The following is a 495,317-nucleotide window of genomic DNA, read 5'->3' on the forward strand; positions in this document are numbered from 1 at the left end:
ATGCCAAATTCGCACAGGGGTTAGCAAACTTTTTCCTAAAGAGCCGTATAATAAATACACACACACTAAATAAATATATACACAGTTTAGGCGGGGTGCAGTGGCTCACGCCTGTAATCCCAGCACTTTGGGAGGCCGAGGCGGGGGGATCACTTGAGATCAGGAGTTCGAGACTAGCCTGGACAACATGGCGAAACCCAGTCTCTACTAAAAATACAAAAATTAGCCAGGCATGGTGGCGCGTGCACCTGTAGTTTCAGCTACTTAGGAGGCTGAGGCAGGAGAATCGCTTGAACCCAGGAGGTGGAGGTTGCAGCGAGCTGAGATCGTGCCACTGCACTCCAGCCTGTGCGACAGAGACTCTGTCTCAAAACAAAACAAAACAAAACGAAAAAACACACACACGCACACACACAAAAAACCACCCAGCTTAAACTCTGTCTGTTGCAGCTCCTGAAATCTGCTCTCGCAGTTTGCAAGAGGCCTTAGATAACCTGTACGCAACTGGGCATGGCTGTGTCCTAATACAGTTTTATTTTTAGAGGCTGAAATGAGAATGTCACATAATTTTCTGTGAATGCTACCGCTACCATGAAATAATTCTTTTTTTTTTCTTTTTTTTTTTTTGGAGACGGAGTCTCCCTCTGTTGCCCAGGCTGTAGTGCAATGGTGCAATCTCGGCTCACTGCAACCTCCACCTCCCGAGTTCAAGCGGTTCTCCTGCCTCAGCAAGACTCCATCTCAAAATTAAAAAATAAATAAACATATAAATAAAAGTTGCCTAATCTAGAACCTCCTACAGGCAACAGTAGCTGCCTGGAATTTAACAATGTTGTTTATTTATTTATTTATTTATTTTTTGCTTCTGTTTCAGGCACCAGATACTACATTTCTTTTTAATTTACTCTAGCATTATAATGTTTCCTTTTACAAAAGTTGTTGAGAAGGAGTCTTGCTCTGTTGCCCAGGCAGGAGTGCAGTGGCGGGATCTCGGCTCTCTGCGAGCTCCACCTCCTGGGTTCACACCATTCTCATACCTCAGTCTCCCGAGTAGCTGGGACTACAGGCGCCCGCCACCATGCCCGGCTAATTTTTTGTATTTTTTTTTTTTTTAGTAAAGACAGGGTTTCACTGTGTTAGCCAGGATGGTCTTGATCTCCTGACTTCGTGATCCACCCACCTCCGCCTCCCAAAGTGCTGGCATTACAGGCATGAGCCACCACGCCCGGCCAACCTTCATTTTTTTTCAATAAATTTATTTTAAAAAGAAAACTTTGTAACAGGATAATAAATTGAAACCAATAATGGATACCCAAAATAGAAGGGAACTGTAAAAATACATGCAATGGCCGGGCTGGCGCAGTGGCTCACGTCTGTAATCCCAGCACTTTGGGAGGCTGAGGCAGGTGGATCAACACAGGTCAGGAGTTCAAGAGCAGCCTGGCCAACATGGTGAAACCCCATCTCTACTAAAAATAAGAAAAATTAGCTGGGCACGGTGGCGGGTGCCTGTTGTCCCAGCTACTCGGGAGGCTGAGGCAGGAGAATCGCTTGAACCTGGGAGGTGGAGGTTGTAGTGAGCCGAGATCACGCCACTGCACTCCAGCCTGGGCTACAGGTGAGATTCTGTCTCAAAACAAAACAAAACAAAACAAAACAATAACAATAACAAATAAATAAATGCAATGTTTACTGTTCTTAAGATTATTATTATTTCTTTCCTTCTTTTATTTTTTTGAGACAGTCTGGCTCTGTCGCCCAGGCTGGAGTGCAGTGGTGTGGTCTCAGCTCACTGCAACCTGCACCTCCCAGGTTGGAGCAATTCTCCTGTCTCAGTCTCCTGAGTAGATGGGATTACAGGCGTGCACCACCGCGCCTGGATAATTTTTGTATTTTTAGTAGAGACGGGGTTTTGCAATTTAGGCCAGGCTGGTCTTGAACTCCTAACCTCAGGAATATCCTCCTGCCTTGGCCTCCCAAAGTGCTGGGATTACAGGTGTGAGCCACCACGCCCAGCCTGCCAGGGATTAAACATTAACGTCAATATTTGAGCTGGCAGGGGCTTTATATTACCTTCACATCTATCCCCACATTTCATAGACCAAGAAACAGTCTGGGAGAGAAGCAACTCTCTGGCATCACAAGTTTGCTGCTGAGCTAGGGATAGGACTCTCTTTCTCTCTCTTTTGAGACAGGGTCTTGCTCTGTCACCCAGGCTGGACTGCAGTGGTGCCATTATATACCACTGCAGCCTCAACCTCCTGGGCTCAAGCAATCCTCCTGCCTTGGCCCCCTGAGTAGCTGGGACCACAGGCATGCACCATCACACCTGGCTAATTTTTGTATTTTTTGTAAAGATGGGATCTTGCTGTGTTGCCCAGGCTGGTCTTGAATTCCTTGGCTCAAGTGATCTGCCCGCCTCAGCCCCCCAAAGTGCTGGCATTATAGGCATGAGCCACCATGCCTGCACCCCACCCCAGATTTTTTAATTAGCTGAGCTAGGTGGCATATGCCTGTGGTCCCAGCTACTCAGGAGGCTGAGGTGGGAGGATCACTTGAGCCTGGAGTTTGAGGCTGCAGGGAGGCCTGGGTGACAGAGGGAGACCCTGGCTGAATAAATAAATAAATAGCCTTGCGCGGTGGCTCACGTCTGTAATCCCAGCACTTTGGGAGGCCGAGGTGGGTGGGTCACCTGAGGTCAGGTGTTCAAGACCAGCCTGGCCAACGTGGTGAAACCCCGTCTCTTCTAAAAATACAAAAATTATCCAGGCATGGTGGCTTATGCCTGTAGTCCCAGCTACTCAGGAGGCTGAAGCAGGAAAATCGCTTGAACCCAGGAGGCAGAGGTTGCAGTGAGCCAAAATCGTGCCACTGCATTCCAGCCCAGGCAACAAAGTGAGACCCTGTCTCAAAAAAAAAAAAAAAATAGTAGGGTTACATGTTGGGAAATTTAGGTACAGAATCAGATACGCGCAGGAAGGTAGATAATGTGAAGTGAGACTCAGGGAGAAGGAAGCATGTATCGGCCAAGCAGAAAGACCTCAGAAGGAATGAACCCTTGGCCACATGTGGTGGTGAACGCCTGTAATCCCAGCTACTTGGGAGGCTGAGGCAGGAGAATCGCTTGAACCCGGGAGGTGGAAGTTGCAGTGAGTTGAGATGGCACCACTGCACTCCAGCCTGGGCAACAAGAGTGAAACTCCGTCTCATAAAAAAAGAGAAGGAATGAATCCTGCCCACACCTTGATCTTGCAGACTAGATAGGGAAGCCCAGGGATACTTCAGTTCTTGGGGCCTGGAAATGCTGTCCTCCTCAACCCCCAGGCCAACCCCGGTAGGGTGGAGCGGAGGAGACACCCCCTGCCCCTGCCCTGTTTCCTCCTCCACCAACGGGAAGGATGCCAGTGGGGGCCTCCTGTGCCTCCTTTTCCAGGTGAGAGGGTCCGCTGTGACCCTTGGACCTACCAGCCATAAAGCAATCACCGGGAGGAGGTGGTGGCGAGACTGGGAGGTGCGGACTGGACTGAGGGGTGTGGATCAGGAGATGAGACGGGTTAGGTGCTGACTCTCGGTACCGTCCTGCAGACAACCTGTTCCCCTGAAACTGGTGGACAGACTTTCTTTTTTTCTTTCTTTCTTTTTTTTTCTTTTTCTTTTTGAGACAGAGTCTCACTCTGTTGCCCAGGCTGGAGTGCAATGGCGTGATCTCAGCTCACTGAAACCCCTGCCTCCTGGTTCAAGCGATTCTCTTGCCTCAGCCTCCCAAGTAGCTGGGATTACAGGTGTGCGCCAGCACGCCCAGCTAATTTTTTGTATTTTTAGTAGAGATAGGGTTTCACTATGTTGGCCAGTCTGGTCTCGGACTCCTGACCTCAGGTGATCTGCCTGCCTCGGCCTCCCAAAGTGCTGGGATTACAGGTGTGAGCCACCGCGTCCAGCCTATTTACTTCTTATACAGGAATGGTTTCATTCAGCATCTTCCTCTCGTGGGTGGGGAGTGGGGAATGTCTCCTCAGTCTTGCTCCCTGTTGGATCCCAGCACCCGGCACACAGCAGGTGCTCAATAAATAACAGTTACAGGAATGAATGAATGAATGAATTCTCAAGCACAGTGTCCTCCATTCTTTAAGAAGGGCAGAGCGAGTCCCCCAAACTCACAGGATTTGGAGGCCCTGGCTCCAGTGTTCTGTCTTCACCCACCCCTCTGAGAGCAGAGGCTGGAACTCCTGGGATCCACCCAGGACATCAGAGGAGAGTTGGATGCCTGGAGGGTCAGGTCCTAATCAATGTCATCGCCCGTGAGGCCGGCCAGAGTCCCCCTGTGGCCTCCCAGCCTCTGGCTGGCCCCTGGCACACCCACATCACAAGGGTTTTACTCACTGCCTGGCTGTATTACAAGGGAGGGAAGGGGAGGAGGGGGAGGAAAAGGAGGAGGAGGAGGAGGGAGGGAAGGGGAGACGGGAGAGGAGAGGAAGGGGAGGAGGGCAAGAGGGAGGAGGAGGAAGGGAGGAGGGAGGGGGGAAGGGGAGGAGTGGGAGGAGGAGGGAGAAGAGAGGAGGAGGGGGAGGAGGGAAAGGAGGAGGGAGAGGAATGGGGAAAGAAGGGGAGGAGGGGAGGATGACGGGGGAGTGGAAGGAGAAGGAAGGAAGCACGGAGGAGTGGGAGGAAGAGGAGAAGGAGAAGGAAGGGAGGAGGGAGAGGAGAAGGGGGAGAAGGGAGAGGTGGGGAGGAGGGGAAGAGGGGGAGAAGGGGGAGGTGGGGAAGAAGGAGGAGGGTGAGAGAGAGGAGGAGGGAGGAGGCTGAGGAGGAGGGAGAGGAGGGAGAGAAAAAGAAGGAGGGAGAGGAGTGGGGAAGGAGGGGAGGATGAGAGAGAGGATGGGGAGGGGAAGGAGAAGAGGGAAGGGAGCAGGGAGGAAGGGGAGGAAAGAGAAGGGGAAGAGGAGAGGGAGGAGGAGGGAAAAGGCCAAGGAGGAGGGAGCAGGGAGGAGGAGGAAGGCAAGAGGAACAGAATGGAGAGGGAGGAGGGAGAGGAGGAGTGGGAGCTGCTGCCCTCCTGGACCCACTCACTTTTTCCACCGGGAACTGGCCCACAAGGGTGGTGCTCAAGGACCCCAGGGCAAGTCCCCCCGACCCCGCATCTGTAGCAGGGGACCTGGGTGTTGTCAGTTCTCCTGCCTGACTCATGCAATGGCCAAGTGAGTCACATCCCCTTATCAGCTCCTCTGTCCTCCTGTGCAGAATGGGGACTGTCCTTACGATCAGAGCTGTGCAGAGGCCAAAGGGCTAAGGCAACCAGGAAGGGACAGCCGGGCATCCGCTGGGCGTCACGGGACTGCAGTCAGATAGATTTCTTTTTTCTTTTTTTTTTTTTTGAGACGGAGTCTTGCTCTGTCGCCAGTCTGGAGTGCAGCGGCAAAATCTCAGCTCATTGCAACCTCTACCTCCCGGGCTCAAGCCTCCTGAGTAGCTGGGATTACAGGCATGCACCACTGCGCCCTGCTAATTTTGTATTTTTAGTAGAGACGGGGTTTCACCATGTTGGCCAGGCTGGTCTCAAACTCCTGACCTCAGGTGATCCTCCCACCTCGGCCTCCCAAAGTGCTGGGATTACAGGCGTGAGCCACCTCACCTGGCCAGAAGTCCCTTTTTAGCGCTTTCCGTGGGAATGCTCCCACATGTGGTTCGTCCTTTATCCCTGGCTTTACACATGAGGAAACTGAGGCAGGGGGAGGCAGTCGTTTGCCCACAGTCACAGGGGGGCAAGTGGCAGAGCCAGGATTCTGTCCAATAGACCATGTAGACTTTTTTTTCCTTTTTGAGATGGAGTCTCACTCTGTCACCCAGGCTGGAGTGCAGTGGTGCAATCTGGGCTCACTGCAACCTCCACCTCCCGGGTTCAAGCGATTCTCCTGCTTTACCCTCCTGAGTTGCTGGGATTACAGGCGCCTGCCACCATGCCTGGCTAATTTTTGTATTTTTAGTAGAGACGGGGTTTCACCATGTTGGCCAGGCTGGTCTCGAACTCCTGACCTCAGGTGATCTACCTGCCTCGGCCTCCCAAAGTGCTGGGATTACAGGCATGAGCTCCTGTGCCCAGCTAATTTTTGTATTTTTAGTAGAGATGGGTTTTCACCATGTTGGTCAGGCTGGTCTCAGACTCCTCACCTCAAGTGGATCGCCTCAGCCTCCCAAAGTGCTGGGATTACAAGCGTGAGCCACCGTGCCCGGCCCACGTAGACTTTTATTTATTCACTTATTTATTGTTTATCTCCACGTTCCTGAGGTATCCTCTTAAGTTTTCCAGCAGCTATATTTTAAAAGTTCAAGGCAAAATTAAATTTCACTTAAAAAATATATTTGTGGCCGGGCGCAGTGGCTCACGCCTGTAATGCCAGCACTTTGGGCGGCCGAGGTGGGAGGATCACGAGGTCAGGAGATTCAGACCATCCTGGCTAACACGGTGAAACCCCGTCTCTACTAAAAATGCAAAAAATTAGCCGGGCATGGTAGCACGTGCCTATAATCCCAGCTATTCGAGAAGCTGAAGCAGGAGAATTGCTTGAACCCGGGAGGCAGAGGTTGTAGTGAGCCGAGTTCGTGCCATTGCACTCCAGCCTGGGCGACAGAGCAAGACTCCGTCTCAAAAAAAAAAAAAAAAATTAAATAATGATGAACTCTTGCTCGTTTGATGACATTGTATTTTTTGCGCAATGGGAAACTCCTGTGGTTCCCGGGACAGCACGCTGTTGTATGTTCTGCTGGGTGGGTTTATGAGAATTGACAACAGTGTGCAAACACATTGGGCAATGCAGGGCTTTATACAGGGACGTGTTCCATTGTCAAGCTTTTATTGACTTTACCACTTGGCTCAAAACATGGGAAGGGCCAGGTGTGGTGGCTCATGCCTGTAATCCCATCACTTTGGGAGACCGAGGCAGGCAGATCACCTCAGGTTGGGAGTTCAAGACCAACCTGATCAACATGGTGAAACCCCGTCTCTACTAAAAACACAAAATTAGCTGGGCGTGGTGGCGGGCGCCTGTAATCCCAGCTACTCAGGAGGCTGAGGCAGGAGAATTGCTTGAACCTGGGAGGCAGAGGTTGCAGTCAGCCGAGATCGCAGCCATTGTACTCCAGTCTGGGCAACAAGAGCGAAACTCAGTCTCAAAAAAAAAAAAAAAAGAGGGTTTGGCGTGGTGGCTCATGCCTGTAATCCCAGCACTTTGGGAGGCTGAGGTGGGAGGATCACTTGAGGCCAGGAGTTTGAGACCAACCTGGGCAACATGAAGAAACCTCATCTCCACAAAAAAATACAAAAATTAGCCAAGCGTGGTGGCACGCACCTGTAGCCTCAGCTACTTGGGAGGTTGAGGTGGGAGGATCACTTGAGCCTGGGAGGCAAAAGTTGTAGTGAGCCAAGATGGCGCCACTGCACTCCAGCCTGAGCGACAGAGTGAAACCTTGTATCAAAACAAACAAACAAACAAACAAACAAACAATGATGTGTTAGCAATAAAGTGACAGAGAGTCTACAGAGGGAACATGTACTTAAACACATTGCTGAAAATGACTGCAGGAATTTTACTTTAGATTCCAAGTTATTGTCCCTTTGAGATACGTAGTCGTGTTCAGTGGATAAACTGCTATGAGGTCAATGGCAGTGAAAAGTCCTTCTGTCCCCACAAGAGCTTCTTTTTCTTCTTCTTCTTCTTCTTTTTTTTTTTTTTTTTGACAGAAGCTTTCTCTGTGGCCCAGGCTGGAATTTAGTGGCGTGATCTCGGCTCACTGCAACCTCTGCCTCCCAAGTTCGAGTGATTCTCCAGCCTCAGCCTCCTGAGTAGCTGGCATTACAGGCGAGTGCCACCACGCCCAGCTAATTCTTGTATTTTTTAGTAGTGACAGGGTTTCGCCATGTTGGGCAGGCTGGTCTCAAACTCCTGACCTCAGGTGATCCGCCCACCTCGGCCTCCCAGAGTGCTGGGATGACAGGCGTGAGCTACCATGCGGGCCAAGTGCTTATTCTTATCCTCCCTGTTAACAGATACCTGAAATCCCTTCATTGAGGTGTACAAAAGGCTTCTAAAGTTCATAATAATAAGTATTGTTATTTTTGAGAAAAAGTCTCGCCCTGTGGCCCAGGCTGGTGCAGTGGTGCAGTCACAGCTCATGGTAGCCTCAAACTCCCAGGCTCAAGCGATCCTCCTGCCTCAGCCTCCCAAGTAGCTGGGACTACAGGTGTGCACCACCATGCTTGGCTAATTTTTTTTTTTTTTTGAGACGGAGTCTTGCTCTGTCGCCCAGGCTGGAGTGCAGTGGCGCGATCTCAGCTCACTGCAAGCTCGGCCTCCTGGGTTCACGCCATTCTCCTGTCTCAGCCTCCCGAGTAGCTGGGACTACAGGTGCCCACCGCCATGCCCAGCTAATTTTTTGTATTTTTAGTAGAGACGGGGTTTCACCGTGTTAGCCAGGATGGTCTCGATCTCCTGACCTCGCGATCCGCCCGCCTTGGCCTCTCAAAGTGCTGGGATTACAGGCGTGAGCCACCATGCCCGGCCCTTTTCTTTTTGATAGAGGGTCTTGCTCTGTCACCCAGGCTGGGGTGCAGTGGCATGATCTCGGCTCACTGCAGTCTCCACCTCCTGGGTTCAAGTGATCCTCCTGCCTCAGCCTCCCGAGTAGCTGGGATTACATGTGCCCGCCACCACATCTGGCTAATTTTTGTATTTTTAGTAGAGACGCGGTTTCACCATGTTGGCCATGCTGCCTGGCTAATTTTTTAAACTTTTTTGTAGTTATGAGGTCTTGCTCTATTGCCCAGGCTGATCGGGAACTCCAGGGCTTGAGCAATCTTCCCGCCTCAGCCTCCCAAAGGGCTTGGATTACCGGCATGAGCCACGGTGCCCGGCTCCAGCAGGTTTTGATAAGAGAAGGGGGAGTGATCTCTCTCGAGGGCACTAGAACTCCCAAGAGTGATAAACGGGGTGAGGAGAGGCAGAGAGGAGTCCAGAAGTCAAACATCACCTACTTGATCCACCCACTGTGATGGCCCTGGAAAAAAGCCTCCACGGCAAATGCTGAATAAATATTATGACTGGGATCACTAAAGCCAAGCCAAGGCAAACAACCCCTCTAAAATCCAACACAGAGCAGATAAAAGGAGATCAGAAAAATGTAGAGGTCAAGGGCGAGATAATTCTAGTAGCACCCAGACAGGGACAGGTACCGTTATCGGGGTCTCTTCTTGGGCCCCGTGGAGCTTGGGGACCCGGATCCTTCTATGGGGTGGGGCCATCCTGGGCACTGGAGGTTGCTGAGCAGTGTCCCTGGCCTCCACCCACCCCGCGCCAGGGCCACCCCCCTTTGTTGTAACAACCACAGATGTCCTCAGACATCACCCAGTGTCCTCGGGGGAGTGTAAAATCACCCTGGGTGAGCTCCCCTGGGTTAGGGGATTCCATGGACCCCCAAGAGACTGTATCCCGTGATGCTCTGCCCTGCTGAGGTCCCAGGAGGCTGCACACATTGAAATCCATGCCCTGAATGGGGAAGGAGGGAGGAGGTGAATCCCAGGATCTGGGGTTCCCCTGGTTTATACCGTCTGCCCTGTTGGGAGTTTATTCTGGTGTCTGGTGTGAGCAGGGAACCCACTCAATTTTTTCCCAAATAATTAATGCAGTCTTTCTCCCCCAGATCCCGTGGCTGTGGGGCAGGATTGCTTTCTGGGGTGGGGCCGTCCTGGGCACTGTAGGGTGCTGAACGGCATCTCTGGCCTTCACCCATTCTATGCCAGGAGCATCTCGCACTCGTGACAACCACAGATGTCCCAGACATTGCACAGTGAGTGTCCTGAGTTTCCGTCCGGAAGGTTGAGGCTGCAGTGAGTTTTTTTTTTTTTTTTTGAGATGGAGTCTCGCTCTGTCACCCAGGTTGGAGAACAGTGGCACCGATCTCGGCTCACTGCAAGCTCCGCCTCCCAGGTTCACGCCATTCTCCTGCCTCAGCCTCCCGAGTAGCTGGGACTACAGGCGCCCACCGCCACGCCCGGCTAATTTTTTTTTTCGTATCTTTAATGGAGACAGGGTTTCACCGTGTTAGCCAGGATGGTCTCAATCTCCTGACCTCGTGATCCACCCACCTCGGCCTCCCAAAGTGCTGGGATTCCAGGCATGAGCCACTGTGCCCGGCCTGCTGCAATGAGTTTTGATCACAGCACTGCACTCCAGTCTGCCCTAGTGGAGGGCAAGTGCAGTAATGTGAGTTAGTGTTGGATAAAAGAACCATATCGTGTGTGGCATATGGTAGCCCCTTATTGAATTTTGATTTCATGAATACATATGAGTGATCCATTGAAAAATATAAACCAGGCCGGGCGTGGTGGCTCATGCCTGTAATCCCAGCACTTTGTGAGGCCAAGGCGGGTGAATCACTTGAATTCAGGAGTTCAAGACCAGCCTGGCCAACATGGTGAAACCCCATCTCCACCAAAAATACAAAAATTAGCTGGGTGTGGTGGTGGGAGCCTGTAATGCCAGCTACTCAGGAGGCTGAGGCAGGAGAATCGCCTGAACCTGGGAAGTGGAGGTTGCAGTGAGCTGAGATTGTGCTACTGCACTCCAGCCTGGGCGACAGAGCGAGACTCTGTCTTGAGAAAGAAAGAAAGAAAGAGAGAAAGAAAGATAGAGAGAGAAAAGAGAAAAAAAGAGAGAGGAAAGAAGGAAGGAAGGAGGGAGGGAGGGAGGGAGAGAAGGAAGGAAGGAAGGAAGGAAAGGAAGGAAGGAAGGGGAAGGGAACCAGGATGTGAATTTTTTTAGAGCAAGGAGGGCACATAAATTACCCCTCTCAACCTAGCACATGGCACAGTGTCCAGCAAACAGAAAGCTTGATTTAGTCTCCTATTTGCTAAACTTCCAACAGTGCCCTGCTGTTTAGCACAAACCAAACTCCTTGCCACAACACACAGGGCTTTGCACGACCTGCCCCGTCCCCTCCCTGCCTTCCCCTCCTCCCTGCCTTCCCCTCCTCCCTGTCTTCCTCTCCTGCCTGTCTTCCTCTCCTCACTCTGCTCCAGCCACAGGGGTCTCATTGCTGTTCCTCCAATGCGCTAGGCACGGACCTGCCTCAGGGCCTTTGCACAAACTGTGCCTCTGCCTGGGACACCTTTCCCCAGACCTTCCCAGGGCCAGTTCCATCTCATCCTTCAGGACTGCACTGAACATGTCATTTTTTTTTTTTTTGAGACAGAGTCTCACTGTCGCCCAGGTTGGAGTGCAGTGGTGTGATCTCAGCTCACTGCAACCTCCGCCTCCTGGGTTCAAGTGATTCTCCTGCTTCGGCCTCCCGAGTACTGGTATTGCAGGCATGTGCTACCACACCCATCTAATTTTTATATTTTTAGTACAGATGGGGTTTCACCATGTTGGCCAGGTTGGTCTCAAACTCTTGACCTCAGGTGATCCACCCACCTCGGCCTCCCAAAGTGCTGGCATTACAGATGTGAGCCACCACGCTTGGTCTAATATGTCATCTGCTAAAGGGGGACTTTGCCTGGGCACAGTGGCTCATGCCTGTAAATCCAGCACTTTGGGAGGCTGAAGCAGGTGGATCATTTGAGCCCAGGAGTTTGAGACCATACTGGCCAACACAGTAAGACCCCATCTCTATAAAAAAAAAAAAACAAAATTAGCCAGGTGTGGTGGTGCACGCCTGCAGTCCTAGCTACTTGGGAGGCTGAGACGGGAGGATCACTTGAACCCAGGAGTTGGAGGCTGCAGTGAGCTATGATCCTGCCACTGCACTCCAGCCTGGGCAATAGAGTGAGACCCTGTCCTCCACCAACACCAAAAAAAAAAACAAAAAAACAAAACAGGGCTCCTCTCTCTTGGTAGGGGGTGGAGGGGAGGTCAGAGACACCTCTCAGCCACCCGGGCTGATTCACAAATATCGAACATTCACTAAAATGTCAATACAGTGACCTAGAGCCAGAGGGGAAGAGGGAGGGTACAAGAGGAGAGTTCCAGGCAGAGGGGCGAGCAGGTGAGTAGGTGCAAAGGCCCTAAGCAGGAACCAGTTTGGCTCCATAAATATTTGTTGACTCAATGAACGATAGAAGATTCTAGAGAGAATTGATTGCACAGAATCACCCATGGGGACTCAGAGGCGGAGTCCAAGCTGGTTTCGGAGGGGGCTGGGGGCCGGAGGTTGGCAGGTGGGGTGAAGGATGGGAGCCGCTAGCTGCTGGCAGGAAAACTGGCTTCAGTGAAGATCTGGTCTGGTCCTCTTGGTTTGTTTCTGTCCAGGGAGTGGACAGGACCCATGTAAGGGCCCTGGGCTATCCCAGAACCCATCTGGGAATTCTGAAGAGAAAAAGTCCTGTAACTGGCCGGGTGCGGTGGCTCACGCCTGTAATCCCCGCACTTTGGGAGACTGAGGGGCCGATCACGAGGTCAGGAGTTCGAGACCAGCCTGGAAAACATGATGAAACCTCGTCTCTACTAAAAATACAAAAGTTAGCCGGGCATGGTGATGGGGACCTGTAGTCCCAGCTACTCGGGAGGCTGAGGCAGGAGAATCACTTGAACCCAAGAGGCAGAGGTTGCAGTGAGCCGAAATGAGATGGCACCACTGCACTCCAGCTTGGGCCACAGAGCGAGACTCCGTCTCAAAAAAGAAAGAAAAAAAGAAAAAGTCCTCATAAGTAGGGCAGAGGTCACGGCAGAGTGGAGGTACCCCAGACTTCGACCTTTGCTCACTGAGGGCTGGAAAACCACAAAACACCCAGATAACGGTCTTCCCTCCCCTGCTCCTGCCTGCCCCAGTGTCACTGGCCCTCAACCCTGTCTCTCCACCCTGTCCACCAATCAGCACCTGGAGGTGGGCTGGGAGCTGCCTGTGACCGCTTCAGCATCTTTTGGGAGTGGTGACAGAGCCACAGAGGGCTGTGAGCTTGCCCGGCCCCAGGTAACGCTGGCGGTGGGTGGGCCTCCAGCTTGGAGCAGAGACCCCCCGAGGCATCTGCAGACAGAACTGGATGGACCCATGAATACGGATTTAGCTGCTGGAAAGGTGAGCCCTACTAGGTCCCCAGGGAGAGCGGGAGTCTAGGCTGGGAAAGCCTACCCAAGCTGCCAGAGCTGGAAGGACCCCATCTCCACCCCTATTGTACAGATGGGAAGACTGAGGCCCAGAGAAAGGATGCAATGAGCAAAACTGTGTGCCTTTGCCCCGGGGCTGCCCTTGTCTTTCTTCCAGGTCCCCCTGCCTCCTAGGAGCGGGCACTTGGGGAGGCTGTGAAGGCCTGAGAGGCAAGCGGCATCTCTAGCTAGGGCCTCTCTCCAGCACTTTTTATTTTATTTTATTTTATTTTTATTTTTATTTTTTGAGATGGAGTCTCCCTCTGTCACCCAGGCTAGAGTGCAATGGCACGATCTCAGCTCACTGCAACTTCCACCTCCTGGGTTCAAGAGATCTTCCTGCCTCAGCCTCCCAAGTAGTTGGGATTACAGGTGTGCACCACCACGCCCGGCTAATTTTTGTACTTTTCCTAGAGACAGGGTTTCACCATGTTGGCTAGGCTGGTCTCAAACTCCTGACTTCAGGTGAGCTGCCCGCCTCGGCTTCCCAGAGTGCTGGGATTACAGATGTGAGCCACCGTGCCTGCCATACTTTTTTGTTTTTTGAAACAAGGTCTTGCTCTGTGACCCAGGGTGGAGTGCAGTGGGGTGGCCATAGCTCACTGCAGCCTCAACCTCCTGGGTTCAAGGGATCCTCCTACCTCAGCCTCCCCAGTAGCTGGGACGACAAGTGTGTGCCACCGCAGCCAGCTAATTTTTTTAAATTATTTGCAGTAGGGATAGGGGTCTCTATGTTGCGCAGGCTGGTCTTGAACTCCTGGGCTCAAGTGATCCTCCTGCCCCGGCCTCCCAAAGTGCTGAGATTACAGGCATGAGCCACCACATCCAGCCTCTCCAGCACTTTAAGAGAAATTGGCTCTCACACTGTGGAATTCTCTCTATCAGCCTCAAAGTCCAGATTTGGAAAGGGAGTCTCAGCGAGGGGCAGCAGCTGGCCCAACCCGGAGGCAGAGCGGCAACTGAACTCTAGCCGGAAAGAGCCAGGGTTATGTGCACATGGGAGGTGGGGAGGACAGGGGCTGTATGTGACCCTCACATCTGTTCCTCGCGCCCCAGATGGCTTCTGCTGCCTGCTCCATGGACCCCATCGACAGCTTTGAGCTCCTGGATCTCCTGTTTGACCGGCAGGACGGCATCCTGAGACACGTGGAGCTGGGCGAGGGCTGGGGTCACGTCAAGGACCAGGTGAGGAGTCCACTGCAGTTGCCCCGGGACCACAGAGCTCCAGGCGGGCCAACTGAGGCCCCACGAAGGTGCTAGACCCGCCAGAGCCCAGCCAGAGCTCTGCTCAGCTCTACGATGCACTAATGGGTCACGGTGCTTGATTTTAGCCAAGCACATCATTTAGCGGGTAGCATCAGCTCCTTCTTACAGGTGGGGAATGGAGGCCCAGAGCAGGGTGGAAACTCATCCAAAGTCACACAGCAATTTGGAGTTAGGTTCAAACTCAAACTTGGGGCATCTCCCTGGCTAGGTTCGGTTCTCTTCTCCTTCCTCTCCTTCCTTTCTCTCTTTCTTCTTCTTTTTTTTTTTTTTGAAGGAGTCTCGCTCTGTTGCCCAGGCTGGAGTGCAGTGGTGCCATCTCGGCTCACTGCAACCTCTGCCTCCCGGGTTCAAGCGATTCTCTTGCCTCAGCCTCCCAAGTAGCTGGGATTACAGGCGCCCGCCACTGCACCTGGCTAATTTTTGTATTTTTAGTAGAGATGGGTTTCACTATCCTGGCCAGGCTGGTCTTGAACTCCTGACCTTGTGATCCACCCACCTCAGCCTCCCAAAGTGCTGAGATTACAGGCGTGTGCCACCGCGCCCGGCCCACTTTCTTTTTTTTCTTTCTTTTCTCTCTCTTTTTCTCTTTCCTTCCTTCCTTCCTTCCTTTTTTCCTTCCTTTCTCCCTCTTTCTTTTACTCTCTTTTTTTTTTTTTGAGATAGAGTTTCACTCTTGTCACCCAGGCTGGAGCGCAATGGCGCGATCTTGGCTCACTGCAACCTCCGCATCCCAGGTTCAAGTGATTCTCCTACCTCAACTTCCCGAGTAGCTGGGATTACAGGCAGCCGCCACCACGCTCGGCTAATTTCTTGTGTTTTTAGTAGAGATGGGGTTTCACCATGTTGGCCAGGCTGGTCTTGAACTTCTGACCTCGGGTGATCCACCTGCCTTGGCCTCCCAAAGTGCTGGGATTATAGGCGTGAGCCACCACACCCGGCCCTTTTTTCTCTTTCTTTCTCTCTCTCTCTCGTTTCTCTCTCTCTCTCTCTCTCTCTCTCTCTCTCTCTCTCCCCCCCTCTCTCTCTGTCTCTCTCTCTCTCCCCCTCCCTCCCTTCCTCCCTTCCTCCCTTCCTTCCTCTCTCTCTCTCTTTCTTAGACAGAGTTTCGCTGTTGTTTTGCCCAGGCTGGAGTGCAATGGTGTGATCTTGGCATACCGCAACCCCCACCTCCCAGGTTCAAGTGATTCTCCTGCCTCAGCTTCCCGAGTAGCTGAGATTACAGGCATGTGCCACCATGCCTGGCTAATTTTGAATTTTTAGTAGAGACGGGGTTTCTCCCTGTTGGTCAGGCTGGTCTCAAACTCCCGACCTCAGGTGATCTGCCCGCCTTGGCCTCCCAAAGTGCTGGGATTACAGGCCTGAGCCACCGTGCCTGGCTCTTTTGTTTTTCTTTTTTTCTTTTTTTTTTTTTTTTGAGATGGAGTCTTGCTCTGTTGCCTAGGGTGGAGTGCGGTGGCGTGATCTCGGCTCACTGCAGCCTCCGTCTTACGGGTTCAGAATCTCCTTCCTCAGACTCCCGAGTAGCTGGGACTACAGATGCCCGCCACCACGCCCAGCTACTTTTTGTATTTTTAGAAGAAATGGGGTTTCATCATGTTGGCCAGGCGGATCTCGAACTCCTGACCTCAAGTGATTCGCCCTCCTCGGCCTCCCAAAGTGCTGGGATTACAGGCAGGAGCCACTGCACCTGGCACTGGCTGGGATTTTTATGCTATGTTACTGCGTTTGAGCCTCAGCAGCCCCGGGAGGAAGAAGCAGTAACTCATCTTGGAGAAGGGAAGGACACCTAAGGCCCAAAGAGGGTCACTGGTTTCCCTGGGGCCACACACTAATCTAAAAAGAGTGAGCACTTCCTAATTCCTACTACCCCTCCCTGTCCACCCCAGCAGGTCCTGCCAAACCCCGACTCTGACGACTTCCTCAGCTCCATCCTGGGCTCTGGAGACTCACTGCCCAGCTCCCCACTCTGGTCCCCCGAAGGCAGTGATAGTGGCATCTCCGAAGACCTCCCCTCCGACCCCCAGGACACCCCTCCACGCAGCGGACCAGCCACCTCCCCCGCCGGCTGCCATCCTGCCCAGCCTGGCAAGGGGCCCTGCCTCTCCTATCATCCTGGCAACTCTTGCTCCACCACAACCCCAGGGCCAGTGATCCAAGTACCTGAAGCCTCTGTGACCATAGACCTGGGTGAGTCCTGCTGTGTCTCTGCCCACCGCCCTCACCTTGTTCCAGGGCCCTTCCTGTAAGTGAGGAAATGGAGGCCCAGAGAGGGCTGGCATCTTGTCCAAGGTCACACAGCAATTTGGAGCTGGGCCCAGACTCAAACTCAGGACACGTGTCTCCCTTGGCTAGGTGTTTCCATGCTTTCACGTGGATGCTATTGGGAGCCCATTTTCCAGATCGTGAAACAGTCCTGTCAGGTTGAGCAATGAGCTAAAACCACAGAGCTAGGATGCAACCCCGGCAGGTGGCTCAGGCACCAGGCATGGTGCTGACAAGCACAGCCCAAAGTCAGGGTCTTGCCTTCTACGTGTCTGTACCCCGTGCCTGGTTCCTAGTAGATTTTTTTTTATTTTTTATTTATTTTTATTTTTTGAGACAGAGTTTCACTCTGTCACCCAGGCTGGAGTAAAGTGGCGCGATCTCGGCTCACTGCAACCTCTGCCTTCCAGGTTCAAGCAATTCACCTGCCTCAGCCTCCTGAGTAGCTGGGATCACAAGCATATGCCACCATGCCCAGCTAATATTTATTTTTTAGTAGAGACGAGGTTTCACCATGTTGGCCAGGCTGGTCTTGAACTCCTGAGCTCAGGTGATCTGCCCACCTCAGCCTCCCAAAGTGCTGAGATTACAGGTGTGAGCCGCTCCACCCAGCCTGTAGATGCTCAATAAAAGTGCATGAGGTTACCAGGTCCTAGGTTCCAGGGTGCTCCTCCTAGACGTGGGGAACAGCAGATCAGTAATGATTTACTCTATTGATTAAGCATTCCCGGCGGGCCAGGCAGAGCCCTGGCTGGAGATACTTGGCCTCTGGGTGGCCTTTGTCCCTTGACCCTTGCTATGAGCTCTTCTTGGTCCCATTGGAGAGTTGACAAAACTGAGGCTCAGGCCCGGAGCGGTGACTCATGCCTGTAATCCCAGCACTTTGGGAGGCTGAGGCAGGCGGATCACTTGAGGTTAGGACTTCAAGACCAGCCTGGCCAACATGGTGAAACCCCATCTCTACTAAAAATACAAAATTAGCCGGGCATGGTGGGGGCCACCTGTAGTCCCAGCTACTCAGGAGCCTGAGGCAGGAGAATCACCTGAACCCGGGAGGCGGAGGTTGCAGTGAGCTGAGATCATGCCACTGCACTCCATCCTGGCTGACAGAGCCAGACTCTGTCTCGAAAAAAAGCCAAAAACAAAAAATGCTGGGCACAGTGGTTCACGCCTGTAATCCCAGCACTTTGGGAGGCCGAAGCGAGCGGATCACGAGGTCAAGAGATCGAGACCATCCTGGCCAACATGGTGAAACCTCTGTCTCTACTAAAAATACAAAAATTAGCTGGGTGTGGTGGCAGGCGCCTGTAGTCTCAGCTACTCGGGAGGCTAAGGCAGGAGAATCTCTTGAACCTGGGAGGTGGAGGTTGCGGTGAGCCAAGATTGCCACACTGCTCTCCAGCCTGGCGACAGAGCGAGACTCCGTCTCAAAAAAAAAAAAAAAAAAAAATCTGAGGCTCAGAGAGGTGAAGTCACTTACTCAAGGTCACACAGCCCTGCCCAACCAGGATTAGAACCAAGGGTTACCTGACCCAAAGTTTGTGTGCTGGGACAGCATGCCTACTGCATGCCGGCTACCAGGAGGGGACAACCAGAGGTGAATCAGACCTCGTCCCTGCCCCTTGGGTGAGATAACGCCTGGCTGGCTGCAAATCTAGCCTGTAATTCTGTGTGATAACAGCCACTCCCTTTTGAATCAGCCGGTGTCTCCTGACAATGTCCTGTGTCTTCCTCAGCCTTGTGGGACGGACAGAACCAAGCCCTGTTGAATTTGGGTCCCCATCTTTTTTTTTTTTTTGAGATGGAGTCTCGCTGTGTCACCCAGGCTGGAGGGCAGTGCCACATTCTCAGCTCACTGTAACGTCCACCACCCGGGTTCAAGTGATTCTCCTGCCTCAGCCTCCCGAGCAGCTGGGATTACAGGTGCACGCCACCAGGCCCGGCTAATTTTTGTATTTTTAATAGAGATGGGATTTCACCATGTTGGCCAGGCTGGTCTTGAACTCCTAACCTCAGATGATCCGCCTGCCTTGGCCTCCCAAAGTGCTGGGAATACAGGCGTGAGCCACCATGACTGGCTGGGTTCCCATCTTATAGCAGAGGGGAGACCGAGTCACTAGTGAGGGCTGCCCCCTTCAACTCAGGCCTTGGGGACTCCAAACTCTGGCAGAAGTCATATGAATGTTGGGATTAATCATGGGAGACTTGGTGGAGGAGGCGGTTAGAGGCTGGAAGCTCAGGACTCCCCCCGTCTGACACTCTCCCTGTCTCCGTCCCCACCTGCCCTGGTCAGAAATGTGGAGCCCAGGAGGAAGGATCTGTGCTGAGAAGCCGGCTGATCCGGTGGACCTGTCCCCACGATGCAATCTCACCGTGAAAGACCTCCTCCTTTCGGGCAGCAGTGGGGACCTGGTGAGCACCCCCACACCCTCCCATGGGGCGTTGGAGCTGGGAGGGCTGCTCGGGTTCGAGGAGCCTAAATATCCCCGTTTCAGAGACTGGAAAACTGAGTCACAGAAAGGCGTGGAATTTGCCCACAGTTAGAGACCATTCCAGTCCTGGGCTCACTGTCGCCTGGGCTGGGGTGTCTTCCTCTGTAGTACTTAGTAGTAACAATAGCAACAACAACTAAAAGCTAAAACTGGCTGAGTGTGGTGGTTCACACCTGTAATCCCAGCACTTTGGGAGGCCAAGGCAGGCAGATCGCTTGAGCTCAGGAGTTTGAGACCAGCCTGGGCAACATGGTGAAACCCCATCTATACAAAAAATACAAAAATTAGCCTGGCATGGTGGCACATGCCTGTGGTCCCAGCTACTCGGGAGGCTGAGGTGGAAGGATCGCTTGAGCCCAGGAGGTCAAGGCTGCAGTGAGCTGTGATTGTACCACTGCACTCCAGCCTGGCCAACAGACCAGGACTGTCTCAACAATAACAACAACAAAAAGAACAAAGCTAAAACTGAGGCTGCACCTGCTATATGCCAGGCGCTCTTTATTTATCATCTTAAAAAAGTTTTTTTTGAGACAGGATCTCACTCTATCGCCCAGGCTGGAGTGCAGTGGCGCAATCCTAGCTCACTGCAGCCTCAAACTCCTGGCCTCAAGCGATCCTCCTGCCTCAGACTCCCAAGTAGCTGGGACTACAGGCGTGCACCACCACACCCAGCTAATTTTTCTTGTCTTTTTTATTTTATTTTATTTTTCTGAGACAGAATCTTGCTCTGTTGCCCAGGCTGGAGTGCAGTGGTGCAATCTCGGATCACTGCCACCTCTGCCTCCCGGGTTCAAGTGATTCTCCTGCCTCAGCCTCCCAAGTAGCTGAGATTACAGGCATGCACCACCAGGCCTGGCTAATTTTGTTTTTCTTTTTTCTTTTTTTTTTTGAGATGGCGTCTTGCTCTGTCACCTAGGCTGGAGTGCAGTGGCGTGATCTCGGCTCACTGCAAGCTCCGCCTACCGGGTTCACACCATTCTCCTGCCTCAGCCTCCCCAGCAGCTGGGACTACAGGAGCATGCCGCGCCACCTGTCTAATTTTTCTTTTCTTTTTTTTTTTTTTTTTTGAGACGGAGTCTTGCTCTGTCACCTAGGCTGGAGTGCAGTGGCGTGATCTCGGCTCACTGCAAGCTCCGCCTACCGGGTTCACACCATTCTCCTGCCTCAGCCTCCCGAGTAGCTGGGACTACAGGCGCCCGCCACCACACCTGGCTGATTTTTTGTATCTTTTTAGTAGAGATGGGGTTTAACTGTATTAGCCAGGATTTTTTTTGTATTTTTAGTGGAGACAGGGTTTCATCATGTTAGCCAGGATGGTCTCGATCTCCTGACCTCGTGATCTGCCCACCTCGGCCTCCCAAAGTGCTGGGATTACAGGCGTGAGCCACCGTGCCCCGTTTAGACCCAGCTGATTTTTCTTTTAATTTTTTTCTGTAGATATGGGTCTTGCTATGTTTCCCAGGCTGGTCTTGAACTCGTAGCCTCAAGTGATCCTCCTGCTTTGTCCTCTCACAGTGCTGGATTATAGGCATGAGCTACTGCGCCCCGCCTGGGGCTTTTATTATCTTAATTTTACATAGGAGAAAAAGGGCACAGAGAGGTTCAGTCATTTGCCCAATGCTACACAGCTGATGCAGGCTTGATCCCTGGGATGGTCTATTGAGCTTATGGTGCCCATTGCACACCAATTGAAGGCCATCTACCCTGCCAAGGGCTTCACGCTCCCATAAGCCAGGTTTGACAACCCAAACCCATTTTGCAGATGAGAAGGTAGGTCAAGGCCCAGAGAGGTTAAGCCATGAGCCCTAAGTCACACAGCATGCAAGTGGCAGACTCAGGGTTTTGAAATCCTGTTTCTCCAATGCCAAAGGTTATCCTGATAATCTCTAGTGAAGGCCAGGGTGCCCCTGGCAACTAGAGGGATATGCAGTGAGCACCAGCTGTGTGCTCAGCCTCTAGGATCTGATGGTCAGGATGGGGCGATGTACTGTTCATTAAGGTGTACAGAAAAGAAAGAGAGCCTGCAGGGTCACTGCAGATCCAGGAAGGCTTCCCGGAGGAGGCAGTACTTCAGCAGGCCATGAAGGAAGGGAAAGGAGAATGAACGACTGCTTTGGCAATGATAACTGGCTTATTTTGTTTTATTTTATTTGTTTATTTTTTGAGACAGAGTCATGGTCCGTCGTCCAGGCTAAGTGCAGTGCCACAGTCTCGGCTCACTGTAGCCTCCACCTCCTGGGCTCAAGTGATTCTCATACCTCAGCCCCCAGGTAGCTAGGACTACAGGTGCCTGCCACCATGCCCGACTAATTTTTGTATTTTTAGTAGAGACGGGGTTTCACCATGTTGGTCAGGCTGGTCTCGATCTCCTGACATCAGGTGATCCACCCGCCTCAGCCTCCCAAAGTGCTGGGATTACAGGCATGAGCCACTGTGCCTGGCCTTATTTTATTTTATTTAAAGTCAAGGTTTCCCTCTGTCACCACAACTGCCTCAAATTCCTAAGCTCAAGTGATCCTCCTGCCTCGACCTCCCATTTTTTTTGTATAGCTGACATACAGAACAACGATACAAAAAAAAATGATGCATTTATAAATGCTAGTTATCAGCAGTTGAAGACCAGCCTGGGCAACATAGCAAGACCTCGTCTCTACAAAAAAAAAAAAAAAAAATTAGCTGAGTGTGGTGGCGCACACCTGTAGTCCCAGCTACTCAGGAGGCAGAGGCAGGAGGATCACTTGAGCTCAGGAGGTCAAGGCTGCAGTTAGCTATGATCACACGACTGCACTCCAGCCTGGGTGACACAGTGACATCTTGCATCTTAAAAGAAGAAAAGATGGGTGTGGTGGCTCATGCCTGTAATCCCAGGAATTTGGGAGGCTGAAGTGGACAGATTGCTTGAGCCCAGGAGTTTGAGACCAGCCTGGGCAACAGAGTGAAACCCCATCTCTACAAAAAATTCAAAATTAGCCAAGCATGGCGGTACGCTCTGTGGTTCCAGCTACTCGGGAAGCTGAAGCTGGAGAATCGCTTGAGCCCGGGAGGCGGAGGTTGCAGTGAGCCAAGAGAGCACCACGGCACTCCAACCCGGGTGAAGTAGCAAGACCCTATTTCAAAAATAATAATAGTAATAATACAATGAAAAGAAGAAAGCTGTCAAAAGGGCCGGGCGCGGTGGCTCACGCCTGTGATCCCAGCACTTTGGGAGGCCGAGGCGGGCAGATCACGAGGTCAGGAGATCGAGACCTTCCTGGCTAACACGGTGAAACCCCGTCTCTACTAAAAATAACAAAAAATTAGCCGGGCGTGGTGGCGGGCACCTGTAGTCCCAGCTACTCAGGAGGCTGAGGCAGGAGAATGGCGTGAACCCGGGAAGCAGAGCTTGCAGTGAGCCGAGATCGCGCCACTGCACTCCAGCCTGGGCGACAGAGCGAGACTCGTCTAAGAAAGAAAGAAAGAAGAAAGAAAAGAAAGAAAGAAAGAAAGAAAGAAGGAAGGAAGGAAGGAAGGAAAGAAAGAAAGAACCCTGTCCATATGCCATTTTGCGCGTGTGTGAGGATATCTGTAGGACTGATTTCTGAAGGTAGAATGACCCGGTCAAAGGACCGTGTGTTGGTTATTTCGAGCCCTGCTGCCAAGGGAGATTCTGTGGTGGCAGGAGTGATAGTTTTTGTTGTTGCTGTTTTGAGACAGAATTTCTGTCGCCCAGGCTGGATCTCAGATCACTGCAACCCCTGCCTCCCGGGTTCAAGCGGTTCTTCTGCCTCAGCCTCCCGAGTAGCTGGGATTGCAGGCACGTGCCACCACACCAGGCTGATTTTTGTATTTTTAATGGAGACAGGGTTTCACCATGTTGGCCAGGCTAGTCTCGAACTCCTGACCTCAAGTGATCCACCTGCCTCGGCCTCCCAAAGTGCTGGGACTACAGACGTGAGCCACCTTTTCTTTTTTTTTTTTTTTGAGACAGAGTCTTACTCTGTCTCTCAGGCTGGAGTGCAGTGGTGTGATCTGGGCTCACTGGAACCTCTGCTTCCCGGGTTCAAGCAGTTCTCCTGCCTCAGCCTCCTGAGTAGCTGGGATTACAGGCGCCGCCACCATGGTCGGGTAATTTTTTTTTTTTTTTTTTTTTGAGACGGAGTCTCATACTGTCACTAGGGCTGGAGTGCAGTGGCACAATCTCGGCTCACTGCAACCTCTGACTTCTGGGTTCAAGCGATTCTCCTGCCTCAGCCTCGCAAGTAGCTGGTATTACAGGCACCCGCCACTACGCCCAGCTAACTTTTTGTATTTTTAGTAGAGACGGGGTTTCACCATGTTGACCAGGATGGTCTCAAACTCCTGACCTAGTGATTTGCCCACCTCGGCCTCCCAAAGTGCTGGGATTACAGGCATGAGCCACCGCACCTGGGCAATTTTTGTATTTTTAGTAGAGACGAGGTTTCATCATGTTACCCAGGCTGGTCTCGATCTCCTGAGCTCAAGTGATCCACATGCCTCAGCCTCTCTAAGTGCTGGGATGACAGGCGTGAGCCACCACACCCAGCCTGGGGTGATAGTGTTTTCGATCTGATACCTCTTTCATTTCCTGAAGGCAGTTGGCGTCCCTGCACCCGCCGTCATTCCTCTGATTTTTTCCGTAGCAACAGCATCACCTGGGGGCCTCCTACCTCCTGCGACCTGGGGCTGGGCACTGTCAGGAGCTGGTGCTCACCGAGGATGAGAAGAAGCTGCTGGCTAAAGAAGGCATCACCCTGCCCACTCAGCTGCCCCTCACTAAGGTGAGTCTGGGGGGACTTCCAGCCCTGGATCCATCTCCCCTTCGTGCACTTACCTGCATGTGTGTCCCACCTTTATTTATTTATTTAGAGTAGAGTCTTTCTCTGTCACTGAGGCTGGGATGCAGTGGCACGATCTCAGCTTGCTGCAACCTCTGCCTCTCAGATTCCAGCGATTCTCCCGCCTCAGCCTCCTGAGTAGCTGGGATTACAGCCATGCGCCACCACGCCCAGCTAATTTTTGTATCTTTAGTAGAGACAGGGTTTCACCATGTTGGCCAGGCTGGTCTCGAGCTCCTGACCTCATGTGATCCTCCTGCCTCGGTCTCCCAAAGTGCTGGGATTCCAGGCGTGAGCCACCGCACTGGCTATGTGTCTCACCTTTAGAACACCCGTACTAGAATGCTATGCTGTGTCTGTCACCAGAGCCAAAACAATCAGTCAGAAGCCCCATTGTAAATTCAACTCAGAGGGTAATTATCAACATCCAGGAATGAATGGCGGACTCCAGGTGGCAGCAATTTGGGTGCAGCAAACTTTTTTTTTTTTTTGGAGATAGGGTCTTGCTGTGTCCCGCTGGAGTGCAGTGGTGCCATCATAGCTCACTTCAGCCTTGACCTCCTGGGCTCAAGAGATCCTCCCGCCTCAGCCTCTCAAGTAGCTAGGATGACAGGTGCACGCCACTACACTTGGCTAATTTAATTTTTTTTTTTTTTTTGTAGAAATGGGGTCTTGTTATGTTGCCCAGGCTGGGCTGGGACTCCTGGGTTCAAGTGATTCTCCCACCTTGGCCTCCCAAAGTGTTGGGATTACAGGCATGAGCCATCATGCCTGGCCCTGCAGACATGTTTTGATTGGACTGTACTGCATTTTATACATTTTTGAATTGCTTGATAATGTTTTTCTGACCGGTAGATTTTACAAGAGAACTCAGTGACTTGAGGCTGGGCACGGTGGCTCACACCTGTAATCCCAGCACTGTGGGAGGCTGAGGCAGAGGATCACTTGAGGTCAGGAGTTCGAGACTAGCCTGGCCAACATGGTGAAACCCCGTCTCTACTAAAATTACAAAAATTAGCTGTGCCTGGTGGTGGGCAACTGTAAGGTGCTTCTCAGCCTCCCAGCTTCTCAGGAGGCTGAGGCAGGAGGATCTCCCTTGAACCCGGGAGGTGGAGGTTGCAGTGAGCCGAGATGGTACCACTGCACTCCAGCCTGGGTGACAAGAGCGAAACTCTGTCAAAACAAAAACAAAAACAAAAAAACTAAAAACATAAACAAAACAAAATCCAAAAAACCAACTCAATTACTTGAATGTCCTCTGTTTCATATTCTCAAACCTCCATATGCACCAGTCAATGGCTGGGTAGCTGTTTGGGTTCTCTAGCTAACCACAGTCCCCACCCAGCCTGCTGCACTCAGTATCAATGCCTGAGTTTGATATTCTCATCTGTTTTTTTTTTTTTTCTATTGAGACAGGTTCTGACTCTGTTGCCCAGGCTGGAGTGGAGTGAGGTGATCTTGGCTCACTCCAACTTCCCCCTCTGGAGTACAAGTGATTCTCCCACATCAGCCTCCCTAGCAGCTGGGACTACAGGTGTATGCCATTATGCCTAGCTAATTTTTTTTTTTTTCCTGAGACGGAGTTTCGCTTTTGTTGCCCAGGCTGGAGTGCAGTGGCGCGATCTCGGCTCACTGCAACCTCCGCTTCCCAGGTTCAAGTGATTCTCCTGCCTCAGCCTCCTAAGTAGCTGGGATTACAGGCACGCGCCACCACGCCTGGCTAATTTTTTTTTTTTTTTTTTTTTTTGAGTAGAGACAGAGTTTCACCATGTTGGCCAGGATGGTCTCGATCTCTTGACCTTGTGATCTGCCCAGCTCAGCCTCCCAAAGTGTTGGGATTACAGGTGTGAGCCACTGCGCCCAGCATTTTTTTTTTTCCTTAGAGACAGGGTCTTGCTATGTTGCCCAGGCTGGTCTCAAACTCCTGGCCTCAAGCAGTCCTCTGACCTTGGCCTCCCAAAGTGTTAAGATTACAGGTGTGAGCCACCGTGCCTGGCCCCATCTGTTTCTATTGTTGTTGTTGTTTGTTTTGAGATAGGATCTCACTTTGTCGCTCAGGCTGGAGTGCAGTGGTACAATCTGCAGGTAGCAGCTAACTGCAACCTTGAACTCCTGGTCTCAAGGGATCCTCCTGCCTCAGCCTCCCAAGTAGCTGGGACTATAGGCATGCACCACCACACCCAGCTGATTTTGTGGTTGTTGTTTTGTTTTAGTAGAGACAGGGTCTTTACTAAATGTTGCCCAGTCTAGTCTTGAACTCCTGGACTTATGCGATCCTCTTGCCTTGGCCTCCCAAAGTGCTGGGATTACAGCACTGTGAACCACCGCGCCCAGCCTGACATTCCCATTTGAAGACACTTATTGGCCGGGTGTGGTGTCTCATGCCTGTAATCCCAGCTCTTTGGGAGGCAAAGATGGGCGGATCACCTGAGGTCAGGAGTTTGAGACCAGCCTGGCCAACATGGTGAAACCCTGTCTCTACTAAAAATACAAAAATTAGCCAGGCATGGTGTTGTGCACCTGTAATCCCAGCTACTTGGGAAGCTGGGGTGGGAGAATCACTTGAACCCTGGGGGTGGAGGTTGCAGTGAGCTGAGATCTTGCCACTGCACTCCAGCCTGGGTGACAAGAGCGAAACAAGAAAGAAAGAAAGAAAGAGAGAGAGAGAGAGAGAGAGAAAAGGAAGGAAAGAAAAGAAAGAAAGAAAGAAAGGAAAAGAAAGAAAAGAAAGAAAGAAAGGAAAGAAAGAAAGGAAGAAAAGAAGGAAAGAAAGGAAGAAAAGGAAAGAAAGAGAGAAAGAGAAAGAGAAAGAGAGAAAGAGAGAAAGGGAGAAAGGAAGGAAGGGAGGGAGGGAGGGAGGGAGGGGAAAAGAAAGGAAAGAAAAGAAAGAAACGTAAGAAAGAAGAAAAAAATTATTAATTAGTCTTAAAACACTTGCTGTCGCCAGGGAAAGGTGATGTTTCCAGGGATGGCCACAAGGTGGTGGAGTGGTACCCATGCCCAAAGTCTGGTGGGCAGTTGCCCATTTTACAGTATTGGGAGCTGGGAAAAGACCCTCAGAACCCAGGCACCTCCCAGAGACTCTGTGAGGGTTTGGGCAAAGGGTAGCTTCAAGTCATTAGGAATCTGCCTCTGGGTCCTTGGCTCCGGGATGTCTTGTATGCAAAGAGGATGGGGTGAAGTTGTGGGGTCGAGGTTAGGTGAAGTGGGGTCAGGACAGTGGGGACTGTCGCACCATCCCCAAAGTGAAGACTTTAATTTTTTAATTTTAATTATTTTATTTATTTATTTATTTATTTATTTATCTATTTATTTATTGAGATGGAGTTTCGCTCTTGTTGCCCAGGCTGGATTGCAATGGCACGATCTTGGCTCACTGCAACCTCCGCCTCCCGGGTTCATGCCATTCTCCTGCCTCAGCCTCCCGAGTAGCTGGGATTACAGGCACCCGCCACCATGCCTGGCTAATTTTTGTATTTTTAGTAGAGACGGTGTTTCACCATGTTGGCCAGGCTGGTCTCGAACTCCTGACCTCAGGTGATACGCCTGCCTCGGCCTCCCAAAGTGCTGGGATTACAGGCGAGAGCTACTGCCCCCGGACTCCAAGTGGGGACTTTCTGGCCTGAAACCCTCCTCCCCATTTCACTTGGCAGTACGAGGAGCGAGTGCTGAAAAAAATCCGCCGGAAAATCCGGAACAAGCAGTCGGCGCAAGAAAGCAGGAAGAAGAAGAAGGAATATATCGATGGCCTGGAGACTCGGTGGGTAGTGCTGGACCCAGACTCTACACTCGTGGAGGAAACTGAGGCCCAGAGAGAAGGAGATGTGGCTAAGGCCACACAGCTTAGAGTCTGACAAAATTGGAGGTGATTCTCCTCTCTGGGAGAGATCATGCTTCTTACTGATTGCAGGGATGGAAAGATGCCTAGTGATGGTGTAGGACAAGGGTTTGGGGGACCCTTTGCCCCCTAGAAGGTGTGCGGAAAAAGGACAAAGTGTGACCCATCCTATTCTGACCCTCTGCCTGAAGATAGACACTTCCTTTTTGTGTGTGTGGAAGGGTCTCCTTCTATCACCCAGGCTGGAGTGCAGTGGTGCGATCTTGGCTCACTGCAACCTCCACCTCCCGGGTTCAAGCGATTCTCCTGCCTCAGCCTCTCCAGAAGCTGGGATTACAGGTGCATGGCCACCACGCCCAGCTAATTTCTTTGTATTTTTGGTAGAGATGGGGTTTCACTGTGTTGCCCAGGCTAGTCTCAAACTCCTGACCTCAGGTGATCTGGCCGCCTCAGCCTCCCAAAGTGCTGGGATTACAGGCGTGAGCCACTGCGCCTGGTCTCTCCCCTTTCTTAAATGCAATCTGCTAAGCTCCTGATCATCTTTATCCAGGGTCATTCCCCCCACCACCCTATGTCCTGGGTAATTGTATCCCATTTTACAGACACAAAAGCTGAGATCAGAGAGTGGAGTGGCCCAAGGTCATGGGGAGAGGGAGAGATGAAACTTGAATCTCGGCCGGGCGCCGTGGCTCACACTTGTAATCCCAGCACTTTGGGAGGCTGAGGCAGGCGGATCACGAGTTCAGGAGATCGAGACCACGGTGAAACTCTGTCTTTACAAAAAATCCAAAAAAATTAACTGGGCTTGGTGGCGGGTGCCTGTAGTCCCAGCTACTCGGGAGGCTGAGGCAGGAGAATGGCGTGAACCCAGAAGGCAGAGCTTGCAGTGAGTCGAGATTGTGCCACTGCATTCCAGCCTGGGCGACAGAGCGAGACTCCATCTCAAAAAACAAACAAACAAAAAAAGAAACTTGAGTCTCCCAGGATGCCTGGTTGTCCTGATATTTCATCTTCTGGAAACATCACTGCCTGAATCTAGGAGGCTCAGCTTTTTTTTTTTTTTTTTTTTTTTTGACACAGAGTTTCATTCTTGTTGCCCAGGCTGGAGTGCAATGGTGCGATCTTGACTCACTGCAACCTCCACTTCCCGGGTTCAATCGATTCTCCTGCCTTAGCCTCCCAAGTTCCCAAGTAGCTGGAATTATAGGCGCCCACCACCACACCTGGCTAATTTTGCATTTTTAGTACAGGCAGGGTTTCACCATGTTGGCCAGGCTGGTCTTGAACTCCTGACCTCAGGTGATCCGCCCACCACGGCCTCCCAAAGTGCTGGGATTACAGGTGTGAACCACCACACCCATCCAGGGGGCTCAGCTTTGAATGAAGCCCCCTCCATATTAATGCAGAAATGGGACCTAGGAACCAGGCAGATGTGGGTTCAAATCCCAGCCCTGTCTGACCTGCCGAGTAACCTTGGATGAATGACTTCCCCTCTCTGGCCTTGGGTTCTCTTGGCTTGTAACGTGAGGCCTCTGGGGGAGATGTCAGTGGGGCCAGCTGGTGACTGGCATATGCTGAATGTCGATGCGTCTTCCTCCTTTCAGGATGTCAGCTTGCACTGCTCAGAATCAGGAGTTACAGAGGAAAGTCTTGCATCTCGAGAAGCAAAACCTGTGAGTCTGGGTCCAGCTGGGGCAGAGGACAGGGGAAGCAGCCCCAGAGTCCCTTTGCAGGAAGAGCAGAGAGCCCATGTGATGGCAGAATGACATAGGGAATAAGAGTTTTACCTATGGGCCGCGTGCAGTGGCTCACGCCTGTAATCTCAGCACTTTGGGAGGCCGAGGCGGGTGGATCACCTGAGGTCAGGAGTTCAAAACCAGCCTGGCCAACATGGTGAAACCCCGTCTCTACTAAAAATACAAAAAAATTAGCCAGGCGTGGTGGCGGGCACCTGCAGTCCCAGCTACTCGAGAGGCTGAGGCAGGAGAATTGCTTGAACTCGGGAGGCGGAGGTTGCCGTGAGCCGAGATCGCACCACTGCACTCCAGCCTGGGTGACAGAGCAAGGCTCTGTCTCAAAAATAAATAAATAAGGCCTGGTGTGGTGGCTCACGCCTGTAATCCCAGCACTTTGGGAGGCTGAGGTGGGCGGATCACAAGGTCGGGAGATCAAGACCATCCTGGCTAACACGGTGAAACCCCGTCTCTACTAAAAATACAAAAAAAATTAGCTGGGTGTGGTGGTGGGCGCCTGTAGTCCCAGCTACTCGGGAGGCTGAGGCAGGAGAATGGTGTGAACCTGGGAGGCGGAGCTTGCAGTGAGCTGCCATCCCACCACTCACTCCAGCCTGGGCGATGGAGCAAGACTCTGTCTCAAAATAAATAAATAAATAAATAAACAAATAAATAAATAAATAAAATAAATAATAAAGAGCCAGAGGCCCTTGAAGAATGGATGGAATTTGGACTTTAGCGGGGCTGGGGGACCCCGGAAATGGACGAGAAGCAGAACCGAGGCCCTTTAGGGCTCAGCGGAGGCCTGCCTGTCTCTCTAAGGTCCCTCTTGGAGCAACTGAAGAAACTCCAGGCCATTGTGGTGCAGTCCACCAGCAAGTCAGCCCAGACAGGCACCTGTGTCGCAGTGAGTCCTGGTGCCCCCAGGCAAGCCGGGGACCTAGGCTTCTGTAGAGGGGCCCATAGGGAGGTGACAATGAGTCCAAGCTCTCCTTGTGCCCCAGCTCAAGTATGATCCAGTCTGGTCTTTGGGGCCTCAGTTTCCCTGCCTGTGGGATGGAGATGCTTGCAGGGGAGGGGAGGGAGGGGGTGACTCTGCCGCTGTCTCCACCAGGTCCTGTTGCTGTCCTTTGCCCTCATCATCCTCCCCTCCATCAGCCCTTTTGGCCCCAACAAAACCGAGAGCCCTGGGGACTTTGCGCCTGTACGAGGTAGGGGATCCCCACCTTTGAAACCCTTGTCTGGTCTCCCCAAGTCCCCGTCCTGGGCCTCTGGGGGAGGGGGAGAAGACCCCTGTGCCCTTGTTCCCTGAGGCTGGGGGCCAGGGAAGGGAGCATAGGACCCCACCTCCACCTTGTCCCCTGTGATGCCCCCCTTCCCCAATCAGTGTTCTCCAGAACTTTGCACAACGATGCTGCCTCCCGCGTGGCTGCTGATGCTGTGCCAGGCTCCGAGGCCCCAGGACCCCGACCCGAGGCTGACACAACCCGAGAAGAGTCTCCAGGAAGCCCCGGGGCAGACTGGGGCTTCCAGGACACCGCGAACCTGACCAATTCGACGGAGGAGCTGGACAACGCCACCCTGGTCCTGAGGAATGCAACAGAGGGGCTGGGCCAGGTCGCCCTGCTGGACTGGGTGGCGCCTGGGCCGAGCACTGGCTCAGGACGTGCAGGGCTGGAGGCGGCGGGAGACGAGCTGTGAGCCCCGCCAGGACTATGCTCCCAGGCCCCTCTGCCCAGGGGTGCCTTGGGGATGCTGCACTGGGCAGCTACCCACCTGGGGATGGGACGTGAGGCCAAGACCCCAGCAGAGATGCCAGAATGGGGGAGGCACAGCTCATAGCCACACACCCAGGGCCTGACTGAGGCCCACGCAGGAACCGACACTCAGACACAAGGCAAAGAGGGCCACAGGACCCGGGAAATACACACAGAGCCAGGAGCAGAAGCAAAGAGCAGACACACATACAGCCTGAAACAGACCTGGACAGACAGACACAGCCTGAAACAGACCCGGACAGACAGACACAGCCTGAAACAGACCCAGACAAACAGACAGACAGACACAGCCTGAAACAGACCCAGACAGACAGACAGACAGCCTGAAACAGACCCAGACACAGCCTGAAACAGATCCGGACAGACAGACAGAAACAGCCTGAAACAGACCCAGACAGACAGACAGACACAGCCTGAAACAGACCCGGACAGACAGACAGACACAGCCTGAAACAGACCCGGACAGACAGACAGACACAGCCTGAAACAGACCCGGACAGACAGACAGACACAGCCTGAAACAGACCTAGACAGACAGACACAGATTGAAACAGACCCAGACAAACAGACAGACACAGCCTGAAACAGACCCAGACACAGCCTGAAACAGACCCGGACAGACAGACAGACACAGCCTGAAACAGACCCAGACAGACAGACAGACACAGCCTGAAACAGACCCAGACAGACAGACCGACGCAGCCTGAAAGAGACCCAGACAGAGAGACAGGCAGACACAGCCTAAAACAGACCTGGACAGACAGGCAGACGTAGTCTGAAACAGACCTGAACAGACAGACAGACGCACACACACAACAGATGCGCAGCAACTCCCCGCCCAGGGACCCCTCCCGGCCTCCCTCGCACACTGGGAGGAGGAAGCCGCCGAGACTGCAGGGAGCCTGGCCCCGGAGCCCCGGGTGCGCCCTGGTCTTTGGAGCAGCCACGGCCCACAATCACCCCCCTTTTCTAAGACTGCCTGATCCGAAATAAAGTATTTTGACAGAACCTTGTTTTGGTGTGGAGGCGGAGTCTGGGGCTCCTCGACTCCCCAGAAGGAGGGGCTGGGCCAGCCTGGGATGGGTGAGTGAGGTGTGGGCTCCACACCCCCGCCAGATGCCCGCGCTGGAGCAGCGGAGGGAGAGGCGCCGGGCACGACTTCAGCACCTTGGAGAGCGGCGGCGGGCGGAGTGCGGGGAGGCAGGCGTGGCGCTTCCAAGGTGTCCCCTCCGGAGTTGCGGGGAAGGCAGCTGCCTTCCCGGGGATCTGGGCGGCCCACCCTGCTCATTTTGCGGGCGAGGACACCGAGGCGTCGGAAGTGGAGGGACTGCCTAAGGTCACAGCTGGGGAGAGTGGAACCCGGCTGCTCCTGCGCTCGTCTGTGGGGTCGCCCCCACTGCGGGCTGTGCGCGCCTGCCCGGGCGCCATCGCAAAATCGCGCCCAAAGCACAGGTGGGGACTCATAGCCTGGGGGTAAATGTTAAACAACAACAAAAAGCATGTGCATAAGTGTATAACTACAAACTGAGTGCTCAGAAAATGCCAGCTGCCTTATTGGCTTCATCATCAGAAAACTGGCCTGATCCCTCCAGAGGCGGGGTGGGGGGAGAGGTGAGCCCTTGTTCCTCGGCCCCCAGGCTTGAGGGGCAGGGATTGCAACGGAGCCCAAGCAGCTGGTCCAGGGAGGAGGGGACCACGAACTCCTGACCCAGGGGGGCGAGGACCTGCCACAAATAGGGAATTTAAACACTCACTGGGCACAGTGGCTCACGCCCGTTAAGTCCAGCACTTTGGGAGGCCAAGGTGGCCTGACTGCTTGAGCCCAGGAGTTTGAGACCAGCCTGAGTCACATAGTGAGACCCCCATCTCTACAAAAAATGCAAACAATTAGCTGGGTGTGGTGGCACACACCTATAATCCCAGCTACTCTGGAGGCTGAGGCAGGAGAATTGCTTGAACCTAGGAGGCAGAGGCTGCAGTGAGCTGAGATCACGCCACTGCATTCCAGCCTTGGTGACAGAGTGAGACTCTGGCTCAATAAAATAAAGTAAACACACTGAGATGCAAGAAAGAAATTGTTTTTATTGCATTGAGGACTTTTCCAGAAGCCTGGTGGACCCACGTCTCCCTCCAGCCCCAAAGGCAGTGCAAGCCTCTACTGATCCCCCACTTCAAGGTGGGTCTCCCCTCCTGCAGGGCCCATGGAGGAGGGGTAGGGTGGGCTGTAGGGGGCCCAGAAGGGAGGCCCTGGGGACAGAGGGAGTTCACTCCTGTTTAAGCTGGAGACCAGGGAGGGCCCAGCCTCACCTCTGGACAACACAGCAAGTCAGAGGCTGGGGTGTGGCAGGGGCTCACCTGTCACCTCTGGGGTGTGGCTTCTTCCCGGAACCGCACCAGAGGCCCCTGGAGCCCAGGGAGGGACCACGGAGGGCAGGTGTAACCCCTGGCCTGGAGCACAGCTCTCAGAGCCCTGAGGCTCCCGGGGACAGAAACAAGTAACAAAGTGAGACCACGAGAGAAAAAGAATCCACAGTTTCTACAAAAAGCCCCACCCTCCCCAAGCACCCTGGTCAGCTGGGGACCGCCTTGGCCTTCACCCTTTTGGGGGGTCTGTGGGGGGCAGGGCTGGTGGGCCGCTCCCGTTTGGGGCTGGCGGGCTCTGAGCCGTTGTGCTGGGCGCAGGGCTCCTGCTTGGGGCCGGCGGGGATAGAGCCGTTGATCCGGGTGGGAGATTCCTCCTTGGGCTCCAGCTTGGGGGTGGGCGGGCGGGGCAGGGGTGGCAGCGCCCTCTCCAGCACACGGGGGCCGTCCCAGGCGGGGATCTCCAGCCCCAGGTGCTTCATGAGCCGGGTCATGACCTCGTCAACGTAGCCATGGATGCGGAGGTCAGCATGGCGGTCCTGCCGAGGGGCGGGACGGGTCAGGCGTGGGGGACAGAGGGTGCATGGTGGCCCTGGGCAGGGGTAGGCTCAGACACCTACGTGCTTGGTGGGCTGCAGGTTGACGATGACCAGGCGGCCTCCCCGGCGCTTGGTAGCCAGCGGCAGGTTCCCGCTGGGCCGGATCTGCAGCGATGTACCCAGCGTGATGGACAGGTCGGCGTTCCTGGGGCCGGGGAGCGTGGGCTGAGCCTGATGCCCTGCTCCTGCCAACATCCCGAGCCAGCCCTGGGGGCCGGTTCACACCTAGGCCATCTGTGCTCACCGGGGCGGTCAAGGCCAGCCCCACTCCCGAGTCAGCCTTTGGGATCCCGCCCTGCCCTCCTCTGCGGTCCGTTGGCGGGGTCATTGATCTGGGCGGGCCCTTAGACACTTCCGGGGAGTATCACAGTGTGGTAAGAGCTTGGACACCTAGGGTGGGACCCTGGCTCGGTCACCTCCCGGCTGGGCAGCACTGGATAGAGGAGACACCTGGCGGAAGCCTTGGTTTCCTTGTGTAGCACCCACCCAGAGCCATGAGGTGACGAGTGTGTGTGAGTGCGTGTGTGCAGCCCCTGGCCTGGCCCACCTGCTCCAGGAAGCCTCCCCTCACTGCCTGTGAGCCTCAGCCACTGTCCCATGCTGGAGCTGGCTGTGTTTCTGCTGTCGTCCCGCCCCGCCCCACCATGGGCTCCCTGGGGGTGGGGGGTCAGACCTGCTGGCCTCATCGGCGAGTGCCAGGTCCCGGTCGGGCAGGGAGTCCTCCCAGTCTAGGATGGTGTCCCTCAGCTCTCCCCTGCAATGAGGAAGCTGAGGAGAGTCCTCAGGGGCCTCGCAGCCTCCCCTGGAGCCCAGGGCATGGGTGGGGGTGGCTCACCTGCAGGCTCGCAGCCCCCTTGCCTTAGCCACGGTGCAGAGCCGGCCCGTGGCCTTCAGGCCCATGGTGCCCACGACTGTGTCTCGGACGTACTGCCTGTGTCAGGGAGGAAGGGGGAGGATGGGACCAGGTGAGCTCCCATGGGTGACTCTCGCACTGTTTCTAGGGTGACGTTCTCCCAGGGAGGTGGGGGGTGGACAGGTGACCAGAACTAGCACCCAGCGACACGGAACGAGTAGCCTTCCATGAATAACGGGCTGGGATGCTGCTCGGTGCCCGGAGCACAGAAAACAAAGCAGGAAACTGTCCCAGACAGACGAAGGGGCTCGAGAGACAAGACCCAGCATGGGATCCCGGACCAGGAGAAACAGGAACAATTGGAGCATGGGGGCGACAGGCCGAGTCTGGATTCGGGATTAGAGAAGGCGATGTCCACTTTACTTTTCCTGACTTTAATCGTTATACTGGGCCGGGCGTGGTGGCTCACGCCTGTCATCCCAGCACTTTGGGAGGCTGAGGCGGGCAGATCACAAGGTCAGGAGTTCGACACCAGCCTGGCCAATATGGTGAAACCCCGTCTCTACTAAAAATACAAATATTAGCCAGGTGTGGTGGCGGGCGCCTGCAGTTGCAGCTACTTGGATGGCTGAGGCAGAATAATTGCCTGAACCCGGGAGGCGGAGGTTGCAGTGAGCCGAGATTGCCCCACTGTACTCCAGCCTGGATGACAGAGCGGGACTGTCTCAAAAAAAAGGAGAAACACAGAGATAAGAAGGCCCCTGTGGCTGTAGGTCCAGGACCACCAAGGGTGGCTGGCTGCCACCAGCAGCCAGGAAAAGGCAGGAAAAATCCTCCCCTACAGGTTGCAGAGGGGCATGGCCCTGCAGACACCTGGATTTTGGACTTCTGGTCCCCAGAACTGTGAGATCACAAATTTCTATTGTTCTACGCTGCTCATCTGTGGCAGGTTGCTACAGCAGTGCCAGGACACGGATGTACCCCCCACAGGAGGGAGGCACGGCCCCCCCAAATCCCTCCAGGAGGAAGACATGCCCCCCAAATCCCTCCAGGAGGGAGACATACTCCTTATATCCCCCCAAGAGGGAGACACGCCCCCAGATCCCCCCAGGAGGGCCACACCCCAGTCCCCCCATACCCTCTGGGTCTCTGGGACATCGGATTCGACCCCCAACCCCCTCTGGCAGAGCCCCCACCCCTGCACCCAGGTGGCACTCACGTCTTACACTTGGCACATTCTTCCACAAACATGTTCCCGTGGAGCTCTGCCAGTTTGTCCCTGTGGGAAGAGCAGGAAGAGGCTTGATGGTGGGAAAGGATCCCTGGATGCCCAGGCTTTGGAGCTGGTGCTAAGCCCCTCTCCTCCAGGAAGGCTTCCCGGACTCCTCTCCCACAACATTGATCAACTCCTTCTTTCTGGCTCTTCTAGCTCCTGGCTCCACCATTCATCTGCTGTGCATCTCTGGGCAAGTGGACCAACCTCTCTGAGCCCAAGGAATCATTAACCCCCAAGGCTGAACCCACCTTAGATAACGGGAAGCCCTTTCCACTCACAAAATGCCCGTCCCCCTCCGAGAGCATATGGGAACCTCTTGATGTCACCAGGTCAGAAGCACAGGAATTCAAATTCCCAGTTTATAATGGAAGAAACCGAGACATTGAATGGCCCTGAAGCATGAGATCCAATCCCAGCTTTATTTTATTTATTTATTTATTTTGAGACAGAGTTTTGCTCTTGTTGCCCAGGTTGGAGTGCAATGGTGCAATCTCAGCTCACCACAACCTCAATGGCACAATCTCAGCTCACCACAACCTCTGCCTCCGGGGTTCAAGTGATTCTCCTGCCTCAGCCTCCTGAGTAGCTGGGACTACAGGCGCCCGCCACCACGCCGGGCTAATTTTTTGTATTTTTAGTAGAGACAGGGTTTCACCGTGTTAGCCAGGATGGTCTCGATCTCCTGAGCTTGTGATCCACCCGCCTCGGCCTCCCAAAGTGCCGGGATTACAGGCGTGAGCCACTGTACCCAGCCTAATTTTTCTGTTTTTAGTAGAGACGGGGTTTTACCATGTGGCCGGGATGGTCTCGATCTCCTGACCTCATGATCCGCCCGCCTTGGCCTCCCAAAGTGCTGAGATTCCAGGCATAAGTCACCACACCTGACCCTCCTTTGCTTTTTTTTTTTTCAAGACAGAGTCTTGCTCTGTCACCCAAGCTGGAGTGCAGTGGCGCCATCTCGGCTCACTGCAACCTCTGCCTCCCGGGTTCAAGCGATTCTCCTGACTCAGCCTCCCGAGTAGCTGGGATTACAGGCATGCGCCACCACGCCCAGCTAATTTTTGTACTCTTAGTAGAGATGGGGTTTCAACATGTTGGCCAGGCTGGTCTCGAACTCTTGACCTCGTGATCCGCCTGCCTCGGCCTCCCAAAGTGCTGGGATTACAGATGTGAGCCACCATGCCCGGCCCCTCGTTTGCTTTTATAAGCAGAGAAAAATCTCTTCCTCACCCCTCACCCCTGGCTGCCGAGCTCCTCGTCTCAACAACTGACCTGGCTGTCATTGGTTGCCCCAGGGGTGAGACCTGGCAAAGAGGGGCAGGGGAGGGCCACACTTTTATTGGGAAATCAGCCTGCCCCAGAGCACAGGTTCACTTCAGTGTCAGACACGTTTAGTGTCAGATTAATAAAGATGGATATTAAAAACACAACAGGCCAAGCGTGGTGGCTCACACCTGTAACCCCAGCACTTTGGGAGGCTGAGGCGGGCAGATCACCTGAGGTCAGGAGTTCAAGACCAGCCTGGCCAACATGGAGAAACCCCGTCTCTACTAAAAATACAAAATTAGCTGGGTGTGATGGCGCATGCCTGTAATCCCAGTTACTAGGGAGGCTGAGGCAGGAGAATCGCTTGAACCTGGGAGGCTGAGCGGAGATCACGCCATTGCACTCCAGCCTGGGCAACAAGAACGAAACTCGGTCTCAAAAACAACAACAACAACAAAAAACAAACTGCAACTTCTAGACCCTGACAGCTCTCCTCCCCTTAGCCCCATCTCGAGGGAAATTCTGCCTCTGGCCTCAGCCGGGACAGCTCTGAGCCATGGGACTCAGAGATCTCCACACACTGGGCCAAGAACTCAGGGCTAGAATCTTATAGAACCAGGAAAAGGGGACTCTCCCCCTAAAAATGCAAACACGGTTTGTGGGGCCCCAAGCTCTTTTGTGGGGGCGGGGCCAGGGTGTTACCTGGGGAAGCCTGAGCGCACATGGAGCCCGTCCACGTTCTGGCTGACCAGGAAGCGGAGGAGGCCCACGCGCTCCAGCTGCACCAGCGCCATGTGGGTCTGCGTGGGCCGCGCGCTCTCAAAGGTGGTGTCGAACTTGGGGGCCAGACCTCGCTCCTCCATGGTCCAGACTCCGTGGGGACCCCTGAAGGTGGCAGGCCGGGAGAGATGGACGGGGAGAGGGGAACAGAAAAAGAGACAGAGGGAGAATCAGAGAGGTATAGAGAGAAAGTTGGAGAGAGAGAAAATCAGGAGACAGAGAGAGACAGGGAGACAGAGAGAGGGAATCAGAAACAGAAATAGAGGGTGAGTTGCAAGAACAGGGAGAGGGGGATAGAACAAGACACAGACAGAGAGATAAAGAGTTAAAGACAAAGCAAGTCAGAGACAGAATTGGAGAGAGACAGAGAGAGGGAGAGGCAGAGAGAGAGAGATGAATTCACACGAAGGCAAAAATGACTTATTCTATTCAACCAACACTGCTGCTGCAATGAGCCCGACGATGCTCACATGGGCCCAAGCCCTGCCCTCCAGAAGCCCTTGATCTTGGGGGAGACAGGTGGACACAGATCCTCTGGCCCCAAGAGTCAAGCCTGGATCAGAGGAGGTACCTGGGCCTGGGGAAGCCCCGTGGAGGTGGGGGCCCTGGGGCACGTGGAAGGGCTTCCTGGAGGAGGCTAAGCAGTTTCTTGAAGGGTGAGAGGGAAGATCAGACAGAAGGGGTAAACAAAGGCCTGGGTGCTGGGAAGAGCCCATGAGTTTAGGAGAAAATGCAAGTGTTTTGGGGGCTGCAGCAGGAGCAGGAGGGGCTGAAGTTGGAGAGGTGATTCAGGGCTGGGGCAGGAAGGGCTTCAGCTTCCAGCACAAGGTATTCAGAACTCTACACTGCCTGGCAATGGGGAGCCACAGCAGGTTATGGAAGAGGAGAAGGAGGAGAAATTCACGCCTTGGCTTTTTTTTTTTTTTTTTTTTTTTTTTTTTGAGATGGAGTCTGGCTCTGTTGCCCAGGCTGGAGTACAATGGCATGATCCTGGCTGACTGCAACCTCTGCCTCCCGGGTTCAAGCGATTCTCCCACCTCGGCCTTCCAAGTAGCTGCGATTACAGGTGCCTGCCACCACACCTGGCTACGCTTGCAAATATGAAAGACTACATTTCCCAGCAACCCTTGCAGCCAGGTGTGATCAGGTGACCGTGTTCTGGCCAATGAGGTGAGTGGAATGCTGGTTGTGACAAGGGACACATCTTTTTGTTTTGTTTTTAGACGGAGCCTCACTCTGTCGCCCAGGCTGGAGTGCAGTGGTGCAATCTCGGCTCACTGCCTCCACCTCCCAGGTTCAAGCAATTCTCCTGCCTCAGCCTCCCGAGTAGCTGGGACTACAGATGTGTGCCACCACAACTGGCTAATTTTTGTATTTTTAGTAGAGACAGGGATTCACCATATTGGCCAGGCTGGTCTGGAATTCTTGACCTTGTGATCCACCATGCCCAGCCAAGGGACACATCTTAAAGGGAGTACCCAGGACACATCCAGGAGGAAAGCAGATGGATGTGTTCTCATTCCCAGATGTGTGTGGCTCGCAGGGAAGCCTCTGGCAGCCTGGTAGGCCTTGCCTCGACTTCCCCTGCACAATCACAGACCTGAAGTCGGGGATGCCAGAGGCAGTGCTGATGCCGGCACCCGTGTGGAACACCACACTGGAAGACTGCCAGACCAGCCTCGCCAGTTCCCACACCTTCCGCTCCAGCTCCTCCGGGGGGTCGAAGATCTGTGGGGGGAGAGAGCAGACGGAGGGGTCAAAACAGTTCCCCCAAGTGGCAAGGCCACGCACGAGCCACAGACTGAGCTGTCCCTGTCTTGCCTGAGGGAGGAAAATGGATTGGAAAAGGCAGCTTGTCCTCATGCCCCTCCTCTTCCTACAACCTTCCATGCCTCCCACCTGCCTTGTCAAAGCCCTAGCCCTTCCCACGGCCCACCAGGCCCTGCACTACCTCCCTTGCCCCCTCCCTGCCCTCTTCTCCTCCCTCTCCCTGCCTCACTCTGCTCCAGCCACACAGGTCTCCTCCTTGTTCCTCTATCACACCAGGCACAGTCCCGCCTCAGGGCCACACCCTTTAATGCTCTTCCCCCAGATACCCACATGGCTCCCTCCCTCACCTCCTGTAACTTGTGGCTTAGATGTCACTTCAGTGACAGTGATGCCTCCCTTGGCCAACTGGTTTCCATGCAACCCCTAGTCAGTCTCCCTTACTAGAAGGAGGGGTTTTTAATCTGTGTTGCTCCTGGCTGTGGCCTTAGTACCTAGAAAGTGCCTGAGCTACAGTAAGTGCTCTATAAATGTTGGTGGAATAAAGTGACTAACAGGCCGGGTATGGTGGCTCACGCCTATAATCCCAGCACTTTGGGAAGCCAAGGTGGGTGGATCACTTGAGATCAAGAGTTCAAGAGCAGACTGGCCAACATGGTGAAACCCCGCCTCTACTAAAAATACAAAAATTAGCCAGGCGTGGTGGCAGGTGCCTGTAGTCTCATCTACTCTACTCAGGAGGCTGAGGCAGGAGAATCGCTTGAACCTAGGAGGCGGAGGTTGCAGTGAGCCGAGATCGCGCCACTGCACTCCAGCCTGGGCGACAGAGAAACTCCATCTCAAAAATATAATAATAATAATAATAAAGTGACTAACAGCAGCAGTGAAGAGTGGGGCTTCTGGACGGGCGCACACCATCAGCGCTCATTAAATGCATGAGTCAGAATGCATGGGCCAGCCTTATGGAATGGGGCCATCTTCACCTCGTTTGCAGAAAGTTTGGAGATGGAGACCCAAAAGGGAAGTGACTTCCCCAAAGTCCCACAGTGCGTGGAGGGGGCAGCCGATCCCTCCACTTCCCCTCTGAGTGGCTGGAGGGATCTTTCTGGCACATTCTGTCCAGTCCCCTCGCCAGGGCAAAACCCTTCCCCATCACCCTCAGGATAAAGTGCCAACTCCCCAGCCTGGCATTTGAGCCCCGTCCTGGCCCGGCTCTGGAAACCTCCCAGGCCTAATCGTTCTCCAGGTGTGTTTATTCCCACCTCCCTTTGCGCCTGTCGTCCCCTCTTCCTGGAACTACATCCCCTCTCTCCCCGATCAGCCCCGACAGGGTGACCACAGAGTTGGGCGTGTTGGCGTCCCCCGGCGCGCAGGGGCGTCACTTCCCGCCCCTTCCTCACTGGGAAGTCCCTCCCATTGTCTAGCCTCAGTGCCCCCTGATATTCCCACAATGCCCCCCTGCCATCCGGCCGCTCCCAGCCCGCGGCCCTGGGGCGCGATGCTCGGGACCCTCAGACGCGCTCACCTCCGGGAGGCCGCACTTGCCCTTGTCCGCGTACGGCGACAGCCCCGCCGCGTAATTCACCGACATCCTCGACTGCCCCACGGGAACAATAAAGTTTCCCTTGTTGAGGCCGCTTCCGCCGGAAGCGGGGCGGGGCGGGGAAGAAGGAGGAACCGCGTTCCAGTCCTGCGCACCCGGCCTCCCACGGCAAGGCGCATGCGCCTCTTGCTGACGCCGCAGGCGACATGTTATCTGCTGTCAGAAGGAAGCCTGCCTCTTTGCATGCAGGTGTTTGCGGGGCTTGGGAAGGGGCTCCCCGATGACCCGGGCGGGAAATTGGGGCGGCCGCCTACGTGAGAGTTCTCCAGTCACCTCTAAAATGCGGGACACAGGCTATCCATGTCCCCACAACCCCTTTTACGGATTAGTAAATTCCGTAAGGACAGAGCCGGACAGCAGGGACCCCAGCCTAAGGGTTTTGAATGCCACGCAGAGTTACCTGAATATCTCATTTGTGTGTGTGTGTGTGTGTGTGTGTGTGTGTGTGACGGAGCCTCGCTCTGTTGCCCAGGCTGGAGTGCAGTGGCGCAATCTCGGTTCACTGCAACCTCCGCCTCTTGGGTTCAAGCGATTCTCCTGCCTCAGCCTCCCTAGTAGCTGGGATTACAGGCGCCCGCCACCACACCCAGCAAATTTTTGTATTTTTTAGTAGAGACGGGGTTTCTCCATGTTGGTCAGGCTGGTCCCGAACTCCTGACCTCAGGTGATCTGACCGCCTCGGCCTCCCAAAGTGCTGGGATTACAGGCGTGAGCCACTGCGTCCGGCCAAGTTATCTGAGTATCATCCAACTGGAGGTTCTGCATTCTGCAGGACAGGTCCTGCTCAAGGTCAATGGGGCTGGTGGCCTGGAGGACTCATTTAAGAATCATGTGTTGAGTACCTACTTTGTACTGGGCACACTGGAGAGCAAAGGTGGTACCATCTATGCCCTGGTGGCTGCGGGTGGACACAAACATGTGACCAGGTAATGGTGACATGGTGTGGTTGGGGTGCAATGGGTGATGCAGAGGGCACAGGGCAGTGAGGGGGCTCACAGGAGGCACCTGACCCAGGCTGGGGGCATCCGGGAGGGCTTCCTGGAGGAGGGGATGTTGCAGCAAAGATCTAAAAAGTGAGTGAGCCGGGCGCAGTGGCTCACACCTGTAATCCCAGCACTTTGGGAGGCCAAGGCAGGTGGATCACCTGAGATTGGGAGTTCGAGACCACCCTGACCAACATGGAGAAACCCCGTCTCTACTAAAAATACAAAATTAGCTGGGTGTGGTGGCCTGTAATCGCAGCTGCTCGGGAGGCTGAGGCAGGAGAATTGCTTGAACCCAGGAGGCGGAGATTGCGGTGAGCCGGAGATCGCGCCATTGCACTCCAGCCTGGGCAACAAGCATGAAACTCCGTCTCAAAAATAAATAAATAAATAAATAAAGAGTGCATGAGTCAGGTAGAGCCGGTTGGGGTGACATGAAGTACAGAAAGAATGTTCCTGGTGGGGGGAACAGCAAGTGCAAAGGCTGAGAAAGAGGAAGAGCATGGCTCCTTCCAGAAACTGAAATCAGTCCAGTGATGATAGGGAAGATCGTGGGTGTCTTCCCGCCAGAGCCAGTTGGCCAACAGGCAGTCCGCTGCCAGCCTGTCTCCTCCCTCGGCTCATCCCCGGCCCCCTGGGGCGGCCGCCTGCTCAGAGCCGATCAGGTGTCAGAGTGGAGCGGCTGGAGCTGCTCGTGGCCCAGCTGGGAGTGGGTAACCGGAGCCGGCAGTGGGCACTGTGGCCGGGAGCTCGGGGCACTGGAGCTGCAGGAGGTAGGGGAGGAAGGAGGTGGGAGAGGCCCAGGACGGAGGATCCCCTTATGGCCCCAGGCCCCTGAGCCCTTGTATGTGGGAGAAAGAAGCCGTGCTGAGTCCTAGCCAGGCTGCGGAGCTACCCAGGTACCCTGACACACACATGCACTCGTTCACCCACGCACTTCCCACTTGCCGGCCTGTGCCCTGCCTAGCTTCCTCCAAGGCAGGTGCTCAACATCCCACCCGGCCATCAGGCCCTTCTTATTTACCATCACCTCTTCCAGCAAGCAGCTTCCTAAATTTAGCAGGCGTTTCTCCCTCCCCCAAGCCCACGGATTGTCTTCTCCCAAGCAGCCTGTGAACTCCTCTGTTGGGTGTCTTATTACCCCCTGCTTTGGGTGTGATTGAATCCTCCAGTCAGAGGTAGAAGAAAAAAGGGTAGGTAGTGAGTGAATGGGCACCGGTGGAGGGGTAGATGAATGGATGGGTGGGTGGATGGATGGGGGGCGAATAGGTGGATTGGTGGTTTGGTAGATGGGTGAATGGGTAGATGTATGGATGGATGGGTGGATGGATGAATGGGTGGGTGATTGGGCAAATGGATGGAGGGATGGATAAGTGGATGGATGGATGGATGGAAGGATCCATGGATGGACTGGTGGGTGGGTGGATGGATGCACTGGTGGGTGGGTGGGTGGATGGATGGATTGGTGGTTGGGTGGGTGGATGGAGGGATGGATAAGTGGATGGATGAGTGGATGGGTGGGTGGGTGGATGGGTGGATGGGTGTGTGATTGGGTGGGCAGATGGGTGGATGGATGGATGCTTGGGCAGATGGATGGATGGGTGGTTGGGTGGATGGATGAAGGGATGGATAAGTGGATGGATGGGTGGATGAGTGGATGGATGAATGGTGGGAGTTGGTAGGTGTTTGGGTGGGTGGATGGATGTGTGGGTGAAATCTGATTAAAGGGTGATGAAGAACCATGAGAACATGAATTGGGTGGGTGGGTTTGTGGGTGGTGGCCAGTGGGTGGTTATACAGTGCTTAGGTGGGAGGATGGATGTCCAGGTGAGTGCATAGGTGGTAAATGCGTGGAAGGGTGGCTTGGAGAATTCACGAGTAGATAGGTGGACAGGTAGAGGCCATGCCAACCCCTACTCCTTGGTAAGAGGCAAATACAGATTCTCCATCACAGAAATCCCTTTCACACATAGGGCCTCACAGTCACACCCCTCAAAAAACACACCCCCTCAAGATAGGCCTGCCTGACCTCCGTGCCTGCCCATGCGGAACGTAGAACAGGCCCAGGTGGACAGAAGTGCACGTGTGCACACGCCCCACACTCAACGTCACACACATGCATGCAGCCATTGCCCCAGACCTCCACCCACTATGGGTGAATTGCTGTCACATGGAGGTTCCCTCTGACTATGTAGCAAACATGCCTCTGTGCTGAGAGCCGTCAGCCCTGGCTTCAGTCCCCAGGGAGCCCCTGACTGTTGAAAAGGACAGAATCAGCCCAGACCCTTCCAGCCCATGGAGCCAGGGGTGAGGCAGAGGCAGAGACCCAGCCAGGGTAGGCGGGAACCCAATTTGGGGAGTTAGATCTCTGCTTGGGAACAAGAGGCAAAGCTGATAAGAGCAAGGGATTTTGGAACTGGGCTTTGAAGGATGAGTAGGAGTTCAGAGAAGAAAAAAGAAACCATTCTAGGCAGAAATAACTGCACAGGTAAAAGTTAGGAGACCAGAAAAGGCTTGATCTGTTTGGACCGCAGGAAATACCAGTGAGATGCATTTATGAAGCCCCTCATGTTTGGCCAGGCTCTGTGTAGGGACCATGCTGAAAACTGACCATGAGTTGGTCAAGAAAGGATCATTTCTGTCACTGTATAGATGAGGGAAGTAAAACAGAGAGGGCAAGTAAACTGCCAAAGGACACACAGCAGGTAGGAGATAGAGCAGGTCTGTGTCTTGCTCTAGGGGCCAGGACTGGTCAGGAAGGAGGAAGCGGTCCTTTTGAGGAGGGCGAGGCAACGGACCCTGCCGCCCACCAGGACTGGTGTCCCTCACCTTACCCCCACCCTTGCCCTCCTCAGGTGGCCTGTGGAGAGGAGAAACACAGGGCACCAACTATGAAGACTCTCAGGGCGCGATTTAAGAAGACAGAGGTGAGTGTGAGGCCCTAGATGCCCGATACACCCCTGCAACTTCAGCCTTCTGTCTCCTGGGGCTTGGCTGAAGATCCACCCTTTCATTCCAGTACCCACCTCTTCTCCTTTCCTCTCTGCTGCCCCCTAGCGTCATGACCTCCCCACTGCTCCCCGTACAAGCTTTCCAGCCCAGGCCTTTACCCAGGCCCTAGTCCGCTCTCCATGGAATTCCTTCTCGCCGCATTGCCACCAATCAGACCCTCCTAATTCCTCACAATTTGGCCCCAGTACCACCTCCCCGTCCAATCTCCGCTCTCCCCGGCCACAGTAACCCCTTGCTTTTCCAAGGACCCACTTTCCCGAGGATCCTGATCTTTTGCTTTGGTGTGTGTGTACTCAGCACATATTTATATAGCAGGCGCTGTTCCAGGCACAGGGGAATCAGCCAGGGAATAGGGCAGGCAAAAATCCTTGCCCTCGTGGAGCCGACCGCTGAGTACGGGAGATGAACACGAAACAAGATAAATAAGTGACAATGTGTATTTTGTGTCGCAAAGACAGACAAAGCAGGAAAAGGGAATTGAAGCATTCAGGGCAGGGGAGGTGGCTGCAGTTTTAAAGAGGGTGGCCAGGGAAGGCTTCCCAGAGGAGGTGGTATTAAAGCAAAGATTAGAAAGGGAAGGGGAGGGCTGGGCGTGGTGGCTCACACCTGTAATCCCAGCATTTTGGGAGGCCAAGGCAGGCAGATCACGTGAGGTCAGGAGTTCAAGACGAGCCTGGCCAACATGGTGAAACGTTGTCTCTACTAAAAATACAAAAATTAGCTGGGCACGGTGGCGGGCACCTGTAATCCCAGCTACTTGGGAGGCTGAGGCAGGAGAATTGCTTGAACCTGGGAGGTGGAGGTTGCAGTGAGCTGAGATTGTGCCATTGCACTGCAGCCTGGGCAACAGAGTGAGACTCCATCTCAAAAAAGAAAAAAAAAAGAAAAAGGGAAGGGGAGTGGGGGAGAGAGTTTGCAGGAATTGCATTCCAAGTGGCTGGAACAGCCAGTGCAAAGGCCCTGAGGTAGATCCAGCTGTCTTCTCTTGCATCCGTGTCTTTGGCTATGAACTCCTAGAAAGACATGCTTCTTCCTCCATTGTCCCCATTCTTCTCAGCCCCCTCAAGTCCCTGTGGCGGCCAATTCAGGGCACAGATGGGGAGGATGAAAGGGAGGGCTCACCTCCAGGGACAGGCAATCAGCCTTCCTGAGCACCTCTTTGTGCCTGGCCTGGGTGGGCAAGCTTGACTTGGAGCCTTTAGTTTTCGTATCATGGGATACAACATCCCCATCTGGTGTGGCCTGGAGAAATCAGGGAGTCTGCCTGGAGGAGGTGGCACCGGAGCAGAGCCTGGAAGAATAGGGAGGATTTAGAGAAGTGAAGGCAGGCACGTGAGGAGCGGGGCACGGACCTGTGTGGGTAAAGATTCGGAGGCTGGACCAGGTCTGCTTGATGCACAGGCATAACAGGCAGATTCTCTTGGCAGGAGCAGAGAGTGCGAGTGAGTGGGAGCTCAGGATCTTTGAAAGCCATTTTTGAAAAGCCAAAAAGAGAGGCCTGTGGAACAAGCCTGGATTTCATTTTTTATTTTATTTTATTTTATTTTTGAGATGGAGTTTCCCTCTTGTCGCCCAGGCTGGAGTGCCGTGGCTTGATCTCGGCTCACTGCAACCTCCACCTCCCGGGTTCAAGTAATTTTCTTGCCTCAGCCTCCCGAGTAGCTGGGATTACAGGCACGCACCACCATGCCCAGCTAATTTTGTATTTTTAGTAGAGGCAGGACTTCACCATGTTGGCCAGGCCGGTCTTGAACTCCTGACCTCAGGTCATCCACCCGCCTTGGCCTCCCAAAATGCTGGGATTACAGGCATGAGCCACCACGCTTGGTCCATTTTTTTTTTTTTTTTTTTTTTTGAGACAGAGTCTCTTTCTGTCACCCAGGCTGGAGTGCAGTGGTGCTATCTCAACCGACTACAGCCTCCAACTCCTGGGCTCAAACGATCCTCCTGCCTCAGCCTCCCAAAGTGCAGAGACTATAGGCGTGCACCACCACACTGGGCTAATTTTTATTTTTTGTACAGATGGGGTGTAGCTGTGTTGCCCAGGCTGGTCTTAAACTCCTGGCCTCAAGCGATCCTCCTAACTCCCACCCAGAGTGATGGGATTACAGGCGTGAGCCACTGCGCCCAGCCAAGCCTGGGATAGAATCAGGTGGCTCTGAGTTCAAATCCTTCCTCTGTCCCTGGTGTCCTGGGTGACTCTGGGGATGTCATGCCCCCTCTGTGGCTTCCTTCAGTTGTTTGGGCTCATTTGATTTGATTTGATTTCATTTATTTTTGAGACAGAGTCTCACTCTGTTGCTGAGGCTGGAATGCAGTGGCACGATCTCTGCTCACTGCAACCTCTGCCTCCTGAGTTCAAGCAATTCTCCTGCCTCAGCCTTCCAAATAGCTGGGACTACAGGCGCCTGCCACTATGGCTGGCTAAATATTTTGTATTTTTAGTAGAGACAGGGTTTCACTATGTTGGTCAGGCTGGTCTCGAGCTTCCGACCTCAGGTGATTTGCCCGCCTCAGCCTCCCAAAGTGCTGGAATTACAGGCGTGAGCCACTGCACTCCGCCCATTTTATTTTGTTTTTAAACTATTTATTAATTATCATGTACCCATTCATTTCATTATTCATTTTTATTTTATTTAAAACATTTTAATTTAATATCATTGGATTCACTTTATTTTTTTTAATTTTTCTTTCTTCTTTTTTTTTTTTTTTTTTTTTTGAAGGAGTCTCACTCTGTTGCTCAGGCTGGAGTGCAGTGTTGTGATCTTGGCTCACTGCAAGCTCCACTTCCTGGATTCAAGCTATTCTTTTCTTATGCCGCAGCCTCCCAAGTAGGTGGGACTACAGGCACGCACTACCACGCCCAGCAATTTTTTTTGTATTTTTAGTAGAGATGGGTTTCACCATGTTGGCCAGGCTGGTCTCAAACTCCTGACTTCAAGTGATCCACCCACCTTGGCCTTCCAAAGGGTTGCCATTATAGGCATGAGCCACCATGCCCGGCCCTAAGTTTTTTTTTTTAAGAGATGGGGTCTCACTATGTTGTCCAGGCTGGTCTCAAACTCCTGGGCTCAAGAGATCCTCCCGCTTCAGCCAAGTAGCTGGGACTACAGATGTGCAGTACTGTGCCCGGCTTATTTATTTTCATTTTTGTTGATTTTTGAGCACTATAAAAAATATAAGATGTGCTTTGCAGGTGTCAGCTCATTTAATCCTCACCACCGTGTTATGAGGCAGGAGCTTTTATTATCTTCATTTTATAGATGAGGGAGGGAAGCCCAGAGAGGTTAAGACACCTGCTCAAGGTCACACAGCTAGGAAGTGAGACACAAGCCTTCCCCCAGGGCTGCGTTACTATGAACATGATTGGCCTGGAGGTGGGAGGGGAGTGCATTGATTGAAAAGAGAATGGGTGGAGACAGACAGCGGGAGAGAAAGAGGTGAAAAACGGTCCATTAACTGCCTACAAAATGTGGCATTGGGTGAGCTTCATTCACTGTGGAGTGATCCTAAAATTTTTCTTCCCACGTGGACTCAATTCCTCGATGATAGTTGACCCTTGAACAATTACAGCCCACCCTCCTGCACAGTCAAAAATCCATGTATAGGCTGGGCGTGGTGGCTCACATCTGTAATCCCAGCACTTTGGAAGGCCGAGGTGGGTGGGTCACGAGGTCAGGAGATCGAGGCCATCCTCATTAACACGGTGAAACCCCGTCTCTACTAAAAATACAAAAAATCAGCCGGGCGTGGTGGCGGGCGCCTGTAGTCCCAGCTACTCGGGAGGCTGAGGCATGAACCTGGGAGGTGGAGCTTGCAGTGAGCCGAGATGGAGCCATTGCACTCCAGCCTGGGCAACAGAGCGAGACTCCGTCTCGAAAAAAAAAAAAAAATCTGGCTCGGCATGGTGGCTCACGTCTGTAATCCCAGCACTTTGAGAGGCAGAGGCGGGCAGATCACCTGAGGTCAGGAGTTCGAGACCAGCCTGGCCAACATGGTGAAACCCCCTCTCTACTAAAAATGCAAAAATTAGCCAGGCAGCCGGGCATGGTGGTGGGCACCTGTAATCCCAGCTACTCAGGAGGCTGAGGAAGGAAAATCTCTTGAACCCAGGAGGCAGAAGTTGCAGTGAGCCGAGATCACGCCATTGCACGATTGCCCAGCCTGGGTGACAGAGCGAGACTCCGTCTCAAAAAACGAACAAAAAAATCCATGTGTAAGTGGACCTGGGCATTCAAACCCATATTTTTCAGGGGTCAACTCCTGAATGCTTTTTTTCCCCAAGCATTCCTCAGAAGTAGTAGCCACTGGTAAACCAAGCCATATGATTGCTTAATTTCCAAAGCATAGTTATATTTAATATTTAAGTAAATCTTTCAAGAAGTGTGGGTGGCTAAAAAAGAGATACCTCATTCGGGATGTGGGTGTGTTTTGATATGTTTGCAATGGGAGGGGTCGGGACAAAGTCAAAATTGGATGGGGACAGGATAGGTGTTAAAACCTCAGACGGGTGTGAGGGCCTCTGAGAGTGTCTGGAGCTGGAGGGGCCTGAGGTTAGCCCATAGCCTGGGCTGGAACTGTTGCAGCAGATGGGAGGCCTGGCTGTTGCTGGGAAGCTGCAGGGCCTCCATCCTCCCCTCCCAGAGCACCTTGCCATCCATCCCTCCACCTGCCCTTCTCCAGTTTCGCAGCAGGCAGCCGGAGTCAAGTTCAGCTTTTGTTCAGCAGCCCCGAGGGAAGAAAGCAAACACCCATGACTGCAGGGGCCAGGCCCCCCCCTCCTGTCACTGGGACCTTGTGTTCCGTGTCTTCTAGCCACTGCTACCCCTCTCCTCCTCTCCTTAGGGCACTCTCCGGCCTTTCCTGGTCCCTAACACCGGCTTTTTCTTATTTATGTATTTACTTTTATTTTATTTTCTTTCTTTTATTTTTATTTATTTATTTATTTATTTTTGGGACAGAGTCTCGCTGTGTTGCCAGGCTGGAGTGCAATGGCATGATCTCGGCTCACTGCAAGCTCCGCCTCCCGGGTTCAAGAGATTATCCTCTCTCAGCCTCCCGTGTAGCTGGGATTACAGGTGCACGCCACCACACCTGGCTAATTTTTGTGTTTTTAGTAGAGACGGGGTTTCATCATGTTGGCCAGGTTGGTCTCGAACTCCTGACCTCAGATGATCCGCCTGCCTCAGCCTCCCAAAGTGCTGGGATTACAGACGTGAACCACCGTCCCCAGCCTATTTATTTATTTATTTTGAGACAGAGTCTTGCTCTGTTGCCCAGGCTGGAGTGCAGTGGTGTGATCTTGGCTCACTGCAACCTCCGCCTCCCGGGTTCAAGGGATTCTCCTGCCTCAGCCTCCCGAGTAGCTGAGATTACAGGTGCCTATCACCACGTCTAGCTAATTTTTTTTTTTTGGTATTTTTAATAGAGATGGGTTTTGCCATGTTGGCCAGGCTGGTCTCAAACTACTGACCTCCAATGAGCCATCCGCCTCAGCCTCCCAAAGTGCTGGGATTACAGGCGAGAGCCACTGTGCCCAACCAACACCGTTTCTTTCTTTGGGGTCCCAACAGTTGGCATTGCTTACTCTGATCCCCCTTGGGCTGTCCGTGGGCCTCAGTGTTTCCATCCATAAAATGGGAGTTACCTGGAGCTGTTCACTTGGGGCTTCACTGACCTCCTGCCTTTACTTTAGGTTTCAGGAAAATCTCCCAAGTGGGAAGATTGGGGTTTCTAGAGAGTCACAGACTCCATACATCAATGCTTCCTGGAAAGTCCTCTTTCTCTTTCTGTCTTTTTTCTTTTTATATTTTTATTTTTTACTTAAGTATGCATTTTTTTTTTTTCAGAGGTGAGGTCTTACCACGTTGCCCAGGCTGGTCTTGAACTCCTGGCCTCAAGCGATCCTCCCGCCTTAGCCTCCCAAAGTGCTGGGATTACAGGCGTGAGCCACCGCGCCCGGCCAGGCCTCGTATTTTCATTTTTCACCGAGCCCTGCAAAACCTATAGCTGGTCCTGCATGGAATACAGCAGTGACTAAGATAGACAAAAATCACTGCCCCTGAGGAGGTGACATTCTAAGGGAGAGATCAAGAGGAAACAAGCTGGGCGCAGTGGCTCACGCCTGTAATCCCAGCACTTTAGGAGATCAAGATGGGAGGATCACTTAAGCCCAGGAGTTTGAGACCAGCCTGGGCAACATAGCAAGACCCCATCTCTTCAAAAAAAATTCAAAAATTAGTTGGGTATGGTGGTGTGTGCCTGTGGTCTCCAGTTACTCAGGAGGCTGAGATGGGAGGACCACTTGAGCCCAGGAGGTCGAGGCTACAGTGAATGATGATTGTACCACTGCACTCCAGCCTGGGTGACAGAGCAAGACCCTGTCCCAAAATAAATAAATAAATAAAAATAAAAAATGAGAGTAAACAGAATATTTTTAAAAAGGTATGTAGTATCTTAGGTGGTGATAAGAGGCCTGGCGCAGTGACTCACGCCTGTAATCCCAGCACTTTGGGAGGCCGAGGTGAGTGGATCACTTGAAGTCAGGAATTCGAGACCAGCCTGGCCAACACAGCAAAACCCCGTATCTACTAAAAAATACAAAAATTAGCCAGGCGTGGTGGTGGGCACCTGTAATCCCAGCTACTCAGGAGTCTGAGGCAGGAGAATCGCTTGAATCCGGGAGGCAGGGGTTGCAGTGAGCCGAGATCCCTCCACTGCACTCCAGTCTGGGCAATAGAGCGACTCCATCAAAAAAAAAAAAAAAAAAGACAACAATGAAGGAAAAATATAGCTAAAGAAAGGGCTGTCAGAGAAGGGCTCTTGGAAGAGGCATCTCCAAGAGTGGACAGCAGTAAAGAAAGCAGCCATGTGCACGGTGGGGCAGGTGCTCCAGGCAGAAGGAGCTGCACTGGCCAAGGCTTGGAGGTGGGACCCAGCTGTTTGAAGGACAAGAAGGAGGCTACTATGGCAGCATGGATTACACCGAGGGAAATGTAAATGGAGATGATGGCAGGCGCGGTGGCTCATGCCTGTAATCCCAGCACTTTGGGAGGCTGAGGCGAGCAGATCACCTGAGATCAGGAGTTCAAGACCAGCCTGTCAACATGGTGATACCCCGTCTCTACTAAAAATACAAAAATTAGCCAGGCATGGTGGCGGGTGCGTGTAATCCCAGATACTCGGGAGACTGAGGCATGAGAATCACTTGAAGCCGGGAGGTGGAGTTTGCAGTGAGCAGAGATCATGCCACTGTACTCCAGCCTGGGCGACAGAGCGAGACTCCGTCGGGAGGGAGGGAGGAAGGAAGGAAGGAAGGAAGGAAGGAAGGAAGGAAGGAAGGAAGGAAAAACTCCATGAGGTCAGGGGTCAGGCACTGGCAGAGTGGGGCTGCTCAGAGAAGGGTTAGCAAATTTTTTCTTAAAAGGCCAGAGGATTAATATTTTTGGTTTGTGGTGCAGACCAGCCTCAGCTCTGCCATTGCAGCCTGAGAATAGCCTTTGACTGTCTACACTTTTTTCTTCATATCCTGCATGTGGCATCCAACGATCTACAAATGAATGGGCAGGGCTTGGCCCCGAAAAAACTTTATTTATGGACACTGAAATGTGAATTGTTTTGTTTTGTTTTGTTCCGAGATGGAGTCTGGCTCTGTCACCCAGGCTGGAGTGCTCTCAGGTTACTGCAACCTCAGCCTCCCACTTTCAAGCGATTCTCCTGCCTCAGACTCCCGAGCAGCTGGGATTACAGGCGTGCACCACCGTGCCCAGCTAATTTTTGTATTGTTAGTAGAGACGGGGTTTCACCATGTTGGCCAGGCTGGTCTTGAACTCCTGACTTCAGGCGATCAGCCCACCTTGGCCTCCCAAAGTGCTGAGATTGTAGGCGTGAACCACCGCACCTAGCCAGAAATGTGAATTTCATATCATTTTTCACGTGTCAGGAAGGATGATTCTTATTTTGCTTTTCTCTCCCCCCTCCAACGACTCACACGTGTAAATACCATTCTCTACGGAAACAGGCAGTGGGCAGGATCTGGGCTGCTGTGAGCAGTTTGCATTTTAAGCTGAGTGAGGTCTCTGGAGGCTTTTGTGCAGGAGAGATGAGATCTGATGCAGGTTTAGGAAGCTGCCTCTGGCTGCTGGGGGAGAAGGGACAAGGGGACAAGGTCAGAGGCTGAAGAAGAAAGATGCATCCCAGAGGCAGAACCTGCAGTGATGGGGCTAGACTATGGTGGTGGCCGTGGAAGGGGTGAGAAGGGGCAGAACAGGACACAGTGTGCAGCCAGTGGGCTTGGCCGGTGGACCGAGTGTGGGGCAAGAGAGAGGTGTCACGGTGATGCCAGGGCTTGGATGAAGCCTGGAGGGCTGACAGTATCCATGGTACACACCTCAGTGGGCTCCGAGGGGCATTTGCTCTGATTGATTGATTGATTTTTTTCAGATGGAGTCTCGCTGTGTCTCCCAGGCTGGAGTGCAGTGGTGCGATCTCGGCGTGAGCCACCGCGCCCAGGTTTTTGTTTGTTTGTTTGTTTGTTTGTTTTTAGAGAGGGAGTCTCACTCTGTCACCCAGGTTGGAGTGCAGTGGCACGACTTCTGCTCACTGCAAGCTCCGCCTCCCGGGTGCACGCCATTCTCCTGCCTCAGTCTCCCGAGTAGCTGGGACTACAGGCGCCCACCACCACGCCCGGCTAATTTTTTGTATTTTTAGTAGAGACGGGGTTTTGCCACGTTGGTCAGGCTGGTCTCGAACTCCCCATCTCAGGTGATCTGCCTGCCTCAGCCTCCCAAAGTGCTGGGATGACAGGCGTGAGCCACCATGCCTGGCCATTTGCTCTGATCTTGTATGGCATCCAGGAGGACAAGTGTAGGAGACAGTTGGAAACTGAAGCCCTGAGCTGGGAGATCCGTTTCGGTCTCTTCTCTGGAGAAGCTCAGAGGACCTCCCCACCCCCAAGGGTGGAAGGAGAGAAGAGTTCCAAGGACACCCTCCTTCCCAAATGCCTGTCACTTTCCATTTTCCTGCCTTGGTTCCCACTCCTCCCTCCTCTTGTCCAAACATGTCTAAGAGGGCCGGGCGCAGTGGCTCACGCCTGTAATCCCAACACTTTGAGAGGCCAAGGCAGGTGGATCACGAGGTCAGAGTTCAAGACCAGCCTGGCCAACATGACAAAACCCCGTCTCTACTAAAATACAAAAATTCGCTAGGCGTGGTGGCGTGTGCCTGTAATCCCAGCTACTCGGGAAGCTGAAGCAGGAGAATTGCTTGAACCCGGGAGGCAGAGCTTGCAGTGAGCCGAGATCGCACCACTGCACTCCAGCCTGGGTGGAAGAGCAAGACTCCGTCTCAAAAGAAAAAAAGTAAAAGTCTAAGAATAATCACGGACCACACCGACGTGTAAATGCTCAATGCTCACCCAGCCCTAAGCCAGTGGTCAATGTGTCAATGGAGGGACACTTGCCAGTGTTGGGATATCTGTGGTTGTCACAACTTGGAGTGCTCCTGGTGTGGAGTGGGTGGAGGCCAGGGATGCTGCTCGGCACCCTGCAGTGCCCAGGACAGCCCCATTCTAGAGAAAGATCCAGCCTCAAATGCCCACAGTGCTTCCTTGGTGCCTGTCCTATTATCTATCTCATTTAACCGTTGAGAAATTGAGAGGGAGAATTTCAGAGAGGGAAAGCGATTAGCTCAAGGTCACACAGCAAGGATGATATAACCAAACGGAATTCAAGCCCCTGTCACCTGTCTGCTGCGTCGTTGCTCTTAAATTCTGGCTCTGGAAGACCTCGGTTTTGTTGTTGTTGTTGTTGTTTTAGTTTGTTTGTTTTTGTTGTTGTTTATTTGTTTTGCAGTGGAGTCTCGCTCTGTCACCCAGGCTGGAGTGCAGTGACGCGATCTCGGCTTACTGCAACCTCTGCCTCCAGGGTTCAAGCGATTCTCCTGCCTCACTTCCTGAGTAGCTGAGATTACAGGCGCCCGCTACCACACCTGGCTAATTTTTGCATTTTTAGTAGAGACGAAGTTTCACTATGTTGGCCAAGCTGTTCTCGAACTCCTGACCTCAGGTGATCTGCCCGCCTCGGCCTCCCAAAGTTTTGGGATTACAGGCGTGAGCCACCGCGCCTGGCCTCCAGGGCTCCTTCTAAAATGCCAATTACCTGCAAGGGTCTTGGCTGTGCCCCAGAGTCTCCAGGCCTGCGAATGCTGCGTGGCATCCAGTGGGCGCTCAATAAATGCTTACTGCTTGAAGGAGCATCTCCCCCAAGTGTTCATCTGATGCATGTTTGTGGAGCACCTGCCATGGGCCAGGCACTGGGGACGCTACAGTGACAGAAAGGAACCCAAGGCCCCTCCTCTACCGGAGGAGCCGTGGGTCCCAGGAGTGGCGGAAATTGACCGGAAATGGCTAGAGAATGTCAGAGCTGCGCCGGGACCAGCTAGCTCTTTCTGTGAGGAACGAGTCACAGTTTTATGGTGCGCTTACTGTATGCTAGGCACTGGTCGACTGAGTGCTGCCAGGTAGTACCTTGGCATCCTCCCGGTAACCCTCCGCAGTAGGAACTATTTATTATGAAACCCATTTTACGGAGGAGGAAGGAGAAGTCCAAAATAGGTAAGTCTGTTGGCCCTGTCATATAGGTAGGAAAGGCTGGGGCAGGGGCGGGGTGCTGGATTCAAATTCAGGTGTGTAGGATTGCAGCTCCCCAGTGGCGAATGAATGAATGAATGAACGAATGACTGATTGAATGAATGAATGGATGAGGCAATGAGTGAATGAATGAACGAATGGGCGTGCCAATGAATGAGCAAATGAGTGTGGGAATGAATGAATGAATGAATGGTGCGGGAATGAACAAATGAATGAATGGGTGGTGAACAAATGAATGGGTGAGTGAACTAATGAATGGATGAATGGGTGAGCCAACAAATGGATGAACAAATGAGTGAGTTAATGAATGCAGGAATGAGTGAATGCAGGAAGGAATGGTGTGGGAATGAATAAGTGAATGGGTCATATAAGAATGAATGAATGAACAAATGGGTGAGACCAATGAATGAATGAAAGAGTGAGCAAATAAATGGGTGAACGAATGAACGAGTAAATGAACGAATGAATGAATGAATGAATGGGTGAGCCCGTGAATGGGTGAACAAATGAATGAGTGAATGAATGAAAGGGTGAGCGAATAAACAAATGGGTGAAGGAATGAACGAGTGAATGAACGAATGAACAAGCGAATGAATGAATAAGTGAATGAACGAATGGGTGAGTGAATTAATGCATGAAAGGGTGAGCGAATAAACAAATGAGTGAAGGAATGAACGAGTGGGTGAACGAATGAACGAGTGAGTGAATGAATGAACGAGTGAATGAACGAATGGGTGAGTGAACGAATGAATGAATGGGCGGGCCGGTGAATGAATGAACGAATGGGCGAACGAATGAATGAGTGAATGAATGAAAGTGTGAGTGGCGAGAGCCCTGCCGGCCGCGTGGAGGTGCGAGGCTGCGGACGTCGCGGGCCCGGAGGCACCTGCGCGCCCTTGGCCGACTCGGAGGAGGTGGAGATGGACGCCCGCGGGTCCCCTGGAGATGCAGCCGGCGGCCTGCGCTGGTGAGGGAGCCGGGCCCCCGGCGCCGCGTCCTCCTCATCCTCCAGGCGACAAGGTCAGGAGGGGCCGGGGCGGCGCCCCTTCCCTCAGCCCCCAGCCCCCAGCCCCCTACCTGGGTCTTCCCATTCCATCCCGTGGGGGAGGGGGCTGGCGAGGAGGGCAAGGGGGAGGGGGCGGCACCAGGGAGGGCGGGACCGGGCGGGCGGGCGGGGCGGGGAGCTCCGGCAGCGCCCAGCCCCGCCCTCCGGCCGCTCCCCGCGGTCCCTCCAGACCCTCTGGCCGCCGCCTCCTCTTGGAACCCCGTGCGCCCCCCGCGCCCCGCGCCCCGGACGCCATGAAGCAGCTGTGTCTGTGCGCAGCCGCCTCCTTCGCGGTAGGGCCCGGGGAGGGGGCGCAGGAGCGGGCGGGGCGCGGGTACCTCCTCTCCCCTCCCTTCCCCGTCCCCGGCTGACCTGGACCACCCCCCCATTCCAGACCCGGGAAAGATGGTCGGCGGCGGGGGGTGGGGGGGAACAGAGGTTGGGGCAGCTTTTGGGGGAATGGAAGAGACATTTGGGGAGACATGTGGACACGTTTTGGAAGACTCTTTGAAACAAATGGGGACATTTAGGAACATTTAGAGGGCATTGGGGGGTGCAGTTTTGGGAAAACATTTTGGAGACAGATGGGGTCATTGAGGGGACAACTTGGAAGCTATTTTGGGAGAGCCGATTTTGCGAAGAGGTAATGATTTGGAGAACAGTTTGGGAGAACATTTGAGGGATGTTTTTGGAGGATATTTTTGGGACATGACGGTATCATTGGGAAGGATGGTTTTACAGAACACTTCAGGAATTTGGGGGAGACATTTCGTAATGCATTTCAGGCTATAGTGTTGAGGGGAGAAGCCTCGGGATGTTTAGGGGACAGTGGTGGCATTTCAGGGCAGTTGTGGATAAACAGGGCAGAGGATGGTCCTGAGAGGCATTTAAAGGGGACTTTTAGGGGTTCAGATGGGACTTTGGAGGGTAGTTTGGAAAAGACTCATGGATCCATTTGCTGGGGGCGATGTTGCAGGGGTGGCTTTCACTAAGGGATGAATTGGGGGACAACTTTTTTTATTGTACAGAGTGGGTCTTGCTGTGTTGCCTAGGCTGGTCTCAAAATTCCTGGGCTCAAATGATCCTCCCACCTCAGCCTCCCAAGCAGCTACAGGCATGAGCCACCATGCCCCGCTGATGATTTTTATTTTTTGTAGAGACGGGGTCCTACTATGGTGCCCAGGTTTGTCTCAAACTCCTAGGCTCAAGCGATCCTCCCACCTTGGCCTCCCCAGATGCTGGGACTACAGGCGTGAGCCTCCATGCTCAGCCCAGGGGACAACGTTTTGGAAATAGATGCCAGGGGGCTGCTCAGGGGATGATGCTGGTGGTGGGCTTTTGTTGGACAACTGGGGTGATGGGCCTGGGGGCAGATGCTGGGGGTCGCAGGCTTGGGGGACACTGTCTGAGGACCCCCTCGCCCAGGACCACCTCCCCCTGCAGCTGCGGCTCAGCCCCACTGACCTTGGCTCCTGCCCGCCCTGCGGCCCCTGCCCCATCCCGAAGCCGGCAGCCAGAGGCAGGCGCCAGGCAAGTGCCCAGGGGCAGGTGGTGAGAGCCCGGAGCCCCTGTCGGGGGCGTGGGGAGGGGACAGCAGCCAACACTGCCCCACGCACTTCTGGGCGTGCCCTGCAGAGTCAAGACTGGGGCAAGAGTGACGAGAGGCTGCTACAAGCCGTGGAAAACAACGATGCACCTCGGGTGGCCGCCCTCATCGCCCGCAAGGGGCTGGTGCCCACGAAGCTAGACCCCGAGGGCAAGTCCGCGTGAGTGCCCGCGACCCGGGAGTGAGATGGCTGAGGGGTGGCAACCTTGCGGCTGAACCCTTGTCTCTCACCTCCAGGTTCCACCTGGCGGCCATGCGGGGTGCGGCCAGCTGTCTGGAGGTGATGATAGCTCATGGCAGCAATGTCATGAGCGCGGACGGGGCAGGTACTGCCAGCTGGGCCCCGGGGAGGGAGGAGGAACTAAGCCCAGGTGCCCAGCCTGAGGGTCCAGCCAGACCCTGCTCCCAGGTCTCAATGTTCCCCGCTGAAAAAAGGGGAGGCTCCCTCTGGTGCTCCTCCCCTGCCCCCAGGGAGACACACAGGGGCATGTTAGGATGGGGTGGCCAAAGATAGAGACTGTGGCTGGCACCGAGCAAAGCCAGTGGACAGCTTGTGGATGGGGAGTGACTAGGATTCAGGTATTGGTTCAGTTGGATGGGGAAGTAGCTGGCATGGGGAAGTAGCTGGGGCTTGGGGGATAGCTGCAAAGTTTCTGGGGTTTTGTTGTTTTGTTTTTCTTTTTTGGGGGGAGGGACAGGGTCTCCCTCTGTCACCCAGGCTTGAGTGCAGTGGCCATGATCTCAGCTCACTGCAGTCTCCATTTCCTGGGCTCAAGGGATCCCCTCCAACCTCAGCCTCCCAAGTAGCTAGGACTATAGGCGCACACCACCATGCCCAGTTAATTTTTCTATTCTTAGTAGGGATGGGGTCTCCCTGTGTTGCCCAGGCCGGTCTTGAACTCCTGGGCTCTAAGTGATCCTTCCACCTCAGACTCCCAAAGTGCTGAGATTATAGGTGTGAGCCACCATGCCAAGCCTGGGGAAGTTTCTAGAAAGTGACTGAGGCAGAGGAAGAACTGGGGCTTGGGAGATAACTGGGACCATTGGACGAACTAAGCTTTGAGGTGCATCTGGGATATAGGAGTATCCGAGATAAAGGAAGTGACTGAAGGGAACTGCTTGGAGTTTGGAGGAGGAACTGGATTCATGGGAGTAGCTGAGCTTGCAAAGTATCTGGGGCAAGAGAATAACAAGTAGAGTTTGGGGATATCTGAGGTATATGGGATAGCTGGGATCTAGGAGTAGCTGGAGCTGTGGGAGTAGCTTGAGCTCTTGGAGTAGCTGGGTTACGAGGAGAACTTGTATGTATGTATGACTTAACTGGAGACCTGGGGGGAATAACTGAGATAAAAATGTGTGGCCAAAAGGAGTAGTTGGGGCTCAGGAGGCAACTAGGCATGGGGACACAGTCAAATCTGAAGCTTTAGGGTCACAGGCATGGTGGGCAGGGAATATGGAATAGCTGGGGATTCATGGAGCATCAGACAGGGACAGAGTTGGCATTTGGAAGAGGAAGGGTATATGGATTGGCAAGAACATATACAGCAACTGTGGGTTGTGAAGGGCAGAGCTGAAACTTTGGTGTAGTGGACCCTGTAGAGTATCTGGGGACATGGGGAGTAGCTGAGGCAATAGGGCTTGAGGAATAGGTGGGTGTGGACAGTCGCTGAGATGGGATTGTCTGGAATACAGACTAGCCATGGCTTAGAGAGTCTCTGGGTACAGGGAATAGCATGGTTTTGAGAAGTACCTGATGGCCGGGCACCATGGCTCATGTCTGTTAATTCCAGCACTTTGGGAGGCTGAGGTGGGAGGATCGCACGAGCCAAGGAGTTCAAGACGAGCTTGGGCAACATAGCAAGACTCCTGTCTCTACAGAAAATACAAATAAATTAGCCAGACATGGTGGCACTTGCTTGTAGTCCCAGCTACTCGGAAGGCTGAGACAGGAGGATCGCTTGAGCCTAGGTGTTCAAGCCTACAGTGAGCTATGATCACACTGCACTCTAGCCTGGGCCACAGAGCAAGATCCTTTCTGCAGGGAAAAAAGGAGAGAAATACTAGGGTTTACGGACTTTGCTAGACTCAGAAACTCATCACAAGTAGTTGACATGGCTTGGGGAGCAGCTGGGAGCTACTTGAATAGCTGGAGCTCCAGTAAATCTTCTTTCCTTCCCCAGGTTACAATGCCCTCCACCTGGCCGCCAAATACGGGCACCCACAGTGCTTGAAGCAACTACTGCAGGTCATTTACTGTCTTATCTCAGCTACTCCCTTGGCCCCTACTACTCCTGAGTTCCAGCAATTCCTTGAACCCCCAGATGCTCTATGAATCCTAGATATTCCTTGGCCCCTTTTACTCCAGAACCCTAGCTACTCCCTGGATAACCAGGTACTCTCAGACCATCCACATGCTTCTCCTATTTAAGATGTACTCCCAAGCCAGGCGCGGTGGCTCACGCCTGTAATCCCAGCACTTTGGGAGGCTGAGGTCGGTGAAATCGCCTGAGGTCAGGAGTTCGAGACCAGCCTGGCCAACACAGTGAAACCCCGTCTCTACTAAAAATACAAAAAATTAGCTGGGAGCGGTGGTGTGTGCCTGTAATCTCAGCTACTAGGGAGGCTGAGGCAGGAGAATCCCTTGAACTTGGGAGGCGGAGGTTGCAGTGAGCCGAGATCATGCCATTGCACTCCAGCCTGGGCAACAAGAGCGAAACACCATCTAAAATATATATATATACTCCCAATGCCAGGTATTTCCTGAGCTCTGTTTCTCCCCAAGCCCTGGGTCCTTCCTTAGCCCCAGACACTCCCAGAGTTCCCAGCCACTCCTCAAATTCTCAGCTGCTTCTCAGCTCTCAGCTATTTTCTTTTCTCACCAATTTTCATGAAAATGGAGTCCCTTGGGGGCCACGGAAGGGTGAGGCTGAAGTATAGCAGAGCCCAGGGTAGGGAAGGCAGTCCTAGAGAAATCAGGCAGCAAGAAGGATGGCTCCGCCTCAAAGGACTCGCCCCATCCCCAGGCTTCCTGCGTGGTGGACGTCGTGGACAGCAGCGGGTGGACTGCCCTACACCATGCAGGTGGGTGCAGCCCAGCCCTGCCCTGACCCCGAAGCCCAGAGGGTGCTAGACTTGGGGGTTATTCTGCCCAGGGCCCTAGGGACCTGACCTGCTGTGAAGCTTCCTGTCTCCTCCTTTCTTTCTTTCTTTTTTTTTTTTTGAGACGGAGTCTCACTCTGTTGCCCAGGCTGGAGTGCAGTGGCAAGATCTCAGCTCACTGTAACATCCATCTCCCAGGTTCAAGCAATTTTCCTGCCTCAGCCTCCCGAGTAGCTGGGACTAGAGGCACCTGCCACCACACCTGGCTGATGTTTTGTATTTTTAGTAAAGACGGGGTTTCACCATGGTGGCCAGGATGGTCTCGAACTCCTGACCTCAGGTGATCCACCCGCCTTGGCCTCCCAAAGTGCTGGGATTACAGGCGTGAGCCACCGCTCCTGGCCTTCCTTTTCTTTTTATGAGATAGGGTCTTGCTCTGTTGCCCAGGCTGAAGTACAGTGGGGCAATCATGGCTCACTGCATCCTTGACCTCCCGGGTTCAAACGATCCTCCTGCCTCAGACTCCCAAGTAGCTGGGACCACAGGCGTGCACCACCATGCCTGGCTAATATTTTAAATTTATTTGTAGATACAGGATCTTGCTATGTTGCCCAGGCTGATCTCAAACTCCTGGGCTCAAATGATCCTCCCACCTCGGCCACTCAAAGTGCTGGAATTACAGGCGTGAGCCACCTCACCTAGCCTCCTCCTTTTTTTCTTGACATAGAATCTCCCTCTGTCGCCCAGGGTGGAGTGCAATGGCGCAATCTTGGCTCACTGCAACCTCCACCTCCCAGGTTCAAGCAATTCTCCTGCCTTAGCCTCCTGAGTAGCTGGGACTACAGACCTATGCCACAACACCCACCTAAAATTTTTTTGTATTTTTAGTAGAGATGGGGTTTCACCATGTTGGCCAGGCTCATCTCGAACTCCTGACCTCAGGTGATCTGCCCGCCTCGGCCTCCCAAAGTGCTGGGATTACAGGCGTGAGCCACCGTGCCGGCCCTTCTCCCTTTTTTTTTTTTTTTTTTTTTTTTGAGGTGGAGTCTCGCTCTGTCACCCAGGCTGGAGTGCAGTGGCGTGATCTCGGCTCACTGCAAGCTCCGCCTCCCGGGTCCACGCCATTCTCCTGCCTCAGCCTCCCGAGTAGCGGGGACTACAGGCGCCTGCCACCATGCCCGGCTAATTTTTTTGTATTTTTTAGTAGAGACGGGGTTTCACTGTGTTAGCCAGGATGGTCTTGATCTCCTGACCTCGTGATCCGCCTGCTCGGCCTCCCAAAGTGCTGGGATTACAGGCGTGAGCCACCGTGCCGGCCCTTCTCCTTTTTTATTACCTACTGTGTGCCAGGCACTGGAGCCCATCATAAATCCCGGTTACCCTTTGAACCACAGGCTATTAGCCCATTGCACAGATGAGGCTTGATGAGGCTTAATGAGGCTGTCACTTGTCCGCAGCAGGTAAATCGTAGGGAATCCAGGTCGTCTGACCTCAAGGAGCAGTCGAATGTACTCCTGGGCTTTGTGAGGATGAGGAGAGGTCCCTAGGGTTTAATTTCCTTTGTGGAGCCCCTAGGAGATACCAGGAAAACCATAGCTCCAGGCAGCTGGTACCCTCATAATCACCTAATCCAAACTCCTTCCCAGAGGGAGGGAAAGGGACCCACCGACTTGAACCAGAACTCAGCCCCCGACCTGTCCGCTGTCCCCGTGAAATTCAGGCATGGCTTTCGCTGACGACTCAAGAAACATCTGTTCTTTCGGAAACTCAGAATAAAATAGGGCTTTGGGGGTTTTAGTCACTGGGTGAGAATTCTCTGCAGTTGGAGTATGCTGCCACCTAGTGGCGGCAATGCTTCTGGTCACAATATAGGAGTCCGTTGGTTTTTGTCACTCAACAGTTAACTGAGCACTCTGGGAGGCCCAGGCGGGCAGATTAGCAGAGGTCAGGAGTTCGAGAATAGCCTGGCCAACATGGTGAAACCCTGTCTCTACTAATAATAAAAAATTAAGGCCGGGTGCAGTGGCTCACGCCTATAATCCCAGCACTTTGGGAGCCTGAGGCGGGCGGATCATGAGGTCAGGAGATCAAGACCATCCTGGCCAACACGGTGAAACCCTGTCTCTACTAAACAATGCAAAAAATTAGCCAGGCATGGAGGCATGTGCCTGTAATCCCAGCTACTCGGGAGGCTGAGGCAGGAGAATTGCTTAAACCCGGGGAGTGGAGGTTGCATAGAGCCGAGATCATGCCCCTGCACAGCCCGGGCAACAGAGCGAGACCCCATCTCAAAAAAACCAACCAACCAACAACAACAACAAACAGTTATTGAGTACCTACTGTGTGTCAGGCACCGTTCTACGTGTTGTAGATAAGGTTTGCAGCAATCAAAACCTCATACTGCCTCAGACATACAGCAGGTATTCAAACAGAGTTTGTTGACTGAAAAATGGATTTTTGTGCTTAATCAGACTGGATGTCAACCTGCTGGAATTCATACCCAGGGATTCCAGAGACCATGCCCTTGTGTCAGCTGCACAGCCTCCTGGGGAGCCTCCCTGTTTCCACTCTGGTCCTGGGCAAATGGCAGTAGGAGGGATCTCTTAAAATATAAATAGACAGGCCAGGCACAGTGGTGCACGCCTGTAATCCTAGCACTATGGGAGTCAGAGGTGGGAGGATTGCTTGAGCCCAGGAGTTTGAGACCAGCCTGGGCAACATGGCAAAACCCCATCTCTACTAAAAATATAAAAATTAGCCAGGCGTGATGGCTCATGCCTATAATCCCAGCTACTCGGGAGGCTGAGGCAGGAGAATCGCTGGAACCGGGGAGGCGGAGGTTGCAGTGAGCCAAGATCACACCCCTGCACTCCAGCGTGGGTGCAGAGGGAGACTCCATCTCAAAAAATAAAAATAGGTCGGGTGCGGTGGCTCACGCCTGTAATCCCAGCACTTTGGGAGGCCGAGGCGGGTGGATCACGAGCTCAGGCAATCGAGACCATCCTGGCTAACACGGTGAAACCCCGTCTCTACTAAAAATACAAAAAATTAGCCGGGTGTGGTGGCGGGCGCCTGTAGTCCCAGCTACTCGGGAGGCTGAGGCAGGAGAATGGCATGAACCCGGGAGGTGGAGGTTGCAGTGAGCCGAGATCGGGCCACTGCACTCCAGCCTGGGTGACCAGAGCAAGACTCCGTCTCAAAAATAAATAAATAAATAAATAAATAAATAAATAAATAAAATTAAATAAATACATAAACACATAAACGGGGCCGGGCATGGTGGCTGCAGCCTATAATCCCAGCACTTTGGGAGCCAGAGGCAGGAGGATTGCTTGAACCTAGGAGTTTGAGACCAGCCTGGGCAATATAGTGACATTCCATTTCCATAAAAAATTAAAAAAAAGAATTAGCCAGGAGTGGTGGTGCACGCCTACAGTCCCGGCGGCAGATTGCTTGAGCCCAGGAGTTCAAGAAAAGCCTGGGCAACGTAGCAAGACCCTGTCTCTAAAAAAATAAAATAATATAATATAAAATAAAATAAAAATTAGCCAGGCACGGTTGCACATGCCTTGTAGTGTGGGTCTCATTCCTGTAATCCCAGCCCCTTGGGAGGCCGAGGCAGGAGGATCACTTGAGCCCAGGAGTTCGGGACCAGTCTGGGCAACACAGCGAGACCCCGTCTCTACAAAAAGTATAGGGAACCACAGTGCTTGGGACTGGCAGTCGGCAGACCTAGATCCTAGATCTGACTCTGCCTCTTACCCCAGTGGGTGACCACTGGCCTGGTTGGGCCTCAGTTGCTGCATCTGTAAAATGCAAAACTTGCCTTTGTTACAAATTCCTCAGGGCACATGGGAATTTCTCATGAAATAAAGGAGCAGGGTCACACCCAGGCAGAAAGTGCCCAGAAAATGTCGAAGTCTCACCCTACCCCTACTCTTCCCCCTTTTGTTTGTCTTCCTTTCTTTTCTTGGTTTTTGAGACAAGATCTCACTCTGTCACCCAGGCTGGTTTGCAGTGGTGCCATCATGGTTCACTGCAGCCTTGAACTCCTGAGCTCAAGCGGTCCTCCCGCTTCAGCTGGGGACTCCCTAGTAGCTGGGGCCACAGACACACACCACCACACCCAGATAATGTTTGCTTTTTTTTTTTTTTTTTTGTAGAGACAGGGTCTCACTGTGTTGGCCCAGGTTGGTCTCAAACTCCAGAACTCAAGCGAACCTCCTGCCTTGGCCTCCCAAGGTGCTGGGATTACAGGGTTGAGCTACCGCACCGGACAACCTTTTCTCTTTTGCAGCGGCTGGTGGCTGTCTCTCCTGCTCAGAGGTGCTCTGCTCCTTTAAGGCACATCTAAACCCCCAAGATCGGGTAAGCTTCTGGGATCTCTTCAGGGAAGATGTTATGCTTGAGGTATGCTGCCACCAAGTGGCAGTATCTCAGGCACCCTTTGAAAGTCTGAGAAAGTTTGAGGTGAAACTCAAGGGCAGTTATATAGGCTTCTGCACCTCCCGGGGGTCAGTTTCTCATGCCATCGCATCCCTCCTCCTCCCTACCAGTCAGGCGCAACACCCCTCATTATAGCAGCTCAGATGTGTCACACAGACCTGTGCCGTCTCCTACTGCAGCAAGGGGCTGCCGCGAACGATCAGGACCTGCAAGGCAGGTGAGCATCTCCCCTCCCAGCCAGTCCACCCTATGCTGTGTGACCTTCGGCAAGACTTAACCTAAGTAAGACGATCTAGCCAGCCTCCTCTTCCCAGCCTGGCCTGGGTGCTGAGGTGGGCATGGGGGCTTGGGGGATGTTCTCATCTCCTCAGTAGCCCCCTCCCCTGGTAGGACGGCCCTGATGCTGGCCTGTGAGGGGGCCAGCCCCGAAACAGTGGAGGTCCTGCTGCAGGGCGGAGCCCAGCCGGGCATCACCGATGCGCTGGGGCAGGACGCGGCTCACTATGGCGCCCTGGCGGGGGACAAACTCATCCTGCACCTTCTGCAAGAGGCGGCCCAGCGCCCCTCCCCACCCAGCGGTATGCAAGCCCCACCTCCCCAATGCATTTGCTTCTTGGCAGCTTCTTGTCACTCCCCTTCTCTTTATCGTGAATAGTTTCAAGGTACCCCCGATTGGCTGCATTCTAGGAGGTCCTAGAGCTTACCCAATTCTACTCAGAACAGTTTCAAGGAGCCCCAGGGCATTTAGAGTAGTCTGGGAGGGGGTCTGCTTCTGCTTTCCTGGGTCATCTGTACAGTAAGAACTTTGCCTGTCCTAAGAAGGGCACCCCCTGCTGGGCAAGGTGGCTCATGCCTGTAATCCCAGCACTTTGGGAGGCCGAGGTGGGCGAATCACTTGAGGTCAGGGGTTCAAGACCAGCTTGACCAACATGGTGAAACCCTGTCTCCACTAAAAATACAAAAATTAGCTAGACGTGGTTCAAGCAATTCTCCTGCCTCACCTTCCAGAGTAGCTGGAACTCCAGGTGCCTGCCGCCTAAGTCCCTCACGCCTGGCTAATTTTTGTATTTTTAGTGGAGTCGGGGTTTCGCCACGTTGGCCAGGCTGGTCTCAAACTCCTGAACTCAGGTGATTCACCCGCCTTGGCCTCCCAGAATGCTAGGATTACAGGCATGAGTCACCCCATCCAGCCTATCCTCTCTTTTTAACAGTCCCAAGTCCCTCTCTCAGCACTCTACCCAAGCGCCAGATTTCTACCTTAAACGCCCTGATTCTTGGGGAAATCGGGAGCCCCCTACAAGTCCCTGGGGCCCACCAATGCCCTTCCTGGGCCTGGGAACAGAATGCCTGACCCTGCTTCCCTCTCTCCCCAGCCCTCACAGAGGATGATTCAGGCGAGGCGTCATCTCAGGTATGGACCCCTAAGCAGTGAAGGAGCCCCTCCTCCCTGCATCCACACTAACTTCTCCCCTGCCCCAAGCTCTGTGAGAAGAGAAGGAAGTTAGACCTGGGAAAACCTGTTTGGAAAGAATGCTACCTTCAGGGTATGCTGCCACCAAGTGGCGGCAGTGTGCTCAGCCTAACTCCCAGAACTGGGTGAGAATACTGGATGGGGCCAAATTATGGGGCTGGGGTGGGAGGGCAGTGGGGACTGAGGTTGTTGAGGGTTGGTGTCTTCGGGGAAGGAAGCAGATCTGGCCTCTTCCCCTCTTTCAGTTTTTTTGTGTTTTTTTTCCCCGAGGTGGAGTCTCACTCTGTCGCCCAGGCTGGAGTACAGTGGCTCGATCTTGGCTCACTGCAACCTTCACCCCCTGGGTTCAAGCGATTCTCCTGCCTCAGCCTCCCTAGTAGCTGGGATTACAGGCACCCACCACAACTGGCTAATTTTTGTATTTTTAGTAGAGATGGGGTTTCACCCTGTTGGCCAGGCTGGTCTCAAACTCCTGGCCTCAAGTGACCCACCCGCCTCGGCCTCCCAAAGTGCTGGGATTACAGGCATGAGCCACTGAGCGCGACCCCTCTCCTAGTTTTTTTTTTTTGTTGTTGTTGTTGTTTGTTTGTTTTGTTTATTTTTTGAGAGATGGAGTCTCGCCCTGTCACCCAGGCTGGAGTGCAATGGCGTGATCTTGGCTCACTGCAACCTCTGCCTCCCAGGTTCAAGTGATTCTCCTGCCTCAGTTTCCCTAGTAGCTGGGACTACAGGCGTGCGCCACCATGCCCAGCTAATTTTTTGTATTTTTAGTAGGGTCGGGGTTTCACTCTGTGTTGTCCAGGCTGCTCTCGAACTCCTGACCTCAAGTGATCACCCACCTTGGCCTCCCAAAGTGCTGGGATTACAGGTGTGAGCCACCGCGCTGGCCCCTCTCCCAGTTTTAAAGCATCTCTGTTCCACAGAGGAGTGAAAACGTGTGGGCAATGTGGTCTAGCTGGGGAAAGAACTGAGAGACAGAGAGGAGCAGAGAGTAAAGAGTAAGATCTGGAACTTACAGGGAGTTGGTCTTGTCTGCGCTTTGCTGGGATAAGTAAGCGGCAGGAGGCAGGGGCTGCTGGTTCCATGTTCTCAGGAAGTCAGGCCATGGCTGGGGCTGGCTGGGTTGGTTTACTGTGGGGGAGGCTGGCATGGCCCCCCGATCGGCCCCCTTCACTCTCTCTCCCCTCCCTTCCCAGAACTCTATGTCCAGCCATGGAAAGCAGGGGGCCCCCAAGAAGCGGAAGGCGCCTCCACCTCCCGCCAGCATTCCCATGCCGGTGAGAGATGCTCTGGGCACGGGAGGAGGCATGGGGAGCCCCCAGGCACGGGGAGGGGCTCTGGCTGAGACCTGGGATGGGGCAACCTTAGGCCCCATCTAAAGGCCGTGGTGGGGAGGGGAACAGGATGATCGAGATGCCTATGAGGAGATCGTGAGGCTGCGGCAGGAGAGGGGCCGCCTCCTGCAGAAGATCCGGGGCCTGGAACAGCACAAGGAACGGAGGCAGCAGGAGGTTAGGAGGCCTCGGAGATTTGGGCGTGGGCCAGCCTGGGTGGGGTCAATGCAGGCATGAAGATCCCCCTACTTTTCTCCCACCTTCCCTCCTCCATCTCTCTCCCTCCCCACCCTGCTGCAGCCACCTGGGCCTCCTCGCTGTTCCTCCAACTCGCCAGGCGCAGTCCTGCCTCAGGGCCTTTGCACCACCAGTGTCCTCTGCCTGGAATGCTCTAGCGCAGTCCTGCCTCAGGGCCTTTGCACCACCTGTGTCCTCTGCCTGGAATGCTCTAGCCCCAGATGGCCCCACAGCTCTTTACCTCACCTACTTTATGCAGTAGGCTCCTCGCCAAAGACACTTCCCATGCCCACTTCCCATGCCCACTTCCCATGCCCACTTTCTTCAAAATTGTAACATCACCCCCCACCACCCCCCCGGCCAACTCGCTAGTTCACTTTATTTTTTTTTTATTTATTTTTGGTTTTGTTTTGTTTTTGAGACGGAGTCTCGCTCTTGTTGCCCAGGCTAGAATGCAATGGTACGATCTCGGCTTATTGCCACCTCCGCCTCCCGGGTTCAAGCGATTCTCCTGCCTCAGTCTCCCAAGCAGCTGGGATTACAGGCGCCCACCACCACATCCAGCTAGTTTTGTATTTTTAGTAGAGACGGGGTTTCAGCACATTGGCCAGGCTGGTCTCTAACTCCTGACCTCAGGTGATCCTCCCGCCGCGGCCTCCTAAAGTGCTGGGATTGCAGGTGTGAGCCACCGCACCCGGCCTCTTTATCTCCATTTGCATCACTTGCTGCTATTGGGCATGCATCTGTTTTATGTGTGTCCACCCATTTGACTGTGAGCCTGCGAGGGCAGGCATGGCTGATGGTGCCTGGGTCACAGTATGGGCGTCGTCAATATTGATTGGGTGAGTGAATATTCAAGTGAGTGTATGAATGAATGGCCAAAACCAGGTCTGCCCCATAAGAGGCACCCAGTAAAAACTTTCTGGCTGGGCACGGTGGCTCACACCTGTAATCCCAGCACTTTGGGAGGTTGAGGTGGGCAGATCACTTGAGGTCAGGAGTTCGAGACCAGCCTGGCCAACATAGTGAAACCCTGTCTCTACTAAAAATACAAAAAAAAAATTAGCTGGGCATGGTGGCAGGGGCCTGTAATTCCAGCTACTTGGGAGGCTGAGGCAGGAGAATTGCTTGAACCCGGGAGGCAGAGGTTGCAGTGAGCCAAGATCACACCACTGCACTCCAGCCTGGGTGACAGAGCAAGACTCCATCTCAACAACAACAACCACAACAACAACAAACAAAAACAATCTTGTTGAGTGAATGAGTGGATGGAACGGTGCCTGGCATACAGCAGGTGCTTAATAAGTACATAGTAATTGTCCAGAATGGTGCATACTGGCACACACAGCAGGCACTTAATAAATACTTAGAAATGAATGACTGGTCAGAATGGTGCATGCTGGCACACAGTAGGTGCTCAATAAATACTGAGTGACAGGTCAGAACAATAGCTGGCACAAAGTAGGCACCTAATAAATAGGAATGAGGCCGGGCGCGGTGGCTCATGCCTGTAATCCCAGCATTTTGGGAGGCTGAGACAGGCGGATCACGAGGTCAGCAGATCGAGACCATCCTGGCTAACACCGTGAAACCCCGTCTCTACTAAAAATACAAAAAATTAGCCGGGCCTGTTGGCGGGCGCCTGTAGTCCCAGCTACTTAGGAGGCTGAGGCAGGAGGATGGCGTGAGCCCAAGAGACGCAGCTTGCAGTGAGCCGAGATCACACCACTGCACTCCAGCCTGGGGGACAGAGTGAGATTCCATCTCAAAAAAAAAGATAAATAAATAAATAAATAGGAATGAATGAGGCTCAACATACAGCAGGTGCTCAATAAATATTTAGTAATGAGTGAGCAGGCAGAATGGTGCCTGGTACACAGCAGGCACTCAATAGTAATGAGTGAGCGGGCAGAATTCAGTAGGTGCTGAATAGTTGCACGTGGAATGCGTGAATGTGCATGGAATGGAGGCTATGAAGCAGGAGGTGGGGCAGGGAGGCCTCTTGCCCAGATCCAAACCCCTGTCCCTGTTTCTCCCGTCAGTCCCCGGAGGCCAGCTCCCTGCACATCCTGGAGAGACAGGTAGGTGGGAAGGTGGGGAGGAGCCGGTCCTCCTGCTGCCCAGCCTTTCCTCCCAGAGGCAGCTGAGCCTCCACTGCTGCTCCCAGGTGCAAGAGCTACAGCAGTTGCTGGTGGAGAGACAAGAGGAGAAGGAGAGCCTGGGACGGGAGGTGGAGAGTTTGCAGAGCCGGCTGTCCCTGCTGGAGGTAGGAGCAGTGATGAGTCAGGGCTGGGCTGGGGCTGGGTCGGGGAACTTCTCTCCTACAGCAGCGACAAGACAGTCACACCAGTGCATGCACAGCCTCACACACGTGCAAACACACGCACCAGACACATGCACCCACAAACCCACAGTCTTGGCTGGGTGCGAGGGCTTACGCCTGTCATCCCAGCACTTTGGGAGGCCGAGGCGGGCGGATCACGAGGTCAGGAGATCGAGACTGTCCTGGCCAACATGGTGAAACCCCGTCTCTACTACAAATACAAAAATTAGCTGAGTGTGGTGGTGCGCGCCTGTAGTCCCAGCTACTCTTAAGGCTGAGGCAGGAGAATCACTTGAACCCGGGAGGCGTAGTCTGCAGTGAGCTGAGGTCGCACCACTGCACTCCAGCCTGGGTGACAGAGCGAGACTCAGTCTCAAACAAACAAACAGTCCCACAGTCACATGCACCCATGCACATTTACAAATGTGCACAGACACAGAAAGGACCTTCCTTTCTTCCCCTTCTCCTTCCTTCCTTCCCTCCCTCCTTCCTTCCTTTCCTTCTTTCCTTTCCTTCCTTCCTTCCCTCCTTCCTTCCTTTCTTTCCTTCCTTCCCTCCCTCCCTCCTTCCCTTCCTTCCTTTCCTTCCTTCCTTCGTTTTCCTTCCCTTCTTTCTTCCTTTCCTTCTTCCTTCCCTTCCTTCTTTCTTCCTTTCCTTTCCTTTTCCTTCCTTTCTTCTCTCTTTCCTTCTATCCTTCCTTCTTTTTTTTTTTTTTTTTTGGACAGAGTCTCGCTCTGTCACCCAGGCTGGGATGCAATGGTGTGATCTCGGTTCACGGCAACCTCTGCCTCCCTGGTTCAAGCGATTCTCCTGCCTCAGCCTTCCAAGTAGCTGGGTCTACAGCTGCACGTCACCATGTCCAGCTAATTTTTGTATTTTTTGGGGAGTGGGGAGGATGGAGTTTCACTCTTGTTGCCCAGGCTGGAGTGCAGTGGTGCAATCTCAGCTCGCTGCAACCTCCGCCTCCCTGGTTCAAGTGATACTCCTGCCTACCGCAGCCTCCCGAGTAGCTGGGATTACAGGCGCACACCATCACACCCGGCTAATTTTTGTATTTGTAGTAGAAATGGGGTTTCACCATGTTGGCCAGGCTGGTCTTGAACTCCTGACCTCAGGTGAACCGCCTGCCTTGGCCTCCCAAAGTGCTGGGATTACAGGTATGAGCCACCACACTCAGACCCAGAAAGGAGTTTTCTCTAAGCATACGCATCCATGCAGGGATGGATAACCACTCTCTATGCACGTGGCGGAGCATGGTTAACAGCAGGCACACCCACAAACACACAGTTTACAGACACGCAAGAAACAACGTCCAAGAACACATCATCACACACGCATGCATTGCACGTGCACCCGTCTTGTGCAGTCACACACAGACAACATGCCCACAAATACATACACATGCAACAAATATTTCTTTTTTTTTTTTGAGACAGGGTCTTGTTCTGTTGTCCAGGCTGGAGTGCGGTGGCACGATCATGGCTCACTGCAGCCTTGACTTTCCCGGCCTCAAGCAATCCTCTCACCTCAGCCTCCCGAGTAGCTGGGACCACAGGCATGTGCCACCACACCTGGCTAATTTTTTTCTTTTTGGAGAGATGGGGACTCACTATGTTCCCCAGTCTGGTCTCGAACTCCTGGCCTCAAGTAATCCTCCCATCTTACAGGTATAAGCCACCAAGCCCCACCAGTATTTCTGAAAACACACAATTATGCAAACATGTATACATATAGAAAACCATACACACAAACACAGAGATCCACAGGCACATTCAAAACACAACCACACATACACCAGACTAAAACTCAAGCATGAAGCCGGAAACGGTGGCTCACGCCTGTAATCTCAGCACTTTGGGAGCCTGAGGCGAGTGGATCACCTGAGGTCAGGAGTTTGAGACTAGCCTGGCCAACATGGGGAAACCCCATCTCTACTAAAAATACAAAAATTAGCCGGGTGTGCTGGCGAGCTCCTGTAATCCCAGCTACTCGGGAGGCTAAGGCAGGAGAATCGCTTGAACTCAGGAGGCGGAGGTTGCAGTGAGCCAAGATCACGCCACTGCACTCCAGCCTGGGCGACAGAGCGAGACTCTCTCAAAACAAATCAACAAAAAGTCATGCATGTAATCTCACATAGTCACAGGAAGGGAGGGGCCCCCAACCCACAACACTATACCCACACGTATGGTCACAAAGACACACCTCCAGCCAGCTCTTTGCATGCCAAATGGATACTGTCGCATCCACTCTCATGCAGACAAACACACCCACAGGTAACCACAGCCTGCCCCGAGTCCCCTCACCCAGGAGGGAAACGCCCATGGCACATAGGCCAGGAAGCTGGGGGATGCTGGCATACACCATGCATCTGATAAGGAGTTAATAACCAAAATATGTAAGGAATTAATGCAACTCAATACCCAAAAAACAACCTAGTTTTAAAAATGGGGGCAGGCTCGGTGGCTCACGCCTGTAATCCCACCACTTTGGGAGGCCAAGGCGGGTGGATCACCTGAGGTCAGGAGTCCGAGACCAGCCTGGCCAACGTGGTGAAACCACGTGTCACTAAAAATACAAAAATTAGCCAGGCGTGGTGGTACATGCCTGTAATCCCAGCTACTCTGGAGGTTGAGGCGGGAGAATCACTTGAATCTGGGAGGCGAAGGTTACAGTGAGCCGAGATCGTGCCATGGCACTCCAGCCTGGGGGCAAAAAAAAAAAAAAAATAGGGCCAGGCACAGTGGCTCATGCCTGTCATCCCAACACTTTGGGAGACTGAGGCAGGAGGATCGCTTGAACCCAGGAGTTCGAGACTAGCCTGGGCGACGTGACGAGACCGCATCTCTGAAAAAAAAAAAAAAAATTAAAAATTAGCCAAGTATGGTGTTGCACACCTGTAGTCCCAGCTGCTTGGAAGGCTGAGGTGGGAGGATTGTTTGAGCCCAGAGGTTGGAGGCTGCAGTGAACTATGATCGCACCACTGCACTCCAGCCTGGGTGACAGAGTAAGACCCTGGCTCCAAAAAAAAAAAAAGTGGCACGGGGAGTGGGTGGCAAAGGACATGGAAGGTGCTCACTAAATCCTTGTGGGCCAAATGCAGCCATCTGGTGCTCGTGGGAGACATACAGGTATGTGAACAGCCCAGTCCCCACTGGAGTCTTGGTGGGGACACACGGGGGCTGAGAGCAGAACCCCGAGCTGGACTCTGCTCCCTCCCCCCAGAACGAGCGGGAGAATACTAGCTATGACGTAACCACCCTGCAGGATGAGGAGGGTGAGCTGCCTGACCTTCCAGGTGAGCCCCCACCTCCCCACGCACTCCCAGCCGCCTTGTCCCCTGGGGCCCTGGAAGACGGAGCCTCTGGGTGTGGGGGAGTTTGAAGCTGGGAGGGAGGTTTGTACTCATCCGTTTTTTAAATTCTGCTTGGCTGAGCCTGCCCTGGGAACCCTGATCCACCACTCCAGCCCCCCACCTCCTGTCCCCCTGTGGCCCAGGTCCCCAGGGCCTGACTCTGCGTCCCCCTCCAGGGGCCGAGGTGCTGCTGTCCAGACAACTCAGTCCGTCGGCCCAGGAACACCTGGCCTCGCTGCAGGAACAGGTGGCTGTGCTCACCAGACAGAACCAGGAACTGATGGAGAAGGTCCAGGTAGGGAAAGTGAGGCTGGGGACAGATCTGAGGACCTAGGGCTGGTTCCCTGAGGTCAGGGTGGGCAGGGAAGGTGGCAAGGCTGCCCTGTGTCCCCACGGTCACATCAACTCCTGCCAGACTCCTGCCCCCCACTCCACTCCCCAGATCCTGGAGAACTTTGAGAAGGACGAGACACAGATGGAAGTGGAAGCTTTGGCAGAGGTCATCCCTCTTGCCCTCTATGACTCTCTCCGGGCCGAGTTTGACCAGCTACGCAGGCAGCACGCTGAGGCCCTGCAGGCCCTGAGGCAGCAGGAGACACGAGAGGTCCCCAGAGAAGAGGGGGCAGCCTGTGGGGAGAGTGAGGTTGCTGGAGCCACGGCCACCAAAAACGGGCCAACCCACATGGAGCTAAATGGCTCAGTGGCTCCAGAAACCAAAGTTAACGGAGCCGAGACCATAGATGAGGAGGCTGCAGGAGATGAAACCATGGAAGCCAGGACTATGGAAGCTGAGGCCACGGGAGCCGAGGCCACGGGAGCTGAGGCCACAGGAGCCAAGGTCACAGAAACAAAACCCACAGGGGCTGAGGTCAGAGAAATGGAGACCACAGAAGAAGAAGCAAACATGGAAACTAAGCCCACAGGAGCTCAGGCCACAGACACAGAGACCACGGGAGTGGAGGCCATGGGGGTGGAGGCCACAAAAACAAAAGCAGAGGAAGCAGAAATGCAGGCCTACGGAGTGGGTGCTGGGCAAGCAGAGCCCCCAGTCACAGGGACCACAAACATGGAGGCCACGGGCTCTAGGGCCACAGGGATGGAATCCACAGGAGTCAGTGCCACAGGTGTGGAGAACCCAGGGGTAGAGGCCACGGTCCCGGGGATCTCTGCTGGCCCCATCCTACATCCTGGTGCCGCAGAGGCCTCGGAAAAGCTTCAAGTAGAGCTGGAGACCAGGATCCGTGGCTTGGAGGAGGCTCTCCGGCAGCGGGAGCGGGAGGCAGCTGCGGAGCTGGAGGCGGCCCTGGGGAAGTGCGAGGCCGCGGAGGCCGAGGCAGGCCGGCTGCGAGAGCGTGTCCGCGAGGCCGAGGGCAGCGGGGCCAGCGGGGGCGGTGGCGGTGACACCACACAGCTGCGGGCGGCCCTGGAGCAGGCCCGGGAGGACCTCCGAGACCGGGACTCCCGCCTGCGGGAGCTGGAGGCGGCCTCGGCCTGCCTGGATGAGGCTCGGGCCAGCCGGCTGCTGGCGGAGGAGGAGGCGCGGGGCCTGCGGGCCGAGCTGGCCCAGCGGGAGGAGGCGCGGCTGGAGCAGAGCCGGGAGCTGGAGGTTCTGCGGGAGCAGCTGGCCACGGCCAGGGCCACGGGGGAGCAGCAGCGCACGGCGGCCGCGGAACTGGGCCGGGCACGGGACGCCGCTGAGGCCCGAGTGGCTGAGCTGCCTGCGGCCTGCGAGGAGGCGCGGCAGGGCCTGGCCGAGCTGCGGGAGGCCTCCGAGGCCCTCCGCCAGTCCGTGGTGCCGGCCTCTGAGCACCGCCGGCTGCAGGAGGAGGCCCTGGAGCTGCGGGGCCGGGCAGCCAGTCTGGAGCAGGAGGTGGTGGCCACGGGCAAGGAGGCCGCCCGGCTGCGCGCGGAGCTGGAGCGGGAGCGTGTGTGCAGCGTGGCGCTCTCGGAGCACGAACGCATCGTGGGCACCCTGCAGGCCAACGTGGCCCAGCTGGAGGGGCAGCTGGAGGAGCTGGGACGGCGGCATGAGAAGACCAGCGCAGAGGTCTTCCAGGTGAGCAGGGCTGGTCACCACCCGGGCCCCACCCCCATTGGCCACGTGGCGGCCTGTTTTAGCCCCGCAGCCTTGAGGTGTTTTGAACCCATCAGTTTTACTTGAACAGACCTACTTTATTTTATTTATTTATTTATTTATTTATTTATTTTTGAGATGGAGTTTCACTCGTGTCGCCCAGGCTGGAGTGTAGTGGTGTGATCTCAGCTCACTGCAACCTCCTCTTTCCCGGTTCAAGTGATTCTCCTGCCTCAGCCTCCGGAGTAGCTGGAATTACAGGCACCTGCCCCCACGCCCAGCTAACTTTTGTATTTTTAGTAGAGATGGGAGTTCACCGTGTTGGCCAGGCTGGTCTTGAACTCCTGACCTCAGGTGATCCACCCACCTCAGCCTCTCAAAGTGCTGGGATTATGGGCATCAGCCTCCGCACCTGGCCTTGAACAGACATTTGACCCTGCAGCCATCCTGACCTCTTGGAATTTTCCACTTGTGTTTTCTCTCTTTCTTTCTCTTTATTTCTCCTTCCTTCCTCTCTCTTTCCTTTCTTTCTTCATCCCCCTTCCCTCCCCCCTTCCCCTTCCCTTCCTTTCTTTTTTTTTTTTTTTCAGACAGGGTGTGGCTCTGTCTGAAAAGTCACCCAGTCACCCAGGCTGGAGTGCAGTGGCACAATCATAGCTCACTGCAACCTCCACCTCCTGGGCTCAAGTAATCCTCCCACCTCAGCCTCCCAAGTAGCTGGTACCACAGGTGTGCACCACCATGCTCGTCTAACTTTTTAATTTTTTGTAAAGACAGGGTTTTGCCATGTTGCCCACGCTGGTCTCAAACACCTGAGCTCATGGCCGGGCACCGTGGCTCACGCCTGTAATCCCAGCACTTTGGGAGGCCAAGGTGAGTGGATCACCTGAGGTCACAAGTTCGAGACCAGCCTGGACAACATCGTGAAACCCCGTCTCTACTAAAAATACAAAAATTAGGTTGGCATTGTGGCACGTGCCTGTAATCCCAGCTACTGGGGAGGCTGAGGCAGGAGAATCGCTTGAACCCGGGAAGTGGAGGTTGCAGTGAGCTGAGATTACACCACTGCACTCCAGCCTAGGCGACAGAGCAAGACTCTGTCTCAAAAAAAAACAAAAACAAAACAAAAACAAGCAAATAGTAGCCAGGCATGGTGGCACCTGTGGTCCCAGCTACTTGGAAGGCCGAGGTGGGAGGATCACTTAAGCCTGAAAGATTGAGGCTACAGTGAGCCATGATCGCACCACCGCACTCCAGCCAGGAGTGCAGGTCCGGAGCAACAGAGCAAGACCCTGTCTTAAAAAAAATCCAAAAACAAAAGAACAAAGTAGAAGGATCATATGAATTCTGGGGTCTAGCATCATTGGAGTCTTAGTGTCCTGAGAGTCATGCGTGGGCTTGGGCCACAGGTGCAGCGTGAGGCCCTGTTCATGAAGAGTGAGCGACACGCAGCCGAGGCACAGCTGGCCACAGCAGAGCAGCAGCTACGGGGGCTACGGACCGAGGCGGAAAGGGCTCGCCAGGCCCAGAGCCGGGCCCAGGAGGCTCTGGACAAGGCCAAGGAGAAGGACAAGAAGGTGGGTGCCCCCTCTCCCACACTCAGTCAGGGAGGCATCCACTCAGCAAAGGTTGGGGCCAATCTACGAAGGTCCTCACTGCAAGGGCCTTGGAAAATCAACCCATTTTCCAGAAGGGAAACTGAGGCTCAGAAACGGAAGGGGACCTGGTTACAGCCTCTGACAAGTCAGACACACACAGGCTGCTGTTCCAGGTACCAATTATAACCACAGTTACATTTATTTTATTTTTTTACTTGAGACGGAGTCTCGCTCTGTCGCCCAGGCTGGAGTGCAGTGGCATGATCTCGGCTCACTGCAACCTCTGGGTTCAAGCAATTCTCGTGCCTCAGCCTCCCGAGCAGCTGGGATTACAGGCATGCGACACCACACCCAGCTAATTTTTTATATTTTTAGTAGAGATGGGGTTTCGTCACGTTGGCCAGGCTGGTCTCGAACTCCTGAGCTCAAGTGATCCGCCTGCCTCAGCCCCCAAAAGGGCTGGGGTTACAGGCGTGAGCCACTGCGTCTGTCTCCACAGTTACATTTATTGAGTGCTTACTGCATGCCAGGCCCTGTGGACTGGATGCATTTAGTCACATCCAGTTCTCACAGGATAGGGGCTTTTATTATCCCCATTTGAGGAAACAGAAGCACAGAGAGGTGAAGTCACTTGCCTAAGGTCACACAGCCATGCAGTCTTTCAGCTGGGTTTGTACCCACGTTCCCACGTTTCGTTCCTAAACAATACTAATGATGATAACAACAGCCTCCAGGTGTTAGATTGGGAATTTTTCACACATTACCTTTTTTTATTGTTGTTTTGTTTTTTTCTGAGGCAGAGTCTTGCTCTGTCACCCAGACTGGAGTGCAGTGGCGTGATCTTGGCTCACTGTAAACTCTGCCTCCCGGGTTCACGCCATTCTCCTGCCTCAGCCTCCCGAGTAGCTGGGACTACAGGCGCCTGCCACCACGCCCGGCTAATTTTTTTGTATTTTTAGCAGAGATGGGGTTTCACCATGTTAGCTGGGATGGTCTCAATCTCCTGACCTCGTGATCCGCCTGCCTCGGCCTCCCAGAGTGCTGGGATTACAGGCGTGAGTCACCGCGACCGGCCTCACACATTACCATTTTTAATCTTCCTGCAACGCTAAAAGCCAGAAAGCTTTTTTTTTTTTTGGCAGAGTCTCACTTTGTCACCCAGGCTGGAGTGCAGTGGTGCAATCTCAGATCATTGCAGCTTCGACCTCCTGGGTTCAAGCGATCTTCCTGCCTCAGCCTCCTGAGTAGCCAGGACTACAGGTTACAGGTGTGTGCCATCATGCCTGGCTAATTTTTTTGTTTCTTTCTTTTTTTTTTGAGAGAAAGTTTCACTCTGTCGCTCAGGGTGAAGTACAGTGGCATGATTTTGGCTCACTGCAACCTCACCTCCCGGGTTCAAGAGATTCTCCTGCCTAGCCTCCCGAGTAGCTGGGACTGCAGGCGAGTGCCACCACACCCAGCTAATTTTTGTATTTTTAGTAGAGACTGGGTTTCACCATGTTGGCCAGGCTGGTCTCGAACTCCCGACCTCAGGTGATTCAGCCTCCCAAAGTGCTGGGATTACAGTCATGAGCCACCGTGCCTGGCCTGTTTTTTTTTGCTTTTGTTTGTTTGTTTGTTTGTTTGTTTGGTAAGAGATGGGGTTTCACCATATTGCCCAGGTTGGTCTCAAACTCTTGAGCTCAAGCGATCTGTCTGCCTCAGCCTCCCAAAGTGGTAGGATGACAGGCGTGAGCCACCGCACCTGGTTTCAGAAAGTATTTTTGTCCCCATTTTCCAGATAAGCAAACCAAAGCTTTAAGAGATGAAGTGAGTGGCTCAAAGTCACGCAACATGTCACTGGACAGGAGACGAGACACCCAGAGTCCCAGGCGCTTCAGCATAAAGAATGACCCAGCCTCGACTCACTGTGGGACCTTAGACCAGACACTTCACCTCTCTGAGCTTCAGTTTCCCCTCTGTAAAGGGAGGGCAAAATTGCAGTTAGGATGATGGTTTATCTGTAGCCTGGTTTCTTCCCTTGCACACTGTGGACATAGGAGCGGGATCATTTCCTGGGCTGGGGCCATCTGGGCATTGTAGGGGACTGAGCAGCGTCCTTGACCTCTACCCACTCCAAGCCAAGAGCTCCTCCAAGTCGTGACAACCACAGATGTCCCCACACAACACCCAGTGTCCCCTTGGGGGGCAGAATTGCCTCAAGTTGAGAACCCCAGATCTATAGTAATAATAAGGCCCGGCATTTATTGAGTGCCTACTGTTGACTAGGCACAGTTTAAACTTAATCTCTGTGCAGGATCACAGCAACTACTAAGTTAAGAACTATTGGCCGGGCGCGGTGGCTCACGCCTGTAATCCCAGCACTTTGGGAGGCCCAGGCAAGTGGATCACCTGAGGTCAGGAGTTCAAGACCAGCCTGGCCAACATGGCGAAACCCCGTCTCTACTAAAAATAGAAACATTAGCCAGATGTGGTGATGGGCACCTGTAGTCCCAGCTACTCAGGAGGCTGAGGCAGGAGAATTGCTTGAACCTGGGAGGCGGAAGTTGTAGTGAGCTGAGATCACACCACTGCACTCCAGCCTGGGCAACAGAGCGAGACTCTGTCTCAAAAAGAAACAAACAAAAACAAAAAAATGTGAAAACCAACCTTAGCTTGTGGGTTGTATAAAAACAGGCTGTGTTGGTAACCATAAGCATCTAAAATATAAATAAATACAATTAAAACAGGCTGTGGGCCAGACGTGGCCCTCAGGCCAGAGTTTGCTAACCCCAGGGACGGGACCTTCCCTTGAAAGCCTTTATCCCTGGCCTCTTCCTGCGGCTGCAGAGAGGTCCTCAGCCCCCAGCTCTGGGCTTAGGGTGATCGCTGACAGCACCTGCACCCTCAGATCACAGAACTCTCCAAAGAAGTCTTCAATCTTAAGGAAGCCTTGAAGGAGCAGCCGGCCGCCCTCGCCACCCCTGAGGTGGAGGCTCTCCGTGACCAGGTGAAGGATTTACAGCAGCAGCTGCAGGTAAGGACTGGGCCACGCAGGGGCCAGGGGACCATCAGGGTGGAGGAGTCCAAATATTTACCAATCAGCACAGCGCAGGTGGGAATCCCAGGAGAGGGGCTGGGGTAGGCAGGTGGGGTCCACATCACATGCACGGCATGGCCAGGAAATACTTCCTTTATTTTTTTTGAGACAGGGTCTCACTCCATCGCCCAGGCTGGAGTGCAGTGGCACAATCTCAGCTCACTGCAGCCTCCACCTTCCGGGTTTAAGCAATTTTCATGCCTTAGCGTCCTGCGTAGCTGGAATTACAGGCACGCACCACCACACCCAGCTAATTTTTGTATTTTTAGTAGAGATGGAGTTTCACCATGTTGGCAAGGCTGGTCTTGAACTCCTGGGCTCGCATAAGCCTCCCAAAACGCTGGGATTACAGGCATAAGCCACTGCTCCTGGCCGCCCTCTGCCTTTTTTTTGGACATAGGATCTTGCTCTATTAGGCTGGAGTGCAGTGGTGCAATCATAGCTCACTGAGCAGCCTCAAACTCCTGGCCTCAAGCAGTTCTCCACCTCAACCTCCCAAAGTGCCTGGCCATACATATATATATATATATATATATATATATATTTTTTTTTTTTTTTTTTTGAGCCAGTCTCACTCTGTCACCCAGGCTGGAGTGCAGTGACACGATCTTGGCTCACTGCAACCTCTGCCTCCCGGCTCCCGGGTTCAAGTGATTCTCCTGCCTCAGCTTCCTGACTAGCTGGGACTACAGGTGTGAGCCACCTTGCCTGGGAAATTTTTTGTTTTTTTTGAGTCTCACTTTGTCACTCAGGCTGGAGTGCAGTGCACGATCTCAGCTCACTGCAACCTCCGCCTCCCGGGTTCAAGCGATTCTCCTGCCTTAGCCTCCTGAGTAGCTGGGACTACAGGCATGTGCCACCACTCCCGGCTAATTTTTTTTACTTTTAGTAAAGACGGGGTTTCACCATGTTAGCCAGGGTGGTCTTGATCTCTTGACCCTGTTATCCGCCCGCCTTGGCCTCCCAAAGTGCTGGGATTACAGGTGTGAGCCACTGCACCTGGCCAATTTTTGTATTTTTAGTAGAGACGGGATTTTACCATGTTGGTCCAGGCTGGTCTTGAACTCCTGACCTCAAGTGAGCCACCCACCTCAGCCTCCCAAAGTGCTGGGATTACAAATGTATGCCACTATGCCCCGCCATATTTTCATATTTTAGCAGTCGGCCATCAACGTACAGGCTTGGGGTGCAAAGGGTGCTTTTTGGTGTGTTTTGCTCAGTGGGGAGGTGCTCCTGCTCTTCTGAGCGCCCCTTCCTCATGCCCACAGGAAGCTGCCAGGGACCACTCCAGCGTGGTGGCTTTGTACAGAAGCCACCTCCTATATGCCATTCAGGTGAGTGGCCCAGCTCCTGGGTACCCGGTGGCTTTGGGCATACCACTGTTGCTCTCTGAGCCTCAGTTTCCCCTTCTGTACAGTGGGAGGCTGGTCTGGGGAGAGGTTCGTGGCATGTGGGAGCCCCCCTGTGTGCATTTCCCTCCTGGCTGGCTTGGTCTATGGGAGTGGTGGAGGGACTTGGGGCAGCCATGGAGGGTATACTCAGGGTCTTCCTCTACTCCCCCAACCCTAGGGCCAGATGGATGAAGATGTGCAGCGGATTCTCAGCCAGATTCTGCAGATGCAGAGACTCCAGGCTCAGGGCCGCTGAGAAAGGCCAGGCCCAGTGGCTACACTGACCACACCCACGCAGGGACCTCACCCCCCTGCAGGCCCCTTGCAGACCGGCTTCACTTGGCTTCACTTGGCCCTATCCAGGCCCATGCACTTGGAGACCAGCCTGGTTCCCTGCCCGACCACCCCCAGCTGGCTCCATCACCCCACCTGGTCTCTGCACGCACACACTGGTCAGTCTGGACCCGGGCCGTGACTGCCCCTCCCCCACCACCGGAGACTGTGATTCCCTGTGTCCTCCACATCCAGACGCCAGCCCAGGAATAAAGGCATTCTGTGCACAGGGCCAACGCGTGCCGTCTCGTTGCTGGGCTTCCACTGCGGGGAGCGGAGAGGGTGGCCCAGAAAAGGAAGCGCTCACACCCCTCCCCACCTACCCCACGCCACAAATCAGCCATCAGGATAAACCCCATCTTTTTTCTTTCTTTTTTTTTTTTTTTTTTGAGATAGAGTCTCGCTCTGCCGCCCAGGCTGGAGTGCAGTGGCGCCATCTCGGCTCACTGCAAGCTCTGCCTCCTGGGTTCACGCCATTCTCCTGCCTCAGCCTCCCAAGTAGCTGGGACTACAGGCGCCCGCCACCACGCCCGGCTAATTTTTTATATTTTTAGTAGAGACGGGTTTCACCATGTTAGCCAGGATGGTCAATTTCCTGACCTCATGATCCACCCGCCTTGGCCTCCCAAAGTGCTGGGATTACAGGCTTGAGCCACCGCACCTGGCCTCTTTTATTTTTTTTTATGCGGAGTCTCCCTCTGTCACCCAGGCTGGAGTGCAGTGGAGTAATCTCGACTCACTACAACCTCTGCCTCCCGGGTTCAGGTGATTCTCCTGCCTCAGCCTCCCGAGTAACTAAGATTACAAGGCATGTGCCACCACACCCGGCTCATTTTTGTATTTTTAGTAGAGACAGGGTTCCACCATGTTCGCCAGGCTGGTCTCGAACTCCTGACTTCAGGTGATCCATCCGCCTTGGCCTCCCAAAGTGCTGGGAATACAGGCATGAGCCATGGTGCCCGGCCTTTGGATAAACTCCATCTTAATGCAATATTTCAAAAAGGCAAAATGGGTGCAAAAAAAGTGCATGCTGAACTAAGTATGGAAATGTTAAAGAAAGGCAGGCTTGGCCGGGTGCGGTGGCCCATGCCTATAATCCCAGCATTTTGGGAGACCAATGTGGGAGGATCTCTTGAGCCCAGGAGTTGAAGACCAGCCTGGGCAACATGGGGAAACCCCCATCTCTATCAAAAATACAAAAATTAGCTGGGCATGGTGGCGCGCACTTGTGGTCACAGCTACTCAGGAGGCTGAGGAGGGAGGACCGCTTGAGTGCAGCAGTTAGAGGCTGTTGCACTTCAGCCTGGGTGACAGGGCAAGACCCTGCCTCTAAAAAAAGATTTAAAAAAAAAAAAAAAGGAAAGAAAGATACTTTCCTAAATCCTAAGGCTGGCCATGGTGGAAGCCCCCTACCCCCAGCCTCTCCCTGCCCCTTGGCAACTCCCCCGAAATCCCCACGGGTTTCTTGGCATTTTTCAGCAAACAGAGGGGAGGCAGGAGTGGGAGCGGGGATCCCCGAGCCTGTCCAGCCTGCCCCTGGGGGTTTCCTTGTTCCTGGGCATCCTGATCGCTGGGATATCTGCGGTGGCAGCTGCCTCCCCTGGCCTGCGCTCCTGTGTCTCTCTCTGTCTCTCTTCTCCATGTCTCTGTCTCTCTCTTTTTTTTTTTTTGAGATAGATTTTCGCTCTTATTGCCCAGACTAGAGTGCAATGATGCGATCTCGGCTCTCTGCAACCTCCACCTCCCGGGTTCAAGCAATTCCCCTGCCTCAGCCTCCGGAATACCTGGGATTACAGGCACGTGCCACCATGCCCAGCTAATTTTTGTATTTTTAGTAGAGACGGGGTTTCACCATGTTAGTCAGGCTGGTCTCGGACTCCTGACCTCAGGTGATCCACCCATATTGGCCTCCCAAAGTGCTGGGATTACAGGCGTGAGCCACCGCACCCAGTCTCCACGTCTCTGTCTCTATCTCTTGGTCTCCATCTGTCTGTCTTGCTGTTTTGTCTGTCTCCCTGTGTCTTTGTCTGTGTCTTCCTCCTCTCTTATCTCTGTCTCTCTGTGTTTCTTTTGCTCTGTCTCTGTCTCTCTCATGTCCCCATCTCCCATCTCTCTGTCTCTTTCTATCTCTGTCTTCTTTTTTTTTTTTTTTTGAGACGGAGTCTGGCTCTGTCGCCCGGGCTGGAGTGCAGTGGCGCCATCTCGGCTCACTGCAAGCTCCGCCTCCCGGGTTCACACCATTCTCCTGCCTCAGCCTCCTGAGTAGCTGGGACTACAGGCGCCTGCCACCACGCCCGGCTAATTTTTTTGCATTTTTAGTGGAGACGGGGTTTCACCATGTCAGCCAGGATGGTCTTGATCTCCTGACCTTGTGATCCGCCCGCCTCGGCCTCCCAGAGTGCTGGGATTACAGGTGTGAGCCCCCACGCTCAGCCTTTTTTTTTTTTTTTTTTTTTGACACAGAGTCTCACTCTATCTCCCAGGCTGGAGTGCAGTGGCGTGACCTCGGCTCACTGCAACCTCCTCTCACTGCAACCTCCGCCTCCCAGGTTTAAGCGATTCTCCCACCTCAGCGTCCCAAGTAGCTGGGATTACAGGTGCGCACCACAACGCCCAGCTAATTCTTGTATTTTTAGTAGAGACGGGGTTTCACCATATTGGCCAGGCTGGTCTCGAACTTCTGACCTTGTGACCCGCCCGCCTCAGCCTCCCAAAGTGCTGGGATTAGAGGCGTGAGCCACCACACCCGGCCCTCTGTCGTCTTCTCTTATCTCTCTGTCTCTCTTTCTGTGTCTGTCATCTCCCCGTATCTCTATTTCTGTCTTCCTGTCTTCTTTCTGTCTCTCTTTTGTCTCTCTTTCTCCATCTCTGTCATTGCCCCATCAGTCTTTTTGTTGTTGTTGTTGTTCTTTTTGAGATGGAGTCTCACTCTGTCACCCAGGCTGGAGTGCAGTGGTGTAATCTTGGTTCACTGCAACCTCTGCCTCCCAGGTTTAAGTGATTCTCCTTCCTCAGCCTCCAGAGTAGCTGGGATTACAGGTGCCTGCCACCACGCCCAGCTAATTTTTGTATTTTTAGTAGAGACAGGGTTTCACCATTTTGGTCAGGCTGGTCTCGAACTCCCAACCTCAGGTGATCCATCTGCCTTGGCCTCCCAAGGTGCTGGGATTACAGCCGTGAGCCACCGTGCCCCACCATCTCTCTATCTCTGTCTATCCTACTCTCTCATCTCTGTCTCTCTGTCTCTGTCTCTCATCTTCCCATCTGTGTCTCTCTTTCTCTGTCTTCCTCCCTTATCTCTGTCTCTGTGTCTCTCTCATTTCCCTATCTCTGTCTTCCTCTCTTATCTCTGTCCCTCTGTCTCTCTTCCTCTGTCTGTCTGCTCTCTGTGTTTCTCTTTCTGTTTCCATCATCTCCCTGTCTCTCTCTGTCTCTGTGTCCTCCTCCTCTCATCTCTGTCTCTGTCTCTCTCATTCCCCTGTCTCTCTCTGTCTCTATCATCTCCCTATCTATCTCTGTGTCCTCCTCCTCTCATCTCTGTCTCTCTCTGTGTTTCTGTCTCTGTCATCCCCCTTTCTCTGTCTCTGTCATCTCCCTGTCTCTCTATCTCTGTGTCCTCCTCCTCTCGTCTCTGTCTCTCTGCCTCTCTCATCTGTATCTCTCTCTGTCTCTGTCATCTCCCTGTCTCTGTCTCTCTCTATCTCTGTGTCCTCCTCTCATTTGTCTCTCTGCCTCTCTCATCTGTATCTCTGTCACTTTCTCTGTCATCTCCCTGTCTCTCTATCCCTCTATCTCTGTGTCCTCCTCTCATCTGTCTCTCTGCCTCTCTCATCTGTAGCTCTCTCTGTCTCTGTCATCTCCCTGTCTCTCTATCCCTCTATCTCTGTGTCCTCCTCTCATCTGTCTCTCTGACTCTCTCATCTTTGTCTCTGTCTCTGTCTCTGTCATCTCCCTGTCTATCTCCGTGTCCTCCTCCTCTCATCTCTGCCTTTCTCATCTCTGTGTCTCTCTCTGTGTTTCTGTCTCTGTCATGCCCCTTTCTCTGTCTGTCATCTCCCTGTCTCTATCTATCTCTGTGTCCTCCTCCTCTCATCTCTGTCTCTCTCATCTGTATCTCTCTCTGTCTCTGTCGTCTCCCTGTCTCTCTATCTCTTTGTCCTCTTCCTCTTGTCTTTCTCTCTGCCTCTCTCATCTGTGTCTCTCTCTGTCTCTGTCTCTGTCATCTCCCTGTCTCTGTCTCTCTCTCTCTGTGTCCTCCTCCTCTCGTCTCTTTCTCTCTGCCTCTTTCATCTGTGTCTCTGTGTCTCTCTGTCATCTCCCTGTCTATCTCTGTGTCCTCCTCCTCTCGTCTCTGTCTCTCTGCCTCTTTCATCTGTGTCTCTCTGTCTCTGTCTCTGTCATCTCCCTGTCTCTGTATCCCTCTATCTCTGTGTCCTCCTCTTCTTGTCTCTGTCTCTCTGCCTCTCTCATCTGTGTCTCTCTCTGTGTCTCTGTCTCTGTCATCTCCCTGTCTCTCTGTGTCTTCCTTCTGTCTTCTCTGTCTCTCTGCCTCTCTCCCCCATCTCTGCCTCTGTCTCCCTCCATGTCCCTGAGCCCCTGCCTGCCTGCCTGGGGTTTCCCCCGCTTCAGGGCAGCGGAAGGAAGGCCAGCAGGACATGCTGTGCTGGGAAAAGCCAGCAGGTCTCCACTTCTCCCTTTCACAGCCTCCTCCCCCGCCCCCACCCTCGGGGCCTTCCGAGCAGGGGTGGCCTGTGCTCCCCAGGGGGCTGGGGCTCCTCCACACCCTAATTCATCTCCCTAGCGGCCCCACGAGCCCCACCAGTGAGTCAGACCTGAAGGAAGTCGGGGAGGGGGCGGGCCTTGACCCTGGGCTGGGCTTTCCCCTGGGCAGGTCCCAAGTCCTCACCTCCCCTCTCAAGTCTCCCACGACGTTCCCACCCACTCCTGAGAGCAGAGCTGGCCGCAGCCATGACCCCGCAGCTTCTCCTGGCCCTTGTCCTCTGGGCCAGCTGCCCGCCCTGCAGTGGAAGGAAAGGTATGTGGGGCCCCTGGGGGACTGGGGGGCCCAGGCAGACGGACATGACACGAGGACTGGCCTCGGATCATGTCTGGGGTGGGAAATCACATCCTCCCGTGCCCAATGGTGGGATGGGGTTACCCTCCCATTGTACAGATGGAGGAACTGAGGCACAGAGAGGCAGAGTGCCACATTGGGGGTGGAAGGATGTCACCTTGTGGGTGATAGGGACTGGCAGTCACAGCTCAGAGGTATCCATAGAGCTACACAGACATAGCTACACAGACATGCGAATTTGAGTCACACTCATTCCTTTGGTTTCTTTTTGGTTTTGTTTTTTGAGACAGAGTCTCACTCTGTCGCCCAGGCTGGAGTACAGTGGCACCATCTCAGCTCACTGAAACCTCCATCTCCTGGGTTCAAGCGAGATTCTCCTCCCTCAGCCTCCCGAGTAGTTGGGATTACAGGTGCCCGCCACCATGCCCGGCTACTTTTTATATTTTTAGTAGAGATAGGGTTTTACCATGTTGGCCAGGGTGGTCTTGAACTCCTGACCTCAGGTGATCCACCCACCTCGGGCTCCCAAAGTGCTGGGATGACAGATGTGAGCCACCGCGCCCGGCCGACATTCATTCATTTTGCACTAGAGAACATCTCCATGTCCTTGAAGACAAAATGGTTACAGCAGGGCATGGTGGCTCATGCCTGTAATTCCAGCACTTTGGGAGGCCAGGGCGTGAGGATCGTGAGGCCAGGAATTCGAGACCAGCCTGGGCAACATAGTGAAACCGGACCCCACCAATCTGTACAAAAAATTAAAAAATTAGCTAGATGTGGTGGCACGTGCCTGTAGTCCCAGCTACTTGGGAGGCTGAGGTGGGAGGATAATTTGAGCCCAGGAATTGGAGGCTGCAGTGAGCTATGATTGTGCCACTGCATTCCAGCCTAGGTGACAGAGTGGGATACCTTGTCTCAAAATAATAATAATAATAATAATTTATAGGCTGGGTTTGGTGGCTCACGCCTGTAATTCCAGCACTTTGGGAGGCCAAGGCAGGTGGATCACCTGAGGTCAGGAGTTTGAGACCAGCCTGGCCAACATGGTGAAACTCCCTCTCTACTAAAAATACAAAAATTAGCCAAGCGTGGCAGTACATGCCTGTAATCCCAGCTACTCGGGAGGCTAAGAATCGCTTGAACCCGGGAGGCGGGGGTGGCAGTGAGCCGAGATCTCGCCACTGCACTCCAGCCTAGGCGACAGAGGGAGACTCCCTCTTTAAAAAAAAAAAACAATTACAAAAGAGAGAACACGGTAAAATCTCTCTCTCTTACCCGAGTTCCTCTCTGTAGATGCTTAAACCTCAGCTTCCCTATCTGGAAAATGGGCTAGTAGTCCTCACCTAGATGGATTGCAGTGGGGATAAAAGATGACAGATGACTTTTGTCCATGTACCTATTTATTCCGAAAGCCTTTATTAGGCACCTACCATGTACCTGGTGCTGGCTGGCAACGTGGCAGGAGCCCAGCGCACGGGAGGGCTATGACAATCTGGGGGTAAACCAGAAGCTCACTCTTTCTGTCTTCCTCCAGGGCCCCCAGCAGCTCTGACACTGCCCCGGGTGCAATGCCGAGCCTCTCGGTACCCGATCGCCGTGGATTGCTCCTGGACCCTGCCGCCTGCTCCAAACTCCACCAGCCCCGTGTCCTTCATTGCCACGTACAGGTCGGAGAGCCTGGAAGGGGGCCTCAGGGACACTGGACTTCCTGGAGAGCCCAGAACTCTGGCCCTGAGAGCCCTGGGGTCAGGAAAACTGGAGACCCCGACATCCTGAACCCCAGGCCTATGGAATTCTAGGGCGGCCCCGTCCAATAGAAATATACTTTCTGGGCCAGGCACAGTGGTGCATGCCTGTAATCCCAGCGCTTTGGGAGGCCGAGGTGGGCAGATTGCTTGAGGTCAGGAGTTTGAGACCAGCTTGGGCAACGTAGTGAGACACTGTCTCTACGAAAAATTTTAAAAATTGGTCAGGTGCAGTGGCTCATGCCTGTAATCCCAGCTACTCCGGAGGCTGAGGCAGGAGAATAGCTTGAACCCAGGAGGCGGAGGTTGCAGTGAGCCAAGATGGCACCATTGCACTCCAGCCTGGGCAACAGAGCAAGACTCCATCTCAAAAAAAAAAAAAAAAAACTACTTCCTGGGTTGGGCACAGTGGCACATGCCTGTAATCCCAGTACTTTGGGAGGCTGATGTGGGAGGATCACTTGAGGTCAGGAGTTTGAGTCCAGCTTGGGCAAAATAGTGAGACCCTGTCTCTAAAAACAATTTTTAAAATTAGCTGGGCATGGCCAGGCGCGGTGGCTCACGCCTGTAATCCCAGCACTTTGGGAGGCCGAGGTGGGCGGATCACAAGGTCAGGAGATGGAGACCACCCTGGCGAACACGGTGAAACCCTGTCTTTACTAAAAATGCAAAAATTTGCCAGGTGTGATGGCACGCGCCTGTAGTCCCAGCTACTCGGGAGGCTGAGGCAGGAGAATTGCTTGACCCAGGAGGTGGACGTTGCAGTGAGCCAATATTGCATCGCTGCACTGCATCCTGGTGATAGAGTGAGACCCCGTCTCAAAAAAAAAAAAAAAAAAAAAAAGAAAAGAAAAGAAAAGAAAAGAAAAGAAAAAATTTCGAAAAAGAAAAAAAAATTAGCTGGGCATGTTGGTACTTGCCTGTAGTCCCAGCTACTCTGGAGGCTGAGGTGGGAGGATCACTTGAGCCCAGGAGTTTGAGACCAGCCTGGGCAACATAGCAATATCCTGTCTGTACTTAAAATCAAAAAAATTAGCTGGATGTAATGGCACACATCTGTAGTCCCAGGTACTTGGGAGGCCGAGGTGGGAGGATCACTTGAGCCCAGAAGTTCAAGACCAGCCTGGGCAACATACTGAGACCCCCCCCCATCTGTAGAAAAAAAATTTAAAATTAGCCAAGAGTGGTGATGCGTGCCTGTAGTCCCAACCGCTCTGGAGGCTGAGACAGGGAAGATCCCTTGAGCCAGGAGTTCAAGGCTATAATGAGCTAGGATCATGCCACTGCACTCCAGCCTGGGCGCCAGAGGGAGACCCTGTCATGAATGAATGAATGAATGAAGGGATGAATTAATGAATGAATGAAGGAATGAATTAATGAATGAATGAAGGAATGAATTAATGAATGAATGAACGGATGAATGAATGAATGAATGGATGGATGAATGAATGAATGCTGACATCCCAGAAACCTTTAGAATCCCGGACCCTAGCATCTAGCTTGGGTTGTAATCCCCGACCTGAACCATCAGGGGCACCGTGATGTTGGGGCCCATGCCCTGCCCCCGGGGGGTGGCACGGCCACCACCAGGACCCCACCCCGGGATCCCCATCCGCTGCCCCCTCCTGTTCCTGCCTCTCCTTGGGGTCCCGGGTCAGGCCCGGCAGTAGGAGGTGCTGAGGCCACAGGCACTCCCTGAGGCGCTCAGCGAGCCCCACCCTGTGCAGGCTCGGCATGGCTGCCCGGGGCCACAGCTGGCCCTGCCTGCAGCAGACGCCAACGTCCACCAGCTGCACCATCACGGATGTCCAGCTGTTCTCCATGGCTCCCTACGTGCTCAATGTCACCGCCGTCCACCCCTGGGGCTCCAGCAGCAGCTTCGTGCCTTTCATAACAGAGCACATCAGTGAGTGGGGGCGGCAGTGGGGGCGGGGGCGGGGCTGCCGTCTCCTTCCAGCTCCCCCCACCCCACCTCCCACCTGTCCTCCAGTCCTGCGGCTGCACCTTCACACTTAAGCAAAAATCTGACCCCTTCTTCCCCCTCCTCTACCAGTACGTGGAGCACCCCCATCATTGACAGCCCAGTCCCCTCCATCCTGAGCCCTGGCCTCCACAGTCTGTCCTTCCCACAGCAGCCACCAGAGGGCGCCTGAGAGCACCTGAGTCAGGGCACGTCCCTCTGCCTACAGCCCTCCATGGCTCCCACCTGCCTTGGGGTCAAAGCCCAAGTCCTTCCTACTGCCCACCAAACCCTGGACAACCTGCCCTGTCTCCTCCATGCCCTCCCCTCCTCCCTGTCTCCCCCTTGCTCACTCTGCTGTGGCCACATGTGATTCCTTGATGTTCAACATGCCAGGAATAGTTCTGCCCCAGGGCCTTTGCATGGGCGGTGCCCTCTACCTGGAACACCTTCCCCCAAATGTCCCCATGACTTATTCCCTCACCTCCTTCGGGTCTCTGTGCATACATCACCTCCTCAGTAAGACCTCTCCTGAGTAGATTATTAAAAATTGCAAGCTCTGGCTAGGCTCAGTGGCTCACACTTGTAATCCCAGCACTTTGGGAGGCTGAGGCAGGCCGATCACCTGAGGTCAGGAGTTTGAGACCAGTCCTGGCCAACATGGTGAAACCCTGCCTCTACTAAAAATACAAGAATTAGCTGGGCATAGTGGCAGGTGCCTGTAATCCCAGCTACTCAGGGGGCTGAGGCACGAGAATCACTTGAACCCAGGAGGTGGAGGTTGCCGTGAGCTGAGATTGTGCCACTGCATTCCAGCCTGGGCGAGAGAGCGAGACTCTATCTCAAAAAACAAAACAAAACAAAACAAAAATTGCGGCCACTGCCATTCCTGCACTCCCCAGCTTTCTTCCCTATTCTGTGTGACCTATGGATTTGTTTATTTCCTGTCTTCCCCCTGATGGATTGTGAGTTCCATGAGGACAGGGGTAGGTCAGTTAAGGTCACTGTTTTGTCCCCTCTGTGGCAGCCCCAGGCACACAGTTTCTCAATAAATATTTGTTGGTTGAGCCAGGCATGGTGGCTCACAACTACTCGGGAGGCTGAGGCAGGAGAATCGCCTGAACCTGGGAGGCAGAGGTTGTAGTGAGCTGAGATCACGCCGCTGTACTCCAGCCTGGGTGACAGAGTGAGACTCCGTTTCAAAACAAACAAAATATATACATAATATGTTGGTTGAATGAATGAGTGAATGAATGAATGACTGGACTTACTGTCCCCTGACCCTGCTTCCTGCTTGTCCGTCAGTCAAGCCCGACCCTCCAGAAGGCGTGCGCCTAAGCCCCCTCGCTGAGCGCCAGCTACAGGTGCAGTGGGAGCCTCCCGGGTCCTGGCCCTTCCCAGAGATCTTCTCACTGAAGTACTGGATCCGTTACAAGCGTCAGGGAGCTGCGCGCTTCCACCGGGTGAGGAGGATGAGGGGGAGGCTGGAAAGGGTGGTGCCTGGCAGAGGGAATGGTTTTTACCAAGACTAGCAGGTGTGCTGGGCTCTTGCACATAGCTTGCGATTCCGGGTGCATTGAATAAGAGCAGTCCAGCAATCTGATTCCTAGGCCTCTACCGAAAAGGATGGAAAGCAGGGACTTGCACAAGCTGTCGCACACCCGTTTTTGTTGTTATTGTTTTGAGACAGAGTCTCGCTCTGTCGCCCAGGCAGTGACACAATCTCGGCTCACTGCAAACTCCGCCTCCCAGGTTCAAGCGATGCTCCTGCCTCAGCCTCTGGAGTAGCTGGGATTACGGGCACGTGCCACTATGCCCGGCTAATTTTTGTATTTTTAGTAGAGATGGGGTTTCATCATGTTGGCCAGGCTGGTCTCGAACTTCTGATCTCAGGTGATCTGCCTGCCTCGGACTCCCAAAGTGCTGGGATTACAGGCGTGAGCCACCGAATTGTTCACTTTATTGATTGATTGATTGAAACAAGGTCTAGCTCTGTCACCCAGGCTGGAGTGCAGTGGCGCGATCTTGGCTCGCTGAAACCTCCGCCTCCCAGGTTCAAGTGATTCTCCTGCCTCAGCCTCCTGAATAGCTGGGACTACAGGCGCCCACCACGCCCGGCTAATTTCTGTATTTTCAGTAGAGATGGGATTTTGCCATGTTGCCCAGGCTGGTCTCAAACTACGGAGCTTAGGTGATCCACCTGCCTGGGCCTCCCAAAGTGTTGGGACTACAGGTGTGAGGACTTCATCTGGCCAGAATTAGCCATTTTAAAGTGAACAATTCTGGCTGGGCAGGGTGGCTCACACCTGTAATCCCAGCACTTTGAGAGGCCAAGTTGGGAGGATTGCTTGAGTCCAGGAGTTGGAGACCAGCCTGGGTAACATAGTGAGACTCCCATCTCTACAAAAAATTTAAACATTAGTTGGGTGTGGTGACACACACCTGTACCCCCAGTTACAAGAGGCTGAGGTGGGAGGATCACTTGGGCCTGGAAGATTGAGGCTGCAGTGAGCCGTGTTGGCACCACTGCCTTCCAGCCTGGGTAACAGAGAGAGACTCTGTCTCCCAACTTAAATAAATTAAATAAAATAAAAAGCACGGTTAGGCTAGGTGCAGTGGCTCATGCCTGAAATCCCAGCACTTTAGGAGGCCAAGGCAGGCAGATCACTTGAGGTCAGGTGAAACCCCATCTCTATTAAAAATACAAAAATTGGCCTGGCGCGGTGGCTCATGCCTGTAATCCCAGCACTTTGGGAGGCTGAGGCAGGCAGATCACGAGGTCAGGAATTCGAGAACAGCCTGACCAACATGGTGAAATCACAGCTCTACTAAAAATACAAAAATTAGCCGGGTGTGGTGGCGGGCGCCTGTAATCCCAGCTACTCAGGAGGCTGAGGCAGGAGAATGGCTTGAACCCGGGAGGTGGAGGTTGCAGTGAGCTGAGATCATGCCACTGCACTCCAGCCTGGGTGACAGAGTGAGACTCCGTCTCAAAAACAAACAAACAAAAATTAGCCAGGCATGGTGGCGGGCGCCTGTAATCCCAGCTATCTGGGAGGCTGACGTGAGAGGATGGTTTGAGCCTGGAGGCAGAGGTTGCAGTAAGCCAAGATTGCCCCACTGCACTCCAGCCTGGGCAACAGAGTAAGACTGTCTCAAAAAAAAAAAAAAAAAAAAAAAAAGCATGGTTAATATAGTGGGACCAGGGGTAAAGGGAGGTATGGGGTCCTATCCCAGAGGTCCTGGTTTAGTCCCAGGGAGGAGAAAGAAGAGGATTATAGGGATCAGGGATGTCCTGATGAACAAAGACCCTCCTGGGTGAGACATCCACAGGGGCTAGTGTGGTCCAGGAAGGATTCGTAAGAGAGGTGGCTCTGGGGGCCACACAGACAGAGGCCGGGATTGGGAGGAGCCCATGATGCTATTTGGGGTGGGGCCGCACAGCTGGGGCCAGAGTCCTGGACTGGAGCCTGCAGGGGGCAGGGAGGACTGCACGCTCCGTTGTGTGGTTCTGTGCACAGTGGCCCCTCTCCATCTTCTGGTTCTAGTGACCTGACGCTCTCTCTTCTCTCAGGTGGGGCCCATTGAAGCCACGTCCTTCATCCTCAGGGCTGTGCGGCCCCGAGCCAGGTACTACGTCCAAGTGGCGGCTCAGGACCTCACAGACTACGGGGAACTGAGTGACTGGAGTCTCCCCGCCACTGCCACAATGAGCCTGGGCAAGTAGCAAGGGCTTCCCGCTGCCTCCAGACAGCACCTGGGTCCTCGCCACCCTAAGCCCCGGGACACCTGTTGGAGGGCGGATGGGATCTGCCTAGCCTGGGCTGGAGTCCTTGCTTTGCTGCTGCTGAGCTGCCGGGCAACCTCAGATGACCGACTTTTCCCTTTGAGCCTCAGTTTCTCTAGCTGAGAAATGGAGATGTACTACTCTCTCCTTTACCTTTACCTTTACCACAGTGCAGGGCTGACTGAACTGTCACTGTGAGATATTTTTTATTGTTTAATTAGAAAAGAATTGTTGTTGGGCTGGGCGCAGTGGATCGCACCTGTAATCCCAGTCACTGGGAAGCCGACGTGGGAGGGTAGCTTGAGGCCAGGAGCTCGAAACCAGTCCGGGCCACACAGCAAGACCCCATCTCTAAAAAATTAATATAAATATAAAATAAATTAGCCAGGTGTGATGTTGCGCGCCCACAGTCCCAACTACTTGGGAGGCTGAGGTGGGAGGATCACTTGAGTCCAGGAGGTTAAGGCTGCAGTGAGCTGTCGTCACACCACTGCCTTCATGCCTGGGCAACAGAGCAAGACCCTGGTTTTTTTGTTTGTTTGTTTGTTTGTTTTAATCATAGTTGAGGCCGGGTGCGGTGGCTCGCGCCTGTAATCCCGACGCCGAGGCGGGCAGATCACGAGGTCAGGAGTTCGAGACCAGCCTGACCAACATGGTGAAACCCGGTCTCTACTAAAAATACAGAAATTAGCTGGGCATGGTGGCCTGAGCCCGTAACCCCAGCTACTCAGGAGGCTAAGGCAGGAGAATCGCTTGAACCTGGGAGGCGGAGGTTGCAGTGAGCTGAGATTGCACCACTGCACTCCAGCCTGGGCAACAGAGCAAGACTCCGTCTCAAAACAAAAACAAAAAAAATAATAGTTGAAATGAAGACTCCAGCTGGGTATGGTGGCTCACGCCTGTAATCTCAGCACTTTGGGAGGCCAAGGCAGGTGGATCACTTGAGGTCAGGAGTTCAAGACCAGCCTGGCCAACATGGTGAAACCCTGTCTCGACTGAAAATACAAAAATTAGCCAGGCGTGGTGGTGGGTGCCTATAATTCCAGCTACTCGGGAGGCTGAGGCAGGAGAATTGCTTGAACCCGGGAGGCAGAGGTTGCAGTGAACTGAGATCGCGCCATCGCACTCCAGCCTGGGCGATGGGGTGACTAAGACTCCGTCTGAAAAAAATAAGGAAATGAAGACTCCTCTTTTCACTTAGAGGAGATCCAGCGAGGACTTAGCCCTAAACCAAAGGACACAGAAACCACAAATCCCCACTCCCATAGTGTCAGGGCTGGACCAGGGGACGTCATGGGCCTGGGGATGCCAGGGTGGGGTGGCAGGGATTCCGCCTGGAGTGGGACAGTAGAATCCATTCAGGGGCAGGTGCGGTGGCTCACGTCTGTAATCCCAGCACTTTGAGAGGCTGAGGCGGGTGGATCACAAGGTCAGGAGTTCAAGACCAGCCTGGCTAAGATGGTGAAACCCCATCTCTACTAAAAATAATAATACAAAAAATTAGCCAGGCGTGGGTATCCGCCTGTAGTCCCAGCTACTCGGGAGGCTGAGGCAGAAGAATTGCTTGAACCCAGGAGGTGGAGGTTGCAGTGAGCCAAGATCGCGCCACTGCATTCCAGCCTGGGTGACAGAGCGAGACTCGATCTCGGAAAAAAAAAAAAAAAAAAGAATCCATTAAGAATCCATTCAGATTAGCAGTTAGGTTGGTTCGCCCAGATGTCAGCCTCATTGAGGATAGACACCAATAAGGTATGAGTGGCTCTGGGGAGATTTAACTGAACAGTGGGCAAGGAAGGCAGCCAGGCCCTGAAGGAGAGAGAAACAGCCTTGGGCTTGTCTGTGGGTTCCACCTGGGTCTCCAGTCAAAAGTCACCTCCTCCGAGAAGCCTTCCCTGACTACCCCATCTGTGGCAGGTAGAGTAACACTCCCCAATCCCGCAAAGACATCCATGTCCCAATCTCCAGAGCTCATGAGTATTTTGCCTGATGCAGCCAAAGGAACTTTATAGGAGTGATTACATTAATAATCTCAAAGGTCTTTAAAGATGAAAGATCTTTCATCAAATTAATGAAAATGGGCCGGGCGCAGTGGCTCACGCCTGTAATCCCAACACTTTGTGAGGCCAAGGCAGGAGAATTGCTTGAGGCCAAGAGCTCCAGACCAACCTGGGCAACATAGTGAGACCCCCATCTCTAAAAAAATAAAATAGGCCAGGCATGGTGGCTCATGCCTGTAATTCCAGCACTTTGAGAGGCCGAGGTGGGTGGATCACGAGGTGGGGAGTTCGAGACCAGCCTGACCAATATGGTGAAACCCTGTCTCCACTAAAAAATGCAAAAGTTAGCCAGGCGTTGTGGCACACACCTGTAGCTCCAGCTACTCGGGAGGCTGAGGCAGAAGAATCACTTGAACCCGGGAGGCGGAGGTTGCAGTGAGCCGAGATCGTACCACTGCACTTCAGCCTGGGCAACAGAGCGAGACTGTCTCAAAAAAAAAAATAGTAATAAAATAAAATAAAATAAAAATAAAATAATAAAATAAGTTAGCCAGGTGTGATGTCGCGTGCCCATAGTCCCAGCTAATCAGGAGACTGAGGTGGGAGGATCTCTTGAGCCCAGGAGATCAAGGCTGCAGTGAGCTATGATCTCACCACTGTACTCCAGCCTGGGCAACAGAGCAAGACCCTGTCTCAAAAAAAAAAAAATTAGCCGGGCTCAGTGGCTCACGCCTGTAATCCCAGTACTTTGGGAGGCCCAGGTGGGCAGATCACAAGGTCAGGAGTTCGAGACCAGCCTGGCCAATATGGTGAAACCCTGTCTCTACTAAAATACAAAAAAATATTAGCCAGACATGGTGGCATATGCCTGTAGTCCTAGCTAATCGGGAGGCTGAGGCAGGGGAATCGCTTGAACCTGGGAGGGGGAGGTTGCAGTGAGCCGAGATCGTACCACTGCACCCCAGCCTGGCAACAGAGCGAGACTCCGTCTCAAAAAAAAAAAAAATTAAAAATTAGCTGGGCTTGGTGGCTCACAGCTATAGTTCCAGCTACTTGGGAGGCCAAAGTGGCAGAATCTCTTGAGTCCAGGAGGAAGAGGCTACAGTGAGCTGTGATCACATCTCTGCACTCCAGCCTGGGTAACAGAGAAAGACTCCATTTCAAAAAAAAAAAAAAAAAAAAAGCCAGGCACGGTGGCTCACGCCTGTAATCCAGCACTTTGGGAGGCTGAGGCGGGCAGATCACGAGGTCAGGAGATCAAGACCATCCTGGTGAACACGGTGAAACCCTGTCTCTACTAAAAATACAATTAAAAAAATTAGCTGGGCATGGAGGCAGGCGCCTGTAGTGCCCGCTACTTGGGAGGCTGAGGCAGGAGAATGGCGTGAACCTGGGAGGCGGAGCTTGCAGTGAGCCTTAGATCGTGCCACTGCACTCCAGCCTGGGAGACAGTGAGACTCCTTCTCAAAAAAAAAAAAAGAAAAAACAAGTATTTCTAAAAAATTTAATAGATGCCAGGCACAGTGGCTTACGCTTGTAATCCCAGCACTTTGTGAGGCTGAGGCGGCTGAATTGCTTGAGCTCAGGAGTTTGAGACCAGCCTGGGCAACATAGTGAGACCCCATCTCTACAAAAAATACAAAAGTTAGGCAGGCATGGTGGTACATGCCTGTGGTCCCAGCTACTCTGGAGGCTGAGGCAGGAGGATTGCCTGAGCCCAGGAGGTTGAGGCTTCAATAAGCTATGATTGTGCCACTGCACTCCAGCCTGGGTGAGACAGTGAGACCCCGTCTCAAAAAAAAAAGATTAATAGGGATGGGGTCTCACCATGTTCCTCAGACTAGATTCCAACTCCTAGTCTCAAGCAATCCTCTCACCTTGGCCTCCCAAAGTACTGGAATTACAGGGCTGATGAGCCACCATGCTCAGTCCATTTTTTATTTCTGACCTGTAAAACTATAATAAATGTGTGTCGGGCAGAGGCAGTGGCTCATGTCTATAATCCCAACATTTTGGGAGGCTAAGGTGGGAGGATCACTTGACCCCAGGAGTACTAGACCAGCCATGGCAACATATCAAGACCCTGTCTCTCAAAAAAAAATTTAAAATTTAGCTGGGCATGGTGGCATGCACTTTTAGTCCCAGCCACTTGGGAGGCTGAGGTGGGAGGATCTCTGAGTCTGGGAGCTTGAGGCTGCAGTGACTATGATCATAGAACCGCACTCCACCCTAGGTGAAAAAGCAAGACGTGTCTCAGAAAAAAATATAAATAAATAAAACAAATGCATGTTGTTTTCAGACACTGAGTTGGTGGTCAATTGTTACAACAGCCATAGGCCCCTCAAGCATCACCTACAATTGACCCTTTCCATCACTATCCATGGTCAAAAGATAAAGCTGCAACCTTGGCCAGGTGCAGAGGCTCATGCCTGTAATCCCAGCACTTTGAGAAGCTGAGGCAGGTGAATCACTTGAGCTCAGGAGTTCCAGACCAGCCTGGCCAACATGGTGAAACCCCGTCTCTACTAAAAATACAAAAATTAGCTGGGCGTGGCACACGCCTGTGGCCCCAGTGACTTGGGAGGCTGAGGCAGGAGAGTCACTTGAACTCGGGAGGTGGAGGCTGTGGTGAGCTGAGATCGCGTCACTGCACTCTAGCCTGAGCAACACAGTAAGACTGCATCTCAAAACAAAACAAAACAAAAATGCTGCAACCTATATAGTTCAGAGATCTGAATTGGGTTTTCTTTGCAATTCTGGAATCAGGCAACACCTCATTTCATCAAATCGAATTAGCTACTAAAACACCAGGTGTTTGGTCTAGGTCTTGCTGCCCTCTGCGCAGAAAGCCAATCACCGAGGCAACAAGGATTGCCAGGGAGGAATGCTTTATCCTGCCGCTGCAGTCAATGAGAAGGGGTGGTAAAGTCTCATATGTCTCCCTGACCAACTAAAATTGGGGAGTTTATATAGCTGGGGAATGGGAGAAAACAAATTCAGGGAGGGTGTTAAGGAAGTAATCTTGATGGATGATGGGGTCTGGCCTCTCATTGTCTGGATGTGATGATCTGATGAGTTTCAGTTCCTTGCCTGATGGTCAGTTTCCTGAGGAAGGAACTGAGATGAGACAAATGTAAGTTTCAAGTTTTAAGACTAGGGAGGATCCATTTCTGTGTTTATTCAAATAATCATAAGTATTCGTTTTATGGAACAATTGGACCAGTTTCAGAATGTTTCCATGAGCTGAGCAGACAACATTAGGGGTTCTTTTTCTTTCTTTTTTAAAGTCTGTTAAACCTTCCATTTTTTTTTTTTCCCGAGACAGAGTCTCTCTCTGTCACCCAGGCTGGGGGGCAGTGGCGTGGTCTTGGCTGACTGTAACCTCCGCCTCCTGGATTCAAATGATTCTCTTGCCTCTGCCTCCCAAGTAGCTGGGACTACAGGTGCCCATCATCACACCCGGCTAATTTTTGTATTTTTAGTAGAGATGGGGTTTCCCCATGTTGGCCAGGCTGGTCTTGAACTCCTGACCTCATGATCAACCCGCCTCAGCCTCCCAAAGTGCTGGGATTACAGGAATGAGGCACCATGCCCGGCCAAACCTTCCACTTTTGCAAAGCAGGTTTTATTTATTTATTTTGAGACGGAGTTTCACTCTTGTTGCCCAGGCTGGAGTGCAGTGGTGATCTCAGCTCACTGAAAAAGAGGTTGGTTTTATAGACAGAAAAAGGCTGAGTAAAGCAGAAATAGAAAACAAAAAGTGGATTGGTCTTTTCAAAGTTACTTTTCTTGTCAAGTTTAGAGCAAAGGAGACTATCGTGCTGGCTAAAACAGGCCTGTTCAGGGATTTTTTTTTTTTTTTTTTTTTGAGACAGTCTCGCTCTGTCACCCAGGCTGGAGTGTAGTGGCACAATCTTGGCTCACTGCAGCCTCCACCTCCCGGGTTCAAGCGATTCTCCTGCCTCAGCCTCCCAAGTAGCTGGGACTACAGGCGTGTGCCACCCTGCCCAGCTAATCTTTGTATTTTTAGTAGAGACAGGGTTTCACCATGTTGGCCAGGATGGTCTCAATCTCCTGACCTCGTTATCCACCCGCCTCCCAAAGTGCAGGGATTACAGGCATGAGCCACAGTGCCTGGCCTTTTTTTTTTTTTTTTTGAGACAGAATCTGGTTCTGTTGCCTAGGCTGGAGTGCAGTGGCATGATCTGGGCTCACTGCAATCTCCGCCTCCCAGGTTCAAGCAATTCTCGTGAGTCAGCCTCCCAAGTAGCTGGGATTACAGGCACCCACCACCGCACCCCGCTAATTTTTTGTATTTTAGTGGAAACGGGGTTTCGCCATGTTGGCCAGGCTGGTCTTGAACTCCCGAGCTCAGGTGATCTGCCTGCCTCTGTTCATGGATTTGACTATTCCCTCTCTTTCTCTCTCTCCCTCTCTCTCTCTCTCTCCCCACTTCCTTCCAGTTCTCGATTTCTTGGAAAACCAGAAAAACAACTTAGTTTCAGCTTGGTGTAAAACTTCCGCATGAGGGACTTCATTTTGGTTTAGTCTTTTGGGCCTAGTGCAGGAGCTCAGTCCAAACCCATGGCTTCCTGTAAACTTTATTTAACACCATTCCTTGTCCCATATTATTGTCTTCCTGGTGCCAGGAAAAGGGGTCCCTAGCTGGGTGTGGTGGCTCACACCTGTAATCCCAGCACTTTGGGAGGCTGAGGTGGGTGGATCACCTCTTGAACACCTCAGGAGTTCAAGACCAGCCTGACCAACATGGAGAAACCCCGTCTCTACTAAAAATACAAAATTAGCCGGACGTGGTGGCACATGCTTTTAATCCCAGCTACTTGGGAGGCTGAGGTAGGAGAATAGCTTGAACCTGGGAGACGGAGGTTGCGGTGAGCCGAGATTGTACCATTGCACTCCAGCCCGGGCAACAAGAGCAAAACTCCTCAAAAAAAAAAAAAAAAAAAAAAAAAAAGGAAGGCTACTCAGTTACAAAGTAGGGCGTCCTCAGAAAACAAGAGGAGGAACGCCTTGTCTTTGTTTTAAGGTTTTTATTTTTATTTTATTTATTGATTTATTTTTGAGATGGAGTCTTGCTCTGTCACCCAGGTACAATGGCACGATCTTGGCACGATCTTGGCTCACTGCAACCTCCACCTGCCAGGTTCAAGCGATTCTCCTGCTTCAGTCTCCTGAGTAGTTGGGATTCAGGCATGTACCACTGCGCCCAGCTAATTTTTATATTTTTAGTAGAGACGAGGTTTTACCGTGTTGGCCAGGCTGGCCTTGAACTCCTGAGCTCAAGTGATCCTCCCACCTCGGCCTCCCAAAGTGTTGGGATTACAGGTGTGAGCCACCATGTACAACCGGTTTTTTCTTATATAGGGGTCTTATCTGTGTGAAAGCTATGTCCACGTGTAGGTGGGCTGACCGCGTGACAAAACGTAGTACTTTGTCGACTTAAAGAAAGTTATCCTGGCTGGGTGCAGTGGCTCACACCTGTAATTGTAACACTTTGGTAGGCCGAGGCCGGCAGATCACTTCAGCCCAGGATTTCCAGACCAGCTTGGGCAACATGGCGAAACCCTGTCTCTACAAAAACTGCCAAATATTAGCCAGGTGTGGTGGTACCTATAGTTCCAGCTAACTCGGAAGGCTGAGGTGGGGGATCGCCTGAGCCGGGAAGTGGAGGCCACAGAGAGCCATGATTGCGTTACTGCACTCCAGCCTAGGTGACAGAGCGAGACCCTGTCTCAAAAAGTATACATACATATCCTTGCCATTTTAGTGCCTAAGTACATTACACCATGACTATAACCATATTTTCTTTTTTTTTTTTTGAGATGGAGTTTCACTCTTGTCACCCAGGCTGGAGTGCAATGGCGCCATATCGACTCACCGCAACCTCTGCCTCCCAGGTTCAAGTGATTCTCCTGCCTCAGCCTCCCAAGCAGCTGGGATTACAGGCATGCACCACCATGCCCGGCTAATTTTGTATTTTTAGTAGAGACAAGATTTCTTCATGTTGGTCTGGTTGGTCTTGAACTCTCGACCTGCACCACCGCACCTGGCTAATTTTGCATTTTTAGTAGAGACGGGGTTTCTCCGTGTTGGTCTGATTGGTCTTGAACTCCTGACCTCAGGTGATTCGCCCACGTCGGCCTCCCAAAGTGCTGGGATTACAGGCGTAAGCCACCATGCCCGGTATCTTTTTCTTTTTTTTCTCTTTTTTTTTTTTTTTGAGATGGAGTCTCACTCTGTCGCCCAGGCCACAGGGCAGCGGCACAATCTCGATCTCAGTTCACTGCAACCTCAGCCTCCTGGGTTCATGCAATTCTCCTGCCTCAGCCTCCCAAGTAGCTGGGATTACAGGTTCCCGCCACCACGCCCGGCTAATTTTTGTATTTTTAGTAGAGATGGGGTTCCACCATGGTGGCCATGGTGACCAGGCTGGTCTCGAACTCCTGACCTCAGGTGATCCACCCTCCTTGGCCTCCCAAAGTGCTGGGATTACAGGCATGAGCCACCGCGCCTGGCGACTATAACGATCTTAAAAGCATACATTGCTATGCAATATCAGGACATCTGGACCTTCCATTGTTGTAGTAGTGTGTCCTCCTAGGCATTTGTAAGACGTTTTCTCAATTGTAAACATCTTATGACCCTGGCTCGTGACTGGCAGCGAATGTGCCTTGTTAATTTTAAGATGGAGTTGATTTTTGGCCAGGTGCAGTGGCTCATGCCTGTAATCCCAGCACTTTGGGAGGCAGAGGCGAGCAGATCACCTGAGGTCAGGAGTTCGAGACCTGCCTGGCCAAAATGGTGAAACCCCATCTCTACTAAAACTACAAAAATTAGGCAGGTGTGGTGGTGCGTGCCTGTAATCCCAGCTACTCGGGAGGTTGAGACAGGAGAATCACTTGAATCCTGAGGTGGAGGTTGCAGTGAGCCAAGATCGCACCACTGGAGGCAGAGGTTGCAGTGAGCCAAGATCGCACCACTGCCCGTCAGCCTGGGCAACAGAGCAAGACTCCTCAAAAGATAAATAAATAAACAAACAATTGCCACAGCAACATCAAGAAGTTACCCTATATGGTCTAAAAAAGGGAGGTATGAATAATCCACCCCTTGTTTAGCATATCATCAATAAATCACCATAAACATGGGCAACCACCAGCCCTTGGGGCTGCTTTGTCTGTGAAGTAGCCATTCTTTTATTCATCTACTTTCTAAATAAACTTGTTTTTGCTTTGCACTGTGGACTCGCCCTGAATTCCTTCTTGCACGAGATCCAAGAACCCTCTCCTGGGGTCTGGATCCGGACCCCTTTCCTGGAACAATCTGACACAGAGGAAACGTCCATGAAAGGTGGGGAGGAGGCTGGGGAAGGAGGCTGGGGAAGGAATGGGATGGGAAGTCCTCGTTAAGGGGAAGGCACAGGTGGGCAATGGAGGGACATTTGGGAGACACTGCGTATGTTTAGGAAGTTGGTTTGGAGCCTGATCTTTAAGTCAATGTCTGTGACTCAAGAGTCGTCCAGGGTCCTCTTAAGTCACCCTATGTGTGGCCCCAACCCCATGTGAGAGTTGCGGGCCCAGGAACGATGTGTGGATTCCCAGAGCCCAGAATACAAGGCAGGCGCATAATACATATTTGCTGAATAAAAGAATGAAGAACAAGAGGTCACGTTACAAAATTTTAACGAGCCGCTGCCCGCTTCTAGGGGGCGCAGCGCACTATACAAAATTCTCCAATTCCACATGGCTCCCGGAATCCTTATTTCGCGCTACTCAGGTTGCAACTCCGGAGGGAAGACGCTGGGACTTCCAGCTTGATAGGCGGGGATTGGAACCAATGAAAGAGGTCTGCTGTGTATGCTGCAGCCAATAATAGCGGCCGAAGGAAGTGACGTTTGCGGAAGTAAGGCTTCCGTCGGAAAAGCTCGATAATTACCCAGCCTAACCATTTCTCAGGTGCTTGCGAGGTGATCAGAAGGCAAAGATGTCGGAGCGAAAAGTATTAAACGTAAGTGTTGGGCGACTGGGGCTTTTCAATCGGAGCAGGACATCCCGGAACTCCGGGAGAGGGAGGAGCTTCCTGAGATCTCTTCTTTGGAACCCTTCTTTCCCAGCGGCCTTCCGCGAGATGGGGCTTCCCAGACTCCTCCCTAGACTCCTCCCCATCGCCTTCCGTCGGGGGGGTGGGCCTTCGCTAAGTCTCCCTTCTGGGCTGGGGTGTAGTTAGTCACCTGCGGGGCGTGGCTTGGGCTTTTACCCAATCACCACCAGATAGGGTTTTTTTTCTGGGGGCGGGGCTTCCTTAAATGCTGGCGGCCGTGTTTTGCCCTCTTCTTGAGGGGCGTGGCTCTGAGAAGCCCCGCCCCACTTGGGGACTGTAACCAATCGTGTACTTTGGGTGGGGTGGGGTGGGGTGGCGCGTGTGTGTGTGTGTGTGTGTGTGTGTGTGTGTGTGTGTGTGTGTGTGTGTGTGTGTGTGTGTGTGTGTGTGTGTGTGTGTGTGTGTGTGTGTGTGTGTGTGTGTGTGTGTGTGTGTTTTGTTTTTTTTACTGGGGTCTGGTCATGCAGATAACCTCTGCCTTACAGTGGCCAAGATTTTACTGGGGTCTGGTCATGCAGATAACCTCTGCCTGACAGTGGCCAAGATTCCAGACTCCCAGAAGAAAAGCAGAGGTTCAGTATAAACTATACTGTTGGCACACTTCTGTTTTTTGGTTTTTTGAGATGGAGTTTTGCGCTTGCTTCCCAGGCTGGAGTGCAGTGGCACGTTCTTGGCTCACTGCAGCTTCTGCCTCCTGGGTTCAAGCGATTCTCCTGCCTCAGCCTCCTGAGTAGCTGGGACTGCAGGCGCCCGCCACCATGCCTGGTTAATTTTTTTTGTATTTTAGTAGAGATGAGATTTCACCATGTTGCCCAGGGTGGTTTTGAACTCTTGATCTCAGGCATTCCACCCACCTCATACTCCCAAAGTGCTGGAATTACAGGCGTGAGCCACCGCGCCCGGCCCCACGCAGGTCTTTCTAGGAGAGCAGTCTCAGGCTTGCTGTAGGAACTCCTGGGAAACAGGAGCCCTGGGATACAAAGGGAGTGTGAGTATGGATTATGACAGATACCTCCACTGCACCACTGGAAAATAAAGCACTTTGTGTTTGGAGCACCTACTGGGTGCCAGACACTGCAAAGAGCACTTTATCCCCCTTGCCTCAAGGAATGCGTGCAAAGACTCTTGGAGACAGAGGACAGTGTGCGCATTTCACAGAGGAGTAAACTGAGCCCTGCAGGTTTCAGCTCCTCAGGATTCAGATCCAGGGAGATGACTCTGTAGGAAACGGATGTAGTATCGTGATTGGGAGGCTGAGCTAACAGAGTCCTGGTTTACCCTCTACAGAATTGCTGGGGAGTTGGGACTCCTCGGGGAACTCGGTCTCCTGCCTGAACAACAGAAGTGCTAAGCAAAGCTTAACCTCTACAAAGGGCAGGGCATGATGGCTCACGTGTGTAATACCAGCTCTTTGGGAGGCCAAGGCAGGTGGATCACCTGAGGTCAGGAGTTCGAGACTAGCCTGGCCAACATGGTGAAACCCCATCTCTACTAAAAATACAAAAATTAGCGGGGAGTGGTGGTGGGCGCCTGTAATCCCAGCTACTGTAGAGGCTGAGGCAGGAGAATCGCTTGAACCCAGGAGGCGGAGGTTGCAGTGAGCCAAGATCGCGCCACTGGACTCCAGCCTGGGCAACAAGAGCAAAACTCCGTCTCAGAACAAAAACAAAAACAAACCCTGGCTTTTTAGAGCTTCCCGTGTAGACAGCATTTCATGTGTATTGTCATGACTGGTATTTAGGAGAATTAAATGCGTCCTGTATAACTCCACTAGGAGAGAGTCAGGAAGCTTGTGCCTGGCCTCCCTCTGACTGTACTGAGTCCTGCGAGTCCTCCCTGCCTGTCGCGGAACCTGGGGTGGGCTTGGGGACCCCCGACACAGCTCCCCAGAGCCCCTTCCCTCTGCCATGTCCTGCCCCTGCTTCTGAAAATAACTCCCCCAACGTTTCCTTCCTCCCCTGCAGAAATACTACCCGCCGGACTTTGACCCATCAAAGATCCCCAAACTCAAGCTCCCCAAAGACCGGCAGTACGTGGTGCGGCTGATGGCCCCCTTCAACATGAGGTGAGCACCCCCTGCGTGACCCCACACACCAGTCATGGCTGAAGGACGCAGTGCCTGGCATCCACAGAGGTGACTCGTCCGGTGTTAAGACCAGATCACTGGTCTTAGACATTGTCCTGGCTCAGACATTGACCATTCCAACCCTCCTTCGCCTCACCACTTGGGATTAAGCTTTGGATCTTTTAGAGCCCTCCAGCCAGTGCCTGCCTTGAGATCATGGTGGTTAGTAAACGTGTGTGCAGAGAGGATAGGACGCCACAGAGATGCAGCCCCATAGATATATTTCAGCTCCTCCAACAGCCAAGCTCGTTCCTACCCCAGGGCCTTTGCACACACTGCTGCCCCTGCTTGGAACTCTCTCCCTCTACTTTCTTTCTTTCTTTTTTTTTTTTTGTTGAGACAGAGTCTTGCCGTGTTGCCCAGGCTGGAGTGCAGTGGCGTGATCTCAGCTCACTGCAACCTCCACCTCCTGGCTTCAAGCGATTCTCCTGCCTCAGCCTCCCAAGTAGCTGGGATTACAGGCGTGCACCACCACGCCCGGCTAATTTTTGTATTTTCAGTAGAGTTGGTGTTTTACCATGTTGGCCAAGCTGGTCTCGAACTCCTGACCTCAGGTGATCTGCCCTCCTTGGCCTCCCAAAGTGCTGGGATTGCAGGCGTGAGCTGCCGCACCTGGCCTTCTCCTTCTACTTACACATGGCAGGCTCCTCTTGTCTGCCATAGGTCATGGCTCCAATCTCACCCCTCCGGGAGGCCTCCATCATCCCCTCACGGTGCCCAGATCTTGCCTTTTGTAGCACTTCAGAATTACTGTATTTCACCAACTCTCAACCCCATACCTTTTCATGCTCTAGCATATCTGAAATCACGCACCTAACGAGGAAAGAGACATCTGGGTCAGTGAAATTCGGTTCATGCCCATGTGTTGTTGGCCTGTCTACTCCTCCCCCTCATTCATTCATTTATTCATTCAACACTCATTTATTGGGCACCTGCTGTGTGCCAGGGTCTGTGCCGAGCGCCAGGAACAAAGTCCCTGGCCTCATGGAGCCCACAGTCTAATGGGAAGTGGAGAATAGTGGTAGTCAGGCAGGTGCACGGGCCCCCGAAGTCAGGCAGGAGAGAGCCCCTGGGGCAGTGGCGCAGGAGGGAGGGCTATAGGTAGCTGGGGTACGGTGACATCAGGCAAAATACTGGTGGCGCTGAGGTCTGAGGATGAAGGGTGTCGCCGGCCATGAGACTGTAGGAGCAGAGGCCTTGAGCTGGGACTGAGCTGGGGGTGTTTGCAGGATCAGACAGGAGGCGGGCGTGCTGGGCTGGGGAGCAGAGCCCGGAGTAGGAGGGGAAGAGGGGGGTGGGGCAGCATTTTTCTGTGTGGCATCTTTCCTCCTGGAGGGTGGGGTGCCCCGTAAGCACAAAGATTGCTTCTGGGAGTGCATGACAGGCAGGCCTCACCTACTCAGGGGGCTTCCCAAGCAGGCGACCCTTGGACTGAGCCCCAGGAAGATATGAATGAGAACACGAAGTTCTCAGGTAGAGGAAATTTGGACACAGGGTGGGGCAGCCTGCCTCTTGAAGGAGGGAGCTCCCCGTTGCTGGAGGCAAGCAAGCAGTGATCTTGCAGGATGCCGCAGGGACAGCCTGCCAGTGGGAGCCAGCGTCCCAAGACAGCTCACATCCCTACATGCTGCCCCGCAGGTGTAAGACGTGCGGAGAATACATCTACAAGGGGAAGAAATTCAATGCTCGGAAGGAGACGGTGCAGAACGAGGTCTACCTGGGCCTGCCCATCTTCCGCTTTTACATCAAGTGCACGCGCTGCCTGGCAGAGATCACCTTCAAGGTAGGTGAGACGGCCGGCCAGGCCGGTCCCTCTCCCCCAGCACACCTCAGATCAGGGCGGGCCCTGGGGTTCCTTAACTCCAATCCTCTCCATCCAGGGAATCTCATTTCAGTTTATCCCCAAGAAACAGACAACAGTTTGGGGGAGATGTTCATGGCAGCATTCTAAATAAAGGCAAAAAGACAGAAGCAACCTAGATAGATAATAATAAGGGATGAGAAGAACAAATTAGCATGCAGGCTGGGCATGGCTCACACCTGTACTCCCAGCACTTTGGGCGGCCAAGGCGGGCAGATCACCTGAGGTCAGAAGTTCAAGACCACCCTAGCCAACATGGCGAAATGCCATGTCTACTAAAAATACAAAAATTACTGGGCATGGTGGCGGACTATAATCCCAGTTACTCGAGAGGCTAAGGCAGGAGAATCACTTGAAGCTGGGAGGCAGAGGTTGCAGTGAGCGAAGATTGCACCGCTATACTCCAGTCTGGGTGACAGAGCAAGACTCCAACTAAAAAAAAAAAAAAAAAAAGCCAGGCACAGTGGCTCATGCCTGTAATTCCAGCAGGTTGGGAGGCCAAGGCAGGAAAGAGAGCCCCTGAGGTCAGGAGTTTGAGACCAGCCTGGCCAACATGGTGAAACCCCGTCTCTACTAAAAATACAAAAGTGAGCCAGGCGTGGTGGCTCATGCCTGTAATCTCAGGTACTTGGGAGACCAAAGCAGGAGAATCGCTTGAACCCGAGAGGGAGAGGTTGCAGTGAGCCAACATTGCGCCATTGCACTCCAGCCTGAGCAACGAAATGAAACTCTGTCTCAAAAAGAAAAAAAAAAGTAGCGTGCAATGGAATATTACACAGCCAATAAAAATTGCAATTTGACTTTTATTTGTTACCTTGAGAATTTAAGGAAAGACTGAAGATAACTTAAAATTTTCTCTTCCTATGCTTAAGTACTCTTTGAATACTTTTTTGCCATAAGCTTTTTTTCTTTGATTAAAAAAACATTTTGGGCTGGGCGCAGTGGCTCACAGCTATAATCAGCACTTTGGGAGGCCAAGGCAAGTGGATCAGTTGAGGTCAGGAGTTCGAGACCAGCCTGGACAACATGATGAAACCCCAACTCTACTAAAAAAAAATACAAAAATAGGCCGGGCGCAGTGGCTCACGCCTCTAATCCCAGTACTTTGGGAGGCTGAGGCAGGCGGATCATGAGGTCAGGAGATCGAGACCATCCTGGCTAACACAGTGAAACCCCGTCTCTACTAAAAAAAAAGCAGAAAAAAATTAGCCAGGCGTGGTGGCGGGTGCCTGTAGTCCCAGCTACTCGGGAGGCTGAGACAAGAGAATGGCGTGAACCCAGGAGGCGGAGCTTGCAGTGAGCTGAGATCGCGCCACTGCACTCCAGCCTGGGCGACAGAGCGAGACTCCGTCTCAAAAATAAATAAATAAATTAATAATAATAATAATATTTTGGCTGGGTGCAGTGGCTCACGCCTGTAATCCCAACACTTTGAGAGGTCAAGGGAGAAGGATCGCTTAAATCCAGGAATTCAAGACCAGCTTGGGCAACATAGTGAGATCCCGTCAGTACAAAAAAATATAAAAATTAGCTGGGCATGATGGCATGCGCCTATAGTCCTAGCTACTTGGGAGGCTGAGGCAGGAGAATCAATTGAGTCTGGGAGGCCAAGGCTGCAGTGAGCCATGATTTCACTGCTATACTCCAGCCTGAGTGACAGAGTGAGACCCTGTCTGCAAAAAAACAAACAAAAACTTTTTTTGAAATACCTGAAGATTTACAGAAAAGTTCCAAAGATAGTACAGATAATTCTCACCTACCCCCTCACCAACTTCCCCGAATATTAGCATCTTATATAACCAGGGTACATCTGTCACAGTAAGATACTAAGGGTGGGGCCAGGCATGGTGGCTTACTCCCAGCGCTTTGAGAAGGCAAGGCAGGAGGATTGCTGGGGACCAGAAGTTCAAGACTAGCCTGGGCAACATAGTGAGACCCTGTCCGTGTCTACACACACACACACACACACACACACACACACACACACAAATTTTAATTAAAAAAAGAAACTAAAGGTGGAATGTTACCATTAACATTGTAGGCTGTGGCTGGGTGCAGTGGCTCATGCCTGTAATCCCGGCACTTTGGAGGCCAAAGCAGGAGGATCGGTTGAGTCCAAGAGTTAGAGACCAGCCTGGGCAACATGGCGAAACCCTGTCTCTACCAAAAAGAAATTTAAAAATTAGCCAGGTGTGATGGTGCATACCTGTAGTCCCAGCTACTCGGCAGGCTAAGGTGAGAGGATTGCTTGAACCCGGGAGGCTGAGGTTGCAGTGAGCCATGATCCTGCCGCTGCACTCCGGCCTGGGCAACAGCACGAGACCCTGTCCCCAAAAAAATAAAAAACATAGTGTTACTATTAGCATTTAGACCAAAGGTAGATTTCAGTTTTTCTGCTAATGTCACTTTTCTGTTCCAGTGTGTAATTTAAGATACCAGGGTGTATTTAGCCTCTCTATTCAATAAACAAAAACAGGGGCATGCTGTATACATATTTGTACATGTGATTTATAATCAAAGAAAAGGTGTTAATAAATACAAAGGGCAGAAATCACAACATGTGCAGAACCTTGGAGATTTTTTTTTTTTTTTGAGACAGGGTCTCACTTTGTAGCCAAGGCTGGAGTACAGTGGTGTGATCTCAGCCTCCCAGGTTCATGTGATTCTCATGCCTCAGCCTCCAGAGTAGCTGGGATTACAGGCATGCACCACCTTGCCCTGCCTAATTTTTTGTATTTTTAGTAGAGACAGGGTTTCTCCATGTTGGCCAGGCTGGTCTTGAATACCTGACCTCCAGTGATCCACCTGCCTCATTGGAGAGTTTGTTTGCAGTCATGTTAAGGGTAGGGAGTGGAGGATGCAGGGAGGCAGTGGGCAGATGAGAAGAGTCTTAAAGTCCATGCCAGGGAGTTGGGCATTTTTGCCCATGGAGATGGGAGGAGCACTAGGAAGAAATCTCACCAGTCAAAGCAATAAGACAAGAAAAAGAGAAGGTAGTAGAACCAGTAAAAATCAGAGAGAAGGGGCCCTGATCTGCTGGTGGTACTTTAGAAGATTCTAGTGCCTGGGGATGTAGGAGCTGATGTCTGTCTATCCTCCCTGCAGACAGACCCTGAAAACACAGACTACACCATGGAGCATGGAGCCACGCGGAATTTCCAGGCTGAGAAGCTCCTGGAGGAGGAGGAGAAGAGGGTGCAGAAGGAGCGGGAGGACGAGGAGCTGAACAACCCCATGAAGGTGAGTCGGGGGCCATGTAGGTGTTCATGGGCGCTGTGTGTGTGGGTGTGTGTGTGTGCCAATGGTTGTGCCCTTCCTGCCTCAGGTCCCCAAGGAAGGAAGATGGGGTGGGGGGCGTGGTTGGTAAAACTTTAAGATGTCCCCAGGAGGCCAGGCATAGTGGCTCATGCCTGTAATCTCAGCACTTTGGGAGGCTGAGGCGGGAGGATCACTTGAGGTCAGGAGTCCTAGACCAGCCTGGCCAATGTGGCGAAACCCTGTTCCTACTAAAAATTTTAAAACTTAACACTGGGCGCAGTGGCTCACACCTGTAATCCCAGCACTTTTGGAGGCCGAAGTGGGTGGGTCACGAGGTCAGGAGTTTGAGACCAGCCTGACCAACATGGTGAAACCCCGTCTCTACTAAAAATACAAAAATTAGCCAGGCATGGTGGCACGCTTCTGGAATTACAGCTACTCAGGAGGCTGAGGCAGGAGAATCGCTTGAACCGGGGAGGCAGATGTTGCAGGAAGCCGAGATGGCGCCACTGCACTCCAGCCTGGGTGACAGAGTGAGATTCTGTCTCCAAAAAAAAAAAAAAAAAATTAGTCAAGCATGGTGGCGCATGCCTGTAATCTCAGCTACTTGGGAGGCTGAGGCAGGAGAATTGCATGAACCCGGGAGGCAGAGGTTGCAGTGAGCCGAGATCAAACCACTGCACTCCAGCCTGGGCAGCAAAGCAAGACTCTGTCTCAAAAAAAATAAATAAATAAAAGAAATTATGTTCACTTCCAATAGGACAATTTTGTATTTTCTCAGAAATATTAAAAGGAGCCATGCATGGTGGCTTGAACCTGTAGTCCCAGCTACTTTAGGGGTTGAGACAGGAGGATCACTTGAGTCTAGGAGTCAAAGACCAGCCTGGGCAACATAGTGAGACTCTGTCTCTATAAAACATTAAAAAATTAGCCAGGTGCTTGCCAGGCGTGGTGGCTCACACCTGTAATCGCAGCACTTTGGGAGGCCAAGGCAGGTGGATCACAAGGTCAGGAGTTCAAGACCAGCCTGGCCAAGAGGGTGAAACCCCGTCTCTACTAAAAATACAAAAAATTAGCCGGGCATGGTGGCAGACACCTGTAATCCCAGCTACTCGGGAGGCTGAGGCAGAGAATTGCTTGAACTCAGGAGGCAGAGGCTGCAGTGAGCTGAGATCATGCCACTGCACTCCAGCCTGGGTGACAGAGCAAGATTCTGTGTCAAAAAAAAAAAAAAAAAAAAAATCAGCCAAGTGCTTTGGGAGGCTGAGGCAGGCGGATCACCTGAGGTCAGGAGTTCAAGACCAGCTTGGCCAACACGGCGAAACCCTGTCTCTACTAAAAATACAAAAATTAACCAGGCGTGGTGGCACGCGCCTATAATCCAAGCTACTCAGGAGGCTGAGGCAGGAGAATTGCTTGAACCCAGGAGGCGGAGGTTGCAGTGAGCCAAGATCGCGCCATTGCACTTCAGCCTGGGCAACAAGAGTAAAACTCTGTCTCAACAACAACAACAAAAATTAGGCAGGTGTACTGGTGTGCACCTGTGGTCCCACCTACTAGGGAGGCTGAGGCGGGAGGATCACTTGAGCCCAGGAAGTTGAGGCTGCAGTTAGCTATGATCACATCACTGCACTCCAGCCTGGAAGACAGCAAGACTGTCGCAAAAAAAAAAAAATATATATATATATATATATATATATGTACACACACATATACATATATATACATACACATATATATATAAAACAGATTTTTAAATGACTGTGTTCCCTGCTGTCCCCTCCTGCTTCCATATTTCCCATCCATTCTTATCTATTCCTGGACCCACCCACCCCTGCCAAATGTGAGTTTTCTGAGCAAGCCACATCAGACCAGATACAACATTTTCCATGGCCATGCAGAGCAACAGGGAGGGAAATGAGCCTTGGCAAGGGTTTGGTGTGTGCCTGGGCCTGTCGCACTGCTGTCTGTGTGTGAATTTAGTTACCTCCACACTGACAGCAAGGGGCTCTTACCCTGGTGTTAGTCAGCTATTGCTACATAACAGGTTATCCCAAAACTTAGTGACTGAAAACAACAAACATTTATTATCCCACAGTTTTTGAGAGTCAGGCATCCAGAAGCAGCTGAGCTGGATGGTTGTGGCTTGGGGGCTCCCATGAGGTTGCAGTCAAGGTGTTGGCCAGGGCAGTATCATCTGAAGGCTGGACTGGGGCTGGAGGAGCCACTCGCAAACTGGCTCCCTCTACTGGCTGTTGGCTGTCAGCCTCAGTTCCTCGCTGTGTGGGGAGCTGCTTGAGCAACCTCACAACATGGCAGCTGCGTACCCCAGAGCATGTGACCCAAGAGTGAGAGCAAGGAGGAAGGCCTGTGCTTTTACATCCTAGTCTCAGAAGTTACGTGCCATTATTTCTGTCATATTCCATTAGAGCAAGTAGCTTGTCCAGCCCCTGCTCAAGGGGAGGGGAGTCACCTCCACCCCTTAAATGGAGGAGCATCAGAGAGTTTGTGGACATACTTTTAAACTGTCAGAATTGCCATTTTTCCAAAGGGTAAATACAACAAGGTCACAGCACTGGGAAGCAGCCAGGCAGGATTCACTCCCAACCTGCCTGGCTCCAAAGCCACTTCTCAGGGACCCGTGGCCACCAGACTCGCCTCCCTCAGCCTCAGTTTCCGTTTCTGTAAAATGGGGGTTGTGAGGATTAAATGAGATGGCATATGGAAACCTCTTAGCCCAGGGCCCGGTGTACAGTAGGTGCTCAGGTTGTCTTTTACAATTTTTCCTTAATATTATTATTTTTGAGATAGAGTCTCGCTCTGTCACCCAAGCTGGAATGCATTGGCACGATCTGAGCTCAGTCAACCTCTGCCTCCTGGGTTCAAGTGATTCTCCTGCCTCAGCCTCCCAAGTAGCTGGGATTACAGGTGTGTGCCACCACGCCTGGATAATTTTTGTATTTTTATTATTTATTTATTTTTTTGAGATGGAGTCTCACTCTGTCACCCAGGTTGGAGTCCAGTGGTGCAATCTTGGTTCACTGCAACCTCTGCCTCCCGGGTTCAAGCAATTCTCCTGCCTCAGCCTCCCAAGTAGCTGGGATTACAGGCACATGCCACTACGCCCAGCTACTTTTTGTATTTTTAGTAGAGATGGGGTTTCGTCATGTTGGCCAGGCTGGTCTTGAACTCCTGACCTCAAGTGATCTGTCTGCCTCGGCCTCCCAAAGTGCTGGGATTACAGGCGTGACCCATAACACCCAGCCTGTATTTTTAGTAGAGACAGGGTTTCACCATGTTGGCCAGGCTGGTCTCGAACTCCTGATCTCAGGTGATCCGCCCGCTCCGGCCTCCCAAAATGCTGGGATTACAGACGTGAGCCACTGTGCCTGGCCAAATTTTTCCTTATTATTCTTACTGAAAGATGGCACCAGGCCAGAAATCCAGGCCACCTGGGTCCAGAGCCAGCCTCTTTCCACCCCACCCTGCCCCAGGGCTCAGATCCCGGCTCCACCACTGCTCAGCCCCATGTGGTCACTTTCCCTCCCCAGACCTGAGTGTTCTCACCTGTGAAATGGACACAGCGCTGGGCATGGGCAGGGGGTTCCCTGAGCAGGATGGAAACGTGGGGGTAGGGGTTCCTCCCGTGGCCCGCAGTGGCCCCCGAGGCCAGACAGGGTTTGCCCCGTGGTGCGATCCCCATGCACTCAGCCCCGCCGCCCCGCGCCCGCCAGGTGCTGGAGAACCGGACCAAGGACTCCAAGCTGGAGATGGAGGTGCTGGAGAACCTCCAGGAGCTGAAAGACCTGAACCAGCGGCAGGCGCACGTGGACTTCGAGGCTATGCTGAGGCAGCACCGCCTGTCGGAGGAGGAGCGGCGGAGGCAGCAGCAGGAGGAGGACGAGCAGGAGACCGCGTGAGTCAGGGCCGGCCCAACCCAGCCCCACCTCGCAGCCTCTGCCCCGGCAGGCGCTGCCTCTGCCCCAGACCCTTTCCCCGCTCTCTGGAGTGTCGCCTTTGCAAGGACCCCTTTCCCACCGCCCATCTCACTTTCTCCCTTGTGGCGTCTCTCGAGGGGGTCCCAGGCCACTGCCGGGCACGGTGACTTAGCACGTGGTCGCCCGCATGGCTGCGGTTTGTCACAGCGAGAGGACACAGCAGATTCAGCAAAGGGGAAAGGCATGTGTGGTGTGTCGGGGGCCAGGCCTTCCAGATCCTCTCCTGGTGGAGCTTCGCAGGACGCGCCTCATCCCCTAGCACCAGCCTGGAGGACTCGAGAAAGGCGCCATCACTAGGGAAGCTCCTAGAGACCCAGCGTGGGGTTCCTATGGGGCCTGGTCCCACAGCCCCCGCTGCCTCACCCATGCCGGGATTCCAGACTCCAGAGGAAAGCAGGGGTCACGCATAAACCATGGTGTTTGCAGGAACAGCTGAAGCCCCAGAGCCCGTCCCATCCATGAGGGTGGGAGGCCCCCAGCACAGGCTCCCGGACACCCACCAAGGGACGCCCTCACCAGCCGCCTTCTGAGGACACAGCCTCAGGCCTCCTGGGTGAACACTTTTCTTTTTTTTTTTTTTTTTTTTTTTTTTTTTGAGACGGAGTCTCCCTCTGCTGCCCAGGCTGGAGGGCAGTGGCGCCATCTCGCTCACTGCAAGCTCCGCCTCCCGGGTTCATGCCATTCTGCCTCAGCCTCCCGAGTAGCTGGGATTAGAGGCATCCGCCACCAAGCCCGGCTAATTTTTTGTAATTTTTAGTAGAGATGGGGTTTCACCGTGTTAGCCAGGATGGTCTCGATCTCCTGACCTCGTGATCCGCCCGCCTCGGCCTCCCAAAGTGCTGGGATTGCAGGCGTGAGCCACCGCGCCCGGACGACGCTTTTCTTTTTCTTTGAGACGGGGTTTTGCTCTGCCGCCCAGGCTGGAGTGCAGTAGTGCAGTCATAGCTCACTGTAGCCTCCATCTCCCGGGCTCAAGCGTTCCTCCTGCCTCAGCCTTCTGGGTAGCTGGGACCACAGGGACACATCACCATGCCCAGCTAATTGTTTTTATTTCTGTAGAGACAGGACCTCGCTATGTTGGACAGGCTGGTTTTGAACTCCTGGCCTCAAGCGATCCTCCCACCTTAGTCTCCTGAAGTGCTGGATGACACGTGTGAGCCCCTGTGGTTGGCTGGTGAATGCCTTTGACGCCGACCACCTCTGAGCCCGCGTGCTGATCCCCTCCTTTCCTGGTGCCTCATCTCCCCTCCCTCCTTTAGAATCTGAGCTGTAAGGACAGGGACGTGGTGGCCTCTCCTGTGTCCCCAGGGCTTCCAGCAGGTAGGTTCTGGTAGGTTCCACGTCAGTGCCTGATGGGTGTGCAGAGCAGCGATACCGTGCAGAACAGTGTTGGGAGCCTGCGTTCATCCTGCACCTTCCGGGTGCCGGGCGTGGCTGTAACCTCACTACCCACACAGCCCTGGGGGTCAGTGTGATCTTCATCATGGAGGGGACTGAGGTCCAGGGAGGTCCAGGCATGAGCCCCACCAAGGTTACCCTCCAGGCTCCATCCAGACAGGCTGGTTCCGGCATCCAGGCACTTAACCACACCACTGCCCTCGGTGGACACGGAAAAGTTAATGTAAAAAAGTAGAAGGGGCCGGGCGCAGGGTCTCCTGCCTGCCATCCTGCACTGTGGGAGGCTGAGGCGGGCGGATCACCTGAGGTCAGCAGTTCGAGACCAGCCTGGCCAACATGGCGAAACCCCATCTGTACTAAAAATACAAAAACAAATTAGCTGGGCGTGGTGGCAGATGCCTGTAATTCCAGCTGCTCCAGAGGCTGAGACAGGAGAATTGCCTGAACCCGGGAGGCAGAGGTTATAGTGAGCCGAGATGGTGCCACTGAACTCCAGCCTGGGCGACAGAGCAAGATTCCTCCTAAAAAAAATGAAAATTAAAAAGTAGACTAGGTGCGGTCGGTGGCTCACGCCCGTAATCCCAGCACTTTGGGAGGCTGAAGTGGGCGTATCACCTGAGGTCAGGAGTTCGAGACCAGCCTGGCCAAGATGGTGAAACCCCGTCTCTACTAAAACTACAGAAATTAGCTGGACATGGTGGTATGTGCCTGTAGTCCTAGCTAACATTTTTAATTTTTTTAGAGACGGGGTCTCGCTATGTTGCCCAGGCTGGTCTCTAACCCCTGGCTCAAGCGATCCTCCCGTCTCAGCGTCCCAAAGAGCTGGGATGACAGGCATGAGCCACTGCATCTGGCCCCTTTAATCTGTTTTATGTTTAAATAGAGGAAGTGGTAACCACTGGGTTAAGGAAGTCCCAATGGGTGCTCTGCCCTCACGGAGCTCACTGTGTGGGGAGGGAGAGGGACAAGGAGACCAATACCCAGGACAACATCCATCTGGGTGAGAGAGAAGCCAGGATGCGTGAGCTTGAATTATGAGGATGAGCTTCTCAGAGGAAGAGCGTCTTGCATTGGGTATTGAAGGTCGAGTAGGAGTTCACCAAGCGAGTGCTTGGCAAAGGGGTCATCCCAGGTAAGGGGATGTAGGCCCCTGATTTTTAAAATCCTTTTTGCAGAGATGCGGTCTTGCTGTGTTGCCCAGGCTGGTCTCATGCTCCTGGCCTTAAGCATTTCTCCTGCCTTGGCCTCTAAAGGCACAGGGATTACAGACATCAGCCACCATGTCTGGCCCCAAGACATTTTTCTAAAAGACATTTTCTTTGAAGCTATATCCCCTGATTAGAGTTCTCACACTGTGGTTCTCACATAAACCACTCCCAGAATTAGAGACCGGCCTGGCCAAGATGGCGAAACCCCGCCTCTACTAAAAATACAAAAATTAGCTGGACACGGTGGTGCGTGCCTGTAGTCCTAGCTGCTCGGTAGGCTGAGGCTGGAGAATCGCTTGAACCCAGGAGGCGGAGGTTGCAGTGAGCCAAGATCACGCCACTGCACTCCAGCCTGGACAACAAAGACTCCATCTCAAAAAAGAAAAAAAAAATACAAAAATTAGCCGGGTGTGGTGGCAGGCACCTGTAATCCCAGGTACTTGGGAAGCTGAGGCAGGAGAATCGCTTCAACCTGGGAGGTGGGGGTTGCAGTGAGCCAAGATTGCGCCACTGCACTCCAGCCTGGGCAACAGAGCGAGACTCTGTCTCAAAAATAAAATGAAATAAAATTTAATAAGGCATAGGAACACGCCTGTGGACCCAGCTACTCAGGAAGCTGAGTGGGGAGGATCGCTTGAGCCCAGGAGGTTGAGGTTGCAGTGAGCTGTGATTGTGCCACTTCACCCTCCCTGAGTGACAGAGTGAGACCTTGTCTCTTAAAAAAAAAAAGTAATCTGTGCTCCCCCTACTCCCTCCCACCCCTGCTCACTGAGGGCAGGAAGAGGTCTCCAGGCACCCAGGCCCCTCGCCACCCCAGCAGGTACATCCCAGGCACTGTTCCCCAAACAGAGCACGTCCAAGTTCCCATCTTCCATCCCACAGGGCCCTGTTGGAGGAAGCCAGAAAGCGAAGACTGCTGGAGGACTCCGACTCAGAGGATGAGGCTGCTCCCTCGCCCCTGCAGCCAGCCCTTCGGCCCAACCCCACCGCCATCCTGGATGAGGTAAGTGGGGTGCCTGAGTCCTGGGGGCTCCCAGGTGAACTAGGGACAACTGAAGCCAGGGGTCAGCTTGACTTTTTCTTTTGTTTTTTGTTTTTGTTTTTTGAGACGGAGTCTCGCTCTGTCGCCTAGGCTGGAGTGCAGTGGCACGATCTTGGCTCACTGCAACCTCTGCCTCCCAGGTTCAAGCGATTCTCCTGCCTCAGCCTCCCGAGTAGCTGGGACTACAGGCACGCGCCACCAAGCCCAGCTAATTTTTTGTATTTTTAGTAGAGATGGGGTTTCACCATGTTGGGAAGGATGGTCTCAATCTCTTCACCTCGTGATCCGCCCGCCTAGGCCTCCCAAAGTGCTGGGATTACAGGCGTGAGCCACCATGCCCGACCAGAACTTGACTTTTTCTTAAAAGGCCAGTCTGCACCCTAACTCCTCCACCCTGTGGCTGTAGCCCAAAACACCCATGATCAGGTGTAAATAAGTGGGTGTTGCCTGGTGCCAATAAATCTTTATTTATAGGCGGGGTGCAGTGGCTCATGCCTGTAATCCCAGCATTTTGGGAGGCCAAGGCAGGAGGATCGCTTGAGGCCGGGAGTTTGAGACCAGCCTGGGCAACAAAGTGAGACCCCTTCTTTACAAAATTACAAAAATTAGTCATGGGTGGTGGTGCATGTCTGTGGTCCCAGCTGTTTGAGAGACTGAGGCAGGAGGACCGCTTGAGCCCAGAAGGTCAAGGCTGCAGTGAGCTGCATCAGTATGACCGAACTCCAGCCTGAGCAAGAGTGAGACCCTGTCTAAAATAAACAAATAAAAATTAAGGCTGAGTGCAGTGGCTCACGCTTGTAATCCCAGCTACTCAGAAGGCTGAGGCAGGAGAATCGCTTGAACCCGGGAGGCGGAGGTTGCAGCGAGCCGAGATCGTGCCACTGCACCCCAGCCTGGGTGACAGAATGAGACTCTGTCTCAAAAAAAAAAAAAAAAAAACTTAATTTACTAAAACTGGTGGCAGGCCTATGGGTCTGTAATTCGCCAACCCCTGTTTAAGCTGCCGAAAGAAGAGAATGTAAAGAAAGAACATAGAAATTTATTTCTCAGTCATAACAGCCCTGGGCTGACAGTCTAGGACTTCGGGCAGCTCTGCTCCTTGGAACCATTCAGGGACTCAGCCTCCTTCCTTCTGGAGCACGGCTTCCTGCGCTGTGGCCACAGCTGGCTCAGAGCACCTTCAGGGTCCGGCTGTGGGAAGGCAAAAAGTGTGTGGAGGACCACGCAGCCTCAGATGCGGCCCACCTCAGTTCTTCTCTCATGCCAGAGGCCACAGCATAGTCACAAGGCCCCATCTGGTGGCGAAGGAAACTGTGAGATGCATCCTCCAGCTGGTCCGTGCCTGGCTGTGCTGCCAACTAGAACGAAGGGAGGCCGGGCACCGTGGCTCAAAGTGCTGTAATCCCAGCACTTTGGGAGGCCGAGGCAGGCGGATCATCTGAGGTCAGGAGTTCGAGACCAGCCTGGCCAACATGGAGAAACCCTGTCTCTACTAAAAATACAAAAATTAGCTGGACATGGCGGTGCCTGCCTGTAATCCCAGTTACTCGGGAGGCTGAGGCAGGAGAATCACTTGAACCTGGGAGGCAGAGGTTGCAGTGAGCTGAGATTGTGCCATTGCCCTCCAGCCTGGGCAACAGAGTGAGACTCTATCTCAAAAAAAAAAAAAAAAAAAAGGAGGAAGGAGTTTTGGTGGATGACCAGCATTTTCCACCACAGCTGACTCATCCAAGGTGGCCTCAGCCACTCTGGTTTGTTCATTGAAGAAGGTGGTAAAAGTAGGGGCTCATAAACCAATAACACAGACACACAGAAACGATTGTTCTCGGCCGGGCGCGGTGGCTCACACCTGTAATCCCAGCACTTTGGGAGGCCAAGGCGGGTGGATCACGAGGTCAGGAGATCGAGATCATCCTATCTAACACGGTGAAACCCCATCTCTGCTAAAAATACAAAAAATTAGCCGGGCGTGGTGGCGGGCGCCTGTAGTCCCAGCTACTCAGGAGGCTGAGACAGGAGAATGGCGTGAACCCAGGAGGTGGAGCTTGCAGTGAGCCGAGATTGTGCCACTGCACTCCAGCCTGGGCGACAGAGCGAGACTCTGTCTCAAAAAAAAAAAAAAAAAAAAAAAAAGAAACGATTGTTCTTTCTTCCTTTTTTGTTTGTTTGTTTGACACAGGGTCTTACTCTGTTGCCCAGGCTGGAGTGCAGTAATGCAGTCCCAGCTCACTGCAGCCTGAACCTCCTAGGCTCAAGCAATCCTCCCACCTCAGTCTCCTGAGCAGCTGGGACCACAGGCACGCACCACCACGCCTGGCTAATTTTTCTTTTCTTTCTTTCTTTTTTTTTTTTTAGACAGTTTCACTCTTGTTGCCCAGGCTGGAGTGCAGTGGTGTGATCTTGGCTCACTGCAACCTTCGCCCCCCGGGTTCAAGCGATTCTACTGCCTCAGCCTCCCAAGTAGCTGGGATTACAGGCGCCTGCCACCATGCCCGGCTAATTTTTGTATTTTTAGTAGAGATGGCGTTTCACCATGTTGGCCAGGCTGATCTAGAACTCCTGACCTCAGGTGATTCACCTGACTCGGCCGCCCAAAGTGCTGGGATTACAGGCGTGAGCCACTGTGCCTGGCCCCTAATTTTTCAAATTCTTTTTGCAGAGATGCGGTCTTGCTGTGTTGCCCAGGCTGGTCTCACGCACCTGGCCTCAAGCAGTTCTCCCGCCAAGGCACAGGGATTACAGACATCAGCCACCATGTCTGGCCCCAAGACATTTTTCTAAAAGACATTTTCTTTGAAGCTGTGTCCTCTGATTAGAGTTCTCACACTGTGGTTCTCACATAAACCACTCCCAGAATTCATTGTCTACAACTTCCTCTCTTCTTTTCTTTTTTTTTTGAATGAATCAACAGAGTAAAGGTACTTTGAAAGCAGTCCAACCTTTTTTGATTTACTCCCTCAGTCTTGTGCCTCTACCTGATTTGATAGCAGGTGTTTTATTTGGTTTTAACGTGATTCACCTTCATCAAGACTTTTCAAACCTTCACCCTAACTTTTATAGGAAGGAATATCTCCACACTTGCGTTTTCTTGGTTTATTTTATTTTTATTTTAGAGATGAGGTCTTGCTCTGTCACCCAGGCTGGAGTGCAGTGACGCGATCACAGCTCGCTGCAGCCTCCAACTCCTGGGCTCAAATGATCCTCCCACCTCAGCCTCTCAAGTAGCTGGGACCCACAAGTGTGTAGTGTGTGCCACCACAGCCAGCTAATTTTTAATTTTCTTTTCTTTTTTTTTTTTTAGAGGCGAGTCTGTATGTTGTCTAGGCTGGTCTCAAACTCCTATCCTCAAGCAGTCCTCCCGCCTTGGCCTCCCAATCCTTAGTTTAGTTTAATGATGATGAGTACCACCTGTAGAAACAGGTTTGGGAACTAACCTAGGTAACTTTTTTTTTTTTGAGACGGTCTTGTTCTTTCGCCCAGGCTGGAGTGCAGTGGCACGGTCTCGGCTCACTGCAACCTCCGGCTCCCAGCCTGTAGCAATTGTCCTGCCTTAGCCTCCTGAGTAGCTGGGATTACAGGCGTGTGCTACCACACCTGGCTAGGTTTTGTATTTTCTTTTTATTAATAAAGAGACGGGGTTTCACCATGTTGACCAGGCTGGTCTCGAACTCTTGACCTCAAGTGGTCCACCCGCCTCGGCCTCCCAAAGTGTTGGGATTACAGGTGTGTGCCTCTGTGCCTGGCCATCTGTGCCTTTTGACTTCTTTTCCTCATTTTGACATCAGCCCAGAGCTACGACATTTTTTTTTTTTTTTTTCGAGACGGCGTCTCGCCCTGTCACCCAGGCTGGAGTGCAGTGGCACGATCTCGGCTCACTGCAACCTCTGCCTCCCAGGTTCAAGCGATTCTCCTGCCTCAGTCTCCCGAGTAGCTGGGATTACAGGCGTGTGCCACCAAGCCTGGCTAATTTCTTGTATTTATAGTAGAGACGGGCTTTCACCGTGTTAGCCAGGATGGTCTCTATCTGACCTCGTGATCCACCTGCCTTGGCCTCCCAAAGTGCCGGGATTAGAAGCATGAGCCACTGCGCCCGGCCCAGAGCCACAACTTTAAGGAGGCCTCTCCACCACCTTAGCAGTGGCCGCCCCTCACACCGTCAGCTTGGCACTCAAGGTCTCTGCCCATTCTCCATCCCACCTAGCCTGCCCTGGCACTTCCTGAATCACACTGTGGCTTCTCATCACGCCTTTACCCATGCCATTCCCCTTACCTGGGATGCCCCCTTTGCCAAGCACTCGCTTGGTGAACTCCTACTCGCCCTTCAATACCCAATGCAAGACGCCCTTCCTCTGAGAAGCTCATCCTCACAATTCAAGCTCACGCACCCTGGCTTCTCTCTCACCCAGATGGATGTTATCCTGGGTATTGGTCTCCTTGTCCCTCTCCCTCCCCACACGGTGAGCTCCGTGAGGGCAGAGCACCCATTGGGACTTCCTTAACCCAGTGGTTACCACTTCCTCTATTTAAACATAAAACAGATTGAAGAGGCTAGATGCAGTGGCTCACGCCTGTCATCCCAGCTCTTTGGGACGCTGAGACGGGAGGATCGCTTGAGCCAGGAGTTTGAGACCAGCCTGGGCAACATAGCGAGATCCCGTCTCTACAAAAATTAAAAATGTTAGCCTGCCATGGTGGCGTGCACCTGCAGGAGGCTGAGGCAGGAGAATCGCTTGAGCCCAGGAGTTCGAGGCTGCAGTGAGCTATGATTGCACCACTGCACTCCAGCCTGGGCAATAGAGTGAGACCTTCCCCCCAAAAAAATTTTTTTAATAATATAGATTAAAGGGTCCCTTCTGTTGCAGTTAAGGAGCTGGAGGCCTTTTCTACCTGCCCCTAACTCTTTCTCAAGGCGGCTTCCTCCATTTTCACTCGTTCTCTCAAGTACATTGAGCACCTCCTTGTGCCAGGAACTGTTTGTGGCACCGCAGAGCCAGCAGTGGGGAAGACAGGAGCTCACGGCAGAGTTGGGGAGAGAGTTATAACAGCCAGCAGAGGGCACTGTGAGCGTGGACATGCAGCCTGCATGTGAGCTTGAACCATGATGGGCTTCTCAGAGGAGGGGTGTCTTGTGTTGGGTATTGAAGGGTGAGTAGGAGTTCACCAAGCGAGTGCATGGAAAAGGGGGCATCCCTGGTGAAGGGAATAGCATGGGTAAAGGCGTGGAGATGAGAAGCCATGGTGTGACTCAGGAAGTGCCAGACCAGGCTATGTGGGATGGAGAATGGGCAGAGGCCTTGAGTGCCAAGCCTAGGGCAGTGGGGAGCCATAGAGGAGTTTAGAGCAGAGGAGGAATGTGGTCAGTGCAGCAGTGGAAGAGTGGGCATGGGGCAGTGAGCAGGGGTTGTGGCGAGGGGCCAGACTGGGCCCTGGATCCGGGCCAGACCCCCACATGTGTCCCCATCACCTGCAGGCCCCAAAGCCCAAGAGGAAGGTGGAGGTCTGGGAGCAGAGCGTTGGCAGCCTGGGCAGCCGGCCCCCGCTGTCGAGGCTGGTCGTGGTGAAGAAGGCAAAGGCCGACCCGGACTGCAGCAACGGGCAGCCTCAGGCGGCCCCCACCCCAGGTAAGGTCACAGAGTTCCCAGAGCCGGGCGCGGTTTCTATAGTGGCCTGTAGGTGGCAGCAGCTCCCTTTGCAGTTACAGAGACTTCATGGGGTGGGTGGGGGCGGCCTGCGACCCCCACAGGACCAATTAGTGGAGTGAGCAGAGAAGGCAGGCGGCTTCTTTTTTTCTTTTTTCTTTTTTCTTTTTTTTTTTTTGAGACAGAGTCTTGCTCTGTTGCCCAGGCTGGAGTGCAGTGGTGCCATCTCGGCTCACCGCAACCTCCGCCTCCCTGGTTTGAGCAGTTCTCTGCCTCAGCCTCCCAAGTAGCTGGGACTACAGCACCACGCCCGGCTAAATTTTTGTATTATTAGTAGAGGTGGGATTTCTCCATGTTGGTCAGGCTGGTCTGGAACTCCCGACCTCAGGTGATCCACTCACCTCGGCCTCCCAAAATGCTGGGATTACAGGCATGAGCCACCGCGCCCGGCCTGTTTTTGTCTTTTAGTTGCCTTAGTATGATGTTTCCTAAGGCGATTAAGTCCACAGTGACTGGACTGTGAACTTTGCGCCATTTCCATTCTTGGCAGCGCACGTTGCCTGCCTGGGCAAGGTTTGCATTGGCCATTGTTCAGAAGCGGAGCTGTTGAGTCCCGGGTGTGCAGATGTAAATCTGCAATGGGTCCCATCAGGTGCCATCCAGAAAGGCCAGGCCATTCACATGCTGTCACCTCTGGACCTTGCAAACCTGCAGAGGTGGCCGGCCCCGTGCCTTGTCCCTGGCCTGTCTGCTGTGGAGCTGAGATGAGCTAACTCTCGCTCTCCCACCAGGAGCCCCGCAGAACAGGAAGGAGGCCAACCCTACACCCCTGACGCCTGGCGCGTCCTCCCTGAGCCAACTGGGTGCATACCTGGACAGTGACGACAGCAACGGCAGCAACTGAGCCCTCCCAGGACCCCCTCACGGGGTCAAAGTCACACGTCCAGCTTCAGCCACATTGAGGCCAGCATTGCTGGTGGTCAGGGCAGGAGGCCTTGGCGTGACTGGAGGCCGGACAGACAAGCGCCAGCGTGCTCCAACACATAGGGCCACCAGGGGCCTCAGCCCCAGGAGGTCCCTTCTCTGTGCCCTCACCAGCCTCTCAACACCTCGGGGACCCCTGCTGCTCCTGCCCCCACCTGTCACTGTGCTTAGGGCTGCAACATCCCTGGAGCAGCTTCCAACACTACTTCAGGGTGGCAGTGTTTGGGGCACTGGGCGAGCCTGCCGGCCTCTAGATGGCCTCATCTCTTCCTTCCACAAACTGTCTAGAACCAATAAAAGGAAACCTGCCAACCGCCTGGGCCCCTTCTCTCTCCCAGAGTCTGATGAGGAGGTCCCAGGACCTCCTCTGTTAGCACAATTCGAGGGTCATTCCACAGAGGTTTGTTTGTGTCTTGAGACAGGATCTCACTCTGTTGCCCAGGCTGGAGTGCGGTAGCGTATTCTTGACTCACTGCAGCCTTGAACTTCCGAGCTCAGGTGATCCTCCCACCTCAGCCTCGCGAGTCGCTGAGACCTCAGGTGGATGCCACCATTCCTGGCTAACTTTTTGTATATTTAGTAGAGACTGGGTTTCATCATGTTGCCCAGGCTGATCTTGAACTCATGGGCTCAAGTGATCCTCCTGCCTCAGCCTCACAAAGTGCTGGGGTCACAGGCATAAGCCACTGTAACAGGCATGAGCCCAGATATTTATATTTAGTTGTCGCCTGAGTGTGCATCTGGGCTCTTTTTGTTTTCTCTTCTTTTTTTTTTTCTTTCTTTACCTTTTTTTTTTTTTTTTTTTTTTGGAGACGACGTCTCGCTCTTGTCCCCCAGGCTGGAGTGCGATGGCGCGATCTTGGCTCACTGCAACCTCCGCCTCCCGGGTTCAAGCGATTCTCCTGCCTCAGCCTCCAGAGTAGCTGGGATTACAGGCGCCCGCCACCACGCCTGGCTTAATTTTTGTATTTTTAGTAGAGACAGGGTTTCACCATGTTGGCCAGGCTGGTCTTGAACTCCTGACCTCAGGTGATCTGCCTGCCTCAGCCTCCCAAAGTGCTAAGATTACAGGCCTGAGCCATTGTGCCCTGCCTGTACAATCTTTTTGTTTGTTTGTTTGAGACAGAGTCTCCCTCTGTTGCCCAGGCTAGAGTGCAGTGGTGTGATCTTGGCTCACTGCAACCTCCACCTCCCAGGTTCAAGCAATTCTCTGCCTCAGCCTCCCCAGCAGCTGGGATTACAGGTGCCTGCCACCACGCCCAGCTAATTTTTGTGTTTTTAGTAGAGACGGGTCTCACCATCTTGGCCAGGCTGGTCTTGAACTCCTGACCTCAGGTGATCTGACTGCCTCAGCCTCCCAAAGTGCAGGGATTACAGGCGTGAGACACTGCACCAGCCTGGAATCTTTTAAAGTGAACAATATGAACCTTCTTTGAGTAGGCAGTTCCATTTCTGGCTGTCTGTTCTAAGAGGTATTTGCCCACATTCATAAGGAAACACCCACGAGGAGGTTTGTCGTGACACTGTGTTTAGCAGCAACATTATGGGGAACGAACCCAATGTCCCCAGTAGGTGAAGGCTGAACTCTGGCATAAATAATGGAATTCCAGCCGGGTGTGGTGGCTCAGGCCTGGAATCCCAGCTACTTGGGAGGCTGAGGTGGGAGGATCACTTGAGCCCGGGAGATTGAGGCTGCAGTGAGGTGTAACTGTACCACTGCACTCCAGCCTTGGTGAGAGACCAAGATCCTGCCTGAAAAAGGGGGAGGGGGGTGGGGAGCTAGGCCCAGGACAGGAACTGTGGCATGTTCCTGTAATCCCAGGACTTTGGGGGGCTGAGGCAGGAGGGTTGGTTGAAGACAGGAGGTCGAGTCCAGACTGGGCAACATGGCCAGACCGTTTCTCAATTTGTCTTTTTTTAAAGAAAGGTGGGGCACGGTGGCTCACGCATGTAATCCCAGCACTTTGGGAGGCCACGGCGGGCAGATCACCTGAGGTCAGGAGTTCAAGACCAGCCTGGCCAACATGGTGAGACTCCCACCACCCCCACTAAAAATAAAAAAATTAGTCAGATGTGGTGGCGGGCACCTGTAATCCCAGCTAATTGGTAGGCTGAGGCAGGAGGATCACTTGAACCTGGAAGGTGGAGGTTGCAGTGAGCTGAGATCATGCCACTGCACTCCAGCCTGGGCAACAGAGTGAGATTCCATCTCAAAAAATAATTAATTAAAAAAAAAGATGCTACAATTTGCCTTCAAAGGGGCTGCGCTCTACATACTCAACAAGGATGGGACTCACTGGCTTTATGAGTAGAAAGCTCTGGCTGGGAAGTTCCCCTCCTCGGCGGGGGCAGCAGAAGGAGTTGGCAGAGGGAAGGAAGGAACCTGTGTTTATCAAATGTTCCCTGAGCATTTGGCAGAAACAAAGTTGAACTCCCACTTCCAACACCCGTTCTTATTTTAATTTTAATTTTTTTTTTTTTTGAGACAGCATCTCACTCTATCACCCCCGCTGGAGTGCAGTGGCAGGATCTCGGCTCACTGCAACCTCCGCCTCCCGGGTTCAAGCGATTCTCCTGCCTCAGCCTCCAGAGTAGCTGGGATGACAGGCACGCGCCACCCTGCCTGGCTTAATTTTTGTATTTTTAGTAGAGATGGGGTTTTGCCATGTTGCCAGGCTGGTCTCGAACTCCTGACCTCAAGTGATTCGCCCGCCTCAGCTCCCAAACTGCTGGGATTACAGGCGTGAGCTACCGCACCCGGCCCCCAAAAAACTTTTATGTATTATATATTTTTACAATAACATATAAATAATGTATACCGAAGGTGGTGAAAATAAAGCAGGTGAGTGTGTTCTAAGGAGATGCAGAGGGGATGCCTTGGGAACGTGTTTATTGCCCATCTCTCCCTCTGTTTGTTTTCTGGTGCTGCATAACAAATTATACCAAAACTGAACAACTTAAAAACAACATAGAGCTGGGTGTGGTTTCATTGGGTCTCCCGCTTTAAGGTTTAGCAAGAATGCAATCAAGACAGAGGCCAGGCTGGGCGCAGTGGCTCATGGCTGTAATCCCACCACTTTCACAGGCCGAGGCGGGCGGATCACTTGAGGTCATGAGTTCAAGACCAGCCTGGCCAACATGGCAAAACCCTGTCACTACAAAAAAGTACAAAAATTAGTTGGGCATGGTGGTACATGCCTGTAATTCCAGCTACTTGGGAGGCTGAGACAGGAGAATCACTTGAACCCAGGAGGCAGAGGTTGCAGTGAGCCAAGATTGCACCACTGCACTCCAGCCAGGGGGACAGAGCGAGACTCCCGTCTCAAAGAAAAAAAAAAAAAAAAGACACAGGCCCAGGCTGGGGTGTCATCTGAAGGCTCAACTGGGGAAGGACCTGCTGCCAAACCTTTGTGGTTGTTGACAGAATTCAGTCCCTCATGGCTGTTGGCCAGAAAACACTCTCAGTTTCTTACCTACACAGACCTTGTCTGCAGCTTGTGTCTTTGTCCATTTGCTGCTGCTTTCACAGAACACCACAGACTGGGTAAATTATAAACAGTAGAAGTTTATTCGGGCCGGGCGCAGCGGTTCACACCTGTAATCCCAGCACTTTCAGAGGCTGAGGTAGGTGTATCACCTGAGGTCAGGAGTTTGAGACCAGCCTGCCCAACATGGTGAAACTCTGTCTCTACTAAAAATACAAAAATTAGCCGGGCATGGGGCAGGTGCCTGTAATCCCAGCTACTCCAGAGGCCGAGGCAGGAGAATAACTTGAACCCGGGAGGCAGAGGTTGCAGTGAGCCAAGATTATGCCATTGCACTCCATCCAGCTTGGACAACAGAGTGAGACTCCATCTCAAAAAAATTGGTGCACCCCAGCACCCCAAAACCAGCTGGCACATCGTGGGTGCTCGCAAATGGGTTGAGGGGGCATCACCCCATTCCCCAATGAGGAAACAGGCTCAGGGAGCCCCAGGTTTCACCTCCTCCCCTCTCACACCCCACTCTTTCATACACCACTGGAATTTTATTTTTATTTCTTTTTTTTTTCCCCTGAGAAGCTTTGTTCTCTCACCCTGTGTCCTGGGGGCAATTCTGCTCTCAGCCCCCAGTTCTCTCCTGGGGGTTCCCAGGACTGAGGGAGTAGAGGGGCAGGCACAGCCATGCATCGGGCTCTGTCCCTCCTGACCAGCGGGGGACCCCTCCCTGCCCTGCCCCACCTCTCAGGGCCCCCTACCCTCACCCTCTGAAGCCTGCCCTTCCCCTATCCCTGCCGACAGTACCCGTTCCCCACCAGCCCGCGTCTGTCATCCTGTCTTCGGGAGCTGTCAGCCTTCATCTGAGATCTCCATCAACTCCTCCGGGGCTGCCTGGCTGCTGGAGCACATCAGAGGGATGGGGAGGAGGGGCGATGGGGGCCCCTTCTGCTGGAGCCCACTGCCGCCCCAGCCTGGGCTTACAGGAGAAGAGGGGCCATGCCATTTCCCCAGCTTTTGCCAGTTCCAGTGTGAACTTGGGGCTCCCTGAGCCTGTTTCCTTATCTGGGAATGGGGTGACACCACCCACTCAGTCCACAAACACCCCCCGGGCACACGCTCTGTTGCTGCCCCATTTACAGGTAAGGGAGACTCCTCGACCTCCAGGGTGAGGGAGGGACAGGGCCTGGGTATGAAGCTCCAGGCTCCGAGGCTACGCCTTTGGTCACCCACCCCACTGCAACCCCAAGAGCTGGGCTGTGCCTGCGTGTCAGACTGGAGCCCTGGAAGGGCTGGATCATGCCTCCCCCATCAGGTAGGGGCCCCTAGAAGGAAGGCTCGCTTCTCCTCCAGCAGACTGGGACCTTGTAAGTTAGTTAGGGCCATGCCTCCTGTGTTGGACTGGGCCCTTGAAATTTACACCATACCTCCCCCATCAGACTGGGGACGCTTGAAGTTTGGACTATGCCTCCCTCATCAGACTGGGGACTCTTGAAGGCAGGCCTATGTCTCCTCCATTACTCTGGGACCCTGGAAGTCAAGACTATGTCTCCTGCATTAGACAGGGGACCGTTGAAGGTTGAACCTGCCTCCCCCATCAGACTGAAGATAGGTTCACGTCTCCTTCCTCAGAGTGGGAACCCCTCAAGGTAGGGCCATATCTCTCCCATCAAATGGAAGCTCCTGAAGTCAGAGCCGCAACTCTTCCATCAGACTGGGGGCTTCTGTGGACAAGGCCATGCCTCTGCCATCAGACCGTGAGTTAAGAAAGGCAGAGCTGGCCAGGTGCAGTGGCTCACGCCTGTAATCCCAGCACTTTGGGAGGCCGAGGCGGGCGGATCACGAGATCAGGAGATCGAGACCATCCTGGCTAACACAATGAAGCCAAGATTGCGCCACTGCACTCCAGCTTGGACGACAGAGCGAAACTCTGTCTCAAAAAAAAAAAAAAAAAAAAGACAGAGCTGGCTAGGCACAGTGGCTCATGCCTGTAATCCCAGCACTTTGGGAGGCCAAGGCGGGCGGATCACAAGGTCAGGAGTTCAACACCAGCCTGGCCAACATGGTGAAACCCCGTCTCTACTAAAAGTACAAAACTTAGCCAGGCATGGTGGCATGCACCTGTAATCCCAGCTACTCCAGAGACTGAGGCAGGAGAATCGCTTGAAACAGGAAGCGGGAGGTTGCAGTGAGCCAAGGTCATGCCACTGCACTCCAGCCTGGGCAACAAGAGTGAAACTCCATCTCAAAAAAAAAAAAGGCAGAGCTGGCCAGGCGCAGTGGCTCACGCCTGTCATCCCAGCACTTTGGGAGGCCAAGGCTGGCATATCACCGGAGGTCAGGAGTTCAAGACCAGCCTGGCCAATGTGGTGAAATCCTGTCTCTACTAAAAATAAAAAATTAGCTAAGTGCAGTGGCACACACCTGTAGTCCCAGCTACTTGGGAGGCTAAGGCAGGAGAATCGCTTGAACCCAGGAGGCGGAAGTTGCAGTGGGCCAAGATTGTGCCACTGCACTCTAGCCTAGGCAACAGAGTGAGACTCTGTCTCAAAAAAAAAAAATAAAGATGGCTGGGTGCAGTGGCTCTCACCTGTAATCCCAAAGCTTTGGGAGACCGAGGCAGGAGGATCACTTGAGGCCAGGAATTCAAGACCAGCCTGGGCAACATTGCAAGATCCCAATTCTAGAAAAAAAGATTTTTTTTTTTCCAAGATGGAGTCTCACTCTATTGCCCACGCTGGAGTGCAGTGGCACGATCTCGGCTCACTGCAACCTCTGCCTCTCAGGTTCAAGCGATTCTCCTATCTCTGCCTCCTGAGTAGGTGGGATTACAATGTGCCTGCCACCAAGCCTGGCTAATTTTTGTATTTTTAGTAGAGACGGGGTTTCACCATGTTGGGCAGGATGGTCTCGAACTCCTGACCTCAGGTGATCCACCCGACTCAGCCTCTGCAAGTGGCGGGATTACAGGTGTGAGCCACCACACCCAGCCCTCTAGAAGAATTTTAAAAATTAAAAAACACAGGCCTGGCCAGGTGCGGTGGCTCACGCCTGTAATCCCAGCACTTTGGAAGGCCGAGGCGGGTGGATCATGAGGTCAAGAGATCGAGACCATCCTGGCCAACATGGTGAAACCCTGTCTCCACTAAAAATACAAAAATCAGCTGGGCGTGGTGGCACATGCCTGTAGTCCCAGTTACTCGGGAGGCTGAGGCAGGAGAATCACTTGAACTCGGGAGGCGGGGGTTGCAGTGAGCTGAGATCGTGCCATTGCACTCCAGCCTGGTGACAGAGCAAGCTCCGTCTCAAAAAAACAAACAAACAAACAACAACAACAACAAAAAACACAGGCCCCAGAATGGACGCAGCTTGAGGACATCACGCTCAGTGAGAAACACCAGACACAGAAGGCCACAAAGTGTGTGATCCCATTTCTATGAAATGTCCAGGACAGGCCCATCCACAGAGGCAGGAAGTGGATTTGTGTTTACCAGGAGCTGGGGATTTGGAGAGATGGGGAGTGACAGCTAATTGGGTATGAGGTTTCTTTTGGAGGTGACGAAAATGTTCAGGAATTAGGGGTGATGGTCGCACAACCTTGTGGACACAGGAGAAACCACTGAATTGTACACTCTAAATGGGTGAACTGTAGGATATGTAAGTTATGTTTTTTGTTTTTTTGAGATGGAGTCTCGCTCTGTTGCCCAGGCTGGAGTGCAGTGGCTCAATCTTGGCTCACTGCAACCTCTGCCTCCCGAGTTCAGGTGATTCTCCTGCCTCAGCCTCCCGAGTAGCTGGGATTACAGGTGCCCGCCACCACGCCTGGCTAATTTTTGTATTTTTAGTAGAGACGGGGTTTTACCATGTTGGCCAGGCTGGTCTCGAGCTCCTGACCTCAGGTCATCTGCCCACCTCAGCCTCCCAAAGTGCTGGGATTATAGGTGTGAGTCACTGCACCCAGCCAATGTGAATTGTATCTTTAAAAAAAAAAAAAGCAACAAGGCCGTGTATGGCAGCTCACTCCTGTAATCTCAGCACTTTGGGGGCGCCAAGGTGGGCGGATCACGAGGTCAGGAGTTTGAGAGCACCCTGGCCAACATGGTGGAACACCATCTCTACTAAAAATATAAAAATTAGCTGGGTGTGGTGGCGGGCGTCTGTAATCCCAGTTACTTGGGAGGCTGCGGCAGGAGAATCGCTTGAACCTGGGAGGCGGAGCTTGCGGTGAGCCGAAATTGTGCCACTGCACTTTAGCCTGGGCGACAGAGCAAGACTCGGCCTCAAAAAAAAAAAGCGGCCGGACTCGGTGGCTCACGCCTGTAATCCCAGCACTTTGGGAGGCTGAGGCGGGAGGATCACAAGGTCAGGAGATCGAGACCATCCTGGCTAACAGTGAAACCCCATCTCTACTAAAAATACAAAAAAGTAGCCGGGCATGGTGGCGGGTGCCTGTAGTCCCAGCTACTCGGGAGGCTGAGGCAGGAGAATGGTGTGAACCCGGGAGGCGGAGCTTGCAGTGAGCCGAGATCGCACCACTGCACTCCAGGCCCGGGCAACAAAGTGAGACTCTGCGTAAGAAAAAAAAAAAAGCAAAAAAAAAGCCGGGTTTTGTGGTATGCACCTGTGGTCCTAGCTACCAGGAGGCTGAGATGGGAGGATCATTTGAGCCCAGGATGTTGAATGTGAGGCTGCAGTGAGCTGTGATTGCATCTCCAGCCTGGGCAACAGAGCGAGAGACCCTGTCTCAAAAAAAAAAAAAAAAGGGAGAAAAGAAAAATCCAAATCTCACAAGGTTACGTGGCTGATTCAAGGTCACAGGGGAAGGTGACTGGACCCCTAGCCTGGATCTCTTTCTCTTCTACCTAATCCTCCTGCCTCTCCCTGCCAGCCTCTCCCCACTCCCCTCCTTGGGGTAGGGTCGGGGTGCAGCCCCAGGAGAAGCCAGCTCCAAAGCACAGGAAAGTCAAATGCCGTTTGATTCCGGCCCCGGGGCCTCTAATTGCTATTCCTGACACAGATTGTAATTAGAAGGCCCCTTTCAAATATTTATACCTCAGACATCTAGTTTTATCCGGCAGGGAGACGACTTGGATTTGATGAGATCTGTCAACAGCTCATCCCCGTGGCCCGGAATTGCCTTGCGGCTGACAGAAAGCAGGACAATTACCCGCTGTGCTCCCTGGCCGCCCCCAGGGACGCAGCCTTGTCGCTGATCTGAAAGGGTGGGGGGAAGCGGGGGTGGCCATGCACTTCAGGAGGGAGGAAGGAGTTCAACAGGTCTGTGTTGGGGGACACAGCCAGTGCAGGGAAGGGGAGGAACAGAAGGGTCTAGACGCCTGCATCCTTCAGGGGCTTTGCCTTGTTGGCTCCAGGCCTCAGTTTTCCCATCTGGATAATGGAGCTCATCGTGGAGAGGAGTTGCAGAACCGATTCCATGAAGAGCATTTTGGGAGGCCGAGGCCGGCAGATCACCTGAGGTCAGGAGTTCCAGACCAGCCTGGCCAATGTGGTGAAACCCCATCTCTACTAAAAATATAAAATTATATAAAAATTAGCTGGGCGTGGTGGCAGTAATCCCAGCTACTCAGGAGGCTGAGGCAGGAGAATTGGTTGGACCTGGGAGGTGGAGGTTTCAGTGAGCTGAGATCGCAACACGGCACTCCAGCCTGGAGGACAGAGCAAGGCTCCGTCTCAAAAAAATAAAAAGAGAGACTCCAGTGCCACCCTAGGCCAGGCCCCACGGCGATGTGCAGGCAGAATCAGCTGTGGAGTGGCTCTGAACAAGTCCCTCCCATCTCTGTGCCTCGGTTTCCCCATCCATAAAATGAGGAAGCCAGGTGATAGCTCGGTCCCTCCTGGAATCCTTCCTAGAGCTGTCTGGGATTTCCTGTTAGAAACCACATCTTTCAAATAAGGAAAACCAAGACTCAGGGAGTGACAGACCCTGCCCTCAGCCCCGCCGGGCTGCCAGGAGGCCCCAGTCATAGCAGTGTTGGTTCTGACTTCTGTCTTGTCCTCCAACTGTGCTCTCCAAGCTATGACCTGTGCCTGACCAGGGGGCTGGCCACAAGAGGAGAGAATCTGGGGTCCCATCCTTCCTGACCACCCCTCTCTCACTCCCCTCATTAGGAGGAACTGGGCAAGCCCCCTTATGGGGAAAGAAAAAAAACGGTTCTGCACTGGAAAATTGGCCAGTGGCTCCCTTTTCCTCTCCCACCCCCCAAACCTCTCAGTGCCCTCACCCTCAGACAACGACAGCTGACAACAGGCAGCCAGTTCAGGCCAGACCCCTCTCACTTCTGCCCCTCTTCCCGCCACCGCTCCCCCCCACCCCGCCCCCAGAAGCCACAAAAGGACAGATGCAGAGGACAGGCGCCAGGCACAGATACCATCTCCCTTCCCCAAGCCAGCTGCCCCCAACCCTCCCCCTGCCCGCAATTAGTCCTCTGGGGCGGGAGCGGGGCACAGAGCAGAGCCCTCTTGGGGGAGGGGAAGCCCGATCCGCACCCACCCTTCCTTTGCCCCCCTCTTCCTTCTGCTGCTCCAATATCAATTTCAGCCAGTGACCTCTCCACCAATTTGCACATCCCCACTCTCCCGGTCCGTTTCACCGCCAGACATCGGTTCCATTTCGACCCTCACTGGCGGTCATTCCCACCCCCTCTGCTGGTCAATTTCACCCCTTTTGGCGGTCAAGTGCAGTCCCCCATTTCCCGGGCAATTTCCCCCTCCCCTCCTTCTCCCTCTCCCCTCCCCTCCCCAGCAGTGTCACTCCCAGCTGCTCCCCACCTCCCGCGCTCCGCGCTCGCTGCGGCCAGTCTCGGGCGTCCCGGTCAGTGTCCAGCTGCCGCGGCCTCGGCCCCGGCGACTCCCGCCCCCAGCCCCCCTTCCCTCCGCGGGCAGCGGCTCCCTCCCTCCCCAGAACAGCTGAAGGTCTCAGTCACCTCCGAGGGGAGCGCAGGGGGAGGGGAGGGGCGGGGGACGCGGCGGAGGGGAGGTGGGGGAGCCTTGACGCTGCTGCCCGGGACGCGGCCCGGGGCTGGTGGGAACAGGGGCGTCCTCCTGCGCGCCCCCCTCCCCAGCGTCCCACCTCCCGGCGGCGGCGGGGAAAGTCTCTCCGAAAGCGTGAAGGGGGATTGGAGGAGGTTTTTATTTCCCTTTGTGCGGGTGGCTGGGGCCGGATCGAGGCGGCGGGGGCCGCGGGACTGGGGGCTCCCCGCTGAGCCGAGAGGAGCGCGACAAAGGATGCGTCCCGCCGGGGTCACAGTCTCCGCGGCCCAACTTTGCGCGCGGCGCCCGCGCCCCTGGGGAGCCCGCCCGCTGCGCTGAGAACCCAGGCGTCCGGGCTGGGAGAGGGGCCGGGAGCGTCCGCAGGTGGCGCTGGCCCGGATCTCCCGACCCCAGGAAGGGATCCCGGAGCTTCCTGGAGGCGGCGGGCGGCCGTGTCGCTCCAGGGAACCGCGCTGCCCGCGGAAACTCCGCGCGCCTCCGCGGATGCCCCTCGCCCTAGCCCCCAGCGCGCGGGGTTCGGGGCCCTGCGAGGTCCCCCCTTCCCCCGCGGTGCTTCCCAAGCTGGGCTAAGGCGGGCTTCTCTTCCTCCCTCCTCTGTCGCCTCCTTTTCCTCCCCCTCGTTCACCTTTTCCTTCCCTCTATCCATCCAGAGCCCCGCCAAAGGGCGCACCTGATCTTTCTCATCCTTCCCTGCTCTTCCCTTCCTCTCCACCTCCTCCTCCTCCTTGGGGAAAGGGGCCCGGAGAAGGGCATGTGGGGGCCCCTCTGACAGTGGCCCGATTGGGGTGACAGGCGCCCAAATGGCCAAGTGGCTACGGGACTACCTGAGCTTTGGGGGTCGGAGGCCCCCTCCGCAGCCGCCCACCCCGGACTACACCGAGAGCGACATCCTGAGGGCCTACCGCGCGCAGAAGAACCTGGACTTCGAGGACCCCTATGAGGACGCGGAGAGCCGCTTGGAGCCGGACCCCGCGGGCCCTGGGGACTCCAAGAACCCCGGAGATGCCAAGTATGGTTCTCCCAAGCACCGGCTCATCAAGGTGGAGGCTGCGGATATGGCCAGAGCCAAGGCCCTTCTGGGCGGCCCCGGGGAGGAGGTGCGTGGCTGGGTGGCCTGGGGAGACTGGGTGGAGGGGAGGCTCAGGATGGGCTCTCTGGATCGTGGAGAGCTTATTTTATGTGTGATCACAGGAGGGGACTGGGGCACCAGACAGACCCTTCCCAGTCCTCCAGACCTCCACCTGCTTGGGGAAGTCTGTTCTTTTTATGTATTTATTTATTTTGAGACAGTCTCCCCCTGTCACCCAGGCTGGAGTGCAGTGGTGGGATCTCGGCTCATTGCAACCTCCACCTCCTGGGGTTCAAGCGATTCTCCTGCCTCAGCCTCTCCAGTAGCTGAGATTACAGGTGTGTGCCACCACACCCGGCTAATTTTTGTATTTTCAGTAGAGACTGGTTTCACCATGTTAGCCAGGCTGGACTCAAACTCCTGACCTCAGGTGATCCTCCCGCCTCTGCCTCCCGAAGTGCTGGGATTACAGGTGTGAGTCACTGCGCCCGGTGGATATCTGTCCCTTTTCAATGCATAATGCTGGTTGTCCTTCTGCCTCTCTGACCACCCTGCTTGGTCTCCGGGTCCTCCTCCTCCTCCATGGTCATCCCCTGCAGTCCCCCAGCCCCCTCCCCTCAGCACCCCTTCCTCTTGGAACCTGGTGGGATCTTCCTAAAATAGATCTGAGTGAGTTGCTCCCCTGCTGGGCACCTAAATATCCTCCCGGTGATGCTGCCCTTCCTACCACTATGTTCCCGTTTTACAGAAGCGAAACTGAGGCTCGCAGAACGGTAGTGACTTGGCTAAGGTCTCACGGGGTTCTAGCTTACTAGGATTTGAACCCAGGCCACCGGGTGCAGTAGCTCATGCCTGTAATTCCAGCACTTTGGGAGGTCGAGGTGGGAGGATTGCTTGAGCCCAGGAGTTCGAGACCAGCCCGGGCTAACAGAGTGAGACCTTGTCTCTACAAAAAAAAAATCAAAACATTAGCTAGTTGTGGTGGTGCACACCATAGTCCCAGCTACTCAGGAGGCTGAGGCAGGAGGATCACTTGAGCCTAGAAGGTCAAAGCTGCAGTGAGTCATGATTGCGCCACTGCACTCCAACCTGGGTGACAGAGCAACACCCTGTCTCAAAAAAAAAAAAAAAAAAAAAAAAAAAGGCTGGGTGTGGTGGTTCACACCTGTAATCCCAGCACTTTGGGAGGCCAAGGCAGGTGGATCACCTGAGGTCAGGAGTTCCAGACCAGCCTGGCCAACACAGTGAAACCCCATCTCTACCAAAAATGCAAAAATTAACCAGGCGATGTGGCGTGCGCCTATAATCCCAGCTACTCCTGAGGCTGAGGCAGGAGAATTGCTTGAACCCAGGAGGTGGAGGTTGCAGTGAGCCAACATCGCGCCACTGCACTCCAGCCTGGGTGACAAGAGCGAGACTCTGTCTCAATAAATAAATAAATAAGAAGTAAGACGTTGGTAAGAAGAGCCAGGGACTCGAGGAAACCAGTCAGCCGGGATCAGACTCGGCCTCTTACTTACCAGCTGTGTGTCCCTAAGCAAAACACTTACTGTCTCTGTGCCTTGGCTTCCTTGTCTGGAAAAGGGGAATGGTGTACTTATTACATGTTGGTATTACAAATCAACACAGGTAAATCCTTGACAATAGTGCACGGAGAAGCACTGAAGTGGGCGAAGGAGGGAGGCAGGTGTCTGTGCTGGGGAAATGGGATCAAGACAGAGGGAGACGTGGGAAGCCAGCCGCTGTCTGCGAGCACTTTTGGGTAACAGACTCCCTCTCCAACCCCCAAAAAGAACTCTTGGAGAGGCCAGGCACTGTGGCTCATGCCTGTAATCCCAGCACTTTGAGAGGCTGAAGCGGGCGGATCATCTGAGGTCAGGAGTTGAAGACCAGCCTGGCCAACATGGTGAAACCCTGTCTCTACTAAAAATGCAAAAATTAGCCAGGTTTGGTGGCCGGCACCAGTAATTCCAGCTACTCCAGAGACTGAGGCAGGAGAATTGCTTGATCCCGGGAGTCGGAGGTTGCAGTGAGCCGAGATCACACCACTGCACTGTAGCCTGGGCAACGGAGCAAGACTCCATCTCAAAATAAATAAATAAATAAAACTCAGCTGGGCGCGGTTGCTCACGCCTGTAATCCCAGCACGTTGGGAGCCCGAGGCGGGCAGATCACGAGGTCAGGAGATCGAGACCATCCCGGCTAACACGGTGAAACCCCATCTCTACAAAAAGTTAGCCAGGCATGGTGGCGGGCGCCTGTAGTCCCAGCTACTCGGGAGGCTGAGGCAGGAGAATGACGTGAACCCAGGAGGCAGAGCTTGCAGTGAGCCCAGATCCCGCCACTGCACTCCAGCCTGGGTGACAGAGCGAGACTCCATCTCAAAAAATAAAAATAAAAATAAATAAATAAATAATAAAAAAATAAAAACTCTTGGAGAGGTGTCAGATGGCCCTGTGGGCAGGCAAGAGGTGCAGCGTCAATTAGCAGGGAAGCCCCTCTGAGTCCTTGTCTTCTCCCCTTCCTTCTCTCCGCAGCTGGAAGCCGACACTGAGTATTTAGACCCCTTTGATGCTCAGCCTCATCCTGCACCCCCGGATGATGGGTACATGGAGCCCTACGATGCCCAATGGGTCATGAGTGGTGAGTAGGCACGGCTTGGGGGAAGGTGACAGGGTCCCAGATGGGAGCAGGAGCTGAACAGTGTCCCTGGCCTCCTAGAACTTCCCGGCAGAGGGGTGCAGCTCTATGACACCCCTTATGAGGAACAGGACCCAGAGACAGCAGATGGACCCCCTTCTGGGCAGAAGCCTCGGCAGAGCCGGATGCCCCAGGAAGATGAACGGCCAGCAGATGAGTATGATCAGCCCTGGGAGTGGAAGAAAGACCACATCTCCAGGGCGTTTGCAGGTGCTTCTCAGACCCACACTCTGACATCTGAATGCCCCATCCCTGCATTTCCTCATCTGGTCATGTCTCCTGTTTCAGTTTACAAAGTAGAGTCCAATTACTTGTCACTTTTGTAGTTTGTTAATTCTCACTAGAGTGTGAATGACTGATAGTCCTAAATTCTTTCTTCCAAGACAACCTGCATCTTCCTTGGAAACGCAAACACTTTTTAGAGTGGAATGGAACCTACTTATCCTGCTCAGTGTGGTGTGGGGAGAGGAATATGGCTTGCTTTTAGAATAGGATGTGGGGGTGGCAGGGGCAGCATTTCTTTATTTTATTTTATTTTATTTTATTTTTCTTTCGTTTTTCTTCCAGGCGGAGTCTCACTCTGTCGCCCAGGCTGGAGTGCAGTGGCGTGATCTCGGCTCACTGCAAGCTTCGCCTCCTGGGTTCACGCCATTCTCCTGCCTCAGCCTCCCGAGTAGCTGGGACTACAGGCGCCCGCCACCACGCCCGGCTAATTTTTTGTATTTTTAGTAGAGACGGGGTTTCACCATGTCAGCCAGGATGGTCTCGATCTTCTGACCTCGTGATCCACCCGCCTCGGCCTCCCAAAGTGCTGGGATTACAGGCAGGAGCCACCGCGCCCCCGCCCGGGGCAGCATTTCTTAATAGCTGCTAGTAAACTACAGGTGAATTTCCAGCTGAATTGGATGAGCTTGGAGAAGCCTCTGAACCTTAGTTTTCTCTTCTGTAAAAGAGATAATGATAAAATCAGTTTTAAAAAATAAAATAATTGCCGGGCACGGTGGCTCACGCCTGTAATCCCAGCACTTTGAGAGGCCGAGGCGGGTGGATCGTTTGAGGTCAGGAGTTCGAGACCAGCCTGACCAACATGGAGAAACCCCGTCTTACTAAAAATGCAAAATTAGTCGGGCGTGGTGGTGCATGCCGGTAATCCCAGCTACTCAGGAGGCTGAGGTAGGAGAATTGCTTGAACCTGGAGGCGGAGGTTGCGGTGAGCCAAGATCGTGCCATTGCACTCCAGCCTGAGCAGCGAGAGCAAAACTTTGTCTCTAAATAAACAAATACATAAAATAAAATAAATAAAATTTGGACCAGGAAGAGTTGTGCAAACACGACTTTGCCCCCAAAGTTTTATGACTGGGAGGGTATTTAGAGCTTAGTGCCTTTGTCCACCTGTCTGTAGATTGGGGGTGATTTTCTAGTTTTAGGACTTGGCCACAGTCTGGGCTGAACCCCAGAAGGGGTTTAGGGACTAGGGCTCCTCTTTGGAAACTTCGAACCGACCCCGTCTAGCCACGCCCCTTGTGCTCCTTGCCACCAGATTTATAAATGACCGCACCTATTTCTTAGGAAGGCCAAAAGGTTGCACCTGTGGCCAATCCTGCCCCTGCCTTAAGCCCAGCCCCTGGGCTGTGATAGGTTGTCCCAAGCTGGCCCTGCCTTTCTACCGAGATTCCATTGGCTTGCCCCTGCCCCGCCCCCCAAGGTAGGCTGGACTTAACCCTTTCCTCTCTAAATCTCCTTTCCAGTGCAGTTTGACAGTCCAGAGTGGGAGAGGACTCCAGGCTCAGCCAAGGAGCTCCGGAGACCTCCGCCCAGAAGCCCCCAGCCTGCGGAGCGTGTGGACCCAGCCCTGCCCCTGGAGAAACAGCCGTGAGTGGGGAAGCTGAAGGTGGAAGAGCCCCGTTGAACGTATCTGTAGACTCCAATGTATCAGGCAGAAGTTTTTTCGTTTCCCAGATTAGAGGAACTGGGGGAACTTCGATTCATTCATCCACTTATTTCTTCAGCTAATCTTTACGGGCTCCAGAGCCTGCTGCGTGCCAGGCACCCAGCTAGACACAAAACAATCTTATGGGGTCCCTTTTCCTTTGGTATCAAGTTCTGGGTTCACATTCCTGCTCTCCTCTCCTGGCTGTGTAGCCTGGGGCAAGTCACTTAACCTCTCTGAGCCTCAGGTTCAAACAGAAAAGGCAATTTCCTTCCTTAACTTGGGTGGGGCTTACAGCCTCAGAGCCAAGAGACAGAAATCATTCTCAGCCAGTTCTTGGTTCTTGGGATGGAACCAGGAGATGCAGGATTTTGGTGGGCTCACAGCTCCGTGCTGGGGTGGCACGTGAGCCGGGAGACGCTGACTCTGTGTCCTTCCAGCCTGGGCGCTCCTTGAGGGAGTGCCCAAGTCCCCAGAATCCAGACCATGTTGTCACAGTCACCCCTAAAATCTCTTCGGTGGGCAATACAGAACTGGCTATTTAACTCTGAGGCCGAGGGTGTGAAGATTGTTCTCTTTTTTTCTTTCTCTTCCTCCCTCCCTCCCTCCCCGAGTCTTGCTGTGTCGCCCAGGCTGGAGTGCAGTGACGCGACCTCGGCTCACTGCAACCTCCATCTCACAGGTTCAAGCGATTCTCATGCCTCAGCCTCCAGAGTAGGTGGGACTACAGGCGTGCACCACCATGCCTAGCTAATTTTTGTATTTTCAGTAGAGACAGAGTTTCAGTATGTTGGCCAGGCTGGTCTGGAACTCCTGACCTCATGATCCATCCACCTCGGCCTCCCAAAGTGCTGGGATTACAGGTGTGAGCCACCCCGCCCGGCCCTTCCTCCTTCTCTTCTCTTCTCTTTCTTTTCTTTTCCTTTCTTTTTTTTTTTTTTTTTTTTTGACAGAGCCTCGCTCTTGTCGCCCAGGCTGGAGTGCAATGACACAATCTCAGCTCACTGCAACCTCCGCCTCCCTGGTTCAAGCAATTCTCTTGCCTCAGCCTCCCAAGTAGCTGGGAATACAGGCTCCTGGCACCACACCAGGCTAATTTTTGTATTTTTAGTAGAGACAGAGTTTCACCATGTTAGCCAGGCTGGTCTCAAACTCCTGACCTCAGGTGATGTGCTTGCCTTGGCCTCCCAAAGTGTTGGGATGACAGCCATGAGCCACCGCACCTGGCCCGCTCTTTCTTTTTCTTTCTTTCTTTCTTTCTTTCTTTCTTTTCTTTCTTTCTTTCTTTCTTTCTTTCTCTCTTTCTTTCTTTCTTTCTTTTTTTCTTTCCTTCCTTCCTTCCTTCCTTCCTTCCTACCTTCCTTCCTTCCTTCCTTTCTTTCTCTCTTTCTTTCTTTCTTTTGAGACAGGGTCTCACTCTGTTGCCCAGGCTGAAGTGCAGTGGCACAATCAGCTCACTGTACCCCTGCACTCCTGGGATCAAGCGATCCTCCAGCCTCAGCCTCTCCATGGGACCACAGGCACGCCATATGTGCTTATTCTCTTTTCAGATTTCTTTCATTGTGAACAACAGCAAAGGCTCTGGTGCTTCTCTGTCTTTGATATCTTGCTTGCTACTGCAAACCCCTTTGTGAGCACATTAAAGCAAAACATTAGGCCAGGCACGGTGGCTCACGCCTGTTATCCCAGCACTTTGGGAGGCCGGGGTGGGCAGATCATGAGGTCAAGAGATCAAGACCATCCTGGCCAACATGGTGAAACTCCATCATTAGCCGGACATGGTGGTGCGTGCCTGTAATCCCAGCTACTCGGGAGGCTGAGGCAGGAGAATCTCTTGAACCTGCGAGGTGGAGGTTGCAGTGAGCTGAGATCACGCCACTGTACTCCAGCCTGGCGACAGAGTGAGACTCCATCTCAAAATAAAACAAAAAAACATTAAGAAAGGGGCTGGGTAAGGTGGCTCATGGATGTAATCCCAGCACTTTGGGAGGCTGAAGCAGCGGATAACCTGAGGTCAAGAGTTTGAGACCAGCCAGGCCAACATGGTGAAACCCCATCTCTACTAAAAATAGAAAAAAATTAGCCAGGCAGCCGGGCGCAGTGGCTCATGCCTGTAATCCCAGCACTTTGGGAGGCCGAGGTGGGCGGATCACAAGGTTAGAGATTGAGACCAGCCTGACTAACATGGTGAAACCCAGTCTTTACGAAAAATGCAAAAAATTAGCTGGGCGTGGTGGCGGGTGCCTGTAGTCCCAGCTACTTGGGAGGCTGAGGCAGGAGAATGGCGTGAACCGGGGAGGCGGAGCTTACAGTGAGCCGAGATCGTGCCACTGCACTCCAGCCTGGGTGACAGAGCGAGACTCTGTCTCAAAAAAAAAGAAAGAAAAAGAAAAAAACAGAAAGGGACAGGTGGGTGAGGTACAAGATGAAGCACCACTTTTGTGAAAGTGGTTGAAGTTGACAAGGACATGAGGGAGGCTGTGAAGATCAATGTCAAGTGTACGATAACCAGGGCTCCTCTTGAAAAATCCAAGGGTATTGGCCGGGCATGGTGGCTCAAGCCTGTAATCCCAGTACTTTGGGAGGCCAAGGAGGGCAGATAACCTGAGGTTAGGAGTTCGAGACCAGCCTGGCCAACATGGTGAAACCCCATCTCTACTAAAAATGCAAAAATTAGCCATGTGTGGTGCTATGCGCCTGTAGTTCCAGCTACTCTGGAGGCTGAGGCAGGAGAATCGCTTGAACCCAGGAGGCGGAGGTTGTGGTGAGCCAAGATTGCACCACTGCACTCCAACCTGGCAACAGAGCAAGACTCTGTCTCAAAAAAAAAGAAAAAAGAAAACTCCAAGGGAATTGTCCTTCTTCATTTGCCCAGATGCCACAAGCCCATGCACCAGCTGTGACCCAACAGATCCCAGAGTGTGTTTTTTTGTTTGTTTGTTTGTTTGTTCGTTTGTTTTGAGACAGAGTCTCACTCTGTTGCCCAGGCTGGAGTGCAGTGGTGCAATCTCAGCTCACAACTTCCACCTCCCTGGTTCAAGCAATTTCCCTACCTCAGCCTCCTGAGTAGCTGGGATTACAGGCACCCGCCACCACGCCCGGCTAATTTTTTTTGTATTTTTAGTAGAAACGGGGTTTCACCATGTTAGGGAGACTGGTTTCGAACTCCTGACCTCAGGCAATCCGCCCGCGTCAGCCTCCCAAAGTGCTGGGATTACAGGGCCCCAGAGTGTGTTTGAAGGGAATGGCCCTTGATGAGACATCTGTCCATACTCGCTAGGTGGTTTCATGGCCCCCTGAACAGGGCGGATGCAGAGAGCCTCCTGTCCCTCTGCAAGGAAGGCAGCTACCTAGTGCGGCTCAGTGAGACCAACCCCCAGGACTGCTCCTTGTCTCTCAGGTGAGAACTCAGCCTCACAGGGACGAAGGGTCACAGGATTGCGTGAGTCACCCTTTTGGGTTAATTCAGAGGGAAGGGGAGGGTGTGGCTCCCGCAGCCATAGGGAAGGGCTTCCAGGTCAGTGGGTGGGACTTCTAGGAGAAGGGGTGGGAGTTCTGGGGAGGCCATTAGCTGGTTGCAATTGAGAATGAGCTCACCATCGCTGGAGGTATACAAGAAGATGGAGTGGAAGGCATCGAGGAGGTCCAGGCCTTGGGTAAGACAAGGAACTAGGTGCACAAGATTCCTCTGGACTCCCCTTGTCCAAAAATGGAGGTATATCAATTTGTGTCCATCTGAAGCCAAAATTTCAGGGTGTACCTGTAAGCGTTTTAGGTTGAGACCCTGTTTGTACGCACTTCCGTCCCTAAAATTCTAAGTCTGTCTAATTATAAACCACTCCTAAGATTCTGCTAGGTGTCTGAGTGGAAGATCTAAAAGCACGAGATTGGGGCTGAGCGCGGCAGCTGACGTCTGTAATCCCAGCACTTTGGAAGGCTGAGGAAGGTGGATCACTTGAGGTCAGGAGTTCGAGACCAGCCTGGCCAACATGGTGAAACCCCTTCTCTCCTAAAAATACAAATATTAGTTGGGCATAGTGGTGCATACCTGTAATTCCAGCTACCTCGGAGGCTGAGGCAGGAGAATTGCTTGAACCTGGGAGACGGAAGACTTTCGGCGCATACCACCGTGCCCAGCTAATTTTTTTTTTTTTTTTTTTTTTTTTGAGACGGAGTCTAGCTCTGTCACCCAGGCTGGAGTGCAGTGGCGCGATCTCGGCTCACTGCAAGCTCTGCCTCCCGGGTTCACGCCATTCTCCTGCCTCAGCCTCCCGAGTAGCTGGGACTACAGGCGCCCACCACCACGCCCGGCTAATTTTTTTGTATTTTTAGTAGAGACGGGGTTTCACTGTGTTAGCCAGGATGGTCTCGATCTCCTGACCTCGTGATCCGCCCGCCTCAGCCTCCCAAAGTGCTGGGATTACAGGTGTGAGCCGCCATGCCCGGCTAATTTTTGTATTCTTAGTACAGACAGGGTTTCGCCATGTTGGCCAGGCTGGTCTCAAACTCCTGGCCTCAAGCAATCCGCCTGACTCGGCCTCCCAAAGTGCTGGGATTGCAGGTGTGGGTCACTGCACCTGGCCTCTTATTATTATTATTATTTATTTATTTATTTATTTATTTTTTGAGACAGAGTCTCGCTCTGTCGCCTAGGCTGGAGTATAGTGGCACGATCTCGGCTCACTGCAAGCTCCGCCTCCCGGGTTCACGCCATTCTCCTGCCTCAGCCTCCCGAGTAGCTGGGACTACAGGCGCCCACCACCACACCCAGCTAATTTTTTGTATTTTTTAGTAGACACGGGGTTTCACCGTGTTAGCCAGGATGGTCTCCATCTCCTGACCTCGTGATCCGCCTGCCTTGGCCTCCCAAAGTGCTGTGATTACAGGCGTGAGCCACCGCGCCCAGCCTATTTTTTTATTATTATTATTTTGAGACAGAGTCTCACTCTGTCACCCAGGCTGGGGTGCAGTGGCACAATATCAGCTCACTGCAGCCTCTGCCTCCCAGGTTCAAGGGATTCTCATGCCTCAGCCTCTTGAGTAGCTGGGACCACAGGCACCCGCCACCACGCCCGGCTAATTTTTGTATTTTTAGTGGAGATGGGGTTTCACCATGTTGGCCAGGCTGGTCTCAAACTCGTAACCTCAAGTGATCTGCCTGACTCGGCCTCCCAAAGTGCTGGGATTACAGGCGTGAGCCACCGCACCCGCCTAATTTTTAAATGTTTTTTGGTGGAGACGGGGTCTCACTCTGTTGGCCAGGCTGGTCTCTAACGCCTGGCCTGGAGTAAGCCTACAGCCTCAGCTTCCCATATCACTGGGATTACAGGTGTGAGCGAGTATACCAGCCACCACACTGCTGTTTACCAGAGACTGGAGACACACGAGCACCTGGCCTGGGCACTGTGGGAGGTGGCTTTGGGGATGGTGCCTTTCTGGGTGGGTCCGGGATGCTCAGGAGTCCCTTTCTCCCTCATCGCCCAGGAGCAGCCAGGGCTTCCTGCATCTGAAGTTCGCGCGGACCCGTGAGAACCAGGTGGTGCTGGGCCAACACAGCGGGCCCTTCCCCAGCGTGCCCGAGCTCGTCCTCCACTACAGTTCACGCCCACTGCCGGTGCAGGGTGCCGAGCATCTGGCTCTGCTGTACCCCGTGGTCACGCAGACCCCCTGACAGTGACCCTCGGCCCCCTTTTGAGTCCTCGGGCCCAGAATCGTATCCCAAAGCCCTCCCATGGCCTAGAAAATAAATAAGTTATTGTTTGTCTTAGTGTCCTTTCTGGGCTACAGAGGGAAGTGGGATCGTTGACTCCCAGCGGGAAAGCCCTAAGCAGCCCTGGAGAGGGGGATAATGGGGTAATTGAAACCCTGGAGGAGGCCAGGCACGGTGGCTCACGCCTGTAATCCCAGCACTTTGGGAGGTTGAGGCAGGCAGATCACCTGAGGTTGGGAGTTCGAGACCATCCTGACCAACACGGAGAAACCGCGTCTCTACTAAAAATACAAAATTAACCGGGCGTGGTGGCGCATGCGTCTAATCCCAGATACTCGGGAGGCTGAGGCAGGAGAATCGTTTGAACCCAGGAGGCGGAGATTGCAGTGGGCTGAGATCGCACCATTACACTCCAGTCTGGGGAACAAGAGTGAAACGCCTCCATCTCAGAACAAACAAACATAAAAAACCCTCGAGGCCTTGAGGGCCAAGCACATCCCCAGCACTTTGTTTTGGGGACAGAGTTGGGATTGGAACCTGAATCTCCCATAGGGAGGGACCAGAACTCAGCAAGAGACAGAGCGTCGTGGAGCAGATTAAAAACCGCACTCCATAGAAACCGACAGATACAAAGATGGAGAAACTGAGGGGGGCCAGGCTCTCGGGCCAGCCCCGCTCCCTCCCCCCGGCAGCAGTGGCTTGATCTGCAGAAAGGACATCTGTCCCCATGGAAACAGCAGAAGTAGGGGAGGGGAGCTGGGCCTAGCTGGTGTCACTTCAAGGTGACAGGCCAGGCAGGCAGGAGACCTGGGGGGCTGGTAAACACCATGAATCTCCTGACCTCCCCTTCTTCTCCCCACCTCCAGGCCTGCCTGGGAGTGATGCCAGCTGCGGGGGGGGTCTTCCATGGCAGGGGACTGTTTGGAAGCCAGAGTACCACTTCTTCCTCCTTGGATTTGTCCCTATAAGGTGGGAGGGGGGCTTTGAGTTGCCACAAAGTCCCTTGGCCACAGTGGGCCTCTCCAGCCACCCCTGAGAGCTCTGGGACCCCAGATGACCCCTTAAGTCTTTTTGGTGCGTGTATGTGACAGGGTCTCACTCTACCACCTAGGCTGGAGGGCAGTGACATAATTAGAGCTCACTGCAACCTCAACCTCCAGGGCTGAAGTGGTCCTCCCCTCTCAGCCTCCCAAATATCTGAGACCAGAGACATCAGCTGCACCATCACGCCCGGCTAAATTTTGTATTTTTCGTAGAGACGGAGTTTCACCATGTTGGCCAGGCTGGTCTCGAACTCCTGACCTCAGGTGATCCGCCCACCTCGGCCTCCCAAAGTGTTGGGATTACAGGCGCAAGCCACCGCGTCTGGCCTTGTTTTTAAATTTTCTGTAGAAATGGAGTCTTCTTGCTCTATTGCCCAGGCTGGTCTCAAACTCTTGGCTTCAAGTGATCCTTCCACCGCAGCCTCCCAAAGTGCTGGGATTAGAGGCGTGAGCCACCGCACCCGATTTCTTCAGATCTTTTTAGCACTCCCAAATCGCCACAAACACCAGCTTTGCTTTTTCTTCACAAGCCTTTATTAGGTTCTTGGGGGAAAGTGGGAGCGAGATCCATCATTACAGAAATGAGGACGGGGTCTCAGGATGGGGCTGACAGGCTCCCAATCCTCCTGCTTTTTGTTTTTTTTGAGACGGAGTCTCACTCTGTCGCCCAGGCTGGAGTGCAGTGGCGCAATCTCGGCTCACTGCAACCTCCGCCTCCCAGGTTCAAGCCAGGCTGGTCTCAAACCCCTGACCTCAAGTGTTCCACCCGCCTCGGCTTCCCAAACTGCTGGGATTACAGGCGTGAGCCACCGTGTCTGGCCTCGATCCCCCCTTTTTTGTGTGTACCTATGGGTGGGGTCCTGTTGAGGTCTCCTGGGATCTCTCACTCCTCTCCCACTTTGGGGAACCCTTTTGGCCTCGGCTGCTGGGTGGGGCTTGGTCTAGGAGAGACCCTGACCATAGAGACGGGGTGGCCGGGCCTGGGGCTGGGGCAGGGTCTCGGGCTGGGGCAGGGTCTTGACGCCAGGTGCGGCTGGCGGGGGGCCGGTTGCGGGAAGGAGGTTGAATAAATGCTCTGGCCCCTCTGGTCCTTCCCCTCTCCAGAGCAGTCCTCACTCTTCTTTGGGGCCCCCCGGGGCCGGTATAGGACGTTGCTGTAGAATGCATTTCCTAGGATGGATGACACAGACCAAGAGGATCACTTAAGAGAGTCCTGCCCTCTCCAGCTGACCTCTGGGGGATCTGTCTCTTTTTTTTTTTTTCTGTGAGACGGAGTCTCACTCTGTCGCCCAGGCTGGAGTGCAGTGGCGCAATCTCGGCTCACTGCAAGCTTCGCCTCCTGGGTTCACGCCATTCTCCTGCCTCAGCCTCCCAACTAGCTGGGACTACAGGCTCCCGCCACCATGCCTGGCTGATTTTTTGTATTTTTAGTAGAGACGGGGTTTCACTGTTAGCCAGGATGGTCTTGATCTCCTGACCTCGTGATCCACCCGCCTCGGCCTCCCAAAGTGCTGGGATTACAGGCGTGAGCCACCGCGCCCGGCCTTTTTTTTTTTTTTTTTGAGACAGTCTTACTCTGTCACCTGGGCTGGAGTGTAGCAGCGGTGCGATCTCAGCTCACTGCAGTCTCCACCTCCCAGGTTCAAGTGATTCTCCTGCCTCAGTCTCCCTAGTAGCTGGGATTACAAGCCCCCGCTACTACGTCTGGCTAATTTTTTGTATTTTTAGCAGAGATGGGGTTTCACCACGTTGGCCAGGCTGGTCTCGAACTCCTGGCCTCGTGATTCGCCCGCCGTGGCCTCCCAAAATGCTGGGATTACATGCATGAGCCACTGCACCCGGCCAATTTTTTTTTTTTTTTAATTTCAAACTGTCTTTTTGTTTGTTTGTTTGTTTTTTGAGACAGGGTCTCTCTCTGTCACCCAGGCTGGAGTACAGTGGGGAAACTATAGCTCACTGCAGCCTCCGCCTCCCAGGTTCAAGCAATCCTCACACCTCAGCCTCCCAAGTAGCTGGGACCACAGGCGTGTGCCACCAAGCCAGGCTAATTTTTTTGTTGTTGTTGAGATGGAGTCTGGCTGTGTCGCCCAGGCTGGAGTGTAGTGAGGCAGTCTGGGCTCACTGCAATCTCTGCCTCCTGGGTTCCAGTGATTCTCCTGCCTCAACCTCCCAAGCAGCTGGGACTACAGGCACAGGCCACCACGCCTGGGTAATGTTTGTATTTTTAGTAGAGACTGGGTTTCACCATGTCGCCCAGGCTGGTCTCAAACTCCTGACCTCAAGTGATCCACCCGCCTCAGCCTCCCAAAGTGCTGGGATGACAGGCATGAGACACCATGCACAGCCTAATTTTTAAATTTTTTTTTTTTTGAGACCGCGTCTTGCTCTGTCACCCAGGCTAGAGTTCAGTGGCGCGATCTTGGCTCACTGCAACCTCTGCCTCCCGGGTTCAAGCGATCCTCCTGCCTCAGCCTCCCAAGTAGCTGGTATTACAGGCGTCTGCCACCACACCTAGCTAATTTTTTGTATTTTTAGTAGATACAAGGTTTCACCATATTGTCCAGGCTGACCTCAGGTGATTCGCCCACCTCGGCCTCCCAAAATGCTGGGATGACAGGCATGAGCCACCGCGCCCAGCAATTTGTAATTTTTTTGTAGAGATGGGATCTTGCTAGGTTGCACAGGCTAGGGGCTTTGTCTCTATTTCTGAAAAACATGAGCATAGGATATAGGAGCCAGGCTTCTCCTCCCTTCATCCCTCCTCCATCCTTCCCCCAGGCGGGAGCACAGATGCAGTGGGTCTTTGTCAAGCAGCTGCAGTTCCCACCTCCTCCGCCCTACCCTCCCTTACCTGGGCTGTTACCTGAGTCCCTTTGCTGGCAGCTGCGGCGGCCCCAGAACCAGGCACCCCACACGATCGCAGCCACACCCATGCTTCCCACCCCCAGCAGCACGAAGAGGAATCCTGGGTAGGGGGAGAAGAGATGGTCTAATCAGGAGGGGAAGGGGTGGTGATGCGGGTGGAAGACGCTGGGGGAGGAACACAGGGCAGGGCTCACCTGGGAAGCTTGCGATCCGGTTTCTGTTCTGTGTGGGGTCATCTGCAGAGAAGAAATCTATGTCACGGGGGTGCCAGGCTTCTCCACCCTCCAAGGACAGAGCTCACTTGGGGGGACCTAAGTGTTCCTCCTCCTGCCAGGCTTTGTGGATTTGGGCAAGTGTTCACTCTGAACCTCTGTTTCTTCTTCTGAAAAATGAGGCTCAGCAGGACGCGGTGGCTCAGGCCTGTAATCCGAGCACTCTGGGAGGCTGAGGCAGGAGGATCACTCGAGGTCAGGAGTTCGAGACCAGCCTGGCCAACATGGTGAAACCCCATCTCTACAAAAAAATATAAAAATTAGCCAGGCATGGTGGTGGCGCCTTTAATCCCAACTACTCAGGAGGCTGAGGCAGGAGAATCGCTTGAATCCAGGAGGGGGAGGTTGCAGTGAGCCGAGATCGTGTCACTACGCTCCAGCCTGGGTGACAGAGCAAGACTCTGCCTCAAAAAAAAAAAAAAAGAAGGCCAGGCGCAGTGGCTCACACCTGTAATCTTAGCACTTTGGGAGACCGAGGTAGGCGGATCACAAGGTCAGGCGATCGAGACCATCCTGGCTAACACAGTGAAACCCCGTCTCTACTAAAAATACAAAAAATTAGCCGGCCATGGTGGTGGGCACCTGTAGTCCCAGCTACTCGGGAGGCTGAGGCAGGAGAATGGTGTGAACCCGGGAGGCGGAGCTTGCAGTGAGCCAAGATCGAGCCACTGCACTCCAGCCTGGGCGACAGAGCGAGACTGTCTCGAAAAAAAAAAAGAAAAATGAGGCTCATCGTCCCTGTCTTGTTGGGTCATTGTGGAAAAACTGCCAACTGGGATTTGTCATCATGAGCCCCGCCATCTTTATCCTGGGATCTATCACTCTCCAGATCCTGTTTGGTTGTTTTTGTTTTTGTTTGAGCCTCTACTCCATGCCACGCCCATTTTATAGACGGGGAAACCGAGGCTCAGAGAGCCTAAGTCACTTGCCTAGGGTCCCCTACCCAGGCGGCAGCAGGAACCAGCTTTGGACAAAGCCCTGTCTCACCTCAGCTCGGAGATCCTAACACTGAAGTTCCTTGAGAACTTACTATGTCTCAGGCCCTGTGCTAAGCATTGTTTTGTTGTTGTTGTTTGTTTTTCTGGAGACAGGGTCGCTCTGTGTCACCCAGGCTGGAGTGCAGTGGCGTGATCGTAGCTCACTGCAGTCTCCAACTCCTGGGCTCAAGTGATCCTCCCGCCTCAACCTCTCAAGTAGCTGGGACTATGGGTATATGCCACCATGCCTGGCTAATTTTAGAATTTCTTGTAGAGATGAGGTCTTGCTGTGTTGGCCAAGCTGGTCTCGACCTCCTGGCCTCAAACAATCCTCCCACCTTGGCCTCCCAAAGTGCTGGGATATCAGGCGTGAGCCACTGCACTTGGATTATAGCAAGCACTTTGGCTATAACTGCTCTAAAGTCACCCGACCTGATGAGGAAAAACTATTCACTGTATTTTGACAGCAGAGGGAACTGGCACAGAGAGGTCAAGTCACTTGCTCAAGGTCACACAGCAAGTAAATGAAACAGAGGATTGAATCCAGGTTGTATAATTTACAGGAACCCCAGCTAAAGGCTGTGAATGCCGCAATTAAGATAAGGTCCAGCACCCCAACCCCCTTCTTTTGCAGCCTCTGAGGTTGGCAGGGGATCCCTGGGGACTGCCAAGCTGCTGTTCAGGATTGGTGGGGTGTGGGGAAGCCAGCTGTGTGGGGTTGGACCCGCGCCCACTCCCTGCTCTCTCACAGCTGCCAACGCACAGCCTGGCGCCTCCACCACCCCGCCTCCTCTAATTGCTAATTGGCCCCTTTGACATCAGAGGGGTGGGAAGAGGTGGGTAACACAGCCATAACACACCCCTCCCTTGAGGCAGGCACGTGTCCCCCGCCAGCAGGCTGGTCCTACCAGCTGGAGAGGAACAGGCATCTCTAGGGGCTGAGAGCTGGGTGCTTCATTCTGCCAGAGGGGGCTGGACAGAGGCCCGGGGCCCACAGGCACCTCTCACAGAGCAGGAGGCAAAGCCTGCATCCCCTTGGGTTTCCCGATTCTGCCCAGGATGGGTCCATAAGTGGGGGACATGGCAAAGGGGACAGTGCATAGGGTGCACCCCTGCCTGGTGCATAACGCTAGATATGTCTTGGCCCTCTCTGGTTCACCTGGCTCATCTGTAAAGTGAGGCAGCTGGCGTTGCTGACCTGGAAAGCTATCTGGAGGGTTTCTTCCAACTTTGAGAGTCTGTGGCTTTTTTTTTTTTTTTTTTTTGAGACAGAGTCTTGCTCTGTAGCCCAGGCTGGAGTGCAGTGGTACAATCTGAGCTCACTGCAACCTCCCCCTCCCGGATTCTCCTGCCTCAGCCTCCTGAGTAGCTGGAATTACAGGCTCACACCACCATGCCCAGCTACTTTTTGTATTTTTAGTAGAGAGGGGGTTTTCATCATGTTGGCCAGGCTGGTCTCGAACCCCTGACCTCAGGTGATCCACCCACCTTGGCCTTCCAAAGTGCTAGGATTACAGGGATGAGCTACCGCGCCCAGCTGATGGCTTTATTTTATTTAGAGACAGGGTCTCGCTCTGTCGCCCAGGCTGGAGTGCAGTGGTGCACTCATAGCTCACTGCAGCCTCCAGCTCCTGGGCTCAGGTGATCCTCTTGCCTTAGCCTCCCAAAATGCTGGGATTACAAGCATCAGCCACTATGCCTGGCTGATGACTTTCAATTTTGTATCCTAAAATTCTTGGATTATGGGCCGGGCATGGTGGCTCAGGCCTGTAATCCCAGTACTTTGGGAGGCTGAGGCAGGCAGATCACGAGGTCAAGAGATCGAGACTATCCTGGCCAACATGGTGAAACCTCGTCTCTACTAAAAATACAAAAATTAGCTGGGCGTGCTGGCACGTGCCTGTAATCCCAGCTACTTGGGAGGCTGAGGCGGGAGAATCGCTTGAACCTAGGAGGCGGAGGTTGCAGTGAGCCGAGATCGCGCCCCTGCACTCCAAGGCCTGGACGACAGAGCAAGACTCTGTCTCTTAAAAAAAAAAAAAAAAGTTTGATATGAAGAATTTAGAGTTTTTTGTTTCTAGGAGTTTAAGACTCAAAAGTCTTAAGATTCTAGGATCCTCCCCACTGCCCCTCCCTCTCCCCGCTGGCTCCCGTACCTGGGTCCACAAAGAGCCTTGTTATGTTGCCCTCAGCCTCCTCCAACTCAGGAATCTCTACGGCCGCCCAGCACACGTACGCCCCGCTGTGGTTGAGGCTCACAGGGTCCAGCTGCAGGGTGAGATGGCTGGGTGCCTGCCAGGAGAGCCGTCCCTGGGGCCCGCAGACCCCCAGGCTGAGGCTGCCGTTGGTGATGTACGGTTGACACAGGATGGCCCCATCCTTTGTCCACTTAACACGGAGCCGTTCCCAGGCTGTGGCCTGGTCCACCTGGCAGACCAGGGTCGCCTGACTGCCCTGCCTCACCTGCAGCAAGTTGGGCCCCTGCTGCACGCTCAGGCTTGAGGCTTCTTGCAGGGCTGGAGGACAGAAGAGGTAGAGGCGACCTTTCTGACTGTGCGCATGTGAGGCTGTGTGACTCACTCCCCTAGTGAGCCCGCAGTCTGGGTTTGAAACCTCACTTGTCTAAGACGGGTGCAGTGGCTCACGCCTGTAGTCCCAGCACTTTGGAAGCCCGAGGTGGGAGGATTGCTTGAGCCCAGGAGTTCCAGACCAGCCTGGGAACATAGCAAGACCTCATCTCTACAATAAATATTTAAAAAGTAGCTGGGTATGGTGGCGTGCACCGTGGGCCCAGCTATTTAAGAGACTAAGTGAAGGGATCGCTTGAGCCCAGGCGTTCGAGGCTGCGGTGAGCTATGATTGCACCACTGCACTCCAGCCTGGGTGACAAAGCAACACCCTGTCTCTAAAAATTTAACATAAAAAAAAAACCAAAGAACCTCACTGTCTGTATGACCTTTGGAAGGTCATGTCTTGCTGAGGCTCAACAACCCCATCTGTAAGATGGGTATAAGTCGCTCAGAGCTTGTGGAATTCTGAGATAGTCTCCAGTACTCAGCTACACAAATACCGCCTAGTATATGCCAGGCCCTATGCTGGGTGTGGGGAACACAGACACAGGCATGACCAAAACAGATGAAAATCCCTGCCCTTCAGAAGCTGACAATCTAGGGCAAGAGAGACACAGGAAGTCGTGAAATGAGAACTGCAGTGGGGGAAAGGAATGGCAGTGGCCTCAGCAGACACCAGTGAGGTCAGGGAGCATCTATTCCTTGAGAGTAATCAGGGAAGGCCTCCTTGAGGTGGTGATTTTTTATTTTTTTAATTTTTTTTGAGTTGGGGTCTGGCTCTATAGTCCAGGCTGGAGTGCAGTGGCACCATCACAGCTCACGGCAGCCCTGAACTCCTGGGCTAAAGTAATCCTCCTACCTCAGCCTCCCAAGTAGCTGGGACTACAGGCATGTAACCACTATGCCTGGCTAATTTTTTTGGTTTTGTAGAGATTGGGGTCTCACTGTGTTGCCCAGGCTGGTGTTGAATTCCTGGGCTCAAGTGATCCTCCCCGCTAACGCCTCCCAAAGTGCTGGGATTGTAGATGTGAGCCACTGTGACCGGCCTTTTTTTTTTTCTTAAGACCACGCCACTGCACTCTAGCCTGGGCAACAGAGTGAGACTCCATATATAAGAAAAAAAGACTCCATCTCACTCTGTTGCCCAGTCTGGAGCGCAGTGGCACCATCAAAGTTCATTGCAGCCTCAGCCGCTTGGGCTCATGGGCTGGGTGCTGTGACTCATGCCTGTAATCCCTGTACTTTGGGAAGTCAAGGCCGGTGGATCACCTGAGGTCAGGAGTTCGAGACCCGTCTGGCCAACGTGGTGAAACTCCATCTCTACTAAAAATACAAAAATTAGCCAGTGTGGTGGCGGGCTCCTGGAATCCCAGCTACATGGGAGGCTGAGGCAGGAGAATCACTTGAATCCGAGAGGCAGAGGTTGCAGTGAGCTGAGACCCTGCCACTGCACTCTAGCTTGGGCAACAGAGCGAGACTCCATAGCAAAGAAAAAAAGACTCCATCTCATTCTATTGCCCAGTCTGGAGTGCAGTGGCACCTTCATAGCTCACTGCAGGATCAACCTCCTGGGTTCATGGGCCGGGTGCAGTGGCTCACGCCTGTAATCCCAGCACTTTGGGAGGCCGAGGCGGGTGGATCACCTGAGGTCAGGAGTTCAAGACCAGCCTGGCCAACATGGTGAAACCCTGTCTCTACTTAAACTACAAAAATTAGCTGGGCATGGTGGCGGGTGCCTGTAATCCCAGCTACTTGGGAGGCTGAGGCAGGAGAATCGCTTGAACCCGGGAGGTGGAGGTTGCAGTGACCTGAGATCGTGCCACTGCACTCCAGCCTGGGTGACAGAGCGAGGCTCTGTCTCAAACAAAACAAAACAAGGCCGGGTGCAGTGGCTCACGCCTATAATCCCAGCACTTTGGGAGGCAGAGGCGGGCGGATCACGAGGTCAGGAGATCAAGACCATCCTGCCCAACATGGTGAAACCCCGTCTCTACTAAAAATACAAAAATTAGCTGGGTGTGGTGGCATGTACCCGTAGTCCCAGCTACTCGGGAGGCTGAGGCGGGAGAATCACTTGAACCCGGGAGGCGGAGGTTGCAGTGAGCTGAGATCGCGCCACTGCACTCCAGCCTGGCGACAGAGCGAGACTGTGTCTCAAAATAAAAAACAAAACAAAACATTCCTGGGCTCATGTGATCCTCCCACCTCAGCCTCCCAAATTACTGGTGTTACAAGTACATGCCACTGTGCTCAGCCTGACCAGGGATCTTAATGGAAAGGTATAACCAGTGTGAGAAGGAAGGTATTGGGGGGTAAGAGCATTCCAGGCAGTGCACAGCCCATGCAAAGGCCCTGGGGCAGGACTGTGCCTGGCGTGTTGGAGGAACAGCGAGGAGGCCCGTGTGGCTGGAGCAGAGTGAGGACAGGGAGAGAGGGAGGAAGGGTTGGGCAGGGCCTGTGAGCCTTGGGGTGGTGTGGGGAGGTGAAGGAAGTTAAGCAGTTTATGTTTTAATGTAAGTGTGATGGAAAATCAGAAAGCAGGGAAGAAATAGTCCAATTGAAGTTTTTGTTTTTGTTTTTGTTTTTGTTTTGAGATGGGGTCTCACTCTGTTGCCCAGGTGGGAGTGCAGTGGTGTGATCTCGGCTCATTGCAACCTCTGCCTCCCAGGTTCAAGTGATTCTTGTGGCTCAGCCTCTTGAGTAGCTGGGACTACAGGCACTCGCTACCACGCCCAGCTAATTTTTGTATTTTTGGTAGAGATGGGGTTTCACCAACATGGCCAGGCTGGTCTGGAACTCCTGACCTCAAGTGATCCACCTGCCTCAGTCTCCAATTTAAGTTTTAATAAAAAGACCTTGGTTGGGTGTGGTGGCTCATGCCTGTTATCCCAGCCCTTTGGGTGGCCAAGACTGGGTGATTGCTTGAGGCCAGGAGTTCAAGACCAGCCTGGGCAACATAGTGAGACCCATCTCTAAAAAACAAAAATGACTGGGCACGGTGGCTCACGCCTGTAATCCCAGCACTTTGGGAGGCCAAGGTGGGTGGATCATGAGGTCAGGAGTTCGAGACCCACCTGGCCGAGATGGCGAAACCCCGTCTCTACTAAAAATACAAAAAAAATTAGCCAGGCGCAGTGGCGCGCGCCTGCAGTCCCAGCTACTCGGGAGCCTGAGGCAGGAGAATCTCTTGAACCTGGGAGGCAGAGGTTGCAGTCAACCGAGATCGCGTCACTGCACTCTAGCCTGGGTGACAGAGCAAGACTCCTTCTCAAAACAAAACAAAACAAACAAACAAAAAAACACAAATGAACAACAAAAAAGTGCAAGCGGCTGGAATCAGAGGAGAGGGAAAGAGGAATGGAGGTTTTCGCCCCAGGAAATGTGTGAAGGGCAGCAGCCTTTGTCCTTAATTGGAAACACAGAGGGAGCTGCTGCCGGAGTAGAAAGTCTGCTTTTAGCTGTGAGAAGTCTGACGTGTCTGTTAGACCCCCGGAGAAGTTGAGGTTATGTGAAGTTCCTGGCATTTGAGATGCAATTGCAGAGGAGGGTAGAGACATGAGATCTGGAGAAGGGTATTAGGCAGCTGGAACAGCAGGTGCAAAGGCTCGAAGGCCAGATCCAGCCTTCCCATTGCGGAAACAGAGAAAGAAAAGTCCCCAGGCTAGAGCAAGAGGGAGGGAGCAAAGGCACTGCGGAGGGTGGAGATGAGAGAGGCCAGGCCAGGCTGGTATGTAGGGCAAGGTTTAGATTGTATCCTAGGGGCCCTCAGAGGATCCTTCCTTAATCCTCCAGCCCCCATCACGTTCTGAGTCTCGGAGGGAGATGGGCCTTATCTGACAGTAGAGAGACTGAAGTTTAGAGGGGCCCTGAGCTGGGGGGCAGGCAGCTGGGGATGACAGCAAGAGTGGGGTTCAGAGGGGAGGGAGGCCCAGATACTCACCCCAGATCTGCACCAGGAGGCCCAGCACCATGCCCGGGGACCCCATTCCTGGCCCATCACCCCCCTCTCCCCCTCCCAGTTGACAGACTTCCTGCCACAATCTCCGCCTCCCGCTGCAGAAGCAGATGCAACACCCAGGGCCAGACAACAGACGTCCGGTGTTCCAGCCTGCTGGGGGCTCCACTTCCTGCCACCTCGTGCCTCAGTTTCCCCAATGCATTTTCTATCTGAAAGGCAGTGTACGGACCAGGCAACATGGCTCATGTCTGTAATCCCAGCACTTTGGGAGGCCGAGGCAGGTGGATCACCTGAGGTCAGGAGTTCGAGACCAGCTTGGCCAACATGATGAAACCCCTACTAATTTCTACTAAAAATACAGAAATTAGCTGGACATGGTGATGGGCGCCTATAATCCCAGCTACTTGGGAGGCTGAGGCAGGAGAATGGCTTAAACCCGGGAGGCGGAGGTTGCAGTGAGCCAAGATCACGCCACTGCACTCCAGCCTGGGCGACAAGAGTGAAACTCCGTCTCAGAAAAAAAGAAAAGAAAGGCAGTGTATGCAAGTGAGTGGGAGGAATCCACCCCTGTGAGCTTTCTGGAAGGCTCTACATAAACACATCTAGGTACAGGAAGACACAGTGCGAGAGCAGGTGGCTCCGTGGGGGAGGGGCAGGCGACATAGGCCTGAGCAGTGAGTTAAATGACAGGGTCCCTGCCTCAATTATTTTGCTCCCAAAATGTCTTTCTTTTGCTGGGCGCTGTAGCTCACACCTGTAATCCCAGCACTTTGTGAGGCTGAGGTGGGAGGATCACTTGAGCCGAGTTTAAGATCAACCTGGGGTAACACAGCGAGATCCAATCTCTATTAAAAAAAAAAAAAAAAAAAAAAAGATACAGGCTGGGCATGGTGGCCCAGGCCTGTAATCCCAGCACTTTGGGAGGCCAAGGCGGGTGGATCACCTGAGGTCAGGAGTTCAAGACCAGCCTAGCCAACATGGCAAAACCCGGTCTCTACTAAAAATACAAAAATTAGCTGGGCCTAGTGGTGGGCGCCTGTAGTCCCAGCTACTCAGTGGGGTTGAGGCAGGAGAATCGCCAGAACTGGGGAGATGGAGATTACAGGGAGCCGAGATCCTGCCACTGCACTCCAGCCTGGGCGACAGAGTGAGACTGTGTCTCAAAAAAAAAAAAAAAGATACAAAACCAACCCAGGGTGATGGTGCATGCCTATAGTCCCAGCCACTCGGGAGGCTGAGGCAGGAGAACCGCTTGAGCCCAGGAGTTGGAGGCTGCAGTAAGCCATGATTGCGCCCCGTTACTCCAGCCTGGGCAACAGAGTGAGTCCGTCTCTAAAAAAAAATAATAATAATAATTTAAAAAATCTTCCTTTGAGGTTCAGAGAAATAGATTTCTGTTGATAACTTTGGGTCCTATTACATGACCTGCTTGGGGGTCCCGTGGAGGAGGTTCATGGGCTCTCGAGTTCCTCCCAGCCCTGCATCCCTCACCCCTGATTCTGTAGTGCATTCTGGGAGGAGGTGGCGAACCCACAGACCTCAATGTCTCAGACCCAACTGCAGAGTGACCTCCTTTCTCACTCGGACCTAGAAGGCCTGCATCGTACACAGCGTTCCCCTCCACCACAGGGAGGTTCTGCGGTGGCTATGCCTGCACCTCCCCTGCAGACACGTACACCCGCCCAGCCTCCCCTACCCACTCCTTCCCCTCCCCAGAACATTCTGAAGCTCCACCCTTCCCCCCACCGTCTGCTGAGGGACCCTGGATAGATTAGCCCCCAGGTCCTTCCAAAGCTGGACCCAGACATTCTTAGCTTCCGCACCTGGGCTGGCACGGAGACTTCTGGAGGAGCTGTTGGAGCCTGGGGCTTTGTGGGGTGTATAGGAGTTCAGTTGTGACATAGGGACAAATGGAAAGAAGGCACTGGAGGCTAAACACCCTCTTGGGCAAAAGCCTTAGATTTTCAGTAAATGCCAGGCGGGCTAGACAATTTGAGTAGCAACGGATAACCTGTGTGAGTGAACAAGTGGGGAAACTGAGGCACGGGAGCATTAGAGATGATTCTGAGGTCCCACGGCAGGGCCAGGGGTCGAGCCCCTTGTCTTCTCATCCAAGGCTCTCTCCAGCTCACATATCACCACCAACACCGCCCAGTGAGCCCCAGGCGCTGGATGTGAGGGCTCTGGGCGAGGCCAGCGCGGAACTACATTTCCCAGGCGGCCGCGGCGGGTGCGCCTGCGCAATGCGCGCGGTGATGGAGCGCTAACCGGGGGCGCGGCGGCGGCGAGGGCTCGGCGGGCCATTGGCTACCGGCCGCGGCAAAGGCAGCTTGGGGACCCAGCGTGCGCGGGGCCCGCGGGCCGGGCCGGGGTGACCTGGGCTGCAGCCATGGAAGAACAGAGGGTAGGACGGGGTGGGGCAGGGCGGGCCCGCAGGGGCGTCGGGGGCGGGGAAGGGGACCAGGTGTTGCCGCAGCGCCCCCACTCCCTCCCCGCCTCCACCCCAGCTGCTCTGCGGCTGAGGCCCCACCCCATTCGCGACCCCGCCCGGATCTAGCCCCCCTACCCCAGTTTGGGACGCAGCCCCCCCACATCTTGGCTTGGGGCCAGGCACGTGCCTTCTACGCCCCCCCACCCTGCCCAGTATCCCAGTCCCATCCCTGACCCCCATCCCCCACGCCCTCCCTCCTGGCCGCGGACCAGGCGTCCCGGCCCCCCGCCCCACCCCTGGAAGACGCCCCGCCAGCTCCGCAGTGCGGACCCCACCGACCCTGCCCCAGGAAAAAGGAGCAGGTTGGAGCCTGGGTCAGAGCAAGAGGCTCCCGAGCGGGATCCTCCCTCCCAGAATCCCCTGCCCTTCCCCAAGACCTCCCTGCCCCCTCCCCGCTTACCTGGCGCCCCCGCATCCCTGGCCCCCAGGTTCCACCTTTGCCCAGGTAATTTCTTTCTCCTTGCTTATCTTTCTCCCCCAGGTAGGCCCCACCCCTGTTCCGAGGCTAGCCCCTATCCCAGGCTATCCCACCTCCCTGGGGTTTTTCCTTCCACCGAGAACCCTTTCCCCAGGTTAGCCCATTTTCCAGCAGACATCCTTCTCCTCTGGGGTTTTCTGTCCTCAGGCTAGCCCCTCACGCCCCACCTTCAGGATGTAGGTATCGGGTTGTAGCCTTTGTGCTCAAGCACGCCTGGTTCGGGGCCAGGGTCTGTCCCTTCCTGAGAGGTTCTCTGTGAGCCTCAGTTTCCTCTCCTGTAATATGGGGTAGCTTAGGGCGCCCAGCTGCTATGGGTGAATTGTATCAGCCCGGAGCTTTACCTCCTGGCTGGTGCCCAAGCTCAATAGCGTGGCAGCCCCCACATCTCCTCTCTGGATCCCTGGAGGGGAGCGCGGGTCAGGGAGCCTGGCCAGGCTGACGGGCTCACCTGCCTGCCGTGTGTGTGTGCGCATGTGTGTGCATGTGTGTGCGCACGCGTGTGCATTTATGTACGTGTGTGCATGTGTGTGCACGTGTGTACATGTGCGTACACGTGTGTGTACCTGTGTGCGCACATGTGTGTGTGCACCTGTGTGTGTCCACACTTCTGGTGGTGCAGGAGGCCCTGAGGAAGATCATCAAAACACTGGCTGTGAAGAATGAAGAAATTCAGAGCTTTATCTACTCCCTGAAACAGATGCTGCTGAACGTGGAGGTGAAGGCGGTGGGGCAGTCCTGGGGAGGTAAGGGGAGGGGAGGAAGCTGGAGGGTGCAGCCTTAGGAACTGGCCCATTGCTGTTGATGCCTGTGGGAGGTCTCAGGTTCCCTCTCTGAACACGGGCTTTGGCCGATTCTGGCTGTTCCGACCCAGGCGAACTCGGCGAAGGTGCAGGAGGACCTCGAAGCAGAGTTCCAGTCCCTCTTCTCCCTCCTGGAGGAGCTGAAAGAAGGCATGCTTATGAAGATAAAACAGGACCGTGCCAGCCGTACCTACGAGCTGCAGGTGAGGGCTGAGGGCATCTTCCTCTCCCCCCGCCCCTCCTACTCAACAGAACGTAGCTGACCTCGGCACCTTCCTCCAAAAACTGGGTGCTCTCGAGTTTCTGATCTCTCCCCTGACCCCTCCATCCACCTGTACACTCTCTCTTTTTTTTTTTTGAGACGGAGGTCTCGCTCTGTCGCCCAGGCTGGAGTGCAGTGGCATGATATCGGCTCACTGCAACCTCCGCCTCCTGGGTTCAAGCAATTCTCCTACCTCAGCCTCCCAAGTAGCTGGGATTACAGGTACCCGCCATCATGCTGGGCTAATTTTCGTATTTTTAGTAGAGATGGGGTTTCACCGTGTGGGCCAAGCTGACCTCAGGTGATCCTCCTGCCTCAGCCTCCCAAAGTGCTGGGATGACAGGCATGAGCCCCCGCGCCTGGCCCATCTGTGCTCTCTCTGAATCCCCTCTCCATCACGGCGTCCCCGAGTCTGGCTCAGATCTTCCCCTCCTGTCTTCACTCAGTGCCTCCGGTTTCTCAGCCCTTCCCACTGGCCCCCCAGATCTGAAGGTATCACCTCCACTCAAACACCACCCATGGCTCCCGTGGGCTGTCACTCAGACTCCAAGCTGGAGTCACACAGGCTGCATCCAGACCTCCTGGGCAACTTCCTGACATCCCAGATTCCTGTCCCAGGGGGAATCTAGAGCCCTGGAGCTCGGATGTGGCCTAGGCATGTGAGTTTTTGGTTTGTTTTGTTTTGAGACAGAGTCTTATTCTGTCACCCAGGCTGGAGTCCAGTGGCGCAATCATGCCTCACTGCAGCGTCCGCCTCCCAGGCTTAAGCGATTCTCCCATCTTAGCCTCCCAAGTAGCTGGGACCACAGGAAGGTGCCACCACGCCCAGCTCATTTTTGTATTTTTTGGTGGAGACTGGTTTTCACCATGTTGCCTAGACTAGTCTTGAACTCATGGGCTCAAGCGATCCTCCTGCCTTGGCCTCCCAAATTGCTGGGATTACAGGCATGAGCCTCTGTGCCTGGCTCATGTGAGTTTTTTTTGTTTTGTTTTGTTTTTGAGATGGAGTCTCTCTCTGTGACCCAGGCTGGATCAGTTGCACAACCTCAGCTCACTGCAACCTCCGCCTCCCGGGTTCAAGTGATTCTCCTGCCTCAGCCTCCCGAGTAGCTGGGATTAGAGGTGCCCACCACCACACCCAGCTACTTTTTTCTATGTTTAGTGGAGACAGGGTTTCACTGTGTTGGCCAGGCTAGTCTTGAACTCCTGACCTCAGGTGATCCTCCCGCCTCAGCCTCCCAAAGTGCTGGGATTACAGGCCTGAGCCACCACACCCGGCCTTACGTGTTTTTAGGGAAGGGATTCCCCAGGGATTCTGTTCTGCTCCCCGAGCCCAGCCCCATTTGGTGGGGCGCTCAAGGCTCCAATCTCCATCTCTCACCTGGAGTTCGAGAAGGGCATGGTACCCTGGATTCTGAATGGGGTGGGGAGCCCTCAGGGGGCCTGAGGCAGTGGGGTGAGTTGTCCCCTCCTTTGGTGCCTGGTATCCACAGAACCAGCTGGCTGCCTGCACGCGGGCCCTGGAGAGCTCCGAGGAGCTTCTGGAGACAGCCAACCAGACTCTGCAGGCCATGGACAGCGAGGACTTTCCTCAGGTGGGTGCCTCTGATGCTGCCAGGTAAAGAACAGTGTGCCCAGTCACGTTTGCATTTCAGGTGAACAAGCACATTTTTAGTGTAAGTATAGCCCACCCATGCGATAGTTGGCAAAAGTACATACTGATACCAAGAAAGTGTCCAGGCCGGGCACAGTGGCTACGCCTGTAATCCCAGCACTTTGGGAGGCTGAGGCAGTGGATCACCTGAGGTCAGGAGTTCAAGACTAGCCTGGCCAACACGGGGAAACCCCATCTCTACTAAAAATACAAACATTAGCTGGATGTGGTGGTGGGCGCCTGTAATCCCAGCTACTTGGGAGGCTGAGGCGGGAGAATCGCTTGAACCTGGGAGGCAGAGGTTGCCGTGAGCTGAGATTGTGTCACTGCATTCCAGACTGGGCAACAGAGGGAGACTTCATCTCAAAAACAAAGAAAAAAAGAAAAGAAAGCATTCAGGCTGGGTGCAGTGGCTCATGCCTGTAATACCAGCAGTTTGGGAGGCCGAGGCAGGAGGATTGCTTGAGGCCAGGAGTTTCAGACCAACATGGGCAACATAGTGAAACCCCATCTCTACAAAAAATAAAATAATTGGCCAGGCACAGGGGCTCATGCCTGTAATCCCAGCACTTTGGGAGGCCAAGGCGGGCGGATCACGAGGTCAGGAGATCAAGACCATCCTAACACAGTGAAACCCCGTCTCTACTAAAAAAAAATACAAATAAATTAGCCGGGCGTGGTGGCGGGCACCTGTAGTTCCAGCTACTCGGGAGGCTGAGGCAGGAGAATGGCGTGAACTCGGGAGGCGGAGCTTGCAGTGAGCCAAGATCGCGCCACCGCACTCCAGCCTGGGCAACAGAGCGAGACTCCGTCGCAAAAAAAAGAGATTGAGACCATCTTGGCTAGGACGGTGAAACCCCGTCTCTACTAAATATACAAAAAGTTAGCCGGGCATGGTGGCGGGCACCTGTAGTCCCAGCTACTCAGGAGGCTGAGGCAGGAGGATGGTGTGAACCCGGGAGGCAGAGCTTGCAGTGAGCAGAGATCGCACCACTGCACTCCAGCCTAGGTGACAGAGCAAGACTCTGTTTCAAAAAATAAAATAAAATAAAATAATTAGCTGGGTGTGGTGGCACACACCTGTGGTCCCAGCTACTCAAGAGGCTGAAGTGGGAGGATTGTTTGAGCTCCAGAGTTCAAGGTTACAATGAGCCGTGATTGTTACACTGCACTCTAGCCTGAGGGACAGAGCCAGACCTTGTCTCAAAAAAAAAGAAAAAAAAAGTATTCATTGTTGATCTGAAATGCAAATGAATAAATACTTTTTTAGTATAAGGGTATATATGTGCACACTAAGAACTGCATTTGTGTGAGTATATCCCAAAGAGTGCATGGGACATAGTCATGATTTATCTGAAATGCCAATTTAACTGGGCATCCTGTAGTTTTATTCAGTGAATTTGCCAGCTGTATGGGCTGGGTGTGGGCAGGAGGTTGGGGTGGGGATGGGAGCCTGTCTTGGCCATCCTCTGTCTTCAGGGCACAGTCCAGAAGTGCAGGGACACTTTGGCAAATACCTTCCTCGAGAGGCCTCAGTCTTCATGTCTGTAGAGTGGCTTTATGATTTGGTAGAAACAAATCTTTGGGCCGGGCGCAGTGGCTCACGCCTGTAATCCCAGCACTTTGGGAGGCTGAGGCGGGCCGATCATGAGGTCAGGAGATCAAGACAAGCCTGGCTAATACAGTGAAACCCTATCTCTGCTAAAAATACAAAAAATTAGCTGGGTGTGGTGGCGGGCGCCTGTAGTCCCAGCTACTCGGGAGGCTGAGGCAGGAGAATGGCGTGAACCCGGGAGGCGGAGCTTGCAGTGAGCCGAGATCGTGCCACTGCACTCCAGCCTGAACGACAGAGCAAGACTCCATCTCAAAAAAAAAAAAACACAAAAAATGAAACAAATCTTTGGGCCAGGCACGGTGGCTCATGCCTGTAATCCCAGCACTCTGGGAGGCTGAGGCAGGCGGATCACCTGAGGTCAGGAGTTTGAGACCAGTGTGGCCAACATGGCAAAACCCCATCTCTCTAAAAATACAAAAAATTGGCCGGGTGTGGTGGTGGGTGCTTGTAATCCCAGCTACTCAGGAGGCTGAGGCAGAATTGCTTGAACCCAGGAGGTGGAGGTTGCAGTGAGCCGAGATCTCTCCACTGCAATCCAGCCTGGGCAACAGAGCAAGACTCCGTCTCAAAAACAAAAAAAGAAATCTTTGAATGTTGTTCTGTTCCTCTCTCTAGGCTGCCAAGCAAATCAAAGATGGGTAAGACACTGGGGTCTGGCCCCCACCCCACTACCCTGCCCCTGGTGTGAAGACAGGGGCCACCTGGTGAGGGTGTCTCATCTCAGAGCCCTGGACGGGAGCCCTGGGGAGGGGCCCCCTCGCGCCACGGATGACCAGGCCTGGTCCCCCACGCAACGCCTGCCACCTCCTTCCTGCAGAGTGACCATGGCCCCTGCCTTCCGGCTATCATTGAAAGCGAAGGTCAGTGACAACATGAGTCACCTCATGGTGGACTTCGCGCAAGAGCGGCAGATGCTACAGGCACTCAAGTTCCTGCCTGGTGAGAGGGGCACGCACTAGAGGGCCAGGACTTCCGGGGAATGACCTGGGAGGCTAGGAGGCCCTGAAACAGGACCTGGAGTATGGTGGACGACCCGGTGTCTGAATTCCGCCTGGGGGAGGTGGAGCTCTGAGAATTCCACGCCCTGTGGGGGGTGGAGTTCTCATGGAGCCCCGCCCCTGGGTGGAGCCATGGGAAGACCCCACCCACTGTGTAGTGACATCCTGGGAAAACTCTGTACCCAGGGGTGGAACTGTGAGAATACCATGTCCTGTGGGGTTGGTTGAGTCCTCATGAGGCCCCGCCCTGGGGTGGAGCCATGAGAAGGTCAAACTCACCAGGTGGGAAAATCCTGTCCCCAGGGGTGGAGCCCTGAGAATAGCACGTCCTGTGGGGGTGGGGTATTCATCAAGTCCCGCCCATGGGTGGAGCCATCAGAAAGCCCCACCCACCAGGGGGTGAGGTCCTGGGAAAACTCTGTCCACAGGGGTGGAGCCCTGAGAATACCATGTCGTTGGGGGAGTGGAGTCCTCCCGAGACCTCCTCCCTGGATAGAGCCACGAGAAGGGCCTGCCCACCACATGGTAGCTCCTGGGAAAACCCTGTTTCCAGGGGTGGAGCCCTGAGAAGGCCACGTCCCCGAGGAGAAATGGACTGAGAACCCAGCCTGTCTATGATGCAGCCCCAAAGAAAGCCGCATCCCTCATTGGCAGAGATTTTGGAATAATTCTGCCTGTAAATGATGGAATCCCAAGAAAGCTCAGCCCTCCCCCAACCCACTGATGGAACCTTAGCGTCTCCATGGCCGGGCGCGGTGACTCACGCCTGGAATCCCAGCACTTTGGGAGGCCGAGGCGGGTGGATCACTTGAGGTCAGGAGTTCAAGACCAGCCTGGCCAACATGGAGAAACCCTGTCTCTACTAAAAATATAAAAAATTAGCCGGGCCATGGTGGCTCACGACTGTAATCCCAGCTACTCAGGAGGCTGAGGCAGGAGAATCGCTTGAACCAGGGAGTCGGAGGTTGCAGTGAGCCAAGATCGTGCCACTGCACTCCAGCCTGGGTGACAAGAGCAAGACTCTGTCTCTAAAAAAAAAAAAGTCTCCACCCTGCCAAACATGGAACCCCTTTGTGGCCATGCCCCCAAAATTGTCCAACATGTGGTTGGGCAGCCCTGCAGCAAGCCCCCTGCCCCCTGAACCAGGCACAGAATCCCGACCCCCTCTCCTTTCCGTCTTGGTCAGTGCCCAGCGCACCCGTGATCGACCTGGCTGAGTCCCTGGTGGCAGATAACTGTGTGACCCTGGTGTGGCGCATGCCGGATGAGGACAGCAAGATTGACCACTACGTGCTGGAGTACCGGCGGACCAACTTCGAGGGCCCGCCCCGCCTCAAGGAGGACCAGCCCTGGATGGTCATCGAGGGCATCCGGCAGACAGAGTACACCCTGACAGGTAAGGGCAGTGTGTGCCAGCTCCGCCCAGCTGTGAACAGCCACCTCTTCCAGCCTCCCGTCTCGCCATCAGTCACTGGGGGCCTTGGGGACGATCCCCAAAGCTCATGGGGTCTGGAAGCAGCCTGGGGAGGTGGATCAGAAATATGAGACAGTGGCCAGGCGCGGTGGCTCATGCCTGTAATCCCAGCACTTTGGGAGGCTGAAGCGGGTGGATCGCCTGAGGTCAGGAGTTCAAGACCAGCGTGGCCAACATGGTGAAACCCTATCTCTACTAAAAATACAAAAAAATTAGCCGGGCATGGTATCGGGCACCTGTAATCCCAGCTACTCAGGAGGCTAAGGCGGGAGAATTGCTTGAACCCGGAAGGTGGAGATGGCACTGAGCCGAGATCGCGCTATTGCACTCCAGCCTGGGCAACAAAAGCGAAACTCATCTCAAAAAAACAAAAAATAATAATAATGAATATAGGCCGGGCGCGGTAGCTCACGCCTGTAATCCCAGCACTTTGGGAGGCCGAGGCGGGCCGATCACAAGGTCAGGAGATCGAGACCATCCTGGCTAACACGGTGAAATACTGTATCTACTAAAAAAATACAAAAAATTAGCCGGGCGTGGCGGTGTGCACCTGTAGTCCCAGCTGCTCAGGAGGCTGAGGCAGGAGAATGGCGTGAACTCGGGAGGCGGAGCTTGCAGTGAGCCTAGATTGCGCCACTGCACTCCAGCCTGGGCGACAGAGCAAGACTCCGTCTCAAAAAATAAATAAATAAATAAATAAATAAATAAATAATAATAATGAATATATTTTTCCAGACATGGGATCCTGCCATTTCCCTAGGCTGGTCTCCAACCCCTGGCCTCAAGCAGTCCTGCCTCAGCCTCCCAAATAGCTGTGTACTGTCCTCGGAGCAGGGAACAAAGCAGACAATAATCTTTTCCCTCCTAGAGCTGGCGTTCTGGATTCACCCTCCAAGTATTTGGGGTCCTCCTTGGCAGTTACAAGAAATTGAAAGCTGGCCAGGCATGGTGGCTCAAGCCTGTGATACAGCACTTTGGGAGGCTGAGGCAAGAGGATTGCTTGAGGCCAGGAGCTGGAGACCAGCTTGGGTAACAAAGCAAGAGCCCATCTATAAAAAAAAAAAAAATTTAAAGTTACCTGAGCATGGTGGTCCCCGCTACCAAGGGAGGCTAAGGTGGGAGGATTGTTTGAGCCCAAGAATTGGAGGCTGCAGTGAGCCATGACTGCACCACCGCACTCCAGCCTGAGCAACAGAGCGAGACCCTGTCTCTACTAAACAAAGAGAGAAAAATAAAGAAAAAAAAAAACAAAACCCAAGGAATCCACCCAGCTGGTGGAGGTAGGGTCTGAAGGGGGAAAGCCTCCTGGGCCGGGCGTGGTGGCTCACACCTGTACTCCCAGCACTTTGGGAGGCTTAGGCGGGCGGATCTTGAAGTCACGAGATTGAGACCAGCCTGACCAACATGGTGAAACCCTGTCTCTACTAAAAATACAAAAATTAGCTGGGTGTGGTGGCGGGCGCCTGTAATCCCAGCTACTCGGGAGGCTGAGGCAGGAGAATTGCTTGAACCCAGGAAGCAGAAGTTGCAGTGAGCTGAGATTGCGCCACTGAGCTCCAGCCTGGTTACAGAGCGAGACTCCGTCTCAAAAAAAAAAAAAACAAAAAGCCATCCTGGCCAGGCGTGGTGGCTCACGCTGTAATCCCAGCACTTTGGGAGGCTGAGGTGGGTGGATCACTTGAGGTCAGGAGTTCAAGACCAGCCTGGCCAGCATGGTAAAACCCTGTCTCTACTAAAAATGCAAAAAAATTAGTGGGGCATGGTGGCGGATGCCTGTAGTCCCAGCTACTTGGGAGGCTGAGGAGTGAGAATCACTTCAGCCTGGGAGGCGGAGGCTGCAGTGAGCAGAGATCGCGCCACTGCACTCCAGCTTGGGCAACAGAGGGAGACTCCGTCTCAAAAAAAAAAAAGAAAAAAAAAGCCATCCTGATCCAGGGGAATCCCGGAGGGGCGGGGAGAGGCTGGCTGACGGGTTTAACTATCACCATTCACTAGCTGCTTTTGGGCTGTAATCAGCCAGCTAGTTATCTGTAATTAGCATACATGGTTAATCATGAGCACGCTAACTGCAGGGGGAAAAGTCATCAGCCTCAGGAGCTGCAAACAGCCATTGGCTTATCCTTTGCTTGAGAATCAAAATAAACACACCCCTTTTATTTGTTGTAAATAGGATTCCTCAAATCCCTCCTCCAAGTGCCCCCGCCTTTTGGTTTTGTTTTCTTGTAACTTTGTATTTTGAAATAATTATAGATCCACAGGAAGTTGCCAAAACAACTAAAACAAAAAGTACAGTGAGGACCCATGTAGTCAGCATAAAACCCGGGAAATGGACACGGGTGCAGTGGACTCACATTCTACCTTTTTTTTTTTTTTTTGAGATGGAGTCTCGCTTTGTCGCCCAGGCTGGAGTGCAGTGGCCTGATCTCGGCTCACCGCAACCTCCGCCTCCTGGGTTCAAGCAATTCTCCTGTCTCAGCCTCCCTAGTAACTGGGATTACAGGCGCCCACCACCATGCCTGGCTAATTTTTGTATTTTTAGTAGAGATGGGGTTTCTCCATGTTGACCAGGCTGGTCTCTAACTCCTGACCTCAGGTGATCCGCCTGCCTCGGCCTCCCAGTGCTGGGATGACAGGCGTGAGCCACCACGCCCCGCCACATTTTACCAGTTTTACACGCGCTCATTCGGGTGTTCCACACAGTTTTCTCCCATGTGTAAATTCATGTCACCACCAACACCACGGTCAAAGTATAGATCTCTTCTGTCACTACGAGGCTTCCAGGTGCTACGCTTTATAACCATGGCTTCCTGCCTTTGACAGACTTCCTAGTGAGTGAATTCCTCAGGGCAGAAAGTTGGATTCATGGAAAGCTGTGCAGGAGTAAGGATACCGATGAAAGCAGCTGCCTATGTGGTCGTTTGCAATCCACCTACTGTTTTGTTGATTGCTTGGAAAGATGGGAGGGTTTGGGTTATTTTCTTCTTTCTTTCCCTTTTTTCTTTTTTCTTTTTTTTGAGACAGAATCTCGCTCTGTCGCCCAAGCTGGAGTACAGTGGCTTGATCTCGGCTCTCTGCAACCTCTGCCTCCCAGGTTCAAGCGATTCTCCTGCCTCAACCTCCCAAGTAGCTTGGACTACAGGCACTATAGGCATGCGCCCCAACGCCTGGTTAATTTTTTTTTTTTTTTTTTTTTTTTTGAGACAGAGTCTCACTCTGTTGCCCAGGCTGGAGTGCAGTGGTGCTATCTCGGCTCACTGCAAGCTCCGCCTCCCGGGTTCACGCCATTCTCCTGCCTCAGCCTCCCAAGTAGCTGGGACTACAGGCGCCTGCCACCACGCCTGGCTAATTTTTTGTATTTTTAGTAGAGACGGGTTTTCACCGTGTTAGCCAGGATGGTCTTGATCTCCTGACCTTGTGATCCGCCTCCGTCGGCCTCCCAAAGTGCTGGGATTACAGGCGTGAGCCACCGTGCCTGGCCTTTTTTTTTTTTTTTTTTTTTGAGTTGCAGTCTCGCTCTGTCACCCAGGCTGGAGTGCAATGATGCGATCTTTGGCTCACTGCAACTTCTGCCTCCTGGGTTCAAGCAATTCTCCTGCCCCAGCCTCCCCAGTAGCTGGGATTACAGGCCCCCGCCACCACACCTGGCTAATTTTTGTGTTTTTAGTAGAGACGGGGTTTCACCTTATTGGCGAGGCTGGTCTCTTGGCCAGGCTGGTCTCGAACTCCTGACCTCAGGTGATCTGCCTGCCTCAGCCTCCCAAAGTGCTGGGATTATAGGTGTGAGCCACCGCGCCTAGCCAGTTTTTTGTATTTTTTAGTAGAGACAGAGTTTCACCATGCTGGCCAGGCTGGTCTCAAACTCCTGACCTTATGGGTTCCTCCTGCCTCCACCTCCCAGATGTGCTGGGATTACAGGCGTGAGCCACCGCACTTGGCCTTTTTTTTTTGAAAGACAGGTTCTTGCTATGTAGCACAGGCTGGAGTGCAGTGATGCAATCATAGCTCACTGCAGCTTCAACCTCTTGGGCTCACATGCTCCTCCTCCCTCAGCCTCCTGAGTAACTGGGACTACAGGTGTGCACCACCACACCCAGCTAATTTTTTTGGAGGGGGTCAGAGTTTCGCTCTGTCACCCAGGCTAGAGTGCAGTGGTGCGATCTTGGCTCACTGCAACCTCTGCCTCCCGGGTTCAAGTGATTCTCCTTCCGCAGCCTCCTGAGTAGCTGGGATTACAGGCGCCACCCCCCGCCCCCACCAATTTTTATATTTTTAGTAGAGATGCGGTTTCATCATGTTGGCCAGGCTGGTCTTGAACGCCTGACCTCAAGTGATCTGCCCACTTCGGCCTCCCAAAGTGCTGACATTACAGGCGTAAGCCACCGCACCCAGACTAATTTTTTATTTTTTATTATTTATTTATTTGAGACAGAATCTCAAATAAATGTGTCGCCCAGGCTGGAGTGCAGTCGTGCAGTACAAATCTCTGAAACAATCACTGTGACAGGGTCTTAAAGCATCCTGATTGGTCTACGTGGGTTGGAGGTGGAGTCAAGTAATTCATAGCCCCTCAGGGAGAGGAGGGCAAGGAATGGTCTCAGGGGTAAGATGTTTGTTTATTTTTTATTTTTTATTTTTTTTGAGATGGAGTTTCGTTCTTGTTGCCCAGGCTGGAGTGCAATGGCATGATCATGGCTCACTGCAACCTCCACCTCCCGGGTTCAGGTGATTCTCCTGCCTCAGCCTCCTGAGTAGCTGGGATTACAGGCACACACCACCACGCCCGGCTAATTTTTTGCATTTTTAGTAGAGACGGGGGTTTCACCATATTGGTCAGGCTGGTCTCGAACTCCCAACCTCAGTTGATCCATGCGCCTCGGCCTTCCAAAGTGCTGGGATTACAGGCGTGAGCCAGTGCGCCCGGCTGGATAAGATGTTTATAAGGTGGTTCTTAGAATGGCGTTGGGAATCACTGTGGGACATGACAGCTTTAACCCATGACTCAGAGTCTCAGGGAATAATACACAGTGTTGAAATGCCTCTCTTGCCTACCAGGTCTCAAGTTTGACATGAAATACATGAACTTCCGTGTGAAGGCCTGTAACAAGGCAGTTGCAGGAGAGTTCTCTGAGCCGGTGACTCTGGAGACACCAGGTGACTGGATTCCACCCTTGTCCTACCCCTAACTCCATGGCCCCTTCCTCCCACAGCCCCCAGAGACCATGAGAATCCTCGAAGCAGGGTTGCCCTGGCTGCCAGGAAGCTCAAAGCTCCGTCCACAGTTGGCTTCCTTAGCCTGAGTGTCTGCTATAACCCTGTTTTTGTCCTTTGCTTCTGAGGTTTACCCAGTATATCTCGATGGTTTTTGTATACAGCCACACACACTCTCTCTTTGCCAAAAAATAGATAAGTCCTCTATAGAGCTGGGGATGAGATTTGAGTAGTGAAGACTGATTCCAGAGCCTTTCACAGTGACACCTTCACATGCCCTGCTAGGAAGTCCCTCTGAAATCTAGCCTAACTCCCTTGTGCTGTAGCCCAGCCCCTTTTTTGGGATTAGTCCTCCATGGAAGCACAGGGTAGTGCAATTGGCTTGAAAATGCCTCCAGAGGCTGGGCACAGTGGCTCACGCCTGTGATCCCAACACTCTGGGAGGCTGAGGCGGGCGGATCACGAGGTCAGGAGTTCGAAACCAGCCTGGCCAATATGGTGAAACCCCGTCTCTACTGAAAATACAAAAATTAGCTGGGAGTGGTAGCGTGTGCCTGTAGTCCCAGCTACTTGGGAGGCTGAGGCAGGAGAATCGCTTGAACCCAGGAGGCGGAGGTTGCAATGAGCCGAGATTGTGCCACAGCACTCCAGCCTGGGCGACAGAGCGAGACTCCATCTCAAAACAAAAAGAAAAGAAAATTCCTCCAGACGTGGGAGGGAGACTTTTAGGCAACAACCCTTGGCCTTCGCGCTTCTGGCTCCATGTTCTGTCCCCTCTACCCTTTGCCATCTTGTCTCTCCTGTTGTCCTTCTGCTTGTCCATCTCTATATCTGTCTCTCTCCGAGGCTTCGTCAGTCTCTTATCTCTGTCTTGGACTCTTATCTCCTTGGCTCTTTGATTCTCTGTCCCTGTCTTGGTCTGTCTTGGTCACTCTCTGTCTCTCTGTCTCTCTCTGTGTCTCTCCGGGTTTCCCCATCTCTGTGACTCCCACGTCTGCCCGGCCCCAGCGTTCATGTTCCGCCTGGATGCGTCCACATCCCACCAGAACCTGCGGGTGGATGATCTCTCCGTGGAGTGGGACGCTATGGGCGGGAAGGTGCAGGATATCAAGGCTCGCGAGAAAGATGGCAAGGGGCGGACGGCGTCTCCCATCAACTCCCCAGCCAGGTAGCCTGCCCCCTCCCCTCCCTAAGTCTCTGGTGGAGGAGATCAGTCTGGACATGGACACAGAGCCCAGTGTGGTCAGAGTTGGGGTGGAGAGGGGACCTGGGGCTGGTGGAACCCAGAGAGGGAATGAAGGGAGAGGAGGTTTTGAGTGGAGTTTTGATGGTTAAATAGGAGTTTCCCAGATGACGGAGGGCACAGGCATGTTCTGACATAAACATGAGGTGCTCGATATATAGATAGAGCCAAATACTGCCAGAGATTGACCCAACATCCACGGTGGCTGGGGTGGACTAGGGTAGCCTTACCGTGGGAGAGAGAAGTGTTGAACTGAGCCTCCTGAGCCTGCCCACTCCCTGCCCACCACAGAGGTACTCCATCTCCCAAGAGGATGCCCTCAGGTCGTGGGGGACGGGACCGCTTCACCGCTGAGTCCTACACAGTTCTGGGTAAGGAAGGGGAGAAGAAAGGGGAGAGGGGAGTTTTGGGCAGGGGCCTAATGGTGGGGGTTGAGGGAGAACCTTTGCCTTTGGCTGCGGAAACAGGCAGCCATCAGCAAAGCTGCTCCCGGAATAACAGGTTGTTCTGGCACTGCCCAAATGGAAATATTTCGGGATAAGGGATTGCTGGGGAAAGCCAGAATTTATGGAGTGAAGGAAAGAGACTCTGGACCAGACAGTGCCTGGGCAGGAGCTTGGGGGCAATTTTCTGGACTCCATGGAGTATCTGGCACTTGGGGAGTAGCTGGGATTTAGGGAGTAGCTGGGATTTGAGGAGTAGCTGGAAAGAATCATTGCCTATAGAGCAACTGGGTTTGTGGGGGAGCTGAAGCCAGGCAGGAATTTTGGGGGATCACCTGAGGGTATGTGGAGGAGCCAGAGAAAACAGTCTGAAGAGAAGTCAATAGTAGCATAAGAATGATTGGATCCTGTGAAGAAGAAGCTGGAGTTGGTGGAGGATGGGCAAGGGAGGAACTGGACTTTAGGGGAATTGCTACTGTTCAGAATAGAGCTGGAGAAAGAGGCTAAAAGTATGAGGAAGTCATTGTGGTCAGGAATATCTAGAGAGAAGGAAGTTAGGGAGTAGCTGGGGTCATGAGGATAAGCTAGGGCCTAAGGGGAAGTTATGGTTCTATGGGGATCTAAATTTTCCTGGGTGCACCTGGGATTGGTGAGAGTTTTAGGGAGAAGCAGAAGATATAGGGAGTTGTCATTGGAGTTGCTGAGATTTGAGAGAGAGAGAGAGATCATCCTTGGGAAAGGACCTGGATAATTTGTGGTGTGGGGAGTAGCTGAGATCAGGGAGGAGCAGACCTGGAGAAGACGTGTATAGAGGTTCATCTTGTATCTGGAGAGGAACTGAGATATAACAAAGATCAGTTGTGATCTGGGAGGGGCGAGAGTATGAGGAGAAGCTGAAGCTCATGGAATAGCTGCATTGGGTGAAGGAGTAGCTGAGATGGCAAGAACCTGGATCTGGGGCCTGGGGAGGATCTCAACTCTGGAGAGAATCTGGATTGTGTACAGAGCTGAAGCCAAGGGGTATCCCAATTCAGAGGGTTCCTGGAGAGTGTGATGGAGGTTTGAGGAACACCTGGATTCCAGGAGGAGCTGAGGCCTGGAGAGTATCTGGCTTGGGGAATGCCTTGGGGGAACTTCTGGCCTCAGCAGTAGCTGAGGCCTGGGAGAACCTGCCTTCCACGTGGAGTTGGGGTCTGGATAGAATCTGGATTCAGAGAGCAAGAGGAGGGAGTCTTGAGTCCTGGGGAGTATCTGGACTCTGTCACAGCAAGGAGCTAGAGGGAGCTTCTAGACTCTGCCAGAGCTGAGAACTAGGGGGAGCATCTGGACCCTGCCAGAGCTGGGAACTAGGGGGAGCATCTGGACTCGAGGAGGACTTGAGGCCTGTGGGAACACTATGAGTCTTCCAGGAACAAGGGTTTGAGGATGATCTAGTTTCTGGGAAGAACTGAGGGGTATTTGGACATGGGGAGGAACTGAAAGAAGTTTCTATGGCTTGGAGGAGTCTGGAAGGAGTAGCTTGGGCTTGTAGAGAATCTGAAAGGAGTAACTGAGGCTTGGGGAGTATCTGGGCTTAATAAATTTCTGGAGGAAGTTGATAAAGCTTAGGAGTATCTGGGGGGAATACCCGGGAATCAAGGAATATCTGGAGGGAATAGCTGGGACTTGAGGAGCATCTGGAGGGAATAGCTGCAGCCTGAGGAGTATCTGGGGGGAAAAGCTGGGACTGAGGAGTATCTGGGGGAAACAGCTGGGACTGAGGAGTATCTGGAGGGGAATCGCTGGGACTGAGGAGTATCTGGGGGAAATAGCTGGGACTGAGGAGTGTCTGGAGGGGAATAGCTGGGACTGAGGAGTATCCGGGGAAATAGCTGGGACTGAGGAGTATCTGGGGGGAATAGCTGAGACTGAGGAGTATCTGGAGGGGAATCGCTGGGACTGAGGAGTATCTGGGGGAAATAGTTGGGACTGAGGAGTATCTGGAGGGGAATAGCTGGGACTGAGGAGTATCTGGAGGGGAATCGCTGGGACTGGGGAGTATCTGGAGGGAAATAGCTGAGACTGAGGAGTATCTGGGGAAATAGCTGGGACTGAGGAGTACCTGGAGGGGAATAGCTGGGACTGAGGAGTATCTGGGGGGAATAGCTGGGACCTGAGGAGCATCTGGAGGGAATAACTGCAGCCTGAGGAGTATCTGGGGGGAATAGCTGGGACTGAGGAGTATCTGGGGGAAACAGCTGGGACTGAGGAGTATCTGGAGGGGAATAGCTGGGACTGAGGAGTATCTGTGGAAATAGCTGGGACTGAGGAGTATCTGGAGGGGAATAGCTGGGACTGAGGAGTATCTGGGGAAATAGCTGGGACTGAGGAGTATCTGGAGGGGAATAGCTGGGACTGAGGAGTATCTGTGGAAATAGCTGGGACTGAGGAGTATCTGGAGGGGAATAGCTGGGACTGAGGAGTATCTGGGGAAATAGCTGGGACTGAGGAGTATCTGGGGGGAATAGCTGGGACTGAGAAGTATCTGGGGGAAATAGCTGGATCCCCGAGGAGTATCTGGGAGGAATGGCTCAAGCCAGAGAAGTATCTGGAGGGACTAGCAGAGACTGAGGCATATCTGAAGGGAATTACTGGGGCCCAAGGAGTATCTGGAGGGAATAGCTGGGACCCAAGTATTTGGAGGGAATAACTGGAGTCCAAGGAGTATCTGGGGGGAAATAGCTGGGGCCCAAGGAGTATCTGAGGGGAATAGCTGGGACCCTGAGGAGTATCTGGGAGGAATAACTTGGATCCCGAGGAGTATCTGGGGGAAATAGCTGGGTCCCCAAGGAGTATCTGGGAGAAATAGCTGGGTCCTCAAGGATTATCTGGGAAGAATAGCTGGGATCCTGAGGAATATCTGGGGGGAATAGCTGGGTCCCCAAGAAGTATCTGGCGGGGGGATAGCTGGGATCCCGAGGAGTATCTGGGAGGAATAACTTGGACCCCAAGGAGTATCTGGGAGAATTACCTGGGGCCCAAGGAGTATCTGAGAGGAACAGCTGGGTCCTCAAGGATTATCGGGGGGAATAGCTGGGATCCTGAGGAATATCTGGGGGGAATAGCTGGGTCCCCAAGAAGTATCTGGAGGGGATAGCTGGGATCCCGAGGAGTATCTGGGAGGGATAACTTGGACCTCAAGGAGTATCTGGGAGAATTAGCTGGGGCCCAAGGAGTATCTGAGAGGAACAGCTGGGTCCTCAATGATTATCTGGGGGGAATAGCTGGGATCCTGAGGAGTATCTGGGGGGGCGGATAGCTGGGTCCCCAAGAAGTATCTGGAGGGGATAGCTGGGATCCCGAGGAGTATCTGGGAGGAATAGCTGGAGCCCAAGGAGTATCTGGAGGGAATAGCAGGAACCAAGGAGTATCTGGAGGGAATAGCAGGAACCGAGGAGTATCTGGAGGGAATAGCAGGAACCGAGGAGTATCTGGAGGATATAGCAGGAACCGAGGAGTATCTGGAGGGAATAGCTGGGTCCGAAGGAGTATCTGGAGGGAATAGCTGGGGCCCAAGGAGTATCTGGAGGGAATAGCTGTGGCCCAAGGTGTATCTGGAGGGAATAGCTGGGGCCCAAGGAGTATCTGGAGGGAATAGCTGGGGCCCAAGGAGTATCTGGGGGGAATAGCTGCGGCCCAAGGAGTATCTGGAGGGAATAGCTGGGGCCCAAGGAGTATCTGGAGGGAATAGCTAGGAACTTGAGGCGTATCTGAAGGGAATAGCTGGGGTTCAAGGGGTACCTGAGGGGAATAGCTGGGAACCTGAGGAGTATCTGGGGGGTACAGCTAGGAACCTGGGGAGTGTCTCTGCAGGGAGCAGCTGTGGTGTAAGGAGCACCTTGGGGGCTGGCCCTTTGTGGAAGGGCATCTGTGGCCCAGTTCTATCCAGTTCCCCTGCCCACCCCTCCTGCCCTGCGCCACAGGGGACACGCTGATCGACGGCGGGGAGCATTACTGGGAGGTGCGCTACGAGCCGGACAGCAAGGCGTTCGGCGTGGGCGTGGCCTACCGCAGCCTGGGCCGCTTCGAGCAACTGGGCAAGACGGCCGCCTCCTGGTGCCTGCACGTCAACAATTGGCTGCAGGTCAGCTTCACGGCCAAGCACGCCAACAAGGTCAAGGTGCTGGACGCCCCCGTGCCCGACTGCCTGGGTGTGCACTGTGACTTCCACCAAGGTGACCCCAAGCCCCAGCTGCCGTCTCTGGCTGCCCCTGCCTGAGTCCCCTCCGTCTGCCCCCATCCCACTTCTGACCGGTCCCACTGTCACTCTGCCCCCCGACCCCAGGCCTCCTGTCCTTCTACAATGCCCGCACCAAACAAGTGCTGCACACTTTCAAGACCAGGTTCACACAGCCGCTGCTGCCTGCTTTCACGGTGAGCTGCCCTCCGCGGCCCAGGGGGAGGAGAGGGTGGTGCTGGGCGCTGGGGTTTGAAGCTGAGCCCCTCCCCCCTCCCCCCGCTGTCCCTCAGGTATGGTGTGGCAGCTTCCAGGTGACGACAGGCCTGCAGGTCCCCAGTGCTGTGCGCTGCCTGCAAAAGCGAGGCAGTGCTACCAGCAGCTCCAACACCAGCCTCACCTAGGCCCCCAGGCACCCACCCAGCTGGGGTGTTTTTGGGGGAGTCGCCGCCAAGCCCAGGCTGCTGGAGCCAGGCACCCTCCTCTGTCACTTGCTGCTTGGAGCCTTAACTCCAGATGGGGGGGTCACCAAGAGGGAGTGGGCACCCTGGCGGGCCCTCTCCCCACCTCACCTCTTAATAAAGGTCAGACACTGGCCAGGCGAGGCCGCGGTGCTGGTTCTTTGGGCCTGGGTGTGGCACCGGGACCTCATCCTTCCCAGCTGTAAAATGGGCTTTTCTCACAGAATATGGTGGTAGATTTCACTGAGCTGAGGGTCACTGGGAGTAAATGGGGCCATCCGTAGGCAGACATCTGACGGACCCCTCGTCCCCTAATCCCCCAAGCCAAGCCAGACACATGGGTCCTGGGGTCAGAGTTTTAATCCTGGGAAAAAGAATCTGGCCGCTGGGCCATGCCCTGGGACTAGCCCGCTGGTCCCTGGTGTGTCCGAATCAGTGCTCCAGTGCCCGCCTCTTCTCCAGCTTCTTCTGTAGCTCTGCCGTCATGTCTGCCAGCCCTGGGGGTTCAGGACCAGGAGCTGCAGCTGGCTCAGGGATCCCCAGTCCATGCCCACCGCCCTGACAGCCACCCAGGACCAGCTACAGATTTGCAGGGCCCCGTGCAACAGGACAGTGTGCTCGAAGGCATTAAGAATTTCAAGACAGAGACAGCAGAACCTTAAAAGACAGGGCGCTTCGGAGTGTGGGGACTTGTGTGACTGTACGGTCACACACCTGGGAAGCCCGCCCCGCACTGACCCCGCAGACCCCTTACCGGCTGTGGGGAAGAGAGGCTGGGCTGAACTGACTGGCAGCTTCCTGCCCAAGCCACCATTAAAGACTTTGGGCTCTGGAAGAGAAGACAGATGAGGCCAGGTGTGGTGGCTCACGCCGGTAATCCCAGCACTTTGGGAGGCTGAGGTGGGTGGATCACTTGAGGTCAGGAGTTCGAGACCAGCCTGGGCAACATGGTGAAACCCCTTCTCTACTAAAAATACAAAAATTAGATGGACGTGGTGGCAGGTGCCTGTAATCCCAGCTACTTGGGAGGCTGAGGCAGGAGAATCACTTGAACCCGGCAGACAGAGGTTGCAGTGAGCTGAGATCGCGCCACTGCCTGGGCAACAGAGTGAGACTCCATCTCAAAACAAAAAACAACAATAAAGACAGATGAGCTGGGTGCGGTGGCTCACGCCTGTAATCCCAGCACTTTGGGAGGCCGAGGTGGGCGGATCACGAGGTCAGGAGATCAAGACCATCCTGGCTAACATGGTGAAACCCCGTCTCTACTAAAAATACAAAAAAAAAAATTAGCTGGGCATGGTGGCGGGCACCTGTAGTCCCAGCTACTGGAGAGGCTGAGGCAGGAGAATGGCGTGAACCCAGGAGGCGGAGCTTGCAGTGAGCCAAGGTTGTGCCACTGCACTCCAGCCTGGGCGACAGAGTGAGACTGTCTCAAAAAAAAAAAAAAAAGTCAGATGAGGGCTGAGGCTGGCCTGCCATCAGGTGAGGGTGGGATATGGGGGGGACCCCAACCTGGCTTGGGTCCAACGGGTGGCTTTGGAAGCTTGGCAGGAGGCTTTGGCAACTTCTTTGGCTTCAGGATGACTGGCCAACTAGAGGAAGCCACTGCGTGGACAAAAGTGTAACGTGTCACATCAGCTGTTAACCTGTTTCCCCAACCCCCAGCTCTCAGCAGCTCTGTTCCCCACCCACCATCTTGGTTCTCATAGTCAACAGCTGGGCCATCTCCAATGGGGGTCACGTAGTTCTCTTCCTGGTTCGGTAGTGGGGGCAGTGGGGGCAGCTTGTCCTGGCTAGACGCAGGTGACAGCGGCTTGGGGCCACCTGTGCAGGGTGCAGGACCTGATGGGGAAACGTGGTCACTGTCAAGACCCATGTCATACAGGGACACCTTGCAGGTTGGCGGGGGGGTCTGTGTGCATGCCTGGAGACAGGCATGTGTCCCTGTGTGTCTGTGTGTGTGCCCATGTATAAGTCTGTGTCTGGGCCGGGCGCGGTGGCTCACGCCTGTAATCCCAGCACTTTGGGAGGCCAGGGTGGGCGGATCACCTGAGGTCAGGGGTTCAAGACCAGCCTGGCCAATATGGTGAAACCCCGTCTCTACTAAAAATACAAAAATTAGCTTGGCGTGGTGGCAGGCTCCTGTAATCGCAGCTACTCGGGGCTGAGGCAGGAGAATCGCTTGAACCTGGGAGGGAGAGGTTGCAGTGAGCCGAGATTGCGCCACTGCACTCCAGCCTGGGTGACAGAGCAAGACTCCATCTCAAAAAAAAAAAAAAGTCTTTGTGTGGCATACACGTGTACACTAATTGAATCTAGATAAGTTAAAGTGCAACGTTTGTACACACACACCTGTGGTGTGTATACGTGTGTGACTGCACGCCTGCTGAGGTGGCTGCTTTAGTCCTTGTCTACATGAGTGCGTTTTGCCCGTGTATCTACACGTGTCCGAGTTTGTGCCGGTGCACGGACGTATCTGCATTTATGTGTACACATGTGATTGTGGCATGACACAGGTGTATCTGTGCTACATAGCATTTGTATGTGACTGGAATTGGGGCACACGTGTATTTATGCATGTGTGATCTGTTGTGCCCGCACAAGTGTGTGTCACCTTCTGGCTAGGCAGGTGGCCACAGTTGCATGGATCATGCATGTGTAATGTGTGTGTGGATGTGGCACTTGGGGGTCCTTGCATACGCCCAGACCAGGGAAGACCAGACAACCCACGCTACATTCCTTTCTAGTGTGTTCTCTGCCTCCTCTTCCCACTCCATAAACAGGACCGATTTCCACCTCTTTCCCAACACCCACCCGGATTCTCGGTCCCTGTGGGGCTACTGCTTGTCCGGGTGTACCCTCTGACCCCTCAATGCCCATTTCTACCTAAGGAGATCCTTTGGGACCATCTGCAAAGACCCACTCTTCTGGGAAGCTTTCCCTGCTCTGCCCCCATCTTCTCCCGAACTCTAGGCGCCTCCCCCGAGCCCAGGTTTTTCCTCCACCCCAAATTCAACCCTACAGGATGAGAGTGTCTGTGTTTAGCTCTGTCCCAAGCTGGGACCCCCGCCCCCTCCCCCACACACACACCCTGACGGCAGGGTCTGAGTCATTTCTGTCCCTGCAACTTTGGGAACATCAGATGCAGGAGGTGCAGCCACCAAACTGACTGAGGGGGCGTGGCTGAATGCGGGGTCCTCGATCCCTCCCACCTCGGCCCGCGGGAAGGGGGCGTCACCTGGGCCCGGAGCGGAGGGCGCCACCCACACATTCTCGCCATTCTCCTTATCGGCTTCCACGTAGCCTGGAACAGAGAGGGCGGCCTGGAGGAAGCGCGGCGGCCAGGGGCGGCCCGGTCCGTCCGAGCGGGGGCGGGAGAGGTGAGCACTGGGCCCCCGAACTCCCCGAAGGGGCACCCACCTAGCACCTTCTCGTAGTCCTCGTCTAACAGGAATGGCACCAGCGCCTTTTTGGTATGCGACACGAAATAGTTGACCACGGCGTCCAGGGAGGTGCAAGAGAACTGGGGGCAGATGGGGGAGCGGTCAGGCTGCTGGAGAAGGGACGCGGACCCCACAAAGTCACTTCTAGGGACTCTGGCCCAACGCTCACCGGCTGTTCCACATCGATCACGTACTTGGGGCCCTCCCGCTTCACCTTGTAATGCCGGACCACGTGCGTCCTGCACCAGGAGAAAGCGAGTGAGTGGCTCAGCCCAGGCTCCCACACCGCCCCTCAGGGAAGGCCCCGCCCCAACTCCAGGCTCCGCCTCCAATAGAAACAGGTCCATACTGGCTCCGCCCCCACAGAAGGCCCCGCCACTGACTGGTTCCACCCCATAAAGGACCTAAGCCCCGTTGACCTCCCGGAGCACTGACTGCCCGATCCCAGCACTGCTCCCAGCGGGGACCAGGCCCGACCGACCCACCCCCACAGAAGACCCCACCTCTAGTCTTGGCACCACCTCCAGCGAGGGACCAGGCCAGACTGACAACACCCTAGGAAAGGTCCGCCCCTAATTCTGGCACCGCGCCTAGGGAGAACCAGGCCCTAAAGACCCCGCCCCAGGTAGGCCCCGCCCCCTGTAATGGCTCCACCCCCAGGCACCGACTCTACCTTCTACATCGCCTTGCCCAACCCTGGACTGGGCTTGAGAATTTGGCATAAGGCTCTGACTTCGCCCCCAGGGCTGGCTCCGCCTCCATAGCCCTACTCAACTTCCAAAAAGGATCACGGCCATGACTCCCCCCCGTAGATCCTGACGCTGCCCAAAGAGCCCATTCCCATCCCTGGATTTGACTTCATCCCCTCCAGTGGCCCAGACCTGGCCCCTGCGTACCTGACGTTCCGGAGGGGCCGATCCTAACCTAGGAGTCTGACTCCACCTACAGGGAGTCCCAGCTCCTAACCCAAGACCTGGCTCTTCCTGCAAAGGAGTCGGCCTGGGCTCTACCTTCTTCCCTAGGCATTAACCCCATACCTGGGGCAAGGCCAGCCTCAGGATCCCACGACCCCGGAGCTCTGATCCCGCCCCCAGCCCTCCCTGCCCAGCTCTGACTCCGCCCCCATGCTCCCCTGCCTAGCATTGACTCCACCCCTCCCCCAGCCCGCCCACCCCAGCTCTGACTCCGCCCCAACACGCCCAGCGTAGCTCTGATTCCGCCACCAGTGTACTCTGCTCAGCTCTGACTCCACCCGCCCCAGCTCGCCCAGCCCAGCTCTGACTCCTCCCCCAATCCGCCCAGCCCAGCTCTGACTCCTCCCCCAATCCGCCCACCTCAGCTCTGACTCCTCCCCCAATCCGCCCAGCTCAGCTCTGACTCCGTCCCCAGACGCCCGTCTCGGCTCTGGCTCCGTCCCCTGGCCTACCCACTAGCGGGTCGGACTCCGCCCCTGCTTCTGACCACGCCCCCGCGCCCACCCTCTTCCCACCCTCCTCCCACCCAGGGCTCTCCAGACGCGCATGCGCACCCGTTGTGCATCTGCCGCGTGGTGACCGACACGCCGTCGGCGCCGTCCCCGCTGGGCCGCAGCAGCAGGTTCCCGCACTCGGGGTAGCGCTCCAGGAGCAGTTGTGCCTCCAGCCGGCTCACCTTCAGGAAGCACCTGTGGCGGGCCGCGTCACCCACTCGGGACCCCGGAGACCAAGTCCGCTCTTCTGCACGTAAACCCTGCCTCCTCTGAGACCCAGCCCCATCCCCATCCCCTAGGCCCAGGAGACCCTGCCCTGCTCTCCAGACCCAGGCCCCTCCCACGGAGACCCAGTCCGGCCTTCCAGGCTCCTAGTTTTTGTGGGGTTTTTTGTTTTTTTTTTGAGACAGGGTTTCGCTCTTGTTGCCCAGGCTGGAGTGCAATGGCGCTATCTCGGCTCACCGCAACCTCCGCCTCCCGGGTTCAAGCGATTCCCCTTCCTCACAGGCCCGGCTAATTTTTGTATTTTTAGTAGAGACGGGATTTCTCCATGTTGGTCAGGCTGGTCTCAAACTCCCTACCTCAGGTGATCCGCCCGCCTCGGCTTCCCAAGGTGCTGGGATTACAGGCGTGAGCCACTGCATCTGGCCGGGTTTTTTGGTTTTTTTTTTCTTTAGAGATGGGGTCTCGCTATGTTGCCCAGGATGGGTCTCGAACTGGGTAAAAGCAATCCTCCCGCCTCGACCTCCCAAAACGCTGAGATGACAGGCGCGAGCCACCGCGGCCAGCCAGGCTCTTAATTCTGGCCCCGGAGATGCAGCTCCAACCCCTAGGGAGACCCAGCCCTGCCTCGTAGGCACCTAGAGCCTCCCCTGGAGATCCTGTCCCGCCCTCCAAACACCTAGACCTTACCCTGGAGGCCCTGCCCGCCTCCCTGATCACCAAGAACCGCCCACAAAGACGATGCTCCGCCCCCCATCCAGGCCCCGCCTCTAGGGTCCCGGTTACCCTCTCCGACAAATAACTCCTCCCCGGAGACGAAGCATCACCTTCTAGACACCTAGACTGACCACCCCCAGACCCTGTCCCTACTCCTCAGGCCTAGGCCCCGCCACTGAAGACCTTACCAGTCCTCTAGGCCCCTAGACCCGCTCCTGGAGATCCTGCCCTGCCTCCCCAGCATGGGCCATAACTCCCCCTCCCCCTCCCCCACCCCCAGCCCCAAGGCAGTCCTCATGCAAAATCCAAGACCCAACTCCAGGGGACCCAACTCACCGCCCACCCTCAGCCACACAACCACCTCCCGTCCCCATCCTGCAGCCCCTCGGGACAGGCGGGACACTCACGAGGGTGTCTCCAGTGCACGGCGCGCCTCCTCTTTGGCCAAGACTTCAGACATCATGTATAGGTGCCCAGGAAGCAGGGTCAAGTCGGTCGGGACACGGAGCTGAGGGGCGATCGAGGGACAGTGACTGCACCTGGCCAGCCGGGAATGGACGGCTGTGCCCAAGTCACAGAGTGGCAAATTGAGGCCAGAGCTCAGAGCAATGAACTCTGACACCTTAGAGGGCAAAGAGGGCTTCGAGAGGGTTGCAGAGGAGTGTTGCATGAGAGTAGATGCTGGGGCCGGGCGCGGTGGCTCACGCCTGTAATCCCAGCACTTTGGGAGGCCGAGGCGGGCGGATCACCTAAGGTCAGGAGTTCGAGACCAACCTGGGCAACATGGCGAAACCCCGTTTGTACTAAAAATACAAAAAATTAGCCGGGCGTGGTGGCAGACACCTGTAATCCCAGCTACTCGGGAGGCTGGGGCAGGAGAATCACTTGAACCTGGGAAGGCGGAGGCTGCAGTAAGCCAAGATCACGCCATTGCACTCCAGCCTGGGTGACAGAGTGAGACTCCGTTCCCCGCTCCCCAACCCCACCAAAAAAAAAAAAAAAAGTAGATGCTGGAATCTAGGGTCTCAAACTAAAGTCTGCAGGGGCCAGGCAGGTCTCAAACTCAATGGCCTGCCAGGGTGAGGTAGGAAACAGGGAAATCAGAGGGAAATCAGGAAGGTAGACTAAAATTCCCGGTTGATAAATGATGTCAGCTAATTTTTTTTTTTTTTTTTTTTTTGAGATGGAGTTTAGTTCTGTCACCAAGCTGGAGTGCAGTGGCGCGATCTTGGCTCACTGCAACCTCCGACTCCCGGGTTCAAGCCATTCTCCTGCCTCAGCCTCCCGAGTAGCTGGAATTACAGGCTCCCGCCACCACGCCCAGCTGATTTTTGTATTTTTAGTAGAGACAGGGTTTCACCGTGTTGGCCAGGATGGTCTTGATCTCCTGACCTCATGATCTGCCAGCCTCGGCCTCCCAAAGTGCTGGGATTACAGGCGTGAGCCACCACGCCTGGCCAATGTCAGCTAATTTTTAAAAACTTAGCACTCTGTGGCCAGGCATGGTGGCTCACATCTATAATCCTATCACTTTGGGAGGCCAAGGAGGGTGGATTGCTTGAGCACGGAAGTTGGAGACCAGCCCGGGCAACATAGTGAGACCCTGCTCTACAAAAAAATTTTTAAATTAGTCAGATGTGGTAGTGTGTGTCTGTATCCCAGCTACTTGGGAGGCTGAGGCAGGAGGACTGCTTGAGCCTGGGAGTTGGAGGCTGCAGTGAGCTATGATCACACCACTGCACTCCAGCCTGGGCAACAGAGAGAGACCTTGTCTCAAAAAAATAAAATAAGAAATACGGTTGGTCGCTGTGGCTCACGCCTGTAATCCCAGCACTTTGAGTGGCCAAGGCGGGCAGATGACTCAAGGTCAGTTCAAGACCAGCCTGGCCAACAGGGTGAAACCCCATGTATACTAAAAATACAAAAATTAGCCAGGCGTGGTGGCGGACGCCTGTAATCCCAGCTACTCGGGAGGCTGAGTCACAAGAATTGCTTGAACCGGGGAGGCAGAGGTTGCAGTGAGCTGAGAACGTGCCATTGCACTCCAGCCTGGGCAACAGAGTGAGACTCTGTCTCAAAAAAATAAAACAAAATTTTGGCCGGGCCCGGTGGCTCACGCCTGTAATCCCAGCACTTTGGGAGGCTGAGGCGGGTGGATCACGAGTTCAGGAGACAGAGACCATCCTGGCTAACACAGTGAAACCCCGTCTCTACTAAAATACAAAAAAATTAGCCGGGCGTGGTGGCGGGCTTCTGTAATCCCAGCTACTCCGGAGGCTGAGGCACGAGAATGGCGTGAACCCGGGAGGCGGAGCTTGCAGTGAGCCGAGATCGCACCACTGCACTCCAGCCTGGGCGACAGAGCGAGACTCCGTCTCAAAAAAAGAAAAAAAGAAAGAAAGAAAAAGGAGGCTTTTTGAGGAGATCTGGAGAATGGGAGAGAGGGCGCAGAGAGCCACTACTCTTACCTCCACCACCGTTAAGATGAAGCCTTTCCACATTTCCCGACACTCCAAGGTCTCTACCTGGGGAACAAAAGAAAGGAAAGAATCCAAGTCAGTGAGCCTCAGTCTACTCATCAATGAAATTGGACTAGGGAAGAGTCCCTGCTTCAAAGGGCCGTTTTCTTTTTTCTTTTTCTTCTTTTTTTTTTTTTTTTTTTTTTTTTTGAGATGGAGTCTCATTCTTCTGTCGCCCAGGCTAGAGTACAGTGGCGCGATCTCAGCTCACTGCAACCTCCACCTCCCAGGTTCAAGCGATTCTCCTGCCTCAGCCTCCTGAGTAGCTGGGACTACAGGCATGCACCACCTCGCCCAGCTTTTTTTTTTTTCTCTTAGACATGAGGGTCTCGCTTTGTTGCCAGGCTGGTCTTGAACTCCTGGGCCCAAGCTATCCTTCTGCCTTGGCGTCCCAAAGTGCTCAGATTACAGGCATGAGCCACCATGCCTGGCTGATATTATGATTTTTGATGTTATTATATCAACATTTGAAAAACATAGATCAGGCTGGATGCAGTGGCTCACTCACGCCTGTAATCCCAGCACTTTGGGAGGTCGAGGCGGGAGGATCACTTGAGCCTAGGGGTTCAAGACCAGACTGGGTAACATAGCGAGCCCCCTGTCTCTACAAAAAAATAAAATATTAGCCAGGCATAGTGGCATGTGCTTGGCTGAGGTAGGAGGATCGATCGCTTGAGCCCGGGAGGTCGAGGCTGCAGTGAGCTATGATCTCACTACTGCACTCCAGCCTGGGCGACGAGCAAGACCCTGTCTCAAAATAAAATAATAAATAAAATAAAATAATAGAAAAACATAGATCAGTTCCCAGACCTCTCATGCTCTAAACCCTCCCATAGGCCAGCCACCGTGACTCATGCCTGTAATCCCAGCACTTTGGGAGGCCGAGGTGGGTGGATCACTTGAGGTCAGGAGTTCGAGACCAGCCTGGCCAACATGGTGAAACCCTGTCTCTACCAAAAATACAAAAATTAGCTGTGCGTGGTGGCACACGCCTGTAATCCCAGCTACTCGGGAGGCTGAGGCAGGAGAATCACTTAAACCTGGGAGGCAGAGGTTGTAGTGAGCCAAGATTGCACTACTGCACTCCAGCCTGGGTGATAAGAGCGAAACTCAAAAAATAAAAATAAAAAATAAACCCTCGGCTGGACACGGTGGCTCACGCCTATAATTCCAGCAGTTTGGGAAGCCGAGGTGGGTGGATCACCTGAGGTGAGGAGTTCCAGGCCAGCATGGCCAACATGGTGAAACCCCATCTCTACTAAAGATTCAAAAAATTAGCCAGGAGTGGTTGCGTGCGCCTGTAATCCCAGCTACTTGGGAGGCTGAGGCAGGAGAATCACTTGAACCTGGGAGGTGGAGGTTGCAGTGAGCCAAGATCGTGCCATTGCACTCCAGCCTGGGTGACAGGGCGAGACTTGGTCTCAAAAAAAAAGTAATAAAATAAAATAAAATAAACCCTCCCATAGCACCCAGCTCCTTTGGGGTCAAGACCCAAGTCTTACCCAGGGCCCACAGGGCCCTGTACTACCTGCCCCTTCGTGGTTGGCACAATGGAGGGTAGGAGCATTTGAGCATCTTCTGCAAGCACCGCCCCTCTGCACCCCTCCAGCAAGGGACCTACCTTGAACTTGATCTCCTGATCCCGGAGAATCAGGCTGAAGTGGGTGCCAGGGTCACGTGAGCTTCCCCAGGGAATCTCATCTGTGAGTTTCTCAAATGCTCCCAAGTTGAGCTTCTCCACGTGCTGGGGGCATAGAAGCAGGGGATCTGGGCACCAGTTCCTTGGCCTCCAGGCCCCCTGGATGATGTAGCAGCCACCTTGACCACACCATCTACATTGTCTGCTTGGTCTCTGGGCTCAAGGGAAGGCCTGCTCTGGAGCCTCCATTCCCATCCTTACCTGGAAGTCCCGATTGCTATTGTAGAAATAAATGGTGAGACCCTGCAGGCCTGCCCAGAACTTCTTGTAATCCTAGGGACCAGAAGTGCAGAAAGAAGAGGTGAGCTGGCCAAGCTGAGTGCCTTTCATGTACTCAATCCTGTCTCGGGGCCTTTGCACTGGTTGTGCTCTCTGCCCCACGCTGCCCCCAGATCTTTATTACCTCCTGCCTTGAGTTTCTGATCAAATGTACCTTCTCAGGGAGATCCTCCCCACCCATGGCCCAGCTTCTGGGTGTCTGTTTTCGTCTGAGAAAGGACCAGACGGAACCTCGATGTGATGAGGGATTCAGAGCAACCCCCGCCAATCTATAGAGATGGGTGCTCTAGGGGTAAGTTAACTAACTGGTTTAATGGTATCCCATTCATCTTTCATCATCCAGCTACCCACTAGCCATCTATCTATCATCCATCTGTCCATCCGCCCACCCACCCATTCATCCATCCACCTACCATTGACCCATCCATTCACCCATTCATCCATCCATCCATCTGCCCACCATCCATCCACCAATCCGTCCACCCACCCACCCATCCACACATCCATCCATCCAGTTATTCATCCACCCACCCACCCATTCATCCATCCACCTACCATTTACCCATCCATTCATCCATTCATCTATCCATCCACCCACTCATCCATCCGTCCATCACCCCCATCCATCCATCTATCCATCATGGAGCCATTCATCATCCATCCATCCAGTCATTCATCAATACCTACATCACCCACCATCCATCCAGTCATCCATCCACCCACACATCCATCTGTCCACCCATCCATCCATCCCTCCATCATCCATCCACTCATCCATCCACCCACTCATCCATCCATCCACTCATCTATCAATGCATCCCTCCATCCATCCACCTACTCATCCATCCATCCACCCATCCATCCATCCCTCCATAATCCATCCATCCATCCACTCACCGTCCATCATCCATCCACCCACTCATCCATCCACCCACTCATCCATCCACCCACTCATCAATCCATCCACCCATCCATCCACCTATCCATCCATCCCTCCATCATCCACCCACCATCTATCATCCATCCACCCACTCATCCATCCACCCACTCATCCATCCATCCATCCATACATCCATCCACTCATCTATCAATGCATCCCTCCATCATCCATCCACCTACTCATCCATCCATCCCTCATCCATCCATCATCCATCCATCCACTCATCCCTCCATCATCCATCCACCTACTCATCCATCCATCATCCATCCATGCATTCATCCATTCACCATCCACCCACCCACGCATCTTCCCGTTCATCCATCCATACATCCCTCCATCGTGCATCCACCTATTCATCCATCTATCATTCATCCATGCACTTGTTCATCCATCCATCATCCACCCACCCACCCGTCTGCCCACTCATCCATCCATCCACTCCCCCATCCATCCATCCACCCACTTGTATATGCACTCATCCATCCACCCACACATCCTCTCAGCCACCATCAAGCCCGCATGTATTCACCAAGCCTCCACTCATCCCCCCATCTACCCATCCACCTGTCCATCCGTAGACACAAGCACAGATACACACATGCATTTACCTAACATTTACTGAAGGCTTTTTATGTGCCAGCCCTGCTCCAGGCACTGGGACTAGAGCAATACAGGATTAAACACTGTATTGCTTCATTATGTACCCACGATGTGCTGTTGGGCAAGTTATTTGAGCTGTCTTTGTCTGTTTCCCCAGCTGTAAAATGGTGATAATAATGGTGCCAACTCTGGAGGATCTCATGAGAATTAGGTGACTTTCCACATGGGAAGCACCAGGGCCTGCGTTGAGTCAAGTCCTCAACACGTGAACTGTGACTACAGCCCTAACTCCCTATTTCAGAAGACAGAAAACTAAGGCTCAAAGATTAAGTCACTTGCATAAGGCCTGGGAGTAAGGAAAGTGTGGAGCCGGGATTAGAACCTGGGTCTTCTTAATTCGGGCCCATGATCTTTTTTGTTTTGTTTTGTTTTGTTTTTAAGAGACAGAGTCTTGCTCTGTCGCCCAGGCTGGAGTGCAGTGGTGCGATCTCGGCTCACTGCAACCTCCACCTCCCAGTTCGAGCCATTCTCCTGCCTCAGCTTCTCAAGTAGCTGGGATTACAAGTGCGCACCACCACATCCAGCTAATTTTTGTATTTTTTAGTAGAGGTGGGGTTTCACTATATGTTGGCCAGGGTGTTCTCGAACTCCTGACCTCAAGTGATCCGCCGGCCTCGCCCTCCCAAAGTGTTGGGATTACAGGCGTGAGCCACTGCACACTGCCTTTTTTTTTTTTTTTTTTTTTTGAGACAGAGTCTCACTCTGTCACCTAGGCTGAAATGCGGTGGCACCATCTCAGCTCACTGCAACCCCCCCGCCCCAGTTCAAGCAATTCTCCTGCCTCAGCCTCCCGAGTAGCTGGGATTACAGGTGCACACCACCACGCCCAGCTATTTTTATTTTTAGTAGAGATGGGGTTTCATCATGTGGCCAGGCTGGTCTTGAACTCCTGACCTCAAGTGATCCTCCCACCTCGGCCTCCCAAAGTGTTGGGTTACAGGCGTGAGCCACCACGCCCGGCCCCCATTATCTTTCTTTTCTTTTTTTTTTCTTTTTGTTTTTGAGAGCAGTCTCGCTCTTGTCCCCCAGGTTTGAGTGCAATGGCTTGATCTTGACTCACTGCAAACTTCGCCTCTCAGGCTCAAATGATTCTCCTGCCTCTGCCTCCCAAGTAGCTGGGATTAAGGCGCCTGGCACCATACCCAGCTAATTTTTGTATTTTTTAGTAGAGACGAGGTTTCACCATATTGGCCAGGTTGGTCTTGAACTCCTGACCTCAGGTGATCCGCCTGCCTCGGCCTCCCAAAGTGCTGGGATTACAGGCGTGAGCCACAAGCCCGGCCTCCCCCATTATCTTTCTTAACTGCAGTGATCTACTGGCTCTAAAGGGTTTGTTGGTTGGGGAGGATTTGGATGTATGGAGGTAGAAGGAAAGTCTACTCCACTACAGGTAAGGGAACCTCAGGGGCAGAGGCGGGGACATGGGCAGGGAGGAGCTGGGGGTGTTTGTTTTGATCTGTATTAGAAAATGAGGCAGTCATGGTGGCTCACACCTCTAATCCCAGCAGTTTGGGAGGCTGAGACAGGAGGATCACTTAAGGCCAGGAGTTTGAGACCAGCCTGGGCAACATAGCAAGACCCCATCTTTTTTTTTTTTTTGAGACGGAGTCTTGCTCTGTTGCCCAGGCTGGAGTGCAGTGGCACGATCTTGGCTCACTGCAACCTCTGCCTCCCAGGTTCAAGTGATTCTCCTGCCTCAGCCTCCAGAGTAGCTGGGATCACAGGCACGCACCACCACGCCCGGCTAATCTTTGTATTTTTAGTAGAGACGGGGTTTCACCATATTGGCCAGGCTGGTCTCAAACTCCTGACTTCAGGTGATCCACCTGCCTCAGCCTCCCTAAGTGCTGGGATTACAGGTGTGACCCACTGCGCCTGGCCAGCAAGACCCCATCTTCAAAAAAAAAAAAAAAAGGCTGGGTGCGGTGGCTCATGCCTGTAATCCCAGCATTTAGAGAGGCCGAGACAGGTGGATCACCTGAGGTCAAGAGTTCAAGACCAGCCGGGCCAACAAAATGAAACACTGTCTTTACTAAAAATACAAAAATTAGGTGTGGTGGTGCGTACCTGTAATCCCAGCTACTCGGGAGGCTGAGGCACGAGAATCGCTTAATCGTTTGAACCTGGGAGGTGGAGGTTGCAGTGAGCCGAGATGGTGCCACTGCACTGCAGCCTGGGTGACAGAGTGAGACTCAGTCTCAAAAATAAATAAATAAAATAAAAGCCAGAAGAGGCAGTGCATGCCTGTGGTCCCAGCTACTCAGGAGGCTGGGGCGGGAGGTTCACTTGAGCCCAGGAGTTTGAGGCTACAGTGAGCCATGATCGTGCCCCTGCACTCTAGCCTGGGTGACAGAGCAACTCTGTCTCTAACAAAAAGAAAGAAAGAAAATGAATATGCGGCATTGGGAAGGAGAGATAGGGCCTCACGGGGAACGGAGGGGCTGGGACTTTATTCTGAGGGAGACATAAGCACACACACACACACACATGCACGCACTGTCCATGGCAACTATCTGTCCTGTGGAATGTGGCCCCCGCTAGCTCTTACTGTCCTCACATGTCACCTGTCCTGGCCTTCGCCCCAGCAGCTGAGGTTCACGGAGTTTTTCCTGGGCTGGGAGCGGGAGGAAGCTCGGGAGTCAGAGGACTCCCCATTTCCTGGAGGAAGTCCCTGATCTTGTTTGTATTCAAGAGAGTGAACGAGAGACAAAAGCAAAGATTGAGACAAAGAGAGAGGGAGACTGAGACAGACATCGGGAGAGACAGACGGGGCCAGGGAGAGAGAAAGAGAAAAAGAAACCAAATTCAAAGACACACGGAGACAGAGATAGACGCACAGAGAGGCAGATGGCCAGAACCCACCCCAGTCCCCCAGCACGTGTCCTGCCCCATCCAGCACCCACCCCGCCCCCCCTTGGCGAGTGGGGAGACAGGGACTCAGAGAGGTGCCGCAGCTCCCCACGGTGGCCCAGCAGGGCCAGCCCCCGCCTCCCCACCTTACCCGGTCACAGGGCCCCTTCTTCTCTAGAAAGCTCTCATAGTAGTGTGAAGGCAGGACACCCTTAGGCTTGGGGACACGGGGTGGCCTCAGGGCAGAGGCCATGACGGAGCCAGGGTCTTCCGCCTGGCCTCTCCTTCCAGTGGGTGCCCCAGCTGGGCCGGGAAGCTGAGAAACAGGTTTCAGGGGAGTTTCCTGTGTCAGCCCGTCAACTCCCTCCCCTGCCAGGGCTGGGCAGAGGCTGATCCCAGCAGGTCCAGTGATCCTAGGGAAATCCCCGCCTCTCCGGTGTGGAACTGAGAACAGAGAGAATGTATAAGTCTACTTGAATGGGAGAATAATCTTCGCTATATCTGCAAAGACAGAGACATGGTCTGTCTCTTTATTTATTTATTTATCTATTTTTCCTATTTTGAGACAGAGTTTCACTCTGTTGCCCAGGCTGGAGTAAAGTGGTATGATCTTGGCTCACTGCGACCTCTGCCTCCCGGGTTCAAGAGACTGCGCTGCCTCCCGGGTTCAGAGACTGAGTCCAAGCTCAGTCTCCTGACTAGCGTGGATTGCAGGTGACCGCCACCACGCCTGGCTAATTTTTGTATTTGTAGTAGAGACGAGGTTTCCCCATGTTGGCCCAGGCTGGTCTCGAACTCCTGACCCCAAGTTTTCTGCCCGCCTCAGCCTCCCAAAGTGCTGAGATTACAGGCATGAGCCACCACACCTGGCCCTTTCTCTTACTTTGATGGACCCTAATGATTACATTGGGCCCACCTGGATAATCCACGCTACTCTCCCTATTTTAAAGTCAGCTGACTAGCAACTTTAATTTCATCTGCAATTTTTCTTTTTTAGACGGTGTCTCATTCTGTTGTCGATGCTGGAGTGCAGTGGCACGATCATAGTTCACTGCAGCCCTGACCTCCCAATCTCAAGCGGTCCTCCTGCCTCAGCCACCCGAAGAGCTGGGACTATAGGTGGGCACCACCACACCCAGCTAATTTATTTTCCTTTTTTAAGGATGAGTTCTCACTATGTTGCCTAGGCTGGAGTACAGTGGGGCGATCATGACTCACTGTAGCCTCGACCTTACAGGCTCAAGTGATCCTCCAGCCTCAGCCTCCAGAGTAGGTGGTACTACAGTTGCATGCCACCACACCTGGCTAATTTTTTTTTTTCTTTTTTTTGAGACAGACTCTCGCTCTGTAGCCCAGGCTGGAGTGCAGTGGCGTGATCTCGGCTCACTGCAAGCTCCGCCTCCCAGGTTCATGCCATTCGCCTGGCTCAGCCTCCCAAGTAGCTGGGATTACAGGTGCCTGCCACCACGCCCAGCTAATTTTTACACTTACTAGAGACAGGTTCTTGCTATGTTGCCCAGGCTGGTCTTTTTTTTTTTTTTTTTTTGAGACAGAGTCTTACTCTGTCACCCAGGCTGGAGTGCAGTGGAGCGATCTCGGCTTACTGCAACCTCTGCCTCCCAGGTTCAAGCAATTCTCCTGCCTCAGCCTCCCGAGTAGCTGGGATTATAGGCACGTGCCACCATGCCCAGCTAATTTGTTTGTATTTTTATTTTAGTAGAGATGGAGTTTCACTGTGTTAGCCAGGATGGTCTTAATCTCCTGACCTTGTGATCCACCTGCCTCGACCTCCCAAAGTGCTGGGATTACAGGCATAAGCCACCGTGCCCGGCCCTCAGGCTAGTCTTGAACTCCTGGGTGCAAGTGATCCTCCAGTCTAGGCCTCCCAAAGTGCTGGGGTTACAGGTGTGTGCCACTGTGCCTGGCGTCTATCTTTAATCTTCAAATCCCTTTGCCACGTATCCTAACGTATTCACAGATTCTGGGAATTAGGGCGTGGATATCTTTAAGAGACCATTATTCTGCCTACCACAGCCTGTTTAATATGGTGGACAATTGATTAATTTTGAATACTGAATCAGTCTTGGGTCCCTGGAGTAAACCCCACTTGTCATGGTGTATAATTCACTTTATATATTGTTAAATTCTACTTTGTAATATTTTGTTAAGGATTTTTGCACGTCTTCATGAGGGATATGGGGTGTAGCTTGCTTTCTTTGTACCGTCTTTATCTGGTTTTGGTATCAGGGTCATAGTTCCATAAAATGAACAGGGAAGTGTCCCCTTCAATTTTCTGGAAGAGATGATGTGAAATTGGTGTTAATTCTTCTTTGAACCTTTGGCAGAATTCCTTAGTGAAACCATCTGGGTCTGGAGATTGCTTTTTTGGGAGTTTTTAAATTACAAATTCAATTTCCTTAGTAGTTACCAGGGCTAGACTTTGTATACATAGCAGAACAGGTGTTCTAGAAATCACAGAAAGGCCGTGGGACTGTGGCAATGTGTTCATCCACTGAACTGTCTGATAAAGTTGATAGTATCAGCTATACTAAGTAAGGTCAGAGAGTTGATTTTTGTTTCGTTTTTTTGTTTGTTTGTTTTTTCAGACAGGGTTTTGCTCCTTTTGCCCAGGCTGGAGTGCAGTGGCATGATTTCGGCTCACTGCAACCTCCGCCTCCCGGGTTCAAGCGATTTTCCTGCCTCAGCCTCTGGAGTAGCTGGGATTACAGGTGCCTGCCACCACCCCCGGCTAATTTTTTTGTTTTTATTAGAGATGGGGTTTCACCATGTTGGTCAGGCTGGTCTTCAGCTTCTGACCTCAAGTGATCCCAAAGTGCTGGGATTACAGGCGTGAGCCACTGTGCCCAGCCAGGGTGGTTAGTTTTTATTGTATTTGTCTAAGGCAATGTGGAGCGACAGAAGGATTTACAGCATGAGAGGAGGGCAGGGTGCGGTGGCTCACGCCTGTAATCCAAACACTTTGGGAGCCCAAGTGGGAAGATTGCTTAAGGCCAGGACTTGGAGACCAGCATGGGCAACATAGTGAGATCCCCTTCTTTTACAAGAAAATTAAAAATTAGCCAGGCATGCTGGTCACGCCTGTTGTCTCAGCTACTCTGGAGGCTGAGGCAAGAGGATCATTTGAGTCCAGGAGGCCAAGGCTGCAGTGAGCCATGATTACACCAATGCACTCCAGCCTGGGAGATAGAGCAAGGCCCTGTCTCGAAAAGAAAAGAAAATAGGCTGGGCGCAGTGGCTCACACCTGTAATCCCAGCACTTTGGGAGGCTGAGGCAGGTGGATCACCTGAGGTTGGGAGTTCGAGACCAGCCTGGCAAACATGGTGAAACCCCTTCTCTACTAAAAATACAAAAATTAGCTGGGTGTGGTGATGTGCATCTGCAGTCCCAGCTAATTGGGAGGCTGAGGCAGGAGAATCGCTTGAACCTGGTAGGCAGAGGTTGTAGCGAGCCAAGATCTTGCCACTACACTCCGGCCTGGGTGACAGAGCGAGACTCCGTCTCAAAAAAAAAAAAAAAAAAAAAAAAAAAAAAAGAAAAAAGAAAAGAAAAGAAAACAAAATAATAATATGGGAGGGAGGTGGTAATAGGTGCATTTTAGAAAGAGCCCTCTGGGGCAATGGTGGAAGACCGACAGGGTGGGGCATGAGTTTGGAGGCCTGAGACTCACTGCGATGGCCAGGATTTGGGTGCAAGAGGCTGGAGGTGTGGCTCAGGGTTTTGGAAGGCAGGGGACGGAAAAAAAGCCAAAGAGAAAGTGCGTAAGGAGTTGGGGAAATAAACTGAGGCCGGTTTGGGCTATGCTGAGTCTGCAGGCCTTGGGGATGCCCGTTGTTGGCTGGACAGTCAGGGTGGGGCCCCTAAAGGGTGCCTGGGCTGGACAACAATAGTTCACATGTACCCAGCTCTTGCTCTATGTCAAGTCTTCTTCCTGAGAACATTCCCGAGCACCCTGGAGAGCCTCCCCCGCACCCCTACTGTCCAGTTCCCACTTCCCGACTGCGGTCTGGGCAAAGCCACCCGCACTTGAGCCCATCCCACGGCGTCCCGGAGCTTTAGGAAGTCCCCATCCCGGACTTTCAACCCTGCCAGGGACTGAGGGAAATCCCAGAGCCTGGGCTCCGGGACGAAGGTCCCAGGACAGGGTCGGGGATGTAGTTGCAGAAACAGGGTAGGGGACAAAGGCCGGGGCTGCACTGATCAGGCGCGCAACGAGCCCGGCCCTGCCTCCTGCTCCGCCCAAGGGTATGGAGGGCCGGACTCGGCTGGCCTTATACCCGGAGCTGATTGGCTGGTGAGTCCAGTCCCTGCCTCTGATGGTTTGCGCTCATAACTAAGGGTTTCTACTGATTGGTTTACATGGACGTCTGCCCATTGGTCAAATCCGAGTTGGTGTAATCAGATAGTTGACACGGATTGGTTGGTGCGGGAATCCAGTAGCTTGCTATCGATTGGTTGAGGGTGAAATAAATGGGACTCTTATCATTGGCTGGCGGGCTCCGCAACGGTCCAATCATGGAATCAGTCGAGGGCCGCCCGGGAGGGTGGGAGTTAATTCTTTAGCGACTGAGGCCGGCTTGGGCTCTTTGGCTCCACCTGTGTCTGCGCGAGGCTGTTCCCTATTGGAGTCCGCATTGTTCCCCTGGACCTGAGTTTCTCCCCTGGTCCTAAAGGCCGAGGCCTCTGAGTTCCTCAAGTGCGGTGACCGCAGGTCTCACCTTCTCCTCTCCTTGCAGCAGGCTGAGCCACTCGCGCACCCGCCCCAGGCTTCCACCTTGCAACCTCTATCCCTGGACAGCGAGGCCTCAGTTTCCCCATTCGCACCAATGAGCTCCCGGTCAACACCCCGTCACGCCTCAGTTTCCCGAATGTTCCCAGAGGGCTGAGTTCCCGATCTCTCTCCCGCGTGGGCATCCCCGAGGCCTCAGTTTCTCCGCCCACCCCAGCGCGCCGAGCCCTTCCCCCGACCCCGGCGACGGCCAATGGTTGGGGCGCCCCTCCCCTCCCCGGGGCGGGGCCGCGTGACGTGCCGGGAAGCCGGAGTCTAGAGCTCCGGGCGCGGGGAGGCGCGGCCATGGCAGGTACGGCGGGCCCAGCGGGGCGGAGGCGCGGGGCGCGGGGCTGCAGGGGCGCGGGGCTGCAGAGCCGTGGGGCGAGCGGCCTCCCTGCAGCCTCTCGCTGTCCGCAGCTCCGGAGCCGCTGTCCCCGGCGGGCGGTGCGGGCGAGGAGGCGCCGGAGGAGGACGAGGACGAAGCGGAGGCCGAGGACCCTGAGCGGCCGAATGCGGGAGCGGGCGGTGGACGCAGTGGCGGCGGCGGCAGTAGCGTCAGCGGAGGAGGCGGCGGCGGCGGGGCCGGGGCGGGGGGCTGCGGCGGGCCCGGGGGCGCGCTCACCAGGCGCGCGGTCACACTGCGGGTGCTCCTCAAAGACGCGCTGCTGGAGCCTGGCGCCGGGGTGCTGTCCATCTACTACCTGGTGAGCACCCCGCCTCCCTCGTCCCATCGCGGCTCGGGCAGGAAGGGGAAACTGAGGCCTGGAGTTCCCTTGCTGCAGGACAAGCTTCAGTGTAGGGAGGGGACACTGAGGCCCGGAGCTCCCTTGCTGAGAGACGAGCCCCGGTGTGGCGAGGGGAAACTGAGGCCCGGGGCTCCGTTGACTGCAGGAAGAGCTCCAGTGTGAGGAGGGGAAACTGAGGCTCGGAGCTCTCTTGGCTGCAGGAAGAGCCCCGACATGAAGAGGGGAGACTGAGGCCCGGAGCTCCCTTGGCGGCAGGAAGAGCCCCGGTGTGAGGAAGGGAGACTGAGGCCTGGAGAGCTCCCTTGCTTTAGGACAAGCCCCAGTGTGGGGAGGGGAAACTGAGGCCCAGAGCTCCTTTCCTGCAGGAGGAGCTCCCGTGGAGGGGACACTGAGGCCCGGAGCTCTTTTTACGGGACAAGCCCCATGTGGAGAGAGGAATCTGAGGCACAGATGGGTCCTTCTGGTGGGGAGGACGTAGATTACCAAACACCCCATCCCACAAAGGAGAAGCTGAGGCTCAGAGAGGAGCCACCACCCGCGCAGGGTCAGATGGGCAACACCCCGGCCTTCCTGTGGTTTCCCAGCCGTGAAATGGAATATTTCCCCACCATGGGAAAATTAGGGGATGGTTAAATGAATAAAGCCCTCAGCAGGCGCCTGCCACATGGTAAGCACTTTATCTGTGGTAGGTATTAGTACTTTTTTTTTTTTTTTTTTTTTGAGACAGAGTCTCGCTTTTTTGCCCAGGCTGGAATGCAGTTGCTCGATCTCGGCTCACTGCAACCTCTGCCTCCCGGTTCAAGCGATTTTCTGCCTCAGCCTCCCGAGTAGCTGGGACTACAGGTATGCGCCACCACGCCTGGCTAATTTTTTTTTTTTGCAGTTTTAGTAGAGACGGGGTTTCACTATATTGGCCAGGCTGGTCTTGAACTCCTGACCTCGTGGTCCGCCTGCCTCAGCTCCCAAAGTGCTGGGATTATAGGCGTGAGCCACCATGCCCGGCCTTTTTTTTTTTTTTTTTTTTTTTTTGAGACAGAGTCTCGCGCTGTTGCCCAGGCTGGAATGCAGTAGCATGATCTCGGCTCACTGCAACCTCTGCCTCCCGGTTCAAGCAATTCTCCTGCCTTAGCCTCTTGAGTAGCTGGGATTACAGGCACCCGCCACCACGCCTGGCTAATTTTTATATTTTTAGTAGAGATGGGGTTTCACCATGTTGGCCAGGCTGGTCTCAAACTCCTGACCTCAGGTGATCCGCCCGCCTCAGCCTCCCAAAGTGCTGGGATTACAGGCGTGAACCACTGCACCCAGCCCTGTATTATTACTATTACTGTTGTCATTATTGTTTGATTTGTGAATGGTAGCACATTATTCCCCTTCTGAATGGGAGTTTCTGAATGGAGCAACTGCTGAGTGTTGCATCCTGGAGACACAGCAGTGATCAAGACAGACAGACCCTATCCCCGATCTTAGGGGTTTCTTGGTCATGGTGGGCGGGGTGCAGATATCTGCCAGGCAGCTTGGTGCAGGCTGATCAGGTTTGTGGGTGTGGACTCCCAGGCACTGAGGAGGCCCTGCAGCCGGCCTGAGAGGTGTTCCTGGAAGCCCTGTAAAGACATGCCTGAGGGAGCGTAGGTCTGGGGAGGACCCCCCGGGAGAGAGGGCATGGTGGGTGTTGGTCCTGGGCCCAGCCAGCTGACTGTCACTGCAGGGGAAGAAGTTCCTGGGCGACCTGCAGCCAGACGGAAGGATCATGTGGCAGGAGACCGGGCAGACCTTCAACTCACCCAGCGCCTGGGCCACCCACTGCAAGAAGCTGGTGAACCCTGCCAAGAAGTCGGGCTGTGGCTGGGCCTCTGTCAAGTACAAAGGCCAGAAACTGGACAAGTACAAGGCCACCTGGCTCCGGCTGCACCAGCTGCACACGCCTGCCACGGCTGCTGATGAGGTACGTGCTGCAGCCTCCTCCAGGAAGCCGCCCAGGTCACTGTGGAATGAGGGGTGCCCAGCCTGGCACAGCTCTCTCCGGAGGAGGTATTAGTAATATATACAAACACGGATGGAGCCCTTACCACGTGACATGCCTCCTCCATCCCTCCAGGGCTGGGGCGGAGAGAGGGGACATGGGAGCTTGGGCTTTGAGGGATGAGCAGGAGTTTGTCAGAGCAAGTTGAAGGGAAGAGCTTTCTAGAAGGATGGAATGGCATACGCAAAGTCATGTAGACAAGAAGAAAGACCTGCTGGTGTCATGGGTGGCTGAGGGGGCTGGAAATGATGGCAGGGACCAGAGGGGCACTGGGGGAACTTCAAATGCTATGATAATAGATGTTCCCTGAGTGTTCACCAGCCGGGTGAACTTGACCAAGGACCCTTTGTGTGCCTTAGTTTTTTTCTTTTTTTTTGAGACAGGGTCTCACTCTGTGGCCCAGGCTGGAGTGCAGTGCCCCCATCTTGGCTCACTACAGCCTTCACCTCCTGGGTTCAAGCGATCCTCCCACCTCAGCCTCCCTAGTAGCTGGACTACAGACGCATGCCACCACACCCGGCTAATTTTTGGATTTTTAGAAGAGATGAGGTTTCACCATGTTGCCTAGGCTGGTCTCAAACTCCTGGCCTCCAGCAATCCTCCCACCTGGACTTCCCAAAGTGTTGGGATTGCGGGCGTGAGCTACTGCACTGGCCGTTTTTTTTTTCTTATGTGAAATGGAGATGGTAGGCCAGGCACAGTGGCTCATGCCTGTAATCCCAGCATTTTGGGAGGCTGAAGCAGGCAGGTTCACGAGGTCAAGAGATCCAGACCAGCCTGGCCAACATGGTGAAACCCCGTCTCTACTAAAAAGACAAAAATTAGCCAGGCGTGGTGGTGCACGCCTGTAGTCCCAGCTACTCGGGAGGCTGAGGCAGGAGAATCACTTGAACCTGCAAGGCGGAGGTTGCAGTGAGCTGAGATCACACCACTGCATTCCAGCCTGGCAACAGATTGAGACTCCATTTCAAAACAACAACAACAAAACCCCAAAATGGAGATGGTACCAGTGCCCATGTGTGGAATCTGTAGGGCAGGCAGGAAACTGAGGCAGGAGCAGATGCTGTAGTCTTGTGGCAGAATCTTTTTTTTTTTTCTGTTTTTGCTGTTATCGCCTTCAACTGATTGGATGAGGCCCACCTGTAGTATCAAGAGTAATGTCCTTTCTTCTTTTCGTAGATATGTTTTTTTTTTTTTTCAAGACGGAGTCTTGCTCTGTCGCCCAGGCTGGAGTACAGTGGCACGATCTCAGCTCACTGCAAGCTCTGCCTCCCGGGTTCATGCCATTCTCCTGCCTCAGCCTCCCGAGTAGCTGGGACTACAGGCACCCACCACCACGCCCGGATAATTTTTGTATTTTTAGTAGAGACGGGGTTTCACCGTGTTAGCCAGGATGATCTCGATCTCCTGACCTCGTGATCCACCCACCTCGGCCTCCCAAAGTGCTGGGATTACAAGTGTGAGCCACCGCGCCCAGCTGCCTGTAGATATGTTTTCATAAACTTTTTTTTATGTACGAAGTTTATTGCATGAAGGAGTTAACACTAGTCCATGTTAAAAGCAGACCACAAATGGTTACGTTATACAAGCTGTGAGGTTTTTAAACTTGTGACAAAGGACAGAAAGGAAATTCTACTCATTGCAAGGAAATCCTCACTTAAGCTTCAGTGAGCCACAAGCACTTAAAACCCATGAACCTGCCCGACGCAGTGGCAAAAAAACCCTTGACCCTTCACATGATCCTCCTTAGTCAGTCCAGTGTCTACAAGGAACTGGCAAATGTTCTTGCACTGGTCACTCTGTAGCTGAATTACTTCTCCATATTGTGTTTTTTTTTGTTTTTTTTTTTTGAGACAGACTCTCGCTGTGTCTCCCAGGCTGGAATGCAATGCCACGATCTCTGCTCATTGCAACCTCTGCCTCCCGGGTTCAAATGATTCTCCTGCCTCAGTCTCGCGAGTAGCTGGGATTACAGGCGCCCACCACCACACCCGGCTAATTTTTATATTTTTAGTAGAGACGGGGTTTCACCACGTTGGCCAGGCTGGTCTCGAACTCCTGACATCAGGTGATCCGCCCGCCTCCGCCTCCCAAAATGCTGGGATTACAGGCGTGAGCCACCAAGCCCAGCTGACTTATCCATATTCTGGATGCTCAATTACAGTATCATTGCAGGCAGGCAAATTGCAAATTTCTTTTTTTTTTTTTTTTTTTTTTTTGAGACGGAGTCTCGCTCTGTCGCCCAGGCTGGAGCTCAGTGGCACAATCTAGGCTCACTGCAACCTCTGCCTCCCAGGTTCAAGCGATTCTCCTGCCTGAGCCTCTTGAGTAGCTGGGATTACAGGCACACACCACCACACCCGGCTAATTTTTGTATTTTTAGTAGAAATGGGGTTTCACCATGTTGGTCCGGCTGTTCTCAAACTCCTGACCTCGTGATCCACCCCCATCGGCCTCCCAAAGTGCTGAGATTATAGGCGTGAGCCATCGCGCCCGGCCTAAATTTCTTCTTAAACACCTTCACTAGTTTCTTTTTATCGTAATCATCACTGATCTCTTGCAGGACAGCAGTAAGCGTTTTCCTGCCATTTTTCTGTTGAATTCTTTTTTTTTTTTGAGATGGAGTCTCACTGTGTCGCCCAGGCTGGAATGCAGTGGTGCAATCTTGGCTCACTGCAAACTCTGCCTCCCGGATTCAAGCCATTCTCCTACCTCAGCCTCCAAGTAGCTGGAATTATAGGCGCCCACCACCAGGCCTGGCTAATTTTTTTATTTTTAGTGGAGACGGGGTTTCACCATTTTGGCCAGGCTGGTCTTGAACTCCTGACCTCGTGATCTACCTGCCTCAGCCTCCCAAAGTGCTGGGATTATAGGCGTGAGCCACCATGCCCGGCCTCTGTTGAATTCTTATATGGATACAGTCCTCAGTGCCAGCAGGAAGCAGGTCATCACTGTTACTTGCATCAGCAGAGGGGTTGAAAGAGTGGAGGTTCTGGATAGTGGACAAAAGATATAATTCTGTTTTTGAGATGGAGTCTCGCTCTGTTGTCCAGGCTGGAGTGCAGTGCTGTGATCTTGGCTCACTGCAACCTCCCGTTCCCGGGTTCACGCAATTCTTCTGCGTCAGCCTCCAGAGTAGCTGGGACTACAAGGGCGCGCCACCAAGCTCAGCTGATTTTTGTATTTTTGCATGTTTATTAGAGATGCGGTTTCACCATGTTGGTCAGGCTGGTCTCGAACTCCTGACCTCAAGTGATCCACTCGCTTCGGTATCCCAAAGTGCAGGGATTACAGGCATGAGCCACCGCAGCCAGTCACGATTCCTTTGCCTTGGTGGGAACTGCCTGTGGAAAGCAGTGGTGGCGGGAGAAGGCGAGTGGGAGGGATGGAGCGTCAGGAAGTGAGGGTGCTCAACGGGAGGCTGCCGAGTCCTCAGTGGCTCAGTGAGTGGGTCTATTTTTTTTTTTTGAGATGGAGTGTCGCTCTTGTTGCCCAGGCTGGAGCGCAATGGCGTGATCTTGGCTCACTGCAACCTCCGCCTCTTGGGTTCAGGCGATTCTCCTGCCTCAGCCTCCTGAGTAGCTGGGACTACAGATGCCCACTACCATGCCCAGTTAATTTTTGTATTTTTAGTAGAGATGGGGTTTCACCATGTTGGCCAGGCTAGTCTTGAACTCCTGACCTCAGGTGATCCGCCCACCTCTGCCTCCCAAAGTGCTGGGATTGCAGGCGTGAGCCAGCCATGGAGCCTGGTCAAGAGCAATGTCCTTTCTGAAAGTCACCTTACTGTAGATATGAATCACATGTAACAAATGCCATCGCAGTAATGCCTAGATCAGTGTTCCATTAAATTACCAGGCACTCTTGCCTAGCTAAGATGACACAGGAAACCATTCTTTCAGTATGTATTCAGTTAGTGGCCAACTGTGTGCAAGGCCTGTTTTAGGCACTGAATATAAAGCAGAGGGCAAAAAAAGTCAAAAATCCCTGCCTTTGGGTGGGAGTTGTGGGGGAAGAAGGTGGTTGGGGGGGCTTCACTGAGAAGGTGACATTTGAACGGAGAACTGAAGGTGGGGAGGGAGGGAGGGTGCCATGAGGACTTCTGAGAAACAGCCTCTGCAAAGGCCCTGGGGCACGACCGTGCCTGGTGTGTTGGAGGAACAGCGAGGAGCCTGTGTGGCTGGAGCCGAGTGAGTAAGGGAGAGAGAAGGAGGTGGGGAGGATGGGAAGGGGACAGGGCAGGTCATGCAGGGCTCTGTAGGTTATGGGGAGAACTTGGGCTTTGACCGGGAGGAAGGTGGGAGCCATGGAGTGTTGCAGGCAGAGGAAGGACAGGATCTGACTGAGGTGCTCACAGGCGTTCTCTGGTGGCTGCTGTGGGGACTAGACTGTCGGGGGTTAGGGTGGGATCCAGGGACCAGGGCAGAGGTGAGTGAGCTGGTCCAGGTGAGGGATGATGGAGTGGCCCAGGCCGACCATGGAGCAGGGAAGAAGTGGGCAGGTTCCAGGTATTTTTGGAAGTGTATCCGCCAGATTTGCTGATAGATCAGATGCTGGAGTCCTGAGCAAGTGGGTGGATCGAGCTGCCAAAATTGGGGGATGTGGGAAGGGCAGATCTGGGGGTTCAGTGGGGCCCAGCATGGCTGTGTTGAGTGTGACCCTGTGAGTCCCCCACATGGAGACATAGAGAGGCAGCTGGGCCCTGAGTCTGGAGCCGGGCGAGGCTTGGGCTGGAGACAGGACTGTGGGCAGTGTCAGGTGTAGACAGGATTTGGAGCCCTGAGAGGGGATGAGGCCACCTGGGAGGGGTGTGGAGGGAGGAGGCCTGAAAACCCAGCCTGGGGCCAGCAACAGCGAGAGGGGAGGTGAGAGGGAGCCAGGCGAGCGTGGGATCCGGGGGTTGTGTGAGGACCGTGTCCTGGTAGGTAGGAGGCTGTGCTGGGTCAGATGCTGCCGAGAAGGTGACGAGGACAGAAAGTGAGATGTGACCCAGAGAGGTCACCTCCACAAGGGCAGTTTAGGACAGAACTGGAGGAGAGGTTATTTTTAATTTGTATTTTTGTAGACAGAGTCTCGCTCCGTCACCCAGGCTGTAGTACAATGGTGTGATCTCAGTTCACTGCAGTCTCCGCCTCCCGGGTTCAAGTGATCCTCCTGCCTCAGCCTCCTGAGTAGCTGGGATTGCAGGTGTTCGCCACCATGCCTGGCTAATTTTTGTATTTTTAGTAGAGATGGGGTTTCACCATGTTGGCCAGGCTGGTCTCGAACTCCTGACCTCAAGTGGTCCACCGCCTCAGCCTCCCAAAGTGCTGGGATTGCAGGCGTGGGCCACTGTGCCCGACTGGGAGGAAAGGTTACTGAAAGACGTGAAAGCCACCTATGTATGGTGCTGGCTCGCTCAATGAACGGAGCATCTAGGTGTATGCTAAATGCTTTGTGCGTATGATTTCATTTCACCCTGATGCCATCCCCGTGGAGTTGGAGGTCATTGTGCCCTTTTACAGATAAGAATAGACTTGGCGGCCGGGCACGGTGGCTCACGCCTTTAATCCCAGCACTTTGGGTGGCCGAGATGGGCAAATCACAAGGTCAGACGATCGAGACCATCCTGGCTAACACGGTGAAACCCCATCTCTACTAAAAATACAAAAAATTAGCTGGGCGTGGTGGCACATGCCTATAATCCCAGCTACTCGGGAGGCTGAGGCAGGAAAATCACTTGAACCCGGGAGGTGGAGGTTGTAGTGAGCCGAGATCATGCCACTGCACTCCAGCCTCGGCGACAGAGTGAGACTCTGTCTCAAAAAAAAAAAAAAAAAAAGAATAGAGTTGGCTGGGCACGGTGGCTCACACCTGTAATGCCAACACTTTGGGAGGCTGAGGCAGGTGGGTCACTTGAGGTCAGGAGTTTGAGACCAGCCTGGCCAACATGGCAAAACCTCATCTATACTAAAAAGACAAAAATTAGCCAGGCATGGTGGTGGGCAACTGTACTCCCAGCTACTCAGGAGGCTGAGGCAAGAGAATGGCTTGAACCCGGAAGGCAGAGGTTGCAGTGAGCCAAGATCGTGCCACTGCGCTCCAGCCTGGGTGACAGAGTGAGACCGTGTCTCAAAGAAAAAAAAAAAGATAAAAGAATAGATAGAGTTCAGAGAGTTTAAACCCATTTATGCCTGAGGTTGCAATTCTTTGAATTTTTGCAATCAGACCTTGGCGATGACTTTGAGCAGTAGGATATAAATAGCTCCCATATGCTTAGCGTTCCAATAATGGAACCCTAGGCATAAATGGCAATGGTGCTCACCAAAGGTTGCGCAGGGCTTGTATTATAAAATGCGAGGTGAGCCGGGTGCGGTGGCTTACGCCTGTAATCCCAGCACTTTGGGAGGCCGAGGTGGGTGGATCACCTGAGGTCGGGAGTTTGAGACCAGCCTGACCAACATGGAGAAATCCCGTCTCTACTAAGAATACAAAATTAGCTGGATGTGGTGGTGCATGCCTGTAACCCCAGCTACTCAGGAGGCTGAGGCAGGAGAGTCACTTGAACCCAGGAGGCAGAAGTTGCAGTGAGCCGAAATCACACCACTGCACTCCAGACTGGGCGACAGAGAGAGACTCCGTCTCAAAAATAAATAAATAAAAAATAAATTACAAATAAATAAAAAAAAATGTGAGGTCTTAGCTTAAGGCCTTCTCTGCTCCCTCCCTCCCTCTAGTGGTCATGTGGGGCAATGGCACTTACGGCTTAGGCCAAAGGGCTGGGGTGGGATTTAGCAGGGAGCGGGGGGGCACCCAGCTGAGGGTCCCACCGCTGTCCCTGACCCCTAACCCCTGCAGAGCCCAGCCAGTGAAGGGGAGGAGGAGGAGTTGCTGATGGAAGAGGAGGAGGAGGACGTTCTGGCAGGGGTCTCAGCAGAGGACAAGAGTCGGAGACCACTGGGGAAGAGCCCTTCAGAGCCTGCCCACCCGGGTGAGAGGCGTGGGGAGGGGAGGCAGGACAGGGGCGGATACAGCTCGGGTTGGGGAGGAGACTGGGGAGAGGTTGGGCCTTGATCTTCTCCTAGGGCCCCCAAGATGGAGACATGGAGAGTCAGCTGGGCCCTAAGTCTGGAGCCGGACGAGGCCTGGGCTGAAGACAGTCCCACTGCCCAGTTTTACTCACTGCCTTGACTTCTTAAGCTCAAATGCTGGATTTTATTTTATTTTATATATTTATTTATTTTTTGGTGATGGAGTCTCCCTCTGTCGCCCAGGCTGGAATGCAGTGGCTCAATCTCGGCTCACTGCAACCTCTGCCTCCCGGGTTCAAGCGATTCTCCTGCCTCAGCCTCCCAAATAGCTGGGACTATAGGCGCCAGCCGCCACGCCTGGCTAACTTTTGTATTTTTAGTAGAGATGGAGTTTCACAATGTTGTCCAGGCTGGTCTTGAACTCCTGACCTCAGGTGATCCACCTGCCTCGGCCTCCCAAAGTGTTGGGATTACAGGCGTGAGCCACTGTACCTGTTTTTTTGTTTTTTTGAGACAGGGTTTTGCTCTGTCCCCCAGGGCAGAGTACAGTGGTGCAATCATGGCTAACTGCAGCCTCAACCTCCTGGGTTCAAGTGATGCTCTCACCTCAGCCTCTTGAGTAACTGGGACCACAGGTGTGCACCACCACACCCGGCTAATTTTTGTATTTTTTTTCAGAGACGAGATCTCATCATCTTGCCCAGGCTGGTCTTGAACTCCTGGACTTGAGCAATCCTCTCACCTCAGCTTCCCAGTGAAAAAAAATTTCTTCTTTGTAAATAAGAGTCTCACTCTGTAACTCAGGCTGGAGTGCAGTGGTGTGATCACAGCTCCCTGCAGCCTCAACCTCCCATGCTCAAGCGATCCTCCTGCTTCAGCACTGGGATTATAGGCATGCACCACCACACCCAGTGGCCACCTAATTTGTTCTAACTTGGGCTGGGGAGGGACTGACCCTGCCTTTTTCTCTCCCAGAGGCCACAACCCCAGGGAAGCGGGTGGACAGCAAGATCCGGGTTCCGGTCCGCTACTGCATGCTGGGCAGCCGCGACTTGGCCAGGTCAGACTCACCCCAAGTTCTGCCCCTGCCCCAGCTCACCTGGATCTCTTGCTGGTCTTGGGGTAGCAAGGGCAGGGGTGGGGGGTGGGACAGAGCCTCAGATCCTCAGAGCTGTGGGGTTGGGGGAGTCAGTGTGGGGGCGAGGGAAGAGCCTGGGGATTCCTGAGACTGTGCGACCCTCCTGGCCCCTACAGGAACCCCCACACCCTGGTGGAAGTAACATCCTTTGCAGCCATCAACAAGTTCCAGCCGTTCAACGTGGCTGTTTCTAGCAACGTGCTGTTCCTGCTGGTGTGTGGCCCACCCTGTCTAGGGGCAAGGGGCTCCGGAGCCCAGTCGGTGGGCAGCGGGCGGGGCTCCCCTGCGTATCAGCTCCATGAGAGCTGGGGCCTTGTCTGCTTTGTTTGCTACTGGTACACTGTGGGTGCTCAATAAATGTATGAAGGAGGGTGCGTGGCCAGGCCCAGTGGCTCACACCTATAATCCCAGCACTTTGGGAAGCTGAGGCAGCGGGTCACCTGAACTCAGGAGTTCGAGACAAGCCTGGGTAACACTGAAACCCTGTCTCTACTAAATATACAAAAATTAGCTGGGCATGGTGGTGCACGCCTCTAATCCCAGCTACCTGAGAGGCTGAGACAGGAGAATGGCTTGAACTGGGGAGGCGGAGGTTGCGGTGAGCCAAGATCGTGCCACTGCCCTCCAGCCTGGGCGACAGAGCAAGACTGAGTCTCAAAGAGAATGAGGGCACAGGCTGGCTCCAGTGTTGGGGCAGGGCCACAGCCTGAGCCAGTCTTTTGCTGTTCCTCCCTTCCCCAGGACTTCCACAGTCACCTGACACGGAGTGAGGTCGTGGGTTACCTGGGGGGCCGCTGGGACGTCAACAGCCAGAGTGGGTATCCAGGGCCAGGTGGGCGGGGGCGTTGGAGGACCGGGGTCACGGGGTCACAGCTGCCCCTCCCCACAGTGCTGACGGTGCTCAGAGCCTTCCCTTGTCGGAGCCGGCTCGGGGACGCAGAGACTGCAGCTGCCATCGAAGAGGAGGTGAGGGGCTACCTGGGAGGTGGCATTCTGGGGAGGGTTGGGAAGGGACATAGCTGTCCTGGCGACTGCCCAGTGGCTGGCAGTGTCATCACCCAGCAACCGTGCAGGTGAGCATGCCCGTCTGTGTGCTTGGGACCCCATGGTGAAGGGTGAAGAACACTGCTTTTTTTTTTTTTTTTTGAGACGGAGTCTCGCTCTGTCACCCAGGCTAGAGTGCAGTGGTGCGATCTCAGCTCCCTGCAAGCTCCGCCTCCCGGGTTCACGCCATTCTCCTGCCTCAGCCTCCTGAATAGCTGGGACTACAGGTGCCTGCCACCACGCCCAGCTAATTTTTTGTGTTTTTAGTAGAGACGGGGTTTCACCGCGTTAGCCAGGATGGTCTCGATCCCCTGACCTCGTGATCTGCCCGCCTCAGCCTCCCAAAGTGCTGGGATTACAGGCGTGAGCCACCGTGCCCAGCTAATTTTTTGTATTTTTAGTAGAGACAGGGTTTCACCATGTTGGTCAGGATGGTCTTGATCTCTTTACCTCGTGATCCGCCCACCTCAGCCTCCCAAAGTGTTGGGATTACAGGGGTGAGCCACCGTGCCTGGTCAGGATGGTCTCGATCTCTTGACCTCGTGATCTGCCCACCTCGGTCTCCCAAAGTGCTGGGATTACAGGTGTGAGCCACTGCGCCCGGCCTTTTTTTTTTTTTTCTTGAGACATTCTCGCTCTGTCGCCCAGGATGGAGTGCAGGGCGCGATCTTGGCTCACTGCAACCTCCACCTTCCGGATTCAAGTGATTCTCCTGCCTCTGCCTCCTGAATACCTAGGATTACAGGTGTGCGCCACCATCTCCAGCTAATTTTTGTATTTTTAGTTGAGACAGGGTTTCACCATGTTGGCCAGGCTGGTTTCAAACTCCTGACCTCGTGATCCACCCGCGTCAGCCTCCCAAAGTGCTGGGATTACAGGTGTGAGCCACCGCGCCCAGCCTAAGAGCACTGCTTTTGGATCTCCTAGCCCTGGTGCTGAAACCTCGCCAGCCCCCTCCCCTCTCAGAGCCTTGGTTTCCTTGTCTGTAAAATGAGCGGCTTCAATGAAAGGCCATCAGATCCAGGCACCGGGGGTTCACACCTGGAATCCCAGCACTTAGGGAGGCCGAGGCAGGAGGTTTGCTGGAGTTCAACACCAGCCTGGGGCCACAGCAAGACCCCGTCTCTACAAAAGATAAAAAAAATTAGCCAGACATGGTGGTACGCACCTGTAGTCCCATCTATTTGAGAGGCTGAGGCAGGAGGATGGATTGAGTCCAGGAGGTTGAGGCTTCAGTGAGCTGAGATGGCGCCACTGTGTTCCAGCCTGGGTGACAGAGCAAGACCCTATATCTAAGAACATAAAAAGTGAAGGGCTGCTAATATTGAATGCTCAGTGCCAGGCCTCATCTATTAAACACTACTCATAAGTGCCAGTTGCTATTCTTTTTTTTTTTTCCTTTTCTTTGAGACACGATCTTGCTCTGTTGCCCAGGCTGGACTGCAGTGGCATAATCATGGCTCACTGCAGCATCAGCTGCCCAGGTTCAACATCCTCCTGCCTCAGCCTCCATAGTAGATGGGAGTACAGACACACGCCACCACACCTGGCTAATTTTTGTATTTTTAGTAGAGAAGGGGGTTTCTCCATGTTGGCCAGGCTAGTCTTGAACTCGTGACCTCAAGTGATCTGCCTGCCTCAGCCTCCCAAAGCACTGGGATTATAGGCGTGAGCCACTGCTCCCAGCCTAGTTTTAACTGTTTGTTGAGTGCTTACTGTGTGGCGACCATTATTCTGTAAGCTGGGCTACAGCAGTGAACAAAATGACTTTGGTGTCCTGGCTTTGTGGCAGGGTGCATCTTTTATATTAAAAGAGGTCCTTGTTGGCTGTCTCTCCAGCTCCCACTGGACTCAGTGGCGGTGGGGGCAGGGCCTGTCTTGGTCATCACTGTGTCCCCAGGCCTGATACACAGCAGGAATTCGTTCAGGGCTGGCCAGCCACATAAGCTCACTAGAGCCGTTCAGGCCCCTGTGCCCGCTGAGCTGCGCCTCTGTCCCCAGATCTACCAGAGCCTGTTCCTGCGGGGCCTGTCCCTGGTGGGCTGGTACCACAGCCACCCACACAGCCCGGCGCTGCCATCTCTGCAGGACATCGACGCACAGATGGACTACCAGCTGCGGCTGCAGGGCTCCAGCAATGGCTTCCAGCCCTGCCTCGCCCTGCTCTGCTGTACGCGGGATGGGGCTGTGGGGGGAGCAAGGAGGGGGGATGCTGGGCCAGCCGAGCCTCCCAGGGCCAACCCCTCTCCCTCTCTCCCGCCAGCCCCTTACTATTCTGGCAACCCAGGCCCCGAGTCCAAGATCTCACCTTTCTGGGTGATGCCTCCTCCCGAGGTAGGTGGGGCTGTTGGGAGAGCCTGGGGGGCCCGGGAGCACTGGGGCATTTGGGTCACGACTAGGCAGGGGCCCCTGGTTCCAGGCTCCACTGGAGAGTTGGGGCCCCAGTTTCTCCATCTATGAAATGGGGACGTGACTGCTGCCCTGCCCATATTTTGGTGAGGTCCTGGGCGTGGGGCCTCCGTTGTGTCATTGGCTGCTCAGTACAAAGAGGGCTCCCTTCCTGACCCTGCCTGGCTTCATTCCCCAATCCTGCCCTGAAGTCAGAGGTCAGCCCTGGGAAGTCATTTCAGGGCCCTGGCTCTCCTCTGGGCCTCTCCCACAGTAAGGATGCTACACTGCCTCCCTGGTCCCACCACCAGGTGCCGATCCCGGTGCAGAGCTGAGCCGGGGTGTGCACTCTCCCGTTCCCAGCCCGGGCACTGCCAATTGTCCCCAGCTGCCATGGGCTGCGGGCTGGTGAGGCTTCTCTCACTGGTCTGTGTCCCTGCCAGCAAAGGCCCAGTGACTATGGCATCCCCATGGATGTGGAGATGGCCTACGTCCAGGACAGCTTCCTGACCAATGACATCCTTCACGAGATGGTGAGCTCGCTGCGGGGCGGGCAGGCAGGGGCTGGCAGTGCGCAGCTGGGCACACGATGCGTTGGTCTGCTTCCCACCGGTGGGCTTGGGAAGCTATGGCTGGTGGCGCCTTGGGGGCCTGGGTTAGGGCTTCTTCCATCACTCAGGACAGAGTCCAGGCCCTTGCCAGGGTCCCTCCAACTTCTGCCCTCCCTCACCTCCCCACCTGCTGTTCTCTAAGGCACTGGCCTCTTCTGCCAGGCTGTCCAGTAGAGAAACCCCAGGGACTTTGGGTGGTAACTGGATGAACACTTAAAAATTGTGTGTTCAACATGCATTTAAAACACTAAACTAAGGCAGACATAGTGGCTCACGCCTGTAATCCCAGCACTTTGGGAGGCTGAGGTGGGTGGATCACCTGAGGTCAGGAGTTCGAGACTAGTCTGGCCAACATGGCGAAACCCTGTCACTACCAAGATAGAAAAGCTAGCCAGGAGTGGTGGCGGGTGCCTATAGTCCTAGCTACTTGGGAGGCTGAGGCAGGACAAGCTCTTGAACCCGGGAGGTGGAGGTTACAGTGAGCCGAGATCACGCCACTGCGCTCCAGTCTGGGCCACAGAGTGAGACCCTACCTCAAGGAAAAAACCCAACAAAACCTAAACTAGTTCGTCAAACCTGTGACCTCACAGGTGTCACTGCTGGGGATGAGGCCGAACCAGGGGGCCACGTCAGGCCCGCGTGGTTCTGGAGAACTGGGCTCGGTGAGTGCAGGTCCAGGTGGACCTCTCGTGGCAGCCACTTGGGCAACGCTGCTGCCTCCCCCTCGAGAGAGCCCTCCTGGACCTAAGCTAGGTGAGCCCTCTGGCTAAGGTCACTCGTGATCTCTTTGTGGTTGGTTTGTTAGTGATGGGGTCATGTCTCAGGGCTGCCTGAGACTGGAACCCCAGGAGAGGCGCTGAGGTACCTCAGGCTTGGAGGGAGCCTGGGAGTCCATGCTCCTCTGTCCTGTAGATGCTGCTGGTGGAGTTCTACAAGGGTTCCCCTGACCTCGTGAGGCTCCAGGAACCCTGGAGCCAGGAGCACACCTACCTCGACAAGCTTAAGGTGAGCCCCAAGTCCCCGCAGACCTCCTAACGGGGCCCCAGGAGAGGCCCCCTGGGCAGCCTAAAAGGTGGCAGCAATGAGCCCCGTGGGCCTCAGGGGCCTGAGACAGCCCAGCTGGCAGACTGGTGACCCTGGTCACCCCGTGGCCACCCCAGCAGGGTGCAGGCCAGATTTGATTGGACTGTGGAGCTTTAAGCTCCGGCAGTGCCGGATGAGGTCCTGGCAGCGGGTTTTGGGAGTGGCTCCCCTGCAGAGGGCCCAGGGTCCTGGCCACCCCTGAGTGTCTTAGGGTAGTGGTTCCTGGTTTCCCTCCACCTGGCATAGAAAGGGACTCATTCTGCTCAGCTCTCGGCTAGCTGTGGAGGCTGTGGTGTCCCCATGGGTGTCTGGAACCAGGCAGGGAGGGGCTGAAGTGGGGGCAGGATCGGGAGTGTGCACATAAGCCCCACCCCTCCACACAGCACCGCTGCCCCTGGGAGCCAGGCCCTCGGTTACATACTGCCCCACTGGGTAAGCAGCAGGCTGTGCTGCGGGACCCCAGCCCTGTGCCTCGGTCTCAGGGGGGCTCAGTCAGGATGCTGGACTTGCACGGTGGACTGTGAGGCGCAGGGCTGGCTAGGACCCCCGGGCACAGCCTGAGGCCCAGCCCCCTCGTTTCAGATCTCCTTGGCCAGCAGGACGCCCAAGGACCAGAGCCTGTGTCACGTCCTGGAACAGGTGTGCGGCGTCCTCAAGCAGGGGAGCTGAGCCTTCCAGGGCAGGGTGGGCTCCAGTTGTCTTGAGGGTCCGGATGGGCTCAGGTAATAAAGAAACGGAAGCAGCAGCCAGCCACGCTGGTCTCCCCAAGGCTGGGGTGAGGGTGGCTGGGTGCCCAGGCTGGTACCATCACCCCAGCTTCCTCACTTCCAGGGCAGGGCATTAACTTCCAGGATACCCCTCAGCCCCTGCACCTGGGAACTGGCACAAAAGCCTCAGGGCCAGTCCCACCCACCTTGGGCTCAGGAGCACCTGGGGTGCTGGAGGGACCTCCTGGGGTGTGTGTGGCTTTGGAGCCGGCCCCTCAGGAAGGCGGTGGGTGGCAGGCCCACCCCTGCACCAAGACGAGGCAAGGGGCTGTAGAAAGAGACATTTAATACTTCTGTTTACAAAATTCAGGCGTACATTTCAGTTTGCCCTGGACCGTGCCCAAAGCTGTGTGCTCATCTCTGCGCCCCTCATGTACTTCTGACGAGGGGGGTGCAGGGCAGGGCAGAGCAGAGCCTGGGGTCCGGAGGCTTCACTGGACCACAGGGGGAGGGGAATGTGAATGTGGCCTGGCCCAGAGAACTCCCCATTTCATCGATTTTGCATTGGGCGATAGAGGAAGCAGATGTCGGGGCTGCCTGCCTTGGTCTAGAGGAGATGGCTGGGGCCACTTCCCACAGGGTGAAGTGGCAGCGGCTCAGCAAGGGGAGCCTGGCCACCAGGGGCTGGGACATGCGCTCACTGGAACCTTTGTGCTTGGCCCTCGGCAGCGCGGCTGTGGTCCCGTGTGAGGTGTGCTGGGGTGGGTGTGGGTGGCTGGTGGTGGCAGCTTGTGCCAGAGTGACACAGGCCTCCCTGGGTTGGGATGGGGGCAGTTAAAAAGCTGAAAAGGTACTTGGCTTTCTGAGGGCGGGGCTTGGGAGGCAGGGCCCTGCAGGAGACCATGTTCTCTGTCCTCAGGCAGATCCCAGCTGGCCTCTGTCCCCGGGCTGCAAGCTGACAGCAGGCCCGGGAGGCGGTGAGGCCCTCTGCCCTGGCCTTGAGGAGAAGGAGTGCGTGTGTGAGGCGGGGGTGCATTGGCCCTGGAGTAGGGCCAGGGCCCATCACCAGCACCAGGCTGGGAGGGATTTAAAACCAGGGTCCTATCTCTGAGCCACCCCATGGGGACCCTCGATCCCATCCTGTTAAGGCTGCGGGACTCGAGGGTAGGCAGTGGGCCGGGCCCCCGTCGGGTCAGGACGGAGGTGGGGGCTGCCCCAGAGGAACATTAGTGTTTCTAAGAGCACCTTAGTGTTGCCCCGCCTCGGCCAGCTGGGCGAGAAGTTGGGGAGCGGGGGAGGAGGCTGGCGCCATGGAGTGGGGAAGGGAGCCGTCACCGTTGGGAGTCAGCGCTAGTGTAAACAGGCATCCCCACCCACCCAGATAAGCCCCCCCACCCAAGTGTGGGGTCCTGCTCAGGGAGTACCTCAAGGGCCGGGGCCCAGGTGGCGCCGGCAGGCTCAGACACCGCCCTGGCAGCAGGGGCTCCGTGGAATGCAGGAGACCCAGCAGGGGGTGCCGGCCAGTGTGGACGGAGGGGCGGGGCGGGGACACGGGTGAGTCACTGCGGCAGGGGCACAAGCACCTCCACGTAGCTGAGCGGGAAGAAGCCCGACTGGCCGTCCAGCATGCCCTCGTACCAGTTCTCATCGATCTGGTTGGTCAGCGTGATGACGTCGCCCTCATGGAAGCCCAGCTCCCCGTCGTTCTCGGGCTCGAAGTCGTACAGCGCCTTGCAGCTCGGCTGGTCCAGGGGCGCTGGGGGCGGGAGCGGGCTGTGGGGCTGGGGCTGCTACGCCTCACCCCGCCCAGTCTGGGGTCTCAGACCTGCTGTGACCTGGAGCGTGTGGGTGGGCATGGGCCTCCCCTCTGCCCTGCCTGGGCCACCCCCTGCCCCTGCCACTTCTGGGGTCCGGCCTCTACTGCCACCCAGGAGGGAGGATGGGAGAAGCTTGGTTTAAGTGGTCACCAAAGCTACTCCTGGGAAGTGCTGGGGACACCCGGTGCTGCTGCGGTGACAGGGAGTGACCAGATGCCCTCAAGCCCTTGTAGCCACCACACAGCCTAGAGCTAGCTGGGCTAGTGCCCTTGGCAATCCCTCATTCACACTGTGAGGCTGAGACCCAGAGGGGTGGCATCTTGCAGGCTGTGGGGCCTGTGCCCCCTACTGCTGCACGAGCCTGGCCCCTCCCTGCTTGAGATGGGCAGAGAACAGGGCGGGAGGAGAAACACCCTCCCCGAATGGCCGAGAAGGCAGCACTGAGGTCGAGGCGGGCCTGGGAACACTCACGCATGCTCCGGCTAGGGGTCCGGATGGGCTTGTCGGAAGATCGGAAAGACGATGAAGCTAAACACAAGCAAAACGAGGAGGCTGTGGGCTCAAAACGGTCGGGCAGGGCCCCTTCTGCAGAAGGCTGGGGCCAGCCCTTCCCGTCTGCCTTGGCGGTCCAGATGGAGCACGGCTGAGAGCTGCACCCAGGAGTCTGGCGCTCAGAGACCCAGGACAGGGCCAGCCCTTGGCCACTCCCACCCGCTGGCATTTGCCTCCGCAAGAGGGCTCCATGCCCCATTACCTGCGATCTTGGGGGCTGTGGTGCAGGGGAAGCCCCCGTTGGACTGCTCAGGCTCTCCAAGGTCAAAGGGCTCCCGGGGCTTGGGCTTATACTCCCGCTTAGGGCGTGAGGAAGCTTCCCGCATCCTGTGAAGGGAGAGGCGTGAGTGGACCGAGCCCGTGTCACGGCCGAGGCAGCCCCACTCTTGTATTTATGCTGCTGCCTAATGACCTGGCCTGGGACTGCAGGAAGAGGCCGTCAGTGGGGTTGTGACACATGGACCCTGGGACACAGCTAGACTGGGATGTCTACCCAGAGGGCCTCCAGCCTGGACCCCCACCTTGGAGGCATCCCAGAGATTGCCAAGCAGCTGGGGCCTGCCACAGCATCTACCTACAACACCCCCAGTCGCATCCCCTGCCTCCTCCCCCAATTCCCCACCACGGACGGCGCCCCACATACGCCAAGGCCCCTGAAGCAGGTCTGGCCTCTGCATTCAGGGAGGGGAGCCTGGGTGTTCCTGTGGCAGCAGCAACGTGCAGCCAGGGAGGGAGTCCCCGGGGCCTGCATCGGGGCAGGGCTGGGTGTTGACTCAGAGTTCTCAGAGCCCCAGCTCCTCTGACCTCGCGGCCCCCCAGGCCTTTCCACTCAGTCCCCAGGAAGAATCCAGGATGCTGCTCTGCCATGTGCTCACCCCACAGCGAGGTGTGCTGCCCACTTGCGCTGGCAGAGGGCGCATGGCAGCCCAGACTCTGGAGAGACCAAGGCCCTGGGCTCACCTGCGCTTGAGCTTCTCCGCCAGCTCGTCCAGGATCTGCACGGCCTGCCGGTGGTAGTCCAGCTGTGCATCCACCAGGGCCGAGAGCTGACTCACCTGCTCGATCTGTGGGGACAGTAGGGCTCAGGGGCTCCTGCCAGTGCCACTGTCCTGTGCCTTCCCTGACTCCCGAGGTGAAGCCACAGGAGGCAAGGGGGCTGAGAGGGGACAGGGGACTGGGGCCCATACCCTCCACCTCCCCTGCTGCAGCGGCCAGGTAGGTGCCGATCTGTCCTCCAGCTCCCTTGAGGCACCACCCCGGCCTCCCAAGGGCATAGGTCTTCTCAGGATGTGACACCCCGAGCTACTCACGTCAGTCTCCAGGAGGTTGTGCATGCTGGTTTCTGCCACCTCCTTGGACTCCTCGAACTTCTCCAGCGCCTGGCGTAGCTCCTCATCGGGGATCTTGCCCTGCCGCTTCTTCTTGTAGTCAAAGTCCAGGCGGCGGCCCTCCAGTTTCTTCAGGTGGTGCTGGAGACGTGGGGGACATGGGTCACACCAGTAGCGGCCAGAGGGCCGCCCCACGCATGGCTTTGACCCACTGTCCCTGCACCACTGGGGATCCTGCCTGCCTGAGACCCAGAGGGCAGTGCCGAGGCTGGAGGTGAGGGTGGCAGGAATGGGGCTGCCCCATCCGGCAGGGGGAAGGGACAGGCCCCAGGCTGGCGCAGGAGCAGCACCTGGATCTCCTTCAGGTCTTTCTCGCACAGGTTCTGGAGGGGGTCAATGAAGTTCTGCTTGACCTCGATGTCCAGGGAGTCCTTCACCTCTGCCAGGCGCTTCATGGACTCGCCGGCATCCAGCAATGCGTCACCTGTGGAGAAGTGGTGGGGGAAGCCATCATACCGGGCCTGGGACCACTAGACTGAGACACTCCTCAGCCTTTGTTTTTGAAATAGCGTTTCACAGGCTGGAACGCAGTGGCGCTGTACCAGCTCACTGCAGGCCTCAAACTGGGCTCAAGCCATGCTGGCACCTCAGCCTCCCAAGTAGCCGGGACCACAGGCGTTCACCCCCACACCTGGATCCTTTCCAACTTCTTTGAGATGAAGTCTCGCTGTTGCCCAGGCTGCAGTGCAGTGGCATGATCTCAGCTCACTGCAACCTCTGCCTCCCAGGTTCAAGCAATTCTCCTGTCTCAGCCTCCTGAGTAAGGGGGATTACAGGGGCCTGCCACCACATCCAGCTAATTTTTGTATTTTTAATAGAGACGGGGTTTCACCATATAGACCACACCGGTCTCGAACTCCTGACCTTGTGATCCGCCCGCCTCGGCCTCCCAAAGTGTTGGGATTACAGGCGTGAGCCACCGCACCCGGTTTTTGTTTTGTTTTGTTTTGTTTTGTTTTTTCATAGTCTCGGCTCACTGCAACCTCCACCTCCTGGGTTCAAGTGATTCTCCTGCCTCAGCCTCCCGAGTAGCTGGGGTTACAGGCATGCACTACCACACCCGGCTAATTGTGTGTGTGTGTGTGTGTGTGTGTGTGTGTGTATATATATATATATATATTTTTTTTTTTTTAGTAGAAGCGGGGTGGGGTTTCTCCATATTGGTCTTGCTGGTCTCGAATTCCCGATCTCAGGTGATCCACCTGCCTTGGCCTCCCAAAGTGTTGGGATTACAGGCATGAGCCACCACACTTGGCCCCATCCCAACTTCTAACAGCCCCCCAACACTCTAAGCCCAGGGCCCGGAAATTGGAACTCAGGGCAAAACAAAGGATCCTAAAATCCGAATCGATGCTGGACGTTAAACCAGACCCTCCAATGCTCCTAAAAGGGCCTAGGTTTGCCCTTAACAGGTGGAAGGACAGATGCTGGGGGGTCCAGGCCCTGGGGAAGCAGCTGGCTTGAGTTGGGGAAGGTCTGGAGCTACAGGAAGGGGCCCTATCAGCTGCTGGCCAGTGCTGGATGGGTTGGTCTGTGCAGTCTCCTGCACCTCTGCAGCTGGAAAGCTGTGGGGGCCACTGTACGTCCCCGGCACTCAGCACATGCAGGGCCTGGACCTGCCCTGCCTGTGTTGAGGTGTGGCCTCCAGGGACGGTGGGCGTGGCTTCCAGAGAGCACCACTCACCAAAGTTGGACTCGCCGCCCAGCTCCTTCCCGTGGCGGATCATGCACTCGCCCAGAAGCCCCTCCGACTGCGGGTAGCCGGGGTTCTTCACCTGGCCCCGGATCTTGGACACCGTGTTGAGCATGGTCAGCTTAGCCCGCGAGGCTGGGATAGGATGGCCAGGTGGGTGTGGGCTGTGAGGCCTGCACTCCTCTGCCCTGGCAGACTGCAGCCCCCACATCTCCTCCCCACCCTTGCTTCCTGTGCCTGTGGACAGCCTAGGCCACACAAAGCACAGTGGAATCCCCAGAGGGTCCCTTCCCTGCTCCTGCTAGCCTCAAAGGAGCTGGCAGCGGGTGGAGAGGTGACCAAGCTCCTCAGGGGGCAAAACCTCCTCCTTCCAAGGGCTGCTCCTCTTGGAACGTGGCTATGACCCCTCATCTGGGGGGTGCCAGGGAGGAGGCGCAGCAGTGATGTGCAGCGGGGGGTGGTTGAGGCCAAGGCTCCCGGGGTGGGTGATGAGCTGTGTCCCTTCCGCTGCCCGCTTGGGTCTGCTCCTGGCAGGGCCTGAGTGGACACTGCTGGGTGTGCGTCTGCCCCCTGTCCGTGGCCTCCTATGGAGCCAGCATTTGGGTTTTCCTTGGGGAAAAGCCCGTCTCTCAGCCAGGGAGACCCAGTCCCAAGCCCAAGAGGTGAAGTCCAGGCCAGGGGCACTGGGGAGGGGCGGCCAATACAAATGGATCCCACAAGTAAGCTGGGGGAGAGGCTCCCTGCCAGGACTGCTGGCTGGAAGAGGGGTTGAAGGCTGGGACGGCCCTGAGGAACCAGTCGGCATGAGAGTGAAGCCAACAGAGGGGCTGAGCTGCTGGTTGAGGTGGAAAGGCAGCATGCAGCACCAAGGATGGCCTCTGCACTCCGGGATCCAGCTGTGCCTGAAGCCCACAACCCATGAGCCTGGCGGTTCTGTCATCCCCTGCCTTCCCTCTGACACAGAGGCCAGAGGGCCTGGGGCAGGCCCTGGCAGTGGCTGGAGCACCCACCTGGGTTGGGCTGCAGGTACTCGATGGTCCTGGCCAGCACTTCTGTCACCGCCTTGCTGGTGACATCCACCTTCTGTGAAGAGAAGCAGCATATAAGACTCCACAGCCAGTGGGGGCCCAAGGCACACAAGACCCCCGCTGCTGCACCGCCTCCTGCCCTAAGAGCCCATACCAGGACCCCCCAACCCCCTCTCCATGTCTTCAGCTCAGCCATGTCCCCACAGCTGCCTGCCCACGGCAGGGGAGAGAGCTGGTGCCCGTCAAGTCCAGCTGACGAGGCCCCCACACCACCCCATCTCTCCACACCTGCCGGGCCCCATCACTCCAGACCCAGGCCCATCAAGGTTGGCCGCCTCCACTATGCCCGGCAGAGGTCAGGCCCCAGCAGTGCCACCACCACACAGAGCACGCAGTTTCTTCCTCACCTTCTCCATCTCTTTGAAGTCATCATCCAGCTTGGTCCCCTCGGCCCCTCCGACCTTCTCACTGACCAGCTAGAGGACAGAAGAGGGGAAACGCTGTGAGCCCAGGGGTAGGAGGAAGAAGAGGACAGGAGGCCCTGAGCCGCCTTCCAGCCACATCGCATCCACAGCTGGAGGCAGGAGGCCAAGTGATCAGGACACACACCTCAGGCACTGCCGTGGGCACCCCAGGGCCACACGCTGCCTGCAGAGCAGGGTGGGCCTGCAGGGGGAGGGGGAGGGTGGGGGTGGCCTGCCCACCTGTGTGTGTCCCGACTGCCACTCACATACCCACTGGGGACCCTGCCACAGTAGGCCCCATCTGGGCCACGGTGGAGTCCAGAGCCTCAGCCTGAGAACACATGGCTCAGAAGACACTGCTTCCAGAAGCGCCTACACAAACATCCCCACAGATAGCAATGTGGGGATCTGCCCCCATCCTTGAGTATGTGGGGTCTACTTAAAAAAAAAAATCCTGCCAGCTTGGCTGGGAGAGGCAGCAGGAGCTGACAGTTACGAGAAGAGGTGCAGGCAGCCGGGCAGGGAGGCCGCCATTCTCCTGTGCTCTGGTGCCCGTGTCTGCAGGATGGGACAGCCCAGCCCTTGCCCCATGTGGACACTGAGTTTCACAAGGCAGTCAACACAGGCCTGGCACACCTTGGTCCTCACGGCTCTCAGCTACGGTGAAAGCGATGACAATGACAGGCACTTACAGCGTCTTTCCTCGTGTGGTGGGAAGGCAGAAGCAAGCACTGAATTCCCAAACCACTCCCTCTGACAGCGCCTGGGATGCGAAAAACAGCCCTGAAATGTCCCATGGAACATGGCGGGAACCACTGAACCCCAGCACCGCTGTCTGAGCACAGGCGTTGCTTTCTTCACCCCACGTATCCCATGTGTGCCTGGCGCCAAGGGATGCCGCACAGAGTGAGGATGGACAGTGTGAGGCCCTTCCCAGCACACAGCGCTTCATGAAGAGCCGAGTGGCTGCCAGGCCCTGCCACAAATGGAGGCTCCCAGAGGGAGGCCGCCTGAGGTCACAAGCTTGGCCCTGCCCTCTGGGGGCCAAGTGTCACAGGGTGTGCCATCTCTGAAGTCATCGGCAAATTTAACATCCCGGGTCTGATCACTTGTGTGAAGACGTGCACACACGGCCTGGGCAGGAGAGTGAGGTGTTGCGTGCCGTGGGCCATGGCCTGTGCCCCTGGTGCTCCCCAGGTCTGATTGGTGCTTGCCTGCCCCGAGCTGTCACAAGACGTGGCCAAGGGATGCCATGAGGGTCCGTGTGGTGCCACACTGCGTTGGCTGTGTGGGGCTGGGGGGTGTCCAGCAGGGCAGTCAGGAGTTTAGGACCCAGCCTGGGAGGAAGTGACCCAAGAGCAGGAAGTGCGGGGGCAGGAGAAGCTTGAGCCTGGGGCTCTGCCCACGCCAGGCACCTGGTGTACCCTCTAGCCCATGCCTGGAGGTCACAGCCCAAGGCACCATGAGTGCAAATGCCCCCAACCCCAAGTTCTGCAAAAGGTAGCCTGCCCGGAGTACACGGCTGGTCTTGTGTCCTGGCAACCTGCCCAAAAAGACACCAGCCCCTTTGCCAAGGAATTCCTGGCCCTCCTCCAAGGCTTGGCTCTGGAAGCCCCCACACCACGGGACTGTCCTCACCCACGCATCGGGACCCTTTCTGTCCACCTGCCTTCATGTGCGGGGTGTGCCGGGCATTCAGTGAGCACAGGCCCCATGCCTCTGACCCCTGTCCCTTTCCTGCCTGTGGGTTGGTGGCTCTCAACTCAGCCACACAGCACCTTGGAAGCTTCTTAAAAATCCCCTCGTTGGCCGGGCGCGGTGACTCATGCCTGTAATCCCAGCACTTTGGGAGGCTGAGGCAGGCGGATCATGAGGTCAGGAGATCGAGACCATCCTGGCTAACACAGTGAAACCCCGTCTCTACTAAAAATACAAAAAAATTAGCCGGGCCTGATGGCGGGTGCCTGTAGTCCCAGCTACTCGGGAGGCTGAGGTAGGAGAATGGTGTGAACCCGGGAGGTGGAGCTTGCAGTCAGCAGAGATCCAGCCACTGCACTCCAGCCTAGGCGACAGAGCAAGACTCCATCTCAAAAGAAAGAAGAAAGAAAAAAAAAATCACCTCGTCACACCCACCGCGGGAGGGCTGACTCTGGCACAGGTGAGAAGCAGGAACTGTCCCTTGCGGGGCAGGAGAGTGGGGCTGCCCTCCATTTCTGCTGAAGGCATTAGGAGGAAGGAGCCCCCCCTCCCTAGGTGTTTTTGGGGCGTTCCACTCTATTTCCTGGGACAGTTTCACTTCTTTTGATTGTGGCGAGAGAGGGCGTGCTCAGAGCCAGCGGCTGCCGGAGAGGGAAATGAGTGGCTGATGTGAGACTGGACTCTTCTGGGAAGCCGGGAGGAGAACTGAAGCCAGCGGGCTGCGAAACCACACCTTCTGGGCGGAGGCCACCCCGGCCCCACGACCTGCCCAGGCAGGACCCAGTGTGCAGGCTGGCAGGAGTGGCTCCGTCAGGGCCCTTCCCCAGCCCCCTGCCTCTCACAGGGCAGGAGGAGAGGCCCTACCGGCGAGGACCACATCCTGCCTCTGAGGGGAGGGGCTGGGGACCCGCCACGGTACCAAAGACCCACCTGGTGGCCTCTGGCTCTGGCCCTGGCCCCACCTGCCCATCTCACCTGGGAATCCAGGACCCTGCCTTCCTGAGCCCCAGGACGACTTCCTGAACCCCCACAACCGCCTGACTCCTCGCACCCCTGACACCCGGGAGGCTGTGCCCTAACTACCCGGGTCCCTCTGCTCAGCTCCAGCCAAGTCCCTTGTGGTGACTGATGGTCCCCCACGGGCCAGGCACTGGGCAGGGGACACAACCCTGTAAGGCCCCTTCTCTCCAAGGCTTATGGGCTAGAAACCAGCACAGATGGACACAGGGATGAGCAGCCACAAGGGAAACACGGGAAAAGCAAGGCAGCCGGGCCACGTGCAGCGCCGGCCGCAAGCGCGGAAACCAAGCGTGGGCTCCTGCCCGCTGGGGCCCTACTCACTGCGGTCTCCACACCAGCACACTGCTGAGCACGGAGGGGACCGAGAGTCTGCGGCAGAGCTGGGCGCCACGGGGAGGCTCACCAGAGGGCGCCTCTGGGCTCGCTGTCAGGAGCGAGTGTTCCTAACCCTGGTGCCATCTGCCAGGCAAGAGCTGCCTGTTGTGGGGCAGCCAGCCCCAATGCCCCCGCATCAGAGACCCTACCGGTGGGGAGGGAGGACTGAGGCCATGGTCCCAGCAGTCCATTCCTGCCGAGGGAGACTCTGCAGGCTGGCTGTAGCCCTGACTAGTGCAGCGGACTCAGCAGTGGCAATGACAGCTCCGCACTCGAGTCCATCCCATACCCACAAGGCTCGCCTCCTGTTCCCACCCCGCATGGCAGGAAACGGAGGAAAATAATGGGGCCACTCAGTAGCCAGGGACCCAACAGGGCTCAGGGGTGAGACCACCCTCCGCTGACTGAACCTGCATCAGGGTGGCAGGGTGGGTGGGGGCCCCCTCCCCACTCTCCCACAGGGCCCCACCTGGACGGGGTCAGAGTACCAGCTGCAAACCCCGAGTGACCAACCGCAGGCCCCACAAGGGCTGCCATCCTGAGAGCAACACCAGCGCCTTCTCTCCCCATGCCTGGAACAAACAGGCCGAGCCCAAGAGGGAACAGTCTCCAAGACTCTGCCCCTGCTTCAGATGCCGGCTGGCCTCCCACAGAGGCTGTGACATGTCCCCGCCTGGAGCAGGGAGAAGTGAGGTTTGGCCAACCCTGCCAGGCGAGGACCAGGGCTGAGAAGTCACTATGGGAGAGGCCCCGGCTCAGTCAGGCCTGGCAGTGGCCTCTGGGAAGGATCCCACTGTTGCCTGCCGGACACTTCCCCAGGGTTTGGCAAGACTGGCTTGTGGTCTTTCAGATCTTTGCCCAGAGATGCCCAGCGGAGACCTGCCCACTCTATGCTCACGCATCCCACCTGCACCCGCCACCTGCATGCCGCATGGATTTTCTGCCTGACCCTGTACTCTGTCACCTGTGAGCCAGGCACCTGGGAAACGAGCAAGCTGGACACGAAGATGGGGTTTTGCCCCAGAGCATGGGACTCTTGTCCCCCTGGGAGAAGGGGGCTATTCCTTTGAAGCCTGGCATTCATTAGAGTTTAGACCTTTGGCTCTCTTTGGAGGGGAGCAAGGGATGTGACACACAGAACAGAGAATACAAGGTGGAAAAATACAGAAATGAACTGTGAAGACACTGTGGACTGAGAGTCAGGACAGGGCTACCGTAGGCAGGAGAATCCCAGGTTTTACCCAGAGGGGTGTGGGCAGCTGCCCTGTGCCCGGCAGGCACAGCTGTGGTGGCCACTTGGCAGGAGCAGGAGGAAAATTCCGAATCCTGCCGAGTGGAGCTGGCTGCTGCCGATGGGCGGCCTTGGGATTTAAACATCTCAGCGGGGAAACCTGATCCACACAGCACGGAACACAAATGCCCGTCTCGGGCTTGGTGCCCCAGCAGACTATCTGCTCTGATGAATTCACAGGGTTTTGTTTTTTTTTCTCTTTTAAAGAAGAAAGCCAGCGTGGGGGAGGGCAAGGGAGGGCTGCTGTGGCCCAGCCTGCAGGGATGCGCCACATTTGCCCGCAGAGGGGTCGGCCCCAGGGTCCTCAGGTCTCACTGGCAGTCATGCTGTGGTGCTTGGTAATTTCCAGGTTCACAGCAGAGTTCACGGGTCCTCCCTCGGCTGGGGAGCGGGTCTCTGGCTGGTGTCTGCCTGCCCGTCGGCATCGGTGGTGCTGTGGTGCTGCACGCTGTGCTACAGAGCCATCTCCGCGTCCCTCCCTGCAGTCCTCCTCAGCGGAATCTGTGAGCGCACAGACCACAGGGGCCTCGCCCAGTGCCAGGCACAGAGCGGAGAAATGGCAGGTGGGCACGGCTGGTCAACCGCAGCGAATACCTGTGACAAGGCCTCATCTTTTTTTTTCTTTTTAAAGAGGCAGGGGTCTCACTATGTTGCCCAGGCTGGTCTCAAACTCGGCCTCAAGCAATCCTACCTCAGCCTTCCAAGTGCCAAAACTACAGGCATGACACAGTGTGCCTGGCCAAGGCCATACATTTACAGGACTAGGGGACAACAGCCCCAGGACAAAGCATGGGTTGGGGAGCTGGGGACCATAGGAGGGGGTCCAGGCCCAGCCACCTGCAGGACCAGGGACAGGGCAGGCAGGACACACGGAACAAGGGCCACTATTCACAGTCCCATGTGCCAGCCCCCATGCTAGGCACTCTGTGCCCGGCCCCCAACGTCACAGAGGAGGAAGCTGAAGGGGACGTGGAGGAGGCGAGTGCTCAGCCCCTCCTCACAGTGGGCGCAGTTCTAACACTGCAGCTGTGTTCAAGGCCTGGTCAGCCATGGAAAGGGGCAAAGCCAGGGTAAGGCCTGCAGAAGCAGCAGAGTCCTTATCAGACCTCTGTGCAAAACAGCTGGAATACAGGGTCGGGGTGGAGGCCCCAGGGAGGGACGTAAGGATCCCTGTGGTGTAGAAAAAGCCCTGACGTGGGAAGAGGGCAGGGGCAAAGGATGTAGGGATGTATCATATCCGTGTGTCTCTGAACCCCTTTCCATCTGCAACGCCCTTCCCTGCTGGCCCAACACCTGGGAGCCACTGCCCAACACACATGGCCACCTCGAGTCCATCACAGCTTCTTTCCCATGAGTCAAAAAGTCGAAGACGCGCACAGCCTGGAGGCGGCCTGCTGCCCAGCGACACAGGAAGCCACTGGCCTTCGTGTCCCCTTTTCCATGTGGGCTCCCAGGCTCCTGGCTTGCTGATGTGTCTGTCTGTCCTTCCTGGAAACCTTCAGTGGCCCCAGTGGCATGGGGACTCTCCAGACCTGAGGCCCTTGCGTGCTGACTATGAAAGCTCGCCTATCTACAGGGGCGGCGCTGGCTGCAGGCAGCTCTGAGCTTTCCTGTGACAGTAAGTGCCTGGCATGGGTGGGGTTGTGGCCCCTGGGCTCCTGGTCTGGGAGCCTGCAGGGCATCCGCAGGTGAAAAGCAGGAGTAGTCATTCCTGCACATGCTCAGGGATGAGGCCAGGAGGGGGAGGGAGAGGAGCAGTGGGAGGGGGGGCCACAGGAGCACCACAGGTGCCAAGTGACCCTCACAGGTGCCAGGTGATCCTCATGGCCCGGCGGCGAGGAATCAGACGGCAGAAACCCACTCCCCAGCCCAAGGGAAGATGGAGGGAGCCTCTGCCTTGGGGCTGACTGGGTCATCACCCACTGTGTGTGATGCACGGAGGGAAGGGTCCCGACAGCCGGGGCTCCCCTCAGCATCTGGGAGTTCTGAGAGCCCTGGATTTGCCACTGTCCTTCGAGCCTCCAGCCTCTCAGTAGAGATCTCCCCTCCTGTCCATCAAGGCTGAATGGTTTTTAAAAAGCAGCCTTTGGGAACGGAGGCACTGAAAACAATGAATCAAGACAAAGTTTCTGAAATTATTTTCTCACGGAAACCCCAAACCAGACGCTGCCACCATGGCCAGATTGGGCACCCGGGGACAGCCACAGACCCACCTCTGTGGCGGGTCAGGCGCTCCTCTGGGAACCAAGCTCTGGCAGCAAAAGGACAGTGGCTCTGGAAGCCCCAGGCGTCCTCTCAGCCAAAGGGGCAGTCCCTTGGGCCTGGGCTGGCAACCGAGATACCGGCTCTGGACTGGAACCAGAATGGGCTCTGCCTCAGACCAGGCCACAGAGGGCCCCCTGAGAGCCCGGCTTCCCCACGGCCCCCAGGCTGTGGGGACAGGCCTGCCACAGACTTCCTGGCCAGAGGTGTGGCTGGGTGCCATGGTAGGGAAAGACAGCCAGACATTGGGGGCCATGGTGCGGCCCGGCCACCGCAGTCTAAATCGCCTTGGGGGTGCGTTTCTGCCAACTGTGGTGCTGGCCATTCATGCCGTCTCTCAGGCTGTCGGGCCCTGCCCTGCCTGACTCCTGGCTCTTGGAGCTGGAGAAAGGACTCTCAGATTGGCAGAGAGCGATAAATGCTTTGTTGTGTGCGCGGCAGCGAGCCGATGTCATTTGAAGTCACAGCACATGAAAATGAGGGGGAGAAAAAAACTTAGGCAAGAGAAATCCTCCAGATGGGCCCTGGAGGCCCCATCCAAGAGTCTGAGGCCAACACATCAGGGGAACTGGAAGCAGAGAGGGAATCAGCCACTGGAAAGAAGTCACGCAGACGAAGTGGTGACAGCCACGACAGGAAATTGCTCAGCGGTGGCCACAACAGAGTGGCAGCCAGGGGCCAGGGGCCAGCTCTGTGACCATCCCCGAGAGAGAAAGGGGACATTCAGGCCTGGTCTATGATGGTCTGGTGGCCGGAGGCTCCGTGAGGGCAGCCCCAGGGCCAGAAGGACCTCTCCTGTGCTGACAGCAAAGTCACCAGCGGGAGTCCAGCCCACACTGCCTTTCTGATGAGGCCTCCAGCTCTGGCTGCTGACTTTAAACCCTAAGGAACCCTGTGCAGGGCCTGCATCCCGGAAGGCCTCCACCAGCCCGAACCTGGCCCGTCCGCCCTAGATGGGGCAATCGGCGTTTCTCCCGGGACAGCCTCCTCCCTGGCCTCCTGGCCCTCGTCTGCATTGAGAGGCTTGGCCTCTGGTCCGCATGCTGCCCTTCCCGTGCTGTGGCCTTGCAGCCCGGCCTCTCCCCTGCTGTCCCCCTTGGCTCTGGCCTGGCCCCTGGGCCCCTGAGTCACCCCTGAGGTGACTCAGCAGTCCTTGGAAACGCATGCCGAGGACGCACCCTGCCTGGCCCAGCTCCACATGGGTGTGGGGGAGGCTGCGGGCTGCGCCTGGTGGCCGTATGGGGCCTAGGCTGGCCAGTGCTGCCCAATGGTGGGGGCTCCCTCACCGCCCGTCTGGCAGAAGCCATGGGCCACACGCTGTCCCAGCACATGGTGGCAGGGCGGTGACCTGGGCTCGGCTCTAATGACCGGCAGCCCTGGGGCTCCCATCACCACTACCAGTCTGCCCAGGAGGCAGCAGAGCACTGAGCCCGACCTGCTCCCCTCGGGCACCTACGAGACCCACCTGCCCCTCCATGCGTGGGGGAGAAGGGGTGCCCTCTGCTGTGGAAAGCTGGGACCTACTGTCTGTGGTGCGAGGCTGACCCCACAGAGCTCCAGGACAACCCCGAGAGGAGTGGACAGAGCCAGCCGGGCCCTCCAGCCCCCACCTGGCCCAGCTGCCGCCTCTGGGCAGATGTCTCCACTTGATAAACAGGACAGCTAAGGGCCTAGGAGAGACATGCCTGGCCCAAGGCCAGACAGCAGGAGTGGCTAGGAAGGTCAAGGGATCCCCACTGCAGGCCCCACCAACCCTGGCTCTGCCTGGAATGCAGTCAGGGCAGGTGGAAGGGGAGGGGCAACGCCCCAGGGCTGGGCGAGGAATCTGGGAGCAGGTGGGAAGCTCATGCTACCTTCCCAGGAGACGGGAGGACAGGCCTGCCAACCAGGGGGCTCAGCTATGTGGGACACACGCTCCCACCCTTGCCCTTGCACAGGGTTTCATCCAAACATGGAGATGCCAGTGAGTGCCTGGGGCTCCTCTCCCAGGAACAAACCACACCCAGAGCTCCAGCCCGAGCGAACACATCTACATGAAAATCAGCCTCATGCATCATGCATTGTAATTTCTCATCTTGGGGACCAGGCAGGAGGGCTGTGTGACATACAACTGGTAAAATCAGTTTCCGATGAAAACTTATAAAAGGAAAAAGCCAACCCACAAACAAATGAGGCGATAAATCCCCTGAGGCTCCGCCTGGCAGGGAAACACCAGCTCTGCAGCACTGAGCACAGGCTGGTGTTCCCACTGGGGGCAGCATGGAGGATCTGCGTCCAGGGGGCAGAGTGTGATGACATCACCCACATGCACAGGAACGATAAGGCTTTCTTAAAAAACGATCTTTTCTCAACAGCTCCTCAAAAGGAGCTGAGGCAATGCATAGCCCTGCAGGAAGAGACTGGAAATGGTCTTGGAGAGAGAACTGCGGGGCATGGTGACAGCGGTGAGAGGCTGCAGGTGCACAGATCTCAACGAGGGGCCGTGAGTTCCCTCACTCCCTGAGAGCTGAGGAGACTTGCCCGAAAGCCCAGAGCCCTTCCTGAGACACAGAAACCATCTTCACCATCTCTAAGATCCCTTCCATTTCTGAAGGACTTCCATTTCTTTGTGACTGTGGGCCACCATGGGCATGAGTCACCTGTCACCAGAGCCTGGTGTCCCTGTGCAGCTGTGCCAGGTGGGCAGAGGAGACAGGTGAAGGCACATTCCTCAGCGCCCGCTCACAGCTCTGCCCACCGTGCATTCTGTAGAGAACCTCAGCGCCCTCCTCCCTGCCGGCAGCCAGGCAGGGATTTAGGTGGTTTCTGTTTGGCCTCCAGTGCTTGCCTCTCCCGTGTCCTATCCGCCCAGACCTCAGACCTCAGAGAAGCCTCCTCCCACAGGAAGCTCTCCTGATTGATCCCCATCACTGGTCTCCTCACCTTCTCCCAACACACCACTGATGCCTCCTCTCTCGTGCGCCTGCCCCTTCACACTTCATCTTACACCCCCATCTGCCTGGGCGGCCCCCCCATCTCCCCTCAGAGCTTTTGCTCTCGCTGTTCCTTCTCCCTCACTGAGCCTCCCTGGATCTTCCCATGCTGGGTCTTAGCCACCAGGGCTCTGTCCATCCAAATGTCCCCATGGCTGCAAGGCTGCCCCACCCTCCTGCTATCCTCACGGGGCCTCGCATTCCTCTTGCTTGCTTGTTTTCGGGTCCCCTGCTGTCCCGTCTCAGACACAGGAAGCACTCTCCAATGCTTAGCGCCCTAGAATAAAGGACCCCGGGCAACCTCTTGGGGGTCCTCGCCACATCCCACCCCTTGACAGCAGCTAAGCTCCGGGGGCAGCAACTCCCCGCAGTGACCCGGAAGGCAGCCAGATGATACTCCTCCCATCACCTTCCCTTTTGTGGCTCGTGGACGGTTCACCTGGGCTGACACTGATGGAGGCCGCCAGGCCCATTCCCAGCCTGGAGCTGGCTCCCTCCCCAGAGAGCTGCAAGGTTGGGAAAATTTGCAAAGAACAAAACGTGAGCTAGGCAGGCCTAGCCTGACTCACATCCTGGGGACCCAGCTACCACATTTGGGCAGTTTCTTATCCAGGAGGATGCCCGGGAACAGTGACAGGTCTGAGGTCTGGGCGGATAGGACACGGGAGAGGCAAGCACTGGAGGCCAAACAGAAACCGCCTAAATCCCTGCCTGGCTGCCAGCAGGGAGGAGGGCACTGAGGTTCTCTACAGAATGCGTGGTGGGCAGAGCTGTGAGCGGGCACTGAGGAATGTGCCTTCACCTGTCTCCTCTGCCTATCTGGCACACTTACACAGGGACACCAGGCTCTGGTGACAGGTGACTCATGCCCATGGTGGCCCACAGTCACGAAGACAGGTTTTCTGAGGTGTGGCTACCAAAAGCACCCAGGCCAGAAGTCATCCCGGGTGGCACGGGGCAGGGCAGGGGGTGGTGAGAGGCGGTCAGCAGCTCTGCACAGCCAGCCGCGCCTGTGCACTGGGGCCCTCTGCGAGCATTAGGTGCCAGCAGCTGTCACCTTGCAGTGGCCACTCCTGCCCCCTCGCCAGGTCACGTGCACTGGCTCTGGCGCATGGGTGCCCCTGGCCGCTCAGAGGCACTGCCTGCTCCTTACACAGTGATGTCGGTGGTGGAAACCCGGGCTGGGAATCTCAGAATTGCTGACCACGGCCTCAGCACAGAGGAAGCAGGCAAATGGCCCGAGTCCCCCCACCATCTCCCCTGCAGCGAGAAGACTGCAGCCTCTCCTGTCTGAAGACTCGCGTTTGGGTCCCGGGCCTGGGAGATTCTGGCGGGTGCAGCCTGCTTCCCAGGGCCCCTTCTGCCCCGCTGTGGCTCATCGTCCTTGGAGGGACACCACTCGGGACAGGCTCTCGTCGCCAACCCACCCCAAGTTCTCTGTCCTCAAACACAAGCTTCCTGCCAGCAGGGCCAGGCACAGGGACAGGGGTGGCAGAGGCAGCACAGGGCCTGGCACCCAGGTGGCGTCAGTCACTGAGTATATGGTGAGATAATAAATACTAGTTGTTGAGATAACAAATAAATAAGAAGCAGCCCTGCCCTCGGGAGCTCAGGTGTGCCAGTAACACATCAGAGCAAAGGTGTGCCGTAACGCCACGAGGCAAGCAGGCTGACGTGGGATTAGGGTGCCTGGATGGGCGACACCGGGACTGGATGTGGTTCCAGCTCTGCCGTTCGGGGCTGTGACTCTGAGCAGGAACACAAACCCCTCTGAGCCTCGGTTTTCTCAACCATCTCAGGCGTGGATGTGCTTTAGAAACTACACACCACCAGGCCAGGTGCGGTGGCTCACACCTGTAATCCCAGCACTTTGGGAAACCGAGACGGGCAGATCACCTGAGGTCAGGAGTTTGAGACCAGCCTGACCAACAGGGAGAAACCCCATCTCTACTAAAAATACAAAAATTAGCTGGGCATGGTGGTGCATGCCTGTAATCCCAGCTACTTGGGAGGCTGAGGCAGCAGAATCGCTTGAACCCGGGAGGCGGAGGTTGTGGTGAGCTGAGATCGCGCCATTGTACTCCAGCCTGGGCAACAAGAGTAAAACTCTCTCAAAAAATAAAAATAAAAAAAACAGAAACCATACACCACCCTACGATCCTAGGCTACTGTGCACTGAGCAACTGAGTCCCGAGGAATGATGGGTGTGGGGCCGGCCAGGGGTTTCACCTCCGCCCCACGACACTGCCTCTGAGCCCAGTTTTTCTGGAGCAAGAGGCTTCATGCAGGCCCTTAAGAAGAAGAAGAAAAGGAACACACCTTACCTGAGTCACACCCATCTCCAAGGGACCCTGGTGAGGCACTCACAGGACCACGCACACCAGGAAAAACTGGCTACAGCTGGCTGATCGTGCACGAAATCTCATGTTGCGCCCAGAGCGCCTCCAGATCAGCCACAGAGTCAAGTCCCGGTTCCAAAATGCTCACAGCACGGGACATATTTGTCAATGGCCGTGACACAAATTCTGAGGTTCTACTGGCGGACGAGGGCGGGAGGAAAGAAGCAAAGGACTGCCAGGCTTGGTGGCTCATGCCTGTAATCCCAGCACTTTAGGAGGTCAAGGAAGCAGATCACCTGAGATTGGGAGTTCAAGACCAGCCTGGCCAACATGGTGAAACCCCAGGCATGGTGGCTCATGCCTGTAATCCCAGCTACTTGGGAGGCTGAGGCAGGAGAATTTCTTGAACCCAGCAGGTGGGGGTTGCTGTGAGCCAAGATCACACCACTGCACTCCTGCCTGGGTGACAGCGCAAGATGCTGTCTCAAAAAAAAAAAAAAAATAAAGCAGCAAAGGACCAAGAGAGAAAATGACTCAACTTAAAAAGAAGGTTGGTAGAAAATTCCCCACATCCCTGACACACACCTGCTGCTGTCTCACACCCCAGGCAGCTGCCACAGCCGCTGCGCCCTCTCTCCTGTTTCCCAATCAACCTGCATTCCTGTCTTCCTACCAGCTGGGAACTTGGCACAGCTGCCCATCCTGAACGCAACTCCTTCCCTGGGGATGTCCCGCCCTCCCTGCACCTCTGCACACCCACGCTCTTCCTGCCTTCGAGAACGTGCCTCTGTGCATGGGCGAGCCTGTGGCCGTGACTGTGACCCCTCACTGCCAGGATGGCTGCTGCTGCGACGTCAACACAAAGCACGCCGCTCTGCCTTGTGCTTACTTGTATTTTGGGGGGAAAGCAGCCCTGCCCCCCAAGGCTTGCTTCTCTGTTGTCATCGCCCCAAAGGACAAGGGACTGGTGCTGCCACTTCCTGAGCTACGAGCAGTAAGAATATTCAAATCTCTCCCACCCTGCCATCATGGTCTGGTAGCCAGGCTCCTCCCAGGGTGGCTTCCACTTCCCTGGAAGGACTGGCCCCACGGATGCTGCATGGGCTCAGGTTGGAGGGGAAGGACACGGCAGGGCAGACCCATGCTGCTGGGGCCCCAGTGCTGGGGGCCTCCCTCCAACACCTGCCTAAGGGATGCCCAGGGCAGGGCTCTCTCCCTGCACCGGAAACTCTCCCTCCTTTCCTTGCTTCTTCCTACATCCAAATTCTGCCCATTCTTCAAAGCCACGGTCTGGAGCCATCACTGAGGTCCAAGTCAGGCTGAATGAGTATTTACCTGTGCCAGGTACAGTGGAAAAGGAAAGACACGTAACCCAGGCTCGCACACACACAAGAACCTAAGGCCCTATGACAGACAGGACGCCAGCGGGGAGGGGCCGCTTCCTCCTTGCGGGGAGGGAGCCAGGGTGAGGCAGGAAGGAGGTGGCCGTGGCCGTGGGCTTTTAAGGATGGGTGGGATCTGGGAGCACGCAGGAGAGAGGGCATGACATGAGCCTGCAGCAGTGAGGCTGGCTTGGAAACATGCCCAGGACAAGGTTTGGAAGTGCCCGTTTGGAAGATGTGGGAGGGCGTCACGGGTGGGTATCTGGCTCCAGCTCTTGGACTGGAAAAAACGTGCGTCAAACTCATGAATTGTCAACTGTCTTCAGGACAGTCGGCGGTTTTGAACATGATCTGCTCTGGTGTTTCTGGGGTGTGTGGTCCCCTCAGGCTTAGACGGGCAATAGCATGTTCTGTGTAAACCTGAATGAGGGGACGGTTTTCAAAATCCAAGTTAAGTAACGGGGACTGAATTTTCTATCAGTCCACTAGCTTTTAAGTCACCAAGGTGGGATTCCAGAGGCCAGGGAACAACTTCTGCGAAGTTGAAGATTAGTTCCACAGAGTGTCACAGCCAAGGAAGGCTGGATGGAACCCCAGCTCTTAGCAGGGCACCTCAAGCCAACATGGCAAAGTGAACCGGTCCTATTTCCTTGTTGATTTCAGGGATGAGAGCTAACAGAGGAAAAAACAACTCTGTTTCCCCACCGGCCTCCTCTCCCTCTCTCTGTTCCCCCAGCCTCTCTGTCCCCCTGCCTCTCTCTGTCCCCTCTCTCTGTCCCCTTTGCCTCTGTCCCCCTGCCTCTCTCTATCCCCCTGCCTCTCTGTTCCCCTGCCTCTGTCTCCCCTGACTCTCTCTGTCCCCCTGCCTCTCTCTCCCATCTCTCTCTGTCCCCTCTGCCTCTGTCTCCCATCTCTCTCTGTCCCCTCTGCCTCTCTCTGTCCCCCTACCTCTGTCTCCCGTCTCCCTCTGTCCCCTCTGCCTCTCTCTGTCCCCCTATGTCTCCCGTCTCTCTGTCCCCTCTGCCTCTCTCTGTCCCCTCTGCCTGTCTCCCATCTGTCCCCTCTGCCTCTCTCTGTCCCCCTACCTCTGTCTCCCCTCTCTCTGTCCCCTCTGCCTCTCTGTCCCCCTACCTCTGTCTCCCATCTCTCTGTCCCCTCTGCCTCTCTCCGTTCTCCTGCCTCTGTCTCCCCCGCCTCTCTGTCCCCCTGCTTCTCTGTCTCCCGTCTCTGTCCCCCTGCCTCTCTCTGTTCCCCCTGCCTCTCTCTGTCTACCCTGCCTCCGTCTCCCCTGCCTCTGTCTCCCCTGTCCCTCTCCACCCCCTCTGCCTCTCTTCATTTCCCCCGCCTCTCTGTCACCCCCCACACGCCTTTTTTTTTTTTTTTTTTTTTTGAGACAGAGTCTCGCTCTGTTGCCTAGCTGGAGTGCAGTGGCGCGATCTTGGCTCACTGCAAGCTCCACCTCCCGGGTTCACAACATTCTCCTGCCTCAGCCTCCCGAGTAGCTGGGACTACAGGCACCCGCCGCCACGCCCCGCTAATTTTTTGTATTTTTTAGTAGAGACGGGGTTTCACCATGTTAGCCAGGATGGTCTCGATGACCACAACAAATCGCCACAAACCTAGTGACTTACAGCCACACACGACGTCTTCAACGACATATTAAAGCAACACAAAGTCTTCACTAGGTCAGACCCTGACAGGGATCACCCCGGGCTAAGATTGAGATACTATGAGCTGCACTCTATTCTGGGGGTTCTGGGGCTTTCCTGCCTTTTCCAGAATCCAGAGGCCACCCACATCCATTGGCTCACGGCCCCCTCCTCCCTCCATTGTCAGAGCTAGCAGGCGCTGGCCCCTCAACAGCTATCTCTTGTTCTCTCTTCCGTTGTCTCAGCTCCCTGTGACCACAGCAGGGGAAGGTGCTCCGCTTTCTTTTTTTTTTTTTTTTTTTTTTGAGACGGAGTCTCGCTCTGTCACCCAGGCTGGAGTGCAGTGGCGCGATCTCGGCTCACTGCAAGCTCCGCCTCCCGGGTTCACGCCATTCTCCTGCCTCAGCCTCCCGAGTAGCTGGGACTACAGGCGCCCACTACCACGCCCGGCTAATTTTTTGTATTTTTAGTAGAGACGGGGTTTCACCGTGTTAGCCAGGATGGTCTCGATCTCCTGACCTCGTGATCCGCCTGCCTCGGCCTCCCAAAGTGCTGGGATTACAGGCGTGAGCCACCGCGCCCGGCCCAGGTGCTCCGCTTTCTGAGGGCCTTCTGATGGGACTGGGCCCTTGTGGATAAGCCAGGATAATCTCCCACCCCCAGGTCCGTACCCTTTGTCCCATCTGCAAAGTCCCATTTTCCATGTAAGGGAACAGTCACAGTTCCAGGGGTGGAGGTGAGGGGCAGCCGTGGCGGGTGCTGTCCTGCTTGCCACAGGAGCTCATCACTTCTCGTTATTCGTGGCAGCTCTGTTCTAGAAAGCTACCTCAAGCACAGAGTTGGCCAGTACTGAGCCACTGTTCAGAGGGGAAACACACAGCTAGGTTTCTGTGAGCCTCTGCTCACAACATGTTCATCAAATGGTCACTATGTAACCCAGTTTTGTGTATTTCATTTTTTCTTTTTGAGACAGAGTCTCACTCTGTCGCCCAGGCTGGAGTACAGTGGCACAATCTTGGCTCACTGCAACCTCTGCCTCCCGGGTTCAAGTGAGTCTCCAGCCTCAGGCTTCTGAGTAATTGTGATTACAAGTACACACCACCACGCCTGGCTAATTTTGTATTTTTAATAGAGGCAGGGTTTCACCATGTTGGCCAGGCTGGTCTCGAACTCCTGACCTCAAGTGATCCACCTGCCTCAGCCTCCCAAAATGCTGGGATTACAGGCATGAGCCACCACGCCTGGACATTTTTTTTTTTTTTGAGACCAGGTCTTGCTCTGTCACCCAGGCTAGAGTGCAGTGGCGTGATCATGGCTCACTGCAGCCTTGACTTCCCAAGCTCAATCAATCCTCTGGCCTCAGTCTCCCGAGTAGCTGGGACTACAGGCGTGCATCACCACACAGAGTTATTTTTTTTTTTATTTTTTATTTTTTGGTATTTTTGTAGAGACGGGGTTTCACTTTGTTGCCCATGCTGGTCTCAAACTCCCAGGCTCAAGCCATCCTCCTGCCTCAGCCTTCCAAAGTGCTGGGTGACAGGCATGAGCCGCTGCACCTGTCCTTTATGCGTATTTCCTTAGTTCATATTTACTGTGATTCACCCACACTGAACTCATGGACACGGAGCTATCACTCCTGCCTGAGAGAACTGCTCTCACACATGGTTTCTCTGTGAGGCTCATCCCAGCCTCCTGGCACTGAGGAACACGAGACGGCACTGCTGCATGATGCTGGGACCATTCTCAACAGCGAAATCACCAACAAAATCCCAAAAATGTGAGAAACATGGCGCTAAAAGCCTGCAAATCCATGCCGGAACACAGCGTGAGAGCCGGGAAAAGGCAGCGTGATCCACGCCGGAACACAATGCGAGAGCCGGGAGAAGGCAGAGTGATCCACGCCAGAACACAGCGTTGAGAGCTAGGAGAAGGCAGTGTGGCTTTGTTTGACCTCGGCTAGGAACATATGCGATGGGTGACAGATTTTTTGCTGCTCTGCACTTGTCTGCAAAAGACTGCAAAAGGAATGATTTGGGGCTACAAATCAATCTTATCAAGTAGGTGAATTTGCACAGGGAGCACGTGAGTCCTGGCCCAAGCTGCCCTCTGCGACAAGGCTGGGTGCTAGGTGCTTTCTGTGAGCGCGGCCTCACTGTACACAACAAAACTGAAAACGCAGGCTCCAGAGGAATTTACAGGCTGGAGGGGATGTTACATCCGTGAGGAGGATGCCCAGCAGAAGCAGAGTCCTCAGAGCTGATGGCGCAGGAGCCCCCCAGTTCATCCCGCTCCGGACCACACAGAGCTAACCCTGAGCTGGGAGCCTCCTCCCCGCCCACTTGGCTTCCTGGCCAAGGCCCCCAGGCACATACAGCACGGTGGAGGAGGGTTGAAATAACACACTTTACGAGTGCGCAACACACGATATTGCTAGCCACCGGTCCAGGACTTTCGGTCATGCAAATTGAACAGGTTGTTTTTTTCCAGGCTAGGACTGCTGAAAACCTATGTGGCTATTTTTCTTTTTTTGAAGGCAGGGTCTCGCTATATTGCCTAGGCTGGAGTGCAGTGGCTATTCATGGGCATAGTCATCAAGCACTACAGCAGATGATCATATTAAGCAAGGTACCGCACTGGAGAAGCTCTCAGATACATGCCACAGGGGACCGCTCACTGCCAGGCTGTGTGAAAATGCAGAAACTTGGAGACTCTAAATGTCCACTGGCTGGAGAACGGATAGACACACTGTGGAATAACCACGAGGGAAAGCCACGCAGCTGCGGATGCGAGTGGAGCCTCGTGTGTCAGTGTGAACGGTACTCACAAGCAGTGCTCAGCCTAAAAGTAGGGTGAGCAGGTGCGGTGGCTTACGCCTGTAATCCCAGCACTCTGGGAGGCCAAAGCAGGCAGATTGCTGGAGCTCAGGAGTTCGAGACTAGCCTGGCCAACATGGTGAAACCTTGTCCCTACTAAAAATATGAAAATTATCCGGGTGTGGTGGTTGGTGTCTGTAATCCCAGCTACTCGGGAGGCTGAGGCAGGAGAATTGCTTGAGCCTGGGAGCGGGAGGTTGCAGTGAGCTGAGATTGCGCCATTGCACTCCAGCCTGGGTGACGAGAGACTCCATCTCAAAAAAAAAAAAAAAAACTAGGGTACGAGAAACCAAGCAAGAAAGCACGTGATCCTGTTGACAGGCAGTGTGGACCGCCACACAACCCTGCGTGTTTTGGCGCAGTGAACGTGCGCAGTGAAGGCACGCCGGCCCTGCTCTGGCTTCCTTGGGATGGGGTGGGGGCACCTGCTCATCTGCTGGTCATTCTTAGCTGCCTTTCTGGATCTGAAACCCTTTATGATACAACCTTCATGAGGTGCCTGAACAAGGGAGGTGCCCTGTGCCACATACTGGTGCCGACCAGCGTGTGGCCCAGGGAATGTGTTCTGAATGCAGTAAGAGGCAACCTCTCCTGGAAGGAGGGCGACCCCCTACCGGCTCCTCTGACAGCCGAGTGGACTCCTGGGCTCCAGAAACGTGATTGCAGCAGGCAGACCAAAGGTCTTTCTCCTGCCCTCCCTCCCAGCAGCACTCTTTCCTTCCGGGCCCCAAAGACCCTCCCTGGCTGTGCAGCTGCCCACTATGGAACCCTCAGCCAGTCTAGAGGTGGCACAGGGACCCCACTCAACAGAGGGGCCCACTGGTGCCTTCTTCTGACAGGCACAGAGTGCTCTGGGGCTAGCCGGGGAGGCTGCTGTGGGAAGGCTGGGAGTGGGAGAACACTGGAAAAATACACAGGATTCTGCAAGTATGAAATAAAAATGTAAAAGCTAGGGCACAGCGCAGCATTCCAGCGGCCTCCGAGCCAGCCTCTGCAGTGGGCAGCACATACCTCCCAGACACCCACACTACGCTCAGCCAGGGGTCCGACAGCTCCAAGGCTCCTCGTGGGTGGAACGCTGACTTGACCAGAGTCAGCAAGAAGCAAGATACTCTGCAGTTCTGGGGGTTGTCCTTCCTTCCTAAAATAATAGCAGGGATTCTCAACCTTAGAGAAAACCATCAGAGGCCTCAGGAGAGGATGAAGATGATCTTATGCCAGGGTGGGTGAAGGTTGGGAGATGGGGAAATTCCAACCAGGTCCCTGGGCTGCCCTCTTCTGAGCCACAAAGGCTGGCCTTGAAGGGCCAGGGCTGCCCATCTGTTTCAAACAATCGGGACTCTGATGAGTGAGGCTGTTAGGCTGATGGATGCCTGCCTGAGTCAGCTGTGGGGCCTCATCCCACAGAGGCGGGTGGCAAGGGATTGCGGCGAGGGCGGGCAGAAAGTTCCCAGAGCTTCCTTCCGCAGGGGGCTTCCTGAGAATAAGGGTCTCTGCTTAGTGCTGGGGCAAAGTCCCGAAATGACAGCAGAAAAATAATCAGTCAGCAGTTCTGCTTCCAGCACGCAGGGCTGGATGGGGGTGTCCTGGAGGAAGATATTTGCATTACTGCTTGGGTGATGTTTGGGAACTCTTTTTTTTTTTTATTTCTTTTTCACTTTTTTTTTTTTTTTTTTGGAGAACAGGGTCTTGCTATACTGCCCAGGCAGATCTCAAACTCCCGGGCTCAAGCGCTCCTCCTGCCTCTGCCTCCCTCAGAGCTGGGATTACAGGCACGAGCCACCGTGCCCAACAATGTTTGGGAACTCCTTAAGAATGCTGACTGCTGGGTCTCCAGCTTCCATGCCTTTCCCCAGGCACTCAGGACCTGGCTGTTACCAACCCATCAGCCCTCTTTCCTGAGCCCAAATCCCAGTGTGCAGGATCCCCCGATCCTAAGAGGCGAGACTGCAGAGGGCATGGCGGTGGGCCCCAAGGGAAAAGGCAACGTGCCTTCCGTGAGGCATTTCCCACAGCGTGGCAGCTAACACAAGCATAAGGCACGTGAATCACGTGGTCAGAACACAACTCCGCTGCAATTCCCCTTCTGTATTTCTTTTTCTTTTTCTTTTGAGATGGAGTCTTGCTCTGTCGCCCAGGCTGGAGTGCAGTGGTGCAATCTTGGCTCACTGCAAGCTCTGCCTCCCGGGTTCACGCCATACTCCTGGCTCAGCCTCCCGAGTAGCTGGGACTACAGGTGCCCGCCACCACATCCAGTTAATTCTTTGTATTTTTAGCAGAGACACGGTTTCACCGTGTTAGCCAGGATGGTCTCGATCTCCTGACCTCGTGATCTGCCCGCCTCGCCCTCCCAAAGTGCTGGGATTACAGGCATGAGCCACCGCGCCTGGCCCCTCTTCTGTATTTCTTATTCTGGCAAGAAGGAACTTCCAGGTGGGCACTACTATAGTACAGGCTTTGTTTTTGTTTTTTTTAGGCAGGGTCTTGCTCTGTTGCCCAGGCTGGAGGGCAGCGGCATGATGATAGCTCACCGCAGCCTCAAACTCCTGGACTTAAGTGATCCTCCCACCTCAGCCTACCAAGTAGCTGGGCTACAGGTGTGCACCGCTATGACTGGCTAATTTAATTTTTTGTACAGACGGGGTTTCATTGTGTTGCCCAAATGGGCTTGAACAACTGGGCTAAAGCAATCCTGCCTCAGCCTCCCTAAGTGCTGGGATTACAGGCAAGAATCACCACGTCCAGCCCGAACAGCTCTTTCACAAGAGAGCACACCTCAGGCTCAGGGGTGGGGTATCCAGCAAAATTTCACTCTATTGTTTTGCTGCTGTTGTATTTGTTATTCCACTTACTGTGCGGGGTTTTTTGTGTTGTTTTGTTTTTGAGGCAGAGTGCAGTGGTGCTATCTTGGCTCAAGGCAACCTTCACCTCGCAGGTTCCAGCGATTCGCCTGCCTCAGCCTCCCGAGTAGCGGGGATTACAGATATGCATTACTACGCCCGACGAATTTTGTTTGTTTTTGTTTTTGTTTTTTTGAGACAGAGTCTCGCTCTGTCGCCAGGCTGGAGTGCACTGGCGCGATCTCAGCTCACTGCAACCTCTGCCTCCTGAGTTCAAGCGATTCTCCCGCCTCAGCCTCCTGAGTAGCTGGGATTACAGCCATGCGCCACCCACGCCCAGCTAATTTTTGTATTTTTAGTAGAGATGGGGTTTCACCATGTTGGCCAGTCTAGTCTCAAACTCCTGACCTTGTGATCCACCTGCCTCGGCCTCCCAAAGTGCTGGGATTACAGGTGTGAGCCATCGTGTCCGGCCTATTCCAGTTACTGTTATTGAGCAAGGAAAAATACCACGATCCCCTTTAAAATACATTTTAAAAGTGATAAAATAAAAGTAATTTAAGAGGAAAGAGGCCGAATCAGCTAATGGGTTCAAGCTGAAGGACAGGCGATGAACCCTGGCTGTCATTTCAGGGCATCACCGCTGGCCAGCTGCCTGCTGTGGTCTGCGAGTCGTGGGAGTGTCACATTTGAACGCTGGGACAGGGGACGCAGGCTTAGAAGACAGGTACAGAGAGGGGCAGCGGAAGCACAGGAGACAGCAGGCTCAGAGACAGAAGGGGCCATCCACAGGGAGAAGTGGGAGGAGCCGCAGGGCCTATTGTGGCAATCAGAGAGAAGTCACTGCAGCAACTGGGCACAGAGGCCAGGGAGAGAGCTGCAGGATGGGTGGCCAGGCCCAGCCATGGCAAAAGTCCTAAGAATCTTGGCAAACAGGGCTGGGGAGCCAGTTTCTGGAGGCTGGGAGTGGTTTAGTTTGGGGAAGCATTCAAGCCAGGGAACCACCAACTCTGAGCAGACCGGCCCAGCCGGGCAGCAGCAGGTGCATTTCAGCCTGGCCTCGATCAAGGGGGGAAGCAGGCGTCTGGGCTTGGCTTCTTAGGGACCCTGCTCAGGCAGGCTCTGGGTCAGAGACTGCCTGTGACACAGTCAGGCCCTCGGACCTGGCCAAGTTCAGGTGACTGTCAGCTGCAGCCCTGGAGCTGGACACACACCCTAAACCACAGGAGACACTCTCTGAGCTGTTGATTTTTTCAGAGCAGTCGGACCTGTTCCCAACCGAGTTCTCCGAGGCCTTGTCAGCCACCTGCCTCCCTGGTGCTGTGACACGGCCTGGTCAGATGCCTGGCCAGCGGACCAGGGGCTGCTGTTGAGCCACCACCAGGGACACCACAGGGGCCCTGTGGAGGACAGCCCCTCACTCTGAGAAGGAGCCCTCTAGCTCAGCCTCTGTAGGGGGCGTCTCTGGCAACCTCATCAGCAGGCCAGTGCCCAGCAGAACATGGCCCATCACACATGCCCGAGCACAGCCCAGCCTCAGGAGCTGCCGTCCGATGGGAGGAGAGCACCTCACACGAACACCAGCGTGTGGCATCTGGGTGGGGGACCCCGAGGCCAGAAGCTCCAAGGGCTGAGAACTCAGTTCCCACATGCATCCCCGGAAGATGCCAAGGATAAGGGGAGATAGAAACGCGTTCGTTATAGGGCAGACAGGAAGTGGAGAGAAAATGAGGTTGGGAGGTAGGAGAGGCCGGTGACATGGACAGGAGGCAGGAGAGTACAGGGCCCCACACAGGGTGGGCGGGAGGGACTGACTGTGTGAGTTCCCATGCAGGGGAAGAGTAGCATTTAAACCTGGGACCAAGGCAGGGGCTCCAGAAGCTCCCGAAATTCGGCTGAGAGCTTGAACTGTACCCTGGGCCAGGTGGAGACCTGCTTCTCTTCCTCTAGGGCGTGCTCACACAAACTCGACACGAGGCCATCCGCTGTAGGGTGGGGGCCACGGTGGCCCATCCGTCCTTCCATGTGATATTTACCGGCTCCCTGGGGCAGGCCAGCCAGTAAACCAAACACTGGGGATGCAGCAATGAGCACAAATGCCTGGCTCCGGCGGCAATGGGCTCATATTCCAGTGGCAACGGCAATGGAATAATCACTCCCATTGGCATGAAACCATGTGGGGAGCTGTCCACTTGGGGGCCAGGGCAGAGGAGACGCATGTTCCCGGCCCAGGGAGGGGAGTGGGCCCACTCACCCCATGCCCTCGCAGGCCTGATGCCATCTGGATTCTGAGTATCTGCCATGACCACCGCCCCTACAGACTGTGTCACACGCGGCATGACCCCTGCTGGGTGCTTCGTCCCCTTACCCAGGTGTGGAACTGCGGCCCGCTAGGCGGGAGCCCCCTCCCAGGCGGTCAGTGGGCCGCTGCTGAGTCAGGTCCAATGGAGGAAACTGTCCGTCTATCTTCCTGCTGTGGTGAGGAGGTCTCCCCGTGACCCTGCTCTCAGGGCCTGGTCAGCAGGTTTTTCTAGGAGTGGAGAGGAAAAGGAAGACAGGGCCGTCCTCCCAGAGCCTGAGTTCAGGGAGCCCTGGGTACTGCTTAACAGGAAATGAGCAGAAACGCACCAAGCTGCAGTGCTCAGGAAAAGTGCTTGCCAAATCCAGCCCTGCAAAAGGCGAGAGATAGAGAAAGAGAGAGACAGGCAGGCAGACAGACAGGAAGAAGGTGTGGAGAGGACAGACAGAGAGAGAGGAAGAAGAGGTGAGAGGGCAAAAGAAGGGAGAGACAGAGAGAAAGACAAGGGAAGAGTGAGAACAGAAAGAGAGGAAGAAGAGGGGGGAGAGATAGGGAGAGGAGGGGAGAGAAGGGAGAGAGGGAAACCCGCTGCAGCCCTGGCCACCACATTCTTTCATCCGCTTTCCAGGGACAGCTTCGAAAAAGAACCAGAAGAGACCGCCCCCTGACACTTCAGCTCACACATTAAAAAGCCATTAGAGTTGGAGAGCTCAGGTCCTGCTGAGATGCCTCCAGAGCCTGTTGAGCTCCTGACACCTACCCCACCCCCACCCCGGGGCAATGCTTCCCCTTCCAACCCTCCCGGCACTTAAAGACCTCAGGGGCTTGGAAAAGAGAAACATGGAGGCCGCTCTGAGCTTCTCCTCTAAGCTCTGCCCCGGGCAGCGCCGAAACCTGCGGCTGCCTCCGAAATCCTACTGGGGACGTTGGCAGCATGCTCCAAATTAAACACGACGTTTCCCCAGATCAGATCAGTTGCAAAACACTGGAAACAATCACGGAGGAGGAAAAGGGCTAAGGCAGCAGTGAAGGCTTGGCTGTACCCTAGGCCCCTGGATTAAAGTCCACTGGACACAGAGACACAGGCAGGTCTGAGCGGGACGGGCCTCAACCTGCAGGTTTCTCCTTTGAGGAAAAAATGCAACAGACACACACACAGACATCTGAGGGGCCCAGCTGCCAGCTCAGACCTCAGGTGCACTGCGCACGTGACAGCGGCCACCCCTGGGTGGCCAGGGGTGGGGTGAGCAGTGTCATGTTCTCTGTGTGCTTGATAGGTCTGGGGTGTCAAAATGTGACAGCCCCCAATTTCTTCAACTGAGCGGCATAAGGTGAGACACCTCATCTCGCACTCACAGGCTGTTATTAGGGGCACCTGGAATATAATTAAGTACTGCAGAGCTGGGCTTTAACACACACCCAGATAAGCAGGGCGATCAGCACCCACGGAGCCCCAACTGGTCTTTGGTGAACACGGGATTCTGAGTCAGAGACAAACTTTTAGCCGAACTTTCAGCCCTTGACTTGTTCTGGGACCTACTGTACAGCAGTCACGGGTGGCAGAAATCGGAGTCTGATGACCCCTTGGTCCTGGTTTGTTAAGAATGGGAAAACGTAGGATGCTGCTTGGTTACAAAGTGCCCAGTGACCACCAACAGCCAACCCTGTGAAGGGGGCCAGGTGAGCCAGGTTTCACAGACAGGCCCGGGGAGCCGTGGGGTGTAAGGAGCCTCTAGCTTCCTTTGGGGAAAGGCAGTCTCAAACTTCTGTGTCTGCACAGCCCAGCTGGCACACAGTTCAGGCCTCCACACAGCTGCTGGTTCCACCCGTCTGCAAGCCAGAAACAGAGTGAGCCCTGCCTGTCCTGGGGTGGCCCAGGGTCCACGCCGCCGGCTCCAATGCCGGCTCCAATGCCTCAAGGCACACACCAGTACATGCCGCACGTTCCTGGATTCAGTCACCAGAGCTTCCTGCAAGAACGGACTTAACTCCATTCCCATCATACGTGGACATCACAAAGCAAAGTCCCTTCCTACATCTGTTGCCAACACCTCCCCGAGGGAGAGGGGGCTTCCGGAGGTCAGCCTGCAGCTGCTGGACTCACCGGCCTTGTCCCGGGCACAGCCTCTGAATCACCAACGCCGGCCCTTACCAGCCCACACAAAAGTGCCTCTCAACTACCTGTCACTCCCAGCACAAGGGTATACACTTTTATCTGTGCCAAGGTGAAGGGGTTATGAACCCCATATTTTTGTATCTTAAGATTATTCCCACTGGCTCACGCCTGTAATCCCAGCACTTTGGGAGGCAAGGCAGGGAGATCACTAGGTCAGGAGTTCAACAACAGCCTGGCCAACATGATGAAACCCTGTGTCCACTAAAAATACAAAAATTGGCCAGCTGTGGTGGCGCACGCCTGTATTCCCAGCTACTCAGGAGGCTGAGGCAGGAGAATTACTTGGACCCAGGAAGCGGAGGTTGCAGTGACCTGAGATCGGCCCGCTGCACTCCAGCCTGGGACAGAGCAAGACTCCGTCACACACACACACACACACACACACACACACACACACACACACACACACACAAAAGATCATTCCATGTTTATGGCTTAACAAGTCAAGCACTTTGGTAGGAAAACCAAGAGTGGCCCCACAAAGTGAGGTTTTAAAAAAGAGGTCAGGGCCGGGCACGTGGCTCAGGCCTGTAATCCCAGCACAATGGGAGGCCAAGGCGGGCGGATCACCTGAGGAGTTCAAAACCAGCCTGGCCAACAAGGCGAAACCCCGTTTCTACTAAAAATACAAAAATTAGCTGGGCATGGTGGCAGGCACCTGTAATCCCAGCTACTCAGGAGGCTGGGGCAGGAGAATCGCTTGAACTGGGCAGCAGAGGTTGCAGTGAGACAAGATCGTGCCACTGCACACCACCTTGGGAGTGGGGACAGAACAAGACTGCATCTCAAATACGTAAAATTTTAAAAAATCATAACAACCCGGGCGTGGTAGCTCACACCTGCAATCCCAGCCCTTTGAGAGGCTGAGGCAGGAGGATCACCACCTGAGGTCAGGAGTTCGAGACCAGCCTGGTCAACACAGCAAAACCTCATCTCTACTAAAGATACAAAAATCAGCTGGGCGTGGTGGCACATGCCTGTAATCCCAGCTACTTGGGAGGCTGAGGCAGGAGAATTGCTTGAACCCAGGAGGCGGAGGTTGCAGTGAGGTGAGATTGCGCCACTGCATTCCAGCCTGGGCAATGGTGTGAGACTCCGTCTCAAAAACAAAAAAAACAAAAATAACAAAACAAACAAACAAAAAAAAACACCATCATAAATAAACTAAAAAAAGGTCAGGGCCAAGCACAGAGGCTCACGCCTGTAATCCCAGCACTTTGAGAGAATGAGGAGACAAGATCACTTGAGTCCAGGAGTTCAAGACCTGGAGTGGTGGGGTTTAAGGAGCCTCCAGCCTAGGCAACATAGTGAGACTCAGTCTCTACAAAAAAATTAAAAAATAAATAAAAATAGGCGAGGCACAGTGGCTCACTCCTGTAATCCCAGCACTTTGGGAGGCCAAGGCAGGTGGATCACGAGGTCAGGAGTTCGAAACCAGCCTGACCAACATGTGAAACCCCGTCTCTACTAAAAATACAAAAATGAGCTGGGCGTGGTGGTATGTGCCTGTAATCCCAGCTACTCAGGAGGCTGAGGCAGAAGAATTGCTTGAACCCGGGAGGCAGAGGTTGCAGTGAGCAGAGATCGCGCCACTGCACTCCAGCCTGGGCGACAGAGCTAGACTCTGTCTCAAACAAACAAAAAATTAATATTAAAATTTAAAAATAAATAAAAATAAAAATAGGTCAGAACAAGCAGTATCGTTGACATTCTGAAACACCAGCCATGTCCCAGACACTGCTTACTCTGACCTACAGCCCCCAAATAGGTGGGGCCCAGGATCCCCCGGCAGACAGTCCTCCCCCAACCCCCCTGGCCTCTCCTTTTCTCCTAGGCACAAACCCAGGGCCTAAGGAGCATCAGGCAGATTTCAAAGCTATGGGAGGTGACGCTTGTGAATGTCCCTCCTAGCTCAGTCTGAAGCAATCTTTCCATTCAAATGTTCAAACCCTCTCCCTCCTTTCAGGCAAAAAAAAAAAAAAAAAAAAGCCAGCATTCCAGGCAGCTGCCAGCTCTACCCCTAGTTACACTCTCAATCTCACACAGCCCGGCCACAAGATTTATCAGGAAGCCAGTTAGCAGCTTAAGCCTGGAAATAATGTCACCCAAACCCCCAGCACACCAAGGGAACTTCTGAGAGCAGCTCTCGCTAGCGGCATTCTTTCACCCTCCTTAGTCCCCCAGTTCTAGCTGCGCACGGATGCCAGGAGGCTCTTGAGGGAGTGGGTGTCACACAGGCAGAAAGGAGGGAACCAGGGAGATGGGACCATGACGGACGGCTTTTTACTGCTTTCTTCCAGATGATTCAACTTTCCCCAGCTCAGGCCCTCAACCAGTCTATGGCCAGTTCATGACAAGAAGTAAAAACTCACAAACTGCCCACTCAAGCCCAAACCAATTTTGAACAAGTTCCCAAAAGGTTTTGCAGGGAGATGAACTAGCCTGGAACCCACTAAGGTTCTTACCATTATCACCAACGAGAGATCAGAAACTCAGAACCAACAACACAGCCTCGCCTGTTAGAAAGTAAGTTTATCTTTTCCAGCACTCTCTCCCGCATCCTCCCGGCCTCTGTTGATCAATTTAGAAAGGACACCGTAAGAACCCTTGGAAGTCTAGAGCCTGGTTTAAAGCAGGGTTTCTTAAGCTCAACTCTACTGACGTAGGGCTGGAGAATTCTTCCTTTGCAGCGGGGGGAAGCTGTCCTATGCATTGTAGGATGCTTGGCAACCATCCCTGGCCCCTATCCCCTCGATGCCATGAGCATTCTCTCCCAAAGTTGCGATAACAACTGTCTCCGACATTGCCAAGCCAAGGAAGGGGTCTGCGCCATCCCCGGCTGACAGCGCTGATGGGCGCGTGCCCCTCCTTCAGGAGCCCCGATGCCTGTGGCTCTCAACTATTAAATCAAGTTCCAGCAAAGAACTGGAAACCTTTAAGCTGTGTATGGAACCATTGTGTGTAGCACTGGAAACTGTCCCTTTTCTAAGTCACTGTAAATGGTGTTTTTTTTTGGAGACAGGGTCTGGCTCTGTCTCCCAGGCTGGAGTGCAGTGCTACAATCAGGGCTCCCTGCAGCCCTGACCTCCTCAGGTGCAAGCGATAAAGGTTCCTCGTGATCAGCTGGAAGGTACTTTTGAATTAAAGGTTCACACTGAAGAACCTAAGTGGATAGTGGCATTTGAGGCCAGCAGTGAAAGTGTTTCCTCTCAAAGAGTTCCCTACACAGCAGCAGACATGGTTATTCTGAGAGTCATGTATGTTCTGTGTTTCTCTGTGAACCATGTTTCAGTCTTTGTTTCTGTCATCATATGTACGGGAAATTCCATAGAGACTACATCACACAAAACTGACATTGTCAATTACCAGGAAATACAGGTGCTCACCTTTTGAAGGCTTATTCATACATATGGTTGCCACAATACGTATATATGATAAACAGTGTATGTATACATACAAGTTGTTTAGGCCAGGCACGGTGGCTCACACCTGTAATCCCAGCACTTTGGGAGGCTGAGGCGGGCAGATCATGAGGTCAGGAGTTCAACACCAGCCTGACCAACATGGTGAAACCCTGTCTCTACTAAAAATACAAAAAAAATTAGCCGGGTGTGGTGGCGCACCTGTAATCCCAGCTACTCAGGAGGCTGAGGCAAGAGAATCGCTTGAACCCGGGAGGCGGAGGTTGGTCTCAGTAAGCCAAGATTGCGCCACTGCACTCCAGCCTGGGTGACAGAGCAAGACTCTGTCTCAAAATATATATATATATATACAGTTGTCACAATATGTATATGATAAACGGTGTACATATACACATAAAATGTTTATGGTGGATCTAGCTCCCCCCTAAAAAAGAAGCCCAGATACTGAAAGACACTCGAATTTTCCTAAAGACTTGAGGGTGGGCTCGACCTTAGGGTCTGGATGCTGAGTTTTATGTAAATATCTACCTGTGGGGCGGGGTGCCATGGCTCATGCCTGTAATCTCAGCACTTTGGGAGACTGAGGCAGGTAGATCACCCGAGGTCAAGAGTTCGAGACCAGCCTGGCCAACATGGTGAAACCCCGTCTCTACTAAAAATACAAAAAAATTAGCGGGGCATGGTGGTGGGTGCCTGTAATCGCAGCTACTCGGGAGGCTGAGGCAGGAGAATTGCTTGAACAGAGGAGGCGGAGGTTGCAGTGAGCCGAGATCGTGCCATTGTACTCCAGCCTGGGCAACAAGAGAGAAGCTCCGTCTCAAAAACAAACAAACAAACAAAAACAAACTACACATGTGGCTATCTGTGTTTAGCAAACTAGGAAAATCTTTGTTTTATTTTATATTTTACTTTTTTTTTTTTTGAGACGAAGTCTCGCTCTCATCCACCAGGCTGGAGTGCTTCCCAAACTGCTGGGATTAAAGGCGTGAGCCACCACACCTGGCCAAACTAGGAAAATCGTAAGAATGGCTCAGTGGGGATTTTTTTGTTCCTTTGTTTTGGTATAATTATCCTCATTTTTTTTCCAAATCTTCAAGCAGGGTTTCTCAAATTTTGGTACTATTGACATTTGGGGCCAGGTAATTCTTGGGGGCAGTGGGGAGATGCTGCCCTGGGCACCGGAGGATGTCCAGCAATATCGTCTACCTACTAGTAGCCAGCAGCACCGCACCAAGCTGTGACAACCAAAAAGGTCCCAGACATTGTCAATGTCCCCTGGAGGACAGAACTGGCCCTGTTTTACAGGAAGATAAATGTCCCCTAATCCTTTTGTGTAAAAGGGGGAATGTTTTTTACCCTTAGACCGGATAAGCAAGACCAGCTGAGACCTACTGGTATAAAGCATACTGCCTGCTCACATGGTGAGAACTCAATAAATGTTTGTATCACTACGTAATGAGAGATCCCGAGAGATGTCACTTTCCAACAGGCACAGCAGAGGGTGAAAGAGTTGTTATTAGACTAAAAACAAAAAAAGAGACACAAATAGTCGGATACGTCCAGATAACAGCTGAGATGTCAGAGGGAACCATGGCAATGATCACAGAAGAGCATGGAACGCAGCCAGGGTGACTTCTAAGAGCACGACTCAGGACAGAATTGACCAGGAGGCCAAGACGACAGCCCCGAGGGTGGGCTGTGGCCATTGTGCTTTGGGACTAGGCCTCGGGATGTGGAAATAGGCAATCCTAAGCCCAGCTAACACCACACTGTCCTTTCCAGGCTTCAAGGCGCCATTCACAGATCTGAACGCAGGTCATCCTGCTTCCCTTGAGAGAGACAAAGTCCTGGTGGCCGGCACAAGAGGCCTGGTTCATTCCTCTAAAGAGGGTGTCAGCTCAGGACAATATGGGCACAGGCCCTGATCGCTGGGAGTGGGGGTGGTGGCTTCCAGAGACCTGTCTATAGCAGGGAACAAAGTGGCCCAGGAATTCCTCCAAGACCTCTGAGGACATCTTTCCTGCTAGGGAGCAGTACTCTATGGTGCTCTAACCAAGCAGGTGAAGGTCTGACGCCTGCTGGGCAAGGTCTAACCCAGGGCCAGGCCATCTGATTTCAAAGTGCTGGGGCAAGGGGGTGGGACTGTTCTCAGTGACAACTCTAAAATTCGTCTGGATTAAATCTTTCTCCAGGGTTTAACCATCATCTGGGGTGTAGAGATAGACCCTAAGTATCTATATCCCTAAACAACCACTAGGGTTGTTACTTTTTTTATTTATTTTTTGAGACAGGGTCTCACTTTGCTGCCCAGGCTGAAGTGCAGTGGCACGATCATAGTTCACTGCAGCCTTGAACTGCTGGGCTCAAGTGGTCCTCCTGCCTCAGCCTCCCAAGTAGCTGGGACTGCAGGTGCACATCACCACACCTGGCTAACTTTTTCATATTTTGTAGAGATGGGATCTCCCTATATCGCCCAGGCTGGTCTTGAACTCCTGAACTCAAGGGAACCCCTGCCTCAGCCTTCAAAGTGCTGGGATTACAGGCATGAGCCACAGCACCTGGCAGGGTCCTTACTTTTTTCTTTCCAGGGGCAAAGGTACCTGCTGGGTGTTACTGGGGACTCGTTTCTCTTTGCTCCCACTGGGCATCTCCGAACTGTGGGCAGAGAACCCTGTTTGCCACCTTGGCCCAAGCATTTGCTAAGATCATTGCTCATTCCTCGGTGGACTCTATCTACACAAATTCCACACAACCTCACCCTGCAGTACACGGACCAATAGGATTCAACAATCTGAGGCTTCTTGTCTTTTTTTTTTTTTCAAGACGGAGTCTCGCTCTGTCACCCAGGCTGGAGTGCAGTGGTGCAATCTCGGCTCACTGCAACCTCTGCCTGCCGGATTCAAGAGATTCTCCTGTCTCACCCTCCTTAGTAGCTGGGGTTACAGGCAAAAATACAAAATTTTTGTATTGTTAGTAGAGATGGGGTTTTGCCATGTTGCCCAGGCTGCTCTCAAACTCCTGGCTTCAAGTGATCCGCCCGCCTCGGCCTCCCAAACTGCTGGGATTCCAGGCATGAGCCACCGCGCCCGGCCAAATTTGAGGCTTCTTGCATTCGAAATTGCAAAGTGAAAATTTTAAATGTGCCCAGTTTTCTGGAGAGTGGATCCACAGCTTTCACCAGATTCATGAGCAGTGGGCCCTGGAGTTTCCAAAAAAAACCCTTTATCTGTCCATATCAAATGCACTTAGGCTGGGATGCAGCATTCTACTTCTGGGAATTCATCCTATAAAACTAATCCCACTGGTGAGCAAAGATATTCACTGGCTATTTATTGTAGTAATGGTAACAGAAAATTCCGGTAAACAATAGAGATATCTATCAACTGACAACTGGTTAAATAAATTATGGTATATGTCATGGAATGAAATACAATGTACCCATTAAAAAGAGCCAAGTAGGCCAGGCAGGTGGCTTACGTCGATAATCCCAGCATGTTGGGAAGCCGAAGCAGGCGGATTACTTGAGGCCAGGAGTTCGAGACCACCCTGGGGCACATGGAGAAACCCTGTCTCTGCTAAAATTACAAAAAGTAGCCGGGCGTGGTGGCGCATGCCTGTAGTCCCAGCTACTGGGGAGGCTGAGGCAGGAGAATTGCTTGAACACAGGAGGCGGAGCTTGCAGTGAGCCGAGATTGCACCACTGCCCTCCAGCTGGGGCGACAGAGCATGACTCCCTCTCAAAAAAAAAAAAAAAAAAAAAAATCCAAGAAGTGTGGAGTATGGTCTAGAGCAGTAGTCCTGGGGGACAGGAAAGGAAGGGAGGAAGGAAAGAAGAGAAGGGAGGGAGGGAGAGAGGCAAGGAGGGAGGGAGGAAGGAAGGAAAGAAGGAAGGAAGGAACGAAGGGAGGGAAGGAGGACTGATTCTAAGGGGACACACGGTGATGTCTCAAGATATTTTTGGTTGTCACGACTTGGGGGTGCTCCTGGCCCGGAGTGGGTGGAGGCCAGGGGCGCTGCTCAGCACCCCGCAGTGCCCAGGACGGCCCCACCACGGAGAACAATCCAGCCCCAGATGTCAACAGTGCCGACGGAGGGGGAGAAATCCCGCTCCAGTGTGATCTCCAAGCAATGAAAAACACAGCACACAGGATTCTGTGGCATATGCTATCACAGGGTACGTGTTTTTAAAGGAAAGGCACACACGTATCTTAGGAAAGGGACATACGGAGTCGATGACAGTCGCTTGTCTCTGGGGAGAAGGGCTGGCTGCCCGAGGAGCAGAGAGGGGAAACTGACTTCTTCCTCTACCTTTTCAACTTTGTACCTTGCCCATCCAGAGGATTTTGAACGTAACTGCTCTAGACGCAACTTTTCCCTGGCTCTGGGTTATCTGGCAAGAGTCCTGTGTCGACAGCCTCGGGACTCCTCTCTTCCCCTTCTCTCCCCGCACCCCGCCTTTGCAGCGGAGAGAAGGAGGGGAGAGGTCCGCGTCCCTGGGCAGCCCAGGGTGCCTCTCCCCTCCTCCCAGGGGCTCTGTCCCCGCTTCTGGAGCCCGCATGGCGGGCAGGGCCTGGGCCACCTCGTCGCCCCCGTCCGTCCCTTGGTCTTCCCACCTGGCAGGGGACACGCGCCAACGTCCCCACCTCGGTCCCCCCGGCCCCCTCCCGGGCCAGGTCGGGCCTGGCTCCCTCATCCGGGCAGCCCGGGGCCCGGTACTCGGCTCCCGCCTGGGCCTGCGCTCACCTGGCTCGCCTTGTAGAACTGCTTCTTCAGCCCCGCCACCGACATGCTGCCGCCCGCCGCCGAGCCTCCCGCCCGGACCGCGCCAGCGACAGGCTCCCGGGCGCCGCCGACCCTCTGCGCGCCTCAGCAGTCCCCGTCGGCGCCGCCTCCGCCACCCGCTTGCCAGCTCCGCGCCCGCCCCGGCGCCGCCTCAGCCGCTCGCGCGCCCGCGCGGCCAGGATATTACATGGCAACCGCACGCTTCCGGTGCCGGCCCCCGCGCGCGCCCCCGGCCCCCGCGCGCGCCCCCGGCCCCGTCTGCGCACGCGCGCCCTCTGCCGGCTGAAGAGCGCACGTGCACATTGTCTACCGCGGGAGAGGCCGCCTCTGTCAGTGAGTTGAGCGGGGCGAGCCTAGAGGGGCCGTAGCAGTTGCAGCGCCCCCTGGAGTCGTGGAGGTGACCCTAACGTCTTGGAAAACGCGCTTAGTTTAAACCTGGCCAGGGAGGTTGGGAAGTAGAAGGGGCCCCTGCTTACGATTCTTCAGATTCCTGTTTACTCATCTTAGCTAAATCCAGTTCGTCTAAGTGTTCAGCCCCCTCCCATTTTTATTTATTTATTTATTTTTTTTTTGAGACGGAGTCTTGCTTTGTCTCCCAGGCTGGAGTGCAGTGGCGTGATCTCGGCTCACTGCAACCTCCGCCTCCCGGGTTCAAGCGATTCTCCTGCCTCAGCCTCCCAAGTAGCTGAGATTACAGGCGCGCACCACCATGCTAGGCTAATTTTTGTATTTTTAGTAGAGACAGTGTTTCGCCATGTTGGCCAGGCTGGTCTCGAACTCCTGACCTCAGGTGATCCAACCCCCAACCCCCCCACCAAATCCAGCCTCCCAAAGTACTGGTCTCACAGGTATGAGCCACCGTGCCCGGCCACCTCTCTTCCTCTCTCTCTCTGTCCTGTGTTCATCCATTCAGTTGCCCACGTGACACATCTAGACATCTAGGTCTGTCTTCATGCCTTGACCATACTTTCCACCAGTCCTCCCCTCCAATTCTTCCTTGTCATGGCAGCCAGAAAGATGCTTCTAGAATGCAATTCAGGGCCAGGGGCGGTGGCTCACGCCTGTAATCCCAGCACTTTGGGAGGCCTAGGTGGGCGGATCACGAGGTCAGGAGATTGAGACCATCCTGGCTAACACGGTGAAACCCTGTCTCTACTAAAAAATAGAAAAAATTAGCCGGACGTGGTGGCGGGCGCCTGTGGTCCCAGCTACTAGGGACTCCGTCTCAAGAAAAAAGAAAGAAAGAAAGGAAGGAAGGAAGGAAGGAAGGAAGGAAGGAAGGAAGAAAGAAAGAAAGAAAACCTGTTTCTACACTCACAGGCTGACACTGAAGTTCTCTGTTTTGTGTGAGGCTTTTAATCTGCTTGATCTACACAGTTCAATCAAATATTTATACATTCACTCAAACATTTATTGACCTGGTAAATATGATCAGTTACTAACAGGTCCTGGGGTTCCAGTGAGGAATGAGTCCTACCCTCGCCAGAACTAATGACAAAAGGCAGAAATTAATTCATTAGTCAAATAACAAACTAATAAATAGACACAGCTGTAATTGCTTTAAGGAAAAGAACAGTGTTGTAGGCACTTGATATTGTCAGGGTTGGGGAAGAAAAGGCTTCCTGGGGTGACGATCTAAGATCTGAAAAGTATAAATTAGCCAGGAAAAGAGCTGCGAAAAGATTGTTCTAGGCAGAGAAAACAGCATGTGCCAATTTCCTGAGGATTAAACCAGAAACGATCCATTTCGTCCATTTCGTTCACTCATTCTACATGTTATTTACTGAATGTCAAATACTTCCGAAGCGCTCCCCAGACTTCGTTTTATTGTTCTTGTAGAAAGCAATTTATAATTTTAATTGCTGTTGCTATATTTAGCCGATGTCCCATTAGGATAAACTCAAAACTCCAGGTTCCTCATCTAAATCCCACTTTCAAGTTGTCATCTGCGCCTTGCGTAAAATGTTCTGGTGACGTAAGAGCCTGGGCCTCCCTCCTCTTAGGGACTATCCCACGCGATCAGCCAGTCGCAGCGCAGAGCAATGAGCTTGACACCTCCTTCCTCCAATCGCAGGGCAGCTCCTCCCAGCCAATGACAGGCCTCCGAGGGGAAGCCCAGTCCCTCGCGGATATGTCAATGGGCGAGCCCTGGGAGGAATGGAAGTCACGGATCTCGCGAGGATGCCCCCGGCGCCCCTCAATTCCCGAGGCGGGCCGTCACGTGACCCGGGCTCGCCCAATTGGCGCGCGGACTGCGGGGGTCGCCGCGGTTCCCGCCAAATACGAGCGCGGCGGCCGCGGCGGCAGCAGCGGCGCGGGCGGGAGGGCGAAGAGCAGCGGCCGCCTGAGGGGAGCCCGCGCCTCCGCCGCCTGAGAGGAGGTCGAGCTGCCGCCGGGGCGATGCTGGAGGAGCTGGAGTGCGGGGCGCCCGGCGCCAGGGGAGCCGCCACAGGTCGGTTCGGGCCCGCGCCGAGGGGAAGGGGGGGCGCGGCGCGCGGCCTGGACGGGCCGAGGCGGCGATGGGAGGCGGACGGGCCTCCGGGCGCCAAGCCTGGTCCTGCGGGCCGGGCGTTCACCCCCTGGGGCCTTCTCATCCCCAGCGAGGGCCTGGCGTCCCCAAGGGCACCCTTGTTGACGTTATTGTTGTAGCCGCGACCATATTGTTTGTTTCCGGCGCTTTTGCGTCAGTTCGTCCCTCCAGGACTCTCTGGGGCGGTGGGTCGGAGGGGCCGAGAGGGGAAACTGAGGCCCAGGGAAGCGAAAGGGCTTGCCCTGCAGGTTACTGGATGCGTTTGTGTCCCTTGACCATGTTGGACCTTGCAGCGGGTGGGGAAACTGAGGCCCAAGGTCGCACGGGCTCGGGGACCAGTACCGATGCCGCTGAGGGTCGGGGTAAGCCCGGGTAAGAAGAGGCCCAGATGGTAGAGATGGCCAGGAGGGTGGGACTCCCGAGTTCTTGCTCCTTCCTGATATGCACCGTGACTTCCTCCTCCGTGTGCCTTGGAATGGGGTCTTTGGAGCCCACCACAGGCCTCCTGAAACGTGGGAGGGTGAACCAAGGAAGACCAGACTGTCCCTCTCCCTTGCTGGACTCTGCATTACATAACGCTTTGGCAGCACTTGGCATTACGCTTTGGCACATAGTAGGTGCTCAGTAAATAACGTGAACGAATGAAGGGCTAGAATGGACGCCAGTCCAGTTTCTCAGCCTCAGCAGTGTTGATATTTGTTGCCGTCCTGGGCACGGCACTGCAGGGTGTTAAGCATCATCCCTGGCCTCCGCCTTTTGCAGGCCAGTAGCAGCCCCTCTCACCATGCCTTAGTAACAGCCAGAAATACCATTGCCCTGTGTCCCCTATGGGGCAGATTCCGCCTTGGCTGAAAATCATGGCTGTAGTTCCTTCTAGCCTGTGGGATTTCCCGGAGACATAAAATTAATATAAAGTTGGTACTGTCGTGGAGCTGTGATGTTTTAAGTCAGGATGTTTAACTTTATTTATTTATTTATTTTGAGACTGAGTCTTGCTCTGTTGCCCAACCTCTGCCTCTCTGGTTCAAGCGATTCTTCTGCCTCAGCCTCCCAAGTAGCTGGGATTACAGGCCTGCACCACCATGCCTGGCTAATTTTTGTATTTTTTAGTAGAGACGGGGTTTCACCATGTTGGGCAGGCTGGTCTCGAACTTCTGACCTCAGGTAATCCACCTGCATTGGCCTCCCAAAATGCTGGGATTACAGGCATGAGCCACCATGCCTGGCCAGGATATTTAACTTTAAAAAAAAAAATCGCTACTCGCTAGGACCATGCTATCATGAAAGGAAAGTATATTTTAGTGCCAAATAAAATTAGAAAGGATGTAATCGCAGAATAAAGAGCAGTTAGTAACTTTATACACACATATGTGTTAATCGTGTGTATCTTTGGATCTCTGGATTGGGAGTGTCCCGTTTTATATACAAGATTTTTTAATGAGGGTGGGTCCTGTTTTTAATGAGGTTGTTTCTGTTCCACTTGCACCAAAGCTAGTGACTCAAAGCCACACAAATAGATTTTTGTGATTGTCTCGAAAATAAAGTTAAGTGACTAAAAATCATATCCTTCAGTTAGGGGGTAGAAATCCATGGCTTTTGGTAAGTGGACACTTGAGAATGATACTGTCTTTATTTCTTTGAAGTGGCTAGAAAGGAAACATGAATTTTCTCAGTACCTTTTCTTATTCACTAAGCTTGGGGCGGTGGGTGAGGGGTGGTTTCATGTATGGACGATGGAGTTTTTTAGGAAGCCCCAGTCTGCTTTTAAAAAGTACTCACTTTTATGTAATGCTTACAAAACATACGTAGATTAACCAAAATAACTAAACTAGGTTTTGCCAAGCCAGATCTCCTGGTAAGTGTGAGCTTCCTAAACTTACTCTGTTTAAGGTATTTATCTAAAGACTCGCTTCTATTTATGATCACTGCTGCATCTGCTTTGATATTATTAGATGGTTTCTTGAGATTTTTTTTGCAGGAAAATATTTTGTCTTATCTTCTCTTGACAGCACTTCAGCTCCTGCCTGGCAAGCTCAAAGTGCTTTAAATTGTGGTACCTTCATGAATTCTCTTTAAAAAGAAAAGGATCCCTTTTCTGATTTTACAGATTTGGTGGTGGTATGGGGGCTTGGGTTGGAGGAAGATGTTTGGGGATCATGGGAATGAAATAGGTAATCTGATGTTTTCTCTCCTCCCTACTTTTACTCATTCCACTTTCATTTCATGAAACAGTTCCGGTTACTCTCTTAGTTGGCTTTCTGATTTATTCCAGACCCTAACCAGGTACCATAGGTGCAGCATGGAACAAGTCTTTCTGCTGTCATAGAGTTGGCATTTTGTTTCCAGAGAGACGTAATAAACACGAAAGTTTCAGATTAAATGCCACAAAGAAAATAAAACAAGACATGACAGTGTCTAGGGTAGGATTTCTCAACCTATTAACATTTTGAGGCCAAGCGCCGTGGCCAGCACTTTGGGAGGCTGAGGCGGGTGGATCACGAGGTCAGGAGTTCGAGACCATTCTGGCTAACATGGTGAAACCCCGTCTCTGCTAAAAATACAAAAATTAGCCGAGAGTGGTGGCATGCGCCTGTAGTCCCAGCTACTTGAGAGAGTGAGGCAGGAGAATCGCTTGAACCCAGGAGGCGGAGGTTGCAGTGAGCTGAGACTGTGCCATTGCACTCCAGCCTGGGCGACAGAGTGAGACTCTGTCTCCAAAAAAAAAAAAAAAATTTTTTTTTTTTGGCCCATATAATTCTTCATTGTGGTGTGCTGTGCATTGCATTGTGGGACATTTAGCAGAATCCCTGGCCTCTACCCACTGGATGTGAATAGCATCCCTTTGAGCCCTCCCTGCATCATGACAACCAAAAACATCTCTAGACTGTGTCAAATGGCCCCCGAGGACAGAGGGGTCAGAATTGCCTCCACCTTGTACATAATTGGCTCTACATATGTATTTGCTAACTTGATTATTTGCAGAATTTAACAGTTTACCCTTTGACACTTTTATTTGCAGCCATGGATTGCAAAGATAGACCAGCTTTTCCAGTTAAGAAGTTAATACAAGGTAATTATTTGGAAATGGGTTAAAGAGTTGTTCGTAGTTTATAGTCTTCCTTGTCTCTTGTTGGAGACCTCAGTGGAAGCCTGGAGCTAGAGGGGAGAGAAACAGTCCTTCTTCAGACCAGGAAGCTGGGAAAATGCTTTTCACACAGTAATGTCTCGTGGGGTTCCCACAAGTAAACCCCGAGGCCTCCACTTATGCACGATTGGTGTTTTGTAACTTGCAGCTGGGAGCTCTCCTGTATGTTGTAGGGAGCGTAGCAGCATCCCTGGCCTCTTCCCACCGGATGCCAGTAAGTGCATCCTCCAAGTCGTAACAACCAAAAATATCTCTATACGTGGCTGATGTCCCCTGGGAGGTAGAACTGCCCCCTCAGAGAACCACTGTTGTCCTGGAAGATAAATGCTCCCAAATCCTTCTGCATAAAACGGGGAGTGTGTTCACCCTTGGGCCAGATGAGCGGTTGGATTGTAATTTTTTTTTTTTTTTTTTTGAGACGGAGTCTCATTCTGTTGCCCAGGCTGGAGTGCAGTGGTGCGATCTCTGCTCACTGCAACCTCCGCCTCCTGGGTTCAAGCAATTCTCCTCCTTCAGCCTCCCAAGTAGCTGGGATTACAGGCGCGTGCCACCACACCCAGCTAATTTTTCTATTTTTAGTAGAGATGGGGTTTTACCATGTTGGCCGGGATGGTCTCGATCTCCTGACCTTGTGATCCCCCTGCCTCAGCCTTTCAAAGTGCTGGGATTACAGGTGTGAGCCACCGCACCCGGCCCAGATTGTATTTTTAGAAACTACAGTTTTGGGTTTTTCAAACTTGGGCTGGGTGCAGTGTTGCATACCTGTAAAACCAGCTATTTGAGAGGCTGGGGTGGGAGGAGTGCTTGAGTCCAGGAGTTCAAGGCTGCGGTGAATTATAATGACACCACTGCTCTTCAGCCTGGATGACAGAGGAAGACTCTGTCTCTTGAAAAAAAGGGGGACGCCAGATGCTAGGCTCACACCTGTAATCCTAGCACTTTGGGAAGCTAAGGTGGGCGGATTGTCTGAGCTCAGGAGTTTGAAACCAGCCTGGCCAACATGGTGAAACCCCGTCTCTACTAAAATACAAAATAGCTGGGCATGGTAGGGGGCACCTGTAGTCCCAGCTACTCAGGAGGCCGAGGCAAGAGAATTGTTTGAACCCGGAAGGAAGAGGTTGCAGTGAGCCAAGGGTGCGCCACTGCACTCCAGCCTGGTGACAGAGCAAGACTCTGTCTCAAAACAAACAACTCCCCCCACACCCCCCCCAAAAAAAAACAGGTTTTTATTTGGTCTATTACATGATGAAATAGTTAATAAAAGATGCAATGGCATTGAAGTAAGTGAACATAGGTTCTTTGGGAAATTCACTCTCCAAAGTGTTTCTGTGTTCCTCCTAACCAGCCCGAAGCCTGGCAGACTCTGGGAGAACAGTTTGATTGATGAGAAAAGCCTAACAGAGCCTAGGGTGCTGAGGCCAGGAGAAAAAAAAAAAACCCTGTCCACAAATGTGTCTATATTTTCTACTTGAGAACCAGATGCAGTTATTATCAAATGAGATTTTCACCCATTAAAAATAAATTTGGAATATGAACTGCATCTGAAATAAACAAATGTCTCTTGAAATTCTGGCGATGGCTCTGCTAAAAGGCTTGTCAGGATTTTGTTTTTTAAGTTAGGATGTTGAAGCGGGGCATGGTGACTCACATCTGTAGTCCCAGCACCTTGGGAGGTGGAGGCGGGCAGATCACCTGAGGTCAGGAGTTTGAGACCAGCCTGGCCAACATGGCGAAACCCTGTCTCTACTAAAAATACAAAAATTAGCTGGGTGTAGTAGTGCATGCCTGTAATCCCAGCTACTTGAGAAGCTGAGGCAGGAGAATAGCTTGAACCCAGGAGGTGGAGGTTGCAGTGAGCTGAGGTGGCGCCATTGCACTCCAACATGGGTGACGAGCAAGACTGTCTCCAAAAGAAAAAAAAATAAGTAAAATTAGGATGTTAGAAAAGGATAGAATGAAAAGATAGCACCCCCCACCCCCTCTTTTTTTTTGAGACGAGGTCCCTTTTGCCCAGGCTGCAGAGTAGTTGCACCACCACAGCTCACTGCAGCCTCTACCTCCTGGGCTCAAGCGATCCTCCTGCCTCAGCCTCCCGAAGTGCTGGGATTATAGATGTAAGTCAGTGTACCTGGCTTCAGATAGCCCCTGCCCCGTCTTTTTTTTTTTTTTTTCTTTTGAGAGTTTCGCTCAGGTCGCCCAGGCTGGAGTGCAGTGGCGTGATCTCAGCTCACTGCAGGCTCCGCCCCCCGGGTTCACACCATTCTCCTGCCTCAGTCTCCCGAGTAGCTGGGAATGCAGGCGCCCGCCACCTCACCCGGCTAATTTTTTGTACTTTTAGTAGAGACGGGGTTTCACCGTGTTAGCCAGGATGGTCTCGATCTCCTGACCTTGTGATCCGCCTGCCTTGGCCTCCCGCACCCGGCCTTTTTTTTTTTTTTTTTTTTTTTTTTTTTTGAGAGGGAGTCTGTCTCTGTCGCCCAGGCTACAGTGCAGTGTTGGGATCTCAGCTCACTTCAACCTCTGCCTCCCAGGTTCAAGCGATTCTCCTACCTCAGCCTCCTCAGTAACTGGTATTACAGGCGTGTGCCACCATGGCCTGGCTAATTTTTGTAGTTTTAGAAAAGACGGGGTTTCACCATTTTGGTCTGGCTGGTCTCAAACTCCTGACCTTGTGATCTGCTTGCCTCGGCCTCCCCAAAGTGCTGGGATTACAGGCATGAGCCACCACACCCGGCCCAGATAGTCCCTTTTTAAACTTTAAAATTATCTCCCACCCCCATGTCCCAACAAATCAGTAATTTTCAAGCTCATGAGTGGTTGTAACTTTAAACGTTCACTAGAGATGGCTTTCTGTCTTTGTTTCAGCCCGTCTGCCGTTTAAGCGCCTGAATCTTGTCCCAAAGGGGAAAGCCGATGACATGTCAGACGATCAGGGTACTTCTGTGCAAAGTAAAAGCCCCGATTTAGAGGCCTCTTTGGACACCTTGGAAAACAACTGTCATGTGGGTTCTGACATAGACTTTAGACCGAAACTTGTCAACGGGAAGGGTCCCTTAGATAACTTTTTAAGAAATAGAATCGAAACCAGTATTGGCCAGAGCACAGTCATCATTGATTTGACAGAGGACTCGAATGAGCAGCCAGACAGTCTTGTGGACCACAATAAACTAAATTCTGAAGCCTCTCCCTCCAGGGAGGCAATAAATGGCCAGCGAGAAGACACTGGGGATCAGCAGGGGTTGTTGAAGGCCATTCAGAACGACAAGTTGGCATTTCCTGGAGAGACCCTTTCAGACATTCCTTGCAAAACAGAGGAGGAGGGTGTTGGCTGTGGAGGTGCAGGGAGGAGAGGCGACTCCCAGGAATGTTCGCCACGGAGCTGCCCGGAGCTGACGAGTGGCCCGAGAATGTGCCCCAGAAAGGAGCAGGACAGTTGGAGTGAAGCTGGGGGCATCCTGTTCAAAGGGAAGGTGCCTATGGTGGTCTTGCAGGACATCTTGGCTGTGAGACCACCGCAAATCAAGTCCCTTCCAGCCACACCCCAAGGCAAGAACATGACCCCTGAGAGTGAGGTGCTGGAATCTTTCCCCGAAGAAGACTCTGTACTCAGCCATTCGTCCCTGAGCTCTCCCTCTTCCACCAGCTCGCCCGAGGGGCCGCCTGCTCCCCCAAAGCAGCACAGCAGTACCAGTCCCTTCCCCACCTCCACGCCCCTCCGCAGAGTGAGTATCTCCCATGGAGTCCCTGCACATCAGTGCTCACGGATCTCAGAGCGCTGTCAGTCTCCACTGGGTCACCCAGGTGTTTTGTGGCAGAGTGAGCGGGGCCACGGGCTGGGTCCTGGGACTCGACGTGGAGTTCTTCCTGGTATCAAAACTCACAGTGTTCAGTTCTGCATTCGTTGTGATGCCCCTGGGACTTAATTCATCAACAGTGTACCTGGTGTACTGTGTGAATAACACCCTGCTGTTTTGCCTTCGTTGTTCACATCTAATCAGTGATAGCTTAGCCGTTTTAGGGAATTAGGATCTGAGCTGGTGCTGTAACCCCTCACTTCAGATTCGAGGTCCAGCTTTCTCTGTGCCCTTCCTGTCTAAGCATAGAAATGTAGGGACGGGGCTGCAAAGACACTGAGCACTGAAGTGGCAGTGAGACGGCAGGAAGCATGACTTGGGGAATTCTGTAGGGTCAGCACAGCCAGCCATCTTAAAAACCTTACCTGGGGCCAGGCACAGTGGCTCATGCCTGTCATCCCAGCACTTTGAGAGGCCGAGGTGGGAGGATCGCTTGAAGATCACTTCAAAACCAACCTGGGCAACATAGACACCATCTCTATGAAAAAAAATTACTTTTTTTTTTTTTTTTGACAGAGTCACTCTATCACCCAGGCTGGAGTTCAGTGGCGTGATCTCGGCTCACTGCAACCTCCACCTCCCAGGTTCAAGCGATTCTCCTGCCTCAGCATCCCTGATAGCTGGGATTACAGGTGCGCACCACCACACTTGGCTAATTTTTATATTTTTAGTAGAGACAGGGTTTCACTATCTTGGCCAGGCTGGTCTTGAATTTCTGACCTCAAGTAATCTGCCCGTCTTGGCCTCCCAAAGTGCTGGAATTATAGGCATGAGCCACTGCACCCAGCCCTGCAAAAAAATTTTTAAAAGTTATCCAGGCATGGTGGCACATGCCTGTAGTCCCAGCCACCTGGGAAACTGAGGCAGGAGGATCACTTGAGCTGAGGAGTTGGAGGCCGCAGCGAGCTATGATCACACTGCCGCGCTCCAGCCTGGGTGACAGAGCGAGACCCCATCTGGAACCATTTTTAAGGACCCCATAAGGGGGACTTTTGCATGGTCTGTCTCTGTTATTGATTTTTTATTAGCACAATGGTGTCCTTAAGGTCTTAGGGACCAAACTGATAAAATCAGTCACGAGTCCCACGGTGTTTAGTGGTGTCTTTTGATTTTATAATTTTTTACTTTTTATCTTAAGTATGTAGAACCAGAAGAGACAGTGCCTTTTTATGTTTTTGGTTTTGTAGCACTTTTGTTTGTTCATGTTGGGTCTTTATATGAGAGTAGTAGATCCTGAGATGGGTCATTTAATCTGTACCTGTAAGCAGGTACAGTAGACCACCTGGACCATAAACCACCAACCTTGTTCGCTTTCGGGATTTTGAGCTCTAAGGAACCATTTATTTATTTATTTTTGAGACAGAGTCTTGCTCTGTCACCCAGGCTGGAGTACAATGGCGCCATCTCAGCTCACTGCAACCTCCGCCTCTTGGGTTCAAGCAATTCTCCTGCCTCACCCTCTCAAGTAGCTGGGATTAGAGGCACCCGCCACCATGCCCAGCTAATTTTTGTATTTTTAGTAGAGACGGGGTTTTGCCATGATGGCCAGACTGATTTCAAACTCCTGACCTCAGGTAATCCACCCGCCTTGGCCTCCCAAGTTTCTGGGATTATAGGCGTGAGCCACTGTGCTTGGCCAAGAGCATTTATTTTTCTGAATGACTTCATTTCTTGTCTTTCACCTGAGAAGATGAAAAAGGAAAAAATGGCTTCCTCTTTAGGTTTATGAAATGTTGTAAAAATGGTGCAAATCTTTTTTTTTTTTTTTTTTTTTGAGACATGGTCTCACCCTGTCGCCCAGGCTGGAGGGCAATGGCATGGTCTCAGCCTACTGCAGCCTCCACCTTCTAGGTTCAAGCGATTTTCCTGCGTCAGCCTCTTGAGTAGCTGGGATTACAGGTGCCCACCACCACGCCTGGCTAATTTTTGTATCTTTTCAGTAGAGACGGGTTTCACCATGTTGGCCAGGCTGGCCTCAAACTTCTGACCTCAGGTGATCCGCTTGCCTCGGCCTCCCAAAGTGCTGGGATTACAGGCATGAGCCACCGCCCCAGTCTTCTACTTTGTTTTATATGTGCTGGTTTGTTATATAGGTAAACTCTTGTCGTGGGGGTTTGTTGTACAGATTATTTTATCACTCAGGTACTAAGCCTAGTACCCTCTTCTAAGTTACTAAATGTGCCAGACTGGCATGTACACATTTCAGCTTCTACCTAATCCACCACTCAATCTCCCAAAATCAGAGTTGAAGTCTCTCCCCATTGGGCATCCTGTAGTGTACATTCGATCACTTGAATTTCTTCCAGGCTGCTGCCGCTTTGCAAAATTTCGTCCTGTGATGTGAGCCATTTAGCAAGAACGGGACACATGGCTGGGCGCGGTGGCTCACACCTGCAATCCCAGCACTTTGGGACGCCGAGGCGGGTGGATCACCTAAGGTCGAGAGTTCAAGACCAGGCTGACCATTATGGAGAAACCCCGTCTCTACTAAAAATACAGAAAATTAGCTGGGTATGGTGACGCTTGCCTGTAATCCCAGCTACGCCGGAGGCTGAGGCGGGAGAACCGCTTGAACCCAGGAGGCAGAGGTTGCGGTGGCCTGAGATCGTGCCATTGCACTCCAGCCTGGGTAACAAGAACAAAACTCCGTCTCAAGAAAAAAAAAAAGGACAGGACACAAGCACATGTTTCCATTAAGTTTGTTTCCATGTCCACAGCTTAGTCTGCAAACTGGGAAGTCCCCTCGTTGGGCATCATGGTGGCACAATCCTGCCCGCTTTCTAAAACAACTGAGCACATGAACCCAGTGTGCAACATTTAGGAAACCCTGCATTTAGGACGCTAGATCTTGTTCTGAACACAGACTCGAGGTTTTGGGATGCACTTGAAGGCAATATTATCCCAACTTTTCAGATAATTTACAAGTGGTAAAGGCTTCAGGCTGGCCCAGAGCCTATGGCAGAAAGCGGCCACAACCACCCGCAGAGGGCCTGTCAGTCACCGAAGCTATGAGGGAAGCGATTATCGGGAGGCCTCCTCATGCCCTGATGGCAGGGATCCCTGAGATCCCAGCTGAGAGAGACTCCATCCCCAACCCCTACTTTATCTCCGAACCTTTAAGGAGTCCTGCATTTCTGGTTTGGTTGGTTTGCTTGCTTCATAGTTGGTACCTAACTCTTTTTTATTTTTTATTTTTTTTGAGGCGGAATCTCACTCTTTTGCCCAGGTTGGAGTGCAATGGCGTGATCTTGGCTCCTGCAACCGCTGCCTCCTGGGTTCAAGCAATTCTCCTGTCTCAACCTCCCAAGTAGCTGGGATTACAGGCACGCGCCACCAGGCCCAGCTAATTTTTGTATTTTTAGTGGAGATGGGGTTTCACCGTGTTGGACAGGCTGGTCTCGAACTCCTGACCTCGTGATCCGCCCGCCTCGGCCTCCCAAAGTGCTGGGATTACAGGTGTGAGCCACCGCGCCTGGCCAGTTGGTACCTAACTCTTAACACCTTTCCTTGCCGTGACGTCCAAGCCACCCCCTTCCCACAACCCCTGTTCCTCTGGGGAATACACTGTTTTTGCACTTTACCTCCCTACCAGCAGCTCTTTCCAGATTGCAGGGGCGAGCTGGTGGGAAGCTTGCAGATTGTTTCGCACTGCCGTGTAATCTGTGTGCTTGTCACTGGGGTCTGTTCTTCCTTGAGTTGGTACAGTGAAATATGCATTGAGAGTCCCAGGGCAGTCATTGCCACTGTACTTTGTGGGCTGGCTTGCCTTCTTTATTATTTCTTCTTTAAAATAAAAGAAAATGGGAGTTTGTTCCGATACAGGTCCTGCTGTCCCTTTGCAGGGAGCTTCATGGCGTGTTTTTGTTTGTTTTGGTTTTTGTTGTTGTTTTAGTACTGCAGGATCTGGAGAATCTCACTTTGGAGAAACAATGATTTAAAAAGATCCCCCTTTAGATACTCCCAGGGTCCTTTGAATAGCTGAAGTGTTCCTTTTTAGTATTAGAGTTTTCTACCATGTGGGAAAGAACCATTTCTGAAGTTTGCAATCAGACTTGTGATTTAGCCTCTTCTGTTAGTGATCGAGATGATTATTTGACAAATGATCATGTTGGTGCAGTTGTGTTACTGGAATCTTTGGCTTGCTTCTGTGCCCAGATTGCTGGAACTTCTTTCCATATACTTGAAATTACATTTGTAATAAATTCTCCATGTTTAAAAGAAATACTGGTCTAGGTGCAGTGGCTCAAGCCTGTAACCCCAGCACTTTGGGAAGCCGAGGTGGGAGGATTGCTTGAGCTTAGGAGTTCGAAACCAGCTTGACCAACATGGTGAAACTCCGTCTGTACAAAAAATACAAAAAATAGCGGGGCATGGGGGTGCACACCTGTAGTCCCAGCTCCTTGGGAGGCTGAGGTGGAAGGATCACTTGAGCCAAGGAGGCAGAGGTTGCGGTGAGTCATGATTGCACCACTGTGCTCCAGCCTGGGCAACAGCCAGACCGTCTCAAAAAAAAAAAAAAACAAAAAGGAAAAAGAATGGAAACCTTGAAGCCCTCTGTTCTCCCAGGAGGTTGCCATTATTATCATCATCATCACCTTGTGTTTTTCTGTGTCCTGTATATCCAGAGAGATCTCTAGGAAACACCCAGTATCATTTTGTTTCCTTGTGTATGACATATACTGTAAATATCTGTCTTTGTTACTCAAGGGTGTCTTAGATGTTTTTTATATTGGGATGGAAAGATGGAGCTCTTTTTAACAGCTGCGTGATATCCCATGGTGTGGACATGCTGTAGGTTACAGAGCTGTTTTCTCAGTTCTGCTGTTTCTGTGCTTGGCTTTCACAAAATGATTGTTCCCTTGAGCTTCCTTCTACAAGTGGCCTTGGGCTGTTAAGGAGAATGAGGTCTTGGTAGCTCAAGGCAATGCGTGCGTTCTTATTTTCCCAGCTTGCACTCTCTCATGCTTGGGCCAATTGGAGGTTTTCTCTTTTCCCCCCTGCCTCCGCTCCCCTGCTGTCAGGTTTTAGCGGCTTATCTGGTCTGGGCTTAGAAATTAGATACCCTTTAGTATAAAATCAGAGTCCATAGGCTCTGAGAGGATTATCTGAGAAAGGGTGCAGGAATTTTCATGCCCACACATAGTGAGCTCTGTCGCGACTCCTTGGGATTGTCGGTTTTTGTGTTTTGGCTTCCTTCTGGGATCCTGGATCACGTTTTTGGCAGTTGAGGGTGCTGTCTGACCGGGCTCCAGCTGGGTAGAATGTGGGAGTGTTGCATAGAATTTTGAGAGTGAGATCTATAAACACTTGGGTCAAATTTCAAGAAGATAAAGTTCTGTCAGACTTCAAGGTCCATCTGAGGGTTTGGCAAAGCAAAAAAGATACCAGTTTTAAATTAAGCAGTAATTGCTCTGTTTTGGTTGTTGGATATTACTGAGCGGGCTCTTGCCAGTCACATCAAGTCTGTTATCTCTGGACTCACAGCAGAGGGGGGGCATTGTAAGAGGCAGGAGATTCTGCAGCTGAGCTTCAGGCATGGGCAAGACTAAGGAACTGAATTCCCCGCCACCCCAAGACCACATTCCGTATTATAATCTCTGAACACAAAGGGCAGCCCCGGAGAGCTGCGGCTCCCATATTCTGCAGTTAAATCCCTCAGCGTGGGGGAGAGGCACACAGCCTTGGCAGGCAGAGTAGATGCTGGAGAGACAGATGCTTTTTCTGCAGCATTTGGTGAGGCTGCCTCGGGCTGGCATTTCTGTTGCCACATTCTCAGCAAAGACTGAACACCCTGGCCTGATCTCGGTGGTGAAAGAGCTCCTGCCAACACGGGCAGCCTTCTCACAACGGCTCGGCCTTTCCCTAAAGAAAGGTTTAGTCCAGAAAGGACTCAGTGGGACCCAGGTGGAAAGGCTGTCTTGAGCTCATTCATCTGAAGCTTTTATTCTGTGAGAGGTCCTAGTCAGGGGTTCAGCTTTCCCAGATAAAGAAATCACTGTTGGCCGGGCGCGGTGGCTCACGCCTTTAATCCCAGCACTTTGGGAGGCCGAGGCGGGCGGATCACGAGGTCAGGAGATCGAGACCATCCTGGCTAACATGGTGAAACCCCATCTCTACTAAAAATACAAAAAAATTACCCAGGCATGGTGGTGGGCACCTATAGTCCCAGCTACTGGGCAGACTGAGGCAGGAGAATCGCTTGAACCCGGGAGGCGGAGCTTGCAGTGATCCGAGATGGCGCCACTGCACTCCAGCCTGGGCGACAGAGCGAGACTCCGTCTCAAAAAAAAAAAGAAATCACTTACATAATTTTGTTGACCCCTCAGACCATTGCCAGGAAAATGGGCCTTTGGTTTTTCAGTCAACTTCAGTCTTACACTGCAAGTCTGCAATGAACCCGGAGAACTATTTCTTCCCACTCTTAAGCGTCTCTTCCCATTGCTCTTCACTTCTACTAGTTTGGTTTTCAGGATTCCCTGCCCCGGTGGGAGATAGCTTAGGCCAAAGTCCAGACTCCCTGTTCGTCTTCCTTCCTGGGACCATTTAGGTGGATGGTGAGTCACACCATGGATCCTATTGGTAATTCCTAGTAGCTCATGCTCAGTTTGAAGGTAGGTGATAGAAAATATTGTGCCCTAGAAGGTAGAAGTCCTAGAAAACCCCAGCAAGTTTCCCTTTTGTCTTAAGCTTTCACTCCACATTCTAAAAAGCAGAGTTGGCTGGGCGCGGTGGCTCACGCCTGAATTCCTAGCACTTTGGGAGGCGAGGCGGGTGGATCACCTGAGGTCAGGAGTTCGAGACCAGCCTGGCCAACATGATGAAACCCCTATCTCCACTAAAAATACAAAAATTAGCCAGGTGTGGTGGCACACGCCTATAATCCCAGCTACTCAAGAAGCTGAGGCAGGAGAATCGCTTGAACTTGGGAGGTAGAGGTTGCAGTGAGCCGAGATCGTGGCACTCGCTGCACTCCAGCCTCTGTGACAGGAGTAAGACTCCATCTCAAAAATAACATTAAAATAAAAAGCAGAGTTGAGCTAGACAGAATGTAAATTAGTGGTGCACAGGAAACCAGCCTGGAGACATGTTTTATTTGATTAATTTAGTATCTTTTTATTTTTTTTTTAGACAGTCTCACTCTGTCACCCAGGTTGGACAGCTCAGTGCAGCCTCAACCTCCCGGGCTCCTCCCACCCCAGACTCCTGGGTAGCTAGGACTACAGATGTGCACCACAACACCCGACTAACTAAAAGCTTTTTTTAGAGACAGGGTCTTGCTTTATTGCCCAGGCTGGTCTTGAACTCCTGGGCTCAAGTGATCCTCCCGCCTTGACCTCCCAAAGTGCTGGGATTACAGGCATGAGCCACTGTGCCCGTCTGTGTCCATTTTTAAACACCTAAAAAAATTCATATGAAATTCCTAATATCAGCTTCTCTTGGAGAAATTGGAAGGACCAGCAAATAGGGATCTATATTCCTGTAAGAACTCCATCTCCTTTGGACAGGCAGGTCCTCTCTCCTTTGCTACAAATCCATCCTCTCCCTGTCGCCCAGGCCAGCTGTCGCTTTTTTTTTTTTTTTTTTTTTAAGACAGAGTCTCACCCTGTTGCCCAGGCAGGAGTATGGTGGCGCAATCTCGGCTCACTGCAACCTCCTTCTCCTGGGTTCAAGCGATTCTTCTGCCTCAGCCTCCTGAGTAGGTGGGATTACAGGCACCTGCCACCACGCTCGGCTAATTTTTGTATTTTTAGTAGAGATGGGGTTTTGCCACGTTGGCCAGGCTGGTCTCGAACTCCTGACCTCAGGTGATCTGTCTGCCTCGGCCTCCCAAAGTGCTGGAATTACAGGCGTTAGCCACCGCGCCCAGCCTTGTCTGTTGCCTTTATTTCTGAGCTTGCCTTGTTTTTCTTGTGCTTGGTGTCCTTCACTCATTTCTTTATCTGCCTCCGTAGTCTCTCTTGTTATCTAATCCCAGATACACACATGTATGCACACTTACTGGAGTTTGTGACCCTATTATGACATTTTGGTTCTGTTGGTGGAAAAACTGATCACCTGGAAAGGTTTCTCTTTTTCTCGAAGCAATTGAAATAACCCGTGTTTAAAGATAAACGTCTTCTGTTTTCAGATAACTAAGAAATTCGTCAAAGGCTCTACAGAGAAGAACAAGCTCAGACTGCAAAGAGTAAGACATTTTCCCTGAAATAGAAAATTAACCTGCTGTGCTTTTTGCATTAAATAGTAAGCAAAGCCCTTTGAAGTTCCTTTGGTCTAGTTTTTACATTTTCCCCAGCCTTCTCTGACCATCATTTTGATTCCTGCTTCATTTTAAGTACTTGGACTTCATGGTTTGTGGATTGTGTCATTTTTTGGCTTGCTGAGTGAGTCCTAAGGTTTTGTGTGTGGCCTTTTCTAAGCTTTTATCAATAGTGCTACCACTGTCTTAATGGTTCAGTATCCCATTGTAGCTTCAAATTACCTTCCAAAAACCCAGTCCATTTCCTTGTAGTCCTGTCTCTTTTTTTTTTTTTTTTTTTTTTTTGAGACAGAGTCTCGCTCTGCCACCCAGGCTGGGGTGCAGTGGTGCGATCTCGGCTCACTGCAAGCTCCACCTCCCAGGTTCACGCCATTCTCCTGGCTCAGCCTCCCCAGTAGTTGGGACTACAGGCATCCACCACCACGCCTGGCTAATTTTTTGTATTTTTAGTAGAGACGGGGTTTCACCATGTTAGCCAGGATGGTCTCGATCTCCTGACCTCGTGATCCGCCCGCCTCGGCCTCCCAGAGTGCTGGGATTACAGGTGTGAGCCGCCGCGCCTGGCCAGTCCTGTGTCTTTCACTTATTGCTAAGTGCTATAACATCTGAATAGCCTCTACACTCGATGGGTGGTTATCCTTTAGTGACTCTCTGCTTAGTCTCCTATTCTGTGGGGGGCATCACCACGTTTTCCACACAGCAATGCAGGGGGCTTTTGTTTTGTTTTGTCTTTGAGACGGAGTCTTGCTCTGTCACCAGACTGGAGTGCAGTGGCACGATCTCGGCTCACTGCAACCTCTGCCTCCCGGGTTCAAGCGGTTCTTCTGCCTCAGCCTCCCGAGTAGCTGGGACTACAGGCACTTGCTGCCATAGCCAGCTAATTTTTTTTTTTTTTTTTTTTTTTTGTATTTTAGTAGAGATGGGGTTCACCATGTTGCCCAGGCTGGTCTCAAACTCCTGAGCTCAGGCAATCCTCCCGTCTCAGCCTCCCAAAGTGCTAGGATTACAGGCCTGAGCCACTACACCTGGCCGCAGGGGACTTTTTACTTATTGCTTAAAGGTTAGAGAAATTGAACATCATGTCATACCGAAACAAACCAAAACTCCAGGGAAGGCCTCTGGGCTTTGCCTATGCAGTGCCAGCTCACAGGAGGGGCCTGGTGACCATGGGCTCTGCGTTTACTGAGTGTTTCCTGAGCTCCCTGATGTTCACTGGGCGTTTCCTGAGCTTCCTGATGGCCACACTGAGTTTTTGTGTTTCAGATTTGGGGTTGATTTTTATTTTATTACTTTTTTTTTTATTGAGACACAGTCTCTGTTGCCCAGGCTGGAGTGTAGTGGTGCAATCTCGGCTCACTGCAGCCTCTACCTCCCGGGTTCAAGCGATTCTCCTGCCTCAGCCTCTCGAGTAGCTGGGATTATAGGCACGAGCCACCACGCCTGGATAATTTTTTGTATTTTTAGTAGAGACAGGGTTTCGCTATGTTTGTCAGGCTGGTCTCAAACTCCTGACTTCAGGTGATCCACCCACCTTGGCTTCCCAAAGTGCTGGGACTACAGGTGTGAGCCACCACGCCCAGCCTGATTTTTATTTTTACAGTTTATCTCATTCTTTGGAACAAGAGCACTTTTAAAGCTCATTGGAACCTCCGAGTCCCGCACACCGGGTTGGGGAGCGGAGAAAGTATCCAACGGCGGCTGAAGAAATCTGATTCACCTGCAGTTTCTAGAAGCCTTCTATTTCCTGCTTAGCAACAGGGTGGGAGACTCTTCACCCAGTTATGTTTATAGTCTCCTTGTTCAGTCCAGACGGTCACCTTCCTCGTGTGTCTCGTATATCAGATGCAGTCACACAGCACACTGGCAGGAAATGCACATCAGACATCTTCCAGGCTGTGTCTCTGTGGCTTTTGTTAAAGCTACCAGAGATGTATTGGAACACATTTAGAATTTTTCCTTAGAGACAAGGGCAGATATCCTAACCCAAACTGAAAGCTGAGCTGTCAGGCTCCAGACGTGTGGGAAGCCCATATTGGATGAGAGGTGGTCCTCATGCAGTGTTAGGAGCGGGCACCTGTGGAGCTGGGCAGGTGAGCGTTTTTTTTTTTTATTTTGAGACAGTCTCGCTCTGTTGCCCATGCTGGAGTGCAGCGGCGTGATCTCGGCTCCCTGCAACCTCCACCTCCCAGGTTCGAGCGATTCTCCTGCCTCGGTCTCCCAAGAAGCTGGGATTACAGGCACGTGCCTTCATGCCCAGCTAATTTTTGTATTTTTAGTAGAGACGGGGTTTCACCATGTTGGCCAGGCTGGTCTCGAACTCCTGACCTCAAGTAATCCGCCTGCCTCGGCTTCCCAAAGTGCTGGGATTACAGGTGGGAGCCTGCGCCTGGCTGAGCATGTTTAACATTGAACTTCAGATTACGTAATGACTGAGTGTCCCAGGCCACTGCCAAGTCTTTGGAATGAGGAACGTAGTGATGAAGTGTTACTTCCTTAAAGAATTTGAAACAAGGCTGGGCGTAGTGGCTCGCCCCCATAATCCCACACTTTGGGAGGCCAAAGTGGGAGGATTTCTTGAGCCCAGGAGTTTGAGACAAGCCTGGGCAACGTAGTGTCTCTACTAAAAAGAAAAAGAATTCCTGGGCTGGTTGCAATGGGTCATGCCTGTAATCCTAGCACTTTGGGAGGCTGAGGTGGACAGATTGCTTGAGCGCAGGAGTTAAAGATCAGTCTGGGCAACATAGTGAGACTCCATCTCTACAAAAATTAGCCAGGTGTGGTGACAGGTGCCTGTGGTCCCAGCTACTCGGGAGGCTGAGGCAGGAGGACTGATTTGAGCCCAGGACGGAGGTTGCAGTGAGCCAAGATAGCATTGCTGCACTCCCTCCAGCCTGGGCACTAGAATGAGACTCTATCTCCAAATAAATAAATAATGTTTTTTTGTTTTGTTTTTCAGACAGAGTCTTGCTCTGTCACCCAGGCTGCAGTGCCGTGGCGTGATCTTGAACTGCCTTGTGGGTTTAAGCGATCCTTGTGCCTCAGACTCCTGAGTAGCTGGGACTATAGGTGTGCGCCACCACATTCAGCTAATTTTTTTGTATTTTTGGTAGACTTGGGGTTTCACCTTCTTGGCCAGGCTGGTCTCAAACTTCTGGCCTCAAGCAATTTGTCTGCCTCAGCCTCCCAAAGTGCTGGGATTATAGGTGTGAGCCCCCTCAGCCCAGCAGGATTGTGTTTTAAATGAATCTTATATTGAATTTCCCACAAGTACCAGGACACAGGGCTAATTCTTAACATTTTTCTCATGATGGAAGGAAGCATAATGGATTATGAAAATCACTTCTGTGGCTGGGTGCTGGGGCTCATGCCTATAATTCCAACACTTTGGGAGGCTAAGGCAGAAGGATTGTTTGAGGCCACGTGTTCAAGACCAGCCTGGGCAACACAGCAAAACCCCATCTCTAGGAAAATTACAAAAATAGCTGGGTATAGTGGTGTGTGCTTATAGCCCCTGCTACTCAGGAGCCTGAGGTGGGAGGATCACTTGAGCCTGGGAGGTCGAGGCTGCAGCCAGCTATGACTGCACCACTGCACTCCACCATGGGCAACAGAGTAGACTTTGTCTCAAGAAAAATAAAATCACTTCTGTGTAAAGTTGTTGACTGGAGGCTCCTCCTGGAGCTGGTCTCTGAATTCTTATTTATTCATTTATTTTTTTAACTGAGTCTCAGTTGCCCAGGCTGGAGTGCAGTGGTGTGACCTCAGCTCACTGCACCCTACGTCTCCTGGTTCAAGTGATTCTCCTGCCCCAGCCTCCTGAGTAGCTGGGACTACGGGTACCCTCCACCACGCCTGGCTAATTTTTTTTTTTTTTTTTATTAAATGGAGTCTCACTCTGTCACTGATGCTGGAGTGCAGTGGCACCGTGTTGGCTCACTGCAACCTCCGTCTCCTGGTTTCAAGCAATTCTTCTGCCTCAGCCTCCCCAGTAGCTGGGATTACAGGCGCCCACCATGCCTGGCTAGTTTTTTTTAAAAATATTTTTAGTAGAGATGGGGTTTCACCATCTTGGCCAGGCTGGTCTCGAACTCCTGACCTCAGGTGATCCACTTGCCTCGGCCTCCCAAAGTGCTGGGATTACAGGCGTGAACCACCGCGCGCAGCCAATTTTTGTATTTTTAGTAGAGACAGGGTTTCACCCTGTTGACCAGGCTGGTCTCAAACTCCTGACCTCAGGTGATCTACCCACCTCAGCCTCCCAAAGTGCTGGAATTACAGGCGTGAGCCACCATGCCTAGCCTTGGTCCCTCAATTCTGTTCATCCCGTCCAGGCCGTGCTGTCCTCCATGCTGTGAACCGAGCTTCCTCCTGGGAGTTGGAGGGAGGGCCACCTGTCACTTGCCACACTGTCTTGTAGGATCAGGAGCGTCTGGGCAAGCAGCTCAAGTTACGTGCAGAAAGGGAAGAAAAGGAGAAGCTGAAAGAGGAGGCCAAGCGGGCCAAGGAGGAGGCCAAGAAGAAGAAGGAGGAAGAGAAGGAGCTTAAGGAAAAGGAGAGGCGGGAGAAGCGGGAGAAGGATGAGAAGGAGAAGGCGGAGAAGCAGCGGCTCAAGGAGGAGCGGCGCAAGGAGAGACAGGAAGCCCTGGAGTGAGTGTCCTTGGAGGCCATGCTGGGCCCGCCACCCTGCTGCTGGATTCCGCTCCTGGCCACTCTGATGGGGCCTTTCCACTTCACAGGCAGATGGCGGCTCCCTTCAGTTCCTTCCCATTTCTCCTTCGTGAGGTGCCCGTGGGGCCCTGACGTGGGAGCGGTGGAAAGCAGCTCCCTGCTCTTTAGTGCTCCCCCACGTCCAACTCACCCTGGACCCCTTGTCTCTGCTGTGACCATCCTTCCAGTTCCCAACCAACTTAGGCATTTGCATTGCAGGATTGTGGGTTTTGTCTGTGCTAATTGTGCTCTGACTGGCTAAAGTTTTTTATATATATTCTAGTCACAGGAAGAATTTTATTGACTGTTTTCCATTTTTATTGTGAAGACCTATGTAAAAGCCTTATACTAGACATGAAAATAACTTATATTCATTTAATGTAAAATGAAATACTTGCCATATACTAACAGTTGAGTGCTGCGGTCCCTTCCAGAGCCAAAGCAAAGAGTCGGCTGAAATGTCATTTGCTGTCTCACAGGGCTAAACTTGAGGAAAAAAGGAAAAAGGAAGAAGAGAAACGGTTAAGAGAAGAAGAGAAGGTAGAGTGTTTCCCACAGAGCTTCCCCGTCCCAGCCCGTTGGAGAAGCAGATGCCCAAAGTGGAATTCTTGCCACAGCCGTCACCTAATATTCTCTTGGTTTGGGGAAACCAAATGGCGCCCGCAGGGAGGGCGAGTCTGTCTAGATGCGTTCTTGTTGCTTCTTCCCAGTGCTGGCTGTCACATGCCTACTGGCCCTGCAATCCTGGCACTTCTACCCACAAGGGCAACTTGGACATTTTGAGATTGGCTGGCTCAGTTGCGGGTCCGTGGGTTTTGAGAGCTGAAAATCACAGTAGTGCCTTCAAGCTAAAATGCTTGACGTTCGGTTCTGGGGGCCTTTGCATGTTTTGCAACACATACTGTTCCTCTTCCTCTCCTCTTTCTCATCACCATCTCTTAACATCACAGCGCATTAAAGCAGAGAAGGCCGAAATCACGAGGTTCTTCCAGAAACCAAAGACTCCACAGGCCCCCAAGGTGAGCAGCCGGCTGCCTTTGCTTTTGGGTTTCAGCTCTGCTAGACTTTTCCTTTCTGAAAGTGAAAGGGTCTCTCCCCAGCCAGCTTCTCTCATTAGGAGGGAGGGAGCCTCCAGTGACCTAGGGCACTTCCATTTCTGGTTAAGTCTTGAGGCTCAATATTTTGTCCTTCGCTTTGTCCCAAAGAGGTAAAAAGTGGCATGTCTGATTAAACAGTGCTGTTTTCAGAGGTTACTTCATGAATAATTTTGTGTTAGGCGTAAGAGAAATTCACCATGTTTTTACCCTTGGGAAACTTAGGCTTAAGGAGGGAGCACGTTTAGCTGTAAAACAACAGTACAATTCACAAAGGTTTACTTTCCCTGCCTGGCGTCGGTCACCTGGCATCTCAGACCTTCTGAGCCACCATCTGTGCATGGAAACCACAGCCCTCCTTCCCCTTTACCCAGAGGGAGCCCATCTCCAATGTTAGGGGTCCTTCAGTGCCTTTCCCTGCTCCACTCACTGTATTTATACACATGTGTACTTAGCTATCTCAGATTTGTGCCATGTTGCCACATTTAGATGTATTTCATTCTTTTTAATGTATCTGGCCTTTATTTATTTTTTGAGGCAGGGTCTCACTGTCACCCAGGCTGTAGTGCAGTTGCACAATCAAAGCTCACCACAGCCTTGACCTCTCAGGGTCTGGTGATCCTGTCACCTCAGCCTTCCCGAGTAGCTGGGACTACAGGCATGTGCCACCATGCCTGGCTAATTTTTTATTTTTATTTTTTTTGAGATGGAGTCTCACTCTGTCACCCAGGCTGCAGTACAGTGGTGCGATCTCAGCTCACTGCAACGTCCACCTCCCGGGTTCCAGTGATTCTTCTGTGTCAGCCTCCCAGGTAGCTGGGATTACAGGCACATGCTACCACACCTGGCTAATTTTTGTATTTTTAGTATAGACGGGGTTTTACCATGTTGGCTAGGCTGGTCTTGAACTCCTGACCTCAGGTGATCCGCCCGCCTCAGCCTCCCGAAGTGCCGGGATTATAGGCGTGAGCCACCGTGCCCGGCCTAATTTTTTAATTTTTTTTTGTAGAGACTGGGTTTTGCTATGTTGCCCAGGCTGGTCTCGACGACCTGGCTTCAAATGATCCTCCAAACCTCGGCCTCTCAAAGCACTTGGATTACAGGTGTGAGTCCCTGCACCTGGCCTGTCCTTTTATTTGTATGTTGAGACATTTGATGGCAATTGTGTATCCTGAAGGTGCACAATGTGACATTGTTGTACCTACACATCATATTGTGACAGCCAGAGATCCACATCATGTATTTTCACTGCCGCATAATACTTCATAATGCAATGATATGGTTTCTCTCTTTTTTTACAAAAATTATTTATTTATTTAGAGACGGAGTATTGCTCTGTCACCCATGCTGGAGAGCAGTGGCGCTATCTCTCGGCTCACTCTAACCTTTGTCTCCCGGGTTCAAGCAATTCTTCTACCTCAGCCTCCCGAGTAGCTGGGATTACAGGTGCCTGCCACCACTCCCAGCTAATTTTTTGTGTTTTTAGTAGAGACGGGGTTTCACCATATTGGCCAGGCTGGTCTTGAACTCCTGACCTCAGATGATCTGCCCATCTCAGCCTCCCTAATTTTATTTTTAGTAGAGACTGGGTCTCACTGTGTTGCCAGGGCTGGTCTCGACCTCCTGGTCTCAAGCATTTCTCTCGCTTTGGCCACCCACCGTGCTAGGATCACAGGCATGAGCCACAGAGCCTGCCACTATCTCAACCTCTTTGCCCCTCAGTGGTGTAGGGGGGGTCCCTGCACATGCTTCTCTGCACACATGCATTCCTCTGGGACAGCCAAGTAAGCATGAGTTCACCTCTAGGACAAAATAGCATATTGCTGAAGCATCATGAGCCATGGCCAGAGTGCGTGCCAGATGGGAAACTCAGATGTACATTCCCGGCGATGTGTGGAAATTTCCTCCCCATTCTCTGCTATCACTGCAATTTTTATGGGATTAATTTTCTTTTAACTTTGCCAGTCTGATGGATTTTTAAAAATTGACATTGTTTTACTTTCCATTTTTACTTGACTCTTGGTGCAGTTGAGCATCTTTTTCTGTTCGTTTGCCATTTTAGTTCTTCTATGACTTGCCAATTCCTATTTTTTTACCTATTTTTCTACAGGATTTTCTTTTTTTTTCTTTGCCTGATCTGTAAGTTTTTTTTAACATAGTCTAGTATTTCATTCTCCGTGATATTTCGTCTCAGCCTGTTACCTCTTTGTTTACAGTCTTTTTTTTTTTTTTTTTTGAGACACAGTTTCACTCTGTTGCTGAGGCTGGAGTGCAGTGGTGCCATCTCGGCTCACTGCAAGCTCCACCTCCTGGGTTCACACCATTCTCCTGCCTCAGCCTCCCGAGTAGCTGGGACTACAAGCGCCCGCCACCATGCCCCGCTAATTTTTTGTATTTTTAGTAGAGACGGGGTTTGCACCGTGTTGGCCAGGATGGTCTCGATCTCCTGACCTTGTGATCCGCCCGCCTCGGCCTCCCAAAGGGCTGGGATTACAGGTGTGAGCCACCGTGCCCGGCCTTTGTTGTTTTTTGTTTGTTTGTTTTGAGACAAAGTTTCGCTCATTGCCCAGGCTGGAGTGCAGTGGCATGATCTCAGCTCACCACAACCTCTGCCTCCTGCGTTCAAATGATTCTCTTGCCTCAGCCTCCCGAGTAGCTGAGATTACAGGCATGTGCTGCCACGCCCAGCTAATTTTGTATTTTTAGTAGAGACGGGGTTTTTCCATGTTGGTCAGGCTTGTCTTGAACTACTGACCTCAGGTGATCCGCCTACCTCGGCCTCCCAAAGTGCTGGGATTACAGGTGTGAGCCACCACGCCCAGCTACAGTGTCTTTCATTATACTGAAATTTCTCCTTTTGGCCAGGTGCGGTGGCTTATGCCTGTAATCTCAGCATTTGGGGAGGCCAAGGCGGGTGAATCATCTGAGGTCAGGAGCTTGAGACCAGCCTGGCCAACAAGGTGTCTCTACTAAAAATACTAAAAATACAAAAATTAGCCGGGCGTGGTGGTAGGCGTCTGTAATCCCAGCTGCTCATGAGGCTGAGGCAGGAGAATCGCCCAACCCAGGAGGCAGAGGTTGCAGTGAGCCGAGATTGCACCACTGTACTCCAGGCTGCGCAATGAAGCGAGACTCCATCTCAGAAAAAAAAAAGAGGAGTTGTGATCTTTCAAAAAAAGACCCTGTCTTTTTTTTTTTTTTTTTTTTTTTTTTTTTTTGAGAAGGAGTCTTGCTCTGTTGCCCAGGCTAGAGTACAGTGGCGTGATCTGGGCTCACTGCAACCTCTGCCTCCCAGATCCAAACGATTCTCCTGCCTCAGCCTCCTGAGTAGCTGGGACTACAGGTGCCCACCACCATGCCAAGCTAATTTTTGTTTTGTTTTGTTTTGTTTTGTTTTTGAGATGGAGTCTTGCTCTATCCCCCAGGTTGGAGTGGTGCAGTGGCACGATCTCGGCTCACTGCAACCTCTGCCTCCCAGGTTCAAGCAATTCTCCTGCCTCAGGCCCAGGCTAGAGTACAGTGGCGTGATCTGGGCTCACTGCAACCTCTGCCTCCCAGATCCAAACGATTCTCCCGCCTCAGCCTCCTGAGTAGCTGGGACTACAGGTGCCCACCACCATGCCAAGCTAATTTTTGTTTTGTTTTGTTTTGTTTTTGAGATGGAGTCTTGCTCTATCCCCCAGGCTGGAGTGCAGTGGCACGATCTCAGCTCACTGCAACCTCTGCCTCCCAGGTTCAAGCAATTCTCCTGCCTCAGGCTCCCAAGTAGCTGGGACTACAGGTGCATGCCACCGTGCCCGGCTAATTTTTTGTATTTTAGTAGAGACCGGGTTTCACTGTGTTGCCCAGGCTGGTCTCGAACTCCTGAGCTCAGACAATCCACCCGCCTCGGCCTCCCAAAGCGCTACAATTACAGGCGTGAGCCACCGCGCCTGGCCTAATTTTTGTATTTTTAGTAGAGACGGGGTTTCACCATCTTGGCCAGGCTGGTCTCGAACTCCTGACCTCAGGTGATCCGCCCTCCTCAGCCTCCCAAAGTGGTGGGATTACAGGCATGAGCCACTGCCCCTGGCCTAATTTTTGTTTTTAGTAGAGATGGGGTTTCACCATGTTGGGCAGGCTGGTCTCGAACTCCTGACCTCAGGTGATCCGCCTTCCTCCGCCTCCCAAAATGGTGGGATTACAGGCATGAGCCACTGCCCCTGGCCTAATTTTTGTTTTTAGTAGAGATGGGGTTTCACCATGTTGGGCAGGCTGGTCTCGAACTCCTGACCTCAGGTGATCCGCCCTCCTCAGCCTCCCAAAGTGGTGGGATTACAGGCATGAGCCACTGCCCCCGGCCTTTTTTTTTTTTTTTTTTAAGTGAGGTTTGTTGAGATATAATTTACATCCAATAAAATAAACTCTTTTCAGGACATTTGTGTTGACAAATGACAGGGCCAGCTAACCATAATGAAGATAAACCCTATTTCCATCACTCAAAACAGCTCCCTTGTAGTCTGTCCCCCCACCGCCGGCCCTTGAGACTGCCAATCTGCCCTCTGCCCTGTAGCTCTGGAAACTCGGCTCTGTGGACCCACACAGTGCCTGGGCTTTTGAGTCTGTGCCTTGGCCTTAGCCTGGATGAATCCCACCAGCACCCTGCTGTGTGCGTCCATGGTGCCTCCTTTCTCCCATTGCTCGAAGACCCCATCGGGTCTCTTCTTGATTTCAGACCCTGGCCGGCTCCTGTGGGAAGTTTGCCCCCTTTGAAATTAAAGAGCACATGGTCCTGGCCCCTCGGCGTCGGACCGCTTTCCATCCAGACCTCTGCAGTCAGCTGGACCAGCTCCTCCAGCAGCAGAGCGGCGAGTTCTCCTTCTTGAAAGACCTCAAAGGCCGGCAGCCCCTGAGGTCCGGACCCACGCACGTTTCCACCCGGAATGCAGATATTTTTAACAGGTCAGAGCCTGAGGAGGTCGGCCTTCACCCACTAGTGATGCTGGAGGCCAGCATCCTGAACCCTGGGGTCCCCGGGGTGGGAGCTCTGGGTCCTTCTGTTGCTTGCTTCCTAGTGCCCTCGGGCCCTGGGCTTCGGTGCTGGCTCAGGCCTCTCTCCACCTGGCCTTCCTGTAAGCTCCTGAAGTCTTCCTCTCCCTGTCTTCCCAGCTCCTCGTGGAGGAATCTTATTTCCCTGCTGGTCTCCAGTGAAGGATACCCCCCAACACCTCGCTCTTGCAAATCTCATTCCACAGAACCTCCCTTGCTAAAAATGCTCTGGGGCTGCACCTGGGCAGCTGTCCTCCCTCTCACCCTGCAGGCTGCACCCTCCTCCATCTGTCCCTTCAGTCCATGTTCCTGACCTTTCTTTGGGGACAGGCAGTGCTGCTTTTTAACAAATGCCCATCTTTCTAGAATTGTTAGGCCAGCTTCACAGGGAGGTTCCTGGGAGGTTTGTGAGCAGGTCTGTAAGGCAGCGTGATCCTGAGCCTGGGGTTTTCCTTCTCAGTGATGTCGTCATCGTGGAGCGTGGGAAGGGCGACGGTGTTCCCGAGAGGAGGAAGTTTGGCAGGATGAAGCTCCTGCAGTTCTGTGAGAACCACCGGCCTGCCTACTGGGGTACCTGGAATAAGAAGACGGCACTCATCCGCGCGCGAGACCCCTGGGCCCAGGACACGGTGAGCTAGCCCCAGAGTGCCTCCGTCCCCGTACCTCCTCACTGTGCCCCTTTCCTCCAGCCCCAAAGACAGTTGTGAGTCCCATGTGTTTCTTTTCTCAGAAGCTCCTGGACTATGAGGTGGACAGTGATGAGGAGTGGGAAGAAGAGGAGCCTGGGGAGTCCCTGTCCCACAGTGAGGGGGTAAGGATGTGCCCCAGCTGTCTTCACTCACAGACGGCTTGTGTTTGAGTCTCTGTCCCACAGTGAGGGGCTAAGGATGCAGCCCAGCTGTGTTCACTCACTGACAGCTGGTGTTTGACCTGCTGTGTGGTCTGAAACCTGAACGCACCTCAACATCCAGACTTCCAGCTTCTCTCGAAAAATCTCATCTGGTGACACTCGCCCACGTGGCTGCTGGGGATGGGATCCCGTCCGCATCTGCACCGTGGCCCCACAGCCCCCTCTTGCCTCCTGCGGGCCTGCTGCACACCATTTCCTCCTGACTGCCCAGCTGCTGTGACCTAGTGGGCTTTCTGCCGATGCTCACCGTGTCTGTCGGGAGGCCATGCAAAGCAGATGTTCACAGCTTTACATTTTTTTGTTTCTTTAAGATGGAGTCTCACTCTATCACTCAGGCTGGAGTGCAGTGGCGCGATTTCGGCTCACTGCAACCTCTGCCTCCCAGGCTCAAGTGATAGTCCTGCCCCAGCCTCCCTAGTAGCTGGGATTATAGGTGCGTGCCACCATGCCCAGCCAAGATTTGTATTTTTAGTAGAGACAGAGTTTTACCATGTTGGCCAGGCTGGTCTCAAACTCCTGACTTCAGATGATCCGCCCACCTCAGCCTCCCAAAGTGCTGGGATTAGAGGTGTGAGCCACTGCGCCTGGCCTACTTTGTTTTTAATAAGGCACACACTCTGCTTTTCTATCTGATGAACTCTTTTTTTTTTCTCCTTTTGAGGATGATGATGACGACATGGGAGAGGATGAAGATGAGGACGATGGTTTCTTTGTGCCCCATGGGTACCTGTCTGAGGACGAAGGTGTGACAGAGGTGAGGGAGTGAAGGGGGAGGTCACCGGCTCAGCAAAAGTTCATTTCTGGACTGGTGCTCAGTGGCCTGACCTGGGAGGGTGACGGGGGTCCCAGCCCAACCATACGAGATTTGGACTGCATTCCAAGCACGCAAGCTCACTCGTGGGAACAGCTGGGCCTGAACTTGGTATTACCTGGGAGGGTGGCAGACGTAGGAGGAGCTTGCAAGCGAGGGGAGCCATAGGAGCAGACACCCTGGTGAGGGAGCGTGGCCATGGTCTGTGGGTTAGAAGGCTGGAAACCACCCGAGCTGACATACAGTCAGCATGCAGCAAGACATGTGCATTGTAAGTGTTGAGTTTGATGACGTAACAATCAAGTGAATGTGGGCAACCACCGCCCGAAATAAAACAGAACTTCCCTATCTCTCCAGAAGATTGCCCACGTCTCTGCAGGCGAACCTGCCTGCCACCCCTTTCCAGATTCCATAAGGTTGTGGAACTGTCTTTTTTTTTTTTTTTCTTGAGACGGATTCTCATTCTGTTACCCAGGCTGGAGTGCAATGGCCCGGTGTTGGCTCACTGCAACCTCTGCCTCCCGGGTTCAAGCAATTCTCCTGCCTCGGCCTCCCAAGTAGCTGGGACTACAGGCGTGTGCCACCACACCTGGCTAATTTTTGTATTTTTAGTAGAGACGGGAGTTCATTATGTTGGCCAGGCTGGTCTTGAACTCCTGACCTCCAGTGATCCACCCGCCTCGGCCTCCCAGAGTGCTGGGATTACAGGCATGAGCCACCGAGCCCGGCAGGAACTTGCTTTCAAGCAAGTTGTTTTTGGTCCTGTTTTGTTTTGAAGGCCTGTCGTTTGGGAAGTGGGGATTTGGTGGGACTGTCTCATGGTTGGACTGGAGGCCTAGGCATTCCTTGTGCATATCTGACCACCGAGGCCTGAACTGTCAGTCAGAGAGTGGTCTCAGGCCCTGCATGTGTCTGCCAGATGCCTGGGCCATGTGGGTAGACACCCAACCCTGTTAAACGGCTCCACGATCACACATTCACCAGAAAATTCAGAGGGGTGTTAAAAGAGGCCTCATGGGTGAGTTCAGAAATATCTGTGACGCTCCCAAAGGAGACCAGGTGTGAATTATTCCATCTGGAAGAGGGGCAGCCAGCGCATGGTGTGCTCTGCCCTGGCCCTGACACTGTGGGAAGTTTTGTGCCCCTGTCCTTTCCTCTTGCTCCCCAGCTGGCTGGGGACTGGTTCCTCAAAAGAGTGCCCGGGCATAGGGGAGCAAGAACCCCAAATAAACTTCTGCTTTCTAAACCACAAGGAGTGTGCCGACCCTGAGAACCATAAGGTCCGCCAGAAACTGAAGGCCAAGGAGTGGGACGAGTTCCTGGCTAAGGGGAAGCGCTTTCGCGTCCTGCAACCTGTGAAGATCGGCTGCGTGTGGGCGGCTGACAGAGACTGCGCAGGCGATGACCTGAAGGTACTGCAGCAGTTCGCAGCCTGCTTCCTGGAGACCCTGCCGGCCCAGGAGGAGCAGACGCCCAAGGCCTCCAAGCGGGAGAGGAGAGACGAGCAGAGTGAGTGTGGGCGGGGCCAGGCCACCCACCTGTTCCTGGGCCCAGCTAATTCCAGGGCTGAGGGCAAGAGTCACAGGCTAGTGGGTCCGTGATGCAAATGTTCTTTCCACAAATAACAGAGGCCAGCCCTTTTCCTGTACATGTCCGTACGTTCAATGATGTCCCTAGCAGCAGGACGAGGCAGGTCCCTTAATTGGCTTGTTTTATCAACCAGGACACAGGCACAGAGAGTGCTGGAGTGGGGGCTGTGCTTTCTCAAAAGCCAGGGAGGGGCCGGGCACAGTGCCTCATGCCTGTGATGCCAGCACTTTGGGAGGCCAAGGTGGGAGGATCGCTTGAGCCTAGTGCTTCGACACCAGCCTGGGCAACATGGCAAAACCCCATCTCTGCAGAAAATGCAAAATTACCTGGGTGTGGTATCACGCACCTGTGATCCCAGCTACTCAAGAGGCTGAGGTGGGAGGATTGCTTGAGCCTAGGAGTTTCAGACCACAGTGAGCCATGATCCTGCCACTGCACTCCAGCCTGGGTGACAGAGCAAGACCCTGTCTAAAAAAAAAAAAAAACTCAAAAAACTGGGGAGGGACCATGGCACACAAGGAGAGCAGGGCAGTCATTTGGGTAGGAACAGCAGGCATTTGAAGTCAGCCCTGGCAACACACGTGCCCGGCCAAGGCTCACTTCTGGGCAGGTGCGTAGGTGCTACCCTGTCTTACACCCGCCCTCATGAGGCCACCTATCCCCGAAGCTGGCCATGCCCCAAGCCTCGGTGGCAATGAGCTTGTGTATGTGTTTTGTTTTTTGGCCTGTGGTGATGGGTGGCTCCCCAAGCCTCATGCCCACCCATGTTCCCTCCTGCCAGTCCTGGCCCAGCTGCTGCCGCTCCTGCACGGCAATGTGAACGGGAGCAAGGTCATCATCCGGGAGTTCCAGGAGCACTGCCGCCGGGGACTGCTCAGCAACCACACCGGCAGCCCGCGGAGCCCCTCCACCACCTACCTGCACACCCCCACCCCCAGCGAGGATGCCGCCATCCCCTCTAAGTCCCGGCTCAAGCGGCTCATTTCCGAGAACTCAGTGTATGAGAAGCGGCCTGACTTCAGGATGTGCTGGTACGTGCACCCGCAGGTGCTACAGAGCTTCCAGCAGGAGCACCTGCCCGTGCCGTGCCAGTGGAGCTATGTGACATCGGTGCCCTCGGCCCCCAAAGAGGACAGTGGCAGCGTCCCCTCCACGGGGCCCAGCCAGGGCACTCCCATCTCGCTGAAGAGGAAGTCAGCGGGCAGCATGTGCATCACCCAATTCATGAAGAAGCGCAGGCACGACGGCCAGGTGAGGTGGGGTGGGCAGGTGGGGGCCTCTGCAGGGCTTTTCTTTTTTTGTTTGTTTTTTGTTGTTTTGTTTTTTTTTCGAGATGGAGTCCTGCTCTGTCACCCAGGCTGGAGTGCAGTGGCGCAATCTCAGCTCACTGCAACCTCCTCCCTCCTGGGTTCAAGTGATTCTCCTGCCTTAGCCTCCTGAGTAGCTGGGATTACAGGTGTACGCCACCATGCCTGGCTAATTTTTGTATTTTTAGTAGAGACGGGGTTTCACCATGTTGGTCAGGCTGGTCTCGAACTCCTGACCTCATGATCCGTCTGCCTTGTCCTCCCAAAGTGCTGGGATTACAGGCGTGAGCCACCTCGCCTGGTGTTTTTGTGTTTTTTAAATAACCTTACTCTTAGAGCAGTTTTAGGGTCACAGCAAAATCGATTGGAAGGTACAGAAAGTTCCCATACACCTCCTTCCCCAAAGCCAAGCCAAGCCACCCAACATCACCTCCCAGAATGGTGCATTGGTTACAATCAGTGCACCTCAGGCCAGGCACTGTGGCTCACGCCTGTAGTCTCAGCACTTTGGGAGGCTGAGGCGGGAGGATCACTTGAGCCCGGGAGTTGGAGACCAGCCTGGGCAACATGGCAAAACCCCATCTCTAAGAAAAAATTTTTAGATTAGCCAAGCGGTGGCATGCACCTGTAGTCTCAGCTACTCAGGAGGCTAAGGCGGGAGGATTACTGGAGCCTAGGAGATTGAGGCTGCAGTGAGCTATGATCATGCCACTGCACTGCAACCTGGGCGACAGAGCAAGACCCTGTCTCTAAAAATAAATACATAAAACGCACCTTCGTTGATTTATCACCACCACTAGGGTTTGTTGCTGGTGTTGAGGGTTCTGTGATTTGAATGAATGTTGGATGCTGTGCGTCTACCTTTATTGTTTTAAACAAAGAGGCTTCTCCCCACTGAAAGGCCCCTGTGCTCTGCCCGTCCAATCCCTTGGAAATCACCAACCTCTCTATCTCCGTGGATCAGCCTTTTCCAGATTGCCCTGTAGCTGGAATCGCATCGTGTGTGGCTCCTTTGACTTGGCAGTATGCGTTGACAGTTCCTCCGTGTCTGTTTGTGGCTTGATAGCTCTTTTTTTTTTCACACTGAATAATATTCCATGTGGTAGCATTTTTATTTTTGTTCAACGGTTCTTGAATTTTGCATTCAAGCACAGTTATTAAGCACTTACTGTGCTCCAGGCACTCTGATCGGTCTCTCAGACACAGGTATATGCAGAACACCGCCCGGTGTAAGGCACAGACAGGAGCCTGTAAGGGGAATGAATGGCTGTGTGATTCCAGCCTTATGGGTGCCTCGGAGGCACAAGCGCATGGAGCCCTGGGGTGTGTGATGGGGGCACTGTCTGGTCTTAAGAAACTCTCATGCCCAGAGAGCCACTGGCCCCTGGCACCCACCCCTGGCCATAGATCGGCTTTGTTAACGTTCATTGCATACTTTTTGTCCTTACCACACAGTGTTCGGAAGTGAGTTTCTCTTTTTTCTTTTTTTTCCTTTTTTTTTTTTTTTTTTTTTTTGAGACAGTCTCGCGCTGTTGCCCGGGCTGGAGTGCAGTGGTGTGATCTGGGCTCACTGCAAGCTCCGCCTCCCGGGTTCACACCATTCTTCTGGCTCAGCCTCCCGAGTAGCTGGGACTACAGGTGCCCGCCACCACGCCCGGCTAATTTTTTGTATTTTTAGTAGAGACGGGGTTTTACCGTGGTCTCAATCTCCTGACCTCGTGATCCGCCCGCCTTAGCCTTCCAAAGTGCTGTGATTACAGGCATGAGCCACCACGCCTGTCCTGGCCTTTTTTTGAGTCAGGGGTCTTACTCTGTTGCCTAGTCTGTAGTGCAGTGGCGTGATCACCACTCACTGCAGCCTTGACCTCCCCAGGCTCAGGCGATCCTCCCACCTTAGCCTCCTCAGTAGCTGAGAGGGACTACAGGTGCATGCCACCACACCCAGCTAATTTTCTGTAGAAACAGGGTTTCACCATGTTGCCCAGGCTGGTCCCCAACTCCTGGGCTTAAGCAATCCCCCTGCCTTTGCCTCCCAAAGTACTGGGATTATAGGTATGAGCCACCGTGCCTGGCTCCCTGAGTTTGATTTCTAATATCTACACTTAACGCAGACCTATCTGTCCCTGTGAACCTTGGGCTTTCCTTCAAGGCCACGATCTGATGGAGTTACAGGTTTTCAGAGACTTGGGACAAGGAGCAAGACAGTGGATAACCCCCGGCCCCAGCTTGCATCCTCTTCTCTGATGTTAAAGGTGGTCGTTGGCTGGGCACAGTGGCTCACGCCTATAATCCCATCACTTTGGGAGGCCAAGGCGGGCAGATCACCTGAAGTCAGGAGTTCGAGACCATCCTGGCCAACATGGTGAAACCCTGTCTCTACTAAAAATACAAAAATTAGCTGGGCATGGTGGCAGGTGCCTGTAATCTCAGCTACTCGGGAGGTTGAGGCAGGAGAATCGCTTGAACCCAGGAGGTGGAGGTTGCAGTGAGCCGAGACCACACCATTGTACTCGAGCCTGGGCAACACAGCAAGATTCTAGTCCCCCAAAAAAAAAAGAAAAGAAAAGGTGGTCGTTAGGGGCAGGGAGGCGAGAGAAATGGCTCCTGAGATGATGCTCAGCCATCTCCCTGCTGCCAGCACACAGCCATGGGCCTTAATATGCTGTGAATCTCCCTCAGCTGTCACAGCAGGAGGGGCCATCATAACATCCCAAAGGGTCCAGGGCTACGACTGAAACTGTTCCTGGCACTCCCTAGAGCCTCTGTCCCTGTACAGTGTGTCATGTGCATAGTTCCCCTGGCTCTGTGGAGGCGGCTTGGCGCCGTGGGAAGCTCAGTGCATTGGAGCTGGGGCCACAGGAGGCCCCCACACAGAGCTTTGCTGGATGCATTCTTTGTTCAAGCCCTGTGTGAGCAGTGCCTTTCCCTGGTCACCTGAGCAGCCTTAGAGGGAACCGGAGCTCCCCAGCCTGAAAATGATCGGGGCGGGAAGGTACTATCTGGTTGTGTCACTATGCAAGCAGTTTTCCAGGGCCTTTGCTGATCAGCCCTCCCCTGGGAACCCCTGTGTCCCTCAGATGTTCCTTTGGGGTCTCCTCATGCTCCACACAGTAGTCCAGGCCCTGGACGGCCTCCTTCCCCACCCCTCTCCACTGATTTGATGCAGCAGCTGCCTCTCCCAGCTGGGGTGCAGTGCCCCGCCCCTGGTCCTCCCAAACACTGCTCTTGCTCCCTGTCAACATGTGGAACCCATGTTTCCCCACCCGGAAAATAGCGCCCTGAGCCCCATGTGCCCAGCACCACATCAGAGTTACTGTGCTTCGGGGGCAGTGAGTGCCTGTTTATCATCCCTAACCACAAGGAAAGAAGGGTGCACCCAGTTTAACTAGAGTGGGTCAGAGAGGTTGGGTGGGCCTTGGAGTTAGCAAAACACAGCATCTCACCTGCTAATGGATGGCAGTGGTGGCCACATGCGCGTGATTGGTGGCCTCTGCTGCGTGGCACAGGTGAGGGCCTCCTGGGGCTCAGCAGTGCAGCGGACGCACGAAGGTCACACGTGAAGGAATGGAGACCCAGGCCCAGCTTGATGCTTAACCCCCACCCCTGAACCTCCTGCAGTTTGGGACATAAACGTCCCTGGGGAGCAGGGTCTGGTCCTGTGTTTTTTTTCAGAGCTTGTGTGGGGAGGGGCACACAGGTGGGACCCAAAGGTGGGGCTGTGGAAGCACATGAGCCCGGATGGGACATGTGCCCTGGCATCCTCTGTTTTTTTTTGACAGGGTCTCACTCTGTTACCTAGGCCGGAGTGCAATGGTGCAGTCACAGCTCACCGCAGCCTCCACTCCTGGGCGCAAGTGATCCTCCTGCCTCAGCTTCCTAAGGAGCTGGGAGTATAGAGGCACGTGCCACCATGCCCAACTAATTTTCAAATATTCTGTAGAGACAGGGTCTATGTTGCCCAGGCTGGTCTCCAACTCCTGAGCTCTAGCGATCCTCTCTCCAGCCTCCTGGCATTTAATAAAGCTGCTGACTGATGCTTCTGCACCCAAGGGGAGGGATAAGCCATTCATCTGCAAGTGGTGTACATCCATATTTTTTACTCGGTTACACTTTTTTTCCCAATTTGAAAGTTTTCATCTTTTTTATTTTATTTTATTTTATTTTGACGGAGTCTCGCTCTGTCGCCCAGGCTGGAGTGCAGTGGTGCGATCTCAGCTCACTGCAAGCTCCACCTCCTGGGTTCACGCCATTCTCCTGCCTCAGCCTCCCAAGTAGGTGGGACTACAGGCGCCCACCACCACGCCCAGCTAATTTTTTGTATTTTTTTAGTAGAGACGGGGTTTCACTGTGTTAGCCAGGATGGTCCCGATCTCCTGACCTTGTGATCTGCCCGCCTCGGCCTCCCAAAGTGCTAGGATTACAGGCGTGAGACACCACGCCCGGCATCTTTTCTTGTTGTTAAATTAGAAACAGGGTCTTGCCCTGTTGCCCTTTATTATTTTAGGTTCAGGGGTACATGTGCAGGTTGGCAAACTCATGTCACGGGGGTTTGGTGTATAGATGATTTATTGGGTACTAAGGTATTTTTTCTGAATTTCTCCCTCCCACCGTCACATAGGCTCCAGTGTCTGTTGTTCCCCTCTTTGTGTCCACATGTTCTTATAAGTGAGAGCATGTGATATTTGGTTTTCTGTGCCTGCGTTAGTTTGCTGAGGATAATGGTTCCCAGCTTCATCCATGTTCATGCAAGAAGAGGTTTTTTTGTTTTGTTTTGTTTTGTTTTGTAGATATTGGGTCCTGCTGTGTTGCCCAGGCTGGTCTTTGAACTTGTGGGCTCAAGCAATCCACCTGCCTCGGCCTCCCAAAGTACTGGGATTACAGACCTGAGCCAGGGAGTCTTTAAATCTTTTTACTTAGAGCTCAAAAGAGATATTCTTAAGGCATTCTGACCTAGTGGGGTGAAGTGCCATGTATCTGTGAAGCCCTAGGACACCTCAACTCTTCGGGCCTCCGTTTTATTTAAAAATTTTAAAATACAAGGAAGGATGTGTTTGCCCTTGCCAACAAAACATTATGTGATCAAAATAAAACTAAAGAAGCATAGATGGCCGGGTGTGGTGGCTCATGCCTGTAATCCCAGCACTTTGGGAGGCCGAGGTGGGTGGCTCACAAGGTCAGGAGATTGAGACCATCCTGGCTAACATGGTGAAACCCGTCTCTACTAAAAATACAAAAAATTAGCCAGGCGTGGTGGCGGCTGCCTGTAGTCCCAGCTACTCGGGAGGCTGAGGCAGGAGAATGGCATGAACCTGGGAGGCGGAGCTTGCGGTGAGCCGAGATCGCGCCACTGCACTCCAGCCTGGGCAACAGAGCGGGATTCTGTCTCAAAAAAAAAGCATAGATGGCTGGGTGCAGTGGCTCACGCTTGTAATCACAAAACTTTAGGAGACCGAGGCAGGCGGATCACTTGAGAGGCCAGGAGTTCAAGACCAGCCTGGCCGACATGGTGAAACCCCATCTCTAAAAATGCAAAAATTAGCTGAGCATGGTGGTGCACGCCTGTAATCCCAGCTACTCAGGAAGCCGAGGCAGGAGAATCACTTGAACTCAGGAGGTGGAGGTTGCAGTTGAGCCGAGATTGTGCCACTGCACTCCAGCCTGGGCAACAGAGCAAGTCTGCGTCTCAGAAAAAAAAAAAAAAGACAAAAAGGCACAAATGTTAGTGACACCATCTTCATCCCATGTAGTCGTTAAACGTTTTCCTGACTCCTGTTTTCCGTAGTCTGCGCTCCTCCGTGTCTGTGTTTAGCACTTGCAGTGCTGCTGGCGAGATGACAGCTGTCCCCGTGAAGCAAGCTGCCGGCAGCTCAGCACAGTGGGACTCGGTGTTATGTGTTAAATCCTGTCTTCAGCCTAGAGGGTGAAGAGTGGTGATTGCTCTGAAAAATTTTGGATCCAAGAAAAGCCTAATGTGTCAACGCGTCTCCTGTGTGGAGGGAGGGCCCAGTGACTTGAGGTGGCTCTGAAGAAATTGGCATGTTCTTTTGTTTAACGTCCCCAGACACCTCCAGATCAGAATGTCCCTCCTCAGCAGCGTCTACAGGGGACTCTTAGACTCTTCTTTGCTTAACTATTCTTTCAAAAAGGTAGTTGAAAATGGCCGTAGGCCAGGCTCAGTGGCTCATGCCTGTAATCCCAGCACTTTGGGAGGCTGAGGCAGGAGGATCACTTGAGACCAGGAGTTGAAGGGTGCAGTTACCTGTGATTGCACCACTGCACCACAGCCTGGGTGACAGAGCAAGATGTTTCTCCTGTGTCCTCACAGGGTCAACCCATGCTGCCTGGGGAGAGGGACAGCCTGGGCTCCCAGCCACTGAAGAGAGGATCCAGGAGGGGAGCCCCTACCCAGGAATTGATGAGGCTACGGTAGGAACCCAGTCTGCCTGGCCAGGCACTGTGCTCTTACATGACAGCCCATGAAACCAGTCTATGGCCTGACCGTTGTGTTGCTGTGCGGTCACTTTTCTAGGTTTTTGTAGAGGAAGAATTCCTGGAATTTTTTGAGGACTATCCTCCCTACTGAAATAAGTGTGGCTGTCTGTCCTGGGATGGGCTTGTGTTCATGCACAGAGAGGGTAAGCACTGACGTGGAGGCTCATGGTGGCCTCTACGCATCCTGTCTTTCTCCTTTGGTGAAAGCAAATGGAAACAGCTCAGGAATCTTACTAGGGTCAGGTGCGGTGGCTCACACCTTGTCATCCCAGCACTTTAGGAGGCCGAGGTGGAAGGATGGCTTGAGCCCAGGTTGAGACCAGCCTGGGCAACATAGTGACACCCCCTTGTCTCTACTTAAAAAAAAAAAAATTAGCTGGGCGTGATGGCGGGTGCCTGTAGTCCCATCTTCTCAGGAGGCTGAGGCAGGAGAATGGTGTGAACCCAGGAAGTGGAATTTGCAGTGAGTCGAGGTCTAAAAAAATAATAATAATAATTCACAAGTCACAGTCATCACTTCACATCAGGGACGTGTTCTGAGAGGTGTCCTCAGGCAATTTCATGGTTGGGTGGGGCTAGGTTGCTCTTACACATCCTAGATGGACAGCCTGCCACACGCCTGGGCCGTGTGGTACATAGCCCAGGGCTCCTGAGCTGTGGACCTGTGCAGCAGGTGACTGACTGCTCCATCCTGCAGGCACTTGTAACCCAGTGGTATATGTGTCTTTAACATAGAAAAGGCACAGCAGAGGCCAGGTGCGGTGGCTCATGCCTGTAATCCCAGCACTTTGGGAGGCTGACGTGGGCGAATCCTGAGGTCAGGAGTTCGAGACCAGCCTGGCCAACATGGCGAAACCCCCGTCTGTACTAAAAATACAAAAGATTAGCTGGGCGTAGTGGCGGGCACCTGTTAAAAAAAAAAAAAAAGGCACAGCAAAAATATCGTTGCGGCTGGGGCAGTGGCTCACGCCTGTAATCCCAGCACTTTGGGAGGCCAAGGCAGGCGGATCACTTCAGGTCAAGAGTTCGAGACCAGCCTGGCAACATGGTGAAACCCCATCTCTACTAAAAATACAAAAATTAGCCGGGTGTGGTGGCAGGTGGCTGTAATCCCAGCTACTCAGGAGGCCGAGGCAGGAGAATCACTTGAACCTGGGAGTCAGAAGTTGCAGTGAGCCAAGATCGCACCACTGCACTCCAGCCTGGATATATGGCAAGACTCTGTCTCAAGATTTATATATATTAAATAAAAATACAGTTGTCTGTAATCCCAGGACTTTGGGAGGCTGAGGTGGGTAGATCATAAGGTCAGGAGTTTGAGACCAGCTTGACCAACATGGTGAAACCCCGTCTCTACTAAAAATACAAAAATTAGCTGGGCGTGATGGCATACACCTGTAATCCCAGCTACTCAGGAGGCTGAAGAACGAGAATCGCTTGAACCCGGGTGGCGGAGGTTGCAGTGAGCTGAGATTGTGCCACTGCACTCCAGCCTCAGTGACAGAGTGAAACTCCCGTCTCAAAAATAAAAAATAAAGGCCAGGCATGGTGGCTCACACCTGTAATCCCAGCACTTTGGGAGGCTGAGGCGGGCGGATCACGAGGTCAGGAGATCAAGACCATCCGGATAACACGATGAAACCCCGTCTCTACTAAAAATACAAACTGGGCGTGGTGTCAGGCGCCTGTAGTCCCAGCTACTCAGGAGGCTGAGGCAGGAGAATGGCGTGAATCCGGGAGGCGGAGCTTGCAGTGAGTCGAGATCGCGCCACTGCACTCCAGCCTGGGCAACAGAGCGAGACTCCGTCTCAAAAAAAAATAAAAATAAATAAATACAGTTGTAATCTGATGGGGCCACTATCAGGTATGCGGCCTGTCACTGACTGGAAATTATTCTGCAGTTGGCAATGATGGCTGTTTTTGGAGATCTGAATCCAGTTCATTTGAGGGAACCCCCAAGGTTCTCTGGTTGTGGCCTCTTGAATAAACCTCTCACATTTGGACAGTTTGTTACCAAATTGGGTTCTGGATGTTGGTTTCCTTCCGTGTTGGGGGTGGGAGGAAGGTGTCACACCTGTGGAGTTCCCCCCGCTACCGCACTGGCACCAGGGTGGCTGCTGCCTGCAGTGCTGATGGCCGTGTACCCTGTCTGTCCAGATTGGTGCTGAAGACATGGACGGCTTCCAGGCAGACACGGAGGAGGAGGAAGAGGAGGAGGGCGACTGTATGATCGTGGATGTCCCGGATGCTGCGGGTGAGAAGGGCTGTAGATAGCAGAACGCACTGGTGAGGTGGGCGCTGGAGGTAAACCTCAACAGAGAAGGGATGGGGCTGCCTAAGACTAGCTCCACTGTGAGCAGCCAGGAGGGCTTGCAGCTGGAAGTGGCTCCTGCCCTGCCACATCCTCGGGCGGGCTGGGCCGTGGGTGCTGACCATGCCAGGCATCGTTCTGGCCGCAGAGCCACAAGGGCCTATGCTGGGAGTCTCAGGTGGTTGTGACGTTAGATGGGGGTCAGGGAAGGCTGCACTGAGGCAGCAAGGGAGGGCCAGGTGGATTTCTGGAGCACTCGCCAAAGAGGAAGTACAGAGGCCCTGCAGCAGGCTGCGTGGGAGGAGTGTGCCCGGGTGGTGGGGGGCAGGCAGGGTCAACCTGAGAGCAGGTGAGCAGGTCACCTCTAGAAGAGGCACAACGCCCCAGCCTCTGCCTGTCCCCACTGTCAGGTGGAGGGTCCCGCCCTGGGGTTGTTGCAGGCCCCATGAGGCAGCAGGGTGGGGTCTTCCCCCAGGGAGCCCAGAGGGCCCAGCCAGCTCAAGACCCTCCCTCTCTTGCCCTGCAGAGGTCCAAGCCCCGTGTGGAGCCGCTTCCGGAGCTGGGGGTGGTGTGGGGGTGGACACCGGCAAGGCCACCCTGACCGCGAGCCCACTGGGTGCATCCTGAGAGCAGGGGTGACGTATGTAGAATGCTTAGGGTGTCCTCCCCACAGAGCAGATACTTGAACCGACTCAATTCCTGTGTAAAGAGCACTTTGTCCTGCTTCACGGACCTCCCCAAAGTGTGCAGAGTTCTATATAGGATGCTGGATTAGTTCCTTTGATATTTGTAAAAATTCCCCCAAGAGCCGCATATGAATCTGCCCTTTAATAAAGCATTATTGAGATTGCTGGCCTATTGGGGAAGCCTGCGGGCACAGGAGCAGGCGTGGAATCCAATACTTGTAAATGAATTGAAGCGTCAGGACCACCCGCCTGGCCACGTGCGCGGGCCCCTGGACCTAACGAGGCAGTGTATAAACTTATTCTCTAGCCCTGAGCTGCTCTGTCTGTCTTTTCCGAAAACATTGTGTTTCTCTGAGAGTGCACCTTGCCCATGGCCCGGCCCCATGTGGTGCCTGGTGTCTGGGGCCAGCCTTGTGCCCTGCAACAGCACCGTCCCATCTGTTTGTCACTAAGTCACCCTCATACCAGGCTGACCTGGGTCAAGGTGCGGGTTTTTCCGCACGTGCTTCTGTCCGGCGATCCCTCCTGCCCTGGGTTGGGGGGTTAGGAGAGGGTGTTCCCAGAGACCTGCTAGGGTCACCTCCCTGAACCCGGAGCTGCTGGGAGCCGAGTTTGGCTTCGAGTCTGAGGCTTTGTGAGAGCCCACCCCAGGTCAGGTGCATCTTTTGCGAGTGCTGGAGCTAGAAGGTGACCTCCTCCCCGCCCCAGGTTGAGTGGGCTTTATCCACACTGTCCGAGGGAGGACAGGCGACAGCCGCTGTGGTACTGAGCAGCTCAGAGCACACGCAGCCACGGGGAGGGTCACGCTCGCCAGTCCTGCTCTTCCCAGCCACACCCCACCTGAAGTCCTAAGCTTCCCTTCAGGGAACCCTATGTGGGAAAAGTGTCAGCTACCTCCATCCACCCAGTCAGGGACGGCAGGGCGCCCGGGCCAGGCCTTCCTGCTGGGAAGCAGGATTCAGCTGTGCCTGAAGCAGAGGCTGCCCCTGTGCCACACCTTTGATGAGCTTTACAGGGGCTCCCGACAACCCGGAATCAGGTCCTGGGGCCTGCAGGACGCAGGACTGGAGTGACAGCCTCCATTCTCAACAGGCCGGGTGCCCACACCAGCTGGGGCAGTGCCGGGGGCGAGGGAGGGACCAATGCAAGGTCAGGGGCACGAGCATAGGCCCCGGGCACCTCCCCCAGGTGCAGACCTGCATCCCCAAGTCAGCAGTGGGGCCGGGGCACACATGCCTTCCACACTGCAGGGCAGAGTCCCTGTGTCTCCTGGGGCTGCTGTACCACAAACCTGGTGGCTTAAAGCAAGTCACCATCTCACAGCTTGGGGGTCAGAGTGCACACATGCCCCGCCAGGCTAACATCAAGCTGTGGGCAGGACCAGGCCCTCCTGGAGAGTTTCCCAGTGCTCGGAGGCGCTGCATCCCTCAGCTCGGGGTCCCTTCCTCCACCTTCACAGCCATGCGCAGCCTCTTCCAGTCTCTCTCTGATTCACCCTCCTGCCACCTCTTGTGAGGACACTGGGTCCCGGACCACCCAGGATCATCTCCCAGCTCAAGACCTTTCATCATACCCAAGCCCCTCTTGCCAGGTGAAGTTGCGCATCTGCAGGTTCCAGGAATAGGATGTGGCCGTCTCAGGACACCCTGTCCCTCTGGCCACAGGGAAGCCAGGCCTGTGACAGCACTCGCCTCCCCTGCAGGGACTGGGCCTTTGTGGGCACAGCACAGCCTCCCCTAGCGCACGGGACTTCCTCCCCAGGTGGGTGGCTCATCGGGCACTTGTGGCCAGGTGCTGGCCTGAGAACAGGTATCCACATGGTCCCACCTTGACAGGGAGCCACACCCAGCCCCCAAGCCATCCGCTCTTCAGCAGGTGGGCCTGCCCTGTGTCCCACGGTTTCAACGGAGAACCAAGAAACTATATTCAAACAACCTGTTTATTTGGGCTTATGATTTACTAACTGCAGGTCTATGTGCAGGAAGGCCAGCATCCCCTCCTGCCGTTGTCACCCACATCCACAGAGCAGCCCTAGTGCCAGGTGCAGCCACTGCCACCCACGGCACACGGGAACAGGACCCATGCTGCAGGCCTGCTCTCCTGCCCAGGGAGATGCCACGTGTGTCTGTCCGGCAGCTTCATGACACAGTTACCAAGCAGCTAGGGAGGGCTTAGATTTGTTGGTGTCCCCAGGCCTCTCCCTCGGGGGCTTGGGCGCATCCCCACAGCCCCCAAGGGATGGGGGCTCTGCCACGGGGCCCAATTCCACAGCTCCACGGCTGGCGCCCCTCCCGTGCCCATGGGGCAGAGCCAAGTATTTCCAGAGGTGGCTTGGAGGCCCTGGGGTGGCGGGGAGAGGAACAGGGAGAGCATGAGACAGACCCACAGGGCTGAGGCCAACCCTGCTTTTATTTCACAAGAGCTTCTCGATGGCTGACAGGAGCTCGGGTTTCAGGATGGAGTCCGGCTCGGCCCCCGCGGCCTTGATGTCCTCCAGCACAGCCATGTCCCACGAGAAGGTCAGGAGGGCAGAGGGCACCTGCGGTAGGGGTAGGCCGTCACTCTGAGACCGAGAGTCGGCCCTTGCCGCGGCAGGGAACTCAGCGGGCAACCTGGGCGCGGGGATGCCCCGGCCTGGAAGCCATCTCAGCTGGTGGAGGCTGTGGCTCGCACCCAGGCCTCCTGCCCTCTCCCTCCGGGACTCCAGGACCTAAGCCTAAACCTACTGCACTAGCTAACGCACGTCACCGCTCCCATTTGATGGGGAAACTGAGGCGTGGAGTAGTTATGAACTTGCTCGAGGCCCTGCTGCCAGTAAGTGGGAAAGCAGGATTCAAACCCAGGGACCTGCCCAGGCCCCCTGCTCTGAGAACAAGGAGGCTCCCTCCTGGGGGTGTCTGTGCCGGTCCCAGGAGAACCTGCAGAGGCATCGGGTCAGCGGTGCTCCTGCGGGCCGACACTCACCAGCCCGCACTCGTTCAAGGCCAGGTTCTCGTCCTCGGACAGCTTCTGCCCTCCCGAGGCCAGCAGCTCAAAAGGCAGCCAGTCGCTCTGCAGGGCCTCCCGGACGAACCCGTACACCGCCCCCAGCCGCTCCCGAGCGTAGAAAGTGCCTGGGGAGTGGGGGAGTCAGAGCGGGTGGGGCCCAGGGCCCCCTACCAACCCGAGCCGCCCTCCACGGGCATCGTTGGTGCCCACCCTGCAGGAGGCAGCCATCGGGGAGGCGCACGCGCAGCAGCGTGTAGTTGTACTTGCGCAGCCCCCGCTGCTCCTCCTTCTCCCGCATGGCCTTGGTCCGCAGCACGCTCAGCCGCTCCACCGCCTCGGACCTGCACACGCGGGCCAGGTCACGAGGGCTGGCCGGGGTTCTTCCACCCCGCCCCGCCCCACTCTGCTCCGCGGACGTCAGGCCCACCTGAGCCTCTGCTCCCGCTTGATCTCCTCTGCTGTGAGGTTGAAGAAGTCCCCAGGCAGTTCGAACTGCGAGGCCAGGGGCGAGGGCTGGAAGACGCGGCGCTGCCTGTCCAGCTTGGCGCGCACGGGCTCCGCAGCCAGCAGCTGTTCCTTGTGCCTCTCCAGGCTCTGGGGCTGGGCCAAGGTGGTCTCGCTCAGCACGTAGAACTCCTCGGGGTCCTCTACAGCGTGGCAGGACATGGGTGTCACTGTGCAATGGAGAGACCCCCAAGCCGGGCCCTCCTGCCCCGAGGCCCCTCGTCCCCATTCCCTACTCAGCCAGGCCCTGTCCACTTACCCTGATCCTGGGCGGGAAGCAACACCTTCTGGAACCCAATGGCCTCAAAAAACTCGTGGGTCCCTTCCAGGCAGTTAATGCGCTCCTGGGGGTGGAGATGGGCGTCACTGGGGGCCCCTGGCTTCCTCCATGGCCTGGCCACACCCCACCCAGTCCAGGGGCCCGGCTCTCGCTATTGGGAGCAGCTGTCGACCCCTGGATGGGGCCCAGCCCTGGGGGTGCCTCAGTGCTGGATGCAAACCTGCTTTTCTACGGTGGGGGCTGTGGAGTCTCCAACAGCTCTGCACAGAGGAAAGAGTCACAACCAGGCACGAAGAGTGAGGCTGAGGAGCCAGACACTGCTGGGGCCTGATGCGAGGCTAACACCGCCCAGGACCCCAGTCCCTGCCCTTTCCCCCAGAAGAACCAGACATCTGGTTTGCATGAGAAACCTCCCCAGAGTCGACATGTTCCCAAACAAGCCCAGCTGAAGAGGAGGAAAAGGATGCAGGTGAGGAGAGGCAGAATTTGTTGATTTGGGGTGACCGGTGCATAAAAGTCTTGCTCTCCATCTTGTCCTGCTACCTTCTACTGGCCGAACCCTTCACTGCTTGTGGCTCAACTCTCGCTAGCTCCTCCAGGGAGCCCACCGCCTGGTGTGGGCCACCACCGGCTCCTGCAGGCCAGCTGCCCCCACCCCCAGCCTGGGCCCCGGGGGCCAGAAGGCACGCCCACCTGAAACACCTTGTTCTGCAGCTTGATCTTCCGGTACTTCTCCTCCTCGGGGTGCAGGTGGATGTTGTCCAGGTACCTGGGGTAGGTGGAGAAGGTGAGTGGGGCACAGCCCAGGCTGCCCACCCGGCCCCTCTGTGCCTCCTGCTCCAGGTAACAGCAGCTCAGCCACACTTGGCCTCTAGTCAGAGGGAAGAAGCGGCCCAGTGACGCGAGGGCAGCAGACCATCTCCGGGTGGAAGGCACACCTCGGACACCCCATGGAGCCCACCCCTGGTGCCAGCAGGAGCCCCACGGAACCCCTCACCGTCCCACCAGCCCTGGAAGGGCACAATTAACCACAGCGGTGGGGAAGCCACAGTGCCGGAAGAGTGGAGAGCCAGAGCTGAAGGGCCGCAGTGCCAGCAGGGGGCTCCTGCGGGGTGCTCCCTCGGCGTTGGCGGGCAGCGTGGACCTCCAGGCCTGCCCCCGATCCTGAGACCCGGGGAGTGGGGTGGGACCCTGCCTCCTCCACATGTTCCCCAAGGAAGCCAGGGTGGGAAACCCCTGATTCCTTCAACACCTTCATTTTGCACACGGGTAAACTGAGGCCCAAGGAGGCCCAGCCCTTTGCCTGAGGCCTCTGGGTGGAGCTGCCTCACTCTCGGCCTATGCTCCTTCCCAACCCACCTCAGCAGGTAATGAGGGGGCCAGAGGGGGTGACAGCCCCAGTGGGAGGGGTGCTGGGATGAGCTGGAGGGGCCAGGCAGGGCAAAGGGGCCACACGCTCACTTGGCAATGGTGTCCACACCCAGCTTCACCCGGTCCTGGTCTTTGTTGAACGTGTAGATCTTCATGATGGAGGCGGCCACTGGGTCGGTGGAGAAGTGCTGGGAGGAGGGAAGCAGGGAAAGCCACTCACTGAGAGCCCGGGCCGCACGGCCCTCCGCTGCCCAGGTAACAGGGGCAGGAAAAGGAAGGCAGAACAGCGGCTTGGAGCGGCCCCAGCTGTGCGCTCATCACAGAAAGGAAAAGAGAGACCCTCCAAGACCGCAGCCCTGCCCACGCCCCAGGGCAGAGGCGACGCAGCCAAGACCCAGCAGAACTCAAGTCTCCCCTTCCGCCTTCTCAAGGCTAGATCCATGGGACTTGGAAGCCAGTGTGACGCGACAGAACTGTGCCTCACACTCTGGCTTTAGAACTCGACCTCAGTGCTGAGATCCATCAAGGCCACCGCCACTTACAGAACCTCCCGCCACCATGGACGCCCCATCCCTCCTGCTCTCGCAGCCCCATGATGGACGTTCTGGAACCACTCCCGGGCCTCATGTTTACAAAGAGACCGAGAGGCCCATCGTCCAGGGTCACAGGGATGGCAGGTGGCAGAGAGGACACAAATGAGTCTGCAACCCTCAATGTCTGAAACTCAATAGCTGGAAGACGGATACCCCCAGCCCCTGCCCCTCCCCGAGGTCCCACCTATCCACCTATGTTACCGGGGGAGGGGAGAAGTCATAGCTGGAACTCTGGGGGTTTCCCAGAACCAGCCCTGCTGACTGCGAACAGCGTCCCAGCATGGAGAGGCTGAGAACAGTACGTACCCTAAGACCTGGAAAAGATTGGGGCACAAATCCACGCTCGGCACAGCCATCACACACGGCCACACCCAGAGAGCCACCCATGGCCTGGGAAGCAGGGCTGCCACCCGCACCTCCCTGGGCTGCCCAGACGAGGGCGGGTGAACAGAAGGGCAGCCCAGGGCCATGTGTCAGGATTCGGGCCACCTGCCCAGGCAGCCCAGAGCTCCACCCACCACCCCCCACCCTCAACTGCACAGCAGGGTCCCTCAGCAGCCCCCTGCGTCACACGGACCAATGACCTACACACTGAGCCGGGGCTCATGCCAACTGAAAATTGGGACCCGGCCCAGTCTGCCGGTTTAGTTGCTGAGATGATGTGGGGAGCGGGACAGAGCACGTGGATGCAGAGAGGCAGAGCTGCCAGATGGGCATGTCCCCAAGACAACAGCTTCCTTGGGATCAGAGCGCCCGGGACAGCACACCAGCCAAGGGAAGCGTGTCAGCTCCAAAAGCGGGCCTCGGGCGTTTTGGGCGACTGGCTGCCAGGCTTAGGTCAGGAGCTGGGTACATGCACAGACAAGGGACGAAGGAACAGCAGCCAGGAAGGGGTCCAAATCCATACAGGAATGTACTTTGTGAGAAAGGTGGGATTTCACAGCTGTAAGCAAAAGACAGGTGCTCTCGACAGGTGGGGCTGAGAAGAAAGCTGAGCCAAGATCTAAAAAAAAAATTACATCAGCTCCATCCCACCATGTTACATAATAACATGCTCCAGCTGGATCAAAGCTTCAACCATGGAAACAAGCAAGCAGTCAAGGAGAAGCCAGAAGAAAAGCTCTGGAGGCCGGGCACGGTGGCTCATGCCTGGAATCCCAGCACTTTGGGAGGCCGAGGCGGTCGGATCACGAGATTAGGAGAGCGAGACCATCCCGGCCAACATGGTGAAACCTCATCTCTAAAATACAAAAGTTAGCCCGGGTGTGGTGGCGTGCACCTGTAGTCCCAGCTACTTGGGAGGCTGAGGCAGGTGAATTGCTTGAACCCGGGAAGCAGAGGTTGCAGTGAGCTGAGATTGCACCACTGCACTCCAGCCTGGTGACAGCAAGACTCTGTCTCAAAAAAAAAAAAAAAAAAAGCACTGGAGAGGCCACAAAAGAATTCTCTCAGCATGGAAATGGGGAAGGCATTTCTAAGAATGACCCCAAACCCAAAAGCCATGAACTAAAACTGACACATTTAATTATACAGAGATCAAAAAATCCTACACAGCAAAGTGACCATAAGCAGAGCCAACATAGAAGCAACTAGAGGGAAACATGTGCAACTCATATCATAGGCAAAAGCCTAAATTGCCTAATATGTAAAGAGTGCTGCCGGGCACGGTGGCTCCCGCCTGTAATCCCAGCACTTTGGGAGGCCGAGGCGGGCGGATCACGAGGTCAGGAGATCGAGACCATCCTGGCTAACATGGTGAAACCCCGTCTCTACTAAAAATACAAAGAATCAGCTGGGCGTGGTGGCGGTTCGCCTGTGGTCCCAGCTACTCGGGAGGCTGAGGCAGGAGAATGGTGTGAACCTCGTAGGCGGAGCTTGCAGTGAGCAGAGATGGCGCCACTGCACTCCAGCCTGGGCGACAGAGCGAGACTCTGTCTCAAAAAAAAAAAAAAAAAAAAAAAAAAAAGAGTGCCTACAAATCACTAATAAAAAGACAAACTATCTACTAAATAATGTAGAAAGGACGCATTCTCATATGAAACATGGCCAATCCAAAATAAGGAAAGTGCAAATTAACTCTATCCTGAGATGTTATTTTCACCTACCAACAGGCGTAAAGATCAAAGTTTGGTGATTTACAGTATGGTGAGAGGATGGGGACACGGGTGCTTTTGCACACACTGCTGGAGTGGGTGTGAGTCTGGAGAGTCTATGGAACTATTACTATTTTGTTTTGTTTTGTTTTTAAGATGAAGTTTCGCTCTTGTCACCCAGTGTCCACGCTGGAGCTCAATGGCGTGATCTGGGCTCACTGCAACCTCCACCTCCCAGGTTCAAGCGATTCTCCTGCCTCAGTCTCCTGAGTAGCTGGGATTACAGGCGCCTGTCACCACGCCTGGCTAATTTTTGTATATTTAGTAGATAGGGGGTTTCACTATGTTGACCAGGCTGGTCTTGGAACTTCTGACCTCAGGTGATCCACCTGCCTCAGCCTCCCAAAGCACTGGAATTACAGGCAAGAGCCACCGCGCCCAGCCACTTACTATTTTCTGAGAAAGGGTCTCACTTGTCACCCAGGCTGGTGTGCAGTGGCATGATTACAGCTCACTGCAGCCTCTACCTCCCAGGCTGAAGCAATCCTCCCACCTCAGCCTTCTGAGTAGCAGGGACTGCAGGTGCACGCCACCATGCCCAGCTATTTTTTTTTGTTTTTGGCAGAGACAGGGTTTTGCCATGTTGCCCAGGCTAAAGCCGAAGTTTCTGAGAACCTATTGATGGTGTTAAGTGAGGACTTGCTGTATTGGAAAAAAATGCTGTGGACGTTTTTATTTTTTGAGATGGAGTTTTGCTCTTGTTGCCCAGGTTGGAGTGCAATGGCGCTATCTCGGCTCACCACAACCTCTGCCTCCTGGATTCAAGCAATTCTCTTGCCTCAGCCTCCCGAGTAGCTGGGATTACAGGCATGTGCCACCATGCCTGGCTAATTTTGTAGGAAGTTCTTTCTGTATTGAAGCAAATAATACTTAACCTTTTATGAAAAACAACCAGGCCACGCGTGGTGGCTCACGTCTGTAATCCTAGCACTTTGGGAGGCTGAGGCGGGTTGATCACTTGAGGCAAAAGTTCGAGACCAGCCTGGCCAACATGGTGAAACCCCATCTCTACTAAAAATACAAAAATTAGCCAGGCATGGTGGCAGGTGCCTGTAATCCCAGCTACTTGAGAGGCTGAGGCACGAGAATCGTTTGAATCCAGGAGGCGGAGGTTGTAGTGAGCCGAGAATGCGCCACTGCACTCCAGCCTGGGTGTCAGAGTGAGACTCCATCTCAAAAAAAAAAAAAAAGACACCTAGTTGGGAGAGAGGAGATACAGATGCATACACAATGGTGTGCCTGGATTTGGGGTATCAGAGGAGGGGCTTCACTACTAGCAGTGGCCTCTGGGGACTCTGGGAGGGATCTGTACCACCTGGGCTTCCGATGGAGGGTGGCTCAGGCACAGGAAGCTACAGGTTGGGGCAGGAGCACACAGGGTGCCACTCACCAAGAGAATGGCCTCCTTGATGCAGGCGTCCCGCTGGTCCTTCCTCAGGGTGGCCCCAGTGAGCGGACAGGTGAAGTACACGCCAGGCACAGCCAGGTGGGCAGAGCCTTCCTCTCTGGGCTCAGATACCTGGGGCGGTGAAAGCGTCCAAGTCTGGACCGTGGACAGAGGCCACCCCGACCCTCGCCGAGCACCACAGTCCTGAGTGTGGCCCGTAGAACCAGACATCTCCAGCCCCCATGCTGTCCCTTCCACCTGGTGGCCGTGGGAGACACCCTGGCCAAGTGACCGGATCCCCGAGTCTTTTCCCTGGTATGTCAAATGTCCCTGTGGGGCCTGCTCAGAACTAAACGAGGTAAGGAACGGAAAGTACGGAGCAGCTTCTGACACGCAGGAAACACCCAGCAGATGGCAGCTGGGTTCCTGCTGGTCCTGTCCCCAAGCTGTTGAGGAAGGAGCTCTGTGTGGGTGTCTGCGGGCACAGTGCGCTGGACAAGGCATGACTTCTGGGCCTCCATTTCTAGGCCATCTCTAAGGTCCCTGCGTGCTAAAATTCACTGAATCCTCGAGGGTCAAGCTGCTTAGAACTCCTTTCAGCGGAGCTCTGAAGGCCCACCTCCTAGAGGAAGGCCTCCCTGATTCCACCCGTCTCCACAGAGCCTCTTGACCTCCAAGGCAGGCAGGACTGGGCAGTGCTAGGGGACAGGCTCTGAAACCACAGACTGGCTCTGGTCCTGCCTTTGCTGGTCCTGGGGTGTAGGAGAGAGGACAGCTGGTTTCACCTCTCTCAACCCCGGTTCTCTTTTTGAATAGTGGAAACTGTAACTGCATCTGCCCTTAAGGGGTTAAGGGGAGGGAGCGATGGGCTCGTGTACCTGAGGCCCACTTCTCCAGGCCTGAGCCGGCATCCTCAGCTGCCGAGCCCCGAAGGTCCCAGACAACACCGTGTTCCACCACAACCTGTGTCCACCTTGCAAGGCAAGGTTTTCCAACAGCCCTTGAGCCCCAAGGGCAGAGGCCACATCTCCCCCGTGACACAGTCAAGCTGTCCCCACCCCTTGGCATGGGACAGTGCCACCAGTGGCTGTTCTTACCACGTTGGTCCCTGGGGCCTCGGGGCTCCCGCTGACGGTGGCTTCGGCTTGAAGTTCCTTTCTCACTGGAAGGCAGCCCAAGAAAGAGAGGCAGAGACGGGATAGTGAGCACGCCGCTGTCCTGGCCCAAGCCCCCTCATTCCCGGGGTGGGCCTGGGGGCCACGCACACCGCCCCAGCCTGCTTCTGCTGGAGGTCAGGCTGGAGGTCCCCTGCAGGACTTGCTGTGCAGCCACCCCTCAGCCTGAGCAAGCACCCCACTGCCTGGGCAGCCCGTTTCTGCTCCAAGTCTCTGCTCCCACCCCCTCCCCAGGAAGCTGCCCTTCCCCCAGCACCTGCCCTTGATGAGCCGCTCCCAAGGGTGACCCTCACACCCCCACGGTTGCTCATGTGACTTCTGCATCCAGGGCCAGGCACCAGGGCCGAGAACCTCAAACAGCCCCAACCTGGGCCCGAGGAGGGCCATATCTCACCCTGGTTTCGGATGGTGTCCTGCGATGTGGGGCCCCAGGCCCGGGACTGCTTCTGCTCCAGCCGGGCTAGGGCGGCAGCGGCTGCCATCTGTGCCTCATTGGTGGGTCCCTGGCGGGGCGGCCTGGGGGCTGGCTGGTTGGGCTTCTCTTTGTGGGCCTTTTCCCTGGGAACAGACCGAGGGAGAGTGAGTGTATCCTCCCGAGGTGGCCGGCAAAGCTGACGTGCAGTCACACAGAGGAGCTTCTGCCCCTCCCCAGCACCATCAGCCAGACGTGTCCCTGCCTATGTGGGCCAGGACACCTGGTTCCCAGGGGCCACCTGCAGCCACCAGATGGTTCTACTGCAGGCGGAAGAGCCCCTGGAGGAAGGAGATGCTGGTTCCACTCAGCTCTGCACCATCGGGCAAGTCCTGCCCCCACTGGCCCTCAGCGTCCTCATCTGTAAAATGGGGTGACAGCACCCCTCCTGAGGTGAAGGCACCTTGACATCCTCAGTGCTTTTTTTCTTTTTGAGACAGGGTCTTGCTCTCTCACCAAGGCTGGAGTATAGTGGCACGATCATGGCTTACTGCAATCCTGAGCTCCCAGGCTCAAGGAATCCTCCCGCCTCAGCCTCCCAAGTCGCTGGGACTTAGAGGCAAGCATCATCATGCCTGGCTAATTTTTCTATCGAGACAGGGTCTCGCTATGTAGCTCAGGCTGGTCTCGAACTTTTGCCTCAAATGATCCTCCCACCGTGGCCTCCCAAACTGCTGGGATTATAGGCATGAGCCACAGCACCCAGCCCGCATCCTCAGGAATTGAGGAGACTCAAGGGGTGTCACATCCTCCCTCCCTCCCTGCCATAAGACTCTCCACCCTCAGGTCACAGCTTCGTTTGCTGAGCACCTACTGTGTGCCAGGACCCTGCTGGGAGCTGGTCGGCTCGCTTGGTTTACTCCTCCTAACAAGCTGCCAGGGAGGCCTCACCATCCCATTCCTAAACCCAAGAGGGACAGGAAGTCCGGGCGATGTGCCCCATGCCACGCCACCCTCGTGGCGGGACCCTGGGGAGAGCGGACAGCAGAACCAGCCTCGCCCTGGCCACTCCATGCCAGGCCTAGGGCTGTGCAAGTACGAAGAGCTCATGGACTCGTGGCTCCACCCTGTTGAGCCCTACACCAAGGAGAGTTCCGTAACCCACGTGGCACAGTGACCTGGCAGAGAAGCCTCGCAGAGAAGCCCTTTCTCCCAACCTGCTCGGACGCGTCTGTCTCACCCGTCTCCTCTCAGGCCCCTCCCATGAACTTACGGGCTGTGTCAATTTCTGTGCCGTAGGTCTATTAAAACCTTCTGGGAGGCCAGGCTCTCAGTTCAAGCCCTATACTCCTCTGGCTCTGCTTACATACCCGGGCAGCCCTCCCTCCTCGTCCCACCCCTGCCTATCTAGTCCTCCCACAGCTGAGCATCTTGGGTGGAAGAGGAGATGACTCATGAAGACCCACCCCGGCCTCATCCGATATCTGGGTCTTTCCAACAAAATGCCATTTCCCAGGGCACCTCACCCCAACCAGCCATGGACCCTGCCCCCCTGGGCAGCCACAGGGACCCTTCTGGAACCTCAGCCAGGGAGCGTCAGCATCACTCCACTGCACAACGCCCTCCCACTGCAAAATCCTAAAGCTTCCCTTGGCCAGAGAGCCCTTCCCAGCCTGGCCCACTGCCCTCCCGTGGCCTGTCTCCCCTGGGCTCCCCGCAGTTCTTCCCACACCCCAGCTGCTCCCCACTGCAGGCCCCTGCACTGTCTGCACCTTCTGCCCAGAATGTTCTCCGGGGGAGTGGGAGGAGGATGGGGGTCTGGAAAGGGCTAGAGCTGCCGCAGGGAGAGAAGGAGGGGCAGATTTCCCCACAGCTGAGTCTCACTGTGTCCTGGGAGAGGCCTTCCCAAACCACCTGACGGCCCCTGCTCACCCTCCTTGGAGGCCCTGGGCACTCATCCAAGCACTCATCGCCTGAGCGCTCATCCAAGGTCTGTTGGTTTATTTGTCCATCGGCTCCCTCTAGAAGGTGAGCCCTGGGACAGCAGAGGCCTTCTCCTGTCCACCACTGCAGCCTAAAACAGGACTTGGTGCCCACCCACCCCACACACCCTGGATATGCAGTCTCGCTCCACAAGGGACCTCCGCACCGCTTCCTTTCCCAACCTTCCCCTCCAACCTTCCCCTCTCCGCCCAGGCTCTGGGCTGATCCAGCCATCACCCCGATACCCTGCATCCTTCCTATCATGCCCAGTCCCAGTGGCCCCAGCACCCCCCACCCACTATTGGTTGAATCAATGAAGGGCTCCCCCGATTTGCCCCCTTCTCTCCCTGACCCCTCTCCCTCCCTCACTCAGCCTTTGCTCTCCTGCTCTCCCCCAGGAACCCTGACGTCCTCACTATGCCCCTACCTCCATCACCACCCCACTGCCCCGTGATTCCTGACCCCCACTTCCTGCCACCTCCCTGCCTCTCCCAGCCCCCACTCCCTCACAATCCCTTCCACTATTGCTTACAGACCCGTGTCCTGGCTGCCTGGCTGACTTCCTCAGTCCCTCTCCATCAGTCCCCACCACCCTCTGGCCAGCCAGCTCCCTGCAGCGGCCCCAGCTCTCCAGTTTCCCTTTTCTCAACCCAACAGCCCTCAGCCTTGCACCTTCCCTAGCTCCACTTCTTCCCCGGCCCTCCCAGCTGGCTCAGCCCTGCTCAGGCCCTTCTCTCCAAGTCCTCCCTAGACAATCCGGAAGCCTGCCCGGCATCTATCTCCTTTCCCCTCCTCTCCCACTTCCATAATCCACTTGGCACAGTGACGTGGCAGAGAAGCCTCGCAGAGAAGCTCTTTCTCCCAGCCTGCTAAGACGCGTCTGTCTCACCCGTCTTCTCCTCTCAGGCCCCTCCCGGGTAAGAGTCCATCTGTCAGAATCCCTCACCTCCACTCTCCTCACACACCTTCCTCAGCCCCTCCCTCTCAATTCGCCAGGACATCCCAGGTCACTGACGACGCTGCCCACCCCGGCCTCCCTGGCCTTCCAGACTCTTTCTAGTCTCCCATCAGCCTCCCACGTGCTCCAGATACCAAATCCAGAACCCCTCTTCCCATGGATACCTCAAAACAACTCTTCACCACCCCACCCCACAGCTGTGCGTCCTCCTCCAAGCTCAGCTCCCATCCATGGTCACCTAGATTGCCCCAAATCATCCCGGCCTCTTCGGCCAGCCGGGTCCCCAGACAGAGCTCTCCCTCACCACCCGGCTCAGGACTCATGATCCCGTTTTTCCCCAAAGGTCGTTCCACTGACCCCCAACTGCCTACAGCCCCGTCGCCCTAATCCCCCGCCACTGCATCGGACCCTCCTGCGGCCCCGCCCCCGAGACCTCCCCTCCCGCCCCGCCCCCTGCGCTAGTTCCCCTCCCCTCGCCTCCCCCGCCGCGCCCCCGGGTCATACCCGCCCCCTCCTGCCCCGCCCCCAGATCTCTCTCCCCTCCCCCTGACGCCCACCCTCGGCCCGACTTCGTCCGCCCCCGGCGCCTCTCCCCCTCCCCTGACCCTCGCGTGCCGCTCCCAGCCCCTCATCCTCTCCGATCTCCCGAGCCGCCCAAGGCCCCAGATCTCTCTCCCCGGCCGTCCCCGCCCCGCAGGGCCTCAAGCCCCTGCGTTCCTCACGCACCCCACGGACTCTTTGAGCTTCTGACCGGGTCCCGCGCTCTTGAACTTGATGTCGGCCTTGAACTCCTGAAAGAATTTCTTCATGGTGGCGGCTGGCCCGGCGGCGGGGGGCCGCGGGGGCGGGGGGGCACGGGGCCCAGTCGGGGACGGGGCCGCCGGAGACCAGCCACCGGAAGAAAATTAAAAAAAAAAAAAAAAAAAAAAAAAAAATTTACCTCGCCGCCGGAAGTCCCGCCTTCCCCTGGCCTGCCACGTGACAATCGACTAGACGTGCCTCTCTAGCGCTCGGTGCCTTGCTGGCCCAGGGCGGCCGCTCTGTACGCTGGAGCCGCGTCTCTGTGGTTCTTCCGGACTCCGTTGCCAGGGCGACGAGTGCACCTCTCGATTGGAGACAGGGCATTCCGTGGCGCTCCCCAAACGGTGACAAACGGTGATAGGACAGGGACAGGCCAACTGAACCTCGCAGAGAAAGCACTGGGCCCTATCCCTTTCGCTGCTCAACCTAAACTAGGCGCGGTGGCTCACGCCTGCAATCACAGCACTTTGGAGGCTCAAGCGGAAGGATTGCTTGATCCCAGAAGTTGGAGACCAGCCTGGCAACATGGCAAAACCTCGTCTCTATAAAAAAAAAAAAAATAAAATAAAATAAATTAGCCGAGGGTGGTGGCGCGCGCCTCTCAGCTACTTGGGAGGCAGAGGCGGGAGGATCGCTTGAACCCAAGAGGTCGAGGCTGCAGTGAGCTGTGATCAAGCCACTGCATTCCAGCCTGGGCGACAGAGAGAGACCCTGTCTCAAGCAAAACAAAAAAAATTCCAACCTTCTCTGTCTCCCCAGAGCTTACGTGATAAAATCCCAATTCAATGTTGGGTATTGGAGGCCCCCACGATCTGGCCTGTTTTGGTGCCTGAAGCACCCCCCCGCCACCATCACCACGTACCCTAGGTAGGAGCTGTTTAAGAGGATGCACCTGGGCCGGGCGCGGTGGCTCATGCCTGTAATCCCAGCACTTTGGGAGGCCGAAGCGGGCGGATCACAAGGTCAGGAGATCGAGACCATCCTGGCTAACACGGTGATACCCCGTCTCTACTAAAAATACAAAAAATTAGCCGGGCATGGTGGCAGGCGTCTGTACTCACAGCTACTCGGGAGGCTGAGGCAGGAGAATGGCGTGAACCCGCGAGGCGGAGCTTGCAGTGAGCCGAGATCTCACCACTGCACTCCAGCCTGGGCGACAGAGCGAGACTCCGTCTCAAAAAAAAAAAAAAAAAAAAAAAAAGAGGATGCACCCAATGCACCCAATTGGGACCTGGGGATTGGGGATCCACTTTGGTGGACACCAGTTAATAGTGGCGTACTTTGGTCTGTGCAATCCACAAAGAAGATACACAAAGTGACAGTTAAAACAAGCCTCAAAAAATGGGAGTTGGGGGTCAGACGTGGTGGCTCATGCCTCTAATCCCAGCACTTTGGGAGGCCGAGGCCGGCGGATCACTTGAGGTCAGGAGTTTGAGACCAGCCTGGCCAACATGGTGAAAGCCTGTCTCTATGGGCACCGGTAATCCCAGCTACTCGGGAGGCTGAGGCAGGAGAATCGCTTGAACCCGGCAGGTGGAGGTTGCAGTGAGCCGAGATCTCGCCATTGCACTTCAGCCTGGGCAACAGAGGGAGACTCTGCCTCAAAAAAGAAGGAGTTGGAATGAGATACACAGAGACTGATGGAGGAGAAGCCTCCAGGTGAGGAAACAGCCCACCCCAAGACTGAAATTGAAATATCATGGGTTGGACGGGTGGCTCAGGCCTGCAGTCCCAACATTTTGGGAGGCCAAGGTGGGAGGATTGCTTTAGCCCAGGAATTGGAGGCTGCAGTAAGCTAGGATCACGCCACTGCACTCCAGCCTGGGCAACAGAGCCAGACCCTGTCTTATTAAAAAAAGAAAAAAAGGCCAGGCACGGTGGCTCATGCCTGTAATCCCAGCCCTTTGGAAGGCCGAGGCGGGTGGATCACGAGGTCAGGAGATTGAGACCATCCCGGCTAATACGGTGAAACCCTGTCTTTACTGAAAATAATTTTTAAAAAAATTAGCCAGCCTTGGTGGCGGGCGCCTGTAGTCCCAGCTACTTGGGAGGCTGAGGCAGGAGAATGGCGTGAACCCAGGAGGCAGAGCTTACAGTGAGCCGAGATCATGCCACTGTGCTCCAGCCTGGGCAACAGAGCAAGACTCCGTTTCAAAAAAAAAAAAAAAAGGAAAAGAATTGGGCCAGGTGCGGTGGCTCACACCTGTAATCCCAGCACTTTGGGAGGTCAAGGCGGGTGGATCACTTAAGGTCAGAAGTTCAAGACCGACCTGGCCAACATAGCAAAACCCCGTCTCTATTAAAAATACAAAAATCAGCCGGGTGTGGTGGTGTGTGCCAGTAATCCCAGCTACTTGAGAAGCTGAGGCAGCAGAATCACTTGAACGCAGGAGACAGAGGTTGCAGTGAGCTGAGATTGCACCACTGCACTCCAGCCTGGGCGACAGAGCGAGACTCTGTCTCAAAAATAAATAAATAAAGTAAAAAAATAAATAAATAAAAGAAGAATACAGTGCAACCCAAACTTCAATCTTTCTGATCTCCAGTCTCCTATCTATGAAATGGGGATAAGAATAACACTCTCTATAGATTGTAGGGGTGATCATGTGATTAGAAAGTTCTCAGTATGCCGGGCACGGTGGCTCATGCCTGTAATCCCAGCTACTCAGGAGGCTAAGGCAGGAGAATCACCTGAACTTGGGAAGCAGAGGTTGCAGTGAGCCGAGACTGCGCCACTGCAATCCAGCTTGGCAACAGAGCAAGACTCCGTCTCAAAAAGAAAAGAAAAGAAAATTACAGCTCATTGTTGTGAATAAGGAATTGTATACCCTATAACTCAAATAAAGGTACAACACTGGGCCAAAGTCACACAGCTGGAAAGTGGCAGAGACCCATCCCACTTCTCCAAGAATAAAATCCTATGGGGTTCCTCAGCCTGGTCTAAGGAGATCCTAACATTAATAGGCCCTAATAAATTTCTATTTCAGGTTCTAAGTATTCTGAGGGTTTCAGAAACCCCGTTTCTTGTTATCACCCACCTTTCCACCTCTGCCTCAGTTACCTGGAAGTATTTCCAGCTCACCTCTGGGCCTTTGCCTAGGCATTCTCCTTTACCAGAAGGGACTTCTCTTCCTCTGCCTAACTCAATCCTCTTCCACCATGACGCTCTCCTGGACTATCTTCCTCATGTCGGATGAGGTTATGAGATTAAATAATTTAACATTTCTGCCAGGAGCGGTCGGTGGCTCACACCAGTAATTCCAGCACTTTGGGAGGACAACATTTATTTTTCTTTTCTTTTCTTTTCTTTTTTTTTTTTTTGAGATGGAGTCTCGCTCTGTTGCCCAGGCTGCAGTGCAGTGGCACAATCTTGGCTCACTGCAAGCTCCACCTCCCAGGTTCACACCATTCTCCTGCCTCAGCCTCCCGACTAGCTGGGACTACAGGCGCCCGCCACCACACCCGGCTAATTTTTTGTATTTTTAGTAGAGACGGGGTTTCACCGTGTTAGCCAAGATGGTCTCGATCTCCTGACCCCGTGATCCGCCCGCCTCGGCCTCCCAAAGTGCTGGGATTACAGGCATGAGCCACCATGCCCAGCTTTCTTTTTTTTTTTAGACAGGGTCTTACTCTCTTCCCCACGCTGGAGTGCAGTGGCACAATCATGGCTCACTGCAGCCTAGAACTTCTGAGCTCAAGCAGTCCTCCCCACTCAGCTTCCCAAGAAGCTGGGACTGCAGGCATGTGCCACCACACTCAGCTAATTTTTTTTTTTTTTTTTTTTTTGAGAAGGAATTTCGCTCTTGTTGCCCAGGCTGTAGTGCAATGGTGCGATCTCGGCTCACCACAACCTCCATCTCTCGGATTCTCCTGCCTCAGCCTCCCGAGTAGTTGAGATTACAGGCACCCGCCACCATGCCTGGCTACTTTTTTGTATTTTTAGTAGACACAGGGTTTCTCCATGTTGGTCAGGCTGGTCTTGAACTCCTGACCTCAGGTGATCCGCCTGTTTCAGCCTCCCAAAGTGCTGGGATTACAGGCGTGAGCCACTGCACCCGGCCTCCGGGTAATTTTTTAAAAATTGTTCAATCTTGCGCAGTGGCTCACGCCTGTAATCCCAGAACACTGGGGGGCCGAGGGAGGAGGATTGCTTGAGCCCTGATGTTCAAGACCAGGATGGGTAACATAGTGAGACCTTGTTTCTACTAAAAAATAAAAATAACAGGCCAGGCACAGTGGCTCACCCCTATAATCCCAGTACTTTGGGAGTCTGAGGTGGGTGGATCACAAGGTCAGGAGTTCAAGACCAGCCTGGCCAACATGATGAAACCTTGTCTCTGCTAAAAATAAAATACAAAAATTAGCTAGGGGTGGTGGCAGCACCTGTAATCCCAGCTACTCAGGAGGCTGAGGCAGAGAATCGCTTGAACCCGGGAGGCAGAGGTCACAGTGAGCCAAGATCATGCCACTGCACTCCAGCCTGGGCAACAGAGCAAGCCTCCATCTCAAAAAATAATAATAATAATAAATAAAATAAAAATAACACCCTGGGCAACATGGCGAACCCTTGTCTCTACCAAAAAAAAAAAAAAAAAAAATCAGTGCTGGTTGTGCCTCCCTGTAATCCCAGCTACTTGGGAGGCTGAGGCATGAGAATTGCTTGAACCTGGGAGGCAGAGGTTGCAGTGAGCTGAGATCATGCCACTGCATTCTGGTTTGTGAGACTCTGTCTCAAAAAACAAACAAACCAAAAATTAGTGAGGCATGGTGGTGCGCACCTGCAGCTTCAGCTGCTTGGGAGGCTGAGGCAGGAGGAGATCGAGACCATCCTGGCTAACATGGTGTAACCCCGTCTCTACTAAAAATACAAAAAATTAGCCAGGTGTGGTGGTGGGTGCCTGTAGTCCCAGCTACTTGGGAGGCTGAGGCAGGAGAATAGCGTGAACCTGGGAGGTGGCGCTTGCAGTGAGCTGAGATCGCGCCACTGCACTCCAGCTTGGGCGACAGAGCAAGACTCCGTCTCAAAACAAAAAACAAAAAACAAACAAACAAACAAAAAACCATTAAAAGATAAACTCGGCCGGGCGTGGTGGCTCACACCTGTAATCCCAGCACTTTGGGAGGCCAAGGTGGGCGGATCACGAGGTCAGGAGATTGAGACCATCCTGGCTAACATGGTGAAACCCCATCTCTACTAAAAATACAAAAAATTAGCCGGGCGTGGTGGTGGGCGCCTGTAGTCCCAGCTACTCGGGAGGCTGAGGCAGGAGAATGGCGTGAACCCGTGAGGCAGAGCTTGCAGTGAGCCGAGATCCTGCCACTGCACTCCAGCCTGGGTGACAGAGTGAGACTCTGTCTCAAAAAAAAAAAAAAAAAAGATAAACTCAAAGTAAACAAATAACTGTTTAAATTTTAAAAATGAAATATGTATTATACTGATGGGGTCTCGCTAGGTTGCCCAGGCTGGTATAGATCTCCTGGTCTCAAGTGATCCCCCTCAACCTCCCAAATCACCAGGATTAGTGGTGTTAACCACCTCGCCCAGCGTTTGATTGTAAAGCTGTTGGAACTTTAAATTATTCTTCTTATTATTATTTTTGAGACGGAGTTTTTGCTCTTGTCACCCAGGCTGGAGTGCAATGGTGTGATCTCAGCTCATTGCAACCTCTGCCTCCTGGGTTCAAGCGATTCCCCTGCCTCAGCCTCCTCAGTAGCTGGGATTACAGGCACACGCCACCACGCCCGGCTAATTTTTGTATTTTTAGTAGAGACAAGGTCTCACCATGTTGGCCAGGCTGGTCTTGAACTCCTGACCTCGTGATCCACCCACCTTGGTCTCCCAAAGTGCTGGGATTACAGGTGTGAGCCACCGTGCCTGGCCCAAAAATTTTTTATACAGATGTGGTCTTCCTATGTTGCCCATGCTGGAGCACAACTACAGTGGCCATTCACAGGCACAATCATGGGTCACTGCAGCCCAGAACTCCCAGGCTCAAGTGATCCTCCCACCTCAGCCTCCCAAGTAGCCGGGACTACAGGCATGAGTCACTGCACCTAGCTTAACCATTGCAACCTCCGCCTCCTGGGTTTAAGTGATTCTCTTGCCTCAGCCTCCCGAGTAGCTAGGATTACAGCCACCACGCCCAGCTAATATTTGCATTTTTAGCAGAGACAGGGTTTTACCATCTTGGCCAGGCTGGTCTAGAACTCCTGACCTCCTGATCCACCTGCCTTGGCCTCCCAAAGTGCTGGGATTGCAGGTGTGAGCCACCGCGCCCCGCAATTTTTTTTTTTTTTTTTTTTTTTTAGAAAGAGTCTTGCTCTGTCACCCAGGCTGGAGTGTAGTGGTGCAATCTCAGCTCACTGCATGCTCTACCTCCCGGGTTCACGCCATTCTCCTGCCTCAGCCTCCCGAGTAGCTGGGACTACAGATGTCCACCACCACGTCCGGCTAATTTTTTTTGTATTTTTAGTAGAGATGGGGTTTCACTATGTTAGCCAGGATGTTCTCGATCTCCCGACCTCGTGATCCGCCGGCCTCGGCCTCCCAAAGTGCTGGGATTACAGGTGTGAGCCACCGTGCCCAGCCATTAACCACTTTTACGTGTACAGTTCGGTGGCCTCAAGTACATTCGCATTGTTGTGCAACCATTACAGCAATCGTTACATTTCATCTAGTGAAACGTAAATTCTGCCTAATTAAGTAATAACTACCCCCAACCCTGATAACCTCTAGTCTACTTTTCGTCTCTATGAATTTGACAACCCTAGGGACCTCTTATGAGTGGATACATATAAGACAGTACTTGTCTTTTTACGTCTGGCTGATTTCACTGAGGATATCGTCTTAAGGTTGCAGCCTGTGTAACAAATAGTTTTTAAACGATACTGCAGGCCGGGCACGGTGGTTCATGCCTGTAATCCCAGCAATTTGGGAGGCCGAGGCTGGTGGATCACTTGAGGCCAGCAATTCGAGACCAGGCTGGCCAAGATGATGAAACCCCGACTCTACCAAAAATACAAAAATTTGCCAGGTGTGGTGGCACGTGCCTGTAATCCCAGCTACTCGGGAGGCTGAGGCAGGAGAAACCCTTGAACCCAGGAGGTTGAGATTGCAGTGAGCCAAGATTGTGTCACAGCACTCCAGCCTGGGTGACAGAGACTCCGTCTCAAAAAAAAAAAAAAAGGAAAAAAAAGATATTGCACCAGCCTTGGCAACATGGTGAAATCCCATCTCTACAAAAAAAAAAAAAAAAAAAAATTAGCCTGCCATAGTGGCACACACCTTTAGTCCCAGCCACTTGGGGGACTGAGGCAGGAAGATTCCTTGAGCTCAGGAGGTCAAGCCTGTAGTGAGCCAAGATTACACCACTGCACTCCAGTCTGGGTGACATAGTGAGACTGTTTCTCAAAAAAAAAAAAAAAAAAAAAAAAAAATTGCATGGGGCCGGGCAAGGTGGTTCATACCTGTAATCCCAGCACTTTGAGAGGTCGAGGCAGGAGGGCTGCCTGAGCTCAGGAGTTTGAGACCAGTCTGGGTAACAAAGTGGGATCCCATCTTTATAAGAAATTAAAAATTAACCAGGTGTGCTGGCACATATCTGTAGTCCAAGCTACTCAGGAGGCTGAGGCAGGGGGATCACTTGAGCCCGAAGTGTAGAGGCTGTAGTGAGCTGAGATCATGTCACTGCACTCCAGCCTGGTCAGGACAGCAAGATCCTATCTCAAAAAAAAAAAAATTCTTGGCCAGGCGCGGTGGCTCACGCCTGTAATCCAGCACTTTGGGAGGCCGAGGCAGGTGGATCATGAGGTCAGGAGATTGAGACCATCCAGAGAGGCCAACAGGGTGAAACCCCATCTCTACTAAAACACAAAAAATTAGCTGTGCTTGGTGGCGCACACTGTAGTCCCACCTACTCGGGAGGCTGAAGCACGGGAATCGCTTGAACCCAGGAGTGGAGGTTGCAATGAGCCAAAATCGCGCCACTGCACTCCAGCCTGGTAACAGAGCAAGACTCTGTCTCAAAAAAATAAATAAGCTGGGTGTGGTGGCTCACGCCTGTAATCCCAGCACGTTGGGAGGCCGAGGTGGGCAGATCACGAGGTCAGGAGTTCGAGACCATCCTGGCGAACACGGTGAAACCCCGACTCTACTAAAAATACAAAAAAAAAAAAAAATTAGCCAGGCGTGGTGCCTGTAGTCCCAGCTACTTGGGAGGCTGAGGCAGGAGAATGGTGTGAACCTGGGAGGCGGAGCTTGCAGTGAGCTGAGATTGCGCCACTGCACTCCAGCCTCGGCGACAGTACGAGACTCTGTCTCAAAATAAATAAATAAATAAATAAATAAATAAAATGCATGGGAGATATTTATACTAAGAAATCATTCAGCCAGATGTTGTGGCTCATGCCTGTAATCCCAGTAATTTGGGAGACTGAAATGTGAGGATCTCTTGAACTCTGATGTTCTAGATCACCTTGGGTGACATAAGTGAGACGCTGTCTCTAAAACAAACAAAATCATGTGATGTGTATCTGCTCTTCAGATGTAACTTGACATCCTGAATTTTAACTGGAAATTCTAACTATAGCCCTTCTCAATGTAGCAGGCTAAAGGATCTTTTTAAAAAAAAAAATGGCTTTGGCCAGGTGCAGTGGCTCACATCTGTAATCCCAGCACTTTGGGAGGCCAAGGCGGGCAGATCAGAAGGTCAGGAGATCGAGACCATCTTGGCTAACACGGTAAAACCCCGTCTCTACTAAAAAATAGAAAAAATTAGCCGGGCGTGGTGGCGGGCGCCTTTAGTCCCAGCTAGTTGGGAGGCTAAGACGGGAGAATAGCGTGAACATGGGAGGCGGAGCTTGCAGTGCGCCGAGATGTGCCACTGCACTCCAGCCTGGGCAACAGAGTGAGACTGTTTCAAAAAAAAAAAAAAAAGGCTTTATTTATTTTTTGAGATGGAGTCTCACTCTGTAGCCCAGGCTGGAGTGCAGTGGCACGATCTCGGCTCACTGCAACTTCCGCCTCCCAGGTTCAAGTGATTCTCCCGCCTCAGCCTCCTGAGTAGCTGGGATTACAGCGTGCGCCACCACGCCCAGCTAATTTTTTTGTATTTTTAGTAGAGATAGGGTTTCACCATGTTGGTCAGGCTGATCTTGAACTCCTGACCTCGTGATCTGCTGGCCTTGGCCTCCCAAAGTATTGGGATTATAGGTGTGAGCCACCATGCCCCGTCTGTTTATATATATATATATACACACACATATATAATATATACACACATATATTATATATATATATTATATATACACATATATAATATATACACACATATATATACATATATATTATACATACACATATATATTATATATACATATATTATATATATACATGTTATATATACATTTATATTATATATACATATATATTATATATATACATATATACATATATGTATATTATATATACACATATATTATATATGTGTGTATATATACACATATATTATATATACACACATATGTAATATCTAATATATAAACACACATATATAATATATTATATATTATATATTTAATATATGTATTATATATAATATATAATATATACAATATATAAATATATATTAATATATAATATATAAATATATATAACATAATAATATATAAATATTTAATATATATTTATATAAAAATATATATTATATAATATATAATATATATTATATAAAAATATTATATATAATATATATTATATATATATTTATCTACATACAATATATATATATATTTTTTGAGACAGAGTCTCTCTGTTGCCCAGTCTGGAGTGCAGTGGCACCATCTCGGCTCACTGCAACCTCAGCCTCCTGGGTTCAAGCAATTTTCCTGCCTCAGCCTTCTGAGTAGCTGGGATTACAGGCGCCTGCCACCACGCCTGGCTAATTTTTGTATTTTTAGTAGAGACGGGGTTTCACCATCTTGGCCAGGCTGGTTTTGAACTCCTGCCCTCGTGATCCACCTGCCTCAGCCTCCCAAAGTGCTGAGATTACAGGCGTGATTTATTTTTAATACGGACAGTCTTGCTATGTTGGCCAGGGTGGTCTCAAACTCCTGGCCTCAAACAATCCTCCCGCCTCAAGTGCTAGGATTACAGGTGTCAGCTACCGTGGTCACCCAGCTTTACTGATATATAACTTACATACCATCAATTTCACCTCTTTCAGTATATAATTCAATGAAGTTTATCATGTATTTACAGAATTGTACAACCATCATCACAATCTAAATTTAGAAAGCTTGCATCATCCTAAAAAGACACCTCAGGCTGGGCTTGGTGGCTCACACCAGTGGATCACGCTTGTGGCTCACTTTGGGAGGCCGAGGCAGGCAGATCACCTGAGGTCAGGAGTTCAAGACCAGCCTGCCCAAAATGGTGGCACACACCACCACTCCAGGCTAATTTTTTGTATTTTTAGTAGAGACAGGGTTTTACCATGTTGGCCAGACTAGCCTCAAGCTCCTAACCTCAGGTGATCTGCCTGCCTTGGCCTCCAAAAATGCTGGGATTACAGGCGTCAGTGACTGCGCCTGGTCAGCCTTCTTAAAGGCCATATCTCCAATATGGTTCCATGGGAGGTCTGTGCTTCCACATACACATTTGAGAGGACGGTACAAAATTCAGTCCCTAGCAGGTAGGAATGGAATTGCTGGGTCATATGGTAAGTCTATGTATTTTCTTTTTGTTCTTGTTTTCAGACAGAGTCTTGCTCTATTGCCCAGACTGGAGTGTATTAGCACAATCTCGGCTCACTGCAACCTCTCCCTCTTGGGTTCAAGCAATCCTCCTGCCTCAGCTTCCCGAGTAGTTGGGATTGCAGGAATGTGCCATCACACCTGGCCAATTTTTTTGGTATTTTTAGTAGAGACAAAGTTTCACCATGTTGGCTAGGCTGGTCTCAAACTCTTTTTTTTTTTTTTTTTTTTTTTGAGACAGAGTCTCGCTCTGTCGCCCAGGCTGGAGTGCAATGGCGCCATCTCGGCTCACTGCAAGCTCCGCCTCCCGGGTTCACACCATTCTCCTGCCTCAGCCTCCCAAGTAGCTGGGACTGCAGGTGCCCGCCACCACGCCCGGCTAATTTTTTGTATTTTTAGTAGAGATGGGGTTTCACTGTGTTAGCCAGGATGATCTCGATCTCCTGACATCGTGATCCACCTGCCTCGGCCTCCCAAAGTGCTGGGATTACACGCATAAGCCGCGGCACCTGGCCTATGTTTAATTTTTATTTTATTTATTTATTTTTTTGAGACGAAGTCTAACTCTGTTGCCCAAGCTGCAGTGCAGTGGCGCAATCTCGGCTCACTGCAACCGCCCCCTCCGGGTTCAAGCGATTCTCCCTGCCTCAGTCTCCTGAGTAGCTGGGACTACAGGCACACACCATCATGCCCAGCTAATTTTTGTTTTTCAGTAGACATGGGGTTTCACTATGTTGGCTGCCCTGGTCTCAAACTCCTGACTTCGTGATCTGCCCACCTCAGCCTCCCAAAGTGCTGGGATTACAGGCGTGAGCCACCGCGCCCGGCCTATTGTATTTTTTTGAAACAGGGTCTAGCTCTGTTGCCCAGGATGGAGTGCAGTGGTGCAATCTCAGCTCACTGCAACCATTGCCTCCCTGGGCTCGATCCTCATTCCTCAGCCTCCTGAGTAGCTCAGAGTAGAAGTGTGCGGATCATGCCCAACTGATTTTTATATTTTTTGTAGAGATGGGGTTTAACCATGTTGCTCAGGCTGGTCTCGAACTCCTGGGCTCAAGCGAATTTTCCACCTCAGTCGTGCTGGGATTACTGGTGTGAGATGCCATGCCAGGCCTTACGTTTCAGTTTTAAAGAAATGGTCTTTGTTGATCCATATTTCACATGCATAGGGATGTTTTTTGAGAATAAAATACTCTCTTTGTATCCTCTGATCAGATCCCCCCAATAGTTTCCCAAGAAGTTAAAATAAAACCCAAACTTCTCATTTATGTTTGTAATGTATTGTGATAGGTCCTCTACGGACCCCTCCAGCCCTCCAGCTTTATCTGTTTCCCCTACTCACACACAGTCATCCTAGGATCAGATGGGTTTTTTGTTGTTGCTGTTGTTGTTCTTGTTTTTGCTTGTTTGCTTTTTCTTTTCTTTTCTTTTTTTTTTTGAATCAAAGTCTCGCTCTGTCACCCAGGCTGGAGTGCAGTGGCATGATCTTGGCTCACTGCAACCTCCGCTTCCCGGGTTCAAGTGATTCTCGTGCCTCAGCCTCCCGAGTAGCTGGAATTACAGGCGCCTGCCACCACGCCTGGCTAATTTTTTGTATTTTTAGTAGAGATGCGGTTTCACCATGTTGGCCAGGGTGGTCTCAAACTCCTGACTTCAAGTGATCTACCCGCCTCGGCCTCTCAAAGTGTTGGGATTACAGGCGTGAGCCACCGCGCCCGGTCTCGTTTGTTTTTTGCAACGGAGTCTCGCTCTGTCACCCAGGTTGTAGTGTAACGGCGTGATCTCGGCTCACTGCACCCTCCGCCTCCCAGGTTCAAGTGATTATCCTGCCTCAGCCTCCCAAGTAGCTAGGAGTATAGGCGCCCACCACCACGCCCGGCTAATTTTTGTATTTTTTCTAGAGATGGGATTTCACCATGTTGGCCAGGCTGGTCTCGTACTCCTGACCTTAAGTGAGGATCAGACGCTTGTTTTTGCTCTTCCCTCTGCTCCTCATGCCCTCCCAGGGCTCGCCTCACTATCATGTCCAACTTCTATTCATTCTCCCAGTGTCTGGTTAAACTCACTTCATCCAGTAACCCTCTGTGATCCCCCAGGAGAGAAGAAGTCGTCTCCATTATTCAGCTTTTTTTCCTCAAGCACCCTGGTTCATTTTAGTTCTTACCATGGATCCTAATTACAAAAAACAAAACAAAACACAGCAACATCAACAAATTTTAAAACTTAACATTTCTTGGCCCTGTTATACTTGATTCCTGGAAGGTAGAGTTTTGTTTTTTGTTTTTGTTTTTTTTTTGAGACAGAGTCTCGCGCTGTCGCCCAGGCTGGAGTGCAGTGGCACGATCTCGGCTCACTGCAAGCTCCGCCTCCCGGGGTCAGGCCATTCTCCTGCCTCAGCCTCCCTAGTAGCTGGGACTACAGGCGCCTGCCACCACGCCTAGCTATTTTTTTTGTATTTTTAGTCGAGACGGGGTTTCACTATGTTAGCCAGGATGGTCTCGATCTCCTGACCTCGTGATCCACCCACCTCGGCCTCCCAAAGTGCTGGGATTACAGGCGTGAGCCACCACGCCCTGCCGGAAGGTAGAGTTATAGCTTTTTTTTTTCTGCTCTGTCACCCAGTCTGGAGTGCAGTGGCGCGATCTCGGCTTACTGCAACCCCCCGCTCCTGGGTTCGAGTGATTCTCCTGCCTCAGCTTCCTGAGTAGCTGGTATAGGTGCGTGCCACCACGCCCAGCTAATTTTTGTATTTTTAGTAGAGACGGGGTTTCACCATGTTGGCCAGGCTTGGTCTCAAACTCCTGACCTCGTGATCCGCCCGCTTCGTCCTCTCAAAGTGCCGGGGTTACAGCCGTGAGCCATCGCGTCCGGCCGAGTTATAGCTTCTAATACTTCCTGTATTTCCTGTTGCCGGGCTCAGTCTAGAGCAGGGTCCTCACAATCATTATGGGCCCCATCTTCCAAGTGCAGAGAGCGAAGCCCAGGACAATCAAGTGACTCGGCCCCACGGTATTCAGTACATTTTTCTTGAATGAATGAATAGGTCTGTGTGGCGTTTTGGGGCCCTGGCATATAGTAGGTACTCAGTTAAGTTTTTAACTAAGTGAAGAAATAACTATTTTGTGCATTTTGTGGCTGTTTATACTAAGAGCTCCCCCGGAGCCTGCCCCTTCCTCTAAGTCCCGCCTCCTCGAGCTGGCAATCGCCCGTCCCTGTTTTATGTTGTATCGCTCTTCTTTCGATAGCCAATGGCCGACGTTCCCGCTGAAGCCCCGCCTCTTGTGATGGCCAATGCCTGCTCCCTACCTTGAGGCGCTTCTCTTGTGGTATCCAATGGCTTGCATATCTACTTTAAGCCTCTCCTCCTGAGCGGGAGAGGCTGTCAATGACCCGCCCATTGCGTTAAGTGATTGGCCTTCTTTTCTGCGGTATCCAATGTTCTGCCCTCCTTATATCCCCTTCTCTTGTGGAGGTCTATGTCCTGCCTCTTTCCCTTAAGCTCCACCCCTTCACTCCCTTAGAGCGTCTGTTCGTCTCCTCCCACCTTTCCCTTTCACCTCCCATAACCTCCCATTAGAGTCTCTGGGTTACGCCCCTTGGGTCTGTCCGTTATCCAATCCCGTTAACTGCTGTGCTCCAACCTCTGTTCTTATTGGTCGCCTCCCTTCTCTGTCCCCTGCACGTGGTCCTGATCGACGGCTTTGCCGGCCCGTGACGGCCGGAGGGCTGAACTTCCGTTGGCGCAACGCCCAATAAGCGCGCGTCGGCAGGCTGCCCAGACAGCCTCCCCCGCCCCCTCGGCGTCCCGCTCCCGCCCCCGGCTTCGCCTCCCGCTGCCGCCGCCGCCGCCGCCGCAGCCGCTACCGCCGCTGCAGCCGCTTTCCGCGGCCTGGGCCTCTCGCCGTCAGCATGCCACACGCCTTCAAGCCCGGGGACTTGGTGTTCGCTAAGATGAAGGGCTACCCTCACTGGCCTGCCAGGGTGAGGCCGCGCGGGAGATGGGGCCGGTGGGGGGGGGGGGGGGGGCAGCGGGGGCCCCGGGCCGGAGGCGGGCACTGGAGGGCCGGGGTTGTCCTGGGCCTGAAGGAGCTGCGCCCCGGGGGTCTGGGGTTCATGGGGTCTGGGGGTGTCCGAGACCCGCAGCGGCCCCGCCCTGGGGGTCTGGGGGTCCTGGGCCGCAGGGAGCTGCGCCCTAGGGGTCTGGGGTTGTCCGGGGCCTGCCGGAGCCGCGCCCCGGGGTCTAGGGATCCTGGGCCTCAGGGAGCCCCGCCCTCGGGGCCTGGGGGTCCTGGGCTGCAGGGAGCCGCGTTCTTGTGGTCTGGTGGTGTTCGGATCCTGCAGGACCCGCCGTCTGGGCCTGCAGGAGCCCCTCCCGGGGTCTGGGGGTCCTCGGCCTCAGGGAGCTGCGTCCTGGGGTTCTGGGGGTGTCCAAGCCCTGCAGGAGCCGCGCCCCGGGGTCTGGGGGCCCTGGGCCTCAGGGGGCCGCGCCTAGGGGTTCTGAGGGTGTCTGCGGCCTGAGAGACTCTCGCCCTTGGTGTATGAGGGTTTTGGGGCTCAGAGAGTCGCTCCCTGGGAGTCTGGGGGTATCCTGGGCCCGAGGGAGTCGCACCTTGGGGGTTTGGGGGTGTTTGGGGCCTGAAAGAGCCGCGCGCCGACGGTCTGGGGGTCCCGGGCCCGAGGAAGCGGTGCCCTGGGGGTCTGGGGCCTGATAAATTCTCACTCTGGGGGAATGGCGGTCCTGGACCTGAGGGAGCTGCGCCGTGGGGATCTGGGGGGTGTCCAGGGCCTGAAGGAGCTGCGGCGCCAATGGTCTGGGGGTCCTGGGCCTGAGGAAGCTGCGCTCTGGGGGTCTGGGGCTTCTGTGCCTGAGGGAGCTGCACCATGGGGATCTGGGGTTGCCCTGGCCCAGAGGGAGCCACGCCTCGTGTGTCTGGGGGTGTCCAGGGTGCCTCAGGGAGCCGTGCGCAGGGTGTCTGGGAGGGTCTGGGACCTGAGGGACCCTCACCTGAGGGCCTGGGGATCCCAGGCCTGAGGGCTCAAGGTTCAAGTTTGAGCAGAACTGCGGAACTTGAGATTTGGGGTCAGATATGGGGGCTGAAGCACTCCCTTGTGGGTCCTGGAGAAGCCCAGTTTTGAGGGGCTGGGGGGCCGAGGGCCATGTGCTAGGGGTCCAGGGTTGGAGGAGGCAGTCAGGGGGGAAGGTTGAGGGTCAAGGCTAAGGGAAGCTGGGACCTCTGAGTGAGGGGCTGGGGGTGGGGGAATGGGGCTCGGGGCTCTGTTCACGGGGTCACTGGGACTCGGGGAACTGGACCTTAGAATGAAGTTGGCATCGGGACTGTTGGGGGACCCTGGGGATTGGTCCCCTGTGGGGAGGAGGATGTAGAAGCTGGTTTTGGAGGGACTTGAGGGTGGGGTGGTCCAACCCCAATGCTTGAAATGGAGACAGGCCCGGGCCCAGGGAGTGGGAGCGCTTCTGAGGGAAGGGGGCTGGCCGAGGGGACCTTGGATGCCCCTTTGGTGGAAGCTGGGGTCCCGACGACCTGGATAGTCCCAGGTGTCCTGGCCTGAAGGATATTCCGCACCTTGGAGTCCCAGGTGTGGAGGGGGTGAGTTCCAGGCCCTGAGAGGTACAGGCCAGCGGGAAGCAGGGACCCCAGGCTATTGTCATCCCCAGGTCTTAGGGCTGAGTCTCCCAGGGCTGAGGTTGGTGGAATTTGCCGGGCAGGACTGAGGAATTTGGCACTGGGGGTGGAAGGCTGGGGCAGCAGGGAGGGGCTGTGGAGGGGGACACCAAACGGTGCTCTGGACCAGAACCAGCCCAGGTCCGAAGCTGGCAATGCCGCTGGGATGGGTGGGCCTCGGAGGACCGTGGGCGGGTCTTGGGAGAAGCGGGGCTGTGAGGCATGCCGGGCTGGTCCTCGGGTGGACTGAATTTAGGATGCTTCTGGCGGGAGAGGGATGCTGGGCCTGGCGGCCCATGGCCGAGCCCAGGGGCCAGGGACTCTGATAAAGTAGCTCTGAGGAGACCCAAGCGAGAAGGAAGCTGGGTGAGTGGGGCAGGGAAGATCGGGAGCCCCCTAGAAGCTGGAGACGTGGATGGGGAAGGAATGCATTGGGAGGGGAGAAGCCACTCCAGCCTGCTGTGCTCGCGCTGACTTTCTTGGGGGAGACCAGAGCAATGCAACTTTATAGGCACTTCCCTCCCTTTCCCAGCTCTCTTCTTCCCAGAGCACTCGCTTTTCTCTCCCCCGTCCCCCCTTCTCCAGCCTGCTCTCCTAGCCCCAAACGTTTCCAAGCACCTGATTGGAAGTGAAGGGGCTGTTAGTCTCCTGTGGGGAGGTGACTGACAGCTGCCGGAGCCCATGGGCCTGCAGGGAGAGGGTGGGACTTCCTGGATGCTCAGGGCCGTTTCTTGTAGCCCACCCCCCACCCTCTGCATCCTTGGAGCTGCCAGCTGCATCCTCTGGGGGACCGCCCGTGAGCCCCTCTTTGCGGGAGGGGTCCCCAGGAAAGGTCCTGGGAGTCCATAGACGCTGAGCTTGGCCCCACCCCCTGGTTGCTTCAGAGGGCCGGATCTGGCTTTGCTCAGGTGGAGCACCTGCCCTGGGGCCAGCTCCGTCCCTGGGGTAGGGGGAGAGCTCTCTGGGTGGGGCACAGCTTTGCAGTGAAGGGTACACAGAAGAATGCAGCTTCCCATCGGGAAGGGGCTGCTGCTTCCTGGGTTGAAGGCTCCCCTCCTCCCAGCGTGATTTGCCCCAAGTAACTTGGCTGATTTCTCGGTGATTTCCTGGGTCAGTGGGTAAAGCCACCCCCTCACTGGCCTCTCACTGCAGATCGACGACATCGCGGATGGCGCCGTGAAGCCCCCACCCAACAAGTACCCCATCTTTTTCTTTGGCACACACGAAACGTAAGTGTCCCCTTCTGGGGCTTGGTTTTCTCCTCTGGTGCCTCCCGGGGTGGCCTCACTCACCTGGGACTGGCCCCCGTTTCCCTTCTCCAGAGCCTTCCTGGGACCCAAGGACCTGTTCCCCTACGACAAATGTAAAGACAAGTACGGGAAGCCCAACAAGAGGAAAGGCTTCAATGAAGGGCTGTGGGAGATCCAGAACAACCCCCACGCCAGCTACAGCGCCCCTCCGGTGAGTACCCGGGGTGGAGAGCCAGTGTGAAGCGCGCTACTGATGCAAGAAGGGGCCTCCAGTTAGGGTCTCTCCCCTGGGCACTGTGGACACATGGGGCTCGATCGTTCCCTGTGGTGGGGCATTCTGGGCCCTGCAGGTGCTGAGCAGTGTCCCTGGCCTCCACCTACTCAGTGCCAAGGCCACCCCCACCCCATTCATGGTGATGACAGATGTCCCCAGTCATTGCCCAGTGTCCCCTGGGTGGAGGGGAACGGGATAGAATCAGCCCTGGCGAGAACCCCTGCTGTAGAATCAGTCCAAGTTTCTTTTTTTTTTTTTTTTGAGACAGAGTCTCGCTCTGTTGTCCAGGATGGAGTGCAGTGGCGCGATCTCGGCTCACTGCAAGCTCCGCCTCCTGTATTCCCGCCATTCTCCTGCCTCAGCCTCCTGAGTAGCTGGGACTACAGGTGCCCGCCACCACACCCGGCTAATTTTTTTGTATTTTTAATAGAGACAGGGTTTCACTGTGTTAGCCAGGATGGTCTCAATCTCCTGACTTCGTGATCCACCCGCCTCAGCCTCCCAAAGTGCTGGGATTACAGGCATGAGCCACTGTGCCCAGCCTTTTTTTTTTTTTTTTTTTTTTGAGACAGAGTCTTGCTCTGTTGCCCAGGCTGGAGTGCAATGGCGTGATCTCAGCTCACTGCAACCTCTGCCTCCGGGTCCAACTGACTCTGCTGCCTCAGACGCCCGAGTTGCTGGGATTACAGGTGCCCACCACCACACCCAGCTAATTTTTGTATTTTTGGTAGAGACAGGGTTTCACCATGTTGGCCAGGCTGGTCTCGAACTCCTGAACTCAGATGATCCACCCGCCTCGGCCTCCCAAAGTGTTGGGGTTGCAGGGGTGAGCCACTGCGCTTGGCCAGCCCGAATTTCTAACAGAGTGTTATCATAGCTCTCATAAAACCTTTTATTTTCTTAGGAAAAGACGTTTTTTTCTTTTGAGAAGAGCCCCCTCTTTCACTGTTACTGCCAGATTTTAGAGGAGTGAAAAGTCTGTAGTGTGTAGATGTGAGCGTTCTCAGTCAGGTGGAAAAAAACACCAAGAATCAGATGACATCTCATTGGCAAATGAGTGTCTGGAAATAGTCAGGGAAAGGAAGGAATTTAGAAAAGCGGAAGGCAAATGGCTAAAAGGCAGTGGAAGGATGGGAGAAAGGTGCCTTACTCTGAGTATTCTGGGGTGAGGTGGGGAGTGGGGGAACTGGGCTGGGGTTCTTTCCTCTGCTTTAACCACACTGCTTTTGAGGTTTCTGTGACAGGCTGGGGGCCGGGGTTAGTAGCCCAGGCTTAGCTGGGGGGGCATGAATTTGGCGGGGAGGCCCAGGGAACTGACCACAAGCTAGGGAAAACTTGGCCATTAAGGAAGAAAAGCACATCCGAGGTGGTCTGAGTGGAGCAAGGCAGGAGGGGCCCAGCCTTTGGCTTTTGCGAGTGGAGGATGCAGTCTCTTTGTGGTTCCTGGTCCTGTTTGAGAACCTGGGGTCTTGAGGTGGCCTGTCTGTGCCTCTCCTTTGTTTCGGCCTGGGCTGGGTGGTGCTTGTGAGCATTTGCTCCAGGATCCGCAGACGTTTCGGTGGTGACACCTGCCACGCACACGTGCCGCACTGGGGACCAGGAACAGGGATGAGTCAGGCACAGTCCTTGCCTTCTGGGAGCTCATGGTCCAGAATTGAGGATTCACTCAACGGATGTCCCTTGAGCGCCGAGGATCTGGCAGCCCCTTCTCAGGGGGCCGGGGCCCACCGATGTTGCATGCTGAGGGTATTTTACTTTAACACCCATGGTGTGTCTAGGAGACTGAGGTTTCCCTGGTTTCATACTTGCTATCTTTCCTCACGCTGTGCCTGTCCCCAGCCTGGAAGGATAGGTCAGAAATCCTTCAAGGTAGCTGTTTCAGGAGATCTTTTTCTGGCCCCAGGTCAAGTTCTCTTTGGTTCCGTCCTGAGCTCATTACCTCCTGGTGAATCATCACACCATTTAATATTTATTGGACACCTACAGCTTGCTAAGCATTATATAGAGGCCTGTCTTTGAGGAAAGGAAATTAAACAAGCCCTGTACAGATCCCCCAAGATGAGAAGTAGCTTTAGTTGAGGCCACTGCTGCTCTTAGCTTCTCTGGCCCATCTATGCTTCTAGATGGAACGTGTGTTTAAGATGCAGATTCCTGGCTGGGCACTGTGGCTCACACCTGTAATCCCAGCACTTTGGGAGGCTGTGGCTGGTGGATCACGAAGTCAGGAGTTCAAGACCAGCTTGGCCAAGATGGTGAAACCCAGTATCTACTAAAAATACAAAAATTAGCTGGGCGTGGTGGCAGGCGCCTATAATCCCAGCTACTCGGGAGGCTGAGGCAGGAGAATTGCTTCAACGCGGGAGGGAGAAGTTGCAGTGAGCCAGGATTGTGCCACTGTACTCCAGCCTGGGCAACAGAACGAGACTCTGTCTCAAAAAAAAAAAAAAAAAAGATGCAGATTCCTGGGCCATTTTCCTAGAGGCATAGATTTAATTGTGTAAGATGGGAGCCCTGAAGTTTTTCTTGCCAAGTTTTGTCCCGGATGCTGCTGTTTTTTTTTTTTTGTTTTTTGTTTTGATGGAGTCTCGCTCTGTCGCCCAGGCTGGAGTGCAGTGGTGTGGTCTTGGCTAATTGCAACCTCCGCCTCCCGGGTTCAAGCGATTCTCCTGCCTCAGCCTCCCGAGTAGCTGGGACTATGGGCGCCCACTACCATGCCTGGCTAATTTTGTATTTTTAGTAGAGACGATGTTTCACCATGTTGGTCAGGCTGGTCTTGAACTCCTGACCTCAGGTAATCCGCCCACCTTGGCCTCCAAAGTGCTGGGATTACAGGTGTGAGCCACCACACCCAGCCCAGGCTCATTCTTTTAACAGCCTTAGCGCAACTACTAATGCCACCAAGAGCGGACAGGAAGGCCTGGGTCCCATCCCCTTGCGAAGCCAGTAGGTGAAACATGGCAGCTTGGCCTGGTTCCACTTGCATCGCCTTTTGGTCCTCACAGTAATCCTCAGAGTGGCCCAGGTGGGTAGTTGGTTGGTTGGTTTTTTTTTTTCAGACGGTGTCTCACTCTCTCGCCCAGGCTGGAGTGCAGTGGTGCGACCTCGGCTCACTGCAACCTCTGTCTCCTGGGTTTAAGTGATTCTTCTTCTGCCTCAGCCTCCCAAGTAGCTGGGACTACAGGCATGTGCCACCACGCCCGGCTAATTTTTTGTATTTTTAGTAGAGACGGGTTTCACCATATTGACCAGGCTGGTCTCGAACTCCTGACCTCATGATCTGCCCGCCTCAGCCTCCCAAAGTGCTGGGATTACAGGCGTGAGCCACCGCGCCCAACAGCGGGAAGTATTTTTTCCATTGAGTAGATGAGCAGAATGAGACTCAAGGGGTTGCTCAGATGGGCCAGGCATGGTGGCTCACGCCTGTAACCTCAGCACTGTGGGAGGCCAAGGGGGCAGATCACTTCAGGTCAGGAGTTCCAGACCAGCCTGTTCAACATGGCGAAACCCCATTCTACCAAAACTACAAAGATTAGCCGGGCTCACGCCTGAAATCCCAGCACTTTGGGAGACTGAGGAGGGGTCACCTGAGGTCAGGATGTCAAGATCAGACTGGCCAACAGAATGAAACCCTGTCTCTACAAAAATACAAAAATTAGGCCGGGTGCCGTGGCTCATGCCTGTAATCCCAGCACTTTGGGAGGCCGAGGCGGGCAGATCACAAGGTCAGGTGATCGAGACCATCCTGGCTAACTTGGTGAAACCCTGTCTCTACTAAAAAAAAAATACAGAAAGTTAGCCGGGCGTGGCACCTGTAGTCCCAGCTACTCTGGAGGCTGAAGCAGGAGAATGGCATGAACCCGGGAGGCGGAGCTTGCAGTGAGCTGAGCTCCCACCACTGCACTCCAGCCTGGGCGACACAGCGAGATTCCATCTAAAAAAAAAAAAAAAGAAAGAAAGAAACCCCGCCTCTACCCAAACTACAAAAATTAGCCACGCTTACACCTGTAATCCCAGCACTTTGGGAGGCCAAGAGGGTGGGTCACCTGAGGTCAGGAGGTCAGACCAGCCTGGCCAACACAGTGAAACCCTGCCTCTACAAAAATATAAAAATTACCCAGATGTGGTGGTGGGCACCTGTAATCCCAGCTACTCTACAGGCTGAGGCCGGGGAATCTCTTGAACCCGGGAGGCGGAAGTTGCAGTGAGCTGAGATGCTGCCACTGCACTCCAGCCTGGGCGACAGAATGAGACTCTGTCTAAAAAAAAAAAAAAAAAAAAATTTGCTTAGATGCCCAGAGGGACCCAGCTGGTGTCTGAAGCCTTGTAGACCCAGGCCACGGTTTCTCAGCATCAGTACCTTATAAGAGAGTATAGCAGTGACAGTTGGGGCCAGGTCATTCTCTGGCATAGGGTCTGTCCTGGGCATTGCAGGGTGTTGAGCAGCATCTCTGGCCTCTGCTCACTCCATGCAAGGAGCGCCCACTGGTAATCTTGATGACCAAAATGTCTCTAGACATTTGACCTAGAAGGATCCCACCTAATACATCCTTGTTGCTTGGTAGATGAAGAGGTAGAGAGACCTGTCCAGGGTTCTCAAGCTTGTGAGCAACAGAGCTGAGCTGGGGTCAGAAACCAGGGCCCCCAGCTTGCAGGTCCCCCAACTCCCAGATCCCCTGACTCCCTGGCCCCCCAGCTCCCAGGCTGGCATTCTTTTCCTTCTGGCTGGTACAAGCCAGGGGCAGGCCCTGGAGGATGGGAGTCCCGGGGAATAACCTCTTAGAAGTGGGAGTTGGGAGGCGTAGTGGCTCACACCTGTAATCCCAGCACTTTGGGAGGCCGAGGCAGGTGGATCACCTGAGGTCAGGAGTTTGAGATCAGCCTGGCCAATGGGGTGAAACCCCATCTCTACTAAAAATGCAAAAATTAGCTGGGCATGGCGGTGGGTGCCTGTGATCCCAGCTACTCGGGAGGCTGAGGCAGGACAATCACTTGAACTTGGGAGGTGGAGGTTGCAGTGGGCTGAGATTGTGCCATTGTACTCCAGCCTGGGGGATAGAGTGAGACTCCGTCTCAAAAAAAAAGTGGGAGCTGGGGCCAAGAGCCTGTTGTATGAGCGGGTGGACCTGGGAGCCAGGCCTGGCTCTGCCCTGTGCTCACTGTGAATCTTGACCATTGACATCCCCTCTGTGAGCCTCAGTTTCCTTATTTTTTATTATTTTTTATTTTTTTAGACTGAGTCTCACTCTGTTGCCCAGGCTGGAGTGCAGTGGCATGATCTTGGCTCACTGCAACCTCCACCTCCCGGGTTCAAGCTATTCTCCTGCTTTGGCCTCCCTAGTAGGTGGGATTACGGGCATCCACCACCAAACCCGGCTAATTTTTTTTTTTTTTTGAGACAAGAGTCTCACTCTGTCGCCCAGGCTGGAGTGCAGTGGTGCGGTCTCTGCTCACTACAAGCTCCGCCTCCTGGGTTCACGCTATTCTCCTGCCTCAGCCTCCCGAGTAGCTGGGACTACAGGCGTCCCCCACCACGCCTGGCTAATTTTTTTTTTTTTTTTTTTTGTGATGGAGTCTTGCTCTGTCGCCCAGGCTGGAGTGCAGTGGCGCGATCTTGGCTCACTGCAACCTCCACCTCCTTGATTCATGCTATTCTCCTGCCTCAGCCTCCCGAGTAGCTGGGACTACAGGCGCCCGCCACCACTCCTGGCTAATTTTTTATATTTTTAGTAGAGACGGGGTTTCACCATGTTAGCCAGGATGGTCTCGATCTCCCGACCTCGTGATCCGCCCGCCTCGGCCTCTCAAAGTGCTGGGATTACAGGCTTGAGCCACCGCGCCCGGCCTTAATTTTTTGTATTTTTAGTAGAGACGGGGTTTCACCATGTTATCCAGGATGGTCTCGATCTCCTGACCTTGTGATCCACCCAACTCGGCATCCCAAAGTGCTGGGATTACAGGCTTGAGCCACCGCGCCCGGCCAATTTTTGTATTTTTTAGTAGAGATTTCACTATGTTGGCCAGGCTGGTCTCGAACTCTTGACCTCAGGCAGTCCTCCTTCCTTGGCCTCCCAAAGTGCTGGGATTACAGGCATGAGCCACCGTGCCCGGCCCTCAGTTTCCTCATCTAAAACAGAGGATTTGGTAGTGCTGACCCCTCAGCGGGCTCCTGGGAGAGTCCGGTGAGAAATTGCACATCGACACTTAGGAAGCGCTCACTGGATGGTGGAGGGGATATTTGGGAACAGAGAGGCAAAGCTGGATTTGACCTTCCCTTTTCCAATTTAGTCACACCCCCTGCCCTGATCCTCCAAGACAGCTACAGAAATGAGCTGTTCCCCTCACTCTCAGCCGGGGGGACTGGAAGTTGGCTGGCTTTGGCCTTTTTTTTTTTTTTTTTTTTTTTTGAGATGGAGTCTCGCTCTGTTGCCGAGGCTGGAGTGCAGTGGCGCGATCTCGGTTCACTGCAAGCTCCACCTCCCAGGTTCGCGCCATTCTCCTGCCTCAGCCTCCCACAGTGCTGGAATTACAAGTGTGGCTTACTGCGCCCTGGCCTTGTTTTTTCTTTCTTTCTTTTTTTTTTTGAGATGGAGTCTCGCTCTGTTGCCCAGGCTGGAGTGCAGTGGCATCATCTCGGCTCACTGCAAGCTCCACCTCCCAAGTTCAAGTGATTCTCCTGTCTCAGCCTCCCAAGTAGCCGGGACTACAGGCGCACATCACCACACCCAGCTAATTTTTGTATTTTTAGTAGAGATGGGGTTTCACCATATTGGCCAGGCTGATCTCGAACTCCTGACCTTATGATCCACCCCTATCGGCCTCCCCAAGTGCTGGGATTATAGGCGTGAGCCACCGTGCCCAGCCATTATTTTTTTCATAGAGACAGGCAACACTTTGTTGCCTAGGCTGGTCTTGAATTCCTGGGCTCAAGTGATCCTCCTTCCTTGGCCTCCCAATTTGCCGGGATTACAGGAGTAAACCACGGGCCCTGCTAAAGGAAAGATTTTTAATGAGGAGTGGCTATGACCCAGGCTTCGAGGCCAAGACCTGCTCGTGCTTTCATCTCAGATCTGCAGTTACTCGCTGTGTGATCCTGAGCTGTTACTTGACCTCTCCCTGCCTTTTTTCCTCATCTGCAGAATCAGGCTGGTCATGCCCACCGGTTACATGGGGCATTGATAAGTCCTATAACTGCCGGTGGCTCCTGGGTTCGTGGCACTCACCAGCTCCTCCTGTGGAAGATCCTGGGGCATCAGGGTTGGGTCAGGGGCGGGGCTGGGTGGAGGGAGCGACCAGGAAGGAGCCCGGGGCTCCTCATTCTCTGAGCTGCTACTCCCCACCCCCAGCGCTTGTCTCCTTACCAGGGATGCTCCAAAGAGAAACCCCAGGTACGCGAGCCCTTCCCCAAAGGCTCTGTGGAGAGGCGTGATCGAGATTGGCCGCGAGAGCGTTATTACTCTCAGCGTTCTCCGTTTGCGGCCTGACCTACTTAGTATTACCCTTTTTAATCTTGTCAAAAATTACACAGACAGGGCCCTGTCGCTTGGGCCACGAAGACACAAGGGAGACAAAACGTGCTCGGGCCGAGCGGTGACGCTTCACCACACCCGGTTCTCGTTTTCCTTGTGTGCTGATTGGGGGCCGCTAGCCTGCGGCTGTGCGCACGGAGGCTGGTGTGCGCCTGCTGTGGGCTCCCAGCCTCTCCTCCCGGCGCGGGAGGACCAGGCTAAGCCTGGAGGGAGCCGGGAAACTGAGGAAGGGCCGAGGTTCCCTCCTGTGGTTCCCTCCTCCTGGCCCCCCCTCTTGACCAGCGCTGACGCCCTCATTCCTCAGGCCATGCTTCCATTCTGTCCGGGCATTTCTACTCAGACGCTGGCCTCGCCTGCAGCATCCGCCCAGCCCTGCACCGTGTACTCCCTGCTCCCTCTTGCCCGGCCGCAACACCCGGTCACAAACGTGGGCCTTACTCTGCCTGTCCTTCCTGGCCTCGTCTCCCGCGAGCCCCGTGACATGCCTCTCACCCATTCTCACACCCTTATCTCCTCCACCTTGCTCTCTCCTGGACACCATGCGTGCCCCACTCCAGCCTGTCACACGCCATTTTGGTCATCACACCAGGAGAATGGGACTTAATTGTTTCATGATTTTTTTTTTTTTTTTTTTTTTGAGACAGTCTTGCTCTGTCTCCTAAGCTGGAGTGCAGTGACGCTATCTGGGCTCACTGCAACCTCTGCCTCTCGTGTTCAAGCGATTCTCCTGCCTCAGCCTCCTGAGTAGCTGGGACTACAGGCACCTGCCACCACGCCCAGCTAATTCTTTGTATTTTTAGTAGAGATGGAGTTTCATTGTGTTAGCCAGGATGGTCTTGATCTCCTGACCTCGTGATCTGCCTGCCTTGGCCTCCCAAAGTGTTGGGATTACAGGCGTGAGCCACTGCACCCGGCCTTTTTTTTTTTTTTTTTTTGAGACAGTGTCTGTCACCCAGGCTGGAGTGCAGTGGTGTGATTTCAGCTCACTGCAATCTCTGCCTCCCAGGTTCAAGTGATTCTCGTGCCTCAGCCTCCTCAGTAGCTGGGACTACAGGCGCCTGCCACCAGGCCCGGCTAATTTTTGTATTTTTAGTAGAGACAGCATTTGGCCATCTTGGCCAGGCTGGTCTCGAACTCCTGACCTCAGGTGATCCACCTGCCTCGGCCTACCAAAGTGCTGGGATTATAGGCGTGAGCCACCACGCCCGGCCTGTTTTATTATTATTTTTTTTCCCATCGAGATAACTTCACCATTTTAATCATTTAAGAGTATACCGTACAGTAGCTTCTAGTACATTCTCAGTGTACCATTCTTGCTAATTCCAGGATATTTTCTTTTTTTTTGAGACAGAGTCTTCGCTCTGTTGCCCAGGCTGGAGTGCAGTGGTGCGATCTCGGCTCACTGCAAGCTCCACCTCCCGGGTTCACACCATTCTCCTGCCTCAGCCTCCTGAGTAGATGGGACTACAGGCACCCGCCATCACGCCTGGCTAATTTTTTTTTTTTTTTTTTTTTTTGACACGGAGTCTTGCTCTGTCATCCAGGCTGGAGTGTAGTGGCACAATCTCAGCTCACTGCAAACTCCGCCTCCTGGGTTCACGCCATTCTCCTGCCTCAGCCTCCCGAGTTGCTGGGACTACAGGCACCCGCCACCATGCCCAGCTAATTTTTTGTATTTTTAGTAGAGGCGGGGTTTCACCATGTTAGCAAGGATGGTCTCGATCTCCTGACCTCGTGATCTGCCCGCCTCGGCCTCCCAAAGTGCTGGGATTACAGGCATGAGCCACCGTGCCCGGCCAATTTTTTGTATTTTTTAGTAGAGACAGGGTTTCACTGTGTTAGCCAGGATGGTCTCCATCTCCTGAGCTTATGATCCACCTGCCTTGGCCTCCCAAAGTGCTGGGATTACAGGCATGAGCCACTGCGCCTGGCCCAGGATATTTTCAACGCTTCACAAAGGAATCCTCTACCTGCTAGGTATCCCCCCAATTCTCTTCTCCCCTCAAGCCTCAGGCAACCATGGATCCACCTTCTATCTCTCTGGATGGGCCTGTCCTGGACATTTCATAGAAATGGAATCACACACTGTGTGGCCTTTTGTGTCTCACTTCTGTCAGCTGAGCGTGGCATCCTCAAGGTTCATCCATGCTGTGGCCTGGGTCAGAGCCTCGTTTCTTTTCATGGCCAAGTCATATTCTATCCTATTGTTATACCACGTTTGTTTATCAGTTAACGGACATTTGGGTTTTTTTCAGAGAATGTGGCTTTTAAAAATCTCAGTTTTGGCCAGGCGTGGTGGCTCACACCTGTAATCTCAGCACTTTGGGAGGCCGAGGTGGGTGGATCACGAGGTCAGGAGATTGAGACCATCCTGGCTAACACAGTGAAACCACGTCTCAACTAAAAAAATACAAAAAAAATTAGCCAGGCGTGGTGGCGGGTGCCTGTAGTCCCAGCTACTTGGGAGGCTGAGGCAGGAGAATGGCGTGAACCCAGCAGGCGGAGCTTGCAGTGAACCGAGATGGCACCACTGCCCTCCAGCCTGGGCGACAGAGCGAGACTCCGTCTCAAAAAAAAAAAAAATCTCAATCTCGTGGGGTGCGGTAGCTCACACCTGTAATCCCAGCAGCTTGGGAGGCCAAGGTGGGAGGATTGCTTAAGCCCAGGAGTTTGAGACCAGCCTGGGCAACATGGTGAAACCCCATGTCTACAAAAAAAAAATACAAAAACGTTAGCCAGGTGTGGTGGTGCAAACCTGTAGTTTCAGCTGCTCAGGAGGCTGAGGTGGGAGGATCACCTGAGCCCAGGAAGTTGAGGCTGCAGTGAGTCGTGATCGCGCCACTGCACTCCAGCCTGGGTGACAGAGTAAGACCCCGTCTCAAAAAAAAAAAAAAAAAAACAACAACCACGAAAACTCAATCTCTCTCTGTCTTCTTAAAAAAAAGCAGTTATTTAGAAAAGAAGTGACGGGCAATCACTCGGTCAGGTGTTCCACGCTGGCAAGGCTGGCCTGTGTGCTGCTTGGTGCCTGTGCTGGGAGCTGTGGCAGCACAGCTTGAGCTTGTTGTAACTGCGTGGACTTGTCTGTCTCCCCGGTAGACCATGAGCTCCCTGACAGCAGGGACTGCGTTTTAGCTGTTTCTATCCCCAGTGCCCAGCACAGAGCTGGGCACATAGCAGGTGTGTCATGATGTTTGTTGGAGGACCTAGCAGGTGTCTCATGATCATCACTGAATGAATGAGTAATGGGGCTGAGGCAGGAGAATTGCTTGAACCCGGGAGGCGGAGGTTATGGTGGGCCGAGATCATGCCATTGCACTCCAGCCTGGGCAACAAGAGCGAAATTCCATCTCAAAAAAAAAAAAAAAGGAAAAATCGCAATCTCTGCCAAGCACGGTGGCTCACTCCTGTAATCCCAGCACTTTGGGAGGCTGAGGCGGGTGGATCACGAGGTCAAGAGATTGAGATCATCCTGGTCAACATGGTGAAACCCTGTCTCTACTAAAAATACAAAAAATACACCTGGCGCTCATACATTTTCCTCCCACAAGCATGAGCCACCCACGGCCTAACTCTTCATCCTCCTCTTCACCATCTCCACCCGCTTCTCTGTGCCCCATATGGGTATATGTCAGCTTCTTCTGGTTCCCAAGGGGACCTTCACTGGTGCCATTCCTGCTCTCTGGAACGCCGCTAGCTCCTACCCCTTCCCATGCTTCTGACAACTCCTCTGTAAAAATGTCACATCCTCCGAGGGGCCTCCTCGATCACCCAGTGCTAAACACTCTCCTCTCTCTCTCTTTTTTTTTTTGAGACGGAGTCTCGCTCTGTCACCCAGGCAGGAGTGCAGTGGTGTGATCTCGGCTCACTGCAACCTCTGCTTCCTGGGTTCAAGCAATTCTCTGCCTCAGCCTCCCGAGTAGCTGGGATTACAGGCGCCCGCCACCACGCCTGGCTAATTTTTTTTGTATTTTTAGTAGAGACAGGGTTTCACCATCTTGGCCAGGCAGGTCTTAAACTCCTGACCTCGTGTTCCACCCACCGCGGCCTCCCAAAGTGCTGGAATGACAGGCGTGAGCCACCGCACCCGGGTTCTCTCTTACAAACGGGGTCTTGCTCTATCACTCAGTCTGGAGTGCAGTGGTGTGATCATAGCTCACTGAAACCTCTGCCTCCTAGGCTCAAGCGATCCTCCTGCCTCAGCCCCTTAAGCAGCTGGGACCGCAGGCCCACACCGCCACACCTTGCTAATATGTGCATCTTTTGTAGAGAGGGGGTTTCGCCATGTTGCCCAGGCTGGTCTTGAACTCCTGGGCTCAAGTGATCCTTCTGCCTTGGCCTCGCAAAGTGCTGGGATTACAGGCGTGAGCCACCAGCCCTACTCCCCTCTGAATCCTTACAACCATACGCCCGTGTTTTCTTCCTGCCTGTCACCACGATTTGGAATTGTCTGTGTTTAAATGGCAATGTTCAGGGTCTCCCGCTAGAAAACCAGCTCCCAGGGGCAAGGGAGATGCCACGGTCACTTCTGTGTTCTTGATGCCCCCGGCCCAGTGCCCGACACTCATGACTGCTCAGCAAACGTTGGCTCAGTGTGTGACCCGGTCACGTGCCTGGCACATAAGAAGCATCAGATAGGTGTTTGTGATTTCTGTGGCTGTCACTGCCTGAGCGGGCATTTTGAGTGTAGGAGAAATAGCAGTGCCTGGATGGTAGAAGCCCAGAGGTCTTGTCCTAGCTTGGCTTCTTCCTCCTGATAATTGAATGACTTAAAAAAAAAAAAAAGGAACCATTTCTTTTCTTTTTTTATTTTTTTGAGACAGAGTCTCACTCTGTTGCCCAGGCTGGAGTGCAGTGGCGTGATCTCGGCTCACTGCAACCTCCACCTCGTGGGTTCAAGTGATTCTCCTGCCTCGGCCTCCTGAGTAGCTGGGATTACAGGCGCCCACCACCACACCCATCTAATTTTTGTATTTTTAGTAGAGACAGGGTTTTGCCATGTTGGCCAGGTTGGTCTCGAACACCTGACCTCAGGTGATCTGCCTGCTGCAGCCTCCCAAAGTGCTGGGATTATAGGCGTGAGCCTCCGCGCCCGGCCAGGGCAGCCATTTCTGGACCTCTTGACATGGTCTCGGCACTGTCTTAGGTGCTCCACCTCCCACTTCCATGCTTTCCTGGTCACAGGCCTCTGAGGTCAAAACTGAGCCATCCCCATTGCCCAGAAGTGGTCACTGAAGCACAGAGGGTTGAAGTCATTTGCCCCAGGTTTAACCCTGAAGCCCGCGGCCCGACCCTAGTGCCCACCATACACGAATCCATCTCACTCTCCTGCCTTCGTTCTTCGGCTCTTCTGGGCCTCGGTTTCCCCATTTGTAAAGCCAGGAGACAACACGCCTGACATTCAGGATCCCGCATGTGGTTGCCGTCCTCTGGGTCATAGTCCTGATGGGGAAATCCACCCACGACTGGTGGTGACGCGCGTTCTCTGCCCCGACTCCCACAGCCAGTGAGCTCCTCCGACAGCGAGGCCCCCGAGGCCAACCCCGCCGACGGCAGTGACGCTGACGAGGACGATGAGGACCGGGGGGTCATGGCCGTCACAGCGGTAACCGCCACAGCTGCCAGCGACAGGATGGAGAGCGACTCAGACTCAGACAAGAGTAGCGACAACAGTGGCCTGAAGAGGAAGACGCCTGCGCTAAAGGTAGGGGAGGACCAAGGTGGGCTGGCCCTTCATCCCCTTGCCCTGATGTCTCGCCTGGCAGCTTGCTCTCCTGCCCTTTTTTTTTTTTTTTTTTTGAGACAAGGTCTTACTCTGTCGCCCAGGCTGGAGTGCAGTGGCGTGATCTCGACTCGCTGCAACCTCCGCCTCCCAGGTTCAAGCAATTCTTCTGCCTCAGCCTCCCTAGTAGCTGGGATTACAGGCACCTGCCACCGCACTTGGCTAATTTTTGTATTTTTGTTAGAGACGGGGATTCACCAGGTCCCCAAGTTGGTCTTGAACTCCTGACCTCAGGTGATCTGCCTGCCTCGGTCTCTCAAAGTGCTGGGATTACAGTCTTGAGCCACTGCGCCTGGCCACCTTTCTTTTTTTTTTTTTGAGATGGAGTTCCCTCTGTCACCCAGGCGGGAGTGCAGTGGCACGATCTTGGCTCACTGCACCCTCTGCCACTGGGTTCCAGCAATTATCCTGCCTGAGCCTCCCCAGTAGCTGGGATTATGGGCACCACCACCATATTTTTTTTTTTTTGAGACGGAGTCTCATTCTGTTGCCAGGCTGGAGTGCGGTGGCACGATCTCAGCTCACTGCAATCTCCACCTCCTGGGTTCAAGTGATTCCCCTGCTTCAGCCTCCGAAGTAGCTGAGATTACAGGCATCCACCACCACGCCCGGCTAATTTTTCGTATTTTAGTAGAGACAGGGTTTCACCATGTTGGCCAGGCTGGTCTTGATCTCCTGACCTCATGATCCGCCCGCTTCGGCCTCCCAAAGTGCTGGGATTACAGGCGTTAGCCATGGTGCCTGGCCTGGTCCCTTTCTTTAATATAATTGTTTTTCAGTATGCATTTAAAAAAAATTGAGTTATAGTCCATACACCATGAGATTCATCCTTCCTGAATATACACCTCAGTGGTTTTTAGTGTGTTCACGGAATTGTGCAACCATTACCATTATTCCAGGAGATTTCCGTCACCCCAAAAAGAAACCTGGTCCCCATCAGCTGATCCTCCGCATCCCCTCCTCTGGCCCCTGGCACCCACACATCCCCTTCCTGCCTCTGTGGAGGGGCCTGTCCTGGGCATTTCATAGAAATGGGGTCACACACTGCATAGCCTTTGTGTCCGCCTTCCTTCACCAAGCGTGACGTCCTCAGGGTGCATCCGCACTGCAGCCCGGGTCAGCTCCATTCGTTTCATTTATTTATTTATTTTGAGACGGACTCTAGTTCTGTCGCCCAGGCTGGAGTGCAATGGCATGATCTCTGCTCACTGCATCCTCCACCTCCCGGGTTCAAGCAATTCTTTTGCCTCAGCCTCCTGAGTAACTGGGATTACAGGGGCCCGCTACCACGTCCGGCTAATTTTGTGTTTTTGGTAGAGACGGGGTTTCTCCATGTTGGCCAGGCTGGTCTCGAACTCCTGACCTCCTGATCAGCCTGCCTCGGCCTCCCAGAGTGCTGGGATGACAGGCGTGAGCCACCGCGCCTGGCTGCCTCCCTTCCTTTTCCTGGCCGGGTCAGATTCCGGTGTGTGGAGGGAACACGGTGTGTTGATCCACATGTCGCTGGCCATTTGGGTTGTTTCCACTTTTGGGCCATTCCAGATCAGGCTGCCGTGAACGTTTCTGTACAGAGTTTTGTGCAGATGTGTGTGTTCCATTCTCCTGGGTATATTCTCTGTCCTGCCTTTTGACCATTTCTCACTATTTGGGTGTAGAAACAAAGGACCAGATTCTAGCAGCAAATTCTTTTGATAGAGTCACGTGTACTTTGTATTATTTTCTGATTCTAAAATGATAAGCCATATTTATAGTAGATAACTTGGAAAATGCAAAGAACAGAGAGAATTTGGAAAAAATACCTGTAGTATATGAGGGGTTTCTGAGCCAAGGAAGGATTATTTCTTTTTTTTCTCTTTTTTTTTTTTGGCGGGTGGGGGATGGAGTTTCACTCTTGTCACCCAGGCTGGAGTGTGATGGCGCAATCTCGGCTCACCGCAACCTCTGCCTCCCAGGTTCAAGCGATTATCCTGCCTCGGCCTCCTGTGTAGGTGGGATTACAGGCATACGCCACCACACCCAGCTAATTTTGTTTTTCAGTAGAGATGGGGTTTCTCCATGTTGGTCAGGCTGGTCTCAAACTCCCGACCTCAGGTGATCTGCTCGCCTCAGCCTCCCAAAGTGCTGGGATTACAGGTGTGAGCCACCGTGCCTGGCCAAAATTAGCCATTTTTAAGTGCCCCGTTCAGCAGCATTAAGCACATTCACGTGGTTGTGCAACCATCACCACCATCATCTCCAGAACTTTCTCGTCTTCCCAAGCTGAAATGCTGTCCCATGAAACACTCACTCCCACCACCCACCCCCCCACCCCCCCACCCCCCCACCCCCCCCGGCGCAGCCCTGGTGCCCCTCATCCTACTTTCTGTCTCTGTGAGTCTGATGGCCCTAGGGACCTCCTATAAGAGTTTGTCTTTTTGTGACTGGCTTCTTTCACCAAGCATAATGTCCTCAAGGTTCAAGATCCCTGGTTTGATCAGGTTCTCAGAGGGTTCCTGGCCCGCCAGAGAGGTTCCAGAGCTCAGCTGTCGTGGGTGGTGGGCAGTCAGCTGGGGGCTTCCTGCCAGGAGCCCGGCCTTCCCATCACTGAGCATTCAGGCCGTTCCCCTTCCAGATGTCGGTCTCGAAACGAGCCCGAAAGGCCTCCAGCGACCTGGATCAGGCCAGCGTGTCCCCATCCGAAGAGGAGAACTCGGAAAGCTCATCTGAGTCGGAGAAGACCAGCGACCAGGTGGGCCAGTGGCTCCTTGGGATGGCAGGGAAGCGTGGTGGCTGCCAGTGGGCCCCAGTTCAGCTCACTTCTCTCCCCCAGGACTTCACACCTGAGAAGAAAGCAGCGGTCCGGGCGCCACGGAGGGGCCCTCTGGGGGGACGGAAAAAAAAGGTAGCGTGCACTTGACTTTGTTTCCCATGCCCACTCGTGGGGCACCTCTGCGGTCTCCAGTGCTGTCCCCAGGGCAGGGCGGGCCATTTCTGGAGGGGGTGGGACACGGACTGCAGGGTACCCGAGGGGACCGCCTCTGCCCTGAGCGTGGCACCTCGTTATGGCCGCACTGCCTCCAGGAGCCCACCATCTGGTTTGGAAAGGGGCATTCTGGGATGCTGGCATCAGAAGGGAGGGAAGCAGTCCTGACGCGCCTGCATGAGAGTGAGAGAGTGAGAAAGCAAGAGCGCGAGAGGGACACAGAAGAGAGGAGAGAGGTGTGTGCCAGTGTGTATATGAGCGGATTGTGTGTGTGTGTTCTGTCTCTGTGCACGTGTGTCGACGTGCATGTGTGTGTGTGTACTTGTGTGTATGCATGTTTGTGACCATGTAGGTGTGTATGTGTGCAGTGTGTGTGTAGATTGTGCATGTGTGATGTGTGTGTCGTGTGTGCACATGTCGTGCCTGTGTGTGTGTTTCTGGTGCCTGTGTCCCTGTGCCTGTATGCCTGTGTGTGTGTGTGCTGTACCTCTCCTCTGCGTCTATGTGTTGTGCCTCTGTGTTCCTATGTGAGTATATGTGGTGCCTGTGTGTGTGCCTGTGTGTCCATGTGTGCATACTGTTCATGTATCTATGTGTCTGTGTTTGTGTGTCTGTGTGTGGTGTCTGTGTTGTGTGTGTTTGTGTGTCTGGTGTGTCCATGTGTATGGTTTGTGGTATGTGTGTTGTCTGTGTGTTATCTGTGTATGGTGTGTGTTTTGTTTGTGTGTGTTGTCTGTGTGGTGTGTGTGTCTGGTATGTGTGTTGTCTGTGGTGTGTGGTATGTGTTGTCTGTGTGTGGTGTGTGGTGTGTGTGGTGTATGTGTGTTGGGTGTTTGTGTGTCTGGTGTGTCTGTGTCTATGGTGTGTCTGGTGTGTGTTTCTGGTCTGTGTGTTATGTGTGGTCTGTGTGTGTTATCTGTGTGGTGTGTGTGTTGTCTGTGTGTGTGTGGTGTGTGTGGTGTGGTGTGTGTTATCTGTGGTGTGTGTGTGGTGTCTGTGTGGTGTGTATCTGTGTGTGTGGTGTGTGTGTGTGGTGCGTGTGAGTTGTCTGTGGTGTGTGGTGTCTGTGTGTAGTGTGTGTGTGGTTGTGTGTGGTGCGTGTGTGTTATCTGTGTGTGGTGTGTGGTATCTGTGTGGTGTGTGTGTTGTCTGTGTGTGGTGTGTGTGTGTTATCTGTGTGGTGTGTGGTGTGTGTGTTGTCTGTGTGTGGTGTGTGTGTTATCTGTGTCTGTGTGGTGTGTGTTGTCTGTGTGTGGTGTGTGCGTGGTGTGTGTGTTGTCTGTGTCTGTGCGGTGTGTGTGGTGTGGTGTGTGGTATCTGTGTGGTATGTGTGTTGTCTGTGTGTGTGTGTGGTGTGTGTGTTGTCTGTGTGTGGTGTGTGTGTGGTGTGTGTGTGGTGTCTGTGTGTGGCGTGTGTGTTTGGCAGGGTACTCGGGTGGAGGCGGTAGAGCACGGCAGCTTGTCTGATGTGGCCTCCGCACAAGATTTTGCATAAAGAAAAAGATGTCCCCACTGGGAAACCCGGGCTTCTGATGTACCCGGTTCACTGAGGAAGATGAGGGGAAGGGCCAGCAGCTGCCCGGCGTGCCCAGGGCCGCCTGGGATCCCGGTTTTCACTTGGGGTGGAGGTGGGTTTTGTGGGTGGGAGGGGATTCGGAGCCGGGCCCTGAGCCGAGGCCCGCAGAGCCTGGCGGCTGCAGGGGTGCGGGAGCCTCCTCTGGCCTGGTGCGCCCCGCTTCTCACGGTGGGGCTCCTGATGCTCACGCCTGTCCCTGCTTCTCCCCAGAAGGCGCCATCAGCCTCCGACTCCGACTCCAAGGCCGATTCGGACGGGGCCAAGCCTGAGCCGGTGGCCATGGCGCGGTCGGCGTCCTCCTCCTCCTCTTCCTCCTCCTCCTCCGACTCCGATGTGTCTGTGAAGAAGCCTCCGAGGGGCAGGAAGCCAGGTAGGGCCCTCGTGCTCGCACATCTCTTGGCCTGGCCCCTGCCGGGGCGCTCCCAGGCAGTCCCCTGGTCACCTTGGAGCCCTGGAAGGGAAGGTCACCCCCTCCTCCTCTTCCTGTAGCGGAGAAGCCTCTCCCGAAGCCGCGAGGGCGGAAACCGAAGCCTGAACGGCCTCCGTCCAGCTCCAGCAGTGACAGGTGGGTGCTGGGGCTGGGGTCCCCTCTGGCGGCTCCTCCATCGGCTGAGGGGCAGGGCGGGCTCCTGAGGGAGGAACGGAGGTCCCCAACCGCCCCCTCCGCCTCCAGTGACAGCGACGAGGTGGACCGCATCAGTGAGTGGAAGCGGCGGGACGAGGCGCGGAGGCGCGAGCTGGAGGCCCGGCGGCGGCGAGAGCAGGAGGAGGAGCTGCGGCGCCTGCGGGAGCAGGAGAAGGAGGAGAAGGAGCGGAGGCGCGAGCGGGCCGACCGCGGGGAGGCTGAGCGGGGCAGCGGCGGCAGCAGCGGGGACGAGCTCAGGGAGGACGATGAGCCCGTCAAGAAGCGGGGACGCAAGGGCCGGGGCCGGGGTCCCCCGTCCTCCTCTGACTCCGAGCCCGAGGCCGAGCTGGAGAGAGAGGTGAGCCGGGAGGGCGCCGGGAGTCCCTGCCTTCACTCCACACGTTTATGGAGCATCTACTAGGTAGGAGGCAGTATCCCAGGTTCCGGGACCCATCAAGAAAGCAGTGCGTGGGCCCAGAAACTCCTGCCCTGGAGGAGGGGACATTCATGGGAGGGAGGGGGCCGGGCTTGGTGGCTCACGCCTGTTATCCCAGCACTTTGGGCAGCTGAAGTGGGACGATTACTTGAGTCCAGCTCGAGACCAGCCTGGGCAAGATAGAGAGACCCTGTCTCTATAAAAACCTTAAAAAATTAGCTGGGCGTGGTGGTGTGCGCCTGTATAGTCCCGGCTGCTCAGGAGGCTGAGGCAGGAGGATTGCTTGAGCCCAGGAGTTGGAGGCTGCAGTGAGCTGTCATCAATCCACTGCACTCCAGCCTGGGCCACACAGCAAGACCCTGTCTCAAAACAAAACAAAGGAGGGAGGAGCTGTACAGATGACATGAGGGTAGTGCGTGCTGTCCGGAGTTTTCGGTGCTAAGGAGAAGAGTAAAGTGGGGTGGGGGGTTTCTCTTTTAAATAGAGTAGACCCTGAAGGTGTGAGTAGACTCCAAAGGCTTGCGTTTGGGTTTAAGTAAAAGGCTCCGAATGGGCTGGGCGCAGTGGCTCACGCCTGTAATCCCAGCACTCTGGGAGGCCAAGGCGGGTGGATCACGAGGTGAGGAGATCAAGACCAGCCTGGCTAACACGGTGAAACCCTGTCTCTACTAAAAATACAAAAAAATTAGCCAGGCGTTGTGGCAGGTGCCTGTAGTCCCAGCTACTCAGGAGGCTGAGGCAGGAGAATGGTGTGAACCTGGGAGGCAGAGGTTGCAGCGAGCCAAGATTGTGCCACTGCACTCCAGCCTGGGCCAGAGCGAGACTCCATCTCAAAAAAAAAAAAAAAAAAAAAAAATAGGCTCCGAATGAAGGGAGGGGATCTACGAAGACTCCTGGGAGGGGATACATTCTAGGCAGGAGAAGCAGCTCACACACAGGCCCAGAGGACTGCGCCTGGCGTGCTGGAGGAACAGCGAGGTGGCCTCTGGGGCTGGAGTGGAGGGAGGAGGGGAGAGAGGGAAAAGGAGGGCGGTGGGGAACGGACAGAGCAGGCCGGGTAGGGCCATGTGGGCTGCAGGGAGGATTTGGGCTTTGACCCTGAGGGAGGTGGGAGCCATGGAGGGCACTGGACAGGGTAGGGACAGGCCCTCACTCGGGTGCTCTCGGGTGCCCTCTGGCTGCCATGGGGTACAGCTTGCAGGTGAGCGTGGGAGCAGGTAGGAGGCCTCCTAGGGTGGTGACTGTCAGGACTCTCCTATACCACGTGTGGTGCTGCGGGCCCTGTCACGCCCTCTACCCTTGTGGAGATTCAGGCAATGTGGCCTGAATCCAGAGTCTCACCTAGACTGAGTGCCTGGGGCCCACGTGCTGGTGCCCCTCAGCCAGGCCTGCCTTCTTTGGGGAAAGCACGAACAGCGCCGTGTTCTCTCTCTGTCACTCCCTTCATCACAGAAAGGGCACCGAACTCCTGGTGCAGGAGGCGTTTCAGCCACAGCCCAGGACTGCTGGGCAGGAGGAGTGAAGGGGGCTGTTCCTCCACTGAATGGGGCCTGGGCTCCAAGAACCCCACGATCCACTCAGGACCGGACACTGGGTCCTCCCTCCTCTCCCATCCTGCCCCAGCACCTTCAAACAGTGTGGAGGGCGACAGAAAGGGTCGAGCTGCATCTCCTGGTAGTGGGATGGGCTAGGGGTCTGGGTAATCCCCTCTTCCCACTGCTCCAGCGCGCCCTTCCTGACTGCTATAGGCCAAGAAATCAGCGAAGAAGCCGCAGTCCTCAAGCACAGAGCCCGCCAGGAAACCTGGCCAGAAGGAGAAGAGAGTGCGGCCCGAGGAGAAGCAACAAGCCAAGTGAGCCCTGCTCTGCCCCTCCACACCCTGGGGGCCCCGCACCCCGCATCACCCCACAACCCTCACCCCTCACAGGGGCAGCCCCACCTCTGAGTTCAGCCTTGGAGCCGGACCCGGTTGAAGTTCCTGGTCCTTGGGTTGTGTGGGCTGCGTAGGAATCGCTGCTGCGGGAGTGGGATCTTTGCCCAGCCCAGGGGTCTCCTCCAGGGCGATCCCGCCTCCAGAGACACGGCCACGTCCGGGGACATCTGTGGTTGTCATGACTGGGGGGTGCTCCTGGCATGGAGCGGGTGGAGGCTGGGGACGCTGCTGAGGGCCCTGTAGTGCCCAGGATGACCCATCCCAGAGAACAGTCCATCCCCAATGTCCACAAGCAGAGGAGGAGGGAGAAACTGCACCCCGGCCTAGGGGTTTGCATCTTGGTCCCCCTGTGGTGGGCAGACAGAGCCTGTCTCCCAGCTCACTTTTTTTTTTTTTTTTGAGATGGAGTCTTGTTCTTGCTCTTTTGCACAGGCTGGAGTGCAATGGCGTGATCTCAGCTCACTGCAACCTCCGCCTCCCGGGTTCAAGCGATTCTCCTGCCTCAGCCCTCCCGAGTAGCTGGGATTACAGGCACCCGCCACCACGCCTGGCTAATTTTTGTTGCTTTAGTAGACACGGGGTTTCATCATGTTGGCCAGGCTGGTCTCGATCTCCTGACCCCGTGATCTGCCCGCCTCAGCCTCCCAAAGTGCTGGGATTACAAGTGTGAGCCACCGTGCCTGGCTGCAGCCCACGTTTTTGTTTTTGTTTTTGTTTTTTTTTGAGACAGAGTCTTGGGCTTGCTCTGTGGCCCAGGCTGGAGTGCAGTGGCGCCATCTCAGCTCACTGCAACCTCTGCCTCCTGGGTTCAAGCGATTTTCCTAGCTCAGCCTCCAAAGTAGCTGGGACTACAGGTGTGTGCCACCACACCCGGCTAATTTTTTGTATTTTTAGTAGAGACGGGGCTTCACCGTGTTGGCCAGGATGGTCTCTATCTCCTAAACTCATGATCCCCCCGCCTCGGCCTCCCAAAGTGCTGGGATTACAGGCGTGAGCCACCGTGCTTGGTCCCCCAGCCCACTTTCTAAATGGCCTTGAGTGGGCAAACCTGCCCATGAGAATTCGGCAGGCCGGTATGGCAGTGGCGGGGTACAGAGCAGCACATGGCACCGAGCCTCAGCAATGGGCCTCTCTCCTGCACGCGTGTCACCCTTGAGGGCCTTTTCCTAGCTCGCTGACTCTGGTAGACAAAGCCAGCCCTTGGCCATGTGAACGAGGAAAAGAATCCTGGGATTTCATGAGAACTCGGGAAAAGGCTTGTATCTTTGGGCAGCTCGAGCCTGTGGCTGCCCTGGTCTGCCCTAGGCCTAGGCTGTGGCAGGGCCTCCCCGCCTCCCGTTTCCCGGCTTAGCTCCCAGGGCCTCCCAAAGGTTTCCTTTGCAGTGGGTTTGGGTCCACCCCTTCAGGCGCCAGCCCCTCAGTGGCAGAGTGCCGGTGACGGGGCCCGACTGAGGGGAGCACTTCTCCACAGGCCCGTGAAGGTGGAGCGGACCCGGAAGCGGTCCGAGGGCTTCTCGATGGACAGGAAGGTAGAGAAGAAGAAAGGTGAGGCCTGGCTGCCCAGCACTGCCCACACTGAGTTCACTGAGGGGAACGGGGACAGCCGTGGCGTGGCTGGCCTGTCCCGCCTGTCCCTAGAGAGGGTGCTCAGCACATCCTCGGCCGGCCTGGCCGGCGGTGCCTCCAGGGGTGGGGGCTGAGCCTGCAGACCTGGGGCCCCCATGACAAATCCTCCAGAGGCTCTCAGGCTCCTGCCCTTGAACAGCTGGCCCCCTGTGGCCCTGCCTGGGCCCACACGGTGCTCTCTCTCCTGGCCCAGAGCCCTCCGTGGAGGAGAAGCTGCAGAAGCTGCACAGTGAGATCAAGTTTGCCCTAAAGGTCGACAGCCCGGTAAGACCCTCAGGGCCTGTGAGCCAAGCAGTCCCCGCTGCCACCTCCCTGCCAGGCTCCCTTAGATGTCTCGGGAAACTGAGGCAAAGCCGGGGTCCTGCAGTTGGGTGGGCCAGGAGTCTGTTCCGGTTGCTAGTGAGCGCATGGGGTCTCCTGGCCAAGGGCCCTGGGGGAGCTGGTCCTGACATGCAGCACCCAGCTTTCCCGGCAGGTGGTGTGTGGAGGCCCCCAGGACCAACCCCCACGTACCTGGGACCCCAAGTATCTGGCTATCCCTGGAGTTCCCCGTCAACTGGACGGGGGCTGAGGGGAGCTGTTCTGCAGATACAGCTCCCCTCAAGGAGAGCCCAGGATGTCTTCCTCCACCCATCGGGGCCCTGGGACCCCTGGGGATCCCTTGGCCAGGCCGTCTCCCTCACTCCCACCCCACCCTGCAGGACGTGAAGAGGTGCCTGAATGCCCTAGAGGAGCTGGGAACCCTGCAGGTGACCTCTCAGATCCTCCAGAAGAACACAGACGTGGTGGCCACCTTGAAGAAGGTATGGCGGGGGAATCAGAGGCGCAGGGTGCAGTCGGGGGAGCTGGGAGCAAGTGCCTGCCCGGGAGCCCAGGCCCCCAGCAGGTTCCTGTCGGGACAGCCCTGGGTCAGCGAGGAGGCCGTGGGCTGCTGGGTAGAAATGCCTGGTGCTTGCCAGGAGTGGTGGCTCACGCCTGTAATCCCAGCACTTTGGGAGGCTGAGGCAGGCGGATCACGAGGTCAGGAGATCAAGACCATCCTGACCAACATGGTGAAACCCCATCTCTACTAAAGATACAAAAATTAGCCAGGTGTGGTGGCGCACGCCTGTAATCCCAGCTACTCAGGAGGCTGAGGCAGGAGAATCGCTTGAAGCTGGGAGGCGGAGGTTGCAGTGAGCCGAGATCGCGCCACTGCACTCTAGCCTGGGTGACAGGGCGAGACTCTGTCTCAAAAAAAAAAAAAGAAATGCCTGCTGCACAGAGCTGTGCTCCCGGGAGGGGCTGCGGGAGGGGCGCATTGCTGGGGCGAGGGGTTCAGAGCCGGGGCTAGGGCCGCTGCACTTGGGTGAGCCAGGCCTCTTCTCTTGGTGGCCAGATTCGCCGTTACAAAGCGAACAAGGACGTAATGGAGAAGGCAGCAGAAGTCTATACCCGGCTCAAGTCGCGGGTCCTCGGCCCAAAGATCGAGGCGGTGCAGAAAGTGAACAAGGCTGGGATGGAGAAGGAGAAGGCCGAGGAGAAGCTGGCCGGGGAGGAGCTGGCCGGGGAGGAGGCCCCCCAGGAGAAGGCGGAGGACAAGCCCAGCACCGGTGAGGGGCGGGTGGGGTGGGCCCTGTACCTCAGTCTCCTCAGCTGAAGAAACAGATGCTTTGCAGAACATTCCAGAAGGGGAGTACAGCTCTACTCTCTGCCCCAAACCTGCCAGAGTGTCATGTCCTGTTGGGGTCTCCGTGCAGACCCGGCTTTAATCCCTGGGGCAGCCAGTGAGGGGCATTCAGGTCCTACCGTGTGCCAGGCAGCCAGCATGCAGGTAACTTGGGGCTCACGCCAGAGGGGTGACGGGGACAGTGCATGACAGCACACGCCTCCACCGTCTCCCACCCTGGGACGCCCAGAGAGGGGGGTGGCTCTGTGCAGCGGGGGCAAAGAGTGGGGGCATTGTTCAGAGAGGCAGTCGGTGGAGGCTCGGGGGCGGAGGCCTCAGGTGCCCTTGCTTGCCTGGTGGGCCGACAGGAGATGAGGTGTGACCCTCGGGGCTGCTGGCTGTGGGGCTACTGGGCTGACATGGCCCCATTACAGGTGCTCAGAGCAGCCCTTTGGAGATGGGATGGGCGAGCTTGGGATGGGGCTTTGCGGCCCAGGGGGCAGCCGAAGGCTAGTGTCTTTTTTTTCTTTTTTCTTTTTTTTCTGAGATGGGGTCTCGCTCTGTCCCCCAGGCTGGAGTGCAGTGGTACAATCACAGCTCACTGCAACCTTGACTTCCTGGGCGCAAGCCATCCTCCACCTCAGCCTCCTGAGGAGCTGGGATTGTAGGCCTACACCACTATGCCCTGCTAATTTTTTTTTTTTTTTTTTTTTTTTTTGAGACGGAGTCTTGCTCTGTCCCCCAGGCTGGAGTGCAGTAGCGTGATCTTGGCTCACTGCAAGCTCCGCCTCCTGGGTTCACGCCATTCTCCTGCCTCAGCCTCCCGAGGAGCTGGGACTACAGGCACCCAACACCACACCAGGCTAATATTTTGTATTTTTTAGTAGAGATGGGGTTTCACCGTGTTATCCAGGATGGTGTCAATCTCTGGACCTCATGATCCGCCCTCCTCGGCCTCCCAAAGTGCTGGGATTACAGGCGTGAGCCACTGCGCCCTGCCAGGACGTGCTAATTTTTGTATTTTTTGTAGAGACAGGGTTGCTGGCATGTTACTCAGGCTGGTCTTGAACTCCTGGGCTCAAGTGAGCCTCACGTCTCGGCCTCCCACGTGCTGGGATTGTGAGCCCCCGTGCCCGACCTTGTCTTCCTTTGTCTTTCCCAGGCTGCTGTGGGCTTTTCTCAGGGCTGCCCACGTTCCCTCATTTCTTGGGCCCCCAGTTCTGCAGGCCAGTGTGGCTCGGGCTGGGGCTGGCTGCAGCATCCCATGTCAGGAGCTTGCAGACTGGACAGCAGGTGCTGGGGTCCAGGTGGATGGGCATGTGTCACCCACGGCGCTCAGCTTGGCCCCTGGTCCAGTCCTTGACAGGCAAGGGTTCTGGGGTGCCCAGCTGGAGCCCAGCAGTGTCCTGTGACCCCTCTGTCCCACCCAGATCTCTCAGCCCCAGTGAATGGCGAGGCCACATCACAGAAGGGGGAGAGCGCAGAGGACAAGGAGCACGAGGAGGGTCGGGACTCGGAGGAGGGGCCAAGGTGTGGCTCCTCTGAAGACCTGCACGAGTGAGTGTCCCGGGCCGTGGGGTTTGGACTCCTGAGCGGCAGCGGTGTGACGCGCACCCTGGGTCCGAGCCGCTCCTCCTGTGCCAGTCCCTCTGGGATGGGTCCCAGGGATGTCGTCCTTACTCGGGCCTCCCACCTTCACAGCTGACCCCAGGGCCCCGCTGGCTGGCACTTCCGGCGGCCCCTACAGAGAGGCAGCTCCAGGGCTTTGAGCTGCCTGCCCCTGGCCTCCTGGGAAGGTGGCTTCTTGCCGAGCCTCCAGGGTGGCCCAGGTAGGTAGGCCCCGAGCACGGGCACCCGGCTATCTGACGGTGCCTGTGCCCATCACTGTGGGCTGCTGTCTGGTACAAGGCTCAGTGGAGTCACTCACTTACCCAGCAGCTGCCTTGTGCTATGCCTGGCTGGCGCCAGCGTGGGGACCCTGGAGATGGTTGTGGTCTCTAGTGGCAGAAGACAGGCAGATAGGAGGGCGGCACTCGAGCCTCAGGTGCCACAACGGGGGTACACTCCTCGGTGCCCATCCCACCCAACCGCCCTACAGGCAGGGCAGGGGCGGGAGGGCATCCTCACACCGCCTTTGCTGTTCCCACCAGCAGCGTACGGGAGGGTCCCGACCTGGACAGGCCTGGGAGCGACCGGCAGGAGCGCGAGAGGGCACGGGGGGACTCGGAGGCCCTGGACGAGGAGAGCTGAGCCGCGGGCAGCCAGGCCCAGCCCCCGCCCGAGCTCAGGCTGCCCCTCTCCTTCCCCGGCTCGCAGGAGAGCAGAGCAGAGAACTGTGGGGAACGCTGTGCTGTTTGTATTTGTTCCCTTGGGTTTTTTTTTCCTGCCTAATTTCTGTGATTTCCAACCAACATGAAATGACTATAAATGGTTTTTTAATGAAAAAAGAAATCACTTTTATTGGCTTGGTTTTCTAGCATTGCTGGTGCAGTGGGGGCCTGAGCTGGGGCGCAGGCGGCAGTGTCACTGGGCCCGTTTGGGACTGGGTTGAGCCATCAGGCCACCGTGAGAAGCGACTAAAAGGCACTCTGGGCCCAGCCCAACCCTGAAAGGCCAGTGGCAGGAGAGCTGGGCGGGAGCAAGCTCTTCCCAGGAGACAAGAGGGACAAACCAGGGCATCTAAGCTGTGCTGCCTGCGCCCTGCCCCGCACCCACGAGGCTGGGGGGTTTGATGCTTCCTGCATCTGGCAGCCCAGGGTCCAGGCAGGTGAGCAGGTCCGATGTGGGGAGGACGAGGGTCCGCGAGGCTAGGCTGGGAGGGTGGAGACCAGGCCTTCCCTGAGAGCCGCTGCTAGCCGACAGTGGTCTCCAGCGTTCAGGGAGCATGGGCCTCAGGGGCCAGCCTCGACTCACCCCAGCTGTGTCACCCACACACCGTGTGACTTTGGACAGGTTCCCCTCCCACTCGGGGCTTCTCTTTCCTCCTCTGCATAAGGGGCTGTCACGTGGGCACGGTCCCAAGCAAGTCACCCCGTGCTCCGAAGTTGCTCATTCCACAGTGGCGTCTCGTGTTTGTCGTCCTGCCCAGCGTAGCCGAGTTGCCTCCGTCCCAGTAAGAATTAGGCTGTGGTGTGGCGGGAAGGGACTTCCTGAGCTGCGGCCCCATGCTTGGTTGGCTGGACGTGAGCTGCAGTCACTGTGCCTGATTTCTGCAAATGGCTGTGTCTGGCATCCTAGCCTCCGATGGCCATGGGTGTCGGGCTGAGGAGAAGGCTTGGGAAGGCTCCTGACCCGTCCCCTCTCACGGCCCGTCACCTGAGGCAGTCCTTGCCGTGCCAGCTTCCCCGGTTCAGAGCTGAGCTGAATGCCCCGGCCCCTCACGGCCCCTGGTGCACACGGTGACCCCTGGGGCCCCTCCACCCTTCCTCCCCCTGGGTCTGGGGTTCCTGGGCTCGTGTCCTAGGAGAGCATGGAAAGGGGACGACAAGGTTCTCTTACCGGGTGAGTGGGGATATGGCTTCCTGGGGAGGCCGGGCTGAACGGCTCCTCCCCGCTGGACTGAGCGCAGCCACGGCACGTCTCACACCCGACCTGAGCCTGCCAGCCTCCACGACCTGGGCTAGCCTGAGAGCACGGGGCCCGGCGGCCGGGTCCGCCACCACCAGTGTCTCTGATGCCTGCAGCCTCCCCAGCCCCGCTTCCTCTGCAGCCCGGCGCTTGGGTGGGCCTGAGGACCCAGGGGGAGTGTGCGGCGGAGGAAGGGCTGTGCCATAGGCACGCAGCCTCTGTGGCTGTTCCCAGCCCTGTCTGATCCCTCCATAGGGCACAGTTCCCTGCGGGGAAGTCCTTTGTCTGTGTTCTCCAGGGGCAGCTGCTGGGCCCAGCCTCCCCAGGGGCCTCAGAGCCCCAGGTGCCTGGGGCAGGCCTGTGGTGGGCAGCTGGAGGCAGCAGCAGCCTGTTTGCTTGTTTTTTGCACCCCCCACCCCCTGCAAACTGCTCAGTCTCAAGCCAGGCTGGTGCAAAGCCCCAGCTGTGGCTGCTGTGGCTCCTGGCAGCTTTGTCCCCACCGTGAGGCCACCCCGGGGGTCAGCAAAGGCAGTAGCAGCCTGCCTTGGGATGATGATGGCAGTGTCGCTTTTTCTAGTACTTTCTACTATGAGGGAATGTGGTTCTTAAGACCCTCAAGGTGTGTGTGCTAAGGCCGGAGACCCACTTTCAGCATGAGAACGGAGCTGCCCGGAGCCTGGGATGCCACAGCACTGCCTGCACCGCTGATAGCTGGGGGCCCGTGCTGCAGGACTGGAAGAGCCCTGCTAGATATAAAAGGGTTGCTAGCGGGGCAAACAGATGCCCTTCCAGGCTGGGCACGCTGCTTTTTCTCTTTCCTAATTGCAGTGCTTGCTTGGGGACTTCAAGGGAAGGCTCTTGGCTGGTGGTCTGAGTGACCCCAGGCTCCGAGAGGGGCAGGCAGCGCTGGGGAGGAGGTGGGAGATGCAGGCAGGCCCGGAGCAGGGCGTGGGGTGGCTCAGTTAAGAAGGTCACTGCCTCCGCAGCCCCTCGGCGCTCAGCCAGCTGCAGCCCCAAAGGTCTAGGGCTTTAGGGAACCGATCCAGGTTTGGGGGCGGGGAGAAAGTTCTGAGGCAGCTCCTCCCTGGACAGAGCAGGGCGACCCCGCGCCGGGCCTGCAGGCTCCTACAGCTACTGCCCGCCAGCGGGCAAGGCGAAGGGCCCTACCAGCCAGCTGAGCGGGGGATTGTGCTGTAGGCCCTCCAGCAGCTGCTCTAACCCCTGCCAAGCCTGGTGCACACCCTCGCGGCTCTGCACCAGCCGCTCTGCGGGCAGCTCCTCTACAGAGCCAGCTGAGGCCACGATGCCATAGAGCTCACAGAGGCTGTGCCGCGCCCGCCCCACTGGCTGCTGGAGCTCGGCGGGCAGGCCCTGGAGGCTGGAGACCAGGCCACTGTAGGCCGTGTGCAGCTGCCGGAGAAGGCCGCAGACCCTGGACAGAACCCCGGCATCCCGCTCCTGTGGGAGGAAGGCGCAAGGTGAGTGGAGACCCATGGGCGGGGTGGGGGGACCCTAGCCCTGTGCCAGACCCACCTCCTGGACAGCAGCGTCCTCCGCACTGGCACCTGAGCCCTGGTCCAGACGTGGCTGCCCTTCTGGAGCCTGCTGGGCCTTTTCAATCTGGAGAGAGAGTACAGTGGGGAAATGATGGCTTCTTGGCAAATGACCTTTCACAACCCCCACCTCCCCCTCCCCCAGGGACCTGGGCACATTCACAGTCCTGGGAGAAAGGCCACGAGTTCCAAGTCAGTTGTACCACAGTGGGCGTGTTGTCTTGCAGAAAGAGGCAATAGTTCAAACTTCCCCATGAGGTCATCAGGGAGTGCACGTAACACAGTGTCTGTGGGGTCGTGTCACTCCTCACCCCTAAACCTGTGGCTGCCCAGTACCCTTAAGATAAAACCCAGCTCCTCACCATGGCCTTGGTGGGCTGGCCCCTGGGACACCTCTGGCCTCATCTCCCATGGCACCCCACTGCTGTCTCCACTGAGGCCACACTGGCTCCATTCTGCCCTCCGGCCACTCCAGCAGGCTTCTGCCCCAGGGCCTTTGCACACACTGCCCACTCAGCCGGGAGCCTGCTTCCCGGGCCCTTCACAAGGTCCGCGTTCGGCCTCAGCTCCAGGTGACCCTTGGTGAGACCTTCCTGGCCCATGGTGTGGCAGCCCCAGTCCCTCCCGTCACATCTGCCCCTCTCCTCGGGAGCACAGCGTGCGGCTTTGGTGTTCATTGACTTGGTGTTTATCCGCCCCTGGCAGGGGAACACTCAGGACTCTGTCCTCGTTGTTGCTGTGTCCCCAGCACGTGGCACCCACGCCCCACCCTGTCCACAGGGCCCCATCTTCCTCATCATCTCAATGGCTGGTAGGGATGCGGCACGCCGTCAAAATATCGACTCCAGACTGCTGTCGCCCTCCCAGCCCTCGCCGCGCCAGTGCTGGAGACCTGAAGCCAGCTGCATATGCAGACGCGTCCCCTCGGTGCCCACCAGGCATCTCCCCTCACCCTGTCCAAGGCCAGGCTCCTAATATCCACTCTGCAACCCGCCCGGCCTCCCCTCAGCCCCCCTGCTCTCCTTGTCTGCTCAGGTTACAAGCCTCAGGGGTCTCTTGGGGTCTTCTCTCACCTCCCACATCGGACCCGGGCAGCTCTGACTTCGAAACACCCAGAGCCCAGCTACTTCTCACCACCACAGCGTGACTCCTGAGGCCCGGCAGCACTTGCCTGGGTTTACGTCCCACTGTCTCCTCTGGCCCTCGCCCCCACCCGGTGGCCTGACCTCCCCCATCAGAGTGATCCTTTTAAATGAAACCCACCTTGGATCAGGCCGCTCCTCTGCCCAGAGCCCTCCAGGGCTCCCAACTCCCTTGGGGTCGAAGCCCAGGTCCGGCCCAACCTGCCCCATCCCCTCCTCACTCGGCTCCAGCCTCCCAGGCCTCCTTCCTATTCCTCCAACATGCCGGGACAGTCCTGCCCCAGGGCCTTTGCACGGGCCGTGCCCTCCGCTCAGATCACACTCCTGCCCATTCTGACGCACTCCCTCTCTGTCATTTAGACCTGACTTCAAGTGTCCCCTCTTCAGGGTGACCAGCCCCAGCACAGCCACTTCCTTATCCTGGTACATGTTCCATTTTCCAAGCATCATCCAACGCGACGCCCTATATATTCATCTGTGAATTGTCTTCCCCAACCATGGCGCCCCCCACCCCCCAAGGGCAGGCCTGGATATCCAGGGTCTTCAGTAGCACTTAAAGGAACAAGTGAGACATGATGAGTCACACACCACATCCCATTTCCCAGCCCAGCATCCTTCACGTGTGGCCCTGAGCAAAGCTCTTCTCTTCCTGTGGCCTCCTTCTCCCCTTCTGAAGAGTGCCTGGGCTGAGTTCTGGCCCAGGCTACTTTGCTGTGAGGATTCAAAGGTGGGAAAATGCTTTGTGATCAGCCGCTTGCAGCGTGCTGCGAGGGTGGGCCCATTCCTTCATTCCTCCATGGCGTTTACAGGAACGCCTTCCAACTGCGCCATTGTACCGCGTGCCAGAGGCACGGCAGCGACTGTGCATCTGGGGGTGGCCACAGTGACATGAGGTGTCCTGAGGGTCCCTAGGACAGACTTGCCCTTGGCACTGTGGACACGGGGGCTAGATGGTTCTCTGGGGTGGGGCCACCCTGGGCACTGCAGGGTGCTGAGCAGTGTCCCTACTCTCCACCAGGGGCTTCCCCCAGTTGTGACAACCACAGATGTCCCCAGACATGGACTAGTGTCCCCTGGAGGCAGGTCATCCACACTGAGAACCCTGGGTTAGACCCTCAAACTGCGGCTTGTCACAAACCCCGGATGTTGATGGAAAACACAGTGGCCTAGGCTGCACGCCAGGAATCCTGACCGAGGGCGGCATCTCAAGGTTTCTCACGGCCCGCCGGGGTGGGACTGCTGTCCACCAACATGTAAAACCTGTGACTGCTGGGCACGGTGGCTCACGCCTGTCATCCCAGCACTTTGGGAGGCCAAGGCAAGAGGATCGCGGGAGCGCAGAAGCTCAAGACCAGCCTGGGCTACATAGGGAGGCCCCATCTCTACAAAAAATTTAACCAGGTTTGGTAGTGTGCACCCAGAGGCTGAGGCAGGAGGATCACTTGAACCCAGGAGTTTAAGACCAGCCTGGGCAACATAGCAAAATCTAATCTCTACTAAAAATACAACAACAAATACTAAGCTGGGCGTGGTGGTGCATGCCAGTTGTCCAGCTGCTTGGGAGGCTGAGGTGGGAGGATCTCTTGACCCCAGTAGGTTGAAGCTGCAGTGGGCCATGATCAAGCCACTGTAGTCCAGCCTGGGTGGCAGAGCAAGACCCTGTCTCACTGTCTCCAAAACATAAACCCCTAGAGCAGTCCTGTGAGATTTCTGCCTCCCGGGCTGCACAACAGCTTCTAGAGGAAATGTTGGCCCTCAGGACTGGGGACGGGGAGACTGGAGGCCAGGGACGCTGCTCAGCTCCCTGCAGGGACCAGGATGATCCCACCCCAGAGCACGATCCGGCCCCAACGTCCACATTGCCAAAGGGGAGAACCTAGGCCAGAGGAAGAGAGCGGGGCCAGTGGGAGGGGTGGACGACTCTGGCCAGGGTGCATGACCCCTGGATGCATCCGAGTCATGTTGCGTTGGGTCCTTTCCTGCGTGCGTTGCAGCCCCAGGCCCTGCGGGCTCCCTGGATCCCATCCTGGCTTCACTTTACCCAGCCACAGCGCCGCCTTTCCATTCCCCGAACACACCCAGCTTGCTCCCCGGTAGCTTGCTGTCCTGTCCCTGCTTTTGGGGGCTTTGCAGAGCTGTCTCCCCATCGGTCAGGACAGGGCCCAGAGGGACGGCCTTCCTGCCCAGCCCACATCCCCCTCTGCACACAGATTGTTTTGCTGTCTTTGTGTCCCCACCGTCTTTATTTTTTTGAGACAGAGTCTTGCTCTGTCGCCCAGGCTGGAGTGCAGTGGCACCATCTTGGCTCACTGCAACCTCCGCCTCCCGGGTTCAACCTCGCCTCCCAGATTCTCCTGCCTCAGCCTCCCAAGTAGCTGGGATTACAGGCGCCTGCCACCACTCCCAGCCAATTTTTGTATTTTTAGTAGAGACGGGGTTTCTCTGTGTTGGTCAGGCTGGTCTCGAACTCCTGACCTCAAGTGACCCACCCGCCTCGGCCTCCCAAATTGCTGGGGTTACAGGCGTGAGCCACCGCACCCAGCCTACCCGCTGTCTTTAAGGATCTGATCTAGCTCCGTCCCCCTTGCCAGGAGGCAAGCCCCATGAGTACAGAGCCATGACCATTGGTGACGCTGACAGCATCATCTCCTAGGTGCTCAGTCAGTATCTGCAGCTGGGTGAGTCCTGGGCAGGGGTTCTAAGAAGTGCCCTGGGGACGGGGCAGCAGCAGGGGGAAGCTCTTACCAGCCTGAAGCAGTCCTGGAGCTGGGCCAGAGTGTCCCTGGCTTGGAACTGGCCGTGCTGCAGGTGGCTCACCGCGTGTTCAAATGCCCGCTGGCGGAAGCTGGGACCCAGGTCACCTAAACGAACGAAGTAGCTCCCCTGTTCCGCCGACAGCACCTTTGGCCCAGGCTGGGAGGCAGCCAGCTGAGCTGGAAAGGAAGGCGCACCGCTCAGTCCCGGAAGCCCCTCAGGGCATCAGGGCTTTATAAAAGTCAAGTGAGGGCCGGGCGCGGCGGTTCCCGCCTGTGATCCCAGCACTCTGGGAGGCCGAGGCGGGCAGATCACGAGGTCAGGAGATCGAGACCATCCTGGCTAACACGGTGAAACCCCGTCTCTACTAAAAAAATACAAAAAATTAGCCGGGCGTGGTGGCGGGTGCCTGTAGTCCCAGCTACTCGGGAGGCTGAGGCAGGAGAATGGCGTGAACCCGGGAGGCGGAGCTTGCAGTGAGCCGAGATGGAGCCACTGCACTCCAGCCTGGGTAAGAGTGCGAGACTCCGTCTCAAAAAAAAAAAAAAAGTTAAGTGAGGCCAGGCGCGGTGGCTCACGCCCGTAATCACAGCACATTGGGAGGCCAAGGCGGGTGGATCACCTGGGATCAGGAGCTCGAGACCAGCCTGGCCAACATGGTGAAACCTTATCTCTACTAAAAATATAAAATAATAATAATTAGCCGGGTGTGGTGGCGGGCGCCTATAATCGCAGCTACTCGGGAGGCTGAGCAGGAGAATTGCTTGAACCCAGGAAGTGTGGAGGTTGCAGTGTGCTGACACTGCCACTGGACTCCAGCCTGGGCGACAAGAGTGAGACTCTGCCTCAAAAATAAATAAGTAAAAATAAAAGTCAAATGAAGCTGGGTATGGTGGCTCATGCCTGTAATCCCAGCACTTTGGGAGGCTGAGGCTGGAGGATCACTTGAACCCAGGAGTTTGAGACCAGCCTGGGCAACATAGAGAGACAAAAAACATACAAAAAAATACATAGCCGGGCATGGTGGTCCTAGCTACTTGAGGCTGGAGCAGGAGGATCACTTGAGCCCGAGAGATTGAGGCTGTAGTGAACGCACCACTGCACTCCAGTGTGGGTGACAGAGCAAGACCTTGTCTCTAAAAAAATGAAAAAGGGCCAGGTGCTCTCACGTGTAATCCCAACACTTTGGGAGGCTGAGGCAGGAGGATCGTTTGAGCCCACAAGCTTGAGACCAGCCTGGGCAACACAGGGAGACCCCCATCTGAAACAAACCAAATAAATACATTTTTAAAAAAAAAGTCAAGGGCCCAGCTGGGCGTGGTGGCTCACGCCTGCAATCTCAGCACTTGGGAAGCTGAGGCGGGCGGATCACGAGGTCAAGAGATCGAGACCATCCTGGCTAACACGGTGAAACCCTGTCTCTACTAAAAATACAAAAAATTAGCCGGGTGTGGTGGTGGGCGCCTGTAGTCCCAGCTGTTTGGGAGGCTGAGGCAGGAGGATGGCGTGAACCCGGGAGGCGGAGCTTGCAGTGAACCGAGATCACGCCACTGCACTCCAGCCTGGGCAACAGAGCACGACTCTGTCTCAAAAAAAAAAACAAAACAGTCAAGGACCTGCTAGCAGCTGTGCCTGCCTCAGGGACCCATGAACCCAGGCGTCCCCTCACCTTGCTCCTCCGCATTCATGGGGTGGAAGATGTCCCCCAGCCCCTCCAACTCATTCTGCAGCATTGCCAAGCGTGGGGCTTCTTCGGGGCCGTGTGTGGTGGCCAAAAGCCCCGTGTCCTCCCTGCCTGGGGCGGCCCCTTGGGTGAACGTCGCCACGTCAGTCGCAAGGCCCTTGGTAGTGGCTGCGGCTTCCCAGGCAGGCTCCGGGCCTACACTGAGCACATCCGGGGGCGTGGAGATGCCAGAGAACGGGGCCTCTTGGGGGCTCAGGGCAGTCTGCTCCCCACCATTGTCTGTGGTCCTGGAACTGGTGAGTCCACCCCAGGAGGTGGCGGGGGTACTAGGTAACCAGTTCTGGAAGGTGCTGAGGCCAGTGTGGGTGGCCCCTGTCGCCACGTTCCCTGACCCCATGAGCCCAGCGGACACTGCGTCTTTGGTTCCGGTCAGCACTGTCTTGGTGGTGTCCAGGCCCCCCTGGACGGCCCCTTTGGCCATGCTCATGGCACCGGTAACCCCACTGAAGACAGTGTCCTTGGTACCCATAAGCACAGCCTTGGAGGCGTCCACGCCGGTCTGCACGGTTCCTTTGGCCACATTCACTGCCCCCGTGACTCCAGTAGTCACTGCATCCTTAGCGCCACTCAGCACCGTCTTGGCTGTGTCCACACCTGTCTGGACGGTCCCTTTGGCCACATTTACGGCACCAGTGACTCCACTGCAGACGGTGTCCTTGGTACCGGTCAGGACAGTCTTGCTGGTGTCCACGCCGGTCTGGACAGTCCCTTTGGCCAAGTTCACAGCCCCTGTGAGCCCAGTGGACACGGCATCTTTAGTGCCAGTCAGGACAGACTTTGTAGTGTCCAGGCCCCCCTGGACGGCCCCTTTGGCCACTTTCGCAGCACCGGTCACCCCACTGCCAAGGGTGTTCTTTGTACCTGTTGCGATATTTTGGGTCGTTTTCAGCCCAGTTTGCACAGCACCCTTGGCCACGTTCGCAGCACCGGTGACCCCACTGCAGACAGTGTCCTTGGTACCGGTCAGCACGGTCTTGGCCGTGTCTACACCCATCTGGACGGCCCCCTTGGCCACATTCGCAGCACCGGTCACCCCACTGCACACAGCATCCTTGGTACCAGTTAACACAGTCTTGGTGGTGTCCATGCCGGTCTGGACAGTCCCTTTGGCCAACTTCACAGCCCCTGTGAGCCCAGTGGACACAGCATCTTTAGTGCCAGTCAGGACAGACTTTGTAGTGTCCAGGCCCCCTTGGATGGCCCCTTTGGCCACATTCGCAGCACCGGTCACCCCACTGCAGACGGTGTCCTTGGTACCAGTTAGGACAGTCTTGGTGGTGTCCACACTGGTCTGGACAGTCCCTTTGGCGACATTCACTGCCCCCATGAGCCCAGTAGTGACTGTGTCCTTGGTGCCGGTCAGCACGGTCTTGGCCGTGTCTACACCTGTCTGGGCAGCCCCTTTGGCCACATTCACAGCACTGGTCACCCCACTGCCAAAGGTGTTCTTTGTACCTGTCGCGATATTTTGGGTCGTTTTCAGCCCAGTTTGCACAGCCCCCTTGGCCACGTTCACGGCACTGGTGACCCCACTGTAGATGGTGTCCTTGGTACCGGTTAGGACAGTTTTGGTGGTGTCCATGCCTGTCTGGACGGTCCCTTTGGCGACATTCACTGCCCCCACGAGCCCAGTAGTCACTGTGTCCTTGGTGCCGGTCAGCACGGTCTTGGCTGTGTCTACACCTGTCTGGACAGCCCCCTTGGCCACATTCGCTGCCCCCGTGAGCCCAGTGGACATCGTGTCTTTTGTACCTATGACCACAGACTTGGTGGTGTCCAGGCCCCCCTGGACGGCCCCTTTGGCCACGTTCACAGCACTGGTCACCCCACTGCAGACGGTGTCCTTGGTGCCGGTTAGGACAGTCTTGGTGGTGTCTACGCCGGTCTGGACGGTCCCTTTGGCCACGTTCACAGCCCCTGTGAGCCCAGTGGACACAGCATCTTTAGTGCCAGTCAGGACAGACTTTGTAGTGTCCAGGCCGCCCTGGACGGCCCCTTTGGCCACATTCGCAGCACCGGTGACCCCACTGCAGACAGTGTCCTTGGTACCAGTTAGAACGATCTTGGTGGTGTCCACGCCTGTCTGGATGGTTCCTCTGGCCAAATTCATGGCACCAGTCACCCCACTGCAGACGGTGTCCTTTGTACCTGTTGCGATATTTTGGGTTGTGTTCAGCCCAGTTTGCATGGCCCCCTTGGCCACATTCGCTGCCCCTGTGAGCCCAGTGGACATCGTGTCTTTCGTACCCATGACCATAGACTTGGTGGTATCCAGGCCCCCCTGGATGGCCTCTTTGGCCAAGTTCACGGCACCGGTCACCCCACTGCAGACAGTGTTCTTGGTGCCAGTTAGGACAGTCTTGGTGGTGTCCACGCCGGTCTGGATGGTTCCTTTGGCCACATTCATGGCACCAGTCACCCCACTACAGACGGTGTCCTTGGTACCTGTTAGGACAGTCTTACTGGTGTCCACGCCGGTCTGGATGGTTCCTTTGGCCACATTCATGGCACCAGTCACCCCACTACAGACGGTGTCCTTGGTACCTGTTAGGACAGTCTTACTGGTGTCCACGCCGGTCTGGATGGTTCCTTTGGCCACATTCATGGCACCAGTCACCCCACTACAGACGGTGTCCTTGGTACCTGTTAGGACAGTCTTACTGGTGTCCACACCGGTCTGAATGCTTCCTCTGGCCACATTCACTGCCCCTGTGAGCCCAGTGGACACAGCATCTTTGGTGCCGGTCAGCACAGCCTTGGAGGTTTCCACGCCAGTCTGGACAGTCCCTTTGGCCAAGTTCACTGCCCCCATGACCCCAGTAGTCACTGTGTCTTTGGTGCCGGTCAGCACAGTCTTGGTGGTGTCCACACCGGCCTGTACGGTCCCTTTGGCCACATTCACTGCCCCCGTGAGCCCAGTGGACACCGTGTCCTTGGTGCCGGTGAGGACAGCCTTCGAGGTGTCCAGACCCCCTTGGACGGCCCCCTTAGCCATGTCCATGGCCCCTGTGACCCCGCTGGACACCACCTCCTTGGTGCCCGTAAGTGCAGACCGAGTGGTGTCCAGGCCTCCCTGGACCACTCCCTTAGCCACGTCCACCACGCTGGCCACCCCGGAGGACACGGCATCCTTGGCCCTGGACATCTTGGAACACACCAGGTCTTTGGCCCCGGACACCATCTGCTGAGAAAGGACACAGGTGGATCAAGAGAAGGACTGAGAGGTGTACTCCACCCCGATGTCTGCCAGCCCAGCCCCCTAGTGTGCTTTGGGGCAAGGAACTGCAGGCACCCAGAGGCCCCACCTCCTCAAAAAGCAAGCTGCTTCCTCCTCACCCCGACCCCGGTCAGCCAGACATTCATCGGGCTGTGGTGTGGCACCCTGGCTCTCCGGGATGAAGTCCTCATGAGCTCACAGCGCCAGCCTCTTCCATTCTCACGCACCCCCTTTCCCGGCTGCAGGCAGGCCTCGTCCATGACAGCATGTCCTAGGCTTGGACTCAGCCAGGGTCCCCAGGCCTGGACTCAACGCAGGTCCTACAGTTACATTTCTGTTCCTCTTGCTTATTCTCCATTCATGGCAAATGTTGAGCCTGGCGTCCCAGGGACACCAGGGAGACTAAATTGCTTATTAAAATCATTATATCCAGGCTGGGTGTGATGGCTGATGCCTGCAATCCTAGCATGTTGGGAGGCCAAGGTGGGAGGATCACTTGAGCCCAGGAGTTTAAGATCAACCTGGGCAACCAAACAAGACCCAGTCTCTACAAAATTTTAACAACTGGCTGGGCGGGGGGCACACCTGTAGTCCCAGCTATTTGGGAGGCTGAGGTGGGAGGATTGCTTGAGCCCAGGAGGTTGAGGCAATAGTGAGATATGATCGTACCACTGTACTCCAGCCTGGGCAACAACATGAGATTCTGTCTCAAAAATAATGATATACGCCTGTAATCCCAGCACTTTGGGAGGCCGAGGCGGGCAGATCACGAGGTCAGGAGATCGAGACCATCCTGGCTAACACAGTGAAACCCTGTCTCTACTAAAAAAATACAAAAAATTAGCCGGGTGTGGTGGTGGGCGCCTGTAGTCCCAGCTACTCGGGAGGCTGAGGCAGGAGAATGGCATGAACCCGGGAAGGCGGAGCTTGCAGTGAGCCGAGATCGCGCCACTGCACTCCAGCCTGGGTGAAAGAGCGAAACTCTGTCTCAAATAATAATGATAATGATAATAATAATAATATATTCAGGCTGGGCACAGTGGCTCATGCCTATAATCCCAGCACTATGGGTGGCTAAGGCAGGAGGATTGCTTGAGCCCACGAGTTTAAGAGCAGCCTGGGCAACGGTGAGACCCCATCTTTAAAAAAAAAAACAGGCCGGGCACGGTGGCTCACGCCTGTAATCCCAGCACTTTGGGAGGCCGAGGCAGGTGGATCACCTGAGGTCAAGAGTTCGAGACCAGCCTGACCAACATGGCGAAACCCTGTCTCTACTAAAAATACAAAAATTAGCCAGGCATGGTGGCAGGCACCTGTAATCCCAGCTACTCTGGAGGCTGAGGCAGGAGAATCGCTTGAACCCAGGAGGCAGAGATTGCAGTGAGCCGAGATCGTGCCATTGCCCTCCAGCCTGGGTGACAGAGCGAGACTGTCTCAAAAGATAAAAAAAAATTAAAAAACACAAAAATGAATGAAGATGATGATGGCCTAGGAGTTCTAACTCTCGGGTGTACCTGTGAGGTGCTACTTTTTTTGTTTGTTTGTTTTTTGAAACAGAGTCTCACTCTGTCACCCAGACTGGAGTGCAGTGGCGAGATCTCGGCTCACTGCAGTCTCCGCCTCCTGGGTTCAGTAATTTTTCTGCCTCAGCCTCCTGAGTAGCTGGTATTACAGGCGTGCACCACCATGCCCAGCTAATTTTTGTATTTTTAGTAGAGATGAGGTTTCACCATGTTGGCCAGGCTGGTCTCAAACTCCTGAGCTCAACTGATCTGCCTGCCTCAGCCTCCCAAAGTGTTGGGATTACAGGTGTGAACCACCGTGCCCGGCCAAGGTGCTATTTTAATTCAGTAGTTTTCAACTGGGTGATTCTGCCCCCAGGGGGCACTGGGTGATGTCTGGAGACATCTGTAGTTGTCACAACTTGGGGAGGCTCCTGGCATGGAGTAGGTGGAGACCAGGGATGCTGCTCGGCACCCTGCAGTGCCCAGGATGGCCCCACCCCAGAGAATGATCCAACCCCAAATATCCACAGTACTGAGGTTGAGAAGCCCGGAAATTGTATTCTCAGAACACATCTCCCAGCTTTGGCTCAGGTGGGCACCTTGGGCCCTGTAGTTGGAGAGACCCAGGTTCAAGTCCCAGCTTTTTACCCTCTCCTGCTCCCGACACTCGCTGTGTGGCCTTAGGCAAGCCACATGCCCTCTCTGAGCTAATATCCTCATCTGGAAAATGCTGATTAAAACAGATCCTCTTGCCAGGCGCAGTGGCTAATGCCTGTAATCCCAGCACTTTGGGAGGCTGAGGTGGGTGGATCACTTGAGGTCAGGAGTTGGAGACCAGCCTGGTGAAACCAACATGGTGAAACCCCGTATCTACTAAAAATACAAAAATTAGCTGGGCATGGCGGTGAGCACTTGTAGTCCCAGCTACTCAGGAGGTTGAGGCAGGAGAATCGCTTGAACCTGGGAGGCAGAGGTTGCAGTGAACTGAGATTGTGCCACTGCACTCCAGCCTGGGTGAAACAGCAAAACTGCATCTCAAAAAATAAAAGTAGAAGAAATAAAGTGCTTACGCTGCTGTCGCTTTGGTCTCATCTTGCCAGGCACAGCCCTGTGTAGACTGGAACCTTACGTGATTAGAGTGGGGTAGCACTGCACCCATTTCACAGATGTGGAAATAGAGGCTCAGAGGGGAAGCTCCGCCTGGGATCCCCAGGCTGTCTGCCTTCCCTCAGGCCCACAGCAGCCCCCCAGATAGCAGGAACTGAAATGTCCCAGGAGGGAGCAGCCCCCCAGATAGCAGGAACTGAAATGTCGCAGGAGGGGGCACCCCCAGGGCTCCTGCCACATCAGACCCTGCCCTGCACATCCTCTCACCTTTTCCGAAGGTTGCAGCTCCTTCTCCGTCCATGGGGCCGTCTGCTCTGGGTGGGCAGCCACTGTGGGGACAGGGGCCGGTCAGGGAGAGTGAGGGATGCAGTTAGAACCATCTACCCGGCTGCCCATTGCACAATAGCCAGGCACAGCCTAAAAGGTCAGGAATGTTTCAGCTACCCCGCCAGGGACAGCAGGAGGTGACATCCACGGCTACCAGCCAGACCTGGTCACCCCCCAACCCCGCTGGGGGCTCCCCCCAAGCCCAGGGCCGCTGTTCCCTGAAGTAGGGCTCTGTGGAACTTCCTCTGCTGGGTGGACACCCACCCTGAGTCCCGGGGTTCATATAGCCTGGCATGGGGGAACAGCCCCTTGCCCAGCCCGCCCCGCCCCCACCGCAGCTGCCTGCTGCCTATTGCCAGGCCAAGGCATGTGGAGCAGAAGTCAGCTGCCTGGGGCTCTGGGCCCAGAGGGAGGCCCAGCTCAGGCGGCTGCCCCAACCCTGGGTTCCCTGTCACCGTCCCTGATCGCCCAAGCTGAGCCACAGGAGGCTGGGGAGCCCCTGGGCTGTGTGACCCCAGGGGAGCTGTTGCTCCTCCCTGGGAGTCTGGATCTCACTCTGATGAGCTCAGATGGGCAGAGCACCCAGCCTGGGCCATGGTGCATCAGAAACGGAGTGCAGGGTGGGGGAACGGCCGAGGGACTGAGTGGGGGGGCATTGCAGGGAGACAGGCTGGGTTGAAAGCCACCTTCGGCCACTCACCCCCCATATTTATGCCTCAGTTTCCCCATCCACCACAAGATGTCCTAGTGTCTGATGAGAGCACACAGACAAATATGGAGGACTCCCCAAATGGCTGGAAGTCCCTGCCCGGGGAGCTCCTTCTCCCAGGTCCATGTGTAGAGTCCCCCCACGCCCCCAGCTGGGCCAGCCACTCACCCTGAGCCTGTGGTTGGGCAGCCTCGGCAGCAGGCGCTCCTGTGGGGTCAGCGGCCGGCCGGGCTCTCGCCGAGCTATGTGCGTTGGCCACCAGGTTCCGGGCAGAGCTGAAGCCAGGCAGGGACCCAAAGAAGCTGCCCAGGGTCTGCATGGGGGCGGGGGGTGTGCAGGATGAGCAGGCCAAGCCTCGGCAGGAACGGGTCAGAGGAAGCATCGATTGATCAGCCCAATGCCGCCCCGGCCCCTTGCTCCTGGGTGACCTCAGGAAAGTGTTTCAGCCACTCAGCCTCAATTTCCACACCTGGGCAATGGGCAGACTCAGCCTGCCTCCCATGCACAGAGGAAAAGATCGTCTACCCGATCTCCAAAGACCTTTTCCTTCCAGGATCCCCACTGCACAGATGGGGAAACTGAGGCTCAGAGAGGGGCGGAGCTGAGGCCGGCCCAAGGTCACTTGCTGGGGAAGGTGTCGAGGTCTGCGTGGGTCCCCCGCCTCCAGCTTGGGTCAGAAAGGAAGGGATTGGCATCATGGCTCCCAGACCGCCCCCACCAGCCCACCAGGGAAGCACCTCTCCAGATTCGAGACCCCAGGACTGTGGAGGTCACCTTCCCCGGCTCTGGGGCATCTCCAGGCCCCAGCAAGAATCTGCCCCATTTCCCCTCTTTACCTTGCCCTTCGGTTTGGGGGGATCCCGTCTCCCTTCGTCTGGAGCAGACATAGTGAGAACGTGAGAAGCTGGAAGGGGGCAGAGAAGGTGCGTGAATGGGGGTTCCCTAGCCTCCCATCCCACACCCACTCCCCACTGAAAGCCTGAGCAGCCCGACACCCACCTGCAGGCCTGGCCTCACCCTGGTGTCACCGAAGCAGACGCGGCCCCGCTCACCTGGACTGCGCGGGGTCCCCTGGAGGACGGACCGGCCCGGCTGGCAGCTGGCTCTACCCTCAGCTCCCTGGCCTTATAGGGTCCGGGGCAGGCGCAGGCCCAGCCAGCAGCGGCAGGCGGCCAATGGGCCCGGGGGAGGTGGCCTGGACGGTCACATGGCTACCTGCCCAGCCCAGCATGGGCCCAGGCCCAGCACCTTTCCCCTGTTTCCTGCCCACAGCTTGCATCAGGCTGAGTGGCTCACAGGCCAGATGGGCTCCCCTCCCGGGCCCCTGAGCCTCCAGTTCCATCCACGAGGTGGGTGTAGTTCAAATCTCTGCTGCACCAGGATGCCTTGGCCAGTTACCATCTTTTTGCTTCAGGTTTCTCTCTCGTACTCCGCACCACGTCCCGTAACATCCAGCTTCTTCTCTGCTCTCATCTCCCCCAGCTTCCTCCTTCGCTTGCTTCATCCCAGCCACACAGGCCTCCTCGCTATGCCTCCAGCGCACCTGGCACGGTCCTGCCTTAGGGCCTCTGCACGGGCTGTGCCCTCTGCCTGGAACACCTTCCCTGCAGGTTCCCACAGGGCACCCTCTTCCGCCCACAGAACAGTGCCTGGCATACATTTGGCGCTTAATACACGTTTGGCTCAATGGAGCAACACAGAGAGTGGTTGTGAGCCTCTGTGAGATGAGGTCATGCACTGAACAAATGCTGCCTTCGCGTTACCCAGGCAGAAGCGGGGTCTCGGGGTCTCGGCAAGGAGCAGGGGGTGTCCTCAGTGTGGAGGGGAGCCCATCACTCTCCGGAAGGGACTTGGGCCAAAACGCAGACCAAGATGGAGCACCAGCCAAGCTGGGGGCACCCTAGGAGTGGAAACCCAGCCTGGGGGGCTTGGGCCAACCCAGGGAGGCTCCCTGGAGGAGGCGTCCTGTTCCAGAAGTGGTGAGGATGGGATTCAAACCCAGACCCTCCTGTTCCAGGAAGTGGTGAGGACGGGATTCAAACCCAGACCCAGGACCTTCGTGCTGAGCCCAGCCTATGTGCTGGGCTGTCTGTGGGTGGGTGGGCAGAGGAATGGCCGTAACGCCCACCCTGGGCTGTGTCCCCCTCCTACCTGCCCCTGAGACAGGGTTCCTAGCCCTGTGTTATTGGGGGTGAGAGGGCAGACCCCATGGGTGGCTCTGGGCACTGGGCTGGGAGGAGGGAGGGTACAGCCACAGGATCTGATGATTCCCAGGCCGTCTGTCTCCTTGGAGCCGACACTGTGTTTGCCAAACAGTGGGGGAACAGAAGGGGGGGTGTCCCCCAACCTCTTCTACCAGCCAGTGCTTCCCAAGGGTGGCTGGGAGAGCTCTGGGTGCCCCTCCCCTTCCCAAAGGGCAGCCACAGCCCAGTGTGTGGAGAGAAAAAATTAAAAAGTGATCATAAACATCCCAGCCAGGATCTACCCCTCCTCTGCCCAGCACCCTCCATGGCTCCCACCTTCTCCGGGGTGGGAGCCCAGGGTCAAAGCCCAAGTCCCCTTCCTGCAGCCCGGTAGGCCCTGCATAACCTGCCTCGTCTGCTCCCCACCTTCCTCTCCTTCTTCTCTTCACTCTGCTCCAGCCACACGGGCCTTTTCACTGTTCCCATAACATGCCAGGACAGAGTCCCTCAAAGACACACGTGACTGTGCCTGCTTAGCCCCGCACACCCTTCCTCAGGGCTTTCGTGTGGGTTGTTGCTTTTGCCTCCAGCACCCTTTCCCACATCCCTCACCTCCTTCCAGGTCTTTCCTCAAATATCACTTCCTCAAAGAGGCATTCCTGGATCTCCTCTCCCTTTAAAAAATATATACCTCAGGCCAGGTGCCATGGCTCACCCTGTAACCCCAGCATTTAGGGAGACCGAGGCAGGAGGATTGGCTTGAGCACAGGAGTTTGAGACCAGCCTGGGCGACAGAGCGCCACCCCGCCTCAAAAGAACAAAAGAAAAAAAAAAAAAAATAAATAAAAAAAATATATTTTATATATATATATTTCTGTTGAGGCGGGGTCGCGCTCTGTCGCCCAGGCTGGAGTACAGTGGTGCGATCTCGGCTCACTGCAAGCTCTGCCTCCCGGGTTCATGCCATTCTCCTGCCTCAGCCTCCCGAGTAGCTGGGACTACAGGCACTCGCCACCACACCCAGCTAATTTTTTGTATTTTTAGTAGAGACAGGGTTTCACTGTGCTAGGCAGGATGGTCTCGATCTCCTGACCTCGTGATCCACCTGCCTCGGCCTCCCAAAGCGCTGGGGTTACAGGCATGAGCCACTGTGCCCGGCTGCCCAAAATATATCTTTAAATAAAAATTAAATGAATTAATGGGCCAGGCGCGGTGACTCATGCCTGTAATCCCAGCATCTTGGGAGGCCGAGGCAGGTGGATCACCTGAGGTCAGGGTTCGAGACCAGCCTGGCCAACATGGCAAAACCCTATCTCTACTAAAAATACAAAAATCAGCTGTGTGTGGTGGCGCACGCCTGTAATCCCAGCTACTCGGGAGGCTGAGGCAGGAGAATCACTTGAACCTGGGAGGTGGAGGTTGCAGTGAGCCAAGATCGCGCCACTGCACTCCAGCCTGGGTGACAGAGTGAGACTCCTTCCCCACCCCCCCAAAGAAAAGAAAAGAAAAGAAAAATCCCAGGGCTTAGCTCAACCCATTCTCTTTTCCTCACCTCTGCTGCAGTGAAACTGATTTCCCTACTGCTGTGCCTTTCCCTAAGCTGTTCCCTCTGCCAAAATGCCTACCCCTATGTGCTGTTCTGATCATCCTCAACAGGCCTGGCCCTGCCAGGAGCCCCCAGCCTCATGTGGGAAGAGAGAGCAAGGCTGCCTGTGGCTATAAAGTCAAGGTGGAAAGGGCAAGAAACCTTGAGAAGGTGGCCTGTGGAGGACCGGAGGAGGGAAGTATCCGGCTGGGATGGAGTCCTGGAAGCCTTCCTGGAGGAGGAGGCATTGAGGCTGGGCCTTGAGGATGTATGAGATGTGTCCGAGGGACGGATGGGGGGTGGGAAGAGTATTCCAAGGTGGCCGCACAGCCTCAGCAAAGGCCCGGAGGTGGGAATGTGCCCACTTCAATGGTAAGAGAGCAAAGTATCCAGGTCAGGCTGGAGGAGGAAGCTGGAAGGTGAAGAGTTTGGTCTGTGGGCAGTGGGGACCTGTGGGAGATTCCAGAACAGGAGCAGGGAGGTAGATTTGGCTGGTGGAAGTGGTCGGAGATCCCAGAGCTGCCCTCTGGACTATGTCCCAGGGAAGTCAGGGGCCACCCTGACCTCACCATACCAAGCTGTGGTTTCCCAACACCCCGCCCAGCCCCAGGGGAGTCGGAAGAGCAGCCAGGAATGCGGTCAGAGGACAGGAGGAAACCCCCGAGACCAGCCTATGGCCCTTGCCCTGCCTCTGTCTTCCCATCCTGGCCAGTGCAGCTGGAGAGACCACAGCAAGACCAGCTCCTGCAGGACCAGGAGGTAGAGAGAGAGCTGCCCCATCTGACTCCTTCCCCATCTTTTCTGCTCCCTGCAATTCCATGAAATTCACCTGTACCAAGATGAGAACAGCTTCCATGCGGCCAAAGGGGCAATGCTGTTGTTTATTTTTAGAGACAGGGTCTCACTCTGTTGCCCAGGCTGGAGTGGAGTGGTTACTGATCCAAGCTCACTGCAACCTCAACTTCCTAGGCTCAAGCGATCCTGCTGCCTCAGCCTCCCGAGTAGCTGGGGCACAGGCTCGTACCATGTGTCATTTTAAAATTTTTCGTAGAGACAAGGTCTCCTATGTTGCCCAGGCTGGTGTCAAAACTCCCGGGCTCATGAAATCCTCCCACCTCAGCCTCCCAAAGTGCTGGGATTACCGATATGAGCCATGGTGCCCGGCTAATTTTAAGTGGTAATGCTTACCCCACATGGGCTGGGCAGTAACGGTGGATCCCAGACAGGATGACAGGCAGGTCAGAGAAGCACCATTCTTCTAGATCTTGAACTCTGGCTCTACACACCCCCTTCTCCATGTCTCAGCAGTGACACACCTCCGTGGCCCCCAGCCCCCTGGGACTGAGACTCACCCTGGCTGGAACACACACGTGGGCCTTTCAACAACAAAAAGGACCTTTATTCTGGAGGCAAATCCCAAACAGCAAAGCAAGCGAGTATGGCAGGCTGAGCAGCACGGCCCATGGGCAGAGGAGGGCTCACTTTTCAAAGTTCCAAATAGGGCAAAATGTGTGTTTCCCTAGGAAGTATTTTTTAAAAACATTTTTGAGATAGAGTCTTGCTCTGTCACCCAGGCGAGAGCGCAGGGGCAAGATCATGGCTCACTGCAGCCTCCAACTCCTGGGCTCAAGCAGTCCTCCCACCTTGGCCTCCCAAAGTGCTGTGATAACAGGTGTCAACCACCACACCCAGTCAGGGCTCACTTTTCAAAGCCCCAAACAGAAGGCATTGGGCAAAATGTGTATTTCTTCGGGAGGCTGTTACTATTATTTTTTGTTAGATGGAGTCTCGCTCTGTCACCCAGGCTGGTGTGCAGTGGCGCGATCTCTGCTCACTGCAAGCTCCGCGCCTCTCGGGTTTAAGCAATTCTTCTGCGTCAGCCTCACAACTAGCTGGGACTACAGGTGCACACCACCACACCTGGCTTTTTTTTTTTTTTTCTTTCTTTCTAAGTAGAGACAGGGTTTCATCATGTTGGCCAGGATGATCCCGAACTCCTGACTTCAGATGATCCACCTGCCTCAGACTCCCAAAGTGCTGGGATTACAGGCGTGAGCCACTGTGCCCAGCCTCTTGGAAAGATTTGGATTCGCTTCATGGAGCCAGGGAGCAGGACATAGGTGAAGAACCCAGCTTGTGGCTCAAGTTGGCCTGAATAGGGTTCGAGGCCCTGCTCCCCCGGGCCTCTTTGTCCATGTGTTCAAGGAAAAAATGGGAGAGTCCAATACCAAAAAGGTGGTCAGAGATCCGGAGTTGGGCCTGATTCCAAAGAAGGGTCAAGGCCAAGGCCTCGAGCTTACGTGTGGCCACCAGGGGGCAGCAGGGATCGGGGTGTGCAGGTGGCCTTTCCTCCCCGCCTCCACTGGCCCATGGGTCAGAAGTCCAGCTCGGGCATCAGGGTGTGCTTGACCGGGCAGCTGGGGGTCTCGGGTTCCTGCTCGCAGATGTCCCCGGCAACACCCATCCTGTCCCCATCCCCATTCCCACTCCCGTCCCTGTGCTCTGCCTCCCAGGCTCTCTGCTGGGCCGGCCAGTCCAGGTGCGCCCAGCGGGGGTCAGGGCCCCCGATGACCTCGTCCACCAGGTCCGCCAGGTCGGGCAGGGGCTCGGGTCGCTCCACAAGGATGGGCGCGAAGGGTCCCACCAGCCAGGGCAGCGGCACGGCCTGCACCACCAGCTCCAGCAGCTCGTCCACGCAGGCGTGCGCGTGGGCCACGCGACCCCGGCCCTCGGCCAGCGCGGCCGCTGGCACGTCCCTGAAGCAGCGGGCATCAGCGAAGGCGGTCTGCAGGGCATCCACACTGCGCCGCACCTCAGCCACCTTCTCCTGGGCGCCGGCGGGCAGGCCCCGCACGCTGGACTCCAGAGCCTCTACCGTGCCCTGCAGCTCCTGGGTCAGGCTGCGGGACAGCACCAGCGTCTCCAGCTCTGCCTGCAGGGGGCGGGGACCTCAGTTTCCCCTATGGACGCCCAGGAGGACTGCTGTCCTGCCTCGGTTTCTCTGATGGACCCACAGTGGAGCTGTCAACCTGTCTCATAGACCTCATAGTCCTGTCCCCTGTAGACACAGAATGTGACCCAGCCCTGACTCAGTCTCCTTCATAAACACACAATGGGGCCGGTCGCGGTGGCTCACGCCTGTAATCCCAGCACTTTGGGAGGCCGAGTCGGGCGGATCACCTGAGGTGCGGAGTTCAAGACTAGCCTGGCCAACATGGCGAAACCCCGTATCTACCAAAAATACAAAAATTAGCTGGGCGTGGTGGTGGACACCTGTAGTCCCAGCTACTTAGGAGGCTGAGACAGGAGAATCGCTTGAACCCGGGAGGCGGAGGTTGCAGTGAGCTGAGATCGCGCCACTGCACTCCAGCCTGGGCGACAGAGACAGACTCCTTCTCAAATAAATAAATATAAATAAAGTGGAAAGTGGAGAGATGGTTTCTAGGCTATAGGTTCAGGGAGAGAATGTGGAGGGAGGGAAAGCGAGAAGGGGCGGGAAGCCAGGGACTACTGCTTGCTTGGGCCAACACCCCCCTTTCCCCCCACCTCCCTCCATCTCAAAAATAAATAAATAATAAAATAATAAAACTCCATCTCAAAATAAATACATAAATAAAACACACAATGGGACTTAAACCTGCCTCAGTTTCCCCCCCCAGACACCTCAACTAGCTGAGCTCAGCACTTGGTTTGAGATAGCTTGAGTTGGGTCCCCGGCAGTACTGGGCTGACCCGCAGTCCGTCGCTCCCCCTCTTCCTCCGCGGCCTGGTGGCAGACACCACCTCACCTGGCACTCCTGCGGTCTCACCTGGCTCCGGCGGCGGCTCTCCGGAGGGCGCTGGCCCCATTCCCCCCACAGCTCGTGCACCTTCCCAGGGCAGGCCGGGGCGGTGGGGGTCACCCCACACTGCATGTGGTCTATCTGCAAGGACAGAAATGGTGGTCTTCAGAGCTGGGGGAGCTGGGGGAGCTGGGGGTCGGGGTGGGGTCCAGGACCACTGATCTGGCCTCAGTAAGCATTTAGGAGACCGAGGCAGGTTGTGCAGGGCCGTGGGGAAGACTTGGGCTTGGACCCCAAGGGAGGTGGGAGCCATAGAGGGCTGTGGGTAAAGAAGGGACAGACCTGACTCAGGGGCTCACAGGTGCCCTCTGGTGGCTGCTGCGGGGAGGGAAGAGCTGAGGATGGGAGGATTCTGATGAGGAGGAAGGCTCTCTTCTGACCTACCCTAACTTGCTATAAATTCCAGCTTCTCCTTCCCCTCTTCCACAAAACCCCTCCCTGACTCTCCAGGCAGAGCCATGACATCCCTGGGCTCCTCCAGGCCCGGGTCCCCCAGCCCTGAACACATGCAGCTGGAGACAGCTGCACCCAGCTCCGCCTCCTGCTTTAGGCTAGCACGGGATCCGGTATTCAGCTGGTGCTCAATCCATACTGATTGGCCTGCATCCCGGAGCAGGGGCGGGCAGCGGGCTCTCACCAGCTCCAGCGTCTCCTGCAGCTGGGCCAGGGTGTCCTGGGCACGGTGTTTGCTCTGCCTCAGTTTCCCCACAGAGTGCTCGTAGGCCAGGTGGCGGATCCGTGCTGACAGGGAGCCGAGGCGCACAAAGTAGCCCTGCTGTCTCCTCTGATCCTCCACCGAACCCACTTCAGGGCCTTCAGCCTCAGCCGCCAGTGCCGCTGGAGGACAGGATACGGGGACAGCACGGGGACAGGATACGGGGACAGCACGGGGACAGGATACGGGGACAGCACGGGGACAGGATACGGGGACAGCACGGGGACAGGATACGGGGACAGCACGGGGACAGCATGGGGTCAGCACAGCCACCCACCCCCTCCACATCTGCTCACCCACCTCTGGGTACAGAAGCCACAGGTTCCCACATTCACAGTTCCCCTTGACTGACATCAACCCATTTGGTCTTCCCCAAACCCTAAGATGTAGGCACTATGGTGGGCCCTGTTTTACACAGGAGGAAAACTGAGGCAAAGGAGAGGTGAGATCCTGCAGGATCCAAGAAGCAGACCCAGATTGGAACCCAGGCACGTTGGTCCCAAACTGCTTAACCATTTTTTTTTTCTTTGAGATGGAGTCTCGCTCTGTCCCCTAGGCTGGAGTGCAGTGGCACTATCCCAGCTCACTGCAACCTCTGCCTCCCAGGATCAAGCGATTCTCCTGCCTCAGCCTCTTGAGTAGCTGGGACCACAGGCGTGCACCACCACACCCGATTAAGTTTTGTATTTTTAGTAGAGACGGGGTTTCACCATGTTGGCCAGGCTGGTCTAGAACTCCTGAGCTCAATTGATCCGCCTGCCTGGCCTCCTAACGTGCTGTGTTTACAGGTGTGAGCCATCATGCCTGGCCTGCTTAACCATTCTTTTAAGCAGCCTTTTAAAAATATAGGTTGGGTGCAGCAGCATGCACTTGTAATCCCAGCACTTTGGGAGGCCGAGATGGGAGGATTGCTTGAGCCCAGGGAGGATTACTTTGAGACTAGCTTAGGCAATACAGCAAAAAACCCTGTCTCTAAAAAAGAAATACAGAAATTAGCCAGGGCTGGGCACAGTGGCGTGTGCCTATAGTCCCAGCTGCTTGAGAAGCTGAGGCAGGAGGATCAATTGAGCTCAGGAATTGAAGGCTATGGTTAGCTACGATCACACCACTGCCCTCTAGCCTGGGCAACAGAGCAAGACTCCATCTCAAAAAAAAATTAAAATTAAAAAAATGAATGAAAAATAATAAAAAAAGAGAAAATCCACACAAGATATGGTGGAAAAAAATAAAAAGAATATATCATAGTCCAGGCACAGCGGCTCACGCCTGTAATCCCAGCACTTTGGGAGGCCAAGGCAGGGGGATCACTTGAGCCCAGGAGTTGGAGACCAGCCTGGGTGACAGAACAAGACCCCATCTCTAAGAAAAAAAATTTTTTTTTTTGAGATGGAGTCTCGCTCTGTTGCCCAGGCTGGAGTGCAGTGGCGCAATCTCGGCTCACTGCAAGCTTCACCTCCCAGGTTCACGCCATTCTCCCACCTCAGCCTCCTGAGTAGCTGGGACTACAGGCACCCGCCACCACGCCCGGCCAATTTTTTGTATTTTTAGTAGAGACGGGGTTTCACCATTCACAGGATGGTCTCGATCTCCTGACCTTGTGATCTGCCCTCCTCGGCCTCCCAAAGTGCTGGGATTACAGGCGTAAGCCACCGCGCCCGGCCTAAAAAAAAATTTTTAAATCAGCCAGATGTGGTGGTGTGCACCTCTAGTTCCATTTGTCTAGGAGGATGAGGCAGGAGAATCACTTGAACCCAGGAGGCGGAGGCTGCAGTGAGCCAAGATCATATCACTGCACTCTAGCCTGGGCGACAGAGTGAGACTCCACTTCAAAAAAAAAAAAAAAAAAAAAAAAAAAACAACAATGGTTGGGCGTGGTGGACTCACGCTTGTAATCCCAGCACTTTGGGAAGTCAAGGCAGGTGGCTCACCTGAGGTCAGGAGTTTGGCCAACATGCAAAACCCCATCTCTACTAAATACACAAAAATTAGCCGGGTGTAGTGGTGGGTGCCTGTAATCCCAGCTACTTGGGAGGCTGAGGCCGGAGAATCGCTTGAACACGGGAGGCAGAGGCTGTAGTGAGCTGAGATCGCAACACTGCACTCCAGCCTGGGCAACAAAGTGAGAGATTCTGTCTCAAAAAAAAAGAAAAAAAAATTCAGGAGTGCCTGGCACACAAGAAGTGCCTGATCAATGCCTCACTGCCTTTTTTTTTTTTTGAGATAGAGTCTCGCTCTGTCACCCAGGCTCAAGTGCAGTGGTGCGATCTCTGCTCACTGCAAGCTCCACCCCCCGGGTTCACGCCATTCTCCTGCCTCAGCCTCCTGAGTAGCTGGGACTACAGGCGCCCGCCACCACGCCCGGCTAATTTTTTGTATTTTTAGTAGAGACGGGGTTTCACCGTGTGAGCCAGGATGGTCTCGATCTCCTGACCTCGTGATCGGCCCGCCTCGGCCCCCCAAAGTGCTGGGATTACAGGCCTGAGCCACCGTGCCCGGCCGCCTCCCTGCTTTTCTGCTGAGGTGGGGGTAAGCCCATACATTCTTCCAGTACTGTAAGGCCAGAGTTGGACATTCACATGGTCTCCAGGGCCAGGCAGGTACCAAAAACCATCAAAGTAGATATGACATAAACCACTGGGGACTAGTGGAGCTGAGCAAACCATCTGAAGGAGCAGACAATATTCTGGCTGTGTCTAGTTTTTCTTTTTTTTTTTTTGAAACGGAGTCTCGCACTGTGGCCTGGGCTGGAGTGCAATAGCGCGATCTCAGCTCATTGCAACCTCCACCTCCCAGGTTCAAGTGATTCTCCTGCCTCAGCCTCCCGAGTATCTGGGAATACAGGCACACGCCACCACGCCTGGCTAATTTTTTGTATTTTTAGTAGAGACGGGATTTCACTATGTTGGCCAGGCTGGGCTCGAACTCCTGACCTCATGATCTGCCCACCTTGGCCTCCCAAAGTGCTGAGATTACAGGCGTGAGCCACTGTGCCTGGCAGTGTGTCTGGTTTTTCAAAACAAGCCAAGAATCGGGACATGTAATGCAAAATCTGGTTGTTAAATGCATGCAAAGAATGAAAATATTTAAAACACGCTGCACAGGCATTTGGGGGCCACCAGTTTGGGACCTCAAGTCTAAAAGCCCTATATGCCCTTAGGGTCTGGGTGTTCTGACTCCTGGCGGGATGCAGGTTGAGGGGCCGTGGAAGTGACCGGGAGGGAGGACAGGCCTGGTTTTGAGTTGTATGTTTCCTGCTGATCTGCTGTGTGACCTTGGGTGAGTCTCAGACCTCTCTGATCTGTACCACAGGGGATGGGGACGGGGCAGGACTCAGGGGTTAGGGTTGAGGGTGTCGTCCTCACCGAGCTCTTCCTCCGTCATGGGCAGGAAGTGATCCACCAGCTCCTCTGATTTTTCCAGTACAACATCCACAGCATGGCTCACGGAGCGCTTCAGCTCCACGCTCCAGCGCCGGCCCCTCCGGGCCAGGTCCACCACACCCGTGACACTGCTGGCCACCACGTCCTTGGCTGAGGTCACCACCTGGAAGGAAGGGCCCCCCCACTCCAGGCACCGTGGGACTCCAGCTCCATTTCTGCCACCCTAGTTCCCTGGGGCTGGGACTCAAAGATCCCTGGACTTCTACCTGGCTCCGTGCCTCAGTTTCCCCTATAAAATGGGTGATAAAACCCTTCCCTCACAGAGGGTGTTGAGGGAGTTAACTGCCCTTACTAGCAATACATATGTATACACACATACATATACATATATACACATATACACACATATACATATATACATGTATATATACACATATACATATATACTTATACGTATATATACATATATACTTATACGTATATATACATATATACACTATACGTATATACATATATGTATACACACACACACACACACACACACACACACACACACACACGTTGCAGTTATTTTAACCTGGCTGTTTTTTCTTGAGTTAACTAAAAGCCTGGTTGTCACCATCCCTCCCTCCCTCCCGCCTCTAATCTGGCCTGCCCCCACTGGAGGTCCCCATGTCTAGTCGTCCGGGGTACCGTCTCCGAAGGTTGCTGGAGAAAGGGAAGCTTCTCTTCCAGCTTGTCCAGGCCCCTGCAGGCGAGGCTGTTCATAGTGGCCACTGAAGGGAGAGAGGCGGGGAGTGAGACTCGGGGAGACGCAGAGGGAGATAGGGACGCAGTGAGAGTTGTAGAAGGAGGGAATGCTAGAGAGAGAAGCAGAGACAGAGAAGGAAGGAGACCAGGATAAGACAGGGAGAAACAAAACGGAATGATGGAGACGAGACCCACACCAGGAGATGGACAGGCTTTCTGAGACCTTACACCAAGAAGCCGCTTACACCAAAGACGCTGGGGCAGACACCTGTGGCGCCTGGAGAGAGAGTCTACGAGGGAGATGGGGAGAAGGCCTAGACCACAGGGGGACCTGGCTGCCTCCCTAGGTGAGACTGGGGGCCCTGAGGGTGTGGGTAGGCCGCTGGGTTGGGCACTGCCTCCTCTGCCATCCTGCCTGGGCCCTGCCACCCACCCTGTTCTCCCAGCACCAAGGCGACTTTTCAGCCGTGCCCAGCTCAGATGGCCCAGCGGACAGACTCAAGGTCACAGAAGCTGGCTGAGAGGGAGGTGAGGAGGTGCTGGGCTAGGACCCTCAGGTGACCCTCTTCCTGGGTCAGACTAGAGGCCAAGGATCCTGTAGTCCCCCGCCTGTCATCGGCTCAGGGGTCCACAGAGATGTGAGAACTACAGAGCGGAGGCTGCGGGGCTTAGGACAGGCAGAGGCAGGTGCAGAGGGGAGGGGGCCTGGAGAGACAAATGGACCCAAGGCACATCAGGCCAACAAAGGAGGGGACACAGGGAGACAGATGGATAGGGACAGAGAGGAGGGGCCCCACCAGTAAACAGGTAAGGGCAGAGGGCCAGGGGATCAGATTTATTTATTTATTTTGAGACAGAGTCTAGCTCTGTCACCCAGGCTGGAGTGCAGTGGTGCGATCTCGGCTTGCTGCATCCCCTGCCTCCCAGGTTCAAGCGATTCTCCTGCCTCAGCCTCCCATGCAGCTGGGATTACAGGCGCCCTCCACCACGCCTGGATAATTTTTTGTATTTTTAGTAGAGTTGGGGTTTCACCATGTTGGCCAGGCTGTTCTCGAACTCCTGACCTCAAGTGAGTGATCTGCCTGCCTCGGACTCCTAAAATACTGGGATTACAGGCATGAGCCACCGCACCTATCAGGGGATCAGTTTTTTTTGTTTGTTTTTGCTTTTTTTTTTTTGAAATGGAGTCTCACTCTGTTGCCCAGGCTGGAGCGCAATGGTGCGGTCTTGGCTGACTGCAACTTCTGCCTCCCGGGTTCAAGCAATTCTCCTGCATGAGCCTCCTGAGTAGCTAGGATTACAGTTATGTGCCACCACACCGGGCCAAGTTTTGTATTTTTAGTAGAGACAGGGTTTCACTATGTTGTCCAGGCTGGTCTTAAACTTCTGACCTTGTGATCCAACCGCCTCAGCCTCACGAAGTGCTGGGATTACAGGCATGAGCCACCACACCCAGCCAGATTTAAAAAAAAAATTTTTTTTTTGAGATACAGGGTCTCGCTACGTTGCTCTGGCTGGTCTTGAACTCCTGGCCTCAAGTGATCCTCCTTCCTCGGCCTCCCAAAGTGCTGGGATCATAGGCATGAGCCACCATGCCTGGCTGGTGATCAGATTAAAGAAGGACTTAAGTGAAGAGATTGAGGACAGGTGGCATGGCAGTGGGACAGGTGGCTAGGCTGAAGATGACCCCCAGGAGTGTCATGCAGATAGACCAAGGAGGATGGGACAGGGGGCGGTGGGGGGGTGGCAAGCCACAGCTCCCAGGGACACGGGCCAGGGCACTCACGCTGGGGCTGCAGGTGCTCGAGCAGCGGCTGGGCGTGGTCCAGGGCACGGGTGGTCAGGCCGCACACGCAGTTCTCAGCCAGGCGGCAGGCGGAGCCCAGCAGCGGGTGCCTGTCCTTGGCTGCACTGTAAACATCGCAGACCGCGGTGCACGTGGCCCTGACCAGGGGCAGAGCCACCACACGCTGCACCACGTTCTGCGGGAAGGGTCGGCATCAGGGGGACCCTGGGGGAAGTGGGGCCCTAGCCACACCTCAACCTACTTCCCCTCTCTGGGCCAGGACGAGGGATGGGAGAGTGGAAGGATGGAGTACTGAGCACCCCGCCACGTAGAGGCAGTGAAGATAAACGTGGATGTGAGAATGTCATGGTTCCTGCACTCACAGGCTCCTCTTCCCATGGCGTACACAGAGCATTACAATTTTGTTTGTAATGGGGTTTCACTCTTATCACCCAGGCTGGAGTGCAGTGGCACCATCTCGGCTCACGGCAACCTCCTCCTGGATTCAAACGATTCTCCTGCCTCAGCCTCCCAAGTAGCTGGGATTACAGGTGCCCGCCACCACACCTGGCAATTATATTATAAGAGGGAGTCTCGCTCTATCGCCCAGGCTGGAGTGCAGTGGCACGATCTCGGCTCAGCGCAACCTCCGCCTCCCGGGTTCAAGTGATTCTCCTGCCTCAGCCTCCCGAGGAGCTGGAATTACAGGCATGCGCCACCATACCCGTTTTTTTTGTTTGTTTTGTTTGTGTATTTTTAGTAGAGATGGGGTTTCTCCACATTGGTCAGGCTGGTCTCAAACTACCGACCTCAGGTGATCCACCTGCCTTGGCCTCCCAAAGTGCAGGGATTACAGGCGTGAGCCACCGCGCCCAGCCAATTTTGTTTTTATTTTTATTTTTAGTAGAAACAGGGTTTCACTATGTTGACCAGGCTGGTGTCGAACTCCCGACCTCAGGTGATCCACCCACCTCAGGTGATCCACCCACCTCAGCCTCCCAAAGTGCTAGGATTACAGGCCTGAGCCATTGCACCTGGTCACAATTTTTTTGTTTTCAATAGAGACAAGGTCTTGCTCTGTTGGCCAGGCTAGAGGGCAGTGATTCAAGCACGGCTCACTGCAGCCTAAGCCTCCTAGCCTCAAGCAATCCTCCAACCTCAGTTTCCAAGTACCTGGGATTACAGGTGCACACCACTGTGCCCAGCTAATTTTATTTTATTTTATAGAGATTGGGTCTTGCTGTGTTGCCCATGCTGGTCTTGAACTCCTGGCTCAAGCGATCCTCCCGCTTCAGTCTCCTAATATGCTGGGATTATAGGCATGAGCCACTGCACCTGGCCAAATACTATATTTTTTTTATCTGCATTTGGTTGAAAAAGGTCTGCATACTTCTGTCTCCTGGGTTCAAGAGATTCTCCTGCCTCAGCCTCCCAATTAGCTGGGATTCCAGGCAGGCACCACCCCACCTGGCTTTTTTTTTTTTTTGAGATGGAGTCTCGTTCTTGTTACCTAGGCTGGAGTGCAGTGGCGTGATCTCGGCTCACTGCAACCCCCGCCTTCAGGGTTCAAGCGGTTCTCCTGCCTCAGGCTCCCGAGTAGCTGGGAATACAGGCACCCGCCACCACACCCGGCTAATTCTTGTATTTTTAGTAGAGACAGGGTTTCACCAAGTTAGCCAGGCTGGTCTCGAACTCCTGACCTCAGTTGATCTGCCCGCTTGGCCTCCCAAAGTGCTGGGATTACAGGCGTCTGAGCCACCGCACCCAGCCTGACCTGTGCAGTTCAAACCCATGTTGTTGAAGGGTCCACTGCGATCTGTCTGCTCGAGGGAGGAGATGTTAGAGTCTGGGGGTTCAGAGCACTGCCCCTGGAGCACAGTGGCCTCTGTTCACTTCTGGTTCAGCTGCCTGCAAGTTGTGTGAACTTGGGCAAGCCACTGAACTGTTCGGTGCCTTTGTTTCCCCATCTATGAAATGGGTTACTAGGGTTGTGATGGGTGTTCAAGGAGCCAATATACATGAAACGGTTGGAACTGTGACTGATACAGTGATTGCTGCTCTTACTATTGTTGTTACTGAGGGCGCCATGATGGTGGACGTGGAGACAGAAGGATACAGGTGGAGACCCAGGGATCAAAGGAGAGGGAAAGGGTTGGGTAGGGGCCACAGAAGCCAGCTGGGTGTCTTTGAGAGACACTCCCCTCCCAGGGCCTCATTAAGCCCCCACTAGGAAATAGACCATCCCCTCCATGGACCAAAATATTTTATGACTCAGGTTTTCCCAGCAAGGAGAGGAGTGGGGCGGGATACCTGGCCTGAAACGCTCCTAGAAGGGACTGTCCCACACAATACCTTCTGTCCCTGCTCCATGGGAGGGGCAGCCCTCACCTGCTGGTCCTGCTCCCACACACTGGATCTGGGGATCTGAGCCGCCTCTTCTTCAGACATCGTGCTGCAAACAGGGTCACCCTGCGGGGCAGGATTGAGTAAGGGGAGCACCTGCCCAGGCATCAGATCCTGTCAAATTGGGCTCTGTGACTTGAGCAACTCTCAAACCTCTTGGGGCCTCAGTTTCTTCATCTGCATAATGGGGCATTCTGTGGAGCTCAGACAATGCATGTCCAGAGCTCTGTACACAGAGGGTGTCCAATAATGAGCCTCTGGCAAGGTAGGGTTGCCGGAGTGACTCGAAGCATGGTCTCTGAGGTGAGAAAGACCTGGGTTCAAATGCTACCATTAATTGCGGTGTTATTTTTATTATTTTTTTAAAGACAGAATCTCTCTCGCCCAGGCTGGAGAGCAGTGGCGCCATCCCAGCTCACTGCAATTTCCGCCTCCCAGGTTCAAGTGATTCTCCTGCTTCAGCCTCCCAGTTAGCTGGGATTACCCACGTGCCACCATGCTCGGCTAATTTTTGTATTTTTAGTAGAAACCGGGTTTCGCCATGTTGCCCAGGCTGGTCTCAAACTCCTGGGCTCAAGTGATCTGCCCACCTCGGCCTCCCAAAGTGCTGGGATTACAGGCATGAGACACTGCACCTGGCCAGCTGTGTGATTTTTGGCAAGCACCTTCACCTCTCTGGGCTGCTTCCTGTTTTGTAAGATGTGGGAGGTCCCTGCTACCCCTGCGGCCCCTGCCTGGGCCCAGAACTGCCCAAGCACCCTAGACGGCTGGAGGTGGTAGCTGCTGGGTCCCAGTCCACTCACAGCTCATTTGACAGACAGGGCAACTGAGGTACGCAGCAGGTCCATGCTGGTCCCAAGGTCACGCAGCCAGCTAGAGTTACAGGGGGGGAGCTCGACCTCGGGCCTCAGACCTGCCGCCTGCGATCCCTCCGGTTGCCACCCCGCGTCCTCTGAGGCCTGGTCCTCGCCCAACTGGGTCCTGAGCTGGGGCCAACCGGGCCAAGGGTCCCAGCCACCTGCTCTGGCCGGTCATACCCGTCCCACGCCGCCGGACCTTCGCCCAACCACCCTATCTGGAGCTCCTCTCCTAAGCCCGGGGGGGCGCTCCCGGACGCCGCCCTCAGGGCACTCACCTGGGCGCGAGCGGCTTCAGACACCAGCTGTCTCCGCCGACCCCAGGCTCGAGTCTCCACACCCCCGCCGGTCCCGCCCGCCCTTCTTATAGCTGCTCGCGCAGTGGGGGCCTCCGGAACTGACCAATGGGGAGAGGCCGTGCGGGGGCGTGCCCAGGGGGCGTGGCTCCAGGCTTCCCTCGCCCTCTCCTTGAGCTGGCCCAGTGCCCTACGGTTGCCATAGTAATTCGGGAGCGCTAGATTCAAAAGATTGAGCTATTATACGTTCCCGGACCAAGTTTGGCCACCTGTCATCCTCACTGCTGTTGCCATAGAGACAGTCCATGCGATCACAGCCCCCATAGCCCTGCTGAGTGACCTTGGCCAACTCGCTGATGACTTTTCTTATTAATTATTATTATTTATCGATTTTTGAGACTGGGTCTTGCTCGGTTGCCCAGGGCTAGAGTGCAGTGGTGTGATCATAGCTCACTGCAGCCTTGCCCTCCCAGGCTGAGGTGATCCTCCCGCCTCAGTCTCCTAAGTAGCTGGGACCACAGGCACACACCACCACCCCCAGCTAACTTTTTAAACTTTTTGTAGAGACGAGATGTCCCTGTGTTGACCAGGCTTGTCTTCAACCCCTGAGCCCCAAGTGATCCTTCCACCTCAGCCTTCCAAATTGCTGGGATTACAGGTGTGAGCCATTGCACCCAGCCTCTTTTTATTTCTTAATCTGCCCCTTAACTAAGCCAGAAGCCAGGCCTTCCCTTTCCCTAGGATCCCCATTTCACAGATGAGCAAGCTGAGGCTCAGAGATCATAAAACACTTGCCCCGCATACCACAGCAAGTGAGGGATCCTATTCCTTTTTTTTCTTTTTTTTTTTTTGAGACAGAGTCTGACTCTGTCGCCCAGGCTGGAGTGCAGTGGCGCGATCTTGACACACTGCAACCTCCGCCCCCTGGGTTCAAGTGATTCTCCTGCCTCGGCCTCCGGAGTAGCTGGGATTACAGGCGCCTGCCACCACACCTAGCTAATTTTTGTATTTTTAGTAGAGACGGGGTGTCACCATATTCGTCAGGCTGGTCTTGGACTCCTGACCTCGTGATTTGCCTGCCTTGGCCTCCCAAAGTACTAGGATTACAGGCATGAGCCACCGTGCCCGGCCAGGGATCCTATTCAAACCCAGCCCTGCTGGACCTCAGAACCCTGCCTTTTCATTGCCTTGCCTGGAATGACCACAGATGTAGGCATGGTCTTTTTATTTTTATTTTTATTTTTGAGACACAGTTTCACTCTGTCGCCCAGCCTGGAGTGCAGTGGCGTGATCTTGGCTCACTGCAACCTCCGCCTCCCAGGTTCAAGTGATTCTCCTGCCTGACCCTCCCAAGTAGCTGGTATTACAGGCACGTGCCACTGTGCCTGGCTAATTTTTGTATTTTTAGTAGAGACAGGGTTTTGCCATGTTGGCCAGTCTGGTCTCGAACTCCTGACCTCCGGTGATCTGCCTGCCTCAGCCTCCCAAAGTGTTTGGATTACAGGCATGAGCCACGGCGCCAGGCTGCATGGTCATTTTTTAGGGAGCTGGGAAAACTGGACATGCCCCCAAGCCCCAGGGTCTTCCAAATCCGATTGCAGCCCCCACATGGCCAATGCTGTATCAGCAGGTGGGCCCGGGACCCTGCTCATCCCTTCAGCCCCATCCTGCCCCTGCAACCTTGCCCGGGGGCAGGTGCCCCCTTCGATGATCTCAGGTCAGCATGACAAATCGTTTGGAGACCTGGGCAATCTGGTTTAACTTAAACCTTCTCCTAGGACACAAGCCCTGGCAGAAATCCACTGGTAAAATGACACCCGGGCAACAGTCAAGGTTTTATTTCCAGTTAGGTCCCAGGATGGGGGAAGGGAGAGGAGAAGTCACAGGCCATTGATCCCAACTGTCATCCCCTAGGGAGACCATATCCCACACCCCAGGGCCTGGGCCATGCCTCTTTTCCTCCTTCACCCTGGAGTCCTGGGAAGTTGATTTGAGAAGATGCTAGGAACACAATGAAAGCCAATTCATCCGATCCAGTTTTCAAGGGTTATTTATTAAACCCCTTGGTTCTGACCCCAAGCTAAGTGGGACTCAGCATCAGACCCTGCACTCAGAGAGCCCCCTGACTTGGGGAAGACAGAGTCAGAGAAAGGCAGCCCCAGTGTGGCCAGGGCTCAGCTGGAAGGAAGGACAAGGGGCTGGGAGAACCCAGAGTTCAAGAGATCTGGGAAACAGGGAACGGCATTCCAGACGGAGGGCACACCTTGGGCATGGGTAAGGAAAGCCCATCGTGTGTTCTAGGAAGCATGGATGGATGAAACGGGGTCCCAGCCGCTATGGACAGCCCCGAGTTTCACCTGTAAAAGGCAGGATTATTTGTTTTTAATTTTAATTTTAATTTTTTTGAGACAGTCTTGCTCTGTCGCCCAGGCTAGAGTGCAGTGGCACGATCTTGGCTCACCGCAAGCTCCGCCTCCCAAGTTCACGCCATTCTCCTGCCTCAGCCTCCCGAGTTGCTGGGACTACAGGTGCCCACCACCACGCCTGGCTAATTTTTTATATTTTTAGTAGAGACAGGGTTTCACCATGTTAGCCAAGATGGTCTCGATCTCCTGACCTCGTGATCCGCCCACCTGGGCCTCCCAAAGTGCTGGGATTACAGGCGTGAGCCCCCGCACCCGGCCAAAGGCAGGATTATTTGTTAAGCGGGTTGCAGTGTTCTACCAGACCCCCCACCCTCAACCCAAGCCCCTGGTCTCACTGGGACTTGGCCACTGCCAGGAGCGTCTGGCCCTTCACGGCTTCAGGCCCAGCACAGCGCGTGTCATTCTGGGAAAACATCTTGTCTTTTTGGGCCTGAAGCCAACGATAGAGGTCGCTCAGGTTCTGGTCACAGATCCAGGGGTTGCCGGAGATGTCGAAGCCATCCCGCATGTCCCAGTTTGGCTGCCCTAGGGATGCCCAGAGCCCCTCGGGCACGCTGGCCAGTGAGTTATTGGAGAGGTCCAGCATGTCCAGCTGCCGCAGGCCCTGGAAGGCACCGGCTGCCACCCTGGCCAGCTTGTTGCCGTTCAGGAAGAGGTAGCGCAGGTCCGGCTGCGGCAAGAGGAGATCTTTTCCCAGTACTTGCAATTTGTTGCCTTCTAGATGTAGCCGTTCTAATTGCAGCGGACCCCTCAGGAGGTCAGGTGGCAAGGTCTCCAACTGGTTCTCCCCAAGGTCAAGGGTGCGCAGGAGGGTGAAGTTGGCCAGCAGCCCGGGGGGCAGTTTCCGGAGGCGGTTCCCAGACAGGTCCAGATGCCCCAGAGCTTTCAGGCCGTGTAGCCACGAGACCTCCAGGACCTCCAGCTGGTTTTCTTTCAATACCAGGGTGTCCAGGGTGGCTGAGGCCTGGAAGAGGCCCGGGGGCAGCCCGGTCAGGGCGTTTCGGGTTAGATCCAGCACCCTCAGCTGCGGCACTGGCCGCAGGAATTCGGGCGAGAGGCTTTCCAGCCCATTGCTGGAGAGGTGCAATTCTTGGAGCTTAGAGGCGCCCTGGAGGAGGTTGGCTGGCAGGTGGGTCAGGTTGAAGAATTCCACGGCCAGGTGCACGGTGTCGGCTGGCAGGTAGCCGGGGATTTCGGCAGGTGGTTGACAGGAGATGGAGCTGCCATGGTCTGAGCGGAACACCTGGCAGTCTTTGGGGCTCAGGGTGACCCCCCAGGCTGAGGCTGCCAACAGCAGCAGCAGGAACAGAGTTCTAGAAACATGGGGTTGAATGCCCCCTGGGCTGCAGGCAGTAACAGAAGATGCTTACTAAACCACAGTGAAAATACACTCAGCTAGGTGAAAATACACCAGCAAATCCGCCCACTTCTTCCCATCTCTGCGGCTACCAGCCTGGACTATGCTACCTCATCTCTCACCTGTACTAGGGCAGTTGCTTCCTCCTCCTCTTCCAGCTTCTACCCTCACCCCCGACAGCTGCCAGAAGTGGCCCCTGTTCCAGGGAGAATTATAATTCTAGGAAAGTTGAGTTTCTGAGTGTAACTCCCGCATAATATGAATACACTTCCCCATCACCAGCCTAGCCCCCATGAGCTGTTAATTATTCACAGTCCAACTTGCTAGTTTCTTCTGATCTGGCTTATTTTCTGGGTCAGTCCTTGTCTCCCTGGCTCTGTGTTTTGATGTGAACTCCTATTCATCCTTCAAAGCCCCAGCTCCAATGCCCTCTTTTCCATGAAGACTTCTCTGCTCTGGGATCCTGGTCTTTTTGTCCACTCTTGACCAATTGGGTGCTTGGAGGAAGACAGACGTTCAGGTTCATGTTTTTGAGACAGAGTCTTGCTCAGTTGCCCAGGCTGGAGGGAACTGGCATGATCACAGCTCACTGCAGCCTCTGAACATGAAAAGTGTGTCCTGCTTTGGCCAGGTCTGAGGGTGGGCATTTGGCCTTGGGAAGCGGTGGTTTACACTTAGCACCACAACCCTTGGAAGCCTGGGGCTTCCCCTCCTCCTCCAGGGCTTCCCTGGCCCGGCAGCCATCAGACATGATCTCGACAGCCTTGGTCACTGTGGCCCCAGGCCTCTAACAAGAAGCCTCCCCCGGCTCCCTGCTGCCCATGCCCACCTGGGCTTCTGTAGGGGTGTGTGTGTGTGTGCACGCGCCAGTCTTTCTGTCACAGATAAGGTTGATCTGTGCCAGCCACCAGGCCTGTATCTGCTCCCTGTGACTTCTATGGGTTAGCTGGAATGTCCTGTATCTCCGCATGGTCTGGCGTTCAAACCTGCCTAGGACAGGTAGTGTGGGGACCTACCTTTTTGGTCGCTGTCTGCTCCAAGAGGACATGGTAGCTCTGCTCTTTTGCTTCTGGGTTGTCCTGGCCTGCGGAGGTGGCCTTATACCTGCCTGGACTGGGGGCAGGGGAACCAACCCTGGGGAAGTCCCCACCCCCGTCCAGTTCCTGATAGGGGCTGAGCCTAAGCCAGGCAGGGGAAGGGGAGGGGTCAGGATTACAAAATTGCTTCCTGGAAATTGTTTCCTGTTCAACCCCTTTTTGACCCTGCTTCTAGAACACAGGTTTTTCTTTCCTTGCTTCCTGATTTTTGGGGGGCATCCAAGAGTCTCTCTAGTTGCATCCTCACTTCCCCCAACCCGGAGTTCAAGGGTCAAGGTTTGCAAGGCACTATTCCTGGAGACAGGGACAGCTCTCTGAGCAAGAGGAGGGATTTACCATAAACTTGAGCAACCCAGAAGCTCACTGAAAAGAACAAAAAAACTCGTCTTGATTTCATGGTATGTTGATATTGCTTTTTTTAAAAGAAGTCATTTTAAAAATACAGTCCAATAGTGAGTAATGCCAAACGTCTCTACGGTCCTTAGACAGTGGCTTGGGAGGAACCAAACCTGGTTCTGAATTCCAGCTCTGTCATGAACACCTTTGCTTTGTGACCTTTGGCAAGTGACTTAACTTTTCTTGGCCTCAGTTTCCCCATCTATGAAGCTGAACTCAAATCTCCAAGGGCTCCTTCTGCCCTTTTTTCTCTTCATCTGAATCTGACATCCATGCTATTGTTTCCATTCTTCCTCATTTCCTATTAAATGCGTTTGGAGGCTACAAATTTCCCTTTGAGAACAGCTTTGGCTGCATCTCATGGACTTGGCTGCAGAGTGCTTGCATTCTTGTTGAGTTCTAAATATTTAGGTATGATGGTGTCACCTTTATCTGCAGCTATGACTATTTTTTTTTTCTTTTTTTTTTTGAGACAGAGTCTTGCACTGTTGCCTAGGCTGGAGTGCAGTGGCGTGATCTCCACTCACTGCAAGCTCCGCCTCCCGGGTTCACGCCATTCTCCCACCTCAGCCTCCCGAGTAGCTGGGACTACAGGCATGCACCAGCGTGCCTGGTTAATTTTTATATTTTTAATAGAGACAGGATTTTGCCATGTGGCCCAGGCTGGTCTTGAACTCCTGAGCTCATGTGATCCACTGGCCTCGGCCTCCTAAACTGCTAAAATTACAGGTGTGAGCCACCATGCCCCGTCATTTTTTTTTTTTTTTGAGACAGCATTTTGCTCTGTTACCCAGCTTGGAGCAGTGTGGTGCAATCATAGCTAACTGTAGCTTTGACCATGGGTCCAAGGCCTCCCAAGTAGCTGGGACTACGGGCACGTGCCACCATGCCTGGCTAATTTTTTTTGAGATGGAGTCTCCCTCTGCCACCCATGCTGGAGTGCAGTGATGCAATTTCGGCTCACTGCAAGCTCCACCTCCTGGGTTCAAACGATTCTCCTGCCTCAGCCTCCCGAGTAGCTGGGAATACAGGCACATGCTACCATGCCTGGCTAATTTAAAAAATTCTTTTGTATGTTACCTAGGCTGGTCTCAAACTCCTGGGCTCAAGGAATCTTCTCAGTCTCTCAAAGTGCTGGGGTTATAGACGTGAGCCACTGCACTCCGTCAGTCTTGTGCCCTGCCCAGTCTCCGGAGCCCAGCCGTTAGTTGGTCTTAATCAACATGGACTGAGAGGAAGGAAGGCTTGTGAAATGTAGTGACACAGTAACAAAACGATCCATTAAAATGAAATGAGATCACATCCCTGCTTAAAACTCTCTGATGGCTTCTTGTCCCACTTAAAACAAAATTCATAAGGCTGGCCAGGCGCAGTGGCTCACGCCTGTAATCCCAGCATTTTGGGAGGCCGAGGCAAGCGGATCACCTGAGTTCAGGAGTTCGAGACCAGCCTGACCAATATGATGAAACCCCGTCTGTACTAAAAATACAAAAATTAGCGGGGCGTGGTGGCGGGTGCCTGTAGTCCCAGCTACTGGAGAGGCTGAGACAGGAGAATTGCTTGCACCCAGGAGGCATAGGTTGCAGTGAGCCGAGATCGCGCCACTATACTCCAGCCTGGGTGACAAAGTGAGACTCTGTCTCAAAAAAAGAAAAAGAAAAAGAAAAAGAAACTGGCTCCTATGCAGATGAAGATGGGGACCCCGAAGTCTCCATGTTTCCACACTCAGCTCCCCAGATTTGTTTTGACCCAGCCTTTTTTTTTTTTTTTTTTTTGAGACAGCGTCTCGCTCTGTCACCCAGGCTGTAGTGCAGTGGTGTGATCTCAGCTCACTGCAACCTCTGACTCTCAGATTCAAGCTATTCTTCTGCCTCAGTCGGCCGAGTAGCTGGAATTACAGGAACCCGCCACCAAGCCTGGCTGATTTTTTGTATTTTTAGTAGAGACGGGGTTTTGCCATGTTGGCCAGGCTAGTCTCGAACTCTTGACCTCAAGTGATCTGCACACCTCGGCCTCCCAAAGTGCCGGGATTACAGGCGTGAGCCACCGCGCCCGGCCTGGCCTTGACTTTTGAGGGTGCCCCCACCCGTGCCACCCCCAGGAGGCAGAGCAGAGCCAGAGTCATGGGGGCCGGTGGTTGTAAACAGAGTTTTATTGATGGGGAGGGGGCTGGGGGAGGCAAACTCCAGAGAGGGCAGAGGACCCAGCCAGCCACGTGGCATGCATGGTCAGCTGGAGGTCAGAGGGGGGAGGTCACAAGGGGACGGGTGGCATGGGACTCTCTCACCACCCTGGGGCCGTATTTACAGAGGGGCCCCACCCACCTTCGCCGCCCCCCAGGCCCCCAAGCCCTTTAGACAGCTGCTGCCGATGTGACTTCCGGGCAGGCCCTCCTCGTGTCTCCTGCCTGAAACCCCGGCATTGTCCCCGCTTCCCTCTGCAGAGTGGGGGGGGTTCAAACTCCTAACCGGCACCTCGGAGACCCCCGGGCCTTCTGGAAGCCCCAGCGTCGGCTCAGCCAACGCCCAGGCCGCTGGGGCCACCACGATCGTCGCTCGTGGACACACACCCTGCACGCGTGGCCCACTTGACACACACGCCCACAGCAGCCTTCGCTGGCACGCACACACACGCCCACCTCCCCGGCCCCTTGCACACGAACACGGCACGCACACGCACGCACACCCACACACGCCAGGGGCCTGGGTTGGGGAGGGACCTTTCCAGGGGTGGGGGAGGGCTTAGGTCTGCAGCTGTGGCCCCCCATTCCCCACCGGCGTCCAAGCCTCCCCTGCCTGCCGCCACCCCGAGAACGGAGTTGTGCAATTGGTTAGAAAACCGCAAAAGAAACCAAAACTGCAAAAAAAACCAAAACCTACGCGCATAAGGTCAACCTCAAATCCATAGCAAAGTCCTCCCGCCCACCCACCCCCAAACCGTCTCAGCGTCCTGCGGCCCCGGGTAGGGGGAGGGCGAGCTGGTTGTGCTTCCTTGTGGCGGAGGGGGCCCCCCACTCCGCGGGTGGGTCGCGGGGGGGACTTGAGCACCCACTCGGAGTTGCCCCGGGCCCCGGCGTTCTGGCACCGTCTCTCGCTCCTGGTTCCCGTGGCTGGCACTGCCAAGGCATCGGGGGGCCCCCGGCCTAGGGCACGGGGGGCGCAGTCCTGTCCGCCCCCCCATAGGGGAGGAGGTGGGCCAAGTCTGTGCCCGGCCGGGCGTGGCAGCCGCGGTGGCGGTCCCCAGGCCGGGCCTCGCCGCTGTTGAACGTGTGGGTGCGGCGCAGGGTGGCGGCCGGAGGGGCGTGGGGGCCCAGTGGCCTCCTCAGGCTGCCCGTCGGGGGCGGGCTCCAGGGCCGCGGGAGGCCATCGGCGGCTGAGGCTGGGTCCAAGGGGCCCGTGGGCGCGGACACCACCCGCCGGCGGTCCGGGCTGGCGTGGGGGGTGAGCGGGAAGTCGCCGTGGGAGGCGCGGCCGGGCCGGGCAGCATAGAGGCGGCCGTCGGGGGTCGGCTCCCCAGGCGCGGGGGGCTGCTCGGGGGCCCGGGCGGGCGCCAGCAGCAGGAGGGAGGATGAAGCGGAGGCCGGGAGCAGGGGGTGGCCGTGGTCCCAGGCGCGGGGGCCCAGGGCGTGGGGGTGCGGGTGCGGAGTGGGCAGGCGCTTCTGCGGCAGCGGCGTCTGCTCGGGCGTGGGCAGCAGCCCCGAGTCCAGGTCGTGGGGCCCGCCCTGCAGCAGCGTGGCCTTGGCCCAGCCGTTCTGCATCAGGGGCGCCAGCAGGGCCTCCGGGGGAACCCCGGCGCCACCGCCACCGCCTCCGCCCCGGCCCCCGGGACCCTGCGCCCTGCGCTCGCCCAGGCGGCTGACGCTCAGCACCGCCTCGCCCGCCCCGTGCGCCAGGATGGCCTCCTTGTCCTTGCGCCGGGCCAGCTCCCGCCGCTCACGGAGGCCCACGAACCAGCCCACGCTGAAGCCGGACACCACGGCTCCCACCACGAAGGCCGCCACCGACGACGTTACCAGCAGGTTCACCGACACCAGCCCCGCGCGGTCCTCGGAGAGGCTGGCCCGCAGGAGTCCTGGCCGGGGAGCACAGGGGGGTTAGTGGGGCCGGCGGGGTGGCCCTGGGCATCCCTCCTACCTCCTCGGGGCCCTCTGTCCTCTTTTTTATTATTTTTATTTTTTTTTATTTATTTATTTTTTGAGAAGGAGTCTTCCTTTGTGTGCCAGGCTGGAGTGCAGTGGGGCGATCTCGATTCACTGCAACCTCCGCCTCCCATGTTCAAGTGATTCTCCTGCCTCAGCCTCCCGAGTAGCTGGGACCACAGGTGCCCACCACCACGCCCGGCTAATTTTTGTATTTTTAGTAGGATGGGGTTTCACCACGTTGGCCAGGCTGGTCTGAACTCCTGACCTTGTGATCCGCCCACCTCTGCCTCCCAAAGTGCTGGGATTACAGGCATAAGCCACCACGACTGGCCTTATTTTTATTATTTTTTAATTTTTTTTGTTTGTTTGTTTTGAGACAGTCCCCCAGGCTAGAGTGCAGTGGTAAAGCTCACTGCAACCCTGCCTCCAGCTACCTGTTTGTTTTATTAAAGACAGGATCTGGGCCAGGCATGATGGCTCACACCCATAATCCTAGCATTTTGTGAGGCTGAGGCAGGAGATCACCTGAGGTCAGAAGTTTGAGACCAGCCTGGCCAACAAGTGAAACCCATCTCTACTAAAAATACAAATTTTAGCCGGACATGGTGGTGTGCGCCTGTAATCTCAGCTACTTGGGAGGCTGAGGCAGGAGAATCAATTGAACCCGGGAGGTGGAGGTTGCAGTGAGCTGAGATCACACTACTGCACTCCAGCCTGGGTGACAGAGCAAGACTCTGTCTCAAAAAAAAAAAAAAAAGACATGTTCTCACTCTGTTGCCCAAGCTGGAGTACAGTGGCCTGATCACAGCTCATTGCAGCCTCCACCTCCCTGGGCTCAAGCGATCCTCCCGCCTCAGCCTCCCAAGTAGCTGGAACTACAGGCATGCACTGCCACGTCTGGATTATTTTTGGGTTTTTGTTTTAGAGACAGGGTTTCACTATATTCCCCAGGCTGGTCTCAAACTCCTGACCTCAAGTGATCGTCCTGTCTTGGCCTCTCAAAATGCTGGGATTATAGGCAGGAGCTGCCGCGCCTGGCCCCTTCTGTCCTGTTGAAGTTGGTCTGTCTGCCTTCTGTTGTCTCTTCGTCCTTGCCAAAGCCTGCCTGTTTCTTGGTGTCTCTGTTCTTCCCCTATCTCCCTCCCCAATAAATGAGATGAGACCACCCCATGCCTTTCTTTTCTTTTTTTGAGACGGAGTCTTGCTCTGTCGTCCAGGCTGGAGTGCAGTGGCGTGATCTTGGCTCACTGCAGGCTCTGCCTCCCGGATTCACGCCATTCTCCTGCCTCAGCCTCCCGAGTAGCTGGGACTACAGGCGCCCGCCACCACGCCCGGCTAATTTTTTGTATTTTTAGTAGAGACGGGGTTTCACCGTGTTAGCCAGGATGGTCTAGATCTCCTGACCTCGTGATCCACCCACCTTGGCCTCCCAAAGTGCTGGGATTACAGGCGTGAGCCACCGCGCCCGGCCCACCCCATGCCTTTCTAAAGTTCTCTGATGGAGTCCAGTTTCCCCACCCACCTCCCAGAGGATTCGAGGGTCCTCCAGCCTCCTCCCTCCCCTCCCCCATGGTAGTGGGGGATGGGGGTCTTAGCCTGCCGTCCCCCCAACTCACCTGTGCAGTCCCCTAAGCCTGAGGTGCTGGCCCCGGACACGTCCTGCTCAAAGGCGGCTCTAATGGGGAGAGGAGGCACCGTCAGCAGAGGCCCCTCTCACAGTCAGAGATCAGGGGGATCTGGGATCATGGGCGGGTCTGACACACCCTCCACCCACCTCCCTCTCCCGCAGTACCTGGTGCCCGGGCTGAGGAAGATGCAGGAGCCGTCGGGGGCCCACCCGCAGTAGGGGTCCTGACTGCCGATACAGTTCCTAGAGCAGACCAGGGACCGAATGGGACAAGTGTCCAAGTCACTTACACAACCCCAATGGTGATGGTGACCTGTGGGCCCTGTTCCAAGCACCTGCCTCTTTATTTTTATTTTAATTAATTAATTTTTGAGACGGAATTTCGCTCTTGTTGTTTATTTATTTAGTTATTTTTGAGATGGAATTTCGCTCTTGTCGCCCAGGCTGGAGTGCAGTGGCGGGATTTTGGTTCACTGCAACCTCCGCCTCCCGGGTTCAAGCGATTCTCCTGCCTCAGCCCCCCGAGTAGCTGGGATTACAGGCACGCGCCACCATACTTAGCTAATTTTTGCATTTTTATCAGAGACAGGGTTTCACCAGGTTGGTCTTGAACTCCTGACCTCAAGTGATCCACCCGCCTCGGACTCCCAAAGTGGTGGGATTACAGGTGTGAGCCACCACGGCTGGCGTTTTCTTATTTTAAAATTAAAAAAATTTTTTTAAATTAAAATTTAATTTTTTTTTTCTTTAAGAGACAGGGTCATGCTCTGTCACCCAGGCTGGAGTACAGTGTCATGATCATAGTTCACTGCAGCCTCAACCTCCCAGGCTCAAGTGATCCTCCTGCCTCAGCTTTCTGGGTAGCTGGGACCACAGGTGTGTGCCACCACGCCCAGCTGATTTTTGCATTTTTTTTTTTTTTAGAGACAGGCTCTCACTATGCTGTGTTGCCCAGGCTGGTCTCGAACTCCTCGGCTCAAGGAGTCCTCCTGCCTTGGCCTCCCAAGTGCTGGGATGACAGACGTGAGCTACCAAGCCCAGTCCCTCTTCTTAATAGCAACTTCTGGAGTCCTTAGAACAAATCTGTGTGCAGGGCACTGTTCACTCCCCACTTTACAGATAAGCAAACTGACGCTCCAGAAAGTAAATGTTTGCCCAAGTGGCAGAGCTGAGATGGGAGCCCAGGCATCGTGCCAGAGGCTGTGCCCTTGGACTCGGAGCTACTGGGTCATTGTTGCAATAACGGCGGGCAGGAAGCAGGGTCCTCCGCATTGACGGCTCACATGGAGTGCAGGCGTGTGCCAGCACTGGCATGCATCCTAGCTTTCCTCCCATTTTAGAGACGGGGAAACAGCCTCCACCCTGGTCCCTGGTTCTCCTTCCCCTGCAGTCTCCTCCTGGCAGCAGCCACCAGAGGGCACCTGTAAGCACCTGAGTCAGGGCCAGTCCCTCCTCTGCCTGCAACCCTACATGGCTCCCATCTCCTTCAAGGTCAAAGCCCAAGTCCTCCCCGAGGCTCACAAAGCTCTGCACAAACTGCCTCGTCCTCTCCCATCCCCTCCCCGTCCTCCCCTCCTCCCTCACTCCCCCTTGCTCACTGTGCTCCAGCCACACCGGCCACCTTGCTGTTCTTCCAACACACCAGGAGTGGTCCTGCCCGCGGGCCTTTGCACGGGCCATGCCCTCTGCCCAGCTCAATGACCAGGACATCATTGGGCTTTTGACTGGAACCCAGCTGTCCCTCCCTGTGCCCATCCTCCCTTGCTTCCCGCCCACGGCTGGCCTGGGGTGGACACTCACTTCATACACCCCGAGTACTGCTGGCAGCGAGCCACAGGCACTCGGACCACGCAGCGGGGGAAGGCAGCCAGCAGGCCCCCCGAAGCTGCGTCCAGCTCCAAGCTCAGCAGCCGCTGCCCTGTCTCGCCACCGCCGGGCCGTCCACACCTGGGGACAAGCAGAGTGGTGAGGCTGAGCGCATCTCAGCCCATCTCCCCTCCTGCTGGCGACCCCTTCCCACCTTTGCCCAGACTTACCTGTCCGGCCGGTAGGTCTCAAACTCCTCCAGGAAGACACTGAGCCCAGACGTCCCTGAGGTGCTGGCATTGGGCCGGACGAGGAACTTGAGGACCGTCCCCGCCTCAGAACCCAGGAAGACAACGGTCTGGTTGCCCCAGGGGCCGGCTCCCACGTCCACAGCCACTCGAGTCAGCTGGTGCCTGGGGGACAGGGCAGGGGAGGGTCAGGCTGGCCCCATATCACCACATGCCACCAACACGGGCATGGCCATAGTTACACGGGTGCATACAGACACTGACACACCAACACATGTGACAGCAATAAATGCGTGTGTGCATGGATGCCGGGGACATGCGTGACTACACAGGCACGTGGGCACACTCGCCCTTTTTTGAAACATAACCCCAAACCAGGCTCTCCTCAGCCCTGTCTCTTTGGTTGAGATGGAGTCTCACTCTGTCACCCAGGCTGGAGTGCAGTGGCGCAATCTCAGCTCATTGCAACCTCCGCCTCCCGGGTTCAAGCAATTCTCTTGCCTCAGCCTCCTGAGTAGCAGGGACTACAGGCACACGCCATCACGCCTGGCAAGTTTATGTTTTGTTTTTTTTGAGACAGAGTCTCACTCTGTTGCCCAGGCTGCAGTGTAGTGGCTCGATCTCGCCTCCTGGGTTCAAGCGATTCTCCTGCCTCAGCCTCCCAAGTAGCTGGGACTACAGGCGCACACCACCACACCGAGCTGATTTTCTTTTTTTTGTATTTTTAGTAGAGACAGGGTTTCACCATTTGGCCAGGCTGGTTTCAAACTCCTGACCTCAAGTGATCCTCCCGTCTTAGCCTCTCAAAGTGCTGGGATTACAGGCATGAGCCACTGTGCCCAGCCCCGCTTTCTCCTGATATGTATGTGTGTCTGTGTATCTTTCAGTCTCTTTCTCTCTTTGTCTCTCTTCCCTATCTCTGTCTCTCTGGGTGTCTGTCTGTCTCTGATTGTCTCTCTCCCTGTCTCTCTGTCTCTTTCCCCCTTTGTTCTCCTGGTGTGTGTCTGTCTGTCTACCTCTTTTTTTTTTTTTTTTTTTTTGAGGTGTAGTCTCCCTCTGGCCCCAGGTTGGAGTGCAGTGGCGTGATCTCGGCTCACTGCAACCTCCGCCTCCCGGGTTCAAGTGATTCTCCTGCCTCAGCCTCCCGAGTAGCTGGGACTACAGGCGCCCACCACCACGCCTGGCTAATTTTTGTATTTTATTTTATTTTATTTTTGAGACGGAGTTTCGCTCTTTCGCCCAGGCGGGACTGCAGTGGCGTGATCTTGGCTCACTGCAAGCTCCGCCTCCCGGGTTCATGCCATTCTCCTGCCTCAGCCTCCTGAGTAGCTGGGACTACAGGCGCCTGCCACCACGCCCAGCTAATTTTTTGTATTTTTAGTAGAGACGGGGTTTCACTGTGTTAACCAAGATGGTCTCCATCTCCTGGCCTCGTGATCCGCCTGCCTCGGCCTCCCAAAGTGCTGGGATTACAGGCGTGAGCCACCATGCCCGGCCAATTTTTGTATTTTAAGTAGAGACGAGGTTTCTCCATGTTGGCCAGGGTGGTCTCGAATTCCTGGCCTTAGGTGATCTGGCAGCCTCGGCCTCCCAAAGTGCTGGGATTACAAGCATGAGCCACCGTGCCCAGCCCCATCTGTCACCTCTTGATCCCTCTGTCTCTCTCTTTGTTCTCTCTTTCCTAGTGTCTCTCCATCTTTCCCTCTCTGTCTCTCTGTGTCTCCAGCTCTCTGGGCAGCGCCGGAAGCCATGGGCTCATCTGTGTTGAGCATCTGGATCCTCTCACCCTCCATCTACCCCATCCTGTCTCCCCTCGCCATGCCCTGCCTCTCCAGGACCGACCTCATCAGGGTCCGCAGGATCCAGGGCGCATGGCCCAGCGAGGGCACCGCCTCGTCCATCAGAGGGTGGGTCTTGACAAAGTTGAGGATGTCATCCGGCAAGGCGCTGGAGGCATTGTACTGCATCCCGGGGGCTGCGCAGCACCCGGGCCTGGGGGTGACAAGGGTGTGGTCAGGACGAACGTAAAGGTTCTCATAAAGGGGCCTGATTCACCAGAGGTACCCATTGCTTTGCCCAACGACCCTCAGGTTTTTTGTTTGTTTTGTTTTTGAGACAGAGTCTCAATCTGTCGCCCAGGCTGGAGTGCTTTGGCTCACTGCAACCTCCACCTCCTGGGTTCAAGCGATTCTCCTGCTTCAGCCACCCGAGTGGCTGGGATTACAGGCACGTGCCATCACGCCCGGCTAATTTTTGTATTTTTAGTAGAGACAGGGTTTCGCCATGTTGGTCGGGCTGGTCTCAAACCCTCGACCTCAGGTGATCTGCCCACCTCCGCCTCCCAAAGGGCTAGGATTACAGGCGTGAGCCACCACACCAGGCCTCAGTTTTTCCCAACTGTATAACGGGTACAGCTGAACTCAGCATCAGCTAAATAACCACCCGGAAGCCCCAGCCCTCGGCCCTGGGGATCAGGACCTCATCCGGGCATGTGACTCAGGATGGAGGGGGTTCTCACCGGGGTCGAGGCACCTGATCCTCCGGCACCGGCGTCCAGATGGACTCGGGGGACTTCTGCTCTCGGAAGCGGCCTTCAAACACAGCTGCCACCTGTGTCAGGTCAAAGGCGCAGACAGCCGAGCCAGGGATGCTGAGGGGTTGGGATGAAAGAGTTTGGTGAGCCCGGTGGGAGGCCCCATCTCGGACAAGTGCGTGCAGGAGCCTCTGTCTGCAGGAGCCAGTGAATCTTCAGTCTTCCTAGGCCAGAGATGTCCCCTGTCCCTCCCGCATCTGTCGAATGCAGCCACTCCTCCTGAATAACATCTCAGATTGGGCCACAGTTCAGGGTCTACGAGGCCACCCCTGTCCAGGCCCCCATCCCTGTTTAACTGGATGTCCTGCCTGCCCAGTGTCACTGTTAGAGCCCACTCCCCAGCAGGCTTTTTTTTTTTTTTTTGGAGACCGAGTCTTGCTCTGTCGCCCAGGCTGGAGTGCAGTGACGTGATCTCAGGTCACTGTAACCTACACCTCCCAGGTTCAAGCAATTCTCCTGCCTCAGTCTCCCGAGTAGCTGGAATTACAGGTGCCCACCACCACACCCAGCTAATTTTTGTATTTTTAGTAGAGATGGGGTTTCACCATGTTGGCCAGGCTGGTTTCGAACTCCTGACCTCAAGTGATCTGCCCTCCTCAGCCTCCCAAAGTGCTGGGATTACAGGCGAAGCCACCGTGCCCAGTCCACAAGCAGGCTTTTTAAAAATGCAAACCTTGGCCGGGTGCGGTGGCTGACGCCTGTAATCCCAACACTTTGGGAGGCTGAGGCGGGTGGATCACGAGGTCAGGAGTTTGAGTCCAGCCTGACCAAAATGGAGAAACCCCGTCTCTACTAAAAATACAAAATAAGCTGGGTGTGGTGGCGCACGCCTGTAATCCCAGCTACTAGGGAGGCTGAGGCAGGAGAATTGCTTGAACCCAGGAGGCAGAGGTTGTGGTGAGCCGAGATCGCGCCACTGCACTCCAGCCTGGGCAACAAGAGTGAAACTGTCTCAAAAAAAAAACCAAACCAAACAAACAAACAAACAAACAAAAAATGCAAACCTGATCTCATCCCTCTTGCTCTTCACTCTTCCATGGCTCCCCAGTGCTCTCAGGGAAAAAGTCCAAGTTTCTGCCTGCAGCCCACAAAGCCTTGCCTGATCCATCCTACCAGTTCCCTGCTTTCCTGTTGTGCATTCTCCCCTAGTTCCCTTCCCACACAGACTCTCTCACGATTACTTAAGTATACTGAACTCACTGAAGCCTCAGGACCTTTGCACATGCTGTTTCTCCAACTTTGAACACCCTTCCCTCTTCCTCCATCTCACACCCAAAGTCCAGCTCCAATGTCCCCTCCTCCAGGAAGCCCTCCCTGCTCCTCTCCCCAAAGGCAGAGGATGAGGATATCTTTGGCCCAGTTCTGACCAAAGGGACTTAGAGGGTCAGTGTCAGCTTGTCCCACCCCAGCCTGGGGCCGAGGCCTCTCAGAGGTCTAATCCAGTGGTGCCCAACCTAGCACCCAGGGCATACCTGAGGAGTGAATACAGGCCCTCTCTACCCATGCCCACCAAATGCTCCCAGTTTGCTCCCATTGGTGGGCGCTGACCTGTTGCTGGGCGTGGAAAAAACGGCCAGGACCACGGGCCGGCCCCCGAGGCTGACCACGCCCGTGACAGCCTGCAGCACGTTGAAGTAGAAATGGGAGTCTCCGGGTACAGAGCAGTTGAGCCGCGCCTTCAGGAAGGACGTCCACTGCTTCTCCAGCACGCGGGGGGAGCCTCCCACGTCGTTCTTGCACACTCGGGCCACGCGGGACACCACCACCTGGGCGTGACAGTGGACGGACGGGGGCCTGAGCTCTGTGTCCCAGGAAGGCCTGTTCACAGGCTGTGCCACTCACCACCCAAACTGTGATGGAGGAGTCTGACCCTGGCTCTGGTGGGACCCCGGCCAGTCACCGTTCCTCTCTGGGCACCGGCTTCCCTGGCAGAAATTCCCGGTGGGAATGTCAATGATGATAATAGCAACAGTGACAACCATAATCATCACTGTTTCCACGAAGACCCACATTTTATTCTCACATCTCTTACACTCTTCCCGAGGGGGGCCTACTGATATCCCCCCATTGTACATGTGGGGACACTGATAAGAGGCACAGATAAAAGGAAGTGACTGGTCCAAGGTCACAATAGTAGTTAGTGGCAGTCTGTGCACTTCAGCACTGCCTGGTTGCCTGGATGGACGGATGAGTGGATGAGTAGATGGACGGACGATTACAATGGAGGGATGAGTAGGTGGATGGATAAATAAATACATCTGAAGAAGGATGATAGATAATGGAAGAGATGGTGAAGGAGAACAAGGTAATCAAGCAATTGGTAGATAAGTAGATGGATGTGTGGGTGGATGGATGAACAGATGGATAGAGAGAAAGCTAGGTGAGTGGATGGATGGATGCATGGATAGGTGAATAAGTGGATGAATGAATGGATGGATAAGTGGGTGGATGGATGGATGGATGGATGGATGGGTGAGTTGGGTGGGTAGATGGTTGGATGGGTGAGTGGATGGATGGATGGATGGATGGATGGATGGATAGGTGAGTTGGATGGGTGGATGGTTGGATGGGTGAGTGGATGGATGGATGGATGGATGGATGGATGGATGGATGGATGGATGGGTGTGTGGGTGGATGGGCAGATAAATGGATGGATAGATGGGTGGGTGCATAGATGATGAGTGGGTGAATGAGATGGATGGATAGATGAGATGGAAGGGTGGATGGATTGGCAGATGGATGGATAGATGAAGGATGGATGGATGGGTGGGTGGATAGGTAGATGGATGAATGGATGGGTGGATGGATTGGCAGCTGGATGGATGGATGGATGTGTGGATGGATGGATGGATGGATGGGTGGGTGGGTGGGTGGGTGTGTTGGTGGATGGGTAGATAAATGGATGGATGGGTGGATGGGATGGATGGATGGATGAATGGATGGGTGAATGGATTGGCAGATGGATGGACAGATGATGGATAGATGGATGGATAGGTGGATGGACTGATAGATGGATAGGATGGAAGGGTGGCTAGATGAATCGATGGGTGGATGGATGCATGGACAGATGGATGAGTGCACGGATGGATGGTAGTGGGTGGATGAGTGAGTGGGTGGGCAGATGAGTAGATGGATTAATGGGCTCATGAAAGTGTGGGTGGGCTGAAGAACAGACAGATGGGTAAGTGGGAGGGTGAGCAGGTAGACGGATGGACAGGGGATGAAGGATGGATAAGTGATTGTGGCTGGGTGGGTGGGTGGACAGGTGAACAGCAACAGCACCAGGTGTATCTGACTTCCAACTCAAGTCCCTCGTCAGGGCTGAGTGCTCCACGGCTGCTCCGTAGATGTCTTCAGCCTCAGGGCCTGATCATGGCTGGAAAGGAGGCCCTGGGGACCAGAAATGGAGGGCAGGACCCTCTCACCCCATGCAGGGATTCATGGATCCACCTCTGCCCCCTCACTTCGCATGATCAGAGCCTCTCAACTTCATGCCCCACTGCACCGGCCTCACCTTCTCCAGGTAGTTAAACTCCATCGCAATCTCCCGGAAGAAGAAGTAGACATGGCTGCCCCACTCCACCGCATGGACAAAGTAAGGCTCTGCAGGACAGGAGGGGTCAGAACTCAGCCCCTGACATGACAAAGGGGGTTTCTGGGGCTAAGAACTCACTGGCTTTTATGGTGAAGGGGGGACATAGGCTGGTTACCCAGACAATATGAAACAGACTCAAAGTTTGGTATTTTGCAGGGGAAGGGAGGTCAGAAGCCTAAAATCGCTGTGTCTCTTGCTGCAAATGGCAACATCAACTATTTTTTGTTATCTTCCTCCCTCATGTGTTGAAGAGCTGAGTCCTGCTATATCTTTTCTGTGGTTCCATTTTGGGCTTCTAAGCCACCCACTTCCAGCGGGTTCTACTTTAGATCCAACTAAACTTGTTCCTCTAGCTTTCTAGTCTTCAAAAAGGCCAACAGATTCCAAAGATGTGGTGGAAATCTCTCCACCAAGCTCCTCTGGGACTCTTATTCTGGTGGGGAGATTTGATGAATGTCAGGTTCTGGGCCCTGCCAGGTCTGGGCCCACTGCCCTTCCTGGTCTCACCTTTGAACCACTTGGAGTCATGTTTCACGGTGCGCAGGGTGGGCCTGTCCCCGAGGCTGCGGTAGATGACAGCATCAATGGCTAGGAAGTCGGTAACAGTAGCTGTGAAGAGCATCCCGTCTGGATGGGGTGGGTGGGGAAGGCAGGCAAGAGATGAGACCGCAGAGGCCAGGGGCTGGGTGGGTCGAAACTCGATTTTCTGAGACTGAGTCCTGAGCCTAGGGGAGCCCCTGTCTCCAGGCTGAGCCCTGATCCCATCCAAGCCCCACCTCCATCCAAGCCCTGACCTTAACTGAGCCCCTGACCCCGGCTAAGCCCCAAATCCCGCTGAGCCTCAATCCCAGCTGAGCCCCAAACCTGGGCTGAGAGTCTGCCCATGTCACAGCTGGGACAAGTGGTCGTCCAGCTGCCTTCTAAACAACCCAGACGCTGGAGTAGAAAATGCCAGGTCTTGCCTGTGGCTGGGGCTGATCAGATGGAGGTTGGGGGGGTACTTACCAGAGAAGAGGGCAACATTGGCGTGCTTGGGGTCGTACGGGCAGCGGGCCATACCGCTGATGTTGTCTCCGACGGGCTGCAGGGTGTCTATCTGCAGGGACCATGGGGCCTGAGTGACAGATCTCCTGACCCCACCTAGCAGCCCCTGGCTCCCTCAGCCCCCCACTCCAGGGGGAATCCTGATCCACCACGGATTACTGTGTGACCTTGGCCACTCACTTAACCTCTCAGGGCCTCAGTTTACTGATCTGTAAATGGGTTTAAGAGTCAATGCCTAGTTAGACCTGTAACTGGCTCATTACCTAAGTAGCTACGGCTTCCCCGGCCCCCTGTACAGGCCTCGTTTGGACAGCGCTGACTCCTCTTGAGCTCAGGGGGAGGAGGCAGGGAGAGTATATCCAGGAAGGCTTCCTGGAGGAGGTGACACGGCCTGGGGAAAAGCCATGGCCAGCGGAGGTCGGGCGAGCAGAGGCCTGGAGGTTGGACCTGGGGCGCAGGGAGTCTGAAGACTCACGCTGTAGTTGGCGCACACCGGGTTGAAGGCGTTGGAACCGCACACAAAGAGCGTGGACTCGTCCCGAAGGAGCAGCACCTTTACGAAGTTTCGACACTCGCCCTGAGGTGGGGACAGGAGGAAGCGGGGAGCGCGATGTGGGCGTGGTCATGGTGATGGGCGTGGCCAGAACCTGAGTTGTGTGGGTGGAGGGCCGGTCTGTTGTGGGCATGGCCAAGGCAGGGGCTGAACCTAGGACTGGCTGGGGACACGGTGCGACCCAGACAGGGAAACACTTTGTATCAGCAACGCAGGCAAGGCCAGGATGGTGGGCATTGTCAGACTGTGGGCATAACCATGGCAATAGCAGAGTCCTAACCTGGGATGGAGGAGAAGGATCCGCCCTGGGTGTGGTCACGGCCGATTGGGGTGGGGCATGGTCGTGACCAGAACTAACTGGGGCGTGGTGGGCACGGTTATAGCTGATTGGGGCCAAGTTGGGAGCGTGGCCAGAGCTGGTGGGGTGGGCGTGGCCTGGGCTTATTGGGGCGGGCCGGGGGCGTGGGGGGCGGCAGGACTGATAGGGGAGGGGTCGGGATGGGGACCTGATCGATTGGGTGGGGAGTGAGCTATTGGGTGGCGTGTGAACATGGCCTGGGCTTGTTGGAACGAGGCTGGGGGTGGTGGTAGGACTGACAGGGGCAGAAGTGTGGGCATAGCCAGAACTATTTGGGGCGTGGTTATGGATAATTGTGGCTAGGCTGGAGGCCGGGCTAGGACCAATTGGGTGGGGACGTGGACGTGGCCATGGCTGTTTGGGGGTGTGGCCAGGGCTGGCAGTTGGGCGGGGCCAGGGCTGATTGGGGGTGGGTTGGGGCGTGGCCAGGGCTGGCGGGGTGGGCGTGGCCTGGTCTGATTGGGGCGGGGCATGGGTAATGCCAGGGCTGATTCGCAGGGGCCGGGACCGAGCCAGGGCCAACTCACCTCCTGTTTGCCCTTCATCCGACACACGTTTATGTCGCTGGGGTTAGATCTCCAGGTCAGCTTCTGCAGACAGAGAGAGCTGGTGAGGGGGTAACGGGTCCCAGCAGCCCTGAGTGACCCCGCCGTGCTGGGCCGAATCCACCCAGCTCCCCGGCGCAGTGCCGCGTCCCCCTGGCCCTACCCCTCCACTCCCACCTGCACCCCTTCCTCACCCTCTGGTACCGCAGCTCCGTGGACGTGGGGGGCTCCAGCTCTACGCGGTAGAGGTTGTCCCTGGGGGAGGGGCATAGTTAGTGAGAACTGGGGGCTCCGCCACCCTCTCCCGTTCCATCCTTCCCACTGCCAATGTGGTGTGCACACGGGGGCATGCAGGGCCATGCCAATGCCTCTGACACGAGCAACTCTAGCGCCGACCACACCCCCCCAAGGGCCCCAGCAGGCCTTCATATCCTGCACTCCACCTCCTGCCCGGCACGCCCCACGGACTGCCCCCAACACCATGTCCCATGGCCTTAGGTCAGGTGCCCCACTCGGCGCCTCCCAGGCGCCCACCAGGCTCTCTCCCCTCACACCCTTGCCGAGGAAGCCGCCCTGCTCAACGTCATTGGTGACCTCGTGTAGTTAAGCCCAGTGGTCACTTCCGCATCCTCCTCATCCTCTCCAAAGCATTTGATCTGTCCGGTCTCTCTCCTTCCTGGGAAGCCCATCCCTAGAAGCCCCGTAATCTCACACTTGCTTCTCCCCACGACAGCTTCCACCTGGTCCAGCCTCAATCATAGCCAGCCTGGACAGCCCAGTCCCCTCCACCCTGGTCCCCTGGATTCCATTCTCGCCCCCTCCCAGAAGCAGCCACCAGAGGGCGGGCGCGTGTGAGCACCTGAGTCAGGTCCAGTCCTTCCCCTACCTAAAACCCTCCGTGGCTCCCACCTTCCTCCGGGTCAAAGCCTAAGTCCTCCCAATGGCCCAACAGGCCCTGCACGACCTGCTCCATCCCCTCCCTGCCCTCGCCTCCTCTCTCTCTCCCCCTCGCTCATTCTGCTCGTCACACAGGCCTCCTTGCTGTCCCCAGCAATACCTGTCCCCAATGAACAGCGTCCTGTTGACCCGCAGGACTCGCTGGATGTTGAGGTCGTCAGCACCTTCTGCGGGGGTCAGGCGTCCGGGCCCGCTGCCCACAAACACGGGATAGTGGTTCAGGTCTGAGTGAGGGGGTGGAGAGGGGTGTGAGCAAGGGCTGGGGGTGAAGAGAGGGTGGCCTGAGGTCATGCCCCTTCTAGGGGTGGCTCCTGGACTGCTTGAGTCCCCCAGTGGGGGCAGCAGACCCAACTGGGAACCCAGATACTCCCACGGGACTCCACCCCCGCCCAAAGACACCCCCAGACTCACAGTCCCTGGGGGCCACGCTAAGCGGCGGCGGCTCCTCAGGAAAGAGGCCGTGGGCGCCCCCCAGTAGCAGCAGCAGAAGCAGCAGGGCCGGGCGGGGAGGGGACGCTCGCGGGGTCTGCATGGCGAGGGCCAGGCGACAGGAGGAGGTGACGCCTGCGGGCAAGGGGCGGCGAGGTGAGCGGCCTGCAGTCCCGCTCGTGGCCACAAGACGGCGGGCGAGAGCAGCAGACGCTCCTTCAAATCCCAGAAAAATTCCTCACGGGGATAATAATTAATAAAAACAATAATGGCAATAATAATAATAATACACAGCACTGATTTAATTATCAGAACAACTTTATGGCCACGTGTGCGTGAAAGCCCAGGAAACGACTTCAAACAAAACTGCATTCGGTAATTTAAAACTAATAATAATTATTATAATAATAGATACAAATATCCTAAAACATATATTTAAAAATGCAATCGCAAAATACATGCATAAAAATACTTAGAATTAAAACACAAAAATATTAAACTCAAAGGCTAAAAAAAAAAAGAGTCAAAGGCTCTTGGAATTTTATAAGCCACAAGCTGGCTGTGTGTGGTGGCTCACGCCTGTAATCCCAACATTTTGGGAGGCCGAGATGGGAGGATCATCTGAGGTCAGGAGTTCAAGACCGGCCTGCCTAACATAGCGAAACCCTGTCTCTACAAAAAAATACAAAAATTAGCCAGGTATGGTGGCCTGTGCCCGTAATCCCTGCTACTGGAGAGCTGAGGCAGGAGAATCCCTTGAACCCAGGAGGTGGAGGTTGCAGTGAGCCAAGATCGCACCACTGCACTCCAGCCTGGGCAACAGAGCAAGACTCCATCCAAAAAAAAAAAAAAAAAGCCACAAGCTGGGAATGACAGTACTACATAACCACAGAATCACAGAATATTCCCCATGCCAAGGGCCTCTGTGACCCTGGTAGATCTGACCTCCTTCCCAAATCCAGCCTTTTCATTCTCCGCTTGCACACCTCCATGACAGGCACCTCACTACCTCTCACGGGGGACTGCTTCCCACTCCCATTCAAGGTAACTTTGCAGAAACTTCTAGGTGTGTGGAGTGGAGACACTCTCCCATCCAGGTAATGACATAGCAGCGGAATTCACCCTCTGAACCCCCGCCCTCCATGCTGAAGGTCCCAGTTCAGAGCACCCCCTACCAGAAAGGGGTACAGTCCAGGTCCCGGAGCCCCGAATGAGAAGTTCAGCAGCCTCGTCCTTCTGGGAAGTATTGGGCAAGCTCCGAGCCCATTTTCCTGTCTGAGCAGCAGGGGTATCCCCCAGCCCTGCCCTGGCCTTCTGGCTCAGGGATTCTGAGCCCCCAGAGGTGAAGGTGATTCGCGACAATCGGCCCTGGGGTGCCTGCCCCCTCCAAAAACAGGAAGACCTCGCATAGCGCGGCTGGACTTCCTCTTCACGACCCTGAGCTTCCAGGATTTGTGACTCAGCGAACACCCGGATTCCACGTGTGTTCAGGGCACGGCCCTGTTTCCTTCAGAATTTCCTTCCCTGGCTCCTCCCCTGCTCTACAGCCTCCTGTGGCTCCCAGGGACCCCTGAGTCCAGGCCCCAGCCTCTCCCTGGGATTCAAGGCCCCTGACCTCAGACCCCACTTCGGCCTACCCTCCCCTCATGCCACGGGCCTTTCTAGCCCCCTACCCCAGAACCTAACTAAGAGCCCTGTCTGCCCTGTGCCTTTAAAAAAAAATGGCTAAAATATATATAACATAAAAGCTGTCATCTTAACCATTTTCATTTAACTATTATTAGTAGTATTATTATTTGAGACAGAGTCTTGCTCTGTCGCCCAGGCTGGAGTGCAGTGGTGCCATCTCAGCTCACTGCAACCTCCCCCTCCCGGGTTCAAGCGATTCTTCTCAGCCTCCCAGGTAGCTGGGACTCCAGGTGCATGCCACCATGCCCGGCTAAATTTTTTTGTATTTTTAGTACACATGGCGTTTCACCATGTTGGTCAAACTGGTTTTGAACTCCTGACCTCATGCTATCCACCCACCTCGGCCTCCCAAACTGCTGGGATTACAGGTGTGAGCCACCATGCCCAGCCTCCTTCATTCTTATTATTTTTTTGAGATGGAGTCTCGCTCTGTCACCCAGGCTGGAGTGCAGTGGCATGATCTTGGTTCACAGCAATCTCTGCCTCCCAGGCTCAAGCGATCCTCCCGCCTCAACTTCCCAAGTACCTGAGACCACAGCCACGTGCCACCACGCCCAGCTAATTTTTGTATTTTTAGTACAGATGGGGTTTCACCATGTTGGCCAGGCTGGTCTCGAACTCCTGACCTCAGGTGATCCACTCGCCTTGCCCTCTCAAAGTGCGAGGATTACAGGTGTGAGCCACCACGCTCGGCCACCTTTTGGTTTTTTGACAGTCGCCATCCTAATGGGTATGACATGCTGTGTCTTTCATCTTGTGTTTTATCAGAATAATATTTAATTCTAGAAACTATTTCTTTAAACATTAAGAGACAGGGTCTGGCTCTGTTGCCCAGGCTGGAGTACGGTGGCACAATCACCACTCACTGCAGCCTTGAACTTCCAGGCTCAAGCAATCCTCCTACCTCAACCTCCCGAGTAGCTAGGACCATAGGTGTGCACCACCAAGCCTGACTTTTTTTTTTGCCGGGGGTGGGGGACGCAGGGGAAGGTGGACAGAGTCTCACTCTGTCACCCAGGCTGCGATGCAGTGGTATGATCTCGGCTCACTGCAACCTCCACCTCCCAGGTTCAAGCAATTCTCGTGTCTCAGCCTCCTGAAAAGCTGGGATTACAGGTGTGCACTGCCACGCCCGGTTAATTTTTGTATTAATTTTGTAAAGCACTTTGTGAGGCCAAGGCAAGAGGATCACTTGAGCTCAGGAGTTTGAGACCAGCCTGGGCAACATAGCGAGACACGCCCCCATAATCTCTACAGAACATAAAAAATTAACCAGGCATGGTGGCACGTGCCTGTAGTCCCAGCTACTTGTGAGGCTGAAGCAGGATGATTGCTTGAGCCCAGGAGTTCAAGAATGCAATGAGTTATAATTGGTCCACTGTACTCCAGTCTGGGCGACCGAGTGAGACCCTATCTCAAAAAAAATAAAATTAATTTAAATTAAAACAACGACAAAAAAACACCTAGCAAACATAAAGCACTTGCTAGGTGCCAGGCATTATCATAAGTACTTAAATTAACTCATTTAATCTTCACAGCACCCCCAAGGGGTGAGTGCTCTTTTTTTTTTTTTTTTTTTTTTTTGGAGACAAGAGTCCTGCTCTGTCGCCCAGGCTGGAGTGCAATGGCGTGATCTCGGCTCACTGCAACCTCAGCTTCCCGGGTTCAAGCAATTCTCCTGTCTCAGCCTCCCAAGTAGCTGGGATCACAAGTGCCCGCCACCATACCCGGCTAATTTTTGTATTTTTAGTAGGGATAAGGTTTCACCATATTGGCCAGGCTGGTTTTGAACTCCTGACCTCAGGTGATCCACCCACCTCGGCCTCCCAAAGTGCTGGGATTACAGGCATGAGCCACTGCCCCCGGCCAATTTTTGTATTTTTAGTAGGGATAAGGTTTCACCATATTGGCCAGGCTGGTCTTGAACTCCTGACCTCAGGTGATCCACCCGCCTCGGCCTCCCAAAGTGCTGGGATTACAGTTGTGAGCCACGGTGCCCGGTGGGCCCTTAACTGTTTTTAAGTACACACAGTTCACTAGCATTAAGAACATCCACATAATTGTGCACCCATCACCACCACCATCTCCAGAACTTTCTCGACTTCCCAAACTGAAATTCTGTCCCCATGAAACACTCACTCCTCACCCCCCTCCCCAGCCCCTGGCACCTCCCATCCTACTGTCTCAGTGAACCTGATGACTCTAGGGACTTCCTAGGAGTGGGTCACACAGTGTTTGTCCTTGCGTGTCTGGCTCTCTCACTGAGCGGGATTGCCTCAAGATGCATCCACACTGTGACCTGTGTCAGGGTTTCCTTCCCCTTTTTTTTTTTTTCTTGTTTTGAGACAATATCGCTCTGTCTCCCAGGCTGGAGTGCAGTGGCACGATCTCAGCTCACTGCAACCTCCGCCTCCTGGGTTCAAGCGATTCTCCTTTCTCAGCCTCCCAGGTAGCTGGGACTCCAGGTGCACGCCACCACGCCCGGCTAATTTTTTTTTTGTATTTTTAGTATACATGGGGTTTCACCATGTTGGTCTGGCTGATCTTGAACTCCTGACCTCATGCAATCCACACACCTCGGCCTCCCAAAGTGCTGGGACTACAGGTGTGAGCCTCCATGCCCAGCCTCCTTCATTCTTATTATTTTTTTGAGATGGAGTCTCGCTCTGTCACCCAGGCTGGAGTGCAGTGGCATGATCTTGGTTCACCGCAATCTCTGCCTCCCGGGTTCAAGTGATCCTCCCGCCTCAACTTCCCAAGTACCTGACACCACAGCCACGTGCCACCACGCCCAGCTAATTTTTGTATTTTTAGTACAGACGGGGTGTCACAATGTTGGCCAGGCTGGTCTCGAACTCCTGACCTCAGGTGATCCACCCGCCGTGGCCTCCCAAAGTGTGAGGATTACAGGTGTGAGCCACCATGCCCGGCCACCTTCCAGTTTTTTGACATACCCATCCTAATGGGTATGACATGGTGTGTCTTTCATCTTGTGTTTTATCAGAATAATATTTAATTCTATTTCTTTACACTTTTTTTTTTTTTTTTTTGAGACAGGGTCTCACTCTGTTGCCCAGGCTGGAGTGCAGTGGTGTGATCTCGGCTCACTGAAAGCTCCGCCTCCCGGGTTCTCGCCATTCTCCTGCCTCAGCCTACCGAGTAGCTGGGACTACAGGTGCCCACCACCAAAAATTAGCACCCGGCTAATTTTTGTTGTATTTTTTAGTAGAGAGAGGGTTTCACCATGTTAGCCAGGATGGTCTCAATCTCCTGACCTCGTGATCCGCCCGCCTAGGCCTCCCAAAGTGCTGGGATTACAGGCATGAGCCACTGCCCCCGGCCAATTTTTGTATTTTTAGTAGGGATAAGGTTTCACCATATTGGCCAGGCTGGTCTTGAACTCCTGACCTCAGGTGATCCACCCGCCTCGGCCTCCCAAAGTGCTGGGATTACAGTTGTGAGCCACGGTGCCCGGTGGGCCCTTAACTGTTTTTAAGTACACACAGTTCACTAGCATTAAGAACATCCACATAATTGTGCACCCATCACCACCACCATCTCCAGAACTTTCTCAGCTTCCCAAACTGAAATTCTGTCCCCATGAAACACTCACTCCTCACCCCCCTCCCCAGCCCCTGGCACCTCCCATCCTACTGTCTGGGTGAACCTGATGACTCTAGGGACTTCCTAGGAGTGGGTCACACAGTGGTTTGTCCTTGCGTGTCTGGCTCTCTCACTGAGCGGGATTGCCTCAAGATGCATCCACACTGTGACCTGTGTCAGGGTTTCCTTCCCTTTTTTTTTTTTTCTTTTTTTGAGACAGTCTCGATCTGTCTCCCAGGCTGGAGTGCAGTGGCACGATCTCAGCTCACTGCAACCTCTGCCTCCTGGGTTCAAGCGATTCTCCTTTCTCAGCCTCCCAGGTAGCTGGGACTCCAGGTGCACGCCACCACGCCCGGCTAATTTTTTTTTTTTGTATTTTTAGTATACATGGGGTTTCACCATGTTGGTCAGGCTGGTCTTGAACTCCTGACCTCATGCAATCCACCCACCTTGACCTCCCCAAGTGCTGGGATTACAGATGTTAGCTACCATGCCCAGCCTCCTTCATTCTTATTATTTTTTTGAGATGGAGTCTCGCTCTGTCACCCAGGCTGGAGTGCAGTGGCATGATCTTGGTTCACCGCAATCTCCGCCTCCTGGGTTCAAGCGATCTTCCCGCCTCAGCCTCCCGAGTACCTGGGACCACAGGCGGGTGCCACCATGCCTGGCTAATTTTTGTAATTTTAGTACAGACAGAGATTCACCATATTGCCCAGGCGGGTCTCGAACTCCTGACCTCAGGTGATCCACCCACCTTGGCCTCCCAAAGTGCGAAGATTACAGGTGTGAGCCACCACACCCGGCTATCTTCCAGTTTTTTGACAGTAGCCATCCTAATTGGTGTAATATGGTCTGTCTTTCATCTTGTGGTTTGTTTTTTTTTTTGAGACGGAGTCTCGCTCTGTCACGCAGGCTAGAGTGCAGTGGCACGATCTCGGCTCACTGCAAGCTCCGCCTCCCGGGTTCACGCCATTCTCCTGCCTCAGCCTCCCCAGTAGCTGGGACTACAGGCTCCCGCCACCACCACGCCCAGCTAATTTTTTGGATTTTTTAGTAGAGACGGGGTTTCACCATGTTAGCCAGGATGGTCTCTATCTCCTGACCTCATGATCCGCCCACCTCAGCCTCCCAAAGTGCTTGGATTACAGGTGTGAGCCACAGCACCCGGCCTCATCTTGAGTTTTATCAGAACAATATTTAACTCTAGAAACTATTTCTTTAAACATTGTTTTAAGAGACAGGGTCTGGCTCTGTTGCCCAGGCTGGAGTACAGTGGCACAATCACCACTCACTGCAGCCTTGAACTTCCGGACTCAAGCAATCCTCCTGCCTCAGCCTCTCGAGTAGCTGGGACCATAGGTGTGCACCACCATGCCTGGGTTTTTTTTTTTTTTTTTGGGCAGGGGGGAGGGAGCCGGGGAGGGGGGAAAAGATTCTCACTCTGTGGCCCAGGCTGGAGTGCAGTGGCTCACTACCGGCTCACTACAACCTCCACCTCCCAGGTTCAAGCGATTCTCGTGTTTCAGCCTCCTGAGAAGCTGGGATTACAGGAGTGCACTGCCACGCCCGGTTAATTTTTGTATTAATTTTGTAAAACACTTTGGGAGGCCAAAGCAAGAGGACTGCTTGAGCTCAAGAGTTTGAGACCAGCCTGGGCAACATAGTGAGACACCCCCTCACAATTCCTACAGGAAATAAAAAATTAACCAGGCGTGGTGGCACATGCCTCTAGTCTCAGTTACTTGTGAGGCTGAAGCAGGATGATGGCTTGAGCCCAAGAGTTCAGGAATGCAATGAGTTATGATTGGTCCACTGTACTCCAGTCTGGGCAACCACGTGAGACCCTGTCTCAAAAAAATAAAATAACAACAGGCCAGGCGCCGTGGCTCACGCCTGTAATCCCAGCACTTTGGGAGGCCAAGGCAGGCGGATCACGAGGTCAGGAGATAGAGACCATCCTGGCTAACACGGTGAAACCCCGTCTCTACTAAAAACACACAAAAAAATTAGCTGGGCGTGGTGGCAGGTGCCTATAGTCCTAGCTACTCGGGAGGCTGAGGCAGGAGAATGGCATTAACCCGAGAGGCAGAGCTTGCAGTGAGCCGAGATCGCGCCACTGCACCCCATCCTGGGTGACACAGCGAGACTCTGTCTCAAAAAAACAACAACAACAAAACACCTAGCAAACACAAAGCACTTGCTAGGTGCCAGGCATTGTCATAAGTACTTAAATTAACTCATTTAATCTTCACAACACCCCCAAGGGGTGAGTGCTCTTTTTTTTTTTTTTTTTTTTTTTGGAGACAAGAGTCCTGCTCTTCGCCCAGGCTGGAGTGCAATGGCGTGATCTCGGCTCACTGCAACCTCAGCTTCCCGGGTTCAAGCAATTCTCCTGCCTCAGCCTCCCGAGTAGCTGGGATTACAGGCATGTACCACCACACCCAGCTAATTTTTGTATTTTTAGTAGAGATGGGGTTTCACCATGTTGCCTAGGCTGGTTTCGAACTCCTGGCCTCAAGTGACCCACCCTCCTCAGCCTCCCCAAGTGCTGGGATTACAGGCGTGAGCCACCGCACCTGGCCTGGTGAGTTCTCTTAATAGGCCCCTTATACAGACAGAGAAACTGAGGCACAGAAAGGTAAAGTCATTTGCCCGAAGTCAGGGATCAGCGGAGCCCACAGATCCTGCTCCATTTTACTTATTTTGATAATAACACACAACTGAACCCCAAATGTTTACTGCGGGGAGTCCAGGCCACTTCACAACGAACCCCATCTACTTAGCTTCAGTTTACCCCCTCGATCTGGGGTTACCCGACGCCTGTGCGCCTCCCCCTATCCCCAAGACCATCTGCTTCTCTCCGTGAAACTCGAGGAGCCTCTGCCAGCAGCCGCTCGGCGCCTGCCTGCTCAGAAGCGGCCCCAACACCTGCCACGCTGCGGCTGCCGGACACCTGGTCACAGGGAGCCACGGGGCTGGCGGGTGCGCCCCGTGGCGTGCGGGGTTCTCCGGGGCACCCGTGCACCCACATGTCTGCGTGCCCCAGGGGTTGGGGGGCTCCTGCCTGCAACCCTGGGGACTTGCATGTACTCTGTGGGGGCGCCTTGTTGGGGGAGAGGGGCCACAAAGCAACAGCTCCCTCCAGGAGGCCCCCAGCTGTCACTCCAGCTCTGCAAACATGAGCCCACTGTGCAGATGTGGAAACTGAAGCTCAGGAATGGAAACGTCCTCGGGGACCCCCTAGTTTAGCTCTTCTTCCTGGGAGCTCTGTCCTCTGGCGACCCCCATGCCCCACACTCGCCAGCCTCACTCCCAGCTTTCTGTCCCGCCTTGCACCCCCCTCAACCGCCAGCTCTCCGTCTCTCTTTTCCCTCGACTCACGCCCCTCTTGGGCGGCCTTGTACGCTCCTGGGTCCCGAAACCCCGTCTATATCCGATGACACCCACCGTCCTGACTGTAGCCAGGCCTCCCCCAGCTCCGGATTCGGGGTTCAACTTCCCCTCAGCCGCTCCAGGCACGGGGCTCATGAAGTCTCACCCTCAGCCATACGGGGCACGACCCCAGAACCGCGCCGCCCTAGCTACTGTCACCCCGTCATGGGCCTGAATTTCCTGGGGGAACTCTCCCCCAACCTTCTCTCCTCCAGGCCAGCGCGTCTGGGCTGTTCTTGGCCCCTGAGGCTTCGGTGTAAGTTTTAGGATCCGGTTGTGAGTTCCAAGACAAACAACAGATAAAACAAAAACCCTAATGGGGTTCTCGCTGGAGTGGCACTGAGGCTACCGATCCAATCGGGGTCAACGGATGGTCGATGTCCCCCGACCCGGCCCCACTTCTGCGTCCTCCGTCTCAGCTGATGGCTTAGGACACAACTGGAGCTCATCCTGACTTCCCCGCCACACCCCATTCCACCAGCCTCACAGCCAGCATTAGCCACTCCTGCGGCCTCTGCCTTCGAGTTTACGCAGAACTCTCACCGCTTCCCGTCCATGCCGTGGCCACTCACATCCCCGCCTGCCTGGCCCAGCTCAGCCCAGCCCAGTCCCCTCCGCCCTGATCCCCAGGCTGTCCTTCCCGAAACAGCCACCAGAGGACGCCTCTGAGCACATGAGTCAGGTCCCGTCTCTCCTCTGCCCTTACCCCTCCATGGCTCCCACCTGCCTCGGGGTCAAAGCCGGGGTCTTCCCTGCAGCCCACAAGGCCCTGTACAACCTGCCCCATGCCCTGTCTACCCTCTCCTCCTCCCTCTCTCCCACTCATCACTTGGCTCCAGCCACAAGGGCCTCCTTGCTGTTCCTCCAACAGGCCAGGCATGGTCCTGCCCTAGGGCCTTACCCCAGGCTGTGCCCTCTGCTTTGGGAGTTCCCCCAGATACACACGCAACTCACTTCCTCACTTCAGGTCATCTAAGAGAGGCTCCCCTTGGACCTTCCTGGAACCCAGACGCCTCTGCCCTCCCCACTTTATGCCCTCCTCTCCTCCCCCATCACACGCAGGCCCGTGTGCTGCTGGGAGTGTGGGTCTGGGAACAGCTGTGTGGGCACCACTGTCAGAAATGCAGAATCCCAGGACCAGGCCCGCTCACCCAGGCCTGCACCTGATCAAGATCCTGCAGGGATCCACGTGCATCACAAACTCTGAGAGGTGCAGCTTCATGCGTGGATTCCCCAAATAAAATAATCACCTGGGGCCGGGCACGGTGGCTCACGCCTGTAATCCCAGCACTTTGGGAGGCCAAGGTGGGAGGATCACTTGAGCTCAGGTGTTTGAGACCAGCCTGGACAACATAGAAATACCCCATCTCTACAAAAAATGCAAAAATTAGCTGGGCGTGGTGATGTGTGCCTGTGGTCCCAGCTACTTGGGAGGCTGAGGTGGGAGGATCGCTTGAGCCCAGGAGGTGGAGGCCGCAGTGAGCTGCGATTGCCCCACTGCACTCTGAGTGACACGGCAAGGCCCTGTCTCAAATAAAATAAAATTAAAATAATTGCTTGTTGGGGCCGGGCATGGTGACTCACGCCTGTAATCCCAGCACTTTGGAAGGCTGAGGTGGGTGGATCACCTGGGGTCGGGAGTTCAAGACCAACCTGGCCAACATGATGAAACCCCTTCTCTACTAAAAATAAAAATATTAGCCAGGCGTGGTGGTGCATGCCTGTAATCCCAGGCTACTCGGGAGACTGAGGCAGGAGAATCACTTGAACCCAGGAGGCGGAGGTTGCAGTGAGCAGAGATTGCGCCATTGCCTGGGCAACAGAGTGAGACTCTGTCAAAAAAAAAAAAAAAAAAACCCCAGTGAACCAGGGGCACCATCGACAAGCCATCCTGCCCCGCCCTGCTCAGCCCAATCTCACTGGCTGGTTGGGGAAACTGAGGCCCGGACAGAAAACATCGGCAGCTGAAGAAGTCCCAGAAGAAGAGCTTTGGCTCCAGAACTGCACAGCCCAGGTTCAAACCCCGGCTCTGCCTCAGCTGTTTGACCGCAGACAGTCACTTCCCTTCTCCAGGCTTCAGTTTCCCCATCTCTGTACACTGTGGGTGATTTAAAATTCAACCCTAAAGCACCTCCATGAGGAAGAAAGAATGTAATCTGAACCAATGTGCGGCAGGTGAAATATGTTTTTTTCTACATTTTTTTGTTTCCTGATAGCTGGTCTGTAGCTAAAATTCTTTTTTTTTTTTGAGATGGAGTCTCACTCTTTTTGTCCAGGCTGGAGTGCAGTGGTGCGATCTTGACTCACTGCAACCTCCACCTCCCGGGTTCAAGCGATTCTCCTGCCTCAGCCTCCCAAGTAGCTGGGACTACAGGCACCCGCCACCATGACTGGCTAAATTTTTTCGTCTTTTTAATAGAGAGAAAGTTTCACCATGTTTGGCCAGTCTGGTCTTGAACTTCTGACCTCAGGTGATCCGCCTGCCTCAGCCTCCCAAAGTGTTGGGATGACAGGCGTGAGCCACCGTGCCTGGCCCTTTTTTTTTTTTTTTCTTTTTTGCCTGAGCAGGGAAGTTTTACTTTCAATCTACCTTGAATCCTTCTTACTTCCAGAAGCTGGCTTGGTCCCTGGCTCTGTCCCAGGGGTAATTCCTAGCCTGGGTATTGAGCTGTCCTTCAAGGGCAATGCCCACTCTCCTCTCTGACCCCGGCACCACCAACAAGCCATCCCTTTACTGCATATCCCAAGCTCAGCTCTGACCCTGCCACTCCCCTGCTCAAAGGCCTACCATGGCTCCCCAGTGCCCCACAGAAGAAGAACCAATTTTGTTTGTTTGTTTGTTTTGAGATGGAGTCTCACTCTGTCGCCCAGGCTGGAGTGCAGTGGCACGATCTTGGCTCACTGCAAGCTCCGCCTTCTGGGTTCACGCCAATCTCCTGCCTCAGCCTCCCGAGTAGCTGGGACTACAGGCGCCCGCCATCGCGCCCAGCTAATTTTTTGTATTTTTAGTAGAGACGGGGTTTCACCATGGTCTCGATCTCCTGACCTCGTGATCCGCCTGCCTCGGCCTCCCAAAGTGCTGGGATTACAGGCCTGAGCCACCGCGCCCGGCCTAGAACCAATTTTTTTTATACCTCAGTGTTCAAGGACACCTCCCACCCTGGGAATAACTTGAAGCTTCTTCTTGCCCTCACCTACTATCAGGCATTTCCAGCCCCTCCCTGCAGACCTTGGCTCAGGCTGTCCCCTCTGCTGGGGAACCTTTTTAGCCTCCTCAAGGTCCAGCTGCCCTCCCAACCAGCCAGACATAGTAACCTCACGCTCTGTCCTCCAAGCCCTACAGCTGACTCCTGCTTACCAGTCAAGGCCATGCATGCGTGTCCCCGACTCCAGGAAGCCTTCTCTGACTGCCCTGGCTGGGCCTCAGTTTCCCTGGGTTCCCCCAGCCACAACTACCCTGCCCTCATCTTCGCTCAACCGCCAACTTGGAAGCAACTGCATCCAGCTCTGGCGCCCTGTACCCCAAATTGGAAGTCACTTACTTACTCATTGGATTAATAATTATTTGGCACCAGCTGTATACCAGACACATGTGTTCAGGCATGGGGACACAGCTGTGACCGAGACAGCTACAAAGCCCTACCCTTATGGGGCTCCCAGTCCCGTGGGGAGACGGGGGTACACTACACACGTTAACCAATATCGGAACTCGATAGCTTCTGACAATAATAAGCACGACCATAAAAACATGAGGAATGATTAGAGGAGGGGACATTTGAGCTGAGGCCTGAAGGTCGAAGGGGAGACCTCGTGACAAGGTGAGGAAGGTGCTCCAAGGGGAAGGAACTGCAGAGGAAAAAGCGTGGAGACTGAGACCACTAGAGGAAGAGACAGAAGGTCAAGGTGGATGGGGAGGCTGGCACAGCACAGAAAGGACTCCTGGGGCTCTCCCCTTCACTCAGACACGACACTCAGCCTCATTTCTTGTTTGTTTCTAAGGACAGGGTCTTGCTCTGTTGCCCAGGCTGAGTACAGTGGTGCCGTCATAGCTCACTGCAGTCTCAACCTCCCAGGTTTAAGCAATCCTCCTGTCTCAGCCTCCCCAGTAAGCTGGGATCATAGGTGTGCATCACCATGCCCAGCTCATTTTTGTACTTTTTGTAGAGACGGGGTTTCGCTATGTTGCCCAGGCTGGTCTTGAACTCTTGGCCTCAAGTGATCCTGCCACCTCGGCCTCCCAAACTGCTGGGAGTACAGGCATGAGCCACCGTGCCCTGCCCGCATCTTTTTTTTTGCTGTTGTCCATAAAATAAAGACACTAGCTCAGGGCCTGGCACACAGGCATTCACTTTAGGTTAAATGACCTTACTGTGTGACCTTAGGCCAGCTACACGCCCTCTCTGGGCCTCTCTGTTCCAAGATGACAGTGATCCCAGGCAGGCTTGAAGCCTCCGTTTCTCCATCTGCCACAGCACAAGGGACGAGGGCGGGATGTCTGCCTCCAGTTCCATACAAGGAGCTCCCTATCGTCCGGGCCGCCCCAGGATTCTGGCTCCGGGGCCAGCATCCCTCGGGGGATCGAGTAACCTGGTCCCGGCAGCCGGGCCCCAGGGCCGTCCAGGTCTGGTTACGGGCTCTGCTTACAGCTGCCCCTCCAGCTGCCTCGGTCGCCCCCATCACAGCCCAGCCAGGCTCTGGGGCTGTCTAGGAACTTGGCAGGAAGGCTGGAGGGAGTCCCTGGGGCCCAGGCATGAGGGGTGGGGCAGAAGAGAGAGGCCCCCGTGTCCCCCATCCTACTGGATGTCGGTTAACTCATCCCTGCCCAGCCTGGGAGGCGGCCTATGAGCCTCCCCTCCACTTTTTTTTTTTTTTTTTTTTTCTGAAGCAGTCTCGCTGGTGTTGCCCAGGCTAGAGTGCAGTGGCATAATCTAGGCGCACTGCAACCTCCACCTTCCGGGTTCAAGCGATTCTCCTGCCTCAGCCTTCTGAGTAGCTGGAATTACAGGTGCATGCCACCACACCTGGCTAATTTTTGTATTTTTAGTACAGTTGGGGTTTCACCATGATGGCCAGGCTGGTCTTGAACTCCTGACCTCAGGTGATCCGCCCAAGTCGGCCTCCTAAGGTGCTGGGATTACAGGTGTGAGCCACTGCGCCCGTCCTAAGCTACTGCGCCCGGCCTCCCCTCCACTCTTTTTTTTTTTTTTTTTTTTTTGAGACAGAGTCTAGCTCTGTCACCCAGGCTGGAGTGCAGTGGCGCGATCTCGGCTCACTGCAAGCTCCGCCTCCCGGGTTCACGCCATTCTCCTGCCTCAGCCTCCCGAGTAGCTGGGACTACAGGCGCCTGCCACACACGTCTGGCTAATTTTTTGTATTTTTAGTAGAGACGGGGTTTCGCCGTGTCAGCCAGGATGGTCTCGATCTCCTGACCTCGTGATCCGCCCGCCTCGGCCTCCCAAAGTGCCGGGATCACAGGCGTGAGCCACCGCGCCCGGCCTCCCCTCCACTCTTGACCTTCCCTCCTGAGTCCTCAGTTCTCAGAGCCTCAGTTTCCCCATCAGCGAACCAAGCATGATAACCATCCACATCGGCTTCTCATGAGGGGTAAATGAGCAACCCATGATAGGTGCTTAGTTAACTGTCGTGACTGCTGTGTTGCCTTGGGTTAGAACCCTCCCATCTCTGAGCTTGTTTCCTCCTGTGAAAGATGAGGATAAAAATATTGGCTCCACAAGGGCAGGGGTCTGTCTCAGTTACTGCTGTGACTCCAGTGCCCAGCATGGGGCCTGGCACACAGTAGGTGCTCAACAAATCAGCTGAACGAATGTCCCAGCAAGAGCCCCCACTTATAAAATAGTTCCAAGGAGGCTGGGCGAGGTGGCTCACATCTGTGATCCCAGTACTTTGGGAGACTGAGGCAGGAGGATCTCTTGAGGCCAGTTCAAGACCAGACGGGGCAACACAGCCAGACCCCATCTCTAAAAAATAATAATAATAATAATTAGCTGAGTGTGGTGCGACATGCTACTTGGGAGGCTGAGGTGGGAGGATCACTAGGGCCCAGGAGGTCAAGGCTACAGTGAGCTGTGACGGCCTCGCTGCACTCCAGCTGGACGACAGAGTGAGAGCCCTGACTTAAATAATACTACTAATGATAATAATAATAATAATTTAAAAATAAAATAGCTGGCCAGGCGCGGTATCTCACGCCTGTAATCCCGACACTGGGAGGCCGAGGCGGGCAGATCACCTGAGGTCAGGAGTTCGAGACCAGCCTGGCCAACATGGTGGACCCCCCGTCTCTACTAAAAATACAAAAATTAGCCGGGCGTGGTGGTGGGCGCCTGTAATCCCAGCTGCTTGGGAGGCTGAGGCAGGAGAATCGCTTGAACCTGGGAGGCGGAGGATACAGTGAGCTGAGATTGCACCATTGCACTCCAGCCTGGGTGACAGTAAGACTCCGTCTCAAATAAATAAATAAATTAATTAAAATAGTTGCAAGGATATGTTCATTCCAGACTTCTTAAACACCTACTGTGCACCAATATGGCTGGAGACTCAGCCATGCTCAGGGTTGTGCATGTCCAGGGCTTGGCACAGAGCCCTGCATGCAGGAAGCACTCAATTAATGCCGAGTGTCTCTTTTGCAAAGGATGGGACTCTACCCTGAGCCGCCTTCCACATTCAACTCACAGCAGGCCAGGAGAGAAGGAATTCAAGATCAGATTTAGGAAGACTGCACCTACTATGCGCCATGCTTTTCCCACATATGAACTTATTTCTTGCCGGCATCAACCCTCAGAGACCAGCACCCTCATCTCTGTTTGCAGATGGAAAAACTGAAGCTCAGAGAGGTTAAGCCATTTTGCTGAGGTCACATAGCACATAAGGGTGCCATGGATGCAAACGTGATCTTGCTTCTTGCTGACATTTTTTTTTTTTTGAGACAGGGTCTCTGTCACCCAGGCTGGAGTGCAGTGGCGTGATCTCAGCTCACTGCAACCTCGACCTCCCAGGCTCACCCGATCCTCCTGCCTCAACCTTCTGAGTAGCTGGGACTACAGGTGTGCACCACCACACCCAGCTAATTTTTTGTATTTTTTGTAGGGGGTATGATACCCAGGCTGGTCTTGAACTTTTGGGCTCAAACAATTCTCCTGAGTCAGCCTCCCAAAGTGTTGGGATTAAAGGCGTGAGCCACTGTGTGAGGCCGCCTCTTGCTGACATTTTCCAAGTGCTCACAATGTGCTACCTGCCCGTGATGATGGCACACCCTAAATTTTTTTTTTTTTTTTTGCGACAGAGTCTTGCTCTGTCACCCAGGCTAGAGTGCAGTGGCACAGTCTAGGTTCACTGCAACCTCCTCCTCTCAGGTTCAAGCGATTCTCCTGCCACAGGCTCCCAAGTAGCTGGGATTACAGGCACGTGCCACCTTGCCTGGCTAATTTTTGTATTTTTAGTAGAGACAGGGTTTCACCATGTTGGTCAGGCTGGTCTCGAACTCCTGATCTCTAGTGATCCACCCGCCTCAGCCTCTCAAAGTGTTAGATTACAGGCGTGAGCCACCGCATCTGGCCAGCTGAAATATTTCACAGATAAGCAAGCAGAGACCCAGAGAGAGGCTGTCCCTGTCCCCAGGCCACTCGGGAAGCCAGGGTGTGGGAGCCCAGGCAGAACCTCCAGTGGGGACGTGGATGCATCTCTGGGGCTCCTGGGGCTCCTCCCCTCCGGGGAGGGGGCCCCCAGGTAATTAATTTTAATCACTGTTTTGAAATTGGGCCACCAGGAGGCAAGTCGGAAACAGCAACTTGTAATTAGGAATGGGTGGGGCGGTGGGGGGGGTTGCAACGACCATTCAGAGGAAATTAAAGTGTCATTTATACCCAGCAGGTAATTAAGGGACCCAGGAGGGGGTGGCTCGAGGGGGCTGGGGCTCCAAGGGAATCCAGGCTGGGGCTGGGGCGTCGAGCACCCACAGATTCCAAAGCAGGTTTGGGGACGGACAGGTCCTCCCTTCAGACCCAATTTGGAGGAAGTACAGAGGGGTGGGTCGTGAGCTTGGGACCCAGTTGTGGAGTTCAGAGGAGAATAAGGTTCTGTTATAGGGACTCCACTTAGGGAGGAAGAAAGATGGCCCGGCCTTTGGGGGCTTGATCTAGGGGCAGAAAATGAGGAGCCCTTCCCCTCCAAGTTGGGGTTCTGGGTGCCCTTCCCCGCACTGCTGAACTCCTCCCCCAGAATTCCTCCAGTCTCTGCCCCTCCCAAGAGGCTGGGGATCCCCAGGTGGCCGGGACCAGTGTGAGAGGCCTGGAGGGGGCCCCGCTGAGAGAGGTGGTGGGGAATGGGGGTGGAGGTCTCAGGGAGTGCCAAGTGCTGCTGGGAACGGAAGACCTGGCGAATGAACTTGAAGAAGACAAAGGCGGGAAATAGGTCCCAGGGGAAAGGCCCCGGGGTCAGAGCGGACCACAAGTCCTGGTGAGTCAGGGCTCAGGAATGATGGAGGGGCTGGCAGAGTGACGTGGGTGCTGGGGGATGGGGCTTGAGAACCGTCAGACTGTGGAGAACAGTGTTCGAGGGGAAGGGGCCCCCAGTTTGCTGGGTCATCTCAGGGAGGCTGTCATCCCCATCTGTGCCTCACTGCTCCCCAGAGCCTGAGGCTCCGACCTTCAAAGAGGGACAACAGCAAACACTTACAGGGTGCCTACCCCGTGTTCCCAGCCCTGTCCCTCACTGAGCCCAGCGGGGTAGGTCACAGGGGCTCTTCTGACCATTCCATAGGTGGGAAAACTCGGGGCCAGGGTGGGCAAGGGATGGGGCCAAGGTCGCACAGCCCAGAAATGGCCAAGCTGGGATCTGAACCCGGGCCCAGGAGTCCAGACGCTGCGCTGTTAACCACAGCACTGCCCTGCCCCCAGAGAAAGGGGCTTTCAGCCTCTTCACATCCATCTCAGCAAGTTTTGTGGGTGACTCCAAAAATCTGTCCCCTATCCATCCACTTTGCCCCCCTCTATTACCCTTGCCTGGCCGGCCCCCATCAATTATTACCAGGACCTGGTCCTCAATTCCAGCCTCGCCCCCGTCTGTCTTCCCCAAAGCTGCCACCAGAGGGCACCAAGAGTCAGGTCCTGTCCCTCCTCTTCCCGCAGCCCTCCATGGCTCCCACCTCCCTGGGGGTCGAAGCTCAAATCCTCACTGCAGCCCACGAGGCCCTGCATGACTGGCCCCGTACTCTCCTTGCCCTTCCCTCCTCCCACTCTCCCCTCCACACTCTGCTGCAGCCATACGGGCCTACTTGGTGTTCCTCCAACACGCCAGGTGAGGTCCTGCCCCAGGGCCTTTGCACGGGCCGTGCCCTCTGCCTGAAGTGCTGCTTCCCAAGATCTCTGCATGACCAGCTCCTTCTCATCTTCCAGGTCTCAGCTCAAATGTCATCTCCTCAGAGACACCCTCCCCGACAGCCTCAGTGAACACAGCCCCGCCCTTCTCAGCCACTTGCAAGATAACTGTCTTCAGGGCACTGACTATACCTGATTTACCTTGCCCTTTCTCTAGTTAGTGTCTGTGCTCCCCTGTCCCCCCACCCAGCTGGGAATTCGACAAGGGCAGGATGCAGTAGTCTATGCCTTGGTCATTGCTGGGTCCGCGGCACCTGGCACTTAATAGGTGCTCACTAAACATCAGTCCACTTGTTAAATGCAAGCAATGCTCCCACAGCTCCAAATGAGATCATGGCCAGAAGCTCCACGTTTCTGCTTTGCAAGGTTGTTCCTTTTCTTGGAGTCAGAAACCCAACAGAACTATATGTGGCATTTTGCCTGCAACCTCTTGTTTAAATGGTCAACCCTAAGGGAGGCAGAACAGCAACCCCTGTTTTACCCATGGGGAAACTGAGGCTCAGAGAGGGGGCATGAGTGAGTGAGAGAAAAAACTGATTCAATCTCAAGTCAGTCTGATCCAAATGCTACGGCTGCCTATGAGGGCGATAATTCAGAATGGCTACTTCAGCTTCCCCAGGGGCTCTGAGTCCATGGCCTTCAGGGGAGGGAGGTTCTTCTGCAATCATCAGAAAACATATGGCTGCCCCCTAGTGAACTCCTAAACATCCATCATGGCCCTAGCTACAGTGCCCCTTCCTGGTACATCTTCCCTGATCCATGAGGCAGGGTACAGCTTTCCCTAGCCCCAGTTGCTCCCTCTGCCCTAGCCCTGAACCTGTGTAGCACGGGTGGCCAGTGCCTGCCCCTGTTTCTCTTCCTCTGGCCTGGAAGCCCCTCCAACTAGACAGAGGAGTTAAAGTTACCTCTCTGGGATCCTAGCATCACCCAGCACAGGACACAGCACATGGGGACCACTGGCAGCATTTGTTGACTGACTGAGGGACCTAATTGCCTGGAACCAGGCCCACCTGGGAACCCACAATCCTCCTCTGGGTTCCTGTATTTGGGAAGCTCCCTCCTAGGTCCGCCCTTGGAAGGCTGGCTTAGCTGGGCCATGGTGCATCCTGGGAAATGTAGTCTAGAGTGGGCCTTGCCTCCCAGTGGGGCCCTGGGGTGGCCAGCTTTGGACCCTGGGGCCAGATAGAGAAGGAGCATTGAGGGTGGCAAGTAGTAGGGCCCCATGTCCCTGCCAAAGAGTCCTAAGGGTGGTCCCCAGCCTCCCAAGTCTCTTACTTTTTCTTTTTCCTTTTTTTTTTTTTGACGGGGTCTTGCTCCGTCCCCCAGGCTGGAGTGTAGTGGCGTGATCTCAGCTCCTTGCAACCTCTGCCTGCTGGGTTCAAGCGATTCTCCTGCCTCAGCCTCCTGAGTAGCTGGGATTACAGGCGTGAGCCACCACGCCCAGCTAATTTTTGTATTTTTAGTAGAGACGGGGTTTCGCCATGTTGGCCAGGCTGGTCTTGAACTCCTGGCCTTAAGTGATCCTCCCGCCTCGGTCTCCCAAAGTGCTGGGATCACAGGCGTGAGCCACCGCCACTGTCTTACTTGTCCTAATGTCTGCCACTTCACCTGGATGTCCCTGGAGGAGAGGTGATGAAGGACCGTGATAACGAAAAAGGATTGCGTGCCTGGGTTCCTATGGTCACACACCCGACCCCAGCACCACCATGCATGATGGTGAGGGTGTCTAGGGTGAAGGGTCTGTTTTGGGATAATTCAGCCAAAGGACATGGGGCCGGTGGCTGGGGCCTGAATCCTGGGCTGCTTTGAGCCTTAGTTTCCCTACTGCTGCTACATGAAGACAGGGAGGGAAGAAATGCACGACCATGGCCAAGAGAAAGCCACAGCCCAACCAAATCACGGCTGGGTTTTGGAGGAGTCACAGTATGAGAGCCCACAACCCCTTAAATACCTGAGACTCTCAGAACCTGCTATCTCAAACACGACAGCAGTTCAGAAAACCCACAGTACCTGGAAATTGAAAAAAAAAAATCCAGGAGATCACTTGGGGCTGACCAATATCAGGATTATTTATCCAGGATTCTGCAAAGACAGCCGTCCAACCCCTCTGGCCTGCCTCCCACGAGGGGCGGCTCACCACTCCTTCCAGCAATGCATTTGGTTTCCAAGGAGCCTGTCTCCTCGTAGCTACCCTTCCTCAAGATCTGAAATGTGACTCATGCCCCTCCCCCTGCTCTATAACCTTCCATGGCTCCCCATTGCCCTTGGGATAAAGTTTGCTCCTTGGCTTGGCATTCAAGGCTACTGCCTACCTCATGGTCCTCTTAAATAGTCTAGCCACTCAGGGCTCCTCCAACATACCCCACTGTGATGATCCTTGCTGTTCCCTCTGCCTGCAATGCCTGTCCCCCTCTCCTCCAGGCAGAATCCTTCTCCTTCAAGCCCAGTCCCAGTACTCCCTCCTCCAGGCAGCTTTCCCTGCTCCCACCTGTCCTGACCACTGCCCTGGAAGTTTCTCCCTCCAGCATCTCCCTTTCCGGGCCCACAGGACAGGGCCACGCCCAGGGTCAGCTCGGGACACCTTCCTTCCCAGGAGACGGGCGGTGACCAGCAACATCCTTCAGTCCCCAGGGATCCAGCTCACCTGTCCTGCAGGCTGACGTCATGGTCACCTTTCCAAGGGCAGTTTGATTTCTATCTTCCAGGCCCAGTCCTGGTAACCCCAGCAAACTCCGGCTGCCAGCCTGGTGTGGCCACTGCAGAGGACATGCCACATCTCCAGCCCCTTCTATGCCCATCGGTCAGAGGCGAGGACTGAGGTCTCAGGGGGAAAGGCCCCTCCTGGGGGGACTGGATACCTAGGCTTGGAGACAACTCACTTCAAAGCAGAGAAGGTGACACAGACCCTAAGATCCTGTGGGGGCTCAGCCCCAGCCGAGTCTGGTGGGGGAACCAGAGGCAAAATGGGGCAGGCACAGATCAAGACAGTCTCAAGCGACCCCTCTCTGCCTCACCTCCCCCAACTCCAGTCCAAAACCAAAGCGCATCTCCTGGGGAGACTGAAGCCCAGAAAGGACTAGGGACCAGCCTGAGGCCACACAGCTAAGCGCCTCCTCTCAAAGCTCCTGCATAGCCCAGAGTCAAGGGGAAGAAGGGAGGAGCAGAGCTTCAGGGCAACCCTTAGGAGGAGCTGGGATGCAGGAGAGCTCTTGGGTTTCAACGGCTTCCTCGGGCCTCAGTTTCCCCACCTGCTGTTGGGATGGGCCGGTTCAGAACAGACAAGAGGCTGACGCCAGGCTGCCACCTACCCAATATCCGAGGCGTCTCTGTGTGGGTGGCAGTGACTCCCAGACAACTTCCCGGAGAGTTTAAGACCCCCTCCCAGGTGAGTTCCAACTCAGCCTTGGCCCCAGCCGTTCCCCACCACCCACCCCACAACCTGTGCTCTCCCTATGTAGAGTTTAAAGCAATTGTTCAGGTACATCCTGAAGTCCCGCGCCTGAAAGAAACTGGTCTCCCGGGATGTGGGAAAGGGTTTGGGGGCAAGGGGGATGCCCCAGGGGTCCTGAATTTTTATTTTGGAGAGGGAATTTGGACCTTCTCACAAGCTGAAGGAACACAGAAAAACAGAAATGCAATTTTACAAATGGGGCAGGGGCCCCCTTCAGTCACCATAGCCATGAGTCCCTCTCTCCCTCCTCCCTCCTTAAACCCAAACCCAGAACCCCAAAGCCTCAGAGCACCCCAGTAACTCCAAGTCCCCGTTCCGCTCCAGTCTAGGGGTCAAAGATGACAGCCTCAGGTAGAGGATGTCAAAGACCTCAGCGAGAGAGAGAGGGCCACATGGCGGCGGGGGTGAGGGTCTGCGAATCCCTCCCCCAACCCCAGGACTCTTGCAAACGCTCCTAGCTCCAGCATTAACCCGGCCGGGGCAGAGGTGGGGGTTCATGACAGTAGCGCCCCCTCTGGGAGATGCCCCAAACTCGGAGAGCGCCCAGAGGCGGAGAGCAGGAGAGGAGGGCACGTGACCCCCACCCCGGGGACCAATCAGCGCCCGCGGGAGGGGGCCACACTCGGCGCCCCCCACCCATCCCGGCGCGCTTGGAGATAGACGTTTTCTTTGTCCTTTTGTCAGCTCTTGGGGGCCCCCGAACCCCCAGGCCCCCACTGCAGCGGGGGGGATCCGGACCGGCCGGCCCTCCCCTCCAACACCACTGCGACCCCTGCCCCGCGGCCTGGACCCGCGACTCGTCCTGTTCTGGGCTGGACAGGAGGCCGGAGAGGACTCGGGCGCCCAAGGTGCGGCGGCCGGACGCGAAGTGGGGCGGAGGGGCCTCCCAGTGCCAGGACCCCCACACCAGCCCCGGGTCGCCTCGACTTGGCTCTCAGGACCCCGCCCCCCAACGCCACCCCCAACCCCCGACCAACAGGCCCCCTGCCTGCCCCGAACCCCCCACCTGGGCCCCAATCCAGCTCCCCAGCGGCGCAGCCGCGAGCCTCATTATTGTGTCTTCTCCGGGCCCCCCCAGGACAAAATCTCCACCCGCTGCGGTGCCGACAGAACCCCCAACCTAGCTGCACATACAGGCCCCCAGTCAACAATCCAAGCGCCCCCCCCACGTTGCGGTGCCATTAGACACCCCCATAATGGAGGCTCAGGGAGCGCCCCAGGCCAAAATCCAGCCCCTCCAAAGCGATGCCACCGGACCCCCACCGGATCCCTCCATACGGCCAGCGACCCCCTCTCCAATCCGGTCCCCTCCCCAGTTGTGTGGCTGAGAGATTCCCCCCCTCGTTCTAGCGCTCCCCAAACCCCCTCCCTGGCTCCAAATCCGTCCCCTCCCAGTGGCAGGGCCCGCAGGCCCCCCAGTCCTAGCGCCTGACCTGGCCACCCCAGCCAGCCTTTCGGTCCCCCCAGCTGCGTGCCGACAGACGCCCCCATCCCCGCGCCTCCCCCAACCCCCTCCGCAGACGCCCCGGGGCGCTTACCTCGGAGCCGCGGCCGCCGCGAGTGCGCGGGCGGGAGGCGCGAGGGCGGGAGGGCGCGGGCTGGGGGGGTCCGTGCGCGCACCTGTCCCGGCCGGGCCGCTCAGCCCGGCATCCCCGGCTGGGGAGGGGGGCTGGGGGCGCGCGCTCTCCCCGCCCCCGGGCCCACGGCGCTGCGCTGGGGGAGGGGGCTCAGCCCCGGCCCCCCGCGCGCTGGCGTCGGCTCCGGGGGGGGCGCTGCGCGGCGGCCGGACCGGGGGCGCGCCGCGGCCGCATCTCCTCCGCCCGCCGCGGCCGCCGCTGCGACTCGCGGCTCTGCCACCTCCGCCCCCCCTTTCCAGCAACCCCCCACCTCCCCAAAGCCGGGCTGGAGCCGCGCAAAACCCGGCCCGGAGCAACCGCGGCGCGGAGCGGAGGGCGGAGCCGGTGGGTGGCGTTTGGGTGAGTTGTGGGGGAGGCCCAAGGGGGTCACCCTGCTTTGGTCCAGGTGGTGGACTTATTAATTGAGCCGCCCCAACTTCCTCTCCTGGTCCCCTCTGTTCAAACTCGCATCCCCAGGATCCAGCCCCAATCACACCCAGCCCATGGGGTCAATGAGGCTGTCAGGAACCCTACGGTCTGGGTGGCCCCCTTCATAGACGAGATCATTTCTTCAATCCACAAGTATTCCATTTAGCAACATTCACTCGACACTTCAGGAAACTGAGGCACAGGGAGGTCTTGTCCAAGGTCACCCAGTTAGAGAGCGTCAGGGGGTTTTCGACCTGAGCAAACCGGCTGCAGAGATCTCCATGGTTCACGACTCCCGGACCTGCCCCTCTGTCGCCAGCGCCCTGTGGGACGTGGCCCAGAAAGGAGTTTTTCGAGGACTGCAGGTTCCCCCATGAATTTGAGACCCCAGGACAGAGCCTAGAGGTTTCAGAGACCTTCCTGTAACCCTCCTGACCCTTCGAATGAATTCAGGACAGCAGGGGCTGCTCTCCATGCCTCAGTGCCCCTCCCTGTCCAAAGTACCTCCCCATGTGGATGTGATCCTGTACGTCTCCCCCACTGGACTGAGTGCTGTCCTGGTCGCTCTGGCCTCTCTCCATACAGTAGATGCTCTGTAAACACTTATTTTTTCTTGTCTTTTCTGTTTTTCTTATCTTTTTCTTTCTTTCTTTGAGATGGAGTCTTGCTCTGTCACCCAGGCTACAGTGCAGTGGCATGATCTTGACTCAGTGCAGCCTCCGCCTCCCGGGTTCAAGCAGTTCTCCTGCCTCAGCCTCCTAAGTAGCTGGGATTACAGGCAACTGCCACCATGCCTGGCTAATTTTTGTATTTTTAGTAGAGATGGGCTTTCATCATGTTGGCCAGGCTGGTCTCGAACTCCTGACCTCAGGTGATCCGCCCGCCTCGGCCTCCCAAAGTGCTGGGATTACAGGCATGAGTCACCGCGCCCGGCCTCTTTTCTGTTTTTCTATAATTTAGATAGATAATAGAGAAATGGGGGAGAGAGAGGATAGATGATTTTTTTAAAAATTGTTATTATTATTTGTAGAGACCGGGGCTTGCTACATTGCCCAGGCTGGTCTTGAACTACTGGCCTCAAGCGATCCTCCCACCTTGGCCTCCCAAAGTGCTGGGATTATAGGCATGAGCCACTGAGACCAGCCAACACTTTGTTGTTATGTAGCTTGTGACTTTTCTTGCACACTTACTGAGTGCTGGGGCCACTATGCCCCATCCCTGGCTCCGTGCCATCCAGGGGGTCCAGACAGGTTGTGCACTGGCTTCCAGCAGCCACTCAGTGGGGACTGGGTATCAGGACTTGAACCCCGCTCCCCAGGCCACCCACGGCAATCTGCAGGCTCCCTGGCACCCATGGAGACAGCCCAGGTCTTCCAGTTCCTGGGCATGTTCCCAGGGCCATCCTGGTGACCACAAACCTCCGGGAGCAGCCAGGCCTTCCTGCCCGTGGTTTTGCCCTTCCCGCCTTCCGGCCGCCCCAGCATCCCAGGCAAATCAGCCAAGGCACCTGCTGGTGTCCAGCCCCCACCCCGCCCCGTGTCCTGCCCGCTGGGGGCCACTGAGGCCTGCTCCACAAGGGAGGGGGCCGAGCCCCAGCTCCAAGGCTTGGGGTCTAGAATCTGCGTCCTCCCACCTACACTCCCTTCCCTGCGCTGTGCCCAGCCCCTGGCATCCCCTCCCTCCCCTGCCTTCTTGGCTGTGCCCAGCTGGGTACTTCTGCACCCTAGTCATTCAGCAAACATTTATTGAGCACCTACTGTGTACCAGATACTGGACTGAGCTGTCAACAAGACAAATCTGCCCTGTGCCTTTTGTCTAGCCTGGGGATACAGAAACCAGTGGGCACAGAACTGCAGGCTGAGACAGACTGGCTGGAGGTCCAGGAGGACCTCGAGGAGGTGGCATGGAGGCCTTAGAGGGACCATAGATCCAAGCAGGGGGGTGGGGGTAGGGGTGTGCGGGGAGGGCGTTCTAGGCAGAGAGACCTCGGGGACAAAGGCCTTGAGGGAGGCCCCACCCCCACCGGTGGCTCAGCTGCCACCCAGGCTTCTGCGACCATGAATGGGTCTTTCATGTCCTGGACCGGGGCAAGGTCAGGCCGGGCCTCTCCCTCCTCCCGCCCAGGGCTCCTGGCTGTCTGAGCCCTGACCTGGAGGACAGTGGCAGGATGGGCCAGGGAGGCCCAGGGAGGGGCAGGGCATCGCCCGAGGTCACCAGAGCCAGCAGCGCCCTCCCAGCCGTGGGATTCTGAGCAAAGCCCCGCCCCGCTGGGCCTCAGTTTCCCCGGCCTGGGCGGGCGCGTTGGCAGCGCAGCGCTCCCGTCCTGCTCCGACCGGGTGGATTCCAGTGCGGGTTTTGCGGGCGCCCGCGGCCACCGACACCTTCTTCCCAGTGCGGCCCGGGCTGCGGCCCCGGGTCCGAGGAGGCCCGGGGAGACCCGGAGGAGGTCAGAAGGCCTTCAGGGTCCCCGGGATGGGGTGAGGCTGAGCTCGGCCCCTTACTGCCGGCGCCTGCCAGGAAGGGAAGCCCCGCCCCAATGCCTGCGCGCCCCCATCAGGACCACTAGCCTCGTCGCCCCGCTGTGTGACTCCCGGGGGTCCCTGGCCCTCTCTGGGCCGAGCTGTAGTCAGGCTCACGGGCAGCCGCTCAGAGAGGTCGCCTGGGTCCCATCCCTTCCCCAAATGGCCCCCCGCCTCAGTTTCCCCGGCCAGGTGCAGGCTCTCTTTAACCCCAGGTTGGGGGGTCCTCGCTGCTAGGTTGCACCCCGGGTCTCCGCTCAGGCCAGGGAATCCCCTGGGGGCTCCGAACGGGCAGCTCCGATTGGCTGGGGCCACGTGTGACGTCAGAGCCTCCCCAACGCCCCCTCCCCTAGAGGCAAGTGGGGGCGGTCGCGGCCGGGGAGGGGTCCCGGGTCCGAGCGGATTCGGGGTGTCCCCCCAGCTCAAGTCGGCAGCTGGGCCGCGCAGACGCGATTCTCCTCGGACAGATTTTTCCCTCGTCCCAAATCCCCCTCCGGCCCCCCCCAGAACGGCAGCTGCTCAGGCGGCAGATGCGCCGGCTAAATCCGCCCAGCTGGTCCTCCGCGGAGCTAACCGCCTGGAGCCCCGGGGCTGGGGGAGTGCTGGCCGCATGGTCCTGACCCTTCCTCGCTCCCTGTTCTTTGACCCCTGACTCTTCGCGGAAAGGGGCCGGGATTCTGTTGAGGACACTTTCTCAACCTCCAGTTCCCTCCTGGAGCTGCTGAGAGGATTTGGGGGAGTCTGGCGCCCAGAGAGGGTGGAGCCCTTTCCAAAAACCACACAGCATCCCTGGGCGTGCTGTCCAAAATATGCCCTGTATTGCGCATATATTAATAATTATGATGATGACTTAACATATTAGGCCTCTGCTATATGCACCCCCACGATTCTAGGACTATTATGCTATTACTCCATTTTCAAAGGTGGAAACTGAGACCCAGAGAGCCGTGACTTGACTGATCCCACAGCCAGGAAATGGTGGAGCCTGGATTTGAACCCCAGCTTTTAAGAAGAAGGTGCCACTGTCCTGGAAGAACTCTCAGGACAGCATTAGTGTCTCAGGGATCCCCCTAATCGGAGGGGCCTTAAGGCAAGTGAGTGTGACCTGGGGTGAGTGAGTGGGGTCTCTTAGACCTCTTCCCTGCCCCCTGCCTGGTGCCCCTGAGCCTGACACAGACTGCCTCCCTGCCTTGCTTTTTCAGCCTAATCATGATTGTCACTGAAGATCCAGGAGGGCTTCCTGGAGGAGGAGGCAGCTCCATTCTGAAATGCCAAGGGTACAGCTTTATTGGGACAGCCAGTGTCTCTGAATATGTAGGTTTTGCACAGAGCTTGTACTGCCCCAGGGCCTGTACACTGCCTGTCCCCTCTGCCTTGTGCACTCTTTCCCTAGATGTCCAAATGGCTCCTTTCCTCACCTACCCCAAATCTCAATTCCAGTGTTTCCCCAGCCTCCCCTCATTTCAGTAATCACTCTGCAGTGAGCTAGGATTGCGCCACTGCACTCCAGCTTGGATAAGAGAACAAGACCCTGTCTCTTAACTAAATACATAAATAAAAATAATTCCCCTCTTCATCCCTCTTTACCCTGTTTTGATGGTTTTGTTCAACTTTTCACCAATAGGACTTTCTCTTATGCATTTACTCGTTTCTCTTCCAATCCCTCCCCAAGACAGTCAAGTTCCCAAGTCTGTCCAGGACTCCACTGTGTCACGAGGCTTAAAACAGAGCCAAGCACACAGTAAGCACTCAACACATGTGGTGAATGAATGAACGAATGAAGGAGTGAATGAGTGGGAGTCTGAGATTTCAACAGGGCTTGCCTTCATTGTATCAAAGGGGAAACTGAGGCCCATTGATCAGAGAGTGAGACCAGAGTCACTTATTTTTCTCTTTAGCAAAATAGGACATAATGGTGACCACCTCCCCAGTATGCAGCAGGGGTATCCAGGGAAATAATAATGTCGGAAGCACTTATTAAGCACCTACTGTGTGCACTGCACAGCTCCAGGTGCTTTGCGCATTTCGAATGGAGACAAGGACTCCAACCCAGAACCCAGGACGCCTGGTCCCATGGTCAGCCTGAGTTCCCTACACCTCACTGCTTCCCTCTCATTGAGAGAGGGGTTATATATGCAAGCTCCGGGTGCACAGGAGACCTTCAGCCAGGGAGGCAGTGGTCCCCACTGTGTCTGAGGCCCCCTCTGCAGCCCCGCAGACCCTGGGCCCGAGGTTCAGGCTGTGTGTCTGGCTGGAGCTAACAGCACCATGCCTGCACGCAGGAAACATTAAATTAGAGACGGAAGCAGCAGGACCTGCGCCTGATTTATAAATTGAAATTAGAGCAATTACAAGGCTTCCTCCTTCTCAGAAACTGAGAAATCCCCCAGAAAGGCCCATGTGTGTCCTGGGTTGGCCCAGAACCCCCTCCCCCAAGGCATCATCTGCATATGATGTAGTGACAAATGAGGCAGTGGCATCCTGGTCTCCAAAACAAGGAATTTGTGGGTGGAGCGAGGGTGTCCAGGGACCTTCAACCTCCCTGGGGTCTGTCCTTGGGTATAGATAGGAAACTGAGGCATGGGAGGTGAGTGTCATTTGGGCAGGGGCAGGTGTCACATTCTCCGCTTTCAAAATCTCCCCTCTGGCCTGGTGCGGTGGCTCATGCCTGTAATCCTAGCACTTTGGGAGGCCAAGGAGGGCGGATTGCCCGAGCTCAGGAATTCGAGACCAGCCAGGGTAACAGCAAAAGCTCATCTCTACTAAAAACACAAAAAATCAGCCGGGTGTGGTGGTGCATGCCTGTAATTCCAACTACTCGGGAGGCTGAGGCAAGAGAATCCCTTGAACCCGGGAGACGGAGGTTTCAGTGAGCCGAGATGATCGTGCCACTGCACTCCAGCCTGGGAAACAAAGCAAGACTCTATCTCAAAAAATAAAAAAATAAAAAATAAATCTCCCTTCCCCTAGATCTCCCTTCCCCTAGGCTTCCCATTCCAGCCTAGTGAGCACACCCAGCTCACTCCTGCCTCGGGGCCTTGGCACTTGCTGTTCCCACTGCCTGGAAGCTGTTCCCCACCAACGTTCCCTTCTCTGAGAGGCCTTCCCTGATCATCCCAAGTTGGAGAGGATGGCTCTTTTCCACCCACTGTTTTCTTTTCTCTAAAATCAGTGATGGGATAGTGAGCTGCCTGTCAAGAGAGGCAAGCAAGCAGACAGTGGAGTGGATGTGATCTCTGCAGCTCACACACTGGCGTCCATCCCCTAGCTTTACCACTCACCAGCTGTGAACAAGTTGTTTAACATGAGAACATTCCAAAAGATGCCGGGGCCTAGGACGGACGCCATGGCTCATGCCTGTAATCCCAGCACTTTGGGAGGCTGAGGTGGGTGGATCGCCTGAGGTCAGGAGTTTGAGACCAGCCTGGCCAACATGGTGAAACCCTGTCTCTACTAAAAAATATATAAAAATTAGCTGGACGTGGTGGTGCGTGCCTGTAATCCCATCTACTTGGGAGGCTGAGGCACGAGAATGGCTTGAACCTGGGAGGCAGATGTTGCACTGAGCCGAGATCATGCCGCTGTACTCCAGCCTGGGCGATAGAGCGAGACTCTGTCCCCCCATTAAAAAAAAAAAATGCTGGAGCCTGTCACATAGTTGGTGCTTAATAAAGATAAGTAGTCTTCTCCATGGGAGGTCCTGAGATTCTTGTTTCTTCCTCTTGGTGATTTTTCCTAATCTTCCTCCTCTCTTGGAAGCTGTGGGAAGGAGCTTTGATGCCGTTACATTTGCGTAGGGCATTGTCAAAAGAGAAATAAAAACAGATGACCAGAACAGATCCTGGCACCCGTGTTCACAGCAGCAAAAGGGCAGAAGCAAACCGACTGCCAATGAGCAGATACATGGATCAACATAAGGGGGTCCATGGACACGGTGAAATATGACTCAGCCATCACAGGCTTCAGATGTGGATGCATCTTGAGGACGTCAGACTCAGTGAAGTAAGCCAGACGCAGAAGGCCAAATCCAGTGTGGTTCCACTCCTAGAAGGTCCCTGGAGTCATCAGATTCATAGAGACAGAAAGTAGATGGGGAGTGCCAGGGACTGGGGAGTGGGTGGGGAGTGAGTGTTTCTTGGGGACAGTTTCAGATTGGGAAAAGGAGAAAGTTCCGGAGAGGATGGCGGTGATGGTTGCACAACCACGTGAATGTGCTTAATGCCGCTGAACTGTGCACTTAGAAATTGTTAAAATGCTGATTTTTCTGTGATGTGTGTTTTACCACATTTTTTCTTTCTTCTTTTTTGAGACGGAGTCTCGCTCTGTCCCCCAGGCTGGAGTGCAGTGGCACGATCTCGGCTCACTGCAAACTCCGCCTCCCGGGTTCACGCCATTCTCCTGCCTCAGTCTCCTGAGTAGCTGGGACTACAGGCGCCCGCCACTGCGCCTGGCTAATTTTTTGTATTTTTAGTGGAGACAGGGTTTCACCGTGTTAGCCAGGATAGTCTCGATCTCTTGACCTCGTGATCCGCCCCCCTCAGCCTCCCAAAGTGCTGGGATTACAGGAGTGAGCCACCGCGCCTGGCCCACATTTTTTCTTTAAAGATAGAAAGAAAACCAGAACTGGTATGCAGAAAGGGTGGCAAGATCCAAGCACAGAAAACAAATGTATTAAAAAATACAATATGGTTGGGCGTGGTGGCTCACGCCTGTAATCCCAGCACTTTGGGAGGCCGAGGCAGGCGGATCACCTGAGGTCAGGAGTTCGAGACCAGCCTGGCCTACATGGCGAAACCCCGTCTATACTAAAAATACAAAAATTAGCCGGGTGTGGTGGTGGGAGCCTGTAATCCCAGGTACTCGGGAGGCTGAGGCAGGAGAATCACTTGAACCCGGGAGGTGGAGGTTGCAGTGAGCCGAGAGACTCCGTCTCAAAAAAACAAAACAACAAAAAATTAGCCAGACATGGTGGCAGGTGCCTGTAATCCCAGCTACTTGGGAGGCAGAAGTAGGAGAATCACTTCAATCCAGGAGGCAGAGATTGCAGTGAGTCAAGATCACGCCATTGCATTCCGGCCTGGGCAGCAGAATGAGACTCTGCCTCAAAAATAAATAAATACATAAATAAAAATAATAGCAACAGCAGAAACAGGCAGTGACGGTGGAGGGTGTGTGTGTGAATGACCTCAGCTAGTGGCAGTTCGTCATTGCCACTAAGGCCAGCCACACAGGTGACACTGACAGTGTGCAGAGAGGCCATCAAGGGTGTCGAGCTCAGATCACACCCTTCCCTCCCCACCAGGGGGCCTGCTCAGCGTCCACTACAAAACCTCCGACACCTTCAGGAAGCAGAACTGAGCCTCGGGGGTCTTGCCCCTTGCTGGCCTATTTTTCAGCTAACTTTATTGAGCACCTACTGTGTACCAGGCTCTACTAGGCAGTGCTGGGGACACAGTGGCTGAGCAAGACACAAATGGACCCTCATCTTGGCAGAGTTCAGAGATCAGAGGCGAGGATTCACTCATTTTATTTTAGTTTTTAGAGATACAGTCTCACTCTGTGGCCCTGGGCTGGAGCGTGGTGGCCTGATCATAGCTCACTGCAGCCTCCAACTCCCAGGCTCAAGGGATCCTCCCACCTCAGCCTCCCCAGAGTGCTGGGATTGCAGGCATGAGCCACCACGCCTGGCCTAGCAGAAAGATTTTAAACAGGTAGTCAGGGAAGGCTTCACTGAGGAGGTGATATGTGAGCAGAGACTTGAAGAAGAGGGGGTAGAAAATCATGCAGCGGCTGGGCAAAGTGGCTCATGCCTATAATCCCAACACTTTGGGAACCTGAGGCGGGCAGATCACTTGAGGTCAGGAGTTCAAGGCCAGCCTGGCCAACATGGTAAAACCCTGTCTCTACTAAAAATACAAAAATTAGCCAGGCGTCATGGCACACACCTGTAATCCCAGCTACTCAGGAGGCTGAGGCAGGAGAATCACTTGAACCTGGGAGGCGGAGGTTGCAGTGAGCAGAGATCATATGTCTAAAATCTTATTGCCAGCCTGGGCAACAGAGCTGTCTCAATAAATAAATAAAAAATCATGCAGGTACCTAGGGAAAGAGTGTAGTAGGTGGGCGGGCACAGCCCTGTGCAAAGGTCCTGGGGCAGGACCGTGCCTGGCATGTTGGAGGAACAACGAGGAGGCCCGTGTGGCTGGAACAGAGTGAGGAATGGGAGGAAGGGAGGGCAGGCAGGTAAGGGGGCTTTTGGAATTAATTCAGCTCCTCTAGGGCGCCAAGCTCTACCCTGCCTCAGGGCCTTTGCACGGGCTGTTCTCTCCTCCTGGCCTTCTGCCTCCCTCTCCCCCCAGGTTGACCTGGTCAACCCGTCCTCCTTCATTCCCAAGGTAAATGTCTCAGTTTGAATCCCACACACCCGACTGGGAGCCCAAGGACCGGGCCCAGAACTGTCCAGGCCAAGGTGATGTCCAGCACTGCCCAACATAGAGTTGGCATACAGTAGGCACTCAATAAGTGTCTGGTAAGGTTCAGGAGATTGTCAGGGAAGCCTCCCTGCCCCTGCCCTGCAATGATGGTGAGGCTGGTGGCCCTCCCTTATCTGGACTCAGTTTTCCCTTCCAGAAGATTCCAAAGGCTGCGTCCAGGATGGAGATGGGAAGGTCGCTCCTCTACTCCAAAAGCATGGTGGGGGACAGGTCCCTCTGTAGTCCGTCCCCAGCCTGCTCTGCGACTGCAGGGGGAACCTGCCTTGCCCTCTCTCCTCACCCCTCCAGGCCTCTCTCCTTTCGTCTCCGTCTCTAGGTCCATCTCACCGCCTGCTTCCTCATCTCTCAATCTTGCTCTCTCACTGTCTCTGTCTCAGTCTTTCCCCTGGGTCTCCAGTTTTCTATCCCCCCATCCCCGTCCCCACCCCAGGGTCTAGAGATCTGCTCATCTTTGGGCAAAGCCTGGAGGCCAGGAAGGAGGAGGGGGTAGGGGAAGTTCCAGATGCTCCTCAACCCTCACCCGCCTAAGTGTGGGTGGGTCCCCAAGGAACCTGGGCTGAGACAGCTCTACCCCCTCCCCAGCTTCTTCGGGGATCCCCAAGGCCAGTGGGGAATTTCTAGGGAGAAATAAACATCCGTATCATTTACATAAAATCTGCATCAATTAGCATATCGATTACAAGAGTCTACAGAACCAGGCAAGCCGTTTGCAAGGAAAATAGTAACTTTAATGACAAATGAGGCCAGCAGCTTCTCCATGGAAGCGACTTGTCACACTTCCACCCTGCTTTACAGGTGGGAAAACCGTGGAGGTGAGTTCTAGACAGAGAGAGGGAGATAATCTAGGTGGGCAGGGTCTCTGCCCTCTCCAGGCATTTGCAGATAGATAATGAGGAAACAAGTAATTGGCTAAAATGATTTCAGATTATTATAAGGACCAGGAAGAAAAGAAATGAAGGAGGCCAGGTGCGGTGGTGGCTCACGCCTGTTATCCCAGCACTTAGGGAGGCCAAGGCGGGTGGATCACCTGAGGTCAGGAGTTCGAGACCAGCCTGGCCAACATGGCAAAACCCCGACTCTATTAAAAATACAAAAAATTAGCCAGGCATGGTGGCATGCACCTGTAATCCCAGCTACTTGGGAGACTGAGGCAGGAGAATCATTTGAACCTGGGATATGGAGGCTGCAGTGAGCCAAGGTCATGCCACTGCACTCCAGCCTGGGCAGCAGTGAGACTCCGTCTCAAAAATAAAATAAAATAAAAAATAAAACAAAATTGCCAGGCACGGTGGCATGTGCCTGTGGTACCCGCTGCTCAGGAAGCTGAGGCAGGAGGATTGCTTGAGCCAGGGAGGTTGAGGCTGCAGTGAGCTGTAGTGACACCACTGCACTCCAGCCTGGATGACAGAGCGAGACCCTGTCTCAAAAAAAAAAAAAAAAAGGAAAATTTAAAAAGAGAAAATGAAGGGCAGCGATTCTCTGGGGGCATCAGGGAGGGCCTCTCTGAGGAGGTGACATTGAGCTGAGACCTGAAGGAGGAGTAGGGGCCAGATGGGGAGGAAATATATATATATGAAGAGCGAAGAATGAAGGAGGACTCCAAACTCTTTCCCTTCCATCCCCCTCGCCACCTGTTCTTCACCCTCTCCAATCATTCCCATCATCCTTTGGGCTCAGCTCATATCATCTCCTCCAGGAAGCTCTCCTTGACTGCCCCAACTAAGTCAGCCTTGTTCCTGCCAGCTTCCCAGAGCCCAGCACAGGGCAGAAGCCCTACACGTTCCCCAGGAGATGGAAAGAAGATTCCCTGGTTCTGGGGACTGAAGATTTTGACAAGCTGGTAATGCGCACCTCTGGTCAGAACCACGTCTGCAGAGGAAAGACCCAGCCATATCCCTCTTTTCTCAGCTGCCTGGTAGGGGAGGAGAGGGCAGAGGAGGTTGAGTTTCTTGGGGAAAACTGGGGTGCCATCAGCTGTTCCCCTCCACTGCCTTCCTGTAGGGGGTCCCTGGGGTTGAGGGCTTCAGCCCAGCTCCTGGGGTGGGAACCCAGCCAGGAAAGATCTGGAGTGGGAGAGAAGGAAGACTGGGAGGGGCCAGGAAAGTGTCTATTTTTCCTCCTGCAGCTGTATTTATAGATTCCCTTTGATGTCCCAGCGTTGGGCTGACCTGGTTCTTGGCTGCATCAGGAGAAAGACAGGTTCTCAGAGTTGTTTCTAGAAGTTGGGCGGGCGGTGGGAGGGTGGGTCCTCAAATGAGGAGAGCTAGGTATGCAACAACTGGACCCCTGAGCTTGGAGGGGGTCTGGGATGGGGGGAGGCAAGGAGCTGGCCTCAGTTTCCCTGTTTGCAAAATGGGGATTTACATGTCTCTTCCAGGTTCTGTTCAGTTAAAGAGAAGAGAAACTTAAAAAAAAAAAAAAGACATATATAGTTCTCAAAAAGTTGAGACTGGGCAACATAGCAAGACCCCTATCTCTACAAAAAAAATTTTGAAAAAAATTAACAGGGCATGGTGGTGCTTGCTTTTAGTCCCAGCTACTCGGGAGGCTGAGGCAGGAGGCTTGCTTGAGCCCAGGAATTGGAGGTTGCAGTGAGCTATGATTGCACCACTGCATTCTAGCCTGGGCAACAGAGCAAGGCCCCGTCTCTAAAAATAAAGAAAGAAAGAAAAGAAATGCTGAAAACTTGAGTCACCCAAACGTCAAGTAAGCACATGTCCATGATTCATTAGCTCATTACTCAGGGAACCAATAAAATGTTGAGGCTGGTTCTAAGAGTATTTGAGGAACTAGGTATCTACGGAGATTTTTTTTTTTTTTTGAGATGGAGTTTTACTCTTGTTGCCAGGCTGGAGTGCAATGGCGCGGTCTCAGCTCACTGCAACCTCCGCCTCCCTGGTTCAAGCAATTCTCCTGCCTCAGCCTCCCAAGTAGCTGGGATTACAGGCACCCACCACCATGCCTGGCTAATTTTTTGTATTTTTATTAGAGATGGGGTTTCACCGTGTTGGCCAGGCTGGTCTGGAACTCCTGACCTCAGGTGATCTGCCCACCTCAGCCTCCTAAAGTGCTGGGATTACAGGCGTGCGCCACCACGCCCAACTAATTTTGTATATTTAGTAGAGATGGGGTTTCACCATGTTAGCCAGGCTGATCTCGAACTCCTGACCTCAGGTAATCTGCCCACCTCAGTCTCCCAAAGTGCCGGGATTACAGGCATGAGCCACCGCGCCCAGACCGAGATTGTTTTTTTTTTTAAGGTGGAATGTTAGATTAAGATCAGGCTAGATACAAACGAATTAATGGTCTATATTTCAGTAAAGCCCTAGTTGGGGTTCTCTTTTCTACCAGACAGACAGAAATGATCAAGTTAACTGTAACTTCGCAGGGCCTGAGCTCTCATCACATGGCCAAGTCATAGACAAGCACATGCTCCCACAGCAAGGTTCCAACAGAACTTCCTGCAGTGAAAGAGGCGTTTGAAATCTGTGCTAACACAGTAGTCAGCAGCCATGTGGCTATTCAGCGCTTACATGGTGACTTGAGGCTGAGTGCAGTGGCTCACGGCTGTAATTCCTGCACTTTCAGAGGCCGAGGTGGGTTGGGGGATGGCTTGAGCCCAGGAGTTTGAAACCAGCCTGGGCAACATAGCGAGAAGCTGTCTCTACCAAAAAAAAAATAAAAATTAGCTGGGCGTGGTGGTGTGGGTCTGTAGTCCTAGCTACTTGGAGGCTAAGGTGGGAGGATTGCTTGAGCCCAGGAGGTCGAGGCTGCAGTGAGCTATGATCCCACCACTGCACTCCAGGCTGGGTGACAGAGCGAGACCGTGTCTCAAACACACAAACAAAAAACAGTGACTTCAGCAAGTGAGGAATTGAATTTTTAATTTTATTTCATTTTAATTGACAATTTAATTTATTTTTGAGATAAGCTGGAGCACAGCGGCGCAATTTCGGCTCACTGCAGCCTCCATTTCCCGGGTTCAAGCGATTCTCCTGACTCAACCTCCCAAGTAGCTGGGATTACAGGTGCCGGCCACCACGCTTGGCTAGTTTTTTTTTTTTGAAATGGAGTCTCACTCTGTTGCCAGGCTGGAGTGCAGTGGTGCAATCTCGGCTCACTGCAAACTCTGCTTCCCGGGTTGAAGTGATTCTCATGCCTCAGCCTCCCAAGTAGCTGAAACTACAGGTGCACACCACCACATCCAGCTAATTTTTGTATTTTTAGTAGAGACGGGTTTTGACATGTTGGCCAGGCGGGTCTCGAACTCTTGACCTTAAGTAATCCACCTGCCTCAGCCTCCCAAAGTGTTGGGATTACAGGCATGAGCCACCGCGCCCAGAGATTGTGATTATTATTGACTGGATTATTTTGTGCTGTAAATTGGGTAACCTCCGTCTTCATACCTTAGTTTTCACATCCGTGAAATGGGGTCAGTAATACTTGGGAACACAGAGAGCTGTTACAATAATAGAGTTTATTCATGAAAAGACTTTTTTTATTTTTTCTTTTTGAGATGGAGTTTTGCTCTTGTCACCCAGGCTGGAGTGCAGTGGCGTGATCTCAGCTCACCGCAACCTCTGTCTCCCAGGTTCAAGCGATTCTCCTGCCTCAGCCTCTCGAATAGCTGGGATTACAGTCATGCACAACCATGCCTGGCTATTTTTTGTATTTTTAGTAGAGACAGGGTTTTGCCATGTTGGCCAGGCTCGTCTCGAACTCCTGACCTCAGGTGATCCACCCTCCTCAGCCTCCCAAAGTGCTGGGATTACCGGCATGAGCCACCACACCTGGTCTAATTTTTTTTTTGAAACAGGGTCTCCTGTCGCCCAGGCTGGAGTGCAGTGGCACAATCATGGCTTTCTGCAGCCTCAAACTCCTGGGCTTAAACCAACCTCCAGTGTCAGCCTCTTGAGTAGCTGGGACTACAAGCACGTGTCATCATGTCTGGCTAAAATTTTTATTTTATTTTATTTTTGTAGAGACAGGGTTTCGTCATGTTTCCCAGGCTGATCTGGAACTCCTGGCCTCATGTGATCCTCCTGCCTTGCCTCCCAAAGTTTTACAGAATTACAAAGAATTCACGAATTCTTTGTAATTTGTAAAAAAAATTTACAAAGAATTACAGGCCTGAGCCACCACATCATCTTGTAAGTATTATTATTGGTGGAGATGACCAGAGATGTTGGCTAAATTTCCCAAGGCCACACAGCCGGGCAAGGCCAGAGCTCGGAGTTGAAGCAAGGTCTTTCCAGTGAAGGCTGGGAGCAGTGCCCGGGCTCTCTATGGGGTCAAGAGGGATGGCATCGGGCCTCTGAGGACCCGGCGCCCAGGCTCCAGGGTTAAGCCTGTGTGGCAGCTGAACTTCCGCGGACCTGTCCCTCTAAAATCCCTGGGAAGCAAGGCATCAGGCGTTCCGGAACAGGCGCCTGCTCCTGTCGGGCTGGCGCACACTTGGAGAGACAGCTGGCAGGGGACTGACGGGCCAGGGAGGAGGGGCCTGGGGGGGGGAGGGGGCCTTGGCCAGGAGAAGAGGTCAGGAGCTGCTCCAACCCACCCACCTCCAGATGGGAGCCAAGCGCCTCCTCTTTCGCATTCTCTAACGCCTCTCAATTCCTTCATCCACTTTTGACAAATATTATTCAACACCTACTATATGCCAGGTGCCCTCCTGAACCCTTTAGTTGAGTAATATGTCAGGAGTCCCCTTTACAGATGTGGAGATCAGGCTCAGAAAGCACTGGCCACTTGTCCTGGACAAACAGCAAGAAAATGGCTAAGCTGGGATTGCCAGCCAGGGCTCTTGGTCCTGACTCAGGGCCTTTGCACTGGCTCTTTCCTCTGCCCGGAGCACAGGCGTGAGCCTGCCCCGCCAATGGGGTTTTTTTTTGTTGTTTGTTTTTTTGTTTTTTTTTTTTTTGAGACGGAGTCTCACTCTGTCTCAGGCTGGAGTGCGGTGGTGCGATCTTGGCTCACTGCAACCTCCACCTCCCGGGTTCAAGCGATTCTCCTGCCTCAGCCTCCCGAGTAGCTGGGATTACAGGCGCCCGCCACCAAGCCCGGGTAATTTTTGTATTTTTAGTAGAGACGAGGGTTCACCATGTTGGCCAGGCTGGTCTCGAACTCCTGACCTTGTGATCCGCCGGCCTCGGCTTCCTAAAGTGCTGGGATTACCGGCGTGAGCCACCGTGCCCGGCAGCTAATGGATTTCTTTAGCCCTCAGGTTAGATCACACGTCCTGAGGAAAGCCTTCAGGGAGCCATCATAAACTCCCGTGCGCCCCCCAGCTAGGCCCTCTGACCCCCATCACCGCAATGACCACCTCCCCCACTGAACTGCGAACCGCACTGGGGGCGAGGCCGGCTCTGTCGGGGTCACGTATCCCTGTATCCCTGGCCCCTAGCACAGGTTTGCAGAGCTCACGACTGTAGGTACTAGACGCTCTATATACGAATGAAAGGATGAAGGGATGAAGTCAGAATTTCTGCCCATCGCGCACTTCCATGCTGGGGGAACCCCAGCTCAAGGATGAGGAATCAGGTGCTGAGGTCCACGCTGGGATCTGAAGGGGTCTTCATGGAGGACGGTCCTTCTGGCAGGGTCTCTGCTCAGGGGAGCCCAGCCCGGGACTGGTGTGCCGGGCAGGGGGTCTCTGTAGGGAGAGTCCCTGCCGAAGGGGCTGGAACTGTGCGGGGCGCCCCTGAATGGTCGAACCTGGAGAGCTTTGTTGCTCAGATGAGGAAGGGCCAGGGAGGCCACCCTGGACCAAAGGGTCACGTTTCTATTCTTCCTGGCCCAGAATGGACAGCCCCAGAAGAAGCTGACAGTCGGGGTGCGCCCCGCAAGGGGAGGAGCTGAGAGAGGGGCGGGGCTGAGAGAGGAGGGGGCTGAGGAAGGAGAGGGGGCTGAGAGAGGGGAGGGGCTTAGAGGGGAGGGGTGAGGGAGGAGAAGGGGCCGAGAGGGGGAGACGTTCAGAGGGGAGGGGTGAGGGAGGAGAGGGGGGCTGAGAGACGAGAGGGGCTGAGAGAAGAGAGGGGGCCGAGAGAGGACGGGGTTGAGAGAGGGGAGGGGCTGAAAGTGGTAAAGCTGAGAGGAGAGGGGCGGGGCTGAGAAGAAGGGGCGAGGCGGGAAGGGGCAGGGCTGAGAGAAAATGGGTGGGGCTGAGAGGAGAGGGGCGGGGCTCGGAGGCGGGGGGCGTTGTGGGGCAGGGCTGAGTGGGGCGGGGTTGAGAGGAGAGGAAGCTGAGGTTGGGGAGGGGCGTGGAGAGGGGAGGGGGGGCTCTTCGAGGGGCGGGAACAGGGCTCAAGGAGGCTGAGTGGGGCAGAGGGGGCCGCCTAAGTTCTGTCCTCCCCTGGGGCCCCAGGACACAGGGTCAGGAGTGTATCAAGTCACCGGGTTTCTGACCATCCAGAAACCTGACCGCGTGCGTCCCCGGGGCTCGGGGTCGCCCCTATCCCATGCTCTACCTCCCTCCCTCTCCTCGGGCCCTCCTGGCTCCCTCTGACCTCCCCACCGCCAGTCAGCTGTGTCTGTATTTAGAGCGGTGCAGGCCTGTGTCACTTTACTTCCGAAAGGGATTTTGCATCTCTTAGTGCTGCCTTCAGAACCCCCAACACCTGTTGCGGCGCGAGCCCGTGCCACGGGGAGGGGGTGGTCTCGCTTCTGGAGCCACTGTGGGGGAGGAGGCTCAGCTGCCTCCCCTCCCCGAGAACCTTCTCCCTTTGTGCACCCCCTCCCTTCTGAGCCCCTTCTCTAAGTCCCCATGTCCCCCTCCCGTCCCGGAGCCCCCCCTTCTCTAAGTCCCCCCGGCCCTGCCCCCTGCCCTCTCGGAGCCCCCTCTCTGCACGCCAACTCAGAGCCGCCTCGTTCCCAGGCTCCCCAAGGCCCCGAGCCCTGCCTGTCCCCCTCCTCCCCTGGCCTGTCCATTGTCCTGGTGAGGGGGTCCTGGAGGCTGGGCGGGCCGGGGTCTGCATGCAGGGGGCGGGAGTCGCCTGCTACCCAGTCGTCTCTGGGCAACGCTGGCAAACCTCACGCCTAGACACAGAGGCTGCGCTGTTCTCTGGGAGGGGACAGGGGGCACAAGGTGACTGGGGAGATGCTGGGGGTGACGGCTGTGGATATGAGTTTTCAGGCAGGGGGTGCCAGAGGCAGCTCCAACTGCTCCAGGTGGGAGAAAGGTTCGAGAGCGTGGCCATGGGAAACGTTGTCCCCCTGCTGTCCCCACGGCGACCTCCAACTCACTCGACATCCTTCCTTCCTCTGCAGGCCCTCCTGCTCTGCCCCATCCCACAGTGGGGTCTTCCATGCCTGCTCTGATATGTTCATCATCACAGCCTTCCCAGTTGGATTTTGCAATTAAACCCACTTTACAGATGAGAAAACCGAGGCCCAGAGAGCATTTGGTGATTGAAGCAGTGAGGAGACCACACTTTTGGGGCTATGGCCCAGGACCCGAGCCCCAACTCTCCTGTTTTCTCTCCACATGACCTAACAGCTTCTCTGAGCCTCAGTTTACTCATCTGTACCGTGGGCAGATGGTGGTACCCATTTCCTGGGCTGTTTTTACTGTGTGGGGAATAAGATGCTTAAACAGTCTAGGGTTCAAACTTGGGTGCCAGTTACCAGCTGTGCAACTGGTCAGGCCATGTTGCCGCTCTGTGCCTCAGTTTCCCCGTCAACAAAATGGGGTCTATAATAGCATCTACTTCATAACGTGGCTGTGACAGTGAAAGTTAATTCTAGGCCGGGCGCGGTGGCTCACGCCTGTAATCCCAGCAATTTGTGAGGCCAAAGTAGGCAGGTCACTTGAGGTTAGGAGTTCAAGACCAGCCTGGCCAACATGGTGAAACCCTGTCTCTATTAAAAATACAAAAATTAGCTGGGTGTGGTGGCGGCCACCTGTAATCCCAGCTACTCAGGAGGCTAAGGCAAGAGAATTGCTCGAACCTGAAAGGCAGAGGTTACGGTGAGCGAAACTCTGTCCAAAAAAAAAAAAAAAAAAAAAAATTAATTCTAGTACATACTGGCTTGTAGAAAACCCTTTATAAATGTTATTGTTACTATATTTTTTCCTTCTGAGTTTGTGCCTTTTTTCTTTTTTGGTGATAGGGTCTCCCTCTGTCACTCAGGCTGGAGTGCAATAGAGTGGTCTCAGCTCACTGCAGCCTCCAACTCTCAGGCTCAAGTTATCCTCCTGCCTCAGCCTCCCGAGTAGGTGGGACTACAGATGTGCGCCGCCACGCCTGGCTGTTTTATTTTTTTGTAGAGACAGGGTCTCGCAATGTTGCCCAGGCTGGTCTCGAACTCAGGCTTAGGTGATCCTCCCGCTTCGGCCTCTGAAAATGCTGGGATTCCAGGCATGAGCCTCCGCACCTGGCTTGAGTTTGTGCTTTCTATGAGGTTCAGAGAGGCTTGTGTGTGGGGAGGTCATCGTCCCAGGCCCTTCCAGGCCCTCAGGCTTGGAGTTAGGGATTGAGGGTGTGAGATGGTTCCCTGGGGTAACTCTATCTGGGAACCAGTCCCCGTGCCTGTTGAGTGATATAGTGGATTCCACTGCCACACCTTCTGTCTCCCCTGCCTGAACTGTGTAGACGACCCAGGGCCCCTGATGGTGAGGACTCTGAGTCTGCCCCTGTCAGGGTAATTGCCAGAGAGTGCACAGAGCAAAGCCTCCATAGCTCCCACCCTGGACTGTGACTCCCTGGGTGCAGAGGGGGTGCAGACCCTGTTTTCTGCACATAAACAGGTGCACCTGTTGGGTCCTCACTTGAGGCTGCTGGGCCAGCAGCCCCCTAGCTCTCCCACTACAAGCAGAGGGGAGAAGGGGCATAGCTGCCCCCTCCGCCTGCCACAGCAGTCACCAAGGTTCCTGCCAGCTGCTCCCTTCTCAGAGTTCACTGGGCATCAGCCTGTCAGGCACTCACAGCCGTGCCCTACCTCCTGGGGTTACCATAAACATACATTAACAGCCCCATCCAGCACTTATTGAACCCGATATGCAACATGTGTAATTGCATGCAATCCCCCCCAACAGTCCCCAAGGAGGCAGGTGCTATTATCAGCCTCATTTTATAGATGGGAAACAGGCTCAGAGAGGTTCTGTCACTTGGCCAAGGTCACACAGCAGGGAAGTCACAGAGCAGGGATTCAAACTCCAGGCTGCATTCTTTATTTTTTTATTTTTTATTTTTTCTGAGACAGGGTCTTACTCTGTTGCCCAGGCTGTAGTGCAGTGGCTCGATCTCGGCTTACTGCAACCTCTGTGTCCCGGGCTCAGGTGATCTTCCCACCTCAGCCTCCTGAGCAGCTGGGACTACAGGTTTGCACCACCACACCTGGCTAACTTTTGCGTTTTTTTGTAGAGACAGGGTTTCTCCATGTTGCCCAGGCTGGTCTTGAACTCCTGGGCTCAAGCAATCCTCCCACCTTGGCCTCCCAAAGTGTTGGGATTACAGGTGTGAGCCACCGCACCCAGCCCAGGCTGCACTCTTAACCACCACCCTTTGCTGTCTGTCACAACAAATAACAACTGTGTGTGGCCTGAGGCCACTGTGCAAAACTTGGAGGTCTGTGCTCTCATCAGCCTCACTGTGCAGAGGAGGAAAGCAAGGGCCAGAGACAGGGAGGGCCTGGCTCAAGGGCACAAAGCAGGCAGGGGGAGGAATAAAGATGAGCATAAGGGTTAGCCTGCCTCTGAGTGAATGAGTGCATGAGGTAGGGAGGGAGTGAGGGTGGTTGGATCGGTGGATGGATGGGTAGAAAGGTGGTGAATAGGAGCTGGGCGTGGTGGCTCACGCCTGTAATCCCAGCACTTTGGGAGGCTGAGGTGGGCAGATCACCTGAGGTCAGGAGTTCAAGACCAGCCTGACCAACAAGGTGAAACCTCGTCTCTACTAAAAATACAAAAATTAGCCAGGCATGGTGGTGGGCACCTGTAATCCCAGCTACCTGGGAGGCTGAGGCAGGAGAATCACTTGAACCCAGGAGGCAGAGCTTTCAGTGAGCCGAGACCGTGCCACTGCACTCCAGCCTGGCAGCCTGGGTGACAGAGTGAGACTCCATCTCAAAAAAAAAAAAAAAAAAAGGTGGTGAATGGATGGGTGATTAGATAGATGGATGTATGGATGAGTGAATAAATGAATGGATGGATTATGGATGGATTATGGATGAATGGATGAGCGGGTGGATGGATGGATGGATGGATGGATGAATAGAGAGGTGGGTGGGCAGGTTGGTCAGTAAATGGATGTATGGATTTGTGAAATGATAGTTGTATGGACGATGGATGGATGGATGGATGAACAGATGAATGTATGCATTATGGGTGAGCGGACTGATAAATGGGTGCAGGTGTGGATTACGGATGGATAGATGGATGGATGGATGAATAGAGAGGTAGGTGGGTAGGTAGGTGGGTAAGTGGATGTATGTATTTGCGAGAGGATGGATGTATGGATTATGGATGGATGGATGAACAGGTGAATGTATGGATTGTAGGTGGGTGGATTGATAAATGGGTGCAGGTATGAATTATAGATGGATGAATGGATGTATGGATGAGTGGATGGATGAATGGATTATGGATGGATGGATGAATGGGTAGGTGGATAGATGGATGAGTGAATGGATGGGAGGGCGGATGGTTATATGGATTATGGGTGGATTAATGGGTGGGTTAGTGGATAAATATATGGATTATGGATGGATGGATGGATGAGTAAATGGATGAATGGATGGGTGGATAGATGGATGTGTGGGTGGATGGATGGATGGGTGAGTGCATGGATATATGGATTATGGATGGATGGATTTGGATAGATGGATGAGTGGATGGGTGGGTGGATGGATGGATGGATGGATGGATGGATGGGAGTATTGATGGGTGGGTGGATGGATGGATTGATGGGAGGGTGGATGGATGGGTGAGTGGATGGATATATGGATTATGGATGGATAGTTGGATAGACAGATGAGTAGATGGATGGATGGGTAGATTGATGGGTGGGTAGATGGATGGATGGATTGATGGGTGGATGGATGGATGGGTGAGTGGATGGATATATGGATTATAGATGGATGGTTGGATAGATAGATGAGTAGATGGATGAGTGGATGGATATATGGATTATAGATGGATGGTTGGATAGATGGATGAGTAGATGGATGGATGGGTGAGTGGATGGATGGATGGGTGAGTGGATGGATATATGGATTATGGATGGATGGATCTGGATAGATGGATGAGTGGATGGGCGGGTGGATGGATGGATGGATGGGAGGATTGATGGGTGGGTGGATGGATGGATGGATTGATGGGAGGATGGATGGATGGGTGAGTGGATGGATATATGGATTATAGATGGATGGTTGGATAGATAGATGAGTAGATGGATGGGTGGATGGGTGAGTGGATGGATATATGGATTATAGATGGATGGTTGGATAGATGGATGAGTAGATGGATGGATGGATGGATGGATGGGTAGATTGATGGGTGGGTGGATGGATGGATGGGTGGGTGTGTGGATGGATATATGGATTATTGGTGGGTGGATGGATGGATGAGTTAGTGGGTGGGTATATGGATTACTGGTGGATGTATTAATGGGTGAGTGAATGGATATATGGATTACTGGTGGATGGATGGATGGATTGTTTTTCACCCTTCCTCTGTAGGGAGCTCTAAGCTTGGTTCACACAGCAGATGGGGTGAGAGGGTGGTGGGTGGGATAGACACTACTGGAGTCAGTTCCAAGTAGGTAGAGAAGGATTCTGGAATCAATTCCAGGGCAGCATCTAAGAGAGCATCCAGCCATTCACTCCTTCAGCAAACACGTATTGAGCACCTGCTGCATGCCAGGTGCTCTTCTAGGCACTGGGCGTCTGTCCGGCAGGGAACAGAGCAGACAAAATCCCTCTCCTGTGGGGCTGACAACTTCAGGAGGGCGTGGGGGGTGTGAGAGCCCCATTGGAGCAGGTTTAGGAGGGAACAGGAAATGGGGAAGTGGAGACAGCAAGTGTTGATGGGTCTCGGAATTTTACTATAAAAAGAACCAGGCCGGGTGCGGTGGCTCACGTCTGTAATCCCAGCACTTTGGGAGGCCGAGGCGGGTGGATCACTCTACGTCAAGAGTTCGAGACCAGCCTGGCCAACATGGCGAAACCCCGTCTCTACTAAAAATACAAAAATTAGCTGGGCGTGGTGGCATATGCCTGTAATCCCAGCTACTCAGGAGGCTGAGGCAGGAGAATTGCTTGAACTCGGGAGGTGAAGGTTGCAGTGAGCTGAGATCACGCCACTGCACTCCAGCTTGGGCAACAGAGTGAGACTCTGTCTCAAAACAAACAAACAAAAAATCATTACCCTAATGCGGGTTATTACAAGTTCCTGATGCTTCAGACAATTCTCCAATGGCCCCAGAGTCTGTCGTGCCCTTTCCCACAAGGTTAAAAGTGACAGCAGGCCTGTAATCCCAGCATTTTGGGAGGCCGAGGTGGGTGGATCATGAGGTCAGGAGATCGAGCCCATCCTGGCTAACACGGTGAAACCCCGTCTCTACTAAAAATACAAAAAATTAGCCGGGCGTGGTGGTGGGCGCCTGTAGTCCCAGCTACTCGGGAGGCTGAGGCAGGAGAACGGCGTGAACCCGGGAGGCAGAGCTTGCAATGAGCCAAGATCGCGCCACTGCACTGCAGCCTGGGCGACAGGGCAAGACTCCGTCTCAAAAAAACGAAAAACAAAACAAAACCAAACAAAAAAAGTGACAGCAGGCAGCCAGGGCCTCACAGCCCAAGGTCTAGTCCCAAGGGTCTCCATTTAGAAGTTGTTGGTTTTTATTTTAATGTGTTGGTTTGAAAGTCCTGGAGGCTGCAGGTTCTTGCATCTCAGCCCTAGAGGAGTAATGAAGCTTCTCCAGGGAGAATGAGAAGCTGGAAACAGCTTCAAGAAATCGGGTTACTGAGGCAGGGACAGGCCTGATGAAGGCTGGGAGGTGGGAGACCCCTGTCTGGCCTATCCCACCTGCCAGTTTATAGATTATGTGTGACAGGGGGCAGCACCCAGGAGCCGGGCTGAATCCTTTCAGCTAATGGACATTTATGGCGTGCACAGCAGGTGCAAAGGCTCTGGGGCCACGTGGAGCATGGACTGTTACAGAAATGGTTACAGGTTCCTGAATTAGCCCATTTTCTTTTCGTCTCAGAGCCTCATTTACCCCATCTGTGTAATGGACATAAGAGAACCTATCTTTCTAAGTTGTGTGCATATGTTTTCACCACGTTCAGACTGTGTGTGTGTGTGTGTGTGTTACCTGTGTCCTCCCCAAAACACTTTAACATTCACTCGTTTTTTTCCTTGGAGACAGGGTCTCTCTGTCACCCAGGTTGGATTACAGTGGCACAATCACAGCTCACTGCAGCATTGAACTCTTGGGCTCAAGCAATCCTCCTGCCTCAGCCTCCTGGGTAGCTAGGACCACAGGCATGTGCCACCATGCCTAGCTAATTTTTAATTTTTTTTTTTAGAGGTGGGGTCTTGTGGTCAGGCGTGGTGGCTCGTGCCTGTAATCCCAGCACTTTGGGAAGCTGAGGTGGGCAGATCACTTGAGGTCAGGAGTTCGAGACCAGTCTGGACAACATGGTAAAACCTGTAATCCCAGCTACTCAGGAGGCTGAGGCAGGAGAATCACTTGAACCCAGGAGGCTGAGGTTGCAATGAGCTGAGATCCTGCCACTGCAATCACTCCAGCCTGGGCAGCAAAGCGACACTCTTTTTTTTTTTTTTAAAGATGGAATTTCGCTCTTGTGGCCCAGGCTGGAGTGCAATGGCACGATCTCGGCTCACTGCAACCTCCGCCTCCTGGGTTCAAGCGATTCTCCTGGCTTCAAGTGATTCTCCTGGCTCAGCCTCCTGGGTAGCTGGGACTATAGACGCCCGCCACCACGCCCGGCTAATTTTTGTATTTTCAGTAGAGGCGGGGTTTCACCATTTTGGTGAGGCCAGTCTCGATCTCCTGACCTCGTGATCCACCCACCTCGGCCTCCCAAAGTGCTGGGATTACAGGCGTGAGCCACTGCGCCCAGCCCGCAACAGTCTGTCTTAAAAAATAAAATAAAATAAAATAATAATTTTAAAAAGTTAGATGGGGTCTTGCTATTGCCCGGGCTTGTCATGAACTCCTGGCCACAAGCAATCCTCCCCTCTCAGCCTCCCAAAGTGCTGGAATTACAGGCGTGAGCCACTGTGCCCAGCCCCAATGTTCACTTTTTTAAAATTAGGTTTACTCTCTCTCACCATTTGAATGTCAGCTCTACAAGGACAGCAATCTGCGTGTTCTATTCACTACTGAAACTGCACAGCCTGGCATACAGTAGGTGCTCAATACTTGTGGAAATGCATAAGTGATAACCTCCACAGAACACTAAGTACAGGCTAGAGCCGGGCTTCAGCATTTCCTAGGCATGCATTTATTTAATTACCCCAAGAAGCCCCGTGAGAAAGGTGGTATTAGAGGCTGGGCATGGTGGCTCACACCTATAATCCCAGCTATTTGGGAAGCTGAGGTGGGTGGATCACCTGAGGTCAGGAGTTCGAGACCAGCCTGGCCAACATGGCGAAACCCCGTCTCTACTAAAAATTCAGAAATTAGCCAGGTCTGGTGGTCGGTGCCTGTAATCCCAGCTACTTGGGAGGCTGAGGCAGGAGAATCACTTGAACCCGGGAGGTGGAGGTTGCAGTAAGCTGAGATCGCGCCACTGCACTCCAGCCTGGGAGACAGCGAGACTCGGTCTCAAAAACAACAACAACAAAAAGGTAGTAGTATTAGGATCCCATTTTATAGACGGGAAAATTGAGGCATAGAGCTGTTAGATTTGAGCCCCCCCACTCCCCTCTCCTCCCCCCACCCCCGCCCCCCCACCACCCCGAGTCCAGCCCCTGTGTGCTACCACCTCTGGCTCTGGACCTGTGGGTTTGTCAACACGTGTTCTTGGCATGACCAGGTGCAGGAACATCACACATACCAGGAGCTTGCACGGGTCTGGGGTGGGGGCCACATCAGCCTCCGGAACCTGAGCCTGCAGGGCAGCGCGTGCCCCAGTCCCGGGGGCCACAGGAGGGAGCGCGTAGGTAGAGGCGGCGGGTCCAATCTCCACGCCTTGTTCCCTCTCCGGGAGCCGGCTTCCCTCCCGCCTGCCTCGGCCTGGACCCGGCCCAGCTGCTGACCTCGGGAACTCGAGTGCCCCCAGGGACGCAGACAATCAATTAGAATTGGCAGCGCCTGCCTAAGTAAAAGGCCTGCTTTAATGAGGAGGCTGTGGCTCTGCCGTGGGCGCAGGCGCTGGGCTGAGCCCGGCGCGGGCTGGAGCTGAGGGGTCACGTGGCCACCAGGGCCCACCTGCCTGTCACAATTATGAGTCCCCGTGTGTGAGCTCATTATGTTTATCATTAGGCCAGGGCTATTTACAGATCGGGGAGAGCAGCCCCTTGTCATGCAAGCCGCAGACATTTATTGAGCACCAGCTGTGTGCTAGGTCATGTGCTGGGTTCGAGGAAACAGTAGGGACAAGACGCCCTCCAGTGGGGGCCAGGGGAGACATCAGGGTGGGCTTCCTGGAGGAGGCAACACATACACTGAGATTGGAATGATGACTCGAAATTCGGTCCTGAAGAAGGGAAGGGAAGAGGATTGTCGAGGCCTGGTTAAGAATGAGGCCAGGTGCGGTGGCTCACGCCTGTAATCCCAGCACTTTGGGAAGCTGAGGTGGGTGGATCACCTGAGGTCAGGAGTTCCAGACCAGCCTGGCCAACATGGTGAAACCCCAAATCTACTAAAAATACAAAAATTAGCTGGGCGTGGTAGCGGGTGCCTGTGATCCCAACTACTCGGGAGGCTGAGGCAGGAGAATTGCTTGAACCCGGAAGGCGGAGGTTGTGGTGAGCCGAGATTGCGCCATTGCACTCCAGTGTGGGCAACAGAGCAAAACTCCATCTCAAAAAAAAGAAAAAAGAATGAGCGCAGCCTGGGTTGTGGCGGGGGGGGCTCCTACCTGTAATCCCAGTGCTTTGGGAGGCTGAAGTGGGAGGATCACTTGAGGCCAGGAGTTAAAGACCAACCTGGGCAACATAGTCAGACCCCCATCACAAAAAAAATAAAAAAATTAGCCAGGTGTGGTGGCGCACATCTATAGTCCAGCTACTTGGGAGGCTGAGATGGGAGGATTGCTTCAGCCCAGGAGGTCGAGGCTGTAGTGAGCAATGATTGTGTCTCTGCACTCCAGCCTGGGTGGCAGAGTGAGACCCCATCTCAAAACAAAAAATTGAATTAGTTCCCGTGTACGGGTTGTTCAAAGCAAGATAACACAGCAAAGGACCATGAAGCCTGCAGATGAATTTCATCTCGAGGTCCTGAATCAATTACATCTGCAAAGACCCTATTTCCAAAAAAGCTCATATTCTGAGGTTCTGGGTGTGTATAATTTTTTTTTTTCAGACAGGGTCTCACTCTGTTGCCCAGGCTGGAGTGCAGTGGTGTGATCTCGGCTCACTGCAGCCTTTACCTCCCCGGTTGACGTGATTCTCCTGCCTCAGCCTCCTGAGTAGCTAGGATTACAGGCAGCTGCCACCATGCCCGGCTAATTTTTGTATTTGTATTTTTATTACTTATGATCTTTTTCCTGAGACCAAGTCTCACTCTGCCACCCAGGCTGGAGTGCAGTTGTGTGATCTTGGCTTACTGCAACCTCTGCCTTCTGGGTTCAAGCGGTTCTCCTGTCTCAGCCTCCCGAGTAGCTGGGACTACAGGCGTGTGCTACCACCCCCGGCTAATTTTTGTATTTTTAGTAGAGACGGGGTTTCATCATGTTGGCCAGGCTGGCCTCGAACTCCTGACCTCAAGTGATCCATCTGCCTCGGCCTCCCAAAGTGCTGAGATTATTACAGGTGTGAGCCACCGTGCCCGACCTATTTATTTATTTATTTTTGAGACGCAGTCTCGCTCGTCACGAGGCTGGGGTGCAGTGGCGCGATCTTGGCTCACTGCAACCTCTGCCTCCTGGGTTCAAATGATTCCCCTGCCTCAGCCTTCTGAGTAGCTTGGACTACAGCCGTGTGTCACCATGCCTGGCTAATATATATTTTTTTTTTTTGTATTTTAGTAGAGACAAGATTTCTCTATGTTGGCCAGGATGGTCTCGATCTCCTGACCTCATGTTCCACCCACCTCGGCCTCCCAAAGTGCTGGGATTACAGGCATGAGCCATCGCGCCCGGGCTTTTATTTTAATTTCTATTTATTTATTTATTTTGAGATGGAGTTTCACTCTTGTTGCCTAGGCTGGAGTGCAGTGGCACAATCTCAGCTCACTGCAACCTCTGCCTCCCAGGTTCAAGTGATTCCCCTGCCTCGGCCTCCTGAATAGCTGAGATTACAGGCACTCACCACCATGCCTGGCTAATTTTTGTATTTTTAGTAGAGACGGGGTTTCACCATGTTGGCCGGGCTGGTCTCAAATTCCTGACCTCAAGTGATTCGTCCACCTCATCCTCCCAAAATGCTGAGATTACAGGCTTGAACCACCGCGCCCAACCGAGGTGTATGTATTTTTTTTTTTTTTTTTTTTTTTTTGAGACAGAGTCTCGCTCTGTCGCCCAGGCTGGAGTACACTGGGATGATCTTGGCTCACTGCAACCTCTGCCTTCCAGATTCAAGCGATTCTCCTGCCTCAGCCTCTCGAGTAGCTGGGACTACAGACGCGTACTGCCACGCCCAGCTAATTTTTTGTATTTTTAGTAGAGACGGGGTTTCACTGTGTTAGCCAGGATTGTCTCGATCTCCTGACCTCGTGATCCACCCGCCTCAGCCTCCCAAAGTGCTGGGAGTACAGGCCTGAGCCACCGGTCCCAACCGAAGTGTATGTAATTTTTGAATTTATTTTTGCAGGCAGGCACTACTCAACATGGTACAATGTGTGCTTGTTCCTATCTGCCTCCTGCTCTGGAATGTCAACTCCAGGAGGGCAGACTTCTGTCTGTCTTGAATGCCACAGTGTCCCCTGTACCTCAAATACTGTTTGGCACACAGTAGGCACTCAATACGTGTTTGTTTATTCCGCAAACAACTATGAAGCACCCACTGTGTTGTTCTCACACGGAGGTGGAGTTTTTCATGCTCCGAGGACTTGGGGCAGAGAGAAGGACAAGTAGGAGCCACGGTGACTGCGACTTCCTTTTTTTTTTCTGCAGCCTCAGGTGCCAGCAGCAATAACACAGGACCTCTAGGCAGAGGAAGGGAAGAGGCGCTGAGGGAGGCAGGGCTTCTGCGGCGGGGAGGGGGGGGCAGAGCCCCTGGGGATCAGGCCAGGGAGGCGGGAGTCCTGCTGGAGTCCCTGGGGTCCCCAGCAGAGAGGCTGGCTGGCTGCCCTGCCCTGGCCTGGCTGCTTTTTCTGGCTTGGACGGGAAGGGCTGACACCGCCAGAGGAGGGCAGGGTGGAGGCGGGGAGGGGGCCCGCACCTGGACCCAGGAAGAGGTGGGGGAAAGAAGTGGAGCCTGGGAAGGGGAGACAGAGGAGGTGAGGAGAGAAAGAGAGAAACCAAGAGAGATAGAAAGAGACCCACACAGAGAAGCTGAGCTGGAGTCAGACAGATAAAAGACACGGAGAGACTCACGCAGAAGGTGGCAAAGACAGAAACACAGAGAGATGGACAGAGACAGTCAGAGATAAAGGGAGACTCAGAGAGACAGAGGAGACCCACAGAGATACAGACTCAGAGAGATAGAGAGACACAGACCTAGAGAGAGAGAGAACAACAGAGACAGAGATAGAAAGAGATAGTCAGAGATAAAAGGAGACTCAGAGAGATGGAGAATTAGCCGGGCGTGGTGGCGGGCGCCTGTGATCCCAGCTACTCGGGAGGCTGAGGCAGGAGAATCGCTTGAACCCGGGAGGCAGAGGTTGCAGTGAACCGAGATTGCACCACTGCACTCCAGCCTGGGAGACAGAGGGAGACTGTCCCCCCGCCAAAAAAGAGAGAGAGAGAGAGAGACAAAGAGACTTAGAGAGAGAGAGAGAGGGAAAGAAAGACAGGGATAAAAGTAGATTCAAAGAGACAGAGAGAAAACAAGAGAAAGGAGACCAATAGAGATCAAAAGAGGTAGTCAGAGATAAAAAGAGACTCAGAGAGACCTAGAGACAGAGAAAGACAGAGACAGAGACTTAGAAAGAGAATGGGGAAGAAACAGAGAGATAGAGGCAGGCGAGAGGCTCCCTAGCCCATCCCCCTCCCCAATTTTCCTCTCTGGGGCACCCCTGGGGTCTGGGGCTCTAACCCTGTCCTGGTCCCCACCCCTCCCCCTAGCTGGTACTTCAGACCCCCTCCACAAACTGGCTGAGTGCCCCCAGTCCCTAACTCAGGGTCTCCTCAGCTCAGAGCTCCGGGGCTCAGCCCTGAGACCTTCTGGGATTCAGGATCCGAATGCCCAGTGGAGCCAGAATCTGAATCCCAGAGGCAGGGACACCATTAATCCTGGAAAGAGGGCACCCCCTCCACCCGGGCCTGAGCTGAGAGCGGGGAGGCTGTCTATATGAAGCCCCCACTTCACACTTCCCACAGGAGAGATTCACCCTGTTTCACAGGGGAGGAAACTGAGGCTTGGAGAAAGACGGGATTGTGGAGAGGTACACGTTTGTTCATCCAGAAAATATGCACTGAGATGGGCGCAGTGGCTCATGCCTGTAATCCCAACACTTTGGGAGCCCGAGGTGGGCAGATCACCTGAGGTCAGGAGTTCGAGACCAGCCTGACCAACATGATGAAACCCCGTCTCTACTTAAAAATACAAAAATTAGCCGGGCGTGGTGGCGGGCGCCTGTAATCCCAGCTACTCAGGAGGCTGAGGGAGGAAAATCGCTTGAACCTGGGAGGCAGAGGTTGCAGTGAGTGGAGATCACGCCACTGCACTCCAGCCTGGGTGACAGAGTGAGACTCCGTCTCAAAAAAAAGAAAGAGAAAAAAATGAGAGCGGGAAAGAAAGAAAGAATACTGGGTATCATATAATTGACTCATAAATATTTCAATTTTTCAATTTGTATCTTTTTTTTTTTTTTTGAGACAGAGTTTCTCTCTTGTTGCACAGGCTGGCGTGCAATGGCGCAATCTCGGCTCACTGCAACCTCCACTTCCTGGGTTCAAGCAGTTCTCCTTCCTCTAACTGGGATTATAGGAGTGCGCTACCACGCCTGGCTAATTTTGTATTTTTAGTAAAGACAGGGTTTTACCACATTGATCAGGCTAGTCTTGAGCTCCTGACCTCAAGTGATTCACCTGCCTAGGCCTCCCAAAGAGCTGGTATTATAGGCATGACCAATTGGTATCTTTAAAAGATAAGGAGGACTATGCTGAAAATTTTAACAATGGCCACCTGCAGTGGCTCATGCCTGTAATCCCAGCACTTTGAGAGGCTGAGGCAGGTGGATCACTGGAGGCCAAGAGTTCGAGACCAACCTGGCCAACATGGTGAAATGCCATTTCTAATAAAAATACAAAAATTAGCTGGGCGTGGTGGCAGGGGCCTGTAATCCCAGCTACATGGGAGGCTGAGGCAGGACAATCATTTGAACCAGGGAGGCAGAGGTTCCAGTGAGCCGAGATCGTGCCACTGCACTCCAGCCTGGGCAACAGAATGAGACGGAGTCTTGCTCTGTCACCCAGGCTGGAGTGCAGTGGCACGATCTTAGGTCACTGCAAGCTCTGCCTCCCAGGTTCACGCCATTCTCCTACCTCAGCCTCCTGAGTAGCTGGGACTACAGGCATATGCCACCACGCCCGGCTAATTTTTGTATTTTTAGCAGAGACGGGGTTTCACCATGTTAGCCAGGATGGTCTCGATCTCCTGACCTCGTGATCCACCCACCTTGGCCTCTCAAAGTGCTGGGATTACAGGTGTGAGCCACCGTGCCTGGCCAACAATAATTTTATTCTATCAGCAAATATCTCATCGGCCTCAAATTTCTATCAAAAGTGTCATAATTTTTTTTACAGTTTGGAGCATGATCCAAATACAGTTCACACATGTATTTGGTTGATATGTCTTTTTTTTTTTTTTTTTTGAGACCGAGTCTTGCTCTGTCACCCAGGCTGGAGTGCGGTGGCGTGATCTCGGCTCACTGCAATCTCCACCTCCCGGGTTCACGCCATTCTCCTGCCTCAGCCTCCTGAGTAGCTGGGACTGCAGGCACCCACCGCCACACCCTGCAAATTTTTTGTATTTTTAGTAGAGACGGGGTTTCACCATGTTAGCCAGAATGGTCTTGATTTCCTGACCTCGTGATCCACCCGCCTTGGCCTCTCAAAATGCTGGGATTACAGGCGTGAGCCACCGTGCCTGGCTGCTTGATATGTCTTAAAGTTTCTTTTAGCCTATAGGTTCCTATCCATCGCTTTCTCTTCTTTTTTTTTTTCGTGTAATTTATTTGCTGATGATGCATTATTTTATTTTAGGTGTATTCAAAAGAACATACACATGGATTTTGTTTATTCTTTGTTGTTTCTATGTATGCAATCTGACAGCCTATGTCTTTTAAGCGATCAGTTTAATTCATTTATATTTATTGTGTTTGCCAACATATTTGGCTTTATTTTCATCACTTTCTTTGATTGTATTTTATAGTTAATATGAATTTTTTCTGCTGCTTCCTTTTCATCTTCTCTTCAACCTTCTGCTGAATTTGCCAGATTTTCTTTGTTCCTTCTCTTTTTTTTTTTTTTTTGAGACAAGAGTTTCGCTCTTTTTGCCCAGGCTAGAGTGCAATGGCGTGATCTTGGCTCACTGAAACCTCTGCCTCCCAGGTTCAAGCGATTCTCCGGCCTCAGCCTCCCAAGTAGCTGGGATTACAGGCGCCCACCACCAAGCCTAGTTAATTTTATATTTTTAGTAGGGATTGGGGTTTTACTACGTTGGCCAGGCTTCAAACTGTAAAAAAAATTGGGTCTCAAACTCCTGACTTCATGTGATCCACCCGCCTTGACCTCCCAAAGTGCTGGGATTACAGGCATGAGCCACCGTGCCCGGCCCAAGCCCAGCCAATTTAATATTTAAAGTAGAGATAGGATTTTACCATGTTGGCCAGGCTGGTCTTGGACTCCTGACCCCAGGTGATCTGTCCGCCTCGGCCTCCCAAAGTGCTGAGATTGCAGGTATGAGCCACCGAGCCTGGCCTTCTTTGTTCCTTTCTTATTCCCCCTCATGATTTGGAAGTTATGCATTCCATTTCTGCCTTTGAGTAGTCACCCTTACACTCTTACCATGTATACTTAGCTTACAATAACTGGAAGTTAATCAACATCTCTTTGTTCCTCCGAATGAGACAAGGACTTCAGATGTGTACATACTGGAGCTTTCCTCCACTCTGCATGTCACTTTTATCCCATATTTGAGTTCTGCCTTGGCACACCTAAGGATGGAGATGAGGACAGGGGGTGGTGTGTGCCCATGTGGGTCACCATTCTCCCAGATGGATGGCAGATGTGGAGATGGATTCCAGAGACCCTAACTGTCTGTGAGTTCAGGCAGGTTCTGCATTGGGCCTCAGTTTCCCCATTTGTAGGACAGCACTGAGTCCCTCTAGGGCTAATATCTGAAGACTGTGAGCTCCCACCCTCTCCCTTCTTCCCACCACTCAGGATGACCAGAGTGCAGGGGCCTCTGGTTACACTGCAGATAATGAGGGGCCTCTGTCGCTAGGCCCACCACAAAATGAGCTTGCAGGAGAACGCGACAGCTAATGTCATTATTTACTTCACTGAGCTAAATAATCTAGGGAATTGCTCATCAGGACCTGATAATTTGATTGGATTTCATGCACAATTAGGTCTTCAGAGCTGAGGCATTAGTCGGCGAGTTCAGGAAAGACACCAACCTCCCTGCTGGAGAGGCTCAAGGTAAGGGGACAACGACGGAGATCCCCAGCCCCAGGAAAGGGTCAGGCGTGCAGGCCAGAGGGAGGCCTGAATTGGCCAAATTCAGTGGATCCAGCCTAGGCTGGAGCTGGAGACCCACCAGTCATAGTCAACTTGACATTGCTTACTTACGAGTTGGTTGATATTAGCAGAATTATTATTATTATTATTATTATTTGAGATGGAGTCTTGCTCTTTTGCCCAAGCTGGAGTGCAGTGGCGCGATCTTGGCTCAGTGCAATCTCCGCCTTCTGGATTCAAGCGATTCTCCTGCCTCAGCCTCCCGGGTCGCTGGGATTACAGGCACCCGCCACCATGCCTGGCCAGGAGAATGATATCACGGGAGAAACAACCATAGTGAACACAGTTAGGTTTGGTCACTTTTGCTTGAGATGTTTATTTTTCTTCTTACATGAAAGAATTCAAGATGACCCCTTAAAATCTAAGTCAGGGCCAGGCTCAGTGGCTCACATCTGTAATCCCGACACTTTGGGAGGCCGAGGAGGGTGGATCACCTGAGGTCAGGAATTTGAGACCAGCCTGGCCAACATGGTGAAACCCCATCTCTACTAAAAAATACAAAACTTAGCCAGGCAAGGTGGCAGGCGCTTATAACCCCAGCTACCCTGGAGGCTGAGGCAGGAGAATCGCTTGAACCTGGGAGGCAGTGGTGGCAGTGAGCCAAGATCATGCCACTGCATTCCAGCCTGGGTGACAGAGTGAGACTCCATTTCAAGCAGAAGAAGAAAAAAATCTAAGTCAGATCTGTCCTTCTCCTGCCTACAGCCCTCTGGCTCCCACCTCCCTCCAGGTCAAAGCTCAAGTCCTCCCAGAGGCCCACCAGGCTCTTTACAACCTTTCCTGCCCCCTTCCTGCCCTCCCCTCCTCCCTCTCTTCGCCTCGTTCACTCTGCCCCAGCCAGACGGGCCTCTTCACTGTCCCTCCAACACCAATACACCAGGTGCGGTCCTGCTCCAGGGCCTTTGCATGGGATGCACCCTCTTCCCAGAACAGCTGTGCCCCCAGATCCCCTCAGAGTTGTCTCATTTTCCTGTTCTAGGTCTCAGCTTAAACGTCACCTCCTCAGAGAAGCCATTCCTGGCTAAAATAACTTCATCCCCACCATTTGCTATGACGTCATCTTGTTAAATTATTACCTAGGCTCAGCACCCCAATCCAAAAATCCAAAATCCAAAATCCAACATGCTCCAATTGAAAATGCTTTGACCGACGAGTTAATGGGTGCAGCACACCAGCATGGCACATGTATACATATGTAACTAACCTGCACATTGTGCACATGTACCCTAAAACTTAAAGTATAATAATAATTTAAAAAAAAAAAAAGAGAAAATGCTTTGACCGCCGACATGGCACTCAAAGGTAATAAGGCTCCTTGCAGCATTTCAGATTTTGGATTTTCAGATTAGGGATGCTCAGCTGGCAAGTATAATGAAAATATTCTGAAATCCGAAAAAATCCCCAATCCAAAACACTTCTTCACCATGGAAAAATGCTTCTGTTCCAAAGGTTTTTTTTTCTTTTTTCTTTTTTTTTTTTTTTTTTTGAGACGGAGTCTTGCTCTCGCCCAGGCTGGAGTGCAGTGGCGCCATCTCGGTTCACTGCAAGCTCCGCCTCCCGGGTTCACGCCATTCTCCTGCCTCAGCCTCCCGAGTAGCTGGGACTACAGGCGCCCGCCACCACGCCCGGCTAATTTTTTGTATTTTTAGTAGAGACGGGGTTTCACCGTGTTAGCCAGGTTGGTCTCGATCTCCTGACCTCGTGATCTGCCTGCCTTGGCCTCCCAAAGTGCTGGGATTACAGGCGTGAGCCACTGCGCCCGGCCTTTTTTATTTTTTATTTTTTTTGAGGCAGAGTCTTACTCTGTCCCCCAAGCCGGAACGCAATGACGCAATCTTGACTCACTTCAACCTCCGTCTCCTGGGTTCAAGTGAGTCTCATGCCTCAGACTCCCAAGTAGCTGGGATTACAGGTATGCGTCAGCACCCCTAGCTAATTTTTTTTTTTTTTTTTTGAGACGGAATCTCGCTCTGTCACCCAGGCTGGAGTGCGATGGTGTGATTTCGGCTCACTGCAACCTCTGCCTCCTGGGTTCAAGCGATTCTCTTGCCTCAGCCTCCCAGGTAGCTGGGATTACAGGTGCCCACCACCATGCCCAGCTAATTTTTTGTATTTTTAGTAGAGACGGGGTTTTGCCATGTTGGCCAGGCTGGTCTTGAACTCCTGACCTCAGGTGATCCACCCGCCTCGTCCTCCCAAAGTGCTGGGATTACAGGTGTGCGCCACCATACTTTTGTATTTTTAGTGGAGATGGGGTTTCACCATGTTGGCCAGGCTAGTCTCGAACTCCCAACTTCAGGTGATCTGCCTGCCTCAGACTCCCAAAGTGCTAGGATTACAGGCATGAGCCACTGCATCCAGCCATCCCAAGCATTTTGGATAAGGGATTCTCAGCCTGTTTTATCCCAGGGACCAGTGTCTGGTGCCCCCACTCTCTTCCCAACTCTGAGCTCCCCAGGATTGTCCCTCTGTCCCAGCCCTGACCCCTCAGTCAGTGTCCAGCTGTGTCCAGTTTTACTTCTCCACAGCCTGGTGGCTCCTCATGAGCCAAACCAAGACGGAGGACTCTCTGGGCCCCAATGCCTGTATTTTGGGGTACATGACCCTGGAGGCCTTTCCTGCGTCATCTCCATCCTATCCCCTCCACAGCACCCATTCCAACATGAGCCACAGGACAATCTTGCCATGTCCAAGTGCACTGACTTTATTTCACCCCCACCCGGCCTTTGCCCATGCTGGTCCCTGTACCAGAAACGCTTTTCCCCAAAGCCTTTTCTTCCTGGCAATCAATTGCCTTCAATAGCTTTGCTTCCAGCTCCTCTTTCTGAGCCCCTCTGGCCACTGCCCACCCAGTTCTGGGTTTCTTCCACCCCAGCCTGAACATGAGGGGCTGTGGGGTGGACTCTGGGAGACCCCGAGGCTCCAGCACTGGCCAAGACTGGCCCGAATACCCCATGATGCCTGCTAAAAGAACCCCCAAAAGCTACTCAGGCGATTATGATCCGAACAGCACTCTGAGTGTCTAGGGCTGGCCACATCTCTCTCCCTCTCTCCCAGTTCTCCATGATGATCTCTCCGTCTCTCCTTATCTCTGTGTGTATCTCTGGGTCTCTACACGTCTCTCTGTGTCTACATCTCCCTCTCTCCCTCTCTCTCTCCCTCTCCCCCCTTTCTCCCTCCGTTTCTCTTTCTCTCTCCCTCCTCTTTCCTTCCCCCTCTCTTTCTCTCTCTCCCCTTTCTCATTCTCTCTTTCCCCCTCTCTCCCCGCCCTTTCTCATTCTTCTCTCTCTCTCCCCAGCCCTCTCTTTCTCTGTCTTCCCCCGACCCCCCACCTGGGTCTCTCTGCTTCTGTATCTTTTTGTCTCTGCTCCTCCCATGGGGCACCAGCTTCACCCACCACCTTCTTCCCCACCCCTCCCTCTTCTCCACTTTCTCCCTTCCCCACGCCACTGTGGATCTGGCACTGGCTGGGCACAGGGGGATGGTCTGGCCTTCCTCCCCCACCTCTCCTGTCTCTGCCTCTCCTCTGACTCAGCCTCTCCTCTGTCTCTGCCTCTCCTCTGACTCGGCCTCTCCTCTGTCTCTGCCTCTCCTCTGCCTCTCCCTCTCCTCTGTCTCTGCCTCTCCTCTGTCTCTCCCTCTCCTCTGTCTCTGCCTCTCCTCTGTCTCTCCCTCTCCTCTGTCTCTCCCTCTCCTCTGTCTCTGCCTCTCCTCTGTCTCTGCCTCTCCTCTGTCTCTCCCTCTCCTCTGTCTCTGCCTCTCCTCTGTCTCTCCCTCTCCTCTGTCTCTCCCTCTCCTCTGTCTCTGCCTCTCCTCTGTCTCTGCCTCTCCTCTGTCTCTCCCTCTCCTCTGTCTCTGCCTCCCCTCTGTCTCTCCCTCTTCTCTGTCTCTGCCTCTCCTCTGTCTCTCCCTCTCCTCTGTCTCTGCCTCTCCTCTGTCTCTCCCTCTCCTCTGTCTCTGCCTCTCCTCTGTCTCTGCCTCTCCTCTGTCTCTGCCTCTCCTCTGTCTCTGCCTCTCCTCTGTCTCTCCCTCTCCTCTGTCTCTGCCTCTCCTCTGTCTCTCCCTCTCCTCTGTCTCTGCGTCTCCTCAGTCTCTCCCTCTCCTCTGTCTCTCCCTCTCCTCTGTCTCTGCGTCTCCTGTCTCTGCCTCTCCTCTGTCTCTCCCTCTCCTCTGTCTCTGCCTCTCCTCTGTCTCTGCCTCTCCTCTGTCTCTCCCTCTCCTCTGTCTCTCCCTCTCCTCTGTCTCTGCGTCTCCTCTGTCTCTGCCTCTCCTCTGTCTCTCCCTCTCCTCTGTCTCTGCCTCTCCTCTGTCTCTGCCTCTCCTCTGTCTCTCCCTCTCCTCTGTCTCTCCCTCTCCTCTGTCTCTGCGTCTCCTCTGTCTCTGCCTCTCCTCTGTCTCTCCCTCTCCTCTGTCTCTGCCTCTCCTCTGTCTCTGCCTCTCCTCTGTCTCTCCCTCTCCTCTGTCTCTGCCTCTCCTCTGTCTCTGCGTCTCCTCTGACTCCGCCTCTCCTCTGTCTCTGCGTCTCCTCAGTCTCTCCCTCTCCTCTATCTCTCCCTCTCCTCTGTCTCTCCCTCTCCTCTGTCTCTGACGTTCTATTTCCGTCTCGCAGGCTCTGGGTGCACATCTCCCCCGGGGCTGCCAACCTCTGGGCTCCACACTCCCCACTCTCCTGCGGCACCCCCCTCTCTGCTACTTCCAGATCCCCCACCTGCTCCTGCCTCCCAGGTACTGAGGCAGAGACGGGAGATGGAGTTTATGAGTTTTTTTGAGGCGGGGTCTCGCTCTGTCGTCCAGGCTGGAGCGCCTCATAGTGGTGCGATTATAGCTCACTGCAGCCTCGAACTCCTGGGCTCTAGCAATCCTCCTGCCTCAGCCTCCTGAGTAAATGAGACTACAGTTGCCTGCTACCATGCCAGCTAATTTTTAAATTTTCTGTAGAGATGGGATCTCGTTACATAGCCCAGGCTGGTTTTGAACTCCTGGCCTCAAGGGGTCTTCCCGCCTCAGCCTCCCAAAGCGTTGGGATTCAGGCGTGTGCCAGAACACCTGGCCCAGGGAGATGGAATTCAAATGGATTTTAAGGCTTCACCTTCTCCCTGGCTGGCTGGGGAGGAACAGAGAGGGAAAGGGGCCTCCCCGAGGTCACACAGCACCTGGCCTGGGACCCCCTGCGGCTTTGAGTGGGAGTCCCCACAGGGCTCCGGATTTGAGTTCAGCAGCCCAACCCTTGCTGTGCGATTGGGGGCAGTCAACTCTGCATCTCGGAGCCTCAGTGTCCTCCTCTGTGTAGCAACAATGGCTGTGCCACCTCCATGGGTGACAGTGAAGCCAGCCAACATAGGGAAGGTGCTTCTGACTTTAGAACATGGGAAATTGGAAGCATGGGAACTACTATAGACATCTATTCCCATTCCCAGGAGGTGGCCGGGCGCTGTGGCTCACTCCCAGCACTTTGGGAAGCTGAGGCGGGTGGTGAAACCCCATCTCTACTAAAAATACAAAATTAGCTGGGTATGGTGGCACATGCCTGTAATCCCAGCTACTCGGGGAGCCGAGGCGGGAGACTCACTTGAACCTGGGAGGCGAAGGTTGCAATGAGCTGAGATCGTGCCACTGCACTGCAGCCTGGGCAACAGAGTAAGACTCTGTCTCAAAAAAAAATTATATATATATATTCCCAGGAGGCGGAATGGGAGGATGGGAGGTGGGGAGGGGCCAGCTTTGTGTGAGACCCTCATCCAGAGGGCAAATTTGTTCTGAGAGAGTGCCCAGGGGTGCACAGACTTGGGGTGAGGCGGCTGGGAAGAGCTTGTCTGTTTCACCAAGAAATAAGTGTGAATGCAGGGAGATGGGGGTGGAGGAGAGCACTGGGGTTGCCTAGCAACAGAGATGAAGCTGACAGACAGGATCCAGACCTGCTGTCCAGGGTCTGGGGGGTTTCAAGAAAGGGGGGTGCTGATATTTGGGATCTTGTGTTTTTCTGGCTGAGAAGGTATCCCCACCATGGCCCTCCAAACTTCAGCAGAGTTGACCCCAGACTCAGGGGTCTTAGGGACCCCGGAGCCTAGAACAGAGAGATTCAGTGGTAGCCGGAGATTCATGTACTCGGGAAAGAAGCAGTGGAGACAAAAGCAGACTCGGCCCCCTTTCCAGCCCCGGCCCTGACAGTTGCAGAGATGTTGATGGCTGAGGAGAACCGGATTGCCATTTATGAACTTCTCTCTCTCTCTTTTTTTTTTTTTCTGTGACTTGAGTTTTGCTCTTGTCGCCCAGGCTGGAGTGCAATAGTGTGGTCTCGGCTCACTGCAACCTCCGCCTCCTGGGTTCAAGTGATTTTCCAGCCTCAGCCTCCTGAGTAGCTGGGATTGCACGTGCCCGCCACCACGCCTGGCTAATTTTTATATTTTTAGTAGAGACGGGGTTTCACCATGTTGGCCAGTCTGGTCTCGAAATCCTGACCTCAAGTGATCCCCCCGCCTCAGCCTTCCAAAGTGCTGGGATTACAGGTGTGAGCCCCCGTGCCCAGTCTATGAACTCCTTTTTAAGGAGGGAGTCATGGTGGCCAAGAAGGATGCCCACCTGCCTAAGCACCCAGAGCTGGCAGACAGGAATGTGCCCAACCTACACGTCATAAAGGCCAAACAGTCTCTCAGATCATGAGGTCATGTGAAGGAACAATTTGCCTGGAGACATTTTTTTTTTTTTTGAGATGGAGTCTCGCTCTGTCGCCCAGGCTGGAGTGCAGTGGCGCAATCTCGGCTCACTGCAACCTCCGCCTTCCGGGTCCAAGTGATTCTTCTGCCTCAGCCTCCTGAGTAGCTGGGATTACAGGCACCCACCACCATGCCTGGCTAATTTTTGTATGTTTAGTAGAGGAGGGGTTTCACCATGTTGGTCAGGCTGGTCTCGAACTCCTGACCTTGTGATCCGCCCGCCTCAGCCTCCCAAAGTGCTAGAATTACAGGCGTGAGCCACCATGCCTGGCCAACTGGAGACGTTTCTACTGGTACCTTACCAATGAGGGTATCTAGTGTCTCCATGATGACCTCCAGCTGCCCTCAGAGAGTGTGCCTGCCACTCTATGCCGCAGCCGTCCAGAGACTGGTAGACCTTGGCCTAAACGTCTGGAGGGTGAGTGCCCTCCAAGACTCCCAAGAGGGGAAGCTGACAGAGACCCACAGGTGGGGCGCTGTGCCCCCTGGTGCTGGCCAGGAAGCCAAGGCTGGGGCTGGGCCAGCAACCGAATTCCAGTTTAGAGGTGGATTTGGTGGTGGACATGGTCAGCCACCTCGGTAAAATTGGAGAGGATTAGTTTGCACTGAATAAACTTACAGCCAGAAAAACAAACAAACAAACAAAAAACAGACTTGGCCCTGTCTTCCTGGCAGTTCCAGCCTCATGGCTGGAAACATATATAATTGTTTGTTTTGAGACAGAGTCTCACTCTGTCACTCAGGCTGGAGTGCAGTGGTGCAATCTCTTTGCTCACTGCAACCTTCACCTCCTGGGTTCAAGGGATTCTCCTGCCTCAGCCTCCTGAGTAACTGGGATTACAGGCATGTGCCACCACACCCAGCTAATTTTTGTATTTTTAGTAGAGACGGGGTTTCACCATGTTGCCCAGGCTGGTCTCAAACTCCTTACCTCAGGTGATCCACCCGCCTTGGCTTCCCAAAGTGCTGGGTTTACAGGTGTGAGCCACCTCGCCTGGTCGGATTCTAGATTTTAGATTGGCCAGTTTGGTCCCAGCTGTTGGGGGCGGGACTGGAGAAGGTGGGAGAGGCTGGGGAAGAGCCCTTGGGCAGAGGGGAGGGAAGGATGGAGACGAGGCAGGAGGTGGGACCTATGTAGAGGGCAGGGCAGGAGGTGAGTTTGATGCCTGCCTGGGGCTGGGGCCTTGGACCTTCCCCTCTAGGCAGCCCTGCCTCTGAAGCTGTTTCTGAGTTTTCTGCCTTCCCCATCCTCTGAATTCCCCTGTCTCTCCCCGCCTCGCTCCCTCTGCTGCCCGTGATGAAGAATGGAATTATATTTTTATAACTTCTTGTTTTTCCTGAACCAAGTTCCATGTGCACTGGGCTAAATTTAAAAAGCGGATGGATGGAGAGATGATCATGTTCACTTTCACTCCCTTGGAAAAAAATAAACGCCTTGATTCAGGTGCCATTTCCCTCGGGGACACTGGGGGCGGGGTGGTGGCCTTTCTGCTCACAGTGACAGGGCTGGACAGAGATAAGTCAGACCTGGATTCCAGCTGCCTCCTTCCGGAAGCCTTGCCTGACCTGTGCCTGAACCAGGCCCACCCCTCAGATCTTCTGACACCCTGGGCATCCCCCAAAACAGCCCTGGTCACCCTGTGCTGGAACTGCCTGTTTGCTTGTTCTCTCTGCCTGGTCCTCCTTTCCCATTCTTTTTTTTTTTTTTTTTTTTTTTTGAGACAGAGTCTCGCTCTGTTGCCCAGGCTGCAGTGCAGTGGCGCGATCTTGGCTCACTGCAACCTCCGCCTCCCAGATTCAAGCAATTCTCCTGCCTCAGCCTACCTAGTAGCTGGGATTACAGGCGCGCACCACTACACCCATCCTTTGCCATCTTTAGGGCTAGCTTCTCAACCTTTAGGGCTTAGCTCCAATGTTACCTCCTCCAGGAAGCCCTCCCGGACCGCCCTGACTAAAGAAGCTACGAAGTTGTTTTCTATCACATCATCATCATAATCTTCTTTTTTTTTATGAGACAGGGTCCCCTGTCGCCCAGGCTGGAGTGCAGTGGCATGATCACAGCTCACTACAGCCTTGAACTCCTGGACTCAAGCAATCCTCTTGCCTCAGCTTCCCCCGTAGCTGGAACGTAGCTAGCACACCACCATACCTGGTGCTTGTATTTTCTTTTTTTTTTTTTTTGAGACGGAGTTTCGCTTTTGTTTCCCAGGCTGGAGTGCAATGGCATGATCTCCGGTTCACTGCAAGCTCCGCCTCCCGGATTCAAGCCATTCTCCTGCCTCAGCCTCCCGAGTAGCTGGGATTACAGGCATGTGCCACCACACCTGGCTAATTTTGTATTTTTAGCAGAGATGGGGTTTCTCCGTGTGGGTCAGGGTGGTCTCGAACTCCCAACCTCAGGTGATCCACCCACTTCGGCCTCCCAAAGTGCTGGGATTCCAGGCGTGAGCCACCGCACCCAGCGCTTGTATTTTCTTTAGAACATTTTTTATCACCCGGAATTCTCTTAGGCTAATATTTGTAATTTGTTAAGCACAGTTAAGGGAACTGGATCTGGACTGCCTAACCCCTCCCAAGTCCCAACTACAGGCTGGCCCCTGCCAGCCTGTCCCTGTAGCCTTCATTTTCACTCTCCCTGCATTATTCAGTCACCACTCAGCAAACATGTTTTAAGTGGCTACTGCACTAGACCGTGTATCTCATGGCTCCTAGTCCTGCCCTGGTGCTTACAATCACCCAGGGAGTTTCAAATTCCAACCAACACCTTCCATCCCTCCCCTCCACTGGAGATTATGAATGAATCGGTCTAGAGCTGGGGGCTGGGAAAAGGATTCAAGTGTGCCCTCAGGACATAGAACAATTGCTGTAGGTTTTGTTTTTTCCTTTTTTTTTTTTTTTTTTTTTTTGAGGCAGCGTCTCACTCTGTCGCCCAGGCTGCAGTGCAGTGGTGTGATTTCGGCTCACTGCAACCTCCGCCTCCCAGGCTCAAGTGATTCTCCTGCCGCAGCCTCCTGAGTAGTAGCTGGGATTACAGGTGCATGCCACCACGCCTGGCTAAGTTTTGTATTTTAAGTAGAGATGGGTTTCACCATGTTGGCCAGGCTGGTCTTGAACTCCTGATCTCAGGCGTTCCTCCCACCTTGGCCTCCCAAAGTGCTAGGATGACAGGCATGAGCCAACATGCCCAGCCTCTGCAATAGGTTTTCTTATCTCCCAAAGGCCGTGCTCACTGCTGCCCCCAAGCCTTTGCTGAAGCTGGTCCCTCTGCTGGAACACACTCCTGCTTCCTCTCCACCTATTTAAATCCTCCATAACTTTCTTTGTTATAAACATTTTTTTTTTCTAATTTTGAGGAAAGTAAAAAGGAAAGACAAGTGCAAAGACAAATATAGCAAGCACCTGTGTTTCCTCCACACAGGACCAGCGGTGCTTAACCCTTCTCATGTTTGCTTCAGGCCTGTTTTGTTTTGTAAGTAAGAATGGAAATACTGGAAGTCAAGGTACAGTGGCCTTTGACCTCCTCCAGTCACGCATTTTTCTACATTCTTATGTGTATAAACTCTCACCCATCCATGAACGTGACTAGTGTAATTTTGCACACTAAAAATAAATCTTAATATTCTCATAAGGTACATATCATCCTGCAATTTGCTCTTTTCACTCAATATTTTATTTTATTAATTTTTTAAATATTTATTTTATTTATTTATGGATTTATTTTGAGATGGAGTTTCATTCGTGTTGCCCAGGCTGGAGTGCAATGGTGCAATCTCGGCTCACCGCGACCTCCGACTCCCGGGTTCAAGTGATTCTCCCGCCTCAGCCTCCTGAGTAGCTGGGATTACAGGTACACGCCACCACTCCTGACTAATTTTTTTGTATTTTTAGTAGAGGTGGGGTTCCTCCACATTGGCCAGGCTGGTCTCCAACTCCTGACCTCAAGTGATCCACCTGCCTCGGCCTCCCAAAGTGCTGGGATTACAGGTGTGAGGCACTGTGCCCCACTCTGTCAATGAACTTTTAGGTTAATTCCTGGTTTTGGTTTTGGTTTTAGAGATGCAGTCTTCCTATGCTGCCCAGGCTGGAGTGCAGTGGCTATTCACAAACACAATCATGGCACACCACAGCCTCGAACTCCTGGCCTCAAGTGATCCTCCTGCCTCGGCCTCCCAACTAGCTGGGACTACCACTGCACCCCGCTCTATTCCTGGTTTTTAATATTACAAAAGGTGCTACTATGAAAAGTCTTTTCCTCTCTCTTTATGCACTTGGCAAAGTATTTCTCTAAGAACTATGACTAGAAATGGAATCACTGGAACATTGGATGTGTGCGTGGTTTACCTGACTATTTAATGCCCAAGTGCTTTCTAGGATTAAGCTACAACCGGTAACTGTGGAAGCTCCCCTTCTTCCATTTTTTTTTTTTTTGAGACGGAGTCTCAATCTGTCGCCCAGGATGGAGTGCAGTGGTGCGATCTCGGCTCACTGCAAGCTCCGCCTCCCGGGTTCACGCCATTCTCCTGCCTCAGCCTCCCGAGTAGCTGGCACTACAGGCACCCACCACCACGCCCGGCTAATTTTTTTTGTATTTTTAGTAGAGACGGGGTTTCACTGTGTTAGCCAGGATGGTCTCGATCTCCTGACCTCGTGATCGGCCCGCCTCGGCCTCCCAAAGTGCTGGGATTACAGGCGTGAGCCACCAGCCTTTTTTTTTTTTTTGAGATGGAGTCTTGCTCTGTCACCCAGGCTGGTGTGCAATGGTGCAATCTTGGCTCCCTGCAACCTCCGCCTCTCAGGTTCAGGTGATTCTCCTACTTCAGCCTCCCAAATAGCTGGGATTACAGGCACCTGCCACCATGCCTGGATAATTTTTGTATTTTTAGTAGAGACGGGGTTTCACCATGTTGACCGGGCTGGTCTCGAACTCCTGACCTCAGGTGAGCCACCTGCCTCGGCCTCCCAAAGTGCGGGGATTACAGATGTCAGCCATTTCACCTGGCCGTCTCCCATGGTTTTGCTGATACTTGAAACCTTGAGTTTTTCAGGCTTTCTCTTCAAATCTCCCCCAGTCTATTGTGGCCTTTTTGGACCCTCCAGGCTCCTGGGTTTTGCCACAGGGCCACCTCACTGCACTCATGGTGCTAGGCACCCTCGCCTGCAGTGCACCATCGCTACCCAGTTTGAGCATGAAAGAACCAACTGTCTCTGGCTTCAGACTCTTAACAATTGGAAGTGGAACCTGCCAGGCACTGCGGCTCATGCCTGTAATGCCAGTACTTTGGGAGGCGGAGGCAGGAGGTTCTCTTGAGGCCAGGAGTTTGAGACCATCCTGGGCAACGCAGCAAGACTCCCGTCTCTATGACAAATATATAATAAAATAATAAATTGGGAGTGACTCTCAGGTCCTAGCGCTTTCCCCCCATAGCTATTCCAGAAATTCCAAGATCTTACACATTACGCAGAAAAGGCGCTTATCAACATTCTTTTGCCAGTCATTAAAACAACCACTCCCACGATAACAACAAAAAAGAAAAAGTGGCCGGGTCCGGTGGCTCACGCCTGTAATCCCAGCACCTTGGGAGGCCGAGGTGGGCGGATCACTTGAGGCCAGGAGTTCAAGACCAGCCTGGCCAACGTGATGAAACCCCGTCTCCACTAAAGATACAAAAATTAGCTGGACATGTTGGCACATGCTTGTAATCCCAGCTACTCAGGAGGCTGAGGTAGGAGAATCGCTTGAACCCGAGAGGCAGAGGTTGCAGTGAGCAGAGATTGTGCCACTGCACTCCAGCCTCGGTGACAGAATGAGACTTTGTCTCAAAAAAAAAAATTAAAAAAAAAAAAATAAGGCCGGGCGCGGTGGCTCACGCCTGTAATCCCAGCACTTTGGGAGGCCAAGGTGGGTGGATCACGAGGTCAGGAGATCGAGACCATCCTGGCTAACACGGTGAAACCCTGTCTCTACTAAAACTACAAAAAATTAGCCAGGCGTGGTGGCGGGCACCTGTAGTCCCAGCTACTCAGGAGGCTGAGGCAGGAGAATGGCATGAACCCAGGAGACGGAGCTTGCAGTGAGCTGAGATTGCGCCACTGCACTCTAGCCTGGGCGACAGAGCGAGACTCCATCTCAAAAAAAAAAAAAAAAAAAAGGAAAATTACTACCCAGGCTCATTGACAAGTGCAATATTACAGCTTCAGGTATGGTTGGATCCAGGAACTTGACTCATGACATTAGCAATTTTTCTCTTGCCATCTCTCAACTCTGCTTTCTTCTGGGCTGGCTTCTCCCAGCCTCACCCCCGAGGTGGGCTCCCCTTTCTTAGTGGCAAGGATGCCCCTCAGTGGCTCCAAATTCCATCCTCCCAGCTCTATATCCTGCGGGTAGGGACACAGAGCCTCCTCTTCTCATTCTCACTGGCTCAGTCCTGAACCAATCATAGCAACCCCCAGAAGAGGTAGTGCTCTGATTGGCCAGGACAGCTGGGGGAGGGTGGAGTCAGCTAACTACTGAGACCAGAAGTGGGGAAAGGGCTGCTCCCCAAGGAAAATTGGGGTTGCTGGTTGCTAAGGAAGAGAGTCGGCAAAACCAACTGTGATTGCCACTAGGAAACTCAAGGCAAAGAATTCTCAAATTCTTTTTTTTTTTTTTTGAGACAGAGTCTTACTCTGTCACCCAGGCTGGAGTACAGCGGCGTGGTCTCTGCTCACTGCCACCTCCGCCTCCCGGGTTCAAGTGATTCTTCTACCTCAGCCTCCCAAGTAGCTAGGATTACAGGCGTGCACCACCATGCCTGGCTAATTTTTTTTTTTTTTTTTTTTTTTTTTGTATTTTTAGTAGAGGAAGGGGTTTCACCATGTTGGCCAGGCTGGTCTTGAACTCCTGACCTCAGATGATCCGCCCACCTCGGCCTCCCAAATTGCTGGAATAACAGGCATGAGCCACCGCACCTGGCCTCCTTGGGGTTCTGAGTTCTCTTACGCTAAAATCAAGGTGACTGCAGGATTGCATTCCTTCTGGAGGCTCTAGAGGAGAACTACTTTCCTTGCTTTTCCAGCTTCTAGAGGCTTCATTTTTAATTTAATTTAATTTTATGTTGTAGAGACTGGGGTCTCTCTATGTTGGCCAGGCTGGTCTTGAACTCCTGACCTCAAAGGATCCTCCTGCCTTGGCTTTCCAAAGTGCAGGGATTACAGGCATGAGCCACCATGTCCAGTCTTCAGAGGCTTCTTGGATTCCTTGGCTCATGGCCCCTTCCTCCATCTCCAAGCCAGCAAGGGCTGATGGAGTCTTTCTCAAGCTACCTCACCCTGGTTGTTCCTATTATCGATCAGGTCTACTTCTCTGAACCTGGCCTTCCTGCTTCCTTCTTTTTTTTTTTTTTTTTTTGACAGAGTCTCCAGAGTCTTGCTGTCTTGCCCAGGCTGGAGTGCAGTGGCGTGACCTCAGCTCACTGCAACCTCCGCCTTCTGGGTTCAAGCGATTCTTCTGCCTCAGTCTCCCGAGTAGCTGGGACGACAGATGCGAGCCACCACACCTGGCTAATTTTTTTTTTTTTTTTTTTTGTATTTTTAGTAGAGACGGGGTTTCACCATATTGGCCAGGCTGGTCTGGAACTCCTGACCTTGTGATCCACCCGCCTTGGCCTCCCAAAGTGCTGGGATTATAGGCATGAGCCACTGCGCCGGGCCCCATCTTTTCTTTTTTGGTTAGGTTTGGTTTGTTTTTTGGAGACGGAGTCTCACTCTGTCACTCAGGCTGGAGTGCAGTGGGGCAATCTCGGCTCACCGCAACCTCCACCTCCCGAGCACAAGTGATTCTCCCGCCTCAGCCTCCAGAGCAGCTAGGATTACAGGTGCCCACCACCACACCTGGCTAATTTTTGTATTTTTAGTAGAGACAGGGTTTCACCATGTTGGGCAGGCTTGGTTCAAACTCCTGACCTCAGGTGATCCACCCTCCTCGGCCTCCCAAAGTGCTGGGATTATAGGCATGAGCCACTGCGCCCAGCCTCCTTCTTCCTTCTTATAAGCACCCTGTGATTGCACTGGGTTTATCCAGATAATCCAGGATCATCTCCTCATCTCAAGATCCTTAATGTAATCCCATTTGCAAAGTGCTTTTTGCCAACTGAAGTACCATATGCATAGGATTTGGGAATTAGGATGTGGACATCTTTGGACGGGGAGGTGTCAATATTCTTCCAAGCACAATGGGCCATAAAGAGGAACAGACATGGGTGCATTTGTTTATTTCACAAACATTTATTGAGCACCTACTGTGTACTCACCTGTTCTAGGTCCTGAGAACACAGCAGAAAACAAGACAGGCCAGATACAGTGGCTCAAGCCTATAATCTCAGCTCTTTGGGAGGCAGAGGTGGGCAGATCACTAGAGGTCAGGAGTTGAAGACCAGCCTGGCCAACATGGTGAAGCCCCGTCTCTACTAAAAATATAAAAATTAGCCGGGTATGGTGGCAGGCACCTGTAATGCCAGCTACTTGGGAGGCTGAGGCAGGAGGATCGCTTGAACCCAGGTGGCAGAAGTTGCAGTGAGATCATGCCACTGCACTCCAGCCTGGGCAACAAAGCGAGGCTCTGTGTCAAAAAAAAAAAAAAAAAAAATAGGCCATGCGTGGCGACTCACACCTGGAATCCTAGCACTTTGGGAGGCCAAGGGAAGAGGATCACCTGAGGTCAGGAGTTTGAGACCAGCCTGGCCAACATGGCAAAACCCCATCTCTACTAAAAATACAAAAATTGGCCGGGTGTGGTGGCTCACACCTGTAATCCCAGCACTTTGGGAGCCAAGGCGGGTGGATCATCTGAGGTCAGGAGTTTGAGACCAGCCTGGCCAACATGGTGAAACCCCATCTCTACTAAAAATACAAAAATTAGCTGGGTGTGGTAGGCGCCTGTAATCCCAGCTGCTCGGGAGGCTGAGGCAGGAGAATCGCTTGAACCTGGGAGGCGGAGGTTGCAGCGAGCGGAGATTGTGCCATTGCACTCCAGCCTGGACAATAAGAGCAAGACTCTATCTCAAAAAAATATATAAATAAACAATAAATAAAAATACAAAAATTAGCCGGGCGCAGTGGTGCGCACCTGTAATCCCAGCTGTTCAGAAGGCTGAGGCAGGAGAATCACTTGAACCTGGGAGGCAGAGGTTGCAGTGATCAGAGATCACGCCACTGCACTCCAGCCTGGGCGACAGAGTGTGACCCCGTCTCAAATAAATAAATAAATAAACAAATAAAAAAGAAATAAATAAATTACCCAATCTCAGGGACGTTCTTTATAGCAGTGTGAGAACAGACCAATACATTCAGACTGCAGTGAGCCGTGATGGCACCACTGCATTTTAACCTGGGTGACAGAATGAGACCCTGTCTCTAAAAAAAAAATAAATAATAATCCTTTTTTTTTTAAATCACAAAGGTGAAAGGAAAATCAGCTTCTCTCACCATAGATTGAAGGTAACTGAAAATATAATTTAGTCTGATTGACTTAAATGGATCCCGTAGTGACGGAAGGAATGACAGGTGGGAGAGACTTAACAACCACTCCCTCGACCCCTCGCCCCTGGCAGGACCCACTTGAGACTTGAGAAAGACAGAACAGATATTCAAAGGGGTCACTGTGCAACTGGGCTTCCAGGTTATTTCATACCACGCCAAACACTCTCTGAAGTCATATTTTGTTTTGTTTTTTGTTTGTTGTTGGTTTTGAGATGGAGTTTCGCTCTTGTTGCCCAGGCTGGAGTGCAGTGGCGTGATCTCTGATCACTGCAACCTCTGCCTCCCAGGTTCAAGTGATTCTCCTGCCTCAGCCTTCTGAACAGCTGGGATTACAGGTGCGCACCACTGCGCCCGGCTAATTTTTGTATTTTTATTTATTGTTTATTTATATATTTTTTTGAGATAGAGTCTTGCTCTTATTGTCCAGGCTGGAGTGCAATGGCACAATCTCCGCTCGCTGCAACCTCCGCCTCCCAGGTTCAAGCGATTCTCCTGCCTCAGCCTCCCGAGCAGCTGGGATTACAGGCGCCCACCACACCCAGCTAATTTTTGTATTTTTAGTAGAGACGGGGTTTCACCATGTTGGCCAGGATGGCCTGGATCTCTTGACCTTGTGATCTGCCCACCTCGGCCTCCCAAAGTGCTGGGATTACAGTCGTGAGCCACCGTGACCGGGTAATTTATAAAGGAAAGAGGTTTAATTGACTTGGTTCCTCATGGCTGGGGAAGCCTCAGGAAATTTACAATCATGGTGGGACAGGAAGCAGCCTTCTTCACAAGACGGCTGGACAAAGGAGAAACTTCAAACACTTATAAAACCATCAGATCTCATGACAACTTACTCGCTATCAGGAGAAGAGCATGGGGGAAACTGCCCCCATGATCCAATCACCTCCCTCCCTCAACACGTGGGGATTACAATTCAAGATGAGATTTGGGTGAGGACACAGAAGCAAACCAGATCACTGGGCCTTCCAGGCTCAAGTGATCCTCCCACCTCGGCCTCCTGAGTAGCTGGGACCACAGGTGTGCACCACCACATCTGGCTAATCTTTGCATTTTTTTTTTTTTTTTTTGTAGAGATGGAGTCTTTTTATGTTACCCAGACTGGTCTGGAACTCCTGGCCTCAAGTGATCCTCCCGGCCTCAAGTGATCCTCCCGCTTCAGCCTCCCAAAGAGCTGGGATTACAGGCAAGAGCCACCGTGCCCGGCTAAAAAAGATTTTTAAAATACATTGACTGATATTTCAGATGTGAGGTTTAAAGGAAAATAGATAACTGTGGATATGGGGAAATGGAAGAAAAGATGAGAAGCCATTGGCACGGATTTGGGAAGCATTACCTGTCTCTTACACATGGGGAAACAGAGGCCCCGCCATGACCATGACTCACCAGGTGGGCTGAAGGTCTTTCTTCAGGAGGAGAGCTGAAGGGAGCTAGAAAAGTTTTCATCGGTTGGCTGCAGGGGCTCACGCCTGTAATCCCAGCACCTTGGGAGGCTGAGGCAGGTGGATCACTTGAGCTCAGGAGTTTGAGACCAGCCTGGCCAACATGGTGAAACCCATCTCTACTAAAAATACAAAAATTAGCTTGATGTGGTGGCATGCACCTGTAATCCCAGCTACTCGGGAGGCTGAGGAAGAGGAAGGAGAATCGCTTGAACCCGGGAGGCAGAGGCTGCAGTGAGCCGAGATCACGCCATTGTACTCCAGCCTGGGCGACAGAGCAAAACTCCATCTTAAAAAAAAAAAAAAAAAAAAAAAGAGCGTTTCATTAGCATTCCCCTATCCCTCTGTGAGTGGTTTTCTCCCTCTCCCTTGCTCATCCCGAGCTGATTAGAGCAAGTGCTCTATGAAGATCTCCAGGGAACAGCATCCCAGGCTATGGGCACCATGCATGCAAAGGCCCTGGGGCAGGACCACACCTGGCATGTTGGAGGAATAGCAAGGAGGCCCATGTGGCTGGAATAGAGTGAGCTAGGGGTAGAGAGGGAGGAGGGGAGGGGAAGGAGGGGACGGGACAGGTCGTGCGGGCCGTCATGGGCTGCAGGAAGGACTTGGGTCTTGACCTTGAGGGAGGTGGGAGCCATAGAGGGCTGTGGACAGAGGAGGAACAGGACCTGAGTCAGGTGCTCACAGGCACCCTCTAGTGGCTTTGCAGAGAATGCACTGAAGAGGCAGGGCAGTGGCCAAGGAGAGACCAGTCCAGCTCTCAGCACATGCTGTGTGTCTCCGGGGCAAGGGAAGTCACTCTATGGGCTCATTTTCCTTATCAGCTAAAAGGGGAACTTTAACAGCAGGCAGAGACTCAGAAAATGAGCAGAAGGAGCTCGCTGCCTGAGATTCAGGCCAGGCGTGGGGCTGCTGAGTTAATACTTTTAACAGGTCAGGATTCTGCTCACCACACTCCGGGAGGTGGGAAGATGAGGTCAGCCACACCCCCAGCTCAGGCTCTGATGAAGTCATCGTGACAGATGGGTAAGTGTGAGGACAGCTGTGGGAATATTTCCCACCTGTGCCCTGTGCCTCCTGCAAAGATGTAGATGAGCAAATCAACCGGCATTTCACAGTCAGACACAGCTCTCAGCACACCGCGCTGTCTAGGAGCCCTTCCTGCAGGAAGCCCTCCCGGATTGCCTGGGCCCTGTGGGGTCTCCCTGGAAGCTGTGGCAGGGGTGGGGGGCATTTCAGGGAGATAAGGAGCAGAGAGGCTGGCTAGACCGAGCCATGGTGAGGAAAGACAGGGCGGACGACAGAAGTGCTCCACGGGTGAAGGGACATGCTGGGCCATCAGCCACATAAGTCTGATTTGAATCCTGACCCAGATTCCCACTTGCTTTGTGGACAAGTCTGCTCCCTTCCTGGGCTTTGTTTTCTCAACCACAAATTGAGAAAAGAAATCTCATTTGATTGCTTAACACTCATTTAAGTGAGCACCTACTGTGTGCCAGGCCCTGTTTTGGGCACCAGGAACATGGCAGGAGAAAAATGGGCCCAGACCTGCTCTTCCAGGACCCTCAGTCCAGTAGAGGACCTGAATGTATCACCGAGCTGTTAAAATACAAGGTGTTAGGGCTGGGCGCAGAGGCTCATGTCTGTAATCCCAGCACCTTGGGAGGCTGAGGCAGGTGGATCACTTGAGGCCAGGAGTTCAAGACCAGCCTGGACAACATAGTCAGACTCCACCAAGACGGGGGTTGGGGGGGGAGAGAGAGAGAGGAGAGGAGAGAGAGAGAGGAGAGAGGAGGGAGAGAGGGAGAGGGAGAGAGAGAGAAAGAGAGAGAGAGAGAAATGTCCTTGCCTAGTCTAGAGGGGCTTCAGGCACAGTTTGATCAAGGGGCCCCAGTATTCAGTCTCCTTCCCGGACTTAGCTCTGTTCTCCTCCCCTGGCTTCTGCCACAAGGCAGATCTCATACCAGTCCTTAGCAGATCCCAGCTGGTATTTCCCCAGGCTGGTGCTGCCTCCTCTGTAGTTCTGGACTAAGCCCCGGGGCTGGCTCTCATCAGCCCACACTGAGTCATGTCCTGTAGCAGCTGCTCAGAACCACAGACATATCTCCCTGTTTTGGGGCGTTCTCTCTGCCCAGAGCTAAGGTTCCTGGGAGTAGTCCTTTGTCAACGCTGGTTGAACATGAGGGGATAAATACCCTAGCTTTTCTGATCTCTGGGTGCGGCGATTCTCAGCTGTTTTCTTTCTTTTTCCTTTTCTTTTTCTTTTTTTTTTTTTTCAGACAGAGTCTTGCTTTGTCACCCAGACTGGAGTCCTGTGGCACAATCTCGGCTCACTGCAACCTCCCAGGTTCAACCTCCCAGGTTCAGATGATTCTCCTGCCTTAGCCTCCTAAGTAGCTGAAACCACAGGCCCTCACCACCACGCCTGGCTAATTTTTGTATTTTCTGTAGAGGTGGGGTTTCACCATGTTGGCCAGGCTGGTCTCGAACTGACCTCAAGTGATTTGCCCGCCTTGGCCTCCCAAAGTCCTGGGATTACAGGCGTGAGCCACCGCGCCCGGCTGCCGGTGTCTTATTGAGGCCATCAGACAATGCAAGAGTGCTGAGTCCCAGCACCCTGTCCTTGCAGTTTTACAAATCTCTGAATCTGCTACGATCACTGCATCCATCTTCCAGATGCAGTCACTGAGGTTCCAAAAAGTGAAGTTTCCTTTCCTGCCCGGGATGACTAAGGACGCTCTATCCCCAGGGGCAGCAGAAGATCGGGCTGCCCTCTCCCCAAACACACCCACCCACCCACCCACAGGGGCACACACGGGCACACACGCACCGTCTACCTCCCCAGACACCCGGCTGACACAGGCTGGCGTCTGCACGGCTGACACTTGTAAATCCACCCTCCTTCGGGGGCAGGCTGGCTCCTTCTCTGGCAGCAGGAAGATAGAGGGAGTTGGTTTAGTGGTTGGGGGGAAAGGAGTGCGCCCCTGACCCCATGCCCAGCCCCCGACCCCAGGGAGGGTGACAGCCCCTCCCTCTCTTCCAGTGACCTTGGGAAAGTTCCAGGAGGCCCCCGGGCCTGGACTTTGAGAGGTGAGCGCTCCAGCAAGATTCGCTCCCCTCCTTCTGTCCCTGCTCTGGGCCCGCCCACCCACTCCCTTTCTCAAGCGGCCTTGGAAAGGGTCTTGCAGAGACAGACAGATGGCCTGGGGACAGATGGCGGACGTGTAGGAGTTACCACTGGGAGAGGGGTAAGGGGGAGGGGAGTGCGTTCTGGCCCCCAAGACGAGTCCCACAGGCTCCTGCAGAACAGAATAAGCCGCCTCCTTCAAGCCCC

The 495,317-nt window shown here is 54.4% G+C and overlaps 18 protein-coding genes, 1 long non-coding RNA gene, 1 other non-coding gene and 2 pseudogenes across 94 annotated transcripts, besides 92 other annotated features; 12 read left to right on the top strand and 10 right to left on the bottom strand.

The window, feature by feature from the left end:
* Nucleotides 5,100–5,394: an enhancer, noted in NCBI's record as "tiled region #6873; K562 Activating DNase unmatched - State 5:Enh, and HepG2 Activating DNase unmatched - State 4:PromP". NCBI's record gives its function as "activates a minimal TATA promoter and a strong SV40 promoter by Sharpr-MPRA in K562 cells, with weak activation in HepG2 cells {active_cell/tissue: HepG2 | K562}" and the evidence as "EXISTENCE:reporter gene assay evidence [ECO:0000049][PMID:27701403]".
* Nucleotides 8,826–9,026: a silencer, noted in NCBI's record as "peak3267 fragment used in MPRA reporter construct". NCBI's record gives its function as "represses an SCP1 promoter by STARR-seq MPRAs in K562 erythroleukemia cells {active_cell/tissue: K562}" and the evidence as "EXISTENCE:reporter gene assay evidence [ECO:0000049][PMID:32103011]".
* On the top strand, nt 12,919–32,342 carry CREB3L3 (cAMP responsive element binding protein 3 like 3). 4 transcript variants are annotated; one of them, NM_032607.3, is made up of 10 exons: nt 12,919–13,062; nt 14,187–14,315; nt 16,283–16,583; nt 18,952–19,070; nt 23,791–23,928; nt 27,639–27,745; nt 29,428–29,496; nt 30,379–30,463; nt 30,671–30,767; nt 30,944–32,342. In NM_032607.3, the coding sequence occupies exons 1-10, from the start codon at nt 13,036–13,038 to the stop codon at nt 31,255–31,257; spliced, it is 1,386 nt and encodes a 461-aa protein (NP_115996.1). In that variant the 5' UTR covers nt 12,919–13,035; the 3' UTR covers nt 31,258–32,342. The 4 variants fall into 4 exon arrangements, with proteins under 4 accessions (NP_115996.1, NP_001258925.1, NP_001258924.1 ...); NM_001271996.2 differs by having other exon boundaries at nt 23,797–23,928; NM_001271995.2 differs by having other exon boundaries at nt 16,286–16,583.
* Nucleotides 31,020–31,314: a silencer, noted in NCBI's record as "tiled region #11650; K562 Repressive non-DNase unmatched - State 20:ReprD". NCBI's record gives its function as "represses a minimal TATA promoter and a strong SV40 promoter by Sharpr-MPRA in K562 cells {active_cell/tissue: K562}" and the evidence as "EXISTENCE:reporter gene assay evidence [ECO:0000049][PMID:27701403]".
* On the bottom strand, nt 33,397–41,851 carry SIRT6 (sirtuin 6). Of its 10 annotated transcripts, none has more exons than NM_001321060.2 (8): nt 41,762–41,851; nt 40,070–40,197; nt 38,392–38,574; nt 36,367–36,426; nt 35,130–35,225; nt 34,968–35,048; nt 34,316–34,399; nt 33,397–34,234 (listed from the first exon to the last, which is right to left on the bottom strand). In NM_001321060.2, the coding sequence occupies exons 1-8, from the start codon at nt 41,825–41,827 to the stop codon at nt 34,186–34,188; spliced, it is 747 nt and encodes a 248-aa protein (NP_001307989.1). In that variant the 5' UTR covers nt 41,828–41,851; the 3' UTR covers nt 33,397–34,185. The 10 variants fall into 10 exon arrangements, with proteins under 10 accessions (NP_001307989.1, NP_057623.2, NP_001307993.1 ...); NM_016539.4 differs by having other exon boundaries at nt 34,316–34,439; NM_001321064.2 differs by lacking the exon at nt 41,762–41,851 and adding an exon at nt 41,499–41,594.
* Nucleotides 41,825–41,914: an enhancer, noted in NCBI's record as "active region_13759". NCBI's record gives its function as "activates an Ori minimal core promoter by ATAC-STARR-seq in GM12878 lymphoblastoid cells {active_cell/tissue: GM12878}" and the evidence as "EXISTENCE:reporter gene assay evidence [ECO:0000049][PMID:35858748]".
* Nucleotides 41,977–84,102, top strand: ANKRD24 (ankyrin repeat domain 24). Of its 17 annotated transcripts, none has more exons than XM_011527761.2 (25): nt 41,977–42,028; nt 43,906–44,015; nt 45,678–45,749; nt 58,971–59,057; nt 59,163–59,293; nt 59,371–59,459; nt 61,314–61,378; nt 62,157–62,214; nt 66,396–66,422; nt 66,530–66,600; nt 66,789–66,895; nt 67,069–67,256; nt 68,052–68,089; nt 69,346–69,426; nt 69,553–69,660; nt 69,784–69,978; nt 71,763–71,801; nt 71,888–71,986; nt 75,266–75,338; nt 75,572–75,690; nt 75,838–77,451; nt 78,879–79,046; nt 81,958–82,083; nt 83,415–83,480; nt 83,716–84,102. In XM_011527761.2, exons 3-25 carry the CDS (start codon nt 45,714–45,716, stop codon nt 83,791–83,793), a joined length of 3,663 nt encoding a protein of 1,220 aa, XP_011526063.1. In that variant the 5' UTR covers nt 41,977–42,028; nt 43,906–44,015; nt 45,678–45,713; the 3' UTR covers nt 83,794–84,102. The 17 variants fall into 17 exon arrangements, with proteins under 17 accessions (XP_011526063.1, XP_011526058.2, XP_011526060.2 ...); XM_017026438.2 differs by lacking the exon at nt 41,977–42,028 and adding an exon at nt 43,476–43,595; XM_011527756.3 differs by lacking the exon at nt 43,906–44,015.
* Nucleotides 41,985–42,034: an enhancer, noted in NCBI's record as "active region_13760". NCBI's record gives its function as "activates an Ori minimal core promoter by ATAC-STARR-seq in GM12878 lymphoblastoid cells {active_cell/tissue: GM12878}" and the evidence as "EXISTENCE:reporter gene assay evidence [ECO:0000049][PMID:35858748]".
* Nucleotides 45,533–45,652: an enhancer, noted in NCBI's record as "active region_13761". NCBI's record gives its function as "activates an Ori minimal core promoter by ATAC-STARR-seq in GM12878 lymphoblastoid cells {active_cell/tissue: GM12878}" and the evidence as "EXISTENCE:reporter gene assay evidence [ECO:0000049][PMID:35858748]".
* Nucleotides 58,617–59,263: an enhancer, noted in NCBI's record as "H3K27ac-H3K4me1 hESC enhancer chr19:4199326-4199972 (GRCh37/hg19 assembly coordinates)". NCBI's record gives its function as "activates a minimal SCP1, AML or CMV promoter by ChIP-STARR-seq in naive H9 embryonic stem cells {active_cell/tissue: H9 hESC(naive)}" and the evidence as "EXISTENCE:reporter gene assay evidence [ECO:0000049][PMID:30033119]".
* Nucleotides 59,264–59,910: an enhancer, noted in NCBI's record as "H3K27ac-H3K4me1 hESC enhancer chr19:4199973-4200619 (GRCh37/hg19 assembly coordinates)". NCBI's record gives its function as "activates a minimal SCP1, AML or CMV promoter by ChIP-STARR-seq in naive H9 embryonic stem cells {active_cell/tissue: H9 hESC(naive)}" and the evidence as "EXISTENCE:reporter gene assay evidence [ECO:0000049][PMID:30033119]".
* Nucleotides 64,226–64,439: a silencer, noted in NCBI's record as "fragment chr19:4204935-4205148 (GRCh37/hg19 assembly coordinates)". NCBI's record gives its function as "represses an EF-1alpha promoter that drives an FKBP-Casp9 reporter gene in an ReSE screen in K562 erythroleukemia cells {active_cell/tissue: K562}" and the evidence as "EXISTENCE:reporter gene assay evidence [ECO:0000049][PMID:32094911]".
* Nucleotides 75,468–75,967: an enhancer, noted in NCBI's record as "H3K4me1 hESC enhancer chr19:4216177-4216676 (GRCh37/hg19 assembly coordinates)". NCBI's record gives its function as "activates a minimal SCP1, AML or CMV promoter by ChIP-STARR-seq in naive H9 embryonic stem cells {active_cell/tissue: H9 hESC(naive)}" and the evidence as "EXISTENCE:reporter gene assay evidence [ECO:0000049][PMID:30033119]".
* Nucleotides 85,796–85,996: a silencer, noted in NCBI's record as "peak3273 fragment used in MPRA reporter construct". NCBI's record gives its function as "represses an SCP1 promoter by STARR-seq MPRAs in K562 erythroleukemia cells {active_cell/tissue: K562}" and the evidence as "EXISTENCE:reporter gene assay evidence [ECO:0000049][PMID:32103011]".
* On the top strand, nt 88,811–96,816 carry EBI3 (Epstein-Barr virus induced 3). The gene is made up of 5 exons (NM_005755.3): nt 88,811–88,905; nt 90,479–90,611; nt 92,417–92,595; nt 93,955–94,112; nt 96,224–96,816. The coding sequence occupies exons 1-5, from the start codon at nt 88,839–88,841 to the stop codon at nt 96,374–96,376; spliced, it is 690 nt and encodes a 229-aa protein (NP_005746.2). The 5' UTR covers nt 88,811–88,838; the 3' UTR covers nt 96,377–96,816.
* Nucleotides 89,031–89,120: an enhancer, noted in NCBI's record as "active region_13762". NCBI's record gives its function as "activates an Ori minimal core promoter by ATAC-STARR-seq in GM12878 lymphoblastoid cells {active_cell/tissue: GM12878}" and the evidence as "EXISTENCE:reporter gene assay evidence [ECO:0000049][PMID:35858748]".
* Nucleotides 90,084–90,585: an enhancer, noted in NCBI's record as "H3K27ac hESC enhancer chr19:4230793-4231294 (GRCh37/hg19 assembly coordinates)". NCBI's record gives its function as "activates a minimal SCP1, AML or CMV promoter by ChIP-STARR-seq in primed H9 embryonic stem cells {active_cell/tissue: H9 hESC(primed)}" and the evidence as "EXISTENCE:reporter gene assay evidence [ECO:0000049][PMID:30033119]".
* Nucleotides 101,386–101,586: a silencer, noted in NCBI's record as "peak3276 fragment used in MPRA reporter construct". NCBI's record gives its function as "represses an SCP1 promoter by STARR-seq MPRAs in K562 erythroleukemia cells {active_cell/tissue: K562}" and the evidence as "EXISTENCE:reporter gene assay evidence [ECO:0000049][PMID:32103011]".
* Nucleotides 101,765–101,814: an enhancer, noted in NCBI's record as "active region_13763". NCBI's record gives its function as "activates an Ori minimal core promoter by ATAC-STARR-seq in GM12878 lymphoblastoid cells {active_cell/tissue: GM12878}" and the evidence as "EXISTENCE:reporter gene assay evidence [ECO:0000049][PMID:35858748]".
* Nucleotides 101,965–102,064: an enhancer, noted in NCBI's record as "active region_13764". NCBI's record gives its function as "activates an Ori minimal core promoter by ATAC-STARR-seq in GM12878 lymphoblastoid cells {active_cell/tissue: GM12878}" and the evidence as "EXISTENCE:reporter gene assay evidence [ECO:0000049][PMID:35858748]".
* Nucleotides 105,428–106,199: an enhancer, noted in NCBI's record as "H3K27ac hESC enhancer chr19:4246137-4246908 (GRCh37/hg19 assembly coordinates)". NCBI's record gives its function as "activates a minimal SCP1, AML or CMV promoter by ChIP-STARR-seq in naive H9 embryonic stem cells {active_cell/tissue: H9 hESC(naive)}" and the evidence as "EXISTENCE:reporter gene assay evidence [ECO:0000049][PMID:30033119]".
* Nucleotides 105,958–106,097: an enhancer, noted in NCBI's record as "active region_13765". NCBI's record gives its function as "activates an Ori minimal core promoter by ATAC-STARR-seq in GM12878 lymphoblastoid cells {active_cell/tissue: GM12878}" and the evidence as "EXISTENCE:reporter gene assay evidence [ECO:0000049][PMID:35858748]".
* Nucleotides 106,368–128,376, top strand: YJU2 (YJU2 splicing factor homolog). Its single transcript, NM_018074.6, has 8 exons — nt 106,368–106,458; nt 108,516–108,616; nt 110,315–110,459; nt 113,643–113,777; nt 117,530–117,711; nt 121,282–121,402; nt 126,912–127,062; nt 127,872–128,376. Exons 1-8 carry the CDS (start codon nt 106,435–106,437, stop codon nt 127,982–127,984), a joined length of 972 nt encoding a protein of 323 aa, NP_060544.2. The 5' UTR covers nt 106,368–106,434; the 3' UTR covers nt 127,985–128,376.
* Nucleotides 106,438–106,527: an enhancer, noted in NCBI's record as "active region_13766". NCBI's record gives its function as "activates an Ori minimal core promoter by ATAC-STARR-seq in GM12878 lymphoblastoid cells {active_cell/tissue: GM12878}" and the evidence as "EXISTENCE:reporter gene assay evidence [ECO:0000049][PMID:35858748]".
* A 9,980-nt stretch (nt 128,377–138,356) lies between the features above and the next one.
* Nucleotides 138,357–150,010, top strand: SHD (Src homology 2 domain containing transforming protein D). 2 transcript variants are annotated; one of them, NM_001372011.1, is made up of 7 exons: nt 138,357–138,372; nt 139,344–139,648; nt 142,158–142,263; nt 142,342–142,530; nt 144,069–144,192; nt 147,531–147,650; nt 149,735–150,010. In NM_001372011.1, the coding sequence occupies exons 2-7, from the start codon at nt 139,352–139,354 to the stop codon at nt 149,919–149,921; spliced, it is 1,023 nt and encodes a 340-aa protein (NP_001358940.1). In that variant the 5' UTR covers nt 138,357–138,372; nt 139,344–139,351; the 3' UTR covers nt 149,922–150,010. The 2 variants fall into 2 exon arrangements, with proteins under 2 accessions (NP_001358940.1, NP_064594.3); NM_020209.4 differs by lacking the exon at nt 138,357–138,372 and having other exon boundaries at nt 138,554–139,648.
* Nucleotides 143,888–143,947: a silencer, noted in NCBI's record as "silent region_9883". NCBI's record gives its function as "represses an Ori minimal core promoter by ATAC-STARR-seq in GM12878 lymphoblastoid cells {active_cell/tissue: GM12878}" and the evidence as "EXISTENCE:reporter gene assay evidence [ECO:0000049][PMID:35858748]".
* Nucleotides 150,011–151,514: 1,504 nt separating the features above from the next.
* TMIGD2 (transmembrane and immunoglobulin domain containing 2) lies at nt 151,515–161,677 on the bottom strand. Of its 8 annotated transcripts, none has more exons than NR_172630.1 (6): nt 161,628–161,677; nt 157,274–157,633; nt 154,063–154,104; nt 153,867–153,968; nt 153,592–153,709; nt 151,515–152,173 (listed from the first exon to the last, which is right to left on the bottom strand). NR_172630.1 is itself a non-coding variant. In NM_001169126.2 (5 exons), the coding sequence occupies exons 1-5, from the start codon at nt 161,671–161,673 to the stop codon at nt 151,887–151,889; spliced, it is 837 nt and encodes a 278-aa protein (NP_001162597.1). In that variant the 5' UTR covers nt 161,674–161,677; the 3' UTR covers nt 151,515–151,886. The 8 variants fall into 8 exon arrangements, 5 of the variants coding, with proteins under 5 accessions (NP_001162597.1, NP_653216.2, NP_001295161.1 ...); NR_172632.1 differs by having other exon boundaries at nt 153,574–153,709; NR_172631.1 differs by lacking the exon at nt 157,274–157,633 and having other exon boundaries at nt 153,556–153,709.
* Nucleotides 161,138–161,683: an enhancer, noted in NCBI's record as "H3K4me1 hESC enhancer chr19:4301847-4302392 (GRCh37/hg19 assembly coordinates)". NCBI's record gives its function as "activates a minimal SCP1, AML or CMV promoter by ChIP-STARR-seq in naive H9 embryonic stem cells {active_cell/tissue: H9 hESC(naive)}" and the evidence as "EXISTENCE:reporter gene assay evidence [ECO:0000049][PMID:30033119]".
* Nucleotides 163,840–164,009: a silencer, noted in NCBI's record as "silent region_9884". NCBI's record gives its function as "represses an Ori minimal core promoter by ATAC-STARR-seq in GM12878 lymphoblastoid cells {active_cell/tissue: GM12878}" and the evidence as "EXISTENCE:reporter gene assay evidence [ECO:0000049][PMID:35858748]".
* On the top strand, nt 163,886–183,124 carry FSD1 (fibronectin type III and SPRY domain containing 1). 2 transcript variants are annotated; one of them, NM_024333.3, is made up of 13 exons: nt 163,886–164,049; nt 165,234–165,329; nt 165,486–165,617; nt 167,170–167,271; nt 169,561–169,583; nt 169,763–169,884; nt 171,130–171,339; nt 176,470–176,568; nt 177,634–177,793; nt 178,160–178,239; nt 182,274–182,525; nt 182,636–182,724; nt 182,821–183,124. In NM_024333.3, exons 1-13 carry the CDS (start codon nt 164,035–164,037, stop codon nt 182,929–182,931), a joined length of 1,491 nt encoding a protein of 496 aa, NP_077309.1. In that variant the 5' UTR covers nt 163,886–164,034; the 3' UTR covers nt 182,932–183,124. The 2 variants fall into 2 exon arrangements, with proteins under 2 accessions (NP_077309.1, NP_001317358.1); NM_001330429.2 differs by having other exon boundaries at nt 182,274–182,434.
* Nucleotides 183,125–183,330: 206 nt separating this feature from the next.
* STAP2 (signal transducing adaptor family member 2) lies at nt 183,331–198,115 on the bottom strand. 3 transcript variants are annotated; one of them, NM_001013841.2, is made up of 13 exons: nt 197,940–198,115; nt 193,261–193,332; nt 192,982–193,104; nt 191,310–191,366; nt 189,249–189,349; nt 187,963–188,097; nt 186,604–186,673; nt 186,412–186,514; nt 186,230–186,295; nt 184,684–184,833; nt 184,504–184,596; nt 183,743–183,817; nt 183,331–183,485 (listed from the first exon to the last, which is right to left on the bottom strand). In NM_001013841.2, the coding sequence occupies exons 1-13, from the start codon at nt 198,039–198,041 to the stop codon at nt 183,421–183,423; spliced, it is 1,212 nt and encodes a 403-aa protein (NP_001013863.1). In that variant the 5' UTR covers nt 198,042–198,115; the 3' UTR covers nt 183,331–183,420. The 3 variants fall into 3 exon arrangements, with proteins under 3 accessions (NP_001013863.1, XP_011526425.1, NP_060190.2); XM_011528123.2 differs by having other exon boundaries at nt 183,743–183,952; NM_017720.3 differs by having other exon boundaries at nt 183,743–183,955.
* Nucleotides 185,817–186,798: an enhancer, noted in NCBI's record as "H3K4me1 hESC enhancer chr19:4326526-4327507 (GRCh37/hg19 assembly coordinates)". NCBI's record gives its function as "activates a minimal SCP1, AML or CMV promoter by ChIP-STARR-seq in naive H9 embryonic stem cells {active_cell/tissue: H9 hESC(naive)}" and the evidence as "EXISTENCE:reporter gene assay evidence [ECO:0000049][PMID:30033119]".
* Nucleotides 187,768–188,017: a silencer, noted in NCBI's record as "silent region_9885". NCBI's record gives its function as "represses an Ori minimal core promoter by ATAC-STARR-seq in GM12878 lymphoblastoid cells {active_cell/tissue: GM12878}" and the evidence as "EXISTENCE:reporter gene assay evidence [ECO:0000049][PMID:35858748]".
* Nucleotides 201,762–201,881: an enhancer, noted in NCBI's record as "active region_13767". NCBI's record gives its function as "activates an Ori minimal core promoter by ATAC-STARR-seq in GM12878 lymphoblastoid cells {active_cell/tissue: GM12878}" and the evidence as "EXISTENCE:reporter gene assay evidence [ECO:0000049][PMID:35858748]".
* Nucleotides 201,902–202,633: an enhancer, noted in NCBI's record as "NANOG-H3K27ac-H3K4me1 hESC enhancer chr19:4342611-4343342 (GRCh37/hg19 assembly coordinates)". NCBI's record gives its function as "activates a minimal SCP1, AML or CMV promoter by ChIP-STARR-seq in primed H9 embryonic stem cells {active_cell/tissue: H9 hESC(primed)}" and the evidence as "EXISTENCE:reporter gene assay evidence [ECO:0000049][PMID:30033119]".
* Nucleotides 202,702–202,991: a silencer, noted in NCBI's record as "silent region_9886". NCBI's record gives its function as "represses an Ori minimal core promoter by ATAC-STARR-seq in GM12878 lymphoblastoid cells {active_cell/tissue: GM12878}" and the evidence as "EXISTENCE:reporter gene assay evidence [ECO:0000049][PMID:35858748]".
* Nucleotides 202,850–219,366, top strand: MPND (MPN domain containing). 4 transcript variants are annotated; one of them, NM_001300862.2, is made up of 13 exons: nt 202,850–202,888; nt 202,996–203,282; nt 205,033–205,269; nt 212,185–212,317; nt 213,333–213,417; nt 213,612–213,708; nt 214,237–214,309; nt 214,385–214,461; nt 216,541–216,709; nt 216,803–216,873; nt 217,371–217,460; nt 218,451–218,543; nt 219,204–219,366. In NM_001300862.2, the coding sequence occupies exons 1-13, from the start codon at nt 202,882–202,884 to the stop codon at nt 219,288–219,290; spliced, it is 1,506 nt and encodes a 501-aa protein (NP_001287791.1). In that variant the 5' UTR covers nt 202,850–202,881; the 3' UTR covers nt 219,291–219,366. The 4 variants fall into 4 exon arrangements, with proteins under 4 accessions (NP_001287791.1, XP_006722989.1, NP_116257.2 ...); XM_006722926.3 differs by having other exon boundaries at nt 216,628–216,709; NM_032868.6 differs by lacking the exon at nt 217,371–217,460.
* On the bottom strand, nt 206,868–208,371 carry EIF1P6 (eukaryotic translation initiation factor 1 pseudogene 6; annotated as a pseudogene).
* Nucleotides 209,596–210,097: an enhancer, noted in NCBI's record as "H3K4me1 hESC enhancer chr19:4350305-4350806 (GRCh37/hg19 assembly coordinates)". NCBI's record gives its function as "activates a minimal SCP1, AML or CMV promoter by ChIP-STARR-seq in primed H9 embryonic stem cells {active_cell/tissue: H9 hESC(primed)}" and the evidence as "EXISTENCE:reporter gene assay evidence [ECO:0000049][PMID:30033119]".
* SH3GL1 (SH3 domain containing GRB2 like 1, endophilin A2) lies at nt 219,658–259,835 on the bottom strand. 5 transcript variants are annotated; one of them, XM_047439222.1, is made up of 11 exons: nt 259,612–259,835; nt 249,340–249,501; nt 226,214–226,282; nt 225,789–225,861; nt 224,770–224,913; nt 223,376–223,509; nt 223,008–223,166; nt 222,658–222,761; nt 221,900–222,024; nt 221,617–221,673; nt 219,658–221,084 (listed from the first exon to the last, which is right to left on the bottom strand). In XM_047439222.1, exons 3-11 carry the CDS (start codon nt 226,220–226,222, stop codon nt 220,888–220,890), a joined length of 1,002 nt encoding a protein of 333 aa, XP_047295178.1. In that variant the 5' UTR covers nt 226,223–226,282; nt 249,340–249,501; nt 259,612–259,835; the 3' UTR covers nt 219,658–220,887. The 5 variants fall into 5 exon arrangements, with proteins under 5 accessions (XP_047295178.1, NP_001186873.1, NP_003016.1 ...); NM_001199944.2 differs by lacking the exon at nt 249,340–249,501 and having other exon boundaries at nt 223,376–223,408; nt 224,861–224,913; NM_003025.4 differs by lacking the exon at nt 249,340–249,501.
* Nucleotides 225,210–226,131: an enhancer, noted in NCBI's record as "H3K27ac-H3K4me1 hESC enhancer chr19:4365919-4366840 (GRCh37/hg19 assembly coordinates)". NCBI's record gives its function as "activates a minimal SCP1, AML or CMV promoter by ChIP-STARR-seq in primed H9 embryonic stem cells {active_cell/tissue: H9 hESC(primed)}" and the evidence as "EXISTENCE:reporter gene assay evidence [ECO:0000049][PMID:30033119]".
* Nucleotides 228,280–229,229: an enhancer, noted in NCBI's record as "H3K27ac-H3K4me1 hESC enhancer chr19:4368989-4369938 (GRCh37/hg19 assembly coordinates)". NCBI's record gives its function as "activates a minimal SCP1, AML or CMV promoter by ChIP-STARR-seq in naive H9 embryonic stem cells {active_cell/tissue: H9 hESC(naive)}" and the evidence as "EXISTENCE:reporter gene assay evidence [ECO:0000049][PMID:30033119]".
* Nucleotides 228,588–228,777: an enhancer, noted in NCBI's record as "active region_13768". NCBI's record gives its function as "activates an Ori minimal core promoter by ATAC-STARR-seq in GM12878 lymphoblastoid cells {active_cell/tissue: GM12878}" and the evidence as "EXISTENCE:reporter gene assay evidence [ECO:0000049][PMID:35858748]".
* Nucleotides 229,230–230,177: an enhancer, noted in NCBI's record as "H3K27ac-H3K4me1 hESC enhancer chr19:4369939-4370886 (GRCh37/hg19 assembly coordinates)". NCBI's record gives its function as "activates a minimal SCP1, AML or CMV promoter by ChIP-STARR-seq in primed H9 embryonic stem cells {active_cell/tissue: H9 hESC(primed)}" and the evidence as "EXISTENCE:reporter gene assay evidence [ECO:0000049][PMID:30033119]".
* Nucleotides 231,722–232,455: an enhancer, noted in NCBI's record as "H3K4me1 hESC enhancer chr19:4372431-4373164 (GRCh37/hg19 assembly coordinates)". NCBI's record gives its function as "activates a minimal SCP1, AML or CMV promoter by ChIP-STARR-seq in naive H9 embryonic stem cells {active_cell/tissue: H9 hESC(naive)}" and the evidence as "EXISTENCE:reporter gene assay evidence [ECO:0000049][PMID:30033119]".
* Nucleotides 232,456–233,189: an enhancer, noted in NCBI's record as "H3K4me1 hESC enhancer chr19:4373165-4373898 (GRCh37/hg19 assembly coordinates)". NCBI's record gives its function as "activates a minimal SCP1, AML or CMV promoter by ChIP-STARR-seq in naive H9 embryonic stem cells {active_cell/tissue: H9 hESC(naive)}" and the evidence as "EXISTENCE:reporter gene assay evidence [ECO:0000049][PMID:30033119]".
* Nucleotides 233,880–234,174: an enhancer, noted in NCBI's record as "tiled region #14493; K562 Activating DNase unmatched - State 1:Tss". NCBI's record gives its function as "weakly activates a minimal TATA promoter and a strong SV40 promoter by Sharpr-MPRA in K562 cells {active_cell/tissue: K562}" and the evidence as "EXISTENCE:reporter gene assay evidence [ECO:0000049][PMID:27701403]".
* Nucleotides 233,880–235,390: a biological region, named in NCBI's record as "NANOG-H3K27ac-H3K4me1 hESC enhancers GRCh37_chr19:4374633-4375365 and GRCh37_chr19:4375366-4376099".
* Nucleotides 233,924–234,656: an enhancer, noted in NCBI's record as "NANOG-H3K27ac-H3K4me1 hESC enhancer chr19:4374633-4375365 (GRCh37/hg19 assembly coordinates)". NCBI's record gives its function as "activates a minimal SCP1, AML or CMV promoter by ChIP-STARR-seq in naive H9 embryonic stem cells {active_cell/tissue: H9 hESC(naive)}" and the evidence as "EXISTENCE:reporter gene assay evidence [ECO:0000049][PMID:30033119]".
* Nucleotides 233,940–234,234: an enhancer, noted in NCBI's record as "tiled region #262; HepG2 Activating DNase unmatched - State 5:Enh, and K562 Activating DNase unmatched - State 1:Tss". NCBI's record gives its function as "activates a minimal TATA promoter and a strong SV40 promoter by Sharpr-MPRA in HepG2 and K562 cells {active_cell/tissue: HepG2 | K562}" and the evidence as "EXISTENCE:reporter gene assay evidence [ECO:0000049][PMID:27701403]".
* Nucleotides 234,560–234,854: a silencer, noted in NCBI's record as "tiled region #8255; HepG2 Repressive non-DNase unmatched - State 1:Tss, and K562 Repressive non-DNase unmatched - State 1:Tss". NCBI's record gives its function as "represses a minimal TATA promoter and a strong SV40 promoter by Sharpr-MPRA in HepG2 and K562 cells {active_cell/tissue: HepG2 | K562}" and the evidence as "EXISTENCE:reporter gene assay evidence [ECO:0000049][PMID:27701403]".
* Nucleotides 234,657–235,390: an enhancer, noted in NCBI's record as "NANOG-H3K27ac-H3K4me1 hESC enhancer chr19:4375366-4376099 (GRCh37/hg19 assembly coordinates)". NCBI's record gives its function as "activates a minimal SCP1, AML or CMV promoter by ChIP-STARR-seq in naive H9 embryonic stem cells {active_cell/tissue: H9 hESC(naive)}" and the evidence as "EXISTENCE:reporter gene assay evidence [ECO:0000049][PMID:30033119]".
* Nucleotides 234,966–235,075: an enhancer, noted in NCBI's record as "active region_13769". NCBI's record gives its function as "activates an Ori minimal core promoter by ATAC-STARR-seq in GM12878 lymphoblastoid cells {active_cell/tissue: GM12878}" and the evidence as "EXISTENCE:reporter gene assay evidence [ECO:0000049][PMID:35858748]".
* Nucleotides 235,040–235,334: an enhancer, noted in NCBI's record as "tiled region #6457; K562 Activating DNase unmatched - State 1:Tss, and HepG2 Activating non-DNase unmatched - State 5:Enh". NCBI's record gives its function as "activates a minimal TATA promoter and a strong SV40 promoter by Sharpr-MPRA in K562 cells, with weaker activation in HepG2 cells {active_cell/tissue: HepG2 | K562}" and the evidence as "EXISTENCE:reporter gene assay evidence [ECO:0000049][PMID:27701403]".
* Nucleotides 235,060–235,354: an enhancer, noted in NCBI's record as "tiled region #465; K562 Activating DNase unmatched - State 1:Tss". NCBI's record gives its function as "activates a minimal TATA promoter and a strong SV40 promoter by Sharpr-MPRA in K562 cells {active_cell/tissue: K562}" and the evidence as "EXISTENCE:reporter gene assay evidence [ECO:0000049][PMID:27701403]".
* Nucleotides 235,156–235,345: an enhancer, noted in NCBI's record as "active region_13770". NCBI's record gives its function as "activates an Ori minimal core promoter by ATAC-STARR-seq in GM12878 lymphoblastoid cells {active_cell/tissue: GM12878}" and the evidence as "EXISTENCE:reporter gene assay evidence [ECO:0000049][PMID:35858748]".
* Nucleotides 236,858–237,590: an enhancer, noted in NCBI's record as "H3K27ac-H3K4me1 hESC enhancer chr19:4377567-4378299 (GRCh37/hg19 assembly coordinates)". NCBI's record gives its function as "activates a minimal SCP1, AML or CMV promoter by ChIP-STARR-seq in naive H9 embryonic stem cells {active_cell/tissue: H9 hESC(naive)}" and the evidence as "EXISTENCE:reporter gene assay evidence [ECO:0000049][PMID:30033119]".
* Nucleotides 238,576–238,655: an enhancer, noted in NCBI's record as "active region_13771". NCBI's record gives its function as "activates an Ori minimal core promoter by ATAC-STARR-seq in GM12878 lymphoblastoid cells {active_cell/tissue: GM12878}" and the evidence as "EXISTENCE:reporter gene assay evidence [ECO:0000049][PMID:35858748]".
* Nucleotides 239,116–239,165: an enhancer, noted in NCBI's record as "active region_13772". NCBI's record gives its function as "activates an Ori minimal core promoter by ATAC-STARR-seq in GM12878 lymphoblastoid cells {active_cell/tissue: GM12878}" and the evidence as "EXISTENCE:reporter gene assay evidence [ECO:0000049][PMID:35858748]".
* Nucleotides 239,216–239,315: an enhancer, noted in NCBI's record as "active region_13773". NCBI's record gives its function as "activates an Ori minimal core promoter by ATAC-STARR-seq in GM12878 lymphoblastoid cells {active_cell/tissue: GM12878}" and the evidence as "EXISTENCE:reporter gene assay evidence [ECO:0000049][PMID:35858748]".
* Nucleotides 245,773–246,273: an enhancer, noted in NCBI's record as "H3K27ac hESC enhancer chr19:4386482-4386982 (GRCh37/hg19 assembly coordinates)". NCBI's record gives its function as "activates a minimal SCP1, AML or CMV promoter by ChIP-STARR-seq in primed H9 embryonic stem cells {active_cell/tissue: H9 hESC(primed)}" and the evidence as "EXISTENCE:reporter gene assay evidence [ECO:0000049][PMID:30033119]".
* Nucleotides 248,692–249,299: an enhancer, noted in NCBI's record as "H3K27ac-H3K4me1 hESC enhancer chr19:4389401-4390008 (GRCh37/hg19 assembly coordinates)". NCBI's record gives its function as "activates a minimal SCP1, AML or CMV promoter by ChIP-STARR-seq in naive H9 embryonic stem cells {active_cell/tissue: H9 hESC(naive)}" and the evidence as "EXISTENCE:reporter gene assay evidence [ECO:0000049][PMID:30033119]".
* Nucleotides 249,300–249,906: an enhancer, noted in NCBI's record as "NANOG-H3K27ac-H3K4me1 hESC enhancer chr19:4390009-4390615 (GRCh37/hg19 assembly coordinates)". NCBI's record gives its function as "activates a minimal SCP1, AML or CMV promoter by ChIP-STARR-seq in naive H9 embryonic stem cells {active_cell/tissue: H9 hESC(naive)}" and the evidence as "EXISTENCE:reporter gene assay evidence [ECO:0000049][PMID:30033119]".
* Nucleotides 249,907–250,515: an enhancer, noted in NCBI's record as "NANOG-H3K27ac-H3K4me1 hESC enhancer chr19:4390616-4391224 (GRCh37/hg19 assembly coordinates)". NCBI's record gives its function as "activates a minimal SCP1, AML or CMV promoter by ChIP-STARR-seq in naive H9 embryonic stem cells {active_cell/tissue: H9 hESC(naive)}" and the evidence as "EXISTENCE:reporter gene assay evidence [ECO:0000049][PMID:30033119]".
* Nucleotides 254,282–254,792: an enhancer, noted in NCBI's record as "H3K4me1 hESC enhancer chr19:4394991-4395501 (GRCh37/hg19 assembly coordinates)". NCBI's record gives its function as "activates a minimal SCP1, AML or CMV promoter by ChIP-STARR-seq in primed H9 embryonic stem cells {active_cell/tissue: H9 hESC(primed)}" and the evidence as "EXISTENCE:reporter gene assay evidence [ECO:0000049][PMID:30033119]".
* Nucleotides 259,196–260,025: an enhancer, noted in NCBI's record as "H3K27ac-H3K4me1 hESC enhancer chr19:4399905-4400734 (GRCh37/hg19 assembly coordinates)". NCBI's record gives its function as "activates a minimal SCP1, AML or CMV promoter by ChIP-STARR-seq in primed H9 embryonic stem cells {active_cell/tissue: H9 hESC(primed)}" and the evidence as "EXISTENCE:reporter gene assay evidence [ECO:0000049][PMID:30033119]".
* Nucleotides 259,314–259,363: a silencer, noted in NCBI's record as "silent region_9887". NCBI's record gives its function as "represses an Ori minimal core promoter by ATAC-STARR-seq in GM12878 lymphoblastoid cells {active_cell/tissue: GM12878}" and the evidence as "EXISTENCE:reporter gene assay evidence [ECO:0000049][PMID:35858748]".
* Nucleotides 259,424–259,933: a silencer, noted in NCBI's record as "silent region_9888". NCBI's record gives its function as "represses an Ori minimal core promoter by ATAC-STARR-seq in GM12878 lymphoblastoid cells {active_cell/tissue: GM12878}" and the evidence as "EXISTENCE:reporter gene assay evidence [ECO:0000049][PMID:35858748]".
* Nucleotides 261,688–262,385: an enhancer, noted in NCBI's record as "NANOG-H3K27ac-H3K4me1 hESC enhancer chr19:4402397-4403094 (GRCh37/hg19 assembly coordinates)". NCBI's record gives its function as "activates a minimal SCP1, AML or CMV promoter by ChIP-STARR-seq in primed H9 embryonic stem cells {active_cell/tissue: H9 hESC(primed)}" and the evidence as "EXISTENCE:reporter gene assay evidence [ECO:0000049][PMID:30033119]".
* Nucleotides 261,896–262,175: a silencer, noted in NCBI's record as "silent region_9889". NCBI's record gives its function as "represses an Ori minimal core promoter by ATAC-STARR-seq in GM12878 lymphoblastoid cells {active_cell/tissue: GM12878}" and the evidence as "EXISTENCE:reporter gene assay evidence [ECO:0000049][PMID:35858748]".
* On the top strand, nt 261,928–310,118 carry CHAF1A (chromatin assembly factor 1 subunit A). 9 transcript variants are annotated; one of them, XR_007066505.1, is made up of 16 exons: nt 261,928–262,102; nt 265,200–265,250; nt 268,191–269,047; nt 277,308–277,364; nt 281,854–282,083; nt 282,623–282,683; nt 283,094–283,162; nt 287,952–288,178; nt 288,726–288,894; nt 288,996–289,076; nt 289,837–289,929; nt 291,240–291,495; nt 292,358–292,827; nt 301,533–301,629; nt 303,832–306,613; nt 306,988–310,118. XR_007066505.1 is itself a non-coding variant. In XM_011527605.3 (15 exons), exons 1-15 carry the CDS (start codon nt 262,051–262,053, stop codon nt 306,473–306,475), a joined length of 2,853 nt encoding a protein of 950 aa, XP_011525907.1. In that variant the 5' UTR covers nt 261,928–262,050; the 3' UTR covers nt 306,476–310,118. The 9 variants fall into 9 exon arrangements, 6 of the variants coding, with proteins under 6 accessions (XP_011525907.1, NP_005474.2, XP_011525909.1 ...); XR_936135.3 differs by having other exon boundaries at nt 306,393–306,613; XR_007066507.1 differs by lacking the exon at nt 277,308–277,364.
* Nucleotides 262,386–263,081: an enhancer, noted in NCBI's record as "NANOG-H3K27ac-H3K4me1 hESC enhancer chr19:4403095-4403790 (GRCh37/hg19 assembly coordinates)". NCBI's record gives its function as "activates a minimal SCP1, AML or CMV promoter by ChIP-STARR-seq in primed H9 embryonic stem cells {active_cell/tissue: H9 hESC(primed)}" and the evidence as "EXISTENCE:reporter gene assay evidence [ECO:0000049][PMID:30033119]".
* Nucleotides 267,796–268,607: an enhancer, noted in NCBI's record as "OCT4-NANOG-H3K27ac-H3K4me1 hESC enhancer chr19:4408505-4409316 (GRCh37/hg19 assembly coordinates)". NCBI's record gives its function as "activates a minimal SCP1, AML or CMV promoter by ChIP-STARR-seq in naive H9 embryonic stem cells {active_cell/tissue: H9 hESC(naive)}" and the evidence as "EXISTENCE:reporter gene assay evidence [ECO:0000049][PMID:30033119]".
* Nucleotides 268,608–269,419: an enhancer, noted in NCBI's record as "OCT4-NANOG-H3K27ac-H3K4me1 hESC enhancer chr19:4409317-4410128 (GRCh37/hg19 assembly coordinates)". NCBI's record gives its function as "activates a minimal SCP1, AML or CMV promoter by ChIP-STARR-seq in naive and primed H9 embryonic stem cells {active_cell/tissue: H9 hESC(naive and primed)}" and the evidence as "EXISTENCE:reporter gene assay evidence [ECO:0000049][PMID:30033119]".
* Nucleotides 272,094–273,092: an enhancer, noted in NCBI's record as "H3K27ac-H3K4me1 hESC enhancer chr19:4412803-4413801 (GRCh37/hg19 assembly coordinates)". NCBI's record gives its function as "activates a minimal SCP1, AML or CMV promoter by ChIP-STARR-seq in naive H9 embryonic stem cells {active_cell/tissue: H9 hESC(naive)}" and the evidence as "EXISTENCE:reporter gene assay evidence [ECO:0000049][PMID:30033119]".
* Nucleotides 290,018–290,781: an enhancer, noted in NCBI's record as "H3K27ac hESC enhancer chr19:4430727-4431490 (GRCh37/hg19 assembly coordinates)". NCBI's record gives its function as "activates a minimal SCP1, AML or CMV promoter by ChIP-STARR-seq in naive H9 embryonic stem cells {active_cell/tissue: H9 hESC(naive)}" and the evidence as "EXISTENCE:reporter gene assay evidence [ECO:0000049][PMID:30033119]".
* Nucleotides 295,967–296,467: an enhancer, noted in NCBI's record as "H3K4me1 hESC enhancer chr19:4436676-4437176 (GRCh37/hg19 assembly coordinates)". NCBI's record gives its function as "activates a minimal SCP1, AML or CMV promoter by ChIP-STARR-seq in primed H9 embryonic stem cells {active_cell/tissue: H9 hESC(primed)}" and the evidence as "EXISTENCE:reporter gene assay evidence [ECO:0000049][PMID:30033119]".
* Nucleotides 296,468–296,968: an enhancer, noted in NCBI's record as "H3K4me1 hESC enhancer chr19:4437177-4437677 (GRCh37/hg19 assembly coordinates)". NCBI's record gives its function as "activates a minimal SCP1, AML or CMV promoter by ChIP-STARR-seq in primed H9 embryonic stem cells {active_cell/tissue: H9 hESC(primed)}" and the evidence as "EXISTENCE:reporter gene assay evidence [ECO:0000049][PMID:30033119]".
* Nucleotides 303,260–303,554: a silencer, noted in NCBI's record as "tiled region #9621; K562 Repressive non-DNase unmatched - State 14:Gen5'". NCBI's record gives its function as "represses a minimal TATA promoter and a strong SV40 promoter by Sharpr-MPRA in K562 cells {active_cell/tissue: K562}" and the evidence as "EXISTENCE:reporter gene assay evidence [ECO:0000049][PMID:27701403]".
* Nucleotides 303,664–303,832: a silencer, noted in NCBI's record as "fragment chr19:4444373-4444541 (GRCh37/hg19 assembly coordinates)". NCBI's record gives its function as "represses an EF-1alpha promoter that drives an FKBP-Casp9 reporter gene in an ReSE screen in K562 erythroleukemia cells {active_cell/tissue: K562}" and the evidence as "EXISTENCE:reporter gene assay evidence [ECO:0000049][PMID:32094911]".
* UBXN6 (UBX domain protein 6) lies at nt 304,294–317,167 on the bottom strand. Of its 4 annotated transcripts, none has more exons than XM_017027325.2 (11): nt 317,117–317,167; nt 313,218–313,381; nt 312,746–312,810; nt 311,652–311,780; nt 307,606–307,703; nt 306,838–306,913; nt 306,124–306,208; nt 305,788–306,007; nt 305,571–305,701; nt 305,337–305,485; nt 304,294–304,911 (listed from the first exon to the last, which is right to left on the bottom strand). In XM_017027325.2, the coding sequence occupies exons 2-11, from the start codon at nt 313,303–313,305 to the stop codon at nt 304,786–304,788; spliced, it is 1,167 nt and encodes a 388-aa protein (XP_016882814.2). In that variant the 5' UTR covers nt 313,306–313,381; nt 317,117–317,167; the 3' UTR covers nt 304,294–304,785. The 4 variants fall into 4 exon arrangements, with proteins under 4 accessions (XP_016882814.2, NP_079517.1, NP_001164562.1 ...); NM_025241.3 differs by lacking the exon at nt 317,117–317,167 and adding an exon at nt 316,903–317,082; NM_001171091.2 differs by lacking the exon at nt 317,117–317,167 and adding an exon at nt 314,509–314,589.
* MIR4746 (microRNA 4746) lies at nt 305,266–305,336 on the top strand. Its single transcript, NR_039901.1, has one exon. It is a non-coding gene; the product is annotated as a microRNA 4746 (primary transcript).
* Nucleotides 312,618–313,317: an enhancer, noted in NCBI's record as "H3K4me1 hESC enhancer chr19:4453327-4454026 (GRCh37/hg19 assembly coordinates)". NCBI's record gives its function as "activates a minimal SCP1, AML or CMV promoter by ChIP-STARR-seq in naive H9 embryonic stem cells {active_cell/tissue: H9 hESC(naive)}" and the evidence as "EXISTENCE:reporter gene assay evidence [ECO:0000049][PMID:30033119]".
* Nucleotides 316,884–316,953: a silencer, noted in NCBI's record as "silent region_9890". NCBI's record gives its function as "represses an Ori minimal core promoter by ATAC-STARR-seq in GM12878 lymphoblastoid cells {active_cell/tissue: GM12878}" and the evidence as "EXISTENCE:reporter gene assay evidence [ECO:0000049][PMID:35858748]".
* Nucleotides 316,984–317,033: a silencer, noted in NCBI's record as "silent region_9891". NCBI's record gives its function as "represses an Ori minimal core promoter by ATAC-STARR-seq in GM12878 lymphoblastoid cells {active_cell/tissue: GM12878}" and the evidence as "EXISTENCE:reporter gene assay evidence [ECO:0000049][PMID:35858748]".
* Nucleotides 317,144–317,343: an enhancer, noted in NCBI's record as "active region_13774". NCBI's record gives its function as "activates an Ori minimal core promoter by ATAC-STARR-seq in GM12878 lymphoblastoid cells {active_cell/tissue: GM12878}" and the evidence as "EXISTENCE:reporter gene assay evidence [ECO:0000049][PMID:35858748]".
* Nucleotides 330,231–330,400: an enhancer, noted in NCBI's record as "active region_13775". NCBI's record gives its function as "activates an Ori minimal core promoter by ATAC-STARR-seq in GM12878 lymphoblastoid cells {active_cell/tissue: GM12878}" and the evidence as "EXISTENCE:reporter gene assay evidence [ECO:0000049][PMID:35858748]".
* Nucleotides 330,661–331,010: an enhancer, noted in NCBI's record as "active region_13776". NCBI's record gives its function as "activates an Ori minimal core promoter by ATAC-STARR-seq in GM12878 lymphoblastoid cells {active_cell/tissue: GM12878}" and the evidence as "EXISTENCE:reporter gene assay evidence [ECO:0000049][PMID:35858748]".
* Nucleotides 331,511–331,690: a silencer, noted in NCBI's record as "silent region_9892". NCBI's record gives its function as "represses an Ori minimal core promoter by ATAC-STARR-seq in GM12878 lymphoblastoid cells {active_cell/tissue: GM12878}" and the evidence as "EXISTENCE:reporter gene assay evidence [ECO:0000049][PMID:35858748]".
* Nucleotides 331,585–361,495, top strand: HDGFL2 (HDGF like 2). 7 transcript variants are annotated; one of them, NM_001001520.3, is made up of 16 exons: nt 331,585–331,710; nt 334,563–334,639; nt 334,733–334,871; nt 347,964–348,164; nt 350,854–350,970; nt 351,052–351,123; nt 352,991–353,150; nt 353,270–353,345; nt 353,454–353,763; nt 355,590–355,693; nt 357,246–357,319; nt 357,594–357,664; nt 358,102–358,203; nt 358,779–358,992; nt 360,479–360,605; nt 361,199–361,495. In NM_001001520.3, exons 1-16 carry the CDS (start codon nt 331,639–331,641, stop codon nt 361,296–361,298), a joined length of 2,016 nt encoding a protein of 671 aa, NP_001001520.1. In that variant the 5' UTR covers nt 331,585–331,638; the 3' UTR covers nt 361,299–361,495. The 7 variants fall into 7 exon arrangements, with proteins under 7 accessions (NP_001001520.1, NP_116020.1, XP_047295503.1 ...); NM_032631.4 differs by having other exon boundaries at nt 361,202–361,495; XM_047439547.1 differs by having other exon boundaries at nt 352,994–353,150.
* Nucleotides 331,721–331,780: a silencer, noted in NCBI's record as "silent region_9893". NCBI's record gives its function as "represses an Ori minimal core promoter by ATAC-STARR-seq in GM12878 lymphoblastoid cells {active_cell/tissue: GM12878}" and the evidence as "EXISTENCE:reporter gene assay evidence [ECO:0000049][PMID:35858748]".
* Nucleotides 333,500–334,449: an enhancer, noted in NCBI's record as "H3K4me1 hESC enhancer chr19:4474209-4475158 (GRCh37/hg19 assembly coordinates)". NCBI's record gives its function as "activates a minimal SCP1, AML or CMV promoter by ChIP-STARR-seq in naive and primed H9 embryonic stem cells {active_cell/tissue: H9 hESC(naive and primed)}" and the evidence as "EXISTENCE:reporter gene assay evidence [ECO:0000049][PMID:30033119]".
* Nucleotides 333,802–333,941: an enhancer, noted in NCBI's record as "active region_13777". NCBI's record gives its function as "activates an Ori minimal core promoter by ATAC-STARR-seq in GM12878 lymphoblastoid cells {active_cell/tissue: GM12878}" and the evidence as "EXISTENCE:reporter gene assay evidence [ECO:0000049][PMID:35858748]".
* On the bottom strand, nt 361,480–377,774 carry PLIN4 (perilipin 4). Of its 9 annotated transcripts, none has more exons than XM_017027193.2 (9): nt 377,726–377,774; nt 377,510–377,577; nt 376,842–376,986; nt 375,905–375,966; nt 373,145–373,327; nt 369,734–372,992; nt 368,056–368,243; nt 364,149–364,235; nt 361,480–364,073 (listed from the first exon to the last, which is right to left on the bottom strand). In XM_017027193.2, exons 2-9 carry the CDS (start codon nt 377,558–377,560, stop codon nt 363,747–363,749), a joined length of 4,302 nt encoding a protein of 1,433 aa, XP_016882682.1. In that variant the 5' UTR covers nt 377,561–377,577; nt 377,726–377,774; the 3' UTR covers nt 361,480–363,746. The 9 variants fall into 9 exon arrangements, with proteins under 9 accessions (XP_016882682.1, XP_016882683.1, XP_011526535.1 ...); XM_017027194.2 differs by having other exon boundaries at nt 377,691–377,774; XM_011528233.3 differs by having other exon boundaries at nt 369,734–372,989; nt 377,673–377,774.
* Nucleotides 377,775–381,818: 4,044 nt separating this feature from the next.
* PLIN5 (perilipin 5) lies at nt 381,819–394,512 on the bottom strand. The gene is made up of 8 exons (NM_001013706.3): nt 394,453–394,512; nt 393,303–393,383; nt 390,915–391,110; nt 389,072–389,154; nt 388,361–388,541; nt 384,921–385,120; nt 384,251–384,364; nt 381,819–383,373 (listed from the first exon to the last, which is right to left on the bottom strand). The coding sequence occupies exons 2-8, from the start codon at nt 393,360–393,362 to the stop codon at nt 382,816–382,818; spliced, it is 1,392 nt and encodes a 463-aa protein (NP_001013728.2). The 5' UTR covers nt 393,363–393,383; nt 394,453–394,512; the 3' UTR covers nt 381,819–382,815.
* Nucleotides 393,663–394,218: an enhancer, noted in NCBI's record as "H3K4me1 hESC enhancer chr19:4534387-4534942 (GRCh37/hg19 assembly coordinates)". NCBI's record gives its function as "activates a minimal SCP1, AML or CMV promoter by ChIP-STARR-seq in naive H9 embryonic stem cells {active_cell/tissue: H9 hESC(naive)}" and the evidence as "EXISTENCE:reporter gene assay evidence [ECO:0000049][PMID:30033119]".
* Nucleotides 394,513–395,689: 1,177 nt separating the features above from the next.
* LRG1 (leucine rich alpha-2-glycoprotein 1) lies at nt 395,690–399,324 on the bottom strand. Its single transcript, NM_052972.3, has 2 exons — nt 399,270–399,324; nt 395,690–398,239 (listed from the first exon to the last, which is right to left on the bottom strand). The coding sequence occupies exons 1-2, from the start codon at nt 399,299–399,301 to the stop codon at nt 397,228–397,230; spliced, it is 1,044 nt and encodes a 347-aa protein (NP_443204.1). The 5' UTR covers nt 399,302–399,324; the 3' UTR covers nt 395,690–397,227.
* A 2,556-nt stretch (nt 399,325–401,880) lies between these two features.
* On the bottom strand, nt 401,881–418,972 carry SEMA6B (semaphorin 6B). The gene is made up of 17 exons (NM_032108.4): nt 418,818–418,972; nt 417,625–417,777; nt 417,314–417,437; nt 416,451–416,511; nt 416,239–416,301; nt 415,276–415,377; nt 414,762–414,852; nt 414,264–414,383; nt 413,676–413,764; nt 411,710–411,927; nt 410,087–410,218; nt 409,411–409,560; nt 407,551–407,733; nt 407,315–407,461; nt 405,680–405,757; nt 405,504–405,562; nt 401,881–403,817 (listed from the first exon to the last, which is right to left on the bottom strand). The coding sequence occupies exons 2-17, from the start codon at nt 417,743–417,745 to the stop codon at nt 402,889–402,891; spliced, it is 2,667 nt and encodes an 888-aa protein (NP_115484.2). The 5' UTR covers nt 417,746–417,777; nt 418,818–418,972; the 3' UTR covers nt 401,881–402,888.
* Nucleotides 416,025–416,319: an enhancer, noted in NCBI's record as "tiled region #7851; HepG2 Activating non-DNase unmatched - State 17:Gen3', and K562 Activating non-DNase unmatched - State 1:Tss". NCBI's record gives its function as "activates a minimal TATA promoter and a strong SV40 promoter by Sharpr-MPRA in HepG2 and K562 cells {active_cell/tissue: HepG2 | K562}" and the evidence as "EXISTENCE:reporter gene assay evidence [ECO:0000049][PMID:27701403]".
* Nucleotides 426,845–427,345: an enhancer, noted in NCBI's record as "H3K4me1 hESC enhancer chr19:4567569-4568069 (GRCh37/hg19 assembly coordinates)". NCBI's record gives its function as "activates a minimal SCP1, AML or CMV promoter by ChIP-STARR-seq in primed H9 embryonic stem cells {active_cell/tissue: H9 hESC(primed)}" and the evidence as "EXISTENCE:reporter gene assay evidence [ECO:0000049][PMID:30033119]".
* Nucleotides 426,865–427,159: an enhancer, noted in NCBI's record as "tiled region #3644; HepG2 Activating DNase matched - State 12:CtcfO". NCBI's record gives its function as "activates a minimal TATA promoter and a strong SV40 promoter by Sharpr-MPRA in HepG2 cells {active_cell/tissue: HepG2}" and the evidence as "EXISTENCE:reporter gene assay evidence [ECO:0000049][PMID:27701403]".
* Nucleotides 426,865–427,159: a silencer, noted in NCBI's record as "tiled region #3644; K562 Repressive DNase unmatched - State 8:EnhW". NCBI's record gives its function as "represses a minimal TATA promoter and a strong SV40 promoter by Sharpr-MPRA in K562 cells {active_cell/tissue: K562}" and the evidence as "EXISTENCE:reporter gene assay evidence [ECO:0000049][PMID:27701403]".
* Nucleotides 434,577–435,169: an enhancer, noted in NCBI's record as "H3K27ac-H3K4me1 hESC enhancer chr19:4575301-4575893 (GRCh37/hg19 assembly coordinates)". NCBI's record gives its function as "activates a minimal SCP1, AML or CMV promoter by ChIP-STARR-seq in naive and primed H9 embryonic stem cells {active_cell/tissue: H9 hESC(naive and primed)}" and the evidence as "EXISTENCE:reporter gene assay evidence [ECO:0000049][PMID:30033119]".
* Nucleotides 434,625–434,919: a silencer, noted in NCBI's record as "tiled region #6646; K562 Repressive DNase unmatched - State 5:Enh". NCBI's record gives its function as "represses a minimal TATA promoter and a strong SV40 promoter by Sharpr-MPRA in K562 cells {active_cell/tissue: K562}" and the evidence as "EXISTENCE:reporter gene assay evidence [ECO:0000049][PMID:27701403]".
* Nucleotides 439,849–445,352, top strand: LOC105372249 (uncharacterized). 4 transcript variants are annotated; one of them, XR_001753848.3, is made up of 3 exons: nt 439,849–440,060; nt 444,700–444,870; nt 444,979–445,352. It is a non-coding gene; the product is annotated as an uncharacterized LOC105372249 (long non-coding RNA). The 4 variants fall into 4 exon arrangements; XR_007067102.1 differs by lacking the exon at nt 439,849–440,060 and adding an exon at nt 441,103–441,188; XR_936272.3 differs by lacking the exon at nt 439,849–440,060 and adding an exon at nt 443,625–443,734.
* Nucleotides 443,507–443,696: a silencer, noted in NCBI's record as "silent region_9894". NCBI's record gives its function as "represses an Ori minimal core promoter by ATAC-STARR-seq in GM12878 lymphoblastoid cells {active_cell/tissue: GM12878}" and the evidence as "EXISTENCE:reporter gene assay evidence [ECO:0000049][PMID:35858748]".
* Nucleotides 455,457–455,648: a silencer, noted in NCBI's record as "fragment chr19:4596181-4596372 (GRCh37/hg19 assembly coordinates)". NCBI's record gives its function as "represses an EF-1alpha promoter that drives an FKBP-Casp9 reporter gene in an ReSE screen in K562 erythroleukemia cells {active_cell/tissue: K562}" and the evidence as "EXISTENCE:reporter gene assay evidence [ECO:0000049][PMID:32094911]".
* Nucleotides 457,025–457,319: an enhancer, noted in NCBI's record as "tiled region #4167; K562 Activating DNase matched - State 4:PromP". NCBI's record gives its function as "activates a minimal TATA promoter and a strong SV40 promoter by Sharpr-MPRA in K562 cells {active_cell/tissue: K562}" and the evidence as "EXISTENCE:reporter gene assay evidence [ECO:0000049][PMID:27701403]".
* Nucleotides 457,480–457,529: a silencer, noted in NCBI's record as "silent region_9895". NCBI's record gives its function as "represses an Ori minimal core promoter by ATAC-STARR-seq in GM12878 lymphoblastoid cells {active_cell/tissue: GM12878}" and the evidence as "EXISTENCE:reporter gene assay evidence [ECO:0000049][PMID:35858748]".
* Nucleotides 457,600–457,809: a silencer, noted in NCBI's record as "silent region_9896". NCBI's record gives its function as "represses an Ori minimal core promoter by ATAC-STARR-seq in GM12878 lymphoblastoid cells {active_cell/tissue: GM12878}" and the evidence as "EXISTENCE:reporter gene assay evidence [ECO:0000049][PMID:35858748]".
* Nucleotides 466,016–466,574: an enhancer, noted in NCBI's record as "H3K4me1 hESC enhancer chr19:4606740-4607298 (GRCh37/hg19 assembly coordinates)". NCBI's record gives its function as "activates a minimal SCP1, AML or CMV promoter by ChIP-STARR-seq in primed H9 embryonic stem cells {active_cell/tissue: H9 hESC(primed)}" and the evidence as "EXISTENCE:reporter gene assay evidence [ECO:0000049][PMID:30033119]".
* Nucleotides 466,575–467,132: an enhancer, noted in NCBI's record as "H3K4me1 hESC enhancer chr19:4607299-4607856 (GRCh37/hg19 assembly coordinates)". NCBI's record gives its function as "activates a minimal SCP1, AML or CMV promoter by ChIP-STARR-seq in primed H9 embryonic stem cells {active_cell/tissue: H9 hESC(primed)}" and the evidence as "EXISTENCE:reporter gene assay evidence [ECO:0000049][PMID:30033119]".
* Nucleotides 476,071–476,271: a silencer, noted in NCBI's record as "peak3284 fragment used in MPRA reporter construct". NCBI's record gives its function as "represses an SCP1 promoter by STARR-seq MPRAs in K562 erythroleukemia cells {active_cell/tissue: K562}" and the evidence as "EXISTENCE:reporter gene assay evidence [ECO:0000049][PMID:32103011]".
* On the top strand, nt 480,832–481,645 carry LOC100287614 (ribosomal protein S10 pseudogene; annotated as a pseudogene).

This window comes from Homo sapiens, chromosome 19 (genome assembly GCF_000001405.40).
Source record: "Homo sapiens chromosome 19, GRCh38.p14 Primary Assembly".
Taxonomy (NCBI): domain Eukaryota; kingdom Metazoa; phylum Chordata; class Mammalia; order Primates; family Hominidae; genus Homo; species Homo sapiens.

Excerpts from the sequence above, each read along its gene's own strand:
- ANKRD24 (XM_011527756.3), top strand. Across the intron at positions 71,987-75,265 it reads GCCGGCTGTCCCTGCTGGAG|AACGAGCGGGAGAATACTAG; the intron begins GTAGGAGCAGTG and ends CCCTCCCCCCAG. Across the intron at positions 83,481-83,715 it reads ACCTCCTATATGCCATTCAG|GGCCAGATGGATGAAGATGT; the intron begins GTGAGTGGCCCA and ends CCCCAACCCTAG.
- CREB3L3 (NM_032607.3), top strand. The coding sequence starts at position 13,036 with ATGAATACGGATTTAGCTGCTGGAAAG. Across the intron at positions 16,584-18,951 it reads CTCTGTGACCATAGACCTGG|AAATGTGGAGCCCAGGAGGA; the intron begins GTGAGTCCTGCT and ends TGCCCTGGTCAG. Across the intron at positions 30,464-30,670 it reads AGACAGGCACCTGTGTCGCA|GTCCTGTTGCTGTCCTTTGC; the intron begins GTGAGTCCTGGT and ends TGTCTCCACCAG.
- SIRT6 (NM_016539.4), bottom strand. The coding sequence starts at position 41,827 with ATGTCGGTGAATTACGCGGCGGGGCTGTCGCCGTACGCGGACAAGGGC. Across the intron at positions 35,049-35,129 it reads AGGGGGCTGCGAGCCTGCAG|GGGAGAGCTGAGGGACACCA; the intron begins GTGAGCCACCCC and ends TCCTCATTGCAG. Across the intron at positions 34,235-34,315 it reads ACCTGCAGCCCACCAAGCAC|GACCGCCATGCTGACCTCCG; the intron begins GTAGGTGTCTGA and ends GCCCCTCGGCAG.
- FSD1 (NM_024333.3), top strand. Across the intron at positions 169,584-169,762 it reads GCCAAGCAAATCAAAGATGG|AGTGACCATGGCCCCTGCCT; the intron begins GTAAGACACTGG and ends TCCTTCCTGCAG. Across the intron at positions 169,885-171,129 it reads GGCACTCAAGTTCCTGCCTG|TGCCCAGCGCACCCGTGATC; the intron begins GTGAGAGGGGCA and ends CGTCTTGGTCAG.
- SEMA6B (NM_032108.4), bottom strand. The coding sequence starts at position 417,745 with ATGCAGACCCCGCGAGCGTCCCCTCCCCGCCCGGCCCTGCTGCTTCTG. Across the intron at positions 411,928-413,675 it reads AGTTTAACTACCTGGAGAAG|GTGGTGGTGTCCCGCGTGGC; the intron begins GTGAGGCCGGTG and ends TGTCACGCCCAG. Across the intron at positions 407,462-407,550 it reads GAGACCTACCGGCCGGACAG|GTGTGGACGGCCCGGCGGTG; the intron begins GTAAGTCTGGGC and ends GCTTGTCCCCAG.
- STAP2 (NM_017720.3), bottom strand. The coding sequence starts at position 198,041 with ATGGCCTCTGCCCTGAGGCCACCCCGTGTCCCCAAGCCTAAGGGTGTC. Across the intron at positions 189,350-191,309 it reads TCATCTTAACGGTGGTGGAG|CTCCGTGTCCCGACCGACTT; the intron begins GTAAGAGTAGTG and ends ATCGCCCCTCAG. Across the intron at positions 183,956-184,503 it reads ACCCGTTGGACCCAAGCCAG|TAGAGAAGGGGTTTCACCAT; the intron begins GTTGGGGTCCCC and ends TTGTATTTTTAG.
- LRG1 (NM_052972.3), bottom strand. The coding sequence starts at position 399,301 with ATGTCCTCTTGGAGCAGACAGCGACCAAAAAG. Across the intron at positions 398,240-399,269 it reads AGCAGACAGCGACCAAAAAG|CCCAGGGGGCATTCAACCCC; the intron begins GTAGGTCCCCAC and ends TACTGCCTGCAG.
- MPND (NM_001300862.2), top strand. Across the intron at positions 203,283-205,032 it reads TGCTGTCCATCTACTACCTG|GGGAAGAAGTTCCTGGGCGA; the intron begins GTGAGCACCCCG and ends CTGTCACTGCAG. Across the intron at positions 217,461-218,450 it reads ATGACATCCTTCACGAGATG|ATGCTGCTGGTGGAGTTCTA; the intron begins GTGAGCTCGCTG and ends TCTGTCCTGTAG.
- CHAF1A (NM_005483.3), top strand. The coding sequence starts at position 262,051 with ATGCTGGAGGAGCTGGAGTGCGGGGCGCCCGGCGCCAGGGGAGCCGCC. Across the intron at positions 269,048-277,307 it reads CCTCCACGCCCCTCCGCAGA|ATAACTAAGAAATTCGTCAA; the intron begins GTGAGTATCTCC and ends TTCTGTTTTCAG. Across the intron at positions 289,077-289,836 it reads CCCTGTCCCACAGTGAGGGG|GATGATGATGACGACATGGG; the intron begins GTAAGGATGTGC and ends TCTCCTTTTGAG.
- PLIN5 (NM_001013706.3), bottom strand. The coding sequence starts at position 393,362 with ATGTCTGAAGAAGAGGCGGCTCAGATCCCCAGATCCAGTGTGTGGGAG. Across the intron at positions 385,121-388,360 it reads CATGACGGAGGAAGAGCTCG|CGGCACTGGCGGCTGAGGCT; the intron begins GTGAGGACGACA and ends CCTGTCCTCCAG. Across the intron at positions 383,374-384,250 it reads AGAGCCGCCGCCGGAGCCAG|GCAGAGCTGGAGACGCTGGT; the intron begins GTGAGACCGCAG and ends CGCCCCCTGCAG.
- HDGFL2 (NM_001348169.2), top strand. The coding sequence starts at position 333,633 with ATGCCGGGCTGGTCCTCGGGTGGACTGAATTTAGGATGCTTCTGGCGG. Across the intron at positions 348,165-350,853 it reads GGAAGACGCCTGCGCTAAAG|ATGTCGGTCTCGAAACGAGC; the intron begins GTAGGGGAGGAC and ends TTCCCCTTCCAG. Across the intron at positions 358,993-360,478 it reads GGAGGACAAGCCCAGCACCG|ATCTCTCAGCCCCAGTGAAT; the intron begins GTGAGGGGCGGG and ends TGTCCCACCCAG.
- SH3GL1 (NM_003025.4), bottom strand. The coding sequence starts at position 259,656 with ATGTCGGTGGCGGGGCTGAAGAAGCAGTTCTACAAGGCGAGCCAG. Across the intron at positions 223,510-224,769 it reads GGGCGGCGAGTCCAACTTTG|GTGACGCATTGCTGGATGCC; the intron begins GTGAGTGGTGCT and ends ACTTCTCCACAG. Across the intron at positions 222,762-223,007 it reads ACAACCTCCTGGAGACTGAC|ATCGAGCAGGTGAGTCAGCT; the intron begins GTGAGTAGCTCG and ends CTGTCCCCACAG.
- UBXN6 (NM_025241.3), bottom strand. The coding sequence starts at position 316,985 with ATGAAGAAATTCTTTCAGGAGTTCAAGGCCGACATCAAGTTCAAGAGC. Across the intron at positions 306,008-306,123 it reads GCTTCCCGCCCAGGATCAGG|AGGACCCCGAGGAGTTCTAC; the intron begins GTAAGTGGACAG and ends GCCACGCTGTAG. Across the intron at positions 304,912-305,336 it reads CCTTGAACGAGTGCGGGCTG|GTGCCCTCTGCCCTCCTGAC; the intron begins GTGAGTGTCGGC and ends CCCCTACCGCAG.
- TMIGD2 (NM_144615.3), bottom strand. The coding sequence starts at position 161,673 with ATGGGGTCCCCGGGCATGGTGCTGGGCCTCCTGGTGCAGATCTGGG. Across the intron at positions 153,969-154,062 it reads CCGGATCGCAAGCTTCCCAG|GATTCCTCTTCGTGCTGCTG; the intron begins GTGAGCCCTGCC and ends CCCCCTACCCAG. Across the intron at positions 152,174-153,854 it reads GGACTCAGGTAACAGCCCAG|GAAATGCATTCTACAGCAAC; the intron begins GTAAGGGAGGGT and ends CATCCATCCTAG.
- EBI3 (NM_005755.3), top strand. The coding sequence starts at position 88,839 with ATGACCCCGCAGCTTCTCCTGGCCCTTGTCCTCTGGGCCAGCTGCCCG. Across the intron at positions 90,612-92,416 it reads TCCTTCATTGCCACGTACAG|GCTCGGCATGGCTGCCCGGG; the intron begins GTCGGAGAGCCT and ends CACCCTGTGCAG. Across the intron at positions 92,596-93,954 it reads TTTCATAACAGAGCACATCA|TCAAGCCCGACCCTCCAGAA; the intron begins GTGAGTGGGGGC and ends CTTGTCCGTCAG.
- YJU2 (NM_018074.6), top strand. The coding sequence starts at position 106,435 with ATGTCGGAGCGAAAAGTATTAAAC. Across the intron at positions 113,778-117,529 it reads AGCTGAACAACCCCATGAAG|GTGCTGGAGAACCGGACCAA; the intron begins GTGAGTCGGGGG and ends CGCGCCCGCCAG. Across the intron at positions 121,403-126,911 it reads CCACCGCCATCCTGGATGAG|GCCCCAAAGCCCAAGAGGAA; the intron begins GTAAGTGGGGTG and ends CATCACCTGCAG.
- PLIN4 (XM_017027193.2), bottom strand. The coding sequence starts at position 377,560 with ATGTCTGCTCCAGACGAAGGGAGACGGGATCCCCCCAAACCGAAGGGC. Across the intron at positions 372,993-373,144 it reads TCTGGCTGACCGGGGTCGGG|CAGATGGTGTCCGGGGCCAA; the intron begins GTGAGGAGGAAG and ends GTCCTTTCTCAG. Across the intron at positions 364,074-364,148 it reads AGGACGCTGCTGTCCAGGAG|GAGCGGGATGCCGGGGTTCT; the intron begins GTGGGTCTGGCA and ends TTCCTCCCACAG.
- SHD (NM_001372011.1), top strand. The coding sequence starts at position 139,352 with ATGGCCAAGTGGCTACGGGACTACCTGAGCTTTGGGGGTCGGAGGCCC. Across the intron at positions 139,649-142,157 it reads TGGGCGGCCCCGGGGAGGAG|CTGGAAGCCGACACTGAGTA; the intron begins GTGCGTGGCTGG and ends TTCTCTCCGCAG. Across the intron at positions 147,651-149,734 it reads GACTGCTCCTTGTCTCTCAG|GAGCAGCCAGGGCTTCCTGC; the intron begins GTGAGAACTCAG and ends CTCATCGCCCAG.